Source organism: Bufo bufo, chromosome 4 (genome assembly GCF_905171765.1).
Source record: "Bufo bufo chromosome 4, aBufBuf1.1, whole genome shotgun sequence".
Lineage (NCBI taxonomy): Eukaryota > Metazoa > Chordata > Amphibia > Anura > Bufonidae > Bufo > Bufo bufo.
The window spans coordinates 181416071-181992786 of record NC_053392.1 but is presented as its reverse complement, the minus strand read 5'-3'; the positions used below and the strand labels follow the sequence as shown (position 1 = coordinate 181992786).

Genomic DNA, 576716 nt, shown 5'->3' with positions numbered 1-576716 from the left:
ATGTCCGTGTCGAAAACAATATATAGGAAGGACAAAACAAAACTTAAAGAAGAGAATATCAGAACATGTCACAAATATAAAAAAAGGGATACGAATTACATTCTTTATCTAAGCATTATAGAGATCATCACAACAATGATCCATCTATCCTTATATATATGGCAATTGAAAAAGTCAAACATCCATGGAGAGGGGGGGAATCATATCCTCCATATGTCCAGAACTGAGTCAAAGAGGATATTTGAATTCGATACCCTACTCCTGAGAGGCCTGAATGCAGACATGGAGCTCTTTGGGTTCCTCTAATGGGGCGTTGGTCTATCATGAACGGGACATCTGCATCAGGCTGTTTTACAGCACCCAGATCTCTCCTTCCTGGTAGGCCCGTGCCCCATACACCACCTTTTTATATCTATATCTTCATGTTTATATCTTCATATCTATACATGTATATATGTATACATACACCAACTATGGTATAACTAGCATCCAGTGTCTTCAACATGTAGCCTCTAGTCCTCTACTTCACCCCATTGCATTATCTTAGTATTTTTGAAAAAAACGCACTGAAGACGCAAAGGAATCGCATGTGCGTTTTTTGTTTTTATGCCTTATTTGTGCTTATTATATGTCGGGCCTGAGTTTTATATAGATATATATTGGTATAGAGATATATATTGGTATTTTATAAGAATGTTTAATACACTGTTTTAAATACTACGAGTTTTATAGAAAGGATAGCGGAAATACACTGTTTAAAAAAAATAAAGGGAACACTTAAACAACACAATGTAAGGGTCCATTCACACGTCCGTTTTTTCTTTCCTGATCTGTTCCGTTTTTTGCTGAACAGATCTGGACCAGATCTGGACCCATTCATTTTCAATGGGTCCTGAAAAAAATCAGACATTGAGCTGTCCGTTTTTTTCCAGGACCCATTGAAAATGAATGGGTCCAGATCTGGTCCAGATCTGTTCAGCAAAAAATGGAACAGATCAGGAAAGAAACAACGGACGTGTGAATGGACCCTAACTCCAAGTCAATCACACTTCTGTGAAATCAAACTGTCCACTTAGGAAGCAACACTGAGTGACAATCAATTTCACATGCTGTTGTGCAAATGTGATAGACAACAGGTGGAAATTATAGGCAATTAGCAAGACACCCCCAATAAAGGAGTGGTTCTGCAGGTGGTAACCACAGACCACTTGTCAGTTCCTATGCTTCCTGGCTGATGTTTTGGTCACTTTTGAATGCTGGCGGTGCTTTCACTCTAGTGGTAGCATGAGACGGAGTCTACAACCCACACAAGTGGCTCAGGTAGTGCAGCTTATCCAGGATGGCACATCAATGCGAGCTGTGGCAAGAAGGTTTGCTGTGTCAGCGTAGTGTCCAGAGCATGGAGGCGCTACCAGGAGACAGGCCAGTACATCAGGAGACGTGGAGGAGGCCGTAGGAGGGCAACAACCCAGCAGCAGGACCGCTACCTCCGCCTTTGTGCAAGGAGGAACAGGAGGAGCACTGCCAGAGCCCTGCAAAATGACCTCCAGCAGGCCACAAATGTGCATGTGTCTGCTCAAACGGTCAGAAACAGACTCCATGAGAGTGATATGAGGGCCCGACGTCCACAGGTGGGGGTTGTGCTTACAGCCCAACACCGTGCAGGACGTTTGGCATTTGCCAGAGAACACCAAGATTGGCAAATTCGCCACTGGCACCCTGTGCTCTTCACAGATGAAAGCAGGTTCACACTGAGCACATGTGACAGACGTGACAGAGTCTGGAGACGCCGTGGAGAACGTTCTGCTGCCTGCAACATCCTCCAGCATGACCGGTTTGGCATTGGGTCAGTAATGGTGTGGGGTGGCATTTTTTTGGAGGGCCGCACAGCCCTCCATGTGCTCACCAGAGGTAGCCTGACTGCCATTAGGTACCGAGATGAGATCCTCAGACCCCTTGTGAGACCATATGCTGGTGCGGTTGGCCCTGGGTTCCTCCTAATGCAAGACAATGCTAGACCTCATGTGGCTGGAGTGTGTCAGCAGTTCCTGCAAGACGAAGGCATTGATGCTATGGACTGGCCCGCCCGTCCCCCAGACCGGAATCCAATTGAGCACATCTGGGACATCATGTCTCGCTCTATCCACCAACGTCACGTTGCACCACAGACTGTCCAGGAGTTGGCAGATGCTTTAGTCCAGGTCTGGGAGGAGATCCCTCAGGAGACCGTCCGCCACCTCATCAGGAGCATGCACAGGCGTTGTAGGGAGGTCATACAGGCACGTGGAGGCCACACACACTACTGAGCCTCATTTTGACTTGTTTTAAGGACATTACAAGTTGGATCAGCCTGTAGTGTGTTTTAATTTTGAGTGTGACTCCAAATCCAGACCTCGATGGGTTGAAAAATTTGATTTCCATTTTTTTATTTTTGTGTGATTTTGTTGTCAGCACATTCAACTATGTAAAGAACAAAGTATTTCAGAAGAATATTTAATTAATTCAGATCTAGGATGTGTTATTTTTGTGTTCCCTTTATTTTTTTGAGCAGTGTATATGTAATTTAGATTTTGTAGTGGTTGCTTTTTTGGTTGACGCGGAATATGAAGATTATAGAGAACAACATCAATGTGGCCATTTAACAGGAAGATAATATTCATTCAGTGACTGATATGTGTTCCAGAACGAGAAAATTGGGACCCATATCCACGCTTTCCAGATATCCCTCACTGTCCCAACATGTATCGCTCTAATTAAGGATAATATATAAAAGAGGACATCTGACCACCACTGTTTAAACCACTGAAGAAGGGGTCGCTTTACCCCGAAACGCGTTTGGTAATAACAGTGAGGGACCACTAAGACAGAGCACCTAAAATTGCAAAATTTTTACACTCGGGAAAACAGGAGCCCTGAGCAAACCACTGACGTCTAAGGATGTTTTGAATCTCCGCCTGAATTTCCAAGTCACATGACCTAGCAGTGAACCACGTGGGATGCCACGTAGGTCCTTTACAGGTCACAGCGGTGAATAGTGCTACATCGCTGTAACAGACATCCAGGAGCGGGGAAGCTTTGCCCACAGGTCCTCGCAGACGATAGCAGAGACACACGCCACGCCGTGCAAGAAGAACGGTGGCAACAGACGCAGGAGTGGTAAAGTACAATATCAATAGAGCACCATTGACTTGCTTTGGCTTATAATATATGCGAATATATGATCCTGATGCCCAGTCCAACTGAGTGGATATTATTGTGATATACACCCCATTTCCGATTTGACTTACCTTTACATATTGGGCCACATATTCCAGGACATTCATCCAAGACTGCGGTGAACAGTCATTCTGGCATTTATTTTTAGTGTAACATGTTTTATATGTGATGTGTTTATTATTAACTATAAAGTTTTATCTTGATACAATCCAGCTTGAACATATGTTTGCCTGATATTGAGTGACGCCCAACCCAATTTCCTCTTTTTCTCTACCACATCAGCACCTGGGAGTTCTGTGGGGCTGTGCACCTTTCCAGAAGTGGAACAGCGAGTGAGCCACCATTTTTTTCGCATTTTTCTTCTTCTTACTTAGTATCGTTTTGTCCTTTTGATAAAAAAAATCCCTTTTTATGATATGCTAATGAAGCTCCAAGGTGCCCAGAGGGGCATTTTTTTCCTCTCTGGTGCCCAGTGACGCCCCCCTGCAGTGCCCAGCCCGCCTTAATTTGAATCCCAAGAACGCCTCCTGATCCTCAAATAATCTCCCACAGCCCCGGAAAACGGTCCCTCCCCCTCCCCACGTCATCGTCTACCTTCTAGAAATGCCCCGTCCTTCTTCCTGTCGGCGGCCAGAAATCTCGCGCAGGCGCAGTACCGCCTGCGCGATCATCAAGCTCCTGAGGGCAACAGCCTCAAAAGTCTCACTGGGCATGCGCCGAGCCCAGTGACGTAATCTGAGCGCTGTTGCTCTGAGGAGGTTGATGATCGCGCAGGCGGTAATGCGCCTGAGCGAAATTTCTGGCCCCCGACAGGAAGAAGGGCGGGGCATTTCTAGAAGGTAGACGATGACGTGGGGAGGGGGCGGAACCGTTTGCCGGGGCTGTGGGAGATTATTTGAGGATCAGGAGGCGTTCTTGGGATTCAAATTAAGGCGGGCTGGGCACTGCAGGGGGGCGTCACTGGGCACCAGAGAGGAAAAAAATGCCCCTCTGGGCACCTTGGAGCTTCATTAGCATATCATAAAAAGGGATTTTTTTTATCAAAAGGACAAAACGAAATAAAGTAAGAAGAAGACTGCAGGAAATAAGGTACTTTAGTGAACATGGCGATGGTGACAGCTTCAAATGGTAAAAGCAGGTGACAGATTTCCTTTAACCACCTCAGCTTCCCTAGCTTAAACACCCTTAATGACCAGGCCACTTTTTACAATTCTGCACTACACTACTTTCACCGTTTATTGTTCATGCAACTTACCACCCAAATGAATTTTACCTCCTTTTCTTCTCACTAATAGAGCTTTCATTTGGTGGTATTTCATTGCTGCTGACATTTTTACTTTTTTTGTTATTAATCGAAATTTAACAAAATTTTTGCCAAAAAATGAAATTTTTCAATTTCAGTTGTAAATTTTTTTAAAAAAACGACATCTATATATACATTTTTCTCTAAATTTATTGTTCTACATGCCTTTGATAAAAAAAAAATGTTTGGGTAAAAAAAAAAAATGGTTTGGGCAAAAGTTATAGCGTTTACAAACTATGGTACAAAAATGTGAATTTCCGCTTTTTGAAGCAGCTCTGACTTTCTGAGCACCTGTCATGTTTCCTGAGGTTCTACAATGCTCAGACAGTAGAAAAACCCCACAAATAACCCTATTTCGGAAAGTAGACACCCTAAGGTATTCACTGATGGGCATAGTGAGTTCATAGAACTTTTTATTTTTTGTCACAAGTTAGCGGAAAATTATGATTTTTTTTCATTTTTTTTTTTTTCCTTACAAAGTCTCATATTCCACTAACTTGTGACAAAAAATAAAAACTTCCATGAACTCACTATGCCCATCACGAAATACCTTGGGGTTTCTTCTTTCCAAAATGGGGTCACTTGTGGGGTAGTTATACTGCCCTGGCATTCTAGGGGCCCTAATGTGTGGGAAGTAGTTTGAAATCAAAATGTGTAAAAAATGCCCTATGAAATCCTAAAGGTGCTCTTTGGAATGTGGGCCCCTTTGCCCACCTAGGCTGCAAAAAAGTGTCACACATGTGGTATTGCCGTACTCAGGAGAAGTTGGGCAATGTGTTTTGGGGTGTCATTTTACATATACCCATGCTGGGTGAGATAAATATCTCGGTCAAATGCCAACTTTGTATAAAAAAATGGGAAAAGTTGTCTTTTGCCGAGATATTTCTCTCACCCAGCATGGGTATATGTAAAAAGACACCCCAAAACATATTGCCCTACTTCCTATGAGTACGGCGATACCAGATGTGTGACACTTTTTTGCAGCCTAGGTGGGCAAATGAGCCTACATTCCAAAGAGCACCTTTTGGATTTCACAGGGCATTTTTTACACATTTTGATTTCAAACTACTTCTCACACATTAGGGCCCCTAAAATGCCAGGGCAGTATAACTACCCCACAAGTGACCCCATTTTGGAAAGAAGACACCCCAAGGTATTTCGTGATCGGCATAGTGAGTTCATGGAAGTTTTTATTTTTTGTCACAAGTTAGTGGAATATGAGATTTTGTAAGAAAAAAAATAAAATCATCATTTTCCGCTAACTTGTGACAAAAAATTAAAATTCTAGGAACTCTCCATGCCCCTCACGGAATACCTTGGGGTGTCTTCTTTCCAAAATGGGGTCACTTGTGGGGTAGTTATACAGCCCTGGCATTTTAGGGGCCCTAATGCGTGAGAAGTAGTTTGAAATCAAAATGTGTAAAAAATGCCCTGTGAAATCCGAAAGGTGCTCTTTGGAATGTGGGCCCCTTTGCCCACCTAGGCTGCAAAAAAGTGTCACACATGTAGTATCGCAGTACTCACATGTGTTTTGGGGTGTCTTTTTACATATACCCATGCTGGGTGAGAGAAATATCTCGGCAAAAGACAACTTTTCACATTTTTTATACAAATTTGGCATTTGACCGAGATATTTATCTCACCCAGCATGGGTATATGTAAAATGACACCCCAAAACACATTGCCCAACTTCTCCTGAGTACGGCGATACCACATGTGTGACACTTTTTTGCAGCCTAGATGCGCAAAGGGGCCCAAATTCCTTTTAGGAGGGCATTTTTAGACATTTGGATCCCAGACTTCTTCTCACGCTTTAGGGCCCCTAAAATGCCAGGGCAGTATAAATACCCCACATGTGACCCCATTTTGGAAAGAAGACACCCCAAGGTGTTCAATGAGGGGCATGGCAAGTTCATAGAAGATTTTTTTTTTTTTGGCACAAGTTAGCGGAAATAGATTTTTTATTTTTTTTTCTCACAAAGTCTCCCTTTCCGCTAACTTGGGACAAAAAGTTCAATCTTTCATGGACTCAATATGCCCCTCAGCGAATACCTTGGGGTGTCTTCTTTCCGAAATGGGGTCACATGTGGGGTATTTATACTGCCCTGGCATTTTAGGGGCCCTAAAGCGTGAGAAGAAGTCTGGAATATAAATGTCTAAAAATTTTTACGCATTTGGATTCCGTGAGGGGTATGGTGAGTTCATGTGAGATTTTATTTTTTGTCACAAGTTAGTGAAATATGAGACTTTGTAAGAAAAAACAAAAAAAATAAAAATAAATTTCCACTAACTTGTGCCAAAAAAATGTCTGAATGGAGCCTTACAGGGGGGTGATCAATGACAGGGGGGTGATCAGGGAGTCTATATGGGGTGATCACCCCCCTGTCATTGATCACCCCCCTGTAAGGCTCCATTCAGACGTCCGGATGTGTTTTGCGGATCCGATCCATGGATCCGTGGATCCGTAAAACACATACGGACGTCTGAATGGAGCCTTACAGGGGGGTGATCAATGACAGGGGGGTGATCAGGGAGTCTATATGGGGTGATCACCCCCCTGTCATTGATCACCCCCCTGTAAGGCTCCATTCAGACGTCCGTATGTGTTTTGCGGATCCGATCCATGGATCCGTAAAACACATACTGACGTCTGAATGGAGCCTTACAGGGGGGGGATCAATGACAGGGGGGGTGATCAATGACAGGGGGGTGATCAGGGAGTCTATATGGGGTGATCACACCCCTGTCATTGATCACCCCCCTGTAAGGCTCCATTTAGATGTCAGTATGTGTTTTGCGGATCCGATCCATGGATCCGTAAAAAAACACATACGGACGACTGAATGGAGCCAGCCTTACAAGGGGGTGATCAATGACAGGGGGGTGATCAGGGAGTCTATATGGGGTGATCACCCCCCTGTCATTGATCACCCCCCTGTAAGGCTCCATTCAGACGTCCGTATGTGTTTTGCGGATCCGATCCATGGATCCGTAAAACACATACTGATGTCTGAATGGAGCCTTACAGGGGGGGGATCAATGACAGGGGGGGTGATCAATGACAGGGGGGTGATCAGGGAGTCTATATGGGGTGATCACACCCCTGTCATTGATCACCCCCCTGTAAGGCTCCATTTAGATGTCCGTATGTGTTTTGCGTATCCGATCCATGGATCCGGGGATCCGTAAAACACATACGGACGTCTGAATGGAGCCTTACAGGGGGGTGATCAATGACAGGGGGGTGATCAGGGAGTCTATATGGGGTGATCAGGGGTTAATAAGGGGTTAATAAGTGACAGGGGGGGGTGTAGTGTAGTGTGGTGCTTGGTGCTACTTATTACAGAGCTGCCTGTGTCCTCTGGTGGTCGATCCAAGCAAAAGGGACCACGAGAGGACCAGGTAGCAGGTATATTAGACGCTGTTATCAAAACAGCATCTAATATACCTGTTAGGGGTTAAAAAACGCGCGTGCCTGTGCCTGTGTGCGTGTGAACGCGCGTGCCTGTGTGCGTGCGTTCACAGGAAATCTCGGGTCTCGCGAGATGACGCATAGATGCGTGACTCTGCCTGAGACTGCCGCCTCCGGAACGCGATCCTGCGTTAGGCGGTCCGGAGGCGGTTATGTAACTTGAGGGGTGTAGTTTCTACAATGGGGTCATTTATGGGGGTATCCACTATGTAGGCCCCACAAAGTGACTTCAGACCTGAACTGGTTCTTAAAAAGTGGGTTTTGGCAATTTTCTTAAAAATTTTAAGAATTGCTTCTAAACTTCTAAGCCTTCTAACGTCCTAAAAAAATAAAATGACATTTCCAAAATGATGCCAACATAAAGTAGACCTATATTAAGTAATAAATGTTTTATGAGGTATCACTTTCTGTTTTAAAAGCAGAGAAATTGAAATCTAGAAAATTGCGAATTTTTCAAAATTTTTGGTAAATTTGGGATTTTTCATAAATAAAGGTGAAATATATTGACTCAAATTTATGACTAGCATGAAGTACAATGTGTCATGAGAAAACAATCTCTGAATGACTTGGATAAGTAAAAGCGTTCCAAAGTTATTACCACATAAAGTGAGATATGTCAGATTTGCTAAATTAGGCCTGGTCAGGAAGGGGGCAAATGGCCCAGATGTGAAGTGGTTAAATTGATATATAAAATCAACAAATCAGCAAAAGTGTACAAGGAGGTTTATTTTTCAATACATTTATAAAGGCTAGAAATATGATTCATATATTCTCAGTTCAAGGTACTATAAATGTATTACATACAACATTTACTTGTTGGATGTTCTTGTGTATTATAATACAGCATGAGCAGTAAAATAAATTTAGAAAAAAAGGCAGAGAAACAAAGAAAAATTGATGCACGAATGAATGACCAATTATTAAAGTACCTGTTTCATGTCAGGCAAATAATCACAATCACAACTGGCTTGATGAATGACTTTACTTTGACTGTGAATATGTCCACATATTATGATCCATTTTAAGGGTAGAAATACAGGGACAGCTTTACAACAGTTTCTATTTTTCAACTACAATTCAAGTTCAAGCTCAGTTTTTTCTCAAACTTCCAGTATTTTAGATACAAAGATACAACTTTATATTTTCACATAGAGGAGTGGGTTTCTCAGACTGAAGAGGCAAAGACCAAAAGCAGCCTCAGGGCACCTGGTTTCCTGTTGATCAGTAAAAAATTCACAGTATTTGGGCTCATGCACACGGCCGTTGTTGTGGTCCACATCCGAGCCGCAGTTTTGGCGGCTCAGATGCGGACCCATTTACTTCAATGGGGCCGCAAAAGATGCAGACAGCACACCGTGTGCTTTGTAATAGATGTCAGGCGGCACTGCGTGGGTTGTGGGTGCACGGTCCGCGGGCGTCGCCCCAAGTACTTGATTGAAAGAAAGAACTGGCACTCCTTGCGATGTAGTTATCAATATTTTATTCGCCACTCATGGATAGATACTTCTATCCATGAGTGGCGAATAAAATATTGATAACTACATCGCAAGGAGTGCCGGTTCTTTCTTTCAATTAAGCACTCCGTGTGCTGTCCGCATCCGTTGCTCCGTTCCGTGGTCCGCAAAAAATATATAACCCGTCCTATTCTTGTCCGCGTTTTGCGGACAAGAATAGGCAGTTAAATTAATGGCTGTCCGTGCCGTTCGACAAATTGCGGAACACACACGGACGCCATCCGTGTTTTGCGTATCCGCAATTTGCGGACCGCAAAACACACAACGGTCGTGTGCATGAGGCCTAAGGCTACATTCACACGACCATATGTGTCTTGCAATCCGCAAATTGCGGATCCGCAAAAAAAAAAAATGGATGACGTCCATATGGCATCCTTTTTTTTTTGCAGATCCATTGTAACAATGCCTATTCTTGTCCGCAAAACGGAGTAGAATAGGACATGTTCTATTTTTTTTTTTGGGGCTACGGAACGGACATACGGATGAGGATAGCACACTGTGTGCTGTCCATATTTCTTGCGGACCCATTGAAATTAATCGGTTCTCATCCCCAAAAAACGGAACGGACACGGAAACAAAATACGTTTGTGTGAATGTAGCCTAATAAAAGATTTTTCTGGAGCTCCACACTTTAAAAAGCTATTAAAAATGCCGCCTGTGAATGGTGAGATTGTGAATTTCTTTTATTATTGCAGTTGACTCATTTTGGGCTAAAATTTTTTTTCCATTTCCTTTTATAAAAATTTTCAACAGTTTCTTTGTCTACAGCTTTCTGTTTCAGTACATTTGAAAACTGATGTGTTCTCTGCTTAAGGGCTCATGCACACAAACGTATTTTCAGTCCGCATCTGATCTGCATTTACTTCAATGGGGCTGCAAAAGATGCATCCGTATGTCCATTCCGCAGCCCCACAAAAAAGTAGAACATGTCCTATTCTTGTCTGTTTTACGGACAAAGATAGGACAGTTCTATAGAGGGCAGGATGTTCTGTTCCGCAAAATGCAGAACACACACGGCCGGTATCCGTGTTTTGCGGATCTGGAATTAGCGGACAGCAAACATGGCAACGGCCGTGCGCATGAGTCCTAAGATGGAATCCATCAGGGAGCTGTTCTGACAGCTTAATCTGTAACCCTTATTTCTGAACTCTTGCCAGCTCATAAATGGTTACAATGGCAGTTCATGGCGCTGCTGTCCTGTGCACATGGGTGTCGGCTACCTGTGTGTGAATTGGGACTTGTATCTCACTGCAAAGGTTAATCCTCCTTTGCTCTGCGGGTAGGTGCTGGCTATGTGTGTGGTGCTGATTGCTGTGTGTCCATCCCTTGCCTGATCTACATGTGTCATGTTCGGGAGTGGGAGGGAAACACCACACCGAACATAGGAGGGAAAAGGGTGAGGGAATAAGGCCTGGACACTAGGGAAAGGAGATGGACACCTCCTAGTAAAACCCTAATCAAAGTCCTGACTAACTACCAGTATGAACAGACCCCAGAGGTAGGTGAGTTCATACACCGGAATACCTATTGTCCTGACTCACCCTATAGGACCCTGGTACTAATGTCAGGACTGAGACAACCTATTCCTCCAAAAGGAAGGATGAACAGGAGTCTGCCTCAGGCCTTAATACAAATGACAGGGAAATGCAACACACAAAATAAACCAAACAAAATACAAAAGGGAAAGAAAACACTTAGCTTCAACTGGCTATGGCAGCACCAGGAACTAAGCCGAGATCCACACACCAGCTATCCACAACTCAAACTGAAGCTATAAACCGCATAGGGAGAAACAACAATATATAGACAATATATAGCACCAGAAACAACACAGACGTCATTTGATCCAAACAGAAAACATGTCAGATCAAACCATGTGTTGCCAGTCTCACCAATCTCCTGCCACTTGTGGCGGGAATGTCCGTGACAACAGGGTCTGTTAGCAACTGATAGACTTTGCAAAAGAGCTATAATCCATTTGTCTACATGTGTACTGACCTCTTCCTGTTTCCCGTCCTGACCCTGTGCTGCATGCCCTGACCTCTGGACTGAATTAGGGATTTGCAAGAACACTCCCTGCCCTGACCATTGCCTGTTTCCTGATTACGAGTACTGCCTGTCTCTTTGGTGCCTCTCCTTGGTGTCTTTGATCCCCGTGGGTCAGCAGCCATCCACACCAGTGGCTTGGCACAGCGGGTCCACACCTGCAGTCATAGCAAATACTCATTATTCATTCTTATCAGTTTGATAAGAATTTAGCTTAAATGAGTCTTTATGAGCTGTGTTTATTTTTAGCCCCAAATCAGTAAACTGCAATAAATACTAATTACAGCTACATCCTTATCAGTTTGATAAGAATTTACCTTCAGTGAAAGTTTATGAGCTGTCGGATATAAGGGATTACATATCCAGCCAACACAGCTGTTCTCTGACAGATTCAGCGTAAGGGCACATTCACACTACCGCCCCGTGTTTTGCGGTCTGCAAATTGTGGATCCGCAAAACACGGATGCCGCCTGTGTGCGTTCCGCAATTGTGGACAAGAATAGGACATGCTCTATATTTTTTGCAGGGCCACGGAAAGGAACAACGGATGCTGTCCGTATCTTTTGCGACCCCATTGAAATGAATGGGTCCGCATCCGTTCTGGAAAATTGCAGAACAGATGCGGACTCAATCATACGGTCGTGTGAATGAGCTAAACAGAGAGCCTGCTGGTCTGCAAATGCACCGAAACTAAAAGCTCTAAAAAAAATTTTGGGGAAAATTTGGAATAAAACCAATGAAAAAAAAAGATTTTAGCCCAAAATCAGTAAATTGCAAATATAAAAAACTGCCACAAGGGTATCCATAGTCTTTAAAAGAGTAATAATTTACTTATTTGCCATTGTCTTTATAGCACCAACCTATACATCCTGTACATCATCAACATTTACAAACATTTAATTAGTGCTTGTTCTGGTGGTTAGCAGCCAATGACCACAATCTGTGTGGAGTTTGTATGATCTTCCCGTGTGAGAGTGTATTTCCTCCAGCATTCCAAAAACATACCGTACTGGCAAGTTAATTGGCTTCCTAGAAATTGGCATTAGTGTGTGAGATAGGGAATTTGATTGACAGCCCCCATTGGTGACAGGGACTGTAATACAATCTGTGTACAGTGCTACAGAACATGTTTTCGAAAATCTGACAAACTTAAAAAAAAGTAGACAATAATGTAGCAGATAAGCATGTGCCAAATTTACAATATGAAAGTAGGTATATCAAGGCATAAACAGATCAAAGGATAATTGATATGGTCTATTATTTTTCTGCTGATGAAAACCTGTGATCTATTCTGTAGGATGCTTCATACAACACTTTAAAAACTATTTTATCACTTGCAATAGCACAGTTCAATATCTAAATACCAATAGACCCCAAAGCAACCAGATCGTCTTCCATTAGCACCAGTCTTTCTAATGTCTTCATCTTTGGTCTCTAAACATTTTAAAGCTAATTATCCCACAGGTAGGTCACGTCTCATCCTGGGTTGTTGGGCCGGTATGTGTCAGTAACCTTTTTAAGGGCTCATTCAGACGGCCGTACGCTGTCCGCAAAAATGCGGATCCGTTTTTTTGCGGACAGTTCAGCATGTCTACAAAAAAACTGATTGCATCCGTTTTTTTGCTGATCCATAGACTTCAATAGGGCCATGTCCTGATTTTCACGGACAAGTATAGGACATGTTTAATTTTCTTGAAAAGGGCCCCATAGAAGTGAATGGGACAGCATCTAATCCGTAAAAAAAACGGATCCGCATTTTTGCGGACAGCATACGGCCGTCTGAATGAGCCCTTACACTGTACAAGAAAGCATAGTCTACTTTGATTTCCAATACAGTTGTGTAACCCAAAAAAATATACCCCATAAGAATACAGTGGTATACACTGGAGGTTTCCATTGGATGTATACGGGAATATTTACAATGTATACCTCTGAAATAGCCCAAATTTTTTTATGTGAATAGAGCCTTATCTGAGTTTCTGAAGGTCTTTGTTTTACATTATGCTGTATGACAGTAGTAGTAAAGATAAGCAGATCTAAAAACAACATAGGTTAGATAATGCATGAACCCATTTTTAATGAATAGAGATTTTCACAAAGATTTGCCATTTTATGGCCAACGTGAAAGTCACTAGAGGTAAAGCCGGCCCTGTAACAAGCCTTCATTGCAGTAGGTTAATATATTAAAGGGCATCTGTCAGCAGACTTGTACCTATGAAACTGGCTGACCTGTTACATGTGCGCTTGATAGCTGAAGGCATCTGTGCTGGTCCCATGTTCCCATGTTGAGCCTTTAGGGCAATAGGGGCATTGCTGTTACTCCTAGAGGCTCTGCCCTCTCTGTAACTGCCTCACCATCTCCACTTTGATTGACAGGACCAAGCAGTGTAAATGTTATCAGACCTGCCTGGATCTGTCAATCCGAGTGGACAAGGCGCGGCAGTTGCAGAGAGGGCAGAGCCTCTAGGTGTAACCACAGCGCTCTAGTTGCTCCTAGAGGCTCATTTACATCAAATAAAACGTAATTTTTCTCAGCAATGCGGGCACATATGAACATGAAACTAACAACGGTGTCTTCCGCTTTCATAGGTACAAATCTGCTGACAGATGCGCTTTAAAGGGGTTTTTCAACGATCTGATATTGATGAACTATCCTGAGAAAAGGTCATCAATATTAAAATCCCGGAAAACGCCTTTAACTTTATATTATAATAATATACATCATATGGTATATGAAGAGTTAGTGAACAATAAAGACATTGACCTCTGTACTGGACAAGCTTAGACACTTCTGATGCACAGTAATAATTACAGCATATGACAATTGTACCATCTTAATAAAATAGAAAATATGATTTAGGACAATAACAAAATATAGCTTCAACGTTCTATGCCCTTTACTGAACCTGATAAAGTGCAATCTTTGTAAAAAAGTTGCCAAACATAATAGAGAAGTGATGAAGAGATGTTTTCATTTGCACACCACTAAGCTGGCACATAAGAGCAGGCTCCATCAGTACCGATTGACCTTTCAAATAAGATGCAGAACCAATCAACTGTGCATGTCTTATTTATTTAAGAGACCCTGTTACATCTTGCATGTCCCTTCAAGAGTTTCCTAGTTGACCTTGAAATGTTTTTGTAATTACTGAAGTCACATGCTTTGACGAATCTTCTAGATGACCATTTTGGAGATGCATCGCTCCCTATATATAAAAAAATAAGTATAAAAGTAATATTATAACAGTAGACAGTGCTTTTTCTATTCCAAACAATGTTAAATCGGTTGTCTGGCCACTGAATAATAATGTTTACAGAACGGCCAGAATTGCTTAAAAAAAAAAAAGAGAGAAAAATTAATGCTCACCTTAGTGATCCCCCACACCCGTTCCGATGCATCCTGTGTCCCCTACTGGTCTGTACTTCCTCGACCCTCTTGACATGGAAATGTGACTGCTCAGCCAATCACTGGCTGAGAAAGGTCACTGCTGCAGCCAGTAATGGGCTACGCCATTACATTTCCTGGGCCACGACTGTCTAGGAAGTAGAGATTGGATGGAGAACCGCAAAATGCCTTTTTTTTATTTTTGTACTGGCTGAAAAAAAAAACTTTCAGTGTAGAGAAATTCACAAATCCACAACAATCCAGAAAAGAATATTAGAAATTGTAAATTGTGCCTTAAAGGGGTTCTGTAATTGTGAAAATATGCAGGATAGAATATCAATTGAAACATAAGATGGAGCAGTGGCGTACATAGAGAAGTAAGGGCCCCATAGCAAGGACCAAACCAGGCCCCCCACAGAGGACAGAAGAGTTTCCGCCTAAACCTTTTTCAACGACCCTTGGGCCATTTTTCCACTGCCTCATTTGCTAAAAGTTGTTCCTTTAGAGGGTAGAGTTCTGACCAAGTTTTCCAGTTTCCACTTCAGGTAGAAGAGGAGATGATCCCAACTATGACTGGGCCCCCTCTTGCCCTGGGCCCCCTCTTGCCCTGGGCCCCATAGCAGTCGCCTGGTCTGCCGCTATGGTAGTTACGCCCCTGAGATGGATGTATTGTCTGTCATGTGACCTCCTCCCATAAGAGCACATAAGGCTAGAAGTCACTGGACATGAAGTACATTATATATGTTATACATGAAAAGAAAAACTAAATATGTATTAATGCAATTAACATATTTTATTTTAAAACTTCCCAAAAGCCACTAAACATCATAAGATAAATCACGCTCCTGTCCTCATGTTTTACTACCCCCACCATTTTTAGTGTTCACCTGTGTTCCTGCTCACTATGAATGTGTACAAGGCGGCAGCAGCAACAGAGAAGTATACGGCAGGTGACTGCTGCAGTCAACCACTAGCCTCCGTGGTCTAGTGCAGTATACCACTGAGGCCGGTGATTGGCTGCAGTGGTCACACGCTATATACTTCTATGTCACCACGACAGCCTTGCATAATACACCATGAGAAGAACCAGAACTGCAGTTCTGGATATGGTGGGGTAATAACGGGCGACTATAGGCTCATTATTTATGTTAGGACATTAATTGGCTTTTGGGAAGATTTTAATTAACTTGGACAACCCCTTTATTTAACACAATGATGAAAATACTCCTGTAAGTATTGTTTAGGTATATGAGGTACATGCTTCCTAAATTGAGATTAACTCATGTATAGAACCCCAGATTCCTAGGACGGTATTCTATTGGAAGGATTAGCACACTTTTGCACATTTCCAGCAATTTTTTTTTTTTTTACCTTCTAGGCACATCTGGGGCTCCTATTTTGGTAGAATACTGGACCCTTTGGTGTTTAGGAGCTTCTAGGGAGAGCTTTTTTTCAAATGGTCTGAACTTTGAAATCTCCCGTTCCCATTCGCTGTCAAATGATGGGGCGTCAGCTGCAATTCAAGAAAATACAGTTACCGGGTTACAGTGTGCTTCACCAGGGCTCACTGTGCAATAGCGGTTTGCAGTATTTGTCACAAAGCTGAATGAAGGCTCGAAAAATTGTGAAATGGTGAAAATTGTACAATTACCACAGGAGCAATCTATCTAGAAGAAGGAATTAAGACTCACTTTCATCCATATTTTGAAAATCCTGGTTGACTTCTTGATCTCCTGTTTTATTGTTCTTCATTTGCTGGACAATGTGGGCGCGATCTTTGATGTGATGTCCAACAGCAATCTTTTCCACTCCGCTTTCAGAGTCCTTGACAGCTTTCTTTGTTTCCTTTATCTGCATGCAAACAATAGTTGTCGTTATGTTTCCTATTAATATACCTGGATATATTAGCACCGAAAAGTAAAATCTTTTTGCGCTGTACTTCCACTTCTACATGTCATCATTCGCTTTGCCACAGAATACAGAAAACGAATCATCAGGATAGCTGTCATAGCATCTACTATGGAGCCCATCTCAATAGTAGAAACAGCTTGTTGTACCTGTTGAAAAAAAAACATACGCACCTGCTTCCTGACGCTCCATTTTGGCTCCCTCCAGCAGTCTTCTGCTCCTCGTCCTGTAAACTGGTAGGCACACGGGGGTCACATGCACCACTGCAGCCAATGACTGGCCTAAGAGATAGCCTGTCCCCATGCAGGATATTACTGATGGGTCACATGCCACTTAGGGACACGTCACCGCTGAGGCTGCAGCAGTGCATATATGACCCCATCCTTCCAGAAGTTTATAGGACAGGGACCAGAAGACCACTGAAGGGAGCTGTAATGGAGTGGCAAGGAGAAGGTAAGTTTTTTTAAGGCCCCTTTCACACGGCCGAGTATTCCGCGCAGATGTGATGCGTGAGTTGAACGCATTGCACCCGCACTGAATCCCGACCCATTCATTTCTATGGGGCTGTGCACATGAGCGGTGATTTTCACGCATCACTTGTGCGTTGCGTGACAATCGCAGCATGCTCTATTTTGTGCGTTTTTCACGTAACGCAGGCCCCATAGAAATGAAAGGGGCTGCGTGAAAATCGCAAGCATCCGCAAGCTCATGTGATGAGCGTAGTGACGTCATCAAAGGTCCTATTGCTCACAGCACAGATGAAGACAGAAGAGATGCCGGGCTGCGCGAGCAAGTGGATTAAGGTGAGTTTAATTATTTTTAATTTTTTTTTAACCCCTCCAGCGCTATTTTACTATGCATTCTGTATTCAGAATGCTATTATTTTCCCTTATAACCATGTTATAAGGGAAAATAATACAATCTACAGAACACCTGTCACAGTCTTTACCTTTGGCTGTGACCTTCTGTCTATGCTCTCGCTGCAGCTCCGTTCCTGTGTGTTGCTTGTGGTTTGTTATGGGTTAACTCCCCTGTGTTCCTATCTGGAGTTAATCCTCTCTGTCTGCTCCATGGGTGTGGTCTCTCTGCTGCACCCATGGAACCTGTATATAGGCTGAGGTTTCCTCAGTTCTGGGTCAGCTCTCCTGGTGTGTGTTGTCTTGTCCTTCTCCTTGTTTGTACTCACTCTCCCATGCTGCTGACCCATGGGATCCATGTCTGTCTGTGCTCTGTGGGTTTCCTACTTGTTCATTCCCGTCCTCTTTCCTGTGTTTTGTTATCTGTTCTGCTAGTTATGTTTTGAGTCACCTTGTGTGTATTTATATGTCTCTGTTCAGCAAGCCCTTGCTGCAGCGTGCCTTGCTGCAGAGTGCTATGGGCAATGCCATGCAGTATACCACTGGTGGAGCAAGTCCTTCTCTGCTCATTGCCACTCCTGCTCCCTTGCGTGAACTCCTGCTTGTATTTTCAGTTGCCTGCTTGTATTTGCTTGTTTGTTTGCCTATGTACCGTCGGTACCTTCTGGTACCTGTTGTCCGTTTGCTCCTGTTGTCACTGTCTAGTTCACGCTCCAGAGTGGACCCTGGCAACTTCCTGCGGCAAAGCCTAACCCTACCATCTGGGGCCCTAGTGAATACCAGGAGTTGCTTAGTCACGCCCCTTTGGAGTATTATTAGACAGTGGCGCAATGGGGGTTTTCCGGTGCAGACGGTACATAGAGCTCTCTATTTCCCTGTGTTTCCCTCCTTGGATTCTGTTTGTACAATAAACTCTGTTGTGACTGTACCGTATTGCTGTATGTTTTTGCTTGACGACGCGGAGGTCTCTCCTGGGACCTCCAACTCGTGACAACACTGATCCCAAGCCCGAACTTCTGTGAAGAAGTTGGGGTTTGGGTACCGAACATGCGCGATTTTTCTCACGCGAGTGCAAAACGCATTACAATGTTTTGCACTCGCGCTGAAAAATCGCGCATGTTCCCGCAACGCCCGTGTGAAACCAGCCTAAAGCTGATACAACAGGGAGTTAAAAAAGTATAAAAAAAGCTGGACAACCCAATTAATAAACTAGTGAATGTAGGTCCACCCTGGTATCAGTCTTACCATAGGTTTAGGTACCAAGCGAGGGATTGGACGTGCAAGCTTCTGGAGACTAGAGCATCAGGTCCAGTGGCGCCAACTTTCAGAAGTGTTAGGTGAGTGCGAAGCGCACACACACACACACCTTAAGCCAACCTTGTCTAGGCTACAAGATAATTATAGGCCTCCAGAAACCATCTCCTGCTGGCAGATTTCCAGAGCACCCCGAGTAGGGTGAACTTTATAGAATTTCTCCTATTGGGCAGTGTCTTTTATTCTATGCCTGTCATTTCTGAGTGCTGCCAGATGTTTAGACTGACAGCCAAGTATTGTGAAGCATGATGCTACCCACAACTGTATTTGACTCTTCATATTGGACGAGTTTTACAATGTATTTCATGCCATCTGACAGGTTTATGATCTTTTTCAGGACAGTGATACTTTGCGGACGTTATTTTTAGCCAGTGATCTGCCACTCTTGACCTCACCTAAATATAAACTCTATGGCCTTCAGCTCTCTCCTTGACACACTGACTAATACTCATGCCTTAATATTTTCTTCACAAAACAGCCACTAATTACTGCACCCTGTCGCTGACTGGCAGGAAAAGTCCCTGGTAATATTATTAGAGACCTTTGTTGAAGCACATACCTCTTTGACAGATTGCTATTTTCTACTTCCGTCTAGAAGGGGACATGTGCTCGGCTTCAGGGTTCAAATTCATATTTCTCAGTGGCTTTAGGTACAGCAGCTGCAAAGGAGCTACTGAAAGGCCAGTGTAAAATAAGTCACGGAAGCAGCAAATGAGTAGAATTACTCAATGCCATCCATTAAACAAAGCAGAGAGCAGGTTATACGCCGTGCTCCATTTTCTGAGGTTCAGAGATTACAGTCATACTTCATGTGGAACAACTTAAAGTCATAAACCAGAGTGTTTCTTGGAAGGCTGCCATAACATAAAGTGATGTGAAAACTATAAAAAAAACAAGCATAACTAATGTAATACTCACACCACCAGGAGCTTTACGGGTTTGACTTGTTGCATGGAAAATCTTAGGAGGCTCGTCTCCAGTCTTGGAATACGTCATTACGGAGGATGACTTAAATGAGTGAACGTCAGGTCTGTCTGCTAATCCTTCCTACAGAAAGCAGGATAAAACACGCATGTAATAAATAATAGTGAAAACAGAAGACTGGTACACACCAAGGTATGCCAGATACAGGGTCTAAATGGCCTGACAACAGAGATCATGAGGGACAAGTCCATTGGTTTATAAAGCAATGTAAAGTAGAGATGCACTTGTCCAAGGGCAGTAGGACTACATTCCAATTGAAATATTGTTATGTTTTGTCTGATCTAAAAGAAATTCAGATTCAATTGTTCCACAACCCCTTTGAAAAAAAAAAAGCTGGAAAACTCTTGGTGGACCTAGAGTCACAAATAGCACCAGTAGATCGTAAAGCAGTAATAAACCATTAGGTTCAAAATAGTTATTGTCATATATTCTATGACGAACAAGTGCACATTTTCATAGAGTGTTCGCTACAAAGTATCCCTAGTTACAGTGCACAGTATGGGAGTCAGTATTGCAGGCTGGTCTATATTTTGAATCTGCTTGTCCGTGACTGGACACCAAAACTGATTACCTCCAACTGGTATAGCCGCACAGTATGTTACAGGGGAGAACAATCCGTTTTCTATTTCAATAAGTTTATTTGGTTTCAAAATTTTAAGAGGAAGAAACACATTTAAAGAACAATATACATAAGACTAGGTAGACATTCTTGGTGGTTTACACAAGATTACTTGAAGGTACTAAAATGTACCTGCATAACAAAGGTTTTGATCGGTGGGGGTATGAGTGCTGACACCCTCACCAGTCACTAGGACAGGAGATAGAATCAAAACAGACTCATGGGGCCTGATTTATCTTTATTTTTCCCCAATTTTCTGGCGTGAACACAAACTGTGTCTGCAACTTTTTAAACACCATGGGGGTCATTTATCAAACTGGTGTAAAGTAGAACTGGTTTAGTTGCCCATAGCAACTAATCAGATTTCACCTTTCATTTTGGACAGCTCCTTTGGAAAATTAAATAAGGAATCTGATTGGTTGCTATGGGCAACTAAGCCAGTTCTACTTTACACCAGTTTGATAAATGACCCCCCTCCCCACTTGCGCAAAAATGTTTGCACAAGTGACAATTCTCCGCCGCCGCTTTCCTGAAAAGGGAGCATGGTGCTGGCAACCCCGCCACATTTATCTTCTTTTATGCCAGTTGTTTGGTGTACAAGAAGACTGAAACCTACACCAGACAGGAACTGGCATGGATTTCGATTCAGGCACACGGACTGCCAAAGTCTGCGCCTAATTTATGACGAGGCATATGGCGTACAGTAAATTAGGGGCAGCCTCCGGCAACGCACCGGGTTAGGATAGACTGGTGTAAAACAGTGGTCTATGATAAATCAGGCCCATTGACTTTCTATTGAGCCCGTCTCCTGAGAGAAAAAATTATGGGCCTAATTTATCATAGATCAGCATTTTACGCCGGTCTGTGATAACCCTGTGCTCTGTTGAAGGCTGTGCCTAATTTATGACTAGGCATACACCTCATCATAAATTAGGCGCATCCGTCGGCAGTCCATGCGTCTGAACTGAAATCCTTCAGTCTTCTATGCCAGAAAACTGGCGTAAAAGAAGATAAATGTGGTGGGGATGCTGGCCTTTCCCTGCCACGCCACCTTTTCGGAAAGAAGCAAAGACGGTGGAGAAGCGCTAATGCATACACTTTTGTGCAAGTGGTGTTTAAAAAGTCACAAACACACTGTTCGGGACTTTTTCACGCCAGAATAATAAAGATAAATCAGGCCCTATATGTGTGCGCTTTTCTCTCCTTGTTCTAGTGATCGTGGGGGTCTCAGCACAGAGACTCCAAACCAAGAACAGCGACCCTTTTAAGGTCCAATAAGCTGCTGACCACGGTTCTGTAGTGAATGATAAATACACTTGTTAATGCTGTAGTGAAAATGTAGTATGGTATTTTATAGTGCATAACTAATAGAGGGGGGACTTGATGGTACTTCCCAATCCTTGCCTATAACATCAATATGCCTTATTAGGGCATACTGATAGGGATGCCCCTGATGGGGACAACCCCTTTAAAGAGCCATGCTGCTGTGTCCGTTGTACATTATTGGGACAGGTTTTTAGACTCTGTATGCAAAAAAAGCATGTTTCTATTTGCAGAGATCTTGAAAATGGAAATTAGAAATTAGAAAGTTGCAATATGTTTTTATCATACACTAATCAAGGTTCATTTACAAACACCTTTCAAATAAATAATTAATAATAATAAGTAATAATATCAGTGTAAATAAAATGTATGACATCTCCATAACTGGATGATAGCACAGGATACATTTGAAACGCCACAGTTGCCAGCAAGAAGATGACTTTTACTGTCACAGGATAAGATACAGGCTGATATATAGCGGCTCTGCTGATACTGGTGCTCTACGTTTTTGGAAGAGCAAATGTGAGATTGCGAGCCGATCATGATTATAGCACTGTGATCCCAGGGCTAGAGTGTCTCGTGTGCGAGTGAAGATTAGAATTTTTTTTAACACTAGAGATGGAGCATTAGAGAGGAGATAATATTACTACATTAAAGTATGGATCACTCATATATAGACTTGGCTGATACACTGTGCACATAAGCAAGTCTGTGCAGCCTTCCACCATGACCAAACATGGTAGATGGTCACAATAGAGTGTATGTGAAGGGGAAGGTTATATATAGCAAGAACGATGATATATAAAATGATGCATTAAGCGTAGGTATAAAGAAGGCGTTTTCTTGGAAAGACTAAACAGATCTTCATCTGGCATACGAAGAGGATTCCAAAAGGCTTGAAAAGCTTCTATTAATCTCCAGCAGGAACCGTGAATGAAGACAGGGCACAGAAAACATCTTCTTGGCAGCCATTGTGCAGGGGTGGAAAGCGTATCATAACAGGATCACATACACCTCATATGACCTGGACCTACCATACTTTTGTAACAGAAACCCCAGACACCAATATGATATGAAAGTTGCTTCCTCTATAACTGCCTCTGCTTGCTTTATTTTAGGTTTACCTCACAGGACTCCAACTAAGAATAAGCAGTAAAGGCTAATTTTACAGCATGCTCATTTACAAGTGGAAGCCTAACCAATATTGGTGAAAAATTTGAATTCTTCTAATTGATTAGTTAAAAGGGAAGAATTTAAGGGGTCTCATAAAGTCAACCGCTTTTAAAAAAGAAGTCACCACCACTGCAGATGAAATAAAGTGTTACATACTGGCCATTCAAATGATGGCTGCCCATGTGATACATGGATGCACCATGCTTGTCCTTGCAAATAGAGGACAACCGATATGTTCTAACAGGGGTTACTCTGATATAACAATCCCTTGAAAGAGGGAAATACAAGGAGTAAACACATATTGCTAATCTGCAGACTGCCAGCAAGCTTCTGAAATTTGCAGAAAACGGATTCCATCTCCTCCTGTTTCCCACTATCCTCTGCTGGGGCTGGCCAAAGGTACTGGACAGATAGATGGTGGGGCTTGGTCTGGCACGTCTACATTGCAAGAACAGCTACCCAAGTGCCTGCTTCACATGTTCAAGCATCAATAGAAGGATGGTGAACGTGACAAGGGGACATCCTCTACGTCAAAAGGAAAGAAGGTTTCTCCATCTACATGGAAGAGGATTCTTTACGGTAAGAGCAGTGAGACTATGGAACTCTTTGCCTGAGGAAGTGGTGATGGTGAGATCGCTAAAAGAGTTTGAGAGGAGACTGGATGTATTTCTGTAGTGTAATAACTTCAGATGAGCGAATTGAATCCACCGAAGTGGAATTCGATCCAAATTTCAGAATAAATAAAATTTGCAGTGAAGCTGAATTTCCTAGTGCTTCGTGGTAGCGAATCAATTTAACCTGAAATAGTGTAAAAAAACAAAAAAATCATACTTACCTCCTCCATTTGCTTGCGACGGGCCGCAGCCACCATACTGATTGATGATTTTGGCTGAAATCCTGGCGCCATCTTGGGCTGCGCGAAATCAAGCAAGATAGCGGCGGCTGGCCCGTCGCGAGCAAATGGAGGCGGCAAGTTTTATTTTATTGTATTTTTTATGTTAATTTTACACTGTTTTTACACTCAGATGCCATGATCATGTATGAACGTAGCATCTGAGGGGTACAATGATGGGGAGTGGTGCTATCACAGATCCCTGTCATTGCACCCGCTACTTACAAAAAAATGCACTTCATAACTAAGCAAATTTTTTGTCAAATTCGGCGAAGCAGCCGAATCGAATTTTCAAAAACTTCACTCATCTCTAGTAATAATATCACAGGTTATAGTTACTAGAATTATGGAGAAGGTTAATTGATCCAGGGAGTTATTCTGATCGCCTGAATGAGATTTGAAAGGATGTTATTTTCCGCCTAAAATGAATAAAATAGGCTTCTACCTCATGAGAGTTTTTTTTTTCCTTCCTCTGGAAGGACTTTGCTGGATAACAGGCTGAACAGGATGCATGTCTTTTTTTCAGCCTTGCAAACTATTTTACTATGAAACCAAAAATATATGTAAAGATTGTGATGTCTTTACCCAAATTGTGATATGTGACAAAAAAGATGGTAAGGATGTGACAGTAAGTAACTGGTAGTAAGTTCTGTCTTATTTTTACCTTTAGTTTTCCTTTACTTCTGCATACTGGATGTGTGGGTTAATGAGATGGTGATTGACATTGCCTAATATTTTGTAATCTGTGGGAGGCTCCTCAATTTAAATTAACCTAGATACTCTAATTATAGAGACATTCTCCTAGCAACAACCCAAATATTGGCTGCTGTTGAGACAACACATATAGTTAGAACCATGTGCATTACAATTGTTACGTTTTTCCACTTCCCACAGTTTTTTTTATTAAGACCAATTTTGAAAGCATAGTCGTCACCAAGCTTTTAAAAGTGCAGGAGCGTAAAGTACAGGAGTACCATAGTGCGAAAAAGGCCTTTCACTCCACCAGACTATCCAAACCTAGGACAGTACAGGGAGTGCAGAATTATTAGGCAAATGAGTATTTTGACCACATCATCCTCTTTATGCATGTTGTCTTACTCCAAGCTGTATAGGCTCGAAAGCCTACTACCAATTAAGCATATTAGGTGATGTGCATCTCTGTAATGAGAAGGGGTGTGGTCTAATGACATCAACACCCTATATTAGGTGTGCATAATTATTAGGCAACTTCCTTTCCTTTGGCAAAATGGGTCAAAAGAAGGACTTGACGGGCTCAGAAAAGTCAAAAATAGTGAGATATCTTGCAGAGGGATGCAGCACTCTTAAAATTGCAAAGCTTCTGAAGCGTGATCATTGAACAATCAAGCGTTTGATTCAAAATAGTCAACAGGGTCGCAAGAAGCGTGTGGAAAAACCAAGGCGCAAAATAACTGCCCATGAACTGAGAAAAGTCAAGCGTGCAGCTGCCAAGATGCCACTTGCCACCAGTTTGGCCATATTTCAGAGCTGCAACATCACTGGAGTGCCCAAAAGCACAAGGTGTGCAATACTCAGAGACATGGCCAAGGTAAGAAAGGCTGAAAGACGAGCACCACTGAACAAGACACACAAGCTGAAACGTCAAGACTGGGCCAAGAAATATCTCAAGACTGATTTTTCTAAGGTTTTATGGACTGATGAAATGAGAGTGAGTCTTGATGGGCCAGATGGATGGGCCCGTGGCTGGATTGGTAAAGGGCAGAGAGCTCCAGTCCGACTCAGATGCCAGCAAGGTGGAGGTGGAGTACTGGTTTGGGCTGGTATCATCAAAGATGAGCTTGTGGGGCCTTTTCGGGTTGAGGATGGAGTCAAGCTCAACTCCCAGTCCTACTGCCAGTTTCTGGAAGACACCTTCTTCAAGCAGTGGTACAGGAAGAAGTCTGCATCCTTCAAGAAAAACATGATTTTCATGCAGGACAATGCTCCATCACACGCGTCCAAGTACTCCACAGCGTGGCTGGCAAGAAAGGGTATGAAAGAAGAAAATCTAATGACATGGCCTCCTTGTTCACCTGATCTGAACCCCATTGAGAACCTGTGGTCCATCATAAATTTGTGAGATTTACAAGGAGGGAAAACAGTACACCTCTCTGAACAGTGTCTGGGAGGCTGTGGTTGCTGCTGCACGCAATGTTGATGGTGAACAGATCAAAACACTGACAGAATCCATGGATGGCAGGCTTTTGAGTGTCCTTGCAAAGAAAGGTGGCTATATTGGTCACTGATTTGCTTTTGTTTTGTTTTTGAATGTCAGAAATGTATATTTGTGAATGTTGAGATGTTATATTGGTTTCACTGGTAAAAATAAATAATTGAAATGGGTATATATTTGTTTTTTGTTAAGTTGCCTAATAATTATGCTCAGTAATAGTCACCTGCACACACAGATATCCCCCTAAAATAGCTAAAACTAAAAACAAACTAAAAACTACTTCCAAAAATATTCAGCTTTGATATTAATGAGTTTTTTGGGTTCATTGAGAACATGGTTGTTGTTCAATAATAAAATGAATCCTCAAAAATACAACTTGCCTAATAATTCTGCACTCCCTGTAGTGTCTTATGTCCATCCTTTGCAGTAGAGGAAAGACATTAGGGGGTCATTTCCTATCCAGAAATATGCCTAGATTTGGCGTATTTCTCGTGCAGATTATTTGCACCGCACTCTGCAACTTTTCCCCGCCCACGCCAGGTCTAAAAAAGTGGGTGGGGAAGGGGACAGGCTGATTCTTCCATTGTCATGTCATCGGCAACCAAAAACGTCAATTTATCACTTTGGTGACAGAGCAAGTAAGGAAGCAAAAATTATCACATCATCAATGGAATTCTATTTAATTAGAATTAAAGGGGTTCTCAGGAATTAATAAAATAAAATTACTGAAAATACTTAAATATTACTTTATTATAAATATATTCCCAAATACCTTTTATTAATATAATGGCTTGTTTTGTCTAGGGAGCAATCATCAGGGGAAATAAAATGTCCGAAGGACAAGTTACTTCAGAATTCTGAGCGAAAGAGCTGCCTCAGCCTCCGCTCTGCTCATCAGGGATTATGATCCTAAAAACATCTGATGGGATCTTTAGTAGTGTTGGGCAAGCATGCTAAGCCAAACACCAGTTCGGCTCGAGCATCGATATGCTCGGCATATCGCGGTGTTCAGCCGAATATCGCGTGTGCTCAAGCGCGATGCTCGAATCAGTGTATTTAAATCAAATTTTGCCTCTACTTCTGAAAAGTTTCTGTTGGGATACGAACTCACAACCTTCTACATTACAGCCAAGAATGTTAACCACTACACTATACAGCTGCACGGCCAGTTACTTTAAAAAAAATAAAAATAAAAATTAGACTTCTGCTGTTACTAGTAGTAAGTATTCCTATACAGCAGAAGTCTCATATTTTTTTTTTTTTTAAGTAACTGGCCTTGCAGCTGTATAGGTGTAGTGGTTAACATTCTGGCTGTAATGTAGAAGGTTGTGAGTTCGAATCCCGTCAGAAACTTTTCAGAAATAGATGCTAAATTAAATTTAGATGTTTTATATTTTTTTTAGCAATTGTAAAAAATGTGTAATTAATTTTCCCTAAAATGGCAGTAAAAAACGTATTCATTCTCACCTCATCCACTTGTGTGTCAACCAGTGTGATGATGTCATCACGCACCGCGCAAGATTTCGCGCTGGATCTTCAAGCAAGATGGCTGCCATTATCCAATGGCTGCCATGATCAAATGGATAAGGTGAGTATTTTTATTTATTTTATTTTAACAGATTAACCCCTGGCAGCCCTCAAAGGTCATCTCAGATGCCGCGATCAGCAATGAACGCTGCATCTGAGGGTTTCAATGACAGGGGAAGATGCAACCACTGTTCCCCATCATTGCGTCCGTTACTCACAAAGAAATGTGCTTTGTGATGAAGTAATTCTTCACAAAGCAAATTTTTGGGTGAAATTCAGCGAAGCAGCCAAATCGAAGTTTTGAGAACTTCGCTCATCTCTAATTATAATTAATTAAAGTTATTTGGGGATATATTTATAATAAAGTGATATTTAAAGAGGACCTTTCACTAGAATAAAACATCTAAACTAACTATACAGACATGTAGAGCGGCACCCAGGGATCCCCCTGCACTTACTGTTATCCCCGGGCGCCGCTCCGTTCTCCGGTTATAGCCTCCGGTATCTTCATAGTCAGGCTCCACCCAGTTGAGCCTGACGCCGTCTCCTTCTCCTATGCTGTAGCGCTGGCCAATCGCAGCGCTCAGCTCATAGCCTGAGAGAAAAAAAAAACTCTCAGGCTATGAGCTGAGCGCTGCGATTGGCCAGCGCTACAGCATGGAAGAATGAGATGCCGGCAGGTTCCCCTGGGTGGAGCCTAACTATGAAGATACCGGAGGCTATACCGGGAGAACGGAGCGGCGCCCAGGTATAACAGTAAGTGCAGGGGGATCCCTGGGCGCCGCTCTACATGTCTGTATAGTTAGTTTCGATGTTTTATTCTAGTGAAAGGTCCTCTTTAAGTATTTTCAGTCACTTTGTTAATTCCTGGAGAAAGCCTTTAAATATTAACAAGCATCATGATTAATATTCTACTGAAACATAAATGATATCACTTACAAACTGTTTGTGTATGTCTACCATTCTGTTCCTCATGTTTGCCATCATGTTATCAATGGAGTGAAACCCATCAGGGACCTACAATAGCACATAAAAAAACATTAGGTTTACCATGTTAATAATCAAATACCGTCAGTGTGTTTTTTGTCAATAATCTCAAAAGTGAATAAAATGAAATATAGTAAGTGAACGTGTTTGCAACCAGTGCAATAATAATTTATAGAACTGCATGCACAAAGCTTAATAGCAAGTCAATGCACTTACCTATAACATAAAGCTAAACAATGCCTATCTGATTTGAGCATCGTAAAGAGTTACTATACTTTCACACAACTTTACATAAATCAATAGAACAAGCGTAGTACAAAAGTACAAAATGGGCTCTGGGGCGCAGGAAATCAGTTTAAAAGTTTATTAAAAGATGACCATATGACGCATTTCGGAGGTGGGCCACCTCTTTCCTCAGACAAGACATGGCATGGAGGCAATTTATACACAATTCTAGAAAGTAAGTGCTAAAAGCAGAAATGGAACATCAGAAAAAATCCTCAATGTTGCACCCATTCAGTAGCTTTGTTTAACCCCCCAGGAAGCAGGGTACGGCATACGGAAGATCCAGTATGCCTCTCTGTATACAATACGGGCAAAACCATTTTTTACCTGCATAGGTATCTGTTCAAGAATCAACAGTTTTAAAAGAGAGGAGTCTCTATTATGAGCTAAAAAAAATGCAGGGACACACTATGGTTACACCTTTCTAAACTGATGTTGACAGGAGAACATAGATTACAAAAGTAGAAGAACAACTCAAAAAACATAGAAAACATTCATCAGTCCCTGCTGTGGATCCAAGGCCTATACTATTACACCAAAGGCAATTAGTGATACCATACCTAAAACAGCCAGGTTCAGAAACTGCATGGTGTGAACTAGGCTCTGACGGCATAGGTTCTAAACAGCTAGGGGCCAGAATGTTTTTTAAAGGTTGACCGAGTCAGAGAAAAAGCATTTTCCAGAACTGATACAAACAAATGTATTGATTATCAGACACGGTGACCAAAAATGTGTGTGTGTGTGGGGGGGGGGGTTAAATGATTGCGTGTATGTAACTTTATTATGACACTTTGGGACAGATTTGCTAATACTTTCTTACAGTAAGACATTGTAAACCTAGAAAGACAGTCTTATCACAGTGGCTGATGCTGGATGATAAATCCATCTATAGATGGTCTACTCTAGTCTAAGCTTTTGCAACCCATTCATTAGCTTAGTTTTACTCCAAAGTGTTGGTGCATGTTTTGGCACACCAAAATGCATTTAAGGCATGGCCACTTTCCTTCCCACTAAGCCACACCACTTTGTCAGACAGGCGTAGAAAGGTTAGAAAAGTGAACACTTGATAAATTTGTAACCTCTTCCCGACCACCCTAATTTCCGTGGGGTGGTCGGGAAGGGGTTACAAAAAGACTATGACTTAATTGTGTTCAAACATGTTACATTACATGTTGATAATCCCATAATTATGCTCGTGAACTTTAAGAGTAGCTACAGTGTTTTGTAGCCTAAACGATTTTGTTGCATAAAGTATTTCCCAGTGAATGACTTTTACATGACTATCGTTGAACAATCTTGCATGTTAGGACACAGTTTCGCCCAGTCATCTCATTTTAACCATGCATCTAGAAATCGTTTATGTAGATCATACATACTATAAGTGCTGACTTAAAAGGAATCTGTCCCCATGCCATTCACTGAAAAACCAGGCACAATGTCTTGGAGCTGAATATAATGATACCTTTCACTTAGTCATCTGTTGCTTCATTCTGGAGAAAAAGTACTTTTCCTTAATATGTAAATGAACAGTTAAGTGTCCAGAGGGTGGGCCCAAGCTACTCTGTGCACCCCTGCTCCAGCTACTCCGTCTGTCAGACCATCCCCACTCCTTGTTGATGGACAGGGCCAGTTGAGTTGACTATGCAGGAACCTGGCCCTGTCCATCAAGAATTAGTCAGAGGACCTGGCAGGAGGAGAAAGGAGAAAGCAGGAAGAGTCCGAAGAGTGACTTGGGCCCGTCTCTGGTGCACTTAACTGATCATTTACATTGAAACAGTGGGCCACCACGTGAAAGGTCTCATTATATTCGACTGCGCTAGTCCTACAAGGCATTCTGTCTGGTTTGACAGTGAATTTCCTGGTGACAGACTCCCTTTAAGATTGTCTGACACACATTTAGAGCCCAGATGAATAATATACTGTATAATAATCATAATCTGAAGACCAGTCATATTTCTCTTAAGTCATAACTACAAGCCATGTTTCTAGGAGTATGGCTTAAGACATTTATGATATGAGCAGAGCAGACTAGAGAATGAAGGGCAGGAGCTGTTACTGTATTAACTTCATGCCTTATCAGAACAATTTTACGACAGGTCTTAATGTTATTACAATAACTTGCAAATACTGTCCTGTCAGCTTGGTTTGGCCAAACTAGTCCTAATGCAGGTCACAGATATTAGAGAGCCTTTGGTCAAACAAGAGTGAATGCATTCTTTTAATAGGGTTATACGCTTTTTAAATGGATGACCTATCCTCAGGATAGGTCATCAATATCAGATCAGCGGGGGGAAATCAGCCGTTTGCAGAGAAGCAGCGCATCAATATAAAAAATGCGGATAACCCCTTTAATAGAGAAAACATGTGCCTGCTAGATACCTGTGGCACCGCTTGTCTGAAAGGATATAAAGGACATGAATGTAAAAATCCAGCCCGTTGCATCCATGTTTCACACAAAAGCACTGTTTGTGGGACTGTATAGTACCTCATAGACATTACATTGTTTGAGGATGTCAACTACAACTTATATACTGTATAAAGCAGCTCAAGGGTAACCAGCCCTGAAAACCATGAGATACCAGTGATGTGAGGAAGGAGCTGGATGTATTCATGACGTGCAGGCTCCCCCTGCCCTCAAGCCACTGCCTGACAGCTTCCTCCCTATGCATAGTAAGGCCTCATCCACACGACTGTTGTGTGTTTTGCGGTCCGCAAATTGCGGATCCACAAAACACGGATGGTGTCCGTGTGCGTTCCGCAATATGTGGAACAGCACAGACAGCCATTGATATAACTGCCTATTCTTGTCCACAAAACGGACAAGAATAGGACAGGTAATATTTTTTTTTGCGGACCACGGAACGGAGCAACGGATGCGGACAGCACACGGAATGCTGTCCGCATCTTTTGCAGCCCCATTGAAGTGAAAACTGTGGCTCGGATGCGGACCAAAATAACGGTCGTGTGCATGAGGCCTATTAGGGAGACACACTCAACATGGCTGCGGTCTAACTTAGTAGGTAGTCATAAATGCGGCAACTGTGTAGCATGTAAGCACATTATGACCACGAAATCCTTCACCAGTTCAGTCACGGGCAGGGTGTACCCCATCTCACATTTTATTAACTGTAAATCCAGGGGAGTTATATATCGCATCCTCTGTGAATGTGGGTTGGAGTACATTGGCAAAACCATACGTGAATTCCGGAGGAAGATTGGTGAGCATCTGGGGGACATTGTACACAAAAGAGATACCCCGGTAGCCAAACATGTGCACACTGAGCACAACGGCAGAGCCCAGTTAAGGTTCATGGGCATTACCCTTGTCAAACCTCCTCCCAGAGGGGGAAATTGGGATAGGAATCTCCTCCAGTGTGAATCACGATGGATCTTTCATCTAAAAACAGCAGCCCTATATGGCATGAATGAAAGACTCAACTATACCTGTTTTATCTAAAACTGCTTATTGTTTGGCTAAATGCCATTGTCCTGTTTTGGCCATATATTATGTAGGTTACTATGGACGCACACACTGTGTGTCCCACGTGATTGCCTGATTACCCGTGTAGCTAGGCAACCACCTGTACCGCCTCTCCATATCCAGCGCAGTACCGCCCCTCCCACGTGATCCCGTCGTCGGCCTCTGACGTCTTGCGCAACGCCGTGCCTGGTTGACGCTCCCGCCTGACGTCACACGCCGAGGTCTATGGTGGGTGGCGTGTCTCTGGTGAGGCGCTACTATTTAAAGTCGACTGGTTATATGCATCACTGCGGCTGGTAGATTTTGTTGTTACTTCCCCCAATCATAGGGGATCTATTACACATAGGATTATTACATCCTCCTGACTGTATAGCATAGGACTTCCCCTCCTTTGCAACTTTGCACCCCATCATCTACGGGCATCAGATGCAAGCTTAAGTGCTTGATCCAGTGTTTTAGTCGCAGGCTACACACCTGCGGTTTTTCTCCGTCTTTTTCCACTTTTGTACCTACTCTCCTGAAGAGTCGACACGGACAGAAACGTGCCACGTCGGGAGGTCATCGGAATTTCTTTCACTGGCCATTTCATGAGACTTAGGGATCAGGTCCAAGGTAGGGACAGGTATCCGGACGGGGTCGCCCCTTTCGGGGCGGGTGCTCTGTATAGATAGGCAGTAGAAAAATAGCCCCCTCCCCAATTGGTAGGGTTAGGCTACATTCACACGTCCGTGGTGTGTTGCGGACCCGCAAATTGCGGGTTCGCAACACACCAGCCCGGCACCCCCATAGAAATGCCTATTCTTGTCCGCAAGCTAAGGACAAGAATAGGACATGCTCTATCTTTTTGCGGAGCTGCGGACCCAAAATCGGGGCCGCGCTCCGCAATTGCGGCTGCAGGCAGCACACTGTGTGCTGTCCGCATCCAATCGGTCCCCATAGAGAATGAATGGGTCCGCAGCCGTTCCGCAAAATTGCGGAACGGATGCGGACCCATTTTGCGGACGTGTGAATGGAGCCTTATACAGGGCCCAGATCTGCATCTACTATACAGATACCAAGTAAGATGGCGACTTCCCGTGCGGTGTACATTCAGTGTGTCTTGGATATCCTTCCTGGCTGATCCCACTGTCTACAAGGATCTGGTAAGACTGCTCACATCTTTCATTAGGTGGAGCAGGTTTGTTCATTCTACCAGCATTTAGGGTCCCATTCCTTGTCCTCTACTATATGTTTGTTTGTGTATCACAGTGGGTCACATAATTTTTTATTTGCAAGATAACATTAAAAGTTATGTTTTAATACAATGACACTCCCCCCTCTGGGGCCACTTTTTGCCTAATTGATATTGGAGTGCTTCTAAAGCCTAAACAGATTTAGAGCTTTTGTTCATTTTCTATTAGGGAGAAGGCTGCCGATCAGGTGGAGCCTGCACATCATGAATACCCCCAGCTTCTTCCTCACACCACTGGTTTAATGGGACAACAATTGAATTGTGAGCTGCTCCAAAAAAAAAAGGCCTGGGTAAAATCTGCGTGTTTGACAGTCCTGTCAACAGTGCTCAAAGATGGCGGCCTAATGCTGTGTCAAAGTCATATGTGGAAGCTGATGTATAATATTAACTAGTCACACTTGCGGGTCATGGGGTAAATGAAAAGGATACCTTGCATTTATTTGTATTTCTTTCCCTCACTTATATAGCGCTGACATATTCTGCAGCGCTTTACAGACATTAGCATCCCTTGCTGTCTGACTGTCACCCTTGCCACATCGGACACATATAACTGAAGTATGGCAGGCAGAACTGGAGGGACACCTGACACCAATGAGAAAATAGGTTGGGAGAATTTTCCTTAATTAACATAGGTGGTGACACTTCTAGGGTTGCATTCCAGATTTGTACGTTTTTAAATATCTAATGGGTTTATGGATGGTCATTTATGGGAAACTCGGTGATCAGTTGAGGAACAAATATATTCCTCCCATGTGTGATACAGCTGCATTTAATATTAAGACATACGGGTAGGTAAAAAATAGGCTGTCAACCATCTGCAAGCTTGTAGACCACCACAGACACAAAAGAGAAAGTCAGTACAATTTCTCTATACTGACAATGTCATGCTTTGCGCACACTATCAAAACACACTCACCATACGAGAAGGTCTAGAAACTTCCAGATGTCGGAAAATAAATGTCGATTGGTCAGCCTTTCTGCAGATAGTGTGCTCCAATACAAGAACTCCTCTAGACTATATCTAGTGCAGCAACAGTCTAATGGTAAGGGTTCATTCACATGACGGTAAGTGTTTTACGGATCCGCAAAACACAGGTACCAGCAGCCCTATTGTGGACAAAAATAGGACATGCTCTATCTTTTTTTTTGCGGGGCCGCAGAACGGAACACCGTATGCTGTACGCATCTTTTGTGGCCCCCTCGAAATGAATGGGTCCGCATCCATTCTGCAAAATTGCGGAATGGATGCAGACGCAGAAATACAATCGTGTGAATTGACCTTAATTGGCAGTGCCTGTGGAAAACCTTCATAAGTTATTTCTTATTCTCATTGTTCTGACTGTATTCTTTTATATCCGCACACTATATATTTGTATATTTGTAAAGTAGGTGTTGCAAAACTAAGATGATTTCAGGGAAGAACTTATAATAAGTGAGCACCCTAATTGCAAGGTGAGACATAGCGGATTTGCTGAGAAGTTCACACAGCAAGTCTGCAGCAAATGCCATCATAATACACGTTGACGGGTTTTTGAAAACACCATCCATACGTAACTGAACAATTCTGCATTGAAAAACGAGCAAACCGGCAGCATGCTCCTTATGGATCTCATCGTTTCAATGTATAGGGGTGGAATCTGCATATACAGATTTTGCAGTGATGTTACTCTAAATTTGCAGCAAGATCTGGAAAAAATCTGCTGAGTGTAGCCTTACCCTAATATATCAGAAAGTATACCTGTAAATGAAAGTGATGTAAAAAACAAACAAACAAACAAAAAAAAAAAACACTACAAAGTGTTTACATTCAGAGTACAGCAAGGCAGACCAGCCCACCATCATGGTGATATGGAGGAAAAGACAACATCTAGGTAAAGCCAGGCTTGATACATATACCCAATTTTAGGTACATGAAATGCCGTAATATAATATTCTATAGCAAGCAATCATACATGCAGTGTTACGGGGCAGGGGGTGTGCACCAACTGTACCAACTAACCGGTCTGACTTTGTGCTAACTCTCACAGCCGGTTCAGACCTGAGCGTTTTACAGCGCGTTCCTACGCGCTGTAAAACGCTCAACAAGGAGAAACCAATGCTTCACTATCAGCATGGTTCTCACCTGGGCGTTTTACAGCGCGTACGATCGCGAAGTTCAGGAGCTTCTTTGGGGCGTAGTGTCGCGCGTTCCCGTACATAGACTTCCGGGAACGCGCGACAATGGGCGTTCGCTTGTCTCCGCGGCGCGATTGTAAACGCCCGTACAATCGCGCATACAGAGCGTACGTTCAGTACGCTCTGGTGTGAACCCAGCGTAAGGCCCCTTTCACGCGAGCGAGTTTTCCGCGCGGGTGCAATGCGTGATGTGAACGCATAGCACCCGCACTGAATCCTGATCCATTTATTTCAATGGGTCTGTGTAAATGAGCGTTGTAATTCACGCAGCATGTTCTATATTCTGCGTTTTTCACGCAGTCCTGGCCCCATAGAAGTGAATGGGGCTTCACTGAAAAACGCATTGCATCTGGATGTACAGTACAGACCAAAAGTTTGGACACACCTTCTCATTCAAAGAGTTTTCTTTATTTTCATGACTATGAAAATTGTAGATTCACACTGAAGGCATCAAAACTATGAATTAACACATGTGGAATTATATACATAACAAACAAGTGTGAAACAACTGAAAATATGTCATATTCTAGGTTCTTCAAAGTAGCCACCTTTTGCTTTGATTACTGCTTTGCACACTCTTGGCATTCTCTTGATGAGCTTCAAGAGGTAGTCCCCTGAAATGGTTTTCACTTCACAGGTGTGCCCTGTCAGGTTTAATAAGTGGGATTTCTTGCCTTATAAATGGGGTTGGGACCATCAGTGGCGTTGAGGAGAAGTCAGGTGGATACACAGCTGATAGTCCTACTGAATAGACTGTTAGAATTTGTATTATGGCAAGAAAAAAGCAGCTAAGTAAATAAAAACGAGTGGCCATCATTACTTTAAGAAATGAAGGTCAGTCAGTCAGCCGAAAAATTGGGAAAACTTTGAAAGTAAGGGCTATTTGACCATGAAGGAGAGTGATGGGGTCCTACGCCAGATGACCTGGCCTCCACAGTCACCGGACCTGAACCCAATCGAGATGGTTTGGGGTGAGCTGGACCGCAGAGTGAAGGCAAAAGGGCCAACAAGTGCTAAGCATCTCTGGGAACTCCTTCAAGACTGTTGGAAGACCATTTCAGGGGACTACCTCTTGAAGCTCATCAAGAGAATGCCAAGAGTGTGCAAAGCAGTAATCAAGGCAACAGGTGGCTACTTTGAAGAACCTAGAATATGACATATTTTCAGTTGTTTCACACTTGTTTGTTATGTATATAATTCCACATGTGTTAATTCATAGTTTTGATGCCTTCATAGTCATGAAAATAAAGAAAACTCTTTGAATGAGAAGGTGTGTCCAAACTTTTGGTCTGTACTGTAAGTGTGGATGCAATGCGTTTTTCACTGATGATTGCTAAGAGATGTTGTTTGTAAACCTTCAGTTTTTTAACACGCACGTGAAAAACACATCAAAACGCATTGCACCTGCACGGAAAAAACTGAACAACTGAACGCAATCGCAGACAAAACTGACTGAACTTGCTTGCAAAATGGTGCAAGTTTCACTGTACACACCCTGAACGCATCCGGACCTAATCCGTCACGCTCGTGTGAAAGGGGCCTAAGGGCATTATCCTGGCAGACCCCTGATTTTCACTCTTTAACCCCCTATACAGGGTTCTGGTCTTTGCTACAGGGGAGCCATCAGGTCAAAATCTCTTTAGATAGTCCCGGTGTAGTTAGCGGCTGACCGACAGGGTCAGAAACATGAATGCACAGCACCAAGGGGTCAGGCAATATACATAGTCCAATAACAGGTTGAAGTCAGGGCAACAATTCAGAGAAAAAAGTCCAAGGTCAGGGCAGATGGCAATGGGGCAATACAGGAAACAGGCTAAGGTCAGGGCAGGCAGCTAGGAGTCAGTTATCAGGCTGGAGTTCGGTACACTGATAGTCAGACAGAGAATAACACCATTGCTGGTAACTAGAGACTAGTGAGACCAGCTATTGGCTGGGGAAGGTTTGGATGGTTTGGAGGTGCATGCACTGGCCTTTTAAGAGGCAGAGGGTGCGCCCTATCATGACAAGACACGCAGGCCGTGGCTTGCAGAGGAAGTTGTCAGCCTGAGCCAGCACTGCAGGAACAGGAATAGTGCGGCACCCATGCCAGCAGGAGGAACCTGGCAGCGATGGACACGGTTCACAATGATGTTCATTTACTGAAAATACGAAGGTCATTGTCAGCTTATGATGACGACTACTAATGAAAAAGCAAATTAGCATCTAATACTGCAAATTCAAGCCCATTGTTAGAGAAAAAGTCCATGCCTTCAAACGGGATCGCAAATCAGAGCCAGAGATAGATTACTGACCATACTGGAAAAGGGAGCACTGGGCATATGACACAGACTTGAGGCCTGAAAGAAAAGTAGTCGTTGTGATGAGACATTTACCCCATAACGTACTTTAAATTAGATGTAAATTTATATACACAGGTCTGTATAATGATACGAGCACTCTTATGTGAAGATGACATTGGGTGGTGGAATGATTTCAGCATGTAAAGTCATCGTATTACTGGGTGCATGACACACTGCCTTATAGAAAATCTAAGAATTCTAGAATTTTATAAGTTTACTTATTTTTGGCTCTATTGGGTAACTGCATAAAATAATTGCTGAATATAAAAGAAAAGTTTTCCACGTGTATATAAACTGTGATTTAGGGTCCCGCATGACGGGAATATATTTGGCAGCTTTTCCTTCTGACCTGCAGATGACTGCTTTCTCTAAGGCTCATATATTGAGCTGCTGATATCGGAGTTCAGGTTTCAGTGCGTGAGCTTGGCTGGACTCCATCGACCCCTGCGGTGTCTTTATTCTTGGTGTAACGTTCCAGGGGCTTCATACAGTACTGTCTTTGTGATTAACCTCTTGCTTGCCGCACGGTCTTGTCTACCGGCCTTTTTATGATAGAAATCCATGCAAGTCAAGCAGGGGGCTGGTTTTAGAGAACGGAGTTGACATTCTATATATAGCTGATGGAAGAATGCCAAGCTTGCTTTTATCAGATACACAGCGAGCGGTATAGGAACTGACATCTGTCGCAGGGGCTCAACAGTACTAAACTGGTACATCAGTGCCTGTAAGTGTAATTATGGGACTCACTAGGTAGCTGTGACCGTTAATAGGGCAGTATTACTGAGCGTTACACTATAATAGGAACAGTGCTGCAGGGGAACAGCTGTGGATCATATCATAGGTGAAGAGAAGTTAAAACCCGGGCAGTAACGGCTGGTACTACAGCACCAGCACCTAAGCTAACAATCACTTCTTTGAAATGAATCCGACTATAAAATCTCAGCTGATGACAGCAGTGTGAACTGAGGCATTACTTGGAAAGCACTTACCCTGTGATCTTCTCTCAGAGCCACCTGGGAACCTTGCTGCCCTCTCCGGCCGTGAGATCTGCCATCTGTGATACTGAAGAAGGGATCCCGGCCAAAAGGATCAGAGAAACTTCTCATCATCTGTCTCACATGTTCTTGGTGGGCAGTGAATGGATCCCTATGAAAACAGCAGTATTAGCAGCAGCTGCCATATGCAACCTGCATAATACATATATAATTTATAATGAATATTTCATGTTTTATTAAGAAATCATTTCTACCCACATAGAGATATAGATCCTAGATGGGACAAACCCAGGCACTCAGCATATACACAGATATAATCCAAAAACGTATATCCAAAAATGTATCTTTATTGAAATCAATAAAACAAATAAATAGATGCATAACTTGGCAAAGACAAACACAACCACATGGAGAGTGCACAAAACACGTTGGGACATCAAGTTATAGCATTGCAAGTGATGGAAAAGGTGGGATGGAAAAACAAGTATAAATAAGTACAAAATCAAACCATGTCGCTCCCCCACCTAGATAAAAAAACTTGATTCACAACATATACCTAATACAGACCCGGCTGGTGGCACCTCCAAGAAACCCCGACACGTTTTTTGCGTCAGCTTCCTCAGGGGGAGCTCCGGGGTCTCTAGGAGGTGCCACCAGCCGGGTCTGTATTAGGTATATGTTGTGAATCAAGTTTTTTTATCTAGGTGGGGGAGCCACATGGTTTGATTTTGTACTTATTTATACTTGTTTATCCATCCCACCTTTTCCATTACTTGCAATGCTATAACTTGATGTCCCGACGTGTTTTGTGCACTCTCCATGTGGTTGTCTTTGCCAAGTTATGCATCTATTTATTTGTTTTATTGATTTCTTAAATTTTTGTATTATACCTGTGTATATGCTGAGTGCCAGGGTTTTTCCAATCTAGGAGCTATTCATTTTTGACATTTCCGTTATACTTGTGTTGTACAGCGTATTCCGGTTTTGTGTTTTATTGTTCATTGGTATCTCCCACATAGAGATTTGGAAGAAGCAACTAAAGTTATGACAATTATAAGGAAAATAACAGTAATGATACTAAATGCTAAAATAGAGGAAATGCTGCTGATCTGATCCTAAGAGAAAGTCATCAATATCGAAGTCCCAGGAAACCCTTTAGAAACCTAGGACCACAAGCCAACAGGGCTAACCAATGATTCGTCCAGCTTTTTTTTGGCGATTGCTCCATTCCCCTTAAAACACACAAATGGTGGAGGTCTGTTCTTGAGCCTAAAGACCAAATGGTACATGAGCAAGCAATCTGGTGCTTCAAAAATAACGAGCATCAACAGTCAGGAAACCCTCAGCCAAGTAGCTCATTCATAACCTCAGACATCATCCTACATATGTATTAATTCATATATTAAGATACAATATGTAGTCAGCCAGCTAGGTATGTGTTCTGATTCTGTGTCCTTCACTAAGGAGATAAATAGGAATTGCCTATTGGTTGCTGTCATGTAGAGCACAATTTGCACAGCAAGCTGAAAAATGGGACCATCCGTAAAGAGAATGGACATGTTATAACGATACGGTGCACAATAATACAATCCAGGAAGCCACTTTTTATAGGTCACATCAGGGGTGGGATTCAAATCTCTAATAACAGGTTCCCTACTCAACGGCGAACACGCGGCGTCACAACACATGTTTACATATACAAACCGGATTCCAAAAAAGTTGGGACACTAAACAAATTGTGAATAAAAACTGAATGCAATGATGTGGAGATGGCAAATGTCAATATTTTATTTGTAATAGAACGTAGATGACAGATCAAACGTTTAATCCGAGTAAATGTATCATTTTAAAGGAAAAATACGTTGATTCCAATTTTCACGGTGTCAACAAATCCCCAAAAAGTTGGGACAAGTAGCAATAAGAGGCTGGAAAAAGTAAATTTGAGCATAACGAAGAGCTGGAAGACCAATTAACACTAATTAGGTCAATTGGCAACATGATTGGGTATAAAAAGAGCTTCTCAGAGTGGCAGTGTCTCTCAGAAGCCAAGATGGGTAGAGGATCACCGATTCCCACAATGTTGCGCAGAAAGATAGTGGAGCAATATCAGAAAGGTGTTACCCAGCGAAAAATTGCAAAGACTTTGCATCTATCATCATCAACTGTGCATAACATCATCCGAAGATTCAGAGAATCTGCAACAATCTCTGTGCGTAAGGGTCAAGGCCGTAAAACCATACTGGATGCCCGTGATCTCCGGGCCCTTAAATGACACTGCACCACAAACAGGAATGCTACTGTAAAGGAAATCACAGAATGGGCTCAGGAATACTTCCAGAAACCATTGTCAGTGAACACAATCCACCGTGCCATCCGCCGTTGCCAACTGAAATACAGTGCAAAGAAGAAGCCATTTCTAAGCAAGATCCACAAGCTCAGGCGTTTTCACTGGGCCAGGGATCATTTAAAATGGAGTGTGGCAAAATGGAAGACTGTTCTGTGGTCAGTCGAGTCACGATTCGAAGTTCTTTTTGGAAATCTGGGACGCCATGTCATCCGGACCAAAGAGGACAAGGACAACCCAAGTTGTTATCAACACTCAGTTCAGAAGCCTGCATCTCTGATGGTATGGGGTTGCATGAGTGCGTGTGGCATGGGCAGCTTGCATGTCTGGAAAGGCACCATCAATGCAGAAAAATATATTCAGGTTCTAGAACAACATATGCTCCCATCCAGATGTCATCTCTTTCAGGGAAGACCCTGCATTTTTCAACAAGATAATGCCAGACCACATTCTGCATCAATCACAACATCATGGCTGCGTAGGAGAAGGATCCGGGTACTGAAATGGCCAGTCTGCAGTCCAGATCTTTCACCTATAGAGAACATTTGGCGCATCATAAAGAGGAAGGTGCAACAAAGAAGGCACAAGACGATTGAACAGTTAGAGGCCTGTATTAGACAAGAATGGGAGAGCATTCCTATTTCTAAACTTGAGAAACTGGTCTTCTCGGTCCCCAGACGTCTGTTGAGTGTTGTAAGAAGAAGGGGAGATGCCACACAGTGGTGAAAATGGCCTTGTCCCAACTTTTTTGGGATTTGTTGACACCATGAAATTCTGATTCAACATATTTTTCCCTTAAAATGGTACATTTTCTCAGTTTAAACTTTTGTTCCGTGATTTATGTTCTATTCTGAATAAAATATTAGAAGTTGGCACCTCCACATCATTGCATTCAGTTTTTATTCACGATTTGTATAGTGTCCCAACTTTTTTGGAATCCGGTTTGTACATACAAAATATATATGCAACACACATACACATAAATACACTATATACATGGTGCAAATACATAAATACACCATATATACAACTAAGGAGCTAAACTATCAGTGGCACCAGAGCACCGGATCGGGACTCAGCCGGTAAAACGGTTCTCCGATCCAGTTATAATTTTAACAACCAGATCTGGAGAACTGGAGGGAACTGGCTGAATCCCATGCCTGGGTCACATATTCCCTGCTTTGTTCTAACTGGATCTGATGCCTGCACAAGATGTATGGTTCTCACATGGCCTAGACTCCTCATGGACACGACCATATAACAGATCTCTGAAGTGTGGATCTGTACTTCTGTGCCCCTAGAATGGCTTCATATTGTACATCTCAGTGCCTTATTTGCAAAAAATAAAAATAAAAGCGTTATCTGGTTCCTAAAATAATATAAAATCAGCTGTCAATGCCCTGAAATAACAAAGAAAAAATAATACACACCTCTTCAGTCCCCCACCGATCCAGCGCAGATACTCAAACGGTCTGCCTGGTGTTTGTATACAAGCAGCCAGCACATGACTGTTGCAGCCAATCACTGGCCTCAGTGGTGATATGCTGTACTACTGGCATCCCCACTCAGGATGTGCCACTGGATGCTAATATTATGGTGGCACATCCTGAGGGGTGTACTGTGGACCTGTACGGACTCTGTATGTGCCCCTGTATCGTGTCCATCTCTTAGATGGATAGCAAAAATATTTGTACTAATAAAGTTTCAAAAAGAAAAAAGTGAGAATTGGCCCTTGACTTTGTTTGGACAACAGATTTGTGGTCGAAATCTCTGCACCTGATATAGCTGTTCCATAATCCTGAATGGGGGTGTTTCTACAGCATACGTGTGTAGTTTTTAAAAATCTCAATCAGATATGGCGGTCAGATTTTTTTAGAAATGTCTGCAACAAATCTGCAGTGTGTGAACATGGCCTATGACCAATGAGATAAATATCCCTGGAAATCACAGACGCATGAAAATACTAAATAAACATGTGGCGGCTATAAATGATATTACCAAGTTGCTTTTCTCAGACGTGATAATTAAAGAATTGTGACAAATATATTTTTAGCAGGTGCAGACTCCTAGCTCCAAGAACCTGTGACAAATGTGTCCAGACATGAAATCTGGTTTATTTTAACCACCTCAGCTCCCCTAGCTTAAACCCCCTTAATAACCAGACCACTTTTTACAATTCTGCACTACACTACTTTCATGGCTTATTGCTCGGTCATACAACTTACCACCCAAATGAATTTTACCTCCTTTTCTTCTCACTAATAGAGCTTTAATTTGGTGGTATTTCATTGCTGCTGACATTTTAACTTTTTTTGATATTAATCAAAATTGACCGAAATTTTTGCAAAAAAATGACATTTTTCACTTTCTGTTGTAAAATTTTTCAAATAAAACTACATTTCTATATAAATTTTTCTCAAAATTTATTTTTCTACATGTCTTTGATAAAAAAAAGTGCAATAAGTGTATATTTATTGGTTTGGGTAAAAGTTATAGCGTTTACAAACTATGGTGCAAAAATGTGAATTTACGCACTTTGACTTTCTGAGGACCTGTCATGTTTCCTGAGGTTCTACAATGCCCAGACAGTAGAAACACCCCACAAATGACCCCATTTTGGAAAGTAGACACCCTAAGGTATTCGCTGATGGGCATAGTGAGTTCATGGAAGTTTTTATTTTTTGTCACAAGTTAGCGGAAAATTATTTTTTATTATTATTTTTTTCTTACAAAGTCTCATATTCCACTAACTTGTGACAAAAAATAAAATTTTACATGAACTCACCATACCCCTCACGGAATACCTTGGGGTGTCTTCTTTCCAAAATAGGGTCACGTGTGGGGTATTTATACTGCCCTTGCATTTTAGGGGCCCTAAAGTGTGAGAAGTAGTTTGGAATCCAAATGCGTAAAAATGCCCTGTGAAATCCTAAAAGTACTCATTGGAATTTGGACCCCTTTACGCACCTAGGCTGCAAAAAAGTGTCACACATGTGGTATCGCCGTACTCAGGAGAAGTAAGGCAATGTGTTTTGAGGTGTATTTTTACATATACCCATGCTGGGTGAGATAAATATCTCTGTAAAAGACAACTTTTCCCATTTTTTTTATACAAGGTTGTCATTTTACAGAGATATTTCTCACACACAGTATGGGTATATGTAAAAATACACCCCAAAACACATTGCCCTACTTCTCCTGAGTACGGCGATACCACATCTGTGACACTTTTTTTCAGCCTAGGTGCGCAAAGGGGCCCAAATTCCAATTCCAACCCCATTTTGGAAAGAAGACACCCCAAGGTATTCCGGGAGGGGAATGGCGAGTTCATAGAAGTTTTTTTTTATTTTTTGCACAAGTTAGCGAAAAAATTATTATTATTTTTTTTCTCACAAAGTCTCCCTTTCCGCTAACTTGTGACAAAAAGTTCAATCTGTCATGGACTCAATATGCCCCTCAGCGAATACCTTGGGATGTCTACTTTCCGAAATGGGGTCATTTGTGGGGTGTGTTTACTGTTCTGGCATTTTGGGCGGGGCTACATTGTGAGCAACCCTGTAAAGCCTAAAGGTACTCGTTGGACTTTCGGCCCCTTTACGCACCTAGGCTGCAAAAAAGTGTCACACAAGTGGTATCACCGTACTCAGGAGAAGTAGGGCAATGTGTTTTGGGGTGTATTTTTACATATACCCATGCTGGGTGAGAGAAATATCTCTGTAAATTGACAACTTTGTATAAAAAAAATTAAAAAGTTGTCATTTACAGAGATATTTCTCACACACAGTATGGGTATATGTAAAAATACACCCCAAAACACATTGCCCTACTTCTCCTGAGTACGGTGATACCACATATGTGACACTTTTTTTCAGCCTAGGTGCGCAAAGGGGCCCAAATTCCAATGAGTACTTTTAGGATTTCACAGGGCATTTTTTACGCATTTGGATTCCAAACTACTTCTCACGCTTTAGGGCCCCTAAAATACCAGGGCAGTATAAATACCCCACAAGTGACCCCATTTTGGAAAGAAGACACCCCAAGGTATTCTGTGAGGGGCATGGCGAGTTCCTCGAATATTTTTTTTTTGCCACAAGTTAGCGGAAAATGATATATTATTTTTTTTTTCTCTTACAAAGTCTCATATTCCACTAACTTGTGACAAAAAATAAAATTTTACATGAACTCGCCATGCCCCTCACAAAATACCTTGGGGTGTCTTCTTTCCAAAATGGGGTCACATGTGGGGTATTTATACTGCCCTGGCATTTTAGGGGCCCTAAAGCGTGAGAAGAAGTCTGGAATATAAATGTCTAAAAAATTTTTACGCATTTAGATTCCGTGAGGGGTATGGTGAGTTCATGTGAGAATTTATTTTTTGTCACAAAATAGTGGAATATGAGACTTTGTAAGAAAAAAAAAATAATCTATTTCCGCTAAATTGTGCCAAAAAAAAAAAATCTTCTATGAACTCGCCATGCCCCTCAAAAGTGATCTTTATAGCGCCACAGCGATTTTACGGTGTTTTTGCAGTGATCAGAAAAAAATAATTTCTGTCACTGCGGTGGGGCGGACTGAACGCAAGTGTGCGCACAAGATCAGGCTTGATCGGGCGAACACTGCGTTTTTTGTAGAGCCTATAGAACATGTCCTATTCTTGTCTGCAATTGCGGACAAGAAAAGGCATTTTCTATATAGTTCTGGCAATGTGCGGATCCGCAAAATGCGGAAAGCACATTGCTGTGTCCGTGTTTTGCGGAGGATTCAGAATCCAGTAGCAAAACAGTACTCATGCTATAGTAAGAGCTACGATTCCCTGTCAAGAATAGACTTGATATTTGGTAATCAATTAACACTACAAAAAAATATAGAGGTCTTGTATGAACCGAGATGTATCTCAGATCACTCCCCAGTACTGGTAAGAGTGGGCTTGAAAGTCGAGAATTTGAAAGGGAAGCGTAAAAATTACATGATAAATCCCATATGGCTCAATCTAATAGGTAAAGAAGATCAAATAATAAAAGATTTGACTTTCTTTTTTCAAATTAACAAGTTGTAGTTTTTAATGGCACCATTTTGGGGTACACATAACTTTCTAATTAACTTTTATTAACTGTTTCTGGGAGGGAGATGGGAAAAACAGCAATACTGCCACTGCGTTTTTACGGCGTTCATTTTTCGGTATAAATAACATAATATAATATATAATGTTTTCTCTGGGTCAGTACGATTACAGTAATATCAAATACATAGTTTTTTTTAGGTTTTACTACTTTTTTGCAATAAAACCCCTTTTTTTTAAAGAAAAAAATGTTTTTCCACTGCGGCTTCCCAAGACCCATAACTTTTTTATTTTTCTTTCTATGGAGTTGCATGAGGGCTTGATTTTTGCGGAACGACTTGTATTTTTCATTAATATCATTTTGGAGTAAATGGCGCTTTTTGATCACTTGTTATTACGTTTTTTCGGTGGCAATGAAGAATAAATTAGCAATTCTGTCTTTTAAAAAAATTTTTTTACGGCGTTCACCATAGGGAATAATTTATGTGATATTTATGTAGTCCGGGTCGTTACGGATGCGGAAATACCAGAATACCAGGGAGATTTTTTTCGTTTTGCTATTTTTTTCATTGAAAAGTGTATTTTCAATGGAAAAAAAAAGGGTCATTTTTTATTTTATGGGATTTTTTTTATTTAATAAATGTTTTTTTTTTCTTTTTTACTACTTATAGTCCCACAAGGGGACTATAAAATTCAATAATGCAAGTAAAAATGAAAAAAGTGGATTTCTTTATTCACCCAAACACTCAATGGCATTGAGTGTTGGGTAAATAAAGGAATCCACTTGTTTCACTGAAGTCAGAATGCCGCCTTTCTTCAATAATTTTAGATAGACAGATAGATAGGGGATAGATAGATACTGTAGATAGATAGATATGAGATAGAAAAATAAAACACAAGCGGCACAGCAGGAGAAATGTGAATGACGCTGTGCCAGCTGCTGTGGAAGTGATCCAGCATCCAAGTAACTAGAAAAGAAAATTCCACGCTGCTCCCAAATGTTGTTCAGTGCGACATTTCAGTCCTCTTACCAGGACTTTTCTCAAGCATTATAAAAATACTGTGAAAAAAGTCCTAAGGGTACTTTCACACTAGCGATTTTGTTTTCCGGTATTGACCTTGCGCAGACCTTAAAAAATGCAAAAGATGGATCCAGTATTTCAATGCATTTGTCAGACGGATCCGCATTCGGATCCGTCTGACAAATGCCATCTGTTTGCGTCCGGATTGCCGGATCCAGCAGGCAGTTCCGGCGCCGGAACTGCCTTCCGGAATCCTCTGCCGCAAGTGGGAAAGTACCCTAAGGGTCCATTCACACGTCCGTTTTTTCTTTCCTGATCTGTTCCGTATTATGCGGAACAGATCTGGACCAGTTCTGTACCCATTCATTTTCAATGGGTCCTGGAAAAAATCGGACAGCACAATGTGTGCTGTCCGTTTCCGTTGTTCCGTTCCGCATGTCCGAAAAAATATAAAACTTGTCCTATTCTTTTCCGCAAAAATCGGATCCTGGTACAATACAAAGTCAATCGATCCGCAAAAAACGGAAGACATTCGTATGTCATCCGTTTTATGCAGATTCCGTTCCTGGAAATTAAATTTTTATTTTATAAACTTTTATTCACTTTTTTTTTTTCAATTTTTTTTCAAAGAAATCCAAACAACTTTATTTGCTTATTGAAATTTATACATGTTTCCGTTTTTTGCGGATCCGCAAAAAACGGATGACATACGGATGACATACGGAAACATTTTCAGGAACAACTGATCCGCAAAAAACGGACCGAAAATCGGGATATAGAAAAATACTGACGTGTGAATGTAGCCTTAGAGGACTGAAATGTCGCACTAAACAACATTTGGGAGCAGCGTGGAATTTTCTTTTCGAGATAGATATGAGATAACATAGTACATAAGGCCGAAAAAAGACATCTGTCCATCCAGTTCGGCCTGTTATCCTGCAAGTTGATCGAGAGGAAGGCAAAAAAAAAAAACTGTGAGGTAGAAGCCAATTTTTCCCACTTTAGGGGAATAAAAAATTCCTTCCCGACTCCAATCATGCAATCAGAATAACTCCCTGGATCAACGACCCCTCTCTAGTAGCTATAGCCTGTAACATTATTACGCTCCAGAAATACATCCAGGCCCCTCTTAAATTCCTTTATTGCACTCACCATCACCACCTCCTCAGGCAGAGAGTTCCATAGTCTCACTGCTCTTACCGTAAAGAATCCTTTTCTAGATAAATAGATAATAGATAGATAGATATGAGGTAAATAGATAGATAGATAGATAGATAGATAGATAGATAGATAGATAGATAGTAGATAGATAGGAGAAATACAGATGATTTGCATGTCCTGTATATTCTCTGCAGGCTGCCTCCCCTCCTGCTAGTCCACGGTCTGGACTGTCCAACTTCATCAGGTTATGTCTGCCAACAAGCAGGCCTTGTCATTTATTGCAGCACAGAGAGGAGAGAGGGGCCGGCAGCACATATGTCCGGTCGTTAGAGGGTGACATTCTGAACTCACCAGTAAACCTCAGGAGCAGAGGAGGCCATTACATTCCCAGTGCAGGGCCTCCGGTGAGAGAGAGAGGAAGGGGGCGGGGCCAAGGTCTGCCTGACTGCCGTGGAGTCGGGAGACCAGGGACAAGCGCTCCTTGCTGTGCTGTCTGTGCTCTTCTCAGGTGCCACCACCAGCGCTCTTCAACATCTGTCTGGGCAGCTCAGCAGGGGGCCCCATTTAGGGATGGGGGCCCTGGGCAATTTCCCTGTTTGCCCTGCTAACATCGGCCCTTACCACAGGTATAAAGCAGAATGTTTTATGACTGACCTAAACTGACTAAAAAAAACTGATGAAAGATGGAAATTTTTCAATAAAGCTACCACTAAAACAATGGTAGAAACTAATGTAAAAAAACATTCTAGAAGAAATGAAGTAAAGCCGTAACTGACATGATGCGATCCTGTCCTAGCTACTAAATATCTGGCCATGTACACACAACCAGAGGCTGCAGTCTGTAGGCCACAGTCTGAGCACATATTATCAATCATATTATGGCTGCAACGTCCTGACCACCCCTGGTTTGAACTGGTCCATCACCAGTAGACACTTGGAGATCCAGTCTACACAAATGTATGGATGCTGCTTAGCTGACCTCATGATGGGCCTGTGTTCTGCTAGGGTTTAACCTACTGACAACTAACTCGTCTATTGAAGGTTTACAATTGACAACAGGCACGTCAGTCCTACAGGACCAGGGGTGCACCACCAATGAGGCCAGGTGAGGCGATCGCCTCAAACAGCACCAGGTAGGGGCAAGAGGGGCAGGGGGGGCAGCCAAAGGGTCATGGGCTGAAGGGAAGGCTTAAGGTTAAGAAATTGGCATTGGGGAGGGGGGGGCGTTGTTTCAGGTTTCAGTTCAGGCAGCAGAAAGGCTAGGTGCGCCCCTATACAGGACTATTATATTTAAATGGGTTGTCTCACTTCAGCAAATGTCATTTATCATGTAGATAAAGTTAATACAGGGCACTAATGTATTGTGATTGTCCATATTGCTTCCTTTGCTGGCTGGATCAATTTTTCCATCACATTATACACAGCTCATTTCCATGCTTAGGACCAAGTGTGCAATCCTGCAGTGGTGGCTGTGCTTGCACACTATAGGAAAAGGCACCACAGAAAGGGGCGGTACTTGTGTGCAACGGTAATGCCCTCATTGCACCAAAGGCCTAATTTGCATATTAAGAAAAAGTATCATAACTCAGGAACAAAGCAGCAATAGAATCACAGCTCTTTAATCAGGTGAACCACAGCTATGTGTCTAGGGAGGTTGTTGTGAAAGATCCCCTTTAAGAACTCAATAACGGCACTGTATACAGTAAGCTGCCTGGTTCAAGTGTCAGCTGGAAGCAGCTAAAAAAATTCTACTGGTTGCCTTTGGCTCCTGAGTCTTAGGCCTCAAACACACATACTAAGGTCCAAAAACCATGGATTCGCAAAATACGGACACGTTACGCATGCAATCTGCATTTTCTCGCTCCCATTATTAGAAATGATTATTCTTGTCCGCAAAACAGACAAGAAGCGGACATGTTCTATAATTTTCAGAACAGGCACTTTTGTTTTGCGGACCCATAGAAACAAATGGTTCGATGTGCATTCTGCAAAAAATGCAGGTAGCACACCGATGGAAAATACGGTTGTGTGAATGAGGCCTGAACAGAAGCAAATTGTATTTGTTGGTTGCACTTTGGGGCTCACTTGGGTACAATACGAGGGTGCACTTGAGGGTGCAATGTGTGACCAAGGAGCAAGGCAACAATATGTAACTGAAATTCTAATGAAAGATTTATATTCACACATTTCCACAACCCACATGCAAGGGAAAATGTCCGAGCTGCTTTCTGGCGCAGCAGTGGAAAGAAAAATAGCAATGTGGACAGAGAAGCAGAGGATTAGTCCCAGTGAATTCGATGGGATCAAAGCCTCATCCACACGACCGTTGTTTGGGTTCGCATTTTTTGTGGGTTGGATGCGGACCCATTCACTTCAATTCATCCGCATTTCCGCAAAAAAAGTAGAACATATCCTATTCTTGTCCATTTTTCAGACAAGAATAGGCATTTCTAACAAAGGGGAAGACATGCGGATCCGCAAAATGTGGAACGCACACAACCGGTATCCATGTTTTGCGGATCTGCGATTTGCCTAATCCTCAGGTGAGCCTGCTGTGGCTGCAGAATTCAAACCACATCAGCAACAGAAATTTGAAGGTACAGGCTCCGATTTCGGTCATGGAAAAATGTGAGATTTTAATCCTATGTGTGAACATGGCCCTAGGTTCCTCTGGACACAGACCCTTCTGAAACTGAGACAAATGAACAGACTGGAAAAGAAGATTAAAAAGGGGGATATCCGATTAACCTTATTCTTATGAATTATGCAAACAGCAGAATCAAAACTACTCAGGGAATTCCAAAGAAAATGGGAACAGGGCCGGGGGCCTTTCTTAAGAAATGTTCTAATTCCTCTGCTGGGCCAAGGTTGTGACAGCCCCCCGTACAATGCGGTTTAACTTAGTGTTCAGTTACATTAAAACAAACAGATAAAAACATAAATGTTACATCAAAGCCTGAAAGAAAAGGTTACATAAGAGGAAGAGAGCGTGGAAAAATGATTAACTACAGGCACAATATATCAAAGAGACATTTCATATGCCCGGTCACATACTGCATCATTCTTTCATAAAAAGAAGCCTGGCAGAAGCTGCTACACATTGTGCATTAAAGCTGTACAAGAGATTTCACACAGCGCTGGCCAATTTTCCAACATACAACTGAAGGAATAATGAGATTCCGACACAGACATGAAAGAAAATCAATTTTAAGGAACACTCATCCAGCTGATGATGTCATCAAACCATCAGTGCAGAACGAGAATATGTTCCAGCGCTCAATCCACCATTATTCTCTAGGGAAGTGCAACTGCCATAAAGCTGGACTGTCCACTGCCCCACTGAATGAAGAAAAAGGGGCCTCTTTAAAGTTAAAGGGGTCACCACATCGCAACTGTTTATCCAGTCAGGACTAAATTGCTAAATAATAATTATTAAATTATACCTTTAACTACTTCTGCACCCCTGGATTTTCCATTTTTATGTTTTGTTTTTTTCATTCCCTACCTTCCCAAAGCAATAACTTTTTTATTTTTCCATTCACATAGCTGTATGAGGGCTTGTTTTTGTCAAACAAGTTAAAATTTCTAATGGCACCCTTTAATATTGCATACAATGTACATATCCTGAACCCCACCCCCCCATAACTTTTTTTTAATAGTTATTTCTATGGAGCTGTAGGACAATCCATAGTTTTTCATGATATTGTTTTGGAGTGAGTATGATTTTGATTATTAATATTTTTTTTTGTGGAGGTGACGTGATAATAAAAATGGCCAATCAACCATTTTTTTTTTTTCATGCCGTTCACCATATGGGATAAATATTTTTAAAGTATAGGCATAGATGCGCCGATGCCTATGATAATTTTTTTGATTATTTTATTCTTTGTTTTGATTTTAATTTTTACATATATTTATTAAAATTTTCTTTTTTTTTTTAACTTCTTGAAGACCATTTCTATTTAGCAATGGATTCAAATACACTGCTAAATAGAAAATTCAGCATATTCAAATGTAGTGCTGCCACATGCAGGCCTGCACTGGAATATAACTGAGAGGCATCGCAGCCTCCATCATTCTTTGGCCTTTCACAACTTTCTAAAACATCCTCATTACAAATTTCCTAAAATTTGCTGATGTATAGCCTGAGCACCTTTGTCACATCACTGGCTGTCCTATTGACATAGATCTGACAAAAAACTGCTCTTGGCTGTGTGCACTCTGACCTCCTCTGAATGTTAAAGCTCTGAACCCGGACATATCCCCTTCTTCACTCATTCAGCATGAAGGCAGGGCAAGGGCTATTTCTTTACCTACGGTGATGTACTGGGCTTTTCATGGGTATGCTTGGCGGAAGCTTTCGCCTAGCAGTGAGCCTTGTGACGTCACCGGCATTAATGGATAGTCTTTGGCGCTGTCCTAGCCTGTAAAAATGATATAGACCGCCCATTAATGCCGGTGACGTCACCAGGATCCCTGCTACATTTACAAAGTTACTCTACTCTAATATAATATAAAGATTTACTGTATTTTAGACTATAAGACACACTTATAGTGTGGAGCTACCTTTTCTCTAGGAGCAACGTGGGTGTTGCAGTTACTCCTAGAGGCTCAGCTCTCTCTTCAACGGCTGCACCCTCTGGCCCTGTCAAAGTTACGCCCATTGCTCCTAGAGTCTTGTCTTCTCACATTAAATCTTCATTTTTCTCAGCAGTGTGGACACACATAAACATGGGACCAACACAGATGTCTTCAGCTGCCAAGCGCACACGCAACACGTCAGCCAGTTTCATAGGTACAAATCTGCTGACAGATGGGCTTTAACGAACAGCACCAGGCTAAACTGTCCCAGATGCTCCGGGAGGAGGGCAACAAAGCGCTGACTGTGAGGCTAAGAGTGAGTCTGTAATATATACACCTGGTGATGTATGCAGGGCAGCAGATCACCCGCTAGCACCCACTTCTGCAGCCCAGTTATGTTATGAGAATTGGCTGTAAATTCTGGGATTTATACATATGTCCTGGTAAAAGAATGTGACATGCCTGTCATAAAAACGTGCATTGCTATATCCTATCAAGATACAAATATCCTTTAAAGAGGACCTTTCACTAGAGTAGAACATCTAAACTAACTATACAGACATGGAGAGCGGCGCCCAGGGATCTCTCTGCACTTACTGTTATACCTGGGCGCCGCTCCGTTCTCCCGGTATAGCCTCCGGTATCTTCATAGTTAGGCTCCACCCAGGGGAACCTGCCGACGTCTCATTCTCCCAGGCTGTAGCGCTGGCCAATCGCAGCGCTCAGCTCATAGCCTGAGAGAAAAAAAAGCCTCTCAGTCTATGAGCGCTGCAATTGGCCAGCGCATGGGAGAATGAGACGCCGGCAGGTTCCCCTGGGTGGAGCCTAACTATGAAGATACCGGAGGCTATACCGGGAGAACGGAGCGGCGCCCAGGTATAACAGTAAGTGCAGGGAGATCCCTGGGCGCCTCTCTCCATGTCTGTATAGTTAGTTTAGATGTTTTATTCTAGTGAAAGATCCTCTTTAAATATTTAGCACACTATTTTTTTTTTCATCCAGCTAAAACCTAGGTGAGTCTTACAGTCCAGTGTGTCTTATAGTCTGAAAAATATGGTAGATTCCTCTAATTTATGTAAAATGCATATCTCTTCTAAAAAATATTACAAATACAACATAGTTAAACATAATAAAATAGCATCTGCACAGTCTGACCAAATATACAATTAGAAACATAGAAACATAGAATGTGTCGGCAGATAAGAACCATTTGGCCCATCTAGTCTGCCCAATATACTGAGTACTATGAATAGCCCTTGGCCCTATCTTATATGAAGGATGGCCTTATGCCTATCCCATGCATGCTTAAACTCCTTCACTGTATTTGCAGCTACCACTTCTGCAGGAAGGCTATTCCATGCATCCACTACTCTCTCAGTAAAGTAATACTTCCTGATATTACTTTTACAGTTGGATGTGTAGATTAAGTTGTAAATCATTAAATTAATACTGATTTAATATGATTGATAATAAGGTCAAGAAGGCTTTTTATCTTTTCTGAAAATAATCTATGTTCTTCCCATCCCTTGTTCCTGATTGAACCTGAACTAGTAAATATTAAAACACATAAAATAAAGGTAAGCACACAAATCAATAATATTACATATAACAGTGCCATGGCATTTCTTCTAGCATCTCAAGTTCTAATTGTATAAATTCAAGTTATCCAGCAATAAATCTACAATAAAAGTTTACCATCTCCATTAATATAATACATTTGAATTAAAAATACAGGTATGTCCTGATAGCATGGACACAACCAGATTTCGAGGTTCTGTACTGTGTCTTCCTTGCACATGTTACGAGATTAGAAGGGGGCTTTACATAGATTCATGGAACAGAGGATCATGAGTCCAAAAAGCATACAGTACACTGTTTAAACTCTTCTATCAACACGTTCATTCCAATTTATACTTAGAACACATCTCCTTTCACTTACTTCTAAGGTTTCTCTGAGGCCACAGTGACCTCTCAACAAGCTTTGGTATATTTGCTCCTTTCTACACCAGTGTCATCCTCAATTGTAATTAAAATGTCTGTATTTCAGCACAATGCTGGTAAAAGTTACATTATTAGATTTCCATCATATATCAGATAAAATTAAGTTTATGGATAGTGAGGACCTTGTCCTGATCCATCACCCCAAAGAAGACGCAACAGTTAATCTGTAAACTTCACATTTATAAAAGATACTTTGCTTTACCTTTTACCTTTAACTAGATATTGTATGATCTGTATTCTGCATTTATCACTACTTATCTCCTCTGCACACTCCATATCTATTTGTCAGTTCACCCTGATCTAGTGGGAAATAACTAGCTGCTATGATGTCTCCCATACACAACACACATATAGAGGAGCAGATCCTGCTCCCTTATCACTCTATAGCACCCTCTCAGAAGTTCAGGACATTACACAGAAGTACTGAGCAGTGTAGCTGTGAATCCAGCCTTCAGCAGCATCTTTGTGTATCAGTGCCTCTGTCTTCTGTCTGTAAGCTGATAATCTGTCTCCTCTCAAGAAGGATTTTAGCAGTGAATTAACAGTAAGCAATTAATTCATGAGGCAGGGGGTGAAGAAGAAGTAGACAAATATTTTCTTTTTCTTTGGGGGTCATAGGCCGCAGACACTCTACCAAGACTGAACCAGTATTTTATGAAGGGAAAAATTGGGAATCTAGAGTAAAATGCAATTTTCCGCCTTTTAATTAAAGTGGTTGCCTGAGACCTAAAAAATGGTCTGGCTATCCCTAATTTTTATAGGTCTTGGACCACCTCTTTAACTTTTGTATTTTAACACAACTAAATTAACCAAATTTATGTAACAAAACAATCTCTGCACTGTTCCATTTCTAACTATGCCAAACATGTGCACTTTGACCCATCAAAATAATCTTTATAAAGCTTGAGAACAAATACCACCATTTAGAGGGTACACATGGGCTCTAATCCCACCACCACTGCCAGAACCTGTATATACATTTGTTCTACACCTGAGCAGCTATCATGGAGAAGAGGTTGACATTGACTGTAACCTCTTGCAGAACACAAATAACCAAAGGACATTATAACTCCATAATTTGAGCATTTAAAGCCTATGTACACCTCTGGGGGCATATTTTTATTAGTGCATTATGTGCTAAAAATACTTTTTTCAATTGGTCTTTATTAAAAATATGGAGTCCTTTTCTCTGTACAGGGCTGAGATGCTCTACCAGCAGGATCTGAATTTTCTCTCTCTTCTGGCAGACAGGGAGCTGACGGGTCCTTATCTCTGCTCTCTGACCTTATAAACACTTAACAAAGCTTAATCCTTATCTTAGTGACACTGTTATTTTGACACTGTCCCACATAGAAGACTTATCAATAAACTGCAGTCATTGAGCATGGACTCCCATATTGTTGAGTGGATTAGGCAGTGGCTGAGTGACAGACAACAGAGGGTTGTAGTCAATGGAGAACATTCAAAACAAGGTCATGTTACCAGTGGGGTTCCACAGGGATCTGTACTGGGACCAATTTTGTTTAATATCTTCATAAGTGATATTGCAAAAGGCCTTGATGATAAGGTTTGTCTTTTTGCTGATGACACAAAGATATGTAACAGGGTTGATGTTCCTGGAGGGAAACGCCAAATGGAAAAGGATTTAGGAAAACTAGAAGAATGGTCAGAACTCTGGCAACTGAAATTTAATGTGGATAAGTGCAAGATAATGCACCTGGGGCGTAAAAACCCAAGGGCAGAATATAGAATATTTGACACAGTCCTGACCTCAGTATCTGAGGAAAGGGATTTAGGAGTAATTATTTCAGAAGCCTTAAAGGTGGGAAGACAATGTAATAGAGCAGCACGAAATGCCAGCAGAATGCTTGGATGTATAGGGAGAGGTATAAGCAGTAGAAAGAGTGAAGTGCTTATGCCGCAGTACAGAACACTGGTGAGACCTCACTTGGAGTATTGTGCGCAGTACTGGAGGCCATATGTCCAGAAGGATATAGATACTCTAGAGAGAGTTCAGAGAAGAGCTACTAAACTAGTACATGGATTGCAGGATAAAACTTACCAGGAAAGGTTAAAGGACCTTAATATGTATAGCTTGGAAGAAAGAAGAGACAGAGGGGATATGATAGAAACTTTTAAATACATAAAGGGAATCAACTCGGTAAAGGAGGAGAGCATATTTAAAAGAAGAAAAACTACCACAAGAGGACACAGTTTTAAATTAGAGGGGCAAAGGTTTAAAAGTAATATAAGGAAGTATTACTTTACTGAGAGATTAGTGGATGCATGGAATAGCCTTCCTGCAGAAGTGGTAGCTGCAAATACAGTGAAGGGGTTTAAGCATGCATGGGATAGGCATAAGGCTATCCTTCATATAAGATAGGGCCAGGGACTATTCATAGGATTCAGATATATTAGGCAGACTAGATGGGCCAAATGGTTCTTATCTGCCGACACATTCTATGTTTCTATGTTTCTAGTGATAAGAATGTGACTTAAATAAGTGTTTATGACCTCTTGGTAATTTAGAGATAAGGGTTATTAGATGACGGCACAAAATGAAAGTGAAAGAAAGCTAGAAAAACAGTTAAGCCTTTGTGACAGACCGGCTCAATCTTTTTAATAAAGACCCATTGAAAAAATTATTTAATGAATAAAATGCAATAATTAAAAAATTGTTCCCAAAGGTGCACATAGCCTTAAAATCTTGGGTGCTTTAGAAGTTCCATCTTAAGGGGGTTTTGGTTAATAAAGTTATAAATGAATAGTTTTAAAAGAAGTCAGTCATCTCCAAAATCAGTATCAAAGTAAGCATACCACCATGTAGGACAGGTGCCCTGAACCAGAAGCATATTTTTCTTGTGAAAATCCAGTCCTCTAATCCTGGGAAATGTATCTTCTTATTTTTATGCTAATTAGGTTTTCGGTACATGGTGTACTGCCTCATTCATTGCATCTGGCTTCCCCCGATAATCTCTACTGGCTCTGAAATCTCAGGATCTGTCAATCAAATGGGGAGTTGAAGAGCGCCAAACAGGTCATCGTGCACCAGATCTTCACAAGAAGAGTTTGATTATATTTTGGGGCACCTACCCTGTATGGCAGTATGCTTACTTTGAAACTGATTGGGGAGGCAACGGATTCCTCTTAAAGGGAATCTGTCAACACAATCGTGGACTATTATCTGCAGTACAACATGACTACGGTAGCACTGCAGATAAGGAGTCCAGATCACAATTTCTTTATTTTCTTACTGCTCCACAACCCCCGCTGCCAGCACTCAAAGCTGCGCTGCAATACACAGTCTGGACTTCTGTGCTGTGCCAACATAATGGAGAGGACTTATACACAACAGTCCTGACAGTGTATTTCAGTGCAGCTTCGAGCGCAGACAGTGGTGGAACAGGGGGATGTAGGGAAATACAAAATAGTGATCTAGACTCTATATCTGCAGTACTACTTGTCTATTACTGCTGATAATGGTCAACGCTTAGACTACTTTAAGCGACTGGCTGCAAACCTGTACAACCTAGTCCTCCTCACCTGAGAAATGGTACCAGTGTTATACAGCATAGGTAATGCTCTGTGAGCAAACATTTACTACATGCAGGAGTGGACTGGCCATAGAATAGACCCTACAGGGAAAAATTCCAGTGGGCCGATGCCCAGGGGGCTGCCCAAGCCCTACTCATGGCAGCCAGCCAGGTACATAAAGATCTGATGCTCTCAGCATTAATTAATGTAGGGGCATCGGGCACTTATGCACCAGGCCAGCGGCCGCAGGTGCCCTCCTGAATTCAACTGTATTGCTGTTCCCAGTTTCATACTGTGCCGCGGGCAGCAGTATTTGGTGCTGCATTGTGGTATTTGGTTTTGGAGAGGTGGTATAATGTTCTGCACTATGGTACTGCTAGCCCCGTCTACTTCTCTTGTTCCTGCTTACTTGTCTGACTCGCCTACAACATGGGGGCCACTTTTAGTTTTTTTCCCAGGGGGGCCCCTTTAAGTTTCCAATCCGCCCCTGATTACATGGGCTGCATGGTGGCTCAGTGGTCAGCACTGGTGCCTTGCAGCGTTTAAGTCCTAGGTTCACATCCGACCAAGGACATCATCTGCGTGAAGTTTGTATGTTCTCCCCGTATGGGTTTCCTCCGGGTACTTCGGTTTCCTCCCACACTCCAAAGACATACAGATAGGGAATTTAGATTGTAAGATCCACTGCGGATAGCTAGTGATGACAATGTCTGTAAAGAGCTGCAGGGATATGTCACTGCTATATAAAGTGAGTAAAATACAAGTATTACAACGTATGAGCGTGGAGTCCTTCAGAGCATTGCCTAAAGCAAACATCACTGTACTGACCCCTCAGAGGAGCAAAAGAATGATCAGCTGTGAACCTTTTCCTGACATGTCACATCAGACACACCAGAAGACAGCATTAGCGAGTCCATTACTGTCCTGATGATTTCATAGTTACCATAAAGTCTAAGCAGCATATGAAGAGCTATAATCTACAACAAACAGATAAGTGAATACATAATGTCACCTATCTTGTATTAAAGGAGTTGACCTGACTAAAGACACTGATGACCTATTGTCAGGACAGGTCATCAATATCATATCAGTGGGGGTCCGACACCAGGGACCCCCACAGATCAGCTGTTTCAGGCAGACTATGAATGAATTGGAGCACCAGAAACTACACAGTGACAGAGCCTTCTGCATCCGCTCCATACACTGTATAGTTTCTGGTACCATGGCTGCCCGAACAGCTAATCGGTGGGGGTGCCAGGTGTCGGACCCATAGGTGTGCGCACGGGGTGTGCCGGGTGTGCCTGGGCACACCCTAATCAAGCCTCAAAATTGAGGTTCTGTCAGGAGGTTATATTACCCCCTGTATAATTTACCCTGATACCTCTAAGTTATATTACCCCCTGTATAATGTCCCCTGATAGCCCTGCTCAGTTATATTACCCCTGTATAATATACAGGGGTAATATAACAGTATGTGTGTGTGTGTATATAATATATATATATATACACGTGTGCGCGCGTGTGTGTTTGTGCTTTAGGGCGCACACCCTAATGCAATAGGCTGCGCACGCCTATGGTCAGACCCCAACAGATCTGATATTGAGGACCTGTCCTGAGGGAAGGTTATCAAAACCCCTTTGATCCTGAGCTACAGCCTGCATGGTAGTATATTATATAGCTGCATTCACAATTTTTAGTGGTTGCTATTGGAAACAGACAGCATCCCTAATAGCTTAGCAGAACGCAGTGTGGGGCAGTCCCTCATGAAAACAGAATAAAAATCGAATGCTGGTGGATTTCAGCTCTGAAGTCTGTAGAATTGCAAATGCTGCTTGAAACCCACAATGCACTAGGTGATACAGCACCAGAGCCTCTGCAGCCATGTCATGCAGCTCTGTGACATGTCTAGGTGACAAAGAGCAGGGTCTGACATTTGGGTTACAAGCTGCCATCTATGTGCCCCCTAATTTACTTCTGGCTCCTTCCGTTAGATGTACAGCTCCTGGCAGAGCATGCTGGGGGTGGTAGTTATTCTTCTATAGCCTAGCACATTTGTCTTCCCTATGCACTACACTTGCTGACATCATAGCAGTATAGTGCTGACGATTACACCGAGCAATCTAAAGGAAAATGTCCTAAGGAACTCACGAGAAGAACGGATCTTCCTCGAAGTCTCTGAGAAGGCTCCCAAACATCGTGTCAGCGGCCGCCCACAGCGAGTCCAGATCCGAACTGAGAGAACCAGCCGGGGACACAAGAATAGAAAGCTGGGTGTCAGGTGACCTGCAGCCACGCCTCTGATTGGTCCCCTGTCTGCAGAATGCTCTTGTCTCCTTGGTAACCACTGTCAACAATGTCACTGCCAAATGGCCTGGGATGGAAATAACTAGAACATGATTATTCCTGCCGAAGTGTAAGTTGTCTTATGAAATCCACATATATACTCCCTGCCCATAGACTCTACTCAGCAGACATACGTGACCTCCTGCACAATCTCACTAGGGACAATATGTTTAAAAAGTGTCATCTAAATGACTCTTTTACCGAAATCACTGTCCCAGTTCTGGTTTCTGTAGCTTTGGTCAAAATCAGATGTATATGAGCGAATTAACATAAAGTCTGTAAATATCTGTAAGATAGATAGATAGAAGGCTGATAGTAGGCAGACAGATAGCAGGTAGATAGCTATGAGATTGATGGATAAATAGATAGATATAGATAATAAATAGATAGATAAGAGATAGATAGGAGATAGGCCTCATGTACACGACCGTTGTGTGTTTTGCGGTCTGAAAACCGCGGATCCGCAAAACAAGTATGGCGTCCGTGTGCGTTCCGCAATTTGTGGAACGGCGCGGACAGCCTTTAATATAACAGCCTATTCTTGTCCGCAAAGCACAGACAAGAATAGGACATGTTATATTTTTTTTGCGGACAACGGAACGGAGCAACGGATGTGGACAGCACACAGAGTGCTGTCCACATCTTTTGCGGCCCCATTGAAGTGAATGGGTCCGCATCCGAACCGCCAAAAACTGCGGCTCGGATGCAGACTAAAACGATGGCCATGTGCATGAGGCCATAGATAGATAGATAGGAGAGACATAGAAATATAGGAGATAGATAGATAGGAGAGATATATAGATACTGAGATAAATGGAAAGCGATATGAGATATACAGATAGATATGATATTGATATTAAATATCTGGTGTTAGGGTACTTTCACTCTAGCGTTTTTCTTTTCCGGCACTGAGTTCCGTCAAAAGGGCTGAGGGCTCTTTCACACCTGCGTTATTGTCTTCCGGCATAGAGTTCCGTCGTCGGGGCTCTATGCCGGAAGAATCCTGATCAGGATTATCCCCATGCATTCTGAATGGAGTGAAATCCGTTCAGGATGCATCAGGATGTCTTCAGTTCCGGAACGGAACGTTTTTTGGCCGGAGAAAATACCGCAGCATGCTGCGCTTTTTGCTCCGGCCAAAAATCCGGAACACTTGCCGCAATGCCGGATCCGGAATTAATGCCCATTGAGAGGCATTGATCCGGATCCGGCCTTAAGCTAAACGTCGTTTCGGCGCATTGCGGGAGCCGACATTTAGCTTTTTCTGAATGGTTACCATGGCTGCCGGGACGCTAAAGTCCTGGCAGCCATGGTAAAGTGTAGTGGGGAGCGGGGGAGCAGTGTACTTACCGTCCGTGCGGCTCCCCAGGCGCTCCAGAGTGACGTCAGGGCGCCCCAAGCGCATGGATCATGTGATCGCATTGGACACGTCATCCATGCGCATGGGGCGCTCTGACGTCATTCTGGAGCGCCCCGGGAGCCGCACGGACTGTAAGTATATCGCTCCCCCGCTCCCCGCTCCTACTATGGCAACCAGGACTTTAATAGCGTCCTGGGTGCCATAGTAACACTGAACGCATTTTGAAGACGGTTCCGTCTTCAAATGCTTTCAGTACACTTGCGTTTTTTCCGGATCCGGAGTGTAATTCCGGCAAGTGGAGTACACGCCGGATCCGGACAACGCAAGTGTGAAAGAGGCCTTAATGCCGGAAAAGAACTGATCAGTTTTATCCCCATGCATTCTGAATGGAGATGTCTTCAGTTCAGTCATTTTGACTGATCAGGCAAAAGATAAAACCGCAGCATGCTACGGTTTTATCTCCGGCTAAAAAAACTGAAGACTTGCCTGAATGCCGGATCCAGCATTTTTTTTCCATAGGAATGTATTAGTGCCGGATTGGACATTCAAAATACCGGAATGCCGGATCCGTCCTTCCGGCCTGCACATGCGCAGACCAAAATAAAGGTGAAAAAAATAAATGCCGGATCCATTTTCCCAAATGACACCGGAAAGACGGACCCGGCATTTCAATGCATTTTTCTGACTGATCAGGCATTTTTTAACCGCCTCCGGACCGCCTAACGCAGGATGGCATTCTGGAGGCGGTCGATTCATTCCTCTTGGACGCGCCGGCGCGCCATCTCACGAGACGCGAGATTTCCTGTGAACGCGCGCACACAGGAGCGCGCGTTCACAGGAACTGCAGGTAAACGAGCTGATCTACAGCTTGCCAGCGGCGATCATTCGCTGGCAGGCTGTAGATCAGCTCGTTTACCTGCAGTTCCTGTGAATGTATTAGTGCCGGATCGGACATTCAAAATACCGGAATGCCGGATCCGTCCTTCCGGCCAGCACATGCGCAGACCAAAATAAAGGTGAAAAAAATAAATGCCGGATCCGTTTTGCCGAATGACACCGGAAAGACGGACCCGGCATTCCAATGCATTTTTCTGACTGATCAGGCATTTTTTAACCGCCTCCGGACCGCCTAACGCAGGATTGTGTTCCGGAGGCGGTCGATTCATTCCTCTTGGACGCGCCGGCGCGTCATCTCACGAGACGCGAGATTTCCTGTGAACGCGCGCACACAGGAGCGCGCGTTCACAGGAACTGCAGGTAAACGAGCTGATCTACAGCCTGCCAGTGGCGATCATTCGCTAGCAGGCTGTAGATGCTATTTTTTTAACCCCTGAAAGGTATATTAGACGCTGTTTTGTTAACAGCGTCTAATATACCTGCTGCCTGGTCCTCTGGTGGTCCCTTTTGCTTGGATCGACCACCAGAGGACACAGGCAGCTCTGTAAAGTAGCACCAAACACCACTACACTACCCCCCCGTCACTTATTAACCCCTTATTAACCCCTGATCACTACATATTAGACTCTCTGATCCCCCCCGTCATTGATCACCCCCCTGTAAGGCTCCATTCAGACGTCCGTATGTGTTTAGCAGATCCGCAGATTCGCGGATCCGCAAAACACATACGGACGTCTGAATGGAGCCTTACAGGGGGGTGATCAATGACAGGGGGGTGATCACCCCATATAGACTCCCTGATCACCCCCCTGTCATTGATCACCCCCCTGTAAGGCTCCATTCAGACGTCCGTATGTGTTTTGCGGATCCACGGATCCGCAAAACACATACGGACGTCTGAATGGAGCCTTACAGGGGGGTGATCAATGACAGGGGGGTGATATCCCCATATAGACTCCCTGATCACACCCCTGTCATTGATCACCCCCCTGTAAGGCTTCATTCAGACGTCCGTATGTGATTTGCGGATCCACGGATCCGCAAAACACGGACACCGCGGATCCGCAAAACACGGACAACGGCAATGTGCTTTCCACATTTTGCGGATCCGCACATTGCCAGAAATATATAGAAAATGCCTTTTCTTGTCCGCAATTGCAGACAAGAATAGGACATGTTCTATAGGCTCTACAAAAAACGCAGTGTTAGAATTTTTTTTTTTTTCTGATCACTGCAAAAACTCAGTAAAATCGCTGTGGCGCTATAAAAAGATCACTTTTGAGGGGCATGGCGAGTTCATAGAAGATTTTTTTTTTTTTGGCACAAGTGAGCGGAAATTGATATTTTTTTTTTGTTTTTTTGTTTTTTCTTACAAAGTCTCATATTCCTCTAACTTGTGACAAAAAAATAAAATCTTACATGAACTCACCATACCCCTCACGGAATCCAAATGCGTAAATTTTTTTAGACATTTATATTCCAGTCTTCTTCTCACGCTTTAGGGCCCCTAAAATGCCAGGGCAGTATAAATACCCCACATGTGACCCCATTTTGGAAAGAAGACACCCCAAGGTATTTCGTGAGGGGCATGGCGAGTTCATGTAAAATTTAATTTTTTGTCACAAGTTAGTGGAATATGAGACTTTGTAAGAGAAAAATAAAATAAAAAAATAAATAAATAAAAAAATCATTTTCCGCTAACTTGTGCCAAAAAAAATAATATTCTAGGAACTCGCCATGCCGCTCCTGGAATACCTTGGGGTGTCTTCTTTCCAAAATGGGGTCACTTGTGGGGTATTTATACTGCCCTGGTATTTTAGGGGCCCTAGAGCGTGAGAAGTACAGGGTGGGACAATTTATGTGGATACACCTTAATAAAATGGGAATGGTTGGTGATATTAACTTCCTGTTTGTGGCACATTAATATATGTGAGGGGGGAAACTTTTCAAGATGGGTGGTGACCATGGTGGCCATTTTGAAGTCGGCCATTTTGAATCCAACTTTTGTTTTTTCAATAGGAAGAGGGTCATGTGACACATCAAACTTATTGGGAATTTTCACAAGAAAAACAATGGTGGCTTGGTTTTAACGTAACTTTATTTTTTCATGAGTTATTTACAAGTTTCTGACCACTTATAAAATGTGTTCAATGTGCTGCCCATTGTGTTGGATTGTCAATGCAACCCTCTTCTCCCACTCTTCACACACTGATAGCAACACCGCAGGAGAAATGCTAGCACAGGCTTCCAGTATCCGTCGTTTCAGGTGCTGCACATCTCGTATCTTCACAGCATAGACGATTCCCTTTAGATGATACTAGATGTGCAGCACCTGAAACTACGGATACTGGAAGCCTGTGCTAGCATTTCTCCTGCGGTGCTGCTATCAGTGTGTGAAGAGTGGGAGAAGAGGGTTGCATTGACAATCCAACACAATGGGCAGCACATTGAACACATTTTATAAGTGGTCAGAAACTTGTAAATAACTCATGAAAGAATAAAGTTACGTTAAAACCAAGCCACCATTGTTTTTCTTGTGAAATTCCCAATAAGTTTGATGTGTCACATGACCCTCTTCCTATTGAAAAAACAAAAGTTGGATTCAAAATGTCCGACTTCAAAATGGCCGCCATGGTCACCACCCATCTTGAAAAGTTTCCCCCCTCACATATACTAATGTGCCACAAACAGGAAGTTAATATCACCAACCATTCCCATTTTATTAAGGTGTATCCATATAAATGGCCCACCCTGTAGTTTGGAATCCAAATGCGTAAAAAATGCCCTGTGAAATCGTAAAGATTCTTATTGGAATTTGGGCCCCTTTGCGCACCTAGGCTGCAAAAAAGTGTCACACATGTGGTATCGCCGTACTCAGGAGAAGTAGGGCAATGTGTTTTGGGGTGTATTTTTACATATACCCATGCTGGGTGAGAGAAATATCTCTGTAAATGACAACTTTTTAATTTTTTTTATACAAAGTTGACAATTTACAGAAATATTCCTCTCACCCAGCATGGGTATATGTAAAAATACACCCCAAAACACATTGCCCTACTTCTCCTGAGTACGGCGATACCACATGTGTGACACTTTTTTGCAGCCTAGGTGCATAAAGGGGCCGAAAGTCCAACAAGTACCTTTAGGCTTTACAGGGTTGCTCATAATTTAGCCCCGCCCAAAATGCCAGAACAGTAAACACACCGCACAAATGACCCCATTTCGGAAAGTAGCCACCCCAAGGTATTCGCTGAGGGGCATATTGAGTCCATGAAAGATTGAACTTTTTGTCACAAGTTAGCGGAAAGGGAGACTGTGAGAAAAAACAAAAAAAAATCTATTTCCGCTAACTTGTGCAAAAAAAAAAAAATTCTATGAACTCGCCATGCCCCTCACGGAATACCTTGGGGTGTCTTCTTTCCAAAATGGGGTCACTTGTGGGGTATTTATACTGCCCTGGCATTTTAGGGGACCTAAAGCGTGAGAAGAAGTCTGGAATCCAAATGCCTAAAAAATGCCCTGTGAAATAAAGGTGCTCTTTAGAATTTGGACCCCTTTGCGCACCTAGGCTGCAAAAAAGTGTCACACATGTGGTATCGCCGTACTCAGGAGACGTTGGGCAATGTGTTTTGGGGTGTCTTTTTACATATACCCATGCTGGGTGAGAGAAATATCTCTCTAAAATGACAACTTTGTATAAAAATTTTTGGAAAAGTTGACTTTTAGAGAGATATTTCTCTCACCCAGCATGGGTATATGTAAAAATACACCCCAAAACACATTGCCCTACTTCCTCTGAGTACGGCGATACCACATGTGTGACACTTTTTTGCAGCCTAGGTGCCCAAAGGGGCCCAAATTCTAAAGAGCACCTTTAGGATTTCACAGGGCATTTTTTAGGCATTTGGATTCCAGACTTCTTCTCACGCTTTAGGTCCCCTAAAATGCCAGGGCAGTATAAATACCCCACATGTGACCCCATTTTGGAAAGAAGACACCCCAAGGTATTTCGTGATGGGCATAGTGAGTTCATGGAAGTTTTTATTTTTTGTCACAAGTTAGTGGAATATGAGACTTTGTAAGAAAAAAAATAAAATCATCATTTTCCGCTAACTTGTGACAAAAAATAAAAACTTCTATGAACTCACTATGCCCATCAGCGAATACCTTAGGGTGTCTACTTTCCGAAATGGGGTCATTTGTGGGGTGTTTCTACTGTCTGGGCATTGTAGAACCTCAGGAAACATGACAGGTGCTCAGAAAGTCAGAGCTGCTTTAAAATGCGGAAATTCACATTTTTGTACCATAGTTTGTAAACGCTATAACTTTTGCACAAACCAATAAATATACATTTATTGCATATTTTTTAATCAAAGACATGTAGAACAATAGATTTAGAGAAAAATGTATATAGAAATGTAGTTTGATTTGAAAAATTTTACAACTGAAAGTTAAAAATGTCATTTTTTTGCAAAAATTTCGGTCAATTTCGATTAATAACAAAAAAAGTAAAAATGTCAGCAGCAATTAAATACCACCAAATGAAAGCTCTATTAGTGAGAAGAAAAGGAGGCAAAATTCATTTGGGTGGTAAGTTGTATGACCGAGAAATAAACCGTGAAAGTAGTGTAGTGCAGAATTGTAAAAAGTGGTCTGGTCATTAAAGGGGTTCTACCACTTTGTTTTCACATAATTAGCTCTCAGACACTAGCGATCCGCTAGTGTCTGCTCTAACAAACAATCCTAATATAATAGCTTTTGGGGCAGCCGTTTCGCTAAAAAAAGAACTTATATTGATATGCTAATGAGCCTCTAGGTGCTATGGGGGCGTCATTAGCACCTAGAGGCTCGGTCTACCTTCACAAAATGCCGCCGCCCAGCGCGTCCCTCCAGCCCGCCCATCTCCTCCGGAAAGCAAACCTCCCTGTGAGCGTATGTATTCGGCGCATGCGCAGTGAATGTCTGACCGCTTTCTGCACAGACATCTCCACTGCGCCTGTTCCTCGGAGCACTATGACGTCACCGTGCAGGCGCAGTGGAAATGTCTGAGCAGGGAAGCGGTCAGACATTCACTGCGCATGCGCCGAATACATACGCTCACAGGGAGGATCGCATTCCGGAGGAGATGGGCGGGCTGGAGGGACGCGCTGGGCGGCGGAATTTTGTGAAGGTAGACCGAGCCTCTAGGTGCTAATGACGCCCCCATAGCACCTAGAGGCTCATTAGCATATCAATATAAGTTCTTTTTTTAGCGAAACGGCTGCCCCAAAAGCTATTATATTAGGATTGTTTGTTAGAGCAGACACTAGATCGCTAGTGTCTGAAAGCTAATTATGTGAAAACGAAGTGGTAAAAACCCTTTAAGGGGGTTTAAGCTAGGGGAGCTGAGGTGGTTAAGACTGATCCTGATCAATCTTACTAATGCCATCAATTGGCGTACGTTTTGCCAGATCCGGCAGGCAGTTCCAGCTACGGAACTGCTTGCCGGATCACTCTGCCGCAAGTGTGAAAGTACCCTAAGAAGGGAAAGTCTTTCAGGTTTTTATGCTATCATTAAGAATGAGCAGTTCCAAACTCATAAGTGGTTCATTCATTTAGTGAAGACATATTTCTAACCCCTTTGAAGAAATAAAGCTTCCGTATTCACCGATCCCATCGGAGTCCTGGATAATCTCTGTTGTCATTTCCCACATGGCGGTGCACCCAAGTAGGGAGAAAAGTTTGCAAATTGGGTGAGCTGACTATAAATGCAATAAGCAGGACCGTGGTATGGTTACACGGACGCCAAACTATGCAGTGGGTCAGGAAATGTATATAATAGTCTATTGTTTGTTCGTGACGCCAATTGCAGCGTGCGCCGAGTACTGTCGCAGGGCCCTTTAAGGTGTTGTAACTCACGTACCAGGTTAGGGATGCCAGAGTGGTGTAATGTCTCTGTGTGGTAATGGCAATAGTGTCAACGGTGTCTCCTACCTGGGCACGGCTGGACTCTTGGATCCTGGCTCACTTACAATGAAATGAGTGTTGTGCTAGTAGGAGTAATAGAGGAACTGGTAGCAGAAATTAAGATCCAGACTTTGGGTGAAGTTCAAACTTGTCTTTACTGGAAGTAACTTTCATCCAAACAAGATACAGCTTTGTCTTAGGTCCCAGCAGGTATTGGCAATGTGTGGCAGGAATTTATCTTCTGCTCTATCATGTGCCTGGAGCTTGCAGGAAAAGGACGTCTGCTTGTTAGCTCTGTAATGTGGCAGGAATTTGGCTTCTGCGCTTACTATCTTCTGCTATCTGGGATTGACTAGCTGAGGAGGAATAAGGCTTCTCCTGGGGTCTCTGGTCTCTATTCACAGTTATCTTTACAGGGTACGGTTCTTCCTGGAACTGGAGTGATCTGCAGCTTTCTACTTGGTTTCGTCCAGCTGAGCTGCAAAGCTCAGACTGGGAATCTGATCAAATCTCAGGACGAGACTTGGTCCTTGCTGTCTTCCCCATGGAGGGAGAGCTAGAACTGGATCTAACTGGCTTTCTTCTCCCTTGCTGCAGGATGTGGGAAGCTCCACTTCCCTTAAAGGGCTTCTGTCACCCCACTAAACTAATTTTTTTTGTTTGGTGTACTTATTATCCCTATCCTGCCATATTGCCATACATTATGTTATTAATAATTTTCGTTCAGTAGATTTAGCAAAAAAACTTACTTTTATGATATGCTAATTACCTTTCTACCAGCAAGTAGGGCGTCTACTTGCTGGTAGCAGCCGCAGAAAACCGCCCCCTCCTTCTTTTGATTGACAGGGCCAACCGCGATCTCCTCCTCCGGCCAGCCCTGTCAGCATTTCAAAAATTGCGCGCCTGTGTTTATTCGGTGTAGGCACTCTGAGATAAGGAGGCTCGCCTCCTCAGCACTCCCTCAGTGCGCCTGCGCCGATGATGTCACCGAAAGAGAAGACGTCATCGGCGCAGGCGCACTGAGGGAGTGCTGAGGAGGCGAGCCTCCTTATCTCAGAGCGCCTGCGCCGAATCAACACAGGCGCGCGATTTTTGAAATGCTGACAGGGCTGGCCGGAGGAGGAGATCGCAGCTGGCCCTGTCAATCAACAGAAGGAGGGGGCAGTTTTCTGCGGCTGCTACCGGCAAGTAGACGCCCTGCTTGCTGGTAGAAAGGTAATTAGCATATCATAAAAGTATGTTTTTTGCTAAAGCTACTGTACGAAAATTATTAATAACATAATGTATGGCAATATGGCAGGATAGGGATTATAAGTACACAAAAAAAAAAAAAAAAGAGTTTAGTGGGGTGACAGAAGCCCTTTAAGCAGGGGGGCAGAACAGGAACGTAATATTCTGAACAGCCATAACATTAAAACTATTCCTACCAATGATGCTGCCACCTGCTGGTAGACCTGAAACATTACAAGGAAAAAATTACATTTAAAATGGTTTTATCTGCACAGTTGTGAATGACATGAGGAAAATCACATCAAATGACAATGTTAATGCTCTTAGCAGATTGTAGCAGGGTAAAAGCGTTTAGTAACCCAACTCTGGGGTGTTACATTCCCCCTTACTTTGAATCAAGCAGTCCTCGGCTTGTGCTGGGAATAAGAGGAATAAGCTCTGGTGGTACCCAAATTAATACAAAAGGGCTGCCTGAAATACACATAAGACAAACAAAGACAAAACATATAACGGCTACCCTAGGTTCCTGCCAGCATGAGTAGGGTGTCCTTAATTAACAGTTTCCCTCTCGTTATAACCAGTGAACCAAGATCTGCACTAAGCAATCACTACTGACTAACTTTGAAGTGTTCTGGATCCTTTAAACGCCAAAGAAAGCATGGGGGTGCCCTTACTCCGTAATCCCACCATGGTGTCATGAAATACTGGCAAATGGAAGGGTGGCGTTATCCTGTATTCCCTTTCCTGCACCAAAGTCTGAAAAATATGGCTTATAGCACGATCACTATGGTGACGATGGGTAGCTAAAAGGCTCTAAGGCTTGAGGTACCATACCTTAGGTAAAGGCTCAGAAGGGGAGGTATTAGCGTCTCCATGGACTTCTGGCAATGTCACAGGAGGAGGGTATTATAATCCCATGGAACTCCTGGAAGAAACACCTCAGGATGGGAGCAATCCTGAACATATAACAAACGGGAAGGAGGGGTCTATGACTTCTAACCATTCACGAACCAGCGGGGTTACCCGTGTAGTTACTAGACCTGCCAGGACTTACCACTTGGTCCTACATGGATACCCGGGATATATGACTCCAGATGTAGGCCATTAGTATTACGCGTCCACAGAGGCAGTCCTTATAAAGAGAACAGAGCTGTAAATCAAGGCACACAAAAGCAAGGCGCTACTGCTCTGGCTAAAGGCAAAAGTTAGTGGGGTTTCACAATAAATGCATAAATTCACATTGCGGCTTCTGTAAAAGAGTCCATACAATGGGCACGAGTACTTGAACGTTGCTCAAGCTAGAAATATTTAAGCAAAATTAGTGCAAAATATAGCAATGGAAATCACAAAGAGCTCAGGTATGCGTTTGAGTCTTTTCTTTGGGTGCAAGCTTTTTAACGTTGCATAACTTGTAACAGGTAGGGAAAAAAACCAAAAATCTAAAATAATTTGTAATCCAACATGAGGTATGGCTTAGTTGATAGATGGAGTCCATGAAGTCCAGGCACAAAAGGGTAGATGAAGGAGCCGATAATGTAAACAATAAACAGTAGGCAATGTTTCTCACCCGTCAAAATGTGTCCATGGCTTGGCTCCTATTGTCTCTGTAACTAAAGGTCCATCCCAAAAAATTCCCGATAACGGGCAGGTGGTTTACCTTTACAGGGAGTGCAGAATTATTAGGCAAATGAGTATTTTGACCACATCATCCTCTTTATGCATGTTTTCTTACTCCAAGCTGTATAGGCTCGAAAACCTACTACCAATTAAGCATATTAGGTGATGTGCATCTCTGTAATGAGAAGGGGTGTGGTCTAATGACATCAACACCCTATATTAGGTGTGCATAATTATTAGGCAACTTCCTTTCCTTTGGCAAAATGGGTCAAAAGAAGGACTTGACAGGCTCAGAAAAGTCAAAAATAGTGAGATATCTTGCAGAGGGAGGCAGCACTCTTAAAATTGCAAAGCTTCTGAAGCGTGATCATCGAACAATCAAGCGTTTCATTCAAAATAGTCAACAGGGTCGCAAGAAGCGTGTGGAAAAACCAAGGCGCAAAATAACTGCCCATGAACTGAGAAAAGTCAAGCGTGCAGCTGCCAAGATGCCACTTGCCACCAGTTTGGCCATATTTCAGAGCTGCAACATCACTGGAGTGCCCAAAAGCACAAGGTGTGCAATACTCAGAGACATGGCCAAGGTAAGAAAGGCTGAAAGACGACCACCACTGAACAAGACACACAAGCTGAAACGTCAAGACTGGGCCAAGAAATATCTCAAGACTGATTTTTCTAAGGTTTTATGGACTGATGAAATGAGAGTGAGTCTTGATGGGCCAGATGGATGGGCCCGTGGCTGGATTGGTAAAGGGCAGAGAGCTCCAGTCCGACTCAGACGCCAGCAAGGTGGAGGTGGAGTACTGGTTCGGGCTGGTATCATCAAAGATGAGCTTGTGGGGCCTTTTCGGGTTGAGGATGGAGTCAAGCTCAACTCCCAGTCCTACTGCCAGTTTCTGGAAGACACCTTCTTCAAGCAGTGGTACAGGAAGAAGTCTGCATCCTTCAAGAAAAACATGATTTTCATGCAGGACAATGCTCCATCACACGCGTCCAAGTACTCCACAGCGTGGCTGGCAAGAAAGGGTATAAAAGAAGAAAATCTAATGACATGGCCTCCTTGTTCACCTGATCTGAACCCCATTTAGAACCTGTGGTCCATCATCAAATGTGAGATTTACAAGGAGGGAAAACAGTACACCTCTCTGAACAGTGTCTGGGAGGCTGTGGTTGCTGCTGCACGCAATGTTGATGGTGAACAGATCAAAACACTGACAGAATCCATGGATGGCAGGCTTTTGAGTGTCCTTGCAAAGAAAGGTGGCTATATTGGTCACTGATTTGTTTTTGTTTTGTTTTTGAATGTCAGAAATGTATATTTGTGAATGTTGAGATGTTATATTGGTTTCACTGGTAAAAATAAATAATTGAAATGGGTATATATTTGTTTTTTGTTAAGTTGCCTAATAATTATGCACAGTAATAGTCACCTGCACACACAGATATCCCCCTAAAATAGCTAAAACTAAAAACAGACTAAAAACTACTTCCAAAAATATTCAGCTTTGATATTAATGAGTTTTTTGGGTTCATTGAGAACATGGTTGTTGTTCAATAATAAAATGAATCCTCAAAAATACAACTTTTCCGATGACTCTACAATCAAGTTACAAATTGGCTATAAATAGGGATCATGAAATACAGCTTTCAACACCGTTTTAAGATAGTCCGTATTAATCTTTTTAAATACTTTTTAAATATTGTCATATCTTATATAAAAAATTTTCTTATAATATAATAAAGTGTTTGTGATATTATATTTAAAATGTATGTCTGTGCCTTTACATATGTATAGTTCATGGATAATGATATACACATTTTAACACATATTTTATATTTTTAATTTTATATCTTATATCTTTTATAAAAATGTATATTATAATTGTATATTCTTTTTATTTTTTATTTTTTATTTTTAGCCAAATAGTATGTTATGATGTAAAACAAACGAAAAATAATATAATTTATACTCCTATATATAAAGGACAACAAAACGCATATGCACTGGAAAAACCGCATCTGCGTTTTGTAAAGCAAGAAACCGCATTGCTAACGCACATGAAAATATTGTATAATATATTTGAGAAATGCTAGATAACATGATTTGCTGAAACTAGAGTGGAAAATCGAAATATGCCAGACAATGTGATGACTATAGTTGAGTTATGCCAGACAACATGATTACTTAGAATGATGGCAAAAACAACACTTCTCTGTATAAAAAGAACAATTATCTGGACTGATCCATGCCAGGATTTATGTATGACCAGATCCACTACCATATTTTCGCTCCACCTTACTTTAAGGGATGTTGGGTATAAAAGGAGGATTAAACCCCTCTTACAGACCACCACTGAGGAAGGGGCCAGGAAAGGACCCCGAAACGCGTTTGGTTTCTGTACACTTTGGACATCAGCTGATGAACATTTATGAGACCCTAACATCCCGACAATTGGATCCTAACTTTGCCGGAACAGTGACACCGTGCAAATACGAACAAAGTAAGACGCCTTGATAATTACCAACTAGGTCCAGGCTTGCAAGATCGGTGAAAAGTTACCAAGAGATCTCTCATGCTGAGAGCTACATGACCACCTTGAGCAAGCGACTAGACCCAGGTATTGCCTAATCTGATTCAGTGAGCCTCGTGGGACGCCACGGTTATACTCACAACAGACGGCATATAACAGGTGCATTCCTATTACTAGACTGTACGTTGATTTGTTCCTATACAAGCGATTCCATCTCTTTAAATACAGGGACATTTATCCGCTTTTATCATCGGATATTATACCTGGCATATTTCTTCACTGGACTGTGTAGTGGTTCATCGAATATATACTGAATACATATCGAATATATAAACCACTTCTACATTTTATATTGTCTTTTATACCATTTATATTACCATAGTTGCCCCCTTTTTTTATCTCTTTTTAGCATTGTCTATGTTATATTATTGTATTTATGCAGGTGTTATTATTACATTCTAATTCGCTATTTGGGTACTACATCATTTTGTATTAGCATTGTATTTGATATTTTATTGCTATAAGTTCAGGGCTATTTATCAATTTTCCACTAATAAATTATTCTTATATTATATATATTTGTTCTTGGTCTTCACTTGGTCCAGCTGGAGAGTGCTCAGTCTTTCTACTTACATATACCTTAAATCCCCTTTATGACTGGGTGAGTCATAGCAGACTTAGCAGCACCCACTTCCACAGCTGTGTACAGAGTGAGCCACCATACCTTAATTGCATTTTTATTCATTTTGTCACCCATTTGGTGAGCTCCTCTGCATCCAGCTATGGACATCTGGAACCATATGGAGACCAAACGTCAAAAAGTTGAACAATTTAACTTTGATTCTAGGGAAGAAAGAATAAATACAGATCAAACTACAACAGAAGTTTTTAGAGAGCTTGAGACCCTTCTCCATAAACAACTTAGACAGAGATGGGAAATTAGATCCCTCACTCAATTTATGGAGAAAGGTTATATCCCTAAAGGCCTTACATTTTCAAAAATCCCAGCACAGGATCTTGTTAATATTGATTTCTCCAAAGAATGGGATAAATTCTTCTTTGATCAGTCAGTGGCACTGATCCAACTCATTATTAAGAGGAGAACCCAAATACTGGAGGAAACTATGATTAACATTACTAGAGTAAAAGACATTATAGATAAATTCCCAATCAATGAGGAATATAATGTCTGGCAAGAAAGACTGTGCAAAAGTATGGACAAATTAGAACACGACATTATAGATAAAAAATTTAATAAATTTATTAATTATGACAGAAAAAAAACTTACCATCCACAAACCCAATTTGTAAGAAACGTATCATCCCCAGATACGCACTCCAACACAAAAGATCTAAAATTAACTAACACCAATGTAAACCACCACACACAGGACACTATAAAAGTGAAGCCTAATATCCCCACCTCTAATAGATATGAGGCTCTAATGAATGATCATTTTTTAGACCGTACACCACCACACCACAGAGCACGGACGAGACACTATCACAAAGACACCAGACACTCACCGAACAGGTCACATTACTCCCCTCCACCCAGTTCACATCCATACAATTTGAGGAACCGACAGGAGAACACAATTTGGGACCACAGAATTCACCGAGACATATCACCCCAGAGGCACAACGAATATCAAGAACACAATTGGTCACCAGAGAAACAACAACAGAAAACCCACAAAAAACACACATATCAAACAGGAAGAGGAAAACACGGAGAAGTCAACGAAAGGGAGCACAATCACAACAGGAAACACAATTAGAGCAAGATGCCATAATTAATTTAAGTAATGTCAAACTAACCGACTCTCAGATTAAACTTCTAAATAAAGGTCTTAAATTTGCCCCTACCCCAAAAATAAATAAATTTGATATTTATATAGGGATTGAAAAATATATTCGAAAATTATGTCTTAAAAAATATTTTCTTAAAAATCCGATTGCCCCAAACCTAGAGGACAACCTGAGATATAGGCATACAGATTTAAGACCAAAGTCTCTAAAATACCCTAGACAAGAAATTAGTATTGAAATGAACACATTCAGAAAAAATGTAGAACAGGAATTAAGGTCACTAAAAATAAAAAACATGAGACCTAACCTTTCCAATTTGGAAGTCCAAGCAATAAAAAATCTACAATCGATGGAAAATATCACAATACGCCCCGCCGATAAAGGCGGGGCTATTGTAATTATGAACACTGAAGCATATACTAATGAATGTAGGAGACAGTTAACGGATACGAAGACCTACATCAAATTAAATGCAGACCCCATAGATGATTTTAAAAATATTTTAAAGAATTACTGTAATAAAGGCACAGACAATAAAATCCTATCAGATAACGAAACCAAATTCATTTTAGACACACAATGTAGACTCCCAGTTTTTTATTGCTTACCTAAAGTACACAAAAACCCAATTAACCCACCGGGCCGCCCCATTATTTCGGGCATTGGCTCCTTAACGGCAAACCTCTCTCAGTATATAGACAACCTACTTCAACCGGTTGTGAAAAATACTAGGTCTTACATCAAGGACACAACACAAATTGTAAATATTATTGAAAAATTAAAATATGACCCTCAATGGATCCTAGGTACCCTAGATGTACAGACACTATATACATCAATTGACCATGCACAAGGGGTATTAGCAATGAGAAATCAACTTAAAAATAGTAAAATGTTCCATAATGAACAAATTGAGTTTATAGCGGAGGGAGTAGAATTAATTTTAAAACACAATTATTTTTTCTTTGATACGGACTACTACCTACAAATCACCGGAACAGCGATGGGCACCAGGTTCGCCCCCAGCTATGCCAACTTATTTATGGCTGAGTGGGAAACATTAAATATAGACCAGAAGCTGGGGTCGGACCTGGTGCTATGGTATCGCTATATCGATGACGTGATTTTTATCTGGAGGGGAAGTGAAACCACATTGAATTCCTTTTTGGACCAAATTAATACAAATGAACTGAATCTTCGCTTCTCCTCCAATATTAGTAAGACGCATCTAGAATTTTTGGATCTTAACATTAAAGTCGAACAGAACAGATTACTATGTTCCACATACCAAAAACCGACAGCCAGAAACAGTTTTATTCTGTATTCTAGCTGTCATTTACCTAGGTGGCTACTCAACATCCCTAGTAGTCAATTTAGACGTCTAAAAAGGAACTGTACTCATAATGAAACCTTTGAACAAGAAGCAGAGATTTTAAAATCACAGTTTGTAGATAAAAAATACCCAATAAAATGTATTGAAGAATCATTAAACAAAATCAAAAGATTGGACAGACAGACGTTCTTCGACAAAACCCCTAAAGATAATCTGACAGAAAAAGAAAAAATGCCAGGATTAGAACGCACAAACATAGTTCTCCCTTTCAACACACAATATAAAAAAATTGAAAAAATTCTAAATAAACACTGGCACTTTATTCAGAAAGACAAGACAATTGGAGCATTATTACCAAATAAACCAACTATAATCTACACAAAAGCTCCAAACTTGGGTTTAAAAATTGCCCCTACGGTAAAATCTAGCATCCCTATTTCGGACCCTTCACTACAGGGATGGCTCCATTTAAAAGGTTTTTTCAGATGCAACACTTGTCCAAACTGTAAAAAGACACGTTTTAATAAAAAAACAACAAATGTCATATCCACCTCCAATGGTTTTAAACATGAAATACAAGACTTTTTAACATGTAATAGTAAAAATGTAATTTATATTCTTCAGTGCCCATGTAACAAACAGTACATAGGACGCACAAAAAGAACTTTAAAAGAAAGAATTTCTGAACACTTTTACAAAATTAGGGGTGGATCAGACAAGCATACAGTGTCGAGACATTTTAAATTGCACCATGACCAAGACCCAAGCTGTCTCTCTTTTGCTGGTATTGAAAAAGTTAGACCTCATTGGAGAGGAGGGGACAACATTAAACACATGTCCCGCGTCGAGACACGGTTTATATATAATTTCGACTCAATTATACCCATGGGCTTGAATGCCGAATCTGAACTGTTCGGCTTTCTATAACACATTCCCGTGGGGGTGGTGGCCCCCCTCCCGATGTGGCCCAGAGGTGGAATCAATACCCACTCTGGTCCGCCTCTGGTGGGCGGCCACCATTCTTTTACTCTCCTCTCCGATGACTCTACAATCAAGTTACAAATTGGCTATAAATAGGGATCATGAAATACAGCTTTCAACACCGTTTTAAGATAGTCCGTATTAATCTTTTTAAATACTTTTTAAATATTGTCATATCTTATATAAAAAATTTTCTTATAATATAATAAAGTGTTTGTGATATTATATTTAAAATGTATGTCTGTGCCTTTACATATGTATAGTTCATGGATAATGATATACACATTTTAACACATATTTTATATTTTTAATTTTATATCTTATATCTTTTATAAAAATGTATATTATAATTGTATATTCTTTTTATTTTTTATTTTTTATTTTTAGCCAAATAGTATGTTATGATGTAAAACAAACGAAAAATAATATAATTTATACTCCTATATATAAAGGACAACAAAACGCATATGCACTGGAAAAACCGCATCTGCGTTTTGTAAAGCAAGAAACCGCATTGCTAACGCACATGAAAATATTGTATAATATATTTGAGAAATGCTAGATAACATGATTTGCTGAAACTAGAGTGGAAAATCGAAATATGCCAGACAATGTGATGACTATAGTTGAGTTATGCCAGACAACATGATTACTTAGAATGATGGCAAAAACAACACTTCTCTGTATAAAAAGAACAATTATCTGGACTGATCCATGCCAGGATTTATGTATGACCAGATCCACTACCATATTTTCGCTCCACCTTACTTTAAGGGATGTTGGGTATAAAAGGAGGATTAAACCCCTCTTACAGACCACCACTGAGGAAGGGGCCAGGAAAGGACCCCGAAACGCGTTTGGTTTCTGTACACTTTGGACATCAGCTGATGAACATTTATGAGACCCTAACATCCCGACAATTGGATCCTAACTTTGCCGGAACAGTGACACCGTGCAAATACGAACAAAGTAAGACGCCTTGATAATTACCAACTAGGTCCAGGCTTGCAAGATCGGTGAAAAGTTACCAAGAGATCTCTCATGCTGAGAGCTACATGACCACCTTGAGCAAGCGACTAGACCCAGGTATTGCCTAATCTGATTCAGTGAGCCTCGTGGGACGCCACGGTTATACTCACAACAGACGGCATATAACAGGTGCATTCCTATTACTAGACTGTACGTTGATTTGTTCCTATACAAGCGATTCCATCTCTTTAAATACAGGGACATTTATCCGCTTTTATCATCGGATATTATACCTGGCATATTTCTTCACTGGACTGTGTAGTGGTTCATCGAATATATACTGAATACATATCGAATATATAAACCACTTCTACATTTTATATTGTCTTTTATACCATTTATATTACCATAGTTGCCCCCTTTTTTTATCTCTTTTTAGCATTGTCTATGTTATATTATTGTATTTATGCAGGTGTTATTATTACATTCTAATTCGCTATTTGGGTACTACATCATTTTGTATTAGCATTGTATTTGATATTTTATTGCTATAAGTTCAGGGCTATTTATCAATTTTCCACTAATAAATTATTCTTATATTATATATATTTGTTCTTGGTCTTCACTTGGTCCAGCTGGAGAGTGCTCAGTCTTTCTACTTACATATACCTTAAATCCCCTTTATGACTGGGTGAGTCATAGCAGACTTAGCAGCACCCACTTCCACAGCTGTGTACAGAGTGAGCCACCATACCTTAATTGCAAAAATACAACTTGCCTAATAATTCTGCACTCCCTGTATTGGTCCGTTGGGATCTCCGCAAGGACAGTTCCGAGTCTCCAGGGGTAGAAGTAGAGTCTTGGACTTGTGCAGGAGAATCAGCTGTCTGACTTGGTTCTGTAGACAGAGAAATCTCGGACGCTGGCATTAGGACTCAAATTTGAGGTTGGAGAAACCACTAAAGGGGGTCAAGCATGGAAGGCAACTCTGTTTGAGTCTTACTTTCTGAAGACAATGGCAGCTCAGGTGATGTATCCTCTTCTCCTGGCTGCTTCTGAACAGGTTCCTGTAGGCATTTCTTGAGCCTGTTACGATGGACTCGCTGAGTACCTTTATCCTCCCTCTGATGAGGGAATAGCCACTATTGTATATGGCTCACGCTCCCAGCGACTATCCGTTTGGCTTACAGGGTGATTGTTTTTTAGCCAGACCTGATTTCCAGGCTGTAAGGGCTCAGCATGTGCATGCATATCAAAGTCCTGTTTTTGTTGAGCCTTCTCTATTTTAGAGTCCACTATTTCTCTAGTGTCCTCCAGGCGCTTCTGATGCTCTTTAACCCACTCAGATTGGGGAAGGAGTGGTTCAGAGTCCGGTACAGGGATGTCAAGGGCAAGATCTGTAGGTAGATGGCCATGTCTTCCAAACATGAGGTAGTATGGCGTGTACCCAGTGGAGCAATGAGTTGTAATGCTGTACAGGTACACTAGTTCAGGGAGGAGTAACGGCCATTCGGCCCTCTTGTGAGGCAGCACAGCCTTGAGCATGTTGATCAGTGTCTGGTTCATTTTTTCGCACAATCCGTTTCCCTGAGGGTGGTATGCAGTAATTCTCAGTTTTTTGCAGTTGTACAAGGCACAAAGTTCATACAATAATTGAGACTCGAATGCAGATCCCTGATCAGTGAGTATTTTGTCAGGACACCCATACGGCAGAATGAAGCTCTTCCACATGGCAGCATCTGTCGTTTTTGCAGTTAAGTCCTTTACAGGTACAGCCACAACAAACTTAGTATAGTGGTCTATGATTGTCATAGCATAGACATACCCGGATCTGCTGGGTTCCAGTTTCACGTGGTCGATTGCCACGATTTCAAGAGGAATTTTACTCACTATTGGATGAAGGGGGGCTCGCTGATCATGTCTTTCCCCTTTCGCCACTGCACAGGTGGGACACTGTCGACACCAGGTTTCAATGTCACTTCTCATGCCAATCCAGTAGAAACGTCGTCTGATGGTGGCTTCCGTTTTTTTGGATTCCAAAGTGACCAGACTGGTTATGGTACATGTCCATTACCATCTTGGCATCTCTTTGAGGCACCACTATCTGGTGGAGGCGCTCACAGGTGACTGGATCAAGAGTTCTCCTGAGGAGTAGGTCTCTTTGTAGGAAGAGTAGTTTCCGTAGCTCTGAGTCAGCTCTCCGCCGTCGGATTCTCTCCGGTATGCGCCTGCTGTAAAAATAATCCAACAGTTCTCAAATGGCTCTGCTCTCTGATTTTAGTTTAATCCAGAGCTCTTTCTCAACTGGAGGTGAGGGGTCACAGGTCTGTGGAAAACAAGTGACTTTAGAGGTCGGGCGCCTAGTGTGTAGGGCCTCCTTTCGGGAAAATCGGGAGTAGAATATTGGCATCTCCACATCTTCCCACTGATCATCGGTAGAAATTGGTTCTTTCTGAGCAGGTAGCCTAGACAAAGCGTCAGCATTGTCATTGGATTTTCCAGTCCGGTACTTAATGGTGAAGTTGAAATTCGCCAGTCTAGAGCTTGGCGAACAACCCATCTTTGTTCTAGAGCTCCCAGACGTGCAGTGTTCAAGTGAGCTAGCGGATTATTGTCGGTGTAGACCGTGAAAGGTGTAGCAGCTAGGTAGTCCTTGAATTTCTCAGTTACAGCCCAGACCAAGGCTAAAAACTCCAGTTTGAACGAGCTGTAGTTATGGTCATTCCGCTCTGGCTCTCGTAAATATCTGCTGGCATAGGCGATGACTCTTTCAGTTCCAGCTTGTGTCTGAGATAGTACAGCTCCCAAACCTTTCTTACTTGCATCAGTATAGAGGCAAAATGGTAGGCTGTAATCCGGATAACCCAGGACTGGAGGTTCTGTAAGTTTTTCTTTCAACAGTTGGAAAGCAGCTTCTCTCTCTTCATTCCACTCCACCGGTATCTTGGAATTCTGACATCCTTTAGGGTAACCCTTCACAAGCTCCTGGATAGGTTCCGCAATCTGAGCAAAGTGCGGGATAAATCTCCGATAGTAACTTGCAAATCTGAGGAAGCTCTTGGCCTCTTTGACTGTTTTGGGAGCCGGCCAGCTTTGTACTGCTGCTATCTTGTTAGGGTCCGGTCTCATACCTTCCGCACTCACAACATGTCCCAGATATTTCACTTGGGGCTTCAGTAAATGACACTTTGACGGTTTCACTTTCAGTCCATGTTGGGTCAGAGTCTGGAACACTTCCACCAGGTGCTGTATATGCTCTTCGTAGGTCTTAGAGTAGATGATCACATCATCCAGGTACAACAACACGGTCTCAAAGTTTTTGTGTCCAAGGCATCTTTCCATGAGCCTCTGAAATGTCCCAGGGGCGTTGCATAGCCCGAATGGCATGTTGTTGAACTCAAACAGACCCATTGGGGTGGCAAAAGCAGTTTTTTCTTTATCCTCTGGTGCCATGGGAACTTGCCAATAGCCACTGTTTAGATCCAGAGTTGAAAAGTAAGAAGCAGATCCCAGAGCTGCCAGGGATTCTTCAATTCGTGGCAGGGGGTACGCATCCTTGTGCGTAATGTTGTTGATCTTACGGTAGTCCACACAAAAACGGATGGTTCCATCCTTCTTCTTTACCAGGACTAAGGGGCAGCCCAGGGGCTGTGACTATCCTGAATGACATTAGCTGTCTTCATATCCTTCACCTGCTGGTACATGGCAGGAGGGATTGGTTGGTATCTCTCTTTGATTGGAGGATGAGTGCCGGTTGGAATGGTGTGCTGTATTAAGCGAGTCTGACCATAGTCCAGAGAATGTTTGCTGAAGACTTGATGGTGTTGTTTGACTAAGTCCAGCACACTGTTGATCTGCTCGGCAGAGGTTGTGGTATCCCTGATGTGTAGTTTGGCCCACAAGGGCTGTTCTGGCGAGTCTTTGACTTCCTCCACTGTGTGGAGTGATTGTTGAGCCGCAGCAGTGGGATAATCCAGGATATCCTGCGGACAGATGTGGTATAGGCAGGCCAGTAGATAATGCGTTTTTAATTTCACAGCTTCGTCACCCAGATTGACTAAGAGTAGGGGTACCTTTCCTTGGGACACTGTGACCACGCTCCTGGCGGCTAGGACAAGGGGGTGATCCTGAAGATGTATTGGCTACACAAGGGCCTGATAATCTTGACTTTGGATACCGATACAAGCCTTGCACTATATCAGAGTCTCTGCTTCCGGCTGGAGTTTGATAGGGTGAGCATCCTTGATGCGGACACGGCAGATTTCGCCCCATTGATTGCAGAATTTTTGTTGGGCGGCTAGCACTCGAATGGTCTGGTGTATAAACCATTGAGTTTCATGGGATGTAGTCAGTAGGGTTTTCTTTAAGGCTTTCAGCACTTCAGGGTAACAGTTGCCGAGTACATTCATCCCCAGGACCACAGGATAATTATCATCATCTAGGACCTGAATCACGACTACTCCTTGGCATGAGAGTTCAGTATCTTCAATTTGTAAGGTAGGTTCCTAATAACCTAGTATAGGCACTGGTTTGCCATTGGTAACTATGATGCGGAGCCAAGATTCAGGAGGTTGCATCAGTTGGGCTCCGTTTCGGCATATGTCAAATGCTGCTTGGCGGATGGTAGTCACTTGAGACCCGGTATCAATTAAAGCAGGGAACTTCACTCTGTTGATGTCAACTTCAACCACAGGGCGGGCGCCCACATATCTAGGCAAAAAAGGCTGGATATTTGGGACCTAGTATTCTTCCTCTCGAGGGGCGGTCCTCGACCTCAGGGGACACCTGTTTAACTGACGGCAGTCCTTTTCAGTGTGTCCATACCTCTGACAATGTAGGCATCACGGTTTCCTAATGTTTTGATGACCGGGGTCTGCTCCACAGTGTTTTCTGTAGCTGGTCTCCCTAAGATCAGCTATTGTTTTGTTTGAGTAGTCTCCAAGGCATTGCTCCTGGTTAGCCAGAATCCTACTCCACACTGATGAGGGGCAACACCCCGAAACAGCTGTCTGTGGATGGATAACTGGCTTAGGTCTTCCCCGTCACATCCTTAAAGCTTGGAAAAGAGCGGGATCTTGACATAGGGGCCACTTAATATGGTAGATTTGGTGATCTCTGTAATGGTGACACCCCTTTGCTCGGTTTTCCTTCCTTTGAGGGATATCTGGCTTTCACTGTGTTGAAGACCCATAACTGGGGCTCCACGGTTATTTTGCATATTACTGTTTCCCAGGGAGCTTTGCACTTTGGATTGCTGTGTCGAGACTCTTAAATGAGGCTCCACAGTGTTTTCTGTAGCTGGTCTCCCTAAGATCAGCTATTGTTTTGTTTGAGTAGTCTCCAAGGCATTGCTCCCAGTTAGCCAGAATCCTACTCCACACTGATGAGGAGCAACACCCCGAAACAGCTGTCTGTGGATGGATAACTGGCTTAGATCTTCCCTGTCACATCCTTAAAGCTTGTAAAAGAGCAGGATCTTGACATAGGGGTCACTTAATATGGTGGATTTGGTGATCTCTGTAATGGTGATACCCCTTTGCTCGGTTTTCCTTCCTTTGAGGGATATCTGGCTTTCACTGTGTTGAAGACCCATAACTGGGGCTCCACGGTTATTTTGCATATTACTGTTTCCCAGGGAGCTTTGCACTTTGGATTGCTGTGTCGAGACTCTTAAATGAGGCTCCACAGTGTTTTCTGTAGCTGGTCTCCCTAAGATCAGCTATTGTTTTGTTTAACCTACTGACTGGCTGACGCCAATATTCTCTTGGACCGGGTGTAGGGCGGTCTCGGTTTGCAGAAGTCCTTTTCCCCTACCTTGGGTTGCTGTTCTAGTTGCACTGATGTTTCCTCATCCTCTCCATATTCTCAGCTAAGAGGGAGACTTGAGCGGTCAGAGCTGCTACAGTATCTGGAACGGGCGCCTGAGCCCCATGTTCAGCTATTTGACTATGAGTAGCAGGCCGTAGTGTGGGCCCTGCCTTCTTGTTTTCAGGAGGTTCCGCTTGGTGACTTTCCCCTAGAATGCCAATAGCAAGTTCCTTAAAGTCCAAGAAAGGGGTATCTGGGTGCTGAGCTGAAAGCATCTTCAGCTGACGTTTGAGGGATTCATCAAGGACACCTTCAATAAACTGTTCCCTGAGGGTTTGGTCTTGTCCCTCAGCTTCATGGGGATCAATCTGAATAACAGCCCGCAGGGCTTCCTGCAGAGACAGGGCAAAGTCTCTCAAGGTCTCCTTTGACTGCTGCCGCTTTCCAAAGAAGCGCATTTTATGTTCAGAGGCGGTCCTAGTCTCAAAGGTGGTACTGAGTCCGTCTAGGATATGCTCAGCGGTTTTCCGCTGTGACTTGGGCCAGGATTTGACCTCTCGGAGCGAAGCTCCCTTTAACTGGCCAATCAGGATTTCCACTTTCTGATCCTGTGATACTGGGTATAGCTTAAACGTGGATAGCATTTTATCATGGAATTCCCTGAGTGAATGGGGTTCTCCTGAGTAACTTGGGAGCCAGGGTGCCCCAAAATAGTATGGCATAGTGAGGGGCATAATGCAGGTGGCTGCCGCTGCTGCTGGTGGATCGCTGCGGTCCTAGTGGGTGCTATCTTCGTTTTTAGACATGGCCCTTGATGCCCAGTACCAGATTAGAGGAATTAGTACTGGCTACAATGCAATTTTAGATGCAGGTTGCTATGGGTGACTGCAGCAGAATTGGTACGTGGCTCCTTTAAGAGTCGCTGCAACTGCTCAGTTTTGGGAAGTGTGGTGCTCTGGCAGACAGAGTATAACTATTAACAGTCTTTAGCAAGGTTATTTGCACAATAGTACTCACTCAGGTCCAAAGACAGACGGTTTTCCAACATTCCAAATGCTGTTTTTTCCCTTTTTTATAATGGCCGTCGCTTTACTTCCTGCTTCCTGTATGGGCAGCGATCTCTTTGTCCTCCTGGGAACTTATATTCAGCACTTTTGTTCCTGCTGCTGTAGGAATGCTTTTTCTGTGGAGGCAGGCTGTTTGGTTCCCTCCCCTCTACGGGGTGGAGATATCTGGATAGTTGCTTAACCCCTGCGCTGCCACTGTACTGCAGCTGATGCAAGCCCACACTCTTTAGCAATAAGTACATGCAGTAATGCAGAAGGTAAATTCTGTTGAGGTACACAATTGGATCGGGTTCTGTTGGCACACAGTTGGATCTGGTTATGCAGGGATAGGCACACAATTCAATCCAATCCTGTTTGTGACGCCACTTATGCAATGAGCAGGACCGTGGTACGGTTACACGGATGCCAAACTATGCAGTGGGTCAGGAAATGTATATAATAGTCTATTGTTTGTTCATGACGCCAATTGCAGCGTGCGTCGGGTACTGTCGCAGGGCCCTTTAAGGTGTTGTAACTCACGTACCATGTTAGGGATGCCAGAGTGGTGTAATGTCTCTGTGTGGTAATGTCACGGATGTAGTAGGGGAGAACACCAAAAGACAACAAGAAGGAAGGGGAAAGACACTAGGCCTCACCGCTAGGGAAGGAAAAGGGTCACCACCTATAAAACCCTGCTCCTGGCCCTAACTCCTATCCGTATGGGCACCTCTCGATGGTAGAGATACCCATACACAGGAACCTAGAAAACCCTGGTGACCCTCAGATGCCCTAAAGATAATGACAGGGCAGAGACCACCTGTTCCTTCCCTGGTGAAGGAACTAGCGTCTCACTGAGGCCTAGTAAACAACCAGGAGGGGGGAATACAAAACACAACAAGGCAAACACTTAACTTCAGAGGATGATGGATGAACAGGACTTCAACACGAACCACACTCCAGCTCTTCCAAGACCAAATGAAGCTATCCCAAGCAAGGAGTGATGGGAAAAGTCAGACTAAATAGGGCGAGGTAAAGGTCACATGATCCACACCTGAACAGGAGGTGTGGACATACCAGCAACACACAGACAAAGTGAAACCGAAAGAGGCTGTCAGATCACTAATGCGTAGATAATCTTTCAGACCTTCTGAGACCTGTCACAGATGTGACAGTACCCCCCCCTTCTACGGGTGACCTCCGGGCACCCAGGACCGACCTTATCAGGATGAGCTCTGTGGACGACTAGCATTAACATCGGTCGCTGGAACCCACATCCTCTCCTCTGGTCTGTACCCTCTCCAATGAACGAGATACTGGAGGTATGTCCGGAGAACTCGGGAGTCCACAATCCTGCTGATCTGAAATTCTAAATTGCCGTCCACCATGACAGGAGCGGGAGGCAAGGAGGACGGCTCAACAGGTTCGACACATTTCTTTAGCAACGATTTATGAAATACGTTATGGATTTTCAATGCCTGAGGAAGTTCAAGACAGAAGGCTACAGGGTTAACAATGGCAGTGATCTTATATGGACCAATAAATCTTGGGCCCAACTTCCAAGAAGGTACCTCTTTACAAAGAAAAACCCAGCAGCCACTGGGGACTTGGATGGTCTAATATGTCCCTTTGCCAAACTCTCGGTAATATACTCTCGCATGGCCTTTCTTTCGGGTTCCGAAAGATTATACAACCGAGATTTGGGCAATTTAGCTCCGGGAATAAGATTGACGGGACAGTCATACTCCCGGTGCAAAGGCAACTCCTGATTACCACTCTCAGAGAAAACATCAGAAAATTCTGAAATAAACGAGAGTACAGTTTTAGTGGTCACCATAGAGAATGATGCATTAAGATAGTTGTCCATGCAAAAATCACTCCAATCGAGAATCTGTCTCGCTTGCCAGTCGATGTTAGGGTTATGTTTGCCTAACCATGGTAAGCCCAACACCAATGGAGCAGGCAGACCCTCCAATACATAACAGGATATAGATTCCTGATGCAAATCACCCACTCTTAAATGAATGTCATTCACTACCTGCGACAGGCATTAATGGGTGAGAGGTGCTGAGTCAATTGCGAAGACAGAAATACTTTTCTCTAATGCATTAGTAGTCAACCCATGAATGCGTACAAACTGTCCATCAATCAAGTTAACTCCAGCCCCACTGTCGATAAATGCTTCGATTTTCACAGTTTTGGATTCTATCGCCACCTCAGCAGACAGGAGAAAACGGGTACTACCAGTAAAAGACAAAAGTAGGTTTTCTTGCTCCCCATCCACACCACCAATAGTAATTTGAGGATTAAAAGTTTTTTCCTTTTTGTTACACCTTGATGCTGCAAGTACGGACAAATATTCACAAAATGCCCCTTTTTGCCACAATAAAAGCAGTCTCCTTTCACATGACCCAAGCTTTTGCCAGGAGTTGCTCCTCCTAACTGCATAGGCTCATCACAAGGTGCAACTACCAGTGTCTCTCCACCATAAGTGTCAAAGGAAGCAGTACCCTTATTGGACAGTACGTCCTGAAGGTGAGGACCCCTAGATCTCTCCCTCAGGCGTCTATCTAGACGTACAGCAAGGGACATAGCTGCCTCCAATGACACAGGATTTTCATGAAAAGCCAACGCGTCCTGCAGTCTCTCAGAGAGACCCTGACAGAATTGGCTACGGAGAGCAGGATCGTTCCACTCAGTATCGGTAGCCCATCTCCTAAATTCAGAGCAATAGGTCTCCACGGAACGTTTTCCCTGCCGTAAACTCCATAACTTGGTCTCGGCCTGAGAGATCCAATCCGGGTCATTGTAGATGAGACCCAAGGCTCTAAAGAATTAATCTACCGACCGGAGGGACGGAGATCTGGTCGGCAGAGAAAAAGCCCAAGATTGGGCGTCCTCTTTAAGCAATGAAATAATCATACCAACACGTTGAAACTCATCCCCAGAAGAGTATGGATGCAGCTTAAAGTATAATTTACATGACTCCTTGAACCGGATGAAATTGTCACTACCCCTGGAAAACCTGTCCGGGAGAGCCACCTTCGGTTCAGGACAGACCTGGGACCCACCACCGGAACCAGCAGCCTGTGGAAAGTCAGATTCTGCATCTGTTCGACCAGTGCAGACATAGTATCCATAGATCAGAACAAAAATGGCGGTATTGGCTTGGGATAATGTCACGGATGTAGTAGGGGAGAACACCAAAAGACAACAAGAAGGAAGGGGAAAGACACTAGGCCTCACCGCTAGGGAAGGAAAAGGGTCACCACCTATAAAACCCTGCTCCTGACCCTAACTCCTATCCGTATGGGCACCTCTTGATGGTAGAGATACCCATACACAGGAACCTAGAAAACCCTGGTGACCCTCAGATTCCCTAAAGATAATGACAGGGCAGAGACCACCTGTTCCTTCCCTGGTGAAGGAACTAGCGTCTCACTGAGGCCTAGTAAACAACCGGGGGAGGGGGGGGGGGAATACAAAACACAACAAGCGGAACACTTAACTTCAGAGGATGATGGATGAACAGGACTTCAACACGAACCACACTCCAGCTCTTCCAAGACCAAATGAAGCTATCCCAAGCAAGGAGTGATGGGAAAAGTCAGACTAAATAGGGCGAGGTAAAGGTCACATGATCCAAACCTGAACAGGAGGTGTGGACATACCAGCAACACACAGACAAAGTGAAACCGAAAGAGGCTGTCAGATCACTAATGCGTAGATAATCTTTCAGACCTTCTGAGACCTGTCACAGATGTGACAGGTAATGGCAATAGTGTCAATGGTGTCTCCTACCTGGGCACGGCTGGACTCCTGGATCCTGGCTCACTTGCAATAAAAGGAGTGTTGTGCTAGTAGGAGAAATAGAGGAACTGGTAGCAGAAATTGAGATCCAGACTTTGGGTGAAGTTCAAACTTGTCTTTACTGGAAGTAACTTTCATCCAAACAAGATACAGCTTTGTCTTAGGTCCCAGCAGGTATTGGCAATGTGAGGCAGGAATCTATCTTCTGCTCTATCATGTGCCTGGAGCTTGCAGGAAAAGGACGTCTGCATGTTAGCTTTGTAATGTGGCAGGAATTTGGCTGCTGTCTATCTTCTGCTGTCTGGGGACTGACTAGCTGAGGAGGAATAAGGCTTCTCCTGGGGTCTCTGGTCTCTACTCACAGTTATCTTCACAGGGTATGGTTCTTCCTGGAACTGGAGTGATCTGCAGCTTTCTACTTGGTTTCTTCCAGCTGAGCTGCAAAGCTCAGACTGGGAATCTGATCAAATCTCAGGACGAGACTTGTTCCTTGCTATCTTCCCCATGGAGGGAGAGCTAGAACTGGATCTAACTGGTTTTCTCCTCCCTTGCTGCAGGATGTGGGAAGCTCCACTTTCCTTAAGCAGGGGGGGCAGAACAGAACAGGAACGTTCCATTCTGAACGGCCATAACATTAAAACTATTCCTACCAATGATGCTGCCACCTGCTCGTAGACCTGAAACATTACAAGGAAAAAATTACATTTAAAATGGTTTTATCTACACAGTTGTGAATGACATGAGGAAAATCACATCAAATGACAAGGTTAATGCTCTTAGCAGATTGTAGCGGAGTAAAAGCGTTTAGTAACCCAACTCTGGGGTGTTACATAAATATCGTTTATTTCTTCTAAATTTTGGATGCATTGCTGTCCTATGGTGAGGAGCACAGTAGGAGGACCTGAGTGGTGACTCCTTTACAGAGAGAACCACACATTCTTATATAAATGTATTGTTTATAGAGCACAGATTGCATTACTGAGCATAGCCGCATGTACAGAGGAGTCCCTGGACCTGGATCAACAATGTAGGGCTTACGGTTCACACATGCAGTGTTTTAAGCTGCACAGAGAATAAGACAGTATTAAAAGACTTCTCTTTATATCTTTCCTTCCTTTGTGACTCTTCCTGGCATTAGCTGAAGAAAACAAACATTGTGTATGTGAATCTGGCCTAAAGCTGGCCCCAGACTTGATAACGATGGCCAGGACACTCATTTCTCCATGTATTTGGGCACCCCGCCTGAATGTCATGATGATTTTTGCTCTCCAGATTGACTTCCTCACTTTTCTCACCCAGGCGTAAGGCACATCAGAGGTTCCTGTCAAACAGCTTATGGTTCTGGCTCACACTTGGTGTGTTAGGTTTGGTCTCCTCTAATTCTGGTCCACACCCTTTCTAGGTAGTTCATCATAGGCTTTGCTCTGGGCCTTCAGGCAGCCGATCCTAATGACACACTGTCTCTGACTCCCACACAATCAGACTGACAAGCCCTTTGGCATCTTGGCGCCTGTCGGTGAAGCTTTACTGTGCACTTTCTCAGTCTCTCAGGCTCCACTGGTCCCAATGCACTGGAACTTCCACAGCTCTGCTACTGCATCAATTAAAGTGGAAAATGTATGATTGGTGGGGAAATCCTCCTGAAAATCAGCAAATAAATCTACACTTAACACATGCAGATTTTCTGCAGATTTGAAGTTGTTTTCTGCCTTGTCTGAACACGGCCTTATGGCGTTTAGCTCTAACTTTATGTCACTTTTGAAACATTGTAGTACTTTTATCTTTCCTTATGCTGGCCATCCACATGAGATAACATTGGCCATGATTGGTATATATGGCTCCCCACTTAAAGGGGTTTTCCAGGAATAAGTACTTTATACAGAATGCTGGTGATATCGATGGTCACAAGCAGAGCACCTGCTCCAAATTAGGTAATATGTAATACGTGCACGGAAGTACTACACTGACGCTGTATCAGGTCAAAGCAGAACTTAACTTTATTATGAAGTTACAAGCATTCTATACCCTTAGTTGAGGGGAGGGTCATACATGGACTCAGTGTCGGACTGGGATGCCTAAAGCCCACCAGTAAAATTCATTCTGGGGGTCCACTGTACAGCAACATGCAAATATTACCTGCCCACACAGAGACAGCAACAAGACGCTACAAGATGATTCATTATGGTGGTCTCTGCAACAACTTCAAAAGGTGGGTCCCAGGTAAGAGAGGATACTGGCTGGCATGCCTCTATTCCTAGAGGCCAATCTGTCTATAGTTATAAACTGGATAGTCTACCCAATTTTTTATATTGATATAGGTTATTTTCTCTGGGGCCCACCGGGGTAATTCCCTTGTGGGCCAGTCCGAGCCGGCATGGACTCCTCCAATTGGACAATAATACAAGGGCGTATATCTGCATACTCTCATACAATGGAGGCAACCTTAAAACATATCCATGTATGGGCATAAGCCTTAGCTTCTTTGTTCTAAAATTCCATGCAGCAGGGCGCTGTCCCAGAGGTAAAGCAGGATATGGCAGCCATCTTGATTGAATGATATCCATTTTCTATTACTGTCCCCCCTTGGTTCTCATTCTATCCCTAGAATCCTAACACATCTGTCCACAATACTCATACGTTCCGCTTCACCAGTTTTCATGACAACCTATTCCTAGAGAATAGGCTTCCATGCTGCTGGACTTGAGTATAGGGAAGTCAGATGTATCTTTCCCTATAGTGCACTCTGGATGGTATTACACATAGGGGGAGGGCTGAGAGCACTCAATGGCGTATAAGGCTGCTTTTCCATGGTTTCTATATCATCATAAGAAGGAAACATGACCTATTCTGGGACAGACTCTTCCATGGCTTTCTGCAAGAGTTTCCTAATGCAGGGAATAACACAACAGACAATTAATGCAAGCATTATCAATACAAGTACAATAACAATTCAAATTTCAGCAAGGGATCCCTTCCAATTTTTGAACCAGTTAAACCAATGTGGAATGGCATTAGTATGAGTGCCAGGGCGCACTGACCGTACCAAATAACAATTTTTGGTCTCAACTTCCTGTCTGCACACAGCCACACTACATCTCCTAGTGCTTGGGTCTGGTTCATTAGATATGTGGATACTCTTGGCTGGTAGTATTTACTGTCTCTTGACAATACCCTTCTGGGAATTTGCCCATATTCCTTCCTTCCTCCCCCTCCACTTCGAAAAATATGTAATTTTCCTTGTAGATAGTAATTCCTGCTTTGGGATTTTCCTCATCAGAGGGTGCTGCCTCTTCCATATCTCACAGGCTGATGCATAACTGGTTTTGTTAGCATATATACTTAAGAAACAAGAATAATGATCTGGATCGAGGTGAAGGGGTACAGTGCCAAGATGGGACCTAGCTGAAGCGCAAGTAATACACCCAGATCTGTTTACTTGAGAGGCTGTAAACTTAATCCATTCTAACCACAAGTTATGGTCTGAGAAACCATTTTCAGCAGCTAGGGTCTCCTCCATGGTATGTCGGGCATATTTATATCTGCATATTAAGGTCTGACAATATTAGAACCAAAATAGAGATTCACATTACCTTTAAGAGGCCGAACTCTCTGTTGGAATAAGCCAGAAAAGGTCAGGATAAGTTTAACTGGTACGTAAAGTCACTGGCATGCAATGTATATTGTTTTAAAAGTTATTGCCAACAGATGTGGTATCTTAAAGAATATAATGGGTCTCACATAAACTATCTTAAATACCGGGGTCAAGATAGGTTATTGCTTAAGACACTGGTATGCAGCGTTATTCCATATAATCACCAGTATAAAGTATATATTCACGTGTGATTGCATATATTTTAATATATTTTATCCAATGATATATATAATGTTTGTATATTCATATCCAGTTATTGATAATATATCATTATATCCATTTATATATATATATTATGCCACATATGTATCAATGAGAGTATATTCTGTAGAAGCATATAAGCTGGTTTTCTAGTAAGAGGATCTTATTTTAGAGAAGAGCTCAGTTATCTTAGATGGCAATTAATTAGTCATTTGGATGGCTAAGATACACAAACTGGATAAAACTTTCTAAGGACTACAGGGAGTGCAGAATTATTAGGTAAGTTGTATTTTTGAGGATTAATTTTATTATTGAACAACAACCATGTTCTCAATGAACCCAAAAAACTCATTAATATCAAAGCTGAATATTTTTGGAAGTAGTTTTTAGTTTGTTTTTAGTTTTAGCTATTTTAGGGGGATATCTGTGTGTGCAGGTGACTATTACTGTACATAATTATTAGGCAACTTAACAAAAAACAAATATATACCCATTTCAATTATTTATTTTTACCAGTGAAACCAATATAACATCTCAACATTCACAAATATACATTTCTGACATTCAAAAACAAAACAAAAACAAATCAGTGACCAATATAGCCACCTTTCTTTGCAAGGACACTCAAAAGCCTGCCATCCATGGATTCTGTCAGTGTTTTGATCTGTTCACCATCAACATTGGTGCAGCAGCAACCACAGCCTCCCAGACACTGTTCAGAGAGGTGTACTGTTTTCCCTCCTTGTAAATCTCACATTTGATGATGGACCACAGGTTCTCAATGGGGTTCAGATCAGGTGAACAAGGAGGTCATGTCATTAGATTTTCTTCTTTTATACCCTTTCTTGCCAGCCACGCTGTAGAGTACTTGGACGCGTGTGATGGAGCATTGTCCTGCATGAAAATCATGTTTTTCTTGAAGGATGCAGACTTCTTCCTGTACCACTGCTTGAAGAAGGTGTCTTCCAGAAACTGGCAGTAGGACTGGGAGTTGAGCTTGACTCCATCCTCAACCCGAAAAGGCCCCACAAGCTCATCTTTGATGATACCAGCCCAAACCAGTACTCCACCTCCACCTTGCTGGCGTCTGAGTCGGACTGGAGCTCTCTGCCCTTTACCAATCCAGCCATCTGGCCCATCAAGACTCACTCTCATTTCATCAGTCCATAAAACCTTAGAAAAATCAGTCTTGAGATATTTCTTGGCCCAGTCTTGACGTTTCAGCTTGTGTGTCTTGTTCAGTGGTGGTCGTCTTTCAGCCTTTCTTACCTTGGCCATGTCTCTGAGTATTGCACACCTTGTGCTTTTGGGCACTCCAGTGATGTTGCAGCTCTGAAATATGGCCAAACTGGTGGCAAGTGGCATCTTGGCAGCTGCACGCTTGACTTTTCTCACTTCATGGGCAGTTATTTTGCGCCTTGGTTTTTCCACACGCTTCTTGCGACCCTGTTGACTATTTTGAATGAAACGCTTGATCGTTCGATGATCACGCTTCAGAAGCTTTGCAATTTTAAGAGTGCTGCATCCCTCTGCAAGATATCTCACTATTTTTGACTTTTCTGAGCCTGTCAAGTCCTTCTTTTGACCCATTTTGCCAAAGGAAAGGAAGTTGCCTAATAATTATGCGCACCTGATATAGGGTGTTGATGTCATTAGACCACACCCCTTCTCATTACAGAGATGCACATCACCTAATATGCTTAATTGGTAGTAGGCTTTCGAGCCTATACAGCTTGGAGTAAGACAACATGCATAAAGAGGATGATGTGGTCAAAATACTCATTTGCCTAATAATTCTGTACAGGGTGTATTGTATTCTTATCTGCCCCATAAATTCAAGGATTAGGGAAACTTCTAATACCGCCAGTCGGTCTGAGCAAAGTGTCAGGAAGAGTACCTCCTTGGTTGAGATAATGGGGAAAGGTTAAGAAAGTCATGGGAACAGGTTAGATATGTGTACATTTGGCATTCCTGAACATTTAAATTTCATATATGAAACAATAGTGCCATCAAGTGGTAGATGGGCAGAAGATTCTAAGGAATGCCAATTAAATGACATCATCCCCATGATTAACATACGTCACACCCACCTTATCTAATTGGAAATCCCTAATCCAAAAGGGGATGGAACATAGATAAGGATTATGATATCTGATCCAGTTTTGGGGGATCAGGAATCATCACTTCACACGTCAGGAACGTACCACAGGACGTCACAGATCACAGAACATCTTCACCACTTCCACTTCTAAGGAAAAGCTCCCTACACCCTAAGGAATTCTTCCAGGGACACACCTGAGACTCGCAAAAAGAAACTGACAGATCTAAATCTTGGAAAGCTGGGTCCCTTCTAAAAGCTCTTTATCCCAAAGCCAGGGGTAATGTATAATTTATTTCATTTGCAGTAATTATAAATCGCTCCAATGAGCATATAGTTGAGACCCCATTATTAGTGGGTTAATAGTGTTAAAACAGTAATTTTATGGGAAATTTTAATGAACGTGCACATCATTAGAATTCCTGTAATATTTATATCAGAGTGGGATCTCTGATCGGATTTTATTATCCATAGTTAGGCCAACGGGCGTATTTATAAGGTGTCTCTTACTGCCATATTCTTTGATTGAGCATAAGGGACTTTCCATAGATTAATTTCTATTGTTTCTATTTATTTTGTTGCATTATAATGTTTTGATAACCAGTACACTAACCGGTAATAATTTGATTTAAAAAAGAGTAGCATTGTATTGTACTTGGTGTAGTAAATTAGGTGAACCTGGCGTAAACGGTGGAGCACCATCTTGTGGTCAATTTTGATATTGTCCTTGTATTAATTTGTATGCCATTTTTACTGTATGTATTTGTAATAAATTATATTTTATATAATTAATTGCACCCTGTTTCATTAGATGCACGAATTGACTTTAGATCTCATCAATAAAAGAACTGGCGTTTATATGTTCGCCAATCAAATTTTTAAATTTTAAATTTTCATATTTCATAAAAATATTAAATCATAATTTCTTATATGAAATAAATACTTGACAGGTATAAGGGTATCTGGCTTTACTTTCTCTAGCTGCAGGGAGAAGGGGGTTTGGAAGGGGTCGCTCTTATGAGGGCGGGTGGTCTGTGGTTAGGCTATCAGGGCCAGAATAGCACCCCCTTGTAGGGCAATATCAGTGACAGTTCTTTGCCCACCCTGTCCTTCAATACCACATCATCATCTAGCCCAGGGATAGATGGTTTTTGTTTTCCCTCCGGGATTCATGGATGTGCACTGGAACCCCCGGATTGTGGTAGGACATATGGTTTCTGATTTGGTGCCGCCGAGCACTTGTTATTGCCTACCACATCTATGCTTTTTGCTTAAAGGGGTTCTGCACTTTGTTTTAACTGATGATCTATCCTCTGGATAGATCATCAGCATCTGATCGGCAGGGGTCCAACACCCGGGACCCCTGCCGATCAGCTGTTTGAGAAGGCAGTGGCGCTTCAGCAGCGCCGTGGCCTTCTCGCTGTTTACCGCTGGCCCAGTGACGTCACGACTAGTATCAACTAGCGTAGGCGGGGTTAAGCTCTGTTCACTTGAATGGAGCTTAGCCCCGCCCACGCTAGTTGATGCTAGTCGTGACGTCACTGGGCCAGCGGTAAACAGTGAGAAGGCCGCGCCGCTGCCTTCTCAAACAGCTGATCGGCGGGGGTCCTGGGTGTCGGACCCCCGCTGATCAGATGCTGATGATCTATCCAGAGGATAGATCATCAGTTAAAACAAAGTGCAGAACCCCTTTAACTTTAATAATTTAATTTATTTTCATTTTGAGGGATATCTTTTCCATTCACACGTCTGCAAAATGGGTCCGCATCCGTTCCGCTATTTTTGCGGAACAGGTGCAGACCCATTCATGTTCAATGGGGCCAGAATGTGCTGTCCGCATCCGCATTTGCGGATCCGCACTTCTGCATCTGTGCTTCCGTTTCCGCAACAAAATAGAACATGTCCTATTCTTGTCCGCAATTGCAGACAAGATTAGGCATTTTCTATTATAGTGCCGGCGATGTGCGGTCCACAAATTGCGGAATGCACATTGCCGGTGTCCGTGTTTTGCGGATCCGCAAAACACTTACGGACGTGTGACTGGACCCTCATAGTAACATTATTAAAGGTTACGTTTTATCTTTATGTATATTCTATTGGATTGCCTTTCTTGTACAATGTTATAATAGACTTTCTATGTTAGAAAGTATATTATAGTGCATTTGTATTGTGCGGCAGTTGTGTGCGGTTCTGCTGCGATACTGCAGGTATATAGAGGGACAAGCGTTATTGGAACAAATAATTTCTACTGGTGTGATATACCAGTCGCCCCCCCCCAAAAAACTGATTGAAGCGGGGTGTTATATACCAATATACTTTCTTTATAGTGCATTTGGGGACTGTATAGTGCATTTGCGCATGCACGAAAATGATATTGCTGATATTTCGCATTGAAAAAAATAATAAATGGAGATCGCAAATTCGAATAAAATCTGGTATGTCACTGTCCATGTTGTGGGACTATTTGTGCACTTCTAGTAATTATTTCTTGGCTGCAAAAATGAGCTGAAGGTTTTTCAGGTTCACCTGCCATTAAAATGAATGGGACTCGCCGCGAACCGTCCCAGCAGATGTTCGTCCATCACTAGATGGAACTTGTGACAGTAAGGTATGTGGGTTTGGCACTATTGGAGTTTGTAATACTGTCACCATGTTATCTTCTCTAAGATCATGAACCATCCTGTAACTGACAGGCTGTCCCTTAACTGGTTTCTTCTTTATTGGGAACAGCGGGGTATTAGCGGGAGATACTGTTTTTATCAATACACCGGCTTGGAGGAAAGCATCAATTTGACTGGCCCCTGCTATTTCCTGGGCATGACTGAGGGGGTACTGCTTCACTTGAGGGGACTGACATCCTGGCTTAAGATGCACAGTGACCGGAGACACGGGGAGTTTCCCTATGTCTGTTTTTTATTTTGCCCATAACTCCTTCGGTACCACCTCAAGAACAGCCTGGTCTACAAGGGTTAATTCTGATGGTTCAGTCTCAGGCAGAGCCAGTGTCGCTATTAAGGGACATAATACTTCCTCTACACGGGCAGTGCCATTGGGGTCAAAGTGTATGTGGGCTCCTAGTGCTTGCAAAACATCAGTCCCTAAAAGAGGTTCTGGCAGGTTGTCTTTAACTAACAATTGGGTAACAACCGTACTGTCTTTTATCTTTAGTTTAACTGGCTCAGATTCACGGACAAAAACGGTTTCTCCTGTAAATCCCACAGCCGGTACATAACAAGGGGTTAACTCTGGTCTACTACTGTTTTGGCTGCCCCCGTGTCAACCAGGAATGGTACTGCCTTTCTGTTTCTGAGTATACAACAATCTACCTTGCACAACTTCTCTCCATCCCTCAGTTTCAACCTCACAAGCTACTTTTATCCATATATCAACCACTTCTTCACATCCATGATCCTTTATCCAACCACAATGTGTTCTTCTGAATCTTTACCAGACTAGCTTCCTCTGAGCTTCCTTCCTAAATCAGGGTGCCACCATACTAGTACTCCTAGGGTTAAGATTCCCATACTTCATCCCTGCCTTCTCTAATCCGTGCATCTTCTCCCTGGGCTCCTCCTTCTACCCCACTGATGGGCAGGGAGCCCCACATGCAAAACAAGTCTCTCTTACGTCAGGGTTTTGTTGCCCACATTGTCTACAAATCCATCTGGCCAGGCCAGCGCTATTTTAGGGCTGAGGTTGCCCTTCTCCTTTCTTATACATGTATATTGTCAACTTCGTATCATCTTTTTCTGTTCCACGATCTTCCGACCATTGGCACGCCGTACGGTACCAAGCTTGTGTAGCTCCTAACAATCCTTCATCACTCAAAATCCCTTGTTTCTCTCTCACAACTTTCTTCCATAATTCTGAATCCAACTTGCCCCCTTTATTACAACTTGCTATCTCCATCAGTTTCTTACAATTTTTCACATGCTTTTTCACTTCCCCTTCGGCCACTAACTGCGGAGCAGTATATTCACCAGGCAACAAAAAGACGGTACTTCCCATAATGTGGAAACACTAAACACACACACAACCTTCTCTGATGGAAAGGGCCAATCACAACCGGACTCAACCTTTGACAGTGAAGGTTTGACCACTATATCCCACATCTGGTCTGCTAGCACAGGATTATCCCATCTGTCCCTGACAATCACACCTTGGGAGAGCAAGTACAGGAACTTATAATCCTCTCACTCGTCCCACTGTCAGGTCGCTCCTTCTCTCCCTCCCGCCCTTTCTCAGAGAGGACAAACACTTATCTCACAGAGTGAACAAAACTTTCTTTGTGGCTAGGGTTCTGAGGACTCGAGATTTCAACATCAGCAGAGGGCTGCTACCTACAACGTAACGATCAACCAGCAGAAAAGACTACCATAGCACGGTGGAGTACAACAAGAGGTAGGCAAGATAACTAGTTTTCTTACCTTCTCCTTGGGGCTGCAGTCCCCGTCCTCAAGTGTCATCCACCGTGCTCCGGGAATCCAAACCTTCGGCTACCGACGTTACTTTCTCTCGAGACCCACGTTGGGTGCCAACTGATATCGATGCTCACAAGCAGAGCTTAGTTTTGTTCACCTGCTCCAAATTAGGTAATATGTAATACGTGCACAGAAGTACTACACTGACGCTGTATCAGGTCAAAGCAGAACTTAACTTTATTATGAAGTTACAAGCATTCTATACCCTTAGTTGAGGGGAGGGTCATAGATGGACTCCTCCAATTTGACAATAATACAGGGGCGTATATCTGCATACTCTCATACAATGGAGGCAACCTTAAAACATATCCATGTATGGGCATAAGCCTTAGTTTCTTTGTTCTAAAATGCCATGCAGCAGGGCGCTGTCCCAGAGGTAAAGCAGGATATGGCAGCCATCTTGATTGAATGATATCAATTTTCTATAACACTCGCAACATGCTTCAATAAGCGAAGATTCATACTTACCTGCCACTCAACCCTTTATATCTCCATGATGACTCTGGTGTGACCATCTCCAGCTCCCCAGCTTGTTTTATTCCAGCACAGCATGGGCATGGTCATGTGTTCACACGTCCACAAGTTGCACGTCTACACTGAAGCCAGTCATTGGCTGCAGCAGAGTATGTGACCATTCTTATGGTGCTTCAGAAGCAAACAAGCCATAAGATGGACACACACCAGAGCCATTGTAGAGGACAGGAGCAGCGGGGAGCAGTTAAGCATGATTCAGTGGAGTACCTTCAATAAATGCACACAACTGCTACGGGAGTGGGGGCCAGGCACTGATCTCCTCATTCTCTCCTGTTCTGAGGTGAAAACACTGCATTTTCAAGCAGCCACCGCTAGGGGAGCTAAGTGTAAAGACATTATTATAGCTTCTACTGTACTGTATAGATCCCTATGCAATGAGCTCCCTCTGGTGGTAGCTGCAGGTGGACAGCTTTGTAATATGTGAAGTGAAGCTGGAGAAGTTATCAATGTGTTTATATCAGTTTTGTGGTGTAGACACATTGAGAAATTTGCTGTGCAGGATGAGCGCCATATTTTTGATGCACCAGTTTCACTTTTTCCGACACAGAAGTCAGATAAAGTGGATGACGCAGAGGGCAACTTTTTAAACTTTTTTTTATCAAAATTTCTTCCGCATAAAAAAATTCTTCAGAAATCTGGGGCATTGTGCTTTGCGTTTCACTTTGCCTGGGAGTATATGACACATGCATACTGGGAAATTGGTGGTGCAGCAGGGCCCATACTAAGTTTTGCTATGGGGCCCTATAAGATCTGTGTATGCTTCTGGTATAATTCTTTTGATTCGCAAGGCAGGCTGCCAACATTAGGCAAAAACGACTTACTTCCAGACAGCCCCTTTAAGGACGCAGAAGGAAACAGGCTGAAACTGCTGTAACTTGGAAAAACTGCTTTACAGTTCACGTTTGGGGCCTCAAGCTTGGTGTTTCCAATGTTCCTCCAGTGTTCTTGGTGTCTATAATTTTAGAGCCTTGCAATGAAGTTACAGTCAGGGTTGCCAAAAGTCTGTAAATTCATAGACAGTGCTTAAATATAGGGGAGTTTTTTTCAGTGTCCATGAAAAATTGAGGCTAGAACAAGTTAGGGCCCATTCACTTGACCGTAAGGGCTCACGTGGTTGGTTCCTATGCATTGCGGACCGCTATTTGCGGTCCTCGGCATGGAGCCCTTACGGTGATGTGAATAAGTTCTTCTCAGTTTATTGAGCTAGAGACATGCATCACTTAAAATCTTCATGATTCACTATGGTCCAATGTGTCTGTGAAAAATGTTGTCCGTCTGTGATTTTTAAGTAAATTGTCCAGAAAAAATTAAAATTCCGGATGGCAGCGATGTGCAAAGTTATTGACATCCATCTTCTAAAGTGAATAACTAAGCAATGGTGACTTTTCTGTTGGAGGCCAGGCAGGGCCGGTTCTAGGTGAAATGGGGCCCTGGGGCAAAAAACAATAAGGGCCCCCCATCACTACAGAAATACAGCGCCCCATACCTCTTACATCCAGTGATGTGTCAGTTGATGTAGATGTTCTCTGTCCTCGTCTTCTCCTTTCAGACTTTCAGACCAGACCACCATTTTGTCACCATTTTCCGTCTCTGCAGTTCGACAACCCAAAAGAAAATCTTAGTTTACTACTTTTCCATCATCCTCCCATCTTCTGAACAAATCATCCTACTACCCCCAATACTGTACCGCTGTGCTCCCCAATATTATACTGCAGAAACAGATAATACCCCTGATAATACTAGTACCACACAGAGCCCCCCCATATAAAATGCCCCTTCTTTGTGGCCTTAGTAGAAGCCCCCATAGTGCCCCATAATAATGTGCCAGTATCAAGTGCCTCTCTTCCACCCCCCATGTGCCAGTAACAAGTGCCTCTCCATGCCCCCCATGTGCCAGTAACAAGTGCCAAACCCCCCCATGTGCCAGTTACAAGTGCCTCTCTTCCCCCCATGTGCCAGTATCAAGTGTCTCCCCCCCATGTGCCAGTATCAAGTGCCAAACCCCCTCCCATGTGCCAGTATCAAGCGCCAAACCCCCATGTGCCAGTATCGTGCCAACCCCCCATGTGCCAGGATCAAGTGCCAACCCCCCACCCCCGCCCCCATGTGCCAGTATCAAGTGCCAAACCCCCATGTGCCAGTATCGTGCCAACCCCCATGTGCCAGGATCAAGTGCCAACCCCCCACCCCCGCCCCCATGTGCCAGTATTAAGTGCCAAACCCCCCCCCACCCCCATGTGCCAGTATCAAGTGCCAACCCCCCCACCCCCATGTGCCAGTATCAAGTGCCAACCCCCCCACCCCCATGTCCCAGTATCAAGTGCCAAACTCCCCCCCATGTGCCAGTATCAAGTGCCTCCCGCTTCCCCCATGTGGCAGTAAAAGTCCGGTATTAAAAAAACAAAAAACATACTTACCTTCATCACACAGCGATGCGATGCAGGCCTCTTCCTGCCTGTGTACCACGCTGTACGGCTTAGGCGGTGCGATGATGTCATCCCGCCGCCTGCACCGGCCTCTGATAGGCTGCGGGCCTTGTGCCGGCAGCCTATCAGAGGAACAGGGAAGGGAGACGCCTCTACCTCCCCTGCCCCACAGCACAGGCATCTGTATCGCTGTCCTGAGGACAGCGATACAGATGACTATGGAGATGAACGCTTCCACAATGGAAACGTTCATCTCCCTGTGACCTGCCAGTGTCGGGTGGTGGGCTTGGGGGCCCCTAAGGACTCGGGAGCAATTGCCCCCCTTGCCTCTATGGAAGCGCCGGCCCTGAGGCCAGGAACTATACCCTTCTCATTGTAGAAGCTGTATAGCTGGAGCTTGTAGGCGTGGTTTACATGTTCAAGTTTTTTTTTTATGAAGTTTTTAAAGCCAAAGCCATGAAAGGATCATATATGGAGGGACACATATGAAGGGAAGGCTGAGTCTTATCTTTGTGTGAATCCATTCCTGGTTCTGGCTTCAAAAGTTGTGTCAAAATACCTGAGCGTGGAAACCCTGCCTCAGCACCCTTTATTTCAACCGTCTCATACATACCATTATAAAGAGGCCCTTAAAGGTAACTTATTTAGAATCAAAAGTGTCCTGCAACCTATTACAAATATCTGCATTGAGTATGCATATCAAAATCTGTCACTGTTACACAGCCCGAGGGCTCAAGGTATTATGATAAATCATGCTAAAATGCTATTTCAGTTGCACATAACATCCTGCTGACAATTTATCCTGGGACACATAGTGATTTTTACCTGGGACTCGCCTTTAAGAGCCTTTCCATCCGGTGACACATGCAGTAAACAGTGATTCAATAATTACACAGTATATTTTTACATGGACTGATGTTTCCGGCAATTATGGGGAATGATCGTCAGCAATCACCTCTGCTGTATGAGGAATAGTGATTGCCACGGGCGGACTGGTAACTAAAAGTGACCCCCTGTTGTAGGCGAGTCCAAATTGACAAAAGGCGGGGCACGACAAGTAGGCAGGGACAACACAAATAGGCAGGGCCAGCAATACCATGGTGCAGCGCACAATACTACCCAGCAGAACCAAATACCACAGTGCGACATAAAATACTGCTCAGCAGAAGCAAATACCACAGTGCAGAAGAAAATACTGCCCTAGCAGCAGCATATTGAGGATGGTGATACAGATGAATTCAGGAGGACACCTGTGGCTGCTGGCCAGATGCATAAATACCTGATGCCCCTACATTAATTAATGCTGAGAGCACTAGATCACCATGTACCTCGACAGCGGCCATAAGGAGGGTTCGGGCAGACCCCTGGCCATCAGCCACCGGGAAATTTCCCTGTAAGGCCCCTTTCAGACGAGCAAGTTTCAGGCTCCGGACTCGCAGCACAGCACCCGTCCTGAACTTCCATCACTGCCGGGGTCACATAGCATTATATTGATTTATGATGCTATGTAACCCTTAGAGGTCTGGAATCTATTGCATAACACTGACAGCATTATATCAGTGTTATACACTCACCTAAAGAATTATTAGGGACACCTGTTCTATTTCTCATTAATGCAATTATCTATTCAACCAATCACATGGCAGTTGCTTCAATGCATTTAGGGGTGTGGTCCTGGTCAAGACAATCTCCTGAACTCCAAACTGAATGTCAGAATGGGAAAGAAATGTGATTTAACCACTACAGGACCGCCTTACGCAAGATTGCGTCTTTGCGGCTGCCCTGTTATTCCGAGTGGACGTGCCGGCGCGTCATCTCGCGAGACGAGAGATTTCCTGTGAACGCGCGCACACAGACGCGCGTGTTCACAGGAACTGCAGGTAATCGAGTAGATCTGCAGCCTGCCAGCGGCGATCATTCGCTGGCAGGCTGTAGATCAGATTTTTTTAACCCGTTAAAGGTATATTAGTTAATATACCTGCTACCTGGTCCTCTGGTGGTCCCTTTTGCTTGGATCGACCACCAGAGGACACAGGCAGCTCTGTAAAGTAGCACCAAACACCACTACACTACACCCCCCCTGTCACTTATTAACCCCTGATCACCACCCTGTCACTGATCACCCCCCTGTCATTGATCACCCCCTGTAAGGCTCCATTCAGACGTCCGTATGTGTTTTGCGGATCCGCGGATTTATTTTTTGTCACAAGTTAGCAGAAAATGATGATTAGTCTCATATTCCACTAACTTGTGACAAAACATAAAAACTTCCATAAACTCACTATGCCCATCACAAAATACCTTGGGGTGTCTTCTTTCCAAAATGGGGTCACTTGTGGGGTAGTTATACTGCCATGGCATTTTAGGGGCCCTAATGCGTGAGAAGTAGTTTGAAATCAAAATGTGTAAAAAATGCCCTGTGAAATCCTAAAGGTGCTCTTTGGAATGTGGCCCCCTTTGCCCACCTAGGCTGCAAAAAAGTGTCACAGATGTGGTATTGCCGTACTCAGGAGAAGTTGGGCAATGTGTTTTGGGGTGTCTTTTTACATATACCCATGCTGGGTGAGAGAAATATCTCTCTAAAAGACAACTTTTCCATTTTTTTTTATACAAAGTTGTCATTTGACAGAGATATTTATCTCACCCAGCATGGACATGTGTAAAAAGACACCCCAAAACACATTGCCCGACTTCTCCTGAGTACGGCGATACCACATGTGTGACACTTTTTTGCAGCCTAGGTGGGCAAAGGGGCCCACATTCCAAAGAGCACCTTTAGGATTTCACAGGGCATTTTTTACACATTTTGATTTCAAACTACTTCTCACGCATTAGGGCCCCTAAAATGCCAGGGCAGTATAACTACCCCACAAGTGACCCCATTTTGGAAAGAAGACACCCCAAGGTATTTCGTGATGGGCATAGTGAGTTCATGGAAGTTTTTATTTTTTGTCACAAGTTAGTGGAATATGAGACTAATCATCATTTTCTGCTAACTTGTGACAAAATGTACATTTCCAAATAAATGTATCTCCTGTCATTGCTCTGTTGTGTCCTGTCATGCTTCTTGTTCTGCTAGATTATTTGTAAGTATTTGTCAGTGACACACACACACACAGACAGCACTGCCATACACACATACTGCTCTGCTACACACATACAGTTCTGTTACATACATACAGCTCTGCTTCACACATACAGTTCTGTTACACACATACAGCTCTCCTACTCCCATACAGTTCTGTTACACACATAAGGCACTGCTACACACACACACACACACACACACTTATCTTAAAAAAAAACTCACATTTCCCTACACTAATGCCAGCTGTATAGTTTTCCTGCTCTGGCTCCTCCCATTGATTACATCATCAAAAGTCCTTAAAATAGTTTTTGCGAGACTCTAGAGAGATGGCTGTCACCTCCTCCCTGTACCAATAGCTGTTGGAAAAAGCAAAAATATAAATGTATACATTACAGGTTTTACTGAATCCTTTCCCACACACATATATATCAATCTGCTCAGTTTCTCCAATAAGATGCATTCAGATTACATTGCATTTTGTGGTGACAAAGGACTACACTTAGAGGGGAAAATTTATCATAAGAGGAGCATTTGAAGAAGTTTTGCTTGAGTCTGCGTTGTTGTACTTTATGCCACATTTATCAAATGCCTCAAGTTGTTTGATAAATTTGTCTTATCCTTAAAACTAATTCTTTTGCCTAGAAAATCTACTTCAGTTTTCCTCCTAAATAAACTTAATGGTCCTTACTCATGAAAACTATACACTGGAATGCCAGTCCATATAAAGCAATGTCCCCACAAGCAAAAAACAGGAGGAGGTTACATGGTCTACATAAGCTGGAGGCAATTAAAAAGCAGGCACACATAGCCCTCCAATGGTTCCTTTGGACCTATAGTAATTACACATCGACACTCCCAAATTTTATTTGTGTTTCTGTAAATTTTTTGCTAAAACATAATTTTTTTATGTTTAATAATTCATATTATTTGCAAATTTCTGGAGTGTCGATGGGGGCAAAATTCTCCCCCTCCATTGGAATATATATATGGCGTGGTGGGAGAGACATTTTCTATTCTCTGATGTGAACCCTTATGTGGGATCCATAAAATGGTATGGAAGGTTTATAGATAACTTGTTGCTCGTGTGGTGGGGTGATATGCAGTTGCAAGAAAAAGTATGTGAACCCTTTGGAATGATATGGATTTCTGCACAAATTGGTCATAAAATGTGATCTGATCTTCATCTAAGTCACAACAATAGACAATCACAGTCTGCTTAAACTAATAACACACAAAGAATTAAATGTTACCATGTTTTTATTGAACACACCATGTAAACATTCACAGTGCAGGTGGAAAAAGTATGTGAACCCTTGGATTTAATAACTGGTTGAACCTCCTTTGGCAGCAGTAACTTCAACCAAACGTTTCCTGTAGTTGCAGATCAGACGTGCACAACGGTCAGGAGTAATTCTTGACCATTCCTCTTTACAGAACTGTTTCAGTTCAGCAATATTCTTGGGATGTCTGGTGTGAATCGCTTTCTTGAGGTCATGCCACAGCATCTCAATTGGGTTGAGGTCAGGACTCTGACTGGGCCACTCCAGAAGGCGTATTTTCTTCTGTTTAAGCCATTCTGTTGTTGATTTACTTCTATGTTGTCCTGTAGCAACACCCATCTTCTGTTGAGCTTCAGCTGGTGGACAGATGGCCTTAAGTTCTCCTGCAAAATGTCTTAATAAACTTGGGAATTCATTTTTCCTTCAATGATAGTAATCCGTCCAGGCCCTGACGCAGCAAAGCAGCCCCAAACCATGATGCCCCCACCACCATACTTCACAGTTGGGATGAGGTTTTGATGTTGGTGTGCTGTGCCTCTTTTTCTCCACACATAGTGTTGTGTGTTTCTTCCAAACAACTCAACTTTGGTTTCATCTGTCCACAGAATATTTTGCCAATACTGCTATGGAACATCCAGGTGCTCTTGTGCAAACTGTAAACGTGGCTTCCTCTGTGGTATCCTCCCATGAAATCCATTCTTGTTTAGTGTTTTACGTATCGTAGATTCACTAACAGGGATGTTAGCATATGCCAGAGACTTTTGTAAGTCTTTAGCTGACACTCTAGAATTCTTCTTCACCTCATTGATCAGTCTGCGCTGTGCTCTTGCAGTCATCTTTACAGGTCGTCCACTCCTAGGGAGAGTAGCAGCAGTGCTGAACTTTCTCCATTCATAGACAATTTGTCTTACCGTGGACTGATGAACAGCAAGGCTTTTGGAGATACTTTTATAACCCTTTCCAGCTTTATGCAAGTCAACAATTCTTAATCGTAGGTCTTGTGAGAGCTCTTTTGTGCGAGGCATCATTTACATCATGCAATGCTTCTTGTGAAAAGCAAACCCAAAACTGGTGTGTGTTTTTTATAGGGCAGGGCAGCTGTAACCAACACCTCCAATCTCATCTCATTGATTGGACTCCAGTTGGCTGACACCTCACTCCAATTAGCTCTTGGAGATGTCATTAGTCTAGTGGTTCACATACATTTTCTACCTGCACTGTGAATGTTTACATGGTGTGTTCAATAAAAACATGGTAGCATTTAATTCTTTGTGTGTTATTAGTTTAAGCAGACTGTGATTGTCTATTGTTATGACTTAGATGAAGATCAGATCACATTTTATGACCAATTTGTGCAGAAATCCATATCATTCCAAAGGGTTCACATATTTTTCTTGCAATTGTATTCTGCACAGGTGTTGACAGCAAATGCTGGTATCCACAGGGCATGCGCAGAAACAGGCAGCAGAATTCCCCTATCTTCAAAATTGCTGCAGACGAGCAGCAATTTTGCTGAATATTGCTGGACTACTGCTAGAGCAGTTTAATTGCTGGGGATAAGCAACACGGTAGCTGAGTTGTCAGCACTGGTGCTTTACAGCAATGGGGCCCTAGGTTTGAATCTGACCAAGGACAACATCTGCATGGAATTTGTATGTTCTGACTATGTTTGCGTGGGTTTTCTGCGTGTACTCTGGTTTCCTCCCACACACCAAAGACATACTGATAGGGAACTTAGATTGTGAGCCCCATTAGGGGCAGATGCTAATTTCTGTAAAGCGCTGCGGAATATAGTAGTGCTATATAAGTGCATAATATAAATAAATAAGATTGCTGTGAAATCACCATAGACAAGTTAATAGCTATTGATTTTTTATTAATACTAGCTCGCAATTCAGAGCTATTGTTTCCTCCATCAGTAGCATAAAAATCTCTTGCAAATGAAGTATTGATTTCACAGAGACTTTTTTTTTAGACATTAAGGGGGTCATTTACTAACAAATATACACAACAGGCATAAAGGTTATTTGTGCCGCAATCTGTGACTTTTTCCCCCTTTCCACTGCTCACGCCAGGTCTAAAAAAGGGGGTGTTGAGTGGGTGAGGAAAAGGACGGACCGGCAGGCCCATCTCATTTATCATTTTCTATGCCTGTTTTAGGCGTATAAAAGCAAGGGAGCTGGCGTAGATTTAAACAAGTGTAAAGTCTACCTGCTTGGCGCCTCTACATAACTTTACGCAGATGAACCGCCAGTGCAGGAGGGATGAAGAATGGAGTCTAAATCGCCAGTCCTCATAAATGCCCCCCTAAATCTCTAAATAAAGTCTAGCTACTCACTTAATGGTAGCGATTTTGAAGAGATTATCAAGCTACCCAATGAATTTCCTAGGGACAGCCACTATGATATTTTTTTTTTGGGTTGTGATAAAAATTCTGGCGCAGATTTATCATGCCTTCACTCCAGAATTCTGGCTTCAAAAAGTTGCAAAATATGGCTTTTGTGACTTTTTGCACTCGCTTGCGCAAAAATGTTGCGACTTTTGCCTGTTTTACACCACTCACTCCAGTTTTGCAATGTGGGTGGAAAAGTGGGTGTGGTTAGCTGTGTTAATGAGTTTTACTCCAGATTTATCATTGAGACTTTTTTTTTAAAAAAGTTGCAAAAAAACTCGCAATCTCACTACAGGAGGAGGGTGGAGGAGGAAAACTGGCAGTGGAAAAGGATAATTGAAGCAGGGCTCACCTGCGTTCGGCCACTCAGAAGCACGGATACAGCCCGGACCCGGCTGACATGAATTGTAGACAGAAAAAAATGAAATCCAGCTTCTTAAAAATGTGTCACTTTATTCCAACGTTAAAATCTCAACGTACAGGAAAAAACATACAGGTTCTATGCTTTTCGGACCTAAAAAAACTTAATGGTCCTTACTCATGACAACTATACACTGGAATGCCAGTCCATATAAAGCAATGTCCCCCCAACCAAAAAACAGGAGGAGGTTACATGGTCTACATGGGCTGGAGGCAATTAAAAAGAAATTAACTGCAGCAATGTGCAAATACCCCAAAAAAATAAAAATAAAAAGTATGGTAAACATACAATAATAAACTAAACATAGTGGAAGGATTAGTACTGCAAGATCAGGTAATATTTTTTATTTAACCTCTTAAGGACACATGACGTACCGGTACGTCATGATGTCCTGGTACTTAAGGACACATGACGTACCGGTACGTCATGCATGGTTCCGATCACCGCCGCGCGGCGGGCGGTGATCGGAACCCGGTGCCTGCTCAAATCATTGAGCAGGCACCTAGGCTAAATCCGCCGGGGGGTCCTGTGACCCCCCACCATGTCGGCGATCGCAGAAAACCGCAGGTCAATTCAGACCTGCGGTTTTCTGCGTTTCCGGGTTATTCGGGTCTCTGAAGACCCGATAACCCGGAACAGGATGGTGATGGTGGTGTGATTTCACCCACCAATCACCATCCAGCGATCCTGAGAGGTGATGGTGACATCACCTCTCAGGATAGCCTCTGATTGGTCTGTGGACGGGCCGGCGGCAGATTCAAATGATGCAAGCGCTCCTCTCCTCCTCCTTTTGTGTTCCGGAGCCGGAGGAGAGAGGAGCTGCCTGCACGTCGTCCATCGCTGCCAGCATCACCCCATCTGTGCCCCCCAGGACCCGATCTGTGCCCCAGCACCCCCCATCTGAACTTCAGAAGCATAGGGAAAGTTTGGGTTAGGCAGGGAAAATAAAGGGAAAGTTAGTTTGGAAACTTTGATTGCATCACCCTAAGTTAGGGTGTCTGGGGTCCACAGCACAGCTGTGTGACCCTAGACCCCCCAGGGGTGCTGGCGCTTGCCCCCCCCCACTTTTTTGGGGTGCAGGATTTATTTTTTTGTGTACGCTGACTGTGGCCGGCACTCTTAGCGTCCGGCCACTGTTAGCGAATCGCAAACCCCACTGCTGATCAACTTCGGTTGATCAGCGGTTTCTAATTTTTTGCTCTTTTTTTTGTTAGTTTCTTTTTCTGTTCGTTTTAGGGTGAGTTCGTGAACACCCGTGCCCCCACACACACGCACACCAAATAAAGTTTTACACACACGCACATACACACGCAGACACACACTCCCCTATGGCCCGCCGGACGTTCTCGGCCAGGGGGGCATACGCCCAGCTTGCCTCCGACTCCGAGAGTCCCAGTGAGGACGAGGATGACCCCACATTCCAGTTGTCATCCGCGTCCTCCTCATCATCTAGCGATGATGATGATGATGAGCCCCCAAGGCGGCGGAGACGCCGCCAGGCGGAGCAAGGGGACCTCCATGTTAAGGACCCTGTGGCCCACACTAGTACGAGCAGCTCTGGGGCTCGTACTGGTTTCCCGGCCCACCAGTTAAATCCACCGGAGCACCCTGCTGGTGAACTAGTCTGGTGTAGCCCAGAGCGATACGAGCCCGTGATTCCTGATTTTGTAGGCCAAACAGGAATCCAGATTTCCACAGTGGGCTGCACTGAATATGACTTTTTTTGTCATTTATTCAGTGACCCACTGGTAAATCTGATGGTGGAGCAGACGAACCTGAATGCCCAACAGTTCGTTGCTCAACACCCGGGCTCCTTTTTGGCCAGGCCCGGTGGCTGGACGCCGGTCAGTGCAGCCGAAATGAGGACATTTTGGTGCCTCGTGCTGCATATGGGCCTGGTCAAGAAACCCAGTGTCAGGCTGTACTGGAGTGGGGACGTCCTATACCAGACCCCACTTTACAGTTCGGCTATGACACGCTCCCGGTTTGAGGCCATCCGGAAATGTTTGCATTATTCCGATAATGCAGCATGTCCCCCCCGAGGTGATCCTGCCCATGACCGTCTGTATAAGATACGGCCGGTCATCGATCACTTTGGGGCCAAATTCATGGAGGCCTATGTACCTGGAAGGGAGGTCGCGGTTGATGAGTCTCTCATTGCGTTCAAGGGGAGACTCATTTTCCGCCAGTATGTGCCCTCCAAGCGGGCGAGGTATGGCGTGAAGCTATACAAAATTTGTGAGAGTACCTCAGGGTACACTTACAAATTTCGTGTGTACGAGGGGTGAGATTCCCGGATTCAACCCCCAGAATGTCCCCCCACTCTGGGTGTTACCGGGAAACTTGTGTGGGACCTTATGCACCCACTGCTGGATAAGGGTTACCACCTGTACGTGGTTAACTTTTATACCAGTATCCCCTTGTTCCAGTCCCTTGCCGCCAGATCCACGTCCGCTTGTGGGACCGTGCGGAAAGATCAACACGGCCTCCCTGCCCTCCCCCTCCAGGTACCTATCCCCAGGGGTGAGACCCGTGCCCTTACCACTGGAAACCTGTTGCTGGTCAGGTATAAGGACAAGAGGGATGTCCTTATGCTGTCCACATTCATGGTAACGACATCACCCCTGTCCCTGTGCGAGGTACCGCGGCAACGGTCCTCAAACCCGATTGTATCGTCGACTACAATCGGTATATGGGAGGAGTTGATCTCTCTGATCAAGTCCTCAAGCCATATAACGCCATGCGCAAAACCCGGGCATGGTACAAAAAAGTTGCGGTCTACTTGGTACAGGTTGCCATGTACAACTCTTTTGTACTATCCTGAAGCGCTGGCAGCACAGGGACATTCCTCCAGTTCTATGAGGCAGTCCTCAAGGCCCTGATCTTTTCAGACCGGGAAAGAGCAGGCCGGAGTACCTCGGGAACTGTAGGCGCCCGGATCGTCCCTGGCCAACACTTTCCAGGTGTGGTCCCCCATACTGGAAAGAAGGGACGAACCCAAAAAAGATGCAGATTGTGTCACAGGAGGGGGATACGGAAGGATACCACAACTCAATGTGACACGTGCCCCGATCATCCGGGCCTCTGCGTTATTGGTTGCTTCAGGGAGTATCACACTTCCATGGAGTACTAAATTTATTTCCCAATTTAGCACTGACATCGGATAAAAAAACTGGTTCTAAGACTTGAGACACCCAAAAAACCTAAAATAATTTATTAAAAGTAGACATATTATGTATCGCCACGTCGGTAATAATCTCCTCTATAAAAATACCCCATGACCTAACCCCCCAGTTTAACACGGTCCAGAAAAAAATTAAAAAGTTGCAAAAAAAGATATTTTTTTTGTCACCTTACATAATAAAAAGTTTAATAGCAAGCGATCAAAAAGTCATATAGCCCCCAAAATAGTGCCAATAAAACCGTCCGCTCATCCTGCAAAAAATGAGCCCCCACATAAGATAATCGGATAAAAACAAAAGAATGACACATAGACTTTAGAGATACAAAAAATTTTTTTTCGTATCAATAAGGATAATATAGTCAAAAACCTAAATAATTGTAAAAAAAAGTAGACTTATTAGGTATCGCCTGCATCCGTAAGAATCTCCTCTATAAAAATATCCCATGACCTAACCCCCCAGATTAACACGGTCAAAAAAAAAAAAAAACGGTGCCAAAACCGCTATTTTTGGCACTTTTCCATTTCAATCCGTTTTTTCCGGTAACAAAACAAGGGTTAACAACCAAACAAAAGTTTATATTTATTACCCTGATACTGCAGTTTACATAAATGCCACATTTGTGGTCGTAAACTGTTGTATCAGTAAAAGGGAGGCCGCAAAAGGAAAGGACCGACATGGTTTTATTGACACCATGTCCCTTTTGAAGCCCCCTGATGCCCCCCTAGAGTAAAAACTCCCTAAAAGTGACCCCATCTAAGAAACTACACCCCTCAAGGTATTCAAAACTGATTATACAAACTTTATTAACCCTTTAGGTGTTCCTCAACAGTTAATGGCAAATGGAGATGAAATTTCAGAATAAATTTTTTTGGTAACCTTGCCTCACAAAAATGTAATATAGAGCAACCAAAAATCACATTTACCCTGAAAATAGTCCCCAAAAAATGCTACCTTATCCCGTAGTTTCCAAAATGGGGTCACTTTTAGGGAGTTTCTACTCCAGGGGTGCATCAGTGGGGTTGAAACAGGACACGGTGTAAATAAACCGGTCCATAAAAATCAGCCCTCCAAAAACCAAACGGCGCACCTTTCCCTCTACGCCCCGCTGTGTGGCCGTACAGTAGTTTACGGCCACATATTGGGTGTTTCTGTAAACGGCAGAGTCAGGGCAATAAAGATACAGTCTTGTTTGGCTGTTACCCCTTGCTTTGTTAGTGGAAAAAATGGGTTAAAATGGAAAATTAGGCAAAAAAATTAAATTCTCAAATTTCATCCCCATTTGCCAATAACTCTTGTGCAACACCTAAAGGGTTAACGACGTATGTAAAATCAGTTTTGAATACCTTGAGGGGTGTAGTTTCTTAGATGGGGTCACTTTTAGGGAGTTTCTACTCTAGGGGTGCATCAGGGGGGCTTCAAATGGGACATGGTGTAAATAAACCAGTCCAGCAAAATCTGCCTTCCAAAAACCAAACGGCGCACCTTTCACTCTACGCCCCGCTGTGTGGCCGTACAGTAGTTTACGGCCACATATTGGGTGTTTCTGTAAACGGCAGAGTCAGGGCAATAAAGATACAGTCTTGTTTGGCTGTTAACCCTTGCTTTGTTAGTGGAAAAAATGGGTTAAAATGGAAAATTAGACAAAAAAATTAAATTCTCAAATTTCATCCCCATTTGCCAATAACTCTTGTGCAACACCTAAAGGGTTAGCAACGTATGTAAAATCAGTTTTGAATACCTAGAGGGGGGTAGTTTCTTAGATGGGGTAATTTTTGGGTGGTTTCTATTATGTAAGCCTCGCAAAGTGACTTCAGACCTGTAGTGGTCCCTAAAAATTGGGTTTTTGTAAATTTCAGAAAAATTTCAAGATTTGCTTCTAAACTTCTAAGCCTTGTAACATCCCCAAAAGATAAAATATCATTCCCAAAATAATTCAACAAAACAATAACAAAGACAGGTGCACTCTGCAGTCTCACTAAATCCTCAAACTGATTTTAAAATTGAGAGATTAGTCAACATGTCCTACGGTGTAGAACATGTCTAAGCCCGGACACCACGACAAGGTTTCTCAAGTAGCCCGGGACCCTACACTCTCCTACCTGAGCCGTATGGGCGATACCAGGAGCCAGTGGGCAAATTACAGGAGCATAAGGCCGACTCACAAACAACTCACCAGTTACCTCCAGCATGTGGCCATGCTTGCAATGGGAGGAGGGAGGAGTCTGTGAGTCCCACTCAAGACTTGCTGATATGTCCCAGGCCTCACAGGTGCACCTAAATGTGACCTGTAGATGGAAAACAGGCACATTTAAATAGGAGTTTATACACCTCCGGGAATCTATATATACACAAACTAAGAAGACAGGTTGGCATTAGCAGGAGGTGCTCAAACCCACATGCAGTTGTGCATATATATAGGGGAGCAAATCCTGCACTTGTGGTCCGTTGCTAATGGCAATCCCCAGCAAAATGCATACAATGGAGGATGCCCGCGGCGAACCACAAGTACCACAATAGACATCCTACACAAGGTAACAAGTGCGGATGTCATAATTATATAACAAAACAATAACAAACACAGGTGCACTCTGCAGTCTCACTAAATCCTCAAACTGATTTTAAAATTGAGAGATTAGTCAACATGTCCTACGGTGTACAACATGTCTAAGCCCGGACACCACGACAAGGTTTCTCAAGTAGCCCGGGACCCTACACTCTCCTACCTGAGCCGTATGGGCGATACCAGGAGCCAGTGGGCAAATTACAGGAGCATAAGGCCGACTCACAAACAACTCACCAGTTACCTCCAGCATGTGGCCATGCTTGCAATGGGAGGAGGGAGGAGTCTGTGAGTCCCACTCAAGACTTGCTGATATGTCCCAGGCCTCACAGGTGCACCTAAATGTGACCTGTAGATGGAAAACAGGCACATTTAAATAGGAGTTTATACACCTCCAGGAATCTATATATACACAAACTAAGAAGACAGGTTGGCATTAGCAGGAGGTGCTCAAACCCACATGCAGTTGTGCATATATATAGGGGAGCAAATCCTGCACTTGTGGCCCGTTGCTAATGGCAATCCCCAGCAAAATGCATACAATGGAGGATGCCCGCGGCGAACCACAAGTACCACAATAGACATCCTACACAAGGTAACAAGTGCGGATGTCATAATTATATAACAAAACAATAACAAACACAGGTGCACTCTGCAGTCTCACTAAATCCTCAAACTGATTTTAAAATTGAGAGATTAGTCAACATGTCCTACGGTGTACAACATGTCTAAGCCCGGACACCATGACAAGGTTTCTCAAGTAGCCCGGGACCCTACACTCTCCTACCTGAGCCGTATGGGCGATACCAGGAGCCAGTGGGCAAATTACAGGAGCATAAGGCCGACTCACAAACAACTCACCAGTTACCTCCAGCATGTGGCCATGCTTGCAATGGGAGGAGGGAGGAGTCTGTGAGTCCCACTCAAGACTTGCTGATATGTCCCAGGCCTCACAGGTGCACCTAAATGTGACCTGTAGATGGAAAACAGGCACATTTAAATAGGAGTTTATACACCTCCAGGAATCTATATATACACAAACTAAGAAGACAGGTTGGCATTAGCAGGAGGTGCTCAAACCCACATGCAGTTGTGCATATATATAGGGGAGCAAATCCTGCACTTGTGGCCCGTTGCTAAAGGCAATCCCCAGCAAAATGCATACAATGGAGGATAATCACCCCCCCTACTGGGCATGATGACCCTCTCTATTCCTTGGGCTATTAAGCTCGATACATTTCCTTGATGAACAACCGCAAAATGCAATGTGGCCGCAGACACATTCCGCGTTTTATAATGCGGTATGTCAGATATGTGTCTGCGGATTCTTGTCTTAATGGAATTAATAGTGCAACCCACATATTGTAATCTGCAGGCAGTACAAGTGATCAAGTACACAGCATGATCCGTATTACAATTGAGATTGATGTTGTATATTTTGTCACTTACCGTGGAAGAAAAAGATTTACTGATCTGCATATGCTCACAGCAGATACACCTAGTCTGGCCGCACTTATAACTGCCTTTATGCCTCAACCATGATGGTTTAGTGGTTGATGGCTCAATATACAGGCTTGGACTCAGCAACTGACCCAAACTAGGGGCCCTTCTGGCTACACATTTAATACCATCTTTAACTGTCGCTGCCCATTCTTTATCATAATTTAACTATTCTACAAATCTCCCGGTACTCTTCGCTATCCTGCGTAGTGAAAATAGCCTGTGTGTTGCGCATATTTTCCCTTTTTATTTTCTTCCCATTCTCCTTAGGAAAAACTACAGACTGGAAAGGGTCCATGTATTATATGTCCTTTGCCCTAATTTATTGCTGATGTCTGGGGCTTCTTGTAGGAAAGCTCCCTCATTGGAGCAATTGCGCCTCGCTCTGATGAACTCTCCCCTGGGTATATTTCATATGATATGTGAGGGGTGGCAGGATGTTGCTAACAGAATAGTGTTCCCGGCTGTGTCTTTCATATATGATGTTATGCAAACTCTGCTGTTAGCACTATCCCCCTCTAATTTCAGGTCTAAAAATGAGATGTACCGTAATTCACATTATAATGCAAAGTAGAGGAGAGAGAACTACAGCAATTATTTAGGTAATTATTGAAATCTGGGATACTAGTTACAGTTGCAAGAAAAAGTATGTGAACCCTTTGGAATTATATGGATTTCTGCACAAATTGGTCATAAAATGTGATCTGATCTTCATCTAAGTCACAACAATGCACAATCAGTCTTCTTAAACTAATAACACACAAATAATTAAATGTTGCCATGTTTTTATTGAACACACCATGTAAACATTCACAGTGCAGGTGGAAAAAGTATGTGAACCCCTAGACTAATGACATCTCCAATAGCTAATTGGAGTGAGGTTTCAGCTAACTGGAGTCCAATCAATGAGATGAGATTGGAGATGTTGGTTACAGCTGCCCTGCCCTATAAAAAACACACACCAGTTCTGGGTTTGCTTTTCACAAGAAGCATTGCCTGATGTGAATGATGCCTCGCACAAAAGAGCTCTCAGAAGACCTACGATTAAGAATTGTTGACTTGCATAAAGCTGGAAAGGGTTATAAAAGTATCTCCAAAAGCCTTGCTGTTCATCAGTCCACGGTAAGACAAATTGTCTATAAATGGAGAAAGTTCAGCCCTGCTGCTACTCTCCCTAGGAGTGGCCGTCCTGTAAAGATGACTGCAAGAGCACAGCGCAGACTGATCAATGAGGTGAAGAAGAATACTAGAGTGTCAGCTAAAGACTTACAAAAGTCTCTGGCATATGCTAACATCCCTGTTAGCGAATCTATGATACATAAAACACTAAACAAGAATGGATTTCATGGGAGGATACCACAGAGGAAGCCACTGCTGTCCAAAAAAAACATTGCTGCACGTTTACAGTTTGCACAAGAGCACCTGGATGTTCCACAGCAGTACTGGCAAAATATTCTGTGGACAGATGAAATCAAAGTTGAGTTGTTTGGAAGAAACACACAACACTATGTGTGGAGAAAAAGAGGCACAGCACACCAACATCAAAACCTCATCCCAACTGTGAAGTATGGTGGTGGGGGCATCATGGTTTGGGGCTGCTTTGCTGCGTCAGGGCCTGGACAGATTGCTATCATTGAAGGAAAAATGAATTCCCAAGTTTATCAAGACATTTTGCAGGAGAACTCAAGGCCATCTGTCCACCAGCTGAAGCTCAACAGAAGATGGGTGTTGCAACAGGACAATGACCCAAAGCATAGAAGTAAATCAACAACAGAATGGCCTAAACAGAAGAAAATGCGCCTTCTGGAGTGGCCCAGTCAGAGTCCTGACCTTAACCCGATTGAGATACTGTGGCATGACCTCAAGAAAGCGATTCACACCAGACATCCCAAGAATATGGCTGAACTGAAACAGTTCTGTAAAGAGGAATGGTCAAGAATTACTCCTGACCGTTGTGCACGTCTGATCTGCAACTACAGGAAACGTTTGGTTGAAGTTATTAATGCCAAAGGAGGTTTAACCAGATTATTAGATCCAAGGGTTCACATACTTTTTCCACCTGCACTGTGAATGTTTACATGGTGTGTTCAATAAAAACATGGTAACATTTAATTATTTGTGTGTTATTAGTTTAAGCAGACTGTGATTGTCTATTGTTGTAACTTAGATGAAGATCAGATCACATTTTATAACCAATTTGTGCAGAAGTCCATATCATTCCAAAGGGTTCACATACTTTTTCTTGCAACTGTATATGTGTATTATACACACTATGTACTATAGTATCACCACACTGAGATATGCTCAGAAAGGTAATATACACATTCCTGCTTTATTAACAGGCACAATATATGATCAAAAGACACCAGTAAAGTGTGTTAGTAGATATGAATAAGCCAGCTCTGCCCTCTGCCTGCTGTCTAGCCCTGTCAATCAAGGGGAGAGGGGATTGTGCAGAGCACAGGGGATGTTACAGAGCAGTGCTCAGACGATTCAGCCCCTCCTCTTGGTGCTCCAATTGCTCATTTGCATAGAAATAAAAACACATTTATCTGTAGCTGTTTATCACACAGACAAAAGAAAGGTATAGTTTTAATCAGCATGATAAGCCCTACGGGCAATTATGTCTGGTTTAATATGGTTGATCCTGGTGACAAAGCCTCTTGAAACAAAGCCTCTTGAAGCCTCTGTCACGTCTCCTGACTTCTATGTTTTAGTAACTAATTGCAATCCCCATATAATAACAATTCTGGAGCATCTTTTCAATTGTATGTTGTGTCCTCTTATTTCTGCTAGAAGGTTATGAATAACAGTCCAGTTGGTTGTTACCATTGGGGGTGCGTCTCTGCACAGTCTGACATGGTCTAATCAGTGCTTCCAGTGTGACTATGTAGGACACATCCCCTATGGGAAACACCCAGTTGTACCTGGCACGACATTTAGTAAGAATAATGAATGCTCTGGAATTGTTATTCGGGAGAGTCGATGGTCCCTCTTTAAAGGGAACCTGTCATCAACTTTATGCTGACCTCACTGAGGGCAGCATAACCTAGTGACAGAAATGCGTATTTCAGCGGTGTGTCAATCATGAGCTAAAAGTAAATGGTTGCCGAGAACCAGCATCATAATCATTGCAGCCCAGGCCTTGAAAAGAGTAAAATCTACCTGAGAAGAGTCATGGTTATTATTATAATCTCCTGCTCTCTCACCGATCTGCTGATGATTGGCAGTTCTCTCCTAGAGACAAAGGGAGAAAACTAGGTAGAAGCCTGTAAGGCATCTGCAGGTGGGCAGGAAGTCATGAATAACCAGGACTCTTCTCAGGTCGCCGTGACTCTTTTCCAGGCCCAGTCTGCAATGATTGTGATGTTGGTTCTCGGCAGCAACTTACTTTTAAATTATAAATGACAGAATGCTGAAATCAACTCACCTGTCTCTACTTTATTCTGCCGTTAGTATGGGCAGCATAAAGGTGAGGACAGGTTCCCTTTAAATCTGCATTAATTGAACTTTAATTGAAACTGCATTATCAAATATTCCAGTTTATCGGTGGGTCACACTTTTCTTTGCTCCGATTAATAAGATTCCTAATTAACTTTCTGCGCTATACATAACCTTCAAGCAATGATTGGTGGATTAGAAGGGATCTTAACCAGCATGCACTATGCCATATTTATGTAAAGACTATCATTACAGTTACCATATATAGATGGCACATATGAGCAAAAAAAACTCATAGAATATAATAAACATTCAAACAAAATACAGGACATTAATTACAGGGTGGAGACTTGTGTAAAAAATATTTTAAGAAAATAATACTACAACATTTGCCTGGAGTACTCACTGTGCCCACCAATTTTTCAACATTATAACAGTATTAATTAACCCTTTGCACCTGCAGACAGTTTTGGCCTTAAAGAGGTTGTGTCACTTCAGCACGTGGCATTTATCATGTAGAGAAAGTTAATACAAGGTGCAACGTGCCGGTCCCCAGGGGAGAACACGTGAGGTTCACGGTGGGCCGAAGGGTACAACAGTTCATCGGGTACTCACGGTTAGCAGATGCCTCCCTGGGCCAGCAGTGCAGTGAAGGGGAGAACAGCACTGGATTCTCCGGGGCACACTCTATTACAGGGGACACCGGCCAGGTGGTAATCAAGGTGCCCTTGATGGTGATTGGGTTTCTGAGTGCTTGTGCGGTTGGGCCCCTGAATTAAGTAATGTCGTGATGCCAACACCTTGGTGGTGCAAGATGATGAGAGTGGTTGTAGTATGGAGATAGAAGAATGAGGCAGAGTTTGAATCCAACTAAGAACTTTACTGTAACCAGGATCTTGATAACAGTTTACATCCAGTTATCAAACAGTCTCTTATGAACATGCAAGTTGGATGTGATGAATCCCAGTAACAGGCTGTACATGTGGTTATGTCTCAGGCTAGGGTAGTTATGTACTCACTGATATTCAGCTCCTTGCCTTGCTTCAGTCTCAGTAAAGGTAGTTCAAGTCTTTATCTTCTACACACAAGTGATGTAACAGATACCTAAAATAACGGTGAGGCTGCCGGAAGCTAATAAATCCTTCACCTAGATACAAAGGCGCCTAAAGCCTAGAATAATGGCTATTGTCCTTCCTTTGTCTTTTCCACAATCAACTTAGCAAAATCCACTTGACACTCCGGAAGAGTAGACGGTAGAATACAGACTTCACCTCTGCCTATTTTCCTGGCTTGACACTGAGATATAAATTGTCTCCTCTGGGCCGTGGAGCCTGAGAGAGACCTGAGAGGAGAGGGGACCTCTCCTTCCCCCTTGCTCCTCACTCCATCTCTTTCTTCCTCCAAACTCTAACTCCAACCCCCTGACTAGGCCTGAACTGTGGTATATATACTGTGGGGCTATCCACATCTAGTGGTGGAATGTGTGTAGTGCACCTGACAGCCTGATAACAGGTATTTCACATAATAATAAAATACAGCATGATACAACATATAACATAACAAGCTTTTGCAGTGCCCACGTACACTAGTGGGACGCTGCAAAGGCACTTACTAATGTATAGTGATTATCTATATTGCCTCCTTTGCTGGCTTGATTCATTTTTCCATCACATAATACATTGCTTGTTTCCATGAAATTTGTATTTCTCTGCTGTCAATACAGAGAGTGGTACCTCATAAAATAGTTATTACTTTACAGCCCCAATATGTCTACTTTATGTTAGCATCATTTTGTAAATTAAAATTTTTTAGGACGTCCTAAAGCTTAGAATTTTAAAAGCATTTTAAAAAACGATTTTTTTTAAGAATCAATTCAGTTATGAAGTCACTTTGTAGGGCTTACATAATAGAAACCACCCATAAATTACCCCATTTTAGAAACTACACCCTTACATTATTCAAAACTGATTTTTGAAACTTTGTTAACCCTTTAGATCTTCCACAGGAAAATGGAGGTGAAATTAATTTTTGTGAAATTAATTTTTTGTACAGATTTTCTATTATAATCCATTTTTTTCCGGTAGCACAGCATGGGTTAACAGCAAAACAAACCTCAATATTTATTACCCTGATTCTGCAGTTTACAGAAACACCCCATATGCGGTCGTGAACTGCTGTATGAACACGGCAGGGAGCAGAAGGGATGATGCACAATATTGTTTTTGGAGGGCAGGTTTTGCTCGAGTCGTTTTCGGGCACCATATTGTATTTGAAAAGACCCCGAAATACCAGAGAAGTGGAAACTCCCAAAAAGTGACCCCATTGTTGAAACTACACCCCTCAAAGAATTTATTGAAGGATGCAGTGAGCGATATGACTCGGCAAGTGTTTTAAAGAATTTAGAAACACTTGGCTGTGAAAATGAAAAATTAAATTTTTTAAAATAAAATGTTGCTTTAGCACCAAATGTTTCCTTTTACAAGGGGTTAAAGTAGAAAATACACGCCACAATATGTTATGCATTTTTTCCTGAATACGGCAACACCCCATATGTCGTTGTAAACTGCTGTTTGGGGACATGGCAGCATTCATAAGGGAAGGAGCCGTACCTGGATTTTCTAACATAGAATTTGCTGTAATCATTTTAAGACTTTTTTAGTTTTTTGTTGACTGAGCTATGTGAGGGTTTGTTTTTTCTGCGACAAGATGTAGTTTTTATTGATACCATTTTGGTGTACATGACTTTTTGATCGCTTTTTATACCATTTTTTAAGAGGTGAAGTATGCAAAAACCTCTAAGTGGTATATACGATATGATAACTTTGTTCTATGGGCCGATACTGTTATGGTGATACCAAATTTATATAGTTTTTTTATGTTTTACTCCTTTTGCAGCATAAAATCAGTTTTTTATTAAAAATAAGTGATATTTTGCATCACTATATACTAACATCCATAACATTATTTTTTTCTTCACCAATGTTAACTGTGTGAGGGCTTGTTTTTTTCAGGATAAGGCTACATTTACACAACTGTGGTGTTTTGCGGATCTGCAAAACATGGATACTGGCTGTGTGCGTTCTGCAATTTGTGCTGTCCGTATCTTTTGCGGCTCCATTAAAATGAATGGGTCCGCACACGTTCTGCAAAATGCGGACTTGTGAATGTAGCCTAAGGGTACTTTCACACTGCCGTTTGGTGCGGATCCGTCATGGATCTGCACAGATGGATCCGCACGATAATACAACAGCATGCATCCGTTCAGAACGGATCCGTTTGTTTTATCTTTAACATTGCCAAAATGGATCTGTCTTGAACACCATTAAAAGTCAATGGGGGACGGATCCATTTTCTATTGTGCCATAAAGTGTCAGCGCCAGGATGGATCCGTTTGGCTCCGTTTCGTCAGACGGACACCAAAATGCTGCAAGTAGCGTTTTGGTGTCCGCCTCCAAAGCAGAATGGAGGCAGAACGGAGCCAAACTGATGCATTCTCAGCGGATCCTTATCCATTCAGAATGCATTAGGGCAAAACTGATCCGTTTTGGACCGCTTGTGAGAGCCCTGAAATGGATCTCACAAACGGAAACCAAAACGGCAGTGTGAAAGTAGCCTAAGATGTAGTTTCTATTGGTACCTGTTATGTGCCGGAGGCCCAAGGCAGACCTCCGGGACGTCTTGCAAACAGGACACAGGCAGAAACAGACCAGGGACAAACAGAATATTTTATTACACATGTAATAAAAGAACATGGCAGTACAATATATGCAGGTTAGGCAAAAGTGGTAGACCTACCACAAAACTAAATACACCGGCAGACCAGAGGCAAAACCCAGAGGGCGGAGAGCCAGTGAGTCCCGCTCTTCACAGAGCCCCTGGAGGTGGAGATGAACTGGGCCGAGGGCTCACTGGTCGCACCTCCAGGAAGATCCAGGTACACTTGGCCCCTACCTGCAGAGAAAACCACCAGCGGAAACAGACAACAGAACTGGGACCCAAGCAAACACAGGACATGGATCAGACAACAAGACAAACGGGAACCAGCACAGAAGCAGATGCCTGGAACGGAAGCATGCTGGTCACAGGCAGAGCTGCACACAGACTAGAGATCCTCCCTCTGGAGAACCCAGGGACCTTTTCACGAAGGCAGGACAAACACAGGAACAGAAGCAGTAAGGCACTGCAGGACAGACAAGGGACAGACTAGATCAGAAGCAGTAAGCACTGCCAGGCTGGACACAGGACAGGATGAGAAGCAGTTTACCACTGACAGGCTATCAGACGCAGTTAGAGCACTTCTAGACTAGACATGGAACAAAGTGAATCCAGACACAGAACAAGAACAGAAGAACAGGCAAGGCATGGACAAGGATAACAACATCAACACAGAATAGGTAAAGAAGAACAGACAAAGCAAAAACAACATCAATGCTTTACCAGGTGACACCACAAACAAGTGCAGATGGCAAAACCCCCTGGGTCAGCAGCAAGGGGGTTACACCCAGTAAGGCACAGGACGGACTGACCCCCAGGGTGAGCAACAAGGTACTACACCCAGCAAGGCAGAAGACAGACTGAACATCAGACCAGGGGAAGTTAACCCCATCAAAACAGGAGTATCAGAACCAAAGAACACACAGGCTGCAGTACAGGACGTTGCACCTGGCAACCAGCATATACGGAGTCCACCGCAGCCAGTACACCAGAGCACAAACAACCCGTGTCACAAACAGAAATGCATCCATACTGAGACCCTGTTCACACACAAGGCCGTAGCCAGCATGCATAACAGAACCAGCATACATGGGAAGACCCACAGCCAGTACACAAAGCGCATGCAGCCAGCCTGCACAGCAACGGTGACAGGCACCACAGAGATGCAGACACGGGAATCACAAACACAGGCCACAGTTCACACACTACACCGCAGCCAGCATGCAGTCCCAAGCAACCAGCATACACAGGTGTCGGCCTGCAGCCAGTACGCAAGGGAGCCTGCAGCCAGCCTGCATGGCAACAGTGACAAGAACTGCACCGAGATGCAGACACAGGAAGTACACACACTCACAGGCAAGTTCAGACACCGCAGCCAGCACGCAGCCCCAAGCAACCAGCATATACAGGTTTCGGCCTGCAGCCAGTACGCAAGAGGGCATGCAGCCAGCCTACACGGCCAAAACTGTCACAGTGAACTGCACCGTGACAGTACCATTTTGGTGTACATATGTCTTTTTGGTCTCTTTTTGTACCATTTTTTGGTAGGTGAGGTGTGCAAAAACTGCAATTCTGTCAGAGTTTTTTTTATTATACATACAGTTATGGCATTAGCAAATTTATATAGTTTTTTTTAATGCTTTACCACTTTTGCAGCATAAAATCACCTTTTTATGAAAAATATTAAAAAGGTGTTATATTTTGCATCTGCATATACAGTTGCAAGAAAAAGTATGTGAACCCTTTGGAATGATATGGATTTCTGCACAAATTGGTCATAAAATGTGATCTGATCTTCATATAAGTCACAACAATAGACAATCACAGTCTGCTTAAACTAATAACATACAAAGAATTAAATGTTACCATGTTTTTATTGAACACACCATGTAAACATTGACAGTGCAGGTGGAAAAGTATGTGAACCCTTGGATTTAATAACTGGTTGAACCTCCTTTGACAGCAATAACTTCAACCAAACGTTTCCTGTAGTTGCAGATCAGACGTGCCATTCCTCTTTACAGAACTGTTTCAGTTCAGCAATATTCTTGGGATGTCTGGTGTGAATCGCTTTCTTGAGGTCATGCCACAGCATCTCAATCGGGTTGAGGTCAGGACTCTGACTTGGCCACTCCAGAAGTCGTATTTTCTTCTGTTTAAGCCATTCTGTTGTTGATTTACTTCTATTCTTTGCGTCGTTGTCCTGTTGCAACACCCATCTTCTGTTGAGCTTCAGCTGGTGGACAGATGGCCTTAAGTTCTCCTGCAAAATGTCTTGTTAAACTTGGGAATTCATTTTTCCTTCGATGATAGTAATCCATCCAGGCCCTGACGCAGCAAAGAAGCCCCAAACCATGATGCCCCCACCACCATACTTCACAGTTGGGATGAGATTTTGATGTTGGTGTGCTGTGCCTTATTTTCTCCACACATAGTGTTGTGTGTTTCTTCCAAACAACTCAACTTTGGTTTCATCTGTCCACAGAATATTTTGGCAGTACTGCTGTGGAACATCCAGGTGCTCTTGTGCAAACTGTAAACGTGCAGCAATGTTTTTTTTGGACAGCAGTGGCTTCCTCTGTGGTATCCTCCCATGAAATCCATTCTTGTTTAGTGTTTTATGTATCGTAGATTCGCTAACAGGGATGTTAGCATATGCGAGAGACTTTTGTAAGTCTGTAGCTGACACTCTAGGATTCTTCTTCACCTCATTGAGCAGTCTGCGCAGTGCTCTTGCAGTCATCTTTACAGGATGGCCACTCCTAGGGAGAGTAGCAGCAGTGCTGAACTTTCTCCATTTATAGACAATTTGTCTTACCGTGGACTGATGAACAGCAAGGCTTTTGGAGATACTTTTATAACCCTTTCCAGCTTTATGCAAGTCAACAATTCTTAATCGTAGGTCTTCTGAGAGCTCTTTTGTGTGAGGCATCATTCACATCAGGCAATGCTTCTTGTGAAAAGCAAACCCAGAACTGGTGTGTGTTTTTTTTTTATAGAGCAGGGCAGCTGTAACCAACTCCTCCAATCTCATCTCATTGATTGGACTCCAGTTGGCTGACACCTCACTCCAATTAGCTCTTGGAGATGTCATTAGTCTAGGGGTTCACATACTTTTTCCACCTGCACTGTGAATGTTTGCATGGTGTGTTCAATAAAAACATGGTAACATTTAATTCTTTGTGTGTTATTAGTTTAAGCAGACTGTGATTGTCTATTGTTGTGACTTAGATGAAGATCAGATCACATTTTATGACCAATTTGTGCAGAAATCCATATTATTCCAAAGGGTTCACATACTTTTTCTTGCAACTGTACTAACATCCATTTTTATTTTTTCACCAATGTAACTGTGTGAGGGATTGTTTGATGCGGGACAGGCTATAGTTTTTATTGGTACCATTTAGGGATACATATGACTTTTTGATCACCTTCTAATTCAATTTTTTGGGAGGTGAGGTGACAAAAACAGCAATTCTGGCATTGTTTTTGAGGTTTTTTTTACGGCGTTCACCACGTGGAATTAGTAACATGATCTTTTTATAGATCAGGTCGTTACGGCCTGCTACAATGCCCAATATGTGTAGTTTATTTTTTTTAATCAATTTTAAATGAGCAGATATGGGAAAAGACTTGGGTTGAGAAAAGCCAGTTGAACCTCTTCTGTGGGCGATGCCAAGGATACCATTAAAGTCTAACGTATAGTTCCAATAGCTTTATTGTCTACGCGTTTTAGGGGTGAATAACCCCCTTCATCAGGACAGTAACACCTGACTTCAGCTCCAGCACCCGTATTTTTGGGTGCAGGCAAGAACCCAGCCTGCAGCCAAGCCCCCGTGTGCTGGTCGAGATATATACCAGCAGGAGCCTGTATAGCTGTTGTGACTACCTCACAACAGTATCTGGTAAGCAAATTTTATATTTATACAGAATAATATTTTCAGCAACACCACACATGAGGCGCTGTCGGCGCTGTCCTCTCTCTTTTTTTTCTTCTCTTGCGGATATGGGAAAAGGTATTTAATTTTTACTTTCTTTTATTTTTACTTTCTTTTATTTTTACACTTTTTGTTTTCCAAGTCCCACTTAGATCTTGAAGATCCAGTGGGGCTGATAGCTGTACTATACTCTGCTATACTCTTCTATAGTTTTACACTGACACTTAGCCTGATCAGACTCTGCAGGGTCTGTCAGGCTTAGATACATGGCAAGCCTGTATGCCTTTGTAAGATGTCCGGTTGCCATGGCAACCATCGAAGTGCTGCCATCGCAGCGTGGCGGCCCAGTGGGGTGAGAGGGACCTCCTTCCCTCTGTTAACCCCATCTAAAGGATTACACTCCCAGGATCAGTGCCAGCACCAATCTCAGTCATTTCAGCAGAGCGTTCCCATTCCAGAGCCGCCAACCCATACCAGGGGACTGCACGGGGGGCATCAGGGGCACATAGGGAGTCATGCCTGATTTTAGGCTCTGACCTCCAGAGTGGAGATCAGAGCCTGAAATCAGCATTTTTACACTACCTACACTCCGATTGGTTAGTCTGCACAGATTAGTTCCTTGCCAACTTCTCCCATGTCACTGCTCTCGGTAAGAGTAGAGACTCTGGGGCTGTGATACTTTATAGTGTCACAGCCCAGTTAACAATTTGGACGTAGCTGTACATCTAATTGCAGCAAGTTACATGCAATCTGGACATACAGCTGCCTCTATTTGCAGAAAGTCTAATGAATGTGTATTACATTTCTTACACTTTACATTTACTGTGTACACTGCGTGCAGAATTATTAGGCAAATGAGTATTTTGACCACATCATCCTCTTTATGCATGTTGTCTTACTCCAAGCTGTATAGGCTCGAAAGCCTACTACCAATTAAGCATATTAGGTGATGTGCATCTCTGTAATGAGAAGGGGTGTGGTCTAATGACATCAACACCCTATATTAGGTGTGCATAATTATTAGGCAACTTCCTTTCCTTTGGCAAAATGGGTCAAAAGAAGGACTTGACAGGCTCAGAAAAGTCAAAAATAGTGAGATATCTTGCAGAGAGATGCAGCACTCTTAAAATTGCAAAGCTTCTGAAGCGTGATCATCGAACAATCAAGCGTTTCATTCAAAATAGTCAACAGGGTCGCAAGAAGCGTGTGGAAAAACCAAGGCGCAAAATAACTGCCCATGAACTGAGAAAAGTCAAGCGTGCAGCTGCCAAGATGCCACTTGCCACCAGTTTGGCCATATTTCAGAGCTGCAACATCTCTGGAGTGCCCAAAAGCACAAGGTGTGCAATACTCAGAGACATGGCCAAGGTAAGAAAGGCTGAAAGACGACCACCACTGAACAAGACACACAAGCTGAAACGTCAAGACTGGGCCAAGAAATATCTCAAGACTGATTTTTCTAAGGTTTTATGGACTGATGAAATGAGAGTGAGTCTTGATGGGCCAGATGGATGGGCCCGTGGCTGGATTGGTAAAGGGCAGAGAGCTCCAGTCCGACTCAGACGCCAGCAAGGTGGAGGTGGAGTACTGGTTTGGGCTGGTATCATCAAAGATGAGCTTGTGGGGCCTTTTCGGGTTGAGGATGGAGTCAAGCTCAACTCCCAGTCTTACTGCCAGTTTCTGGAAGACACCTTCTTCAAGCAGTGGTACAGGAAGAAGTCTGCATCCTTCAAGAAAAACATGATTTTCATGCAGGACGATGCTCCATCACACGCGTCCAAGTACTCGACAGCGTGGCTGGCAAGAACGGGTATAAAAGAAGAAAATCTAATGACATGGCCTCCTTGTTCACCTGATCTGAACCCCATTGAGAACCTGTGGTCCATCATCAAATGTGAGATTTACAAGGAGGGAAAACAGTACACCTCTCTGAACAGTGTCTGGGAGGCTGTGGTTGCTGCTGCACGCAATGTTGATGGTGAACAGATCAAAACACTGACAGAATCCATGGATGGCAGGCTTTTGAGTGTCCTTGCAAAGAAAGGTGGCTATATTGGTCACTGATTTTGTTTTGGTTTTGTTTTTGAATGTCAGAAATGTATATTTGTAAATGTTGAGATGTTATATTGGTTTCACTGGTAAAAATAAATAATTGAAATGGGTATATATTTGTTTTTTGTTAAGTTGCCTAATAATTATGCACAGTAATAGTCACCTGCACACACAGATATCCCCCTAAAATAGCTAAAACTAAAAACAAACTAAAAACTACTTCCAAAAATATTCAGCTTTGATATTAATGAGTTTTTTGGGTTCATTGAGAACATGGTTGTTGTTCAATAATAAAATTAATCCTCAAAAATACAACTTGCCTAATAATTCTGCACTCCCTGTATATAGTGTAGTGAGATTATCCAGAGGTAGCGCCTCACTTTCAGGCCATATCATACTGCCCTGCGGCCTAGTAGCAAATATCCTAGAGCAAAGTGATCTGTAACATGTCATCTAAGCTCCAATGAAAGTGCATGGAGTCCAAGCATCTGGCAAAGGAGGCACTGGTAAAAATAGAAGTGGTCCTGCCAGTTCGTGGATAGGGCAGGCACTTTAAAATAGAAATAGCTGATGCTACAACTGGAGAGTGACAAAAATAGCAGCAGGAAGTTAATATGTCCCGGGAGAAATGTAATTCCTTATACACAAATGCAGCAAACAAAGTGCAGAGGTTTAAAACGAATGCCCTCCTGTATGTTGAAATGACAGCGAGTAAATCAAGGGGAGTACAGAGAGCCATCCATGCACTTCTTATGACTTATCACCCCTCTAGGCCATGGATTTGGCATTACAAAGTTGCAAAATCTGTCAATGCCATTGTGACTAGATTTAGTTGCAACAGGCTTTTTTACAGCGCCATCTATAGTTTCCGGCAAGGGAGAGGATCAGCACTGACACATTTACCATAATTTATGCCAGAAATGAGTGTAAATGATCACTGAAATCTATGCCAGCTGCGAGTAGATTTCAGCCTGGAGCACGAACTGCCGGTGGACATATCTACGGTAATTTATGACAAGGCCTGTGGCTCTGGCAGTGCAAGACCAGCGTGCCATAGGCTGGTCTTGATAAATCTGGGCTTAAGTGTCTTATCCTGTGTAGCTATCCTATGCATTCTAGTACTAGAAATAGACTTGTATATGGTAAATGTAAGAAAAGGATAAACAAATGTTTCCAACATGTATGGAATACTTTAGGTAACTGGAAATTTGCCAATGAAAAATACATTATTTGAAATTATGTTGATAACATATTCAGCACATAAATCCTTGCAGAATTGTGATTTACGCCAGAAGTCTTCTTGTTTGGAATTTCAACTGTCTTTTCCTTTGTAAAGGGAGCCCTTCCTGATAGTTATTAATGGCATATTGCTAGGATGTGACATCCATAAGTGGTCAAGACCAGCTCCAACAGCTTGGACCTCCACCAATCAGGAAAACAATGGTTTCACCTCACTTAAAGGTGGGACCGCACCAATCAGGAAACAATGCATTCACCTCCTTAAAGGGGGGGGGGGGGCAAACTATGATTTAAAGATCTTCACTTCCGGCTTGTGTTCAACACAGGAGAGAGGTTACTGCTTTTGCATGAAACCAGATGGAGAGGCCTTGTGGACTGTCTCATTTCAATAGCAAGCCAGCCACTTCTTCTCACAATTGATGCAAAGACAGAGAAGGAGGCTGGCTTAGCCATTAATATGAACCAGCCATATAATACTAGGGATGTCCCGATACCATTTTTTTTAAGACCGAGTACGAGTACCGATACTTTTATTTAAGTACTCATCGATACCAATTACCGATACCAATTATGGTATGGTAATGTTTTTACAGCAAATTTCAATTTAATTTAGTCGTAGGGGAGATTTATCAAACCTTGTACAAAGAAACAGCGGCGCAGTTGCTGATAGCAATGAAAACAATTAAAGCTGGAATTTGGTTGCTATGGACAACTGCTTTACTTTTCCATTGTACAAGGGTTAATAAATTAATAAATGGGCATATAACAGTGTTTCCCAACCAATGTGCCTCAAGCTGTTGCAAAACTACAACTCCCAGCATGCCCGGACAGCCTTTGGCTGTGCGGGCATGCTGGGAGTTGTAGTTTTGCAACATCTGGAGGCACACTGGCTGGGAAACACTGGGCCATATAAGGAGGGGAATGGGCATATGAAGGGAAAGAATGGGCATATAACAGTGTTTCCCAACCAGCGTGCCTCCAGCTGTTGCAAAACTACAACTCCAAGCATGCCCGGACAGCCTTTGGCTGTCCGGGCATGCTGGGAGGTGTAGTTTTGCAACAGCTGGAGGCACATTGGTTAGGAATCACTATTATATGCCCATTCCCCCCCCATCTTATTTTATATTCACTGTTTGAACATGAAATGGAGAGAAATTAACTGATTTTCTCCTCCATTTCATGCACCATACCCACCTGGCCTGCTGTAATCCTTCCCATGCGGAAGCACCAGAGTACTGGGAGGAAGTGGCTTTAACTTCCTCCCAGTGCTAGGCAACCGCATGAGACTTGGGAGCCGCCGCACAGAAGTCCCACCCCCACGCCGATCAGCTGGGACACGCTGCCGTCCCCACGCTGATCGGCTGGGAGCGTCGCCGCCGCACGGAAGCAGACATGGGACCCGCCGCCGCAGCTGTTCATCTGGAGCCAGCTGAGAGGTAAGGCGCAAGCGCATTAGGTGGCCCCTTCTCCCCAACTCTGGTGTGAAATTTCCCTACCCAGTCGTTGTGCGCCTGCGCGGCGCACCTCCTTCCAAAGCTGGGAACATCATGTCCGATGCGGCCGCGTCACAACAGGAAGTGTCACGGGTAGGGAAATTTCACGGAACACCGTCCTCACCGCTGATCATCTGGGACACGGGAACCGCCACTGCACGGCCACCAGGTATCGGCAGTGGTATCGGCGACATTTGCAGGAGTACAAGTACTCGTGCAAATGTCCGGTATCGGTCCAGATATCGATACTGGTATCGGGACATCCTTATATAATACCATAAAATATTGATGCCCACAGGCAATAGGTATTTTGGGAATGCATATGAACTAATTTATCATGATACAACACCAGAAGAAAACCAAATAATCATATATACACTTGCCCATAAGATGCACCTAGGTTTTAGAGGAGGGAAAAATATTTTTCATTAGACCTCAGATCAGACCACCAATCAGACCTCTAATGTTAATAAGACCCGCAATCAGACCTCAGTTTAGATCCCAATGTGAATGACCTCCAAGCAGACCTAAGATCAGAGCACGTGAGCATGTGAATAAGAGAGCATGTGAATAAGAGGCCCCACTCAGATCTCAGATCAGATCCAATGCTCAGAGTAGAAAATAAATAAATAAAATCAACGTACCTTTCCTGCTCTGGTCCCTGCCGCTGCTCCTGGCATCCAGTGTTCTTCCTGCCACTTGCTGTGCTGTGACCCGACACTGGCAACATGAGGTCACAGAGTGCTGATGTCCTCACGCTGTGCACAGTCACAGCACAGTGAGCTGCCCAGGAAATGTTGAGTACAGAGACGGGGGAGCGCTTCATTCATTGCTTTTTGGTCTTCTTGTACTAATGAGCACTTCTATAAAGGAAGTGCTCATTATTGTTCGCCCCACAAGTCGCACTGACATTTTCCCCCTACTTTGGAGGGAAAAAAGGTGTGTCTTTTAGGGTGAAAAATTGTATATATCTTTATTTTTGCTGTTTTATTTATTATAATACTTTCTGTAGTTCATTTTCCAGCTTTGCTGTGCAGATTCAGCCAAGGTCAGCAGAGTAATCTGATGATTAGGTTAGGAGAGTTAAGGGTAGATTGTCTCGTTAGAGATGATCTGGCAGTGTAATACTACCGCGATTACCCGATGATTAAGCAACCCCTCATTCACTGGGCAGTTGGAACCTTTAACATGTTTAAAAATCATTGTTTGCTGGTAGCAGATCTTGCTCTCTAAACACAATCTGCTGCCAGCAAACAACTAGTCAGCATGGGGGTGAGCAATGGCATTAGCGATCACTCCACCCCATACTCTGGAGGAAATCGCTGCATGTAATAGCATCAGTCTCCTCCACAAACGAGCATGCGATTGCTGGGAAGAAACTCTTACCTCCCGACAATCACCTGCATGATTGCTGTAAGTAATACAGCCTTTAGCGACAACTCTGTTGTAGTGATGGAAGCCTACATAAAATAACATGATACAATACACATAAAGATAAGGCTAGGGAGCTCTTTTGCCACCTCTTAGTCTCTGGAAGAATGGGCTGTTGCCAAACTCTGGATTTTAAAATGATGTGGAATATGTTGGTGTTATATATAAATGAAGATTGTTATAACAGGAAGGAAGAGTATGTGTCCAATATGGCTGCCAACAGGAAATTACAAAAAAAAAAATACCTAAAAATCACGCAATCATAATATTTCTGTTTAGCATATTAAAATCAAATTAATGAAACCAATATGAAATGCATGGGACATTCCCCTTTAAATGTTGTGCTTCACCTCTAATTGGATACTTTTGTATCTTCAATTTGGTATTCCCTGGAAATGACTTTGTAAGAGTACTTTAGGTTAACCATTCACTTTGCATTTTCAGGTGTATCCAAAGATAACTTGAGATTATCTATCTTGAAGAAGCTCTAAGAAGTAGCCCTGCTCTCTGGTACACTGGAAAGAGAACTGTGCACACTTTGCATAGAAAGGAGAACTGTTGAATTTAGAATCTAATGCATTTTATACAGACCTTTACAAAATTGCCACATTGGAACAAAATGTGAAGGGACTGTGACTAGGTGGGATAGGTGAATCTTGCCACATGTAAATTTACAATGTTACATATCAGAATGTTTAACCCTTGTGATAAATGTATAAGGTATTTTGTGGCTTTTTGTGCACTTTTGTTGTTTTAGTGTTTTGATTTGCATATGCAGTTTTTGCTGTGGTTTTTGCTATAAAATGCTCCATATGTTAGTTGAAGTCTATGAGAAATATGAAAATGCAGGGCTAACAAGTGTTTTTTGCACAGTGGCGCTTTTGGAGTTTTGTCACCCCCTTCTCTACAGGGGAAAAACACCTAAACAAATAAATACCACCAAAAAACTGCATCAAAACTGCATATAGTAATGCAATAGCAGATTTGTGTGCATTGGGGCTCTAGGTAGCACGCAGACAAAATAAAGGGAAATAAATCTGATTACAATGCTTTATGTAAATGTATTTTTGAGTTTCAAGAGGACATCTACTCAAAATTCAAGAATGAATGGCTCTATCTTTGTGAATTACGTTATTGTAATAGTCAAAGCTTAAAGTAACACTCACTCAAAATTTTTATTCTGTGACCTGTAGTGAAGATAATCTTCTTAACTGTAACTGTATTTGTGAGATATAACCATCCTTCTTATCCCTAACGGTGTCATGTGACCAGCACTGATTTCCAAATGACACGAGAAGACGTCCGTTACTTCTCTATTTATTCCTATGAGACCGACATTGAGGCTCCAATAGGAATACATACAGAAAATGACTACCTGTCCACACATAAGATGCTGTGTTATTTGGAGATTCAGAGTGTTGGTCACATGACACAGCTGAGGATCAGAAGGGAGGCGGTAACTCACAAATACAGTCACTTGTAGGAAAATTACCTTCACTACAGTTTACATCATGTACCTTTTTAACAAGTGAGAGAATAACATTTTTGTGGGAGTGCTTCTTTAATAATTCTGTTTATCATGTATTTTCTTCTTTTCACTTGCACTGATCATTTTTTTTCAAAGGTGATTATTGGATGTGTAGCCATATTGGTTGTTGGGGAAATTTACTAATCAATATCTGCCTGAAAAGCTGGTGTATATGCTTTGCAACACATTAAAGGGGTTCTCCGGGCTTTTAATATTGATGGCCTATCCTCAGGTTAGGTCATCAATATCAGATCAGCGGTGGTCCGACACCCGGCACAGCCGCCGATCAGCTGTATGAGGAGACAGCGCGTGCAGTGTGCACGTGTCGTCTCCCTTCCTGTGTCCTCTCCTCATACAGCTGATGCATAGGTCAATATTAAAAGCCTGGAGAACCCCTTTAAGTGTATCATCACGCACCAGTCTAACTTTTAGACAGTGATTGTAAATATGGGCCAATGAGTTTTGATTCAGTTTCTGAGAAGCTAATTAAAAAAAAAAACTAAACTAATTGTTCATATTGTGGTTTTTTTCCAAAATGGCGACCACAACTGATAAATCCTTGTATCTCTGTAAGTAAAAGAGATATAAGACATTTTGGTAAGATTTTGACAGCATTGTCGTTATGTACTGATTGCTGAGCATGTTTCATTTTCTTAAAATTACTCCAGGTATAGCATTTATAAAGAAATAGGATTTTTTTTCCCTTTCAAGGGCAGTCCATCAGAGCTAGAGATATGCCTTTTGATAGTAGCTTTATACTAATATAGTTGCATGAAAAAGTAAGTGAACTCTTTGAAATTACTGGCATTTCTACACTGGGTTCTAATAAAGTGTCTTATCTAAATTACAATTATAGACAAATACAAACTAATAATACATAAATATTTTACTGTTCACAATGTTATTGAGCACATTGCATACACTGAATACACATCCAAAGTTCAGGGGAAAAAAGTTAGCCCTTGAATTTAGCAGCAAACACCTTTACCAAATGTTTTGTTGTGCCTTTTCATAGGTATATAACATTTATATCAAAATATCCGATTTATAGTGGATTTGATTAGACCTATAAGAGGCCACATTGTTATATTTTATGTATTTTGTAGTTTGCCGAGAGAGGTTCATGGAAAGAACACTGTTCATAAGGTTTATTTTCTCATGGATGTACCAGTCTGAGAAAAGGTATTCTTGTCTCCTTTTGGATTTATGACTTAGATAAGGGTCATAAGGGTACTAATTACCTCTACAGTTTGATATCTGTAATATCTATATACACCATATAATCAACCTTAGTTTTGTTTGTATAAGAAAATCATTAGGACCTACACTACAGACCAAAAGTTTGGACACACCTTCTCATTGGAGTTTTCTTTATTTTCATGACTTGACTATTAAAATTGTAGATTTACACTGAAGGTATCAAAACTATGAATTAACACATGTGGAATTATATACATAACAAACAAGTGTGAAACAACTGAAAATATGACATATTCTAGGTTCTTCAAAGTAGCCACCTTTTGCTTTGATTACTGCTTTGCACACTCTTGGCATTCTCTTGATGAGCTTCAAGAGGTAGTCCCCTGAAATGGTTTTCACTTCACAGGTGTGCCCTGTCAGGTTTAATAAGTGGGATTTCTTGCCTTATAAATGGGGTTGGGACCATAAGTGGCGTTGAGGAGAAGTCAGGTGGATACACAGCTGATAGTCCTACTGAATAGACTGTTAGAATTTGTATTATGGCAAGAAAAAAGCAGCCAAGTAAAGAAAAACGAGTGGCCATCATTACTTTAAGAAATGAAGGTCAGTCAGTCAGCCGAAAAATTGGGAAAACTTTGAAAGTAAGGGCTATTTGACCATGAAGGAGAGTGATGGGGTGCTGCGCCAGATGACCTGGCCTCCACAGTCACCGGACCTGAACCCAATCGAGATGGTTTGGGGTGCGCTGGACCGCAGAGTGAAGGCAAAAGGGCCAACAAGTGCTAAGCATCTCTGAGAACTCCTTCAAGACTGTTGGAAGACCATTTCAGGGGACTACCTCTTGAAGCTCATCAAGAGAATGCCAAGAGTATGCAAAGCAGTAATCAAAGCAAAAGGTGGCTACTTTGAAGAACCTAGAATATGACATATTTTCAGTTGTTTCACACTTGTTTGTTATGTATATAATTCCACATGTGTTAATTCATAGTTTTGATGCCTTCATAGTCATGAAAATAAAGAAAACTCTTTGAATGAGAAGGTGTGTCCAAACTTTTGGTCTGTACTGTATATGTTTTATATTGAATATTATGAAGGACATTTATGTATCTGCTATCATGTATATATTTCTCAATAGGAACACATACATTCCTAGAGTATGATGAAAACAGTTTAGGTATGAACCTTGTTAATGAGTCTGTCTAGGGAAAGATGTGTTATTTTAACTAACCATCAATCACCCATTGGAGTAGCAGAGGAGGCACAGATGTCTGAGAGAACAAGGTTCATTATATTATCTGGTAGCACTCTGCATCCAGCATTCTGCCCTGCCTCCATGCTGGATGAGGCATTGGTGTACATTTTGGCCAAAGCGTAATAAGCCACTCACCACATCAAGGTCGCCTCTATTTAGTGGCCTACTTCAGTTCCTATGGAACGGTCCATAGGAACTGAAGTAGGCCACTCAATAGAGGCGACCTTGACGTGGTGAGTGGCTTATTACGCTTTGGCCAAAATGTACACCAATGCCTCGTCCAGCATGGAGGCAGGGCAGAATGCTGGATGCAGAGTGCTATGACCGTTCCATGGGAACTGAAGTAGGCCACTCAATAGAGGCGACCTTGACGTGGTGAGTGGCTTATTACACTTTGGCCAAAATGTACACCAATGCCTCATCCAGCATGGAGGCAGGGCAGAATGCTGGATGCAGAGTGCTATCACATTTGTATTTTCTGTTTGTATATGTATTTCACCATAGTTATGTGCACCTACATACAGGTTGTGCTGACTCAATCCCCCACATTTTTTCATGATATTATCTGTAACATAAATTAAGTGTGAGAAACATCCAACTGGTACCTAAAAGTCTGTGCTTAATTGATATACGTGTCAGAACTAATCCCTGGAGCTCTGATTTAAGGTTCCATATGTCATGTGTATAGAATGTGAGATAAAGTCAAACTTGGATATTTAACCCTTACTAGAATTATACTAATAGCTTAGGTAATAGTGTCACCTAGGGGTAAATGAGTAACATTACACCAACAGCAGAAATGCATTTTGGGTAATACAATGACATCACTGTCATTATCATATGTACACGCCTAGCTGACAATGATTGGAAAACTCCAAGCTAGGAAGGTGTGTCTAACTGATAAGTTTGTGATCATAAACCACACACACATGATGTAACAAAAAAGAGCAACAGGAAAAAAGACAGGGGGAACAAGGAAAACACAGAGAAACAAAGAAAGCCCAGGAGAAAAATCCTTATGACCAGAAAAGACTTTGGAGCTGACTTCCCTTAGTCTCTGTACATCATCTGCATTCTCGGGTATCGTATAACTTTATTCCATGTAGTGTTGATATAAATTAAATAGCCTGATATTTAGAAAACTCCCTGTTGTATGGCAGATGTATAGTGTTAAAAGTGCTACATCAATATTGTCACTATTCAGTAAAGATGCATATTACTAAATAAAAGATCTAATATTGATTTCAGAGGAAACTCTCTGATTGGAAAAATTTCATTCTATAGTCGATACCAGGCTTCATAATTTATAAGTTGTGTGGCAATACTACCCGATTATCCGAGATTTGTCATAGTATGTGCAGAGCAAGGGTTTGTATCTTTCATTAACATTATTGAGTTTTATATCTGATAATTGTGGTTGAAACGGATCGTATTACATTTTATGCTTGAGAGGTATTGTGTATACGTTGGTCTCGGTGTTAGTGCCATCTAGTGGCGAATTTTGGGTACTGCATATCCCTGTGTGTTAATGCATGCTATTGATTCATTAAGCTTTGATTGTATTTTAAGTTATTGTATAATAAATCATTTATATTTTTGCATAGACGCTTGTACCATGATTTACTGATTGCACAACATAATAAAATTAACAACGATCTCTTTTTGAGGTGTTTTATATGTCCACCTCGAGGATCAATTCCCTTAGAAATGTTTCTTTTGATCCTTTTCTTTTATATAAAGCATTTGCTTTATATCACAGACAGTTTCCTGTAGCTGTAAGTTAGATTTGCACAATATCAATTTTAGACTATTCCTCCCGGGAAATGTGCTTAAATTCACCATTATTTGTTGCGCGCACACAGCCCTCTTCAGGTCATGCAACTGCATCTCAATAAGGTTACATTTTAAGGTCAGGATTTTGACTTGGCCATTCCAAAACAGAAATAATCTTTTTCAACCATTCTTTAGCAGATTTACCTGTGTACTTTGGGTCACTGTCTTGTTGCATCCCACAACTCTTCAGCTTGAGGTCATGAACTGCTGTCCATTCTGTAAAATGTTTTGATACACCTAAAAATTCATTATTCCTTCAATTATAGCAAGGCACAAGCTTCAAAGTTGGTATGACGTTTTAGTGTTGGTATTCGTTTTTTTTTCTTCTCCAAAGTGCATTTGTGCTAAAGAAGTTCCACTTTGTCTGATGTGTCCATAAAACTTTTGAAAACCATAGGAGGATGTTCAGCCAGGTCTTTAGTAATGTTTTGTAGCCTTTTTCAGCTACATTTGTCTCTATAATAGGTCTTCTGATTGTAATTTGCATTGAGGCATGGTTCACACCATCTTTCTTGAGAAGTACAGAGTTGCCAGCAAGCAGGCTTTGTGTGCCTTTATATGATAGGCAAAGCACATGCGAAACTCACAGTCTCATCTTTTGCAATTACCAATTTATTAGAGAAGTCATTAACACAAAGGTTCACTTACTTTTCCTCCATGTACTGTGGAGGTTTACTCAATGTGGTCAATAAAAGACTTGATCGGTGCAAATGCTTGCGTACTGTTAGTGTTTTTCTGTAATTGTGACAATCAGGTCACAGTTTATTAGTAATCAATGCAGAGATCTAGGTAATTCCAAAGGGTTCACTAAATTTTACTTGCAACTGTATACACTACTTTCATTGTGCCAGAGTTACAACAGCCATTTACAGATGGCTCTCTAATTCTTTTGGGAGAGACTTGTCTAATATCCCTAGTCATGCTTTAAAACTCCAAGGGTTGTTCTTTGACCTACATGGTAGCTACCTATTGGTGGCATTAGAGAGAAATTCTTTCTTCTGTGGGAGAGGTGCATACTTTTTTCCAGGAAGCATTGCCTATAAGACTCCCTAAGGCTATTTTCACACTTGTGTTGTTGTTTTCCGGTATTGAGATCAGGCAGAGGATCTCAATACCGGAAAAAAACATTTCCGTTTAGTCCTCATGCATTCTGAATCGAAAGAGATCTGTTCAGGATGCATCAGGATGTCTTCCTTTTTGGCGGCATTCCATTTTCTGACCGGACCGGACCTGCAAGCTTCGGTTTTGTGTCCAGTCATAAAAAAAGAAAAAAAATTGATCCTGCACTGAAAACAATGTAAGTCAATGGTGACGGATCCGTTTTTATTGACAGATCCGGTTATTTTCCCCTTCTGATTTCACACAACCGCATCCTAACGGAATGGATGCATCCTGATGTGCAAAATCAAAGCAGATCAGTTTAAGTCCGATATGGAGATCCTCTGTCAGATATCAATACTGGAATCAACAACGCAAGTGTGAAAGTAGCCTAAGCGGACATCCCAGAACTAAGTTACTGTGAGTGATATGTTCCCCATCATATCACATGCATATCATGTAAGATTCATAATAATTTGGTTATCTGATTTTTGTCTTATTCATAATTTAAATGTCTGTATAAATATTGTCAACTTGGAGAGAGAAGTGAAAAACAAAGTTGCGGCACTCACCGAAGTGTATCAAAAAGTATCCTTTATTGTAGCTTCCTCAACAGGTAGCAGGTAGATTTCGAGATAGACCTGTTCTTGTCTATACGCAAGTTATATCTTAAGAGATTGTTCTCTGAAACTACCCCCCAGGTCCTCAACCCCTTACAGGGGGAGGTTCCTGCCACAATGTCTATTACTGATTTTCATTTGTCCGGTAAATTCAGTGATGAAGAAATTTCCTGCATCCATTTCCTCTCTAGCACTGAACCAGATGAACCCACAGAGGGAGTAGAATATTCTAATAAATACACAGGAGGCATCGGGTCCACCTTCCTTCCTCCCATGCCGGCCGGCTCACCTATCGACCTTTTCCATAAACAAGTTTTGAAAGAAATACGTGCGCTGGTGTACCCAGCAGCACCTTCCAACCTTTCGGTGGAAGAGTGTGACGCTTTATTGTGGTTAGGGAAGCAGAAAAATATGGTGATTAAGCCGGCCGACAAGGGAGGGAATGTGGTCCTGATGTCGAGGGAGTATTATATGGAGGAGGCCAATAGACAGCTGGGAGATAGTACGGTTTACAAGAAGCTTAGGGGAAACCCGATACCAGAAATATCTTCCAAACTTTATCGGTTTATTGACCAGCACATATATAATGGGTTTTTACCTAAAAATTTCAGGGATAAACTCGTGCCAGCCTTTCCAAAAATCCCCACCTGGTACTTTGTACCAAAAATTCACAAGTCCCCCACCCGGCCACCGGGACGCCCCATTGTGGCGGGTATCGGTTCAGTGCTGGAACCTTTATCCGGCTATATTGATTGGCTCCTTAGACCTTTACTAAGGAGCACTCCGACATATCTTAAGGACACGGGAGACTTCCTCCGGGCACTCCGTGCCTTGGAGTGGCGGGAGGAATTCAGTCTCGTGTCCTTAGATGTCGAGAGCCTTTACACCAGAATACCCCATGATCTTGGTTTGAGGGCTGTTGACACAGTCCTGAGCAGAAGCAATAAGAGTGCGGTTTTCATTGAATTCGTCCACAGGGCATTGGACCTTGTTTTGTCAAACAACGTCTTTCAATTTGATGGACAGTGGTACCGCCAGGTACTAGGTACGGCAATGGGCACGCCTGTTTCGTGCACATTCGCCAACCTGTACCTGGCGGTATTTGAGGAGACCTATATTTTCGCGGTGGATAACCCCTACGTGAGACACATTAGCCTATTTCTGAGATATGTGGACGACATTTTTCTGGTCTGGTCGGGGAGCGAGGAGTCTTGTCGTGCATTTGTCGACCATCTTAACGTATGTAACCACATGAACATGAAGTTCACCATCAATTTTGGTGGTGAAGTTCTGGATTTTCTAGATGTACATGTTATGGTTAAAGATGGAGCGATACACACCTGTGGTTATCGCAAGCCGACAGCGACTAACTCGCTCCTCCACCAGACCAGTTTCCATCCAGCATCCGTCACACGCGCAGTCCCATACGGGCAGTTTGTCCGTCTGCGTAGAATCAATGACACGGACGAAGGTTTCCTTCGCCAAGCTGAGGAACTCAGGGCTAGGCTCATTGATAGGGGTTATCCGCCGCGAGAAGTCTCCTCAGCTTTATTAAAAGCATCCACACTTGAACGTAATTCGTTGCTCACTGAACGGAGCAACAGTACCAAACCTTCACGCTTCGCTTTTACATTCCAATATAGTCCGGTTGCCGAAATGGTCCGGCAGAGTATCAATCGAAACTGGGACCTCCTTAAGGGAGACCCCACTCTTAATAGCTTCACTGAAAATAGACCATTGGTCACATTTAAAAGATGCCCCACAATCAAAGACAAATTAGTCAGAAGTGTTTTCTCTTCACCAAGAGATGAAATTTGGTTAAAGAAACCGATGGGCAATTTTAGATGTGGCCATTGTTCCTTTTGCACACTTAATGTCTGTTCCAGGAATCTACAAATAGGCAGTGTATCACATACAGTACGGGACTTTATTAACTGCCGTACGTCATACGTGGTATATGTAGTTTTCTGTCCCTGCAGACGCTTCTACATTGGAAAGACAATTCGCCCCCTTTTTGAGCGCATTCGCGAACATGTTGGTTCCATTCGATCAGGCAAAGGCAGCCCTCGCCTCATTGAACATATCCGCACGGCCCACGACGCGTATCCGCGTTGTCTCTCCTTTGCGGGCGTAGAGCATGTCCGCCCTATCCCTCGGGGTGGTGACCGGCATCGCCTACTCCTGCAGAGGGAGGCAAGGTGGATTATGCGTACGGAAGCCATGCATGCGGTAGGAATGAATGACAGAAATGACATGTCTGTATTTTTGTGACATTCCAGGCGCCCATATATGGAGGGATTTTGTGGCGATTTGTCTTTCCCATGTAGAAGCAGATCCTCCCTTTTCATCCCTTGCAGCAAAAAGCTTTGTAGCTGTTCTATCAGGCCTTATACACGTACCGCAGACTTTGGTCCATGTTAAAGCATTCTGATCCATTACCGTAGCTTAGACCAGTTATCTCATTTCCGAATCTCTTACATGCTCTAATATGTATTTTGCAACATTCGTCCTCTCTATGTATATGCTCCCTTTATTTGTCCTAATTCTGGCCCAATTAACCATATGATTGTAATCTCACCTGTCGTTTTGCATGTAATTTTAACACGTCATATCCGTGGGAGTGAGATACTTGCTGACGGCGTCGGCCGTCCCCTCATCCACTTTGTATAAAGCGCACGTATGCGCAATGACGTAATCAGTGGCCTGAGGAAGCGCGTCTGAGCGCGCGAAACGGCCGTCGCTGCTCGCAACTATGTGTCCGCCCTGGATCCCCACTGCTACCTGTTGAGGAAGCTACAATAAAGGATACTTTTTGATACACTTCGGTGAGTGCCGCAACTTTGTTTTTCACTTCTCTCTCCAAGTTGCCATTTGTATACTATACACTATTTTGCTGAGCACCACGTTTAGAAGTGTTCCTGACTGCATCTGGCTCGGTTTTTGCAAGGCGTATTCAGTGCATGCAGTGCCGCCTGTTCACGGTTCACGTCTCCCTCCTCTCTGTATAAATATTGTAATGACAAATTCCCTTTCAAACGGAATCATACAGTTTTATCAGATGTAGTCCATTTAGCCAAACATCATTAAAGGGGTTGTCCGAGTTATATAAATATAGACCAATCAGCATTATAACATATCTACTATAACCTTTGTAAATCACTCTTTATCTACAATGTCTTGTTTCTTCTGTGCTGATGCATGTCACGTGACCCGCGACGTCATCCAGCAAGCTCCCTGTGACAACGTTTCGTGTACAGACTTATCCATGCCTTAGGGAGTGGCCTGGCTCTGTACACAAAACGTCAGAGTCTTATGTGGCTGCCCCCTCCCTTTGCGTCTGGCTGCCGCGGCTCCTGTGAGGGACTGTACATGCGCGATCCTTACCAGTGTCGGCAGCCTTGTGAAAAGATTCACTGGACTGGTGTGCCCGCTCCCTCCCTGTGATCCACCGGTGTGATCGTTCCCCCGCCACTGCGTATGGCTGTCGGCCGGCTCCAGCGCGATCCTTACCAGTGGAATAGGGCAATGCTAATTTGATAAGGCTGCCGGCACGGCAGCCTTATCAAATTAGCATTGCCCTATTCCACTGGTCATCAGAGCCAAAAGCCACCCCCAGGAACAAAACAAAGTATAGCTTAGATATACTTATACAGTATATTAGATATAGAGCTATACCTAAGCTATACAAAGGCCTCATTGAGTGGGCCAAAACGTTGCCTGGGAAATAAATTGGGTCATCACCTTTTCACTCGAAGTTGGAGAGCTGCCTCGTTCTTTGGATTTATTAAGCTATACCTAAGCTATAGCTTATGTATAGCTTAGATTAGAGATAGATAGATCTATATACGTATATCATCTATATATATATATACACTCACCTAAAGAATTATTAGGAACACCATACTAATACGGTGTTGGACCCACTTTTGCCTTCATAACTGCCTTAATTCTACGTGGCATTGATTCAACAAGGTGCTGATAGCATTCTTTAGAAATGTTGGCCCATATTGATAGGATAGCATCTTGCAGTTGATGGAGATTTGAGGGATGCACATCCAGGGCACGAAGCTCCCGTTCCACCACATCCTAAAGATGCTCTATTGGGTTGAGATCTGGTGACTGTGGGGGCCATTTTAGTACAGTGAACTCATTGTCATGTTCAAGAAACCAATTTGAAATGATTCAAGCTTTGTGACATGGTGCATTATCCTGCTGGAAGTAGCCATCAGATGATGGATACATGTTCTCATTCTGTTTACGCCAAATTCGGACTCTACCATTTGAATGTCTCAACAGAAATCGAGACTCATCAGACCAGGCAACATTTTTCCAGTCTTCAACAGTCCAATTTTGGTGAGCTTGTGCAAATTGTAGCCTCTTTTTCCTATTTGTGGTGGAGATGAGTGGTACCCGGTGGGGTCTTCTGCTGTTGTAGCCCATCCGCCTCAAGGTTGTGCGTGTTGTGGCTTCACAAATGCTTTGCTGCATACCTCGGTTGTAACGAGTGGTTATTTCAGTCAACGTTGCTCTTCTATCAGCTTGAATCAGTCAGCCCATTCTCCTCTGACCTCTAGCATCCACAAGGCATTTTTGCCCACAGGACTGCCGCATACTGGATGTTTTTCCCTTTTCACACCATTCTTTGTAAACCCTAGAAATGGTTGTGAGGGAAAATCCCAGTAACTGAGCAGATTGTAAAATACTCAGACCGGCCCGTCTGGCACCAACAACCATGCCACGCTCAAAATTGCTTAAATCACCTTTCTCTCCCATTCTGACATTCAGTTTGGAGTTCAGGAGATTGTCTTGACCAGGACCACACCCCTAAATGCATTGAAGCAACTGCCATGTGATTGGTTGACTAGATAATTGCATTAATGAGAAATAGAACAGGTGTTCCTAATAATTCTTTAGGTGAGTGTATATCTCTATATACATATATATCTCTATATATGTATATAGAGAAATATATTTACTGATCTATATCTCTATATACATATACAGTACAGACCAAAAGTTTGAAAACACCTTCTCATTCAAAGAGATTTCTTTATTTTCCTGATTATGAAGGCATCAAAACTAACACATGTGGAATTATATACATAACAAACAAGTGTGAAACAACTGAAAATATGTCATATTCTAGGTTCTTCAAAGTAGCCACCTTTTGCTTTGATTACTGCTTTGCACACTCTTGGCATTCTCTTGATGAGCTTCAAGAGGTAGTCCCCTGAAATGGTCTTCCAACAGTCTTAAAGGAGTTCCCAGAGATGCTTAGCACTTGTTGGCCTTTTTGCCTTCACTCTGCGGTCCAGCTCACCCCAAACCATCTCGATTGGGTTCAGCTCCGGTGACTGTGGAGGCCAGGTCATCTGGCGCAGCACCCCATCACTCTCCTTCATGGTCAAATAGCCCTTACTTTCAAAGTTTTTCCAATTTTTCGGCTGACTGACTGACCTTCATTTCTTAAAGTAATGATGGCCACTCATTTTTCTTTACTTAGCTGCTTTTTTCTTGCTATAATACAAATTCTAACAGTCTATTCAGTAGGACTATCAGCTGTGTATCCACCTGACTTCTCCTCAACGCCACTGATGGTCCCAACCCCATTTATAAGGCAAGAAATCCCACTTATTAAACCTGACAGGGCACACCTGTGAAGTGAAAACCATTTTAGGGGACTACCTTTTGAAGCTCATCAAGAGAATGCCAATAGTGTGCAAAGCAGTAATCAAAGCAAAAGGTGGCTACTTTGAAGAACCTAGAATATGACATATTTTCAGTTGTTTCACACTTGTTTGTTATGTATATAATTCCACATGTGTTAATTCATAGTTTTGATACTTTCAGTGGGAATCTACAATTTTCATAGTCATGAAAATAAAGAAAACTCTTTGAATGAGAAGGTGTGTCCAAACTTTTGGTCTGTACTGTATATCTATATCTACCATCTATATATAAGTATATGGAGATATATATTTACCGATATCTATATATATCTTAATTGATCTATTAAGCAAATGCAAATGGTGCCTCTAGATGCCAGTCCGTCTGAAGACTAGATGAGAAACTCTACATTCTCAGAGGAAGCCCACATTTAGCACAGGCCTGCTTATTGCAAACCATTTGGGCATCCTAATGAAGACCTGGGAGGGGGATACTTAAAATGCACAGCCACCCTAGACATGTTGGCTGCTAGACCAGTGGGTGGTCTAACCCATTCAGTAGATGAATGAAATAATATTAGAAGCCATAACTCCGACCTCATGGCACCCACAGCCTCAAAACCCTAATAATTGTGTTCAGCCTGACATGGTCTTTGGGCAGAGTCTATGCGCGCCATACTGGACAGGAGGCATTTCTCTGTATTCAGGATATGGCCTTCTGGAATTCATAACTCAATCACATTTGGTGTCTGTATGACTGGGACGAAGCGACTCAGATTATGGGATCATACCTGTACCCGCAGTCCCTGTCATACAGCGAGGAATCGCCGTCATTCATATTACCACCTCAGTCCGTCTTCTGGGAAGGTGGGGCAGAAACCTGAATAATATCAGATGTCCCAGAAGGCGGACCGAAAGGAGGGAGGCTCCCTCACAGCCCACCCCTCAGCTGAGGGGGGATAAAAATGGGTGTTTGGGAACAGGTAATTGTCAGCCATTTTTGGGATCCACATCGTTTGGAGTGACTGCCCATATCTTCAGCTGTCCCCACAGCCGGAATATAACTGCTGCATCTCAGTAAGCCAATATTCTGTATTTTATCCCATTTATTTTATCTGTTCACTGCATTGTTATTGTATGTATATTTTGTTTTTATCTTTTATCTGACACTTTCTTTTTGTATTGCACTGCACTATTGTGTATTAAATTTAAACATTAATAAGTCCCTTCCTTGTGGTCTTATAGAACTTGCTCTTTCAGAGGGAATAACGCTACCAGTAGTGTTTCAGAGGATTTTAGGTCCCATATAGATAACCTGTGTTACTGTGTTAAATTTGGGTTGAGAGAATATCTGAGTATAGTCCCCTATCGCCTTATAGTATAGGTGGTGGCAGCTATTGTGGTAGAAAATATTGGGGTGTTAGAATCTAGGGGAGTAAGTTAGCATAATTCCGTCATCTAGAATAGGTGGGTGGGAATTTCTGTGGTAACTTGATGAGCTCACTAGTATAATTCACCCCAGTGACGTGACCTATTGAGTAGAGATCGTCACAAATTGGTGGCAAGCGGTGGGATAGTGTTCTTGTTTTTACACTGTTAAAGATGTTAAATGTTTGGTTTAATAAATTAACCCCTACACTTAAGGGCTGGAGTATCCTTGGGAAAGATACAACAGTTCACAAGGAAGGACTCAGTGCATACTAATTGTCAGTTAACATACAGTTGCAAGAAAAAGTATGTGAACCCTATGGAATAATATGAATTTCTGCACAAATTGGTCATATAATGTGATCTGATCTTCATCTAAGTCACAACAATAGACAATCACAGTCTGCTTAAACAAATAGCACACAAATAATTAAATGTTACCATGTTTTTATTGAACAAACCATGTAAACATTCACAGTGCAGGTGGAAAAAGTATGTGAACCCTTGGATTTAATAACTGTTTGAACCTCCTTTGGCAGCAATAACTTCAACCAAACGTTTCCTGTAGTTGCAGATAAGACGTGCACAACGGTCAGGAGTAATTCTTGACCATTCCTCTTTACAGAACTGTTTCAGTTCAGCAATATTCTTGGGATGTCTGGTGTGAATCGCTTTCTTGAGGTCATGCCACAGCATCTCAATTGGGTTGAGGTCAGGACTCTGACTGGGCCACTCCAGAAGGCGTATTTTCTTCTGTTTAAGCCATTCTGTTGTTGATTTACTTCTATGCTTTGGGTCATTGTCCTGTTGCAACACCCATCTTCTGTTATGCTTCAGCTGGTGGACAGATGGCCTTGAGTTCTCCTGCAAAATGTCTTGATAAACTTGGGAATTCATTTTTTCCTTCGATGATAGGAATCTGTCCAGGCCCTGACGCAGCAAAGCAACCCCAAACCATGATGCCCCCACCACCATACTTCACAGTTGGGATAAGGTTTTGATATTTTTCTCCACACATAGTGTTGTGTGTTTCTTCCAAACAACTCAACTTTGGTTTTATCTGTCCACAGAATATTTTGCCAGAACTGTTGTGGAACATCCAGGTGCTCTTGTGCAAACTGTAAACGTGCAGCAATGTTTTTTTTGGACAGAAGTGGCTTCCTCTGTGGTATCCTCCCATGAAATCCATTCTTGTTTAGTGCTTTACGTATCGTAGATTTGCTAACAGGGATGTTAGCATATGCCAGAGACTTTTGTAAGTCTTTAGCTGACACTCTAGGATTCTTTTTCACCTCATTGAGCAGTCTGCGCTGTGCTCTTGCAGTCATCTTTACAGGATGGCCACTCCTAGGGAGAGTGGTAGCAGTGCTGAAATTTCTCCATTTATAGACAATTTGTCTTACCGTGGACTGATGAACAGCAAGGCTTTTGGAGATACTTTTATAACCATTTCCAGCTTTATGCAAGTCAACCATTCTTAATCGTAGGTCTTCTGAGAGCTCTTTTGTGCGAGGCATCATTCACATCAGGCAATGCTTCTTGTGAAAAGCAAACCCAGAACTGGTGTGTGTTTTTTATAGGGCAGGGCAGCTGTAACCAACACCTCCAATCTCATCTCATTGATTGGACTCCAGTTGCCTGACACCTCACTCCAATTAGCTCTTGGAGATGTCATTAGTCTAGGGGTTCACATATTTTTTCCACCTGCACTGTGAATGTTTACATGGTGTGTTCAATAAAAACATGGTAACATTTAATTATTTGTGTGTTATTAGTTTAAGCAGACTGTGATTGTCTATTGTTGTGACTTAGATGAAGATCAGATCACATTTTAGAAATCCATATCATTCCAAAGGGTTCACATACATTTTCTTGCAACTGTACATACGTGCAGAACAGACCCCCCCTCTCTTGTTTTCTTTCCTGTCTTTAATTTGAGAAAACCGCTGCTAGGATGGCAGATGTGTATAGGAACAGGACCAAAGCTGAACTGCTGGTCCTCTGTGTGGAGAGACGGCTGGACACAACAAACCAGACCAAAGCGATGCTGATACAAGCATTGATGGCGTTTGAAACACAGTCCCATCGTTCTGTGGAACCAGAGCAGGGACCTTCAGCCTCTGAGGAACAGACAGAAGATCCTATTCAGTAACTGGCTGGGCAGGACAGTACCAGTGATCAAAGCGGTATGGAATCTTCTCTTCCTCTAATTCTCCAGCAGATTGGTGCCTGAGATCCTAATCTGAGGGTGCAGCTTTGGTTGCAAGAGCGCCAAGCAGAGTGAGAAGCTGCAGAACGCCGAGTGGATCGAGAGTTCTCAGAACGCCAGGTAGAGCGGGAGTACCAGCTAAGGTTGACACAAATGCAGCTACAAAGTGCTTCATCGTCACCCCAGGGTGAGTCCACGGACACTGTATCCATTAAACCTCGTCTAGATCGCTTCCCTGTCATGGAGAAAGACAGTGATCTGGATGTTTTCCTCAAAAGTTTTGAAAAGGTCTGCAGGCAATTCCAGCTACCCCCTGCAGAATGGGCTAAGTATTTGACTCCAGGAGTAAGAGGCAAAGCAATAAAGGTGTTTGCAGCATTGCCCACAACTACCAGAGGTATACCGAAAACAGTTTAGGACTTTGCAGCGCACAGGTACCGACAGCTACTCAGACCTGGCTGTTGGACTAAGGAACCATTTCAGGCAGTGGACCACTTTGGAAGACTTGGAGAATCTGATGCTTCTGGACCAGTTCCTCCAGACCTGTTCTATGGAAGTGAGACAGTTTATCCTGGAACGGGAGCCCAGGACCCTGGATAAAGCTGCCAGTCGAGTGCCAGAGTCACGGAAGCCTGCTGTGCCAGGTTGGAAGGGGGGGGGGGGGAACCCCCTGTTAACACCTTTACCCCTACTCGCAGATCTCCAGGAGTTACACCTGCCCAAGTCCCCAGGCCTGCTGTGGATAACCGCAGGTGTTTTGTGTGCAACCAAGTCGGGCATATCAGCACTGCTTTCACAGAAAAGAGGAAAACCACCCCTTTGCCCAAATCATCTATTTCATCCCCAGCAGTTTTGTTTGTGGGTGGGAAACAGAGGGCATCTTGTGACAATTTACAAGCGGTCACTGCAGGCAATACAATCACCATGGGACTGAGGGACACTGGTGCCGAGATGACCCTCGTGCACCCAGAGCTTGTCAACTCAGAAGACCTCATCCCTGGAAGAACTCTAACCGTTGCTGGAGTTGGAGGGCTAACCCCTGCTTTACCCATGGCCCGAGTTTACCTGGATTGGGGGGCGGGAAGAGGAATGATGGAAGTGGGAGGGACAGATAATATTCCCACTAATGTGGTACTAGGAACTAATCTGGGATGTTTACTCTCCAGGTATATTCCCTCAGACATTGAGGAGGACGCCGGCGAGCGTGCAGCCCCATCTAAGTTGGCACCAGTCGCATATGTTGATATTGAGACCGTGCCTACTATGAAATGTGATAACTCTGTGTTTACCAATGTGTTAGAATTGCATAATGATACTGTGCCTAGTGATAACCTGAACGTAGTACCCAATGCATTAGGTGAAGTTTGCATAACTAACAATAATGTAGAAGGTGATATGTGTTCATCAAAAGATAATGGCTTGTGTAGCAGTTTAGTGGCAGGAAATGTCATAGAGATGCATAAAGTTCCTGTCACATCCACATCCACCCTCCTGCACCGAGGGGGGGGGGGGGGGGGGGGAGAAGGATGTGTCCATTTTGTCTGTAACCCGCAGTCAGAGTGCCCAGGTGGCCAACTCAGGTCTGGGTTCTAGGCCCCCTACTGTCTGGGCTATAGAAGAAACGGAGCGAGCTGGCAGTTCACAGCTAGGGGCTGGGATTAGTCAGAATGTGGTGTTGTCCACCAGCACAGACGCAGACCGTCGCTTGTTTCAGACTGCCCTACACACTGATGACAGTCTGCAGAAGCTGCGGGAGATGGCTCCTCGGACCCCTGAGGGGGAAGACAAAGAAATCATAACCTGGGACCAAGGGAGGCAGTATAGGCAAAGTATTCCCACTGGCCCCCAGCAGCATATATTTAAAGATCGGCAACTAGTGGTACCTCGGCAGTTCCCTGAGCAACTCCTACGGATTGCCCACGAGATACCACTAACTGGTCACCTAGGGATAAGTAAAACGAAAAGCCGTTTAAAACATAACTTTTACTGGCCTGGTTTAGGGAATGATGTGGCAGATTACTGCCGTTCCTGTATTGTGTGCCAAAGGATGGGAAAGGCAGGACCTGTGCATCATGCCCCCCTCATCCCTTTGCCTATCATTGAAGAGCCTTTCCAGAGGATTGCTGTGGATATTGTGGGGCCCTTGGCCGTACCCAGCAGCTCGGGAAACAGCTTAATCTTGACGGTCGTGAATTATGCCACACGTTACCCAGAGGCCATGGCATTATCGTCCGTCAGGGCTGACAAGGTTGCAGATGCACTTCTCACCATCTTTTCCAGTGTAGGATTCCCCAGAGAGATGCTCACGGATCAGGGGACCCAGTTTATGTCTAATTTTATGCAGAGCCTCTGTAAGAAAATACAGGTGCAACACCTGGTAGCCCGTCCGTATCACCCGCAGACAAACTGTCTCTGCGAGCGATTTAACAGGACCCTCAATCAGATACTCAAAATGCTTGTGGATACCCATGGGCGAGACTGTGAGCGTTATCTACCACACCTGCTATTTGCCTACAGAGAGGTACCTCAGGCCTCAACGGGTTTCTCACCCTTTGAGCACCTGTATGGGAGGAGGGTACGGGGCCCCCTAGATCTCCTGAAGGAATCATGGGAGGGAGAATTGGTTTCACCCGAAGTTTCTGTAATCGACTATGTCCTAAAATTCTGGGAAAGAATGCAGGAACTGACCGGTATTGTACATGAGAACATGGTTCAGCACAGGCGCATCAAAAGAGGTGGTACGATAGAAATGCCAAAGAGAGGGTGTATGAGGTGGGTCAGAAGGTATGGGTTCTGATCCCTATGACCCAGAACAAACTCCAGGCGGCATGGGAGGGCCCGTATCCCATTCATGAACGCTTAAATGACGTGGACTATGTAGTCACGATCGATCATGTTCGCAAGAAGCACAAAGTCTTTCATGTGAATATGATCAAGGCGCATCATGATAGGGATAAGCCCGTCCTGCCTGTCTACAGTTTACCAGAGGAGGGGGAAAGTGACACCCTGCCGGATTTAGTGGCTGCAGCACAGGAGGTAGGTTCCCTTGAGGATGCCGTGGTTAGCTCACAGCTGTTCGAGTTTCAGAGATCCCAGCTGTGGGGGGTACTTAACCCCTTTCTTGACACTTTTACAGGGAGACCTGGAAGGACTCCCCTGGCCACTCACCACGTGGACACTGGGGATCATCAGCCGATTAGACAAACGGCCTATCGAGTCTCCATAGAGGTGAGAGCGGACATGATCCCATGCCATGTCTTGAAGGGGGAAGTGTAACGAAATCTGAGGTGAATAGACAGATAGATAGATCTCATATTCTCCTAAACTTACATTATCAATAGCTAAATTGTATAGCAGTGGCTAATTGATCTATTAAGCAAATGCAAATGATGCCTATGCCAGCCCATCTAAAGACTAGGTGAGAAACTCCACATTCTCAGAGGAAGCCCCCATTTAGCACAGGCCTGCTTATTGCAAACCATTTGGGCATCCTAATAAAGACCTGGGAGGGGGATATTTAAAATGCACAGCCACCCTAGACATGTTGGCTGCTAGACCAGTGGGTGGTCTAACTCATTCAGTAGATGAATGAAATAATATCAGACCTCATGGCACCCACATCCTCAGAACCCTAATAATTGTGTTCAGCCTGACATGGGCTTCTGGCAGAGTCTATGCGCGCCATACTGGACAGGAGGCATTTCTCTGTATTCAGGATATGGCCTTCTGGAATTCATAATTAAATCACATTTAGTGTCTGTATGACTGGGACGAAGCGACTCAGATTATGGGATCATACCTGTACCCGCAGTCCCTGTCATACAGCGAGGAATCGCTATCATTCATATTGCCACCTCAGTCCGTCTTCTGGGAAGATGGGGCAGAAACCCGAATAATATCAGACGTCCCAGAAGGCCGGACCGAAAGGAGGGAGGTTCCCTCACAGCCCACCCCTCGGCTGAGGTGGGATAAAAATGGGTGTTTGGGAACAGGTAATTGTCAGCCATTTTGGGGATCCACATCGTTTTGGAGTGACTGCCCATATCTTCAGCTGTCCCCACAGCCGGAATATAACTGCTGCATCTCAGTAAGCCAATATTCTGTATTTTATCCCATTTATTTTATCTGTTCACTGCATTGTTATTGTATTGCAAAACATGGACACCGCGGATCTGCAAAACACGGACACCGGCAATGTGCTTTCCGCATCCGCACATTGCCAGAACTATATAGAAAATGCCTTTTCTTGTCCGCAATTGCGGACAAGAATAGGACATGTTCTATAGGCTCTACAAAAAACGCAGTGTTCGCCTGATCTTGTGCGCACACTTGCGTTCAGTCCGCCCCACCGCAGTGACAGAATTTTTATTTTTTCTGATCACTGCAAAAACACAGTAAAATTGCTGCGGCGCTATAAAGATCACTTTGAGGGGCATGGCGAGTTCATAGAAGATTTTTTTTTTTTTGCCACAAGTTAGCAGAATTTTTTTTAAATTTTTTTTCTTACAAAGTCTCATATTCCACTAACTTGTGACAAAAAATAAAATCTCACATGAACTCACCATACCCCTCACGGAATCCAAATGCGTATTTTTTTTTAGACATTTATATACCTTGGGGAATCTTTTTTCCAAAATGGGGTTACATGTGGGGTATTTATACTGCCCTGGCATTTTAGGGGCCCTAAAGCGTGAGAAGAAGTCTGGAATCCAAATGCCTAAAAATGCCCTCCTAAAAGGTACTCATTGAAATTTGGGCCCCTTTGCGCATCTTGGCTGCAAAAAAGTGTCACACATGTGCTATCGCCGTATTTAGGAGAAGTAGGGCAATGTGTTTTGGGGTGTATTTTTACATATACCCATACTGTGTGAGAAATATCTCCGTAAAATGACAACTTTGTATAAAAAAAATGGGAAAAGTTGTCTTTTACAGAGATATTTCTCTCACCCAGCATGGGTATATGTAAAAATACACCCCAAAACACATTGCCCTACTTCTCCTGAGTACGGCGATAACACATGTGTGACACTTTTTTGCAGCCTAGGTGCGCAAAGGGGCCCAAATTCCAATGAGTATTTTTACGATTTCACAGGGCATTTTTTACGCATTTGGATTCCAAACTACTTCTCACGCTTTAGGGCCCCTAAAATGCCAGGGCAGTATAAATACCCCACAAGTGACCCCATTTTGGAAAGAAGACACCCCAAGGTATTTCGTGAGGGGCATGGCGAGTTCATGTAAAATTTAATTTTTGGTCACAAGTTAGTGGAATATGAGACTTTGTAAGAAAAAAATAATAATAAAATCATTTTCCGCTAACTCTTGACAAAAAATAAAAACTTCCATGAACTCACTATGCCCATCAGCGAATACCTTAGAGTGTCTACTTTCCGAAATGGGGTCATTTGTGGGGTGTTTGTACTGTCTGGGCATTGTAGAACCTCAGGAAACATGACAGGTGCTCAGAAAGTCAGAGCTGCTTTGAAATGCGGAAATTCACATTTTTGTACCATAGTTTGTAAACGCTATAACTTTTGCGTAAACCAATAAATATACACTTATTGCATTTTTTTTAATCAAAGACATGTAGAACAATACATTTAGAGAAAAATGTATATAGAAATGTAGTTTTATTTGAAAAAATTTACAACAAAGTGAAAAATGACTTTTTTTGCAAAAATTTGGGTCAATTTTGATTAATATCAAAAAAAGTAAAAATGGCAGCAGCAATGAAATACCACCAAATGAAAGCTCTATTAGTGAAAAGAAAAGGAGGTAAAATTCATTTGGGTGGTAAGTTGTAGCAATAAACCGTGAAAGTAGTGTAGTGCAGAATTGTAAAAAGTGGTCTGATCATTAAGGGGGTTTAAGCTAGGGGAGCTGAGATGGTTAAACAGTTTTATGGAACTTGTAAGATTAGTCAGGATTATGTAAAATTTATGGATAAGGCAGAATTCCCACACCTATCCACACTGAAGGTGGTCAAGATGCCTTTGCAGTCGGTGATAGAAGTGTCAAATGAGTGCACATTAAAGTCCCCTGAAGGGAATAAAAATAAATGGTAATTAAAAAAAAAAAAAAAAAAATATATATATATATATATATATATATATATAAAAATAAATAAAATATCACCCCTTTCCTCTATTTTACAAATAAACAATAAAAAACATCATTAGTATCTTTGTGTGTGAAAATGCCCAAACAATTAAAATATAAAAGTATTTATATCCCATATAGCAAATGTTGTAATGGAAAAAAATAATCAAAATGGTTGTTTTGCAGTTTTTTGGTTGCATCACCTCCCCAAATTTTTCATAAAAACTCATCAAAAAGTCATGTACACCAAAAAATATCAGCAAAAAACAGATCACCATACAAAAAAAAGGAGCTCTTACAAAGCTCTCTTTTAGCCATTTCTGTCTTAGATCCGTTATTTTAGACGGGAGAAAAAGTTTTCAACTAAGAACGTTTTCTCCTGTCAAAAATACTGGATCTCAGACAGAAATAGCTAAAACGCAATGAGCATAATGTATGCTCAAAATAAAGGATCCGTTTTTCCTTTGTTTTCTATTCTTCTGACGATCAGCAGAACGCAAAACAAAAGAGTGATGTGAATTAACTTCATTGTCTAATATTTATGTAGTTTGATGATCTGAAACATTCATGTATGATAAATATAGAAGAAATTGGGGCAAATGCTTTTTTTCACATGACTGTCCTACTATCTAATGCACATGGACCCCTGAAAACCAGATTCCAAATATATCTTCATCTTATCAGCCAGAGCTCTGCTCCCACCAGATGTTATTCAGCAACTAAGGACAGAGAGATAGGAGAAGGATGCTTGCTGCATCTGGCCTCTAATTACAGAATGGTTGTACGGTTCTCTTATCGTCTATTGAATTTGATAAAGGGTCTCTTTTCTGATATTGGCTTTTAGCGTCCATTGAAGGGTGTTTAAGAGACTAATAATTACTGGAAAATAGGCTCCGCTGTGCATCTAAAAGTGCAATCCCACTAAAGGGCCTGAAAACTCTAATTAGTTTAAAATAAATATTTGTAATTAAAAGTTTGAGGGTTTGTTACTCCAGAGCTAATTAGATACTGGGTAATTTCCCTCTGGTATTAATTTGCAGAGCTAGGTACAATTCATGTTATTTCTGATGTTGCAGCTTGTTAGGATATACTTTTTAATCTGCCAGTCACTGTGTGGCATGTACTAATTGATGATTATTTAAAGGATTTGCAACATTTAACACATTCAGTTCTGGTTTATACTTTCTGCTAAGAATACATGAATTTGCCTTCAGAGACTGAAATGAACATGCGTCAATAGAAAGCTAACTTGAGCCATCAGCCCATCTATTTATTGATGGTTTAGTGAAATCTCTTGACTATAGCTAAGGCTCTGTTCACACACACATGTTCCGGGTCTCACTCTGGGTTTCATTAAGCTTTCTGATATATTTGACCACACAAATAATACAGTCTGCAGTCCTATTCTTGCTGTTAACAATACTGGATCTCCATCAGTTCTTATGAAAGTCAATAGGGTTTGAAAAACAGATCAGTCATCCTTTGGGTTCCCGGATAGATTTATACAGGCGATTTTCACATTATACTCCTCCCCCTCAGCCCGTATACTAGTGAATGGTACAATGTCAGATCCCTTTATCATTGGAAATGTTACCAGACAGGGATGCCCACTATCCCCTACGCTTTTTATACTAACCATGGAAACGCTGCTTTTAAAACTTAGGCAAACCTCCAATGTTAGAGGCTTGAAAATAAATTCATTTGACCACAAAATGGCAGCGTTTGCTGATTATTTGTTATTGTTAATCTCAAACCCGGAAATAGCCATGCCATGTATAATAGATATTTTCGAGGCATTTGGTAAGGCATCCAACTTCAAGATTAATTTTGACAAATCGGAGGCTCTGGGATCTCTTTTTCCCCTTCTTAGTTGAGAAGAATAAAACATATGACCCCTTTCAAATGGCCTGCTAAAGCAATTAAATATCTGGGGATCATGATCCCCGCTAATTTGAACCTACTTTTCCAACTCAAATATACTCCCTTATTGCATAAGATTCAGACCACCTTGTCAGGCTGGCTGTTATCCTGTCTGGGAAGAAAAAACGTGCTGGTCACATTCATCCTCCCACAACTGTTATATTTTTTCCGGTCCTTCCCAATCTCCATACCTAACGTATTCCTAACTAAATTGAAGTTAATGTTCAGTAGCTTTCTTTGGGCCAACAGAAAAGCTAGGTTACCCTTCTCTCTCCTTACTAAGAAAAAGAAACATGGAGGTATTTCCCTACCAGATGTTAACTCATATCTGCAAGCCATCCACCTGGAAAGGTGGTTAACATTAACACGACCTGACCCGGTTTCTATACACATTGATATGGAAAAGGCCTTACTGGGGAGACAAAGAGAATACCTGCTGTGGTATAATACACCTTTGCCGAATAAACGGGAACTAATGAGTGAACTAACCAGAAATACCATATCTAGATGCCAAAGATCTAGTGCATTAAACACGGGGAACAAAAAACTGTCCCCCTTAGCCCCCCTTCATATACTACCACAGATCCTTGCAAATCGTCCTATAGAGGTCACAAAAATCTGGGCGGCCGTCACTCACTATAGATTAGGAGATCTATATCGATCTAAAGCAAATAAGGATTTTTACAAGGATATTACTGGGAAATCTAGCGGTGTGGGAGACATTTAACAAATTTGGGATTTTGAAAAGTCCTGCAATAGGTTCAAAAGGTCTAGCCATCTGCCCCTGCCTGACCCTTCCTGGCTAGAAAACTATGTATTATTGCCTACTCTACCAGCTAAATGCCTTTCCCTGGTGTATAGGCAGATGTTGACACCTTGTGACTTTCAAGAACCTAGTTATCTAAAAAATTGGGAACGAGAGTTGAACATTAAGCTAGATGAGAGCAGTAGATCTCTTACTCACTCACATGGGTTCTCTAAATGTGTTAGAATTCAGGAAAATTCCTATAAAACACTCTCTAGGTGGTATCGGACTCCCGAGTTCCTCCACCGAATAAATCTGTCTCCCTCAGATCAATGTTGGAGGTGCTCATCGGGTATTGGTAACATATCACATATCTGGTGGTCTTGCCCCAAATTGAAAACGTTTTGGTCAGAGGTAGAATTTATGATTAACAGAGTATGCCCCAATAAGTTAAAGCTATCTGCTCCATTGGTATTACTATGGTTACCAGAAGCAGACTTTAGACCAGATAAGTTAAATCTGGCCACTCACATGATCACGGTGGCAAAACTACTCATTCCACTGAGGTGGAGAGATGTTGATTCCCCGACTATCTCAATGTGGTATGATAAGATGTCAAACTTATGTCGTATGGAAGAGCTAGTTAGCTGGGAGAACAAGACTAGAAAAGCTTTCCTGAAAATATGGCAGCCGTAGTTAACACATATGAAGGAGAAAATGGAATTAGACACAAAGAAATGAGTCTCGACAAGACCAAGGGATGTTCAAACTACTATGCGTCTCTATAACGATTTCATGTGTTTTTCAATACATACAAGGTTCTTGGTCGAACCCCCCCCCTACGACTCTTTTCCTTTATCGACTCCCCTAAATCCCTCCCCTTTTACCTTTTCTTCCTTTGATGTTTTCTCGACTTACATGCGTACTTAATTTAACATGCAACTGGAGATAACCAGTGGATCGCTTATTGTATGGTATTCCATGTTCCATGTTTCCTGTGTTGTCAGACGGACAGGCCTCAGAAGATTTTCTACTATGTAAATGATTCTAAGTGGAACTTGATTAAGGCTACTTTCACACTAGCGTTCGGAGCGGGTCCGTCTGATGTTTCATCAGACGGATCCGCTCCTATAATGCAGACGTTTGCATCCGTTCAGAACGGATCCGTCTGCATTATAACTTAGAAAAATTTCTAAGTGTGAAAGTAGCCTGAACGGATACGTCCAGACTTTACATTGAAAGTCAATGGGGGCGGATCCGTTTGAAGATTGAGCCATATGGTGTCATCTTCAAGCGGATCCGTCCCCATTGACTTCCATTATAAGTCTGGACGGATCCGCTCGCCTCCGCACGGCCAGGCGGACACCCGAACGCTGCAAGCAGCGTTCAGGTGTCCGCTCACTGAGCGGAGGCTGAACGCTGCCAGACTGATGCATTCTGAGCGGATCCGCGTCCACTCAGAATGCATTAGGGCAGTACGGATGTGTTCGGGGCCGCTTGTGAGCCCCTTCAAACGGAGCTCACGAGCGGACACCCGAACGCAGGTGTGAAAGTAGCCTTATACGTGCTTGTACACTGATCTGTGACTCATTGACATCTCTTGCGATCTTTGTATAATATATAAATATATATATATATATATATATATATACTTACTTGTCATAACTACAAAATTAATAAAATGAGAATCGTTTAAAAAAAAAAAAAAAAAAAGATCAGTCATGCAATCAAAGATAGCCATGGAAGCTTCAACTCTAGTGTCAATGGAGCCTAAGGCCTCTTTCACACTTGCGTTGTCCGGATCCGGCGTGTACTCCACTTGCCGGAATTACACTCCGGATCCGGAAAAACGCAAGTGTACTGAAAGCATTTGAAGACGGAACCGTCTTCCAAATGCTTTCAGTGTTACTATGGCACCCAGGACGCTATTAAAGTCCTGGTTGCCATAGTAGGAGCGGGGAGCGGGGGAGCGGTATACTTACAGTCCGTGCGGCTCCCGGGGCGCTCCAGAATGACGTCAGAGCGCCCCATGCGCATGGATGACGTGATCCATGTGACACGTCATCCATGAGCGTGGGGCGCCCTGACGTCACTCTGGAGCGCCCGGGGAGCCGCATGGACGGTAAGTATACTGCTCCCCCGCTCCCTGCTACACTTTACCATGGCTGCCAGGACTTTAGCGTCCCGGCAGCCATGGTAACCACTCTGAAAAAGCGAAATGTCGGCTCCGGCAATGCGCCGAAACGACGTTTAGCTTAAGGCCGGATCCAGATCAATGCCTTTCAATGGGCATTAATTCCGGATCCGGCCTTGCGGCAAGTGTTCCGGATTTTTGGCCGGAGCAAAAAGCGCAGCATGCTGCGGTATTTTCTCCGGCCAAAAAACGTTCCGTTCCGGAACTCAAGACATCCTGATGCATCCTGAACGGATTTCTCTCCATTCAGAATGCATTAGGATAATCCTGATCAGGATTCTTCCGGCATAGAGCCCCGACGACGGAACTCTATGCCGGAAGACAAGAACGCAAGTGTGAAAGAGCCCTAAGGCGGGTGAACGCACATAAGATCCACCCGAATTTCTGTGTGGCTTTATGTGCGTTTCTGCAGCATATCCGCACCAAAACCTGTAATTTCTAAGGCCCCTTTCACACGAGCGAGTTTTCTGCGCAGGTGCAATGCGCGACGTGAACGCATAGCACCCGCACTGAATCCTGACTATCCATTTCAATGTGTCTGTGTACATGAGCTTTTTTTCACGCATCAGTTCTGCGTTGCGTGAAAAACGTAGCTTGTTCTATATTCTGCGTTTTTCACGCAGCCCTGGCAAGCAAGTGCGGATGCAATGCGTTTTTCACTGATGGTTGCTAAGCAATATTGTTTGTAAACATTCAGTTTTTTATCACGCGCGTGAAAAACGCATCAAAACCCATTGCACCCGTGCGGAAAGTGTTTTTTGTTGCAGATTCGATGAGTGTTTGCCGCATTGAAACGGGTGAAACCGCAAACATAATTGACATGCTGCAGATTTTAAAATCCGCAATGCAAGTCAATTTCCTCTGTATACATGAGGTTTGTGCAATCTCATACACTTTGCTGATACTGTAATACGCTGCGTTTATTTTTGCACGGGAATTTGCGCAGAAAAAACGCACATATTCTGCAACGTGTGCAGGTGGCCACAGAGTGATACAGTACAAGCAAAGTGAATGAGATTAGACAAATCTCATGTGCACTTTGCTTTTTCGTTCCATGCGGAAATTGACCTGCAGTGTGGACTGAAAATCCACAGAATGTCAATTCTTTGTGTGGATTTTACCCCTTTTTAATGCAAGAGAGAGATCTGCATCAAAGCTACTGTACATTAAATCCACACCAAAAACCACTAGCAAGACGTGGTTTTTGGTGCAGATTTGATGCGGAATTTCTGCAAGACAGTCCGCACCTGCTGATTTTGTCAGGGCCTGTTTTCTATCACTGAGCAGTTACTTACCCTCATACAGACATTTTCTCCCAGTCCAAGCATTCTCATCTTATGTACTAACCTTTTATGTGGCACAGTATTGAATTCTTTGGAAAAAATCCAAATCCATTCAAGAACTTACCACCTTCTCTAAACTGATCAGGTTGGTTAGACAGGAACGATCCCTCATAAACCCATGCTGATATGGAATTATACAGTTTATCTTATTGATGAAAGATGAAGCAGCACATGGGGCATAAGTGGCAGGTCAGCAAATATCAGTATGGTTATGTCTAACCATGCAGCTCCCACAGACATAAAACGTTTACAAGAATACAATTCAAGAATAAGTGCAAACCATATACATAACAATAAGCAAATGTTTTATTGAAAAAAAAAAAACATGAGAATTTTTGCAGAGCACGAATATAACACTGCTTACATGTGTCGACAACATGTTGCATTTCCATTGGTTAGTATTATGTTTTATAGAACACATTTCAACATCTCCCACACGTTTTTCCATCCAAATGTCCTGGTGTCAAATTTTTTCTACATTACGTTTTGGTAAGTGAAAGATTGTTCACGTCTTCTATGTAATGTAGCCTTGTACAACAAATCAAGACAAATCCCCAGAACCATATTCAAAATTCCCAATTTCTCATACTGGAGCAGTAAACCAGGTTTTAGAAAGTGTTACCAAGCAAAGACCATGGCAGTCACATGGCTACAGACTTTCCATAGGGGCTGCGGGGGAATCACATCTGTTCAGACATTTGCCGTAACCTATTCCAGCACAGTCCCACACATTATTCTGATTACAAGACTTCTTGTGGACATATGGTGAAGTGCTACTCATGTCCAGCTTCAGTGATCTCATTCACTTTTAATTTCACATTTCTACAAACAAAGGCCCACAAGTACAAATGTGGGTGCTCCTAGACCTTGCCAAAAAATCGGGCAAACTGACAATTTTTTGTGTGCAATTTGTTGCATCTAGTTTTAGAAAGGCCTACTGCACCTAGCTAGTCAGAGGGGCATGGCTTAAAAACAAAGGGGTATGGTCTAAGGCTACTTTCACACTCGCGTTTTGTGGGGATCCATCATGGATCTGCACAGGCGCATCCGTTCAGATAATATAACCGTCTGCATCCGTTCAGAACGGATCCGTTTGTAATATCTTTAACATAGCCAAGACAGATCAGTCTTGAACACCAATGAAAGTCAATGGAGGACGGATCCGTTTTGTATTGTGCCATATTGTGTCAGTGAAAACGGATCCGTCCCCATTGACTTACATTTGTGTCAGAACGGATCCGTCTTGAACACCATTTAAAGTCAGTGGAGGACGGATCCGTTTTCTATTGTGGCAGATTGTGTCATAGAAAATGGATCCGTCCCCATTGACTTACATTGTGTGTCAGGACGGATCCGTTTGGCTCAGTTTCGTCAGACGGACACCAAAACGCTGCAAGCAGCGTTTTGGTGTCCGCCTTCAGAGCGGAATGGAGACGGAACTGATGCATTCTAAGCGGATCCTTTTCCATTCAGAATGCATTAGGGCAAAACTGATCCGTTCTGGACCGCTTGTGAGAGCCCTGAACGGATCTCACAGACTGAAACCAAAACGCCAGTGTGAAAGTAGCCTAAGGTGCAACATTTTGAGTCGATATCGCACAGCTAGACCACAAATATGTCTAGCTACCGTATGCACCAAACATCCAGCCAGCGCCCCTGTGATAAATCTTTAGGATTAGTAAGCCTCCTCAAATGTGAATGTATTGAAAGACAATTGTTATCAGCATTTATTTCAGTAAAATGTGAAGGATTAAAGAAAAACTGTCACCACAAAATGCAGTGCAATCTGCGGGCAGCATAATACAGAGCAGTGCTCAGTTTCATTCTTCAACTGTCACCAGTGGCAGCAGAATGGACACTCCCCCTGAGAATGGACACTCCCCCTGAGAATGGACACTCCCCCTGAGACTGGACACTCCCCCTGAGACTGGACACTCCCCCTGAGAATGGACACTCCCCCTGAGAATGGACACTCCCCCTGAGAATGGACACTCCCCCTGAGAATGGACACTCCCCCTGAGCTCCCAGTCTGAACTAAAACTAGCAGAGCAATTGGAGCAATGAATAGGGAGATCTCTCGATCCATGTAAAGTACAGGGCTGGTTCTATCTGATTTTCATTTTTTACATTATTCATGGGATAACCCCTTTAAGTAACTCTTGTAATTTATACATTTTATATCTCTGCTCTCTGACTTCACTTGTACACGGGGGCCATCTTTATCAGTGATTAATAGCATTCCCTGGTTAACTGTGTATAGAGAGATAGCTGTCAGTCACTGATAACACCTCCCCCACATACGGAGAGCTGTTCACGGGGTGGTCTTAAATGGGTTGTCTCACTTCAGTAAATGACATTTATTATGTAGAGAAAGTTAATACAAGGCACTTACTAATGTATTGTGATTGTCCATATTGCCTCCTTTGCTGGCTAGACTAATTTTTCCACCACATTCCCGGCGACTAGGGAGGCCAGTGCTTTTTCTTATAGTGTGCAAGCACGGCCACCGCTGCTGGATTGCAGGGTGATCTTAACCATGGAAATGAGAAGTGTATAATGTGATGGAAAAATTAATCCAGCTAGCAGAGGAGACAATATGGACAATCACAATACATTAGTAAGTGCCTTGTATTAACTTTCTCTACATAATAAATGTTATTTGCTTAAGTGAGACAACCCCTTTAAGTTCGAAAAAGCAGAGATATAAGTGTATAAATTGAAGTTTTACTGAATCTTTTCCCATAAAATTATATATCAATCTGCTCAGCTCCTCCTGCACTATAACATGATGTCTGCAGATTACACTGCATTTTTTGTGGTAACAGGTCCTCTTTAATAAGATAAAAGCTAAAATATGTAATGACCACTCATGTTTCAAAATCCTCTACAAATCCGTATGTAACTTGTATTGTGAACTCAAATGAGATTTGTCCTGGATTCTTCCATATTTGGTGCTGAAGAAGAGCAAAGAGTAGAATAAAATACATATTACAAAATGATCTATTGTACATTTGATGACTTTATAAACAATATTAGTTGAATGTGGATCTTCATTTTAAAGGGGTTCTCCAAGTCTGGGAACCAATGGTCAGGAGGCCATGTATTGTGTAAAAGTACTTTTTATTTTTATTTATTGTTTTAAATCTACTTTTCAGAGCTCCCATCTTTGCTGCTTCTGGTCCGGACGTGTGATGTGCCAGTCATGTGGAGTTCCTGTACAATCACCACTGATTGTCCAGCAGCAGTGATGTGCATATAGATGGCACATCACACTTCCAGTCTAGCGATAGAAGCTCAATGATGGACCCAAAATGCTCTGAACAGGCGATTCTTTTTTATTTTTATCCCATGCCTGGGCCACTGACTATTAATTTGCAGTTTCTGAGAATTCCTGTAAGACTGCAAAAGAGACATCCTCTCTCTCTAATTTATTAACTCATACAGCCACTTACAGAAAAAGTAAAGCTTTATTTTAATGAACATGCTCTAAATTTGTGTACGATATAAATTGTTAGAATTAAAAAGGACCAGACTGCAGTTTTCACATTTTATAAAAAGAATGGAATGATAACGCATAAATAAAACACGACCATAAAATCCTCGACCTCTATGCCACGGGGCTGCCCATTAGCCGCTCTTGTCGTAGAGAGGTTAACCTCTTGTACCATTTCTCCTCCGATTCCGCCTTCTCAATGTACAGCTGTAAAGGAAAACACAAACACTGTTCACAACTACATGAAGACATTTCACGTGTAATGCGGAGTATATATATACTGTATATATATAAAAAAAACAAAAAAACGAAAAACAACAAAAACCACAGTTACAGATAATTGCTAGACGAACCTATGCAACTGGAACCTGTGGTGTGGTTACTGCAGCTCACATGTAATTGTGCCATATATTTTGTCCCATTAATTTTAGGTCCACTAAAAAACATCTCTGAGGTTCAAGATGCTCTACTACACAGATATTACTCCTTAAATCCACTGGTTAATAAAGGTGCCCATTAAAATAGCTGTCTGCCAAACGCTCTTTTGCCCAACAGCTGTTCTTCTAAACTCCTGCGTACACGTGCATCCTGGGCTTTGTCTAGCATGAATGTGTTTTCAGTGGAGCCGGGGATAGAGCTGCTCTGGCAGTAGCTTATATCTTGGGGGAACAAAAAAAAAAAAATCATATATGTTGAAATTCAAAGACCATAAGGATGCCAGCAACTGCAGGTTTGCTCTCCAGGTTCTAGAGATGGGAAAGGATCTGCCAACAATTTATTCTGTTCAGTGGCCTCCACCAATCTTAATCTATTGCTGTGCATATATGGACTGAAAAGTCCTATTTCTTTAACAATTGTAGCAACTAAAAAAAAAAAAGATTCTTTCTGAGAACTTACATTTGGATGTGCAATGGAGTTATCGTCCAGATATTTGATAGCAGTTGGCATTGTACCAACATCTGCTTCTTTCTCATCCTCAAACAAGTCCAACGTTCCCACTCCTAATATGGCGGATTCATGCTTGCTTTCGCTGGTATCTATCAACTAAAATAAAACAATTTGCACCATGTTGGGGATGAAGAACTGCAGGAAAATTACATATAAATACAACCAGCACTGGTTCTAAACCTGGAGAAGGTTCTAAACCCTGATGATCCAAGTCAGAGGTGGACAAAATACTCCAATTATAATATTCCCAGAGACAGTTTGACTTTTTTATTTTTTCAGTGGCCAGGTAATAAGAACCCTAAGGTTGTGTTCACACAGATTTGAGCATGGTTTTTCTATCAGTAATCCACATCCCATGCAGGTGAATGGTCTTTCCGCAACTTCATTCACATATCATGGAAAATTCCACATGGGAAATAAATCAGTGAGAATAAGTAGCATGCTACGTATTCCATACAGAAAATCGAGTAGATAAGTCTTACTGAATGGGGCTGATCCTCGTCAGAGATAAGGCACTTGACACTGTACATCCAGGGCAGAATTCTCATTTATTTCTGCCAAGGATCCTGTAGTACAATACGTGTTGGATTTGATTCTGACACATGAACACAGCCTTACCCTTTATCAATTGGAAACCTGAAATGTCTAGCTGCACTGGCTACATGGGAGCTTTGTAGTCCTGACTGAAGTTCTCACATCTGAGGGCCTAGAAATTGTGTGTTGGTAAGCACAAGAACAACCACATAAGGTGAGTGGATATTACTAGACACACTCTTGTTTTATTAGGATAACACCTATGTTGCTCCATTGTGTGTCTTTTCCTAGAAACTTCATGTTGTGTGTCACAGATCTTTGGCTTTACAAGATATATGGCATCATACGTAATACAAGTATGTTCTTTTTGTGACTCAATAACAGCAGCCAGCTCTAAACAAACGCCAAAGTTATGACAGACATGAAAAAAAAAACGTGACGGCGCATCTTTACCTGCATGTATTAATGGCAAGTTTACTATTAAACGAAAAAGAGCCTATTTCCTATAATTGTATGGATTCTGTCTTTAATTAAACGTGAACACCTCTCCTACAAGAGCTGTAATTATGTTTGGAAGTACGCCTCAAAATGGATACAAGGGTGTCATGATGGGAACACTAATCTATAGCCGGGTCTGCCCATTATGGATTATGTGTCCATCGAGACGTCAGTCTGGAGGATGAAGCTGTCCGAGTCCATTTATGTGAGGGACAGTGGGTTGAGGATCCGCTTCCACCACAATGAATCGTTTCTCATGAAGCATCCATTACCACTTCATACACAGTATCTGGAGTGCCGCCATATTTCCACAATCCGTGATTACTGGCTGGGATACACACGGACTACAGTAGTTTGAGGATAGTAAGTCTGAAGTACATTCATTTCCAGCCAATCATTTCTGAGAACCAATATGGAAACCTTTGATTCTTCTGCTTCCTGATCGAGGCTTGGATGTTTAACATAACTTTTTTATTCTCATTAGCACCACCACCTTCTTTACGCCATTGAAGTCCGGTCCGTCTGTCATTACAGTCACAGGATCCCCTCTTCCGTCGACAATCTACCATTTCACTAATTAAGAAGGAATTGCACAGCAGAAGGTATATGATCCTATGGAGCGCACAAGTGATGACATTTTCATCATTAGAATCACATTACTCCCACATTTCAGAAGATGAAGTATCTTCTACTTTGACACCTTTAACCCACGCTGGCTACACAGTGAGCAAAAGGCAACTCATTTTTTTATATGGCCTTTGTGCTTTTTTATATTGGTTTAAAAGGGAATCTGTCACCTGAAGCATGGCTATCTAGCTACACACAACTTCTAGTGCTACTTCCCAGCATAATAAAGATTCCTCTGATTAGTTAACCTGTGCCTGTATTGTGGAGAAAAGGGGTTATCCAAAGTCTAAAACATGCCCCCCAATGCTTGGGCCCCTCATATAGATTATACCTGACCCGCATCGCTCCTGATCCTGTCATGGCCGCCGCTGCATCTCTCACTAGGCAGGTTTGTCTCCTTCATGGCCTGCCCCCTGTCCCCCCTGTTGCCAGATGTGTTGATCTGCACGATGGAGAGGTGCACTGGTGCCCATGTGGGGTACAGAAGCAATGTGGGTGCCGGGGTAAGTATAATCTATATGAGTGGCCCGGGCATTGGGGGGGGCATGTTTTAGACTTTAGATAACCCCTTTAAATCCAAATGCAAACTAATGTAATTGCCAACTAGGCGAGGGCAGGGCCACGCTGTCCAATGCGCCAGTGCTTTCCCCTCCCAGCACCTCCCACTGTTGCTTGATTGGCAGAGTGACACAGGGGAAACCTGAAGAGAAAAATGGCAGAGCTGTAGTGCACTGAACGACATGGCTCTGCCCACAGTGCACCTAGTTGCAGTTTACATAAAGATTAAAAACAGCATTTTCTCCACAATGCAGGAATAGATTAACAAGGCAGGTGTATTTGTATTATGACAGGAATGAGCGCTAGAGTTTACTTGAGCCCTTCAATAGTAATATACAGCTGACCAAAAAATTTTTGTTTTTGCCAACTGTATACTCAATGACAGTTAAGGGTTTTCTGAGATTTTTTTTTTTTTTTTACTGATGACCTATCCTCTGGATCTGTGGGGGTCAGTGGGACACAGCTATTTTGAGAAGGCACTGGCGCTCACCAAGCACAGTGCGGTACATTGTATAGCAGCTGTCTGTGCTTGATATCGCGCTCAGCCCCATTCACTTGAGCTGCTCCTAAGCGATGTGATCGATGAAGGTGTCATCATTGGCCTAGGAAAAGCTGCTGCGCCCACAGGAGTGCTGCTGCCTTCTCAAACAGCTGATCAACAGGGGGTTCCACCAATCAGATACAGATGACCGATTCAGAGGACAAGTCATTAGTAAAAAAAAAAAAATATAATCTCTGAAAACCATACAGTTCACTTGAATAGCAATTCAAAGCAGAAAATATTATACTATGTTACTATGTAAATGTGAGAGCACAGTTCTAGCAGCCCACTCCTCAGATTTGTTTCAATGTGCCTAGAAAACCACCGGTGTGGGTGACCACCATCTGAGTACATGCAGATACATGTATTTTAATAGTCACAGGAAGGGGGTTGTAGTTTTCAATTTCAAAGTATTTTTTTCTCATAACCCTATTGTTTCTTCAGTCTTTCCTAGCTCTTTTTGAAATTAACTGTGTGACATTATCTCCACTGCTGTAACTAGGGTCAGACTGGAAATTTAAAGCGACCCCCGCAAAAAATAAATAAAAATTTAAATTAAATTTAAAGTTGCCCCATTGTCCCGGCAGAACCAAATACCACAGTGCAGCACAATACACTGCACACAGTGCAGCACATTATACTGCCCCAGCACAATCATACACCACAGTGCAGAACAAAACACTGCCCACAGTGCAGCACATTATACTGCCCCAGCACAATCATACACCACAGTGCAGCACATTATACTGCCCCAGCACAATCATACACCACAGTGCAGCACAATACACTGCCCACAGTGCAGCACATTATACTGCCCCAGCACAATCATACAATACACTGCCCCAGCACAACCATATACCACAGTGCAGCACATTATACTGCCCCAGCACAATCATACACCACAGTGCAGCACAATACACTGCCCACAGTGCAGCACATTATACTGCCCCAGCACAATCATACACCACAGTGCAGCACAATACACTGCCCCAGCACAACCATATACCACAGTGCAGCACATTATACTGCCCCAGCACAATCATACACCACAGTGCAGCACAATACTCTGCCCACAGTGCAGCACAATATACTGCCCCAGCACAATCATATACCACAGTGCAGCACATTATACTGCCGCAGCACAATCATACACCACAGTGCAGCACAATATATACCACAGTGCAGCACAATACACTGCCCCAGCAGAATCATACACCACAGTGCAGCACATTATACTGCCCCAGCACAATCATATACCACAGGGCAGCACAATATACTGCCCTAGCACAACCAAATACCACAGTGCAGCACAATATACTGCCCCAGCAGAACCAAATACCACAGTGCAGCACAATATACTGCCCCAGCACAATCATATACCACAGTGCAGCACAATACACTGCCCCAGCACAATCATATACCACAGTGCAGCACAATACACTGCCCACAGTGCAGCACAATATACTGCCCCAGCAGAATCATATACCACAGTGCAGCACATTATACTGCCCCAGCACAACCAAATACCACAGTGCAGCACAATATACTGCCCTAGCAGAACCAAATACCACAGTGCAGCACAATACACTGCCCCAGCACAATCATATACCACAGTGCAGCACAATACACTGCCCCAGCAGAATCATATACCACAGTGCAGCACAATATACTGCCCCAGAAGAATCATATACCACAGTGCAGCACAATATACTGCCCCAGCAGAACCAAATACCACAGTGCAGCACAATACACTGCCCCAGCACAATCATACACCACAGTGCAGCACAATACACTGCCCACAGTGCAGCACAATATACTGCCCCAGCACAATCATATACCACAGTGCAGCACAATACACTGCCCCAGCACAATCATATACCACAGTGCAGCACAATACACTGCCCACAGTGCAGCACAATATACTGCCCCAGCAGAATCATATACCACAGTGCAGCACATTATACTGCCCCAGCACAACCAAATACCACAGTGCAGCACAATATACTGCCCTAGCAGAACCAAATACCACAGTGCAGCACAATACACTGCCCCAGCACAATCATATACCACAGTGCAGCACAATACACTGCCCCAGCAGAATCATATACCACAGTGCAGCACAATATACTGCCCCAGAAGAATCATATACCACAGTGCAGCACAATATACTGCCCCAGCAGAACCAAATACCACAGTGCAGCACAATACACTGCCCCAGCACAATCATACACCACAGTGCAGCACAATACACTGCCCACAGTGCAGCACAATATACTGCCCCAGCACAATCATATACCACAGGGCAGCACAATATACTGCCCCAGCACAACCAAATACCACAGTGCAGCACAATATACTGCCCCAGCAGAATCAAATACCACAGTGCAGCACAATATACTGCCCCAGCAGAACCAAATACCACAGTGCAGCACAATATACTGCCCCAGCACAACCAAATACCACAGTGCAGCACAATATACTGCCCCAGCAGAACCAAATACCACAGTGCAGCACAATATACTGCCCCAGCACAATCATATACCACACTGCAGCACAATATACTGCCCCAGCACAACCATATACCACAGTGCAGCACAATACACTGCCCCAGCACAACCATATACCACAGTGCAGCACAATACACTGCCCCAGCACAATCATACACCACAATGCAGCACAATACACTGCCCCAGCACAACCATATACCACAGTGCAGCACATTATACTGCCCCAGCAGAATCATATACCACAGTGCAGCACATTATACTGCCCCAGCACAATCATATACCACAGTGCAGCACAATACACTGCCCCAGCACAATGATATACCACAGTGCAGCACAATATACTGCCCAAGCACAATCATATACCACAGTGCAGCACAATACAAAGGATGAGGCAAAAGTCTAGACACTCCATTTTAACTGGTGCAATTTGTAGAAAACTAACTTCCAATGTGTGAAAGTATTATTTGGGAGGAAGGCTCCATTATTTGGTAAAGGAAACATTTTCAGCTCAGTTTTTTCCCCCAATGGGAACGGAGTCATGTGATATATCAATCTTGGCTAGAATTTATTCAGAAACACACCGGAAGTATCAGTTTTGATCTAGTTTAGGAGTTAATCAAGGTTGAAGTTTCCTAAAGTGCTTCACATGATATGTTCGATGTGTCCATCATTCTGCTGGATGCACATGGTTAGGCGTTTAGTTCCTCAGCCTGTTCACGAAGACTGGATTACAGGCAAGCCATATTGTGTATGTGGAAAACAATACGCAATATGGCGGCTCTGAAAAGGCTCACCGGGAATGTTCCACTTGGGGTTAATGGCCAGCTCTCCCCTGAAGGTAACCAATCAACTGCAGGAATTCTGCCAATTCCACCATAATACCTCTGGTCCTTTCTATGGAGGTACTTCACTAAACCAGTGTAAAATGCATGAAAGCTTCGGAGAAGACACGAACGGCTTGTAGCAGCTCGAAATAAATATATAAACACACATTATTAAGCTGTGGTGCTTAAATATACACCATGTAAAGCATATTAAAAGTCTTGAAATACAACCACGCTGAGCATGAATTATCCCCATAAATCAGTTTAAAATGGTTGCTGCTCATTTTCACAGGGCAGAAATGTGAATAAAGATCTTGTTGAGCAGTGTGCGCTAAATAAATTCTGCTGTGACCTTCAGGGCTGTCATAAAGCATGATTCTCAATGAAGTATGTTGGGCAAGAAAGGCTGCGCTCATAAACTGCCCGATCTCCAGACATGTACGGCAGGCTGAGAGCATTGACAAACTCATTTCAGGCTGCGTTTAGCCCTCCACCCCTTTGTCAATTACTTTGGGGATGATAAGTTGCTGGGAATATAGTTTCGCTCCCTTCTTTGCAGTTCGATATAATAAATATGTTTAACCGCTTCAGCACAGAATTTAATGGCCATTGGTTGCACACTTTTGGGCTCTTTATGGCTTAAAATATGGGTTGCCTATCCCAATGCTGCTTTTAATTCTCTGCTCTGTATTGTCTGCTGGGTCTTCATTCCACAAATCAACTTCTATGTCTATACCACCTCTGCTGCCTTAGTATTAAAGGGAATGTGTCAACAGAAAATGATCTATTGCTTAAATTAATTTTTGGTGATGTTATTTTTAATTTTCCATTTCACTTTATCTATCTATCTATATATATATCTATATATATCTATATATATAAAAAAATTTAAAAAGACAAATCTTGAGGATTTCGCACTGGCCACTAAGTCCACGTCTTAGTCTGTACAGATCACTTTACAGCAGTCATCTCCTTAACATCACTGGCAGGATCACAATGACACATATATAGATAACACAAGATCAAACATTCACAAGAGGTGAGTGTCACATCTTATATTCCCCCTCCTGACCTCTGCACAGGTCACAGACCATGCCTAGAAAACTCTCCCATAGAAGCCAATGGGGTCCCCTCCTGACCATTGTTTCTATGGCCCATGGTGGCTGCTGTAAAACATATCCCTAAATACTGTTAAGAACAGCTAAAGCATGATGTCAGCCCCTATAATCATGTTCAGGAAATAGAATTAAAAAAATCTACAATAAAAATAAATGTTATGTGCCATCTGGTTTTAACTGGCAGAAAAAAATATAGGTGACACATTCCCTTTAAGTTTTTATCTGAAAAAGCTTAAAAGAGACGGGAAAGAAACTGAGCACTTAATGGGCTTACTGGATATAATCTCTGTATGCCAATACGGATAACAAGTGATACAAAGCACTGCACACCACGTTGCCACAGTACTAGTTGTTGATCCTGGCAGTCATCTCGGACAGTTCTTAAGTCGTGACTCTGCTTGAGTCCTTATGTGCCTTATGTGTAGTCTATAATGGAGAACTTTATGATATGACTCAGGTGGCCTTGTCTCGACGCTTGTTTGGCCATCAGCTATGCCCCCCTCCCCATTTATTCCCCTCTCTCAATGAGGAGAGGAGAATAAGCAGCTACCAGACATCTCGGGCAGCAGCTTATCTCCCTTGAGAATAAAGATGCCCAATCCTTTTTCCCATGACACAGGCCAAATGAATGTCGGACAGAGATTAAATACATATCAGATGGTCGGCCAGTCCAACCGAAGCCTGCCAACCAAGGCCCCATTCATACGACCGCGTCCAATTTGCATTTTTTTGTGACTCCCATTTAGACACATTAATTTCAATGGGGCTCTGTGCTAACCTCATCCGCATTCCTGTTCTGTGGCCCCGCAAAAACAAAACAAAAAAAACCATAAAACATTTCCTATTCCTGTCCATTTTATGGACAAGAATAGGCATTTTTGGGCTACAGTATGAATAAGTCCACATCCCTTCCGCGATTTTCAGGACACAGTGTGCTGTCCGCATCAGTAGTTCTGTTCCGTGGCCCTGCAAAAAATATAGAGCTTGTCCGATTCTTGGACAAGAAAAGGAATTCTCTATTTAGCGCCGCCCTGTGCGTTCCGCAAAATGCGTTACAAACACGGCCAGTATCCGTGCTTTGCGGATTCACAATTTCCGGACCGCATAACATGGCATGGTCTTGTGAATGTACCCTTACAATGGGGCCTCTGAAAAGCGCAGACCGCAAAACAGATAGTCGTGTGAGTGCCCCCTAATGTTGATGGCCACCTTCACAGTGGAAGCTTACATAGTGGACACCACTTTTCTCTCTCCTTTCTATGAGTGCATTTCTCTTCAGGGGGTCCTCTGGGATTTTAACACTGCTTACCCATCCTACGAATAGAGCCTAACTGGTGGGGGGCCAAACTCTGGAAGGCTTGACGAGAAGTACAATGAAAAGGCAGCTCAGTCCTGAGGGTCAGACTCCCACTGGTCGAACATGAATGGCCTACCCTAAGGATTGCCCATCAATGTTAAAATCCCAGAAAAAATATAATATATATATATATATATACATTTTAAACAATCAGAATTTTCAGCAGAAAGAGTCTGAAACAGCTGTAAATATTTAGCACTTACGGCTTTGGCATCCCGGCTTGATCTGAATATTTGTGGTATAAAAGAATCGCTTTCAATGGCCTCAATCTCCTTCACACGTTTGACTTGATCAAGTAGCAATGCCTGGTCTGTAACATAAAACAAGGTGGGAAATCAATAAGACGCCCTAGATAAAGGGTTTTTAGTACAGGTAATGATAAAATAATGTCCTATTGATGCAAATGATGAAGATCCACATAGATTTTTAACCACTGGTAAAAAAAAACCAAAAAAAAACAACAACTTCAGGAGACAGGAGCAGTGAACCCCAAGTTTAATCCACTGCACCAAGCTCACGAATCGCAGGCTGACATTTTGGCCCCAAAAGATTATAGGCCCCCATAAAGAATAACACACAATAGTAGTAACAGGAAGCTACAGCAGTTCTTTTCTAACCAAAAATATTAAACTGCCCATTCAAAATCTGGGACACATGCAAATACTAAGTAATATTCCTCCTCTCCCTCCTTGCACAGTGACACAGAGCATGCCCCAAAATCAATGCTGATTCTGTAAGTGTCCGAGATGAAAATGAAAAGGCATTCCAATCAAAATCGCTGAAGTCTTGTACGGAAATCAGACGCTGAATACTCAGTGCTTTTAATTTCTCTTTACAAACTGCCTGTTCTATGTTTAGATTATGTTCTCTAATTTACACAGAGCATGCCCAGAACACACAGAAGTGAAGGAGTCAGCTCCAGACTACAGGTTCCTATGGGCCCAGGCAAAATCGTGTGCAGAAAACACAATAAATCAAACCTACAATCAGAAAATAAAAAGAGATTAGCTAAAAATATATGCATCAATATCTGGTTTTAAAGGGGTTCAAAGATGTATAACATTCATGGCCTTTTATTAGGGCAGACCATCAATGTATGCCGACCCGGTGCAATTTTTTTTCACCCAGAAACAGTAACAATTTTGCCCATGGGCTGGGTCTAGTATTGCAGTGCTACAGTATCTCATAAGCAAGAATGACAGCATTTCTGACAAAAATAAAAATAAAAAATTTAATTGTAAAATTAATTAAAAAATGATTTACTACAATCTTGCTTTATATTTTAAAATATTAAATTTTCTATGAAGCAACAGCTCTAACTGCATAACATGACATCTAAAACTAATTCTACAGCTAGTTCAGCGACCATTGCATTTCACAGACGGCTCAGATTAGATCATCTGGCAATGTTTTAGCAGCCTTGTATCAGAGAAGAGAGAAAGGAAAGTAGCCGATCTTCACATGACTATCACAATCATAGAAATCAATGTGTCTCATCATTAACCATTAGCCGTATTTGTAGGAAGTGACAGGCAGTATGGAATTACACAGGGGCAGAGGCAAAAGCAAAAAGAAATAAATATCAGCCGAAATGTTTCTTAGAGTTATGCTGATGACATTAACATCCCTGGAATGGACCGTGAGGAAGTGAAATCCATTAGAGTCAGATACTTTTTGACAAACACATTATTGGAAGATGAAATGACTTCCATATGATGTTTGTCAGATGTCAGTAGAAAGGATATATATATTTCATGGTAAAATCTAAAATAATGGATGGAGAAAGCTAAGGAGCTACAAAAATCAATGCCGATTCTGTAAAAGTCCTAGCTGAAAACGAAAAGGCCTTCCAATAATTGCTGAAGTCTTGTACGGAAATCAGACGCTGAATTCTCAGAGCTTTTCATTTCTCTTTATAAACTGCCTTTTCTAGGTTTAGTTTATTTTCCTTAATTTATACAATCCAAACACAATTTCTAATGGGATTCTGCAGAAGGGTCAGACTTTGCCACAATGCAAAAGAGAATTTCTGAGATGGGAGCTGCTGCGCATGCGTGCCCAAGTGCGCTTCCACTGTCCTGGCCCTCAGAGAGGCTGATGCCTTTTCCTATAGTGGAATGGCCACTGCTTCTAGGTTGCAGGGTGGTCATAACCATGGAAACGAGCAGTGTATAATGTGATGGAAGAATGAATCTAGCCAGCAAAGGAAGCAATATGGACAATCACTATACATTAGTAAGTGCCTTGTAGTAAATTTCTCTACATGATAAATGTAATTTGCTGAAGTGAGACAACCCCTTTAATTTGTATTTGTACAGGTTCCTTTAATTGTAAAGTGCTATGGAATAAGTTATCCCTATATAATGTGTAATAAAAGTAGCACCCATGGTTTTATGGTAGGTCATATGGAAGCACTGCTATCCAGGATACTGTATAACAAGTTATCTGCTATAAAACAAGTACAAACCACAAAAACTAGTCTAGTAAATTAGGAATGAAAATCGGAGACTAAGTGACTAATAAAATTGGACCTCTCAAGGGGTCCTATAACAGGTCCATTGCCTATTTTTTTTTTCGCAGTGGAAAATCTGCAGCCTATCTGCTGAAATTCCAAATGGTGCGGATTTTGTTGCGGAATTTATAGCGCGTAGTGAGGTGGTTTTGCTCCAGATTTCACACTCTGCATTAAAAAGGTTGAAATCTGCAACAAAAAATAAATAAAAAATTGCGGTAAATTGACTTTTTTAATTCTCACTGCAGGTCATGGTATATGCAGATTCTAATTCTTCAGAAGGGGTAGACTTTGCCACAATGCAAAAAGAGAATCAATTCCAAACCCAACTACCCCTGTGTGAGAGGAACAGACACCACTTTCGGCTTAAATTTCTTTGATGGAGCCCTATGATTAAATGGCTTAAAATAATAATCTCACATTAAGGCTTTATGACTTTTTAGGCTTGAGACATTTTGCATTTTTAACCCACTCACTCAGTGTCGGACTGGGGCTCCTTGGACCCAGTAGAGGAAAATATTATTGAGGCTCAACTCCTCCATCATTAATAATGTCCGACAGGTTTACAAAAAAAAGAAACAGACCCTTTTGGCAAATGATTGTCCCCAAATGCAGCTCTGGGGCCCAATATTGCATCAGAGCCGGGGCCCATTAGAGGATCCTCTGGTACTCGGGTGGGCCATTCCGACCCTCCTCTTACTCCAGTTTTAAAAAGTGGATGGAATGTGATTAGCCTGGCTGATGTAAGCCAGATTTATCAAGTGTGACTTTTTTTTAAAACGGATCCGCAAAAAATACGGATGATGTCCGTGTGCATTCCTTTTTTTGCGGAACAGAACAGCTGGCCCCTGATAGAACAGTACTATCCTTGTCCGTTATGCAGACAATAATAGGACATGTTCTATCTTTGAACGGAACGGAAATATGGAAATGGGCGGAAAACAAACTCCGTGTAATGGGAGGGATTTACCATCACAGACACTGCTCCTTTCAGAGCACTGCATGGAATTATAATCAATTATAATGTTGTGAGTCTCTGCTTGACCTTGCATTTGCTCAACTGTACTAACACAGTGGATGCAAGGTCGGCCAGAGACACACAGCATTATAAATCATTATAGTGCCGTGTGGGCCTATGAAAGGAGCAGTGTCCATAAAGGGAAATAACATACCCACACAGAGTGTTTTTCGCAGTTGACATGCTCATCTGAAATTAGTCTTAAAGATGCTACCACATGGTCTTACAAAACTGACCTAGGCTGAGGCTGCTGATCTGTACACCACCAGATATGATTTGATAAAGGTCCAAGCTGGACCAAAACATCTACAGGTTTGGAGTTAATATGGACTATGTGTAAGATCACATCTACCTGTCATACACTTCTCAATAAATATTACTCTTCTTTTGCGTTGTATATCTCAGTATGACGCGCATTTGCCTTACATACATATTACAGAATCCTTCCACAGAGCGCCTGAAAATTGGTGTTCACTACCACTGTCTATAGGCTTTCATTGCACAAATTTGTCAGTAAGCCAAGAACTAAATAGGAACCAAACTGCTCTGCCAGGACCTGATTAACACAGTGTCCCTAAACAGATTACAAAACTGCATGTATGATATACATTCTATGTTAAATATCAATTAGTGAAAATCAGGGATCCATTATTACATTATTTCCAGAAGCGTTTGGAAAAAAAAGAACTTTTGAAAAGGGAAGCATTGTAGGAGCAGTTACACACACAAACACTAGGTGGCAGTGCTCTGCAAGATAACAACTGAAGGAATGGAAGTAGCTGTTGGAGGCGAGGATGGTGTCTTAATACAGAATGTCAGAAACGGATTAATCAGGAAACAGGTCATGAATGAGACAGCGATTGGAGCAATGTTTTAATAGCACACGTTTAAAGCAATGCCAATATATTTTAATATACTCACACCTCTTCATTACACTACACTATCTTTTACTGTAGATTGCAAGCTCTTATGTCCGCTTTCCTTTTGTTTTCGTGTAAAATGTTTTGCTTTCAATATTATAGGGGGTGTCTCACTTCAGCAAATGACATTTATCATGTAGAGAAAGTTAATACAAGCTACTTACTAATTTATTGTGATTGTCCATATTGCTTCCTTTGCTGGCTGGATTCATTTTTCCATCACATTCTACACTGCTCGTATTTAGAGGTTACGACCACCGCTGCAGAGCAGATACGAGGTATTCGGGACAGGAGCTGCTGCACATACGTGCCTATGACCCCTTACATTGTCCTGGCCACCAGAGATGCCATCACTGTTTCCTATAGTGTACTAGCACTGCCACCGCTGCTGGATTGCAGGGTGACCATAACCCCTGGAAAGGAGAAAGTATAATGTGATGGAAAATGAATCCAGCCAGCAAAGGAGGCAACATGGACAATCACAGTACATTAGTAAGTGCCTTGTGTTAACTTCCTAAAGTGAGACAACCTCTGCATCTTCATTTATACAACTTGTAAAGTGCTATGGAATAAGTTATCCCTTTATAATATGTATTAAAAGTAGTGTCCATGGTTTTGAAGTTGGTCATATGGAAGCAATGCTATCCAAGATATAACAAGTAATCTGCTATAAAACAAGTACAAACCCCATAAATTAGTTAAGTCAATTAGTAATAAAATTGGAAACTAAATTATTAATAAACTGGACTTCCCAAGGAGTCCTATAACAGTACGTCCACATGGAACAGGTCAGTTATTTTTTTTTTTATGCAGCGGAAAATCTGCAGTCTATCTGCCGAAATTCCAATTGAGGAATTCATAGTGCGATGGATTTGCTGCACTGCAAATGGTGAAATCTGCAATATAAAACAGTAAATTCTCACCGCAGGTACTGCTAACTGTATTGCACTGCAGAGAATCCACAGAGTATCTGCCCCATGTGGATGTACACTAAGGCTACGGATCACATGTGCAGGATTTGCTCCCACGGTTAGTAATGCGATACATTTTTTGCTTTTAAGACCTGTGTAGGATGTTTTTGTGGTACATGTGGTCCGCTGCCAGCATCCTCCATTGTATGCATTTGTGCTTGGGATTGCGGTTAGCAACGGATCACATGGGCAGGATTTGCTCCCCCGTATAGAAATGCGCTACAGCATTAGGGGTTTTGAGCATCTTTTGCCTTTTAGACCATTTTATTCAGTGATTTTGTCTGTATATTTATGCCTGGAGGTGGGGTAACCTCAGGTTTGAATGTGCCTTAATTTTGATCTATGGGTAACATTCAGGTGCACCTGGGCAGCCTGCATCACATGAGCCAGTTATAAGTGGGACTCACAGCCTCCTCCCATTGTATGTGTGACTTCACGCTGGAGGTAACTGGGAGCTGCTGGCTGTGTTTTGGACTTTATGCACCTATTATAAATTGTCCATAAGGCATAGGTAGTTTAGCGGTAGGTCCCATGCCATTTTGAGAGACCTTGACGGGGTGCGCGGGCTCCGGTAGGTTCTTGATATAAGAATATATTGGCAAAAGTCTCATTGTAATATCAGTGTGAGGGTTTAGCCATATATTGTCAATTGCATTTACCATTGTAGCGCACCATTTTCAGTGATTTTCTGTACACTATGGCTAAATTAGATGTAGACTGCTTTTAAGTTACCGTAGATGTAGTCAGGACTCCTGTGCCAATCACTACCCGATTTATGTGTCTTTACCTATGCATTACTAAAATGACCATACTATATAACAAATTAAATAAAACAAAAAACTCAAAATGTACAGTATGTTCTAAAATAATATTATATTATAATTATACATAATATATACTATATAATACTATTTAATATACATTTGCACTCAACACTTTTTATTGGGTAAAATATGCACTTTGAAGCAGAATTTTCAACTGTCAATCATTAACCCAAATAAGAATAGTAATTAAAAGGAAGAACTCCCCAGATTATTGACAACACTAAGCTGCTTATAGGCATCCAAGATGCACCAAACAGTTCACTGGCCACTGCACAGACACACTAATTAACATTGGAGAGATGGGCGAGTTGTCTGCATGTCATCTCCAAACACCCCATAACAGCACACGAGCTGTCACTCTGCAGGCCACACCACATTTGTCACCGAGATACACTGTTGCCTTCTTTCTCAGCACACACAAAAGATATGTAATTCAATGCTCAATTTACCCTTGTCTCGTAGGAGATTTTTTTTCCTGCTAATTGATAGAAATTAAGCCATTAATCAAGCCACTAGCCATCATTCAAACCCGAGAAGATGAATACAAACTTTCATAATAACCACCTTCCCCATTTTAGTGTTCATTAGCATTAATTTTTAATGCAATTATGCTATTCTTTTACGCTGAGCTCATAAATTACTGCTCTTTTGTTGCTGGCTGGCCTTGTAAAAATCCAAAGTAATGCTCGGGGCTGTGATCTTAAAGGCAATTACTGATCCCCCTTACGCCTGTGTTTGTATCCCCTTATAACCTCTATGCACAGAACGCAGAGTGACAGGCAAGCCCACATAAACGGATGTGACTGTAGCACGTGAGGCATGTCATTGAGAGACAATGGGGGTCATTTATCAATTACAGTGTAAAAAAGCGTCAAACAAAAAACTGACTTTTTGTCATTCTGCGCAAAGTGAGAGGGATTTAGAGGAAGGGGAGGCGGCTTCCAAAAGACCAACAGATTTACCAAAGAAATTGGTGTAATTTATGGTGCAAATTTACACCTACTCATATGATTAGCCTTTCTGGTGCACAGACACCCAAAAGATTTGCCAAATTTGTAAAAACGTGTGCATCTACTAATAAATTTGGCCCATTTTCATCCATTTAACATTGGATTAAGACTGGCGTATTAAAGGCCAGTCTTAATAAAGCTCCCGCAATACTTTCATCTGTAGACTAAATCTATTGCATGTACCCATAGCTTGTTATTTATTTTAATTAATTTTTCATTGGTTTTCAATTATTTATTGGATGATCCAAAACTTCTCTTGTGAGTGCTATATCTTTCAAATCCCTCTAATTGTTAGCTTTATTATTTTTAGCCATATAATAATTATTTTTTCCAGTTTTGACACCAAGCCCTTACCCCTTAAGGACCCTGAGATTTTCCATTTTGGTTTTTCGCTCCCCGCCTTCCCATAGTCCTAACTTTTTTATTTTTCCATTCACATAGCTTTATCAGGGCTTATTTTTTGCAGGACAAGTTGTACTTTCTAATGGCAGCATTTAGGGTTGCATACCATGTAACAGGAAGCGGAAAAAAAAATTCCAAATGGGGTAGAATTGGGAAAAAAAACGCAGTTCTCAAAGTGTTTATTTATTATTATTTTTTGTTACACTGTACACTATGCGGTAAAATTGACATGTTATCTTTATTCTCCAGGTGAGTACGGTTACAACTATACCACACTTGTATAATTTTCTATACTTTAATACTGAATTTTTATTTTTTTACACTTTTGCAGAAAAAATATATTTTTATAACCATATATTTTGACCCCTATAACTTTTTTGCAGTTATGTGTACCGGGCTGTGCTCATTTTTTGCGGGAAGATCGGTTCTTTTTAGTGATATCACTTTGAAGTGTGTGCGACTTTTTGATCACTTTTTATAAAAAAATTACTGGGTAGTTGAAGTGACAAAAAATGGCAATTTGCCGTATGCCATTAATATTGCTATATTTTAATTGTATAGGCATTTTCGCACGTGGCGATGCCCATGATGTTTATTTTTTTATTAAGTATTTTTATTTTAAGAAAAGGGGGGTGATTTGAACTTTTATATTTTTTTATATTTGTAAAAAAAAATGTAAGTCACCTTGGGTGACAATAACTGGCAATCGTTAGATTGCCCATTGTGTTCATTGATGGCTAAAGAGCCATCATTGAAAACATCATTTGCACTATACCTATACAATGCTGCCACCTAGTGGCCTGTATTGTTATATTCCTGAAATAGACACCGAAGCCTCAAGCAGGCTTCGGTCTATTTCAGGCATGTAACAGGTTCCCCGATCTCAGTCGGGGAATGCTGTTACCGGAGTGGAAGCGCGCGACTTCTGCTTCCAGGCTGATCAGATGCCGTGGTCACATTTAACCACGTCAACTGAAGGGGAAAATGTATGCGATCAGCCTTATGGCTGATCGCTTAGATGTGCCGCGGGTCTCTGCTATTTAAAATAGCAGAAACCCTGTGGCTATGGCGCCCGCACCACACTTGAGCGGGCACCATGTTTGGGGACCGGACTTCCGCCGTACATATACGGCGGAGGTCCTTAAGGGATTAAAGGGGTTGTCCAAGTTCAACAGACATTTAAGAATTTCCATGTAAATAAAAGAATCAACCTCCTTTCTCCCCTGCTCCTTCTAGTGCCTCCCCGGCACTGACCTCCTCTTGCACACAGGTCACCGTGCAGCTAATCACTGCCCTCAGCAATACCTGAGGCCTGGGATTGGCTGCTGGGGTGACCTGTGCATAAGACATCACCACTAAAGCCAGGAAAACAAACAGCATTGGGGACAACAGAAGCAGAGCGCTCAAAGTGTTGAGCGAACTTGTGTTTTAAATTTGGTGTCCAAAGTTCGGGCTATCAAGAATTCCCCTATGGTCCGTGGTAGTGGAATACATAACTGGATTCATTGATAACCCGAACTTTGGACGCCAAACTTAAAACACAAGTTCGCTCAACACTACTACTCAGAAATTATGACAATTTTTTTTATGTCAATTCCCTATGATTACAGAGCTGCTGAACACTTACTGTCTTCATGTGCCAGAGTATTAGGTTATTTTTATGATAGGACTATTTTGTCACGTGCCAGATTATTGGGATTTCCTAGCCATCGGGTAGTAATAGTAGTACTTAAATAGCAGTCATACTCCTTTTTTGGGAGTGTATTTGCTAAGCCCTGTGCTACATTAATCATTAGACTGAACGGCAAGGCTTAAATAGTTTTGCTGGTTGTCCCAACAGCCAAATGTGCAGTGGTTTACATGGCTCTATGGGACTATAACATATATACATGTAAGGATCATATGATTTTTATCAGCCTGTTCACAAATATTCCCTGGCAGTCAATGCAATAACCTAAAACCATATGCAGAGAAGAACAGAAACTTTTTAAAAGTCAGACTGTGCTGTATTTACGCAGCATATGGTAAACTCTCCCAAATTAATCGATGAAAACGTTCCATATACTTATTGTATTCTCACTCTGACCAAATCACAGGAAGGATCAAGTACTCTGAAAAGTGAAATCTCCTGTACTTTAAGTTGTCCAATGAGTAATATTCTACAGTTTTCAAACCAGCACCTGGATCTGAATAGATTTGTAATTGCATGTGGTCTGTGACTAAAAAGCTGGTTGATTATTTTCATCTAATTTCCATGTATTTTGGTGTGCTGAAAACAAATAAAATATTGAAAAAACGCCTAGATGTCATGATTTGCCACAAAATGCAAAACGGTCTTCAAATTTATCAAATTTTTTTGGTATTTTTTTATGTTATGGGTTTTTAACCAAATTTAAAGTCCAAATTACTATTAATGAATTCACATAAGTGCATTTAAGATATAAAATGCCCAAAAAAACTTAAAAGGACTTGTCAGAGTTATGTAAAAAAAATATAAAAAAAATAGCACTGTAGATCTGATGGTCAGCATTATATACATAAGCTAAGCAAGTTTTAGGGGAAAAAAAAATTATAAATTTCCTCATTTCTCTTCTGGCCCTTTGTTGTTATTTGCAGGTAAACCATCTCTGCCCCTCCGCCCCTGCAAAGGGGGTGAATACATGTGCTGCTCTGAGTGACATGTCTGACTACTGGGATACTCAGCAGCATGCTGTATGTGTAAGCCTCAGCCCTTAATCTGTGCTTCTAATGGTAGAAGGGGTTAATCTTTCCTGAAGAATCCAGTGGGAGGGAGACAGGGCAGATAGCAGCAGCTCCGGTCAGTGCAGGGGGGCGTGGCCAGCACTGTGAAGTCTCGTGTACAGACACAGAGCTGTTCTCTCCTGCATTCCACACTTTTGCACAAATCATCATCAGGTTCTTGGTTCTAGGCTGTTCACACTTTTTCATCGCAGTTCGTGTTAGCTCGTCATTCTTCAACCGTTAGGTTATGGCTCCGCAAAAGTGTATTAATTCGCCAGACAGTTTGTTTCATCTGTGGCGAATATACAGTGTTGAAGCAACAGCAGAATATTACAGACTTTGTGAAAAAAGTACAGGGAGTGCAGAATTATTAGGCAAGTTGTATTTTTGAGGATTAATTTTATTATTGAACAACAACCATGTTCTCAATGAACCCAAAAAAACTCATTAATATCAAAGCTGAATATTTTTGGAAGTAGTTTTTAGTTTGTTTTTAGTTTTAGCTATTTTAGGGGGATATCTGTGTGTGCAGGTGACTATTACTGTGCATAATTATTAGGAAACTTAACAAAAAACAAATATATACCCATTTCAATTATTTATTTTTACCAGTGAAACCAATATAACATCTCAACATTCACAAATATACATTTCTGACATTCAAAAACCAAACAAAAACAAATCAGTGACCAATATAGCCACCTTTCTTTGCAAGGACACTCAAAAGCCTGCCATCCATGGATTCTGTCAGTGTTTTGATCTGTTCACCATCAACATTGCGTGCAGCAGCAACCACAGCCTCCCAGACACTGTTCAGAGAGGTGTACTGTTTTCCCTCCTTGTAAATCTCACATTTGATGATGGACCACAGGTTCTCAATGGGGTTCAGATCAGGTGAACAAGGAGGCCATGTCATTAGATTTTCTTCTTTTATACCCTTTCTTGCCAACCACGCTGTGGAGTACTTGGACGCGTGTGATGGAGCATTGTCCTGCATGAAAATCATGTTTTTCTTGAAGGATGCAGACTTCTTCCTGTACCACTGCTTGAAGAAGGTGTCTTCCAGAAACTGGCAGTAGGACTGGGAGTTGAGCTTGACTCCATCCTCAACCCGAAAAGGCCCCACAAGCTCATCTTTGATGATACCAGCCCAAACCAGTACTCCACCTCCACCTTGCTGGCGTCTGAGTCGGACTGGAGCTCTCTGCCCTTTACCAATCCAGCCACGGGCCCATCCATCTGGCCCATCAAGACTCACTCTCATTTCATCAGTCCATAAAACCTTAGAAAAATCAGTCTTGAGATATTTCTTGGCCCAGTCTTGACGTTTCAGCTTGTGTGTCTTGTTCAGTGGTGGTCGTCTTTCAGCCTTTCTTACCTTGGCCATGTCTCTGAATATTGCACACCTTGTGCTTTTGGGCACTCCAGTGATGTTGCAGCTCTGAAATATGGCCAAACTGGTGGCAAGTGGCATCTTGGCAGCTGCACGCTTGACTTTTCTCAGTTCATGGGCAGTTATTTTGTGCCTTGGTTTTTCCACACGCTTCTTGCGACCCTGTTGAATATTTTTAATGAAATGCTTGATTGTTCGATGATCACGCTTCAGAAGCTTTGCAATTTTAAGAGTGCTGCATCCCTCTGCAAGATATCTCACTATTTTTGACTTTTCTGAGCCTGTCAAGTCCTTCTTTTGACCCATTTTGCCAAAGGAAAGGAAGTTGCCTAATAATTATGCACACCTAATATAGGGTGTTGATGTCATTAGACCACACCCCTTCTCATTACAGAGATGCACATCACCTAATATGCTTAATTGGTAGTAGGCTTTTGAGCCTATACAGCTTGGAGTAAGACAACATGCATAAAGAGGATGATGTGGTCAAAATACTCATTTGCCTAATAATTCTGCACGCAGTGTATACTTTGCATACTATGGATGAAAAATTAGAGATCAAGATAAAGTTTGGGAGCCTCAAAGTGGCAAACGGTGTGTTAAGGACCACTGAAACTGGTTCAAGGGTAATAAAAAATCTCCAAATGGAAGCATTCCATTAAATACCCCAATCTTCACAATTCGTCCCATCCCCCATGGCACAGATATACCAGTACCCAAGCCTCCTGCTACCTTGGAAGAGATACCTAGCTCCGATGAAGGTGAAGTCATACTTGAACCAGATGACGAATCAAGCTCTGACTTTGATGATGATACCAGACCAAAATAGTTTTCTCAGGAGGAGATGAATGATTTGGTAAGAGACTTGAATCTTCCCAAAGATGTCGGTGAGTTACTCGGATCAAGGCTGAAAAGAAGGAATTTATTGTTGCCAGGAGTGTCATCTTCATGGTTCAAACATTGTGAAAAGGATTTCGTTCCTTACTTCGCCCAGGAAGACAAGTTGGTTTATTGCATCGATGTCGAAGGTCTGAGGGGTCAATTTAAAATCCAATATGATTCAGAGCAATAGCGTATTTTTATAGATTCTTCTAAAAGAAATCTCAAAGCAGTTTTACTCCACAACGCTGGTTTTTACGCTTCCATACCTGTAGTTCATTCCGTACACTTGAAGGAAACCTATGAGAACTTGGAATTGGTTCTTCGTAAACTTAAATACGAAGACCATGGTTGGCAAGTGTGTGGGGACTTGAAGGTCTTGTGCATGCTGCTCATGCAGCAATGAGCTGGGTATACCAAATACCCTTGTTTTCTGTGTCTATGGGACAGTCGAGAACGACAAAAATCACTGGACCAAGAAGAGTTGGCAGCCGAGGGTGCTAACAGTCGGTGAAAAAAATGTCCTCCGAGAAACTTTGGTACCTTTCCATAAAGTTCTTCTACCACCTCTCCGCATAAAATTGGGATTGATGAAGCAATTCGTAAAATCACTTTCAAGAGATGGCGAATGCTTCAAATACTTGGTCACCAAGTTTCCAGGCCTGTCGGAGGCAAAATTGAAGGAAGGTGTGTTCGTCGGACGAGACATTAGAAGGCTTATAGTTTATCAAGAGTTTGTCAATACCATGATGGATCTTCAAAAAGAAGGGTGGATTGCATTTAAAGAAGTCGTACAGAAATGTTTAGACAATAACAAAGATCCTCACTGCAAAAAGATAGTCAGACGATTGCTGAAAGCATTTCAAGCTTTAGGTTGCCTGATGAGTTTGAAAGTGCATTTCCTTCAGTCCCACCTTGACTACTTTCCTGAAAATTTGGGAGCTGTGAGTGAGGAACAAGGTGAACGATTCCACCAAGACATTAAAGAGATGGAAAGGAGATACCAGGGAAAATGGAGCATTGTGTGGCGGATGGATGCTTCAGAGAGACATTCCAGATGCTACTCACAAGCGTAAATGCACCAAGAGGAGCCTCACAGGGAAGAAGAATCGAGTTTAGTGTGTGTAGGTGAGCTCATTTCAGTTCAAAAAAGGATTTTCATAAGAAAATTGTAATAAAACTTTAACTTTATAAGTCTATTTCCATTTATTTTGAGGTATTGCCTTATTTAACATAGCTACCTAAATTGTCAGGAAACGTGATGTCCTATGACAAAATGGAAGTCATTTTCGGATTCAGCGCACCAAAAAACAAAGTTTACGTGGAATAACCAAAACAGCTCTTGAAAATATTTTTTTTGCAGGCCTGTAATTATAATTAAACATTATAGCTACTGAGTTATTCAATTAAATCCATCTGTATAGCGCCACCTGCTGTTTGCTCCTTTTTCTAAGGCTACTTTCACACTAGCGTTCGGGTGTCCGCTCGTGCGCTCCGTTTGAAGGGGCTCACGAGCGGCCCCGAACGCATCCGTCTGGCCCCAATGCATTCTCAGTGGAGGCGGATCCACTGAGAATGCATCCGCCTGCCAGCGCTCAGCCTCCGCTCCGCCTCCGCTCAGTGAGCGGACACCTGAACGCTGCTTGCAGCGTTCGGGTGTCCGCCTGGCCGTGCGGAGGCGAGCGGATCCGTCCAGACTTACAATGTAAGTCAATGGGGACGGATCCGCTTGAAGATGACACCATATGGCTCAATCTTCAAGCGGATCCGTTCCCCATTGACTTACAATGTAAAGTCTGAACGGATCCGCTCAGGCTACTTTCATACTTAGAAAATTTTCTAAGTTTTAATGCAGACGGATCCGTTCTGAACGGATGCGAACGTCTGCATTATCGGAGCGGATCCGTCTGATGAAACATCAGACGGATCCGCTCCGAACGCTAGTGTGAAAGTAGCCTAATTCCTCTGTCCTGCTCACTGAGTTGGAAGCACATGTTCAGTTCTACACTTCAACTGCCACCAGCTGCAGCTTGAAATAAAACTAGCAGAGCAATTAAAGCAATGAATGGGAAGATCTCTGGATCCATGTGAGGTACAGGACTGGTTCTAGCTTTGTTAGAAAGAGGTTGTCATGGATGTCTTTTTATTTTTACATCAATCATGGTATAACCCCTTTAAAATTGCCACCTGCAGATTAACAATCCACCAATCTACCACTGCCGCCATGAAAAGTTGAATATCTTCACCATATAAAAAGGTCCATAAATGTGATCATGTGACGTTTAGTAAAATAAATAAGATGCCACCTACACGCCTGATCTTGGTGGTGTACTCTATGTAGTGGTCATGCTCGGTAGTGAGTAGTATCATCACATACAACGACCCTGATGAGAGTAGAGATAGAAGTGCATATTGGTTATGGGTGGTATTCTGCACACACTTCCTCCAATGCATGCCGATAAGTCCATTTTTCATACAGTAGATAGAGGTAAAGATGGGGTGAGCTGTCACCTACAATGTGTAGATAAGATCCGATCATGATACTAAAGCGCACAAAAGGTCCTTCAATACATTACTAACCACCCCTGACATGTTAAATGGGTTTTCATTGATTATAAGCTTTCACGAGCACAAAGAAATATAGCAGTATATCAAGAAAAGTGTAGTTCATTCATAAATTTACAGCTAGAAGTTAGAAAACAAAGCCGTAAAACAACTTGAAAATCACCATGTCACACTCTCAAGAATTGCCTGGATTGTTTGAAAAGCAGCGAGCAAAAGCAGAACCGGTTTTTGTACTAAATGTAGAAAAATGCTTCCTTCTGACAATGGGGGAAAATACCGTAATTGAGTCTCAAATTTCAATGCACATTTGTATGATGAATGCTCATTCTATTAGCAGAATGCACATAAATTTATTACTTATCCAAATGTCCTCAATGCTGGGACCCCCCACCGATTACTATAGCAGCAGTCCCAAGGTCCTACTCACTGTTGTTGTGCAGGGAGGACATTTTAGAGGTATTCTATCCTAGAAGCATCACACAGATTAAAACTAAACAAAATTTGCAAAGAGTATGCTCAGCAGAAGCGTGCACACATCAGGTTTCAGTAGAAGAGTGATCATATGGGTAATTATATGCTGCACATGAAGGACTATAGTGAAATACACTGCTCAAAAAATAAAGGGAACACAAAAATAACACATCCTAGATCTGAGTTAATTAAATATTCTTCTGAAATACTTTGCTCTTTACATAGTTGAATGTGCTGACAACAAGATCACACAAAAATTTAAAAATGGAAATCAAATTTTTCAACCCATGGAGGTCTGGATTTGGAGTCACACTCAAAATTAAAGTGGAAAAACACACTACAGGCTGATCCAACTTTGATGTAATGTCCTTAAAACAAGTCAAAATGAGGCTCAGTAGTGTATGTGTGGCCTCCACGTGCCTGTATGACCTCCCTACAACACCTGTGCATGCTCCTGATGAGGTGGCGGACGGTCTCCTGAGGGATCTCCTCCCAGACCTGGACTAAAGCATCTGCCAACTCCTGGACAGTCTGTGGTGCAACGTGACGTTGGTGGATAGAGCGAGACATGATGTCCCAGATGTGCTCAATTGGATTCAGGTCTGGGGAACGGGCGGGCCAGTCCATAGCATCAATGCCTTCGTCTTGCAGGAACTGCTGACACACTCCAGCCACAGGGCGCCAGTGGCGAATTTGCCAATCTTGGTGTTCTCTGGCAAATGCCAAACGTCCTGCCCGGTGTTGGGCTGTAAGCACAACCCCCACCTGTGGACGTCGGGCCCTCATATCACCCTCATGGAGTCCATTTCTGACCGTTTGAGCAGACACATGCACATTTTTGGCCTGCTGGAGGTCATTTTGCAGGGCTCTGGCAGTGCTCCTCCTGTTCCTCCTTGCACAAAGGCGGAGGTAGCGGTCCTGCTGCTGGGTTGTTGCCCTCCTACGGCCTCCTCCACGTCTCCTGATGTACTGGCCTGACTCCTGGTAGCGCCTTCATGCTCTGGACACTACGCTGACAGACACAGCAAACCTTCTTGCCACAGCTCGCTTGATGTGCCATCCTGGATAAGCTGCACTACCTGAGCCACTTGTGTGGGTTGTAGACTCCGTCTCATGCTACCACTATAGTGAAAGAACCGCCAGCATTCAAAAGTGACCAAAACATCAGCCAGGAAGCATAGGAACTGAGAAGTGGTCTGTGGTCACCACCTGCAGAACCACTCCTTTATTGGGGGTGTCTTGCTAATTGCCTATAATTTCCACCTGTTGTCTATCCCATTTGCACAACAGCATGTGAAATTGATTGTCACTCAGTGTTGCTTCCTAAGTGGACAGTTTGATTTCACAGAAGTGTGATTGACTTGGAGTTACATTGTGTTGTTTAAGTGTTCCCTTTATTTTTTTGAGCAGTGTATGTACAGATGCCCGGCTCGGACATAACCAATTTCTATAGAAAACACCACAGCTTAGATCATGTCATCTGCTATAGAATGCAAAATGAGAAAAAATGATTAAGAAACATAAATAAAAAACATATAACTTAATTATACATGGATTTAAAAGGGGGTTTTCCATATCAACTTTTATGGCATACAGTTAGGACATGCCACAAATTTCTGTAGGTGAGGGTCCCTCTTGAACCTGCTCCTAACTCCAAAACTGAGCTCCTGAAGTGAAGGGAGGGCATTTGCGCATGCGTAGCCACTTTCTATTCACTGCTATGGGAGTGCTGGTTGGCTATTTCTGGCGGTCCGATAGCACCGAATGCAAACATTGGCCGCTCTTGTGTGGGTTTCTCTCCATTCACTGACATGGGACTTTCGAAAATAGGGAAGTGCACTTGTTCGGCTGTTATCGGAAGTCCTATAGCAATGAATAGAGAGGATGCTGCGCCTGCGCGGTATGCTGTCCTTTACTTCGGGAGCCCTGTTCTGGAAGTAGGAGTGGGTACCAGAGGGACCCACACCTATCTGACATTTGTGGCATATCCTAGTGATATGCCTTAAATACACCTTTAACTACTAAATCGATGGTTATTTCTAAATTTATAAAAGAGCTAATGTTAATATAAGGGACTTCACTTAAAGAGGTATCCTGGTTATAGAACATTATCCCCCATCCACAAGATAGGGTAAAACTATTAGATCGGTGGGGGGTCCTACCACTGAGACCCTCCACTGATCACAAGAATGGGGGTCCTCTACTCTGTGGCAGACCCCAAAATGAATGGAGTGCGTAGCCGCTCCATTAATTTCTACAGGTATTCCAGAGATAGCAGAATAATGCACTCTGCAATCTCGGGAACTCTAATAGAAATGAATGGAATGGCGATGCACATGCCAAACCGGCAACTCCATTCATTTTGGGGGCTCCACACGGTATGGAGCCCCTGTTCTCGTGATCGGTGTGGATTCCAGTCGTAGGACCCCCAACTGATCTAATAATTATCCCAAAGCCCATATTGATGGGGGATACATTTACAGAACTGGAATACCCCTTTAATGAAGTATTCCTCACTATGACTAAGGAGCTTCCGCTTCTACTACATGTAAAGGCCGATGTTTGGAGAGGTATCCTTTTTTAATTATACTTACGCATATTTACTACTCATGTGCACAAGATACTTGCCATTGCAAACATAACATAGGTAAAGACCAGGTCACAAACTAACGAGGAATATTTGTGAACTAGGAATCCCATAAGGGAGTCCCTTTTAATCCTCAGGATTATAACTGCCTACATAATAGCCTGCATATTACTTGTGATGCTCAAGCAGAACTGACTCTATATAGATGTGGGCCTAAGGGGGCAGACAGAAAATCTGACAATTGTAATCAGCAGTGAATAGGATGTATACCATGGTAACAAAATAATCAGAAGATTTTTTTGGACACTCCGACATTTTTTCTAAATTAGGAAATTGCTATGTGGTCAAAAACTGGACAAAATTTGTTCCAATCAGATCCATAAATCTACAGATGTTCTAATAATTACACATAATCATTCTAAACAGGGTAATTGATAAAAATAAAAATAACTGACAGAATCTATTATGAATAAAATCCCTTATTCACATGGCTACCGCATTGTACTAAAATTAAAAATCTTTATTTAGAGCAAAAACAAAAACATTATGGCTGCGTACATAATTAGGCCTTGTAAAAATTAAGTACTAATCAATCAATATATTTCACAGATCAAATTATGGATTAATATGACGGTGAAAGCCAAACTGGAAGCAGATAACATTTCTGGTTTGCTGTAAAACATATAGAATAACAGTCAGGAACGACTGATTATGGGAAAACAATACTGCGGGAGAGTTCAGGTGACATCATAAGAGAGGAAGCTGAAGGTCAGGCAATTTGTCAATGTCGCCTAAAGCTCTGAAGGATTTTAAATTCCCAATATCTATTTTTACACATAAAAATCTGCCTTAAAGTTATGTTATTGTGATGTGGCAATATACATTTTGCTTGTTCAATATCAGTTTTAGTCAATTGAATCGTCTCTCGCAGACCAAGTCTCCAATTTCTCCAGAGCATTCCTGATCTCTTGGAGGGATAAAGGGGCAATTATTGCTCAGCGAATCTCTTAATCCTGGGCACAGGGGGGTAGATTTTATAAAAGAAATACATTTTTAGATAGGAAATTCAATTGAATTACACTTAAACACAAAAGCTCCTGTAACAGATATGAGATTTTTTCATCTACATCAAATTAAATCAAAAATTTACATTATCCTCTTTATATCCCCTGGTTTATTAAACATATTCTTTACTAAGTGTTTTTTTCAGTGATATTTTACTCATGGTATCTTCAATATCTCTCATCTAGCTTCTACAAAATGGTTTATGAAAAAAAAATACTAAAATACCAATGGCATCATCTATTGTATATTTTCATACCATATTTAAAGGGAGTGTGTCATCAGAAAATAACCTATTGTTTAAACAAAGTTTTTTTTGTTAAATACATTTTCAAGAATTTAAAATGATTTTTTTAAATTTTCCATGTCACTATATTTTTGAAAAATCCTGCAGTTTTCACACTGGCCACTTAGTCTAATAATAGACTGATACTTCCTGTTCTGTGGAGATGACTTCTCAGCAGCCATCTCATTACGATCACAGGCAGGATGACAATGAAAAGTAACACCTATATATAGATAACACAGGATGCACCATTCACAATAGGTGATGGACACAGCACATCTGTCCAATGGTCACAGACAGCAGCTCAGGCAAGATGTCTGGCCCCATAATCTTGTCCAGAAAATATAATTTAAAAAAAATACAATCAGAAAAGAAAAACAGCAATACATATCAGTACCAGTCCATTACCTTTACGTAAATGGAAAGTTAAAGGGGCTCTCTGGCAAATAAATAAATAAAAGTGAGACACTGACAGTGAGTATGGATCGCAGTCATTTCATTTACAGCAGTCAGTCCCTAGGAGAAATAAGCATGCGTAGACAATTAAAGGTATTTATCAATTTATTTATATTACTTTATTTTTTTTTAATTCCCAAAGAAACCCTTTTAATTGTATAACAGAGCTTACACTCTTATCGACAAGGACCTCTCTCCCGAGCAGTGTACCATGTTTTTCTCTCCATAAGACGCACTTCCCCATCCCCCTTCAAAAGAGGGGAGAAAAATGGCAGTGAGTCTTATGAAGCACTCATTACTACAGAAGGACTAGGCAATGGTGAATACAAGTCCTGGTGCTGGCTTTAGGGCTCTTTCACACTTGCGTTGTCCGGATCCGGCATGTACTCCACTTGCCGGAATTACACTCCGGATCCGGAAAAACGCAAGTGTACTGAAAGCATTTGAAGACGGAACCGTCTTCCAAATGCTTTCAGTGTTACTATGGCACCCAGGACGCTATTAAAGTCCTGGTTGCCATAGTAGGAGCGGGGAGCGGGGGAGCGGTATACTTACAGTCTGTGTGGCTCCCGGGGCGCTCCAGAATGACGTCAGGGCGCCCCATGCGCATGGATGACGTGATCCATGCGATCACATGATCCATGCGCTTGGGGCGCCCTGACGTCACTCTGGATCGCCCGGGGAGCCGCACGGACGGTAAGTACACTGCTCCCCCGCTCCCCACTACACTTACCATGGCTGTCAGGACTTTAGCGTCCCGGCAGCCATGGTAACCACTCTGAAAAAGCTAAATGTCGGCTCCGGCAATGCGCCGAAACGACGTTTAGCTTAAGGCCGGATCGGGATCAATGCCTTCCAATGGGCATTAATTCCGCCCATTGGAAGGCATTGATCCGGATCCGGCCTTAAGCTAAACGTCGTTTCGGCGCATTGCCGGAGCCGACATTTAGCTTTTTCAAGTGTTCCGGATTTTTGGCCGGAGCAAAAAGCGCAGCATGCTGCGGTATTTTCTCCGGCCAACAAACGTTCCGTACCGGAACTGAAGACATCCTGATGCATCCTGAACGGATTACTCTCCATTCAGAATGCATTAGGATAATCCTGATCAGGATTCTTCCGGCATAGAGCCCCGACGACGGAACTCTATGCCGGAAGACAATAACGCAGGTGTGAAAGAGCCCTTACTCACCGTTCCCTGGTCTTTCATACCAGCATGAGGATCTTAATACTTTTGTAACTGCATATATTTAAAAATGTAAATCTATCTGTATAGCGCCACCTGCAGTTTGTTTTTTTATTCTAAGTTCCATCCTCAGTTCCATCCTTCAACTGCCTCCTAAGCTGTAATAGGAAGAGGACTGCAGCAGAAAGGACACGCCACCCGAGCTGCAGCAGAAAGGACACACCCATGAGTTGCCAGCTTGATATAAATCTAGCAAAGCAATTGGAAAGCTCTGGATTCATGTGAGATACAGGGGTGCTTCTAGCTTTGTTAGAAAGAGATTGTCATGTACCATATGATTTTCATTTTTTACATTATTATGGAATTACCATTTTAAAAGGTCTGCTATTCTCCACTTCTCGGTCCCAGCTTGGCACAAAGGAAATGTCTGGAAATGCAACATTATCCTCAGTCCCCAGGTGTCCCAAGCACATGGTTAAATATGGGGCTATTCCCAATTTTGGCTGTTATAGAGGCAATCTGTGGTTGTCATGAGATGTATGTGGTGTAAAATCAATAAGCATAGGCATCAATCTCTACCCTACAGAAATATTTCATAGCTGGAAGAAGCCTTGATTCCGGTCTGTGCCGGAATAGCTGTATCCGCCATATGCCGGGCATTACCGGGGCTCAGGCATGAATATTGGCATTCCGGAGGACAAAATACTACTAAATGCCAGAAACCCAGCAGAGCGCATTACAGTGAATGGGATCCATTGGGTGCTGGCGGTGTCTGGAATATGCTGGCAATTCCGGTATTCAGTTCACGTGGCCTAGGGTTCTTTTATTAAACAATATGCGAGGCTACAAAATATTCTAATATCTTTTTTTTTTTAAAGAGCTCCAAATGTGAAGCTTCAAATAAGTAAAATCTCTGGATGTACAGTAGACTACTATAATAGGGTCAAAATACTGGAAAAAAAACAAAGGGACACCATATAAAAAAAAAAAATATTTCAATTTGTACAGCTTAATAGAAAACCTAATATACCAGAGCTGGCTACTTAATTCACAACACTATGTGCAGTAGGTATAAAGAAGCCACTAACCTTTCTGAAACCTAAACCCGGCACTAGAACTGCTCAGCGTACTAGGCATTTAATTGAATGGCAGTGGCTTTGCCCTTTACATTTCCATTAATGTGCACTGGTGACTCTGCGGAGATTTTCATTAGTGAAAATTGTGAACCCTGGGGAATCAGTTATGCAAACGTTGGTTTGTAGCTCTGGCCTATTAGCTATCAATACAAATCAGAAAATCAATAGGCCTAATAGGTCCTTATTACACAGTTGATACATTTGCAGGTCTGAATTGAGTACTGTCAGTGAGTAATCAATGTAGTCCTAACCTATTACCTGATCACTGGCCAGAAACAGTTCCAGAATGCACTGGTGTACTTACAACTACGGCCGCATTGTACTCACTTTAATTGGAGGGATGTCTTCATCATTAACCAACGTCAAGAGTCAATCGTACAGTGAGACCTGCTAATGCTTCTCCACCTTTCCTCCTTTTTCTGTATAGTGTGTGTGTGTGTGTGTGTATATATATATATATATATATATAATTTTTATTATATACACACACACACACACACACACACACACAGTATAAGCCAATTCTACTACATTCTTGAAAAGTCAAAAACATAAAGAGTGGAACCTTCTTAAAGGGGGTCATCCCACAAAAAATATTCTACAGTTTTCACACCAGCAGCTGGCTCTAAGTACTTTTGTAATTGCATGTAATTAAACATTTTGCATAACCACTGAGTTATTCAATAAAATGTATCTGTATAGCGCCACCTGCTGTTTGTTTTTTTTCTTATTTATTTGACCTGCTCACTGGGATGGCCGCACATGCTCAGTTTCATCCTTCAACTGCCTCCTGAGCTGTGATAGGGAGATATGAGACACGCCCCCTTAGCTGCAGCAGAAAAGACACTCTTGAGCTTTCAGCTTGAAATAAATCTAGCAGAGCAATGAATGGGGAGATCTCTGGATCCATGTGAGGTACAGGGCTGGTTTGGCTTTGTTAGAAAAAAGTCATCATGTACTATATGCCATCTGATTTTCATTTTTTACATTAGTCATGGGACAACCCCTTTAAGATAACCAACCAAAATGGCATGGCCCTGCCTTGTATTCAGACGGATGGGATGGAGCTGCAGTACCAGGCACGGGCACTATAAAGGATATAGTGCTGTGCTGATTGGTGGGGGCCCAGGAGCTGGATCCCCATAGATGGCCTATGTTGAGGATAGCGCAGTTTCTAAACAAGCTTATGGTGGCCATAGTCATTAGATTTTTGGTTATTAGACAAGTTGATGGTAATTTTGCTTGGACATGCCAAGGTGACAGCAGTCAGTGGGGAATGGAGATCAGACTGGATGAAGTGTACTTTTTTGGTCCCTGGAGACAAGTAGTGTCAAGGAAGTCTGCCACCAGACGGACCTCTATTTTCCAATGCAAAGAGTGAAATCTGCATTAAATCAGCAGCAATGACATCTGCAACAAAAAGTGCACTATTTATGTTTTTTTTTTGTGGCGGATCGATAAGTTGAGGAATACTTTTTTTTACATCATACTGTCCCTTTAAAAAAAAAAAAATCCATCTGCACTACCCTTTCAATGGCTGCCATCCGGTATCTTATATCATGTAGGAAACCAGGTCCACCTGTCACCTATTCAGTTTCGGTTTACTGCAGATACTACTGGATGACGGGGGGGGGGGGGTTAACCCAGCAGTTCCACAAGGCAGAATGTTGAAAGGATCTTGAAAACGGCCTCGTTCAGCCTTAAGTGGCTATACACCGTGTCCTTTTAGCCAGGATTACGGAGCTAGAGGGCTGCTACCCTGCCGAAAGTACCTGCTAACAAGTAGGAAGCTGCACTGACACCTTAATTTATTGTTTTTGGCTTCGTGACAATGAGCCTCACAAAAAAGAAACATCAATTATACGGAAGCCTTCATCAAATTTACCTGTTTAGCATCACTGACTGCAATGATGAGTGGGCCACTCAAAGCATTAGAGCAGAGGGAAGCAAATTGCTCAAAATGATGCTTTATGAATGAGTTAAATTGAATTAGCGGATGATGCTACTGTTAATCTTTGTCCCATTAAGTTATGATAACAATGTTCCTAATGGCTGCACAATCTTGGCAGCATGCGTATAATGTGAACACTAATCAGGATCACTCAGCAGGTCAGCAGATTAAGATCGGAGTTACTGGCAGATGCTCAGATATTCTCTGGGGACGCTCCGACCCACACCAGGTGACTGTAATGGCTGATAGGCTGCATCTGAGGAATACATATCATGGCCTGACCTGCTGATTAATGGCCGGGCACATATATATTATGTAGCATGCTACACAACCGATAACCCGGCACAGACCCCGGCAGTGCAGACACGTGCATGGGAAGCATCTGTTGATTCTGCACTCTGATAATAGGAGCAGGCCCTAGTGATGTCAAAATTTACTGCTTGATAGATCGGATTTTAGCTCATTAAAAGGACGAGTAGCTTCTAAATAACCAGCAATTCCATTTACATTGCCACTGATCAGTGCAACAGCCTACAGGGCTTCATAAGATAGTCAGGGAATACTGTGGGGGGCATTTACTAAGCATGTTGCGCCAGAATTATGGTGTAAAATGCGTCAAAAACAATGAGGTTTTGATTTGTGCCAAATAGAACAACTGTTTTCTCCCCATAAAGAATGCAACACAGCAGAAATGAGCTATAAATGTCAAAGTGGGCAGGGCTACCAATTTGGCGCATATTACACCTCATTTATCATCCTCTTATGGGCAGAAATGGTTCAAATTGTTGCAGACAATTCAAACAGCTTATGTGGTGATGTTTTGTAAATAGTCGCATTAAGGCCTCATGCACCCAAACGTATTTTCTTTCCGTTTCTGTTCCGTTTTTTTTACAGGTCTGTATGCGGAATCATTCACTTCAAAAGAAAACGGAAATGACTCTGTGTGCATTCCGTTTCCACATGTCCGTTCCGCCAAAAAATAGAGCATGTCCTATACTTGTCCGTTTTGCAGACAAGCACAGGCATTGTTACAATGGATCCGCGAAAAAAAAAATAATAATAAAAAAATTACTGCAATACAGAGATCACCCTTTTTTATTTTCTGCAGGCCGCAAAATACATACTGTCATGTGCATGAGCCCTTATGGTAGAAAGATGCAACTTTTTCTCAAAAAGTCGGATTTATGAAAATTAAAACCAACTCGTCGTGGGAACAAGTATTAGGTAAGTAATAAAACAGGAGGCATTTATTGTTATCTAATAGAAATGAGCCGCACAACAGGGTTTTTTCAGTAAATGGACATTCAACAAAAACAAAACATAAGAAAAACATTCCGAGTGAGACAAAAGTCGAAATTTACCACAGGAAATGTTGCAAATAGGTTTCAAAAGTCGCAAGTCCGGCCCGGCAGAGTTGGCTGAAATGGGGCATTTTAGTGCCATTGGCGTTAAAATGTTGCAAATAGAGAAAAAAAAAAAAAAGGTGGAGAATCAAGTTTAGATTTTAAAAAGTCACATTTTAAAAGTGGCGTGCGCCTTTTGGTATATGAGGTGAAACAAATCACCACTTTTGATTTGTAATGTTAGCATTTGTTTGGTGCAAATTACACTATTATTGATAAATGTCCCCCTGTATGTCTAATGCGGAGGTTACACGCAGGCTTTTTTGCAGCCTTTCCTCACAAAATGTCAAATTTGCTTCCAATGACACTATTCTTTTTAATCAGAGGCATTTCCAAGTCTGGACTTCTTCTGACCACGTGACAGTCACTGCGATTTCTTATAAAGAAGTTTAGAACGGTCTCCTAACCTTCCTATAGTCTTACCGCTTTTTACCGAATATAAAAATAAAAGTAAATGATGATTTGACCTATAAGCAAGTAATGTAGATACAATCAAAGCTCCCACTGAATTCCACTCTCTACCATTAAGTCCATGAGTTATTTTTTTAAGGACATGAGGTCAAATCATTGACCTGCTATAAAATATCTAGAACATAAAAGTATGACCTTACATAAATTCTAATGAACATCTTAATAAACGTTCTTACCACTGAGCACAGCACTTAAGTTATTACAATTGCAGTTCCTGACCTCCTACAGATGCGGCTGATGTAATAGGACTAATACCTTTGATATTAATTAAGCTGAGCCCTGAACATTGATGGCCAATGTTAAGTAGATGAGACTGGAGAAAACGCAGGAATGTCTCCGCTATGACCACAGAAACAAAATGCAGGATATTAAATCCTCCATATACCATTGTTAGGAATAATTAAATCCTCCATATACCATTGTTAGATGTTTCATATGCCATCATTAGAGACAATAAATGCTCCATATACCATTGTCAGGGAACTCGAAAACTACATAAACCAATGGTTAGGAAAATGTAATGCTCCATATACCATTATTAGAGAAATCAAATGTACCATATACCAATGGTTAGGAAAATGTAATATTCTATATACCATTATTAGAGAAAGTAAACCCTCCATACACCATTATTAGGGGAAATAATCCCTCCATATACCATTGTTAGGGGAAATAAACCCTCCATATACCATTGTTAGGGGAAATAAACCCTCCATATACCATTGTTAGGGAAATTATATGCTCCATATACCATTAGAATATACTAGATATTTAAATGCAAAATATGTAGTAAGGAGTTTACAGAGAAGTACTTTGCCAGTTTAGGCTGGTTTCACATCATGTTTTTTGCCTACATCAATGGTATACGTAAAAAAGATTCATAACATATACCTCCAATGGATACGGTAAGATACAGTGAGATAGGATGTCCCATACACCCCTTCCTCTCCCTGATTCAAGGACGTAACTATCATGTATGGGCAGCTATCACTGGAGCTAAGCAGTTTTGAGACCAGGGAGAAAGAGGATCAGTCTCTATATAGACAGTAGAAACTTTACCAGGTGATGCCAGGCTCTAAGATTAAGTCAGGGTCCCTTGCTTATGCTCGGTATTGCTGTGGAAATGTTATTAGGATGCGTTTTTAATATATTATATATTGTCATCATGTCTCTCAGTGTCAGGGTAAACCATTGGAGTGGATATCTTCCTGTGGATGTGGAGACGCAGCCGCCGGGCGCATAGGTCTCAGTTGGCGAACGGTCCATGTGCTATGCGCTGGGCTGTGGGCCGGGGGAGACGAGATATATTTTCTTGGCGGAGGTATGGACGCTGGCTAGGGCCCCCACGCAAGACGCGGATTTATTGGCTTGGCGTGGATGCATTTGTTAAGAGAACAATATATGAACGGAACGTGCGTTTGTTGTCTCTAGTGCGCCTGATCAGCCGCTGGAGATAATGACGTTGTCCTGTAAATAAACATGCATGAAAATCATGAACTTTATTGGGCACTGATCACTGACTGAGCAAGGCTGGATAAAGTTCCCTCCAGTGGTAATGGGAGATTATTGTATACATGTGTTTTGTTAGCTGGCTATGTTATTTTATTGTATTGAAGAAGTGATGGTGGTTTCTCATCTTCCTGTATATCATCACTTCCTGTATGTTTGTTACTGTACATGAAGTAAGTGGTCGGGTGACGGGCCTGCCCCCTCCCTATTGTTACCCCTTTTGTGGCTATAAAATAAAGAAAAAAAGACTGGGCAGGGGGAGTGCTCAACAGAAGCTCTACAATGAAACACCTTGTCTGACTCTGGATGAGTGTTACCTTTCCTTACACAAAAAAGAGCTTGATACACGTGCTTTTAAGCATGGGAGAAATTCTGTGTGGTTGGTGTACTTTGGCGCACTTTTAGCGCAGCTTGGATATGTGCGCCTGACGCAAGCAAATTTCTACAACAGTATTAGCCCTCTGCAAAGGCGGTCCATTATTGGCAGCACTGACTGGCTCCGAGGCTGGGATGCAGTCTTGTAAATGCGGTCAAGTACTAGCTTCCCCCCTCAGGTTTAGAGCTCCTCACTCCAGAGAGAGAGTTCAGAAGAAGCCTAGCTTCCTGTGCTCTCATTTTGCGGTGGCTGGCTTGGTGCACCTGGTCTATCCAACACTCCCAGCCGTAGGGACACTTGTGGAAGCTCCAGTAATAGTTGTTAAATATAGATCTAAACAAAAACTGTATAGCGTCTGTGTGACAGTGTATCATAACGTTACATTTGGTAGACCTTCCAGGAGAACTGAAAAGTGATGGGAGGACTTGGAGATCGGGTAGAATAGGTAGAATCCCTTAATATAATTGATCGTTATTCCTGCACCAGAATCTGTAAACTGGAAAAGTCTGGAGAGAGGTTGCTGAGAAGGCCTACATACAGTCAAAATCTATGCAGGTTGTAGAATATAGTAAAGTTTTTGTAATATCCATCCACTTCATATCCGTCTAGATGGAAGAAAAGCAGCACATTGTTCTACAATGGATGGTGGTACGCCTGAGATGTAGTTCCTAATCCTGGACCTAAATACATAATCCAAGTTGCATCACTCATCATAAAAATAGGATTCTTTTATTAACCCATGCATGCAACAATGCGATGTTTCAACTCACTCAAGCGAGCTTTTTTTCCAAGCAAAAAAGTGCAATTGAGGGAGCTGAAATATAGTTACATGCATTGGTTACTAAAAGAATCCTATTTTTTATGAATGATGGGAGTGTTGACTTCTTTGGATTGACTTTCTAATATCTACAGTACATCATAGTAAAGGGGTTTTCGGAGACTTAAATACATATGATTTATCCTCTGGTGGGAGGTGAGGGTCCGACACCCACTCACATGGCCTAGGCATAGCTCAGGCCCATAGAAGTGAATGGGGCAGAGCACGATACCAAGCACAGCTACTATACAATGTAAGGGGCTGTGGTTGGTGAGCACGGAGAAGGCCACAGCACTCACAGGGGTGCCAATGCCTTCTCAAACAGCTGATCAGCGGGGTCCCAGGTGTACCTCCACGATCAGATACTCATCACCTGATGATACTGATCAAGAGGATAGGTCATCGGTATTTAAATCTCAGTAAACTCTTTTAAAGTGTTGGGTGATATGGCCTAAAAATAAACTGAATAATTGTTATAAAGGCTACGGAAACGTCTACATTATAAGTTGTAGTTTCTTGTTTTTCGCTAAAACAAGTAAAACATGTTCAGTAAGCTGGTGCAGGGAGCAATAGTCCAATATATTCGATGTAGGCTTACACATCCTGTCACCAGATATGATTGACTATAGTGAAGAAACTGTCAATCATAGCCAGCAAGCAAGCAATTGGCGGGAGGAATACTGAATATATCAGACTTCTGCTCCCAGCACCTGCTCACTCAACTGTGTGTGCTAGGAGCAAAATAGTCTGATGAAGTCACATTAAGCTTTATATAACACCCATCCAACTTCGTTTGTACGTAGATGCATAAACTCTTGTTTTTTGCAAGATGAGCTGTAGTTTTTCAGGTGACATATTTCAGTACACATACAAAAGCTTTTAACTTATCTATCTTAATACTATCTTTTACATCAGAATTGCAGAAAAGGAACCCATTACACTTATTTTTACACCATTTAGTGATCACTTTAAATAACATTTTAACTGTTAAATGTTATTTAGTGTATTACAAAATGGAAGAATAATTAACATTTCTCTTTAGTCTCATTAAGGCTACTTTCACACTAGCGCTGTTTGAATCCAGCGTGCAGTTCCGTCGCCGAAACTGCCCGCCGGATCCGGAAAAACGTGTGAAAACGGATTACATTTGAAACCTGATCAGGATTCTGATCACAATGAAAAAATGCATTTGAAAAAACGGATCCGCCATTTATGGACTTTTTCGGGTTTAACATGCAAAAGCCGGATCCGGTTTGACGGAACACACGGCGCCGGAAAAATGCCAAATCCGGCGTTCAGTCAAAGTGTTCCGGATTTTTGGCTGGAGGTAAAAATAGAACATGCTACGGTTTTCTGAAAAGCCTGATCAGTAAAAAAGACTGAACTGGATGCATCCTGAACGGATTGCTCTCCATTCAGAATGCATCAATTCTTTTCCGGATTTGAGCCCCTAGGACGGAACTCAGCGCCGGAAAAGAAAAACGCTAGTGTGGAAGGTTCTTGTACTTGCGATCCTCTTTTTCTACCTGTAACATACAGGAATATTTATATTATATTTCACTACATTAAGGGCTCATGCAAAAACTGAATTGACCTCCTGTGCATTCTGTGTCCATGTCCTGATGGCCGTTCCGCAAAAAAAATAGAACATCCTATTATTGTCTGCATTCAGGACAAGGATAGGACTGTTCTATTAGGGGCCGGCCGGCCGGCCGTTCCGTTCCACAAAATGTGGAATGCACACGGCCAGTATCGATTTGCGGACCGCAAAAACAACAACGGTCGTGTGCATGAGCCCTAAGCCTGTGCAGAATAATAGTTATTTAGGCTGAAGAAAGTCTCAATCTGATATCAGGTTGTGGCTCACCGTTAGCCCTCTTTTACACGGGCAAGCTTTCAGCACGGGTGCAATGCGTGAGGTGAACGCATTGCACCGGGCACGGAATCTGGACCCATTCATTTCTATGGGGCTGTACACGAGTGGTGATTTTCACTCATTACATGTGCGTTGCGTGAAAATCGCAGCATGCTCTATATTGTGCGTTTTTCACGCAATGCAGGCCCCATAGAAGTGAATGGGGCTGCGTGAAAATAGCAAGCATCCGCAAGCAAGTGTGGATGGGTGCGATTTTCACGCAGATAAGGTGAGTTTAATTTAATTTAAAAAAAATTTAACCCCTCCATCCCTAATTTACTTTGCATTCTGTATTAAGAATGCTATTATTTTCCCTTATAACCATGTTATAATGGAAAATAATAAAATTTACACAACACCTATCCCAAACCCGAACTTCTGTGAAGAAGTCCGGGTTCGGGTCTGGGTACCAAACATGCCGATTTTTCTCACGCGCGTGCAAAACGCATTAAAACGCTTTGCACTCACGCTGAAAAATCTTGCATTTTTCTGCGACGCACCCGCATCCTATCCGGCCCTCACACGTGACGCCCGTGTGAAAGAAGCCTTAGTGTTTCTGCTTCTCATACAGCAGAGAACAGCTAAAATAAGAAGGTGGAAAATAATTAAACATATGAAGAGGCTTCCCCTGGATAAGCTCAAGGTGCCAGGAGAATCTGTCTCCCCAATGTCCTGTGTGGAAGAATCCAGAAATAGATGTAATTCTCCTAATGACAACATTATGATAATGCTGTGGAGGTGGGGCTGAAAGGTTGTTGTATGGGTTGGTGGCACTAGGCGTTTGTGCCATGGTGTGTGTGTCTCTCGCTTTCTATCCACCCATCAACTTACGTATCTATCTATCTGTCCATCCCATATCCATCTCTCTCATATATCGCTCTCTCTCATAACTAACTCTCTTCCCATATCTCTCTCTCATCAATCTATTTCTCTCATATCTATTTCTCTCATATCTATCTCTCTATAATATCTTTCAAATCAGCTTTATTGGCAGGACTAAATGCATATTAGCATTGCCAAAGCAAGTGGGAAATAATTGGGTAGGGGTGGGGATAGGGACATATCCAGGGTGGGGGTATAGGAGTCCATGGCATATCACACTCCATTAAGTCTATGGCAGGCAATGACCTATTGTACCGTTATGGCCACTGTGTCTTCCCTTTGCCCCAGCAGCAGGGTTGCCAACCGTCCAGAAATTTCTGGACAGTCCGTAAAAATATGCAACTTTTTTCCTGTATCCGTGAAACAAAATAGACGTGTCGGTGACTTTTTTGAGGCTGGTGGTACTTGACTAGATTATTTTGATGGTAATGCATATTGCCTTCTGGATTTCAGGCTGTACTGGTTGGTGGCTTGGTCAGGCTGGGTTTGGATAACTTGTTCCAGGGTGCTTAGTTTTTCTGGGGCTTCTTGGTGCAGCAAGGCTTTGTGATTGTAGGAGCGGGGACTGCTGCTATGCAGATGGACTTTGAATGATAGTGCCCTCTTCTGGACAGCAAGGTAAAGTGGGAATCTGCCCAGCTCTGCTCTGCATGCTCTGTTAGAGGTGTGGACCTGGAGGAGGTGTTTACAGAATTGTATGTGGAATATTTCTGCTGGCCCAGAGTCCCACTTTGACCAGTCTGGAAATGTGTCTGGGCCCCAGACTTTGCTGCCATACAGGAGGATTGGGGCGTTCATGGTATCAAGGATTTTAAGCCAGACGGTCACTGGTGCCTTGAGATGACACAGTAGCCTTCTGATGGCATAGAAGGTTTTGCATTCCTTGTCTTTCAGTGTTTCTATGAGTTTCTTAAAACTCCCTGAGTGGCTGATTTTTAGGCCCAGATAGGTCTAGCTGTCAGTTTGTGAAAGTGGACAGTTGATTAACAAGAAGGAAGGACGCCCGGCTTCTTTCTGGTTTCTTTTCTGGAACACCATGATGTGTTTTTTTTTTTGATTGATGGGCAATGCCCACGTTGTGCTGAATTTCTCTAGAATATTCAGGTCATCTTGGAGACCTTTCTCAGTTGGTGACAGTAGCACGTCATCTGCATAAAGGAGAAATTTCACTTTGGTGTCATGAAGGTGAGACCGGGTGCTGAGGAAGACTCCAGAGCAGTCACCACCTCACTGATGTAGATGATGAAAAGGGTTGGGCTGAAGCTGCAGCCCTGTCTGACTCCTTGGCTCTGCCAGAAATAAGCCGTTCTCCTCCTATTCATTCTCATGCTGCATCTGTTCTCAGTGTAGGAACTTGATGAATCATATGTTTTTCCTCCTATTCCGCTTTTGAGAAGTTTCAGGAATAGGCCCAGGTTCCACACTGAGTCAAAGGCCTTCTTAAAGTCTACAAAGCAGGCATAGATCTTTCCATGCTTTTTATTGTGGACATGGCTCTTGATGAGGCTCTGCAGGATGTAGATGTGGTCCATGGTGCAGTGGTTTGGCATGAAGCCTGCTTGCCGTCTGCTGAGGATGTTGTGCTGGATGAGGAAGCTGAAGATCCTCTTATGCTGAAGAGTTTCCCCAGGTTGCTGCTGACACATATCCATGGATAGTTGGCCGGGTCGAACCTGTTCCCGCTCTCTTGTGTATGGGGGTGATGAGGCCCTGGTTCCAGCTCTGGGGGAAGTAGCCGTCATTCACCACAACAGTAAAGAGCTTTACTATTGCGACCTGGATATCTGGCGGGCTGTATTTGATCATTTGTGGGAGGATCCCATCTGAGCCGCTGACTTTTTTGCTCTTTATCACTGAGATCCTCTCTGTTTATCTCCTGCAGTGTGATCAGTGTGTCCAGAGGGTTTTGGAAATCTTAGGTTTTTTTCCTCTGTATCCTTCAGCTTTTTCATTATTTATTTTTGTTCTGGGCTTTGTTCCTCCCTCAAGATGTCTTTGTAAAGATCCTTTAACTACTGGAGCCCAATTTTGCTTTGCAAGTTTTGGATGTGGAGGTTTGTGTTCTTACTGGTTTTGTCCATGCGCTTCCATAGTTCCCAGGAGGAGTTGTCCTGGAGAGCGTCTTGGAGTTGGAGGAGGTTGGCTGAGATGTTGCCTTGCTTTTTCTTTCTGAGGATGGTTTTGTATTGCCTTTGTATGTTGTTGTAGGCTTCCCTCAGACTGGGGTTGTTTGGGTCTTGGTGTTTCCTATTAGAGGCCATTCTTAGCGCCTTCCTTATAGCTTTACACTCCCAGTCGAACCAACTGTTGGATTGTTGCATCTTTTGAGGTCGGAAATTTCCGCCATGGTGTAAAGTATACTATTAAAGTCCTTTACCGTGAGATTTACTCCTTCTGAGTTAAGCTCATACACTTTATTATGGAAGTTAGGGAGCATCTCCTGGATCTCTGCTCTGTTTATGGTCTCTTGGACCATTTAAAAGATGGAGGTAGGCTGAACAGGCCGGTCTGCTGTGGCGTTTGTGCAAGGGGTTTGCTTGTGGATTTAATGTACAGGAGCAGTTGGTTGTGGTCTTACAGGTGTGTCCGTGGGGTAACTATGAAGACACCAAATTTGTGGAGTGGGATCTGTGATGGCATAGTCTACCACACTGCTGCCTACATGGGAGTTCAGGGTATGTCTACCAAGAGAGTCTCCCTTGGAGCGGCCATTGAGAATACAAAGTCTGAGGCTTCGATATAAGTTCAGCAATTTTCTGCCACTTTTATTTACTGTGCTATCATAGCTGTTCCTCTCGGTGCGCACTGAGCTGTCACAGTCGGTGTCTGCTCCGAATTTATAGACGTTTTCGTCAGTAATCAGGTAGTCTCTCTCCCTCCCTGTTCTTGCATTGAGGTCTTCATAGATGAGAACATTGCCCAGGGTCTGGAAATGGGTGGCTTTCCTCTCTGTATTCGATGAACAGGCTGTGGGCGCTCAGTCTGTAACGGCTCAGGATCGGTCAGTCTCTGCGGTTGGGGAGTTTCTCCAGATATGGAGCCAGTTTGTACTCCCTCTGTAGGCTCTGGTAGATTGTCAAGTTCTGTGATGTTCTTAGGTTGTTCTTCCAGATGTTTTTCTCATATCTATCTATCCATCTATCTCATCTCCTATCTATCTATCTATCTATCTATCTATCTATCTATCTATCTATCTCTCTCTCTCTCTCTCTCTCTATCTAATATCCTAGCTATCTATCTACATTTGAAGAGGTTGCTGGGATTAGAATAAAAAGAGACAATACCAGGCACATACCATGGAGCTGCTTCAAGAAAAAAAAAAGACTTTTCTGTAATCTCCCAAAACCTTCTACTATTCTCCAAATAGTGAAATAAAAGTAATACAACTTTTGTATTAGAATTACAGAAATACTGTATACACAGTATATCTATCTCATACCTATCGATCAATGGATCTGTTTCTCTCATCTCCCATCTATCCATCTCCTGTCTATCTATCTATCTAATATCTCTCTTTCATATCTATCTATCTAGATGGGGGAGGGGGGGGGGGGGGTCACACTCACAGATATCTTCGCAGACACTGTTATTATGTCCAAACTCTTGCTTTATTTCAAACACTTCAGCAAAGCACAGGTTACGAAGTCGCAGCTTCAACTTATCATGTGTGACATCCACACAAAATAACAAACCCTTGCCCAGCTAGGCTCTAACTAAACACATAAACGTGTCCCTGACTCACCTAGAGAGCCCTGTTCACACATGGAACACAAATGTGGCTTTTCTCAGCCATACAGTCCAGCAACCTTCAGGTTTTGACACTTCAATACCTTTTGGGGGATTGTGGCACAGTAGTCCTCCCGACTCTGGCCTCGTGATCCTTGTTTCACAGGCGTCACCGCGTCCTCCAAAGTTCAGGCTATCGCCTAGCCTCGTAGCCCCTCAGCCAACCCGGCTCACACCACTCACACAGAGCCTCTGCTCCAGGATCACACACACTTCCCCCAGACTGACATAATGGGACGCGCTTTATGGTGGCCTGATTACAGCAGGCCTCACCTGCGATCACTTCAGGTAGAAGGGAATACCTGTGCCGGAAGGGTGTGGATTGGCAGATCCCATTGCCAAGCCTACCTGCCAATCCAATTAAAATCCAGCCCAGAATTAATAAACAAAACTGTCTCAGCAAACTATGCTTTGCTGAGACTATTGCAACTCTCTGGATTTTAGTTGTTTCACCCATCTGAGGTACCTGAGTGGGACATACACTCCTTCCAGCACTGTTCACATTACCACACTATCTATCGACAAAATCTCACTAAAGTGAGTACACCCCTCACATTTTTGTAAATATTTTATTATATCTTTTCATGGGACAATACTGAAGATCTGACACTTTGACACAAGGTAAAGTAGTCAGTGTACAGCTTGTATAACAGTGTAAATTTGGTACGCCCCCAAAATAACTCAACACACAGCCATTAATGTCTAAACCGCTGGCAACAAAAGTGAGTACAGCTCTAAGTGAAAATGGCCAATTGTGCCCAATTAGCTATTTTCCCTCCCAGGTGTCATGTGACTCGCAGTGTTACAATTTCTCAGGTGTGAATGGGGAGCAGGTGTGTTAAATTTGGTGTTATCGATCTCACACACTCATACTGGTCACTGGAAGTTCAACATGGCACCGCATGGCAAATAACTCTCTGAGGATCTGAAAAAGATGGTCTAGGCCAGGCATGGCCAACCTGCGGCTCTCCAGTTGTTGTAAAACTACAACTCCCACCATGCCCTGTTGTAGACTGATAGCTGTAGGTAGCCTGGGCATGCTGGGAGTTGTAGTTTTGCAACAGCTGGAGAGCCTCAGGTTGGCCATCCCTGGTCTAGGCTATAAGAAGACTGCAAACACCCTGAAACTGATCTGCAGCATGGTGGCCAAGACCATACAACGGTTTAATAAGACAGGTTGCACTCTGAACAGGCCTCGCCATGGTCGACCAAAGAAGTTGAGTGCATGTGCTCAGCCTCATATCCAGAGGTTGTCTTTTAAAAATAAATGTATGAGTGCTGCCAGCATTGCGGTCAGTCCTCAGACTATATGCCGCACACTGCATCAAATTGGTCACGCATGGTCGTCCCAGAAGAAAGCCTCTTCTAAAGATGATGCAAAAGAAAGGCTGCAAACAGTTTGATGAAGACAAGCAGACTAAAGACATGGATTACTAGAACTATGCCCTGGAGTTTGATAAGGCCAAGATAAACGTATTTGGTTCAGATGGTGTCAAGCATGTGTGACGGCAACCAGGTGAGGAGTACAAAGACAAGTGTGTCTACAGTCAAACATGGTGTGGGAATGTCATGTTTTGGGGCTGCATGAGTGCTGCCAGCTGTGGGGAGCTACAGTTCATTGAGGAAACCATAAATGCCAACATGTACTGTGACATACTGAAGTAGAGCATGATCCCCTCCCTTCGGAAACTGGGTTGCATGATAACGACCCCAAACATACCTCCAAGACGACCACTGCCTTGATAAAGAAACTGAGGGTAAAGGCGACAGTGGTTCCAAGCATGTCTCCAGACCTAAACCCTATTGAGCATCTGTGAGGTATCTTCAAACGAAAGGTGGAGGAGCACAAAGTCTCTAACATCCTCCAGCTCCGTGATGTTGTCATGGATGGATGGAAGAGGATTCTAGTGGCAACCTGTGAAGCTCCATACCCAAGAGAGTTAAGGCAGTGCTGGAAAATAATGGTGGCAACACAAAATATTGACACTTTGGGCACAATTTGGCCATTTTCATTTAGGGGTGTACTCACTTTTGTTGCCAGCGGTTTAGACATTAATGGCTGTGTGTTCAGTTATTTTGAGGGCACACCAAATTTACACTGTTATACAAGCTGTACACTGACTACTTTACATTGTATCAAAGTGGCATATCTTCAGTGTTGTTCCATAAAAAGATATAATAAAAAGTTTACAAAAATGTGAGGGGTGTACTCACTTTTGTGAGATACTGTATCTATCTACATTTGAAGAGGTTGCTGGATTAGAGGTTGCTGGGATTAGAATAAAAAGAGAAGTAATACCAGACACATACCATGGAGCTGCTTCACGAAAAAAAAAAAAAAGACTCTTTTCCATCATCTCCGAAAACCTCCTACCATCCTCCAAAGAGTGAAATAAAAGTAATACAAATTATTAGAATTACAGAAATACTGTATACTGCATATACAGTATAAAGAAATACTGCATAAATCCGGATGTTCATAGAATTGTAATCCATTATTCTACTTTTTAAGCAATTGTTAACTTTTATAAAATAATTACAGGTCTCTGCAGTGTTGAAGTCCTGTTTTCTGCTGAGTAGCTGAATTCATGGGACAATTATGGCATTCCTTCCCAGTTCACAGTCTCAATTCAGGTTTCTAAACATGTGCCACCTGATTTTTATATAACTAGGACAAATTAAACTGTCTCCCCATATATTCCATCACATTTGTAGTCTGCCTCTACTGTAACATGCAGCCAGCACGTTGTATTATCTGCCAACAGAGGTCAAACTGAGGATATTAAATTCTGCAACACATCACATGAGCACTAAATGCATAAACCACTTACACATCCCTCTCAACCGTTTTAATACAAAAAGAAAAAAAAAGAAAAAAAACAACAATGTAAAATTTGCCATGATGAAAAATCAATAAACCAGTAATTGCTTGGCTTATCATAGTAAGGGAGGACAAATTAGTACGCGCAGTTTAGTATCCATCCGGATTTCAGCGAAACAAGGAGTGTTTCAGGATCACTAAACCAGAAAGGGAGAAGGTCTCAGAGTGATAATTAAATCAACTCATGCTGATTTTCTGCCAAATTTATTTCCCAAGTGTATATCAAAATGTTTCACTGCTTACTAGCCAGGCATATCTAATCAATTTACCGCTGGGTTAACACACATGAGCAATATACAATGCAGATTTAACAATAAAGAACAATGATGTATTTCAAGCATATGCCACAAGTAAGAATATATTTTGACTTAACATACATGTAAAATTCCATGAACAAAAGTAACAGGTTGCTAAAGACTAGATTTATTGAGTCCCTCAGAAACAAGAACCTCCTTAGATCAGCATTTAATTTAAAAAGTCGGACCTGCAAAATTTTCAGACTGAATCTAATCTTAGATTTAAAAAAGTTTGTAAAAATTTTTTTTTTTCCTCTGCATTTTAGATATATTTGAGTAAAAGATTCCATACTGTACCACAACACAGAACATATCTGAAAAGACTAAGCCATTTAGTGTTCACATCTATATTGAAATACTCAGGTTTTTTTTTAGCTTCCCTTTTCATAAAGTCTTACAAATCAAAAGAGTCACACAAACACAAAAAACCTCAGCACTGTATAATGTAATAATTATTTCTTGCCCCCAGAGATGATATCCCATTCAGCAAATTAGCATGGCTCTTATCTAAGGGCAAATGAAATCAAAATTTCAAATTGGGAAGAGGCAGCTATTTATTTTCCCTTTTCCTTCTTTTTTTTTGTCTCTTCTGAAATGATTTCTTTTTGTGTATATGTCCTTTAAATAGCTACCGGGGCCTTAGTAATTAAAACAGCACCAGCCTCCAGTCTCTAATCTGCAGCCCGGGTCAGCTGTCTGTAGATTCTAATTTGTCCCCCATTTGTATTCATGACAGCAGAATGCTGAATATTTAACAGCAAGCTGGCAGGAGGGGGTATTGGTGAGCTTGGAGGTCAAATAATTTGATTTCACAGCAGATTACATATAACATCCAACATCTAATCTCACATCGTTTGGTAACAAAATTACAATGAAAGCAGTGTTATGACACATCTACTGGAGGCAAGGACCCGGACAATCTCTTATTTCTTTCGTACAAATTAATAAACAGTCTAAAAAGCTCCATGTTTAATGCGTTTGCTTATTTAATAGCATTTTAGACAGTTTGATAGCAGAGGTTACTTTTTTTCTTTGTTAAACGACCATGATTAAAGATAGGAAGAGATCTGCCTATCGGAGTCGTAATTATGCCCAGCAAACTATTTTTAATATATCTGTGCCCAGAAAAGACAGTGTATATATATATAAATTTTGGCCAGAGTAATTGTAAGGTAGATCGAATGAGCCAGTGCTTGGCAAATCTTGAATATGAAAAACAGAGTTCAAACAGAGGCTGAAGTTGTAAATCAGGTAGGAAGAGTGGAGAGAAAGGTGGTATGCCGTGGACATATTAGTTAGTTCCGTGTATAAAAGAAACCAAAAAAAGAGACGGCAAATCGGTACTCTTGATAAATCATTTTAGCTAGGAAAGTAGCCAGATATCTTTATGGTACTACAGGAGGGAAGCCCTTTTTAATCTCGGACCTAAAGGTTACAGGTCTACCAAGGAAGAAGACGAGGGACAATCCAATAATGCAGAATAGGTGGTTTAGACTATTTAGGTCAAGATGTATGCACAATTTATAAATATTCATTCATCTATACTATTCATCTATCTACCCATCCAGGAGCCCTAGCTCATGCTGGCAGTGATAATAACTCAGGGTGTCATGGTGTCGACTAACAAAAGAGCAACTTCTTATGTCAGTTTCAACGCAAGAGGCTAGTCTTTGCTACCAAACCACCTTGAGCAGCACAGGATTTACATTTTAGAAGCCAGTAGGTACATACTGTATGTCCCACACCTTAAACTCATGTACAGTAATTAAAGTGTCTGCTTGCTCCTAGAAGAAGAAATCCATTAGCCTGCAATATGCTTGGCGTCCATTGCTACATTCTATAATACAAAATATGAACTGCATTGTTTCCACTCTCCATTGTACTCTAAACATGCAGTTGGAGCATTCACAAGGACAGGCTACCACTACAGTCCCCAATATGGACCTCTTTTAGTAAGATCACACTAGGAAAACTTTTGAAAGTAGTATGAAGACGCTTCTGTTTCTGACACCAAAAAATTATTGTTTGCTTCCATGGCTGCATGTCTTATTCTTATAATTCTTCAGCCCTAAAACTCATATATTATAACACAATACGCTTTGTTTGGTGGTAAAAGCAGAATTTCGTTATGGATTCCATTACCACGGACCATAACGCAATTCTACGACGGAATACATATAGAGGCATTCCGTTATTCATTCCGTCATAATAGAAATCTATGGGCTGCAAAACGGATCCGTCCCGCTTCGGTTATGCAGGGGAGTCCTCTCCTGCATAACGGAAACGGGACGAATCCGTTATGAAGGCCATATAGGGCTGCAGTAAACAAATATTTTAGTAATCGAGTATTCTATCGATTATATTTCTCGATTCATCGAGTAATCTAATAAGAAAAACCTTCTTAAAATAACCTACGTAATTACGGTTTTCTTTATAAAACAATATTTTTATTTCTTACAGTGGTGGTATGGTATAAGCAAATAATTGCACACACATGACATAAGGTTTCTTTCACAGCTGCAATATAAATTCTGGTTCTGTAAGAAGAACAGCCAGCCAGAACGTACCATATCGGGTATAACTGGATACTGCCGGCTGCTGCAGCAATTGACTGTAATGGTGTAAAGGAATTGGTTTGGAGGGGTTAATGGAAGTACCTTGGCAATGGGCATGTATAAAGTTATTGGTTTGGAGGGGTTAACCACCTCAGCCCCCCTAGCTTAAACACCCTTAATGACCAGACCACTTTTTACACTTCTGCACTACACTACTTTCACGGTTTATTGCTCGGTCATGCAACTTACCACCCAAATTAATTTTACCTCCTTTTCTTCTCACTAATAGAGCTTTCATTTGGTGGTATTTCATTGCTGCTGACATTTTTACTTTTTTTTGTTATTAATCGAAATTTACCGAAATTTTTGCAAAAAAATGACATTTTTCACTTTCAGTTGTAATTTTTTTTAAAAAAAACTACATTTCTATATAAATTTTTCTCAAAATGTATTGTTCTACATGTCTGATAAAAAAAAAAAATGTTTGGGTAAAAAAAAAAAAAATGGGTAAAAGTTATAGCGTTTACAAACTATGGTACAAAAATGTGAATTTCCGCTTTTTGAAGCAGCTCTGACTTTCTGAGCACCTGTCATGTTTCCTGAGGTTCTACAATGCCCAGACAGTAGAAACACCCCACAAATGACCCCATTTCGGAAAGTAGACACCTTAAGGTATTCGCTGATGGGCATAGTGAGTTCATAGAAGATTTTATTTTTTGTCACAAGTTAGCGGAAAATGATTATTATTTTTTTTCTCACAAAGTCTCCCTTTCCGCTAACTTGGGACAAAAATCTTTCATGGACTCAATATGCCCCTCAGCGAATACCTTGGGGTGTCTTCCTTCCGAAATGGGGTCACATGTGGGGTATTTATACTGCCCTGGCATTTTAGGGGCCCTAAAGCGTGAGAAGTCTGGAATATAAATGTCTAAAAAATTTTACGCATTTGGATTCCATGAGGGGTATGGTGAGTTCATGTGAGATTTTATTTTTTGTCACAAGTTAGTGGAATATGAGACTTTAAGAAAAAACAAAAACAAAAAAAAATAAATCAATTTCCGCTAACTTGTGCCAAAAATATGTCTGAATGGAGCCTTACAGGGGGGTGATCAATGACAGGGGGGTGATCAGGGAGTCTATATGGGGTGATCACCACCCTGTCATTGATCACCCCCCTGTAAGGCTCCATTCAGACGTCCGTATGTGTTTTGCGGATCCGCGGTGTCCGTGTTTTGCGGATCCACAAAACACATACGGACGTCTGAATGGAGCCTTACAGGGGGGTGATCACCCCATATAGACTCCCTGATCACCCCCCTGTAAGGCTCCATTCAGAGGTCCGTATGTGTTTTGCGGATCCACAAAACACATACGGACGTCTGAATGGAGACTTACAGGGGGGTGATCAATCACAGGGGGGTGATCATGGAGTCTATGTGGGGTGATCACCCCCGTCATTGATCACCCCCCTGTAAGGCTCCATTCAGACGTCCGTATGTGTTTTGCGGATCCGATCCATGGATCCGTAAAACAATACGGACGTCTGAATGGAGCCTTACAGGGGGGTGATCAATGACAGGGGGGGTGATCAGGGAGTCTATATGGGGTGATCACCCCCCTGTAAGGATCCATTCAGACGTCCGTATCTGTTTTGCGGATCCGATCCATGGATCCGTAAAACACATACGGACGTCTGAATGGAGCCTTACAGGGGGGTGATCAATGACAGGGGGGTGATCAATGACAGGGGATGATCAGGGAGTCTATATGGGGTGATCAGGGGTTAAAAAATGACGGGGGGGGGGGTAGTGTAGTGTGGTGTTTGGTGCTACTTATTACAGAGCTGCCTGTGTCCTCTGGTGGTCGATCCAAGCAAAAGGGACCACCAGAGGACCAGGTAGCAGGTATATTAGACGCTGTTATCAAAACAGCATCTAATATACCTGTTAGGTATCGCATCTACAGCCTGCCAGCGAACGATCGCCGCTGGCAGGCTGTAGATCCACTCGCTTACCTGCAGTTCCTGTGAACGCGCGCGCCTGTGTGCGATCCTGCGTTAGGCGGTCCGGAGGCGGTTAATGGAAGCACCTTGGCATTAGGCATGTATAAACTTATTGGTTTGAAGGGGTTAATGGAAACACCTTGGCATTAGGCATGTATAAAGTTATTGGTTTGGAGGGGTTAATGGAAGCACCTTGGCAATGCGCATGTATAAAGTTATTGGTTTGTAGGGGTTAATGAAAGCACCTTGGCGGTGCCTTCATTAACCCCTCTTTAAACCAATAACTTTATACATGCCAAGGTGGTGCCTCCATTAACCACTCTCCATCTGCCTTTCAATATCAATTTACAGTGAGTGCCCCCCGATTCCCCCCTGGCGTGCCTCTGGTGCTGTTAACTTAAATTACCTAATGGGACTGGCACTAGTGGGGAGGGCGCAGCCGCAGACACATGGAGTCCGAGACAGTCTTCATCCCAGCATGCACTGGGACCTTACGTCACACACACATCGTTAGCCAGCGTGCTGACGATGTATATGCGCAACTGCGCATTACGCAAAGTCCTGCCTGCAGGGCGGTGCCATCTCTCTGGACTCCGGAGGACACGGAGCGGTGAGTGAGACGCTTAATTTCACTCCCGCTCCGTGATCATGTGATGTGAACGATTACTCGATGCAGGGAAATTGCATCGAGGATTTTTTTTACTCGATTTAATCAAATTATTCGAAGAATTGTTTCAGCCCTAAGGCCATAGACTTCTATTATGACGGAATGAATAACGGAATTTTTTTAAAAGGTATTCCGTTATGCATTCCGTCATAGAATTGCGTTATGGTCCGTGGTAACGGAATCCATAATGCAATTCTGCTTTTACCACCACAAAGTGTAAACGAATTTCATAACATGAAATTCGCTCATCACTGTAAGTCACTGATAGTTGTACATGGGGGAGCTGTTATCAGTGATTGATAGCATTCTCTGTGTAAGTGTGTATACAGAGATAGCTGTCAGTCAATAATAGTTGTACACAGAAGACGTTATCAGTGATAGCATTCTCTGTGTAAGTGTGTATACATGGATAGCTGTCAGTCACTGATAGTTGTACATGGTGAGGTGTTATCAGTGATTGATGGCATTCTCTGTGTAAGTGTATATACAGAATCAGCTGTTAGTCACTAATAGTTGTACACAGAGATAGCTGTCAGTCACTGATAACAAAGGGAGTGCTGTTCACGGGTGGTCTTAAAGGTGTCGTCTCACTTCAGCAAATGGCATTTATCATGTATAGAAAGTTAATACAAGGCACTTACTAATGTATTACTAATGTATTATTATCCATATTGCCTCCTTTGCTGGCTTCATTCATTTTTCCATCACATTATACACAGCTGATTTCTAGAGGTTAGGGCCACCCTGCAATCCAACAGCAGTGGCTATGCTTGAACACTATAGGAAAAAGATCTGGTCTCTCTGGTGGCTGGGACCATGGGAGTGAATATAGGCACACATACACAGCAGCTCCTATTCTGGTCACCTCGTATCTGTGCCACAGTGCACCAGCAAAGTAGGCACTATGGAGAATCACAATACATTAGTAAGTGGCTTGTATTAACTTTCTCTACATAATAAATGCCACTTGTTGAAGTGAGACAACCCCTTTAAATCAGACCCTAATCTGGAGCTGTGATCACCAGATATGTATTGGGAGCTAGCATTTTTATGTCATTTGTTTTGATCACCATAATTCTTTTTTTTATGAATCATCTCTAATGGTGTATTAATCTATTTTTTGGTGGAGACTTTTTTTTAACAAAGTATGGTGCCAGCTCACTTCTCAGGCCTACTTGTCCAATATATTGGCCTGATGAGTTAGGGTGCGGCTACATGACATTTGTTGTGCGACAAAAGGGTACAACTACGCTGTGACTTTTGTGCGGCTGTCGTGTCGCAGCATGTCGTGGACTTTCATTATAATAAACGCTGTGCAACATTACTGCGACAAAAGTCGTCGTGCAGCCCTAGGTCTTATCATCTGTTGAAAACACTTGACTTTTATGACAAATTAAATACGGGATGTGTGAAAACAAAGGAGACATGAATTTTCTAATAATCCCTTAACCAGATACTGGAGATGCAAATAAAGACAGTTTCCAAAATGTTGACATTGAATATGCGGACATTGTTTTTTACACTGACATTTTTATAACTAATATTAGTATATTAATAATAGTATTTGTTTAGGAATCAGTCTTGAGATCATATACTCAATCACAAAACAATTTAACCATTTCCAAACAAGATTAAGAGAAAATGAAATGGCCAGTAATTCACACATTATAATATTATAAAAAGCACAAAATGATAGAATTGGCCAGCTACACTCCTGTCCCTGACAAAAAGTCATACAAAATACATATATAAGGCTACCTGCACACACTGCGGAAAACACCCAATCTCAATATCATCTGTACACTTTCAACCTTTTTTTTTTTGTCTGTGTGGAAATTGACATGCTGTGCAAATTTTGAAATCCGCAACATGTCCATTCTTTGTGCAGATTTCAGCCTTTTCAATGCAAGGGTGAGACTTGCGGAAAATCTGCATCAAATCCACACCAAAATCCACAAGTAACGCATGTGATGTTTGGTGCGAAAAAACTTGCAGATTTTCTGTTTTGAAACTGGCACTTGTGTGCCGTTAGCCCTAGGGTACATTTTGATATGGAACTAAAATAAAACGGCTCAATCTTACCCAGTCCTGTGGTCCACTGGCTAACTGTTGAATTAGTAGTAAATGGCACTTAGTCCAGTAAAGGTAGAGGAGATTTCACCAGTTACATCCTGCACTATGAGGTCTAGGCTAGACCCTATAGACAGAAGGCAAATAAGGGTAACCCCTCTCTGGATACCTACAGTTGTGTTCAAAATAATAGCAGTGTGTTTAAAAAAGTTAATAAAGCTTGCTTTGCAGACTTTAAGAAGGCCTTTGACTCAGTGTGGCACCTGGGCCTATTCCTGAAACTTCTCAAAAGCGGAATAGGAGGAAAAACATATGCTTCATCAAAAGTTCCTACACTGAGAACAGATGCAGCATGAGGATGAATAGGAGGAGAACGGCTTATTTCTGGCAGAGCCGAGGAGTCAGACAGGGCTGCAGCCTCAGCCCAACCCTCTTCAACATCTACATCAGTGAGTTGGTGGCTGCTCTGGAGTCTTCCTCAGCACCCGGTCTCACCTTCATGACACCGAAGTGAAATTTCTCCTTTATGCAGATGACGTACTACTGTCACCAACTGAGAACAGGTCTCCAAGATGACCTGAATATTCTAGAGAAATTCAGCATGACGTGGGCATTGCCCATCAATCAAAAAAAAAAAAACACATCATGGTGTTCCAGAAAAGAAACCAGAAAGAAGCCGGGCGTCCACCTTTCTTGTTAATCAACTGTCCACTTTCACAAACTGACAGCTAGACCTATCTGGGCCTAAAAATCAGCCACTCAGGGAGTTTTAAGAAACTCATAGAAACACTGAAAGACAAGGCATGCAAAACCTTCTATGCCATCAGAAGGCTACTGTGTCATCTCAAGGCACCAGTGACCGTCTGGCTTAAAATCCTTGATACCATGAACGCCCCAATCCTCCTGTATGGCAGCAAAGTCTGGGGCCCAGACACATTTCCAGACTGGTCAAAGTGAGACTCTGGGCCAGCAGAAATATTCCACATACAATTCTGTAAACACCTCCTCCAGGTCCACACCTCGAACAGAGCCTGCAGAGCAGAGCTGGGCAGATTCCCACTTTACCTTGCTGTCCAGAAGAGGGCACTATCATTCAAAGTCCATCTGCATAGCAGCAGTCTCCGCTACTACAATCACAAAGCCTTGCTGCACCAAGAAGCCCCAGAAAAACGAAGCACCCCGGAACAAGTTATCCAAACCCAGCCTGACTAAGCCACCAACCAGTACAGCCTGAAATCCAGAAGGCAATACGCATTACCATCAAAATAATCTAGTCAAGTACCACCAGCCTCAAAAAAAAGTCACTGGACAAGTCTATTTTGTTTCACGGATACAGGAAAAAAAGTTGCCTATTTTTACGGACTGTCCAGAAATTTCTGGACGGTTGGCAACCCTGCTACTGGGGGAAGGGGAAGAAACAGCGGCCATAGCGGTACAATATGTCATTGCCTGCCATAGACTTAGGGGAGTGTGATATGCCATGGACTCCTATACCCCCACCCTGGATATGTCCCTCCCTACCCCCACCCCTACCCAATTATTTCCCACTTGCTTTGGCAATGCTAATATGCATTTAGTCCTGCCAATAAAGCTAATTTGAAGATATTATAGAGAGATAGATATGAGAGAAATAGATAAATATGAGAGAAATAGATTGATGAGAGAGAGATATGGGAGAGAGTTAGTTATGAGAGCGAGAGATATATGAGAGAGATGGATATGGGATGGACAGATAGATAGATACGTAAGTTGATGGGTGGATAGAAAGCGAGAGACACACACACCATGGCACAAACGCCTAGTGCCACCAACCCATACAACAACCTTTCAGCCCCACCTCCACAGCATTATCATAATGTTGTCATTAGGAGAATTACATCTATTTCTGGATTCTTCCACACAGGACATTGGGGAGACAGATTCTCCTGGCACCTTGAGCTTATCCAGGGGAAGCCTCTTCATATGTTTAATTATTTTCCACCTTCCTATTTTAGCTGTTCTCTGCTGTATGAGAAGCAGAAACACTAAGGCTTCTTTCACATGGGCGTCGCATGTGAGGGTGCGTTGCGGGAAAATGCACTCGGATTTTTAAGCGCGAGTACAAAGTGTTTTAATGCGTTTTGCACGCGCGTGAGAAAAATCGGCATGTTTGGTACCCAGACCCGAACCCGGACTTCTTCACAGAAGTTCGGGTTTGGGATAGGTGTTGTGTAAAATTTATTATTTTCCGTTATAACATGGTTAAAAGGAAAAATAATAGCATTCTTAATACAGAATGCAAAGTAAATTAGGGATGGAGGGGTTAAAAATAATTAAAAAAATATGGTACATTTTGATATGGAACTAAAATAAAACATCTCAATCTTACCCAGTCCTGTGGTCCACTGGCTAACTGTTGAATTAGTAGTAAATGGCACTTGGTCCAGTAAAGGTAGAGGAGATTTCACCAGTCACATCCTGCACTATGAGGTCTAGGCTAGACCCTATAGACAGAAGGCAAATAAGGGTAACCCCTCTCTGAATACCTACAGTTGTGTTCAAAATAATAGCAGTGTGTTTAAAAATAAAGCTCAAAATCCTTCTAATAGCTTTTATTTCCAAACACACAAATGCATTGGGAACACTACACATTCTATTCCAAATCAAAACATTAAGAAAAATATATAAAATTTGTGTTATTCCTCTAAAAAAATTGAAGAAAATTGAATATTACACGGTCCAAAAAAATAGCAGTGTTTTCTTCTTTACAAACTCAAACATTCACTATATAAACTGAAAAATGTTTGAAGATTTTGCTTTCCTTTGAATCACTTAACTAATGTTTAGTTGTATAACCGCTGTTTCTGAGAACTGCTGTACATCTGTGTTGCATGGAGTCAACCAACTTCTGGATCAGGTATTCCAGCCCAGGATGATTGACTACATTCCATAGTTCTTCTCTATTTTTTGGTTTTGCCTCAGAAACTGCATTCGATCTCACCCCACAAGTTTTCTATTGGATTAAGATCGGGGGGTTGGGCTGACCACTCCATAACGTCAATCCTGTCGGTCTGGAACCAAGATATTACACGTTTAGTGGTGTGTTTGGGGTCGTTGTCTTGTTGGAACACCCATTTCAAGGGAATTTCCCTTTCAGCATAAGGCAGCATGACCTCTTCAAGTATTCTGATGTATTCAAACTGATCCATGACCATTGGTATGCGATAAAAAGGCCCAACACCGTAGTATGAGAAATATCCCCATATCATGATGCTTGCGCCACCATGCTTCACTGTCTTCACAGTGTACTGTGGCTTGAATTCTGTGTTTGGGGGTCATCTGACAAACTGTCTCTGGCCACTAGACCCCAAAAGAACAATCTTTCATCAGTCCATACAATGTCTCTTTAGCAAATTGTATCCTCTTCAGCACATGTCTTTTTTTCAACAGTGGGACTTTGCGGGGGCTTCTTGCAGATAGCTTGGCTTCACATAGGCGTCTTCTAATTGTAACAGTACTCACAGGTAACTTTAGACCTTCTTTGATCTTCCTGGAGCTGATTGTTGGCTGAGTCCTTGCCATTTTGGCTATTCTTCTATCCATTCGAATTGTAGTTTTCCACTTTCTTCCATGTCTTTCAGGTTTTGGTTGCCATTTTAAAGCATTTGCGATCATTTTAGTTGAGCACCCTATCATTTTCTGCACTTCTTTATGTTTCCCCTCTCCAATCAACTTTTTAATCAAGGTACGCTGTTCTTCTGAACAATGTCTGGAACGACCCATTTTCCTCAGAATTTCAGAGAGAAATGCACTGTAACCAGCATGTACAACATTTGCTGATTTACTTCCTTAAATAAGGGCAATGATTGCCACCTGTCTTTCAAAGAATGAATGACCTTACTCATTTAAGGCTACTTTCACTAGCGTTCGGGCTCCGCTTGTGAGTTACGTTTGAAGGCTCTCACAAGCGGCCCCGAACGGATCCGTCCAGTCCTAATGCATTCTGAGTGGACGCGGATCCGCTCAGAATGCATCAGTTTGGCACCGTTTGTCCTCCGCTCCGCTCAGCAGGCAGACCCCTGAACGCTGCTTGCTGGACGATCCGCTTTCCTCCGCACAACACCGAACGCTGCAAGCAGACTGATGCATTCTGAGCGATCCGCGTCCACTCAGAATGCATTAGGGCTGGACGGATGCGTTCGGGGCCGCTTGTGAGCCCCTTCAAACGGAGCTCACAAGCGGAGCCCCGAACGCTAGTGTGAAAGTAGCCTTAAGCGTTTTGCTGCAGCCATTGTGTGAGCAGGTAGTATTTGCATGTAGCTTTACACTGGGCCCCCAGAAGGAATTTTACTAGTGGGCCCTAGGCACCCCAGTCCAACATTGAATGTGTATGGCCATCTTAAGACATATGTCCACCATGTTCAACCAAGGAAAGTGATAGGGATGTGAATTAAGGGAAGGGGTGCGAGAAAACAGAATTATGTGCCAAATTATATGAGCCACATTACATAGTTTTATATATATATAAAATATATGTATGTAATCTAAGTCCCATATCATCCAGTGGGCCATGAGATTGGGTAAGATTAAACCATTTTTTTAACCTAGTCCCAGATCTACAGATACCATATTATAAATTTTTCATGCGCTTTTTGGTTCCGGACATGAGTTTAGGTGACCATTTGAGTCTTTTGCTTCTTATGATCAACACAGATGTGTGAAAATATTTTATCTTATCTATAAATTAAATTTACATCTAAAAAAGCTACTTTGCATACTCTCTGGCTTTCTACTGTTGCTTTCTGCTCCTGCCAATATCGCTTAAAAAAAGTATGACAGAATATTGTACAAAAACATCTGTAAAGTATAATGACAATCATCTCACGATGGTGTAGAATCATAATGCAATGCAAACTAAGGTGATTTAAAGAATGTTAACAGGATGATTAAAACATACTATTGTTTTGTAGTAAAAGATCAGGCGCTGGTATAAATGCAATTAACTGCTCTGGACGGTTAGATTTAATATTTTTAATAATAAAAATAACCAGTAATAAATGGCTCCTAGGCATCTCTGTGACAGGTGTAAATCCAAGCAGGGACAATAACATTTCAAAGAAATACAGACTCACAATCAAATAACCTGTGAAGGGGACAAGTGGTGGAAATATTCTAGATAAACCAGCAATGACAGTGTGCAGTGGAGATTTAACCAGGCTGTGCTGTTCTGTTATGTAATACAAGGAAAAAAGAAAATATTAAAGAAAAATCTTGGTGTAGGTAAAAAATGAGAACATTTCCTGTGCAGTATATCTGTTTTTTAATTATGGTCGGCACGCTGGTTACATACCAATGCTCTGTGGAACGTGTCTACAACCTGTGAAGAAGGTCTGGGATGGACGGAAACACTATGTAGGCCCTGGGTGTGGTTGCTGGAGATACTAAGATGCTGCATGTATAACATTTCAAAACGATCCTGCCTGCCGGATTCTAACAACGCTAGTGTGAAAGTACCCTTAGTACATAGAGCTGTACCAGTGCTTTTCTGTTTTTTTCCTCTGGTTGACCAAAGCCATTTAACTCTTTTCAAATGCTTTCTCTTTTTGTTGGCTAAAGGGCCCTTTACACGGGGCGAGAATTGAATAGATCAGCACTAAGGAGAGTTCATAGTAACACTCGTTAGCAATGATCTGGAGGTGTAAATGCACTGCCAATTACCTGCGCTCTTTCATCGGGTAATTGGATCGTTAGTAAAGCACAAAAATCCTTGTTTGCAGACAGCAGATTGCGAGACAGTATGGGGAAGAGCTATTAAGACAACTTATCCCCTATCCACAAGACAGGGGATCAATGCCTGATTGAAAAGGTCCATCTGACCGCCGGGGTTCCCGTAGATCATGAGAGTGGCAACCTGTGCTCCCTCTTTCAATGGAGTGGCAAACATGCATTAATGGGACTGCTGGAGATAGCCAAGTACAATTGCCCGGCTATCTCATATAGTTAAACTGAGCAACCAGCCAACCCACAGCCCCCACCCTTCGCCCGTTCTTGTGATCTGCAGGGGCCCCAGCAGTCGGACTATGGACTACTGCCTAGCAGACAGTTATCTCATGTCCTGTGTATACAGTAAGTTGCCTTATGGGATAACCCCTATGAGCCAGCAAGCTAATGTACTCTGGTCCTGATGACAGCAACATATACTAGTTGTTCTGCCCAAAGGAGAGCCTAAATAGTAAAGGCAGATTGCAGAAGTCACCACTGTGGTGTCAAAAATGGAACAATGGCCCTGAAACCTGAGTTTACATGTGCTTCTTCCTTAAGGCAACTTCCACACTTGCGGCAGTATGATCCAGCAAGCAGTTCCGTCGTCGGAACTGCCTGCCGGATCCGCCGATCTGGATGTGACAAAGCATTTGTGAGACGCATCCGGATGTGGATCCGTCTCACAAATGCATTGCAAGAACGGATCAGTCTCTCTGCTTGTCATGCGGACAGACGGATCCGTCTTGTATCTTTTTTAAATGCCGGATCAGGCACCAATACATTCCTATGGGGAAAAATGCCGGATCCGGCGTTCAGGCAAGTCTTCAGTTTTTTTAGCCGGAGATAAAACCGTAGCATGCTACGGTTTTCTCTTTTGCCTGATCAGTCAAAACGACTGAACTGAAGACATCCTGATGCATCCTGAACGGATTACTCTCCATTCAGAATGCATGGGGATATGCCTGATCAGTTCTTTTCCGGTATAGAGCCCCTGTGACGGAACTCTATGCCGGAAAAGAAAAACGCTAGTGTGAAAGTACCCTAAGAATTAAAGTTATTGACCTACAAGGCCAACGAGAGATAACACGTAAAAATCCTCCGACAAAAAGAAAACTTCATTGCAGTTTTACCTCTATTAATCATGATTACATCAGAAATTCATTTCATGCATTAAGCTGATATCTGGCTAACATAATTAGCAAATAACATAAGAGAAAGAAGACATTCTTCAGATGAAATGGAGTGCCCAGTGTAGTTTGAAGTGAGACCGGTTTTGCATACATTATTTAAATTTTCTTCATTACGCTGAAAATGTTATATATTTTCTTTTACATGATCAATGAGAAACTGTTTAAACGCCAATATCCTAAAATCTCCAAAGATGATTCCGAGCATTAGCTTTATTCTACAATGAATAATCACTCAAAAGTAAAGATAAATAAAAGTGTGGAAGTAGAGGGGCCTACAAAGCCACTGAGAACGTCTACATCCTATCCTAAACACCTAAGAAATTCTCAATTATTAATGCAACTAATAGATTACTACATTGGTGATATGACGTTCGGGACTTTGATGCTGTAGCAACTGTGGGCAACAAATGACACAAAATAGAATGAAATGTGTATTCCAGGTAAAATTAAGAAAAACTGAAGAACTACCTAACCTCTTCTTATTCCTGTGGGTTGCTCCAGATTCCATTTTTAAGCACTGAGCTTCAATACCAAGCACAGCCACTATCTAATGGACAGCACTGTGCTTGGTAAGTAGTGAGGAGGCCACAGCGCTCACCAGGGCTCCAGTAGGTGCTGTGGCTTCCTCAAACAGCTGATCATGAGGATAGGCCATCAATATGAAAATCCCAGAAAACCCCTTTAATATGCACCGACACAATTACTCCCCAGCTCTTCTACTGGTATAGGATATGCTCATGCTCCATCCACTTGTACATAACATTACTTGCTCTCCCCCACTCTCGCTACAGCCTCTTTCCTGCCACCAGGACACACGCTTTAGTGCAGATCCTGTATTCTGCTTCCCCTAGGTAGAGTTTCATTTACCAATCAGTGCTAAAATGGCAAATTTGGTGAAAAACCTGAGTATACTGAGGAACCTAAGTGGGGTGGGCCTTACACATGACGTTGAATTCGGATGCATTTTATGGTTTTGGTAGATTTAATCTAAATAAAAACGCCATATGCTTTCTTCTCGGCTGTCAGAAATATCCTGCAGTGGCTATTCTCCTCATGCTTACTTTTTAGGGCCAGCACTATACTGCTTAAACCAGTAGGATAAACTGTACGGCGCTGCGGGACATGACTTGAGTCCCAGTGTCGTACAGGTTAGGGCGCGCCGATGTGTGCGCCCGCACATCTACGGCAGGGGGCCCGGCTGTTCCTGATGCTGGCATATTAACCCCTTGTATGCCGTGTTCAGCGCTGAGACCACGGCATACACAGGGGCTTGCATCAGGATGACTGATCAGGCAAAAGATAATAACGCAGCATGCTACGGTTTTATCTCCGGCCAAATAAACTTAACACTTGCCTGAATGTCGGCATTTTTTTTTCCATAGGAATGTATTAGTGTCGATCGACCTTCCGGTCTGTGCATGCGCAGGCCAAAAGAAAAAAATGTAAAAAAAATAAATGCTGGATCCATTTTTCTGGATGACACTGGAAAGACGGATCTGGCATTTCAATGCATTTGTAAGACGGATCAGGATCCTGATCAGTCTTACAAATGCCATCAGTTGACATACGTTTTGCCAGATCCGGCAGTTCCGGCGACGCAAGTATGAAACTAGCCTCACAATGTAGACTGCTAGTTCCAAAGAACTACTAGCAATTGATTGGGTTATAGGTTATGGCTTGGCCTTGAGAAAGACCTACACCGACACCTACCTTCTTCTTTCCGCTTTCTGGCATCCTCTTCACTCTTTTCTTTTGCTCGTAATACTTCATCCGCTTTAGCTAGTCAGATAGAAACAACAATTAGACCATTGTAATCTCATTAATATATCAGCAGCAGATTATCAAGCTTGAGGCAAACATTAATGAATACAGAAAAATGTTGTCGTGCCATGCCACATTAGCAGAAAAATAGCTGCTAAAAACAGGCCACAAAATATAAAATGACAAGAGCACCTAGATTAGAAGTATACTTGACAGTAGATATCTCCGCCAATATCATTAATATTTCATTCTATTCAGCTTGCAACAAAAGTAATACCGCTGATAGGCCAGCTACATGAAAACGTTCAAAATACATTGTTAGACACCATGCTTGATCACGTGGGTATTGAAGGCTCGCTTATTCTAACCAGGGAGCCAATACCAGGTATCACTTTAGTAATAGATCACAAAATACAAAAACAATATAGCCTTTCAAGTCTATGAACTCCTAAATTAAGAAAACAAAGTAGTCAAAATTGGTCACAAGCTCCGATACCAACTGGATCAGCTGTGTATTGGGAGGCTGTCCAATATTATTTTATGCACTTATATTAGCGCTACTATAAAGGTAAAAGGGGTTGTCCAGGATTAGAAAAACATGGCTGCTTACTTCCAGCACCACTCCTGTCCACAGGTTGTATGCGTACTGCAGCACTGCCCCATTGACTCTAATAGCAGACCCAACCCATGGACAGGGGTGGTACTGTTTGGAAGAAAGCAGCAAATGTTTGTTCTAATGCCGGACAACCCCTTTAAAGGTTTGTTCCGAGGTTTTGATATGGATGACCTATCCTCAGTATGGGTCATCATTATCTGATCGGTGGGGGTCCCGGGTGTCGGACCCCCATTGATCAGATACTGATGACCTATCCTGACACCCGGGAACCCCGTCATTTAGCTGTCTGAGAAGGCACCGGCGATCCTGTGTGCACCGCAGCCTGCTCCATGCTTAAAGGGTTTCTATCACTTCGTTTCACCTATTTAGCTTTCAGACACTAGCGATCCGCTAGTGTCTGCTTTATCTAACCATCCTAATATAAGAGCTTATTGTCCTGCCGTTTTAGCTAAAAAAATACTTAATTAGATATGCAAATGAGCCTCTAGGTGCTATGGGGGCGTGATTAGCACCTAGAGGCTCCGTCTACCTTAACAAACTGCCGCCGCCCAGCGCGTCCCTCCAGCCCCGCCCATCTCCTCCGGAATGCGATGCTCCCTCGTATTCGGCGCATGCGCAGTGAATGTCTGATCGCTTCCCTGCTCAGACATCTCCACTGCGCCTGCGCCGATGACGTCATAGTGCTCCGAGGAACAGGCGCAGGTGGAGATGTCTGAGCAGGGAAGCGATCAGACATTTCACTGCGCATGCGCAGAACAGAGACGCGCACGGAGAGGATCGCTTCAGCTGGAGATGGGCGGGCTGAGGGACGCGCTGGGCGGCGGCAGTTTGTTAAGGTAGACGGAGCCTCTAGGTGCTAATCACGCCCCCATAGCACCCTAGAGGCTCATTTGCATATCTATATAAGTTATTTTTTTAGCTAAACGGCAAGGACAATAAGCTCTTTATATTAGGATGGTTAGATAAAGCAGACACTAGCGATCCGCTAGTGTCTGAAAGCTAAATAGGTGAAACAAAGTGATAGAAACCCTTTAACGATCACATCGCCGTACATTGTATAGCGGCTGTGCTTGGCATCGCGCTCAGCCCCATAGAAGTGAAACAGGTTACATTTTTTTAAAGGGGTTTTCTGAGATTTTTGATACCGATGACCCATTCTCAGTCCAACACCCAGGCCCGCCGCCGATCACACTATTTGATAAGGCACCAGGGCGCCTGTGTGCACTGCGCCATACACTGTATAGCAGCTGTGCTTGGTATTGCACCCAGCCCCATAGAAGTGAACGGGGCTCAGCGCGATACCAAGCACAGCCTCTATACAATGTGCAGAGATGTGCTTGGTGAGCACTGGGAAGGCCGCAGTGCACACAGGGGTGCCGAAGACTTTTCAAACAGCTGCCTTCTCCTGGGTGGTCGGACTCGCACCGATCAGATACTGATGGCCTATCCTTGGAAAAAAACCCTTACATTTAAACTGTGTTATGATTGGTTGCTATGGTCAAAAAAGCCAGTCTTTTAGACAGTTGTGTCCGCACTAGTCTTACACATGTGCCCTTCTAGGATGAGTCTGGAGGCTGTAATAATATGAAGACCAGATCTGTTACCTTCTGCTACCACGTTACACAAAGTAACAAAACACTATAATCAGCATTAGAGTAAAGGAAGTACAGTAATTAAAATGAAGGGTTTCCTTACCAGCTTGTGATACATTAATGTATAAGTACGGCATATACAATATATCATGTAACTTATGGTCCTGCAAGTTTCAATTTCAGCAGAAAAGACATAGGAATAAAATCTTCACTGTGGGTAGATATTTCCCTGCTCATAAAACCCTATAAGAATACAATTCTCCTAATATTGCAAAGATACAGCTCTAGTTTAAAACATAATAGAATTAGATATTTTCTTCTCGATATATCAAGTGAACAGTACTTTATTCCTATTATGACAGCACTCGTTAAAAAGATTCTCTTTCCCTCTGGAAAACCTCTTCCCTTATTACTTAATTATCTATTAGTTGCTCAACTGCAGGGGTTTTGAAACACTTTACTACAGATGTTAAAGAAGATTAAAAATATACAGCACAGTAACAGGGGACTATCAATATACTCTGTAAATTAATTAAATTTCTGTTCTAGCACATCATTTATTCCAAAGCATTAATGTCTCAGAGGAGCCATTCCCTTTTATTGCCATCTCACTGCCTGATGAGTGAACTAAGTGAAAATAAGTCTCTAATAGCATTATACTTGATGAAATATTAAGTTTAAAAAAGTACTGCCTTGTCAGAAGAGGGGAAAAAAAATAAAAGTGAAGAATCTCAACTTTGACTAAAAGGGAGGTCGCAATACAGATACATGACATTGGTGCATGCATGAATACATTGAGGTGGTTACAGGTTCGACTAAAGCCAAAATAAGTCACGAGGGTAATGAATAAAGCCTACTGTGCATTGCCTGTTTCCATTAAGAACAGGTAGGGATTGGTCGCCGAGTCATTTCATAATGTTAAAGTGGTTATCCAGGAATGGATAATGATGCCCTATTCTCAGGACAGGTCATCATTATCCGTTGGGGTCCGAGGTCCAGCACCCCCGCCGATCAGCTGTTTCAGGGAGCCGCTGCGCTCACCGAGGCTCTGGTGAGCAATGCAGGCTCCCGGCAGTTTTCCAAGTACACTGCCATACATAGTATAGCGGCGGTTCTTGTTATCGCAGCTCAGCCCCATTCACTTCTAGGGGGCTGAGCTGCAATCAGCCATGTGACCATATACAGATGACGTCAGCACCAGCCTCCTCCTACCCTACCCCCCACCCCCCCCACCGATCTGATATTGATGACCTAGCCTGAGAATAGGGTCATCAATATAATTAGTGGATAACCCCTTTAATTTTTAAAGAAAATCTCTGATGAGAAATTTATTATATTGTATTAAATATTTAATTGGCACATACACAGGATAAGGCCTCATGCACATGACTGTATCCGTTTGGGGTCCACAAACCACAGACCTGCAAAATACAGATGCAGTCCTTGTGCCATCCGCATTTTTTTTACAGACCTATTGACTTTAGTACGGGCATACGGATGCAGAAAGCAAATGGATGATCCATGTGCTTTAGGCATCCATACGTCTGTACAGCAACAAGACAGACCATGTCCTATTCTTGGACCACAGACTCAATGAAGTCAAATGGGTCTACAAAAACTGTAGATGCAACACAGACAGTATACGTATTTTGCAGATCCGAAGTTTGTGGACTGCAAAATATATATGGTTATGTGCATGAAGCCTAAGCCACAAATAGTCTGATAGATGTGGGTCCCAACAGCTCCTGCAGCTATCTCCAGAATGGTTGTCCCCAACCTCTGTCCTTCCTGTTGAGGCTGTCACCAGCCAACACACCCTGGCATAGAGTAGATGGAGAGGTGGTGAGGGAATAGGGGTTCCACTATCTGAAGACAGATGCAGATACCATAGACACTCACATCTATCAGACATTCATAGCATATCCTGTGAATATCCCATATATATCTATGGCGGACATGCATGATTTCAATCCCACCTCTAACAAATGTTCAATCTCCTACATATTTTTTTTTTGCCAACACTCAAATCAGGGAATAACTGGGAAACTCAATAGGCACATAGATGTGGGTGGCATCACTGGCACTAGCAGCTATTGTCAGCTCACAAATCACTTTGGCCTTTGTGGGAGCCATTCACCACCATTTATAAATCAGTGCAGAGAAATTGTTCTTACTTTGCTGCAAATTAGAAAGCCAGCGCACTGTGGACACGGCCACTGTCCAGGGAACCATTGCTCCGCTATATCACTGCAGAGCGACTCCTCCTCATGGCTGATTGACACAGCGCCAGGATTCCCCTGCATCATCAGCTCTGGATCTGTATCACAAGCCTGCTACTGGCCTTACCTTTATTCACTTAAATGCTGAGTGATGATATTGGGAGAAGTAGGGTGCACTGGACACCGTGGCCCCACCCACAGTGCACAGAGTTCCTAATTTGCATTTAAATAAAAAAACAACTTTGCTGGATTTCAGGCACAGATTTTCAAAATAATGGCATGTTTCTGAATACATTTGTGTCCCCGCAAAGGCCACATGCTTATTTTACAAGAGATCTAGGAACAGACGGAGTCTTTGAAGGGGTTGTCACATGTTGCCATTTCCACAGCGAGATGGAACTAAGCGCCAACCCCAGGCAGACAGGCACTTCGCTGGTTCTCTATCCCCTAAAGCAGCATACCTCCCTCCATAATAACCCCTTCAATGCTGGGCAGGCTGATGATTAGGCTGCTGAACGACAAGTCAGGTGAGCAAAGTACCAAACCGAATCTTTGCCCTGGATCGTAGAAGGAGCAGCTTTGTCCCCGATTCAAATGACGACGATCTTGAATCATCTTTGCAAGGCTATGTTCACACTTGCGCCATTATGGGAGACAAGACCGATTGGCTATGGTCTGTTATGAGTCGGTTTCACGATTTTTTCTCTCCATTGAGTTATAATGGATTATTATGGTTTCCATCAGGTGAAATTTTTTGGTAAAGCCTAATGGAAATGAGCTGATGCTGGTACAGAGCCCAAGGTTTGGTAATTAACCCCCGATGCCAGCTTAATAAAACAAATGAAAGCTGGGCCTCAGAGGGTCTCTTGTCCATAAGTCCTCAATAAAGGAAGTCATGCCGCATGACTGATGCTCTTTTAAGGCCAAGTCCTTTACTTACAGGTCACCGAGTAGACTTTTCAGTGTCCTCTAAATTCTGTCTATCACTGCTAGGAACTTTTTTGTAATGAGAACGCAAAAATAACATTACAGCTGTATCTTTTTTATATACTTTGTGTGCCAAGTGAAAGGGAACGTGAACACCTGGGCAGGACGGTGGCTAGCACTGGTGCCTTGCAACACTGGAGTCCTAGGTTCAAATCTGACCAAGGACAACATCTGCATGTATGTTCTCCCTATGGGTTTCCTCCCATACTCCAAAGACATACTGATAGGGAATTTAGATTGTGAGATCCACTCGGGACAGCGAGTGATGGTTATGTCTGTACAGTGCTGCGGAATATGTCACTGCTATAGTATATAAGTGAGTAAAATAAAATATTCACATCGTCACACAAGACCCCACTGATGAACGATACAAGCACAAGACACTAAGCTGTGAAGACATTCCTACTTTCCTGAGCTTCGTTCAATCTTGAAAGAAAACAAGCATAACAGAAATTCTATTTAAATGCAATTTGCTTATATGTATAATTGTAGACGGACCCCCAGAGTCATGTTAAAGGCTAAGCTGATGTATCTTTCAAATTATCCTGCTTGGACTCACAATCTGCTCTTTACAGCCATCTTCAATATGTATTAGTACAGCTCATTAGACTGAAATTTAATATTGCAAACATCAGGTGGATTTCCAGAGCCTCTATTATCAGCACAAGATGGATTGCTCACATATAGATCTTAGGCCAACTGGGCACAATTTGGATTCAATAAACTCCACATTCTTGAATTTGATTTATCTTTTTTACTATGCAAGCTTGCCCTTTCCAACAAATGTGCGCCTCTACAAGGGAATTTCACCAAAATGCCATAAAGACTTGGCTATTTTGAATAATAGTGTACAAACGGTCATTTTAATAACCTGAACAAAAAAATGACCCGCTAGGCTCTGTCATTCCAGAGATTTTATTCCAATAAGTCAAAGTGTAATCTGCAGCGGGGTGTAAGTCTGAAATGCTGCCAGACGAAAAGCAGAGCTTTCATCACGGACTGTGCACAAGATCTATGGGTGTGCGCTAAGTGACAGCACAAATGCTGAAGCACTCTTCTAACACTTTCATTGCGCCAGTCTTCACCGCCTAGGTCATTCGTTCCCAGCCATGTATTCTCAACGGCTCCGTACCTGTGGACATATTTAATACTTAGTCACTAGTGACTAGATTTGCTATACTTACCATTATCATTCCTTATCTATATGGAAAAGCAATCAGTCTCTTCTCAGGTACGAACTAGAAGGCCTCATTCACACAACCGTGCCCGTTTTGTAGTCCACAAATTGCAGATCCGCAAAATACGGATGCGGTCCTTGTTGCATACACTTTCCTTGCAGACCCATTGACTCCAGTGGGCCCGTGGTCCACATTTTGCAGACTTTTCGTGGAACGGACATACGGATATGGAAAACACATGAATGAGCCATGTACTTTCCACATTTCGCAAAAAGACAGAACATGTCCTACACTTGGCAGACCCATTGAAGTCCGCAAAAAATGAGGATGCAACACAGAGGGTATATCCTTATTTTGCGGATCAGTGTGCATGAAGCCTTATTCTATATTAATCAGAAAACGTAGTCCTGAAGAGGTGTCCATCACAAGTAAGGACCTATAAGAGTAGCTGCACACATTGCAGATTATGCATGTTTTTTTCCGCACGCAAAAAACACAGTATAACCGTACAAAGCGAATTATTTGCCAAATCTCATGTACATTTTACATGTATTTTCTGTGCAGAAATTGACCTGCCGTGCAGATTCCAAAATCTGCAGCATGTCAATGTGTGCGGCGGTTGTGAACCTTTTGTAGAGTGTTTTTTCCCCTATAGACTTCAATGAAGTTGTTAACATAAACCAAAAGCCACATAAAAAGCAAACCAAAAACGTGATAAATAAATAGTGCTGTTTTATGTTCAGTTTTGGTGCACACAAATCTGCAAAGTGTGTAGGTAGCCTAAGGCCTCATGCACATGACCGTTGTGTGTGTTTTGCGGTCTGCAAATTGCGGATCCGCAAAACACGGATGGCGTCCGTGTGCGTTCCGCAATTTGCAGGACGGCACGGACAGCCATTGATATAACTGCCTATTGTTGTCCGCAAAACGCGGACAAGAATAGGACAGGTTATATATTTTTTGCGGACCATGGAACGGAGCAACGGATGCATCTTTTGCAGCCCCATTGAAGTGAATGGGTCTGCATTCAAGCCGCCAAAACAGCGGCTCGGATGCGGACGAAAACAACGGCCTTGTGCATGAGGCCTAAGATGGGGGGAAATCCTCTCCACCACTGGACAACCTTGTTTAGCACCTGCGGGGGTACGGCCACAAGTGACGGAAATGCTGTGGATTTTCAGCAACTAATTTGCATACAGAAGATCCACAGCAGCAGAAAAGTAGATAATTTGAAAAAATCTCATCCACACGCTGCAAAAAATGTCTGCAACAAATCTGCCTATAACTTGAAATGCTGCGCGGGTTTTAAATCTGCCATGGATTTCATCCTTTGCCGTGCTGAGTCAAATCTGTGGTAAAATGCATTGTATGTGGATTTTCGGCTACAAAATAAGGCCTATGAGGACATATCCTTAGGTCTTTCACAGGAGTGATTTTTCTGTCCGCATGCGATGCGTGTAGTGAACACATAGCGTCTGGACTGAATCCTGACCCGTTCATTTCAATGGGTCTGTGTACATGAGCATCGCTCTTCACGCAGCCCAGGCTCCATAGAAGTGAATGGGGCTTGCCTGAAAAATGGAAGGCATCCACTGATGGTGGTTAGGAGATGTAGATTGTTATTATTCAGTGAAAAACGCATCAAAACTGATATCAGTAAAAAAAAAACACTGAACGAACGTGTGTGCAAAACCATACGTTTTTCCATGAATAGGTCCTGACACAATCTGTATCGCTTGTATGAAAGTGGCCTTAAAGGCGTTTTCCCATATACAACATTCTCCATCTTTCCACAGAACCGATCTTGAGAAAGGAGGTCCCATAGCCCCTTGTATATACAGAGTGATGGTGCACACGTGTAACCACTGATCCATTCATCTATAACCTGTGCTATGACTTTTTTTTTAGGTGTAAAAAAGCTGCAAACCCCCTTTTTCTGACTTCCAAGTAGGAGTGGGAATGGAGTGTCGAGGACCGAGCCCAACACGTTTATTATTCGAACTTTTACACCTGGAAACTGCTGTAAAAGCAGAGTAAAAACTACTCCAGTCAGGGGAGGATCCCCCCTGCACTGCCGACTCTACGGCAGTGCAGGTGGGATCCAACACTGGCATAAAAAGCTGTCTATGGGCCCGACAGACTGCCAAGTACAGCACACGGCTACGTCCGTCAGCCCCTCAGACGGCAACACAGGTCACAAGCCACAGACAGAAGTGGTGCTGTTTTTTGTAAGATGGCAGCCATGTTAATCCTGGACAACCTCTGAACTTCTCTGAAATTGAAGGCGTAGACCGCTAATTATAAATGGGATGATATTAGCTAGCATATTATTTAAAGTGCATCTGTCATCACTATGTGTTGCCCATTTAAGGGCAGTACACCAGAATGACAAGTCTGCTGGACGGACACTTTGGGGTTATTTACTAAGCACGCCACGCCACGCCACGCCACGCCACTTTTTGGCGGAAAAAGTTGCAAGACCCTGTTTTGTGGCTTTGTAACACCGATGTGACGATGTTTTGCGCCGTGCTAGCCACCACGCAGCAGTATTTGTCCGATTGACTGATTCTAGGCATATTTGCCACGTTGCAGCCAGATCTCCACCGCTCTCTATTATAGTTAATTCATGTAGCGTCCGACAATCGGATCCAGAGAGCTCAGGCAGGCTGTTCCGGCCAAAAGAGGCTGATGGATCTCTGAACGCTAGTGTGAAACTAACCTAAGTGCGGTCCTTATACCAGGCACTATACTGTAATTTGATACAGGAGAAACAAATTGTCCTACTGAAATAGAATAGCTCAGCTAAGCTGATAAAATGCTTTTTGACTGTTTCTAATGACAACCAACAGAACTATGAATGCAGCTCTGGAGTTTAATATACATGTAGACTGAGATTCAGGAAGAGTACAAGATAAGCAATGGCAAGATACGGATTCCAATGTATATGTAAACCTGTACTCAGCCACTTCTCAGCTATACCTAAGGAAGGTAGGTGTCTGTTAAAGCCCCCAGTGACCGCCCCTGCTAGTTATTTAGTGACACATTCTAAAAAGGGGTTCTCCAGGATTTAACAACTGATGCCCTGTCCTTGGGATAGATCATCAATATCAGGTCGGTGGTGGCCCAACACCTGGCACCCCCACTAATCAGCTGTGCCAGAGAAGCTCTGGGTCAGAACTACACACCTGCATCCACTGCAGGACTGTCCCCACTGACATGGACAGAGCTATATAGTTCCAGCACCTATTTATGGTCCTGGGGCCATAACGCTTGTGTGAAAGAGGCCTTTAGGTAATCTACTTTATTGTAACTGCAGCAATGGACGGCCTTTCAATCCATTTTAACTTTTAAGCGCTTTTGTGGCATTTCAGTTCATGCCTCCGTACCTCAAAAAATTGATCATGCTCTATTGTTTTGCGGTGCGGAGGGATTGCAGACCCATTTAAGTTGAATGGGTCTGTATCAGTGAGTGCAGGCCACACAGACGGTGCTCGGGCATTGGGGACTGCAATACGAGCCCCAATACAGAAACATGGTGGTATATATATTTATGGCCCTCCATTATGCGTTCCGCCTGATCTGTGCTCCTTTTGCATACACCAGCTGTCATGACAATGGGATAGATCAATAGATGCTAGATTAAAAGGGACTTTCCTTGTGTTGAAAATCTACTTTAAAAATGGCCATAATGGGTTAAAAAAATATGCATTTCGAGTCGAGCAAGGAAGAGTAAGTGGAAGGCAGGGTCAGAATGGGAACAGCGGGGATCTGTGCAGTGAGTAATGCTTATTTATTTTTAACTCTTTATTGAAAACACATTTTCTAGTAAGCATCACATAAGAGATAATGTATTAGGTGCTAAAAGGTTTAGCGTCGTCCAGTAATAACTAGAAGATGCTGTCATTAATGTGATTTATTAAGGACAATTTACTTTTAAGCCACTAGATGGCGCAGTAAGAATAATGCTTTATTAAACTAATCTCCACACTAATAATCTGCAAGTGTTAATTTAGGGCAATATATAAACGCTTGAAATGATTTAAGATATTGTTTATCATCCATATAATATAAAACATACAATAAGGTAATAAAGTTACGAATAACAAAGCACTAAAACACAAATATAGCAAGGTCACGCACTCACTTGTATTTTATACTCAAATTTTTGTCATATGTTGAATGCTGTGCTCAAGATTTTACTGAATTTTCACCATAGTCAATCGTTCACGGACAAAGAATTTAGGCCTCATTCACACATACGTGAATTTTCACGGACCATGGTCTGTGAAAATCCACGTATGTGTGAATGAGGCCTTACACTATATCCACTACCTGATCTTAAACGTTCTCATTGGAAACTGTGTAAGTAGATATATACTGGGTAGGTAGATTTATAAAAGGTCTCATATTCATATATATTATGTAGGTATAGGACATACTGGCCCAGATTTACTAATCCTATAGGCAGTGTGAGTTTAGACTAGCTGTCTATACCTGCATCAGATTTATCAGAAGGGCTCAGGCTGGATGATACATGTGGTGTGAGACATACACTTTCCTCGGACTCTATACCAACGATTGGTTGGCTTACTTTGAGACAGATTTTTAAACAAGAATTGCACCGAAATGTTGGTGTAAAACAGTGCAACAGATCTGCTCCTTTCCCCATATAGCTCCACCCACCCACTAAGTCCCACCCCCTCAATGAGCATGTCAGAAAAAAAGCTTAGAAACCCTAAATGTGCCAAATTGCACGATTTTTGGTGCAGACGCATTAGTAAATCTGGGCCTCTGTATACCACTACTATGAGCTTTGTGCGTGCCTCATTTTTTTAATTAGTAAAAGGTTAGAACCCAAAACCCAACTCATGTTATCTTGTAAATATAATTCGCTACTGCCTAAAAAATGATACAAAGACAAATAATTATTGCAGTGGCACAACTAATAGAAACTTCTGCCAGCACTGATTCTATACATCTCAGAGAACAGGTACACATGGTACGCCATGAAAACTCACAAAGTCCAGACTCACCAAAAAAGCGAGGGTTGCAATGGAGACAATTACGCTTATTACAGCCATTTTTATAGGCAATGACTATTTTGGGTGTATAGGCACATTATGTATCTGTGCCATAGTCTTAAAGGTTTCTTTTTAGGATTTTGATACCACAATGTAAGTCAATGGGGATGGATCCGTTTTCTCAATCTGGCACAATAGAAAACGGATCCGTCCCCCATTGACCTTTAATGGAGTTCATGACGGATCCGTCTTGGCTATTTTAAAGATAATACAACTGGATCCGATCATAACAGATGCAGATGGTTGTATTATCAGTAACGGAAGTGTTTTTGCTGAACCCTGAGGGATCCAGCAAAAATGCTAGTGTAAAAGTAGCCTTAGGCCTCATGCACCCGACCGTGGTGTTCCGCAAAACACGGATGGCGTCCGTGTCCATTCCGCAATTTGCGGAACTGCACGGACAGCCATTGATATAACTGCCTATTCTTGTCCGCAAAACGGACAAGAATAGGACAGGTTAAAAAATAAAATTGCGGACCACGGAACAGAGCAACGGATGCGGACAGCACACAGAGTGCTGTCCGCATCTTTTGCGGCCCCATTCAAGTGAATGGGTCTGCATCCGAGCCGCAAAAACTGTGGCTCGGATGCGGACCAAAACAACGGTCGTGTGCATGAGGCCTAACTCAAATGGTCATCCCATTATTAGTAGAGAGTGGGCTTAAAATGAAGGATTGTCAAACATAGTGTACTGATGGGAACTACATAGTCAAGATCACACCGCTGGCAATGGCAGAAGGGAAACGTATATGAAAAACACGCTTCCCCAATGACCGTCATCTGGACAGACCGCCAATACCTTTTCACCAGAATCCCTCTGTCATTGCTCCCTTTCTGACTTCGTGTACAATATATTCACACAAATAAATGTACTATTTTACTAAAGTGTCTATCGGGGGTCCAACTTCATAACAGGCCACAATTGTTTTCTACATAATTTTAATGCATTTATGCAATTTGTACCATTTGCCTTTCTGTTAATTTGGAAATGAAGAACTTCTCAAGCATACAGATATGCATACATAAAAGGAGTCTTTCACATAATGAATCCTAATTTTCCCTTATTCACCATCCATACATTTTATGGAAAACGACTATAATTTAATCGAGTTGTACTGCAACGTCTCTCTGCTCTCATGGTGCACCTTTTACTGGAAACTAGGGGGTTATACAGGAGTCTATAGAACATCCTTATCGGCTCCATTCTCTGCTGTCAGACAGACATCCTCCACACTACCTAAATGCAGTATGGGTGATCACAATACACTAATAAAGTAAGGCCACCTGCACACAGGTGAACGCACATGAGATCCACACGAATTTCCATGCGGATTTATGTGCGTTTCGCCATGTCTAACAGCGGTTTTTGGTGTGTATTTGAGAGCAGTTTTGCTGCAGATCTCACCCTTCCATTGAAAAGGAAGCTAAAACCGCAAACGTAATTGACATGCTGCAGATTTTGAAATCCGCAAGGCAAGTCAATTTCCACAAAGAAAAAATGTGTACATGAGGTGTGTAATCTCATACACTTTGCTGGTACTGTAATACGCTGCGTTTTTTCTGCAAGTGAATACACGCAGAAAAAACGAATGTATTCCACAACCTGTGCAGGTGGCCTAATACTTCCAAAAATCCCAATTCAGACTTAAAGGGGCATTCCAGTTTTGCAATTTTCAGCATCAATTGACAGGAGAACACATCATCACTTTCTAATCATGATTGTTTATCGGTAATGTGACATTTTTGCTGTGTTGCTTCTCTATCCCAATGACATCACGTGTACATCTAAGTTGTGCAAGGCTTAGAAGTATCTGCCTTGTCGACACAACTAGACCTGTGACTTGCCTCCGAGGGCGTCGTTCTGCTCATTCTCATGGACCCACCAACAATGATGCTCAGTTTTTTTCCACCATGTCTTCAAGCAGGCTTGGATCTGTCATGTTCGAGCTGGGAGTAGAAGGAGAGGCAGAGACCTGATGCTACAGACACTCCCTGTAAGTCTTTTGCCAGGATGTGAACAGAGGGTGCGGCTCACAGATGGCAATTACTCTGGGCATCTAAATGCACTCAGAACTTCATCATGTGACATGTCACCAGAAAACCCCTTCAAAGGGGTTCTGCTAAGGTTTAAACTTCTCCTTTATCCACGGGATAGGGAATAAGTGCCTGATCAGTAGGGGTCCAACTGCTGGGACCCCCCTGGATCATGAAAATGGGGTTCCTGTGCGGTCGTCACGCATGTGCGCTTCTGCTCCATTCATTTCTATGGGAGACAGATGATGCTTGTTGGAAGTGACAGCAAATTTGTGAGCAGATTTCAGCTGCATGAAAGCAGTCAACCCTACTTTTCTACTTTTTTTGAACACCTCTTATGGTATATCACAGAATAAAAATGTAGCCCATATTTACAATAAAGTAAGGGCAAGTTCAGACAAACGGATTACTCTCACAGAAAAATTCACAGCGGAAAGCGTAGCAGATATCCAAGGCTGACCCTTTGATTTTCAGTTGTACATGCCATGGAGCTGCCCATAGATTTAGGCACATTTAATAGGATTAATCCATGAGCGTCCGGGCAAAAATAAGCATGTTAATTGTTGATTTTCCGCAAAGAGTTGAGTTCCGCCCAAAAATTCACACTGCATGAACTACTGTGCGGATTCCCTTTAACATTAATGTGGGCCAGATTGGGAATATTTTCCGCATCGATTTCAGGAGCAGAATCCATGCCTTTAGGGAATATTAATGACAAATCTTCTTGCCATCGGGAGCCAGATTAATAAAATAAAAAATACTGCTTCCACTCTTCTGAGTTCCCCCTAGAGCAGATGTAACTATGTTGAGAATATTTAGTGAAGAGCGTTCTTCCCGCTCAGCAGTAGTAACGAGACTTTCACACACCATCAGCATCATAAAAAACATCCAAATCTGAGGCTGTAAAATTAGGACAGATTAATGTTGCTTTTAATTGATACCCGCTGAGTTTCTAGTGGTAATCTATGCTGCAATTGCTCTCTTAGCTACCCAGGCTGGGAAATAAGCAAACTAAACAGACTTTTATTATAAGACGTCGTAATTACAAACATCCATCTCCACATTATCATGCAATCATGAAACTGGAGGAAGGCTTAAAAGGCTGCCTTGTCTCCCTATAATAAAGCCAATGCTTTGGAATTTGATGCTAAATTAAAGATATTAAAAGTGAGTCTCTTCCTGCTGCGCCAAATGCAGAAAAACAGAACCAGAAATTTCCTCACTCGAAATAGGCTCAATATAAAATAAATAAATAAAAATTCCACATAGACAAGAATATTAATATTCCGTCATAGAAGCCTAAAAGGAAACAAGCCAGCTGAAAGGGGACAATGCTGCAGCGCAAAGGTAAAAAAATAAAATAAAACTATAAAAAAAAAAGGGGGAAGGGGGAGAAACTGACAGATAAACCTCGTAACAGCAATCAGGGCCAGCCTCTGCAGACTAGCTGCGTCCTGGTTACTGCCTACTGTATTAAGACTGCCTTTCTCATCACTTAATGCTGATTTTCATCACTTTGCTTAAAATATTGATAATCAATTAGGGCTACGTCTGTTTTGCCATAGAATCTGTGTCACAGTCTATCAGACTGTCAGGACCAATTCAATCCTCATTCAAAGTTAATTTTTTCTTCATAAATCTGCCTTTGGAGAAGTCATTAGGCGAAGAACATAGCCGGAGGTGCAATCACCTATTCTCTTTCATTAGTGGCAGGCAGAGAAGGTGAGGGAGATTATTAGAACTTTGGAATGATCACAAAGCAGCGTGCTGCCTGTCAGATCCCCCAAACATTTAATTCATCTCGCCAACACACCAGCACTCTATGCCAGGCGCTTTAAATGGACATTATTCATGAACAGCTGCGACACGCTGAATATTCCGAAAACTCGGGATACAAAAAAAAAAAAGGATGCTGAAATAGAAAAAGTCCTCTCTGAATAAAGAATTAATGTCATGGTGATGTGATTAAGAAAGTTTTGCCAATTTCCTTACGAGCCTCTAAACAGGTAAATATAAAAAACTCTCAGAAAGCTGTCATTGAGTCAAAATATAAAATGTGACTTTTCATGCTTGGGTTAAATCTGGTTAACAGCAAGGAAATGAGTCCCTTTTCCCCTTCTTTTAAATGATTCAATAATTAGTTCCTTTTATTATGTACTTGACATGTCTCTCAAAAGGCTGCTAAATGAGCTGACATATTTCACTTCAATGTGCTGCCATATTAGATTACGCTGGGTTTCACTTATAGCAGATAATGAGCTGCAGAGGACACAATAGAGTTTCCTAGCAAAACACTGCCAGCTAAACAGGTATAATGGACACGACGAGTAGTCCGTGGTCGTTACTGGTAATCTGGAGGGAGTGAGGAAGCAGATAATGGAAAGTGGCAAGCCGCGGAAGTGGAAACAAAATACTACGTAACAAATCATTACCATTTCAATAGGTATACAGCAATGGAACGGCAGGGCACACAGTGGCAAGCTGCAAGAGCTTCAAAAAGAGGGACATTGGACAAGCCCAATGAGAATGCACTGTACCTACAGACTACTTAGAAGTGGAACTTGAAGAACCTGGGGCCCAGACCCTCATCTACCATGTAGATAGGAAGGCTGAAAGAGACATCCCTCCATCCAGTTCGGCCTGTTATCCTGCAAGTTGATCCACAGGAAGGAAAAAAACCTGTGAGGTAGAAGCCAAAATTCCTTCCCGGCTCCAATCAGGCAATCAGATAACTCCCTGGATCAACGACCCCTCTCTAGTATCTATAGCCTGTAATATTATTACACTCCAGAAATACGTCCAGGCCCCTCTTGAATTCCTTTATTGTACTCACCATCACCACCTCCTCAGGCAGAGAGTTCCATAGTCTCACTGCTCTTACCGTAAAGAATCCTCTTCTATGTTTGTGTACAAACCTTCTTTACTCCAGACGCAGAGGATGTCCCCTCGTCACAGTCACAGTCCTGGGGATAAATAGCTGATGGGATAGATCTCTGTACTGACTCCTGATATATTTATACATAGTAATTAGATCTCCCCTCAGTCATCTTTTTTCTAAAGTGAATAACCCTAATGTTGATAATATTTCAGGGTACTGTAGTCCCCACATTGCAGTTATTACTTTAGTTGCCCTCCTCTGAACCCTCTCCAGCTCTGCTATGTCTGCCTTGTTCACAGGAGACCAGAACTGTACACAGTTCTCATCTCGGGCAACTATGCCTCTTTTGGTGCAACCCATTATCTTATTACAGCTTAGTTGCTGTCCATTAAAATTCCTAGGTCCTTTTCCATGTCAGTGTTACCCAGTGTTTTACCATTTAGTATGTACGGGTGACTTGCATTATTTCTTCCCATGTGCATAATCTTACATCTGTCAGTGTTAAAACTATTTATAATACTGGCATCATCTTATATGGCAGAGGGGCCCTTTGGCTTCAAGGGCAATGTGCAGGTTGCACACTCTATACCTATGCCCTCAGTGTCACTATAGAACAGGAAATTAGATTTTACTTAGGTCACATTACAAATTTGACTTTCAAACTTTTTCAATCACACGGGGCTAGTCAGGGCCACATTACAGGGAGGGTACATGAGGCCTCGGAGATTCCAACACTGGCTCTCCCTTTCTGTCACCCACAATTTTTTCGGGTGCACTAGGGCAGTAATAAATGGCCGGAGAAGTGATTGGGTCAGTAAGCAGAGACCAACAGGGTCCTGTAAGTGACAGAACAGCGGGTTACATGTGGGTTTCTTGAAGGGTGAAACCCATGCTGGAAATCCACAGAACAAGAGCAATTGCACACGAAGGGGACAATGTACAGTTTTTCTGAGTTGATTTTAATTCTGAAAACTTCATAGAGTAATACAGTACGAGCAAAGTGTATGAGATTTGTCAAATCATATGTACACTTTGAATATTTTTTATGTGCGGAAATTGATCTGTGTTTAGAATCTGCAGTACGTGAATTGTTTGGGCGATACCACACCTTCTGTAGAGTGGTTTTCCCCATAGACTTCAATTGGTTGTTAACATAAACAGAAAATCCACAATAAAAAGCATATAAAAGCCATGCAAAAAAAATGCACCAAAACCAGGATAAATAGTGTTTTTCTATGCAGTTTTGGAGCGGATTTCACGAGGAATTTCTGCATATAAATATATACTGTGTGTAAAGAAGCCTTAATGGACATGCAGCAGATTTAAAATCCACAAGTCAATTTATGCTGCAGATTATTTTCCACCACTTTACTGATACTGTAAAAAGGCACAAATCAGCAACATACAGTATTTGTCCTGTGTGGACATACACTAAAGGCGCCTTCCCTATAAAAGAAAAACTATTTTAAGATAACCTGTTAGGGAATTCTGAATCAGTAGAGGGGAACACGTTAAGGACCCTCATCTTTAAGAGTCAGGGGAAAATAAGACTTGTTACGAGGACATCCTGTAGATTTTAGAGGGCACTGCATTTCTTCATAGTGGTGCTGAGGGATCCGCCACAGATTATAGCCGATTGCTTATTTTTAGAGGAATAGTCTTAAAACCCCCCCAAAAAAACTGCAATATCCCACTCACATAAATAAGATGCTGATGTCTAGGTTTCTATAAATTTGCTTACATACAACACAAAACTCTGATTTCCTAAAGGGCGATTCCATCTGTGGGATTCACGGAAAGCACAGGAAATGAAATTCTTTTTATGGTTAGTTCAAATTCACATTAAAAGGAAAGTATTTTGGAAATCTCCTCTCCTGGCAAAGATGACCTTGTGTGATTAAGGTGTTAACAATTTGACAGTGTATATAAGTGCTGAAGAACCCCTGGGGGTCCCTGGCAGAAAGCTGGACTGTAAGTGCTAGGAATGGCAGCTCATTCAGAGAGGCTTGGCATGGGGTGGACATAACATTCTACAAGTCGCAGCCATTTAATGCATTCTCTGATCATGCTACGCACTGCTCATTGTGGTAAATTTGGCTCAATGTTATGTTACATAGGAGGAGATGTGCCTGCTGAATGTGCAATAAGGTCCTGCGCGCATGTTACGGATTACAGTTTGTAGGGGTTCTTCTGGATGACAATCTTTTCCTCTGTGTATCACTGGTGTGTACAAACATTTTAGGAGTCATGATTAAGGCTACATGCATACGACCGTATGCGTTTTGAAGTCCGCAAAAAAAAAAAAAAAAAAACGGAAGACATCCGTATGCCCTCCGTTTTTTTTGCGGATCCATTGTAACAATGCCTAAAACGGACAAGAATAGGACATGTTCTATTTTTTTTGCGGGGCTATGGAACGGACATACTGATGCGGACAGCACACGGACATTTTTTGTGGACCCATTGAAATGAATGGGTCTGCATTCTATCCGCAAAAAAACCCAAAAAAACTGAATGGACACGGAAACAAACAACATTCGTGTGCATGTAGCCTAAAAGTGTTTTTGGCATATAAGAAGTGAAATGAGATTAATTGGTTAATACCCATTCGATGGATTACTTAAACTTTTGTGGACAATTTCCTGTTTGTTGTCCTTAAAAACATGTAAGAAAGTAAAGATGCTTGTATGCCGTCTTTCATGGAGCAGGTACAGGCTTTCTTAAATCAATCATTGACTGTCGACAGATTTAGAGAGGTCCTGTCACCTTTCCTGACATGTCTGTTTTAGTAACTACTTACATTCCCCATGTAAGAACAATTCTGGAACATCTATTATTATAACTATGTTCTTCCATTCCTCATTTATTCCTATTATAAGTTTAGGAATCAATTGGCAGCAGTCTGCAATAAAAGTCCATCTGGGTGTTACTAGTTGGGGGGGTGTCCCTGCACAGTCTGACAATGGCAGCACTGATTGGATAGTGTGACACTTTGCAGAGACACCCCCAACTGATAACACCATTTGCAACTGCTAGTGATACATTCAGCAACTTTTAGAATGAATAATAGAGGAATGGCACAACACAGAGGAATAAGAATAGATGTAACTACACAGGAATTGGAAATAGCTACTAAAGCAGACATGTCAGGAGAGGAGACAGGTGCTTTTAAGGGGCTGTTCACATCACGTTTTTGTACCATGCTATGAAAAAAACATATGTAATATATATATATATATATAAAGTCCAAAAGTTTTGAGCAGCACAGCAGAAAGGCTTGTGGCGGGGTGCCAGCGCCTATAGAGGCGATTCCAGCATCCAATAAGGTAAAAAGAAAAAATTCCTTGGCACACCCAAAAAGTAAATTAAATAAAGTGTACTTTAATCACCAGACCGCAACGTTTCAGTCCTCTTACTGGGAAAAGTCCCAGTAAGGCCTCTTTCACACTACCGTATGGCTATTTCAGTGTTTTGCGGTTCGTTTTTCACGGATCCGTTGTTCCGTTTTTTTGTTTCCGTTGTGTTTCCGTTCTGTTTTTCCGTTCCGTTTTTCCATATGGCATATACAGTATACAGTAATTACATAGAAAAAATTGGGCTGGGCATAACATTTTCAATAGATGGTTCCGCAAAAACGGAACGGAAACGGAAGACATACGGATGCATTTCGTATGCGTTTAGTTTTTTTTTGCGGACCCATTGACTTGAATGGAGCCACGGAACGTGATTTGCGGGCAATAGTAGGACATGTTCTATCTTTCAAATGAACGGAAAAACGGAAATACGGAAAAGGAATGCATATGGAGTACATTCCGTTTTTTTTGCGGAACCATTGAAATGAATGGTTCCGCATATGGACCGTATACAGAACGCAAAAAACGGCCCGCAAAACAAAACAAAAAAAAAAAACGGTAGTGAAATCGTTGTGGTCTGGTGATTAAAGTACACTATATGTAATATATATACACATTTTTATTTATTTTTTACTATGGAAACATACCGTGGTGGATGCTATTGTATAGCATCCGTCTGTCAGCAGATTTGTAGGTATGAAACTGGCTGACCTGTTGCATGTGCACATGGCAGCTGATGGCATATCTGTTGGTCCCATGTTCATATTGCTGAGAAAAATTATGTTTCAATACATGCAAATGAGCCTCTAAGAGCAATTATGAATTATGACTTTTCACTATCTGGCCCTGTCAACTAAAGTGGAAAAAACTGGCATTTGCAGAGAGAGCAGAGCCTCTAGGTGTAACAGCAACACCCCCGTTGCTCCTAGAGGCTCACTTGCATATATTAAAACATCAATTTCTCAGTAATGTAGGCACATATGAACATGGGGCCAACACAGGTGTCTTCAGCTGCCAAGTGCACATGTAACAGGACAGCCAGTTTCATAGATACAAATCTGCTGACAGATGGGCTAATATATACATTAAATGTGGAAAAAACATGATGTGAACCACTAAATTATTGACTAAGTTTATTCCAAAAATGTTTAGTACATTTGTTGGTGCATTGGTCACATTTAGGCCATGCCCCTTTCCCACAAAGTAGTGTCCCTTTACACTAAGCCACGTTCTCTTGTTAGATTAGGTATAAAAAGTGTCTAAAGCAGTCAATAAAAGTGGTGGAAAGCTTGTATGACAGTTTTTTTTTTGTTGTTGTGCAAATTGTACCAAACTTTGGTGCATTTTAATAGTAAAATTACCTCTACCTGTTTTTTTTTTGTGCATTGTTACCAAGGCCAAGTGACTCAACTATGCAAAAAACATCGGAACTGGATGGCAGAAAAATGGCAACAGGTGCTCTGGACTGAAAATCTGAAATATTTAACTCCACCAGAAGGCATAGACAGTGGAAAGAGAAGCATGGAGGAGGCTCCTTGCAAGTTTGGGGCTGCATTTTATCAAATGGAGATGGGAATTTGGTCAGGATTAGTGTCGAGCGAATCGAACTTCGGATCATAGAAGTCGGGTTTGGTACCGAGGTACCAGCCAGTACCAAACCCAACTTCGGATTCCGAATTTGAAATGTTTTTAAAGATGTAGAAATGAATACGGAATTGATTCACGGAAGTCTTGTGCGACTTCGGGTAAAAGGAATTTTGCCTCCATGAAGGCAATACATTTTAATGCTGGTATGGAGACAGGTTCCCGTACAGCATTAAAACAACCTACTGGGACTCTGCCTCGTTGTACAAAATACCATGTTGTACAAGTATATCTTGATGTACAATATTATTACTATGTCATGCTGGAGATATAAGACACTTGTATATGTACCACTTTATAATTTGTTATGTTTTATTACTTTAAATAAAAAATTTATAAAAAAAAAAAAAAAAAAAAAAAACATGTTAGAGCATTAAAAAAAAAGTGTTAAAACGAATTGACTTCGGATCTATGATCCAAAGCTTGATTCACTCAACACTAGTTTGGATTAAAGGGGTATTACAGTTATATAAAGTTATCCCCTATCCACAGTATAGGATCACAAGAACAAGAGCCCCATACTCCTTGGAGCCCCCTGAAATTAACAGAGCAGAATGGAGAGGCTGGGAGCATGCCCTACCAACCCGTCTGTTCATTTCAGGTGGCTTCACAGGGTATAGGGTCCCCATTCTTATAATTGGTGTGGCTCCCTCCCTTTTAATGGCGTTTTCAGTGCTGATAAATACAGACATATAAGTATCCATCATTCAATACCACCAGGGAGGTTTGGCTCCAAATATATTATGGAGGAGGACGACGACTCTAAACATACAGCCAAAGTCATTAAGAACCATCTTCAGCATATAGATCACAAAGTACCCCCTTTTGTTTGTATGATTGAGCTTGGTGGTCTGACATGAGGTCTGAGGAGGAATGGGGGGGGTCTGATTGAGCTTGCGGTTTTGATCCGAGGAGGAATGGGGGTCTGATCTGAGGTCTGATGGGGATCTCATTTGATGTCTGAGGAGGAATGGGAGTCTGATACAGAGGTCTGATGGACCTTGGGGGTCTGATCTGATGTATAAGAAGGAATGGGGGGGTCTGATCTAAGGTCTAATGAAAAATATTTGTTTCTTATTTTCCTTCTTCCCCTGGTGCATCTTATACTCTGAAAAATACGGAGTGTATATTTATATTTCTTAGTTAAATGTGATCCACAGTGGTGCTAAATAGTATGCAATACTGACAAAGACATAGCCATAAACAGCACAATTCTACAACTACCACCAGTTTCCAGAATCTACTACTGACTTATCCTACAAAAACCTGCAACGATCGGGATTAAACCAGCACATAAATAAAAAATAACGCCTTTCACAGACACATCCGTGACATGGCGCACTAATGAAGCAGAATTCATGTTGACAAGTGCATATTTAACCCCTAATGTTTGATCAGGACACATTTGCCACGATATGTTGGTTTTAATATTTCATGACTTACTGACTAGAGCTACACATGTTTAAAATGCCGTCCTTTAATTCCCACCTTTCCTTCAGTCATGGCTTTCCTTGTGAACCCAACCTAATACTGTACTTCCATTAGAGAAGTATCTCTATCTAGTGGATGTTATCTACACGTTTGCTTTGACAAGGTGTTGCAACTCCATTGCACACTTTTTAACCCAAAAAAATAGACAGATCTGATGTGTGACTAGCAAAAGCAGAGAAAAATGTGGAGAATTCACTGTCATTTTAGGACCAAGGTCAGCCTAATAGAGCCCTGTCAGCCTGGATGTGTCAGAGAGATTAAATTTACAATGGGGTGTCTTCAAACATATTCAAATGATATTAAAATGACTCTAGTCACTCTTCTACCAACATTATTCTTGTGAGAGCGATGAAGGAACACCCCTTCTCTATCAGCACTGAGGAGGAATCATTGAACAAACATGGCTGGTACACTGGAATGGGGTACAGGTCAGATGAACGCAATGGAACAAGCTCCTAATTAAGGTAAATGTTTCCTGCACTATACGGACAAAAGTATTGGGACATCTACACGTTACACCAGCAGATTTTATGACATTCCATTCTAAATCCATACACAATAATATCTAGTTGGTACCTTCTTTACAGCTTAAACAGTTTCCCCTCTTCTGAGAAGTCTTTTTACAAGATTTTCAAGTGTGTCGGTGGGAATTGTTGACCCTTCATTTGTGAGGTCAGGCATTGATGTTGGATCAAAGGGCCTGTCTCGCAATCTCTCTTCCACTTCATCCCAAAGGTGTTGGATGGGGTTGAGGTCAGGGCTCTGTGCGGGTCAGTCAAGTTCTTCCACACCAAACTCACCCAACCATGTATTTTTGTACCTTGTTTTGTGCACTGGGGCACGGTCATGTTGGAACAGAAAAGGGCCTTTCCCAAAGTGTTTCCCCAAAGTAGGAAGCAAACCATTGCCCAAAATGTTTTAGTATGCTGAAGCATTAACATTTCCCTTCACTGGAACTAAGGGGCCTAGGACAAACCCTGTTATCCCGTCTTCTCCAAACTTTATAATTGGAACAGTGCAGTCAGGCAGGTAACTTTCTACTGGTATTTGCCAAATGCAGAAGGCCAGATAGAACATGTTCCCACTGCTCCAGAGTCCAGTGGTATAGTGCTTTACTCCACTCCATCTGATGCTTGGCATTGTGCTTGCTCATGTAAGGCTTGCCTGCAGCTGCTTGACCTGTTTCGGTGTGGATGTTTGGTGTTGATGTTAATACGAAAGAAGGTTTGGGACTCTGCTCTCGAACTTTATATGGTCTGCAACTTCGTGGCTGAGTTGCTGTGGTTCTTAAATACATCCACTTTGCATTAAGACCTCTCACTGTTGATGGTGGAATATCTAGGAGGGAAGATATGTCACAAACTGACTTGTTGCAATGGTGGCACCCTATTACAGTGCCAGTTCAAAGTGTGTCCAGTGATGACAAACACCTCTAACAAAGCTAACAGTAAAACATAGTTGTCAATTTAATAGAGTTAAAGGGTTTCTATCACTTCATATGACATAATTAGCTGTCAGACACTAGCGATCTGCTAGTGTCTGCTCTGGCCAACCATCCTACTATAATCACTTGTGGGGCAGCGGTTTTACTAAAAAACTAACTTTTATAAATATGCTAATGAGCCTCTAGGTGCTATGTGGGCGTCATTAGCACCTAGAGGCTCCGTCTACCTTCATACACAGCGGCCGCCCAGCACGTCCCTCCAGCCCGCCCATGTCCTCCTCCGTGTGACGCAGCGGCCGAATTCTCGCGCATGCGCCGTCCGCGGCTGTATTCGGCGCATTAGAGATGTCTGAGCTCGGAGCGGTCAGACATTCAATGCGCATGCGCCGAATACAGCCGCGCATGCGCATTGAATGTCTGACCGCTCCGAGCTCAGACATCTCTAATGCGCCGAATACAGCCGCGCACGGCGCATGCGCGAGAATTCGGCCGCTGCGTCACACGGAGGAGGACATGGGCGGGCTGGAGGGACGTGCTGGGCGGCGGCTGTGTATGAAGGTAGACGGAGCCTCTAGGTGCTAATGACGCCCACATAGCACCTAGAGGCTCATTAGCATATTTATAAAAGTTAGTTTTTTAGCTAAACCGCTGCCCCACAAGTGATTATAGTAGGATGGTTGGCCAGAGCAGACACTAGCGGATCGCTAGTGTCTGACAGCTAATTATGTCATACGAAGTGATAGAAACCCTTTAAAGGAGGAATAACAGAGGAATGGCACATTGAAGACTCAAGAAATCATGCTCCACTATTGCTATTTCATGGAAATCTACTAAAACTGATGTCAAGAGAAGTGACAGTTTATTTTCTTTAGTTAAGTCTTTTTTCATGTATAACATTTAAGAATTAACAAAAAATGAAATAATTATGAGCAATGATTACAAAGTTCAGTACATATGCCTCTAATTCTCCTGAGTACAATGATAACAAATATGTAGCCACTGCATCTCAGGAAAAACTCTAAGTTCTAACACTGCCCATCACTTGGCATGCATGTGCATCTCAGCTCCCATTCAAGTGAATGAGAGCCGTGCTTGGTGGCTGCCAAAAGCGACTGACCAGTTGGAATGTTGGGTGTCAGACCCCCATCGATCTGATATTGATGACCTATTCTAAGCATGGGTCATCAATAACAAAGGAGTGGAAAACCCCTTTAAAAATATATAACTTGCAGTCTTGAAAGGATTAAGCAGAAGTGAGAACATACACAGTAGGATACCTACGTGGTTTAAAAACGTTACAAAAAAGTGGAAATGCACTGGTGACTACTTATGCATTAAAAGGGTTTTCCAAAATTTTATAACTGAGAACCTATGCTCTGTATAGGTTATCAGTATTTGATCAGTGGGGGTCCTACACCCGGGTCCCCTGCTGATCAGCTGTTTGAGAAGGCACCGTCGCTCTTGTGAGTGCCGCGGCCTTCTCTGGGCTTACCAAGCACAGCACCGTACATTGTATACTAGTTGTGCTTGGTATCACAGTCAGCCCCATTCCCTTCTATGAGACTGAGCTGCTCCTAGGCCATGTGACCGATGAACGTTTCGTCACAGGCCTAGGAAAAGCCTGAAGGCTGTGGTACTACTGTGAGTACTGCTGCCTTCTCAAATAGCGGATCGGCGGGGGTCCCAGGTGTTGGACCCTCACCGATTAGATACCGATGCCCTATCCAAAGTCTCGGAAAACCCCTTTAATGGTCACCTATGTTCAACTAAGAACCAAACATCTTCCAAATGGCAATGAGGTAATTTAATTCATAGATGTAAGCCAGAAGGCCATCTCTGGGGATACAGGCCTCAGCTGTTTTGTTGGATGTGCTTCACACACCTTTTACCCCTGTTTTCACTAAAGGAAAATTTCTCAGGAAAGAATTATCCAATGAAATCTTGTGTGTTCAGGTAACAGTATGGAGTTATATATACGCACATTATACTGCTATAAATGCAATTCCAATGTGAAGGACATCTACAACACAACGTCTATGTCAAAACGTTTAGGGTCCTTCCACACATTCTTGTTTTCCTTTAGCGTACATATAGATCACATATTGGCTACTAGGAAATTATACACTCTACAAACAGGCATTTACACACACACACGTACAGAAAAAAAAAAAAAAGGAAGAAAAAATGAATTCCATAACATTTTAAGAAACAACAAAAAAAAAAAAACTCCAAAAAAAAAGTTCCTATCACCTGGAAGTAGTACTTTAGAATAGAACATCTATTAAATGCATGAAATGCAGTTTTTCCTTATTACCCACAGTGTGCACTGAGATGGCTGAACGCAGACAGGTTCATCATATACACTGCTCAAAAAAATAAAGGGAACACTTAAACAACACAATGTAACTCCAAGTCAATCACACCTCTGTGAAATCAAACTGTCCACTTAAGAAGCAACACTGAGTGACAATCAATTTCACATGCTGTTGTGCAAATGGGATAGACAACAGGTGGAAATTATAGGCAATTAGCAAGACACCCCCAATAAAGGAGTGGTTCTGCAGGTGGTGACCACAGATCACTTCTCAGTTCCTATGCTTCCTGGCTGATGTTTTGGTCACTTTTGAATGCTGGCGGTGCTTTCACTCTAGTGGTAGCATGAGACGGAGTCTACAACCCACACAAGTGGCTTAGGTAGTGCAGCTTATCCAGGATAGCACATCAATGCGAGCTGTGGCAAGAAGGTTTGCTGTGTCTGTCAGCGTAGTGTACAGAGCATGGAGGCGCTACCAGGAGACAGGCCAGTACATCAGGAGAAGTGGAGGAGGCCGTGGAGGGCAACAACCCAGCAGCAGGACCGCTACCTCCGCCTTTGTGCAAGGAGGAACAGGAGGAGCACTGCCAGAGCCCTGCAAAATGACCTCCAGCAGGCCACAAATGTGCATGTGTCTGCTCAAACGGTCAGAAACAGACTCCATTCATGAGGGTGATATGAGGGCCCGACGTCCACAGGTGGGGGTTGTGCTTACAGGCCAACACCGTGCAGGACGTTTGGCATTTGCCAGAGAACACCAAGATTGGCAAATTCGCCACTGGCGCCCTGTGCTCTTCACAGATGAAAGCAGGTTCACACTGAGCACATGTGACAGATGTGACAGAGTCTGGAGACGCCGTGGAGAACGTTCTGCTGCCTGCAACATCCTCCAGTATGACCGGTTTGGCATTGGGTCAGTAATGGTGTGGGGTGGCATTTCTTTGGAGAGCCGCACAGCCCTCCATGTGCTCGCCAGAGGTAGCCTGACTGCCATTAGGTACCGAGATGAGATCCTCAGACCCCTTGTGAGACCATATGCTGGTGCGGTTGGCCCTGGGTTCCTCCTAATGCAAGACAATGCTAGACCTCATGTGGCTGGAGTGTGTCAGCAGTTCCTGCAAGATGAAGGCATTGATGCTATGGACTGGCCCGCCCGTTCCCCAGACCTGAATCCAATTGAGCAAATCTGGGACATCATGTCTCGCTCTATCCACCAACATCACGTTGCACCACAGACTGTCCAGGAGTTGGCAGATGCTTTAGTCAAGGTCTGGGAGGAGATCCCTCAGGAGACCATCCGCCACCTCATCAGGAGCATGCACAGTTGTTGTAGGGAGGTCATACAGGCACGTGGAGGCCACACACACTACTGAGCCTCATTTTGACTTGTTTTAAGGACATTACATCAAAGTTGGATCAGCCTGTAGTGTGTTTTTCCACTTTAATTTTGAGTGTAACTTTAAATCCAGACCTCCATGGGTTGAAAAATTTGATTTCCATTTTTTTATTTTTGTGTGATTTTGTTGTCAGCACATTCAACTATGTAAAGAACAAAGTATTTCAGAAGAATATTTAATTAACTCAGATCTAGGATGTCTTATTTTTGTGTTCCCTTTATTTTTTTGAGCAGTGTATATATTAGACACCTTCCAGAAGCCCTCTTGACCAAACAGTAGTACAAAAACATTTTTACTTGTAAACTAAGCAAAGGGTCCATACAAATATACCCAAGACAGATAATATCCATATGCTCCATTAGGGAATCAATAAAGGAGGAATCCTCCATAACAGAGATCCCCAGAGATTAGAGAAGCAGCTCCCATGGAGATCATCTTCAGGATGTATCAACCAATTACAAGGGGTAAATAAACCACTGCACCTGTTAAATCTCATGTATCCTTGTTTACTGGGAATTGAATGGAGCGAGGAGGTATCAACAGGAGAAGAGCACAGGTGTGCAATGAAATTATTATACGTGACAGCAGACGCTTTTAGACTAGGTTGATGGAACAAAAAAAGAAAAACGCATGACAGCTCGTCAGCAAAGCTGAAAGATTCTACCATGAAGCTGGTAAACAGAATGAAAGGAACTTTAATATGCCATTTTAAAAATGTCAAACATGCCCAGATCAAGTGTGATTCCTGTAAGCAATAGAGGATCATGGATAAAGTAGGAAAACAAAAAACATTTAAAATGGGGCAAAAAGGAGAAGTGATATTCTGTCTGACTTCTATACCTTTGGGCATTTTCACTTTGAATTTGCAGCAAGGACAGGTGGTTATCTCCTCTCACAATAACTACAGTGCTGCTTAAAAATTTGTGAAGCCTTCAGAATTTTAGCATAAAATTTACCTAAAACGACATCAGATTTTCAGACAAGTCCTAAAAGTAGATAACGATAACCAAATCAAAAAGGGGCCTAAATATTAGACTTGGGTCATTTATTTATTGCGGATAATGGTCTAATATCACATGCCTGTGAGTGGCAAAAGTATGTGAACCTTTCCTCCCAGTATCTGGTTTGATCCCCTTGTGCAGCAATAACTGCAATTAAACGTTTCCAGTAATTGTTGATTAGTCCTGCTCATCAGCTCCATACAAAACAGCTTCAACTCTGTTATGTTGGTGGGTTTCCTCCCATGAACTGCTCACTTCAGGTCCTTTCATAACATTTCTATTGAGTTAAGGACAGGACATTGACTTAGCCATTCCAAAACTTTAAAGGGGTTATCCGGTAATTAATGTTGATGACCTATCTCTAGAGAGGTCATCAATATCAGATTGGTGGGGGTCCGACACTTGGGACCCCCACCAATCAGTCATTAGAAGAGACTGGTGCTCCGTGAGCATCACGTCCTTTTCCTAGGCCATGTGATGTCAACGTACATTGGTCACATGGTCTAGTTGCTGCGCAGTCTTATTGAAGTGAGTGGGGCTTAGCTGCAGTACCACATATGGTGCTGTGCTTGGAGAGCTGCTGGGAGCTGGCTGATCTCACCAGAGCTCCAGTGCAACAGCTAATCGGCGGAGGTGCCGGGACTCGGACCCCTACTGATTTGATAATGCTGATCTATCCCAAGGACAGGCTATCATTATCCATTATTGAATAACCAGTTTAACTTTATTCTTTAGAAAATGACCTGTATTCTTAAGGTTGTTGTCTTTCTGCATGACACACTGTGTCTTGAGATTTAGCTAATGGCCAGATGCCCTGACATTTTAAAATTTGCTGGTATAATTCAGAATTCATTATTCCATCAATGATGACAAGCCCTCCTGGCTCAGTTGCAGCAAACCAAGCCCAAACCATGATATTACCATCACCGTGTTTCACAGATGAGAAGAGGCGAAACAAAACAACAACTACATCAGCGTATGGCTCAGCATAGAAGAGCCAAAACCTCTGGTCAAGATTCAGCCGTGTACTTACATCTAAAAGAAACAGGTCACACCTTTGAAGACAGTCAAGTACGTATTTTGGATAAGGAGGCCGATTGGTACAAACGAGGTGTGAAGGAGGCCATCTACGTAAAAATGGAGAAGCCAAGCTTGAATAGAGGCAGGGGGGTTAGACATCTATTGTCTGCCACATACAATGCTGTCTTGACACCTTTTTCTGGGAAGTCTTTATCACCTACTGACTCCAATTAGGATAATGGATTCAACACCTTTGACCCCATGCTGGGTATAATGACCTCTAACCCCATGCTGGGTATAATTACCAGATGTTGATTCAGTTACATATTTATTCCCAGAGAATTCTTGTACAGTCACTCAGAATTGAGAAAGCTCGCTGGAAGAACGAGTGAAAGGTTTTCTAGAAATCAACAGTACGTCCAGTTGCCTTGATTTATTCTTTACAGATACAGATGAGAAGAGGTTTTTTATGCTGTAAAGCAGTGTTTTCCTTTCTCCAAAAATAACACTGCTCACTAAACCCGTAGAGGACCCGCGCCGTACATGTACAGCGCAGATGTCCGTGACTTAAGGAACAGCTCCGTACATGTACGGCGCTGTGATCGGGCGGGGGGCACTGGTCACTGATAGCCAGACCCCTGCTGCTGCCGGCATAGGTGAACTCACAGATGCCGGCGCATTAACCCTTGATGTGCCGCGGTCAGCACTGATCGCGGCACATGCGACATCCTTGCGGGTATCCGAGCTGTCATCGGGTCCCCGTGCTGCTGTGACGGGGACCCGATGTCATGGAAGGCAACACAATTCCTTCCTTAGGCATCTTGGCTGCCTTCCGGATCTCACAGGCAAGCAGGCTGTAATCTCACAGGCAAGCAGGCTGTAAGCGTATTACAGTCTGTAATACACTTACAGTCAATGCATCACAATACAGAAGTATTGTGATGCATTGTAAAGGGGATCAAACTCCCAAAAGTTGAAGTCCCAGAGTGGGACAAAAAAGAAAAAAAATTTTTTTACAAAAAAAAATTCTAAAGTTTCAAGTAAAAAAAATTAAAATAAAATAAAAGTCCTTTATCCAAAATAAAGTAAAAAAAAAAAGAAGACAAATTAGTTATTGCCGCGTCCGTATCGACCGTCTCTATAAAAATATCACATGATCTAACCCCTCAAATGAACACCGTCAAAAAAATTAAGTAAAAACTGTGCTAAAAAAAAACCTTTTTTGTCACCTTACATCACTAAAAGTGCAACGCCAAGCGATCAAAAAGGTGTATGCCCCCCAAACTAGTACCAATCTAACCGCAACCTCATCCTGCAAAAAATGATACCCTAACTAAGACAATCGCCCAAAGATTTTTAAAAACTATGGCTCTCAGACAGTGGAAACACTAAAACATGATTTTTTTTTGTTTAAAAAATGCTGTTATTGTGTAAAACTTAAGTATATAAAAAAAAGTATACATATTAGGTATTGCCGCATCCGTAACAACCTGCTCTATAAAAATATCACATGACCTAACCCCTCAGATGAACACCGTAAAAAAAAAACTGTGTCAAAAAAGCTATTTTTTGTCACCTTACATCACAAAAAGTGCAATAGCAAGCGATCAAAAAATCATATGCACCCCAAAATAGTGCCAATCAAACCGTCGTCATCTCATCCCACAAAAAATTATACCCTAAGACAATCGCCCAAAAACTGAAAAAACTATGGCTCTCAGACTATGGAGACACTAAAAACAATATTTTTTTGTTTCAAAAATTATATCATTGTGTAAGACTTACATAAATAAATAAAAAAGTAGACATATTAGGTATCGCCTATAAAAAATATCACATGACCCTCAGATGAACACCGTAAAAATAAAAAATAAAAATGTCAAAAAAAATATTTTGGTCACCTTGCATCACAAAAAGTGTAATAGCAAGTGATCAAAAAGTCACATACACCCTAAAATAGTACCAATCAAACTGTCATCTAAACCCGAAAAAAATTTGCCCCTACACAAGACAGTCGCCCAAAAGTAGTCATATTTGTACCACATGATCTAAGCTGTCAGATGAATGTTGTAAATAACAAAAAATAAAAACAGTGCCAAAACAGCTATTTTATGTTACCTTGTCTCACAAAAAGTGTAATATAGAGCAACCAAAAATCATATGTACCCTTAAAGAGTACCAACAAAACTGCCAACTTATCCCGTAGTTTCCAAAATGGGGTCACTTTTTTGGAGTTTCTACTCTAGGGGTGCATCAGGGGGGCTTCAAATGGGACATGGGGTCAAAAAACCAGTGCAGCAAAATCTGCCTCCCAAAACCCATATGGCATTCCTTTCCTTCTGCACAATGCCATGTGCCTGTACAGAAGTTTACGACCACATATGGGGTGTTTCTGTAAAATACAGAATCAGGGCCATAAATATTGAGTTTTGTTTGGCTGTTGTAACTGGAAAAAATGGATTAAAATGGAAAATCTGCCAAAAAAGTGAAATTTTCTCTCTATTTTCCATTAATTCTTGTGGAACACCTAAAGGGTTAACAAAGTTTGTAAAATCAGTTTTGTATACCTTGAGGGGTGTAGTTTCTAAAATGGGGTCACTTTTTTGGAGTTTCTACTCTAGGGGTGCATCAGGGGAGCTTCAAATGTGACATGGCAGCTTAAAATTATGCCAGTGAAATCTACTTTTCAAAAACCATATAGTGTTCCTTTCCTTCTGCGCCCTGCCGTGTTCCCGTACAGCAGTTTACAATCAAGGCAATAAATATTGAGCTTTATTTGGCTGTTAACCCTTGCTTAGTTAGTGTAAAAAAAAAAAATTAAAATTGAAAATCTGCCAAAAAAGTGAAATCTTCTCTCTATTTTCCATTAATTCTTGTGGAACACCTAAAGGGTTAACAAAGTTTGTAAAATCAGTTTTAAACACCTTGAGGGATGTAGTTTCTAAAATCAGGTCATTTTTGGGTGGTTTCTATTATGTAAGCCTCACAAAGTGACTTAAGACCTGAACTGGTCCTTAAAAAGTGGGTTTTGGAAATTTTCTGAAAAATTTCAAGATTTGCTTCTAAAATTCTAAGCCTTCTAACGACCCCAAAAAATAAAATAGCATTCACAAAATGATCCGAACATGAAGTAGACATATGGGGAATGTAAAGTAATAACTATTTTTGGAGGTATTACTATCTATTATAAAAGTAGAGAAATAGAGATTTGGAAATTTGCTAATTCGCCCAAATTTTTTGTTAATTTGGCATTTTTTTTTATAAATAAAAATAAATCCTTTTGACTCAATTTTTACCACTGTCATAAAGTACAATATGTGACGAGAAAATAATCTCAGAATGGCCTGGATAAGTAAAAGCGTTTTAAGGTTATCACTACATAAAGTGACACGTCAGATTTGCAAAAAATGGCCTGGTCCTTGGGGTTAAATCAAAAAGTTCTATTTTTGTTGTTCAATTATTTTATTCAGGCATAAAAAATGTAACAACATGTACCATTATAAAGTGCGAAACACAACATAATTAAAAGCGATATCAATAGGGTTACATTAATTTAAGCAAGAAGCTCTCACTTACATAGAACCCATGGCAAAGAGTGTTTCTTAAAGCCTATGGACGAACATGAAACAGAACAAACGGGGGGAGACGAACTTAGACAACACAAACAAACACAAAGGGGTAAAGACATACTGTAAGTATCTTCAATGCAAGCAAGCATCTACAATCTATCTGTACCGATCTAGCCAATCCATAAACCTCTGGGACCCTTTAAACAGAATCCATGACCTCCACACTTTCAGATATTTCTGATCCAGTCCCGCATCCTCTGCAATCAATTCCTCCATTCTACGTAAGTTCTCAAACGTCTCCAACCATTCTGTCATTTTTGGAGTGTCCTGTGATTTCCAATGCCTAGGCAACACCAGACGAGCCGCCTGCATAAAAAATCTCAGGAGGCCCTTCTTGGCTACCAGAACGGATCCATCGAACATTGATAACAGAGCTTCCTCCAGCGACCAATCAGATGTCACACCCAACATACTATTGTACAGCTCATTCAAGGCCGACCAAAAGGGAGCAATTTTCCTACACCGCCACCAGATATGGGACATTGTACCCACCTCCTCCAAACACCTCCAACACAGATCAGAGCACTCCGGGAAAAAGGAATGTAGAACAGCAGGGGTCCTGTACCACCTAGAAAGTATTTTAAAATTCTTCTCCTGTATCCCACAGCATATGGAGGACCTGTGAGACAGCACAAATGATTTTTCCCATTGATCCTTAGAGAACACTTTACCCAGTTCACTCTCCCAAGCCCTCACATAAGGCAAGGCAGAGGTAGGTCCAGCACTCTCCTGTAGCAGCCCATACACCAGAGACACCAGATGCGCAGGGGGAGATGACTGTGAACAAACTGCTTCAAAGGGGGTCAAATCCCTAGCCAGGGCCTCTAACGGGCCTAGGGATAACACATAATTCCTCAAACCTCTATATAGGATCCACGCCCCACTATTGTTACATCCCGGCAGGTCATCTAAAGTACGGACAGAGGTTCCCGAGATCAGTTGACTTACCCTTAGTCCCTCCTTCTTCTAAAAACCCAATATTTCTCTCTTACCCTTACCCAGCGGGAAAGCTGGATTATCAAAAATTGGTGTCATAGGGCTTGGGAAGGATGAACAGCCAAGCGCAGCTGCACACCTGTCCCACACCTGCAGTACTCCAGCTGTAATACTCGGGAGTGTATTACCACGCAAATTTTTTGGGATCCATAGAAGATTTTGGGGGGGAACCTCTATCTCACTTCTCTCAAACCGAACCCATCTTTTACTAGAGCTATTGTGAAACCAGTCTAATATGTATGCAAGAATTGCCGCTCTATGATACAGTTTAATATCAGGGACTCCTACTCCTCCCCTATCCTTAGTTCTGAAGAGGAACTTGATCCCCAGCCTAGGGGTAGACCCGGCCCATATGAATTTTATAAACAAGGATCTTATGGTTTTAAAGAACACGCCTGGCAATGGAATGTGAATGGTCCTTAGAACATAAAGAATCCTAGGAAGCACATTCATTTTTAACGCGTGTATTCTACCAAACCACGACAGGGGTAAGTGCTTCCAAACCGCCAAATCCCTCTTAATTTCTTCTATTATCATAGAGAAGTTCAGCCGATAAAGATCCTCTAACTGGGCAGGGATGGCCACCCCCAGGTATGAGATGTAATCCGTCTTCCACTGGAACGGAAAAGCTAGCTTCAAGGCTTGCACTGTGGTGTGTGGTACCGTGACATTCAGTATCTCAGATTTGTGAAAGTTCACCTTAAAATTGCTCAGGTCCCCAAATACAGAGAACTCTTTCGTAATATTTGGTAAGCTAACAACTGGATCCGCACAGTACACCAGTAAATCGTCTGCATATATTGCAATTTTGGATTCCAATGTACCAAAATAAAGACCTTTAATTGATGCATTGGCTCTCAGTGCCCTTGCCAGAAACTCCATGACCAGAATATATAGCAATGGCGACAGCGGACACCCCTGGCGAGTCCCATTGAGGATCTCAAAAGAGGAAGACAAAGCGCCATTTACTCTCACCTGAGCTCGCGGCTTATTGTAGAGCGCCATTATTCTGAGTAGCATGCTAGGTCCCAACCCAAACGCCAGCAAGGTCTCCCTAAGAAAATCCCAGTCGACGCGGTCAAACGCTTTTTCCGCGTCGACTGAGAGGAGACACAGAGGCGACCCACTAGTTCTAGCCTTTGCAATATGAGCCAAAGATCTGATGGTGTTATCCCTAGCTTCCCTACCGGGGACAAACCCCACTTGGTCTGCTGACACCAGGGAAGGAATATGTCCCCTTAGCCTATTTGCCAATATTTTCGCGTAAATTTTCACGTCCACGTTAATTAAAGAAATTGGTCGGTAATTACAACAGGCCATAGGATCCTTTCCCGGCTTAGGAATGACACAAATATGTGCCGTAACTGCCTGCGCCGGGAACACATCTCCATGATCTAGGGAATTACACATAGCCTTCAGAGGACCCAGTATCTCTGCCAAAAACTTTTTATAAAAACGGGGTGTAAATCCGTCGGGGCCAGGGCATTTACCAACCTCCAACGACTTCACCACCCCTCTGATCTCTTGATCGGTCACCTCTCTTTCCAAATCCAAGCTGTCTGTAGACGAATGTTTAGGTCCCTTTAACTCAGCTAGATACTGTTTTATTTTATGGGCTTTAATATCAGGAGCCAAATCTGCATATTTACCTTTCAAGCTGTATAGCTCCTCATAGTAGGCCCGAAACTCCTCAAAATGTCTTCTGTAGCTGGACCTTCCCCCCCCACTCTACAATTTAGTGAGGAGATATAACCGGATGCCGCGCGTGGGTCTTAATGCCCTCGCCAGGAGTCTGCCGCTCTTATCGCCTAGTCCATAGAAACAAACTTTTCAATTTGTCTCTGGCTCCCAAATATTTCTGGTCAATGAGCTTCCGCAACTCACTTCTAGTGTCGCAGAGCTCCTGAAACACCGCAGGATCCAAATTGTTCTTATGAGACTTCTCCAGATCCGCTACCTTCCTCAAAAGTTCGACAATCTTAGCGGCCCTCATTTTCTTGAGTCGGGACGCGTGAGAAATCAGACTACCTCTGATCACACACTTAAGCGCCTCCCATTTAATAGTGGATCTGGAGGAGTCCCCTGTATGAACCTCCACAAATTCCTCAATAACCTTCTTAATGTCAGCCACACACACACTGTCCTTCAGTACATTATCATTCAATTTCCAAAAGCTCCTTGAATGAGTGGGATCTCCCAGGTCTAAAGCTACCCAAGTCATTGAGTGATCAGAAAATAGGATAGGTTCTATTGCTGCAGTCGGGTGTAGGTCTAATAAGTCATGTGAGACAAACACATAGTCCAGGCGGTGGTATGATTTATGTGTCATAGAAAAGAATGTAAAATCCTTTCCTGTTGGGTGCAGTATTCTCCACACATCACCAACCGCAACGCCTGTAGGTGTCTCTGAAACCACGGGCTACCCCAGGAGAAGTGGAGGACTCACCTGAGACGTGTCTAGTTTAGCTTTCTTAAGGGGGAGGTTGGATATCACACCTAGGATAATCCTTGCGCCTTCCGCAAAGTCCCTCCAATGCGGCGAAGGCTAAATTCGCAAAGCCACTCTGACCTGTGTTGGGACAATATATATTAGCAAGAATCAATAATCTGGAGGCAATATTAACTTTCAGAAATAAGTAACGACCTTGGTCATCTCGGCGGGTATCCAGCACACTACAGGGTATATTTTTATGAATAGCTATGGCAACCCCCCTTGTTTAGATTCAGCATAATTACTATGAGCCCATGTGGTGAAGTACCTATTTTAGCATGAAGGGGCGTGACCTTCCTTAAAATGGGTCTCTTGCAGGAGGGCTATATCGACTTTCTGTTTGTGAAGGCTATATAGTACTTGATTCCTCTTGGCCGGCTCATTCAAACCATTAACATTATATGAGCATACTTTAATGGGCCCCATATCGGATAGGAGATGTGTTTCTGTAAGTTATTAGATGCCAAACATAAGGACAGAACCACTGCCCTAGGGAAGACAAGACACAAAAGGGAGGACATACAAACAACATATATAACAGATAAATCCCCATGGTATGGGGCAACGAAAATAACAATACTTCCAATTATCAATAGGCAGTGGAATAAGTCAACCCTCCACCACCCACCCATTTAAGGGAGAAGAGGAAGCCCTAGATGACAAAGCAGGCCCCCCCCCCCCCATCTCCATATGATATTATCATCTGATATTTAGAAGAAAAAAAAAGCTACACAGAAATAGTGTTAACATAAATCCTGCATTAAGCAAACTGTAAACTGTATAGGCCCTTATGGCCCACCCATTTACTGACTGAAACTTATTGAAAACAACATGACCCATGATATAATAACCTTCAACTCTCATGCTGTCCTGAGCATAGCACACATTAAATGTGTGAACATAACAGGAAGGCCTGTCGGCCATTACCACATTAGCATGAGGCAGGCTATGATTTATATTAGTGGCCTATTATACGACCACTGCAAAAAGGCAATTAGTCCCACGTTTAGAAAGACCAGCTTCATGGCGACTTCCTTTGCCTAGAAGCCCTTGGGGAGACCTCAGACCACCTTTCTCTTTGTGGTCCAGGTGCAGGCTCCATAACCAACGGCCACTCCGGTAGTGATACGCGTGGAAGCGACAAAGTCTCCAGAAACTTGGGGAGGTCCTCCGGATCTCTGAAGACCGCCGATCTGCCATCTTTCCTTACATGCAGCTGAAAGGGGAAGCCCCATCTATATGGTATCTCTCTCTCTTTAAGCAAGGTGAGTAGAGGCTTTACCGCCCTTCTAAGTTGGAGGGTACGTCTAGAGAGGTCCGGCAGAATCTGTACCACAGAACCTCCTAATCCAGAGTGTCCGCTTGCCTCGCCGCCCTTAGTATTTCTTCTTTCACTCTAAAAAAGTGCACTCGGCACACAATGTCCCTTGGTCTGGAGACGTCCGTAGGTTTAGGCCCTAAGGCCCTATGCAGACGGTCTAACTCCACCGGCAATTGTGCTGTTTCGCCCAGCAGTGTGCTGAAAAAGGTCTGGATCGTTGCCTCAAGTTCAGACGTGGTTATTGATTCCGCCACCCCTTGGATCCGCAGGTTATTCCTGCGATGGCGGTTCTCCAAGTCATCCACATGTGATAACAGGTGGCTGATCTGTTGCGAGTGCGCTGACAGTACCTTGTGCTGATCATCTAGTTGGTCTTGAAAGGTCTCCTGTGTCTTTTCAGCAGCCTCGACCCTGGTGACCAGGTGCTTGATTTCCCCTTTCAGGGTTTCCATCTTTGATCGGTATGTCTGCTCCAACCTCTGCACCGATTGGGCTAGGTCGTCCTTGGTAGGGAGAGCCTGCAGAAACGTGCGGATATCCCATTCACCCTCTGCAGTGCCGTCCGCCGGGCTTTCTGGTTCTTTTTCTTCATGTGGCGGGCTCAGATTAACAGCGGTCGCAGGCGCCTTCTTCCCGGTCGCCATCTTGGGCGTCTCTGCCGGCCCTGTGCCACTCGGCTGGGATCCAAAAAACTTCTCGATCCCAGACCCCTCCGGCTGCTGAGCAGGCTCCTGTACCCCCTTGGCAGTCTTACGGCCCATCAGGGATCGTGAACGAGCAGGAATGTAGGTAGAAATAGCTTAATAAGCGGAGATGGCGGGAGAGCTTCACTAACGTGCGTCCTACTCCGCCATGAGCAAGCCCCGCCCCCCCAAAAGTTCTATTTTTGTGCCTTCTGCTCCAGATGACCTCATAAAAAATGCAGATGAACAGCAATGTTCTTTTTGGAGCAGTGGCTTTCTCCTTGCAATCCTGCAATGCACACAATCATCCTCCTGTTGGCAGACTCATGAAATTTAAGGGGTTATGCAGTGCAAAGATATTAAAGGGATTCTGTCACCTCGTTTTCGGTTATAGAGCTGCGGACATGCACAGCTAGATCGCCGCTAGCATGTCCGCAATATACCGGTCCTATAGGGCTGTGTGCTTTTATTTTGTTTAAAAAATGAGTGTTGTGCCCTACATGAAACATTTAATACTTGACACAAAAGATTTTAAAGTCCTAGTTACATGATTTCATTTTAGATGACCTACACAACAGGCAGAATTGTTTTCTAGCATTGTAAGCTATTCCAGAAATGTACTGGAGTGTCTGGTTAGTTTTCCTGATAACCTAGAAAAGAATCAGCAAAGCTGAAGCCCTGGGTGAGGACGTTTGACAGCCAAGACAACACTTTGGGGTCATCAGGCTGAATAATTTACAATGAGCCTGGTATGTTTATGTTATTTGGACTTCCAATTTATACGGTATGTAGTTAAAGTGGACATATCCGTTCCAGACATCATCAACTGAATGCTTTCTAACTCTCCAATACAAAGGGACTATACTAAGGTTAGATAGCTATAATTCTTACTTTAAAGGGACTCTGTCACCACTTTCTAACCCCCCCTTTTAAAAGTATTGTTATCTCCATGGCGCCCCCTGTGATTACAAAGGTGTTGTTAGAAGATAAATTCGCCGTCTCCTTTTGATAAAAAGAGCTTTTATCTAACCTGTCAATCTTCTTGATAAGGTGCCCAGGGCGTTTCTGTTGGTCTCAAGCTGCCGCCCGCCGCCGCCGCCGTTGGTGCCCAGCTCCTCCCCTGATGCTTTCAGCGCCGCCCTGAATGTAATGAAATACGCCTCCGGCTCTCGCTCAGTGCCCCTCCTCCTTTTCAAAGATCCACGCCGTGCGAACAGGCCTGTGCCTGATGCGCCCGTGCGGACATTTACAATCAGCCTCATTGAGCGAAGTGCGCATGAGCGCACTTCGCTCAACCTCCTCATCAGACGAGCACTGCAGCCAGCCACAGCTGGCTGGCTGCAGTGCTCGTCTGATGAGGAGGTTGACTTTTTCGTCTGATGAGGAGGTTGACTTTTTCTTACAAAGTCTCATATTCCAGTAACTTGTGACAAAAAATAAAAACTTCCATGAACTCACTATGCCCATCACGAAATACCTGGGGGTGTCTTCTTTCCCAAAATGGGTCACTTGTGGGGTAGTTATACTGCCCTGGCATTTTAGGGCCCTAATGCGTGAGAAGTAGTTTGAAATCAAAATGTGTAAAAAATGCCCTGTGAAATCCTAAAGGTGCTCTTTGGAATGTGGGCCCCTTTGCCCACCTAGGCTGCAAAAAAGTGTCACACGTGGTATCGCGTACTCAGGAGAAGTTGGGCAATGTGTTTTGGGGTGTCTTTTACATATACCCATGCTGGGTGAGAGAAATATCTCGGCAAAAGACAACTTTTCCCATTTTTTTTTATACAAAGTTGGCATTTGACCGAGATATTTATCTCACCCAGCTGGGTATATGTAAAATGACATCCCAAAACACATTGCTCAACTTCTCCTGAGTACAGCGATACCACATGTGTGACACTTTTTTGCAGCCAAGATGCGCAAAGGGGCCCAAATTCCTTTTAGGAGGGCATTTTTAGACATTTGGATCCCAGACTTCTTCTCACGCTTTAGGGCCCCTAAAATGCCAGGGCAGTATAAATACCCCACATGTGACCCATTTTGGAAAGAAGACACCCTAAGGTATTCAATGAGGGGCATGGCGAGTTCATAGAAGATTATTTTTTTTGCACAAGTTAGCGGAAATTGATTTTTTTTCTCTCACAAAGTCTCCCTTTCCGCTAACTTGGGACAAAAATTTCAATCTTTCATGGACTCAATATGCCCCTCAGCGAATACCTTGGGGTGCCTTCTTTCCAAAATGGGGTCATTTGTGGGGTGTTTGTACTGCCCTGGCATTTGAGGGTCTCCGCAATCATTACATGTATGGCCAGCATTAGGAGTTTCTGCTATTCTCCTTATATTGAGCATACGGGTAATGATATATATTTTTTCCGTTCAGCCTCTGGGCTGAAAGAAAAAATGAACGGCACAGATTTCTTCATTCGCATTGATCAATGTGGATGAAAAAATCTCTGCCAAAAAAAAAAAAAAAAGGAGGGGAAAGGCGTCTGCCAGGACATAGGAGCTCCGCCCAACATCCAAACCCACTTAGGCCGTATGCCCAGGCAAACCAGATTTCTCCATTAACATCAATCGATGTGGATGAATAAATCATTGCCAAGATTTATTTTATTTATTTTTTATATTACAAAGTGTTTGCCAAAGCATACGAACACCGCGCCCCTCAGCTCATATGCCTCGGCAAACATATCTTTTACTGCAGAGGAGAAATCTCGTCTTGCAGCGCAGCATACACCGACTTTTGTGTAATCTGACAACAGCGCAATGCTTCTGTCAGAATGCACATCAGAGCTGCAGCTGGTTCATCGGTTGGTCCACCTAGAAGGTAAAAAAAAAAAAAGAAAATACCAGGCCGCAACGCAATCAATTTATTAACTTTATAATAACATTTGAACGGAACATATAAACTTTATTTAACTTTTTGAACAGAACGTAAACTTTTTTGCTTACCAGTGATTTATTTTTATTTTTTTTACCTTTATAGGACAAACCTCTCCTTCCCCATGGGACAATGTGCAAAGCGCAAATCGCCCAAAGATGTGGCGAAGTACATTATGCACTTTGTCCCAGGTGAAAGGAGAGGTTTGCAGCAGCTTTGAGTGAAAGGGCCCTAATAGCCCTGTGTGCCTGTCTGTGAAACGCATCCCTATGCTAAGTGCACCTGTGTGTGGTACTTCCGGAAACACTCACCTAAGCATAGGGCAGGGTGGTCAGGGCAGTCAGGACAGATATAGCGGGTGTCACGCCTTATTCCACTCCTGCTACAGACACAACATTTTTTTCGGGGTGGCGGTCGGTTTGAGGTACCAGCAACGACACTGGGGAAATGTCGCTCGTGTAGACGGCTCACTACACTGGTTGATGGGGCCACGGAACCTCCTGGATCTCTTCCGGAAATTTGAGGAAGGATCTTGTTCTCCCAGCCTTACTGTAGAGAACAAAACTATTATATACAGCCAATTGAATTAAATATACAGACACCTTCTTATACCAGCGTCTGGTCCTGCGGGAAAGTAGATAAGGAGCCAACATCTGGTCATTGAAGTCCACCCCTCCCATGAGCGAATTATAGTCGTGGACACAAAGGGGCTTTTCAATGACACTGGTTGCTCGTTCAATTTGGATTGTCGTGTCTGCGTGAATGGAGGAGAGCATGTAAACGTCACGCTTGTCTCTCCATTTCACCGCGAGCAGTTCTTGGTTACACAAGGCAGCCCTCTCCCCCCTTGCAAGACGGGTGGTAACGAGCCGTTGGGGGAAGCCCCGGCGACTAGGTCGCGCGGTGCTACAGCAGCCAATCTGTTCTAGGAACAAATGTTTGGGATGTATTGTTTGAAGCCAAGGCGCCCGGTAAAATGTATAAGGGACTTGTCTACGCAGATGTTTTGCTCAGGGGTATACAAATCTGCAAATTTGGTGTTGAAGTGGTCTATGAGGCGCTGAATTTTGTGGAGCCGGTCAAAAGCTGGGTGGCCTCTGGGACGAGAGGTGCTGTTGTCGCTAAAGTGCAGGAAATGCAGGATGGCCTCAGATCGTGTCCTGGACATGGCAGCAGAGAACATGGGCATATGATGAATTGGGTTCGTGGACCAATATGACCGCAATTCATGCTTTTTGGTTAAGCCCATGTTGAGGAGAAGGCCCAGAAAAATTTTAAATTCGGAAACTTGGACTCGTTTCCACCGGAAAGACTGGGCATAATAGCTTCCCGGGTTGGCGGCTATAAATTGAGTGGCATATCGGTTTGTTTCTGCCACAACCAAGTCCAAGAGCTCTGCAGTCAAGAACAGCTCAAAAAACCCCAGTGCCGAACCGATCTGAGCTGTCTCAACCCGAACTCCAGACTGGGTGGTGAAAGGGGGAACTACAGGTGCGGCTGAAGTTGGGGGCTGCCAATCAGGGTTTGCCAGCACCTCAGGGACTCTAGGGGCTCTACAGGCCTGTCTGTGCGGTGGCTGCGACGGGGGAACTAATGCACGTGCCACCGTACCAGCTTCAACTGCCCTTCTGGTGCTCGCCACTTCACCATGTTGTACGGCAGTGCTGGTACTAGGTCCAGGATGGGCTGCGCTGCTGGTGTATGCCTCACCACGTAATCCGACAGCGCCATCCCCACTCTGCTGCCCTTGAAGCGGATCCTGCACAACCTGTGGTGTAGCAACACGGGGCCGGGTATGCCTGGTGGTATCAGGGACCTCAACCTCCTCGTCGGAACTTTGGGTCAGACTGCCACTGCTTTCTACAGGTTCATATTCTGACCCGCTGGATTCGTCAGATGAGGGTTCCCATTCCTCATCCGACTGGGTCAGAATCCTGTAGGCCTCTTCAGAAGAATACCCCTTGTTTGCCATTTGGTCAACTAAATTTAGGGGGTATTCCCTGAGACTACCCAACAAAAAAAGCAAGCCTGTCTTACAAATGGGAGGCTAGCGAAGTACCGGAGGCCGCTGCGATTGATAAAAAATATCAAAACAGATTTTTTTATCGCCGCAGCGCTTGTAGAGTGATTGTGCAGTGATAAAAAAATTAAAAATAAACATTTTTTGTCACTGCGGCGGGGCGGGCATGGTGAACGCAAGTGTGGGCGGACCGATCAGGCCTGATCGGGCAAACACTGCGTTTTGGGTGGAGGGCGAGCTAAGTTGACACTAATACTATTATAGATCTGACTGTGATCAGTTCTGATCACTTACAGATACTATAAAAGTACCAATACTGATAAGCAATACGCTAATCAGCGAATCAGTGACTGCGGTGCGGTGGGGTGGGCTGGGCACTAAACGATCACTAACTACCTAACCAAGGGGCCTAAACTATCCTAAAACCTAACAGTCAATACCAGTGAAAAAAAAGGGACAGTTTACACTGATCACTTTTTTCCCTTTCACTAGGTGATTGACAGGGGCGATCAAGGGGTGATCAAGGGGTTAATTGGGGTGATGGAGGGTGATCTGGGGGCTAAGTGTAGTGTTGGGTGTACTCACTGATGTGTGCTCCTCTGCTGGGACCAACCGACGAAAAGGACCAGCAGAGGAGCACAGAAGTCATTTAACACATTATATTTATAAATATAATGTGTTAACTAGCTTCTGATTCTTTTTTTTTTAAATCATCAGCCTGCCAGCGACGATCATTGGCTGGCAGGCTGATGACGAACTTGTCTTTTAACTTTTGCCGGCCCGCGATGCGCATGCGCGGGCCGGCTTTGCCCGAAATCTTGCGTCTCGCGAGATGACGCGCCGGCAAGTCCACTCGGAATAACAGGGCCGCCGCAAAGACGCAATCCTGCGTACGGCGGTTCTGTAGTGGTTAAAGTACCACATATCTGTCTGTATAACATATGCACAAGAAATGGTCACATTATGGCCCCTTTCACACGGGCGAGATTTCCGCGTGGGTGTGATGCGTGAGTTGAACGCATTGCACACGCACTGAATCCGGACCCATTCATTTCTATGGGGCTGTGCACATGAGCAGTGATTTTCACGCATCACTTGTGCATTGCGTGAAAATCGCAGCAAGCTCTATTTTGTGCGTTTTTCACGCAACGCAGGGCCCATAGAAGTGAATGGGGCTGCGTGAAAATCGCAAGCATCCGCAAGCAAGTGCGGATGCGGTGCGATTTTCACGCACGGTTGCTAGGAGACAATCGGGATGGGGACCCGATCATTATTATTTTCCCTTATAACATGGTTATACGCGAAAATAATAGCATTATGAACACAGAATGCATAGTACAATAGGGCTTGAGGGGTTAAAAAAAATTAAAAAATTATTTAACTTACCTTATTCCACTTGTTTGCGCAGCCGGCATAGGACCTTTGATGAGGTCACTACGTTCATCACATGGTCCGTCACATGATCCATCACCATGGTAAATGATCATGTGACGGACCATGTGATGAGCGTAGTGACGTCATCAAAGGTCCTATTCCTCACAGAACAAGACAGAAGAGATGCCAGCTGCGCGAACAAGTGGATTAAGTTGAGTTAAAAAATTTTTTTGTTTTTTAACCCCTCAAGCACTATTGTACTATGCATTCTGTATTCAGAATGCAATTATTTTCCCTTATAACCATGTTATAAGGGAAAATAATACAATCTACACAACCTTGAACCCAAATCTGAACTTCTGTGAAGAAGTTCGGGTCTGGGTACCACATTCATTTTTTTATCACGCGTGTGCAAAATGCATTGCATTCGCGCGATAAAAACAGAACGCAATCTGGTGGCGGTCAGACACCGGGGACCCCACTGATCAGCTGTTTGAGAAGGCATTGGTGTTCGCGGTAGCACAGTGGCCTTATCTCTGCTCACCAAACACAGAGCCATCCATTTGATAGCGGCTAGGCTTGGTATCGCAGCTCAGCCAATTCACTTCAATGGGGCTGAGCTGTGCCTAGGCCATGTGACTGATGAATGTGACGTCACATGGCTAAGGGAAAGCTGCGAGGAGGCCGTGGCGCTGATGGTGCCTTGTCAAACCGCTGATCGGTGGGGGTCCCGGAAAATCTATGACAGATCAACATTAGTGTTGAGCGAACTTGTGTTTTAAGTTTGGCGTCTAAAGTTCGAGTTCAGGTTATCGAAGTATCCCGTTATGGCTTCTAAATTCCGTTATGGTCCGTGGTAGCGGAATCCATAACGGGATACTTCGATAACCCGAACCTGAACTTTAGACGTCGAACTTGAAACACAAGTTCGCTCAACACTAAACATCATTATACTGGTTATCTGCATACATAGGAAGGAAGACGTTCGGGACAAGTGTCAAAATAAGAAACATTTAGATCCAAAATGGAACCAATTATGCATTACTTAGAAATAGATCAGTTAGGAAACTCCACTACCATAGCAAGTAACCAATGAATTATAGAACACAGAATATCAGATAAATCAACTTTACTCCGTTACGACAAGTTACTACTGTACAAACTGTACAAACATATTTAACATTCCTTTCATACAAACTTCCAATACTAGTGTTATTTCAATAGGGATGCATGATTGATTGCGTGCTCCTAGACAATGCAACGTGCCCATGTTTTTTTCAGTGCCTCCAAAGTGGGAATAAAAACTTCTAGCACAAGGCTGTTAGACTATATGTACAGTAAATTGATAAAAAGCGGTGAAATGCTCGTGGTTACAGAGAATCTGGCCTGCGTAGGTCAGCAGAAATTCCCAGGTAGATTTCCACTATACGTTTGTCCTAAAGCGGTGTTTCACTCTCCGCTCCGTCTTTCAACACTCTCCTGCTGTTCTATTCTGAACACTGGCCTCCCTCGCTTCTATCGATTTTCTCTAAATCTCCGGAATAATATATTTCTAGACAACACAGCACACGCAGGCTTAATCCCTTTAATTACATCAGTGCTGAAAGGAAATCATTGATCAATGGCATTATGGGAAATTAAACCACCCCCAAAACTGTATCAAAGACTATGAGATGGCTTGCCTCAGTGGCCCCATTTGGGACCCTCAGAAGATTTGCACTCTTGGACATGGAAATGCAGCCATATCATTGCACGCTGCCCTGAGCAGCGCTCTCTAGCAGGTGTCATGCTTCAAGCAGGAATTTAGCTTGGTGTAATTAAATATATGATCATCAACTGAATTTTATATTGATCCCTAAAGCCGGTGCTAAATAGAATATGAAAGCCCAAGAGAATAGTACTGAAGGGCCACAGATCAGCTTGAACACATTCAATAATACATCCAATTTTCTCTCAATCTCGGGTCTTGTTGACAGATATCAATAACAAAATATCATTGAGGTTTCTGTGTTGTTAATGATATGGGGCACATTTCACACTTTATGACCATATTGTCAAATGAATGTAAACTTCAAAAAGCTTGTACAAAATGACACTAGTGATAGAATACCAACGAAGGTTCATGGCATATAATAGCCTATAATATAACTTACTTATTAAAAAAAACAAAAAAAACAAAAAACAACAGCCTATTTACTATAACATTGCAAACCAAATGCATGTTTATTAGCCGCTTAGTGACCATCCTGTTTTGCACTTTCGTGACCAAGCTATTTTTTCAGCATCACAATCCAAGAGCCATAACTTTATTTTCCGTAGATTTTTATATTTATAATTTTTTTTGTGCACCATTTTGGTCTGCACAACTTATTAAAGGGGTTGTCCAGGTTCAGAGCTGAACCCAGACATAACCCCTTCTTACCTCATGCAGCATGAATGAGTGGCACTCCAATGCTCCCCCTTGCCCTGTGCTGTATTGGCGAAGGCTTTTTCTTTATATCCGGTGATGTTAATGGGAATGCTAGATGGAGACTTCCACCTAGCAGTGAGTCCAGTGACGTCACCGGCACTAATGAGCAGCAATTAGTGCCGGTGATGTCACCAGGATCACTTCTAGGAGAACGCCTCCCCCGAGCAGTGTAAAAATGTAAACCAAAAAGCCCTTGTCCTGCACGATGCAACACAGGGCAAGGGGAGCATCGCAGCATGAAATGCTCCGATGCTCCACTCTTAAGGGATAAATGGGTGAAGAAGGGGATATTGTCTGGGTTCAGCTCTGAACCCAGACAACCCGTTTAATTTTTATTACCACTTTCTGGGAATGAAAAAAAACAGCAATACAGTCATTTTTTTATATTGAAAATCTTGCAAAGTTCCTTTTGTGGCATAAATAACGTGATAGCTTTATTATTTGGGTCTGTACAATTACAGCGATACCAAATACATATAGGGGGAAATTTATCAAACTGGTGTAATGTAGAACTGGCTTAGTTGCCAATAGCAACCAATCAGATTTCACTATTCATTTTTCACAGCTCCTTTGGAAAATTGATTGGTTGCTTTGGGCAACTAAGCCAGTTCTACTTTATACCAGTTTGATAAGTCTCCCCCATAGTTTGTTTTTATGTTTTACTACTTTTACACAATAAAAACCCATGTTAAAAGAAAAAAGTTTGTCATTAGTATCATTTTTGCGTACATACAACAGTTTGATCGTTTTTTTTTGTGACGTGATAAACTGTCACGTTTATTTTTATTGCGTCAACCATGTGGGATAAATTACGGTACATGATAATTGTGCATTTTGGGTCATTACTGAAATGGTGATACCAAATATGTGCAGGGGTTATTTTTATAAATGTTTTCCATTAAAATACATTCTTTCAATGGAAAAAAGATGTGGGCTTGTTTAATTTGGAGAGTTTGTTTTTATTATTTTACACTTATTAGTGACAAAAGGGAACTTTGACATGTGATCCTCTGATCGCTTCCATAGTACACTCTACTACTTATGTAGTGCAATGTATTGTGCTGTCAGTAGGATCCTGACAGGCAACCTATTAGGCTGTGCCTCTGACCTGGGGGTGACAGAAGAGTCCCCTCCCTCTGAAGCCACTAAGATGTCACAGTCACTATTGACTGTGGCATCTAAGGGGTTAAAAGGCCAGGATCGGCAATTCTGACATCTTGGCTGTTAAAGCAGAAGCTCGGCGGTTAAGACAGTTGAGCTCCTGCTCTTCCCTGCATGGAAGATCCGTGCAGTGCTTATATTATGCCATTGTAAAAAGGCAGCAGTCTAGTCTAAGATCCCTTAGTGACTGCCCTAAAAAGGCACATTTGAGGGTCACTAAGGGATTAAAATATTCTAAAAAAAAAGTCAATTGACTATTTATTCTACAAAATTTCATGCATCATGAAACAAGAAAATTTCTTTTTATAGCAATTTTTATTTATGGCCCACAGACTCTAACAAAGTTAAAGTACCTTAATCTTACTGAAAACTTTAAATATTTTATTAATAGACCCATTACATGAATACAACCCCTTTACATATAAACACACAGAATGAAGAAACATACTGCACATTCGAGTAAAAAAAAAAATCCCACAACATTCCCAGTGCTTGAAGCCACCACTGATAACATGTGATTGGAATGCCTTATGCCAAGGATTAGCAACCTCCGGCACCAGCTGTGGTAAAACTACGACTCCCAGCATGCTCACTTTCTTGACTTTTGTCTATAGATGTGAATGGAGCATGTTGAGAGTTACAGTTTCACAACAGTTGGTCCTGTCTTAGGCCATGCAAAAGGATTTATCCATTTTGCAGTCTGCAAACCACGGATACGCAACATACAGATACCAGCCATGTGCATGCCACATTTTTCTACTAAAACTGGTTATTATGATCTGCAAAATGGACAAGAATAGGACATGTTCTATAGTTTGTGGAACAGCCTCATGGATGCAGCACACGGTGCATTTCTGGCCATTCCTCTGATTTTGAATCATACTGGATTTTATATGCTTCAATAAAGATGGATTTATTTTAGAAAATTGCTGGAATTTTTCTTCTCCTCCAATACCCGTGTGCTGTCCGTATTTTTTGCTGACCAAAACTACGGTGTGAAAGAGACCTAAGGATGAAGTGTAGTCGGTTTTTTTTGTATTTCAGGTGAACTCATATTCGATCTTAAAAAAAAAAAAAAACTGCAAGCAAACGTTTGGAATGGTAGGCTAGTGGCCATTTTGAAAATGAATCCGACCAGCCACATTGACATAAACATAGGCTCACCTAACTAGTCCAGGCTCTTTTGCTACTTTACTTCATTTCTTAGTCAGGTATTATTTTTCATTCTTTGATGCTACATTATTACTGATTGATTATTTCTGTTTTTGCCTCATGTTGTATTTTACTCTATCCCGGACTACACATGATGTTTCCTTACAAATAAACATTGGTGGGCCACGTATTTGTGTCTGGCTTTATTATTTACCAGCACATGGTTTATTGTATACAATCTTTTAATGTCTATATATCTGTGTTGTCCATATAAATTGCTTGATCGCTTTTTTAATTCTTGGATGTGCATATTATTGCGGTTCTCTGGGCCATTTGGCTTTTCTGGTTTCAAACCACATAAGCCAGTCTGAAAAATTAGTAAAGAAAATCGGAAAATAAATAAATAAAACTGGAGGAGGAGAACTTCCATGTTGAACAGGTCTATTTAGTTTTAGTTTTTTTTACAGTGGAAAATCTGCAGCCTATCTGCCGAAATTCCAAATCGTGAGGATTCTGTTGAGGAATTTACAGTGCGATGGATTTGCCGTCAATTTCAACAACCTCTTTAAGGCCAAGCTATAAAACACTACATTTGGGATGACTTTTTTTTTTAGCAAATTGGTGGAAAATCCTATACAAATTGGTGGGAAACAGCCTATATACATTCACTAGTCATCAGTATGCAAAAAGAGTATCCTTGTTTGGCCAGTATATGCTGGCATAACATTGACTTGTCTGTACTGACAAGTGCTGGGGACTAAGCTTTTCAATAAGCATAAAAAGGAGACTACGTAGCGGTTTCTTTCTATGGAACTCAAGGGCAGACATATGAACTGTTTGGCATGCTTCCAGTATGCCCAAGACATACTGTATACAAAACACAATCCACAAATGTAATGTGAAAATTGACTCCATCTTTCAGTATACCCACCAACACATCACCATCCCTACTATAGAAAAGAGCCACACGGATTGACTTGATGGGGGGTATACCTAGGATTCCCTTGGTGATGTAGCAATCTCCGCAAAACACCAAATATTTTTTTTTAAGTGCAGCATAGTAAAAATTAGCTGATATTACTGTAATGTATAGTAATAAATAGATGATATTAATGTTCACAAATACAGTGGAGACAATATGATTTCATCTACGAAAAAGTTTTCTATTCTAAAGGTGAAATGAGGCTACTTTCACACTAGCGTTTTTGCTAGATCCGGCAGGGTCCAGCAAAAACGCTTCCATTACTGATAATATAACCGTCTGCATCCGTTATGAACGGATCCGGTTGTATTATCTGTAACATAGCCAAGACGGATCCGTCATGAACTCCATTGAAAGTCAATAGGGGACGGATCCGGTTTCTATTGTGTCAGATTGTGTCAGAGAAGGATCTGTTTTGCTCTGCATCGCAGGATAGAAAGCAAACCGCAGCATGCTGCGGTTTGCTCTCCGGTATGAGAACGGAACGGAATGCATTTTGGAGCATTGCCTTCTGTTCAATTACGTTTTTTCACCATTGACAATGAATAGGGACAAAACGGAAGCGTTTTTTTCCGGTATTGAGACCCTATGACGGATCTCAATACCGGAAAATATTAATGCTCATGTGAAAGTAGCCTAACAAGTCCTCTTTACATACAAATCACATTCTACATAAATTCCAAAGAAAACTTGTTTTCCATAACTTCTAGGTATAAACATAAAAGTACTTCCATCTGGCTAATGGAACACTTCCCTCCATACCACCAGAAATAATACCAACTGCTTGTGAAGGCAGTATTTCATTATACTCGGATCCATGAGACAGGAACTGCTGAAGTAAGACACTACTTCCAACCTGGTCTCTTTCACAAACTACTCCCTGTGGTGGATCTCTCTGCTTATGCCCAAACGATTTCAACCTGTTGTGGAGAAGACCATGAAAAGGCGAGCCTTCTGGCTAATTTACCAAGGGATTAAAGCCCTGAAACCACTTCAATCTGTTACTTTGTTTTGTTTTAAATGCAGTTACCATTATATCGAAGCTCATGTCAAATGTAAATTCGACATCAAAGAACCGATAATTCAAAGTAAAAAGCAATTCACAATCAGATTTCATGCCTAATGGTGTTCATGTGACGACTGTCTGGGGTTGGAACATTGTACGAGAAATTGGAAATGGGCAAACGAAACACAAATAAATAGATTTAGCATTTTGGTTAATATTAGGTCTTGATATATTTGTGAATTGGATATGTGGCTGGGCAAATAAAGACTGAAGAAAATTAAAATGTGGCTGAATACGGAAAAGAGACATCATGGAAAGAAGAAAGCTTAGGGGCACTACAATGTTTAGAATCTTACTCTAGCCACAAAAAATGTAATTCAGGATTTTTGTGCCCCATTGATGCTAATATAAAATATTCAGATAAAATTAAGCCAAACACAGCTGCATTGTAGGGAGTTGTATGTTGCCATAATTCATAATACATATGTGTATGATCCCCTGTATGCCTCCAATTTATTATGGAACCACAAAGATATTTTTCTCATTTCAAGAAATCATTTAAATTATTGAAGGCTGAGGCTTCACAAAAAAGCCTTACAAAAAGCTCAATAGAAAATGTAAAAATTAAATCCACTTAGCAAAAGGTAGGTGCATGTGGATGAAAGGAAATTTAGACATCAATATAGAAGAATAGAGTTATAGTACGGGATGTCCTACCACAAGATGTGGTAATGGCAGAAACTGTGAAATTATTTAAAAAGGGCTAGATTATTATCCAATAGCACATGCCATTGAGGGTCATAATTAAAAGGGTTGTGACCTCACACATTGGGGGCATATCTCTAGGATATGCCACCAATTCCAGATAGAACGGAGCCCCCAAACTAAATGAGAGCACACCACACATGCTCTACATTCACTCCTATGGAAGTTCAAAAAATAGCTCCCATAGAATGCAGTGCTTCTGGTGTCAGACTGTGCTGGGCGTGTGTGGTAATGGTAACACCCATCTGTACCTTTACTGCAAGCTGCTTATTCATTTTTTCTTTTATTTATATTTTATTTATATTATTTATTTTATGATTATTATTTATTTTTGATTATTATTCATTTTTTATTTTATACTTTATTATTCCTCCTAGAAGTTTATGAATGAATAAAGAAATGGCAAATCACAGAGTCATAAGAATAGATGCTCCAGAATTGTTTTTACATGGGGAATGCAAGTAGTTACTACAACAGACATGTCAGGAGATTTAACAATACGTTGTACTTTATAATGGCACCATTTTATATTCTAAACAATGTAGTGGGAAGCTGGAAAATATTTCCCAATGCGGTTGAATTGGAAAAAAAAAAAATGCAATTCTGTCACTGATTATCTTTTTTTTTTTTTATACTGGGTTCACTATGCAGTAAAACTGACCTGTTACTTTCATTCTCCAGGTCCATACAATTAACGCAATATCACATTTGTATAGTTTTTCTGGTGTTTTAATACTGAAAAATAAAAACCTTTTTTTCTCGTCATCGCCATATTCTGACCCCTATAACCTTTTTGTAGTTATGTGTACGGAGCTGTGTAATGGCTATTTTTTCCTGGGCGATCTGTACTTTTCATAACATTTCGTCGTGTGTATGACTTTTTGATCACTTTGTATTCAATTCTTTGGGGAACAACAAAAAAAAAATGGGATAAATATTTTTATATTTCAATGGTATGGGCATTTTTACACACAGTGATGCCCATGGTGTTTATTTTTTATTATCTATTTTTATTTTGCTTTTGGGGAAGAGGGGGCGGAGCGATTTTAATTATTTTTGTTTTTAAATTTCTTTAAATGTTTTTAATAATTTTTCTTTTTCTTTACACTTTCCAAACGTTCCCATAGGAAACTTGAACAAGCAATCATTAGCATTGGTGTCTGTAACACATTACACTATGCTGCTGCACACACTATCTGGCTCCCCCAATCCCTACTAGGGGGAGCCGTTGCAGGCCCGAGAGCACGTGCTTCCAGGTTTTTTTTAGCTTCCAGATGCCGTGGTCACATTTAACCATGGCATATGAGGGGTTGAATGTGTGCAGTTATCGTCGATCCCATACATTAGCCCTGGGTGGCTTCTGTTTAAAATGGCAGGCATTCAGCGGCTACGGCGCCCACTGCACTCGTGAGCGGACGCCATCTTGAAAGACCCACCCAGCACTATATATGTACAACTATGGGCGGAAAGGGGTTAATATAAAAACTAATACATTATAATAATCATAAGACCTTAAATACAGTGTGTGACCCTAGCAGTATGAATGACTAGCCCATAGTCATGTACAGGAGAATGAATAAACTAAACATTATAGGCAAATCACCCATAAAAGTGTTACCACAAGCTTTTACAGTCCATTAAAAAAGTAATCGAATCACTTAACGTTTTCCCAAGAAAATCTCATTCACGTAAATTGTGTTGCCAGCTGTCCAAAGAGTAAATACTTAATACAGCGGCAAAATGAGGTTTTGCTTGCCAAAGGCAAATCCAACGGTTGTCATGTAGTTCTGTGAGAACTAGATCAAGAAGCTACTTAAATTATTATTAAAGCTACAAAGTGCTTAGTAATTGAAGATGTATTAGCACCATATAAACAACATGCTTAATAATTGGCTGACGGACCAACTTTGCCAGTCCAAAATGGTTAACCCCAGGCAGCCCACTTTAGGCTGGATTCACACGAGTGTCTGCTGGACATATTATCTATCCGTATTTCTCACGTGTGTCATGGCCCGTGGTCGTGCCCGACAGATATTTAAAGGGGTTTTCGGGGTTCAGAGCTGAACCTGGACACATCCCCTTCTGACCCCACTCAGCCCCTCTAACATGAGCATTGGAGTATCCAGTGACATACCTGGCTCTACATGGGTAAGCTAGGCAGAGGCTTCCATTTACCATTGTCAAATGAAAAAAAATCTGCAGTTCTCAAACCAGCACCTAGACCTGAATACTTTTGTAATTGCATTTAATTACAAATTTAGTATAGCCTCCGAGTTATTTACTAAAATGTATCTGTATAGCACCACCAGCTGTGTGTTCTTTTTCTTATTTCTCTGTTCACCTCGCTCAGGTGGACACACATGCTCAGTTCCATCCTTCAAATGCCTCCTGAGCTGTGAAAGGCAGCGAGCTGCAGCAGAAAGGACACGCCTCCTGAGCTGCAGCAGAAAGAACACACCTCCTGAACTGCAGCAGAAAGAACACACCCCCTTAAGCGGTCAGCTGATATAAATCTAGCAGAGCAATGAATGTGGAGATCTCTGGATCCATGTGAGGTACAGGTCTGGTTCTAGCTTTGTTAGAAAAAGATTGTCATGTACAATATGATTTAGATTTTTTACATCACTCATGGGACAACCCCTTTAAATTGGTGACAAAGCAATAAGGATAACAGAAATCTGTTTTAGACTACAAAGACCAATGAATAATGTCTATATGTTTCATTTTTTTGAGTCATAAATTAGAAGTACAGAAATTAAGAACTTCTAGTTTTCTATGTCTTAGGGTATCTATATCATGACCAGCTAAAATAGAGTCAGTGGGTGCGCTGAAACAGTACTCATGTGAACTCCTGTGGCCACTAAGCAGATACACTATGATCACATCCATTCGGGACATCTGTCACACAGTTCGCTAAAAATAGATGAGAAAAAAAAAATCCTAGATACAGGACATTTTTCTCCGTTTAAAAAATAAAATAAAATAAAGGATTCTCCCAAACGGATCACATTATTGTCACTGTGGCATTTTCGTCTTCTTTTGCTTCAGTTATGTGCCGAAACTACTGTTATTTTCGTTGTTCTGTTGCTATACCAGAGCAGAATACGGGAAATAAATGCTGATGTGAAAGAGGCCACAACTGGAAGTATGTATAGGACACGAGAGGAATGGGGGTACAGTTTTGTCATAGTGAAGGGTCAAAAAAATGGTTTCTTCTTTTTCTTCGCTACCTTTCCTCCGGATTAACTTTCTCAAGCTTACTATAAGGGGAAACACTACAGATAAAATACTTGTTTATGCTCCAAGTTTAGGATTTTTTATATATACACCATTACAATTGCTTTTGTTTTTTACAAGATGAGTGAATAGGTTTGCTGTTAGGCGAGACAAAGTTGGTAACTAGTTGTTCTCTCCAGTTATATCCATTAGACTCATCTGAAGAAGCTCTACCGTATGTCTAATATGATTAAAGCAGATCCAACAGCAGCATGAGAAAATAGAAAATGGCTAATAAAGCCAATCACACAGCAAATTTCACCTTAAAATATCCTAATTTGAGAGACGGCTAATGCTTAATTAAACAATATTTCTAATTTAAGCAAAATGAATCAACATCATCATTTACAACCTGATGCTATAAGCGGCAAATCTTGTTGGATTCGAAGGATTCGTGGACTCTAATCCCGACCTCATTTTCAAAATTCGAATCCGACGAATCCCGAGCATAGTCATCTGTATTGCGGTCCTCAGGACAGCGATACAGATGCCTTGCCTGTCATAATAATAAACAATTCATGATTATTGAGATATTTAAGATAACAAAAAAAGGATTTGAAGAATCAGCAGAAAAACCCCGGATGCCGCAGTCCCCCGGTCTGTGTCTCTGTAACCCGCCAAGAGATGGAACACGTCAGGTGTGTAAATGTTATGCAGTATGGTGATTCACAGGAAAGGTGGTGTATAATACAAACCACTAAAAAGTAATACTTGTGATAATCACCCTAGTGTATAGCCACTAGAAGAGTCTCAAACACTGGATCCTAATGTTGCACAATGGGAACATAGACAGGAAATAGTATCCATATGGGATTCTCAAAATAGATGAGGCCCCATACACCAGACCTTCAAATGAAGGCTGTGAACAAAACTCATCCGTGGATATCAGATCGAAAATCACAACATACCATAAGACATGAGGGAGGGCAGAAACAGCAGGCACAGGACAGGCAAAAAACCTTGACGCGCGTTTCGCCTCAGCTTCGTTAGGAGGTTAGACTCTGTTAGCTGTTCTAGCCAGTGTACATCTATACACATGACAGCTGCCCCAACACACCCAGCACGGCTATATCTCTATATGACAGCTGCCCCAGCACGTTCAGCTTTTCTATATCTCTATATGACAGCTGCCCCAGCACACTCAGCTCTGCTATATCTCATATATATATATATATATATATATATATGAAAGCTGCCCCAGCACACTCAGCTCTGCTACATCTATACACGACAGCTGCCCCAGCACACTCAGCTCTGCTACATCTATAGACCTATACACGACAGCTGCCCCAGCACTGGTATATCATATATATATATATATATATATATATATATATATATATATATATATATACACACACACACACACACATACACACACACACATACACTCACCTAAAGAATAATTAGGAACACCATACTAATACGGTATTGGACCCCCTTTTGCCTTCAGAACTGCCTTAATTCTACGTGGCATTGATTCAACAAGGTGCTGATAGCATTCTTTAGAAATGTTGGCCCATATTGATAGGATAGCATCTTGCAGTTGATGGAGATTTGAGGGATGCACATCCAGGGCACGAAGCTCCCGTTCCACCACATCCCAAAGATGCTCTATTGGGTTGAGATCTGGTGACTGTGGGGGCCATTTTAGTACAGTGTACTCCTTGTCATGTTCAAGAAACCAATTTGAAATGATTCAAGCTTTGTGACATGGTGCATTATCCTGCTGGAAGTAGCCATCAGAGGATGGATACATGTTCTCATTCTGTTTACGCCAAATTCGGACTCTACCATTTGAATGTCTCAACAGAAATCGATACTCCTCAGACCAGGCAACATTTTTCCAGTCTTCAACAGTCCAATTTTGGTGAGCTCGTGCAAATTGTAGCCTCTTTTTCCTATTTGTAGTGGAGATGAGTGGTACTCGGTGGGGTCTTCTGCTGTTGTAGCCTATCCGCCTCAAGGTTGTGCGTGTTGTGGCTTCACAAATGCTTTGCTGCATACCTCGGTTGTAACGAGTGGTTATTTCAGTCAACGTTGCTCTTCTATCAGCTTGAATCAGTCAGCCCATTCTCCTCTGACCTCTAGCATCCACAAGGCATTTTTGGCCACAGGACTGCCGCATACTGGATGTTTTTCCCTTTTCACAGCATTCTTTGTAAACCCTAGAAATGTTTGTGCGTGAAAATCCCAGTAACTGAGCAGATTGTGAAATACTCAGACCGGCCTGTCTGGCACCAACAACCATGCCACGCTCAAAATTGCTTAAATCACCTTTCTTTCCCATTCTGACATTCAGTTTGGAGTTCAGGAGATTGTCTTGACCAGGACCACACCCCTAAATACATTGAAGCAACTGCCATGTGATTGGTTGACTAGATAATTGCATTAATGAGAAATAGAACAGGTGTTCCTAATTCTTTAGGTGTATATATATATATATATATATATCAGCTGCCCCAGCACACTCAGCTCTGCTACATCTATACACATGACAGCTGCCCCTGCACACTCAGCTCTGCTATATCTATATGTCTGTAAGTATTACTATACAGTAGATAGAGATATAGCAGAGCTGAGTGTGCTGGGGCAGCTGTCATGTGTACAGATGTAGCAGAGCTGGGTGTGCTGGGGCAGCTGTCATGTGTACAGATGTAGCAGAGCTGGGTGTGCTGGGGCAGCTGTTGTGTATTGATGTAGCAGAGCTGGGTGTGCTGGGGCAGCTATCTCATAGCAGAGCTGAGTGTGCTGGGGCAGCTGTCATTTGTATAGATGTAGCAGAGCTGGGTGTGCTGGGGCAGCTGTTATGTGTATAGATGTAGCAGTGCTGAGTGTGCTCGGGCAGGTGTCATATGTATGGATGTACACTGGCTATTAAAGCTATAAGAGTCTACAGTAGAAGTCTCATATTTTTTCAGGCAGAGGCTATGCAGCTGTTGTAGATGTGTGGGTAAGTGCCTTGCCTCTAATGCAGAAGGTCGTGGGTTCCAGTCCCAGCAGAAACTTTTCTGAAATACACAAGCACTGACTCCATATATGGACATACAGTGCGGGACACAGGCCGGAAGAGGCTGCATCGCATCGCTGACGTGGAGGTAAGTATGTGTTTTTGTTTTTTTTAAATACCGGACTGTTACTGCCACATGGGGGGAGCGGGAGGCACTTGATACTGGCACATGGGGGGGGGGGGGGGGGATTGGCACCTGATACTGGCACATGGGGGGGTGAAGGAGAGAGGCACATGATACTGGCACATTGGGGAGGGGGGGGTGGCACTATGATACTGGCACATGGGGGGTTGGCACTATGATACTGACACATGGGGGTGGGAAGGAGAGAGGCACTTGATACTGGCACATTGGGGGGGAGATGGCATTATGAAACTGGCACATGGGGAGGTGGGTGGGAAGGAGAGAGGCACTTGATACTGGCACATTGGGGGGGAGATGGCACTATGATACTGGCACATAGGGGGGGGGAGATGGCACTTTGATACTGGGACATGGGGGGGGGGAGAGAGGCAGTTGATACTGGCACATTGGGGGGGGAGATGGCACTATGATACTGGCACATAGGGGGGAGAGATGGCACTTTGATACTGGGACATGGGGGGGAGAGAGGCAGTTGGTACTGGGACATGGGGGGGTTTGCCACTTGATACTGGCACATGATGGGGGGCATCTATGGGGACACTTACTGGCACATTATTGGGGGAATAGAAAGAACAGTAAGGCTAAGTTCGACGACCAGGCCTATTTACTCCCAAGTTAATGTGGCAATGGTACTAATCCCCTAGGGGACAGAGGGGTAAAATTTAGCATTTAATATAGGTAATTCTAAAATAGATGGACGCTAGAGGGTGAACCTCTGTGACAAACAAAATGAAACAGCCCTAAGGGCCTAGACTAAACATACACGTACAATATGGTGAAAAAATATATATACAGGAACGTTCTCACCCAGGTGTGGAGGTAGACCGAGGGTACTCTCAAACGATGTTGAAGGTAGAGATGGACCTGTAATGGTGGATCGCCATACTGAAAGGTGCCAAGCGTGTTCGCCCCTGTACGTTGTTGGATAACAGGGCAGGTAAGCCCTAGAAAGCCCTATGTGAGGGACAGGGGCTGTTACGCCCTACCTATCTATATGAGGAACTTGCCCCGCAATGGGCGTCCCCGTCCGGATACCTAACCCTGTGGGGGCGGAATCCCTAATAAACCCTATGTGGGTACACCCTAGAGGTGGAGACACTCGAGAAAGAAGTCAATGTGGCCACCCTATTTGGGTTGATTGTCACCCCTGAGGAGAGGGCTAGCCTATCACAAGCTCATCCAAAATCTTGTGCATGTGTTGTTATCCTGTAATCTAGATCTAAAGGGCCAGATTGGATATGATTAGAGTACAACCAGTTTGTCCTCTCTCAGAAGTATCTCCACCTGCTTGACTCTAAATAGGTAATTAGCACATGGCACAGGATTTAATTTTATTTTTTTTTTTTAAACAAAGTACAGTGACATAAGAATGACATACTGATTAGGGATAGGTCCTTAACCCTTGATACACACATTGCAAGTTATAAACAACACGAGCCCAAAAGGTAAGTACAGTGCTCCCAAGTGGCGCCTCTGTCTTCACAAAGGCAATAGGCCAAATATCGTTCTGATGTAACATCCAGTTGTGATGAAACAATTACTGTGAGTGAGGATCAGGATAGTGCGGCCAAGGTAGATTTTCCACTCTCAGACATTTTGATCTGGAAGTGCAATGGCTGGCATTGTAAGGCTGAGTTCACATGGGCGAGATTTCCACGCGGGTGCAATGAGGTGAACGCATTGCACCCGCACTGAATCCTGACCCATTCACTTATGTGTTGCGTGAAAATCACAGCATGCTCTATATTGTGCGTTTATCACGCAACGCAGGCCTCATAGAAGTGAATGGGGCTGAGTGAAAATCGTAAGCATCCGCAAGCAAGTGCGGATGCGGTGCGATTTTCACACATGGTTGCTAAGATGACAGTCTATTCACTGTATTATTTTCCCTTATAACATGGTTATAAGGGAAAATAATAGCATTCTTTAATACAAAATGCTTAGTAGAAGGTCAACTGAGGGTTAAAAAAGAAAGAAAAAATGTACTCACCTCCTCCTCTTGATCGCGTAGTTGCCGATCTCTTCTTACTTCTTTAATCATGAGCTGCCGGCTAAAGGACCTGTGGTGACGTCACATCACATGGTCCAATCACATGGTACATCACTGTGGTGATGGACAATGTGATTGGACCATGTGATGATCTCAGTGACGTCACCACAGGTCCTTTGACAGGTCCTGAAGAAAGAACTGGAGACCGGCAGCTACGCGATCAATTGGAGGAGGTGAGTTAATTTATTTTTTAACCCTTACATATACACATCACCGAACCCAAACCTGAACTTTAGTGAAGAAGTTCGGGTCTGGGTACCACATTCAGGTTTTTATCACGCGCGTGCAAAACGCATTGCACCCGCGCGATAAAAACTGAACAACGGAACGCAATCGCAGACAAAACTGACTGCAATTGGGTACCTACTCGCGCGGGTTTTCCGCAGTACACCCGGGACGCATCCTGAACAAATCCGTCACGCCCGTGTGAACCCAGCCTAATGTGATCACTCTAGCGGATAAACTGATGGCCGCATTATGGCTAAGTGATGTGAACGCTACAACTGTGTTTTGGCTGGAAATGTTAAGGAGGCACCTGAAAAATGTGCTTATTAATGAGCCTAATACGCACCACTCCTACTTACAAAGAGGAATGAAGCCAAGAACATTAGGCACTGATTGAAGCAGCACAGCATTACAACCTTTTAGCAAAGCAATGTTAATTATGGGGTGTAATGCTTAAAAACACTGACATACTGATTTGTCCACAAAAATCAGTTACCACTAGCCTAGAAGAATTCCACAGGGGAGATGTATGTTGTAAATCATCTTTTCCCTTTGCTAGGTGTAAACAGGATTTTGATAAGTCCCACATGAATGGGAGATGCTTTTGCACCTACTCAGTAACATGTGCATAACATTAACATGATGAACATGATGTGAATTTTAAGAAAAAATAAAAGTTCATAAATGTCCATTCTTCCACTTAATTGCTTCCATTAATTATGGAGGGCAAATAATAACAAGCCCATAGGAAGGAAGACGAACCTAAAACTGGCTGATGTTAAATAAAATATGCTCTTCGTAAAATCCTTTGGAACATCACAAGATTTATCCAGTCAGCATTTCATAATCATCCTTAAATCTACAGAGACATAAATGTATTTCATCAGCGATGAAATTCTTCCTTGACTGCTAAAACGAGAGTCAAGAAATGATTAGAATCTAGTTTGCCTAACAGTATGCATTAATCAGAAATCATAATAAATCCGTGTGCTTCTTTAGACAGCGCATTTGTCAAGCGGTTAAGTGCGGCAACGACATTGACTAATGGCCACTGAGCTGGAAGGGTCAATCATAAACTCATCAAATGCTTCATTTAATTTCATAATTTGGCCAAACATAATTTGTTTATGGAAAAGATATCAGGTGCTAGTGAATGAATAATGGCTGCGAAACTAAACTCCATTAATCAGCCAATGATTACAAATGACTTAGAGATTGTTTATTCTAATTTCATTCATTTGGCCCAACAAAGAAAACATGGGCAAATGAAACTAGCTGGAAAAGATGGCACAGTTATTGCACCGTATTTAATAAGACAATGACAAATACGCTCATTAATAACAAAATGCTAGAGTTAGAGGGCCGCGGATTAAATAAAAACACTCCACGCATCAGGTCATATTCCTGGCTTAGAAATTCAAATAAGCCAATATGGAAACGGATAACATCAGGATTCCAGCAATTAAAGTGCAGGAAATAAATATGGGGTGGCTATTGAGCCGAAAAACATCTTAGGTACAAGTATAAGACACAAGACAAGTATGGTCACTCGAAAGAGGTATGAAATTGATGAAATGAACAGCTTATTTTTCCTGAAACAGTGCAACTCTTAGGGCTCTTTCACACGAGCGGATGCCGTGCGTATCATCCGCTGCGTGAAAGACAGCCAAGCCCCGTTCCGGACAGCAGAGACACGGAGCAGTAACATGACTGATAATGCTCTTTGCCTCTTTGTGATCTTTTAACTACAAAATCACGGTGACAACTTTATCTCACTGTGATTTCGTATTAAAAAAGGTCCAAGAGAGGCACAGAGCAATAACAATCATATTAATGCTCCGTGTCTCTGCTGTCCAGAGCGGGGCTTGGCTGTCATTCACGCTGCGGATGAAACGCACGGCCTCCGCTCGTGTGAAAGAGCCCTTAGGGCCAATTCAGACGTCCGTAGTTCTGGGTCCGCATCTGTTCTGCAATTTTGCAGAAGGGGTGCGGACACATTAATTTCAATAATTTCAATTAATTTCACTGTGTGGTAGTTCTGTTCCGAGGCCCTGCAAGATAGATAGATGTCCTATTTTTGTCCGCAATCGAGTCCAGAGATGTCTGGCTATGCATGACATGGTGTACTCCAGTAGTATTTTCCCCTGCCGAAAAACATTACCGGAATACACATAAGAACCTGTGGTTCATCTCCAGACCACAGGTTCTTATGGTCCATATGGCTGCTGGAAATGTAGCAGAGAAACTTAGACAAGATGGCTGCTCCAATATCAAGGCAGAGAAAATTTGTATCAGAAAATAAAAACTGATCTGAAAAAAATATTTATTTGCTTTGGTAACTGGCTTTAATTATGAATAAATAAATAAATAAATAAATGAATAAGTGACACATTCCCTTTGAAACTAATCACTATGTTTGTGCTTACCTTTGCTTAGTCAATCACAATCCGATAAAAGCTGACCATAGTCAGTGAACATGAAGTCAAAGCGAAAGTATAGACTGTACTAAAACATTCTTACAAAAATATGAGCTAATGGAGGCCTCAGACTCAAGACATCCCTCTGTAAGTCAGAGTGGAAAAGCCCAAGTTAGGGCTCATGCATGCGAATGTAAGGGCTCTGTGCCCGGCTGTGTGCACTCCGTATGACTCGAATGGGTCCACAATCCACAACATACGGCGAAATAAGACATGTCTTACCTTCAGTCTTATTTTTGCGTGCGAAGGCACAGACCCAAAAGCCCACGGTAGCGCTGCAGAGAGTTTCCGTGGGCTTCTGATCTGTGCCTGTGCTCCACAAAAGATATGACATGTCTCATGTTTTGATGTATCTTGTGGATCGCGGACCCATTCAAGTCAATGGGTCATTTGTAGTCCGCAATAGGGACACGGAGCCCTTAGGTTTGTGTGCATGACCCTAAGACTGCTCCCACTCTGGCAGACTCAAGCCATTCATGGGGCCTCCTGATACCAGACCTGTAAAAATCTGTGAAGTTCCACGGTGGTTATGTGATCTCTAATTTTTATTGATCATGATGGCATTATTAATGTACTGTACTATATGATGATATGCACTATAATATACAGTATGGCAGTCATGCCACTTTACACACCCACCGTATATAAGAATGGCAGCATGATTAATTTATGCCACAAATAAAACTTTTTTTTTACCTTTTTTATGACATTGGTGTTAGGACAGGATATTGAGGTGACACAGCTGCCAGGTATATTCAATAGAAAAAAAAACAGTAGAAGAAAAATAGAAATAGCTGAAAATGCCTACAGGTTGTGTGTTTTGCTGCTTGTCAAGCTAGGGACTGATTCCAGACACACGAGGAGAGAAGTTGCTTGAGGCGTTTGTAAAAATGAGATGAATCAAAGTATGCATCAATATCAGAACACATCGCAGCTCCATGTAAGAGCTCAGACGAATTCCATACATAGAGCAAACAACAGACAGCCCTGCTTCATCATACACATGTATACAGAGAGCGCAGAGTAATTATCAATGCACGTGATTGGGATGACAAGGTGATTAAGCCATGCTCCTTCATAATCACAGATGACAACGTGCGCCACATTTACCATCGGTCCAGAGTCAAAACTGAAGAAGTTTAAGTCCTAAAACTTCTGTGTGATAAAGATCAAGGGGAAAAAACGGATATTTATCCATCCATAATTAGTGTGCGTATTTGCATCAAAATCAGTTAAGCCATATGCTTCTCCTTCACTTAAATCCCTTCAGAAATTTCAAACACAAGGAATGGAAAGTTGCAAATATCTACCAAGAATGCACCTTGCATTAAAACAAAGTGTTGGTACTGAAAATAGCAGTAATAAAATGATTAAGACACATGCAAGGAACACATCGTATTGCTTCTGATGCTGTTAATTATGAGATATGTGCACTGACCATACCACACTAATCCCTTTCTTCCACTATACCAGGGATGCCCAACCTGCGGCCCTTCAGCTGTTGCAAAACTACAACTCCCAGCATGCTCAGACAGCCTACAGCAGGGCATGGTGGGAGTTGTAGTTTTACAACAGCTGGAGTGCCGCAGGTTGAGCATCCCTGATCTACACCATCAGAATTTCGCTGATCATCCAAAAATGTACTCCTGTTACTGGATACTTTCATTTAACATAAAACAATTCTAGACCATCTTTTCTTATTTTCTGCCATTCCTGTGCTACTCTTCCTGGAAAAATAAATTGACAACTGGTCATTACTAGTCTCCTTGTCTATATAGAGTAAAACCTGTCCATCCAGGAGATCAACCTACTGAGCGTTTATGGGCTGTGTCTAGCACCAAGTATGGTGTCCATCAGAACTAAAATCATAATGCCATAACTCTGGTGATGATGAACCACGGTAAGTTCGGGTGTTGCATCAAAATATGGGCACAAAAAGCACCTGTATTACATCTATCTGGAAAACCTCCATAATGTTTTGTTTTAAATAATTGAAAACTATAGTTTCTGGTGATAGTTACTGAAAATGTATTTTCTCACTGACTGATATCTTTTCAATTTGTCTGAAATTATACAGTTATTGTACAGTTCTACAAGGACAGGAGGATTTAAACCTCTCCTCATCTGCCTGTGCCCACTGCCCCTCCTTGCTGGCTGATATCATAACCAGCTGAAGATAGAGGGGACTGCTTAAACCTACTCTATCTCAGGTAGAAGTTACAGGTATGACAGGTCCTGTTTTAAAGGGGTTTTCCAGGATTACTGTAGTTTCCTAACAGATATGCTCATGTAATTGCTTACCTTATGTAATTCTTATCCATGCTTTCTTTTTATAGTTTGGATTCTCCTAACCTATTTTCACCAAGTGAACAAATCACTTTGGTTCACATCTTGTATGTAGTACTTCCTGTTGTTTTATCCAACCAAAAACCATAAAGCTCTCCTCTTTTCTCTGCCTCAGCTCTAGCTAGTTTGAAGCTCCCTCCCATAATATCACAGGAAGTAAGAAGGAGCTAAATAGACATGGTTATGTGACCACAGCCCAAAACAGAAGACCGAAACAATAAACGTAAAAAATTATACATTACAAAATTACAGCTACCTCAATAAAGGATTTTGATGCAGACCAGAAACCCCCTTTAAAACTAAACTTTATAGAAAGACTGAGATCACAGTGTTAACCACGATACAGTTGGGGGTGGAGCCTTTAAAAACCAAGTTGGGAACGGCAGCTCCCACTTCAGCTGAATCTCAGTCTGCATTGTTGCTTGCACTGCTTTTTAGACCTTACAGCCTGAAGTACAGCCAGTAAAGTAGCAAGATGTCTCTCATACATCCTCCTTGGCATGGAAAGGATTAAAGTCATCTTGAAGAAGGAAATGACCATGCACAGTAGCACATGGACTCCTACTGCTCAATATATGTGCTGATGTATAGTGTATAATTTAAACACTATATTCTCCCCAAGAAGCAATTCGGTAGCGCGCCACAACAAAAAAAAATTCTCTCACACAGATTACTATGGATTAAAGATCCAAACCACAAGGGTCAATAATACATAAAGTCTAAAGGTCCACATACACATTAGTGTATTGGCAACCGAACCCAGCAAGAATGGTGGCTTCGGACAACAATCTGCATAGGGAAAATTCTCTACTCTCCCGCAACAGATGTTGGGAGACAGAAGATTCGGGTGAACCGATTTTTTTCCCGTTTTGTTCTCCCAGGATGGATATCTGGCTTGGCTATATTCCCTTATCAACTTCCAAGGCTTATTTAAAAATCCTATTTTGACTCATAGGGACCAACTTCCAAGAGGTGACACTAGCTATATGGTTCTCTTCCTTGGGAGATACCTCTTTACATATTTGATCTGCCAGAAGATAAGTCACAGCCTGAAGTGTCTGCCAATGACTCTCTACTCAATGTAACATATACACGCTCAGCCAAACCAAATGTCTATATTATGTGAGTCAGCAGGGAGAGATACTAGTCAGCCAAGCGATCATCCAGGTGACACCTATTGTGACTATGTATGGCTACCTTTAAGATGGCCATACACACAAGTCCAAAATTGATCAAAATGGACAATTTCAACCAAAAAGAATGTTTGTCGGGTGAAATTTAATAATGATCTATCGTTTTAGTCGACCGATGACAGACCATTATCCTTTGAAACAAAGTCGACCGTGTTTAATATTTTCATCCTATAGTCCGAAGAAAGATCTGTCTTTGAAAGAATGTAAACAAAAAGATTTTCCATCCATCGCCTGGTTGAATACTCTTTAAATGTGTATTGGCAGTTTAAACAACTGTAGACTAAAATGTATATGGCCGTGTCTGTGAAAGGACCATTCACCAGATGATTGTTTATTCAACTGTTGTTCAACCATCAACCCACTTCTATGCAATGTGTACGGCTACTGAAGAAGGGGCAACCTTAAGCCCCGAAACGCGTCTAGCTCTAACAGGACCCCGAACTTTGAAAGAGTGAGGACCAACAGATAGTGCCGGAACCGCGTACCACACCGCTCAACACCACGATAAGGTTAAAGTATAAGAAATTTGTGATGGCCTACAGCAGAGACCAGGCTGCACATGCCAAACTTTTACCTACGTGGGATTTCAACAACCTGACCGCTCAAAAAAAGTCTGGAGGTAATTTATAAAACGCGACCCAGCAGAGCGACGGTGTGCAGCGAAGTGGTGAGGAAAAAGTTTCCGGTAAGACTATCTTTTTGATCAAATATTTGCTGGCAGGAGATTTAACAAGACTTGAATGCTATTCGCCCAGTGGGACGCTACTGGTTGAATCCAGAGCGGGACGCAGCTATACCTGTTTGTTGTGGGACTATCACGCCACAGTGCCTTTAATAATTGTTACTTTGGAGCTTCAGAACTTTACCAGTGAGTTTGGGAATAACTCGCAACAGTGACATTTGGAGTTTTCCCAGTGAACATTCAGCGTCCACGCTATTTATGCGTTTTTTATTGTGTGAAGCGTTTTTTATTGTGTGAATAATTTGTGATTTAGCGATCGATTGTACCATTTTATTGCCGTTTTATTTCAGGAATATGCCATACAAGCTATTAGTACTCATCTAGATTCATAGTTCTAGTTATAGTGAGGAAGTAGAGTTGTTGCGATACCAAATTTTTGATTCGGTTTCGATACCATGAAAAAGTATTGCGATACTCGATACCATTCGATACCACGCGAAAAAAATAAACAAAAAAAGCCACGTGCATTCCTCATTTTTAAAAATGGCGAATCGCGCAGTTTTTATTTTATTTTTTCTGTTCCGGCATTCACCACCTAGATTTTTTTTAAATATTTTAATAGTTTGGACTTTTCTGACGTGGCGATGTAATATGTTTATTTATATATTTTATATGTGAAATTGGGAAAAGGGGGGTGATTTATACTTCATATTTTAGTGTTTTGTTTTTTTTCACTTTTTATTTAATAACTATTTCCCCCCTTAGGGGCTAGAACCTGGGATCTTTCATCCCTTTTCCTATTCACCCTGATAGATCTCTATCAGGGTGAATAGGACTCCACACTGTCCCTGCTGCTCTGTGCTTTGTGCACACAGCATCAGGGATGTTACCATGGCAACCAGGGCTTCTGTAGCGTCCTGGCTGCCATGGTAACCGATCGGAGCCCCAGGCTTACACAGCTGGGGCTCCGATCAGAAGCTGCCACTGCACCACCAATGAGGGGGAGTGGAGAGGTCCCTGTGGCCACTGCCACCAATGATTTTAATACTGGAGGGTTGAGAGGGGCCGGCGCACTGTGCCACCAATGATTTTAATGGGATGGGGGGATTGAGGGGGGGGGGCACACTGCACCACCAATGATTTTACCCCTTTATACAGGAGGCGGGTACTAGCAGATCAGCGGCAGTTAACTGCCGCTGATCGCAGCTCCCTGTCAGGGGCAGGGTGCCGGCAATGCGATTCTGCTGCCGGCACCCGCCTCCTGTATGTGTTAAAGACTGACTACTGTATATGAGTCCAGACTTTCACTATTAGGCCACACAGAGCGGCGCCCAGCGATGTCTCAGCACTCACCATTTAGTCCTGGGCGCCGCTCCGTTCGCCCGCAGTGCCCCATTACTGTCTCCTCTCCTGCTCCACATGCTGCTGATTACTATCGGAGCGATGGGAGGAGACATCAGCTTCACTAGTGGGCGTTCCTTCTCCCTGGCTGTAGCGCTGTCCAATCGCAGCGCAGGGAAAAGGAACGCCCACTAGTGAAGCTGATGTCTCCTCCCATCGCTCCGATAGTAATCCTATCATTGGTGGCACAGTGCGCCCGCCCCTCCTCCGCCCCTCTCTTCTCATTGCCGCCCCTCCTCCGCCCCTCTCTTCTCATTGCCGCCCCTCCTCCGCCCCTCTCTTCTCATTGCCGCCCCTCCTCCGCCCCTCTCTTCTCATTGGTGGCAGCGGCAGCAGCACAGGGGGAGGGAGGACAGCTTCCTTCTCCCCGTGCTGCTGAGAGAGAACATGAGCGCGCCGATAGCAGCGCGCTCATGTTCAGAGATACTAGACTGCGCAGAAGCGCAGCCCAGTATCGAAAAAACGGAAATCCCGGTATCGTATCGATACCGGGACAAAAGTATCGATTGGGTATCGAAATTTCGATACCCGCAACAACCCTATGAGGAAGTGCCGTTTAGTACAATAGGAGGGCCATATTCTCTCTTTTTATTGTCCTTTCTTATTGTCTTATACATAATAAATATCTGTATGATCCCTATATCCTGAGAGTGCCCAGTTCTTTTATCACAGGTTGACTCCCATGTTCCTCTCTCCTACACTATCTTATCTTGTTTATGTCCTCTGAATAGCAAGCATTGAACACTGTCCAGAGATGATACACAAGTCTAGTTTCTGGCCCCATTTAGTAATCACCACATGAAAAGATTTCTGTCTAACAGCATATTCTATCCAGTCCAAATAATTAAAAACTAGGAGACCCAATTGATTATCTTCAGCCATCAGCTTCTTGGCTGGTAATGAATAATATTGGAAATCTAGTGCATAAAATGTAATATGCTAAATATGAATGAAATAATGGCTCTCTATATTCACCTGTACTGCACTTACATAAAATAAAATATTTTCTGATCCAAAACATGTAAAACTATACCCATAATCGAATGAGTTTACACTTGAACTATATCTGAATCATGCTCTTTACATGCCCTGCTGTAAAGCACTGCAGAAAGTTTAGTACTTTAAGATATTACTATTAATTTGCATTACTACTGATATTAAAGGATTTTTCCAGGATTTTCATATTGATGGCCAGGATAGGCCATCAATATCTGATTGGTGGGTGTTCGACACCCCACACACCTGCTGATCAGGTGTTCCAGAGTAGCTGCAGCCCTGGAACTACCTAGCAGCGCTGTGGTTAAGGGTTCTGTCCACTACACAATGTAGATGAAGGCCTCACCGAAACACGCGTCAAGGCAGGTGTCATCCTGTCTGGTGCACAGACCTGATGGGTACATCTCAGATTTACATTTCTTGACCTATGGTCTTCTAGGGCTTTGTTCTAGCACTTTAAATTGTACAGCAGTGAATTGCTTTATCTACTTTCTTGTTATCTTTTTGTTGCTGCAGAATGCACTTTATCATCTTTTGACCAATATCCCCCAGTTGGTATTGCGTGGTCATGGCACTGTTGTAGCGCCATTACCATTCTGTTGTGGTAGCCCCAGTGTTACTGCTCTATCCATGGCAGAGTCATTTTTAATTCCTATATTACTGTGTTTAATAAAGATTAAAATATTTTTGTTAATAGGGGGCTACAAAGACTAATTTTCTTCTATAGGAGATGTGTAGTTCATAGGGTCTGGCTAGTGACTAGATTCAAGACTCTTGTGCGCTGCAGTATATTACTATATATGTTACTATATGACTTCATGTGGGCACTTTTCAGTTGGTCTTTTTGGAGATTATTAACAGTTACGAATGTTAAAAATACACTTTGAAATATATAAAATCCTGACATTTCCCAGATGAATTGCTTGCACATAAATCAGCTACACGGGATGCACGCCTAAACCTTTTGTACTGTACCAATGAAAAGTGTCACAAAAAATATACAAAGCTGGTCAGTGTTCTGCTGTCAGTCTCCATTTCATATTCAGTACCAGCTGCTGACTTGATCATTTTGCATATCTGGAGACAAAATAACCTGCTTAACTGAGCCGTCCTTAGACAAAAAAAATGGCATGCAAGAAAGTAAACCAATGATCCTATTAGTTCCAGCAGACTTAAATCAGAGGCTCGACGTATGTGGTCCCTCCACACACATCTGTCATCATCCATTTTGATTCTGTATTAAGCAGTCTCCTTTCCTTTATATATTAGTTAGCTGAATACATTTGAATACTCTCTAGTGATCAGGTCCAAGTACATTATTCACATTAAACCAGAACATAGCAGAGTCTTCTGCTTCTACAAACTCTACCAAGAATAAACAGAACACATTTCGATCATTCCCCTCGGCAAATAATACATTGGGGGGAAAAAACAAGCAACATGGCTGAAAGTCTACATATTGCCCCAAACAGTTTAGTTAATCTTTATTTTTTCCTGTCTTTTAAAGTTGTAGCAAATGTAAAAATGTTTCATAACAAGAAAGTTTCTTATGTTACTAGTCAGTAAGATGGTTATATAATTAATAATACAGTATTCCAATGCTACTGTACAAAATGGCAGTATTCCACCGTCAGCGGTCGTGAGTGATTGATTCTCAGAATGTGCTGTTCTATAATGAAGTCTCATGAACAGCTTTACTAACACCCAAGTGGATTGGCAAGTGACAGAAGCTCAGCTAAATCCTCTGTTTACACTAGAGATTAGCAGGGTAGGGCTTGAGAAGCAAACTGAGCTGTCCATGGTCAAGGGAACCTGCTCCCTGTCAGCCCGTAGGGCACAGAGACAAAGCTTAGTCCAGGTAGGAAGTGACCCATAAACCTATCCTAACCAAGGATTTATTCAAAGCCAGTCTGCCTCATAGAATCTCCATATGACCATTAACTGGCCTGCAAGGCCTGCCAGGAGGCCTAATTACAGGTCTACAGAGCCTAATAACAAAGGCTGAAGAGATTTAGTCGAGGGATGATCTGCTTTATACTGACTTGAGAGAGTCCATATAGCGGGAGAGAAATAAAGAGGTTTAGCAGAAAATTCCCCCCAGGGATGCAGCATTGTACGCGGGCAGGGAAACCAGCCCACTTCAGATGGGCTTAAAACATGCAACCCTCTCAAAATTAACATTCAGCCACGGCTTGCTTAACATCTGCTCAAACATGGGAAGTAGCTGTGATATTGTTAGCCTAAGCAGAAGAAGCTATTCTTCTATATAAATATTCGCAGATCTGAGTAAACGTGCAGTAATTTGCGGCTGAGCCTTTGACTACTCTTAAATCAACTGAAGTCTAGTGTGAATCCCCAATTAAGCCATGTTAGCTCACATGCACAGAAGTGTCAGTCTGTAGACAAAGTCATGGGAAAACATGTCAGCCACACTTCTGATATCCCAGTTCATGTGAGATTTTTTTTTTCCCTCCAAGCCCCTCTCATCAGGTAGTGATCCTTTAACTGTACTTTTTGGAAAAAAAATTAACAATGCAAAAGTTTTAGAAATTTGTGAGAAAAATATGTCTTGTTCTTTTGTAGTCTATTCTATGTTAGATAGTTAATGGCCAGAGATGGGGGAACTGACCATGTGAAGCTGGAAAGTAAAGATAGAAGCAAGAGTATCCCAAATTAATCTGTGGATCAGTAGCCATTCTTACCCACCGTAGTATTGACACTCTCCGTATAACTACTGACAGAACATACACCTAGGACTTTCTATCATGTTCATCGAACCATTTTCTGCAGAGTGACAGGAGCAGATATGTTGCTTAAAGAGAACACTTCTATTAGGGAAAGCATTTGCCATGGTAGGTAGATGGTATGATCAACTGGACTCAAGGTTTCCCAGCAGAACATTGCCCAGAATATCACATTGCTTCTGCTGGCTTGGCTTCTTATAATACATCCCAGGTAAGCAATGTACATGCACCGGGCCATCCACATGACGTAAAATAAAATATGATATGTACATCAGACCAGACCACCTTCTTCCATAGCTTCATCACCCATTTCTCATGCTTGTGTGTCTATTGCAATCCCGGATGCGGTGACTCTAGTTTGTGGTTATGTAACCACATATGCAGCATGCTGTGAGGTACCGTGTCATAGCCAGAGGTAACTTTTTCAGCAGTCTGTGCCACAGTAGCCCTTCTATAGGCTTGGACCAACTGATCAAGCTTTGGCTTCCAACGTGTATGAGTCAACCTTGAGCACCCTTGAACGTGTCACCATTCTACTTCTTGACCTTCCTTGAACCAATTTCAGTTGGTCCTAACAGCGGCATAGTAGGAACACCCCACAAGATTTGCTGCTTTGGAGATGCTCTGACCCAGTCATCTAGCCATCACAATTTGGCCCTAATTAAATTCACTTAGATTCTGTCTGTCAATTTTTCCTGGTTTCAAGAACATGTTTTTCACTTGCTGTATGTAGTGTAGAATAATTTTATATATATATATATATATATATATATATATATATATATATATATATATACACATACATACACACACACACACTGAAAGAGAATATATAATACAGTATGTACATATATGAACACGCACATCTTAAAACCTTGATAAATAAATTTGCAGCCTTAACTTCAGATTGTTTCGAAGCATTAAGGTGTTGAAATATTTTTAAACATTGCTTAAAATCAAAGCAGTGAGGCCAAAATGATATATATCTCATTGTATTTTTAATACATTTCAAGGTGTTAAATTAGAGAAATCAGGGGTGACAGCTATGTGAAGAATAAACAAATTGTTCTTTTTGAGGGCTGGGCTGTCACATCCATTTTATAATTATACGCTTCAAAAGCATATTAAAGATATGGAGAATAATGCATATATTTGAAACTGAGAAATCTAACGCTATTTGGAAACTTTATTGGAAAAGATAGGAATATTTTCTAGAGCTACCAAATATACAATCTCACTTTAACAAGGATTAAAAATAAAAAATAAAATTGGTATATTCAACTATAATAAACTAATGTTCCAAGGTATGAAGGAAGTAAACGGAGGAAGAGACTACAATGTAAGTGAAGAGATAATAGCAGAAATTATCTATTTGTGGTTTTCTCTTTGAAAGTATACTAGAAGAACTGGGAACATGGTTAAACTGGAATGTACCACACTTTTAAAACAAGCATTTTTTTTTTTTTACGGTCACATACAAATGTGTCCTTCCATGAAAGGGTTTTCTATGGAGAATAAAAAATAAATAAATGGCAGACTATGCAAAAGCTAAAAAAGAAGCACTGCTCACCTCCGAAGTCACCCACTACTGCAGTTCAGATGCTACTCCGATCCTCGCTGCTCTCAGCTTCCTGTCCTAGTCTGACGAGCCGAAATTTTTTTGTGTTCAGCCAATCACTGGCAACTCCGTTGTGTTGATTTGGGACAGGAAGTGGAGAGAGACAGGGACCACAGCAGTCTCAGAACGGGGTGGAGGAATCTGTGGAGGGTTGCTTTCTCTTTTTTTCCATCTTGAAAAATGGCCAGCTCATTTTTCCTTTTGAAAAATTATCTGTGGAAATCTTTAACTTGTCAACTTTAAACCTGACACAATCTCAAGATTATATTGAATTGGTATTATGACAAACTGTATAACCTAATTCAAAAAGTACACCTGAGGACCTCCACCAATTTGATATTGATGGCCCATCCTGAGGATTGGCCATCAATATGATGAAACCAGAAAACCCTTAAATGGGTTGACTCACTTTAGACATTGGAGACATATCACTAGGTTAGACATCCCTTTAAGTGTGAATACATCTGTATGTACAAAGAGTCAATCTGCAGCCACAAAAAAATGTAGGTAACATCGAGACATTTGACTATACAATGTAAAGAGTACATTTTGACCTGAGGAAACAGAATCATAACAGAGTACAAAAAAACCCAGCAAAAATTAGAATTTTGGGCCATAATATGATGTGCAACTGGGAACCATATTCTGCTGAACTGTGGGCAGTGTAATACAGTGAGGGAGGTGCACTCTCTCGGACAAGTCTCTACATTCAAAAGTTTGTTGTATATTAAATTTTTTTTACAGTGGCATGCATGGTCCCATAAAATACATTACAGCTGTATTTTGGATCGGTGTATACCGAGTGCGCATAAGACCTTAGCATAACTGAATGCAAAGGATGTTGATGAATAAACTAACAGTTCAATTAGTGGGGAAAAATAGAGGCAGCAAAGTGTCAAGAATAAAGCTCCCACCAATAGACAGGTTATGGATATGCAATAAGGTACATGGAAATTCAATAAAAGAAATACAATGTAATGTAATGAAATAAAACAATTGAATTAAAGGGATTACCCTGGAGTAGAAAAATATAGAAGCTTTTTTTCAAAAACAGTGCGGCTTCTGTTCATGGGTTGTGTCCAGTATTGCAGTTCAGTTCTAATGAAGGGAATAAGATTTAGCTGCAATACCCACCACAACCCATGGACAGGTGTGACGCTGTTTTTGGAAGAAAGCAGCCATGTTTTTCTACTCCTCGACAACCCCTTTAACCATGGAAGAGTAAAATCATTAGAACAAACTTAGTATCAGCTAAAAGCTGAATTTGTAATGTGGAGGAGAATATGATGTAGATTTTTCAAAACTGGTGTAAAGAAAAAGTTGCTTAGTTGCCAATAGCAACCAATCAGATTCCACCTTTCATTTTTCAGAACTCCTTTAGAAAATTAAATCATATATACACTGCTCAAAAAAATAAAGGGAACACTTAAACAACACAATGTAACTCCAAGTCAATCACACTTCTGTGAAATCAAACTGTCCACTTAGGAAGCAACACTGAGTAACAATCAATTTCACATGCTGTTGTACAAATGGGATAGACAACAGGTGGAAATTATAGGCAATTAGCAAGACACCCCCAATAAAGGTGTGGTTCTGCAGGTGGTGACCACAGACCACTTCTCAGTTCCTATCCTTCCTGGCTGATGTTTTGGTCACTTTTGAATGCTGGTGGTGCTTTAACTCCAGTGGTAGCATGAGACGGAGTCTACAACCCACACAAGTGGCTCAGGTAGTGCAGCTTATCCAGGATGGCACATCAATGCGAGCTGTGGCAAGAAGGTTTGCTGTGTCTGTCAGCATAGTGTCCAGAGCATGGAGGCGCTACCAGGAGACAGGCCAGTACACCAGGAGACGTGGAGGAGGCCGTAGGAGGGCAACAACCCAGCAGCAGGACCGCTACCTCCGCCTTTGTGCAAGGAGGAACAGGAGGAGCACTGCCAGAGCCCTGCAAAATGACCTCCAGCAGGCCACAAATGTGCATGTGTCTGCTCAAACAGTCAGAAACAGACTCCATGAGGGTGATATGAGGACCCGACGTCCACAGGTGGGGGTTGTGCTTACAGCCCAACACCGTGCAGGAGGTTTGGCATTTGCCAGAGAACACCAAGATTGGCAAATTCGCCACTGGCGCCCTGTGCTCTTCACAGATGAAAGCAGGTTCACACTGAGCACATGTGACAGACATGACAGAGTCTGGAGACTCCGTGGAGAACGTTCTGCTGCCTGCAACATCCTCCAGCATTACCGGTTTGGCATTGGGTCAGTAAGTGTGGTGTGGGGTGGCATTTCTTTGGAGGGCCGCACAGCCCTCCATGTGCTCGCCAGAGGTAGCCTGACTGCCATTAGGTACCGAGATGAGATCCTCAGACCCCTTGTGAGACCATATACTGGTGCGGTTGGCCCTGGGTTCCTCCTAATGCAAGACAATGCTAGACCTCATGTGGCTGGAGTGTGTCAGCAGTTCCTGCACGATGAAGGCATTGATGCTATGGACTGGCCCGCCCGTTCCCCAGACCTGAATCCAATTGAGCACATCTGGGACATCATGTCTCGCTCTATCCACCAACGTCACGTTGCACCACAGACCGTCCAGGAGTTGGCAGATGCTTTAGTCCAGGTCTGGGAGGAGATCCCTCAGGAGACCGTCCGCACCTCATCAGGAGCATGCACAGGCGTTGTAGGGAGGTCATACAGGCACGTGAAGGCCACACACACTACTGAGCCTCATTTTGACTTGTTTTAAGGACATTACATCACATTGGATCAGCCTGTAGTGTGTTTTTCCACTTTAATTTTGAGTGTGACTCCAAATCCAGACCTCCATGGGTTGAAATATTTGATTTCCATTTTTTTTATTTTTGTGTGATTTTGTTGTCAGCACATTCAACTATGTAAAGAACAAAGTATTTCAGAAGAATATTTAATTAACTCAGATCTAGGATGTGTTATTTTTGTGTTCCCTTTATTTTTTTGAGCAGTGTATTTTATAGAGATGTGACTTTAGATTTGAAATAGGAACCCAAATACAAAATACAGTGCATGTATAAGCGCATATACAGATCTGCTATTTACAGGTCTGGGAAAGCTATGTGCAAAAGTTGTAAAAGAAACCATAATGAGTTTCACTTAACTTTCTAATGAAAGGATATTTTAGCAATGGGAATTTAGATCAAACCAAGGACATATATTAACTGATGATATTATTATTATTAGTACACTGAACTATGTAAAAGAACCTTTGAAAGTCAGTGCCAAAACACAAAGGGGTTATCCAATTCAGAAAAAGATTAAAAAGAGCTGCAATTGTTAATAAACAATAAAAAAAAAAAAACACAATACTCACCTCTACTTTCCTTTGGAAATTCAGGCACTGAAGCTTGCTTACTATACTAATGATGCAGGGTTGAGGGCAGGGGGGGATAGACTATAGACCTTACAGGAAAATTTCCCGGTGGGCTGATGCCCAGGGGCTGCCCAAGCCCTCCTCTCTACTGCTGTCCAGGTACATAATAAGCTATCAGCGGTAATTAACTCTGTGAGAATCAAGTACTCATGTACCTAGCCATCGACATGCCCTCCTGAATTCAACTATGTAAAGCATCTCACCTCCTAAGCACTCTGCTCCATATCTTAATTGGAGACAACGGGAAGAGGAGGAGAGAAAATGGCCTCTATTGATGGCCAACTCAGAGGGACAGCTTTTGGGGCAATATATTGTGCGGCACTGTGGATTTTTGTTGCTCCACCTCCTGCCAATTTAGACACTCCTACAATATGGGGCCACTTTTAGATATTTTTTTCCATGGCCCCTTTAGGATCACAATCCGCCCCTGGTCGACGGGTGATGCTGGTAAAATACAGTGCGTAACCACTGCGGCCACTGACTGACTGCAGCAGTCACATGCAGACAGCTTGTAAGTGGCATGCCTGATAACATTTGCAGCCATTTTCTAATTTTATTTTAAGTTGGAATACCTATTTAACAAGCAAATTGAGTAACAGGCCCCACCTGCCAAGTGCCATTTATAATACTGATGACTTATGTGACAGAGGGGCCCGGGTGCAACTGCTATCTCTGCAGCCCTATACCCCCTATGTTCAGGGCAGCCATCTGCTTCCTAGAGGTTAGAACGATGCTGAAAAAATCTCCTCTGCCGATCCATTGTAAGTATTTTCATAAATATCTATTCCCCTCTTTATAAAAAGACATTTCTACATTACCCTTTCGGTGACACTTTGTGCAGACCGTAGATTCTAATAATGAAAAGTGCCTAATGTCTCCCAACAGTCACCCCATGCAAGTTACTTACTCTTTCAAGTTGTGAAAATTATCATCTACTCATTTGGAATTTGTTTTCTATATTTCAGCCTATTTAATTGCTATACCAAAAAAAGAATGCAAATAATAGTCACTTTCTGCTGTCATTGTTCTTGCAAATGAGTTTCTTTTCTCTTTAAAATAATGATACAAATAGACTTTGCAGCAGTGCCAGTGCATAAGACAGCCTTATAATGAGGTGCGTTACAGAATGTAGTTTCTAGTTGGTAATTATTTCAGTCTCACAAATGTAAACCTTCATCTACCATCACTCACCAGCAGCTTGGAGAACCATCTGCAACGTTGCTTTGGCCTGTTCAGCAGGAGACTAAAAACAAAGACAAAAAGCATATTTACCATACATTATGGTACTAATCAAAGGCATAGTGTTTTTTACAGAAGACACCGCACTGAGAAAGACCAAAACAGCCATAAAAGAACATATCCCTCCTAATTTCTATGCAATATCCATTATTTGAAAAGACATTCCCTATTAGGCAACCTCCCTATTTTTTAGCCCCGACCTATGCTGTCACTATTACATTTAATTGTTAGGTTGCTCTTACTTCTATGCAATGTAAATGACTGCACGCCTCTCTTACTAGTATTTATCTGCTAAAAAGAAAGTCAATACATCAAGCAGAATAAAAAGAAAATAAGGCAGCATTTTAATTTAAGTGATTTTGTACTTTTGAAACTACAATTTGTAATTCTTGAAATTAGGAAACATTTTATGTAATTCTAAACTCTTTGGAAGAGTCGATAGAGTCGACAGCGACAGTATATTAAACAACAAAATGGGCAATAAAAAAAACCTGTAAGAAAAATAGGACATTATTTGTTGGAAAATATTTCGTTTACACTCTGAGATAATGTTACTTGTGTTTTTTACGTCTTGCACAGTGTGTACATATTATTAAAATGGAGCAGAATGATCTCATTAGATAATAAAATAAGTAAATAATACATTTTTAATTCGGATAAATTGGAATTCAGGAAGAAAACTGACATTTCTGCAAACTGAAAACTGACTTTCTGCAAAAGTGGTGGTCTAAGCTTTCCTTTAGTGTCAATAATATACAATGCATTTGGAAAGTTTTCAGACCCTTTCACTGTTTTTACATTGTTATGTTGGGGCATTGTGCTACAATAAAAAAAAATAAAAAAAATCACGAGTTCCCCCATCAGTCTGCACTCAGTACCCCAACAGTGTGAAAACGTAATTTTCGAAATTTTTACTAATTTATTAAATGTCATGAAAGGGTAGTAAACAGTGCAGCCCTGTATTCCACTCGCACCACTGTCTATACCTATTTGCGCAATCCGCCCTAAGTGATGGCCCACAACTGGACGTCAATCCCTTCTTAGCTAAGTGCAGGGGCCTAAACAAAAAGAGTAGTCAGAAAGAAAGGGGTAAAAAGCAGACAGGCAAAACCAGGACCAGATCAGAATCCAAAATCTGATACAATTACACAGCAAAGTGAAACTTGTCAGCAGACAAAGGAGAGGTCACAAGTTAGCAGAGTCAACAGTGTCCAAAATCAAGCACAATCAAATATCAGGCAGAGGCATTCAGTAAGGGTGGGTTCACACTAGTGTTAGGGATTCCGTTATGGCTTTCCGTTATAACATAGTTATAACAGAAAATAAAAGAATCCATAAGACAGAAGGACGGATCCGTTCTTCTGCCCATAGACTTGTATTATGACGGAAAGCAAAATGGAAGCCTTTAAAAAGGCATTCCGTTTGCTTTCCATCCTAATAAAAGTCTATGGGAATCAAAACGGATCCGTCTGGTTCCCGTTATTCAAGACGGAAAACAAAGTCCTGTCGACAGGACTTTGTTTTCCGTCTTGCATAACGGGACCCAGACGGATCCGTTATGGTTTCCCATAGACTTCTATTAGGACGGAAAGCAAACGGAATGCCTTTTAAAGGCTTCCGTTTTGCATTCTGTCTGGGCATTCCGTTATAACCATGTTACAACGGAAAGCCATAACGGAATCCGTAACGCTAGTGTGAACCCACCCTAATCAGAAGCAATGTCCGACAAAAAGGCAAAAGGTCAATGATCCAGCGTAATAAACAAACAACTAGCTAGTGAGGCAGCAATACCAATCACAGGCAACTGTGGCCAGCACCTGCCTGTTTAAATTGCCCGCCTTCAGCATGTGATGCCGGCACCGACCCCAATTGGTCCGGTATCCCTGCTCCCTGATAAGTCGACCAGACCCACAGTTAGCAGTGATGGTTGCCATAGCAACAGAGAGAAGCCACCATATTGCAGCCGGACTTGCCGGAGAACAGGTATGTGACATTAAAAAGTAAAATTTCTCAAGGACATAAGTATTCAAGCCTTTTGCTATGACAATTGACATTTAGTTCTGCACAACACCATTCCCTACAGTGAGGCATGGTAGTGGCAGCATCATGCTGTGGAGTGTTTTTCAGCGATGGGACAGGGAGACTGGTTAGGATTGAGAGAAAGCTGAATGGAGCAAAATAAAGAGATATCCTTAATGAAAACCTGATCCAGAGTGTTCTAGACCTCAGACTGGGCTGAAGGTTCACCTCCCAACAAGACAATAACCCTAAGTACACAGCCAAGACAACACAGGAGTGGCTTAGGGAAAACTCTATGAATGTCTTTGAGTGGTCCAACCAGAGCCCTGACTTGAACCCAATCAAGGATCTCTGGAGAGACCTGAAAATGGCTCTCCACTAATGGTCCCCATTCAACCTGACAGAGCTTAAGAGGATCTGCCGAGAATAATAGCAGAGAATCCCTGCAAATCTTGTGGCATCAGATTCTGGCGCAAGGTACAGTAAATCTGCCGGCCCTGCTAAACCCTTTCCCCTTTTCTCACCACTTTAGAAAAGTGGAGAGAATCTCAAAAAGTCACAAATTATGGCGCAAATATGGCATGCATCATAATTTGCAACTTTCTTTTACACCACAATAGGGGCATAAACATTTTAGGCTTGAGGGTAGTCATTGGTTGCAGCAGGGCAAGCCCATACATTTGGAAGTTTGCAGAATATGGACCTGAGGGACACAGAAGGGGGCCAGGGAACCAGGTGAGCTTGATTTTTTCAACTGTTAGACCACACTTCTGCCTACAGTTACAAATGTCCCAAAGCTCGACAACCACTTTCATGGATAAAATTCTAAGTGAAACCATTAGAGCGAGGTCTGTCGGTGCCACTGAACCTAATGCTGACTGTATAAATCATATACTCCCCCTAGTGGAACCTTCTGGTAGACAGAATTATATCATGACATACCACTAAAATAAGTCATCAATGTCCAACTGGTGGTGGTCTCCTAGTAGCTCTAATTTTTTCTAAGGCCACAAAGCTGGCCAATTATGGTCAATGGGCAACTATGCAGCCTCTGAAAAAAAAAGAGCAGTGTTCTGAGGCAGAAAGTTCTTAGAGCTGCTGCCATTTAATATTTATGATTAGTCACAGCTTCAGTGATGGTACATCCCTGCAAATACCGCTATGGCTGTAGAAATAAAAGACTGGACGATTTGCAGATCTGAAAGAGGCCATTAAAGGCATACAAATAGCCTTCATATAAACAGAAATAGTTTATGGTTCTGTATTTTCACCAATGTGATGCCTTTAAAAAAAAAAAAAAAAAAAAGTACTGGATATAAAGAAAAGCTGGTGAACACAATGACGGTGAAATAATGTCTAAAAAACAAATTTCCTTTAGCCTTGAGATGGTTTTGAAATATTACAGAGTCCGTGAGACGTTCAAGAAGTCTTATGTTATAAAAGCTCCAGAAAATATTATATCTTTTTACATAAATATATATATTGCCATCCGCATATAAACCATTTTAAAGTTAAACTTCAAAAGCCCACAAAACGATATGATAGTACATGTTCTTCATTTGTGTAAAATACGGCCAGCAGAACGTACCTTGTTCCTGGCTTTAATCTAAAGCTTATCTTCGTCTTCAGTATGAAAATGTTAAAGCAGTTAACCAAAAATGAAATACTATATTAAACTGAAGACCGCAATATAAACAAATAAAACGAAGAAATATTTAAAACTCTTACACCTCTTCCAAGCAAAGAGATACAAAAAAATAAATAAATTACAGCATACTTCACAATAAAAGGTTTGCAATAAAGTGACGTGATACATAACATATCTGCGCCCTTTCCAGAAGTCTGCTATTACTGTATATTTGTCACAACTAGACAAAAAGAGACAATAAATGCATGATGATAAAAATTATTAGTGCATTAATTAGCCGTCATACACACCCCGAGTCAGAAACTGCCCCAATATGCCACTCAAGGAAGTTTATGGAGCCATAATCTACCTCTGCAGTTACTACACCAGTAACACCCCCTGGGAAGCAGCAAAAATAAAAAGGGGATGGGACAATCCTACTAACTACATCCACTTGCCTTCAAAGTGGGTATCGCGAAACTGCATCTTGCTGTAAAAGTTTGCCACTTGCCAATTACTTGCTTGATTCTTCAAAACATTATATTCGTATTTAGGTTTTTTAACTGGGGGACACTTTTACATGTATTTTTTTTTCCAACCACAGTTCAATAACTCGTACATACGCTTACTAAGACTCACATACCAATACTCATATTTGCACTCAGGCCTCTTTCACACGGGCGTCCTGGATTTGCTACGGATGCATCGCGTGTGCATTGCGGGAAACCCGCGCGAGTAGGCACGCAATTTCAGTCAGTTTTGACTGCGATTGCGTTCCGATGTTCAGTTTTTTGCAATGAGTCTTGCACACGCGTGAGAAAAAACTGAATGTGGTACCCAGACCCGAACTTCTTCACTAAAGTTCAGGTTTGGGTTCGGTGATGTGTAGATGTAATTATTTTGGGTAAGGTGTTCTATTCATTTTATTATTTTCCCTTCTAACATGGGAAAATAATAGCATTCTTAATACAGAATGCTTAGTAAAATGTAGCTTGAGGGGTTAAAAAAAATATATAATAATTAACTCCCCTCATCCTCTTGTTCGCGCAGCTGGCATAGTCTTCTTTCTTTTTCTTTCAGGACCTAAAAAAGGACCTTTGATGACGTAATCGCGCTCACCACGTGGTGAGCGCAGTGACGTCAGCGCAGGTCCTTCTGAATGAAGATAGAAGACAATGCCGGTTGCGCGAACAAGAGGATGAGGTGAGTTAATTTAATTTAATTTTTTTAACCCCTCAAGCCACATTTTAGTAAGCATTCTGTATTAAGAATAAGGACCATGCTGTGAAATCACCGCTCATCTGAACAGCCCCATTGAAGGGAATGGGTCCAGATTCAGTGCGGGTGCAATGCGTTCACCTCACGCATTGCACCCGCGCGGAATTCTCGCCCGTGTGAAAGGGGCCTTATACTCTCATTTTGTGCTCCAGTTTTTTCTTTCCTTTTAGGCCTCATGCACACGACGGTTTTTTTTTGGGGTCCGTAGGTCCGTGATCCGTGTCCATTTTTTCTTACTTGGGTCTTCCTTGATTTTTGGAGGATCCACGGGCATGAAGGAAAAAGTCGTTTTGGTGTCCGCCTGGCCGTGCGTAGCCAAACGGATCCGTCCCGATTTACAATGCAAGTCAATGGGACGGATCCGTTTGACGTTGACACAATATGGTGCAATTGCAAACGGATCCGTCCCTCATTGACTTTCAATGTAAAGTCAGGAGTCCCTATTATACCATCGGATCAGAGTTTTCTCCAATCCGATTGTATATTTTAACTTGAAGCGTCCCCATCACCATGGGAACGCCTCTATGTTAGAATATACCATCGGATTTGAGTTATATCGTGAAAACTCATATCAGACAGTATATTCTAACACAGAGGCGTTCTCATAGTGATGGGGACGCTTCAAGTTAAAATATACTACGAACTGTGTACATGACTGCCCCCTACTGCCTGGCAGCACCCAATCTCTTACAGGGGGCTGTGATCCGCACAATTAACCCCTCAGGTGCCGCACCAAAGGGGTTAATTGTGCGGCCGGGCGCTCCTCGTACTGGTAAGTGAAAGGTCTGTGCGGCGCATTGCTTATAGCACAGACCTGTCACTTACCAGTAGGAGGAGCGCCCGGCCGGTCACAGACATCGCAGGTAAGTATAATGCTTCGAAAAATTGCTAAGTAACCATGGCAGCCAGGACTGCAGTAGTGTCCTGGTTGCCATGGTTACCGATCGGAGCCCCAGCGATTAAACTGGGACTCCAATCGGAACTCTCCGCTGCCACCAATGATTAGGGGGGATATTTTAATTAAAAGGGGGAGGGAGGGGGGCCGCACTGGCCACCAATGAATGTAATACAAGGGAGGGAGGGTTGCTGAGGAGATGGAAAACCCCAGATGTACCACCTATTAGCGATTTGATCACCGCTCTCAACAACACTTATACATACGAAAAGATTATATCGATGGGGAAAGGCGGTTTCACCAAATTTCAGTTGCATTGGGCATCCTGGGAGCAGTCCCCCTTATGTTCCTCCTCCCCGTAACTTACTTTGTCCCGCTAAATAAAACCTGGATATGCTATACCTTAGATATGGGAAGCTAAGTAGTTATACACTGTGGAATCAGTTTATTTTCAGAGCTGGCATAGGCAGGCACCTTTTTCATGTGTAGCACAGATATTCAGCAGGCAATAGTTTAATGTAAACTGTGTTCCTTGTGGTTTCTTTTGTGCTTCTATGTTTCCTTGAAGCACTGTTTGTAATATGTCTTCTATTCAAAAATGGAAATAAAAACGATTGAAACGAATACAGGGGAGGGAGAGATTTGGGGCACACTGGCCACCAATGAATTTAAAACTGGGGAGGGAGGGGGGGTGCCCCCTCCTGCCTGGCAACACCTGATCTCTTACAGGGGGCTATGATACGCACAATTAACCCCTCAGGTGCGGCATCTGAGGGGTTAATTGTGCGGATCACAGCCCCCTGTAAGAGATCGGGTGCTGCCAGGCAGCAGGGGGCAGTCATGTACACAGTTCTTAGTATATTCTAACTTGAAGCGTCCCCATCACTATGGGAACGCCTCTGTGTTAGAATATACTGTCGGATCTGAGTTTTCACGAAGTGAAAACTCAGCTCTGAAAAAGCTTTTATGCAGACGGATCTGCGATCCATCTGTGTGAAAGTAGCCTACGGCCACGGATCACGGATGCCAATCTTGTGTGCATCTGTGTTTTTTCACGGACCCATTGACTTGAATGGGTCCGTGAACCGTTGTCCGTCAAAAAAATAAGACAGGTCATATTTTTTTGCCAGACAGGAAACACGGATCACGGCCACGGATGAACAACGGTGCATTTTCCGAGTTTTCAACGGACCCATTGAAAGTCAATGGGTCCGCAGAAAATCACGGAAAACGGAACAACGGACACGGATGCACACAACAGTCGTGTGCATGAGGCCTTAAGTGCATTGTTAGTGCCATTCTCTTGTCTCCATTTAAATTCACTTTTAAACTTTATTACCATACATAGACCTTTCTTGATTTTTCTATAGATTTGTGCTATTGAGACTTTATCACTTGTGGAATTATAACAAAAATCTGTAAAACTGTGCAAATTAACAATAAAATAATTTTTGTTCTTTGTGCATAAAAAGGTGTGTTTTAATTGAGCCTTTCTAAAATTAAATAGTGAACCAACCACTTTTTCCCCACAAAATTCCTCCACCCTTTTTATGTTCCTAAAGGAAACTATATGTGAAACCCGAGTGATACCCAGCTTTTCCCAAAACCTAAAATCTTCAATCAACATAAATTCCCTAAGATTGATATTTTGCCATAAGGGAGTGAAATTAAGAATGTATGTGATCCCTAATATTAGTTTGACTTTCTTCCAAACCATATGGATTGCTCTGCTGATAAGGCAGTGTTTTCTTCGGATTCCCATATATTCTGTTTTTAAGATACTAAAAATATCTCGTTGAAGGCCTGAAAAATCCCTGGTGAGAAGGTAAAAAACACCATCAGCACCACCCATATACCACTGGATCTGTGCTGCCAGATAGTAACCTTGAAAAAAGAGGGAATGATAGGCCCCCATCCTCCTCTGAAAGCCACAGATATTTTTGTTTGATCTAGACTCTCTTCCTGCCCCAAATTAAACCATTGAGAAGGCTTTCCAATTGTTTAAAAAAAAAAAACAATCCTCAATCCAGACAGTGCAAGCTGTTGTTTTGTATAATATTTGCGGGAGTAGAACCATTTTGGTCAAAGCAATTCGGTCTGATTGGCTGAGAACAAGCTTTTGCCAGACTCTGATTTTATCTTTAATTTGATCAAGTAGTGGTGTTTAGATTTATTAGAGGTTTAATTTATTAAAATCCTGAATGGTTGGGCTGATCCTGATACCCAGGTAGTCCAATGGGGTAAGAGTCCTGACCTCAGCTACAATAAATTGGGGAGATCGAATTAGAGGGAGCAGTAGGGATTTCAACCAATTCACCTCATATCCTGAGATAGAACCAAATTCCTTTATTACTTTCATCACATAAGGTAATGCTAAATAGTCATCTTTTAAGAAAACGAGGATGTTGTCTGCGTATAGACCCCTGAATCCCCCGCACGTTCCCGTCCAATCTTATCCTACATGCCAAAGGTTCTAAGAAAATGGCAACAAAAGGGGAGATAAGGGGCAACCCTATCTAGTACCCCGATGTAGTACAAAAGAATTTGAGCATACTCCATTAATATTTATTCTAGCCGTAGGCTGATTGTATAGAAGCTTGACTCATCTAATGAAGCTACTACCCATGTTCATTTCCTCCATTGTCCGCCATAGGAAGTTCCACTCCACCCAGTCAAACGCCTTAGCGGCATCAAGTGACATGATGGGGCGGTCCTCCCCATTTCCCAAAGAGATATTCGCAATAGCTCTACGAATGTTAGATTGAGCAAGTCGCTTAGGGATGAAGCCAGTTTGGTCAGGGTGTATGATTATCCCAACTACCCTCTTAAGCCAAAACTCTAGCACAGATTTTATAATCCGGATTAAGTAGTGATATAGGTCTGTAGGACCCTATCTCCTGTTCATCCTTACTCTTCTTTAATACCAAAGTGAAAATTGCCTCAGGAAGAGATGGGGGAAATATACCCTCATCCCAGGATACATTAAGGACCTGTACTAGACAGGGAAGCTGGACTTCACCGAACCTTCTATATAACTCAAAGGGGAGACCATCAGAACGCGGGGCTGTGTTCCCACGGATAGTACTTAAAGCTTCTTGCAGTTCACTTAATTGGACAGGAAGATTCAGCGAGGCCCTGTCCTCCTCTGACAACACAGGGAGGGCAGTACTTTCAAAAATACCTGAAGGTCTCGGCCTTCCCCATTCATCTCGGTTTTATATAAAGAGGAGAAGTGGTCAGTGAATTCTTGCATAATATCCTCCATAGCGAAGGAAAGATTACCGTTTCTTAATCGAATACATTTAATTTTATTGAATCCCTTTTGATTTTGTATTATTGTGGCCAGAAATCTGCCAGGCTTACCTGCCTCGCTTACTGTTTCTGGCCTATAAAAAAAAAAAAACACTTTGTTGGGATTTATCTTGAAGGTATAGTTTGTGTTCCTCTATTGCTTTCATTAGTTGTTGTTGGGTTTCTATTCTCTTAGTATTGCTGATCTCAATCTGCAGATCAGCAACTCTCTGTTCGAGCTGCTTCTCCTTTTCCGCAAAGGTGGATTTTCTTTATTTTACTGGAAAATATTCCCCGGATAAATGCTTTTAAGGTGTCCCAAATGAAGTGTACATGCGCAGAGCAGAGATTTATGGCTCAGAATTCTTTAATCTCATTACAAATTTTTCCATGTTCAATCTAAAACTTCTAGGCCGATAAAACCAGTCAAATTCCTTTATCAACAATAAAATAGGGGAATGGTCAGATATACTATGTGCTTCATACTTCATTCAAGCGATTTTATCAATGAAGTCAGGGCTTGTTAGCGCAAGGTCAATTCTTGACATAATGGTGTATGAGCGGCTATAACAGGAGAATACTTTATCACCATACAAATGGAGGCAGATCTCAATGAATGCCAATTCTTGACATGCCTTGTACAGTAAAGTGTACCCACTTGTTTTAGCCCTAGACTCAGACACCGTTGAGATTCTATCATTCTCCTGCTTCATTACATTGTTGAAGTCACCCATAATTAAAATCGGACATTTACCCCTTTGGTTAACAAATTCAACAAGGCAGGACATAAAGAGAAAAGGGAGGAGAGATGTACACAAAAGCTAACACGCAAACGACTCAATTCCAACGACAATGGAGGAGACAAACCTACCCTCCCTATCGATTCTTTGTCCTGTGGGCTCATACTCCACCCTTGTGTGTATATACACACACAGAAAGAGGGCAGACAGGAATGGTACTCAAACTGTGCCCATTTTTTTTTTTCATACAGGCCAATTTCTCCGATGTTAAATGTGTTTCTATAAGTCCTACTATCACGGGGAGATGTTTATTAATTAAGTCAGATACAATTATCCTTTTTGATCTATCAGCCAATCCCCGGACATTCCAGACGAGAACTCTATGCATCATCCCTTCAAATCAGACTAAAACAAAACGTTAATCCCTGATAATTATCCATTTCCGTGGCCCCCCGAGACAATATATAACTGAATCCACCCCACCCCACCCTGGCCCACAAGGGAAAGCAACCTTACAAACCTCTTACTATCTGCGCATCCCCACCCCCCTCCGCTGTAACAATTTATAGTTTTAATAGATCACATACATATTCCCTTACGATCAAGCCATTCCAATATATCATCGAGTTTCCTAAAAAATAAACTTTCTCCTGATAAACAACTCTCAATTTGGCAGGATAGATCATAGAGTATTCAATCTTAGCATGGGCAAGTCTTTTCTTTGCCTCTCGGAACTCACTTCTTTTGAACTGAGTATCTCTTGAGAAGTCAGGGAATAGCTCTATTCTATTGCCATTATAATCTAAGTCCTGAACCTCTCTCATTCTTCTCAATCAAATCTCTATCCTTCTGGGACAGTATCCTAACCAATATGGCTCTAGGGACACTGCCTGGTGGAGGTTTTTTTCCTGGAATTCTGTGTGCCCGCTCTACAACAGGCAAGGGAGAAAAATTCTCAGAACCAAATACCTCTAGTAGCCAATTTTGAATAAAGCCTGCAGGGTCCTCCTTTTCCGACCCCTAAGGGAAGCCTAACAGACGAAGGTTAGATCTTCTAGACCTGTCTTCCAACTCTGTGAGTTTCTCCCATAATAATTTCCTCTCTAAGTCTGAGGCGTCAATTTGCTTAGTTGCCTTATCCAGCTCTTTTTTCTTATATACTGAGAGCTCCTGGAGACCTTTAACTTTTTCGCAAATTTTGTTTATCTCATCTTTTATTAATGTGATGTCTGATTGTACAGATGCCATCTTTGTCGACAGATCTCCTAAAGATTGATTGGAAAGGCGGACTGCATCTAATATATCCAATTTCCTATCAATCAGTTCTATTCTGTTGTCTAGTATCACATTTCCCCGAATCATCAGTTCCGTCCGTGAGACATTCTTTATCAGGTATCCTAGTATCCTACTCCCTTGCCCCTTCTGGGCCAACCTCGTCCTTGACTGGGGGGGATTTTGAAAACGTATCTATCTTTGTTATGGGACTACTCAAACCACCCCCCTTGGGCGAAGCTGGAACAGTAGATTTTCTATTATGGGACTGGTGGCATACTTTTCTTTTTTTTATGACACAATATATAGGTAGATATATATGTAGATAGTTCGTTTTAATAAAACATCCAGACAGAGCAGGTCAATGATATATAAGCCGCTGTCCTGAATATATAGACCTCTGCCCCGGATCTAATCTTTGGATATTCCAAAGGTATCTCAGATCCACATGCCAAGGAGTGATGGATATCAAACAAGAATACTGATGAACAAATTAGTCAAAAACAATTAATGAAGCACACCGTTTCCTTTGACATATAGTTGTCAGACCGAGGTATCATAATCTGGTAAAATAAATTCCAAGCTAATCCCCCCCAGGGATTACGGTATATATATTATTATATATATTATTACTATAGAAGAATGTAGAGTTATGATACGTAGGAGAAGTTTATGAACTCTTTTTTAAATCGAGGATAAATAGAAGTAAGTCTGTAATTACAGCTTACATAAAGAAAGACAAAAAGTTCCAGACACTACAGGCTTTGCCACCCGGAAACTGCAATGTGACTGTATACACGTAGTTCTTATACAATGGAGAGGGAGTGATACGGGTGCAAAGCGATAGTGAAATTATTAAAGAATGGACTCAGGCTCCAGATGATTTTGTGCAGTAGCCGCAACTGCTAAGACGCCACTCTGGGTCTAGATCTGGCTTCTCCTCCCGTGGTTAACAGTTAATCCCCGCACCTGGCAGAGACTCCTAATGTGTAACTTGGATGGATGGAAAAGCCGGAGTGTCTCAATGTCATGCCGCTACGCTCTAATCTATTTCATTTAATATTTGTGTGTGTCGTTAAAAGATATCAACACTATCCACTATAACAGTGACATCTACAGCACCCCGCCCCCTAACAGTGACCTTCACAGCCCCCCACCCCTTAACACTGCCCCCCCCCACAGTGCCCCGTCCCTTAAAATTGGACCTCCACAGCAGTCCACCCCCTTAACAATGAGTTTCACAGCACACCACCCCCTTGACAGTGACCTCCACAGGGGCCCACCCCCTTAACAGTGGCCTTTACAGCAATCTGCCCCTTAACACTGACCTCCATAGCGTACCCTCCCCTTAACTGTGACCTCTGGAGGTCCAGTTTTAGGCCAGACAGTGTGGCTTTCAGACTCCCTATCCTCCGTCTGGTGCAGGGCCTGGATGGACACAAGGATCTGAGTGTGAGCTGCAGGAAGAAAGTCACTGTCCATCTCCCACCCCTGCAGCTGACAGAAGTTGATTTTTAACTTCATTTTTTCAATCCCTGTCGGCTGAGGAGTGAGAGGGGCATGGCCTAACCAGATTGGGGCGTGGCTTAGTGGGACCTAAAAGTTGATTTAGAACTTCATTTTTTCAATAATCCCTGTTGGCTGAGGAGTGGGAGGGGGCGTGTCCTAACTGGATCCGCAGTGTGTCCTTTTGAGCAGCTCACTCTAAGACAGCAGCACTGTGCTGTCTGAGTGTGAGCTGCAGGGAGAAAGTCACCCTGCCTCCCAACTCATGCAGCTGACAGAAGTTGATTTTTATCTTCATTTTTTCTTTCCCTGTCGGCTGAGGAGTGGGTTTTAAAGGGTTTCTGTCACCCCAATTTTCACTTTTAAACAGGCTGACATTATAGATGTGAAAATGTCACCTGAATTTAACTCTGCATTTCTTTTATTTAAGTATGCCCCTGTTTTCGTGTAATTTTAACTTTTATTATATGCAAATGAGCCTCTAGGAGCAGAGGGGGGGGGGGGGGGGGGGCTGCACTTGCACTTGCCGAATACTGAACGGGACAGCCCTGTCAATCAAGACAGAAGGGCGTGGAAATGAGGTGGGCGAACGGAGCCTCTAGGAGCAGGTGCAACGTTCCCCCCTGCTCCTAGAGGCTCATTTGCATATAATAAAAGTTAAAATTACATGAAAACAGGGGCATACTTAAATAAAAGAAATGCAGAGTTAAATTCAGGTGACATTTTCACATCTATAATGTCAGCCTGTTTAATAGCGAAAATTGGGGCAACAGAAACCCTTTTGAGGGTTGAAACCCGTCTTTTGAGGGTGGACACATTGTGGCAGGGGTCGTGTCTGGGCTCCTTCCTTCAAGAGTGACACCCCTCTGGGCACCTTACTGGCTCATTTGCATACCAAATAAACTGGATTTTCACAGGATAAAAAACATCTATTGCTGGAACAAAGGCACATCTTGAAATAAGGTACTAAGTGCTATTAGGCCATGGCTTTACTTCAATAGCGATTATCCCGATGACAGATTTCCTTTAAAGCTCACCTACAGCAGTGAAGAAAAATGGCTGGGTTGTTATGGAAACCTGGAGTAAAACTGTGTATGTGGAGGCTAACAGCCTGCAAGCTTTTGCCTGATAAGGGTCATGTGACTAAACTTCTATTGGCTAATGCATTTTTGGGGGAATATCTCAGAAACGGTACGTCCTAGAGAGACGAGACCAGGTCTAAAACCTTCCCGGACACCTGATGTACCTGTGTGTCAAATTTCGTGATTGTAAATGAGACGGTGCGGATTCCTTTAGCGGACATACATACATACATACATACACAGCTTTATATATTAGATTCATATGATTCATTATGTTTTCTCAATGTGTCAGATATAATTTCAGCTGTCATGGATTTTTGGATAGGTTCATAAAAAAAAAAAAAAAAAAAAAAGAAAAAAAATATCAGACTCAAAAACCTGCTGCATGATAACTGTATAATCCAGGGCTGTGGAGTGGGAGGCAATTTTGGGTACCTGGAGTCGGCAAAAAATGAACCGACTCAGACTAGATTTAAATGTCCCAATTCACAAAAAGTTATAACTAATTACCGTATTTTTCGCCCTATAAGACGCACCTGCCCATAAGACGCACCTAGGTTTTTGAGGAGGAAAATAAGAAAAAAAATTGAACTAATGGTGGTCTGTGGATGGCACTGTTATGGGGGCATCCGTGGATGGCACTGTTATGGGGGATCATTGTGGGGGCATCTGTGGATTGCACTGTTATGGGGGAATCTGTGGATGACACATATATAGCATCTTATCTTATGTGTCATCCACAGATCCCCCCCATAACAGTGTCCCTGTGTAGTGAATTGGGGCCGGAATCTGTTTCTGTAATGGAAGCGGGGCCCGATGCCTGCTTCATTCATAAAGTGGGCAGAGCAGGCACATACCGTAGTGAGCTACGCTACGAGCGCCCACCCGGCCTCCTGACTGCCAAGAAGTTAGTAGTAAGTAGTACAGCGCTAGATTTAAGATGATTGGAATACTTTAACAATACCCACAAGTTAGATATGATTATATTACAGTGAGCGGGGCCCGGTGTAGTAGAATACAGTGACTGCACTGGGCCCCGCTGCCATTACAGAACCAGATGCCGGCCCCCAGCCCCTCCTCCCTCTCAGCCTATTCACCGGACGGTCGCAGCATTCGCCCCATAAGACACACTGCTATTTTTCCCCCACTTTTGCGAAAAATACGTTACTTCTCTACTGTAAGAATAAAGGCCAATGCATGCAGTGCGTCACGTTACCGCAAAACGAACACGTTAATTGACCATGAAGACACATGCTTTTCATATGCTTCACTATATGGCACGCAACGCACAGTTGAGGAGCGGCAATACTTATATACTTTCCATTGTGTTTTCTTCCGCTGTTACAGGGAACGCAACGCCCATGGTTAACCTAGCCTCTCACTGATAACTGATTAAGTAAATATGTTTTTTGCAGGACTAGAGACACTTGTATAAGTGACGGGAACGGATAGTCAATAGTTCAAGACTGAAGCTGTAAACCATTTGAAAAACTGCTGTTATTCAGCTAAGGCTATAAAAACTTGTAAACTCAGATTGTTAGCGTAAACTTTAAACATGACTATGGGATTCTACTAGGGAAATCATGTTTTACAATAAATGCCCCTTCCCCTGCCCCTTCCTGGATCCTCCCATTGCCCTATCTTCAGCAGAAGATCAGCACACAAAGGAGAAGGCAGCAGCTTCCTAGCAAGTAGTTCTGTGGTAATGACATGTATGTTGCCAGGGGCGGACTGACAACTCATAGGGCCCCCGGGCAATAGGAGATTATGGGGCCCCTGTGTCCCCGCCCACCCTCAATCCACACCCACACACAGCCCCACCCACATCGCACCGTGTCGGCTTCAGGCTCATGTGGGCCCTTGGGCGATAAAGTCTCAGTGGGTCCCCCTATACAGTGATAATTCTCTGAGTACAGAAAATATAGTAGATGTCCCCTGCAGTCCTATGTAACACCACAGATAACACAGTGATGGCTATCTGAGTACAGAAATTGTAGTAGTGTTACCTGCAGTCCTATGTAAAACTACAGATAACACTAGTGCTGATAATGTGGTAGTGTTACCTACGTCCTTAGGGTGCCTCCCTATTAGTGTTGAGCGAACTTGTGTTTTAAGTTCGGCGTCTAAAGTTCGGGTTCAGGTTATCAAAGTATCCCGTTATGGATTCTAAATTCTGTTATGGTCCGTGGTAGCAGAATCCATAACGGGATACTTTGATAATCCGAACCCGAACCCGAACTTTAGATGCCGAACTTAAAACACAAGTTCGCTCAACACACTTCCCTATGTCTCTCCCACGGACTCCATGCTGGCAGCGCTGCCTCCTCCTTTTCTTCTTGCCCCGCACAGAATGTCTTGATGCATCTGCGTCAAGACATAGGAACACTGTGGGCATGGTGATGGTGACACACAGGGACAGAGAGCCACAGACACACACAGAGAGCCACCGACACACACACACACACACACACATAGAGAGACACAGACAGACACACACACGGAGAGACACAGACAGACACACACACGGAGAGACACAGACACACATAGAGCCACAGACATACACACACACACACACACGGAGAGACACAGACAGACACACACACGGAGAGACACAGACAGACACACACACGGAGAGACCCAGACATACACACACACGGAGAGACACAGACACACACGGAGAGCCACAGACACACACACGGAGAGCCACAGACACACACACGGAGAGCCACAGACACACACACGGAGAGCCACAGACACACACACACACAGAGAGAGACACAGACACACACACACAGAGAGAGACACAGACACACACACACACACACACACACAGAGAGACACAGACACACACACACACACACAGAGAGAGACACAGACACACACACACACACACACAGAGAGAGACACAGACACACACACACACACACACACACACAGAGAGAGACACAGACACACACACACACACAGAGAGAGACACAGACAGACACACACACAGAGAGAGACACAGACACAGACACACACACACACAGAGAGACACAGACACACACACACACACAGAGACACAGACACACACACACACACACACAGAGAGACACAGACACACACACAGACACACACGGAGAGACACACACACACACACACACACAGGGAGAGACACACACACACACACAGGGACAGACTCTCACAGAGTACTGTAGACAGATCCCAGAAATCACAGAGAACATCTGGCTGAAAGAAAGAACCGAGCAGCTTCAGGTGGATCTCACCCTGGAAAAGCTTATGTTAGATGGAGACAGTCAGCAGGTTGTATGCAGGGCTCTCTGTGGGCTGACACACTGTAACACAGGTGCTGTAATGGAGGCACCAAGGTACAGAAGGGCTGGGACCACCACTAGGATGAGGTAAGGGGCAGGAGGACACACACACAGTTGTGCGAATTAATGAACATACAAAACATAGGCCCCTTCTAGGACCAATCTAGGACACCCTAATAGGAAAATTGACAACCCTTTAAAATATAAAAGTTGTTGGATCCCTGATGCCATTGGAGGTTAGGAGGTGCCAATTTCACTAAGAGGACATAAGGGAATTTGATATATTTCAAGTAGTGTACATTCACAAAGAAACTCAGAAACTATAGACCAAGAAGGAAAGAAAATATTTATTTTAGACAAGCAAGTTTGAGCCTAGAGGATGACACAAATGAAGCCAAATGAACTATTACTTGTTCAAGTTAGGGCTCTTTCACACTTGCGTTCTTTTCTTCCGGCATAGAGTTCCGTCGTCGGGGCTCTATGCCGGAAGAATCCTGATCAGTTTTATCCTAATGCATTCTAAATGGAGAGAAATCCGTTCAGGATGCATCAGGATGTCTTCAGTTCCGGAACGTTTTTTGGCCGGAGAAAATACCGCAGCATGCTGCGCTTTTTGCTCCGGCCAAAAATCCTGAACACTTGCCACAAGGCCGGATCCGGAATTAATGCCCATTGAAAGGCATTGATCCGGCCTTAAGCTAAACGTCGTTTCGGCGCATTACCGGATCCGACGTTTAGCTTTTTCGGAATGGTTACCATGGCTGCCGGGACGCTAAAGTCCTGGCAGCCATGGTAAAGTGTAGTGAGGCGCGGGGGAGCAGCATACTTACCGTTCGTGCGGCTCCTGGGGCTCTCCAGAGTGACGTCAGGGCGCCCCACGCGCATGGATGACGTGATCGCATGGCACGTCATCCATGCGCATGGGGCGCTCTGACGTCATTCTGGAGCGCCCGGGGAGCCGCACAGACTAAGTATACTGCTCTCCCGCTCCCCACTACTACTATGGCAGCCAGGACTTTAATAGCGTCCTGGCTGCCATAGTAACACTGAACGCATTTTGAAGACGGATCTTCAAATGCGTCTTCAAATGCTTTCAGTTCACTTGCGTTTTTCCGGATCCGGCGTGTAATTCCGGCAAATGGAGTACACGCCTGATCCGGACAACGCAAGTGTGAAAGAGGCCTTAAGATATATGAATAATTCTGTAGACCAATATTTTCCAACCTGTGGCTCTGAGGCTGCTGCTAAAACTCTGAGCATGTCCTGGCAGTCTTTGGTGGGCAAGAAATTCTGAAAGTTGTAGATCTGCAACATAGGTGGGGCCCTGGTCACAGACTTTACCTAGGGAATCTCACTTGACTTCGCCCATACAGCATCACAGGTCCTTTACCTCCTCCAGTTGCACAGCCTGTGAGCCTGGCTCCTCCCACACAGGATCACATGGTCTTGACATCATCACAGGTCCTTTACCTCCTCACGCTGAACAGCCAGCCCAGGAGACTGACTTCGCCCATGCAGGATCACGTGGTCGTGACATCATGAAAGGTCTTTTAGCCTCCTCCAACTAGCAAAAGCCTGTAATGTATGGGCTACTGGGAGGAATAGGTCACGTGACGAGGGGACGCGAAATAGGCGGTGAAAAAAAACTCTTTAGCACAGCTGCGGCGGGCCCCTATTCTGGCCGGGCCCTCGGACCACGTCCGAAATGCCCGACCAGTCAGTCCGCCCCTGTATGTTGCCTTTCTTTCCTTCAAGGAATGTATAAAATACATTCACATATTAAATACAGAGGAGTCGGAAGTACCAAAAACTGAGGAGTCGGAGTTGGAGAATTTATCTACCGACTCCACAGCCCTGGTATAATCTGCATAAAGTAACCACTACTCCTCCTGAGGAAGCAAACTATACGCGAAACGCGCGTTGAGGAGCGCCATTGCCCTGGTACCTGTCCTAGCTCTGTTGGTATGTAGCCCTATTCACTTTGCACTACCGAGTACTCTTTTGACTTTGTGTCTGTAACTTTGGTATTTATGCATTCCGGTCATTTGAGGCAAGCATACTATTGCAATAGATCCCCTATAAATCTGGCACTATATCTATTGGGATAATTGGCCATTCAGATACTTTATATACATGGAGATCTTATAATACCCATCCATCTGATGGGGCAGGTAGCAGCGTGATGTAGGATTGTGGTTGTCCCTGCTTATTTATTGTCATATATTATATATCATGTATGTCTTTTATGGATATTGTAATAAAATTGATTTGCATTTTCTCATACCGGTGTGTTATGCACTCTTTTTCTTCATTGTGTTATTTTGTAAATTGCGGGAGTGTACCGTTTATATTTAAGACCGCAGGTGATTTAATAAAGTAACCTGTAGCCTAAAGCTGGCCATACACATTAGATTACTTTCACACTCGCGTTTGGTGCGGATCCGTCATGGATCTGCACCGATAATACAACCGCATGCATCCATTCAGAACGGATCAGTTTGTCTCATCTTTAACATTGCCAAACCGGATCAGTCTTGAACACCACTGAAAGTCAATGGGGAAGGATCAGTTTTCTATTGTGCCACATTGTGTCAGTGAAAACGGATCCGTCCCCATTGCAGGCAGCATTTTGGTGTCCGCCTCCAGAGCGGAATGGAGGCAAACTATTGCATTCTGAACAGATCCTTTTCCATTCAGAATGCATTAGGGCAAAACTGATCCGTTTTGGACCGCTTGTGAGAGCCCTAAAACGGATCTCACAAACATAAACCAAAACACCAGTGTGAAAGTAGCCTTAGGTAGAAGTTAGTTGATGATTTGACAGCAGTTGAGTAAACGATCATCTGGTTAACATTCATTTCACAGACACGGCCATATACATTTTAGTCCATATGGACCGTTACAGTTGTTCAAACTGCCCATACACGTTCAATGAAATCGGGCGATGGATGAAAGATCTTTCTGGGAACATTATTTCAAAGACAGATCTTTCATTCACAGACTATCTTTCTTTGAACAAATAAGCTTTCGTCCGACTATCAGATGAAAATATTGAACATGGCCGACTTCAGATTCCTGTTTTAAAATGTTTTTAAAGTCGTAAAATCAAAGGCCCAAGTTATTCACTGAAGTCTCGCATGACCTCCGCGAAGCATAAATTTCTCCGTACAGCATTAAAACTAAGTTGGGGAACGAATCAACTTCGGATCTTGGATCTGAAACTTAATTCGATCACCGCTAAGCGCCACCTTAAAGGGGTTCTCCAGGAATTAAGAAAATGAAAATACTTCAATATTACTCTATTATAGATATTTTCCCAAATGCTTTACATTAGTTATAATGGATCGTTTAGTTTCAGGATCAATCATCAGGGTAAAGAAAATGGTTGCCATCCTATTAGTACACATAAAACCTGTCTTAAATCACACAGCAGCACAAGTTGCTTCACAACACTGAGCTAAAGAGCTACCTCATCCTCCACTCCTACTTGTCAGGGGTTATGGTGCTGAATACAGCTGATAAGATCTTCAGCTGAATCTCTATAGAAGTGGAGCTCATGAGGAGACAAAGTACAGAGACAGACTGTGTAATGTGGGGCTGTGGTAATGGAGACTGCATACAAGTGCTGCTGCTCATTAGCCTCATCTTATCAGCTGTATTCAGGATCATAATCCCTGACAAGCAGAGAAGAGGATGACACAGATCTTTACCTCAGTGTTCTGAAGTAACCTGTCCTGCTGTGTGATTAGGAAAGCACTTTGCCCGCCTGCTATGCTAATGAATAGCATCGGTACAGGGAGGAAGAGACTGCCCTGTTTCTCAATGGGCATCTCCTTCTCCCTGGCTGTAGCGCGGTCCAATCACAGTGGAGAGCGTCAGAGCTAGGGAAAAAAAAAAACTGACCTTCTTCCTGGTTGTATAGCTCTCCGCTGCGATTAGACCGCGCTACGGCCAGGGAGAAGGAGACGCCCATTGAGAAACAGGGCAGTCTCTTCCTCCCTGTACCGATGCTATTCATTAGCATATCATGCGGGCAAAGTGAACGGGGGGCACAGCGGGGGAACGGAGCGCCGGACAGACACACTAGTAAGCTACATCCATGAATTATGCCCTACACAACCCCCTACTTATTTCATAATGTCTGGACCCATGAAAGGTCCTCTTTAAATGAATATATTACAAGTTCTACTAAATTTTTTCCCCATAAAACTATGTATCAATCTGCTCAGCTCCTCCTACTCTATAACAGGTGACTTTGCACTGCATTTTCATGCTGACAGTTTCTCTTAATAACCAGAAAGTATTATAAGTGGTTAAGGTGTAACATGACCAGGTTGAAGAGAGAAACAAAGGGGTCCTTACAAACATCAATTTTGCAAAGGTATTTTTTAACAGTAGAAAAAACTTCAGAAAGTGCCCGTGCATCATTTTAAGGCACCTGTATTTTTGTGGCCTTTTTTCATATTTTTTTTTTTTTTTTCTAAACAGCTGTGTGACTGCTTCTTTTTCTGGCTTTTTTCACCCAATAGTGCAATAAATTTAAATATGCCTAAAAAAAAAAATGATAGCTACAGTATGCTGTGTATTTTTCAGGAAGGCAGAAAGACAAAAATGTCACCTAATAAACAAAAACATCAGTAGCAAAAAGAAAACTTGAGTGTCCTGCATTTCATATTTACCATAGACTTTCAGCTACAGCTGGTGTCTTACCTACAAAAAAAGCAGGTCCACAAACGTAAAGTGCCAAAAAATGCCACCAAAAACTTGTACCCTAAAAGATGTTTCAACAGGCTCATTTGGTGTTTCTTAAGGTCGTGCAGATAGTTTATCTAGTAAATTGTGTGCTGCCACACCAAAATTTGGATATTCATTTAGACAAGTGAAATGATCCAGTAGCTGGGAACCAACCAATACCTTGAAGATTCCAGTACAGAATTCATTTTAATGTACTAGTAATCTGTTCTGTACATTCATTTCTCCAATTAAATGAATGAGAATTGCTAAATTCTTCGGGTCACCATTTAGGATGTTGAAATGAATAAAAACTTCTACCATAAAACACAAATTTAACAATGCTAAGCAGCATATACCTTCATTACTAGCTGCTTCAACCGGGTACCAGATTTGTGAAGAAAAAAAATAAAAATACAGTAAAGCTGGAAAACACAATTTAGAAAGCCACAAACCTTAGCGATTTAATAAAATCAGTTATATCTGCACATCACATGCAGTTTCACAAAATCTTTAACATGGTGCAAGGGTCACAGAGTGTGTAAAATAAAATCCAATACAAGGGATATAAATTCTATTTTATATATAAAAATGCACCAGAGGCAAATCCTGTTCACTGGAAATGATTACCCTGTTAAAATGCCACATATATTTTACATATGCGCACACAAATCCGATGGAGCACAGATCATCTTATTGTGAAAACCAAAAGCCATGTCACAAATTTGCATATACACCTAAATGATTAAAACAGTGCTCTCAACCTGCCAACAGACGTGTAAAAATGCTGTGTAATGCTCAGTATTATTACTATTTTATCTACAGATGATTAATCTGTTCAAACACTAACTTCAGCTTAGGCTACTTTCACACTGGCGTTTCTGGGTCCGCTTGTGAGATCTGTTTCAGGGCTCTCACAAGCGGCCCAAAATGGATCAGTTCAGCCCCAATGCATTCTGAATGGATAAAGATCCGTTCAGAATGCATTAGTTTGGCTCCGTTGCGCTTGTATTCCGCTCTGGAGGCGGACACCATAACGCTGCTTGCAGCGTTTTGCTATCCGCTTGACGATGCGGAGCCAAACTGATCAATCCTGACTTACAATGTAAGTCAATGGGGATGGCTCCGTTTTGACTTTTTTTGAATGAATAATGAAAACGGATCAGTTATGAACGGATACAAGCGTTTGCATTATCGGTGCGGATCCGTCTGTGCAGATACAAGACGGATCCGCACCGAACGCAGGTGTGAAAGTAGCCTAAGAAAACATACACATATACACTACAGGGGGGGTCATTTATCAAACAGAAATATGCTTAAATTAGGTCTATTTCTGGGGCAGACTGCGGTGCAAAGGTATTAGCTGCGCACAGGTATGCTCAATTAAAGATGGAACTTAATCTATAATATGGCTAATGTTCAGAAAAAAAGTAATAGGAGTGAGGATGGCCATAGATGAGGGCCCCACTACTCCATCGACAGGGACTTGGTATAAATCGCAGGCGATATTTAGCCTGGAAGGGCCTCAGAGTCTGCCGGTATTTGAACACTGAGCGGTCTCAAAACGAGGCCTGGCTCTGTGCGTTAACGACGCGGGTAGTGTAGTAATGACGGCAGCGCGTCAAGCGGCGTAAAGACATGTGCGGTCGGATCCAACTCGGTTGCCGGTACGAGTCCTCGGCTCAAGTTGGATGCACGGTGCTAGATAAGGGGCCGCGCTACTCATATTTTGGCATGTGTAGCATTAGCGTTCTTAACTGTTACCAAGGCATCGCTGTGATGCAATTACAGACAATAAAAAGATAATCTACCATGGCACCTAATTATGATACGGCAAAGGAGGGAATTCAGGCAAAGTAGAACGACATGTAAATAAAAGGATAAATTAAAAATAGAGAGAGGGAAGGGGAGGGAGATTCAAACAGGGTGTACAATTATATAGGTTAAATGAAACAGCTAAAATTCAGCTGTTCATTAAGACCTAGGGGAAGACTGTGCGCAGAATGAAGGTCCAACGGGCCTCTTGCTGTAGTAAGGTGCGGTCCCAATCCCCACCTCGAACTGGGGGTTGGACCACCTTTATGTCAGTCACCTTAATACACTTGGGGTAACCCTGATGGCAATCATGTACATGTCTTGACACAGCCGTGTTCCTAGCATTTTCAATGTCCCCCAGGTGTTCACCTATACGTTGGCGAAATTCCCGTCTGGTCTTGCCTATATATTCCTTTTGGCACTGACAGGTAAATTTATAAATTAATCCCCTGGCACGGCAGTTGATAAAGTCCCGAATGGGGAAAGTACGTTGTAAAAAGGATTTACCACATTGTAAGGCGCCACAGGCCACTTCATCTAAAAACAGCCCTCGGGTTTATGGTCTAACCAAGTTCCGCTATGGAGAACGGAAGAGTAGTGGCTATGAAATAGGAGATCCTTAAGACTACTGCCCTTGCGAAATGTAATCCGTGGATATTCATGGATTATGTCCCTAATGTCAGGGTCCATAAGAAGGATGGGCCAGTGTCTGTTTTGGATTCCCCTGGGCTGGCTTGAAGTGCTGTCAAAAGTGTATTCTTCTCTTTTGCTACCAGCAATTCTGTACAATACTTTTGTATAGCTGTCTGATAGACTGTCCTCAGTACGTGGTTAGGATAGCCTCTGGATTGAAACCTCACCCTAAGGTCCTTAGCCTGTTTGACAAACTCTGACTTTTCAGAACAATTCCGACGGAGACGCACATATTGTTCACGTGGAATGCCCCTCTTAAGGGGAAACGGATGACTACTATTCCAGTGGAGGACTGAATTGGTTGAGGTCGGTTTTCTATAGATAGTAGTAGAAAGTTCTTCTCTACAAGGAAGGGTTTCGACTCATGTGTAAACCTCAATCCTTTGTTGTTTGTGTTGAGGGTGGCAGCAATGGCCCCGGTATCCAATGACCAACCATCTCCTTTAACAATGGTAGACTCCCACCACCCAGGAGCAGATTTGTGTAAGATGGTGCACAATAACAGCCCATGGCTGTGCCCCTGAGCTGGTGATACAGTCTACCATTAAAAAGAAAAAAAGTTGTGCGTCAGTAAGTAATGGAGGAGCTTCAGAACGAAGTTATTATGCTCCGAAAATTGTCGTCCCCTCATGCTTAAATAGTGTTGCACAGCATGTAGCCCAACCTCGTGGGGAATAGAAGAGTAGAGCGCTTCTACATCTATACTTCCCAAGATAGATTGACTGTCAATTGTGATACCATCTAGTCTCTTAAGGAGATCCATGGTGTCCCTTGTATATGAAGGGACTGACACCACGAATGGCATGAGAATACGATCTATATACATCCCAAGATTTTGACCAATACTGCCAACGCCAGAAACAATCGGCCTTCCCTTCAAAGGACTGATACCTTTATGAATTTTGGGCAAACTGTTAGGATACAGAAAATCGTACCCCTCCTGAGAGAGGAGTTTTTTAGACTTGGCATTCAAAAGAATGTCTCTAAGTTCAATCAAGATTCAGTGGGATCAGAGGGGAGTATGTCATAACTTGCCCTATCCCGTAATATTTGTTCACACATAATTTTGCAATAATTAGAGTTCATGATTACTGTATTTCCCCCTTTGTCAGAAGGTCTAATTATAATTGAAAAATCATCTCTCAGGGAGGTAATTGCTGCCCATTCCTCCTTTGTACAGTTTGATGAAAAAGTGGCTGAAAATAATTTAGACAGATCTGCTGACACAACCTGAAGAAAAATATCAAATCTGAATTTCCGTGCAATTTTTGCTTACAGTCAGTGAGTGCTGCAAAACTGCATGGAGGCGGCTGCATGTTTTAATTATTAAAGGTGTTGTGTCACAAAGCATATTCTACATGTACTGTTATTAAAATTACTAATACTAAATAAATAAATTAATAATAAAACTAATAAATAAAAACTAAAACTCACCTTGCCTTGTTGCCCCAGCAAATGGAGCACATCACACCCTCCCCAGCGGCAGGCGCGATGCACTGACATCATTACACCTGCTGGGCTGAACAAAAGAGTGCACAGGCTGTGGAATGATTATCAATCCCTGCCTGTGTGCTTTCTTATCCAGCCCGGTAGTGATGATGATGTCACCACATCAAGCCTGCCTGCTGTGGAGAGCTCAGGCCGGTGAATGGTCAAGTGAAGACAGTTGAAAGAGGGTTGTACCTCAGCCATCCCAGGGCAGCAGGATAGCTGCCCAAATCCAGGATGGTTGGGAGAAATCTATTAAATTTAGCTTTGTTGATCCTAATAGTAAGGATCCACACTATCGAGCCAATAGAAATCTGTAAACTCATATTGTAACGTTATGTGTCTCAGTTGTATACAAAGTCACTTGAGGGTTTTCTCACCTATTCATTTAAACAGAATCTGTCAGCATGATCAACCTTATTAAGCCAGTCAAACTGCCTGGTAGGGTTGATCAAGCTGACAAAAACAATACCCCGATTACGTATTTCTGTGGTCCAATTCCCCATTAAAGCATGTTTTTATTGGTATGTATATGAGCTTATTGGAGCACCGAGTGGCTGGCCAGAGCCCTCGGAGCATCAGTTGGTAACACCCCTACAGCTTTAGACCTTTCCCCTGGATTGACAGGGCTTAGACATAGTGTCTATCCCTGTATTCCTGCGCTGTGCCTCCCGATGTTGGCGCTTGGACAGCGGATCTGCTGCTGCTCAGGAAGCAGCGAAAACTCCAACTGAGCAAGCTCTGAGCCCTGTCTTTTTGTGCATGCGCGGTGTTTCCCAGTCTTGTCGGAATCTGCGCTGCTTGGAGAGCAACCACATGGGGAGCGTCACAGGATCTCTGAAGGGAGAAAGGGCAGAGCAGAAAAATAACTGGAGCAGTGGCAAATTGGGGGTACTTGGGATTCATGTAAAACAGGGCCTCTGTTAAGAGGAGGGGGCAGGGAGTAGGGAAGCAATTAGTCTTGCTTGGGAATGGGAGTGGGCAAAGAACATTCGGCAAAAAAAATAAAAAAATAAAAAATAAATAAATATATAATCCACAGAAGCTGCAGCTTCCAAGGATAAACCATTTTTTTCTCCAGGAGGTCTCACAGACTCGGTCTCTCCTGACAGATTCTCACTTGCCAGTTGAACATACAGCACTTATTTTGCTTGCTGGCACCAGCAGCCTGCCAGTCTGTCTGTCACTGGCAGGTTAACTGACACAGAATTACACTTACTGTGTCAGAAGACTCTGAACTCCTCTACCAGTGGCCCACCTTTAGGTCATTCCCTGTAAAACTGATGGCCTCAACTCCTGTAAGGGCCACCACTGCTCTGCAACTTAGACTCTGCTCCAGCCGCTAGTCAGTACTTGAAGGCGAGATGGGCTCCCATAATTGTACCAGGGTCCTATTGCAGGGGAATGAGGCATGAATATAATGACATATTGAAATTAGTGCTAGCAGTGGGAAGCCTCAGGAAGTGGCAAGCAGAGGGCGCTCTTTTTTTTAGCATTTTATCTGGGCCCCTCATTGCAGTACGGCATTGAAAACAAGCATTATTTTGTGTCATGTCTGTGATTTTGTGTATTTTCAATGTAAAAAAAAAAAAAAGCTGGGTGGATATATTCTAATTGGGATTCCACAACTTTTGTTAGGGGCTTTTGGAATTGAAATGCCCCTTTTGCTGTAATGTAATATGCTTATTCAAAGTTTCAGGAATTCAGTGAAGTGGTGAATGGTTTACAACAGCCTCAGGTCACAATATATGCAACCTACAATAGTCTTTCCTGGGTCACTGTACCAGGCCAATCTGCGTGAATGTGATTGAAAGGAAAATCCAGCCACTTAGCATGGGCATTTTCCTGGTAAACTACCTGTATGAGTAAAGGGCATGCGATGCAGTACAGCGCAGTATTACATGTCCTAAACTGCCTTTTACCTGTGCTGGGTTGAGCTGCTCCTTTAGACACCAGGACAGCTCTGTTATTTTCAATATAGAAGACCCTGAAGAAGCTCCTGTGCTCTACAGCTTCCAGCAGATCTTTCTCACCTATTATGTAAAGATTTGGGTTATCGTTATGTATCCATTTACATTTTCTTATTTTGTGATGAAATTTTGGAGCTTTGTAACCAGTTTCTAATTTTACATAGAGTTATGGTTACAACGGTTTCAACTTGCAATGGCCATCCAAAAAGCAATCAATACTGGACCCTGAGGAATCACTGTTCTATATGTTGAGATTTACACATTTAAAACACAGCTGCTGTATGTGAACAGTAATGCATTATAAAAGTATACTGTGAGACAGTGACAGGTCTCACGCAGGTTAGAGGCAAGGAAGGGGTGGATAGTGCGGTCCACGCCCCTATTCCACCACAGGTGAGACCAGCTGGAGGTACTCCGCCTGGCAGAAAGCACCTCCCAGAGTGTCAGCGAGGGGGGAGTGTGTTACCTGGGGACAGAGGCCTGGAGACTGTCTGTGTGGTCCCAGCTGGGCAAGGCTGAGGGACCACAAGGCTGGGTGATAGCCTGGATTTGGGTGACGAAGCGACGCCTGGGAGGGTCGCAGGGCTATAGTCAGGTGGACTACTAAGCCGCAATCCCCCACAATAAACACTGAACTGGAGACAGTGGGTGTACTGTGCTCTGTACAGCCAGAAGGCTGTGGGACATTGGCTGACAAAGCCGCATGGGTTCACAGGGTGTGAACTGTGACTTAGGCGAGTCAGAAACTTCATGTTTAGTTACAGCCCAGCCGGGCAGGTGTTTATTTTGTATTATTTATGTTTGGTTTGCTGAGGCACAATAAATGCACTTATTGGACATGAAACCTGGTGTCCTGAAGACTATTCTTGTGAGAATGACCCCCGAATAAGAGACGATCCCTTACAATACGTAAAAAAATGCAAAGGATTAGATAGAAGCATTTTCCTGCACTCGCGTGCACCCGTGTGCATGGGCCCTAAATGTGTTGAATGGCGCAACTCTTCTTGACATGTTTTCTTAACAATTAACATGGTAAAGTGAGAGCTCTCACTCACACAGTTTCCCTAAGTAAACAGGCACTTGTTGCTGATCTATCAACAGCCCTTAATTTCTTGAGAGCTCGAGTCAACAACTACTTATCTCAGCCCGAGCAAATCCTGTTTCCTCTTCCAGACATGGGGAAAGAATGCATATTTTTTTAGCAGAATTTTCATTTCAGAGCATTTTAACTATTCTAAATTTGGACAAGTGAACACCGCATGCTTTGCAGTCTATTGTTTTATCCTCAGGTTTCCTTAAAAGAACACTATAAAGATTAAGCTTGTGTGTTATTCTTACAAGGTAGAGACTTGTGGTCTAGGATTCCTTTCCTAATTGTTCTACTAGGGTACGCAGAATCACAATGCAATCGGAATATTAACATGAAATACAATCGTAGTACATTTTCCTGTAACATACATATTCCATTAATATAAACAGCACAATAGATGTAATACAGCAATCTCTTGGCAGCCAAGGAAAATATCAATCTTAGGGAATATTTATTCCACACTTGCCTACCTTTAAAGGGGTTTTCCGAGATAATACAAAATCTCTGAAAAACCCTGCAATAGCCTAAAATAAAAATAATTTTATATACTCACCCCTTTCTCCAGCTCCATTCTCTTTAAAGATTGTCTGGTCCTCCTGCCGCTGCTTGTTTATAAACTGCCGCTATATGTTATATGACCGATGCAGCCAACCACTTCCTTCCAATGAGGACAGTAATTGGCTGCAGCAATGAGATTCCGTATCCCTATGTGGCACTGTACCATGCCGGTGTACCACATATGGTCGCTGCGGCCACTAACTTTACAAACAAGCAGTGCCAGGACGACTTTGTCAACGCCGTAGAGAATGGAGCTGGAGAAAGGGGCGAATATAAGATGTTTTTTCAGGCACGTGTGGACATACAGATGTAGCCGAGCTAAAATTGACTCTAATAACACATCACAGTGTTATCTCATGTCATATTATGACAAAAACCATTGAAATACATTGAAAAAGTTAGTTAACCTTTTTGTGCCATTTTTTTACTTAAAGTGTTAACCATCAAGTTTAGCTCGGCAGCATCTGTACCTTAAAGCAAGATTGCACTTTTTGTGACCACCTTTTGTTCACCGTGTAAAGCTGTCCACAAGTATAGGACTCATAAAAACAGACTTTATGCCTTTATTAAAAAGAAAATGCCTGGCAAAACAAACACTAAAACTGAGAAAAAGCTCCAAATTGAGGGTGAATGGGGGTGTGTGTGGCCTAGCTCGCATGGTGTGAGGTCGAGTTAGTACAGAGCTCCGTAAAAATCCTGGAAAACTCCTGCTAAACCAAGCAACCATCCCTACCTATCTAACTGGATCCTTACATCTGAAGTGTCCTGACTCCAAGACACCAGGAAAGCGCGGTTTGATCAGTGCAGCATTGTGAAGCGCGGACCTCTGTCTTGGAGAGGGTGCAGTGGAGGGGAGAAGTGACACAGCTGGAACCGCTGCAGGACAGAGATCAAGGAGCACGTAAAAGGTATTCACTGAGAGCACCCAGAAAGAGGTACCTCAAAGAACCCGGTCCGGGTCCGGTGTGGTCGGCAGAGGCTGAAACACTTGGCAGACGCCATCTTGATTAACAGAAGCCGCGCGTCTGTGCTTGCTGGTGGGGGAGAGGAGCGGATACGAGACACATAAGAGAGGAGAGCTCCTGCTGTGACCCTTTGGTTAGCCATCGTTAAGCTTCAGCATCCTTAGCTCAGAGAAGAGTCACACTGTTCTTTTAGGAAAGCGGAGTCCCCATTCTGATTTACAACTGTGAGAAGTTTTTCACTATCTGTGTGGAATATTAACCCCTGAAGAGCCAAGACAGTAACAGTCAGAGTGATCTCCCTACTACCTCTGCTACATTTTCCCTATTTCTCTACTACTTACGGCAGTTTGATAATCCATCCTCTCTTGTTCACAATCTGAAAGTTACCTTATAAGTCACTTCTTGTACTGCAAAAGTCACATTTGCTCATATTTCACTAAACAAGCAGCTCTGTGAGTCATATGGGCCGCAAAAAACGCTGCTACTGTTGCTCCTCCTGCTATAAAAATATATATGGACGCAATGTGTCAGACGGAGCAGGGAGATGGAGAGTCTGGTCCTGTGGTCACATCAACAGAGACCTCCCAAATTATGAAGGCAATTGCAACGTGCCAAGCAGCTCTCATAGCTAAAATCGACCATGTTCAATCTGATCTTAGCTGTCTGCGACATGTGTGACAAAATACGTGAAAGAACCACCGAGGTGGAACGCAGATTAAGTGATGTAGAAGATACGGCCCGGATAGGAGAGAACGATACTAGACAACTGCACCAACAAGTTAAGATGTTACAAGCTAGGGCTGAAGACGCCGAAAACTGAAATAAAAGAAATATTCACATTTTGGGACTGCTAGAAAGAGCTGAAGGGTCCAAACCAGAGATCTTTGCGGAACAACTGATCAGAGACGTTCTGCAACCTATTGTCCTATCTAGCTGCTTTGTAAGTAAGAGAGCTCATAGAGTCCCCACCAAGCCGCTACCCGTGGGAGCTCCTGCCAGACCATTTATTATGAAGGTCCTGAATTATAGAGATAGAGACGCTATCCTGCTGACAGCCCGACAGAAAGGCAATATTACCTATGAAAATGTGCGGTTATCGTTCTATCCGGACTTCACTTCGGAGGTTCAAAAGCGGAGGAGGGAGTTTAATGACGTCCGGGCTCCTCTGCGGGAGCAAAATATAAAGTATGCCATGTTATACCCCTCCCGGCTCAGAGTGCAAGATGGTGAGACCATCCGCTTCTTTGAAACCCCAGAGGCAGCCAAAGATTGGATCGACAAGCGTCCAGATGCGAGACCTCGCCGCTGACCGGACACAGATTTGAGTAGATATGTGAGGATTTTTAAAACCTTCCAATCTTCTTAATGTTTTTGAGCTCCTGATTGGAGCAACATACATACACAGGTTGCTGGGTGATGACACTTTTTAAGAGGGGCACTGGTTGATGAGAAGTTTAAGTTTTCTTTTCTGTTCCTCTCTTTTCTTCTAATGATTTATGTGAGGTGTGTGTGAAGTGAGCACGCGCCCAGTTAGCAAGGGATAGGAAACACTCTAGTGTTTCAAGTTAAGGGTCACAGGCTCAACCATGTTGGGACGGATTGGGCGGGGTGGATGGGTGGGGGCTTTGGGTTTTTGCTTGTCTGTGTTGGTATGCATGGGTATGAATGTTTGCTCCTCCACGGGACTTAAGGATGCAGCTACATTTATATGGTGGCTGTATGGCGTCAGTTAAATTGATATCTTGGAATGTCAGGGGTCTTAATGACAAGGTCAAACGTTCACTAGTTTTCAATTACTTGAAAGGATACAGCCCTGATATAGTAATACTACAGGAAACGCACTTACGAGGTCAGAAAGTTTTGGCTCTTAAACACCCATGGGTGGGGTCTATCTATCATGCGGTGTACTCCAATTTTAATTGCTAAAAACCTTCCCTTCCAGTTAATGTCAGTTCAAATAGATATCTCTGGAAGACACGTGCTATTACATGCCAATATCAGAGGGCTGCATTATCTGATTATAGGTTTATATGTGCCACCCCCTTTCAGTAGGGAAATCTTAGAACTCATTATGAGTAAAGTTGCGATGTTTGTAGCAACCCCCCTTATTATTATTATGGGTGATTATAATGCCACCTTGGATCCAATTAGAGGTAGGCTACATCCTCAGGCTTCACACAATAAAGCTCTCTCATATTGGGCAGAGGCACATGGGCTTATGGAGGCTTGGAGACAATTTAATCCCACTCCTACACAATTCTCATGCTACTCTGTCTCCACTGGATCTATCTCTCGCATAGATTTAGCTTTTGTCAGCAGAGATTTATTACCCTATATTAGAACCAGTGATTATTTACCTAGAGGTATCTCTGATCATGCTACCCTTCTCTTGATTCTAGCGCAAGCCATTGCCCCCGCTTTAGTGAAGGTACTGGCACTGAAACTAAGGGAGGTGATCCTCTCAGTAGTGTGAGTGGACCAGTCAGGGTTTATCCCGGGGAGAACCACGGATATAAACTTGAGATGCCTATATACTAATCTTCAGGTCAAACATGACAACAGGGGCATGAGAGTCCTGGCATCATTAGACAATAAAAAAGCGTTTGACTCAGTAGAGTGGGTCTTTATGTGGGCTACACATAAACGAATGTGTTACCCTCAGAGCTTCCTACGATGGTTGAAAATACTTTATAAAACTCCAACAGCCAGGGTCAAGGTAAATGGGTATGTCTCTGATCCCTTTCCCCTTGGAAGGGGCACCAGGCAGGGTTGCCCTCTTTCCCCCCTACTTTTTGCACTGAATAACTGAGAAACTTCCCCTTTATGCGGATGACATGCTGGTATATTTGGCAAACCCAGGTAGCTCTCTGAATGCCCTCTTCTTACATACTGTGGATACATTTGGAAATTTCTCTGGTTTACAGGTAAATTGGGCTAAGTCGAGCCTCTGCTTGATAGATGACATTGATTCCATTCATATTTCATTGCAGTCCAAGCTCCAAGTAGTAGAACAGTTCAAGTATTTGGGAATTGCTATACATAGAGAAGCTGCAAAGTTCTACCAGCTAAACGTAGTCCCTACAATGACATATATCACTAGGAAAATTGAGGCATGGGAAAACCTACCACTGGTCATGGTAATATCATAAAAATGATCCTTCTGCTAAAAATGTTAGATCTATATAGGGCGGCACCATTGGCACTGCCAAAGAGACATTTTGTTCTTATGGGTAGGATGTTTACCCCATTTCTGTGGCACAGAAGGTGTCCTAGGATAGGGAGGCAAACCCTTCAGGCGCCATATGGGCAAGGGGGATTGGCGCTGCCGAATCTCTCTCTTTAATATGAGGCGGTACAGCCGAGTTATGTGGCATGGTGGATCAGAGCAGATACAAGCAACCCAGCGGTAGTGTTGGAAGCTGCTCTAGTGGGGTCGTATAAAGCTCTTACAAATTTATTATATAGGAAAGGGACCTATGCAGCATGTCACTTTACCGCCACTATGGCTGCGACGATGGCAGTCTTATTTAAGTGGGTGAGTGTGCCCACAGTTCAGGATGGTGGAGAGAGATGGTCACCCTGTGTGCAGTTATGGAGGAACATGGTTCTGCCTGAACTATTTTCTCTGACAGATTTAAAGTTTTGGCCTGAGCGGGGTTTGCAGTATCTCACACAACTATGATAAAGGTTTATTCAGATCCTTCAATAGCCTGAAACTAGAGTTCAAATTACCCCAGCACTCTCTGTACAGGTACTTCCAGCTTCGGCATACCTGTAGTGCTCAGTTCGGTACTGGTCCACTGAGGTTGGAATGTAATTAATGTCCTTATGTGTATGGAATGTGCCACTTTATATTGTTGGTAACCTTCTTTTGCACCTGGTAGCTTCTGTGTCACATGGTCTGTTGTGGGTGCTGCTCATTTTACCTCACAATGCATTGGTGATACCACTATGGAGGCATGCGAGAGCCTGGCTGTGAGTTAATTGCACTGTTCAGACCCTGTTCACACACCACGGGCAGTTTAGTGGTAGGACCCTATGCGTGCTGAGACACCGTGACATGGTGGTGCGTGAGGGGCTCCGATATGTCCCTGACTGGAAGATATTGGCAAAGTTCTCAGCTTTTAACATCGGCCTGAGGAATTAGCTAGTATTGTCAGTTGCGTATCATTTTGGTGCATTTCCTGCAGTGATTTGTGAGGTTGGAATGTAACCCGGTGGAGGCGGTAATAAGAAGGGCTCAATTAGATAAACCAGTATCCACCTTGCAGGTAGAACTAATGACTGAGCAAGATACTTATACAGTTGAAATGGTTACATAGAGTGAACTATACACCTGGTAAATTATTTAAAGGGAATCTGTCACCTGGTTTGAGCATAATATTAAGCCTCATTACACCCAGCTGTAGTCTTCATTTTTTGTTTCATGGTTTCATTAGTGATAAAATCCACTTTTTATGTTATGCAAATGAGTGTCCAAGGTGTCCAGAGGGGCATTATTATCCTTCTCTGGAGCCCAGGAACTACCCTGTAAGGTGCCCAGCCCGCCTTCCTTTAGAGCCCAAGCACGCCTCTTCCAGCATAAGTAACTGCCCACACCCGAACTCTTTGCCGCTGCCCTCCTCCGCTATGTGAAATCTCGCGCAGGCGCAGTACCGCGGACTGCCTGCGCGATGTAGAAACTCCTGAGGGCAATAGCTTCAAATGTGTCACTGGAAATGCGCCGAGCCCAGTGACAAATTTTATCGCTAATGAAACCATGAAAAAAAATAAAATAAAGACTACAGCAAGAAATAAGGTATTTTATTGCACAACATGGCAGTAGTAAAACTTTAAATATGCTCAAACCAGATGACAGATGCCATTTAAGATGCGCATATTGGCTAGCCGTCAATGCACCCGCTGTGGATGTGATGATGGCTACTTCTTTCACATGGTATGGCAATGCCAGATTATTGAAAATTTTGGGTAGAGGTACATGCCTACATAAACATTAAACTAGGATTTCCAGATATTTACATGGCAAAGACGAGTCTGTTGGGAATAGTCAATGATGTTATCCCCACAAAATATGGTAGGAAACTATACAAGCTTCTTATATACTACGCAAGGAAAACCATCCTTCTGAACTGGAAGACCCCCTAAAATACTCACTAAACAACATTGGATGCAGTTAGTCAACTCTGATCTAGGGCTAATCAAGCTTGTTTACGAACATAGGGGAACCCCTGACTGTTTCCCTCAAATATGTGATTCTTGGATTAATGCACAAACAGTAACACGTTGGTTGAGTAATATTTCCTTGTTTGGTCCCGTGGGGGAGTGACTGATTGGTTTGAATGTGCGTCCGTGTGACTGTGATGGAACTTTTTGCATTTACTATTGAGGTTTCACCACCAATTTCTTTTCGGACAGAAATTACCTGTACATTTAGTTCTGAATAAGGACATGGACCTTGCTCAGTGGAAACCACTAGTTTACTTATACAAATGTCATTGTCTGTGTACAGTTATACCTTGAAAGTAGGGATCGACCGATATAGATTTTTTAGGGCCGATACCAATAATTTGTGAACTTTCAGGCCGATAGCCGATAATTTATACCGATATTTTGTGAAATTTTTTTTTGGTTAATGTGTAGCTTTTTTTTTTGTAAATCTTTTTTTTTCATTTATACTTAATATTTTGGTGTCTTTTTTTACTTTATTTTTTATTTTTTTTACTAACTTTTAGCCCCCTTAGGGACTAGAACCCTTGTCCTATTCACCCTGATAGATCTCTATCAGGGTGAATAGGATCTCACACTGTCCCTGCTGCTCTGTGCTTTGTGCACACAGCAGCATGGAGCTTACCATGGCAGCCAGGGCTTCAATAGCATCCTGGCTGCCATGGTAACCGATCGGCGCCCCAGCATTACACTGCTGGGGCTCCGATCGGAGGAGCAGGGGAGAGAGGACCCTATGGCCACTGCCACCAATGATTAATACTGGGGAGCTTGGGTGGGGGGGGCGCACTGTGCCACCAATCTTTTTAATACTGGGGTGGAGGTGGGGGGCGCACTGCGCCACCAATGATTAATGCTGGGGGGCTTGGGGGGGGGGAACTGCGCCACCAATGAAGATAAATCTCTCATGAATTCATATACAGGAGGCGGGAGCTGGCTGCAGAATCACATCGCCGGCTCCCGACCTCTATGAGCGGTAGCTGCGATCCGCCGCACCTAAGGGGTTAACTACCGCAGATCGCAGCTACCGCTCATAGAGGTCGGGAGCCGGCTATGTGATTCTGCAGCCAGCTCCCGCCTCCTGTATATGAATGAATGAGAGATTTCTCTTCATTAGTGGAGCGGTGGCCACAGCCCCTCCCCTGCTCTTGTCCCCTGTCCTCTCATTGGCGGCAGCAGCAGCACAGGGGGGAGGGAGACACTGCTTCTTTCTCCCCTGTGCTGCTGAGGGAACACGGAGAGCGCTAACAGCAGCGCGATCTGTGTTCCCCATACGTTATCGGAATATCGGCAAAATAGATGCCGATACCGATAACAGTCAAAATACTCAATATCAGCCGATAATATCGGTAAAACCGATAATCGATCGATCCGGACTTGAAAGGTTTGTTTTTCTCTTTGAAAATGTAATAAACAGATACTATAAAAAATTGAATTGAGGGTGAATAAAGCATTGTGATCGAGTGCTGACTTCTTCGCTGTTGTGCCTTGTTCAGTGCCAGGGAGAAAGATGCATTGTGGATAAATGTTTCTTTACTGAAAAACCTGTCCTGTCATTCACTGTCAGGCTCAGGAAGTCTAGCCATCAGAGCGCCACCATAAACTCTTCCAGACTGTCACCATTAACAATAGTACCAGAAAGTTCCTTACATAGGAGGTGATGCTCATGCTTGAATGGGACCAGCACTTGTAATTACACTGTGCCGCCAATGGAAATAATATGACACAGTGTAATCATGACAAGAACGTAGCACTCGCAGGGTGCTGCCTCCTCTTCAAACAGCTGATCGGTGGGGGTGCTGGGAGTCAGCCTATTGCCGATCTGAGACTGATGACCTATTTCATATTTTAAAGAGTACCTGTACTTTTCAGAACAAGTTTTGTGTACATGACCAATGACTCTATATTATATCACCTGTATCCTGCATTTATCATCAGTTTGTGCCTCTACAGGCTCCATCTTTAATTGTCAGTTTTCCCTGAGCTCAGATCCTGAATGAATTAAGACTAGCTGCTGTGATGTCTCCCATGCACAGCACAGAGAGTAGTGATTCTGCTCTCTTACCTCTTTTTAGCTCAGAAGCAGCAGTATAAGGGACACTGTACAGCAGTGTTGCTGTGAATCCAACACTAGGATGAGGTAGAACACACACTAGAACCAGCCACATCTCTTTGTGTTTATGTTTTTTTTTTTTTTCAAACTGTAGGTCAACCCTTCTCCATAGACTCCTATTGGCAGAAGCCACAACCTGATCTCTCAAGGCAGATTTTAGCAGTCAATTGGGAGTGAATGATCAATGCAGTCTCAGTCTTAATAACCTCAGATGCCGCAGTCAATATCAAATGAGGCATCCGAGTTGTTAGACAGAGGGAGGGGACTCTGATCAGTTGCGGGGACTCTGATCAGTTGCTATTACAGAATTTGGCCAAGCAAAGGCTCCCAGGCCAGTATTATTGTGCCGCCAGTGATCAGTGGTTCCCTAAGGCCCCTTTCACACGGGCGAGTATTCCGCGCGGATGCGATGCGTGAGTTGAACGCATTGCACCCGCACTAAATACCGACCCAATTATTTCTATGAGGCTGTTCACATGAGCGGTGATTTTCACGCATCACTTGTGCGTTGCGTGAAAATCGCAGCATGCTCTATATTGTGCGTTTTTCACGCAACGCAGGCCCCATAGAAGTGAATGGGGTTGCGTGAAAATCGCAAGCATCCGCAAGCAAGTGCGGATGCGGTGCGATTTTCACACACGGTTGCTAGGTGACGATCGGGATGGAGACCCGATCATTATTATTTTCCCTTATAACATGGTTATAAGGGAAAATAATAGCATTCTGAATACAGAATGCATAGTAAAATAGCACTAGAGGGGTTAAAAAAAAATATATATATAATTTAACTCACCTTAGTCCACTTGATTGCGCAGCCCGGCATCTCCTTCTGTCTCCTTTGCTGAACAGGACCTGTGGTGATGTCACTCCGGTCATCATATGATCCATCACATGATCTTTTACCATGGTGATGGATCATGTGATGGATCATGTGAGGACCGGAGTGATCAAGTGGACTAAGGCGAGTTAAATTATTTTTTTTAACCCCTCCAGCGCTATTTTACTATGCATTCTGTATTCAGAATGCTATTATTTTCCCTTATAACCATGTTATAAGAGAAAATAATACAATCTACACAACCCCGATCCCAAGCCCGAACTTCTGTGAAGAAGTTCGGGTTTGGGTACCAAACATACGCGATTTTTCTCACGCGAGTGCAAAAGGCATTACAATGTTTTGCCCTCGCGCTGAAAAATCGCGCGTGTTCCCGCAACGCACCCGCACATTTTCCCGCAACACCCGTCTGAAAGAGGCCTAAGGGAACTAAAAATCCCAGTGAAAATTTTTTTTTTAAAACATTTCTTAAAACATTACAAAAATATTGGAAATTTTAATCATCCCCCCCTTACCAATTTTACATATAAAAGTATGTCTGAACTAGGGCTGCAGTAAATGATTATTTTAGTAATAGAGTATTCTATCGATTATTTTTTACTATTCATTGAGTAATCTAATAAGAAAAAATAATTAATAGACTGTTTTCCTTTATAAAAACTCATCAGACCCCCTGCCATTAGTCCCCAACACCCTTTGTTCCCCACTGTGCGATCAGCCCAAGAGCATCAGTTCCCCCCCAGTGCCATCAGGTCCGTTCCCCAAGTGTCATCAGCTCTCCCCACCCCAGTGCCTTTAGCTGTCCCGACCCCAGTGCCATCAGCTCTCCTTCACCCCAGTGCCAGCAGCTCTCCTTCACCCCAGTGCCAGCAGCTCTCCTTCACCCCAGTGCCAGCAGCTCTCCTTCACCCCAGTGCCATCAGCTCTCCCCCACCCCAGTGCCATCAGCTCTCCCCCACCCCAGTGCCATCAGCTCTCCCCCACCCCAGTGCCATCAGCTCTCCCCCACCCCAGTGCCATCAGCTCTCCCCCACCCCAGTGCCATCAGCTCTCCCCCACCCCAGTGCCATCAGCTCTCCCCCACCCCAGTGCCATCAGCTCTGCCCCCTGCAAAAAATTTGCATCGAGGATTTTTTTGTGTCTCGAATTACTAGATTTAATCGAGTAATCGTTTCAGCCCTAGTCTGAACTATTAAAATATTATTCTTGCACAGTTTATGCATGGTGATTTGCCATTTTCGCTTCCCAAAAATTTGAATGAAAAGTCATATTAAACCAAAAATTTTACCAATAAAAATGAGAGCATACTCTGAAAAAAGCAAGTCCCAGAACAGCTCTGTAGACCAAAACATAATAAAGTTATCGGTGTCAGAGTATGGCACTGCAAAGAAATTTTGTATTTTTTCAAAGGATTTATTTTAATAGTAGTAAAATAAAATAAAATAAAATAAAAACTATAGAAATTTGGTAGTGCCGTATTTGTACAGACCCCCAGAATAATCTTGTCACATAGTAAAAACCATAGAAAAAAAACTCGAAAAATCATGGTGGAAATGCACATTTTTTTTATTTCACCCAACAAAGATTTATTTTCTCATTTTCAATACAAGATAAAGTGAATTAAATTGTGTCATTAAAAAATACATCTTGTCCCACAAAAAAAGCCCTCATAAGGGAAAAGTAAAAAAAAAAACTAAAAACTTATGGGTCTTGGAAGACAGGGCAGAATAAACTAAAATGAAAAAATGAAAAGTGAACCGGTCATTACACTGGTTTTTTGAGATTTTTATACTGATGACCTATCCTCTGTATAGATCATCAGTATCTGATTGGTGGGTGCCCGACACCCAGGAACCGTGCCGATCAGATGTCTGAGAAGGCACTAGTGCTTGCAGTAGCTCACCAAGCACAGCGCTGTAAATTGTATAATGGCTGTGCTTGGTATCACATCTCAGCCCCATTCACTTCTATAGGGCCGAGCTGCGTCTAGGCCACGTGACCGTTGAATATGTTGTCATTCAGCCTAGGGAAATCAGAAAGAAGGCCCTGGAGTTAAAAGCAAGCACTTCTTCCTTCTTGAAAAGCTGATTGGTGGGGGTCCAACACCCAGGACCCTTGCCAATCAGATACTGATGACCTACCCTGAAGATAGGTCACTAGTATTAAAATCCTCAGAAAACCCCTTCAAAGTGTAACTGCCATTCCATTTTGATTTTTGTAATGTGTAGGGGCAGTGATATTGACAATTTTTGTAATATACTTGTCTCTTCAAAAACTAGCCTTAGCAACGCTCCTCTGTCTTCTGTTTACATAACTGTGGAGACTTACTAACAATGACTGTTATGTAAACAGAGGGGGGTTGATAATGCTCAAAATGGGACACTTTAGAGCTAATTTTCGAATAGAATTGTATGATTTCAGTAATTAAAGTATATTACAAAAATGGTTAGTATCACTGCCCCTATACATTACAAAAAAAAAAGGAATGACAGTTACACTTTGAGGGTTGAAGCCATTATTGAAGTTAATAAAAGCAATATAAAAATATATACAGCGCTATATTTGAAGAAAAAGACTGTCTTGCTCTGCTGGGAAATCTTTACTGTGAATAACCCTAGACAAAGCAGTAGAGAAGAAATGCGTTGTGGCCCTTTGATGTAATATGGCAGTCATACAAGTCTATGTGGCTTTAATGTACCATCCTAGGTCTCAGATTTGAAATGGAAGTGCACAGGTATTTTTTTCCTTATGCTCCATTGCAAGCCATATTACATAATTCAGTGATGCCCAACCATTTTTTGTCTGAGAGCCGCACTAGACATGGTATAAATTTTGCGGGCCAGAACCAGGTAGCTTTGCCAGAAAGAAATGCAAACACTGTGAGGGGGCATGTGTGAGCATTACTAAAATACATAATACGTAGGCCTACACTTGTTGAAATCTGCGTTAGAGGCTGCGTTTGGAGCCTCTGTTGCAGATTCTGTCGAAAGACCAGACAAAAAAGCCTCACATGCAGCACTTTTGTGTCCGGTAAATAGATAGGATCCCGAACGGAAACTAAATGGATCCCATCATAGTTGGTGGAGTCTGTTCAGCTTCTTCCCTGTGGGGTGACAGGAAGAAGGTGGAGCAGGGTCACGTCTCCCCCTCGTGTACAGGGTCCCGAGGTTGGGAATCACTAACATAGGTAATCTAGATACATTGCTTTTTTTGGGGGGGGGGGGGGGGGGGGGAGACTGTAATATAGTGTAAAGGCTCTATAAGGGTATTTAGTACTTTGGGATTTTGTGTGTCTCCATACAGGTACATACCCATGCTATGTGCTAAAGGGCCCTTTTTGACATTTTATGTTAGAATGATAGGAAAGGTTGTTTTGTTGTAATTTTTAATTTGAATAGTCTTATTGTACCAGAGGATTTTATAATATATATATATATATATATATATATATATACATACATATACACACACACACATATACACATGCACAGTACAGACCAAAAGTTTGGACACACCTTCTCATTCAAAGAGTTTTCTTTATTTTCATGACTATGAAGGCATCAAAACTATGAATTAACACATGTGGAATTATATACATAACAAACAAGTGTGAAACAACTGAAAATATGTCATATTCTAGGTTCTTCAAAGTAGCCACCTTTTGCTTTGATTACCGCTTTGCACACTCTTGGCATTCTCTTGATGAGCTTCAAGAGGTAGTCCCCTGAAATGGTCTTCCAACAGTCTTGAAGGAGTTCCCAGAGATGCTTAGCACTTGTTGGCCCTTTTGCCTTCACTCTGCGGACCAGCTCACCCCAAACCATCTCGATTGGGTTCAGGTCCGGTGACTGTGGAGGCCAGGTCATCTGGCGCAGCACCCCATCACTCTCCTTCATAGTCAAATAGCCCTTACTTTCAAAGTTTTCCCAATTTTTCGGCTGACTGACTGACCTTGATTTCTTAAAGTAATGATGGCCACTCGTTTTTCTTTACTTAGCTGCTTTTTTCTTGCCATAATACAATTTCTAACAGTCTATTCAGTAGGACTATCAGCTGTGTATCCACCTGACTTCTCCTCAACGCCACTGATGGTCCCAACCCCATTTATAAGGCAAGAAATCCCACTTATTAAACCTGACAAGGCACACCTGTGAAGTGAAAACCATTTCAGGGGACTACCTCTTGAAGCTCATCAAGAGAATGCCAAGAGTGTGCAAAGCAGTAATCAAAGCAAAAGGTGGCTACTTTGAAGAACCTAGAATATGACATATTTTCAGTTGTTTCACACTTGTTTGTTATGTATATAATTACACATGTGTTAATTCATAGTTTTGATGCCTTCAGTGTGAATCTACAATTTTTATAGTCATGAAAATAAAGAAAACTCTTTGAATGAGAAGGTGTGTCCAAACTTTTGGTCTGTACTGTATATATATTAAAAATAAGTAACAAGGCAGCACTCCGGATTTGAAGAAGAAAAAAGTGGATCCTTTATTACACCAAATGCAACGTTTCAGCTGATCTCAATGGAGTCTCTCAATCTCAATATAAGGGTCCATTCACACGTTCACAATTCTGTTCCGCATTTTGCGGAACGGAATTGCGGAACCTTTCATTTCTATGGGGCCGCACTATGTGCTGCTCTGATCCGGAAATGCGGACCCGCACTTCCAGGTCCGCAGTTCCGTTCCCGAAAAAAATAGAACATGTCCTATTCTTGTCCGCAATTGCGGACAAGATTAGGCATATTCTATTATAGTGCCGGCGAAGTGCGGATCCGCAAAACACACACGGATGTGTAAATGGACTCTTAGAGCACTATACAATTGCCTGTTTAACATATAGCAGATGGCGGGTCCTCAGGTTTTAGCACACGTACACACAGTTCAAACGGCTGCCTCACAAAATATTCTAAGTTTTTCAAACCAGCACCTGAATCTCAATAGTTTTGTAATTGCTTGTAATTAAAATGTATAGTAGTAGTAGTATAGTCACTAAGTTATTCAGTAAAATGTATTTGTATAGCGTTGTGACCATTACAAAGAGAGAGCTGCAGCAGAAAGGATGAGCCGCCTGAGAAAGAAAACACTCTTAAAAGGACACGCCCCTGAGAAAGGACATGCCTCCTGAATTACTAGCTTGAACTAGATCTAGACGAAGAATTGGAGCAATGAATGCAGAGAGCTTTGGACCCAAATGAAGTTCTAGCTTTGTTAAAAAGAGATTGTCATGTACTACATAATTTCTGTTTTAACTTAAAGGGAGTCTGTCATCAGCATTTCACGTTTGTAACCCTTCCCATAGCTTTCAAGCATGCTTACAGTTAATAAAAACGTTACCTTTAGCATCAATCCTGGACTTCTAAAACCGTCAAAAAACATCTTTGTAGCATATGCAAATGAGGGCTCGCAAGTGCCCAGGGGCGGCGTTACGCTCGTAGGTGCCCTGCTAGCTCAGCCTTTTCTTCGCTTCCCCCCGCCCCTTCCTTCCCTCCGCCCTCCCATCCTTTCCCTCTGACCGCCTATCTACTAACTTGTTGTTTCACCAAAATCCCGCGCCTGCGCAGTCAGTCCGTCGGCCGGCGCCTGCGCACTGCGATGCCCATTCCTTGTACGGCATCACAGTAACTATTGCGCATGTGCCGGCTAACGGCGCGAAGCCGGCACATGAGCATTAATTACTTTAAAGGGGTTGTCTCCCTTCAGCAAAAGGCATTTATCATGTAGAGAAAGTTAATACAAGGCACTTACTAATGTATTGTGATTGTCCATATTGTCTCCTCTGCTGGCTGGATTAATTTTTTCATCACATTATACACAGCTCGTTTCCATGGTTATGACTAGAGATGAGCGAATAAAAAAAAATTAATTGGATTTGGCCGATTCGATGATTTTTTGGAAAAAATTTGCTTCGATCCAAATTTATTTGCGGCCAATCGCGTTAAAAAAAACCCTGCTATTTCCTAGCTGCAGAGAGCCTTTATAGTGGTGTAGAACACTGTGCCTTGCAGTAACACGTATAGGGAGTCTGCTTTGGTAGTGAAAGTAGGTGTTACTCTAGTCACAGGGCCAAAACGAACTCAAGTATGAACTCAGCCTTCCAGGTCGATGTTAGCGCCAAGAAGAAGCGCACTCCTTTTACATAGTCGTCAGCTGATTCCACATAGATGTCTACAGAACCTGTAGAGCCCCCGGACAGAGTGGAGTGGGTGTCAGCAGTAAGTTTGTGTTGATGTCACTAATTATTTTGCCCTTCCTCTGATAAATCAGAACAATAACCCCTCAAAAAACTGATCCTGTCTGTTGAGCATCCGCCTTCACTCTGTCAGCATTTGGTCAGTAATCCATCAGTATTGCTAATGCCCAAAAAATTCTCACTTCACCACACAACGGCAAATACTTTTTTTGTGCCACCAATACACGCAAAAAAGGGCTTTAGAACATATAACTGCACCACTGAACGGCAAATATTTTACTTTTGCCACTAATACACGCCACAAAAGGCTTTAGAACATATATTTGCCGTTCAGCAGTGCAGTTATATTTTTCTTTTTCCACTAATACACGACAAAAAAGGGCTGTAATTTTAGCACTTCACCACACAACAGCTAAAAAGACCTTTTTTCCCACTAATACAAGACAAAAAATGCTTTAGAACATATAACTGCACCGCACAAGGCAAAATAAGGCTACTTTAACACTGCCGTTTCAGGGACCGCCTGTGAGATCCGTTTCAAGGCTCTCACAAGCGGCCCCAAACGGATCAGTTTGGCCCCAATGCATTCTGAATGGATGCGGATCCATTCAGAATGCATCAGTTTGGCTCCGCTCCGACTCCATTCCGCTCTGGAGGCGGACACCAAAACGCAGCTTTCAGCGTTTCGGTGTCCGCCTGGCGGTGCGGAGACAAACTGATCCGTCCTGACCTACAATGAAAGTCAATGGGGACGGATCCGTTTACATTGACACAAATATGGTGCAATTGTAAACGGATCTCACAGGCGGACCCTGAAACGGCAGTGTTGACTTCACTTAGACTTAGACTTTTTTTTGACTAAGTGTATGCAGACGGATCCGTACTGAACGGATACCATTGTTTGCATTTATAGGTGCGGATCCGTCTGTGCAGATACCAGACGGATCCGCACCTAGCGCAGGTGTGAAAGTAGCCTAAGACGTAGAAATATTTCCTTGTAAAAAACCCTGTTAATGGCTGCAACACCCCAATAACAAGAACGGTTTTCTGGAATTACAGAGCTGTATAATGGCAATTTGGGTCCCCAGTCAGTGCAGCAAGGTGTAATAGGATTGTTCCCATTACCCAGGATGTAACCTCCCCTACTGAACCCTGTTCAACATAAATGCTGTGGAATGATTTCTCCCTATCCTTACCCTACACCTTGAATAATATTTCCCTGCACTTGTAAATCGTTTTTTTTAGCACAATGAAGTTTTTCCTAGCACTGTCCCTAGCTCCTGCTGACGTCTCTCCCTGCACTAAGTACACTGGAAAATGGCAGAATCCATGATGGCTGAGGCTATTTATAGGGCTGTGACATCACAGGGATGGCTGGCTGATGATTGGCTGCATGCATGGCATTGTGGGTGATCCCGCGTTCCCAGAGTTCCTTGGTCCATGTCCCCACACATGCAGCAGCCATTTTAGGAAAAAATGTGATTCGTTACCACGAAGCGTGAGAAAATTCGGAGCGAACAGAATTTTTCATGAAATTCGGATCGAATTCCACTTCATCAACTTTGATTCGCTCATCTCTAGTTATGATCACCCTGTATATCCAGCAGTGGTGGTCGTGCTTGCTAGGGATCGACCGATTATCGGTTTTACCGATATTATCGGCCGATATTGAGGATTTTGACAGTTATCGGCATCTATTTTGCCGATATTCCGATAACGTATTGGGAACACAGAACGCGCTGCTCTCAGCGCTCTCCGTGTTCCCTCAGCAGCACAGGGGAGAAGGAAGCAGTGTCTCCCTCCCCCTGTGCTGCTGCTGCCGCCAATTAGAGGAGAGAGGACAAAAGAAGGGGAGGGGCTGTGGCCACCGCTCCACCAATGAAGATAAGTCTTTCATTAATTCATATACAGGAGGCGGGAGCTGGCTGCAGAATCACATAGCCGGCTCCCGACCTCTATGAGCAATAGCTGCGATCTGCGTTAGTTAACCCCTTAGGTGCCGCGGATCGCAGCTACCGCTCAGAGAGGTCGGGAGCCGGCTATGTGATTCTGCAGCCAGCTCCCGCCTCCTGTATATGTATTAATGAGAGTTTTCTCTTCATTGGTGGCGCAGTGCGCCCCCCCCCCAGTATTAATCATTGGTGGCAGTGGCCACAGGATCCCCTCTCCCCTGCTCCTCCGATCGGAGCCCCAGCAGTGTAATGCTGGGGCTCCAATCGGTTACCATGGCATCCAGGACGCTATTGAAGCCCTGGCTGCCATGTTCAGCTCCATGCTGCTGTGTGCACAAAGCACAGAGCAGCAGGGACAGTGTGAGATCCTATTCACCCCGATAGAGATCTATCAGGGTGAATGGGACAAGGGTTCTAGTCCCTAAGGGGGCTAAAAGTTAGTAAAAAAAAACAAAAAATAAAAAAAAAAAAAAAAAAAAAAAAAAAAAAAAATATTAAGTATAAATGAAAAAGAAAGATTTACAAAAAAAATAATAATACACGTTAACAATAAACATATTAATTTTCAGCAGATGTGTAGGAATTTTTTTTTCTCCCAAAAATGAAAATTCCCAGAATATTGGTATAAATTATCGGCTATCGGCCTGAAAGTTCACAAATTATCGGTATCGGCCCTAAAAAATCTATATCGGTCGATCCCTAGTGCTTGCACACTATAGGAGAAAGCACCAGCCTATGTGCACTCCCATGGTCCCAGCCACCAGAGAGGCAGGTGCTTTTTCCTATAGTGTGCAAGCACGAACACTGCTGCTGGATTACAGGGTGGTCATAACCCCTGGAAACGAGCAGTGTATAATGTGATGGAAAAATGAATCCAGCCACCAAAGGAGGCAGTATGGACAATCACAATACATTAGGGCTCTTTCACACCTGCGTTATTGTCTTCCGGCATAGAGTTCCGTCGTCGGGGCTCTATGCCGGAAGAATCCTGATCAGGATTATCCTAATGCATTCTGAATGGAGAGTAATCCGTTCAGGATGCATCAGGATGTCTTCAGTTCCGGTACGGAACGTTTGTTGGCCGGAGAAAATACCGCAGCATGCTGCGCTTTTTGCTCCGGCCAAAAATCCGGAACACTTGCCGCAAGGCCGGATCCAGGATTAATGCCCATTGAAAGGCATTGATCCGGATCCGCCCTTAAGCTAAACGTCGTTTCGGCGCATTGCCGGAGCCGACATTTAGCTTTTTCAGAGTGGTTACCATGGCTGCCGGGACGCTAAAGTCCTGACAGCCATGGTAAGTGTAGCGGGGAGCGGGGGAGCAGCATACTTACCATCCGTGCGGCTCCCTGGGCGCTCCAGAGTGACGTCAGGGCGCCCCAAGCGCATGGATCACGTGATCACATGGATCACGTCATCCATGCGCATGGGGCGCTCTGACGTTATTCTGGCGCGCGTCGGGAGCCGCACGGACTGTAAGTATACCGCTCCCCCGCTCCCCGCTCCTACTATGGCAACCAGGACTTTAATAGCGTCCTGGGTGCCATAGTAACACTGAAAGCATTTGGAAGACGGTTCCGTCTTCAAATGCTTTCAGTACACTTGCGTTGTTACGGATCCGGCAGGCACCTCCGGCAACGGAAGTGCATGCCGGATCCCAACAACGCAAGTGTGAAAGAGGCCTTCGTTAAGTGCCTTCTATTAACTTTATATACATGATAAATGCCATTTGCTGAAGTGAGATGACCCCTTTAATCATGGGATAACCCTTTTACTTCTACTAGGTAGCTTCTATAATCCAATCCATCAGTCATGCACACAGTGAACATTTCTTCACAGTGGGGCACATGGAGGTACATAGAGACACCACAAAGTGCCCAGCGGGCTATAATATGGCCATTGAAGGTATCAGAACATGGTTCTCATATATGCTCATGTGCAAAAGGCTTCACCCAGCATAATGGGCCAAGACAAAGGAAAACCAATTCTGAATAGGTAGCTGAAGTCAAGAAAGCCGTCAGCGTTCATATTAAATTGTTGCTATATACAGTAGTACTGTTTGTTAGGATACAGTAAGACATATTTATATGGAACGAGGTCCTGAAGATAAATGGCAGCTTTAATCTAGATTTCTGAGGGCTAAAAGTAATGCTGTTTGTAATATGAAGACGAATGCAAGTGAGGAAAAGTCTGGGAAATTTATGTATCCTGGATATATGGATAAGCTTGTAATCTTATGTTCAGTAAATCACTGCACAAACAGTAATGGCTTGGAGAACCAGAATTTTGGCTTTTTGATTCTCCACAGCAATAAGTTACAGAGGTTATTTTATGCTCTCGCAAGAAAAAGAGCCAATGGGTAAAATATACTTATCGCATGTAGGGTTGCAGTAAACGATTATTTAAGTAATCGAGTATTCTATCGAATATTTTTTACGATTAATCGAGTAATCTAATAAGAAAAACCTTCTTAAAATAATGTATAGCTTTATAAAAAATGCCCCCCTTTCCCAGTGCCTCCTATGCCATCCACGATGTCCCCCACTCCCCCAGTGCCATCAGATCAGCAGCCCCTCCATGCCATGTCCCCCAGTGCCCCCATAATGGCACTGCAATCAGCCCCTCCATCCAGATTGCCGTGATGTCCCCCTTCCCCAGTGCCTCCCTGCCATCCACCATGTCCCCCAGTGCCATCAGATTAGCAGCAGCTCCTCCATGCCATGCCCCCCAGTGCTCCCATGATGGCACTGCCATCAGCCCCTCCATCCAGATTGCCATGATGTCCCCCTTCCCCAGTGCCTCCATGCCATGCACCATGTCCCCCACTCCCCCAGATCAGCCCCTACATGTGCCAAATCACAGGTGCCCCCATTAACCCCTCCCCCCCAATAACTTTATACATGCCAAATCACAGGTGCCCCCATTAACCCCTCTCCCCCGCCAATAACGTTATACATCCCAAATCACAGGTGCCCCCCGCCAATAACTTTATACATGCCAAATCACAGGTGCTTCCATTTCCCCATGCCAAATCACAGGTGCCCCCATTTCCCCTAGCCCATGCCAAATCACAGGTGCCCCCATTTCCCCATGCCAAAAAATCACAGGTGCCACCCCCCCCCCCTGCTAACTTTATACTTACCTTTCAGTGCAGAGTGCGCTGACACATGGAGTCTGCATCGATTAAATCGATGAATCGTTTCAGCCCTAATGGCAGGTTATATGGCTGCATGCTTTCTTACTTTTCATTAAGGATGTTGCACATGCTTTCAGTAAGGCCGTCCTGCTATGCATCATCCTCGATTAATCAACCTGGATTACAGAGCTTTACAAAATGACACATGTCAGAGATAATCAACGAAAACTATTAGTGTGGAAAGACTTAAGTGTCTACCCCTGTAGGAGAGACGAACCGGCCTTTTCTGCAGGGAATCTTCCAAGCCTAGTTCCTCGCAATTAAGATAAATTGTCCCATTCCACATTCAATACAGATTGCACATAATTCAGCCAAAAAGCAGAAAACAAAACAAAAAACAAAACATAACATGTAACATAAGGACATGGCTCTGCTCCTAGCATCTACTCCTTTGTATGAGGGTCAGCATGTCCTCAGCCTAATAGCTGATGTTCCATCAGTCCACAAACCAAAAGATTATCTGTCCTAATTCATAAGGAATCCTTACCGAGGACGAGAATTATTATGCCACTCATCTCCAAACAAATGGGAAGAAAAAAAACCTGCGCTATGAAGCCAAATAAACGTAGCGGCCAGTAGGGAAAGCCTCGTCAGGGCACGTCAATTAGTGGAGGAAATTAGATTACACCGACATCTTGACCAAATCATTCTGGGCGAGATTGAAAACTGAAGACACTGTAGCTGCCGGGAGATCAACTTCTCTGCTTTTATGCACACCAAAAAATAAAAATCCAGAGAATATGAAAATCAGAAATATTTTACACATTCTCATACTTCAGAGAGCGCTAACAGCATTTTACTAGTCCAAAGCACTTCATCTTCATGTCTCCATAATGCAGACTTGGTGCATAATAATGTAATTTATATTGCCTAAATGTTATTTTGGAAGCATTGCATCATTTCTCAAACTTCATGACCTTTACAATTTTCTAAACTTTTATTTCCCTCATTATTCTGAACAGATTTCATTACATATTTTGAATGTAAACAACTCTGAATAATGATGGCAGCCATTACGGACGTACAGCTCTGACATTTGTGTATGGAGCCGAGATGGAAACCCAGTGCATTAATTTACCTCTCATCTTCAGTAACTGCTTCCCCATAAAAAGTTTTATACTCAACTCACATAAATCATGTGGAAGAAAAATGAGAAAATCTGCTGGCTAACTCATCTTCTACCATTCTGTGAAAATGAAATTCACTGAAATACCTATCAAAACTGCAATCATCAAGAGATAATGTCTTCTTAGGTCTATCTGCACTTTCCGATTTAATTTCCTGCATGCCCTTGACATCCAGAGATACCATTAAGATTAAGCGCATATAGTAACTGAGCAGTTTCCAGATTTTGATATATGGGGCCCAGGCACTAAATGTAATATCATCATTTGAAAATTAATGCAATATTTCTTTTGTTAGTTTTTTGACTTGGGAAGCAGGATGAATACTTTGGTTTCTCTAAAGTAATTTCCCCATCAGAATGACATGCAATTATGAATAGATATGCACCTGGTCAGAGGTCAGTCAAATTACTACATCATTTAATGAGTAGAAAGATCAAAATGGAGCACACACTGTTGCTGCCGAGCAGCGGCTTGCTGCCTGCGACATCAAATATGATGGAATCATTAGAGTAATAAGCATGGAAATCTGTTTGCAGATTAACCTGTGGTTTCATGCTGCTTTTATCTAATGGGGCGCTGTGGAAATCTTGTCAGCTTTTCATCAGCCACGATCAAATTACTGAAATTACGTACAAACCACTGGTGCAATGGGGAACAACATTTCCAAGTGCAATTCTTTTTTGCTGGTGCCAAAGAAAATAATACACTTTCTTTCTGACATGTTTTTGTATTATAGCTGTTTGCTCGCATAACCGCCTGGTTTATGAGGCGCCTCATGTACATATCTCCTTGTTAAGGATGGAAGTCTGAAGTCAAAGTAAATTAAGGCAGAAAGAGCCATAAGCAGAACCGGGATGGCACCAAATAATTCAGAAAGGTCACAAAATAAATAAGAGACGATATTCAAAATATCTGACAACAGAGAAATGTTGCTTCAATCACGTTTTTCCTCCCCCACGTGTCTGCCCCGTATCGGTTTCTCAACAGCATATGAAACATCAGAGAAGGTTACTATAGACAAGGTGGGAAATAATGTAATATGTGTTCAAAGCTGAAAACTAGAGCCAAAATAGGTGATTTTATATAATAATAAATGAAGTTCCAGCACGGCAAAGTAATTGTTGTGTCGCTCGTCTCTTTATTCGTGGTAGCAAAATTACAGCATGTGGATCAAACCTCACACTTCAACACCAGTTGACGCGTTTCAGACACTTAGTCATAACTTATGACTAAGGACTAAGTTTCTGAAACGCGTCACCTGGTGGTTGAGTGTGAGGTTTGATCCACATGCTGTAATTTTGCTACCACGAATAAAGAGACAAGCGACAACAATTACTTTGCAGTGCTGGAACTTCATTTATTATTGTTTTGCTACCAAAGGACTCTTTTACCTGTTCCGTGCGTCAGGGGCTGATGAACGACCAAAAGGTGAGCTGGAATTTTATTATGGACGTGATTTTATATACTTTGAAGAAAAAAGGCCATGTGGTAAATTACAGGTAGAAGAACATTTGACAGGAAAGTCTGTTTTTGCTTTGTGTGCCTCCTCTAAATTTATGAAATGGTGCAACTTATATTTGGCGCAAGTGCAGTGTGGTTTACACCTGTGTGTGTTAATGTACACCTGGGGGTTACATAGGTTGCAACTTTTGTAAGAGTTACTTTTAGCTCTAAAATATTGTCCACATTGAAAAGTGTCGAGGAGCACCAAATGTTGCAAAATTTGACCAAATATCACAGAAAACTTTGCAATCGGCATGACGGGCAACATTTTTAAAGCCACAAAACTGACATATCTGATATAGATATATACACACACTGTATACACATAGTGCATTCGGAAAAACTTCAGACCCTTTCACCATTTTTACATTGTGGCCTTGGGCTAAAATAAAAAAATATCAAGTTTTCCCATCATTCTCCACTCAATCCATAATGACAAAGTGAAAACAAAATGTTTTCAAATAAAAAAAAAAAAAAAAATCGACATAAGTATTCAGACTCTTAGCTAGTTTCTACACCTTGATTGCATTCCACCCATGGTAAACCCAACAGACTGGACATGAATTGAAAAGACAATCCCATGTCTATATAAGGTCTAACAGTTGACAATATATATCAGAGCAAAAACCAAGCCAATAGGAGAAAAGAACTGCTTGTAGCGCTCACAGACAGGATTATGTAGAGGCACAGATCTGGAGAAGGGCACAAAAACAAAGAGAACAGTGGCCTCCATAATTGTTTGGAACAACCAGGAGTCTTCCTAGAGCTGGGTGCCCCACCAAACTAAGTAATTGGGGGAGACGGATGTTGGTAAGAGAGGTGAACTTGTCACTGGTCGAGTTCCAATGATCCTGTGTGCAGATAGGAGAATGGGATGGCAGAAACTTCCAGAAGGTCAACTATCACAGCAGCACTCCATCAATCTGGGCTTTATGGCAGTGGACAGAAAGAAGTCTCTCCTCAGTAAAAGACACAAGATTATCTGGTCTGACCCTAAGCACAAAGCCGCGACAATACAAAAAGTGGCTTAGGGACAACTCAAGGAATGTTCTCAAGTGGCCCAGCCAGAGGCCTGACTTGAACATCTCTGGAGAGACCTCAAAATAGCTGTGAACTGATGGTCCTCATCCAATCTAACAGAGCTTAAGAGAAGAATGGAAGAAAAACCCCAAATACAGATGTACAAACCTTGTGGCATCATACCCAAGAAGACCGGAGGCTGTAATCACTGCCAGAGGTGCTTCAACTAAGTACTGAGTAAAGGGTCTAAATACTTAGGTCCATGCAAGATTCCAGTTTTTCCTTCTCAATAACTTAGCAAAGATTTCAAACATTCAGTTTCACTTTCTCTTTATGAGGTATTGAGGGCAGAATGAAGTGGAAAAATTTGAACTTCTTATAATTTTAGCACAAGGCCGCAAATAATGTGAAAAAAGTGAAGGGTTCTGAAGGCTTTCCGAATGCACTGTCTACATATAACTAGATATGTAAAGATATATATATATATATATATATATATATATATATACACTGTAAATCTATATTATATATATACAGTACAGACCAAAAGTTTGGACACACTTTCTCATTCAAAGAGTTTTCTTTATTTTCATGACTATGAAAATTGTAGATTCACACTGAAGGCATCAAAACTATGAATTAACACATGTGGAATTATATACATAACAAAGAAGTGTAAAACAACTGAAAATATGTCAAAGTAGCCACCTTTTGCTTTGCACACTCTTGGCATTCTCTTGATGAGCTTCAAGAGGTAGTCCCCTGAAATGGTTTTCACTTCACAGGTGTGCCCTGTCAGGTTTAATAAGTGGGATTTCTTGCCTTATAAATGGGGTTGGAACCATCAGTTGCGTTGAGGAGAAGTCAGGTGGATACACAGCTGATAGTCCTACTGAATAGACTGTTAGAATTTGTATTATGGCAAGAAAAAAGCAGCTAAGTAAAGAAAAACGAGTGGCCATCATTACTAATTGGGAAAACTTTGAAAGTAAGGGCTATTTGACCATGAAGGAAAGTGATGGGGTGCTGCGCCAGATGACCTGGCCTCCACAGTCACCGGACCTGAACCCAATCGAGATGGTTTGGGGTGAGCTGGACCGCAGAGTGAAGGCAAAAGGGCCAACAAGTGCTAAGCATCTCTGGGAACTCCTTCAAGACTGTTGGAAGACCATTTCAGGGGACTACCTCTTGAAGCTCATCAAGAGAATGCCAAGAGTGTGCAAAGCAGTAATCAAAGCAAAAGGTGGCTACTTTTAAGAACCTAGAATATGACTTCACACTTGTTTGTTATGTCTAATTCCACATGAGTTAATTCATAGTTTTGATGCCTTCATAGTCATGAAAATAAAGAAAACTCTTTGAATGAGAAGGTGTGTCCAAACTTTTGGTCTGTACTGTATATATACACACACATATACATATACATACACACACACACACATTTTATTTTCTTAATCCCTTAACAATTACAACTTTATTAAAGAAAAAGGAAGGTTCTGATTCCTGTTCTAAAAAAAACTGAAATAATGTTATTATATACAGTGATCCCTCAAGATACAATGGCCTTAGGATACAATATTTTCAATATACAATGGTCTTTTCTGACCCATCGTAAGTTGAAACTAGACTCAACATACAATGCCTCAAACGATCAAGGGCACTTCTTTGGTAAAATAGATGTATTAGTTGGTACAGTAGTTAGCGGCTGTTCCTGATTGCTATATGTAAGGACTTGTTTTTTCTGTTTTAGTTATCTGCTTATTTTTCTTAAATCTTCATTTTCTCTCATCTTGGATGACATTTCGAGGCACTGGAACAAAGTTACAATGGTCGCCCTTAAGCCTATTAATATTGTAACTTGAGGTACTGTACTTTATTATATATTTATAGATTATCTGATAAGCTTACCCCAGTATAAATCAGCGCAGCATAAAAGAATGCTGCCAGGCTCACCATTATTGTCAACCAAACTGGTGCCATGGTGTCAATGTGAATGCATAAGACTAAGCTACTATGCCTATATCCTCTCAGATGTTGTCATGGACCAACCCCAGCATCTAGGATTACTGATGGTCTATATATGGACTTTGCTGGTTGAATTCTCTGCTGGTTAAATTGTGATCCAGTAGCGATTTTAAATTTTAACATTTTCTTTTAGGAAGCAATGTTGTCCTGGAGAGACTTCGGGTGGGGGTGGGGTGACCTGCTTTTCACTCAAGGATCACCAAATGTGACACAATGTTGCAAACATATGAAGCAAATGTCGCACACAGGCATCACTTGCAACATTTTTACAACACAAAACTGGCGAAGCAGATTTGATAAAAGTCCCCATTTGTCCTTAAAATACATTCATACTGACGTGAAATCATGGCCCCAGTCTAAGCCTAGGCTAGCAGAATTAAAGATGTGTGGGTTAAAGGGAAAAGGGATGACTTCTCGAGACTGAAGACCATCCCACTATCAAGACTACCACCGCATTATTACCTATGGTTATATTTACAGGTTTGGTGAATATCAAATCCCATTAACCTCTATGTCCAATTCGGAAATGAGAATCTTTTTCAGTGGCCCACATAACACATGTATTAAATGCAATTTCATCCTATTACACTATATCTGTCAGAATGCTGAAATGACTATAGCTATAAATATCTATAGCTCTATACATCTATTCCCTCTAACCATCACAGATGGACAAGCGACAGACAGATATGAGATAAATATCTAGATAGACATGAGATAGATAGATAATAGATAGGATAGATAATAGATAGATAGATAATAGATAGACAAGATAGATAATAGATAGACAAGATAGATAATAGATAGATAGACAGACAGACAGACAGGAGATAGTTTGTCTAAGATCTCTCTAACAGACTTATCCAATCTACAGACCTTGCCTGGATGTTCCAGATCAAAGAAACTGAATTCTTAATAGCAGCATAGCACAGGAACTTTATTTGGTAACTAACGGTGGAAACACACTTTTGCCATAATTTTGTTCCTCGTTACTTAAAGGGGTATTCCCATCTTCAGTTTTCATACTTACATTCGTCCAGCGCGATGTCAACTTCCTGGATTCGGCTGGGCTTGAGTGACGTCTTCTCCCGGGCAGGCTGCGCTTGCGCAGAAGACTGAAGTTTTTCTCCCGGCCGGGCATTGTCCTGAACGCGCACGCGCCATGGTGACTTATTCCTGGCTTGTATAGTACAGAGCCGGCGTGCGCGTTCGCGGCTCTGTACTATACTGGCCAGGAAGAAGTCATCATGGCGCATGCGCGGCGGGGTGCACGTTCAGGACATTGCGCGGCCCGGCCGGGAGAGAATCTTCAGTCTTCTGCACAAGCGCGGCCCGGCGGGATTCGACAGGAGAGGTGGCCGTAACCAGGGGAGACGAAAGACAACAATCAGGTAAGGAGGGGACTTATTTTCTCAAAAAGGGTGGGAATTGGGTAATAAAATGTATTTAGAAAAATGATCAATGTCAAATCATTAAGAGATTTAACAGTGATTATTGTGATGGGAATACCCCTTTAATAAATATTAGAAATAATCACGGACAAAGCAAAGTGGTTAAAAGAGCAAGTAACGTGATTTGTGAGAAAACGCACAAAGACATAAATATGTGAAGAAATGCTTAAAGAGGACCTTTCACTAGAATAAAAAATGTAAACTAAGCATACAGACATGGAGAGCGGCGCCCAGGGATCTCCCTGCACTTACCATTATCCCTGGGCCCCGCTCCATTCTCCCGGTATAGGCTCCGGTAGCTTCATATGTTCAGCTCAACTGGGTGGAGCCTGCCGGCGTCTCCTTCTCCCAGGCTGGAGTGCTGGCCAATCGCAGCGCTCAGCTCATAGCCTGAGAGAAAAAAAAAAAAACTCAGGCTATGAGCTGAGCGCTGCGATTGGCCAGCACTCCAGCCTGGGAGAAGGAGACGCCGGCAGGCTCCACCCAGTTGAGCCGAATATATGAAGATACCGGAGCCTATACCGGGAGAACGGAGCGGCGCCCAGGGATAATAGTAAGTTCAGGGGGATTCCTGGGCGCCGCTCTCCATGTCTGTATACTTACTACTTAGTTTACATTTTTTATTCTAGTGAAAGGTCCTCTTTAAGTCACAGCACAGGAACACAGCTTGAATTTCTAGCATTTTTAACAATGAAACAGAACTATGAAATTTATTTCATTGTATGCTCATTGCATTTGACATACACATCCAAAACTGTAAGAGAAATAAATAGGAGTCAAACGTCTGTAAACACAGAAACAATGCTTCCTTGAACTCCCGTTACGTCTACCCCAAGTTAAAGACACTGGCGTCTGGATCCAGATGGGTAGTTTATTTAATGTTTAAAGTTTAATATGTCTGAGCAAGAGACATTGGCATAGGTTCCATAAGACGGGAAAAAAAGGTTTCTTTTTATCCTTTTTTTTTTTGTCTCCTTTCAAATATACGGGTTTAGCAATCATAACAGTTAAACTGCGCTGTAACAGAATGTTTAATATTGTGCATTGTAACAGATTTTTTTTTTAAATACCTCTGTTCTGCTGCCCAGCTTTTGTTTAGGCGAGTTGGCATTTTTGTCATATTAATATCCATATTTTAAGTACATAAGAGAACTGCACTTTAAATGAATCTGCACTAAGCAGATGTCTTTTGTATTCTTTTTCTCACATGGGTAGAAGTACTTCTGCTTACAGTCTAACTCTAAGTACACATTATATATAATATATATATATATATATATATATATATATACACACACACACACAAATTATACAGAGCTGATCCTCGATCACTGCCTATATCCTATATTATATTCCATTTTCGTTCAGAGCTGCATGCTAACTGCTGCTGCCATTTATTGCAGCTTTAATAATCTGGTATAGAACAGGAAAAAAATGCGCTCTACGACATAACATTGTACCATAGAAAGCCACATTCAGATTTTGTGGATTTCGTCCCAGATTTTCCCTTGGATTGTGCACTGAACATATGCAACAAAACTCAGTACAGTGCTAGTAAAAGGGGTTTTACAACACCTTAGGCTACATGCACACGAACATTGTTTGTTTCCGTGTCCGTTCCGTTTTTTTTTTCGCGGATAGGATGCAGACCCATTCCTTTCAATGGGTCCGCAAAAAACGAGGACAGCACACCGTGTGCTGTCCGCATCAGTATGTCCGTTCCGTAGCCCCGCAAAAAAAAATATAACATGTCCTATTCTTGTCCGTTTTAGGCATTGTTACAATGGATCCGCAAAAAAACGATGGCATACGGATGTCATCTGTTTTCTTTTCCAGATCCGCAATTTGCGGAAGGTAAAACACATACGGTCGTATGCATGTAGCCTTATACACATGATGTGCTGGAAACAATCTGCACAAATACGGTATATTGTGTATTTGATAAGGCAGTTCACGTCATCATTGCAGAATTTTGCCACCGATATTCCTTTGAAATTTCAGCACATTTCCATAGGGTATGTCTCTCAATTGCTGAAAGAAGTAGCTAAGAGCGTACGACCCTTCAGTCAAGCCACACCCACCCACGGCAGCCAATGGTCGCACGATTGTACCGCAAAATCATACGGCCATTGGATGCTACAGGTGACCATGTCTTGGCGGCATTCTGTAGAAGTGTATTCAGCTGCGGACTATAATACAGGACCAGTACAAGATAATAAATGCAGTGTGACGTATATGTAAGCTTGCGCTACTGCTTATGTAAATTATATCTGTAATATGCAAACTCAAAAAATATAAAAATAAATAAAATTCTCATTAAGATAAATCAGTGTAACACTAAGCATAGTGCCACACACTGCTGTTAATATCAGTCTACTGTCATAAAACTATATATTAGCAAATATCATAAACCACCCACAGCAGTTCCTCCATCCACGTGTTAGATCAAATATAGGAATCACTGCATTAATTGTGCATTTCAATGTAGGCTAGAATTATGCACAAAACTACTGAATGGTATCTGCCGGATTCATCTGAAATGATTACATTTCCATACCGGTCTTCATAGCCGCCATATATTAAATGACAACCAATTACATTCAGCACTTACACATTTTTAACCGTTCCAGCAAATCTCTTACAAGATCATGTAAAAACTCATTTCTCATTTGCTTTGTACGAAGCAGAAATGATTCAGCGTGGGTCTGGACTTCATCCCTTCATTTAGATTAGGTTTTATATGGAAAGAAGTGCAGCAATCCCATCGTAATCATCTACATTTATGAGCCCTTTTAAACAAACAGAAAATACAAATGTGATAGCACTCTGAATCCAGCATTCTGCCCTGCCTCCATGCTGGATGAGGCATTGGTGTACATTTTGGCCAAAGCGTAATAAGCCACTCACCACGTCAAGGTCGCCTCTATTGAGTGGTCCCTAACACTAGTTCCTACCTGTTTATGACTGCCACACAAAGTCCAGGGAATGCAGGTCAGCATGCACGCCAAGCACACTCTGCTTTTAAACAAACAGACAAACTGAAAGGCTGAACGGTGATGTGAACGAAGCCTTAGGCCTATTTCAGACAGGCATCCCGGATTTGGTCCGGATGCGTCCAGTGTGCATTGCGGGAAACCAGCGCGAGTGCGCACGCAATTTCAGTCAGTTTTGACTGCGATTGCGTTGTTCAGGTTTTTATCGCACGGGTGCAATGCGTTTTGCACGCGCATGATAAAAAACTGAATGTGGTACCCCAGACCCGAACCCGGAATTCTTCACTGAAGTTCGGGTTTGGTACTCTGTAGATTTTATTATTTTCCCTTATAACATGGTTTCTGGCGCAGGCACAGGTCGCAGCAGAGAAAGGGGGTGTGGTTCATCAAACACAACCCTTAGTTGGCATGGTCCGGGAGCAGGCCCTGTGCCCTTATCTGTTCTCAACCTGCCTCTGTCCTTTTCTGTTCCCTCAGCCAGAGAAGTACTATATGCTGTGGGCTCAGCTCCACTATACAGCGAGGATGAGATACTAGAGGACAGTCAGCAGCTACTGCCCAGCCAAGATCCGGAGGAGACATCCGCCGCTTCCTCCAGTAGGCGGACAAGTAGTGATGAGGAGAGTTGTGTGGGAGCTGGTGTTGCGAGCGGTCAGGCTCCTGGCTCAGAGACCGTTGAGGAGGACATCAGTGACGTGCAGACAGTACTCGATGATGTAGCCGATCGCAGTTGGGAGCCGGGAGATGAAGGGGCTTCATTATCATCGGGAGAAGAGGGTGGCAGCTTGCGCATGAGGCAGCAGTGGAGCCACTAAGTCGGTAGTGTGGCCGGGAGTCAGCAGGGTGGCAGCAGTGGGAGGTCAGGAGTCTAACGTGCCCGGGGTAGACCACCCGCCTCACAGGAGCCTACCAGCCCGGAAAGTGGTGGTGCGGGGGCTAACGGAGGCAGTGGCGGTAGCAGTCAGTCAGTGCGGAGTGTTGGGGGTAAAATCACCTACTCAGTGGTGTGGCAGTTTTTTGTTAAGCCACCGGAGGAGGCTGGCCATTTGTGGAATCTGTGGACAGAAGGTAAAGAGGGGCCAGGACAGAAGGTAAAGAGGGGCCAGGGCACCACGGCCCTGCATCAACATATGCAGCGTCACCATAAAGTGGCCTGGTAGAACCACGGCTCCAATGTGGTGGTCCAGCCTGCCGCAGCAACAGCTGCATCACCCAGTGGCACACACCCGATTTCAGGTAGTCAAGGCTCCACCACCTCAGCCGAATGAAGCTGTCTGTCCTTCCCATCATTTGCTGGTCCTGATGCTCCTGCTCCTAGTTAGTCATTCCGTCCGCAATCGATCACCGAAGCGATTGCCAAGAGACAACAGTATGCGTGAACTCATCCAACGGCGCAGAAGCTAAACGTGCTCCTGGCCAAATTGCTGGTACTGCAGTCCCTCCCTTTCCAAGTGGTTGACTCTGCACCTTTCAGAGAACTGATGGCTTGTGCCGAGCCGAGGTGGAGAATCCCAAGCCATCATTTCTTTGACAAAAAGGCAGTTCCAGCCCTGCACACACATGTAGAACAGAAGGTGAGCCAGTCCTTGAGCCTGTCGGTGGAACTGTAACTACGGTCAAGGACAATATATGTCCTTTACGGCCCACTGGGTAAATGTGATTCCTGCCCAGCCAAACCAGCAACTTGGCCAGGTAACGCCGCTTCCGCCTCCACGTTCTCATGCTGTTGGTCCAGCGACAATGTCCCCCTCTGCCACCTCAGCCTCCACTGCAGGGATAATTCACAGTGCCCCACCAGCATACCACATGTGCAGGGTATGGCGGTGTCACGCTGTTCGGCACCTAGTTTGCCTGGGCGAACCGAGTCACACAGGGGAGGAACTGCTCCACGTCCTTCATCAAGAAATTGAATCCTGGCTTTCTCCGCAACAACTCAAAATCGGAACCATGGTAACAGACAACTGGAAGAACGTGGTGTCGGTGCTGTGTCAAGGAGGGCTGAGTCATGCGCCCTGCATGGCGCACGTGTTCAATCTGGTTGTCAAGCGTTTCCTGAAGACTTCCACCCATCTGCAAGACATCCTAAAAATGGCCAGGAAACTTTGCATGCACTTCTGCCACTCGTACACCGCCAAGAACTTTCCCCCTCCTTGAGCTACAGCGGAAGAACGGCGTCCCCCAACATAGGCTGATATGCGACGTTTCCACCCATTGGAATTCCACCCTCCATATGTTGGACCGACTGTACGAACAGAGAAAGGCCATAAACGATTTCTTGATCATACAGGCAGACAGAGGTACTCCCCTGTGTAACTTCGATGTTAGAAAGTAGCAGCTCATGCGTGACACCTGCCGTTTGCTCGAACCTTTTAAGGAGGCCACGTTATTTGTCAGTCGCCAGGACTACGGTATGAACAACGTCATTCCACTGATTGATATCCTGGAAAAGATGCTGGTAAATCTGGATGGTCAGTGGACTGGAGACGTGGCGCCTACATCTTACGGCCACATGAGCACTGTGGGGGCTGAACTGGTGGAGGAGGACATTGGAGCACAAGCAATGTGTAGCGAAATGGGTGGTTTTGCTACACAGGTGACAGGAGAGGAGGAGCAGGAGCAGCCGGAGGAGCAAGAAGGAGATTTGGAAAATGAGCCAGATGACCCAGACACACCATGGCAGTATGCAGTGAAGATGGAGGTAGGGAGTACCTCCGAGTCACTTTTGCAGATGGCCCGATGCATGCTCGCTTGCGTAATGACAGCCAAATTGTCACCATTTGGCAGTAGGGATGACTACTGGCTCTCCACCATGTTAGACCCTCGCTACCGGTCGGAAATGGGGTCCTTTTTTTTTTACACCTGCTGAGAGGGAGGACAAACTGAACTACTATAGAGACATCCTATGTAGTCAGTTGGCCGCTGCCTATCTGCGCCATCGTCCATCCTCTCGCAGGTCTGACTGGGGTGGGGATGCTCTGCACTCACGTTCCACTGCCATGGCTGCTGGCGTGGTGGCAGGAGCAGAACCAGCTCCATCAGCAGCATCCTGAGTCTAAATTCGCTGATGAGCAGCTTTCTTCACCCACACAGTGAAGAAACTACTCACCAGCAGCTGGACATAGAGCAGAACCTGAACCAGCAGGTGGTGGCATACTTGGAGAGCACCCTGCCAGCAGTCATTGAAGATCCGCTGTACTACTGGGCAGCTAAACTGGATTTGTGGCCGTAAATGGCCGAGTTTGCCCTGGAAAAGCTGTCCTGCCCGGCCAGTAGTGTGGCATCAGAGCAGGTGTTTAGTGCGGCGGGAACCATAGTTACCCCAAGGAGAACTCGCCTGTCCACCCAAAATGTGGAGAAACTGACTTTTGTCAAGATGAATCAGGCGTGGATCAGCCAGGATTTCCACCGACCAATGCCTGATGCATCAGATTAGATCATTCATGCTGCCTCACCCAAACCTTGACAAAAGAAACCGGTTTCCTCTGGCTAGCCGCCTCAGCTACTATTCTGATGCTGCCACCCGCCTGATGACACACATCTGATGCCAAGTGCTACTTCTTACACCCATCATCATCAGCGGTTACTGTTAGTGCCACCCATTTCCCTACTCTGTCACCTTGCCACTCTGTGGTCTCCTGATTCTGCTGCTACCTCAACACTATGTCACCTTGCCACTCTGTGGCTTCCTCATGCTGCCACCTTCACACTATGTCAACTTGCCACTCTGTGGTCTCCTGATTCTGCTGCCACCTAAACACTGTCATTTGGCCACTCTGTGGACTTCTCATGCTGTTCCCACCCTCCCCACTTCAGGACTGGGCCACAATTTTGCCTTTTTTGCCTGGTTGACATCATAATTTATTTGACCCTTCTTCTGATCTGTCAGAAGGAAGGAAAAATGAGACATACAGCTGCTACATAGACAGGATCCGTTGTAAGGCCTGTATGGTCCCATCAGAATTGGCTTGTGACTTGGTAGCCAAAAGCAGGAGTGGGTACAAAACACAGAAGACATGCAAATATTTCATTCACGTGTCATCTCTGTTTTGGATCCACTCCTGTTTTTTTTTTGGGGCATTAGCAATACTGATGGATTACTGACCAAATGCTGAAGGATGCTCAACAGACAGGATCTGTTTTTTGGGGGTTATTGTTCTGACGGATCAGAGGAAGGGCAAAGTAATCAGTGAGGTCAACACAAACTTACTGCTGACACCCACTCCACTCTGTCAGGGGGGGGCTCTACTTGTATAAGTGTTTAATAGAACAGGTTCTGTAGACATCTATGTGGAATCAGCTGACGACGGTGTAAAAGAAGTGCGCTTTTTCACACTATAGTAGGATCTTGGGCTTCTGCACGGTTCTTTATAGCTGATGCTAACATGGACCTGTAAGGCTGAGTTCACACTTTAGTTATTTGGTTTGTTTTGGCTCCGTAACTGCCTAAAGAAAAAGTGAAGTGTGCAGTGATTCTAAAAGAGACGCCTGTCTTCTGCGTGTCATACTGACTCACAGTATTGTTTCACTAGCGCAGCAGACTTCCTGTTCGTGTTACTGCAAGGCACAGTGTTCTACACCACTATACAGGCTCTCTGCAGCCAGGAAATAGCTGTTTTTTAACGCGATTCGCCACATATTATTTGAGATCAAATCTTTTCAGAAAGTTCAGCGAACCGACAGAATCAAATTTTTTAGAAATTCGCTCATCTCTAGTTGCGACTAATAGGAGATTCTTTGGAAATTAATTTTCAGCTTAGCAACGTCAGTGAACTACGGATGACATACGGAGGGTAAAAACGGACACACGGACCAACCACGGACATCTTCACAGATCAAACATGTACTCTTTTTTGACACGGAAAAGCTTCACTAATTACCGTATATATTTAAATAAAATAAAAAAAGCTTCACTAGATTTAAACAAAAAGAAAAATCCAAATAAAATAGCCATGGACGGGTCATCAAGCCAACTACTGAAAGTAATGGGTGTTATTGAATGAGGAATTTTTGATCTTAAAAAAAGGTATTTTCTGAATTATAATTTTTTTTTAAAGTGCCCGGAGAGTGGTAAAAATAATAAAAACACTTCAACGTACCTTCTTGCTCTCTCCGATCCAGGTCACTGCTCTATCCTCTTCACCTAGGCTGAAGTCAGTGACGTGTTAGCGTAAAAGTCATGACTCATATCACTGCAGTCGAACAATATGTCGTCAGCTGCAGGTCAGGGAATGGGATCGGAGTGTGCAGGAATGTAATTTACATTTTTTATTTTTTTTTTGTTTTACCAGTTTCCTGCACTGCTGAGGCCATTGACTTGTACACTGCTGAGGCCGTGCTTGTACGCTATAGGAAAAACCGCTAGTCTAGTGGCCGGGACTGTGGGAGCACACACAGGTTGGTGCTTTTTTCTATAGTGTGCAAGCATGACCACCACTGATGGATTGCAGGGTGGTCATAACCACGGAAACAAGCAGTGTATAGTGTATAAAATAAATCAAGCCAGCAAAGGAAGCAATATGGATAATAACAATACATTAGTAAGTGCCTTGAATTAACTTCCTTTACATAATGAATGCTATTTGCTGAAGTGAGACAACCCCTTTAAATTATACCAGTTGCTAGTGTGTGTCACTCCATGACAAACCAACATAACCTACTCCACAATCAGGCAAATTGTAAATGTGTATTCGTTTGCACAATTAGAAACCTGTCAGATGGAGGAAATATTTGCATTTCTTATCAGATCATTCTCATAAGGAATGCATTGACAAGGACAATCATAACGTGCACTGTGAAGAAATGCTTACATTTCTTGCCGGAATAACAGAGGAATGGTACAGTGGAGAGTCCTAAGAAAATATGCTGCAGAATTTTTTTTCATGGGGAATGCAGGTATTCACTAAAACAGAGCTCTATAAATGAAGTAATATAAAGTACATAAATAAAACAGAAAACACATGAAGAACCCATATCTTAATGTGCCGTATTTATTTATGCATGCAATATGTGTGTGTAGAGCACATTTGTTCTTTTCAGATCCTGCCGTGCCAAAAATCTACAAGTTTTTTTTCTTATTGCTGATAATTAAAACAATCATCCAACCAATGACTGTGTCCCCTCTTTCATTTGATTTCCACATCAAAATAAAAAAGGTAATTTAAAAAAAATTAATATTCCCTTGAGATGATAAGCTAAATGAAAGAGTAAGTCCCATCACATAATAATGGCAAGCGAACCCTTTGGGAAATCGTTGACTCTCTCAATTCAAGGTATTCAAAGCTCATTGAAAAGTGTTCATTTGGAATGCAGATATCAAAGATGATGCAAATGTTCAAGAGAAATGTAGAACTTACCAGATGTTCTAATCCAGCTTTGATGTTTACCGAAACCCTGAAAGAGAAGAACAAAAGTTCTAAATACTTGCTAAATCCTTGTCCAACACAATTTATTCAAGATCGCCCACAGCTCCCAGACGTTTAAATATTGACCAGCATTGTATCGCGTTATCTGTAGTAGCACCGGGATATAAAAGATTTATAAGAGCTAAAACAAGAGAGAAGTTAAAAAACAGCTACAGAAAATGTATTTCGTATCCCCAATGAAGACTGAAATATCTTCAGAATGACGTTAAAGAGACATTCCCACAAAAAAAATTGTGTGCATAAACAAATATCTTATTATCATCATTGGTATCTTTATTTCCATATTTACAATAAACACATAAAAACAGGGGGGAATTAAGACTAAGGGGGAGATTTATCAAGATGGATGCTTTCTGCGCTGGTCTCAATATCCGATGCGCTGCCCGAGGACGTGGTGTAAATGAAGATAAATTTGTCTCTGCTGTTAGATATGCCCCTTCCCCATCCTTACCACGCCCTCTTTTTAAAAAGTGCCAAGGTTAGCATAAAAAGAGGCACTTGTATTTTTTTACCCATAAAAGTCACAATAAAAAAGTAAAAAAAAAAAAAAAAAACACACAGCTGGTGACTTTTTAAAAGCACTCTTGTGCCGCAAGTGAGATAAATCTTCCTCTAGGTTCACATCAGTGTTCGTTAAGTCTAGTAGTCTGTTCAGACTACTGGAATTACCAAATTCGGCACAGCCAGGGATCGGCAGGGCCCTCCGGTATTCTATCACTATAACGGGATCTGTCAAGTTTTTGGCTTTCTGTCAGCAAAATATCGCTGCACGCAGAATTTGTTCTCTGGCAGAAAGCCTATATTTTTGTATGACACCTGACGGATCCCATTATAGTGAATAGGGAGACGGCGGGGCACGGTGGGGTCCGGCTACACCTGATATGATAATTCGGTAGTCTGCACCTCAGCCCGAACATATTACTGGATTTACCAAACGCGGACGTGCATACAGCCTAAAGGGTCAGTTTTCTGGTGTATAAAAAAGCAGCAATTTCTGGCACAAGTCCTATTTTGCACAAAAATTTACAGATTTTCCCTCTTTCAGGCACTCGTCGCTTTTGTAAAATGCGGGCAGAGTATGGGCAGCACCTTTAACAATGTGTGTGCCAGAATACTGCTGTACAGACCTCTCAAGGTTCTCAATCATTTTGGAGCCTGCACGTTTTCTTATTAAGACTGGAATCAGAAGTGCCAAACGGTTCTAGTTTAGGCCACGAGTCCGAGTGAACCCGTTAAAAAGCCGAGCCTTTTTGATAATCTCATACAACTGAGTGACGTTCCTTTGATATAGCAATAGTAGGCTAATCTCCATTGATGTAAACCAATTTAGTTAAAATGACAAACTATATGGTAAATGGTACAGAACTAACCAGTTGAATGTAACAACTACGGACTGTAAGTATCCAATGGCACGCAATAACAAACACCCTTCCTAGTGAAAGAAGGTTTTTTTGTCTCAGCGATACCCCAGAACACAAATAATTTCACTGGATGCTTTCTTTGTAGCGAAGTAATTTGTATGACAAATTATGAAAGTAAAGCACATCAATCAAAAATTAAAGATTCTGTTGGTACAAAAATGTTTCATGAAACCATCTTTTGGTGTAAATCCTGTATTTGTGCTGAATACTGTCAGCACTGCGATAAAAGCTGCGGAGGCAATGTAAATGGTTTATGTCTAACATGTTCAAGCTGTTTATTTTCCTACACTCACATCATATCACAAGGAGTTCCTCTGCTTTGCTTGAGTGGAATATATTTGGTGTTGGATCAACAATTACCTAATACATGATATGCATGGCACCATAATGATTAAAATCAACTTTCGCTGCCAAGATGCTCTCAAATCCATTCTAATTCTACAGCACATTCGTACCAGTGCTTTGGAGAATACTGAGTAATACTGTCTCCTTCATACAAGTTACAATTTCTATCAACTTCTTCTAGGTGGTCAGACTTAAAGGGGTTATTCAAATTCTAAACGATCCCCCCAATGTCCAGGCCCCTTGTATACATTATGCTTACCTGCTCCCCGTCACCTGCGTCCCTGCGCAGCCTCCTCCCTGTCACGCAGATCAAAACATCCATCGCGACCTGCTATTGGCTGCTCCCCCTGCCGCCGAATGTTTTGATCCACGCGACGGGGAAATGCAGCAGTGGCTGTGCGGGGATCCAGAGCAACGCGGGTGCCAGGGAGCAGGCAAGTATAATTCATACGAGGGGCCTGGGCATTGAAGGGGGGGGGGGGGGGGGGGATCTTTTAGAATTTGGATAACCCCTTTACATTCTGTTCAATATGGCTTTACCATTGACATGACATTCGAAGAGGAAGTGGCAAATGGGAATCTGTGTTGGTCCCGTGTTCATATGTGCCCGCATTGCTGAGAAAAATGATGTTTTAATGTATGCAAATGAGCCTCTAGGAGTTACAGCAATGCCCCCATTGCTCATAAAGGATCATCTGCATATATTGAAATATTTTTCTCAGCAATGCAGGCATATATGAACATATGAAGGCATCTGTGAGACCAACACAGATGCCTTCAGCTGCCAAGCACACATACAACAGGTCAGCCAGTTTCATAGCTACAAATCTGCTGACAGGTGTGCTGTAAAGGGGTTGACAAATGGCATTTATCATGTTGACAAAGTTAATACAAGGCACTTGCTAATGTATTGTTATTACCTATATTGCTTCCTTTGCTGGTTGGATTCATTTTTCATCATATTACACACTGCTCGTATCCAAGGGTTATAACCACCCTGCAATCCATCAGCAGTGGCCGTGCCTGCACACTATAGGAAAAAGCGGTGGCCGGGACCGTGGGAGTGCACAAAGGCACGCATATACAGCCGCTTCCATCCCGGGCAACCTCGTATCTGCGCTGGAGCGGTGGCCCTAACCCCTGGATATGAGCAGTGTATAATGCGATGCAAAAATTTATCAAGCTGGAAAAGGAGGCAATATGGAGAATCACAATACATTAGTAAGTGCCTTGTATTAACTTTATCTACATGATAAATGCCATTTGCTGAAATGAGACAACCCTTTTTAAAGGGAATCTGTCACCAGCGACCTCCCTATCCACCTGTCTGCATAGACACATAGCTGTGGTTCACCTGCTTGCTGTTTTCCTTTTGTTGATCTGAGGCTCTGCACCCAAATTATGACACTTTTTCTTAAAATTAGGCCTTTGGTGTAATGAGGGCATCATAGATAGAATGTCTCAACCAGATACCATTAAGCTACATTTCATGTAGACATAAAAAAAACAACTAAAAGTTAGTTTATTATGTAAATTTCAAAATGAGATCAGAATATTCAGCCTGAATGCTAACCTGATGAGATGGCATAAAAGTCCTATTAGATAGGCAGAAGTTTCTCATTGATGAGCTGCAAGTAACGATTTACAGAGTCGTTTGTGCTCAAAAGTCGCTCAATTACACAAAACAATAATTGTTATTGTGATTGTTGCTCGCTTGTCCCTAGAGACAATAGCATTTACACTGATTAAAAGATGGAATGTATCAGTGAATAATGATAATCTTTTGGTCAGGAGGATTTGTCCAATCCACAGAAAATGAACAATTTATCGTTCATCATTCGATTTTTACACACCAATACATGCAATGATAATTTCTCCATTTCAATTATATGAAAAATTCTAATGATAATTGCTCTAACAGGCCCTTAAAGATCCAGCACATGGATCTAAATACTTTTGTAATTGCATCTAATTAAAAATTTAGCATAGACACTAAGTTATTCAATAAAATGTATCTGTATAGCGCCACCTGCTGTTTATTCTTTTTCTTATTTCTTTGTCCTGCTCACTGAGATGGCCGCACATGCTCAGTTACATCCTTCAAGTACCTCCTGAGCTGTGATTGGGAGAGAGCTGAATCAGAAAAGAGTTGTGTTAGGCTAGGTTCACACCTGAGCGTTTTACAGCGAGTTCCTACGCGCTGTAAAACGCTCAACAGGCAAAAACCAATGTTTCCCTATGGGCATGGTTCTCACCTTAGCGTTTTACAGCACATACGAACGCGCTGTAAAACGCCCCAAGAAGTACAGGAGCTTCTTTGGGGCGTATTGTCGCGCGTTCCCGCCCATAGACTTCAGCGGGATCGCTCCTAAATGGGCGTTTGCTTGTTTCCGCCTTTAAAAACGCCAGTAAAAAGAGCTCATCGAATACGCTCAGGTGTGAACCCAGCCTTAGGGAGAGCATGGACATGCCCCATTAGCTGCAGCAGAAAAGACACTCCCCTTGAGATGTCAGTTTGATATAGATCTAGCAGAGCAATGAATGTGGAGATTAGTCATAGGATAACCCCTTTAAAGGGTTTCTATCACTTCGTATGCCATAATTAGCTCTCAGACACTAGCGATCCGCTAGTGTCTGCTCTGGCCAACCATCCTAATATAAGAGCTTTTTGGGCAGCCGTTTTGCTAAAAAAATAACTTTTATAAATATGCTAATGAGCCTCTAGGTGCTATGTGGGCGTCATTAGCACCTAGAGGCTCCGTCTACCTTCATACACAGCCACCGCCCAGCGCGTCCCTCCAGCCCGCCCATCTCCGGATGAATGCGATCCTCCGTGTGACGCAACGGACGAATTCTCGCGCATGCGCCGTGCGCGGCTGTATTCGGCGCATGCGCAGAGAATGTCTGACCGCTTCCCTGCTCAGACATCTCCACTGCGCCTGTTCCTTGGAGCACTATGACGTCATCGGCGCAGGCGCAGTGGAGATATCTGAGTAGGGAAGCGGTCAGACATTCTCTGCGCATGCGCCGAATACAGCCGCGCACGGCGCATGCGCGAGAATTCGTCCGTTGCGTCACACGGAGGATCGCATTCATCAGGAGATGGGCGGGCTGGAGGGACGCGCTGGGCGGTGGCTGTGTATGAAGGTAGACGGAGCCGCTAGGTGCTAATGACGCCCACATAGCACCTAGAGGCTCATTAGCATATTTATAAAAGTTATTTTTTTAGCAAAACGGCTGCCCAAAAAGCTCTTATATTAGGATGGTTGGCCAGAGCAGACACTAGCGGATCGCTAGTGTCTGAGAGCTAATTATGGCATACGAAGTGATAGAAACCCTTTAAGTTTCTGTCTGACACATTGAGTTGAAGGGCGGGATAAATTACATCTCCAGATAACCATTTTTAACCCCTTCCCACATTATCGCGTACATGCACGTGATGGGATCAGGCGGGTGCAGGAGCTGCACCCGCCCGATCCGCAGCATGGGCCCGGCTGTTACTGATCTCCACACACACTGATGCCGGCACATTAACCTTTTCAGATGTGGCGGTCAGCGCTGACCGCGGCACGTGCAGGGTATACAGAGAGAGGGGGCTCCCTCTGACTCCATTGCCCCCCCCTGCTGCGCTGGCAGGGGGTCGATGGTTGCCATGGCAGCCTCGATGCCTTACACAGGCATCGGAGCTGCCAGCCTACGGAAGCCCATGAGATCAAGCCTGAGTGGTGGGTCTCCTAGGCAACTGTCAGCGTCTCACTGTGTGAGACTCTGAAAGTTCAATTCAGTACAATACAGAATGTATTGTACTGAATTGAAACAGGGATCAAACCCTGAAAAGATGTCCCACAGTGGGACAAATATAAAAAGTAAAATAATGTGAAAAATAAAATGTGTTTTTTTTGCATAATAAAAAATATTCAAGTTTCAAGTAAAAAAAGCATCCTTTTTCCAAAATAAAGTAAAAAAAAAAAAACTATGTAAAAAATAGAATGAAAAAAAATGAAAAGTAGACATATTACAAATCGCCGCGTCCGTATCGACCGGCTCTATAAAAATATCCCATGACCTAACCCCTCAGGTGAACACTGTAAAAAAATATAATAAATAGAATGGTGTTAAAAAAAAATGTAAAAAAAAAAATGAAGTTTTTTGTCACCTTACATCACAAAAAGTGTAATACCAAGCGATCAAAAAGTCATATGCACCCCAAAATCATACCAATCTATCAGTCATCTCACCCCGCAAAAAATTAGACCCTACCTAAGACAATCGCCCAAAAAATAAAAAAAACTATGGCTCTCAGAATATGGAGACACTAAAACATGATTTTATTTGTTTTAAAAATGCTGTTTTTGTGTAAAACATTAATAAACAAACAAAAAGCATACATATTAGGTATCGCCATGTCCATAATCACCTGCTGTATAAAAATATCACATGGACTAACCCCTCAGGTCACCTTACATCACAAAAAGTGTAATACCAAGCGATCAAAAAGTCAAACACACTCCAAAATTGTACCAATAAAACAGTCATCTCATCCCACAAAAAATGAGACCCTACATAAAACAGTCGCCCAAAAAGAAAAACTATGACTTTCAGAATATGGAGACACTAAAAAAATCATTATTTTTTCAAAAATGCTTTATTATGTAAAACTGAAACAAATAATATTTGGTATTGTCACGTCCGCAAAAACCTGCTCTAGAAAAATACCACATGATCTAACCTGTCAGATGAACATTGTAAATAACAAAAAAGAAAAATGGTGCCAAAACAGCCATTTTTTGTTACCTTGCCTCACAAAAAGTGTAATATAGAGCAACCAAAAATCATATGTACCCTAAAATAGTAATCGGGGGTTTACACACCCTTGATCCCAATTGTTCATCTTGTTTTGCACTTTATCTGTGGACACAACTTATTTTATTTGCATTACCAATAAATGTTATGTTTTAGGATTGCCTTTTTGAATAATATGATTTGACCCTAAAATAGTACCAAAAAAACCTGCCACCTTATCCCGTAATTTACAAAATGGGGTCATTTTTGGGAGTTTCAACTCTAGGGGTGCATCAGGGGGTCTTCAAATATGACATTGCCCTCCAAAAACCATATTGCATTCCTTTCCTTCTGCGCCCTGCCGTGTGCCCATACAGTAGTTTACAGAAACACCCCATTTGTGATCGTAATCTACAGAATCAGGGTAATATATATTGAGTTTTGTTTAGCTGTTAACCCTTGCTTTGTTACTGGAAAAAATTGATTAAAATGGAAAATCTGCCAAAAAAGTGAAATTCTGAAATGTCATCTCCATTTTTCATTAATTCTTGTGGAACACCTAAAGGGTTAACAAAGTTAGTAAAATCAGTTTTCAATACCTTGAGTATGTCGTTTCTAAAATGGGGTCATTTTTGGGTGGTTTCTATTATGTAAGCCTCACAAAGTGACTTCAGACCTGAACTGGTCCTTAAAAAGTGGGTTTTGGAAAATTTCTGAAAAATTTCAAGATTTGCTTCTAAACTTCTAAGCCTTCTAACGTCCCCAAAAAATAAAATGGGATTCACAAAATGATCCAAGCATGAAGTAGACATATAGGGAATGTAAAGTAAATACCAATTTTTGGAGGTATTACTGTCTATTACAAAATGTAGAGAAATTGAAATTTGCTAATTTTTCAAATTTTTGGGTAAATTTGGTATTTTTTTTATAAATAAATAAGATTTTTTTTTTTTACTCCATTTCACCACTGTCATGAAGTACAATATGTGACGAGAAAAACTCAGAATGGCCTGGATAAGTAAAAGCGTTTTAAAGTTATTACCACATAAAGTGACAGATTTGCTAAAAATGACCTGGTCCTGAAGGTTAAAACTAGCTTGGTCTTGAAGGGGTCACTTTAAAATAATAATTTATGAAGATAGACGTAATTTTGCAATGTATTTCTTTTACCTTTTTGCTCCTATCTTCCGTTCTGGGTTGTGGTCACATGATCATGTCAATGCAGCCCTTTCTCATTTTCTCTGATGTTATGTCCATGGGCGTGTCAAAGCAGAAACAGGGGCAGTGATTGGGGAATGTCTATGTAACTCGGTGGGAGGAGCTATAAACTAACTGGGCGTTGTTAGGGGCGGTGCTGGAGCTGTGGCAGAGAATGGAGAAGTGCATCATGGGATTGGCTGGATACAGCAACAGAAAGTGCTACATAAAGGATGTAATAAACCAGAGGGATTCGTTTTCATGGTGAAAAATGGTCCAAATTGGAAAATAAGGGTACATTCAAACGTCCGTATGTGTTTTGCGGATCCGTGCAACATGCGTTCCGCATTTTGCGGACAGCACATCGCCGACACTCTCATAGAAAATGCCTTTTCTTGTCCGCAATTGCGGACAAGAATAGGACATGTTCTATTTTTTTGCAGAATGAAAGTGCGGATCCGCAAATGCGGATAGCACATTCCGGTCCCATTGAAAATGAATGGGTCCGCACCTGTTTTGCAAAATTGCGGAACGGATGCGGACCCATTTTGCGGACGTGTGAATGGACCCTAAAGGCGTGGGGAAAATGTACACGAAAACTGCATGAAAATATCAGTTAAAAATTATTGTAATAGTGGAATAACCCTTTGAGGAACTCCCAAATCCTGACCACTATTACAGGTGCCCTCAATACTACAGGTGCCCTCAAATGCATGGAAACTTCTCGCTCATAATCTGCAACATCAAGACTTCCCCCATGTTATCCTGTGCGGCTGAAAATTATCTATCCCTGCATTTACATTTTGCAGCGTACATAATGTGCTATTGAATTCCTGTATGGATTCAATTCAATGGGAAATTGATTTTGTAGTGGAAAACACTGCAGAAAAATCCTTGTAGAATTGATTGGATTTCCACTGCAAAAAATATTTCCAATTGAATTGAATAGAGAGATTTTCATACAGCAAATCTGCACCAAAATTCACATAAAAAATCTGCAACTTTGTAAACATGGTCCTTTTTCAACCATCTCTGCATCCATTTTCTGTCCATTTTTAATGCCCATTTTGCAACAGTTTTTCATGGCCATTAAAAATGGCTGAATTTCATTGGCTTTTTTTTATTTATTATTAAAATCCCAACCCTTGCAGTGCCCTCAGTATACATAATGTCCCCCATAGTGGCCCTCAGTATACATAATGTCCCCCATAGTGGCCCTCAGTATACATAATGTCCCCCATAGTGGCCCTCAGCTGCAATAATGTCCCCCATAGTGGCCCTCAGCTGCAATAATGTCCCCCATAGTGGCCCTCAGCTGCAATAATGTCCCCCATAGTGGCCCTCAGCTGCAATAATGTTTCCACTAGTGGCCCCAGCTGTAATAAATGTCCCCCATAGTGGCCCTCAGCTGCAATAATGTTTCCACTAGTGGCCCCAGCTGTAATAAATGTCCCCCACGGTGGCCCCCTAGATGGAATAATGTCCCCCATAGCGGCCCCTAGCTGTAACAGCAGTAAATATTCTCCCCGATACTGGCCCATAATGTCCCCCATAGTGGTCCTCAGCTGTTTAGCAGAAGAAAAATAAATCACTCCCCTCATCCACTTACATGCACAGGGACAGTTGCTCCTCTCTTGATTGTGAAGGACCTGTCAAAGGATCTGCGCTAAGAGCGATGACGTCATTACGGGCTCCCAGCATGATTGTGTTGTGTGTCATCATGTTGAGAGCAGGTCCTTCACAATCAAGAGCGGAGTGACTGCCTCTGCGCATACAAGAGAATAAGGGAGTGATTTTTTTACAACCCCTAGAAGGCCATATTGAACTAGTCTATGTGTTTTTTCTTTTTTTTAAACCAAAATTTATTTCTTTTGATTCATTCAAAACAGATACATTGCATACAATCCAATGCTTACAGAGTTCTATTACACAAGTCCATTAACGAGTTTACTTTCAGGATTGACATCATGAGCCAATCAAGACATAACTCAAAACCCTCCCTCCTCCCTCCTCCCTCCCCCCCCCCCCCCCCCCTATATAGTCTATGTGTTTTTAACGGCTGTTAGACAGGTGCACTCCCAAGCAGCCTTTAAAGCCAGTCCTGTTGATTTCAATGGGGACTGTCTAGCCGTGGAAACGTCCTATTTTTTGATGGCCTCGTTAAAAAAAAATATAAAAAAATGGTCACGTGAATAGCCCCATAGACTTTACTTGGTGCTTAAGGCTACTTTCACACTAGCGTTGTTTAAATCCGGCGTTCAATTCCGACACCGGAACTGCCCGCCGGATCCAGAAAAACGTGTGAAAACGTATTACATTTGAATCCTGATCAGGATTTTGATCACAATGAAAAAATGCTTTGAAAAAAACGGATCCGCCATTTATGGACTTTAACTTTTTTTTTAAAATTTTTCAGGTTTAACATGCAAAAGCCGGATCCGGTTTGACTGAACACACGGCGCCGGATCCGGCGTTAATGCAAGTCAATGGGGAAAAAACGGATCCGGCGTTCAGTCAAAGTGTTCAGGATTTTTGGCCGGAGGTAAAAATACAACATGCTACGGTTTTCTGAAAAGCCTGATCAGTCAAAAAGACTGAACTGAAGACATCCTGATGCATCCTGAATGGATTACTCTCCATTCAGAATGCATGGGGATAAAACTGATCAGTTCTTTTCCGGATTTGAGCCCCTAGGACGGAACTCAGCGCCGGAAAAGAGAAACGCTAGTGTGAAAGTACCCTTACATAGCCGTGTGACGCCCATTATGCAGACATTTTTAACGTTTGTGTGCATGTAGCCGACCATTCCTAATAAAAGTACACCATCAATTAAGACAAGCTCTTGCAGAAGAAGAAGTTGTCTCTTGACAGCATTGTCTGTGCTGGAATTAAAACTGAAAGGATTTAGCGGGAGGGAAAAAAAAATTCCAGGTCAAGAATGTTTGCCAACAGGTCATTATTTTCAAGGGTTTAAGCACAACTGCTGCTGAAAAGCTGATGAGAATCCATTAACAAGGAAAAGGAATTGAGCTGTCCATTATCTAGACAGGGATGAAGTCCTGAGGATTTCATGAGACATTTAAGTGCAACCTTCTTAATGAAGCTAATTTACCAGAGAGCGGGGAGGCTTTCTATCACTGGCTGATAACTCCCCGATGCGGTGTCTGGCGGTTATTTAGTGGTCTGTGCGCTGTGCTATCCCTGTCATGACTTTATCAATATTTGTACAACTTTGCCTCTCCTCTGAAAGCAGCCCTAATTCAATTACAGGCCTCAGAACTGATAACATGCTCCTGAAGTGCAGAATGGGAAGAGAATATTGGCAAATGAATAAAGATTTGTATCGAGACAACACACACGAGCACTGCAGGTCTCGCTCTAGCTTTTTTTTTAATCATCTTCTGTTTTAAATCTTCGGGGAACCAAGAGTTTCCCTTCCGCTCATACTGCACATTGATTTTTCAATTACACTGCAATATTAAATAATTAATATAGTGCCTATGATTGATGCTTTGCATTAGTTCAATATTAGGTTATCAATCAAAATCCACTTGGTTTAATGTAATAATATTGAGAAAGTGACATGGTGTGTTCATCCGATTTGGAGTTGAGGCGGCACAGCTCAGCAGTATGGAGGTGTAACATGAGGCTGATCTACTGTAAATGTTGTGGCCAAACAAGCGCCAGGAGCCACGTGAAGAAAGAAAGCATGGCTAATCAGTGGCAAAAAAATAAATAAATTAACAAATGTAAAAAAATAAAATAATTTCTGCTAAAGTTTTCCCCCCGATAGTATATAAAATATACTGTTGTTGTTGTGAAGGTGACAATGCTGATCACAGACATTTAACCCCTCAGATGCCATGGTCAAATGTCCCCACGCCATCTGAGGGCTGAAAACCCTGAAGCGCTGCGCTTCCGGACCTGGAGCAGTTCTCCCACCGGCAATCGGGGAAGCCGTTCATTTGTTGTGAAAGACCGGAGCCTGCTGGAGGCTCTGATGCCTTTCAGAGATATACTCCATTGCAGGTCTGCAGGGGAGAGCACTACATTGGAATAGAATGCATTTTCTATTTATCAATGAATCAAATTGTATTGCTAAAAACTGAAACGGCAATCTGATGATTGCTTGGGGTTAGGCCATTGGGGGTCAGCGATAACACTGATCATAGACATTTAACCTCTCAGATGCCATGGGCAAATGTCCCCACTGCATCTGAGGGCTGAAAACCCAGAAGCGGTTCTCCCACCGGCAATCACAGTAGCCGTTCATTAGCTGTCAAGGCTCGATGCTCAGATGCCTATTGTTTATTAAGCAAGAGACAGCAGGCAATATTAACCTAAATGGCCATTGTTCACGTCACAAGCTGCACAAGACACTGATGATCATAAATGTCTGTACATTAACCCCTTAAGGACTCAGCCCTATGGATCAGGCCATTTTTTGCAAATCTGACCAGTGTCACTTTATGTGGTAATAACTTTAAAACGCTTTGACTTATCCAGGCCATTCTGAGATTATTTTACCAGTGTCATGAAGTACAATATGTGACGAAAAAAACAAAGTAAAAAAAAAATCTTTTTTATTTATAAAAAAAATACCAAATTTACCCAAAATTTTTAAAAAATTCCAAATTTCCAAGTTTCAATTTCTCTACTTCTATAATACATAGTAATACCTCCAAAAATAGTTATTACTTATCATTCCCAAAATTATCCAAACATGAAGTAGACATATGGGGAATGTAATTTTATTTTTTGGGGATGTTACAAGGCTTAGAAGTGTAGAAGCAAATCTTGAAATTTTTCTGAAATTTTCAAAAACCCAATTTTTAGGGACCAGTTCAGGTCTGAAGTCACTTTGCGAGGCTTACATAATAGAAACCACCCAAAAATGACCCCATTCTATAAACTACACACCTCAAGGTATTCAAAACTAATTTTACAAACTTTGTTAACCCTTTAGGTGTTCCATAAGAATTTATGGAAAATAGAGATACAATTTAAAAATTTCACTTTTTTGGCAGATTTTCCATTTTAATAATTTTTTTCCGGTTACAAAGCAAGGGTTAACAGCCAAACCAAATATTTATGGCCCTGATTCTGTAGTTTACAGAAACACCCCATATGTAGTCGTAAACTGCTGTACAGGCACACGGCAGGGCGCAGAAGGAAAGGAATGCCATACGGTTTTTGGAAGGCAGGTTTTGCTGGACTGTTTTTTTTTACACCATGTCCCATTTGAAGCCCCCCTGATGCACCCCTAGAGTAGAAACTCCAAAAAAGTGGCCCCATTTTAGAAACTACAGGATAGGGTGGCAGTATTGTTGGTACTAGTTTAGGGTACATATGATTTTTGGTTGCTCTATATTACACGTTTTGGCACAGTTTTTATTTTTTGTTATTTACAACATTCATCTGACAGGTTAGATCATGTGATATTTTTATAGACCAGGTTGTCACGATGCGGCGATACCTAATATGTATACTTTTTTTTATTTAAGTTTTACACAATGATTTCATTTTTGAAGCAAAAAAAAATCATGTTTTAGTGTTTCCATAGTCTGAGAGCCATAATTTTTTCAGTTTTTGGGCGATTACCTTGTGTAGGGTATGATTTTTGCGGGATGAGATGACTGTTTTATTGGCACTATTTTGGGGTGCGTGTGACTTTTTTCAATCGCTTGCTATTACACTTTTTGTTTTGTAAGGTTACAAAAAATTGTTTATTTAGCACAGTTTTTATTTTTTACGGTGTTCATCTGAAAGGTTAGGTCATGTGATATTTTTATAAAGCCGGTAGATACGAACGCGGCGATACCAAATATGTATACTTTTTTTTTTTATTTATGTAAGTTTTACACAATAACAGCTTTTTTAAAACAAAAAAAATTATGTTTTAGTGTCTCCATATTCTGAGCCATAGTTTTTTAATTTTTTGGGCGTTTGTCTCAGGTAGGGGCTCATTTTTTGCGGGATGAGGTGACTGTTAGATTGGGCAAACGACTTTTTGATCGCTTGCTGTTGTACTTTTTGTGATGTAAGGTGACAAAAAAATTGTTTATTTAGCACAGTTTTTATTTTTTACGGTGTTCATCTGAGGGGTTAGGTCATGTGATATGTTTATAGAGCTGGTCGATACGGATGCGGCGATACCTAATATGTATACTTTTTATTTTTTACCAATTTTTTTTTTACTTTATTTGGGGAAAATTACGTTTTTGTTTATTTTTACTTGAAACTAAATTTTTTGGGGGGAAAACTTTATTTTTTCAACTTTTTTTCTCACTTTATTTTTTGTCCCACTTTGGGACTTGAACTGTTGGGGGTATATTCCTTTACAATGCATTCCAATACTTCTGTATTGGAATGCATTGGCTGTATGAGTAATACTGTGTGTATTACTCATACAGCTTCCGGGGCCTGTGAGATCCAGGGGGCTGGATCTCACAGGCTCTTCACCAGAAGGCAGCGCAAATGCCTCAGGAAGGCATCACGCTGTCTTCCATGCCATCGGGTCCCCCCCCCCAGCCCCATGGCACCGCCGCCGCACCAGGTAAAAGCCGCAAACCGCAGGTCTGAATTGACCTGCGGTTTGCGGCGATCGCCGACACGGGGGGGCCACGATGATTTGAGCAGGGACCTTGCTCCGATCACCGCCCGCTGGGCGGCGGTGATCGGAACAACACATGATGTAACGGTACGTCATGTGTCCTTTAGGACTCGGGAAACATGCCGTATCGGTACTTCATGTGTCCCTAAGGGGTTAAAGAGGTTACGCCACGACTGATGTAAAAAATGAAAATCAGAAATCATAAAGCACATGACAATCTCTTTCTAACAAAGCTAGAACCAGCCCTGTACTCACATTAATCCATTCATTGCTCTGCTAGATTTATATCAAGCTGACAGCTCAAGGGGAGTGTCTTCTCTGCTGCAGCTCAGGGGGCGTGTCCATGCTCCCCCTATCACAGCTCAGGAGGCAGTTGAAGGATGAAACTAAGCATAATACAGATACATTTTATTGACTACCCCAGTGACTATACTAAATTTTTTATTACATGCAGTTACAAAAGTATTCAGATACAGGTGCTGGTTTGAAAACTGATTTGAAATATTTTTCGTGGGACAAACCCTTTAATTTCTTGCCTTCAAAAGAAAGTGCTCATTGAAAGGTGGTCGAATTAACAAAGAAGAAGGGAGTTGTAGTCACTCTACTCCTTTTGGGGAGACAGCCTGACATGACGCTCTGAGATGACAAATAAAACAGGAAGGAGGAAGCACGATTACCATGAAAAAACATGAGGCCCTTCTCAGCAAGTGGCATCAATACGTACAGGAAATGCACACGCTGACCACATACCCAGAAAGCACTTCCACAGGCTCTTAAAGAGGACCTGTCACCTCTCCTGACATGTCTGTTTTGGTAACCACTTGCGTTCCCCATGTAATAACAATTGCAGAGCATCTATTCTTATGACTATGTTGTTCCGTTCTTTTCTTATTCCTGCTAGAAGTTTATGGATAAAGTTACAGATGTGTGTCCCCTCTCAATGGACAATGTGACACTGTGCAGGGACACACCCCAAACTGGTAACCTCCATCAGTACCTTTATCTGTAAAATTCTAGCAATAATAAGAGATTCAAAAGAGTAGGTGCTCCAGAATTGTCAATCCACGTGGAATATATTTATATACCTAAACAGACAGGTCAAGGGTGGAAAAAGGTCCTCTTTAAGAGGGAATGATATGCTTGAGATGCTATAACACTGGGAACGCTGTCTTTTTTTTTTCTTTATGGGTGTTCCAATTTGCAAATATTTTAATCTTGTAATCCCAATATTCAGCACAACACAAGAGGGCCAGATGTATTACTGCAGTAGATTCATTTTTGGACCTCTCATTTTGCTTGATATCAACTTAAAGGGGCTTTCTCATTAACAAGGTTTATCATCTATCCAGAGTTGACCACTTCTCAATGCACATCTAAGGGACTGACTGAGAAGGCCAAGTGCTGTAAAGGTAAATAGAGCTTGCACACCACCACTCCAGTCACACACAGGACCTGGGAATCCATGCTTTTGTGATTGTGAAGGTCCTTGCAGTTGGATTCCCAGCAATCAAACATTTATCACCTATACTGAGGATAAGTAATAAATGCTGTAATTGGGAAAACCCCCATTTAAGGCCTCATGCACACGATCGTTGTTGTGTACTGTTCCGCAAAATGGGGTTCCGTTGTTCCGTTTTTGTTTCCGTGTGTCTTCCTTTATTTTTGGAGGACCACCAGACATAAAGGAAGGTAAAAAAAAGTCTAAGACAGGTTTGCCATGCAAATGATAGGAATAAAACGGAGGCGGATGACAATCTTGTGTGCCTCCGCGTTTTTTAGCGGTCCCATTGACTTCAATGGGTCCGCAAACCGTTTTCCGCAGACAACAATAGGACAGGTTATATTTTTTTGACGGACTGGAACCATGGATCACTGACGCGGATGGCAATTGGTGCACTATCCGCATTTTCAACGGCTCCATAGAAATGAATGGGTCCGCATCTGAAACTCTAAAATCGGCGGAACGGACGCGGAGACAAACAACGGTCGTGTGCATGAGGCCTAAGAGTGATGGACTAAAGTTTACAAATCTGTCAGACACTTGCCTCTAATAGTTATGCTTTACCTGATACAGAAGTAATTGATGGAAAGGACAATACAATGTATACAAAAAATTAGCTAATATGGTGATTAGAACACAGGGAATGGGAAACGTGTAATTAAAAAACAGGAGGAAAGGATTTGCCAAAAGTGAGCAATGGAGAATAAAAGCTTAAAAGGAAATGTGTCATCAGAAAATGACCTATTGTTTAAATCATGTTTTTACGTTTAACATATTTTTAAAGAATTTTGGTGATGTTATTTTTAATTTTCCAATATCTTTATTTAAACAAAAAAACAAAATCCTGCAGTTTTCACACTGGCCACTAAGCCAAATAATAGGCGCCACTTCTTAGTCTGTACAGGTCACTTTACTGCAGTTACCTGCTTACCTATACACAGGGGTCACATCATTACAGGCAGGATTAAAATAACAGATAAGACAGCATTCACCATTCACAACAGGTGATATAACAGCTTTCTACTCTTTCCTTGTACAGGGGCACAGGGCATGCCTAGAAAACTCTCCCATAGAAGTCAATGTGGTCCCCTCCTGACCACTGTGTCTATGGACCATGGGGCTGCCATAAAGCACATTTCATAATGCTTTCTAAATGCTGTTAAGAACTCAGGCAAGATGGTTGCCCCCATAACCATTTTCAGAAAATAGAATTTAAAAAATCTGTAACCAGAAAATAAAAACATTAGAAAAAAAAAAAAGTGGCGACACCTTTCATTTAGGCTACATGTACACGACCGTTGTGTGTTCTGCGGTCCGCATGGACAGCCTTTAATATAACTGCCTATACTTGTCCACAAAGCGCAGACAAGAATAGGACAGGTTATATTTTTTTTGCGGAGCAACGGATGCGGACAGCACAGGGAGTGCTGTCCGCATCTTTTGCGGCTCCACTGAAGTGAATGGGTCCGCATCCAAGCGACTAAAACAACGGCCGTGTGCATGAGGCCTTAAACGCATAAAGGGGGGGGATAATCAGATGCTCCAGCCTAATGTAGTTTGTGAACACTTATTTTCTGATAGATAGGAATATTTAGCCTTAACATTATTTTCACCCAATGCAACTATGAAAACGATCAGTTTCAAACATTATAAAATATACAGGATCTTCTCAAAAAATTTGCATATTGTGATAAAGTTCATTATTTTCTGTAATGTACTGATAAACATTAGACTTTCATATATTTTAGATTCATTACACACAACTGAAGTAGTTCAAGCCTTTTCTTGTTTTAATATTGATGATTTTGGCATACAGCTCATGAAAACCCCAAATTCCTATCTAAAAAAATTAGCATATTTCATCCGACCAATAAAAGAAAAGTGTTTTTAATACAAAAAAAGTCAACCTTCAAATAATTAAGTTCAGTTATGCACTCAATACTTGGTCGGGAATCCTTTGGCAGAAATGACTGCTTCAATGCGGCGTGGCATGGAGGCAATCAGCCTGTGGCACTGCTGAGGTGTTATGGAGGCCCAGGATGCTTCGATAGCGGCCTTAAGCTCATCCAGAGTGTTGGGTCTTGCGTCTCTCAACTTTCTCTTCCCAATATCCCACAGATTCTCTATGGGGTTCAGGTCAGGAGATTTGGCAGGCCAATTGAGCACAGTAATACCATGGTCAGTAAACCATTTACCAGTGGTTTTGGCACTGTGAGCAGGTGCCAGGTCGTGCTGAAAAATGAAATCTTCATCTCCATAAAGCTTTTCAGCAGATGGAAGCATGAAGTGCTCCAAAATCTCCTGATAGCTAGCTGCATTGACCCTGCCCTTGATAAAACACAGTGGACCAACACCAGCAGCTGACATGGCACCCCAGACCATCACTGACTGTGGGTACTTGACACTGGACTTCAGGCATTTTGGCATTTCCCTCTCCCCAGTCTTCCTCCAGACTCTGGCACCTTGATTTCCGAATGACATGCAAAATTTGCTTTCATCCGAAAAAAGTACTTTGGACCACTGATCAACAGTCCAGTGCTGCTTCTCTGTAGCCCAGGTCAAGCGCTTCTGCCGCTGTTTCTGGTTCAAAAGTGGCTTGACCTGGGGAATGCGGCACCTGTAGCCCATTTCCTGCACACGCCTGTACACGGTGGCTCTGGATGTTTCTACTCCAGACTCAGTCCACTGCTTCCGCAGGTACCCCAAGGTCTGGAATCGGTCCTTCTCCACAATCTTCCTCAGGGTCCGGTCACCTCTTCTCGTTGTGCAGCGTTTTCTGCCACACTTTTTCCTTCCCACAGACTTCCCACTGAGGTGCCTTGATACAGCACTCTGGGAACAGCCTATTTGTTCAGAAATTTCTTTGTGTCTTACCCTCTTGCTTGAGGGTGTCAATGATGGCCTTCTGGACAGCAGTCAGGTCAGCAGTCTTACCCATGATTGCGGTTTTGAGTAATGAACCAGGCTGGGAGTTTTTAAAAGCCTCAGGAATCTTTTGCAGGTGTTTAGAGTTAATTAGTTGATTCAGATGATTAGGTTAATAGCTCGTTTAGAGAACCTTTTCATGATATGCTATTTTTTTTTAGATAGGAATTTTGGGTTTTCATGAGCTGTATGCCAAAATCATCAATATTAAAACAAGAAAAGGCTTGAACTACTTCAGTTGTGTGTAATGAATCTAAAATATATGAAAGTCTGTTTATCAGTACATTACAGAAACTAATGAACTTTATCACAATATGCTAATTTTTTTAGAAGATCCTGTATATATTGGGCTTTTGAACTGGGTTGGAGAAAAGATGTACTTTGGACTGGTGGTAATGCTCACAAGTGGACGTGCTCAAATGCCATCATGCTGAAATAGATACCAAACACCATGGTTATCCTCTAATATGTCACTGGTGAGAGACATGAGACATAATGACACTAAGCCATGGAATTTAATTTTTATCACACACATCTATGACCAAGCAGGCATTTTATCATCTTATGAGGAGCAGACTTTCTATATACATGGGATGAATAATTGCTCCATGTATTGCTGCTTTACCCAGGAAAGAGTAGCAGGGCATGTTTTTACATGGAGCTACACAAAACTAGAGATTTTACCAATGTTTGACTATGTCCTATACAATCTGTGTACTATTATTTGTTTAGATCTTCAGAATTTATACAAAGCATACGCAGATTTCACTCAGGTCTGAGTGACAAATATGGTAGACTTTATTCAGAAGCACTTCAGCGCTCTATTATGTATTTATTCAGTATTTGTTATGACTGGCGTTTTACATGTCAGTGTTAATCTATGGTCCGCTGGCGTCACATGCTCCAAAATTATTAAAGGGGTTGTCCGGGTTCAGAGCTGAGCTGTAAAACGGCTAGGGCAGCGCTAAAGCCCACCCATCAGAGCCAGTGACGTCACCGAACACACTGCTGGGCGGAAGCCTCCGCCCAGCAGTGTGCTATTGTAAATAAAAGAGCCCTTGCCCTGCGCGATCCAGCGCAGGGCAAAGGAGAGCATTGGAGCATGAAATGCTTCGATGCCAACACCAGGATGGCTGCCTGGGTGAAATTATGGCTATGTCCGGGTTCAGAGATGCACTCCTCTTATAGATGATGTCCAAATTAGCTTAAGAAAAAAATAAAATAAAAATTCCTCTATGCTGCTAAGTGTTATAAAATAAATGTTCATCCTCCAAATATTTTTCATCAGACGTCAGCTCAGAGACCCAATCCGATCCCCAATGTTACTCAGACCTCAGCTCAGACCCCCAATGTTCATAAGACCCCCAAGCAAACCTCGGATCAGGGCCCCTAAGTGAATGACCCCCTAAGCAGACCTCAGATCAGAGCCCGATGTCAATGTCCCCCCCCCAAGCAGACCTCAGATCAGACCCCCATGCTCAGAGCAGACAAAAAACTAAAAATTAACTTACCTCCTGCTCCAGATGCCACTGCTACTCCTGACATCCACGCGATTCTTGTTCTTCCTGCTGCGCTCTGTTCTGTGAGCAAATGCCGCACAGCGTGAGGTCACAGCGCATCGACGTACTTCCGTTTTGAGAAGTCACAGCATGCACCCGAGGAAGACCAGGAAGCTGTGACTACAGAGCCAGGGGAGCACTGCATTCACAGCTCCCCGGTTTGCTTCTGATAATGAGCGCTACCATAACGGATGTGCTCATTCATATTTGCAGCATAAGACGCACTGACATTTCCCCCCAACATTGGAGGAGGCAAAAGTGCGTCTTAAAGGGTGAAAAATACAGTAAATTTTACAACAGTTTTCTGTTTCTTCCTGTTCACTTTTTACAAAGTGGCAAAAAGTCGCAACTTTTTGCACAAAACGGGCTTGTGCAAAAAAGATCAATCTACCCCTGCATCTGATCCTATAAACTAGGGTATAGAAAGCAGATGGTAAAACATCTCTGCAGAGAACAAAAAGAGAAAACGCGTACTTACATCTCCTACTTACATGCTCCTCTGTACAATTCCACCAGTTCATTTCCCATTACTCAGACAGCAGTTAAAATGAGAATGGTTGCTCTCACTGGACACTCGAATGAATAAGAACCAAAAAACCCCAATCTCCTCCCAATTTCTAGTTTATCTAAACAAAAAAATAAATTCTCATTCTAGCAGAGACAAAAGAATTCAGAACAATTTACTTTATTTTTAAGAATATCGAATGCTAAAAACTTCCACACAAAGCGTAAACTCCTGGAGAAAAGATGCAAATAAAACGAGCACCATTATCCTTTGTTTTTTATTTGCTAGTGTTAGACTAAGGAGGGACAAAAGCGTGGAACACAGCATCTGTCATATCAGAATATAAAAAGATGATCCTGGCACCAAATGAAAAAGCCCTAATTCATTTGCAAATCAAGCCTGCCACTTCTTTTTCAATCTGGAGGTAACTGTCAAGAGTTAACTAGATAATCACTTTCAATTCTGCCTTCAATGCTATATTACGCTGATATTCCATTCAGCAGAGCTGTTCTTTAGGGCACTGGATGAATGCTTTTCATTTCTAACTCGCACAAAAAGTTGCCAAAAAAAAAAAAAGAGAGAGGAAAGAGGAAAATCCACGGGGCTTAAGGAAGAAATCCCTTTATGGGCATTTATCTGCTGGCACTTGCTTTTAGGCAAAATTAGATATTTGGATACATCTGTGTCCATTCTTCCTCTACTCCTTGAGGCCTGCAGTCTGTTGTGGTAAAATAAGAAGCACTTGATACAAGAAAACAATGCAGGGGCATTAACCCACGAGATGCCGAAAAACCATTGGACTATTAAAATCTACACAAATTTGCACTGCAGCATGGGATCATTAGACTTCTAGTCGAGATATAACAGATTCTATTGAATTCTCGACAAAACGAAGTTTAAAGGTTTTATCCCACAAAAAGTATCACTATGCCATGAATAGGATATTTAAAAACTATGACTGCAATAGGCACGCAATATGGAGCATTTTCCTTTCTGCTGTTTCCCCTGGGTTCAAAACTCCAGTCCACCTTATGTCTTCAGTGGTGGACACAAGTTCAGTAGCTTGCCGGTTTCCTTGGTCCTGATCTCATAGTGAAGCGGCCCAGACACCTTCTAAATGCATAGCTAGGTCTATTGCTAGTGGAGAAGGAAACTGAGGGGGCATTTTACACCATTGTGCTGTTAATTAGAGGAATCACTGGGCCTTAGCTATACAGGGGAGGAAGAAAGAAGGGGGTTAGCAAGGACTGACTGCGGTGCAGTCCTGGGAGATGCAGGTGCTTGACCATCACATGGGAAAAGATGCTGCCCACCTACAGATGGCAACGAGACTAGTGCTGGAGAGGAGTGAGTAAACCAGCTAAAAAGGGTAAAAATGACACTGAGAGCAGCATGTTTTTTTGCACCGATATAGCAAAAATAATGGTGTGCCTTAGGCTACATTCACACAACAGTGAAAAACGGATGAGTGACAGCCATTATTTAACAGCCTTTACATGGCCATTTTCAGCACCACGAAAGTCTGTGGATCTACTCGCATGGCGTTTTTTTTTGTTTTTTTTTAAATAAACGGTGAGTAACAGCTGTCAAAAATAGGACATGTCCACTTTCACATACAATGCAAGGGGTCGTTTTTATTGGCCCTTTTTTCAGAAGGTAGTTAAAAATTGACTATTCTGCTGTTTTTAACAGCCTTTCTTTTTTGGGTGTTTTTTTTTCAGTTCTGGCAATGTAGCCTAACTACATTTTTTTTAAATAAATGGGATAATGTTTGAAATGGTTGAAAAGTCTATAGTTTATGAAATCAAGCTTGTGCATAAGAATGCAAAATGTCATTGATTTTGATGTACAACCCATACCAAAAGTGTAAATGTAAAAGAGCATTGCCATCTAAATAACATAACTGCCAATACATACAGGTTCTTGAGTAGCCATAAAAATGTAATCCAGTTGATCCTTAGAAATTTGTACTACAGAAAAGCTGGTAAAAAAAAACCTATTCTGTGGCAATTACTAGTCCCAGTGGTATCCAGCTATATGGGCATAATTGCCCAGTTATGCCATACTATAATATATTTCTAGCAAATATGTAATGTAGTGTGCAGTATGAGTTCATTTAACGTCATTCATTCACTGCATATGAATGTTTTATACTGCTTATTGTTATGTCTCTGTTGACAGATTTTTTAAATCTATTTTACTAAGTATTCCCTGCTTACATTACTACAAAGGTCTACGTTTGATAGGCAATAAGATTACTAGTCCGGAAAAACCTAGAGTAAAACGAAAAATTGATTGCTTGTTTCTCAAAATAAAGTCAAGACCAGTTACAGAGAGGTTAGGAGCGTCATTCTCCATATTTAGAATTAAAGGGCACCTCCATCATCAATTCTTGAGATTTGTGGTAGGGTTCATTACAAAAGACGTTCTACGTAGTTTGCAAGTCCAGCAGTTGATTAAATAACCATTCACGAGAGAAAAAAGATGGAATCTGTGATTCTTCTTTACATACAAGGCACAATTATTAAAAGCAGGTGCCAGAGGGTTACACCAATTATAAGTAATTACTTCTTAAAAAGACTGCTTGTTGTCAGGTTAAAGTCCTATAGGTATTAGTCAGATTTGCCAATATTCTGAGCATATGCTTTGTATGCTTTTATTTATTCAATTATACGTCTTCTCAAAATCTCTCTCACCCCCTCCACTTTCTCTTGCTCTCCATTAACAGGTTGGAGGCTCAGATTTGTTTGTTTTTTGTAGGTTATATTTTCATTATTTTTGTGGCTATGTATTGTTATTGTAATAATTAAATTAAATAATTAGTAATTGATGATCTATCCTTAGGATAGGCCATCACTGCAAAATCAAACACGCCCCTGCCAATCAGCTGTACCTCTGGCGCTCGAAAAAGGCGCCGGAACTACACAGCTCCGTCCAATGTGTAGTGGATGGAGCTGGTTACTGCAGTCCTGCTCCCACTGAAGCGAAAGGGAGTTAGGGCTGCAGTAACTACACAGTGCATGGAGCTGTGCAGTTCTGGCATTGGAGGTACTCCTACACAGCTGATTAGTGAGGACCCCCACCAATCTGATCGTGATTTTTATATTGGGTTTAATGGTCCACCACCTTAAAAGGTGTGCTTGCAGTAGATAGACCCCAAGCGAGATATGAATCATAAAAAGACTTTTGTACTTCGTGTACTTATTTCTTTTATTGTGTGGACTCCCAGTATAAGTACATTAAACATTTTTGGCCTAAAAAGCCTTCATCAGAATACCGGAGTGCCACACTGAAGCCAGGAACTAAGGAAGTGGACATCTTTAAAGAGAGCCAGAAGGCTCAAAAGTGATGGGGGAAGTGGGCCACCAGCCCCTGTAAGCAGCGCTTAGTCGACTTGGGCAATGACAATCTATTTTAGGGATAGGTCCTCAATTAGTATATCTTGAACAAATACTTTAAAGAAAAAAAAATCTGGACAAACCCTTGAAAAATAATATAATTTTCACATTTCAAACATGTATGACCTCTTCCAAATGCAAGATATATACTGGTAATGTCAATGATGTTAACTACTCATGTGTCATCTTTGCACATCTGAAACTGACTGTCCAACTACTTCTGGAGACTGCTACAACAAATGGAGGTTGGAGTCAGTCTTCCCCTTGCCAAGCCCATGTTTTCAGAATGTAAACTGTATTAAGACAAAATTAGCCCATAGCATGTTTTCTCCTAAAAAAAAAAGTAAGACTTCAGCTGATTCAGCTGTTACGGGCCGCTGAGCCAAAGCTAATAGGAGCTCATTTGAATAATCAATATGACAACCTTATTTTTCAAACGCAAACAGGATTGATACAGTAAGGTGTCTCGCTGCCACATCACAGTCATGGCCTCTTTTAACCCCTAATTAGATTTAGGCGATTATCCGTACACTTCTTTACAAGTGCACAGCTCGGATAAGGGGTGACAAAAGCTATATGCTGCTTAATTCAGCCTCCATAGATTGCAGGTTATACAGCGGGATAGAAGAGTGTATCAGCGAACAATTGGTATTCATATTGTCTACAGTCCTGCGAACCGCCAGTGTGTGGACATTGTGCAAGCAAGACTTACCCTGGAGCACTAGTGTGGATTCTTAACCACAATGAAAGACATGGCACATTAATTAACAGACTCCTATTTTTCTCTGCATTCATTTTTCCTCAAACTGTGTAGAATGCGAAAACTACAAGCGTTTCATCTTTAAGTATCAGGGTAAAAGTTTGGGAGGTTTAAGGTGTAATTACCAGGGTTTATAATTGCTAATATATTTAATTCATCACTCAAATAACCAGAATCGACTTCTGTAGAAGCAACAGCATAAATCTCAAACGCACACGATTGTGTAAGAGGCACAAAAACGATATTCTACAAATAACCACATGTCATCTCTACAAACCTCATGGATTATTTAGATGTCAGTTAAACAGTTATCCAATGCCCACTGAAGTCATTTAACACCATAATCGGGAGTTCCTAGCCATGTAAAGCAGGACACATCCCTCTTAATGATTCATGTCTATATTAAAGTTTCATAAACCTTAAGTTTGCATATTGTTCCTAGCCATAAAATCTTGATGTATCTGACTCACAACACAATGAGCATTAGAAACATTTCATATCCACATTACAAAATCGATAAAAATCTAAAAAAAAACAAACATTATCATTCAGATTAGTACTAGGATGTTACCGTCACCAGAGTATCAAAAGAGAAAAACTGAAAAAAAGGCGACTTTTAAAAATACCTTTATTATTATTATATCAAAAAGGGGGTATTGGTATATATACCACTGTAGTGCAAAGAGACATGTGAGTACTTTAATTTCCTAAAGGGGAGTATTTGCCCCCAGCAAGAAATCCACAGTAACAGGATAGAACAAAAGGGAAACGGGGAAGAGGAGCGGAGTCTTATGGACCGGGCAAGGGCAGAATTGTCTCACCCTAATTTGCCCCCTAGACTGCTCAGCCCAGGGCGACCCCCTGATGGTGGAGGTTCCCTGTCCCCGAACCTATTACTATCCAGTCCCTGTTAATCCCTAATCAGGGGAACCCTAACAAGGGGAAGATAACTAGGTGGAGGGTAACAGCGGTTATCCCAGAGGAGGTGGGTACCGCCAAGGCCCTTCTGATAGCATAAAAGGAGTGTCAGTGGTTATCCCAAGGATTGGGTGCCACTGAGACTCTACAAATATAGGACAAACGAGACCCCAACGCGTTTCGCCTAGAACTCGCTAGGCTCTTCAGGGGCGATCTCAATATAGTCAAAAATAGACAAAGCTGATTATATATATATATATATATATATATATATATATATATATATATATATATATATGATACTTAGCTCCTAAGCCTGATACACGTGGTTCTGCAGATTACCCAGAATAGTGCTGTCCTATTGAAGGTACGAGGACAAAATATAGAGTCCTAGCACAGAACCACAAACAGTCTAAGGCCTCATGCACACAACCGTTCCGTTTTTTGCAGTCCGCAAATTGCAGATCCGCAAAACACAGAAGCTGCCCGTGTGCCTTCGGCAATTTGCGAAACGGAACAGGCGGCCCATTGTAAAAATGCCTATTCTTGTCCGCAAAACGGACAAGAATAGGACAAGTTATATTTTTTTTGCGGGGCCACGTAACGGAGCAACAGATACTGACAGCACATGGAGTGCTGTCCGCATCTTTTGCAGCCCCATTGAAGTGAACGGGTCTGCACCTGAGCCGCAAAAACTGCGGTTTGGATGCGGACCAGAACAACGGTCGTGTGCATGAGGCCTAATTGTAATCGTTTGGTAAAACTGATTTTATAGTTTGCCGCAAAGACACAAACTTTTTAACAGGGATGAAGTCCAACAGCATATTTATATTGGAAAAAAATGGTCTTCTCATGTAGTGTTGGTTTTCATCTTAAAGGGTTCCTCAATTTCATTACTCAGCCCAGAGTACCCCAAAACGCTGCATATTTTTTGCTCCATATATCTGTTTTTCATGTTAGCACTTTCTTTCCCCTGTTCTCAACATCACTGCATCCTGGCAGGATGTTTACATACAGAACTTCCTATTTTCCTCAGCCTTCTGCTGGTTATTCTAATTAAACGCTGCATGTTTTGCCCTGTAAAAGTTTCACAGGGCTTACTCCGCTTACCACACTGTTCCTTCTGCAGTATACACGTCCCTCTCGATTTTAGTTAGGTGGGGCAAGAAAAATTACAAGGCAAAGCATGCTTGGTGTTTGGTTGGAAAACCCAGCAGGAAGCTGAGGAAAACCGGAAGTGTAAACATCCTGCCCGGATGCAGTGATGATGAGAAAAAAGGGAAAAAGTGCTGACACGGGGAACAGGTACCTGGAGCATATACATGCAGTGTTTGGGATACTAAATGCAGAATAAAAAAATGTCATTATGAAACCAGAGAATCGCTTTAAGGGCGACCATGCCGTTTTTTGCGGTCCGCAAATTGTGAATCCGCAAAAAACGGATGCCGCCCGTGTGCCTTCCGCAATTTGCGGAACAGAACAGGAGGCTCATTATAGAAATGCCTATTCTTGTCCGCAAAACAGACAAGAATAGGACATGCCTCATAATTTTTGAGGGGCTACGGAAAGGAGCAACGGATGCGGACAGCTGTCCGCATCTTTTGCAGACCCATTGAAATAAATTGTTCCATATACGGCCCGTATACGGAACGCAAAAAAAAAAACGTTTGTGTGCATGAGCCCTAACAGATGTATTTATGGATTCGTATGTTTGTTTCATTGTGATTTGTGGCGCCCACTTTTTATATTTATGTGTGGATTGTAATGTTTGAAGTCACCTGATGAAGACTATACTGGGGGTGAAATGCATAGTACTGCTATCACTAAACAGAACTGGCATCAAAAGGTCTTGAGAAGCAGTGCAGATACCAGTTTCCAAATTTTGTCTATCTATATACACTGCTCAAAAAAATAAAGGGAACACAAAAATAACACATCCTAGATCTGAATTAATTAAATATTCTTCTGAAATACTTTGTTCTTTACATAGTTGAATGTGCTGACAACAAAATCACACAAAAATAAAAAAATGGAAACCAATTTTTCAACCCATGGAGGTCTGGATTTGGAGTCACACTCAAAATTAAAGTGGAAAAACACACTACAGGCTGATCCAACTTTGATGTAATGTCCTTAAAACAAGTCAAAATGAGGCTCAGTAATGTGTGTGGTCTCCATGTGCCTGTATGACCTCCCTACAACGCCTGTGCATGCTCCTGATGAGGTGGCGGACGGTCTCCTGAGGGATCTCCTCCCAGACCTGGACTAAAGCATCTGCCAACTCCTGGACAGTCTGTGGTGCAACGTGACGTTGGTGGATAGAGCGAGACATGATGTCCCAGATGTGCTCAATTGGATTCAGGTCTGGGGAACGGGCGGGCCAGTCCATAGCATCAATGCCTTCGTCTTGCAGGAACTGCTGACACACTCCAGCCACATGAGGTCTAGCATTGTCTTGCATTAGGAGGAACCCAGGGCCAACCGCACCAGCATATAGTCTCACAAGGGGTCTGAGGATCTCATCTCGGTACCTAATGGCAGTCAGGCTACCTCTGGCGAGCACATGGAGGGCTGTGCGGGCCTCCAAAGAAATGCCACCCCACACCATTACTGACCCAATGCCAAACTGGTCATGCTGGAGGATGTTGCAGGCAGCAGAACGTTCTCCACGGCATCTCCAGACTCTGTCACGTCTGTCACATGTGCTCAGTGTGAACCTGCTTTCATCTGTGAAGAGCACAGGGCGCCAGTGGCAAATTTGCCAATCTTGCTGTTCTCTGGCAAATGCCAAACGTCCTGCACAGTGTTGGGCTGTAAGCACAACCCCCACCTGTGGACGTCGGGCCCTCATATAACCCTCATGGAGTCTGTTTCTGACCGTTTGAGCAGACACATGCCCATTTGTGGCCAGCTGGAGGTCATTTTACAGGGCTCTGGCAGTGCTCCTCCTGTTCCTCCTTGCACAAAGGCAGAGGTAGCAGTCCTGCTGCTGGGTTGTTGCTCTCCTACGGCCTCCTCCACGTCTCCTGATGTACTGGCCTGTCTCCTGGTAGCGCTCCCATGCTCTGGACACTACGCTGACCGACACAGCAAACCTTCTTGCCACAGCTCGCATTGATGTGCCATCCTGGGTAAGCTGCACTACCTGAGCCACTTGTGAGGGTTGTAGACTCCGGTCTCATGCTACCACTAGAGTGAAAGCACCGCCAGCATTCAAAAGTGACCAAAACATCAGCCAGGAAGCATAGGAACTGAGAAGTGGTCTGTGGTCACCACCTGCAGAACCACTCCTTTATTGGGGGGTGTCTTGCTAATTGCTTATAATTTCCACCTGTGTCTATCCCATTTGCACAACAGCATGTGAAATTGATTGTCACTCAGTGTTGCTTCCTAAGTGGACAGTTTGATTTCACAGAAGTGGGATTGACTTGGAGTTACATTGTGTTGTTTAAGTGTTCCCTTTATTTTTTTGAGCAGTGTATTTATCCATCTATCTATCCATTTATCTATAGAATGAGAGCAAGAGAAGACTGGAATAAGTATAAATATAGCAGCTGACAATGATAGAATTTGGAGTATACAGTATATTATATGTATGTTGGTTTTTATTACAATGTGTCCAATTGCTGGCTTCAAAGGGACATGTAAATCTATTCCACAGATAAACATTCAAACCCCACTTGCTGCATTCTTGGACAGCTATTGATCAGCAAACTGGTGGAATTATTGGCGTGGCTTGAGGCATCTGTAGCAGCATGAACATCAGCCAATCAATGGGTTCCTATGGGGTTTAATACCAGAAAAAGCTACAGACTTGTAAAACTATCAAACATAAGTTACATTAGAAATAAAATGTACTGCCTATAACAGAATAGTTAACCGTGTACATCCTGGCTACTAACAGTCGCTCCACTATTCATGAGAATGTGTTGTCTGAACCTCAACACAATCAATATCTCCTGGTAATAGGCTGAGCAGCTACAAATTAGGTTTGGCAGGCATAACGGCTGTATACACAGTGCCTGCACTTGAGTTACCCTCAGCTTCAACGATGGCACCAGTTCCTAATAAATGGACTGACAATGACTGCATCCCCTGTGTAATACCAACTTAGGAGGATCATCCAAAAATGTAAATGAGGCATGCATATGAGAGGGACAGAAGCAAAAATCAGGGTCTCTCCTGGGGATGGTTCAAGTCACCAGGAGGTTCCAGAGCATCATAATTTCCATCTCTTCCAGTGGAAGTAATGGAAAGGTCCTGGGCCACGCTCCCTTCTTCCTTATTTGTCAACACTGCATGGGAAATATAGGAGCACTGCACAGATTCGTGACCGTACCGATGTAAAGAGCTGTGGACCCCCTATCCACAGGACCGATAGTGGCCCCAGAGTTTGTCCTGCTGCATGTACAGTCTTGAGGTCCAACAATAATTGCATATTTGAAAATTTATAAAAAGTCATTAAAATGAGTAAAAAAAATAAAATAAAAAAAAATACAGCCTCGTAATCGGCATCACAAACAATAAATGTAAGAAGCGGAGACTAGCACTTTGGATAAACCAACAGGAAATTACAGGTCGGAGGAGGCAATTTTGTTTATATTGCTTTACATCAAGCTATGAAATGTAATTAACACATGAGATGTTGCAAGTTACGCTGAAGCCAATATGATTATCTGTTTAGCCACTCAATTATTGCAAGCGCTCTCGCAGCAGCCTGGTGATAGCAGAACGTCGTGTGCATGGCTGGATGATTACTGTATCTCTGTAGTTCAGTATCTGCAGGGTGTTTGAATGCCCCTCTAACTACTTAAAACCAGTAAAGAGATTACAGCTCACTCTAACTGGATTTTCACAGCTCCGTATCGTTCACCTTGGATTCCACATGCCCAGATTAGGAGGACTCTGCCAGACAATACTAGCCTAATAGATACAAAATGCCCTGGCTGGGAAATAAACTGCCCTCGCTCTATTCTTTAGCAAAAGGAAACTATGCGCACACACTAGTGGAGGAAACATCACAAGTAGAGGTCTTCGCACATGACATGTACACAACGTAAAGTGTAGTAATGACCCCTGACAAGTACACCATCGTGAGGATAGCGGTCATGCATAATTAAAGCCAGCAGACTAAGGCATGGCTGGATCCGAAATAAGATGAAAAATATTGGAAGCACTGTTTTAGTCCATGGTCAGGGGATGCAGCATCCCTAATGGAACTAATAGGCTCACAATTCAGTTCTGTAATGCACAGTGGGTGGAAACGGACATGGTAATGTGTCGGAACACCGAAATAGACAGTATACTCTCCTTTTCCTATACATTGTACATGATACGGCTGTGAGCACAAATTCCTTAGAAAATAGAAGAAGATGAAAAAAGATTGAGATTCCTCAGTGGTTGATACCTTTTAATGGCTAACTGAAAAGATGGGGACAAAGTTGCATTCTTTTGAGGCTACTTGGGCCTCTTCGTCAGGCGTCTCTTAAGACAGTGTCTGAAGATTCACACGGCACAAATACATATATTTTTCTTACTTTTAGAAACGATAGAATTCTCACCACAGGTCCATTTACACTGCAGATGGTTTTTGCACCGTTTGGATGCTGGTAATGTACTGCCGCATGCCAATTTTTACAATTACAGGTGAAACTCGAAAAATTAGAATATCGTGCAAAGTTCATTTATTTCAGTAATGCAACTTAAAAGGTGAAACTAACATATGAGATAGACTCATTACATGCAAAGCGAGATATTTCAAGCCTTTATTTGGTATAATTTGATGATTATGGTTTACAGCTTATGAAAACCCAAAGTCACGATTTTGAGGTGCCCTTTGTTCAGGGGGTATGGACTAATTAGCTGACTAGTGTGTGACACTTTGAGCCTAGAATATTGAACCTTTTCACAAAATTCTAATTTTAAGCTGCATTAATGCAATGAATTTTAATTTGCAAATACTGAAATAAATGGACTTTTGCACGAGATTCAAATTTTTCGAGTTTCACCTGTATTTATTTTAAAGCGCCACTAATTTCAATGCGCTGGACATCTAAAAGGGGGTATACTTCCATAATATAAAACATAAGCACAAACCTACCAAAAGGCTGGTACAGAGGGGGTGAGGACCGTGCCTGCAGGAGCTTACAATCTACAAGTCTGCAGTGTGCACATCACATGTGAACATAATGTAAAGGAGAATATTCTTATTTTTCTTATCAGTCTACCTAAAAATGCTTTGTATCTTTTTTTACAAGACACATGGGGTTTTATTATTATTTTAAATTGGAGTTGCTATCAAATAATTACCATTAAGGTAATAGTCAAAAAACAGAAAAAACACTGCTCCCTGCCACTCTGCTCCGGCTTCCTGACTCCATTCAGTAATCTTCCTGTAAGTTTCTGGACAGAGTCACGTTTGCCGCTGCAGCCGCTCAATAGCTAGCGATCATATATCATTGCTGGGTCTACATTCAAATCTGGCCAAGAACAACATCTGCATGAACTTTGTATGCTCTTCCCATGTTTGCGTGGGTTACCTACCACACTCCAAAGACATACAGATAGGGAACTTGAGCTTCATTAAGCAGTGCCGAATAGGTCAGCGCTATATAAGAGCTATAAATAATAGCTCTCTGTTACCAGTGTAAGACTGCTTTCACATCTGCGCTTACCCTTTCCGCTATAGGATCTCAATAACGGGGGGAAAACACTACAGTTTTGCCCCCATTCATTAACAGGGACAAAACTGAAGGTAACCGTACCGTTTCATTGCGTTTTTGAGTGCGTCCTGGGATGTTGAGCAAGACTGATCCGTCATGAGTCACAATATAATTCAATGGTGCCAGATCTGTTTTCTCTGACACAAAAGAAAACAGAGCCGTCACCCATTGACTTACAATGGTTTTAGAGACAGATCCATCTTGGCCATTTTAGAGATAAAAAAAGAAGATGCATCTGCTCTGCAATTCTCTAAGCCCCCTTACACATTACTGATGTCACGAGGTTCCCTAGAAACTGACAGAATGTGGCATCCGCACTTCCGGTATCGCTCAGTATAGGAATAATAATAATAATTATTATTATTACTTCCGTTCCCTGGCACAGTACAGGATCGGACGTGCATAGACCAGCCCATTAACCTGTAGATTTACGTGAAGTGGTTGGGAAAATGGACACACTGGAACAGCTACCATCAAGAGAAAAAGACCAACTGGATCAAAACGCTAGTAAAAGGATTTTAATAAATGCATTCAATTATTTTCATATTGTAAAAAAGGTTAATAATTGAAATTTCATATTGCTTTGCTCTTAATATTTCTAACAGAATGTTAGTATAACCGTTGTGTAGAATAAACACCTCCTGCATCATTGGGACGTGAATATATAAAAACATAAATGAAATGAACAAAATTTGACAGTGAAATGTAATTCTTTTTGTTAACTTGGTTTAACTTTAATTCAAGCAGATCATGGAGGACATTTCACAGCATAAAAGAAAAAACTGTAACACATACACCTTTGCAGTGTGCAGTGACCATACTCCGCTTTCAGATGTGTAGCCATGCCACCCTAACGTACCCAAGGGTATGCAGTGTTAATGAATGAATGTATAGTTATCATATCTTTAATTATGAAACAGAAGTTATTCAGGGCAACAGATGCGCAGTAATTCAGATGGATACGCGACACATCGTAAAGTCTTTCATTATTTTACACCCTTCAAGTTTTATATTAAATTCAATGTATTGGCTCAAAATGAATTTACCATTAGATGCAAGACACGGAACTGAACATGTAAAGCGCATTAAACATACTGGGGGGAAAAGAATTCAAGCAGAGGACGGGCTTTAGGGTTCATTCACACGACCGCAAGAGCTCCGTGCCTGTACTGCGGAAGCAAACGGCGGGTCCACAATACACGGGCAACAGCCGTGTGAACTCCGTGCTGCGGAAGCAGACCCACGGACTTGGATGCGTCCTCGATCTGCAAAACATGGCAAAAGACAGAACATGTCCTATCTTTGGCGGAGCGGTGGAACGAATCAGAAGGCCATAAAACACTCAGGAGCGCTTCCGTGGGCTTTCGGGTCCACAAAATATAGGACATGCTCTATCTTTTGCCATATTTTGCAGACTGCGGACCCATTCCAGTCAATTGGTCCGCACCACAATACAGGATTCACACGGCCAATGCCGTGCATTGCAGACCGCTATTTGCAGGCCGCAGCAAGGGCACGGTGACTATACGGTTGTGTGAATAAGCCCTTACCCTGTGCTGATATTAGGTATATTTTCCAAATAGAATACATTCAGCGATTCCTAATTCATGGAAACAACAGTTTAGCTACAATGAGCGCCATTAGGGTGTTTTCACACATAGGTTTTTTTTCTGGTGTTTTTCTGCACTTCTGCATTAGATTTTTTTGAAGTTCTTTGCTGCATAAACCCCAGCTCCAGATATCAGCTATAGGTCAAAGCGAAATGAAACACCAGGACAAAAAGCTATATATTATTTTTTTTAAGGACATCATTTTCCCTATAGGGAAAAAGGTCATGAATAAAACAGAGCAAAGAATTATCTAGCTTCCACAGTGAAGAAAATATAAAAATGAATTAAAACTACTCCACAGAAAAAAAATTAAAATAAATGCACATATTTCAATCGTTATGTTGACAATAACGCAGCCGAACAGAAAAAAAGTGGGACCCAACCAGAAGAGCCCACAGCGTGTGACAATGCACAGGAGACAGTGGTATTGGGGGAGCGAGGAAGGGTATTTTCACACTAGCGGCAGGATGGATCCGACAGGCTGTTCACCCTGTCGGATCCGTCCTGACGCTATTTCGCCTTGCCACCGGACTGCCGCTCTGTCCCCATTGACAATAATGGGGACTGGGAAGAGGGCGGAGCTCCGGCGCAGCACGGCGAGAGGCCGCCGGACTAAAAAGTCGGACCTGCAGCACTTTAAGTCCAGCTGCCTCTAGCCGTACTGCGCCGGAGCTCCGCCCCTATTATAGTCAATGGGGACGGAGCGGCAGTCCAGCGGCACAGTGAAATAGCGGCAGGACGGATCCGACAGGGTGAACAGCCTGTCGGATCCATCGTGCCGCTAGTGTGAAAGTACCCATACCCCTGCCGCTAGTGTGAAAGTACTCTTACCCCTGCCGCTAGTGTGAAAGTAGCCTTACCCCTGCCGCTAGTGTGAAAGTAGCCTTACCCCTGCCGCTAGTGTGAAAGTAGCCTTACCCCTGCCGCTAGTGTGAAAGTAGCCTTACCCCTGCCGCTAGTGTGAAAGTAGCCTTACCCCTGCCGCTAGTGTGAAAGTACTCTTACCCCTGCCGCTAGTGTGAAAGTACTCTTACCCCTGCCGCTAGTGTGAAAGTACTCTTACCCCTGCCGCTAGTGTGAAAGTACTCTTACCCCTGCCGCTAGTGTGAAAGTACTCTTACCCCTGCCGCTAGTGTGAAAGTAGCCTTACCCCTGCCGCTAGTGTGAAAGTACTCTTACCCCTGCCGCTAGTGTGAAAGTACTCTTACCCCTGCCGCTAGTGTGAAAGTACTCTTACCCCTGCCGCTAGTGTGAAAGTACTCTTACCCCTGCCGCTAGTGTGAAAGTAGCCTTAGTCATATTATAAAAGAGCTTCCATGGTTAGCACCATGCCCTATTTAGACCAAATGCCCGGAGAACACCTTAAAGGCCCCTTGCAGACAAGCGATACGGATTAGGTCCGGATGCGTTCAGTTAAAAATGAGTGATTTCGCAAGCAAGTTCAGTCAGTTTTGTCTGTGATTGCATTCAGTTTTTATCGCGCATGTGCAATGATGCGTTTTTCACGCGCGTGATAAAAAACTGAAGGTTTACAAATAAAACATCTCTTAGCAACCGTCCGTGAAAAACACATCGCATCCGCACTTTTGCTTGCGGATGCGATGCGTTTTTCACGCAGCCCCATTCACTTCTATGGGGCCAGTGTTGCGTGAAAAACCCAGAATATAGAACATGCTGCCTGAAAAACAACGCTCATGTACACAGACCCATTGAAATGAATGGGTCCAGATTCAGTGCGCGCGCAATGTGTTCGCATCACGCATTGCACCCGCGTGGAAAACTTGCTCGATTGCAAGGGGCCTAAGATGAGTTAACGATGGAAACATGTAAGAATTGGTGTGCTTTCTTGCTATGGATTATTTTTAAGTTTTATCTACAATAAAGTACTGGATATTTTTATTCACTCTGGAAGCTGGATGATTTTTTTCCTCTGGATTCTCGTTGCGCCAAGTTGGAGGCGTGGACCATGCTTCAGGAGGAGGAAGCTGGTTTTGCCACATTTCAGAATCCAATCATAAAAAAAATAAAAAAAGGCTAGCGGCTGTATTTTAATGACCTTTTATGTCAGATTTGCTGCTGTTTTTTCCAGCATACAGAGGAGTAATCCAGAAGGAATAAAATGAAAAGAGCTCAGCGAAGCGAGCTTCAGATCACAGATTCGAAGTTGCTTTGGTCAAAACTGCATATGAATGCTGTATGGAGATCCGTTGCCATACAGCATTCAAGTGTATGGGCTCCGCCGTGGTGAAATTTGTCATCTCTGAAGTTTTGCGAGACTTCAGCGAATAACAACATTTTTCAACTTGAATCAGAAGTCGGCTTCAGTACTGAGGTACCAGCTGGTACCAAAGCCGACTGCAGATTCAAGTTTTAAAATGGTTTTTAAGTAATAGGATCAATGGCCGAAGTTATTCACCGAAGTCTCACGCGACTTTGGGGATAACGAATTTCACCTCTGCGAAGCCCATACATTTGTACGGATCTCCATACAGCATTCAAGCGAAGTTGTGACCGAAGCGACTTGGGATCTATGATCCGAAGCTTGCTTCGCTCAACACTAAAAATGAAGACTTGCAGAGGCTGCTTTTCCAAAATGTTTGCCAGGGCTGGAACCGTGGGAGTGAAGTGATGAGTGCAACAAATGTCTGTGATTAGACATTGCTTTTCAGGAATTACACAAAAGGGTCTGCCACAAGACTAATGTCCCACCATACTGACGCCACTGCAGCGGCCAATGACTGGATAACGATGATAAGACCAGGGAGGAAGGGACTCAGAAACAGATGGCTATAGAAAATTAAACTTCAAGTGTCCAAGGGGTGCACAGTCCTTGACAACAAAGTAAATAAAAAGATTGTTAAGCACTACCCCTCTGCCATTCCGCAACCAAAAATGGCGCACAACAGCAGGTCACCTGCAGGATTCTACAAGAATGGTAACACCCAGCTGGACCTTTACAAACTGCTGGTAATTTGCATTTTAATACTGAAAAAAAAAAAAAAACACATAAGTGGGGGAAAAAAAAAAAACCTTTGCATCACAAAATTAAGGCACCCTTAAGGCCTCATGAACACAAACGTATTTTCTTTCAGTTTAGTTTTTTTTGCGGACCATATACGGAACCATTCATTTCAATGGGTCCGCAAAAAAAAAACAGAAGGTACTTTGTGTGCTTTCCGTATGTCCGTTCCGCAAAAAAATAGAACATTTCCTATTATTGTCTGCATTATTGACAAGGATAGTACTGTTCTATTAGGGGCCAGCTGTTCCGTTCTGCAAAATCCACACGGATGTCATCCGTATTTTTTGCGGACCGCAAAATACATACGGGTGTGTGCATGAGGCCTAACTCCCCCCCCCCCCATTACGCCATTCGCTGTATGGGATATATATATGATGATAGGTCATCAATGTGTACCGGATGCACAACCCCTTTATCGCAAATCTGCAGCAGAAATCTGAGCATCAGCCTTGGATTTCTGCTGCCGTTTCCGCAGCGGAAAAATCCTGTGTGTGAAATTACACTTAGGCCTCATGCACACGACCGTTGTGTGCATCCGCCGTTGTGCCGTTTTTTTTCGGGGACCCATTGACTTTCAATGGGTCCGTGGAAAAATCGGAAAATGCACCGTTTTGCAGCCACATCCGTGATCCGTGTTTCCTGTCCGTCAAAAAAATATGACCTGTCCTATTTTTTTGACGGACAACGGTTCACGGACCCATTCAAGTCAATGGGTCCGTGAAAAAACACGGATGCACACAAGATTGGCATCCGCGTCCGTGGCCGTAGGCTACTTTCACACAGACGGATTCGCACATCCGTCTGCATAAAAGCTTTTTCAGAGCTGAGTTTTCACTTCGTGAAAACTCAGATCCGACAGTATATTCTAACACAGAGGCGTTTCCATAGTGATGGGGACGCTTCTAGTTAGAATATACTTTGAACTGTGTACATGACTGCCCCCTGCTGCCTGGCAGAACCCGATCTCTTACAGGGGGCTGTGATCCGCACAATTAACCCCTCAGGTGCTGCCAGGCAGGAGGGGGCACACCCCCCTACCTCCCCAGTTTTAAATTCATTGGTGGCCAGTGGGCCCCCCTCCCTCCCCTGTAGTTAACACATTGGTGGCCAGTGCGGCTGGTCCCCCCTCCCTCCCCTGTAGTACTGTAGATTCATTGGTGGCCAGTGGGCCTCCCCCTCCTAATTAAAATCCCCCCCCCCCCCTATCATTGGTGGCAGTGGAGAGTACCGATCGGAGTCCCAGTTTAATCGCTGGGGCTCCGATCGGTAACCATGACAACCAGGACGCTACTGCAGCTGCGATGTCTGTGACCGGCCGGGCGCTCCTCCTACTGGTAAGTGACAGGTCTGCGCTATAAGCAATGCGCTGCACAGACCTTTCACTTACCAGTAGGAGGAGCACCCGGCCGGTCACAGACATCGCAGCTCGCAGGTAAGTATAATGCTTCTAAAAATTGCTAAGTAACCATGGCAACCAGGACTGCAGTAGCGTCCTGGTTGCCATGGTTACCGATTGGAGCCCCAGCGATTAAACTGGGACTCCGATCGGTACTCTCCGCTGCCACCAATGATGGGGGGGGGGGGGGAGAGATTTTAATTAGGAGGGGGCCCACTGGCCACCAATGAATCTACAGTACTACAGGGGAGGGAGGGGGGGCCGGCCGCACTGGCCACCAATGAGTTAAATACAGGGGGGGGGCGGTCTGACCCCTGCTGCCTGGCAGCACCTGCTAGGCAGCAGGGGGCAGTCATGTACACAGTTCTTTTAGTATATTCTAACCTGAAGCGTCCCCATCACCATGGGAACGCCTCTGTGTTAGAATATACTGTCGGATCTTAGTTTCACGATCTAACTCAAATCCGATGGTATATTCTAACAGAGGCGTTCCCATGGTGATGGGGACGCTTCAAGTTAAAATAAACCATCGGATTGGAGAAAACTCCGATCCGATGGTATAAAAGGGACTCCTGACTTTACATTGAAAGTCAATGGGGGACGGATCCGTTTGCAATTGCACCATATTGTGTCAACGTCAAACAGATCCATCCCCATTGACTTGCATTGTAATTCAGGACGGAACCGTTTGGCTCCGCACGGCCAGGCGGACACCAAAACGACTTTTTTTTTTCATGTCCATGGATCCTCCAAAAATCAAGGAAGACCCACGGATCACGGACCTTAGGAAAAAAAAAAAAAAACGGTCGTGTGCATGAGGCCTTATACAAATATGGAGCACTCCCATCCAACAGATAACATGCAGAATAGCCAGTTTTACCACACCATACGAAACACTAGCTAAATATGTGCTTGCAAGTAGCTGTGGACCACTGAAGATAAAGCTAGCAATCTCCCCTCCCCTTTTAAATTCTCCTAACCGTGGCGCATCCGCCACTTTCATTCAAACATGGCAGCAAATGATGGATTGTGGTAACATTAAAAAAATAAAAAAGGGAGGGGGATGTAAAGCCTAATATCACACTCTTGTAATCTTTAGCAATACCGTTTCATCCCCTTGTCTGATGCAGGGTGTGCAAACAGCGACGGTACCGTAAAGATATATACTTCATTCCCACCAATCAAACATTTACTCTTCGCCACTGGTGAAAGGCAACAAGATCTTTTTACAAGGTCTCGTCTTTTTCAATAAATTTTGCATGAAAACATGTTACCCAAGCACAAAGTTGCCTGCTGTCGCATTGGAAGTCTGATAAATGTTTAATGAAAACAACACCGCTCAGCTTGGTGTCAGACAACAGCTATCACACAGACCTGCTTTGATCTAAGCAGACACTTAAAAGGAGTTCTGAGAACGCTCTGCTCCACAGAACTCTATAACCTATATGCAAATAGCAGGGAATTAGCATAAATGACTTCCTGCTGCATAAAGAGGATGTAAGAGGGGGGAAAAAAATATGACAAGCTCCAAATAAAAAGCTAGCGTCTGCTGTCAGACTAGAAAAGTCCAGAAACCTTAGTTTGTTTGTGAAAATATGTTGTCACAGAGGAGACCGAAGTGTTTCCTGTGCCAGGATCCCCAACTGATATCACATCAAATGCCACAAAGCAAGTGGGGAGCAAAGAACACCTACTTATACATCTAGAGCTGCAAGGTAGGATTCCCCAGCTCATACCATTGCAGCCATATTTATCAGTCTCGCAATTAATTACATGCTTCTTCATCTGCTCAATAACCTACTGAATGAGATGAGGAGCTTTCATTGGAACTATGGGTTTTGGAAAGCCAGGTAATAGTTAAAGAAGGACTCCCACAAATTTTTACTCTCTAGCCTGTTAGAAAGATGCATGATGTAAACTGTAGTAAAAGTAATGTTTTCTATTTTTTTTTTTTTTTTATCAGTGACTGTATTTGTGAGTTATAACCTCCCTTCTGATCCTCAACTGTGTCACGTGACCAACACTCTGACTCTCCAACTGGTCCAGCATTTATGGATAGGAAGACAGATTAACTATGTATTCCTATAGGAGCCTGAATGTCAGTGTCATAGGAATGAATAGAGAAAGTGACTTCCTGTCCTGTGTCAGTTGGAAAGGCAGTGTTGGTCACATGACACTGAGCTAAGGATCAGAAGGGAGGTTATAACTGACACTGGTAAGAAAATTACTTTGAGTACAATTTATATCATGTACCTTTCTAACAGAAAATCTGAAAAATTTAAATTTTGGTGGGAGTGATTCTTTAGGGTGCACAAAAGGTATAACAGAACTATGGCCGTCAAACTAGTGTCAATAATATTTCTAAATATGAAAAAAAAATAAAAAATCCAAAATGAGGGACTTACTTTAGCCCAAGAACTACCAGAAATGGGTTAGTTGTATGCAGTACAGGTTCCCAGGTGGTCCATGACAACCACTGTCTGGAAAATTAACGGTCTGCAAGGACCAAAAAAACGGCATGTTTGATTCCAGCCTAAGGGTACGTCCACATGGGTTACATCCGGATTTGCCATGGAATTAACTCTCTGCATTGCAATCGGCAAAACTCGATCTATAACAAAGCCCCATTAGTGTGTAAAAATCACTATTTAATCCTCCCAGTGACCACACTTTCAGCTCCTCCAGCAGAAAATTGCTATAACTGGAGCCTTGATAACAATCAAGTAAGGTTTTAATTTTTGCAAGAAAAATTAAAGCTGGGTTTTGAGAGGATGCTAGGATGTCTGGCAGTGCTATGAGAACACTGAAAGAGTACAGGAGTAGAAAGTGTTGTCATGGACACAGACATAGGATGTCCACTTTGATAAATGACCACAATAGTGTACTTTATAAAAACTGGTGTAAAGTACAACTGGCTTAGTTCCCCATAGCTACCAATCCACCACGTAGCGACCAATCCAATCCAGATTCCACCTTTCATTTTCTAAAGTTGCTGTCCAAAATGAAAGGTGGAATCTGATTGGTTGCTTTGGGCAATGAAGCCAGATCTACTTTACACAAGTTTGACAAATGACCCCCTATATCTTTAGAAATTTTTATGCAGATCTTCTGGTAGGGGCTTAAACACAAAGGTACATTTTTGTGTCTGTGTGAGAATCATTCAACTGAAACAGGCCAAACAGATTTTACTGTTTATAGTATATTAAACTAAATGGGATCCATTAGGCCCCAGCGGTGTCCGAGATAGGCTGCATCCTACGATTCCAATATTCTCTTCCTGTGCCGTAACAGAATTTCGAAATTTGGTCGCAGATGTGAACCTAGACCTAAACAGAAGAATCAGCTTTCCATCAAGACTGCGGAGATGCTTCCCTTTTAATCGACTGCGATGAACAATGAACCAAATAGGAAAGGTCTGCTCACAAACTAAGAGGACGTTCGCACGGACTAATTTTCACAAAGAAAAATCTGTCATGTGGACATAGCCTTACCACGGACAGCTTGATGCATCCATTTTATTTTTAATAGAAAGCAGATGGAAAATAGTTATTTCTAAATCCAACAAGTAAAGTGCAGTTATTTCAATGCAACCATTTCCAGGGAGCCATTTTCAAAATAGATGCCACCTCTACGCAAGTACCTGTTAAAGAAAATGGTATTCAGATTAATGCACTCTCCTAGATGACACCCATGGAGTCTTGATGGTTGATGGGGTTTACTCTACCAAAATGGACAAAGTTGAGTGTAATATAATAACTCAGCAGACTGCAGTGATGCAGCCGGGCCGTAATAATGTGATAAGAGGAAACAGATGAACACTAAAGACCTATGATTTAAATAATTCTATAGGGCCTAGGTAGAACTTCCCATCAATTTATACAAGAAGAGTTTATTCAAGTAGCAGTCATAATAACTAATGCTATCAAGAGGAAGAGATTTGTAGCCCGAGCCTCTCCTAAAACGGAGGTGGTCTCGGCTGTATTTGATAAAATTATGCTATTTTATATCCACGCTCAGAGATGGCCGTCACCAATCACATAGAATTGCTAATGTCTCTATGTTTAAAATGAATAACATCCACATTATCATGATACAACTTCCTCACTCTGGTGTAAATCAAACTTCATACACTCCAGAAGATAAGAACCTCACATGGATTTCTGAGGAAGCTGTGGAGATAAAATATGTATACTCCATCAGAGGCTTCGGATGGGGAGCTGTTAGCCAGATTTGTATGCTGAAGACCGAGATGCCGGTGATCATCAGCAATCACTGACAAAAGAGGAGTCCTGTCACAGTGCGTAACGGGGAAAAGCTCAGAACGGCATTATCATTTATCTGATGGATGATCAGCATAGACAAAGCAAATTACTGTATACTAGAAGATTTAACTGAGCATTGGGCAATGTTCGACCACCTGCAGATTTATTTGTTAGGAAGTTTGCACTCCTCACTTACATATAGACCATTAACCCCTACCAGACATAGCCATTTCTCATCTTCCTGACAGAGCCTAATTTTGCTAATCGGACGTGTCACTTTATGTGGTAATAACTTTGGAATGCTATTATTTATTTAGTTTTCTAGTGATACATTGTACTTTACTTTAACACTAAATTTAGGTCAATATGTTTTACCTTAATTTTTTTTAAAATTACAGAACATTTGAAAAAATTAGCAATTTTCTAAACTTTCTCTGCTTTTAAGACATATAGTGATACCTCTCAATATAGTTATTAACATTCACCTTATGTCTACTTTAGGTTGGCATCATTTTGTAAATGTAGAAGGCTTAAAGGGGTTCTGCAGTTTTTTTAAACTGATGATCTATCCTATGGATAGATAGTCAGCAGCTGATCGGCGGGGGTCCGACACCTGGGACCCCTGCCGATCAGCTGTTTCAGAAGTAGCGCCGCGGCATTCTCACTGTTTACCGCAGGCCCAGTGACGTTGCGACTAGTATCAACTGGTTTGGGCGGGGCTAAGCTCTGTTCACTGTGCCGTATACTGAGTTAGGCTACTTTCACACTCGTGTTCGGTGCGGATCCGTCTTGTATCTGCACAGACGGATCCGCACCGATCATGCAAACGCTTGTATCCGTTCAGAACGGATACGTTTGCATTATTCTTTAGACAAAAAGTCTAAGTCAAAACGAATCCGTCTTGACTTACATTGAAAGTCAATGGGGGACGGATCCGTTTTCAATTGCACCATATTATGTCAGTGAAAAGGGATCCGCCCCCATTGACTTACATTGTAAGTCAGGACGGATCCGTTTGGCTCCGCATCGTCAGGCGGACACCAAAACGCTGCAAGCAGCGTTTTAGTGTCCGCCTCCAGTGCGGAATACAGGCGCAATGGAGCCAAACTGATGCATTCTGAATGGATCCTTATCCATTCAGAATGCATTGGGGCTGAACTGATCCGTTTTGGGACGCTTGTCCTGAAATGGATCTCACAAGCTGACCCAAAAACGCCTGAAATCTGAAAATCTGAAATCCTTCCTCTTCTTATATTCATTCTCCATCCCTTTTTTTTTTTTAGAATGAATATAAGAAGTAGGATTTCAGATTTGCGCTTATTACTCAGAATACGGCACAGGCAGGCTTAATTAAAAATGCCATCAGAAAAAATTGGACAGTACTTAAAAATGATCCAGTTATAGGCAAAGAGATCCCCAGCCACCCTGATTTTATTTTCAGAAAGGGACCGAACCTTAAAAATCATCTAGTACACAGTGCTATTCCAAGTAAGGAAGAGGGAAAAGAAAAAAACATTTCTCCTCGCCTGTGTGGCCTCCAGTACGTAGGACGAACGATGAGAAAACTGAAGGTCCGTATACAAGAACATATTAAGAATATATTAAACATATTAAGTTTTAACCTTTTATGTGTCTGTTTTGGGTTATGGGGGACTGGGGGAGGGGTATGAGGGTATTTAGTACTTGTGGGTAAAATGTGGGATACGCCCCTGATGAAGCTTGGAGCGAAACCTGGGTTGGGCAGGACTGTGGAGATTGCTCTTTTATTGCTTTTTACCGTCTTGTGTTTGTGAGTATATTAAATCCTTTTTATACTGATTTCTCAAGCTGTGCTTTACCATTGGAGCAATTAAATGTTTTATTTAGCGGTGGTGAAAATAAAAAACAAAGAGATAAGAAGCAAAGCCCTGGAGGTTGTGTGATGTGCCTATATAACAAGTTACGCTTGTGAGTACAACTATGTGTATACGATTGCTGTTGACACACAGTACTTCACTATTGGCGTATTTTCTGACATCCCACAGGAACCTTGGATTGGCGATAGTGGGACCTGATAAATTGCCTATGTTTCTAAAATTGGATGGGTCGAGCTTGAAAAGGTTTTCATTCTTCTAGATAGGGAGCGCGCAGTCCCAGATAACGCATTGACTGAACTGTGATTTGTGCCCACTTCACTTTTTGGGAATCGCTGCGGTAAATCTTATACAATGGGCTGGAACTAAATAGTTTTTATCTATTGAAAATTTTATGCCCAGCCAAAAAATTTTCTATTCAACACGAAAAAGTTCCAGCACTCACGTTTTGTTTAGTAGCTTAAAATCCTCGTCTTTATTCAGGCAGTAGAAACAATGTACAAGACATGCACCCACAAGTGTAGCAACATTGACGCGTTTCGAACAAAGTTCTTATTCTTAACTGTGAGCAGCGTCTTTCCCAGGGATTAAATACTGGACTAAAACAAATGGTTCCGCCCTCACCTGAAGAGGTGGGGATGGGAAAAGAAGAAAAGGGGGAACCTTCCATTCCCCATATAAGGCACTGTTCACATTGTCAAGCAATGTAATTGCAAATCGCTCTATCTAAATAGATGAATATATATATATAAGAAGTGACAATTCCCATTATAGACATATAAAAATAAACTCAAATGCACGCATAATAAAAAAAAAAAAAAACTGTCATATATAAAAATGTATAACAATATAGAAATATACCACATACAATATATAAATCTTATTCCCAACTTAACTTTCGAGAAATGGTCAATAAAAATGCATAAGCTCATTTCTCAAGTTAAGACCATTAGGTTGTCTGGTATCCAATTTAAAAATCCAAAAAGCTTCCCTTAGTCTTAGAAGACGTATTAAATCACCTCCTCTCTTAGGTAACCTCACTTGTTCGATAGCATAAGCTCTAAAGTGTTTCACATGTCGTTCATGTTTTTGTATAAAGTGTCTAGCGACATTGGATATGTTCACACTTGCAGGATTATCAATGTAGTTGAGGTGCTCCAAAATTCTGACCTTGAATTTCCTGATGGTGCAGCCCAAATACATCAGTTCACAAGCCATGCAGCGGATAACATATACATAGTTTAAATATGGATTGCCTACAGTTTACATCTGAATACTGGTGTGTGCGGGGCCTGGTGTATTAGAGTACAGTGACTACACCGGGCCCCGCAGCGGTTTTAACACCAGTTGCCGGCCCCCACTTGTATAAGGGTCAATATTTACTGTACACAGGGACACTGTTATGGGGGATATCTGTGGATGACAAATATATAGCATAAGATGCTATATATGTGTCATTCACAGATGCCCCCATAACAGTGTGTCATCCACAGAGCCCCCATAACAGTGTGTCATCCACAGATCCCCCATAACAGTGTGTCATCCACAGATCCCCCATAACAGTGTGTCATCCACAGATCCCCCATAATAGTGTCATCCACAGACCACCATTAGTTCAAAACCCACCAAAAGCACACCTTTTGGTTCAAAATATTTTTTTCTTATTTTCCTCCTCAAAAACATAGGTGTGTCTTATGGGCAGGTGCATCTTATAGGGTGAAAAATATGGTAATTACTGTATACTGTATATGTCATATGGAAAAACGGAATGGAACCGGAAACGCTACTGAAACAAAAAACGGAAAAAACGAATCCATTAAAAACTACCCGCAAAAAACTGAAAAAGCCATATGGTCATGTGAACAAGCCCTTAAGGTGGATTTACATGTTGCAATGATTGTTCGGATAATTGGGACAATCTGCTCACGTAAATGTAAAGTAAAATACTCGTTCACTTGGGTAAAATGATCATTAGTGCAGGCACCTAAATTATAGTTTCTGGGCAGCAGATTGTGCCGTCTGAATAACAATCTGCTGCCCAGAAACAATGCCAGCTGTATGAGGACAAGCGTTCGCATTCTCATACTGTGGAAGTGATCGATTCATGTAAATTGACGATTATAGGGAAAGAACACTTCTTTCTCAACAATCTGCTGCTCATCAGCACTTGTAAATGCTCCTTTTGATTTTTAGAAGCAATTTTTCAAATTTTCAAGAACATTTAAAGGACCAATTTAGTTCTGAAGTGATTTTGAGAGGTTTACGTAATAGAAACCACCCATAGATGACATTTTAGAAACTACACCCCTCAAGTTATTCAAAACTCATTTTAGAAACTTTGTTAACCCTTTAGGTGTTCCATAGGAATTAAAACAAATGGAGGTGAAATTTAAAAATTTAATTTTCGTGCAGATTTTCCATTTTTATCCATTTTTCCCTGTAACAGAGAAAGAGTTAACAGTAAAACAACCTCAATATTTATTACAGAAACACCACGTATGTGGCTGTAAACTTATGTATGGGCACACAGCAGGGTTAAGAAGAGAAGGAGCACCATATGATTTTTGGAGGGCAGATTTTTCAGGAAAGGTTTTTGGGCACCATATCACATTTGAGGAGACCCTGAGGTACCCCTACAGTACAAACACCCACAAAGTAACCCCTTATAGATTTTGTTTAGGGGTGTTGTGAGGGCATTGATACAACAGGCATTTCTCAATATTTAGAGACACTTTGTTGGAAAAATAAAACATAACCAGGCACAATTAATAAGACTAGCGTTTTAGATCCCTATCTTAAAGGGAACCTGTCACCAAAAAAATCGCTTATTAAGCTGTTCAGAGTACCTTATAGTGCTACATAGTAGTGTCCTATTGCACTTTTTCTTAGTTTTCCAGCATTTAGCCTCATTGAGAAAAATCAGGCTTGAAGTCAAGGGGGCAGCGACCTAGTCGTCTCCAATCCTGCTCTCCCCGCCTCCCGCCGCCTTGATTGACACGCCGCATCTCAGTGCCGGGACCGCGCTCTCAGCCCGCATGCGCAGTAAAGGGCTGCTGTAGCACGATCCCGGCTCCGGCTCGTACACTCAGCCGGCTTCAGTCTCGCTACAGCGCATGCTTTGTATGCGCAGGTAGAGAAGATGCCGGGCGCGAGTATGTAAGGCTGGCGGGCGCATGCGCTGTAGCGAGACTGAAGCCGGCTGAGTGTACAAGCCGGCTTCAGAAAAAGTGCAATAGGACACTACTAAGTAGCACTATAAGGTACTCTGAACAGCTTAATAAGCGATTTTTTGGTGACAGGTTCCCTTTAATAAGCCCTATACCTGGCGATGGATCCACCGCCACTTCTAAATGTAAGACAGCTTCCTAGACCATTTTCTACGCCTAAAACATGTCTCCTTCCCCACCACGCCTACAATTTTATTAGACCTGGTGTGAGCAGGGAGAAGTCACAGATCGCAGTGAAAAGGCCTAATTAAAGCATATTTCTTGTTAAATAAATGACTCCCTACATTTCTTCCAATAAAATGTTGCAAAGCCCCACATTTTAACAGGAGAAAAAGCACCCTATAATTGGTTACCCATTTCCTCCTGAATACGACAACACCCTGTATGTGGTCGAAAACTTCTGTATGGTAAAACCGCAGAGCTCAGAAAGTAAGGGGCGCCATTCAGCTTTTGGAAGGTGCCAAGTGTCTCAGTTACCATATCACATTTGAAGGGCCATGAGGTACCAGTACAGTGCAAAGTCCTAAAAAGTGCTAATACGGGAAAACCACCCCAAAATTGTGTTAAATGATTTTTTCCCCCAAGAATGACAATACCCCCTATGTGGTCATAAACTGCTGTTTTGGTTCCCTGCAGGGTTCAGAAAGGAAAGAGCTCCATATGCATTTGAGTGCTAGTTTTGTGATTTATACAGCACTGGATGCAAATGCAGAAGCTCTGATGTGAATAAAAAAATAAAAATAAACTCCCCCCTCACAGAATTTACCAAGGGATGTAGTGAGCATTTTGACTAGAGAGAAGCAAAGTCTTCAAAACTTTGAATAGTCTGCTTAGCTGAATTTCACAAAGAAATTTGCTTTGTGACAAACTATTTTGCTACAAACCCATTTTTTGTGAGTAGCGGGCGCAATGACGGGGAACATCAATGGTGCCTCCCCCATCATTGAATCCCACAGATGCCGCTTTCATCGCTGATCGCAGCATCTGAGATGACCATTGAGGGCTTTCGAGGGTTAATCTGTAAAAAAATTAATTAAATAAATAAATAAAAATACCTTATCCATTTGATCGTGAAGAGCCCGCTGCAGCTATCTTGCAGACTCCAGGCGAAATCTTGTGCGGTGCGTGATCTTTTGTTTTACCACCATTTGAGGGAAAATGTAATCGTTACCATGAAGCACGAGGGAATTTGACTTTGTGGCGAATCAAATTTTCCTTGAAATTCGGATCGAAGTCCACTTCACGAACTTCGATTCGCTCAGCACTAATTGTGACCCCACAGGTGTTTTGAAGTTAATGCACAGCAGATGGTGCAAAGTGAAAACTGCAATTTTTACACAGATGTGCCAATATGTTGTGACCAGTGTATGCCAGTGTGAAAAGTCAGCCCTCTAATAAAATGTTGTGCCTCCTGGTTTTATAAACACTCTACAGTCGTGGCCAAAAGTTTTGAGAATTACATAAATATTGGAAATTGGAAAAGTTGCTGCTTAAGTTTTTATAATAGCAATTTGCATATACTCCAGAATGTTATGAAGAGTGATCAGATGAATTGCATAGTCCTTCTTTGCCATGAAAATTAACTTAATCCCCAAAAAACCTTTCTACTGCATTTCATTGCTGTCATTAAAGGACCTGCTGAGATCATTTCAGTAATCGTCTTGTTAACTCAGGTGAGAATGTTGACGAGCACAAGGCTGAAGATCATTAGGTCAGGCTGATTGGGTTAAAATGGCAGACTTGACATGTTAAAAGGAGGGTGATGCTTGAAATCATTGTTCTTCCATTGTTAACCATGGTGACCTGCAAAGAAACGCGTGCAGCCATCATTGCATTGCATAAAAATAGCTTCACAGGCAAGGATATTGTGGCTACTAAGATTGCACCTCAATCAACAATTTATAGGAACATCAAGAACTTCAAGGAAAGAGGTTCAATTCTTGTTAAGAAGGCTTCAGGGCGTCCAAGAAAGTCCAGCAAGCGCCAGGATCGTCTCCTAAAGAGGATTGAGCTGCGGGATCGGAGTGCCACCAGTGCAGAGCTTGCTCAGGAATGGCAGCAGGCAGGTGTGAGCGCATCTGCACGCACAGTGAGGCGAAGACTTTTGGAAGATGTCCTGGTGTCAAGAAGGGCAGCAAAGAAGCCACTTCTCTCCAAAAAAACCATCAGGGACAGATTGATCTTCTGCAGAAAGTATGGTGAATGGACTGCTGAGGACTGGGGCAAAGTCATATTCTCCGATGAAGCCTCTTTCCGATTGTTTGGGGCATCTGGAAAAAGGCTTGTCCGGAGAAGAAAAGGTGAGCGCTACCATCAGTCCTGTGTCATGCCAACAGTAAAGCATCCTGAGACCATTCATGTGTGGGGTTGCTTCTCATCCAAGGGAGTGGGCTCACTCACAATTTTGCCCAAAAACACAGCCATGAATAAAGAATGGTACCAAAATACCCTCCAACAGCAACTTCTTCCAACAATCCAACAACAGTTTGGTGAAGAACAATGCATTTTCCAGCAAGATGGAGCACCGTGCCATAAAGGCAAAAGTGATAATTAAGTGGCTCAGGGACCAAAACGTTGACATTTTGGGTCCATGGCCTGGAAACTCCCCAGATCTTAATCCCATTGAGAACTTGTGGTCAATCCTCAAGAGGCGGGTGGACAAACAAAACCCCACTAATTCTGACAAACTCCAAGAAGTGATTATGAAAAAATGGGTTGCTATCAGTCAGGAATTGGCCCAGAAGTTGATTGAGAGCATGCCCAGTCGAATTGCAGAGGTCCTGAAAAAGAAGGGCCAACACTGCAAATACTGACTCTTTGCATAAATGTCATGTAATTGTCGATAAAAGCCTTTGAAACGTATGAAGTGCGTGTAATTATATTTCGCTACATCACAGAAACAACTGAAACAAAAATCTAAAAGCAGTTTAGCAGCAAACTTTGTGAAAACTAATATTTGTGTCATTCTCAAAACTTTTGGCCACGACTGTACATGTGACCTTAGTCTTTTGCCTGGACATACATCAGGACTTAGGAGTAAAAGAGCACTATGAGCATTTGAGCCCAAATGTGGTGATTTACTGGAACCCCTGAGAAGTAACCCCATTTTGGAAACTGCTCACTGAAGGTATTAAGGAGAGAAGTGAGCATTTTGATGCCACAAGTATATGGCAGAAATCAAAGCACAGCGGACAGTATATATAAATAAAAAAAAGATTTGTTTTCGGTGCCCAATATGCATTTGGAGCATGGATTTTGCGGGAATAGTTATTGTGTGCTACATCACATTTGCAGAGACTCTGAGGTAACAGTGCAGTGGAAACCCCCAATAAGTGACCCCATTTTGGAAACTACACCCCTCAAGTTATTTATGAAGGGGTGGAGTGGGCATTACAGGATGAGTTGAGGTTTTCATTGCTACCATTTTGTACATTTTTTGGTGGGGACATGATTAAAAATGGTTGTAACCAAATGTGTCTATTTTTAGCTCTATTGTTACAATAGTAAATAGCTTTTTTTACACTTTTAAACTTTTTATATAAAAACAATTATTTTATTTTTACTTTTTATTTTAGTCCCACTATGGGACTTCAATATTTCAGTCTACTCCCTGTTTCAATGCAGTTCAACACATGCTGTCATGTGCTCCATTGAAACTATAAGTATTAGACTAACAGTTGCCTATGAGAGCCAGTCTGGGGGCTGGGCATCATAGTCATCTGTTGCTGGGAGACTAGTAAGCCTTTGCAAGGCTTCCAGATGCCATGGCAACCATCGGCAACCAGCAATCGCACTGGTTGACGACAATGTCTTGAGAGAGGGAGCCCCCACCCTCTGTAAACCCCTTAGATGCTACAGTCAGCATTGACTGTGGTATCTAAAGGGTTAACCGCTAAAATTGGAGTTTTTAGCAACGCTGGTGGATACAGCCAGGCCCCTGTACTGATCGAGCAAGCACAGTTCCTGTTCCCACTCGATTAGTGCGCCATACATCTACAGTAGACAGTGCAAGTCACTTCCTACAGGGCTGTACTTGTATGGAGCTCATTGCAAAGGGGTTGATAGTATCATTCTAGAGCAATTTGATGACATGGTATCACATTTATGCCCATTTCTCTTTACCATTTTACCAACATTTGTTAGAGAGCAGGTATATTGATGGGTTCCCCTCCCAGCTTTTAAGGTGGGGTGATCTGAAGATAATTAGCAAGTGGTATTGTTGTCCTCTGCTCATTACCCTATTTCCAACCAAAGGGGTGTAATGCACTGCCTAATATTTGGCCAGAATGGGCAGAGATATTCCAGCAGGAAAATATTGAGGAGCCACATTTAAATACCAGACTTTCCTGTGCATCAGAGATGGGCCTAGCCTAGCTTCTATAAAACTCCCTATGGATGAGCAACTATATAGCAAGAATGTTGCTACTGCCTGCCTCAAATGGTCACCTCCAGAGCTCTTATTTTCTGCTAGTGATTGGCCACAGCATTCACGTGTTGTCAACTTGACATACCACTACAGCCGGGTAAACAGAGCCCCGCCAAATGTTGCCATCTAATGCTAATATGATGCACTTAAAGAGAACCTGTCACCATGACGTGCAATGCAATCTGCAGGCATCAGGTTATACAACAGAAGCCAAGCAGATGTAAATATAGTTTTGTTGGGAAAAGATATAAATCTCAGCTTTTTATGAACTTAAAACCAACCCTGTGCACAGCCATCAGTGACTGACCGCTATCTCTCTATACACACTTACACAAGTAATGCTCACAATCACTGATAACACCTCCCCATGTACAACTGAAGTCAGTACATTACAGAACAAATTCTGAATATTTCCCGTAAAACTATGCATCAATGTGCTTAGCCTCTCCTTCTCTATAACATGTTCACTGTCTACTGACAGGAGTCGGCACCAGCACAGTGAGACAGTTAACGCTTGCGCAGTGAGCCTCAGAAGTCAAGTACACTGAAGACGAAACAGAACGGTGCACACGCAGAATCTCAAGCGCATCAATTCTAAAGAAAAAAAAAAGCACTCAGGTGTCAACCAGGGGTAAAAAGCCAGGACAGCTGCCCCGTTGACTTCAAGTAGTCCATTTGCATACGTCACCAGGGTGAATAAAGTTTGTTTTTTTCACACACTTTTCCACTGAAGACGGTTGGAAGGAGGTTGGAAGGACATTAAGAGGTTCCCTTTAAACCAAAAAGTTCTATTTTGGTCTCCAATAGGGTTCTGGCTGGTCCAGTTAATCCGTAGCAGATGGGCAGCAATATTAATTTTGCAGTAGTGACTCCTTGCATTCCTGCCATGCACATCACACCATTGTTTTTGTGTCCTCCTGATGGAGGAGTTATGAACACTAACATTAAGCATCTAGAGGCCTTTCTCACATTGGTTAGAGATTACTGTGGGTTCCATTGTGACCTCACAGATTATTACACTCCTTGCCCTTGGCCTGACTTTGTTGGGCGACCACTCCTGGAGAGAGTAATAATGGTCTTGAATTTCCTCCTTTTGTACTCAGACTGAATATGGATTGTTGGAGTTCCACGTTTAGAGATGGTTTTTCAGCCTGATGAGCATCAACAACTGTTCTTCTGAGGTCCACAGAAATATCCTTTGTTCCTGCCATGATACACTTATATGTGACTAATTTTGCCTTCAAAAAATCTGCTCATCCTGAGGGTTCACATATTTTTGCCACGATTAGACATGTGATATTGCATCATTTTCCTCAAATAAGTCTAATACTTTTGACTCATTTATCTACTTTTAGGACTTGTGTAAAAATATAATGTAGCTTTAGGTCATATTCATGCAGAAATGTAGAAAATTCTGACGGGTACTTAAACGTTTAAGCACCACTGTATATAGTCATGGGGGGTGGGTAGCTAGCAGTTAAAGGGTTTTTCTGGGATGACTATGGTTTTTAACAGATATGCTCATGTAGTTGCTCACCTCAAGCCCATCTTCCCCATGCTTTTTTCAGTGTGGACTTTCCTGACCCATTTTCACCATGTATACCAATCCTTCTAGTTACTTTATATCCTGTATGTAGCACTTTTTGTTGCTATATTCCGCCAAACCCATGATGCGGTTCTCCATTCTCTGCCCCAGCTCCAGCATAGCCCCTAACAATCCCCAGCTAGATTATAGCTCCTCCCACCCAGCTGGTTACATAGACTTTCTCCAATCACTGCCCCTGTTTCTGCTTTGACCTGCTCATGGACATAACATCACAGGAAATAAGAAAGAGCTGCATGGACATGGTAACCCATCCCAGAATAGAAGATAGGAGCTATATGCTGTAGGCAAAAGACATGTACTACAAAATTGCGTTCATAAATTATTTTATAGGATGTTGATGCAAACCAGAAAACCTCATTAAAATGACCGCCTTGGCAATGTTTTCCATAGCATTTTGTAGATGTGAAAAGGTTACCAACTACCCTGGAATAACCATATTCACCGCTGGGACTGTATTATCAGCAAACCAAGCAAAAAGTAGCATCCAGTGCCCTTTGCTGACTCTCTATTCACTTTTTCTTTGTGTTTGCATTATCTTGGCTTAGAAACCGGAGGACAGGGTTAGTTTACAAAGTAGGCCATTTATCAGGTTTTTAGTTCTAGCTTTTTGAAAAGCTAGAACAAGAAAAAATAGGCAGCAAAATAAGGGGTGAGGGAGAAGGATTAAAATCGGGCAAGAAGGGGTGTTGATAGGGGAGAGGTGCCACATCACACCCATATTGGAGCAAGAAAATTAATTTGGGCATTGTAGAAAATGATCATTTATCCAGGTTTTACGAACTCTTTGTTAACATCTCCTAAGAACTACAGAGAGAATGCTGGACAGTTTATTATTAAAGGGGTATTCCGGTTGGTTAAAGTTATCCCCTATCCACAGGATTAGGCCTCATGCACACGGCCGTTCCGTGCATTGGAGACAGAAATTGCGGGCTGGAGCCATTCAACTTGAATGAGTCCGTGGTCTGTCCACACCGGAAAAAAAATATGACATGTCATATTTATTTGCGGTGCGTAACAACGGAAAGAAACACCACGGAAGCACGGTGTTCTGTGACTCCGTTCCGCATCTCCGGAATTGCGGACCCATTCAAGTGAACAGGTTCGCATCCGTGATGCTGGGTGCACACGACCGGCGGCCGTGGATTGCCGACCCGCCGTTTGCAGGCCGCAATATGGCCACGGCCGCCCAATGGCTGTGTGCATGAGGCCTAAGGGATAGGTATTAGATCGGTGGGGGTCCTAACTATTAGATCAGCATCTGCCTTTTAATAAATTAGGCGAATCTCACGTCAGTGCAGAGAGATCAAGACTGACTCAAGGGGACACCAGTCTAGATAAATGTCCCTCATTACCTTCATTCTGCAGGTCAGAATGATTATAGTGATACAATATTTATATAGTTTTTGTACAGTTTGGTTTGAATGTTTGTTTTTATAATAATTATATAATATATATATATTATATAAAAGAAGGACAGCACACCATCCACATGGGTGATTAAACACCACTACTTTTTTACCTGGTGTGCTGTCCTTCTTTCGTCTTTGTTCATCTGGGGTAAGCAGCTGTATCCCTGGACGTAGCTCCCATATTGTCTGTTTCCAGTGCCGCCATTATATATATATATATATATATATATATATATATATATATATATATATATATATATATATAATCATTTTTTATTTAACTAGCTCCTAGGGGACCTGAACATGCAATCATCAGATCGTTTCTATCATAGACTGTAAAGGTTGTACACTGCAGTCTATGGGAAAATTGCTATGCCTCTACTGAGGTACAGAAAGTTTGCTATGGCCGACATCGAAGCCTCCTGGCTGCCATAGAAACTGAACAGCTGCCACAGTGTGGGAGAGGGGGCTATTTGTTTACTGGGAGCAGCCCACTCAAAATATATGTCCACTGTATCTGAGTGGTTACATGTCCAGGTTCAAAGTAACCACTGCCAGTGGCTGCCTGCTGTGTAACACAGTAGTCGCCCATGCGCTACTGCGCCTGCTCATCTCCTGAGTGGATGCTATCTTTAAAGATCCGACATGTACAGTGGATGTAAAAAATAAGTTAAAGGGCCATGTCCTGCCATATTTTTTTGTTCTAATGTGAAAACTATTCCAAATTTGAAAACGTTGCTCTGAAGGGTGACTGGATGTCACTTAGTATTCCTAATGCGTAGTGTACATTTTTTACGTATGTTGACCATGTTTTTCGGTTTCTCTCAAGTTGTTTATACAGCAAAGGGCACGCAAGATGGATTCCTAGGTAGTGTAACATAGGGGGCCACTGAAAATGTAAATATTATACAAGCAGACAAAAGGCCAATCTGGAACAATATTCTTTTAAACAATTGTTCAGTATAACTCATTCAGCATAAACACTCATTTGTTGGTTGATATGATCATCGAAGTGACTTAAAAAAAATAAAAAAATAAAAAATCACATGTTGGCAGGGATGTGCTGCCATCAAGCAATGAATATTTATGGGAATGAGACATCCTAGCAATGATAATTTATACCCAGAAATATCAATGACTGCAGCATGTCAATGCAATGATTGTGAATAACTGTTCTTACGTGCCATCTGGTATCTTAGCCCAGCAGACTGGTCATTATAATATACTGTATCTAACCCAGAGCCACTGACCATTGTTCGGCCCTAATGCTAGTTAAAAAAAAAAAGTCAATAATATGAATATGAAAATACATACCGGTACCACGTAACGTAAAAGCATAATATCACTAGTAGACATAGTTTTAAATTAAAGAGACCTACCCAACTTTGGAACTTGACTCTTTTTCTTTTCTTCTCTCTTTTTCTCTGGTCTTCTCCTTCGCTCTACCTTTTCCTCTGTCTCTATCATAAGACTTGCTGCGAGATCTTCTTCGAGTGGAACGATCACTGCTACGGCTGCGAGATCTCTGCCGATGCCTAGATCTGGATCTGAAGGAAGATTAGCTTATTATTATTATATAGAGTTTTGTTGTATAATAAGTATCATTGCTCTTGAACTCCATTTCACAATTTACATAAATAAATATAAAAAAACTATGAGTGACTTTGTGGATATACGGAGTAATTTTGTACTGATATTTGCTGCCCGATTTATAGTCCAGGGTTGCTGCATTGACAATTGTCTAGGCCCTACAACTTATAACTGGCTCAGTTCTCACACAAAGCCTACATAGGTTTTCAAATAAAATAAAAAATAAGATAATTAAGGAATCTAGTCCCTGTCAATTTTTCATGCTTAAGTCTTAAAGAGGAATTCCAATGATAAACACTGATGGCATTGATATGATGTAGCATATGATACTGAGCCTCTGTTGCAGTTGCAACACCTCCATTTATGCTAATCATCAGAAAGCTTCTTTAAAAAAAGGTATGCAGACTACAACAACAGATTTGTTTTCCAATGCATCTTGGAATTTGTCCCATCTTGTCTTGTGCTTTAGGTTTAAGACTTTTTCATATAAATTTTATTGCAGCAAAACAAGAATACTGGGTCACTATTACAGGGCCTGAGAAGGCGGGGCATGACACAGGAAATAAAAAACAGAGAATCCCTGCATTATGCTCCGCCGCTGGACTAGGTATAGAACGGTCTAGCAGCTTAGTCTGAAGTTTCCTAAAAGTGTACCTGCCATTTCAACAAACATCTGATACGTTATAAGTCCTGATTGCCGGGGCTCTGCTTTCCTCAGCAGCATCCAGCTCGATAAGCTGAATACAGATCAGAAGAAGTTTACTTTTCCCCTCAATTGTAAATGAACAGTTTAGGCTCCAATAAAGGTAGTAAGATATAATATGAATGTTATGATGTGATCATTGGAACTGCAATTGGACTAGGGGTAGGTCATTTATTTTTTCTAGTTCATTTGTTTGTGATAACCCGCTGGACAAAATAAGTCAACTTTACAGTAATGAAAAAAAGACAATTTTAATATACACCTCACCTAAAGAATTATTAGGAACACCATACTAATACGGTGTTGGACCCCCTTTTGCCTTCAGAACTGCCTTAATTCTACGTGGCATTGATTCAACAAGGTGCTGATAGCATTCTTTAGAAATGTTGGCCCATATTGATAGGATAGCATCTTGCAGTTGATGGAGATTTGAGGGATGCACATCCAGGGCACGAAGCTCCCGTTTCACCAGATCCCAAAGATGCTCTATTGGGTTGAGATCTGGTGACTGTGGGGGCCATTTTAGTACAGTGAACTCATTGTCATGTTCAAGAAACCAATTTGAAATTATTCGAGCTTTGTGACATGGTGCATTATCCTGCTGGAAGTAGCCATCAGAGGATGGATACATGTTCTCATTCTGTTTACGCCAAATTCGGACTCTACCATTTGAATGTCTCAACAGAAATCGAGACTCATCAGACCAGGCAACATTTTTCCAGTCTTCAACAGTCCAATTTTGGTGAGCTCGTGCAAATTGTAGCCTCTTTTTCCTATTTGTAGTGGAGATGAGTGGTACACGGTGGGGTCTTCTGCTGTTGTAGCCAATCCGCCTCAAGGTTGTGCGTGTTGTGGCTTCACAAATGCTTTGCTGCACACCTCGGTTGTAACGAGTGGTTATTTCAGTCAACGTTGCTCTTCTATCAGCTTGAATCAGTCGGCCCATTCTCCTCTGACCTCTAGCATCCACAAGGCATTTTTGCCCACAGGACTGCCGCATACTGGATGTTTTTCCCTTTTCACACCATTCTTTGTAAACCCTAGAAATGGTTGTGAGTGAAAATCCCAGTAACTGAGCAGATTGTGAAATACTCAGACCGGCCCGTCTGGCACCAACAACCATGCCACGCTCAAAATTGCTTAAATCACCTTTCTTTTCCATTCTGACATTCAGTTTGGAGTTCAGGAGATTGTCTTGACCAGGACCACACCCCTAAATGCATTAAAGCAACTGCCATGTGATTGGTTGACTAGATAATTGCATTAATGAGAAATAGAACAGGTGTTCCTAATAATTCTTTAGGTGAGTGTATTTTCCCAGGAACACCATGTAGTGTGCAGACAACAGCCCTGCAAAGATTATGTTGCATGGTTAGTAAGCTTAATCAGCGCTGCGCTCCCTCATTCTAAGCATTTGTGGGGTTACCAACAGCCTGATGACAAAACAAACTAAGGGCATATCCCAATAATATGCAGCATCACTCTCTACGGAGTTAATAAAAAAATTAAAAAACACATACATGTGTGTATTTATATTAGCAGCTGTTAGCCTGCACTTCTACAAGCTCTGCACTTCAATTTCAGTCCTCCAGCCACTAGGTGCAGTAAACCACTTATACATAACATTTGCGTTAAAAAATATATATATATATAAATTATTAATAATAATAAAATTTTATTTCATTTGAGACAACCAAAAAAACATGTAAAAAGGCAAATTACTCCACAATATATTTTATAAATACATCTCAACAATACTCTAGCAATCATAAAAAACCAAGTGTAGTGTTTTAGGATTGCTAGAGTATTGTTCAGATGTATTTATAAAATATATTTTTTAAACAGTTATTAAATGGTTTTAGGATACTGTGAGCCAGCCATATTTGTCTATTGTCAGTTATATATAAAAGGTGCTTGAAGGTAGAGGGCCGGCTGAGCTCCAGTTGTAAGGTTGTCTGGTGAGCGTCATTAAATTATATAATATATATATATATATATATATATACACATACACACACACACGGTAATATTTCTGCAAATTACTACACAAGCCTTCTGTGCCTCTGGGCATCTTGTTCTCAGGCCAGTAATATTAACCACTTTCTTATTGCTTTCAATCAACAGAATGCAAACAGATAGAAAGTAATTTAGACATGATTCAAATACAATAACATTGTGCACCAATAATGCTCTAAAACTAACTGCATGGAAAAAAAACAGTAGAGAATAATTGAAAAGTGGGCTGCCATAAAAGACCCAGTACTGTGGCAAAGGTTAAGTCACTTAGTCGCGTTGAAAGATCTTCAAAGCCTTCTCAGATCCAGATAGGCCCATATGTTACAAAAATTCTGTGAAAGAGTCATTAAGTTCCAATCTGCTTCTCATGTCAGGACTTACAGAACACACAGATGCTTGGCTCGCATCCTCTTCCAAGCCTCCCATTAGATAATGAAGGTTCTCCAATTCCTTCCTATGTTACAGTCCTAAAGTGAATGTCTTATTTCAACCCCTACCTAGCCAAGTTGTAAAAATAATAAAATTATAGATTGGCATGCCATGTTCAAAAGAAATAAAAATAATAATAATAAATAAGAAGTCCATAAAGTGTCTTTACTTGCCGCACAATGTGTGTTAATTTGCTAATTTCTTCACAGGTAATCAATTAAAATGTAAAATATTGGATAAAATTAGTTGCACTAAATTTAACAGCTGCTCCATAAGCATAATTAATTTCACAAGAGCCATATGTATTCTCTGCGCAGGCAGAGTTGAAACAGAAAAGGCAGATTTGAAAATAAGTTTGGGAAAATCTGCATTTAATTAGCAGGTGGGCACTACAACTGCATAATGTTTTATACATTTTTATTTATGAAGTGACGGAAGATCTAAAGGCTTTTTAAAATGGCGTTTATTGTTTGAATGGGTACTGTTTTGCTGCATGCTAAAGTGATTTAAATCCTCATAGCCGCTCTTTGAAAAAAAAAATCATAAATGATGAAGGAAAACATGTGGAAAATTGTAAAACTAGAAAGAAATTGCGACAAAAAGCAGATACACATACCATAACCGAGAGGAAACTACACTTAATTAAATGTACACTACATCTGGACCATCAGCCTCATAAAACGCAAAACTATTAATTTTCATTGTTATAAAGGAAATGAGGTCAGTGTCATTGGGCACTTCCCAATATTTATTAAACCTTAGTGTGAAGATAGTTCATTCCTCCCAAAAATCATACATTACAAGAGGATGGCGGAGAAATAGTAGCACGGCTTGTGTTTCAGTAGAAGACCGCTCACAAGCGGCATTAATGATCTAAGGAATCTGTTCAGAACAAGCTGCACGTTAAAGCCGATAAGCGGCATTCAAGATGTGTGACTGAACTTAAAGTCTTCAAATCAGAGAAGTGCAACCTCTGGCAATGCAGCTGTTTCTAGACTACATCTCCCATGATGCTCAGTCAAGATAACAAATCACAAGCAAAAACCTGGCTCTGAGCATGGGAGGTTTGTTAGGCTGGTTAAACATCATGGGGGATGCAGTTCGTGAACAGCTGGAGTGCCAGAGGTGACCCTTTTTAGTTTTAGATGTGAGACCTCAACTGCCATTATTATCACTATGTGGAATACCAGCAGTTCCCTACAGGAGTCAGACAACAGCGGAGTAGAGATAAGAGAGGCTTGAAAAAAAATATTTTTGAATGGCCTGAATTCCAATATTGCCAGGATCCAATCAGACTGTGGGAGAATGGATCGGAGCCTGGCCAAATTCCATAAAATGGCAATTCTGCATCAAACATGGAAAATTCGAAATCAAATGGTTAGCCGATTTTAAGCAAGTGAATTATTCATTGTTATTACATGGTGGCATAAACTCAAAAAGTGTCCCACAAAATATAATACCATGGTCGGGGCAATATAAGTGATGTCAAATTTAGTTTCCAGGTTGGAGAAATTGACTCACACGGTGGATGCCCTTTCCAAAAGCTGATTACAGAGTCTCTATGCCAAGGGATAATAGAGTGGGCAGGGGGGAGAATATTGCAGAACTCATGTCTCAGTAACTAGGATTTCCCAACCTATGTCTCTTGCAGCTGCCATGGAAGTCCCTTTGAAGTGAATGGTGAGAGCTGCACATATATGGCCACCTCTCTAGCTATTACCAGAAGCCGCAGGACAGAAACCCCCATTCCCAAGCTGGGTGAACAGAAAAATAAAAAATAAAAAGTTATGGCTTTGGGTAAAAAAACGAAAATGCAAAAATTACAAATCCTCTGAGACTGAAGGGGTTAAAAAGGAGCATGCTTTTTTTTTTTTAAAAAAAGTTTACATATAGTCTAACTTGCCACCAGCAATCTAGCAGTGTAATTCGTACAACCTAACTCAGCTGCATCCATACATCTTGAACCTTCTCATTATGGAAACCTGGTCATGTGATCTCAAGTCGGAATGCTTGTTTCCTGTGTAAACAGGAACTCAGTCTCTCCCCTGCGAACTACCGGATGATACCATCACCAATTAAATCCCTACTGGCAGCCCTCAGGCCCCACCCTTTTCTGTACATCTCTGCATTCTGTTGAAGATATAGGGGGTCATTTACTAATCTGAAATATGCCTAATGAAAGCGCATTTCAGGCACAGAAGGCGGTGCAACGGTATTTGCGCCGATCTGCGACTTTTCCCAGCTCACACCGGTTCTAAAATTGTGGGCGTGGGGTCGGCAGGGAACGGCAAGCAGGCTCGTCTCATTCATCATTTCTACGCCTGTTTTAGGCGTAGCAAATGGTCTAAATGTAACAAAGCAGGAAGCGGTCTTACATTTAGAACTGGCGGAGGATGCAGCGGATCAAACACCATCTATGGGTCTCTATTAAGACTGGCGTCTAAAACGCTGGTCTCAATAAAATGTGTCCCATAATGTCTCCTCTATGTAAAGGACCAGGAATGTAGATATATAGCAGTGTATACAGTGATTAGCTGCAGTTATTTAAAAACCTGGTCCTGTCAATCACAGTGCAGAGGGAGCAGCAGTTGCAGAGAAAGCGGAGCCTCTAGGTGTAACGGCAACGCCCCTGTTGCTCCTAGAGGCTCATTTCCAAATATTAAAATATAATTTTTCTCAGCAATGTGGACACATATGAACATGGGACCAACACTGCCAAGCGCACATGTAACAGGTCAGCCAGTGTCATAGGTACAAGTCTGCTGACAGATGTGCTTTGAATGAGAGACTCAGTAAACTGCATGTAATAACTCTTGTGAGCTCAGTTGTTGCTGTCAATAAAACAATCTTCCCTTTGTTTCTGGGACAAGTAGTAGGATGGCCACTTTAGCTCTCTTGGTTTCAATTTCTATCACCCGTTCTCAAAGTGGGCCTTTCCCTCCTTACTCTCCAGATCAACCGGGACACAATGAAAACCCTGGGGATGGTGTATCATGGAGTAAGTGTTTAATTGCTCATCAAGGCAGCATCACACAGGACAGAACCTTCATCCTAATTTATAACCTACAGTAATGAAAGTCCAGGTCAAGGCCACACTTGTGAGCAACAACCTAAGAACCATCACCTCAGCTTTGCTGACAGTCTGGACATGACTGGAGCAGTTTTATTGTAGACACGGAGATACATATACTCCAAACAACTTTCATTCAGAGCCTGGGATATACACTTTAGAAATAGACAAGAGATAAAGCAAAAAAATCTTTGTGAACAGATCACATGAATGGTACAAATGCATCAAAATCACTTCCATTTAAACCATTTCAGAGGTGAAGGAAATTGGTTTCATGGTGAATACTGTTCATAAAACCCAGAGGAATTGCGGATTGCCACGTTCTTAAGCAAAATTCTTTTTAAAAGATGCTAAATGTACTTTCTCATTTCTCACATTAAAACGGATTAACACTAACAATGTCCAACCATCTCATTGTCATGAACTGATGAGTGAAGTGAGCTTCGGGTCATAGATCCAAAGTCGCTTCATTTAAAACTTCGGATTAATGCTGTACGAAGATCTGTCTCCGTACAGCGTTAAAATGTACTCAGCTTCAGTTCCGAGGTACCACTAGGAACCAAAGTCAAATTCGGATCCAAGTTTTAAAGTTGGTTTCCAATTTAAAAATCAAATAGGACTTTGCGAATAACTAACTTGGCCTCATTGGAGGCCGTACATTTTAATGTTGGATGGAGACAGATCTCCATACCGCATTAATCCAAAGTGTTGAACGAGGCAACTTCGGATCTATGATCCGAAGCTTTCTTCGCTCATCACTAATTTGCTGTAAACCATTTCCATTATTATCACTGTGGTTATTATAACCATAAGCTTCATATCAATAAAGTGAATAACAAATAATAATAATAATCTTTATTTATAAAGGGCCAACACAGAGCTTTACAATCAGAAGGTTCATGTGCAGAGTCATAAATAACACAATTAACCCCTTCAGTACTGAGCCTCTTTCCACCTTAAGTCCCAGGCCAATTTTTGCACATCTGACGTGTCACTTTATGTGGTAATAACTGTGGAACGCTTTTATTTATCCAAACCATTCAGAGCTTGTACTTTATGTTAATGGTCAATTTGAGCCAATATGTTTTACCTTTATTTATAAAAAAAAAAAAGTCAAAACTTTACAGAAAAATTTTCAATTTTCACATTTTTTATTTCTCTGCTTTTAAGGCTGACAGCGATACCTCATAAAATAGTTATTACTTTACATTTCCCATATGTCTACTTTATGTTTGCATCATTTTTGGGGGGATGTTAGAAGGCTTACAATGTTAGAAGCAAGTCCTACAATTCAGTTCAGTAATGAAGTAACTTTGTGAGGCTTCCATATTAGAAACCACATTTGACCCCATTTTAGAGACTACACTCTTCAATTTATTTAAAACAGATTTTACAAACCTTGTTAACCCTTTAGCAGTTCCACAAGAATTAAAGGAAAATGGAGGTGAAATTTCTAAATTTCGCTTTTGCAGATTTTCCATTTGAATTCAAATTTCTATGTAACACAGCAAGGATTAAAGAGGTTTTCCCATCTTGCTACTTCATCCTCGCCTGCAGCCAGCTCTGCTGTTCACTTCCCGTTTCCTGCTTCTAAGGCTGTGCGGGCTTAGGCAGTTTGAGTGAAGGCCAGCCATGTCTCCTTATGACATTACACTGAGAACTCAGTCCTTGTGTGCTTGTTTATGTAGATAGTATGAGTCATCAGTCTGGCAGCCTGCAGTGTGTGAGGCCCCTCCCCCTGCTGGAGAATCCTGCTCAGAGAGCCATGGGAAGTGAGCTAAGACAGTAACATGTGGCTGTCCTGCATTCTAACACAGTTTTACACACAAAACCTATTCTGAGCAGCAAAACAATAATTCACTACTATACATCAGCCCAAAAGCATGTTAGCTAGTAGCCAAATGATCTGTGCTTTTGCTTCCCCTAAAATATTACCATCCCCCACCCACCAGCACGGATGCAGATTTGTTTTCATTACAGCTCTACTACAGTTGTTTATACACCTTAGACCATGTATCTGTATAGATGAAATACAGCTCTGCCACATCTGTCTTCCCCAGTCCCCTCTAGCACTGTAGCTGACCAACTTTCTATACAGCTCTGCTACATCTGTCTTCCTGTCCACTACCAGCACTGTAGCTGACCAGCTTTCTATACAGCTCTGCTACATCTGTCTTCCTGTCCACTACCAGCACTGTGGCTGACCAGCTTCATATACAGCTCTGGTACATCTGTCTTCCTGTCCACTACCAGCACTGTAGCTGACCAGCTTTCTATACAGCTCTGCTACATCTGTCTTCCTGTCCACTACCAGCACTGTGGCTGACCAGCTTCATATACAGCTCTGGTACATCTGTCTTCCTTTCCCCCACAAGCACTGTGGCTGAACAGCTTTCAATACAGCTCTGCTACACCTGCTACTAAATAAAATTGTCCCCCAGCGTCCCTCCACTAAATAAACTTGTCCCCCAGCGTTCCTCCAGTAAATAAACTTGTCCCCCATTGTCCCTACACTAAATAAAATTGTCCCCCATTGTCCCTCCACTAAATAAAATTGTCCCCCATTGTCCCTCCACTAAATAAAATTGTCCCCCATTGTCCCTCCACTAAATAAAATTGTCCCCCATTGTCCCTCCACTCTCCTCTGATCGCGATCGCTCCAATGCACACCCCCTCTATGCGCCGCTCGATCCAAAGTCCACGCTGCACACAGAGCATGCGCAGCTCTGTATCAGACGCAGCAGTGAGAAAAGACAATATAGGCATGCGCGGCAGCGTGCCTGTACTTGTCTGAATAGCCGGCTGCCTGGGTGAAAAGGGAGAGCGGTCTGCGCAAGCGCGACCCATAGATGTGGCCGTGGAGAGGTGGCCGTATCTATGGGTTGTCAACAATGGGGTAAGAGGGAAGTGTATTTCTCTAAATGGGTGCATTATAAAAAAATAGAAGCTTTTTACAAAAATGATGTATGGCACCAGTGTAAACTTTTAAAAGATGATCTTTCAGATGGGAATACGCTTTTAAGAGCCAAACAAAACTCAAATATTTATAACCCTGATTCTGTAGTTTACAGAAACAACCCATATGTGGTCGTAAACTGCTGTATGGGCACAACGCAGGGCTTTGAAAGAAAGAGCAGCATATGGTTTTCGAAGGGCATATTTCTGTTATATAATTTTAAGTTGCAGTGGTGCAATTGAAGAACTCTACAGTAGAAACTTCCAAAAAGTGACCTAATTTTTGAAACTACAAGTCAGGCCTCATGCACACGACCGTTGTGTGCATCCGTGGCCGTTGTTCAGTTTCCCGTGATTTTCTGCGGACCCATTGACTTTCAATGGGTCCGTTGAAAACTCAGAAAATGCACCGTTGTTCATCCGCGGCCGTGATCCGTGTTTCCTGTCCGTCAAAAAAATATGACCTGTCCTATTTTTTGGACGGACAACGGTTCACGGACCCATTCAAGTCAATGGGTCCGTGAAAAAACACAGATGCACACAAGATTGGCATCCGCGTCCGTGATCCGTGGCCGTAGGCTACTTTCACACAGATGGATCGCAGATCCGTCTGCATAAAAGCTTTTTCAGAGCTGAGTTTTCGCTTTGTGAAAACTCAGATCCGACAGTATATTCTAACACAGAGGCGATGGGGACGCTTCAACTTAGAATATACTAAGAACTGTGTACATGACTGCCCCCTGCTGCCTGGCAGCACCCGATCTCTTACAGGCTGTGATCCGCACAATTAACCCCTCAGGTCCCGCACCTAAGGGGTTAATTGTGCGTATCATAGTCCCCTGTAAGAGATCAGGTGCTGCCAGGCAGGAGGGGGCACACCCCCCTCCCTCCCCAGTTTTAAATTCATTGGTGGCCAGTGCGGCCCCCTCTCCCTCCCCTGTATTACTGTACATTCATTGGTGGCCAGTGCGGCCCCCCCTCCCTCCCCTTCCTAATTAAAATCCCCCCCCTATCATTGGTGGCAGCGGAGAGTTGCGATCGGAGTCCCAGTTTAATCGCTGGGGCTCCGATCTGTAACCATGGCAACCAGGACGCTACTGCAGTCCTGGTTGCCATGGTTACTTAGCAATTTTTAGAAGCATTATACTTACCTGCGATGTCTGTGACCGGCCGGGCGCTCCCCCTACTGGTAAGTGACAGGTCTGTGCTATAAGCAATGCGCCGCACAGACCTTTCACTTACCAATAGGAGGAGCGCCAGGCCGGTCACAGACAGCGAAGGCAAGTATAATGCTTCTAAAATTGCTAAGTAACCATGGCAACCAGGACTGCAGTAGCGTCCTGGTTGCCATGGTTACCGATCAGAGTCCCAGCGAACTCTCCTCGGCCACCAATGATGGGGGGGGGGATTTTAATTAGGAGGGGGAGGGAGGGGGGCCCACTGGCCACCAATGAATGTACATAATACAGGGGAGGGAGGGGGGGGCCCACTGGCCACCAATGAATGTAATACAGGGGAGGCACACTGGCCACCAATGAATGTACAGTAATACAGGGGAGAGAGGTGGGGGGGCCCACTGGCCACCAATGAATGTACAGTAATACAGGGGAGGGAGGGGGGGGGCACACTGGCCACCAATGAATATAAAACTGGGGAGGGAGGGGGTCTGCCCCCTCCTGCCTGGTAGCACCTGATCTCTTACAGGGGGCTATGATACGCACGATTAACCCCTTAGGTGCGGCACCTGAGGGGTTAATTGTGCGGATCACAGCCCCCTGTAAGAGATCGGGTGCTAACAGGCAGCAGGGGGCAGTCATGTACACAGTTCGTAGTATATTCTAAGTTGAAGCGTCCCCATCACTATGGGAACGCCTCTGTGTTAGAATATACTGTCGGATATGAGTTTTCACGATCTAACTCAAATGCGATGGTATATTCCAGGGATGGCCAACCTGAGGCTCTCCAGATGTTACAAAACTACAACTCCCAGCATGCCCAGACTGCAAACAGCTATCAGCCTACAGCAGGGCATGGTGGGAATTGTAGTTTTACAACAGCTGGAGAGCCACAGGTTGGCCATGCCTGGTATATTCTAACAGAGGCGTTCCCATGGTGATGGGGGGGCTTCAAGTTAAAATATACCATCAGATTGGAGAAAACTCCGATCCGATGGTATAATAGGGACTCCTAACTTTACATTGAAAGTCAATAGGGGACGGATCCGTTTGCAATTGCACCATATTGTGTCAACGTCAAACGGATCCGTCCCCATTGACTTGCATTGTAAGTCAGGACGGATCCGTTTGGCTCCGCACGGCCAGGCGGACACCAAAACGACTTTTTCTTCATGTCTTCCGTGGGTCTTCCAAAAATCAAGGAAGACCCACGGAAGAAAAAACGGACACGGATCACAGACCTACGGACCCCGTTTTTGCGGACCTTAAAAAAAAAAACGGTCGTGTGCATAAGGCCTCAGAGACAGTTTTATTGGTACCCTTTTTGTGAGGCTGGTAACCAAAAATGTCTGTTCTGGCACTTTTTTTTTCTTTATGGTATTCACCTGAAGGGGTAGATCATGTGATATTTTTTTATATATCAAGTCGTTACAAATGCAGGGATACCTAATATAGTATAGTAATCTCGTTTTTTTTATTTTTATTTAACTCTTTTCATTTTTCGGGCAATTGTCTTATGTAGTGCCTTGTTTTTTGTGGGATGAGGTGAGGGTTTGATTGGTACCATTTAGGGGTACCGTATTTTTTGCCCCATAAGACGCATCCCCCCCCCCCCCCCAAAAGTGTGTGGGGGGGGGGGGGAATGGCAGTGCGTTTTATGGGGCGAATGCTGCCATTTTTACTATGCTAACAACACTGATACATCACAGCGCTATGCAGCATTGTTGCATCAGCAGGGAGGGAGGCCGGCAACTGCTGTTGGAATCGCACGGGGCCAGGTGCAGTCACTGTACTCTTACACCAGGCCCCGCCGCTCACTGCAGTCTTCATATCTAAACTGTAATCATCCTTAACCTCTTGGTAACGTTAGTTAAAGTAGCGCTATCCTGTGTACTAGTACTTACTATCAAACTCCCGTGGCATGCAGGGCGGCCGGCAGCGTAACGCCACTCACTCATGTCAGGTGCCTGCTTCTCCCACTTTATTAATGAAGCAGGCACGTGACGCGAGTGAGTGGCGTTACGCTGCCGTGCTATGAGAGTTTGATAGTAAGTACTAGTACACAGGATAGCGCTACTTTAACGTTACCAAGAGGTTAAGGATGATTACAGTTTAGATATGAAGACTGCTGTGAGCTGGCCCTGTGTATTGGGGGACACTGTTTTGGAGGGAATCTGTGGACGACACATATTTAGCAGTGCTATCCACAGATCCCCCTCCCCATAACAGTGCCATCCACAGATCCCCCTCCCCATAACAGTGCCATCCACAGATCCCCCTCCCCATAACAGTGCCATCCACAGATCCCCCTCCCCATAACAGTGCCATCCACAGATCCCCCTCCCCATAACAGTGCCATCCACAGATCCCCCTCCCCATAACAGTGCCATCCACAGATCCCCCTCCCCATAACAGTGCCATCCACAGATCCCCCTCCCCATAACAGTGCCATCCACAGATCCCCCTCCCCATAACAGTGCCATCCACAGATCCCCCTCCCCATAACAGTGCCATCCACAGATCCCCCTCCCCATAACAGTGCCATCCACAGATCCCCCTCCCCATAACAGTGCCATCCACAGATCCCCCTCCCCATAACAGTGCCATCCACAGATCCCCCTCCCCATAACAGTGCCATCCACAGATCCCCCTCCCCATAACAGTGCCATCCACAGATCCCCCATAACAGTGTCATCCACAGACCACCATTAGTTCAAAATCCACCAAAAGCGCACCTTTTGGATCAAAATATATATTTTTCTAATTTTCCTCCTCAAAAACCTAGGTGCGTCTTATGGGCAGGTGCGTCTTATAGGGCGAAAAATATGGTACATTTTGATCACTTGGTATTACACTTTTTGTAAGGCAAAGTGACTTTTGGATTTATTTATTTACCTCGTTCACCTGACTGGGTTGATCATGTTATATGTCATACATCGCTACGGACACAACGATATCGAATATGTCTGTTTTTCCTTTTTTTTCCCTATTTTTCTTACACTTTTATATGTCTTTATTATGGGAAAGGGGCATTTTTTTATCATTTTTTTACAGCAATTGATAATTTACGAAAACGCTTTTTTTTTTTTTTAAACTTTTTTTACTTAATTTTTTGTCCCACTGTGGGAATTTAACATTTGGGGGCCTGATTCGCTCTGCAATGCATTACAATACATGCATTGTAATGCATTGACTGTCAGTGAATTACCAGTGTAATAAACTGACATCCTGCCTATGAGACCCAGCAAGCCCAAATGCCTGTGTAAGGCATCAGGCTGTCGTTCCAGCCATCGGGTCCCTATCACAGGGGAGTGCGGGGACCCGATGAGGACGGCGAGGGAGATAGTACTCTCCACAAACCCTGTGCATGCCATGGTCTGCGCTGACCTCGGCATACAAGGGGTTAATATGCTGGCATACAGCAGGCGCTCGGCTGTCAGGAATAGCCGAAACCCTGCTGCTTATCAAGCAGGCGCAGCTCCGGCACCAGCCCAATCAGAGCGCCGTAAATGTACGGAGCTGGGAATTAAGTAATCTCCTGTAGCGCTGTACATGTAAGGTGCTGGGATCCTACAGTTTAAGAAATATAGCAAAGAGAGGGGTAATCAAATACCAATGGTATGGATCACTGAAACACAAGTCTAACAAACATGAAATGGTAATCAATTGTACATAAAATGTAACTTTTAATAGAAATAATCTAAAATAGGCCCTTAAATACACAAATTAATGAACAGCACCTGTGACCCACAAAAAGTGTTAAGGACACAAGTAATATTGATGCACTCCGGCACCACAAAAGGAAAACCTCTGTCCTACCGTAAAGTCGCCAGGTTCTCGGATGCAGTCAAAATCATACCGTATGTGGATCAACTTCATAGATGGATCAATGGTTGAAAAGGCTGTGAGGGGTCTGGATGTGCATGTATCCCTATTGAGACCCTGTGGTAAGCAGACACTAGCCCTAGCCACTTATTAATTGAGCAGCCTAACCACAGGGCACTCGTCCTTAAAAGGGCGACCCCATCCGGAACCTGTCCCTTAAGCACCGACACTAATGTAGCCCTGTTCTAATCCCTACATGCACGTTTCATATTCCAGATGGAACAATCATCAGGAGAAACAGTCAGGATCTACAGATGAAAAAAACTGATGGATGCCAGGTGATACCAGTTATAACACACCTAGACATCCATTCAAAGTAAAAAAGAGGGAGAGGGGCTGTCTGATCATGGGTCCCTACCTATTCATTATTTAGGGCATGATGGCAGCCACGGGCAGGTGAGCGCTACAGGTTAAAACAAGAGGATTGAGGGCCCAGCTAGCAAAGGCTTACAATCTAGGAGGAGGAAGGCTATGTGGGTGTCCATATTGGAGGCTACGTTGCAGATTCCATTAAAAAACAAAGACATAAGAGGGCAGCATGTTGCGCTATATTGTCCAGTAAAATGTCAGGCTCATTGATGGAAACTAATTGAACTACATTATATTTATATATTTTTCAGTTCAGCCCCAATGCATTCTGAATGGATAAGGATCCGTTCAGAATGCATCAATTTTGCTGCGTTTGGTCTCTGATGCGTTTTTTAGGCGGTCACTAAAATGCAGCTTGCAGCGTTTTAGTGACCGTCTGACGATGTGGAGCCAAACGGATCCGTCCTGGCTTACAATGTAAGTTAATGGGGACGGATCAGTTTTTCACTGACACAATATGGTGCAATTGAAAACGGATCCGTCCCCCATTGACTTTCAATGTAAGTCAAGACGGATCTGTTTTGACTTAGACTTTTTTTTTTTTTTATGAATAATGCAAACTGATCCGTTATTAGTGGATACAAGCATTTGCATTATTGGTGCGGATCCGTCTGTGCAGATACAAGACGGATCCACACCAAACGCGAGTGTGAAATGTGACTCGACATTTTCACTCCAATATTTTGAAGGAGACAGAACCAAAAAGCAGTAAATTTTCAATGTATTATATATATTTTTTTTTACCGTTCCGCTTGCTGGTTAAATAACATGATTTTTTATCATGATATTTTATATTTCGAGTTGTTAGAGATGCTGTGATACCAATATGTGTATATGTATATAAGATTATTTTTTTCGTCCCGCTAGGGGACTTGAATAATGAGGAATTTGATCACTTCTATAATACACTGCAATCATTCTGTATTGCAGTGTGTTCAGTTTTATGCTGACAGGCATCCTACTAGTCCATACCTCTAATCGGTATATGTACATTTGAATCCTACTCAACCCAACCCAAATTTCCATCACCCCTATTGATCAGCTGTTTGAAGGGGTAGCAGCGCTTTTTTACTTCAAAATTGCCCATTGCAGCAGCTGAATGGGACTCGCAGTTGTAATTACACTGCGCCGCTTGTGCAAGTAAGCAGACGAACCGGTAATTTTGAAGTGGATGCAGCGCTCGCATGAGCGCCATTACCTCTTCACACAGATGATCGTCGGGGGTGCTGGGAGTAAGACCATCACTAATCTGATATTGATGACCAATCCTAAGGATAGGTCAAACATATTTAGCACTGCACAAACCTTTAACATGCATGCATGGATTGGCTGACAGGGCAGTTTACTTCAGTACAGACCGGAGGACGATCGACTGGCAGTCAAAGCAACCTGTCCACTCCTTTCTTCCCCTCACTATAAGGGTCCATTCACACGTCCGTTTTTTCTTTCCTGATCTGTTCCGTTTTTTCAGGAACAGATCTGGACCAGATCTGGACCCATTCATTTTCAATGGGTCCTGGAAAAAATCAGACATTGAGCTGTCCGTTTTTTTCCAGGACCCATTGAAAATGAATGGGTCCAGATCTGGTCCAGATCTGTTCCTGAAAAAACGGAACAGATCAGGAAAGAAAAAACGGACGTGTGAATAGACCCTTAGGCAGGAATAGGAGGTATCCCATGGACCCTACAACCTCCTTTTCAGTATGCAATTGTTTTCAAATAGTTACTAAACTAATAATACATTTTTAATTCTTTAAACCCCAAAAACTGAATCTGTAGACAAATTCAAGGACTGGTTACTATAATCTACTTAAACTACACGGCATATATATCTGCATAACTCCACAAAATATGCTTAGAAAACAACATTTCAAACAAGTAGATACTCTCGTCTGAACAATTTTGGAGTTTTTAGGAGCCCTAGAAATAGGTCCTGTTCACAAATGGTTGTTCTGCGAGTAAGAATTGAGTTGGAAAAGGACTGCGAGTTCTATACACGTGCAGTGTCCTCCACCAGCTCCTGGTTTAGGCAACTAGTCAGCTATTTAGACCCGCTTGCCCACAGCTCCTGATGAGGTGCTCAAGACAGGGGACCAGAAACGCGTCGAGCAGGGCTGGGCATGATTAGGTAGCCTTTATTGTAGCGGTGGAAGGGGTCCCCCAGGTGTGCACTTTGGCTGTCAAACACATGGACACCATTGCAGCATCCCCTGGGTTACAGACATGGACCCCTGCTTCATATGATACCGGATATTAGCCGAGGTATTGACTATTCCTGGCTAAATATCGGTATCTTAAAGGTGACATAGCTGTGTTTATAAGTACACAATAATTATTTTTTTTTTTTTTATAGTCACCACCTATTCACTGGGATTCACCAGCGGCAGATCACTCTGGATCACTGTGAATATCCACATACAGTGCGATTCCAACCTGCAGCCAAGTGTGGGGGATAGAGCAATACACATTGACCCCCACTGTGTTTGGATCCCATCTGCCTACCTCTTAGTACCAAGAGAGAGATTAGCCATATTTTAATTGATTATTACTCTGAAAAAAGTTTAGTTTATTATTTTCATTTTAACCATCTTAATAAGCAGTGAGCAACCTTTGATGTATAATAGACGTAAAAAACACAAGCATTGACCCTCTGTGACTAGCTTTACCTAAAAAAAACATGGCCAAAAAGGGCCTATATCACTTTAGCGTTATTTCAAACTTTTCTTCCTTTCTCTTCCTAACCAAAGCTAAATCCAGATGACATCTTCATGCCTGACTAAAATAATAGACGGTGGAGGTGCAGTAGACATCGCATATCTAGATTTTAGTAAGGATTTTGACACTGTCCCACATAGAAGACTTATCAATAAACTGCAGTCATTGAGCATGGACTCCCATATTGTTGAGTGGATTAGGCAGTGGCTGAGTGACAGACAACAGAGGGTTGTAGTCAATGGAGAACATTCAAAACAAGGTCATGTTACCAGTGGGGTTCCACAGGGATCTGTACTGGGACCAATTTTGTTTAATATCTTCATAAGTGATATTGCAAAAGGCCTCGATGGGAAGGTGTGTCTTTTTGCTGATGACACAAAGATATGTATCAGGGTTGATGTTCCTGGAGGGAAACGCCAAATGGAAAAGGATTTAGGAAAACTAGAAGAATGGTCAGAACTCTGGCAACTGAAATTTAATGTGGATAAGTGCAAGATAATGCACCTGGGGCGTAAAAACCCAAGGGCAGAATATAGAATATTTGACACAGTCCTGACCTCAGTATCTGAGGAAAGGGATTTAGGAGTAATTATTTCAGAAGACTTAAAGGTGGGAAGACAATGTAATAGAGCAGCACGAAATGCAAGCAGAATGCTTGGGTGTATAGGGAGAGGTATAAGCAGTAGAAAGAGTGAAGTGCTTATGCCGCTGTACAGAACACTGGTGAGACCTCACTTGGAGTATTGTGCGCAGTACTGGAGGCCATATCTCCAGAAGGATATAGATACTCTAGAGAGAGTTCAGAGAAGAGCTACTAAACTAGTACATGGATTGCAGGATAAAACTTACCAGGAAAGGTTAAAGGACCTTAATATGTATAGCTTGGAAGAAAGAAGAGACAGAGGGGATATGATAGAAACTTTTAAATATATAAAGGGAATCAACTCGGTAAAGGAGGAGAGCATATTTAAAAGAAGAAAAACTACCACAAGAGGACACAGTTTTAAATTAGAGGGGCAAAGGTTTAAAAGTAATATAAGGAAGTATTACTTTACTGAGAGAGTAGTGGATGCATGGAATAGCCTTCCTGCAGAAGTGGTAGCTGCAAATACAGTGAAGGGGTTTAAGCATGCATGGGATAGGCATAAGGCCATCCTTCATATAAGATAGGGCCAGGGACTATTCATAGGATTCAGATATATTGGGCAGACTAGATGGGCCAAATGGTTCTTATCTGCCGACACATTCTATGTTTCTATGTTTCTATGTCAATAACCACTGAGGAGCAAAGGGAGTACATTCAAACAATGTTATACTACAATCCTATATACACAATAAGTTATACCATACACACACATAGCTACCACCCTGTAGTAGGAGAGGAGATACATTTAACTGTTGGAAAAGCAATATAACATTTAGATGCAACATTTAATTGGTTTGGCCGCCTAAACCATGATAAGCTAGGCCAATGTTCTCACCAGCTTGTTAGGAATAACGTATTTGCTCTACTACCACTTAGTATAAAATGTCAAAAATTTAAAGTCAGAAAATGAAATATCAAGGTGCGGTTGTTAATATTGAAACAAAACTGCCCATTTCAACAAATTTTATCCTGATATTTAGACATGAAAAGAATGATCAGAACCACATTTTCATAAAGGTGGAAAAGGCAATGCTGACCTTCCTTTTATTAGACTACAATTTGCTTCACCGCTGTTTTCTTAAGCTATACGAACGGTTTCTATACCTTAACAGCACGCCACAGATGGCTCCGATTAGGTTTAACAGGACAAGGTACCCATTGAATAAGTTTCACAGACTCCTTCTTCCTAATGGGATATAATAATAAATCTGATATGGGGAGATAAAAATAACTATACACCAATCATATATCATCGGCAATAAATTACTTGTAACTGACATACCAATAAGGCAAAGAAACCCTCAAATGGGACATAAATAAACCAAGTGCATAAAAAAGAGCAAACTAAAGAGTCAAAACATGCAACGTCTTTTCCTAACTTGTATCCTTTAATATGAACGGCTGTCAGCGTTTTACATATAGATGCCACTAACTACTAAAATCTGGCAAATGTCAAAATCCCATTTGGCTTCCCTTCTTAATGCTTAATGGCCAATTCCTCGGAGACGCCCTTAAAAGCCTACACATTGTCCTTGGGAAGAAACTTTCTCTCACCAATCAATCAGAGGCAAGTCGGAGGACTGCGATGAAATGTACAGCGCTGTTTAAGTTAGCAAAGGAACACAGAAATGGAAGCATTATTAAAAGAAACTTGGTTCTTGTGGGTGGGTGGGGGGCAGGGATCGGGGGAAAATATTTGCTACACAGAGAAGGTAATATCCAATAAGGAGTAAGAGTGATGAAAGAAAGCAGTCACACTGAAAACCCAAATAACACTGACAGACACAATTATTTTAATAATTGCTAATGAACACAGTCAAGTGCCTTCAAAAAGAAATAAAAAATTTGCTTAGACTACAGCGGGCTTTGACCTCAACCCTTGTAAGTGCATTTAAACCTGAGCCCACCACAACTGATTAACGGTGCTAGTCAAGGCCACTGTATAGTAGAAGGGTTTTTTTACTTTTTTCTTCCTCCCCATCACATGGCCCTAAGCATGGTTAAATGAACCTTAAAATGGCTACAAACAGCTCAATGACTACACAGAGTCCTGCCAATTAGAAATAATTAGGGATTCATTTTGGTGGTAAGTCTTTTTAAGTGCATACATAATGATGCAATGATGCTTATTAGCGATCTTATACGAGCTATGCTCAAACAGCCTGAAATCATTATGCAACTATCACAAAGCCTCGCACATCTCTGTACTTCACCTTAATGTATTTAAAAATCCACTTCATTACCTCCAGTAATTAATCCTCCATTAATTGCAGGAAAAGCCCAGTTTACCGTGCTTCGTCTCTAATTATCATCTTATAAATAGTTATATTTCTAATTAATGTGTTCATTAAGCTGGATCTCTTTCTCAAAGCCACGCTAAGAGCAAAGGTTCCGCTTGTTCTCTCAACAGTCTAACTAGCCATAAGGTTGGGCCATTTTGGTGGTATTTGCTTTTATTTTATTATATTCAACCTCCTAATTGGCATTTAAAACCTAATTTGGAAGAACTTCAAGAAGAGTATATAAGGAAAAATAGGAAAATCTTTTATTTCCTTGTATCACAAAAGCTTAGAGCTTTTAGAGGAAAACTTTCTTATGAATAAATTTGCAGTATTCGGGAAGCACTTTGCCGTTACAGTACAGAGCAAGATGGTGAAAAGAGAATTATGCCCCATTGTGACTAATATTCTTCCCTCTAGCATTTTTGCCTAATCAAATACTAAATAAACAACTGAAATAACACTCTAATATAATGTTCCTTTCAATATAAAAAGTATACTAGACATTAATAATATCTAAGGGGATAAGCTAATAAATTAAATTTGCCTGTTGTGTTCCCAAAAACGATTGGATTAACAGGAATCTAGAACACGCTCTGTGTACACATAAATGGACAACCATTACGTGCTATAGTCTATTAGATTGTGAAAATATAAAAAAAAAAAAAAGACAGCAAAGTTCCATAAAACAAAAGTAATATAATTATTAGGCCATCATATAGAGCCACCACTGCCACAAGGAGGTCACTATAGCTGGTTTCCATACACCTTTTTTTTTTTACATTTATTTTTTGTCCCCCTAGGGAACTTTAGCAAGCGATCGACTAATCGCTTCTCCCACAGACTGCAATGATTTACCACTACAGTCTATAGGAGAATCATTATGTTCCTACCAGGCCCTGTCACAGATCGGGATTGATGGGAACTTTGCTATGACAGGCCTCACAGTTTTCAGAAGGCCCGAGGTTGCCATAACAACCAAACAGCTCCCATGATCTTATCGCAGAGCAACCATTCGGTCACAGGGAGAACAGCGCTCCTGGTAACTGACTACACAGATGCGGTGGTCACAACGGACCATGGAATCTCAGGGATTAAAAGTGCGTGATTAAAAGTTTAATGTTGTTACCAATCATGGACTCTGCCCGACTAAAAGACCCGACATCAGCAGTACATGTAGGGTACGGTGGATGTTGGGAAGGTGTTAAAAATTCTAATCATCCCCTTTTCCCAATTTTACAAATATAAAAATAAAACAATAAAAAGGAAACCTAATAATTGGTAATGTCGTATCAAAAAATATTTCCTGTGTGGTGAATGTCCTAAAGGAAAAAAATAAAAATGCGCAATTCCCAATTTTTTGGTCACCTTGTACTCCCCCAAAAATTGACAAAAACCTTTGCATCGCCAATTATAATTTAAAAAAAATTTAAATAAATAAATAGTAAAACAGAATAAAAACGACATAAATTTGGTATTGCCATAATTGTACTAACAAATAGAATAAGGTTGTCACGTCATTTTTAGTGCATAGTAAACACCGTAATAAAAAAAACCAAAACCGTGGCAGAATTTTGGGTTGTTTTTTTCCAATTTTGCTTGAAAAAAAAGAATAGTCCTTAAAGGATTAAAGAAGGCATCCTATTAATCAAAATACAATTTACCCATCTCATACACAGACTACGGTCATATTGGCTGTCAAGGCAAATGTGCACAAAAGTAAATGATCTATAAATTGTGACTGACAAATGAATTCTTGGATCTACCAGTAGACCTCATAGCAAGCACCAGTAGATCTTGATATTAGAGCACCAGGAAGATCTCTTGCTGGTTTCAGCACAGGAATGTATGGACTGTGTTTCAGTCAGTCAATCCGTCACCAGCCTTACACAGTAAAATGCACTTTGGCAAATCTGATAGGAACTCGAGAGTCTAACACAAGGCACGGCAAATCGAAGAGCTGCACACACGAAAAAGATGGGAAGTAATGCAAATAAGCAAGGAACAGTGGCAGCTATCACTTTTTGGGGTATGTGACACATTCACACATTGCAATGTTTTTAATGAGTTTTTATGTAAAAATGTCAGAATTACAAAAACCTTTTCCAAAACATTAAAAAACGTTAACTGTGACCATACTCTTATTTGACCCTGAAATACCCAGGAAAAGGTATATGCAAAAAAGCTACAACAGCATCCCTTTTCTCGAATCTCCTAGTATCACCACAGTCAAAGTCCACAAAAATCAGATTCCAGATGAAGTCAGATAAGTCTGTACTAAGGCACATAGAATCTGTGCAGCCTTGTACTACCCAGTTGTAGGCACCCGATGCACCACGGTATGGTGTCATATACAGAGATGTTCTCCACTGAATCAATATTTCTGGGGGAAATGCAGTACTTTTAGTCCGGCTGCCTCTCGCTGTCCCCTGCCGTGCCGCCCCCGGAACCCCGCCCCCATTATAGTCAATGGGGACGGAGCGGCAGTCCGGCAGCACACGTGAACTAGTGGCAGGACGGATCCAACAGGCTGTTCACCCGCTGAAACAGCCTGCCGGAGTCCCCTGCCGCTAGTGTGAAACTAGCCTAACAGTTACGTTCCAAAAACTTGTATTACAGAGGCTGTATGGAGCTGTATTACAGTACCCAATGTAAAATTATTTAAAATGGCTTTCCAAGATTTTTTACTGATGACATATCCTCTCGATTGGTCATCAGTATCTGATTGGTAGGGGGTCTGACACCCGGGACCCCTGCCGATCAGCTGTTTTGAGCTGGCAGTGGCGCTCTTGTGAGCACAGATCTCTTCTCGCAGCTTACCAAGCACAGTGCCGACAAATTTATATCAGCTGTGCTTGGTACTGCAGCTCAAACCCATTTACTTGAATGGGGCTGGGCTGCTCCTAGGCTACGTGAAAGATGAACATGAGGGCACTGGCCTAGGAAAAGCAGAGAAGGCAGCAGCACTCACAGAAGTGCCAATGCCTTCTCAAACAGCAAATTGGCAGGGATCCTGGGTTTCGGACCCCCACCGATCAACAAAGAAATTTCTGAAAACCCTTTTACGTAGTCACAGAGCACCTTCACCAATGTTAAATGTAACCTTTACTGATAAAATTTCAAATTAACCTAAAAAGTGCCAATAAAATTTCTTTATCTGGTAGGCTGGGTATACTGAGAATAAGAGAAATTACTAATCCTCACACTTACCCTATAGACTGTTGTCCCTACCTAAAAAAACAGAATGGCCGTCCCGATAGGGGTGATCCCGTGTCAGGAACATCCTAATAGCCCTATATGTCCCTGACAAGGGATAGATACCACCACTCAAAGAGAGACCTACTGTAATTACAGTCCAGTATTAATTGTCAGTAGTCAAGATATATATCAAAAACAAAAGAAATCACTGGTAAACTCACACATTCTGTATGCACCTGAACCTCCAATACCATCAAGATATTATGATTACCAATAGGGAATTGGAGCACACATAATATGTCCCAGATAATAAATATCCCGTAAAATTTTAAAAAAATTAAGAAAAAAATTTAAAAGTAATCTCTGCTGGAACACAAAGGGGGCGGAAATATTATTGGTCTTTAAGGCTAAAATTAATTACCGCATTACCCCCTCAAATGTCAGTGCGTCTTATAAAGCGCATACTAGGGAGCGCTTTAATTATGGAAGTGCTCACTAGTATGCATTAGGTGCCAGGAGAGGGGAGTGAAGCCCTGTGAGCACTTCCTGTACTCACCCTCCCTGGTCTTCCTTCCTAGTGCCGTGGGCGCACTGTCCTGACCGCTTACAGTGTCAGGACGTAGTGCGCGAACTATGACCCGATGCTGGACGCAGTCAGGTGACCGTGCAGAGCTGACCAGAGAAGACGGGAGCACGACTTCTAAAGAGACCGCCAGATAGAGAACGAAGGCAAGGCGCAGGGGAGGTAAGAGAAGTTTTTTTTTATTTTAAGGTCTGATCTGAGGTTTGATGGGGGTCTAGTATGGGGGTCTGAAATGGAGGGCTGATATGATGTCTAAAGAAGATCTGATTAGGGTCTAATATGAAGGTCTCATATAATGTCCTGATATGGGGCTCTCATGCAATATCCTGTCTTAGGGGTCTGATCTGAGGATCTGATATGGGGGTCTGATCTGAGGATCTGATATGGGGGTCTGATCTGAGGATCTGATATAGGGGTCTGATGAAAAATATTTTTTTCTTATTTTCCTCCTTTAAAACCTGGGGTACGTCTTATCAACAGGAGCATCGTATAAAACAAAAATACGGTATGTCACTAAGGGGATAAAAATGCAATAGTGTCCCCTGCAGTTTACTGCAGACACACATTAAAAATCTACAATAAAAGAAGTGACATTTTTGGGAGGGTTTTTCCAATTTTAACCTGACTGTTAGGCCTCATGCACACAGCCGTTGTTTTGGTCCGGATCCGAGCCGCAGTTTTGGCGGCTCGGATGCGGACCTATTCACTTCAATGGGGCCACAAAAGATGCAGACAGCACTCCGTGTGCTTGATTGAAAGAAAGAACCGGCACTCCTTGCGATGTAGTTATCAATATTTTATTCGCTACTCATGAATAGAAGTGCCGCGCGTTTCGGCACATGCAAGTGCCTTTGTCAAACTCAAGCAAACAGCGAGTGGCAATGAAATGAACATATATTTAAATAGCCCGCCACTCGTCGTCACATGATAGAAGCCTTCAAGTCATGTGATTCTGATGTCATGTTGGCAAGACAACCAAGGTATGTTTACTAACATCCAGAGAGAAAAAAAGATAAATAAATGCGATCCTTCTGTATCATCGAAGATTGCTATGAATCAGTTACACTGCGGAAACACATAGAAAACATGAAAACAAAAATAATTACATAAAATCGAGTACGGATAAATGGTTATATAAAATGAACATCTCCTACATATTTTCATAGGAAGCTGCTCACCGCGTACTCCCGATTCAACCCTTTGGGTGTCATTGTTTGTAGGCGGTGAATCCAATAGGCTTCACGCTTCAGTAATAGCTCCACCCTGTTGCCTCCCCTTCGAGGGGGCAGTACCTCCTCAATGATTTGGAATCGAAGTTGGGACACATTATGTTTCTGTTGGTAAAAATGCAGAGGAATTGGCAATAGTAAATTTTCATTGCGGATTGTCGATTTGTGTTTAGCAAATTGATCTTTCATACGCATCGTAGTCTCACCTACATAGCAGAGTCCACATGGATATTTCAGCAAGTATATGATGTAAGAACTATTGCACGTAAAATGACCCTTTACTGGAATTTGTTCCCCACTGTGCGGGTGTGAAATATAGGAACCTTTTATTATGCTGGAGCAATGGATACAGCTTAGACAAGAGAAGGTGCCCTTCCTGACAGCAGATAATATCATTTGTCGGGGACCCTTTTTAATAGTGCCTATATCCGCTCTAATAATTTTAATCTTTTAGATTACCTGCCCGCTTGTAACATAACATAGGGGGGTTTTGAAACTCTGTAATCTGAGGATAAAACCCGGTCATAATATTCCAGTGCTTATTGATAACTGTCCTTGTACAATTAATCCAAGGGTGGTACTGTACAACTAGGGGGAGTCTTTTCTGTGGTAACTTAATCTGCCCTATTGGAGATGTTTTGCATTTATTACGCTGATGTGTAAGTAACCATTCCGGGTATCCCCTCTGCCTAAACCTGTTGGTCATTTCTTGAAGACGAACAGTACGGGTGGAAGGATCACTAACAATTCTTTTGACCCTCTGGAATTGTGAATAAGGTATAGACCTTTTAGTAGCAGGTGGGTGATTACTCTTGTAGCTAAGCAGGCTATTGCGATCTGTGTTTTTGGTATATAAATCTGTTTTACATTCACCATCTTGACCCTTTATGACCCAGGTGTCCAAAAAAGGTATTTTGAAAAAAAATCTGTATGTGCTGTAAACTTTAGCTCGGGCCATATACTGTTGATAAAAACAAATAATTCTTGAAGGGTCACAATGTCACACCGTCATATGCAAAACACAGTCTATAAAAACGCTTCCAAAAAATGCAATGCTCTTGAAAAAGTGGGTGAGTATATATAAAATCCTGTTCGAACTGAGCCATATAGCAATTTGCATACGGCGGTGCGACATTGGACCCCATCGCGGTCCCGCGGCACTGTTGATAGTAAGTACCTTGAAAAAGAAAATAATTTCGTGTCAGGACTGTGGTCAAAAGGGCAAGAAAAAAAATCTTTCTGATGTGGTGTGTAATCACTGTGATCCAACATGTTCCGCACTGCGGTTAAACCTTTATTATGAGTTATGGAGGCTACACACATCTAAAGTCACTAGTATGCAGTCTGTATCAATTTTTATTTTTTGAAGCTCCTCTAGAAAGTGGTGGGTATCCCTTAAATACGAAGGGGCAGCCTGTGTTAGGGATGTAAGAATTTTTTCAAGGAAGATAGCGGGGGGGGGGGGGGGGCAGTATTGAATCGGTTGCTGCGACTTTTGGTCGTCCCGGAGGGCGTTCCATACACTTATGCACCTTGGGGAGGGTATAAAATACAGGGGTGATGGGATATTGTTTAATGAGAAATTCCGCTAATTTCCGGTCTATGGTAGCATTTCCTTCATATTGCTTAATTAAGTTTTCAATCTCACGCTTGATATCGAATACCGGATACCTTGGCAAAATTGTATATGTTTCATTATCGGATAATTGGCCTAAAATTTCTTGCACATAGTAATCCTTACCAAGTATCGCCAAGGCTCCCCCTTTAACTGCAGGTTTAAATATAAGTGTATCATCATCCAATAGATGACGAATAGTCTGTCTCTCTAAAATCGAGAGATTCTGATGTAAATAACACTGTCCCCCTTGTTTCAGCTGAGTTAATAACTTATCAATATCCCTCTTGACTAGCCCTATGTATGCTTCTACAGGGTGTTCACTCCTAGGAGGCATATAATGGCTTTTCAGCCGTAAACCAAATTGCTTCAAAGTTAACGGACCAGTAATTTCATCAGAATGTCCAATGTCCCCTGATGTGGACTCTCTCTCTCTCTCTCCTTAGAGAAATTAGCTTTTAGCCGCAAAGATCGGAAAAAACTTTGGAGATCCATGTCCAAATTAAAGGTGTCAAGAGGTGCAGTGGGGCTAAATGATAAACCCCTCTGTAATAGCTGTATTTCAGCTAAATTCAAAGTCTTAGAAGACAAGTTTAGAACTAAAGAATCGGGTGTACCTGTGAACGAGTCACTCGTGGGGCGTCTACTTCTCCGATGATTGTGGCCTGCTCTCCTTGTGTTGGCTTTCTTGGCTGACGTCGTCTCCCTAAAAAAAAGTTGTTGGCCAGTAGTAGATTCGCTCCCAGATCCTGAGGATGTGTAGCCTGCCCTATCGCACACAACACCTACACTGTTTGGCGATAATCTTGATTATTGTACCCGATTTGCCAGTATCCTAAATAAGTGCTCTCTGGACTTGATTACATTAACCATTGAATATCTTACTCAAGCTATTGATTCCATTGAGACCCAATTAAAGGACTGTCTAAAGATAGAGGACCTACAAGTATTGAAAACAAAAGTTGATAAACAATGCACAGATTTGAGAATGCAAATGCAAGCTACCAAAAGAACCAAATATATTCGAGACTCCGAGGACTATTCAGCCAATCGTGTATACCGGTGGCAAGACAAGTCTGGCACGGCTATCCAGAACACCAGACGCCCAGGCCGCAGGGCAGGCTACACATCCTCAGGATCTGGGAGCGAATCTACTACTGGCCAACAACTTTTTTTTTTAGGGAGGAGACGTCGGCCAAGAAAGCCAACACAAGGAGAGCAGGCCGCCATCATCGGAGAAGTAGACGCCCCACGAGTGACTCGTTCACAGGTACACCCGATTCTTTAGTTCTAAACTTGTTTTCTAAGTCTGAATTTATCTCAAATACCGCTATTACAGATGGGTTTATCATTTAGCCCCACTGCCCCTCTTGAGACTTTTAATTTGGACATGGATCTCCAACGTTTTTTTCCGATCTATGCGGCTAAAAGCTCATTTCTCTAAGGAGAGAGAGTCCGCATCAGGGGACATTGGACATTCTGATGAAATTACTGGTCCATTAACTTTGAAGCAATTTGGTTTACGGCTGAAAAGCTATCTTCCTTGAAAAAAATTCTTACACCCCTAACACAGGCTGCCCCTTTGTATTTAAGGGATACCCACCACTTCCTAGAGGAGCTTAAAAAAATAAAATAAAAAATTGATACAGACTGCATACTAGTGACTTTAGATGTGTGTAGCCTCCATACACCTCCATAGCTCATAATAAATGTTTAACCGCAGTGCGGAACATGTTGGATCACAGTGATTACACACCACATCAGAAAGATTTTTTTCTTGCCCTTTTGACCACAGTCCTGACACGAAATTATTTTCTTTTTCAAGGTACTTACTATCAACAGTGCCGCGGGACCGCGATGGGGTCCAATGTCGCACCGCCATATGCAAATTGCTATATGGCTCAGTTCGAACAGGATTTTATATATCCTCACCCACTTTTTCAAGAGCATTGCATTTTTTGGAAGCGTTTTATAGACTATTTTTTTTTGCATATGGTGGTGCGACATTGTGACCCTTCAAGAATTTTTTGTTTTTATCAACAGTATATGGCCCGAGCTAAAGTTTACAGCACATACTGATTTTTTCAAAATACCTTTTTTGGACACCTGGGTCATAAAGGGTCAAGATGGTGAATGTAAAACAGATTTATATAACAAAAACACAGATCGCAATAGCCTGCTTAGCTACGAGAGTAATCACCCACCTGCTACTAAAAGCTCTATACCTTATTCACAATTCCAGAGGGTCAATAGAATTGTTAGTGATCCTTCCACCCGTACTGTTCGTCTTCAAGAAATGACCAACAGGTTTAGGCAGAGGGGATACCCGGAATGGTTACTTACACATCAGCGTAATAAATGCAAAACATCTCCAATAGGGCAGATTAAGTTACCACAGAAAAGACTCCCCCTAGTTGTACAGTACCACCCTTGGATTAATCGTACAAGGACAGTTATCAATAAGCACTGGAATATTATGACCAGGTCTTATCCTCAGATTACAGAGTTTCAAAACCCCCCTATGTTATGTTACAAGTGGGCAGGTAATCTAAAAGATAAAATTATTAGAGCGGATATAGGCACTATTAAAAAGGGTCCCCGACAAATGATATTATCTACTGTCAGGAAGGGCACCTTCTCTTGTCTAAGCTGTATCCATTGCTCCAGCATAATAAAAGGTTCCTATATTTCACACCCGCACAGTGGGGAACAAATTCCAGTAAAGGGTCATTTTACGTGCAATAGTTCTTACATCATATACTTGCTGAAATGTCCATGTGTTCTCTGCTATGTAGGTGAGACTACGATGCGTATGAAAGATCAATTTGCTAAACACAAAATCGACAATCCGCAATGAAAATTTACTATTGCCAATTCCTCTGCATTTTTACCAACAGAAACATAATGTGTCCCAACTTCGATTCCAAATCATTGAGGAGGTACTGCCCCCTCGAAGGGGAGGCAACAGGGTGGAGCTATTACTGAAGCGTGAAGCCTATTGGATTCACCGCCTACAAACAATGACACCCAAAGGGTTGAATCGGGAGTACGCGGTGAGCAGCTTCCTATGAAAATATGTAGGAGATGTTCATTTTATATAACCATTTATCCGTACTCGATTTATGTAATGATTTTTGTTTTCATGTTTTCTATGTGTTTCCGCAGTGTAACTGATTCATAGCAATCTTCGATGATACAGAAGGATCGCATTTATTTATCTTTTTTTCTCTCTGGATGTTAGTAAACATACCTTGGTTGTCTTGCCAACATGACGTCAGAATCACATGACTTGAAGGCTTCTATCATGTGACGAGGGGCGGGCTATTTAAACATATGTTCATTTCATTGCCACTCGCTGTTTGCTTGAGTTTGACAAAAGGCACTTGCATGTGCCGAAACACGCATCACTTCTATTCATGAGTGGCGAATAAAATATTGATAACTACATCGCAAGGAGTGCCGGTTCTTTCTTTCAATCAAGTACTTGGGGCGACGCCCGCGGACCGTGCACCCACAACCCACGCAGTGCCGCCCGACATCTATTACAAAGCACTCCGTGTGCTGTCCGCATCCGTTGCTCCGTTCCGTGGCCCCGCAAAAAAAAAAAAAAAAAAAAAACAATGTCCTATTCTTGTCCGCACTTTGCAGTTATATTAAAGGCTGTGCGTGCAGTTCCGCAAATTAGGAAACGCACACAGACGCCATCCGTGTTTTGCGGATCGCAAAAAACGGAACAGTCGTCTGCATGTAGCCTTAGGAGTTCCATATGCATACATACAACCTCATCCCACTTCTCAGTTCAATGAAACCCATCGAGCTTTATTCATTTATAAAATATAGAATTCCAATTTTATTTTTAAAGTGCCAATAAAAAGGAGCTCTTGGCAAAACCCAACACATAAATCTATAGTGTGACTGTCAGTTCACATCTAATATGTAAGGTATGCCAAAAGGTGTTCTGTGGTGGTCCTGGCAATATGTGGGGCAAGTGGCTTCCTAAATAAGAGGATCACATGTGCTGTGCATGAAGCCATTTTCAACAACCTGAAGTGTGTCAGGCTATTTAGTGCTCCCTGGGGTGGAATATGGTGCTGCACTAATAGCTTGTTTAAACCCACAGTGAACTGGAAGAATACTCTCTCCCACCACTGTCCATTATTCTCAAACATGATGTACTGTGCAGCCCATTTCTCCCTAGGAAGACCAGTGTGTGAACTTGTTTCTGTATGTGAAATGTTTTCGGGAACACAGTGTAGTACAGAGGTTACATAAATACATGACAGCATGGCCAGACTGTGCACCACATGCTAAAACCTAACACTTGCAGGGGAAAAAAGCATAAAAAAATAAGAATAAATACAAAAAACACACATCACCATCACCACATTTTTCACTCCAAAATCAAGTTTGGTCTTCTGTACTATGGCAGAAATTATGTGCTAATTTTATACTACCTCTAATCATTAACCAGTAAGGATATGGCATAAAGTTGCACGCAGAGCCACGTAGAAATAAGTAAATTGTGTTTTACGCTTTTCTGGATTGAACTGAGGGGAACGACAGCCAATTGGGGGGGGGGGGGTTATAGGGATGTCTATGATTTCTATGTTATATACATAGTCGCGATCGATATGTGATATACTTTTATATATTATACACTAATGTGATTAATAATAGGCTAAAATTAAAATAAAGATTAAAAAAAATTTAAAAAAGTTTATGGCCTAAATGAATACTCAAGGAAGCATTTTTTTTTTTGTCTTTTTCTATACTCTATCTTAAAGCAATCCCACAGACTTTGAATAGAGCAGCAGTGCGCACACTTGGCCTCTGCTCAATTCAAATGAAAGACACAGGACCCCTTCTCTCATTATCATGGGGGTCACAGCAGTCAAACCCCACCAATCAGACAACTACTACCAATCCTGTAGATAAATGATAAATTACAATAAAAAAAAAAATTCTCTGACCTGTTACAAAAGGTACATGATGTAAACTATAGCAAAGGTAATCTTCTTACCAGTGACTGTATTTGTGAGTTATAACCTCCTTTCTGATCCTCAGCTGTGTCATGAGACCAACACTCTGACTCTCCAAATAACACAGGATCTTATGTGTCGACAGGAAGCCAGTTTATGTATGTATTCCAATGGGAGCCTCAATGTCAGTCTCATAGGAATGAATAGAGAAGTAAAGGACTTCCTGTCCTGTTGGAGATCAGAGTGCTGGTCACATGACACAGCTAAGGATCAGAAGGGAGGGGATAGCTAACAAATACAGTCACTGGTAAGAAGATCGCCTACAAATTTACTACAATTTACATCATGTACCTTTCTAATGGGCCAGAGAATAAATATTTTAGTGGGACTGCTTCTTTAAAGGGAGTGTATAAATCAAAAAAACAATTACATTTGGTTTTTATAATTGATATTATTTTGTGAAATTTCTTGTGACTATTCTGGAAACTTTGAAGTACTAGGAGTAGTCACAATCGGCTGACGTACCCTGTTTTCTGTAGCTCACTTATCAGCTTTGCTATATTGACTGAGGCAAAATGAGGAGAGTCATCTCATTGTCAGTTTGGCGAGGTAATGACATTTTTGTTGTACTAATGGAGAATAGTAACACATAATGCAGGATAGTAACAGAGTATATGCAGGCATGGTCCTGGCCACTCCCTGGTTTCAAGGAAAGGGAGGAGAGAATGTACTTTGTCATTTATTGGATAATCTGTGATATTTCTCTGTCAACTGTCACATTTACTTCAGCTGCCATATTACAGAAACAAATAGTAAATGGAGATTGAATCGGCACTCAAAACATTGAGAGATGTGGGACCAAACTTATTTATTTAAACACAATAAAATAAATCGAGTGTATATACTGACATCAATAGCACAGTACCATCGATAAAATATCGATTATAAAAAAAATCGATTACAATAAAATCAATTAAAATCGGATCAGATAAAATACATACATAAAAATGAAATAAAATAAATGCAATATTCTTAATCGATTGTTACTCAATTTCTTCTAGAGACCTGAATATATCTCAATTAAAGTCCCAGTACAAGAAACCCATTTATATGGGTGAGTCCCAGTGGAAAATATCAAAGCTGTATCTTCAGTGCTTATATAACAGGCACAGTTTCACCTTTTCAGGCCTGCATAGTTAGTCAATACAACCAGCTTTCACAAATAGATATATGTTTTTAGTTTACTCACAACCTTTTGCGCTGATCGGGGGATTCTTTTTATGGGAGTTATTTCAGGTGGCGTGATATAATTTATAATTTCTGATATTGAATAGATATAATCAATCCCATCAGGTTTCATAGTGCCCTCTTTTTCTTGTTAAAGTTTATTTTAGTGATTTTGATATTGATGGCCAATCCTCTGGATAGGTCAATATCAGATTGCCGATCAAATGTATGAAAAGGTCAAAGTGATCCATGAGCGCTTAGGCCTCTTACTAGGCCATGTGACGTCACGTCCATTAGTCACATGGTCTAGGCCCAGCTCAGTCCCATTCATGTGATTGGTGCTGAGCTGGAATACCGAACACTGCCATTATCCAATAAACAGTGCTGTTCTTGGTAAGCTATGAAAAGGCTGCGGTGCTCACCAGGGCTCCAGGTAGCCCCACGGCTTTCTCAAACAGCTGATCAGCTCCTGGCACTCCTGCCGATTTAATATTGATGACCTATCCTGAGGATAGGCCATCAATATGAAAATTCTTGAAAACCCCTTTAACTGCTCACGGTTTATAGCTTGTGAAAGGGGTTGTCCAGTTTACGGAAGAAACCAGACAGGGCAGAGGAGGAAAGCTCCTGCTCCAGTTAGTTGTCTTACAGCCAGTCACAGGACAGTGTAAGACCTCCTGGGACACACACAGAATTTTTTTTTCAAAATTAATTGTATAAAACAAAATAATATCACTTATCAGCATATGCAAGTTTAAAAAACAAACAAACTGTGCTTCACTCTCCATTTACAAGGACATGCAATGGAGCACCATTAGAGGGGTTGTCCGGCCTAGGAGCCAACAACCCCAATGCTTGTAACATGTGCCCCATTAAAATAAAATAAAAAAAAAACACATTCACCTGTCTGTGTTCCTGCCGTGCTCACTGTGAAGTACTATTCAATCAAGTGTGACTGCTGAAGCCTGTGTTTGGCCGCAGCAGTCACAGGACCAAAGCACTTCCTGGTCTTATGGATACTAGAAGGCTTTTTTTTATGCTGCATCTGCAGGAACTAATAGGTGTCGGATCAGATCTTCTGAATCATCGTGCAACCATAAAACTTACTTGTAAGAGTGCAAACTCTTCAAGAAGAAGGATTAAAAGGGTTTTCCGACATTTTAATACTGATGAACTATCCTCTGGATAGGTCATCAGTATCTGATCGGTGGGGGTCCGACTCCCGGGACCCCTGCTGATCAGCTGTTTTGAGAAGGCTGCGGCATTCCTGTGAGCAACGCTGCCTTCTCACAGCTTGCCAGCGTCGCACATTGTATAGTGGCTGTGCTTGGTATTGCACTTAGCCCCATTCACTTGAATGGGGCTGAGCTGCTCCTAGGCCACATGAACGATGAACGCGAACCCACTTTAAAGATGAACTGTCGCCACAAAATGCAGTGCAATCTGCAGGTAGCAGGTTATAGAACAGGAGGAGCAGAGCAGATTATGGCTGTGCGTCATATAAAGAGAATACTAGTGAGCGCTTCCATTATGGAATCTCTCACTAGTATGCTTTAGGTGCCGGGAGTGGGGAGTGATGTGCTGCAAGTGCTTCCGGTACTCACCCTCCCTGGGGCCGGCGCTGCACTGTCCTGACCCCGTACAGCGTCAGGACATAGTTCACGCACTATGACCTGATGCTGCACACAGTCAGGTGACGACATGGGAGTGTGACTGATGCAGGAGATAGAGAAGAGCCATGGCGCAGGAGAGGTAAGAGAAGTTTTTTATTTTATTCTGATGTGAGGTCTGATGGGGGTTCTGGCAAGCAACTCTGACTGGGGGTCTCACATTGAGGGCTGACATGGAGAGCTCATGAGGTTCTGACATGGAGAGCTCATGAGGTTCTGACATGGAGAGCTCATGAGGTTCTGACATGGAGAGCTCATGAGGTTCTGACATGGAGGGCTCATGAGGTTCTGACGTGGAGGGCTCATGAGGTTCTGACATGGAGGGCTCATGAGGTTCTGACATGGAGGGCTCATGAGGTTCTGACATGGAGAGCTCATGAGGTTCTGACATGGAGAGCTCATGAGGTTCTGACATGGAGGGCTCATGAGGTTCTGACATGGAGAGCTCATGAGGTTCTGACATGGAGGGCTCATGAGGACTCCCCTGCATAACGGAAACAGAGTGGATCCGTTTTGCAGCCCATAGACTTCTATTATGACGGAATGAATAACGGAATGCCTCTAAAGGCATTCCGTTATGCATTCAGTCATAGAATTGCATTATGGTCCGTGGTAACAGAATCCATAACGCAATTCACCTTTTACCAACAAACGAATTGTGAATTTCAAAATATGAAATTCGTTCATCTCTATCAATCACGGATAACACCTCCCTATGAACAATAAAGTCAGATAATAGCAGAGATTTAAATGTATAAATTACAATTTTTATTGAATCTTTTACTACAAAACTATAGATCAATCTGCTAAGCTCTTTCTGGTCTATAAAATGCTGCCTGCAGACTGCACTGCATTTCATGTTGACAGGTTCTCTTTAAACTAACACATTGGCCTAAAAGTTGCTATAAGACCTCATGCACATTATCCGTATTTTTTGCGGATCGCAAAATACATACGGTCGTGTGCATGAGCCCTTATGAGCCACATCAGCTGTCCACCACACTGGCTTTAGGTGCTGTCATGAGTTGTCCTCAGTGGATGTTATAGAGCACAGCCATCCTCAGGGTGACTCCTGTGTATCCAGCTGTAACATTGTGGCTTTTGTTAAAGAGGACCTTTCACTAGAATAGAAAATCTAAACTAACTATACAGACATGGAGAGCGGCGCCCAGGAATCTCCCTGCACTTACTGTTATACCTGAGTTTTTTTTTCTCTCAGGCTATGAGCTGAGGGCTGCGATTGGCCAGCGCTACAGCCTGGGAGAAGGAGACGCCGGCAGGCTCAACTGGGTGAAGCCGAACATATGAACATACCGGAGGCTATACCGGGCGAACGGAGCGGCGCCCAGGTATAACAGTAAGTGCAGGGGGATCCCTGGGCGCCGCTCTCCATGTCTGTATAGTTAGTTTAGATTTTCTATTCTAGTGAAAGGTCCTCTTTAAGCCTGACACTAGACACTGTGTTCTGGATCAGGGGTTTGACTCCACTGGGTGTTTTGTTATAGTGGTGCAACACACAGTAGGCGCCACATACTTGCCCTATGTGGGTCAATACAAGTTAGAGGACTGTGTTCAGCTGACTGATATCCAAATCATAGGTGTATAGTGCCAGATCGGTGCTACACCCACAGTCTTAGTGAATCACACACCTCCTCCTTCTGACCGCAGAGAAAGCCTTAGGCTACTTTCACACCAGCGCTTCAGTGTCCGCCTGCGAGATCCGTTTCAAGGCTCTCACAAGCGGCCCCAAACGGATCAGTTTAGCCCCAATGCATTCGGAATGGATGCGGATCCGTTCAGAATGCATCACTTTGGCTCCATTCCGCTCTGGAGGCGGACACCAAAACGCTGCTACAATGTAAGTCAGGACGGATCCGTTTGACGTTGACACAATATGGTGCAATTGCAAACGGATCCGTCCCCCATTGACTTTCAATGTAAAGTCAGGACGGATCCGTCTGACTAACAATTAGACTTTTTTTTTACATAGAATGCAGACGGATCCGTTCTGAACGGATACCATTGTTTGCATTTATAGGTGCGGATCCGTCTGTGCAGATACCAGACGGATCCGCACCCAACGTAGGTGTGAACGTAGCCTTATACATATTACGTTTTTTAGGTCATACGCCCTTTTCAGATGATTAATAAAACTTAAAGGGTAGTTACCCAGAAAAGGCTAGATTCCTGGTTTAACACAGTTTTTCTTTTGGAAAGGAGACTAGCTTGCATGTCTATTCTCCAGAGAAGCATTATGTGAGGATGCAAGCACAGCAATAGATAAAACATTTTATTATGAAAAACACTGATTGAACAGTTTGAGGCTACCATCAAAAACTTAGTGGGAAAAAATTGATCTATGAAGCATAAGGAATTGTATATAAAATAGAGATACTAGATATGAACAAATAAATTCTATCAATTTGGTATTCATCCTGAATTTTCCAAAAAATGTTGGATTCTAACAAACCCATATTTTGCAATTCATATTAGGAGAAGAGATCGGCATGTGATAAACATGTGTAATTCACTCTCTTTCTGAAAGGTTTAAAAAACACAAGTGTTTCACAACTACAGCACAGCCTTTTAATTATTGGTCAGCCTCTTAAACAGGCTTGATAGCATAACTAGAATAATAGCTAAGCTAGCCTCAAATCTGCAAACGACTCTTCCAGGACAAATGCCCTTTATCAGATCAAAGCAGATGAGCTTTTGGAGTTGTGAGGCATTGGGGGTACCACTAGCTAGGTACTATTTCTATTATGGAGCCCGCTTAGCAAATGTGATGACTATTGTAGGCAATGCTTCTCTTGGTTTCCGGGGAAAATATCTGCAAATTAGTATGTCTAACATCAGCTTGCACCAGAAAGAATTACTTTATCTTTTTGTGAGAAAAGCTAATTTGCATAGCTTTGTTTTTGTTTTGTTTTTAAATATTCAAATGAGCTTTTCTGACAAAAAGTAGAATAAAGATAATTCTTTCTGATGCCAGCTGATGTTAGACATGCTAATTTGCATATATTTTTCCCAGAAACCAAGATGAGCATTGCCTAACCTACAACAGTCATCATATACATTAAATGGTCTCCATAATAGGAATAGTATCCACCCAGAGGTTCCCCAAGACTTCTGATCTGTTTTGCTCTGGTAAAGGGATTTAGAGCTAGCTGCAGATGTGAGACTGGCTTAGCTACTTTCCTAGTTTTGCTATGTAAGTCTGTTTAAAGGACACCTGTCACCATGAAAATGCAAAATGATCTGAAGGCAGCATGTTATAGTCCAGGAGGCGTTGAGTAGATGGATAAATATTTTTTGAGGGAAAAGATTCAGTATAACTTGAAATTTACTCATTTATATCTGAACTCATTGTAGGCTTTGAAGTCAAGGAGGTGGTCCTATCAGTGATTGACAGCCATCTCTGTATACACAGTCATAGAAGGAAGGCTGTCAATCACTGATCGGACCACCTCCTTGATGTCAAAGCCCAGAATAAGCAGAGACATAAATGAGTAAATTACAAGTTATACTGCATATTTTATCTTTTCTCAACTATATAACAATCTGCTAAGCTCCTTCTGTTCTATAACATGCTGTCTTCAGCTCAGACACTGTGTTCAAAATGACAGGTTCCCTTTAAAAACTGAGCAAAGACTAGAAGGATATGCTGTAGTTTTGAAATACTCAGCTTTTTTTATTCTTTCGGAAAGAAAGCTTAATTGCATATGTTTTCATGTGTGGATGTCTCTATATTTGACCGAAATGAATAGAAAAATATATGGATTTGTTAGAATTAGGCCTCCTGCACACGAACGTTCTTTTTTTTTCCTGTTTACGGTCCGTTTTTTGCGTTCCATATACGGAACCACTCATTTCAATGGGTCCACAAAAAAAAAAAAAAACGGAATGTACTTCGTATGCATTCCGTTTTTATATTTCCGTTCAAAGATAGTACATGTCCTATTATTGCCCGCAAATCACGTTCCGTGGCTCCATTCAAGTCAATGGGGCTGTAAAAAAAACGGAACGGATACAGAATGCATCCGTATCCATTCAGTTTTTGCGGAACCATCTATTGAAATTTTTATACCCAGCCCAATTTTTCTATGTAATTACTGTATACTGTATATGCCATGCTTTCAGTTTGCGATCCGCAAAAAAAAAAAAGGAAACCAAATGGAAAAATGGAACAGCAAAACACTGAAAAAGCCATACGGTCGTGTGCAGGGGGCCTTAAGGATGAGCAAATCCATTCTATCACTTCAGAATTCATTGAACATTTCCCCCATAATTTAGTTTCTAACAAATCCAAACTTTTTGGAATTCATTTCAGACAAAACAGAGAGAGACCACCAGACCGGGGGGGTGTACTCTTCAGGTGCTCTTTATCATTAGGGAGATCCATAAATATGCAAGATGAGCATTACATGCAAGGAAGAATATATATGCAAATTCACACATTCGGCTTGCATCAGATAAGATTAGTGTTCTTTTCTTTTTTGGAGGAAAGGGTAATTTGAATATCTTTCCCAGGAACCCAAATGTCTAAGGCCCCTTTCACACAAGTGAGTATTCCGTGCATGTGCAATGCCTAGCGAATTCACTTGTGCGTTATGTGAAAAATCGCAGCATGTTCTATATTCTGCGATTTTCAGGCAACGCCGGCCCCATAGAAGTGAACTGGGCTGCGTGAAAATCACGGATGGTTGCTAAGAGATGTTGTTTGTAAACATTCAGTGTTTTATCACGCGCATGCAAAACGCATAAAATCGCATTGCGATCGCAAACAAAACTGAATGGACTTGTTTGCGAAATCGCGCAGTTTTCACTGAACGCATCCGCAACGCATCTGGACCTAATCCGGACACGCTCTTCTGCAATGGGCCTAATACCAGCAGAATTAAGATATCCAAATTTGAATCTACTTTTCCAAGAAAGTGAGAGCAGTGTTTCTAGGATTTAGCACTGAATTGAACTTTTCAGAAAATTTTACAAATTGGACCCAAAACAAATTTGAAGACGTTTGCTCATCTCTAGTTAAAATCCAAATTATTTTACTTCTGTAGTGCACTGTATTGTGATTTTATCAACATCCTATTAATTCTGTAGCAGAGGCTAATAGGAGCAGTAAGATGGCAGGCCATGGGGCAGTCACTAGGTAACATGCTCATGGTCCCGTGTTTGCCATGATCGCAAACTGATAATTCTGGTTGCTGCAGGCAGGTGTCAGCTATGTAACACTGCTGCCACCCACTGTGTACGGAGCAGGCTCAGCTCCCGAGGCTGCTCCACACAATCCCTTGCAACCAATAACTTCCATGTACGTCATTGGTTGTTAAGGTGTTCATTTGAAACTTCCCAATTACTTCTTCCTGCTATAAGAGAGTTCCGATGTAGCAGATGTATTATTTTTTTTAACCGCAAATCAGCACAGTTTGCTAACCGATTGTGAATAGTTACACATTTTTGCAAGTGAACAGCAATTTCACCCACGCTACCAATCAAGCTAAAAACTGGCAACTGCTTGCATTAAAACTGCATGTCAGAGCAGTTTTTCGCTGGAAGTAAAACCGTTTGTCGGTGCAGTTTTTTTTTTTCCCGCCAGCATCACATCCACTATTTGGGCACTCACCCTATAAGGCTTCTGTTCCACGTCTTGTGAAAACAATTATATTGCAAAGGTTATTCCTGAAACGTGTGAAGACCGCTGTATACATACACACACCAGTTACTCAACACAAAGAAAAAGCTGTGATTTTTAAATTCTCATTAGTCCTTGCCGGGCCGATATAATTCTCCAACAGGAAAGTATTCTCCATAAGTAGCTAGCACTATTTCAAGTTAATATTAAAATTCCTATTTCTTTGAATGATATTCATACTCTGAGGCCATTTTTGCACATATTCAATATCATACAAGCTTGTATCTCCATTCCTTTCTTCATATCCTGTCACGGTATCAATCACTGCCTCCTGTCCAGTCAATCCAGTTTTGATTTATCAGCCAGCGTCTTTCTGGACTCCATAACTCGACCCAAACCATTTTAACGAGACAGTGACAAATAGCCCCCTGTATTACATCAACCTGTTCCACTTAGTAAACTAAGACATAGGAACGGTGACATCTCCACATAAAGCATTCCATTCCCCCGACTGATGTATATTAATGAGGAGATGCGATCTGAAATGCCTCTTCCACATCACCATCTAATATGATCGAATTAGGAAATGGGATGATTTATTAAATTTTGCAGAGCTGAAATACTCCTTTGTGTCGTTCCATGTGAGGTTTGGAGAAGAAGCTGTTCTTTTCAATTTCTCTGCAGAGGACATATAGGAGTTTCACAGACAAATTATTGTCTCAAGGAGGCAAAATGTTATTAGGCAAATGCTCAATAACTCCCCGCTAAATCATTTTTTTTAAAATCCTAATTTAATGTAAATCACGGTTCCTTTGCTGAAATTCAGTTTGCGTTATTATTAAGTCCCATTTGCATCATCTAGTCTCACTTCAGGATAGCTTTAAATGTATAAAACAAATAGGTAAAATATAGATAAACAAACTACTCGGGCCCGGGTGTTACACCCCAAATCAAGAAAGGGTTAATTGATCACAGGACTGTTCGTCTATTAAGTGGCCACATTACTATAATAAGCAGGATTATTATATTCTTCATACTACTGTTTAAACCAAATGTATCCGCTCGGGGTGAAACATTGTGTGCAGTCTATCTTGGCTTAGAGGGGCCACGTCACTGTACAGTACCACTGTAATCCAAAATTCCCAATACCTAGTTCTATTGGATGCATGTATAACAGTATGCTGCCATACATATTGTTTGCTATCTGCATGTTAGCTTTATGGATGTGCACCTGCGACTTTGGACGTGCAAGTCTAAATTTTCTTGCAGTATGTTTGGAAGGTAGCTCCCTCCTTTAGATTGAGCACTGCCCGCCTATCTGTCCAGGACTTCTGAGCAGAGTATAAATATAGCTGGTTCCTACACCGCCCTAAACAGTTTAGGCTTAGTTAGGCCCCAGGAGATCTGTTAGTGTTAGGTACCCATCTGCAGAAGCCACCTTGACGTTGGTAGATGGGTCAGAGATATAATGGGTAAATTCAGACTCCAGCACTCACTTTTTTTGTTGAAGTATCAAGTTCTCCATCTTTATTCAATAGTTGCACACAGACAATACAGGACTCAAAGTCTCTCTGGTGTAGGCTGTTGACGCGTTTCGAAAGAATCTTATTCGTAACAGTGGAGTGCATTTGGTGCTCTCAGGTTTAAATAGGAACTCAAGTGTGTTTAATTAGCGCTGTAGTTACTCCCACCCGTGACCGTGCACAGGGTGGAGAAAGAAAGTAGCATGGGGCAGTCAAGGTTACTCCCCTTTGCACAACACTTGCCTCAAATAGTTGTCACCTGGAGCATCAAAATCATTCCAATCGAATATCTGACATACAGAGAGCTACATAACATTTCTTTAAAAACAAACTTGTTTCAATACGTACAGATATCTCTTCTATCATATTGAAATTACATAGCATAAAAATAACAGATGCGGAAAGAAAAGAAAACTCTGCTGAAAAATCCGCTGCGTTTAGATAGGGATCCATTCACATTGTATATGCGTTACTTCTTAGTTTGTTCTTCAAAAATAATTGTTGAAGAACTTGTCAGATAATACTTGCGGGAAATTATATACATTGATATACTGCATACACAATGTAAACAAACAGAAAAGAGAACAGAAAGAAGGCATAAATATACCGATCCATACATCACCATAAGTAATTAATAAAAATGCATGATCTCCCTTCTTAAATTTAGGCCTTTTGGATATCTTGTCTCCAATTTAAATATCCAAAAGGCCTCTCTCAGATTGACTTGATGTTTTATGTCTCCTCCTCTGATAGAAGTTTTGACTTGTTCTATAGCATATGTTTTAAAAATGTAACAAATGTACATAGGGTACACCATAAGGAAATTTAAAAACCGGATTCTAGAACACCTCAATTATATAGACAATCCTTCCTATACCAACATATCAAATGCACCCAGACACTTCATTGAAAGACATAACCGTAGCCCCAAATATTTTAAAACATATGGTATAGAACAAGTCAAAACTTCTATCAGAGGAGGAGACATAAAACATCAAGTCAATCTGAGAGAGGCCTTTTGGATATTTAAATTGGAGACAAGATATCCAAAAGGCCTAAATTTAAGAAGGGAGATCATGCATTTTTATTAATTACTTATGGTGATGTATGGATCGGTATATTTATGCCTTCTTTCTGTTCTCTTTTCTGTTTGTTTACATTGTGTATGCAGTATATCAATGTATATAATTTCCCGCAAGTATTATCTGACAAGTTCTTCAACAATTATTTTTGAAGAACAAACTAAGAAGTAACGCATATACAATGTGAATGGATCCCTATCTAAACGCAGCGGATTTTTCAGCAGAGTTTTCTTTTCTTTCCGCATCTGTTATTTTTATGCTATGTAATTTCAATATGATAGAAGAGATATCTGTACGTATTGAAACAAGTTTGTTTTTAAAGAAATGTTATGTAGCTCTCTGTATGTCAGATATTCGATTGGAATGATTTTGATGCTCCAGGTGACAACTATTTGAGGCAAGTGTTGTGCAAAGGGGAGTAACCTTGACTGCCCCATGCTACTTTCTTTCTCCACCCTGTGCACGGTCACGGGTGGGAGTAACTACAGCGCTAATTAAACACACTTGAGTTCCTATTTAAACCTGAGAGCACCAAATGCACTCCACTGTTACGAATAAGATTCTTTCGAAACGCGTCAACAGCCTACACCAGAGAGACTTTGAGTCCTGTATTGTCTGTGTGCAACTATTGAATAAAGATGGAGAACTTGATACTTCAACAAAAAAAGTGAGTGCTGGAGTCTGAATTTACCCATTATATCTCTGTACCTGAACAAGGAGGTTGAAAAACCGCAGACATAGTGAGCTGGTATTCCACTTTACATATTCTAACCTTAGATGGGTCAGACACAGATTTGATCAAAAATGTGTGGAAAGATATTCCATTTTTCATGTATAGTAGGCACAGTACCACTGTAATCCAGAATAATCCCTAATCCCTAGCTCTATTGCTTGCATGTGTAATGGTGTGCTGCCATACATTTTTTTGTTTGCCGTCTGCATGCTAGCTTTATGGATGTGCACCTGTGACTTAATGGGGTAGTCTAAACTTTCTTGCGTTATAAAGGTAATGTCATTTTTTACATCAATCATGGCATAGCTCCTTTAACAATAGGACAAACAGTTCTTCTACACAGTAAAGCATTAGGCCTTGTTCACATGTCAGTGAACTATGGACGTATGCAGTCCGTGTTGTACACAGACAGCGCACAGATCCATTTAAATTTCATGTTTTTATTGAGACATCACAGGTTTTCTGCAGGCAAACCACAAAGACAGCAACTTCTTTGGTCCGATCTATCACACCTAGTCCGGTCTATACATTCCTTGAAAACCATTGACCATACACGGATGGCCACTGCGGAAATTCCCTTTTCAGCCTAGCAGTGCGCATGGAAACTCTGATCGCCTTCTCACAGACGTCGTCATAGACACGTACATGTGAATAAGGCCTTAGTCACGTTATTAAACTTAAAGAGGTTAATAGCAAATGGCCAGATGGAACACCAGCTGTAAAGCAGATTGCATGAACAGATTCCTATGTATAGAGCAGAGATCTGCAACCTTTGGCACTCCAGCTGTTGTGAAACTACAATTCCCAGCATGCTCCATTCATTTATATGGGAGTTCTGAGAAGAGAAGAGCAAGTATGCATGCTGGGAGTTGTAGTTTTACAACAGCTGGAGTGCCAGAGGTTGCCTACCCCTGGTATAGAGTATCACTGTCTCATGACAGCGGCACATTAAAGGGGTTGTCTAACCTCAGACATTGGGGGCATATTGCTAGGAATGAATGGAGGGCTGCTGCGCATGCGCGACCTCCTTTACTTTGTGGGCTCCGTTGTAAAGAAAAGGTGCGGGTCCCAGAGGTAGGACCCCTACCTATCAGACATTGAGGGCATATCCTAATGATATGCCCCCAATGTCTGAGGGGTGAGACAACCCCTTTAAGTATCTTTGGATGGGCCAACTGACCCGAGATGTGCGTTTGGTAATTCCAGGATATTACAACTCCAATTCCAAAAACTTGGGACACTGTAAACTGTAAATCAATGTAAGATTTTAAAATCTCAGACCCATATTTTATTCACAGTAGATCATACAACACATATCAGATGTTGAAAATTAGACATTTTACCATTTCATGAAAGAAATTAACTCTTAAATCTTGATGGCAACAACGCATCTCAAAGAAGTTGTGAACGGGCCATGTCTACCATTGTGTAGCATCCCCTATTTTATCAACAGTATGTAAATATCTGCAACCCTCACTGTTGCAGCTAGTCAACATAGCTCTCTCAGATCAGGCCAGGCAGCCGCTCCATCCATTTACTACACGTGTATAGTGTGACATGTCGCCGTATATAAGGTCATTGTATAATATTGCTGAGGAGGCTCTGACAAAAAAAAAAAATCTTTCAGTCCTTCTCCTGGGTGGGACCCTTCTGAGTTTGGGTCTCGTAGCACCAACTTCCCCTGTGTACACTAGAGCTATACCCCGATTAGAACCACTTATTTTTCCAGCCTTTTGTTACCCCGTCCCAACTTTTTTGAGATGCGTTGCTGCCATCAACTCCTAAATGAGTTAATTTTTTTCATGAAATGGTAAAATGTCTCACTTTCAACATCTGATATGTGCTCTATATTGAGTTTGTGTTTAAATATTACAAAGCACCCCACAGGGGCGTCGCTAGGTTAAAACATTCGGGGCCTGGGCCCCGGATGTTTTGTCCCATGCCCCGAATGTCCTGCCTGCCTGCTAGATACAACTGTATTGCCGTACATAGAACAGCAATACAATTGAATCTAATACACTGGGAAGAGCTGAAGGACCTGTGGTGACATCACAGGTCATGTGATCAGCAAACCAGGCTGTGATATGATGACCTGGATGATGTCACCATCATGTGACCAGTGCAGGATTGGACCAGAGTGAAGAGGAGAAGGAGCCTAATGGTGATGTCTGTACATGAGAAAAGGTAAGTGAAGGGAGAGGCAGAGCAATGCTGGGAGTTGTAGTTATTTAACTGGGATGTATGTTAGGGCTGAAGGGAGGGATGTTATTGACTTGGAACGGTGTACTTGAGGTGGTTGGGGGAGGGAGTGATGTTATTTACATAGGACTGTATGTTGAAAGTGGATGGTGGGGGGGGGAAATGATGTTTATGTACATGGGACTTAATGTTTAGGCTACGTTCACACTTGGGTTTGGGGATCCGCTTGTGAGATCCGTTTCAAGGCTCTCACAAGCAGCCCCAAATGCATCAGTTTAACCCCAATGCATTCTGAATGGATGCGGATCCATTTAGAATGCATTCGTTCGGCTCCGTACGCCCCCCCCACCCGTTCCGTTTTGGAGGCGGACCCCAAAATGCTGCAAGCATGTGTCCGCATCGCCTTGCGGAGCCAAACGGATCCGTCCTGACTTACAATGTAAGTCAATGGGGACGGATCCCTTTGCATTGACACAAAATGGTGCAATTGTAAACGGATCCGTCCCCCATTGACTTTCAATGCGAGTCAGGACGGATCAGTATTTGGACTTAGAAATTCAAACGAATCGGTCCTGAACAGATGCATTCGTTTATATTATCGGTGCGGATCCGTCCTGTACAAGTACAGGACAGATCCGCACAAACGCAAGTGTGAAAGTAGCCTTAGGAGGTGATGTTTACATGGGATTGTGCGTTGGAGGCGGCTGGGGAGGAGGTGATGTTATTTACATGGGACTGTATGGTGGAGGGAGGATTATAACTGCAGGGGGCACTGCAGATCCAGGGGACATTATAGGTGGTCTTATTACTACTGGGGGCTCTATAGGAGGGTCTTATAGATCCGCCTTATTTCTACTAAGCACACTATGGGGGCCCTATTACTACTGAGGGGTCTGTAGGGAGCTTTATTACCGCCGGGGGAACAATAGGGGGCCTTATTTCTACTGGGGACTCTGAGGGTATTATTAATATGGGAGGGCTCTTCTAATAATGGGTGCATTGTTGAGGAGCATTATCACGGTTGGGGCAGTGTTACTAATGAGGGCATTCTAGAAGGGAATTACTATTGGTGGGACGATGAGGAGCACTATTACTATGGGGGGCAGTAATGTTTCTTCAGGATAGTATTTGGGGGTATTGGGGGGGGCAGGGGCGTAACTAAAGGCTCATGGGCCCCGGTGCAAGAGTTCAGCTTGGGCCCCCCTTCCCTCAGTGCTTTGTGTGTCTTATGCGGCACAAGTGTCTTTGGGCCCCTTAGCGACTGCTACCTCTGCACCCGCTATAGCTACACCCCTGGGGGAAGGGGGGGGGGGGGGGCACAGCAAGCAGCAGGATAACACTGTGGGGACTCCGGTTGGGGGATAATGATAGAATGTGAGGAAGCTAAGATGTCTGTGTGTCACACTCTGCAGAGACGAGGCGGCTGAGAGAAGTTGTCCAGACCGAGTGGAGAAGATGATGATGAGAGAGAAGATCTACAGAGAAGAGGATGACAGAGAGGAGACGTCACCTGGAGGCCCTGGATGTGACAGGTAAGTGCTGCTGAATAGCAAGTACAGCAAAGTGCGGAGGGAGGGCAACATATTTATTGGGGCTTGTGCCCCGGATCTTTTGAGACCCTAGCAACGCCCCTGGCACCCCAACTATTTTGGAATTGCGGTTCTAAAAAGGACGGTCAGTTCTTTAAAATAAATAAATAAATTAAAAAAAATCACCAACACATAACAATTCACTTACAAATATAATGTCCATTCTACCACTGGCTGCCAAAGAGCCTCTATATTAGAGCCTGTAAACAGAAATGCCTATGTTACACCTTGTCCTTCAGCTAAGGCCGAATGCACACGGCCGTGAGCGGTCCGTGGTATCCCGGCCTGGCATCCTGCTGACAGCAGGAGCGCACTGCATCATTGGTTGCTATGACGCCATGCGCTTCATGCTGCCACTGCAGTACAGTAATACACTCGTATGATCTATACGAGTGTATTACTGTAGTGCGGCGGCATGAAACGCACGGCGTCATAGTAACCAATGACACCGCATGCGCTCCTGCTGTAAGCAGGATGCCAGGCCGGGATACCACGGACCGCTCACGGCCGTGTGCATTCGGCCTAATCCTGTAAACCAGTGTTTGTCTCTTCCCATCTGCTGAGCCAATAATAATACATTCACATAATTGCATCATCTTGTGAGGTTTATGGAGGTTTACCCACTGACCGCATTGCCTCAACCTCATTAGTGTTCATTTGTGCTTTTGGTGGTATATTTAGAGTTGATACTCTACAAAAAAAATACACACTTATTTTTTCCATGTGTTACAAATTAAAATTTTATAAAACTTGACCATACACGTAGGGATCTTACTTTTATGGCATATCCAGTGGACATGGTAGAAGAGTTTATTTTTGGCATCACAAAGACAACTTGTCTTTTAATGCAAGCAAACCTGAAGCTCTCTATAATTAATATAGGATTCTCCAGTGTGAGACACATCGTCGTTTTAATATTTCATTTTCTACTACCCAGTGTGAGACACATCATTGTTTAGGTAAAATACCATGAAATAAGCATAAGAAGAATATACCTTGACGCTCTGGACCTGTGGGCTTTACGTGACTTTACTCGGTCTCGGGTTCTGCTGGAGCTACGTTTTCTTCTTGAACTGTAAGACGACTCACTGCTAGAACGGTGCCTGCGTCTAGAAATATGAACAAAATGGAACTAAGCAAATATTATCAAGCATAACCCTTTGTAAAAACATACACTACACAAGGATGAAACACTGTTAGGCTATGTTTTTAAACAATGGGAGTCCATGCACAAAGTAGTGGTAGCTAGAACATGTTATACCCTATCCACAGAAAAGATGATAACTGGGGAACCACCAATCACAAAAACAGGGGTCCTGTGCCCCCATATGATTGGCGTGGCAGGTCGAGCATTCATACTACGGATCTATTTATCTCTGTGGGACTAATAGCAGTCCCACAGACGTCAAATGGAGAAATGATGCTATTGCTCGACCATTACCCATTGAAATAGCGGATGGGACATGGGAACCCTGTTGTCCTGACTGGCATATTCGTCTAGACAACTTCCCAGTGTGTGCACCAAATTTATGTGAACAGGGGATGGAGCTGGGATGATTGAAGATTGGATATCATTGTCTACTTTTTTTTTTTTTTAACAGTTATCCAGTTCATATAATCTACTTTACGGACATTGGTTCATAAAGTATATTAACAAATTCTTATGCAAAGATAATATTATAATGCAATAACTAACCTTTTATCGTAAGAGTGTGAACTGGAGTAAGCTTCTCGTGAGCGAGATCTGGATCTCCTTCCTGATTTCTTATGACTACGCATTCTTCCATCTGAAGAGCTACTGGAAGAGGAGCGTTTACGATGCTTCTTCTTTTTGCGGGTCCTAGTATCCTCCTCTGAATCAGAGGAATGTCGTCCCATTATGGAGCTTCAGGGAAGGAAAAAAAGAAAGAATTATTTCTGGTTAACCACAAAAGTTCACAGTTTTGCACATACAATTGTATGAATGTAACACAACATCTGTATACAGATACATCTGTAATGTACTTTTCTCACACAAGAGACTCAAAGCGCAGTGATGGTTGTGGCGCATGGGAGTCAATGGCTGCCATAACTGCCCTGATCCCAGTACCCACTAAGAAGACAATCTACCTCTTAAGGTGGTTTTGGGAGTGTGGGAGGAAACTTAAGTACGCAGACGAAACCCCCCAAACACATGAAAAAACATATAAACCCCATGCAGATGTTGTCCTAACTACTGAGCCACTGTGCTGCCATACAAATACAGTGAGCTGTTTAATGTATAGTGTTGTAAATGGCCGCTGCGCTTATTAAGGGATGCACCTATATAATCAATATCTGATATGAAACGACAAACAGTCACCCAGTTTCTAACCCTATTACTAACAGCCGCCACCAGTAAAAAAACTTTATGTAAAAGGACAGAAGGAAGGGGGATCAACTGCAAGCTTGAAGATATAATCCAGGCTTATATAAGAAAATAATCACTGAATGAAGTTACAGAACTTCCTAATACATGATTCATTTCAGTTCTTCTCCCCTTTAAAATGTTTCTGTTTGCTGACGGTGAAGGGCTTCCACATCCATGCAGCAAAAGATAGGTCTGCGTACCCCGTACACACAGCCGGTAAGCTTGATTTGCTGACTGCAAAACATTTACGGCCATGTCAAAGCCCCCTTACATTCAGAGGCTGCAAACTCATTCACAGATCTTCCTTCTCTCATCTGAGAAAACGTATTTTCATCTTCCACATCTATGACAGATCGGGAAGTGGAGTGCAGTTCAGATACATTTTTGGGACTTTCAGTAGGATAAATAAGACCAAAAACCAACATACTCCATAGGAAAACCCAGAAACAGCTGGATTTCTGAAACGGATTTAGTAGGTGCTGACATCGGTCTGTCACAGAATACTGCTAAATTGTCTAAAATGACAGACAAGTGTCAATTTACTCCAAAATGACGACAACACCAGTTTGATATCAAGGCCAATGTACTCTGCTTACAAAGGCAGGGATATTTGGCTTGTGGGTGAAATTTTAGGATGAACCTAAAAAGCATTCTAACCTTTACAGGTGAACTTAATGTGACCTTCTCTAACCTTTTGAATGCACACGTCCAACTGCTCAATGTTTCAGTACTTTTTTCACAACTTGCTGTTCTCTAACAAGAAGCTCAACGGCAAAAATTCACAACAGATGTTTGATCCATGAGTTGCCCAATAAATTTCCTGGTTCAATTAGAATTGTTATGTAAACAGTCCTCCTCATCATGCTATTCACATTTGACATCATGAGACTAAGATGACACCTAACAATTGATCAACAGCACCTTGCCATTGCGAGGCTTCAAGAAGGATGTTCTCAGATGGAATTGGCCACTGAGCTTAGAGTGTCACAGAGTGTCATCAGCAGGTTGCAACAGAGAGACTGGAAGAGTCACAGAAAGGCATAGAAGTAGACGTCCTTCGGCCACATCCCACACTGATGACCACTTTATTGTGAACAATGCCCTGCAGAACCAGATGATGAATGTCACACAACTGCAGGCACATTTAAGGGAGGTGAGAGGCACCCAAGTGTCACGTCAGACCATTCAAAACTGTTTACATCAACATGGTCTGCATGCTAGACGACCTGCATGGGTACCTGACCACAGGCGTCATCACCTTGCATGGGGCGTGTGGAATCTAAGCTGGAACGAGGGACCAGTGGGCCTCAGTGCTGTCAATTCACGCTAAGTAGAAATGATGGCCGCCAACGATGTTGGAGAGATCAAGGAGAGCGCTATGCATCAGCCACTGTTGTCACCAGACGAGCCTTTGGTGGTGGTGTTAGGCTGGGTTCACACCTGAGCGTTTTACAGCGCGTTCCTACGCGCTGTAAAACGCTCAACAGGCAAAAACCAATGTTTCCCTATGGACATGGTTCTCACCTGAGCGTTTTACAGCGCGTACGAATGCGCTGTAAAATGCCCTACGCCCCAAGAAGTACAGGAGCTTCTTTGGGGCGTATTGTCGCGCGTATTGTGGCAGTTTTTCATTGGATGCCTCTGTGGTTAATCACACAAACGCGCGTTTCCAAAATACAAAAACGCCCCAAAATACGCCTCAAAAACGCCCGATAAAAACGACTGTAAAAAGCGCTTATCAAATACGCTCAGGTGTGAACCCAGCCTTACAGTGTTGGCAGGTGTGTCTAGTCAATACAGACCTGCCCTACACTTTGTGAACAGTGGTACAGTGACAAGCCCATACTGCTTGAAATACATCATTAATCCAGTCATTGTGCCTCTGCATGAACAACACAGGACTAATTACATCTTCATGGACGACAATGCGCCAGCTCATCGAGGCTGCATCATTAGGGAATGCGGGTGACGCTAGGGAGGCTCGGCTCTGCCTGCCATTGGCTGTTCCTCCCGACATCGAATGTTTTCATCCATGTACGGGGAGAAGCAGCAGCGGCGGTGCGGGGACCAGGAGCGGCGCAGGGAGCGGGGTAAGTATATTACCTGTGAAGGGCCCGGCACATGGGGGGGCTGTTTGAGAAATTCTCTATGGGGACGAAATGGATGCGGACAGCGCACAGTGTGCTGTCTGCAGCCGCAATTGCGGATCGCGGCCCCGATCTTGGGTCCGCAGCTCCGCAAAAAGATAGAGCATGTCCTATTCTTGTCCGCAGCTTGCGGACAAGAATAGGCATTTCAATGGGGGCGACGGGCTGGTGTGTTGCGGACCCGCAATTTGCGGGTCCGCAACACACCACGGACGTGTGAATGCAGCCTTAAGCTAGACTCACCTCTGCAGCACTTCTCAGTTTCGGTGTAAAAACAGGAAAATAAAAAATAAAAAATTAAGAAAAGCACAGGATGTAGTATATGACGGAACCAACGGTGGTGGACGGACTCCATTGGGATGGAGTATATGTTAGAACAAACCGTGTCAGATGGACACCACCGATTATAATGGGGTCCTTCCAGTTTCTGTGGTTCTGCTGATCTGTAACAGTCAGTTTTTTTTTTCTTTTTTTGGACCGAAACTTTTGAGGTACCATATCAGCAATGTCGACACAGAAAACTCCAGTTTTACAGCGTATACAGGAAACTAGAAAGCCTGACGGGAATATATAAAGTGGGATTCGGCATGAAGGTCCAGTAGTGCTGGAATAGGGGCATGGGCTGATCTCCCCATTATGTGCCGTGGTGGGGTACACCGCCATCCCTCAGACTGGTGGAGCGCTCAGCCAGTACACCAGGCTCATAATGAAGCTGCCATGATGTTAGTGTGCAGTATGGCACTGCCCTCACCCATACCATAAAGGCCTGAGAAGATCACACTGCAGCCTTCACAATGCCAACCAATATAACTACACAGGTTAGGCCCAGCCACAACGCCAACGCCAGGAGCCAAACTGCAGCTTCTGCCCCCCACTCACTGCTGCAGTCTCCTCCGTGATTACCTGCAATGAACACACGGCAGCACACCGGACTCACCTACCGGAAACAGCGGCTATCGGTGCTCCTGTTATTGCCTGTACCACGCTGTACACAAATATCCAGACCTGAGCAATCGAGCTGAATCACGCAGGCGCGGGTAAACGAAAGCGGAACAATCGATGAGCGGCATTCTCGTGGTGAACCAGAGCCAGGTCGCTTAGCAGATCACAGCAGCTCAGTACCAGTGATATAATACCGTGTGATACGGTATCGCTGCGTTATTTCCGGGGGATTCTACACTGCAGCGTTATTATGTGCTGCCCACTATTGTCCTCTGCTTTATATAGTGTTCTCATCCCAGGTTTACATTATACGTGTGCTGTGCTGGTCACCTGTGTACACTCTGCCTGCAGAATATACAATATATCTGCAATGCTTACTGATTATATTGTCTATGCTGTATTCTAAAAATATACTGTTACTCTACCTATTATCTATCATCTATCTGTCTCATATCAATCTACATGTCTATCATCTATCTATGTCATATCTATCATCTATCCATGTGGCATCTGTCTACATTGTATCTAATATCTACCTCTATGTATATAACTATATATATATATATATATATATATATATATATATACACACACACACACACCTATTTATCATCTATCCATGTTGCATCTGTCTACATTATATCTAATATCTACCTCTATGTATATAACTATATATATATATATATATACAGACACACACCTATCTATCATCTCTCTCATATCTATATATCTAACTATCCATCTAGCATGTATGTATCTATCCATTTACCTAGCCATTTATCTATCTATCTAGCTCAGTGATGGCGAACCTATGGCACGGGTGCCAGAGGCGGCACTCAGAGCCCTCTCTGTGGGCACTTGCACCCTGGAAAAGTCTATGCCTTATGCCTCCTGCACACAAACGTGTGCACCCCGTGGCCGTGCTGCGGGCCGCAATGCATGAACACCGACCATGGGGCAGCCGCAGTGGATCGCGGACCCATTCACCTTAATGGGTCCACGATCTGCAAAAAGATAGGACATGTTCTATCTTTTTTCGGAACGGAAGTACGGGATGAAACCCCATGGAAGCACTCCGTAGGGTTCCGTTCCGTGCTTCCGTTCCGCACCATTCCGCATCTCCGGATTTGCGGACCCATTAAAGTGAATGGGTCCGCATCCGTGATGCAGTATGCACACGGAACGGTGCCCATGTATTGCGGGTCCGCAATATGGCAACGGGACACCTACAGTCATGTGCAGGAGGCCTTATACTTTTCCTGCCATTCATCAGCGCAGGCGCACTATAAACAGCACAGGCAAGCGCACTGAGTGTAAACAGGCTTTTATAGCGAAAAGTACATGGAAGATATACTATACTGGACTGTAGTATTCAGGGGAAATTCCCATGTTGGCACTTTGTGATAAATATGTGGGTTTTGGGGTGCAGTTTGGGCACTCAGTCTCTAAAAGGTTCGCCATCACTGATCTAGCTATTTATCATATCTATCTTTCATATCATATCTACCTTTTTATTTCTATGTATTTATCTACCTATCTATCTATATCATATCTATAGTATCTATATCATATCTATAGTATCTATATCATATCTATAGTATCTATCTATATCATCTATAGTATGTATGTATCTATCTATCATATCTAGCTTTCTACATCATATCTATCTAATATCTACCTTTTTATTTCTATGTATTTATCTACCTATCTATCTATATCATATCTATAGTATCTATATCATATCTATAGTATCTATATCATATCTATAGTATATATCTATATCATCTATAGTATGTATGTATCTATCTATCATATCTAGCTTTCTACATCATATCTATCTAATATCTACCTTTTTATTTCTATGTATTTATCTATCTATATCATATCTATTGTATCTATATCATATCTATAGTATCTATATCATATCTATAGTATCTATCTATATCATATATATAGTATCTATCTATCTATAGTATCTACCTGTCTATCGATCTATCTATCCACACATATTATCCTGTCTTCTGATGCTCTGTCCCTTCATGCACTTACGATATCTATACTACTTTTATTTGCATAGTTGTTTTTAGGTAGTAATTTGGTACTTTTGGAAATCAGTCCTTAAATCCATTCATTCCAGAAATCTGTTAGAATGTCCTATGTGCAGGGAGCAGGCTGTCCTCATACTCTGTATAGTTCTACACGTATATGATAATATTGTCATTATTATCTGTGATCAATTGTGATAGATCTTAATAGGTAGAAAACTATGAATAAATGATGTTTATTCTCTTTGTGTAATAACTGCCTCCTGCCACATCTATTATTCTACATGATCTCAGAGTCCACCTGTAATAGTTAATCCACCCCAATCATACTTTATAAAGGTGAGTAGTGTATAGAAAAGTACATCCTCATCCTCTCCAGGAACACATTCTATTTCAGAAGTAAAAGACATTTCGGTTACAATTTAGATGTGAAACCAAAGATCATCTACAAAATGTAATCAATAGCTAAATCAATAATAAACTGAGGTCTTGTAGGCTAATCCCTAGAACACAAGACCACGAGCCTAATAAAGATCATTAGAAGCGACACCCTGGTCATTATTCTGAGTCACCATGATGCATGTATATTTCTATTGTTCATTATTATATGGTATGGTCATTAGGAATTATAAGGCTTTATACTATTCATTGCTAGATGACCTTGTGATGATTCATTATAATGTTAATTCTGCTTACCATGATCTATAAATGTGTGTGATTCATTGTTGTTTAATATTTGGATTTTTAATTATTATATTCATAGGATTCATATAGGAATTTATTTTCTAAAGTTGAATAAAATGTGAACTGTAATTTTAGTAAAAAATAAATTAATTACAAAGTTACATGTGTGAAGTTACTTCATGTGTTTTTTTTGTATGATTGATGATAATAAGTTGGTGACTTCCCTTAATGTTCTCTGTGGACGGACTTCACAGTAGTTGAGGAGGAAGGAGGTGAATGATGTCTCTGTCATTACCCCCACCACCATGACATACACCCCTCGGCTAGACTCGGCTGTGCTCGGACAAATTCGGTCCTCACAACTTAGTCCTAATCCAGATATATTATATATATATATATATATATATATATATATATATATATATATATATATATATAGCTATTAGCGTTATACAGAAACATATCTGTACATTTTTCCACCTAAAACTACACTTTTAATATTTAGCATGGAGATACCTTAAAAATAATCTATATAAGAATGAAATTATTATAGTTCATTTTTTAAATATATATAAATCAGATTTAATCATTTTATTAAAGCGGTTCCTATGAATAATATAGGCAGTCATTAGTTTCCCAATATGTTAATGACTAGGAGACAAGTAGCAGGCTGAAGTTCTGGTGGTGTTCCTACACATAAATACTCTTCTGTGGTTTGTTACATTTGGAGGGGTCAGAAGGGGAGGAATCAATCCATGCTGCTGGAGTTATAGACAATTAATAATAGATGTGTAATGAGCTGATGGCTCCTTCCATCCACATGACTGGATGGAGCTCATGTATTCGTTGTGCCTCATATTGGAGATGAAGCCTCACATATCCTGCATTAATAGTGTCATGTGTCACTACACTAATAGCAGCCGTGATTACACCAGCAAGGTCCCTCTGCTGTCACCCTGCAAACAGGAATTCGTTTCATCAGGACACATGGTATAGACATGTACGTTTTCTTATCAAAGTCAACCCGGAAATAAATCAGAATGCTAAAAACAAAAATAAATAAACAAATAAAAATAAATAATACCAATCATTTAAAGGAAGGTGACTGGTTTCTCATTCAGCTCTGCTACACATGATATTGCTTTATGTAAATATTATGATGGGATTATGAACTTCAGCCTTCTGTCTTATGATAGCAGATCTTTAATATTTAATTGGTGACAAATGAAATCTTGTGGTAAGCACGAGCTCTGCTGGTGGCAATGAAAAGTCCTGTCCCTGGCCACCAGGGTCATTGGCCTTTGCCCCCATATGTGACATTTAAGCTATGCAGTGCTGGAGGAGACCCTGGGAAATTGTGTAAAATCATGAATTCTGCCATGGAGACTGGAGGTGCCCCTATAGGGGTTGAATGAAGCAGGGGGCTCCAGGTTGTGATGGGTTGCCCTGGTAGATGCCAGTCTGCCTGCGTCCCCTCCCATAGCTGGCCCAGCCCACCCATCTCCCCTGAGTGTTCTTCAGTCAGGACCCAGGGCAGGGGCTGTCAGTGAATTAAAGGGGCTCTTGGTGTGGCTGAGTGGCCAATAGCAGCCCGGGCAGCAGTGCTGCTAGTGTGCAGGATGCTGGGGGACGCAGGGGTCCCGCACTAGGAAGCTGCAGGGGAGTCAGGGGGATCTCCTACTTATTACAAGGGGAGGACAAGGGGCAGGCGCTCCAAAGTATAAATAGTCCGACTTCAATAGCCCGTCCCTGTGTGATGTGTGTGGAGTGCTGAGCACTGACTGGGGGGCTCCCAATATCTCATCATCCTCATCAGCGCTGTCACTGAGGAGCCTGGAAGGAAGATCAGCCCGCTCCTCATCCTCACCACTATGGAAGAACTCACTGCCTTTGTGTCCAAGTCCTTTGATCACAAGATAAAGGAGAAGAAGGAGATGATCACTTACCGGGAGGTTCTGGAGAGCGGCCCGGCTCGGGGCAAGGATCAGGCCTGTGCTGAGGGCCACCGGGAGGACGGGGTGCCGGTGACCCGTGGGATAGCAGGGGGTGGAGGTGGCGGAGGAGGAGGAGGTGGTGGAGGTGGTGCCAGATCACCGGTGCTGGAGCTGGAACTGACCGCCGACAGGATCCGGGACAGTGGGAGCCCCAAGCTGACAGAAGGTAAGTGCTCACCTGTGACTAACCTAGCCTATCTGGGTCCTCTACTTCTGGAGAGATGATGAGGGATGGATAGGACATAGGTATGGAGATCGATAGATAGATATTAAATAGATAGATAGACATGAGAGAGAGAGAGATAGATAGATAGATAGATAGATAGATAGATAGATAGATAGATAGATAGATAGATAGATAGATAGGAGATAAATAGATAGATAATAGTTAAATAAATGGACAGACATATATAGATAGATAGATAGATAGATAGATAGATAGATAGATAGATAGATAGATAGATATGAGATGAATAGAGGTTAGATACAAATAGAGATAGATAGATAGATAGATAGATAGATAGATAGATAGATAGATAGATAGATATTTACTGGACAATATAATATTATATACAAGTTGTAAAAGTTCAGCGATGGCCCCAGGAAAAGTCCCAGTACAATGGTATATAGGAGATGAATTATTTATATGTCACAGTCCTCCTACCTCTCATTCAGCTCCAGATCAGAAACATATGATGATAATAATGATGATAGAACCTGGGCGAAAATATTCCCAAATCCTTCTCACTGCCCCATGTACACAGAGGGGTACACGCCATGTCACCCGGTGTGCTCTCCCCAATGTCTCAGCATCTCTTTGATCAGCAGTGTAAGAACATTATTATTATTATTATTATTATTATTCTTTTTTTTATTATAATTATTATTACTATTAGTAGTATTCATTTATAGGCACCAAGTGTGTGAGTAGCTGTACATAATCCCTACCGGTACAGAATCCGAAGAACATTAAATATGACTGTACCATTTTGGATTTCTGGTAATATAGTAATGGAGAGGTGTGAGATAAACCAGATGATGTGATAAACATTGCAGAAATAACTGATTTTATGATTCTGTACAGGTTTTCATATCTTGAGTATTACAAAAATGAGATAAATAGTAGGGAAGGAGGCGCACACATATGTCTGCAGATATAAAGTGGATATTCTGTACATTCATTTTTTTATAATTTTTTTTTTATTAAAATATTATTAATACTAATAATCTGATTAATATCAGCAGTAGTAATACCGTGTAAACAGGGAGGCATGAAGAAAATAGAACAGCTGAGCAGACACCAGTGATCTCCACTGTACACAACATGTATGATGAGGAGATACATTTGGATAATCAAATCTCAGGACAATGCAGGATTTGCCTATCATGGCTGGCACAGGATGCCGGAGCTGCTGGGTAGGATAAGAAGAAGAATAGTTGGCACATAGAGCAACTCCCGGAAATCATTTCCTAAACAAATGTGCTGAGCGGCCGGCGGTGTAGGCAGCTGTTCACACGTGTCCGCACACTGCCGCACACCATGACCTGTTGAGGGTGCAGGCCCGGGGATTGTCCAAGGTTTAGTTAGGATTTCTATTTGAAGGGAATTTGAAATATTTTTATAAATAATAATAATAATAATAATAATATAACATTCTATAGATAATTTCTCTCTGATTTGATTACAACAATGCAGCTCTCCAAGAATTTGAGGATAATTCCAGCGTGTGAAGGTTACATGGGGAGGATAACCCCCACCAGGGACCCTGGGTTATCTCATCGGGGGCAGTTGTTGGGAGTCAAGGTTGTAGATAAATAGCATAGGGGCTCCAGGTGTGTGATATAATATGTATTATTATAATTATTATTATTACTATTAGTAGTATTCATTTATAGGCACCAAGTGTGTGAGTAGCTGTACATAATCCCTCCCGGTACAGAATCCGTGCTGCTGTTTATGAGTACAAGGTCTGATCCTCTGTCTCCCCCACCTTGTGCAGTGTCCCCAGACATGAAGGAGCGGAAGGAGGACCTGAAGGTCCTGGAGGAAGAAGGGCAGACCAAGATCAAGCAGAGAAGGAGCCGAACCAACTTCACCCTGGAGCAGCTGAACGAGCTGGAGCGGCTGTTTGATGAGACCCATTACCCTGATGCCTTCATGAGGGAAGAGCTGAGCCAGAGGCTGGGGCTGTCCGAGGCCAGAGTGCAGGTAGGTACCCGGTCACCTACAGCATCCCCATCACTGCCACGTCTCCTACATCATCGGCACATCACCCATTCATCTGATCAGTTCATATATATATATATATATATATATATATATATATATATATATATATATATATATATATATATATATATAAAACTTTATTTTTATTTTTTTCAATTTCTTTCTTTCTTTATTTTTTCTTTCTTTAGTAGACACTTTACACCCAGTCTCCCCAGTACATCAGCTGGAGAAGGCTCCACTACTACTAGGATAGCTGCCTCATTCCCCAGGCTCCTAGCATACATGCACCATATGTACAGAGAGCTGTCCCATATCCGATCACACCCGCCGACAGAGCCGGACAGCACAGGACCGGCTCTCGGGCTCATTCTATTCGTTTGTGGCAAATAAAAAGCCTGCACAGAATGAGAGGGTAATCCCGGTATTACAGGCGACGCCTTTTCTGGGGATGATTCCAGTGGTATCAGTTCTGGCTGTAGTGTGTGACCAGCCTGCACCTGGAGGAAGACCACTAGGGTGGAAATAATACTGCCACCTGTGCCACATTGTATGCAGATGGCTATGTGGTTCCAAGATGTCGCCATATATCTAACTGTGCTCAAAAAATATCTATCTACCCACCTATTATCTATCTATCTATCTATCTATCTATCTATCTATCTATCTATCTATCTATCTATCTATCTATCTATCTATTATGTATCTACCTATTATCTATCTATCTATCTATCTATCTATCTATCTATCTATCTATCTATCTATCTATCTATCTATCTTCCATATAACTATTATGTATCTACCTATTATCTATCTATCCATGTATCTCTCTATTATCTATCTATGTATCTGTCTATTATCTATCTATCTATCTATCTATCTATCTATCTATCTATCTATCTATCTATCTATCTATCTATCTATCTTTCATATAACTATTATGTATCTACCTATTATCTATCTATCCATGTAAATGTCTATTATCTATCTATATCTATCTCAAATATCTCTCACTCTAGCTGTATATATCTATCATCTATCTCTCTATCTCTGAGCACACACATCCAGTGTCCATGTGTGCTGATATGGCCGTTCTCTGATGATGCAGGGAGATGATTATCATGATAATGAGATAATTATGCAGCGCCTGTAATTGTGTAATGCGCAGATGAGCAGAGACCCTTCCTGTTCTGCGCCCTGTGCAGCCGCCAATCCACCCTGTGCACAATATTATCACACATGAATACATGTACATTCTTGCATTGCATATTACATATTATAGCAGAGTCGCAGCCTTCTTTAGTTTAGTCATGTTATTCTGCAAAGGTATTTTTTTAATTACATTTTTATTTTTGCTGCAGATAAGTTTTAATGTTTTTGTTGTTGACATCATTGTATACACACACATATATACACACACACACACATATATATATATACACACACACACACACACACACACATATATATACATACACACATATATATATATACATATATACACACACACACACACATATATATATACATACACACATATATATATATATATATATATATATATACATATATACACACACACATATATATATATATATATATTTAAGTTTATTTTATTTCATTTAGGTCTGGTTTCAAAATCGGAGAGCAAAATGCAGAAAACAGGAAAACCAGCTGCATAAAGGTACAGCTAACCCTTACATCATTTATCCCATAGATGTAATGTAATGAAATGCTCATCTAAATGGCAGTATCTAGTAGCAGTCTTCAGCCATGCCAGTTTGTACATGCAATGCATGACAGATACATGGTATACAACCTATATATGGTAAATATAGACTATATAACATAGTAAAATCTTGCATTTGTGTCCCCTTTGACACCATTAACCCTTCTTGCCTGGCGTCCTCTGAGAGGGGCACACTGCTCTGCACATCCAGGTGGGCTCCTGCACATCTCACCCTTCTCTCTGATATTTGCAGGGGTTCTCATAGGAGCAGGGAGCCAATTTGAAGCTTGTCGTGTAGCACCTTATGTCAACGTGGGAGCACTGAGGATGCCCTTCCAGCAGGCAAGTCCATTTTCTGCTGCTCTGTGTGATACTTGTCCTAGGTCAGATCTTTCTTCCTCCTCCTCCTCCTCCTCCTCATCATCAAGCTGATGTGTCCATATAAAGACAGGGTAGAGCCCTGTGCTGTCCAGAAATAGCCAGGGCAGGAGATTGACAGCTTCATTCACTGTTTGTGTAATGGCTCCTCTGAAAGCATGTTTGTTAATATTTAATAAAGTGAGTACATGCAGCTCAATTATACAGACAATGACATCACTGCAAAACAGAGAGCTGCCTACAATGTCAGGACCCAGGAGTGAACACCAGGGTGTCCTGTGCTGCTGCACCTAGGCTTCCTGGTCTTGTCTGCCCCTTACCACTGGCATCCCTGAGCTACCACCCTGGTCACTGCTCCAGCACAAGCATGAAGTATTTAACAGTCTGTAGCCTAAGAGAGAAGAAATCAATCTCTTTTATCCATGTGTTTCCCCCTCAAGCTCATCTTAGACACAATCTATAGGAGTCTCCATGCAGCAGCACACTACTGGTGTGATATAGGGCAGTGGGTTGTATTGTGATAGTTACTATTTTATGCATTTATTTATTTTTGCTAATTTAGTAGAGAAGAAACAGATCAACCAAATATTTCAATCTGACATTTTATTGCTTTTGCCCATATTGCTAATTTATTCCTAAGCAAGTGTTAAAGTTTGGAGTATTTTCCACACCATTTTTCAATTTGTTCTTTTTTCATGTGCCTATCAATAGCTTTTATTGTGGTGCTGGTTGATAAAGGTTTCCACATGTAGTTGACAAATGACAAGCTTAGAAAAAAAAACAATTGACATTATAAAACTTGAATATATAAATATCTGGAATATATGTAGGAGTCTTTATGTATTTATATTCTTATATACAGGTGAAACTCGAAAAATTAGAATATTGTGCAAAGTCCATTTATTTCAGTAATGCAACTTAAAAGGTGAAACTAACATATGAGATAGACTCATTACATGCAAAGCGAGATATTTCAAGCCTGTATTTGTTATAATTTGGATGATTATTGGTTACAGCTTATGAAACCCCAATTTCACAATTTTGAGGTGCCCTTTGCTCAGGGGATATGGACTAATTAGCTGACTAGAGTGTGACACTTTGAGCCTACAATACTGAACCTTTTCACAAAATTCAAATTTAAGCTGCAATAATGCGATTCCTTTTAATTTGCATTACTGAAATAAATGGACTTTTGCACGATATTATAATTTTTCGAGTTTCACCTGTATATTCTTAATGTATTTAATTAGTTTTAGAATGCTTTCCAGTAAGATATATAAACATTATATAACAGTAGAATCACTTATTCAACACCTTTAGGGTTCTTACATGCTTGAATTTTTATACTTTTTTTTTTTTTTGTAAAACACACCAGAATAACTGGGTGCATTTTTTTGTCCACCACGTTTTTTTGCTGTGTTTTTGGAACACAATGTGTTTTACCAGTAGCATTTTTTATGCCATTTTTCCCTAATATAAAGATGTTAAAATGCCTAAAAAAGATAAGAGATCCTATGTTTTTAAAAGAAGCCAGAAAGAAAAAAAAGCTACTGAATAAGCAAAAAAGACAGTAGCAAAAATTTGCTTGTGGGTCCTAAATTCATATTTCCCATAGACCTTCAGATAAAATCTGGAGTTGGCGTTTATACCGCAAGAAACCACACCAAAAAAAAAATGCAAAAATTGTAACAATAAACACAAAAGTGCAGAAAAATGCCAGCCAAAAAGCAGCCTTGCTTTAGTTGTGATGCTGGCAATACTGAACTGGAAGGAGATCCATATGAGAGGTCTAACTTGACAAATGTGTAACACTGATTTTGTTGCAAATAATTTATATAAGGCCTCATGCACACAAACGTATTTTCTTTCCGTTTCTGTTCCGTTTTTTTTTTTGTGTCCGTTTGCAGAACCATTCACTTCAATGGGTCTGCAAAAAAAACTGAAGTTACTCCGTGTGCATTCCGTTTTTGTATATGTCCGTATTTCCGTTCTGCATAAAAATAGAACATGTCCTATTATTGTCTGCATTTCAGACAAGGATAGTACTGTTCTATTAGGGGCCAGCGGTTCAGTTCCGCAAAAAACAGAATGCACACGGATTTCCCACGTATTTTTTGCAGATCCGTTTTTTGCGGACCCTAAAATACATACGGTCGTGTGCAAGAGGCCTAAAGACGATATAAATACGTCGCAATATTGAGTCTTTCAGCCGTGCCCTTTAATAAAAGCACCACGCACTCTTAGACACATCATTCCAGAAGCCTATTACACAAGGTTCTTGTGACATTTTCTCTTATTAAAGATTAGTACATGAGTTCATAAGTTGGGTCCTGTATTATCAATTGTTTTTCTAGTTTTATTATTTTAATTGAATTCATTTATTTTTTATTTAGACCATTTTACCATCCCCATAGCTATGGGTTTAATAGAATAGGCTGCATTCAGCTCTACTAGATTGTAGTTTTGTTAATGCTTTTTTTTTTTTCCTTCTTCTTGTTGCTCTTGCTTGCCTGCAATACTATTTTTAGGATAGTCATTGCAACATGCCATCCTTGTCCTTCCAGGTTCAGGCACAGTTGCAGCTGGACAGTGCTGTGGCCCATGCTCATCATCACCTACACCCTCATCTGACCGCGCACGCCCCATACATGATGTTTCCTGCTCCACCCTTTGGTCTCCCGTTGGCAACGTTGGCAGCAGAGACGGCGACGGCTGCATCAGTAGTGGCTGCTGCTGCAGCTGCCAAGACAACAAGCAAGAACTCAAGTATTGCAGACCTCAGACTGAAAGCCAAAAAACATGCAGCTGCCTTGGGGCTGTGACTAGCAATGCTTGGGGCCTCAGACTATGGGGTCCTACGGACATTTCCCTAAGTCCTTTATTTATGACATGGTCTCAATCACAGCCAAAACCCCCTTCGAAACCTTCAAGGGATCAAGAGGTCATAACTCATCTGATGAAGAGGCTGCTGCAGTCTTGAATGTTTATACATCAGAAAATTCCTTTTTTCATTTGAGACATTGGTCCTCCATATGGTATCACTACCTACGAAATACCTTCCACTTTCTTGGACCAAAATGGCTACTAAGACCTTCTACGCATGGACACTGAGACCACAGAGACAAAGCACTAATTATATTTCTTAAATAATCTATATATTAGAATTTTTTATGCTGACGTGTGTGAAAAAAAAAATAGAGGATGTGGTGCACACACATTTTGTGCTGTGGAACTTCAAAGGAAGGAAAAGTGGAGGAAAAAATAGATGTAATCTATTCTAAAAGGCAACATAAGAAGGAAGAGGATTGCAAGTTCCAAGTTTTGACACTGACCCTTTTGTGCAAAGTTCACTTTAATACAAGGAATACTACAAGTGAGGCGGGCCTCATTGTGTATCATCTTCTGGATAATCCAACACTTCTGGAAGAATGACTAGAATTAAAAATGAAAAAAAAAACTATTTATTTGCTTATTTCTAGCGGCAAAATGTACAACTGACTTCAACAATTTCCCGGTTTGCATGTATTTTTCTCATTTCACTGATGCAATTTCTAGTCACTTATCCTTCATCTTTCTTAGCTGAAGAAAAAGATATGACACTGCTTACCATCCGCAGTTCTTAAGAAGTAAGAGACCCTTAGTCACCCCTTTTAACCCTTGCTTTACTAGAGGCACACACACCAAGGTATGCTTTGGTGACATGGTTGTTGGGAAATATCTGGTATTCAAAAATGGACGGAATCTTTTTCTTTCATGATCCAAAGGGGAGATATTATTTGACTCTTACCATTGGTCAGGAGTGTACTGTATTAAAGATGATATTTAAGGCACATCCCATGCTAGCCTTTGGCTACATGTAAAATATGTTAATACACATGAACAAAATTTATTTTGGTTACATTGTGACTCGATAGTTACTTGTTAGCGTTTTCTTTTCAGCAGAGGTGTATTCTATTCAAGTAATTTGTGATCCTAATTTTGAATACATATAGATATTTAATGTGGAAGTGGCGATTGTACAATTTGGAGATTGGAGCAGGGGGTTTGGGGGAGGGGGGGGGGGGAAAGAGAAAAGCTCTCCTAGAAATGAACTCTGATGGGTGGGCTTTGTAATTATTTGTTCTCCATGAAAACAAGTTATTTATATATTCCATTTTCAGTGTGCTTTTAAGTTATTTTACACTTTGTATGTTATTGCTGCATAACATTTGATGTTGGTACAATATATTTTATCAGAAATCACTCAGCTTTATTTCATCTCTATTAACCACTTTTGGCTACGTCATTTCAAATACAAAACCTGTCAAGACGGAATTAAAATGCTAAAGTTTTTTTTTTTTTTTTAATCCTGGTTGAAGGGTTGGCTAGTTCGATTCATAAAAGATTTTAATTGATATTAAACAGGGTATTATTATATTGAAACATAAAATAATGAGAGATGATAACATTTGTCACCTGAACGATTCAATAAGAAATCTTCATCAGTTTGTAGTATCCTGTTATCATCATCATCATCATCATCAGTAAAAAGGAAGAATTCTCTGTATGTTTGTATAATATGGAATAACAAGAAATGGCAAATCTATATAATCTATACACTTGTGAATAGAGGCAATGATAAAATATTAATACTACACTTCTCTATAAATTGACCAGGATCAAAGGTGGAACTGACAATTACTTTTGGTAAAGTACATAAAAATTCACCCGCTATGGACATGTTCACAATGGCGTTTGTTTGCGCTACTTTTTTTTATCAAACAGCTCATCTTGAATCAGTAAAGGGATCACATTCATTTCCATAGGACAAGTGCATCAGTAATCAAAACACATAATGCAAAAATTGCTAAGTGCAGAAGCGGCCTAACAGCTAAATCTTAATACCTATAATACATTTAAACAGAATTTCGACTAAGTATAGATAATAAAGTAATTATGATCATAATCATCTATATTTATAGAGCTCCAATTTATTTCGTAAGCCAGGGAAACTGGAAACACGCAAATGCAGAAAGAAAAAACGAATAACAAAAATATAAACTACCTGCTAATAGTGAAACATAGGGAGAGAGGATCCCGCACAATAGAGCTAGCAATCTGAAGAAAATAAATCATTTATTTGAATCATATTTTAATGGTGCCATCACCATTACAATATTTTTTGGATGCTCTCAATCCTACAACATATTTATGAAATTGTTCTACTACATGTCATAGATAAACACCATTATTTTTATGCACTTCTATAGCGCTGCTATATTCCGCAGAGCTTTACAGACATTACCTTCCAACTGTCCCCAATGGGGCTCATAATGTAAGTTTGTTAACATAATTCACTGATGATGCATCTACTACATAATTGCAATTAATTATCAGTACCTTGTTTTTGATAACTTTTGGCATTCAGGGTCAAAAATAGAGAAACACATTTATAAATACAGCACGTGTCCTGACCACCATATTTATATATTGTAGGCAAACACAGATTGATAGCTGAAGCCCAGGTAAGGCTAGGTCAATGATGGTGAATCTTTTACAGACCGAGTGCCCAAAATGCAACCGTAAACCCACTGATTTATCGCAAAGTGCCAACACGGCAAGTTAACCTGAATACTACAGTCCAATATACTGTAGTATATTATACAAGTACTTTATGATTTAGCTATAATATCCTGCCTACATTCAGTGCGCTGCCTGTGCCGTTCATAGTGCGCCCTGCGCTGATGAATGGCAGGAAAAGTCTAAGGCATATCGATACACCATAGACTTTTTCCAGGGCGTGGGTGTCCACAGAGAGGGCTCTGTGTGCCGCCTCTGGCACCCGTGCCATAGGTTCGCCATCACTGGGCTAGGTCTACACGACGACATGTGTCGCGTGACAGATAGGGCACAACTACACTGCGACATTTTGTCGCACCAATGTCGCGCGGTAATTTTTAGAATGATAGTCTATGGTGTCGCAATGCGACATGCTGCGACTGCAATGCGACAGTCGCAGAAAAATCCATCTCCAATGGATTTTTTGCGAATGTCGCAGTCGCAGCATGTCGCATGTCGCATTGCGACACCATAGACTTCCATTCTAAAAATTAACGCGCGACATTGGTGCGACAAAATGTCGTCGTGTGGACCTAGCCTAATGGTTAGGTCACAAGGATTCTTTATTTGCTCCTAATATTTTTCTTTCAATAGTATGTATTACAAAGTCCCTCAATAACTAATCAATTAAGGGTTAATACCGTTTATTTTTTTGGAAGTAACATTACCCTGGAAGACTTTGCCCCCACCTTTTAAAAAATCAGTAGATGGCAGCTGTTTAGGAGGCTTAAAGTGATTAATTTATGCCTGGTGCTGCGATGAATCAGGCTGGGCAGAGTTTCATGCATGTTACTAGAGGCATTTTACATAAATACTTACATAAAGAATGATCCACAGCGAGCAGCGAGAGACAGCCTGAAACCATCGACAATCATTTTATTAGCACATAAGCTTCCTATGTGTGCATCGCTGCTCTCCCCAGCTCGAGAAAACAGGATTGTGCACATGCTGAATTATAATTCTCCAGTGCAAATCAGGAGATAGCTTTCAAAGCAAACACTGTCCTGAGATGCGCATAGTACTGAACATGAAATCTAAAAGTACCAATCTGAATTTACTGCCCGAATAGCCTCTTTATACCTCACCTATCAAAGCTGTGGTAGGATAGACCTCTTAAGTAGACAACTATGAGCTGGAGGAGCATGGTTTCACATGCTCAGTTCCATGCTTCAGTTGCCACCAGCCATATCTACTGTTAGAAGCTGTGGGAGATAGCTGCAGCAAAAAGGACCACCCCCTTGGGAAAAGGCCCCCCACCCCCATCCCCAAGAAAGGACGCAGCCTGAAGAAGCCTGAAGAAGATATAGTACAAGAATTGAAGCAACTGATGTGGGGATCTCTGGATCCAGGTAAGGTACAGGCCTGGTTCTGGATTTGCTAGAAAGAGATTGTCATGTCCTATATGATGTCTGATTTTCATTTTTTTACATCAATCATGGCATAATGCCAGGGACCCCCATCCATCCCGAGAATGGGAGTCCCTGTGTCTTCAGAGTGAGCGATGCAAATGTCACAAATGGGCGCTCCAACTTACTGGCAAGTTTTTATAGTGGGCCAATTCTTTTAAGTGGTCGAGCAGAAAGTTTTGAAGTTAAACAGACAGCAATATTTTTTCCCCTCCTCCAAAGTTTTTTAAGCTAGGCTACGCGGCGACATAATGATCGGAATGTCGCACTGCCAAATTGCTCCTAATGGTTGTCAATGGGGTTGCCATGCATCACGTGACATGATGAGACTGCCACATGACGCTGTTGGATTTTTGTTTTTGCATGTAGCTTTGCTATCATAGACTACAATGCAATGTGAAGGTGACTGTGATTTGCCTGCAACTTTTCTGCATTTGGCTATGTTTTTACAGCTGAATCGCAACTCTAAAATAGTCGGCGACAGCAAGTTGCAGACAAGTCGCATTTCTGAGACTTGATGTCACGCGACACACATCACTAAGGTAGTATGTACTGAGTCATAAAATATTAAAGAATGGTGAATTTTTTATACAGAGCTCTATATACCAAACTCTATAAAAGGATAGTAGAAGCAGGGGACATATAAGAAGTCCTATTATAAATGTACATATTATTGCCTATATTTTATCACCACTTGCATCATTCAATAATATTGATCCTTTAATTAATTGTTTATTTCTGATATTACATTTTAAAATTCCAAAATAATAGTAGTAGTAGTTTTATATGTAGTAGTACTAATCAAATTCATCTGACAGTGTCTGACACATCTATGGTGTCAACAAATGATGAGACATGAAGAAGATGGAAAACCCTGTGCACCAACCTATCATGATAGTGATATACTATGGCTATTATGGGAACAAATAAGGCATTGTAGGCATTTCTTATATAACCTTGAATTCACTTCCAGTCAAATATTCTCATTCAGGTCAGGACCACAGAATTTCCTATATGAACATCGTCAAGGGCATACCCATGAATTCAGACAACTGCCCAAGGTAGGTGTTTTTGATCCTACTGCTGCAAAGGTGCTGTATAATTTCTCAAAAACTAGTCTCAAAATCAATCCCGCTTGTTCTACCTGAACTCTGTTATCGCTAATCACTACCTGATTACTGGCCTGCAAGAGTTGGGTCAGCCTAATGCCTTATTCACACAGTCAGTGTTTGGACAGTGATTTCCATCAGTGACTGTAAGCCAAAACCATGTGCAGGTCAAAAACACAGAAGAGGTGGAAATCTCTCCATAAGACTTTCTATCTGTGTAGCCTCCATTCCTGGTTGTGGCTCACAATCACTGATGGAAATCACTGACTAAACACTGACACGTGAAAGTAGTAGTTGCCTGAAATAATTAAAAGTCTCAGACAAAAAAATCTAAGACAACCCCAAAAATGAAAAAATAAAAGAAACAAAGTTCTATACACATCCCTTTCTCTAGCTCCATTCTCTGCGGTGCTGGTCTGGTTCTCCTGCTGCTGGTTGTTTACAAACAGCAGCAGTGACATACCTGGTAGACCTTTGAGGACATTGACTGGCTGCAGTAGTCTCCTTCTGTATCCACTGCTGTCCGTAAACAGCAGTAGGAGAACTGGACCAGCACCACAGAGAATGGCACTGGTGAAACGGCTGAGTGTAAGACGATTTTCTATTTCTGGTCATTGTAGGACTTGTCCGAGATTTTTAATTATCTCAGACAACCCCCTCAGAACTATGATTACGTGCCTGGGGGGAAGGGGGGGGGGGGTTAAAGGGATTTTCTCACTTCAGCAAATGGCATATTCCTGTAGACAAAGTTAATACAAGGCACTTACTAATGTATTGTGATTGTCGATATTGCCTCATTTGCTAGCTTGATTCATTTCTCATCACATCATACACTGCCTGTCTCCAGGGGTTACGACCACCTGTTAATCCAGCAGCGTTGGCCATGCTTGCACATTATAGGAAAAAGCACCGGCCTCTCTGGTGTCTGGAACTGAGTGAGTGCAGATAGGCACGCATGTCCGCCTAGTAGGGAGCCTGATGATGTCACCGGCAGAAATGGGTGGCATATATCGATGTCTGGGTGATTTGTAGAGGTGGCTATTACTCCTACATGGTAAAAGAGTGAAGGGGAACTTATATCTGGGTTCAGCCCTGAACCCGGACAACCCGTTTATGTCTACATGAGAAATGTTATTTGCTGAAGTGAGACAAACCCTTTAAAGTTGAAGACCAAGTGAACATTTTCAACTCCATTGACTGGTTCAGCTAGCTTCTACCCTATTTACATATGAAGGGCTTAAACCTTGGGCCAAAGTATTGAATACCACAGAAATGATTTGGTTGAATTTATACTAAAAGATTTTTCAAAAATATCCTGAATACACTGTCCAAAAAGTAGGCGTCATCTTTCAGTTTTTAAGCTGAGGTCTTGTGAATGTGATTGACAGAAAGGCTGGGTACACATACATGATTTTAATTTTTTAATTTTTTTGCGGAGCTGGACACAACAGATGCATGTATACTGCATGCAGCATTTTATGTCCGCCACTATTTGACATCCAACATCACAACTTCTGCATTGGATAAATATGAATGATTCCATAGAAAACTAAAGCATCGGTTCTTCAGTTTCCCTCTGGCATTTCTGCACCAAACACCGGAGGGAAACTGAACTGGCTCACTGGATATATGCGAAAGGTCCCAAAGCAGAATCACTTCACTACAGCATTTCCCGTAATCTGGTGCCTTTTGTATTCCTGAAATACTGTAGATAATACTGTATAGGTTGACATTGGTTGGATTGTCTTGTTTCCAGTCAACTGAGCATAACTGTTTGAGTAAATAACTTTGTCAATGACTTTAGTGAAAGCAAGAATGAGCATGTGTAATAGTGGAGAATAGCTGATGGTTTACTGCATTGAGGTTGGGGTATGACGTTTCAGACTCCCTACTATACTTAACAGACAGATTGACCATCTATTAAAGAACTACACCCCACAGCTGAGTTTTGTAGAATTACTGACAAGAGAGAGAGAGAGAGAGAAAGAGAAATTGCAACCCTTGGCCGAATTGGGAAGATTGCACATTTTAACAGGAGAATGACTTGGAGATAACCACCTCATCATCTATTCTTTCCTATATGCAGCCTTGAAAAAAGTGTCTAAGTAACTTGTAAAGGCTGTACCTACTCTTGCAAGTGCCTATGTGTACTGCTGAGTTGCTTCAGGAAAGTAAAGTTGATTTTTTCAACTAAAAGTGACCTAAAAGCCCTGGCTTGCACCCCAAAATCCATAAACACCAAGGACACCCCAACTGCCACCAGACAGGAGGCCCTGCACTTCATATCTGTATACACAGAGATACTGACTGGTGACTGGCTCATAAAGCACTATGTATCCTACCTTGTATTTATAAAAGGTGGCTGAACCATTGTACAAAACAAGTGCTTTTATCTTTCGTCTAACCCCTATTTTTTCAGATTGTAAACTCTTGCAAGCAGGGCCCTTCCTCTTATTGTTTGAATTGTTGACCAGCTTGTTAAGACCCCTTTGATGATTGACAATCACCCGCTCGTCAGCGAAGGAGACCTACTCCTCAGTATGGGGAGCAGTGATCACTAATGCCATCACTTGTCCCCATACAGAATCATTGTGATGATTTAGGTGACTGTATGAAAGATACAAAATGCTCGTTCATCTGGTAATCTGCAGCACCTTTACACCACCAGATCATCTCTAACGAATGTTCCTATGAACACTTGTTAGTGACTATCTGGCCGATGTTCGGCCTCTCTACAGGGGCCTTTACTGTGTAATGTCTGCTTTTACCTGTACATTTATCATTTGATTGTAAAATGCTGCGGAATATGTTGGTTTTATATAAATATAGTTGAATAATATTAATAATCAAATCATTTGTATGTAGTTTGGTCAGGCTTCTTGCCCTCAGGTGGAGGGTGCTGGCACTTTACTCATACAGAAGATATGAGAAAAGCATTTTAAAGGCAACCTGTCATCAGAACTAACCTATAGGGCTAATGACATGTTCCTACTGTTCATCCTCCTATCATTCATAAAATGTTTTTTTTTACACTCAAAAGTATTGTCTTCATGTCAAAAGGCATTTCATGGAATTATTGGGGCCTTGCGCTAGGCAAGTAATCCCCCTGCTCTCCCACCCATCTCGGTCACACAGACCGCCCCTTGTCTTCCTGGTGTCAGCACTCAGCTGAGCGAATTCTAGCACTATGCAGAAGACCATATTGCGCTGCTGCAATCTAGACATGTGCAGTAAGAAGAGGTGTTTACACCTCCGGGATCGATGTCAGCTGATCATAGTGAGTGCTTAATGCCAAGATGTATACACCTCCACTCACTATGCATGTCTGGATTGCGGCACCACAAGAAGGTCTTCTGTGATGGTGAGAGATTTTGCTCGGCCTGGTGGTAAAGGGTGGTTTTTGAGTGGGAAAAGGGAGGTCTGAGAGAGCTTGATGGGTAGGATACCAGGGGATGACTCATCCAGCGCACTGCCCCAATGACTCCATGAGCTACCTGGTGATGTCGTCAGATACATTTTCAAAGTTGATTTTTTCATGAAGACAATACTGTTGAATGATGGGATGATGAACAGTAAGAATATGTGATTAGCTCTATAGGTCAATTCTGATGACAGGTTCCCTTTAAGTGTATGTGACTCGGTTGAGAACTGGTTCTCATTTTATTGGGTTTTTGATTGCTTTTTGACAGGGAGAATAGCATAGTGTGCAGCTCTGTTCTTGTATAAAAATCATTACTCAATGGGATCAATCAAAATTCATGCCCAAATGATCCGTCAAATCTGTCATGGCTCTGTTAAGATTGGAAGCCGTGGACCTAAAGTGAAGAGAACTGTTAATATTTGTCAAGCAAAAATAGCTTTTCTATACAATAAATCCATTGAAACAGGACTAAAAGTATTGCAATAGCCTCCAGATCTACAGTTCTTTTTATTTGTTATGGTACAGGCTGCCCTCTTTCCCCCCAATCTTTACATTAATCATGGAAGCCTTTGCTGAAGCAACTCATACAAACACTAACATTCATGGATTAACAGTTGGACACACTAAACATAAAATTTGTCCGTATGCTACTGATGTTGTTTCAGCATTTTCTGATACTATGTCTAGCTAAAGACCAAACTGTTCTTAAAGGGGTTCTCCTGGAATTAAGATAATGAAAATACTTAAATATTACTTTATTATAAATATATTCTCAAATACCTTTCATTATTTATAATGGCTCGTTTTGTCTGGGGATCAATCATCGGGGAAACAAAATGGCCGCTGTCCTATTAGTACACACAAAACCTGTCCTAATCACACAGGAGGACAAGTTACTTTACAACACTGAGGTAAAGATCGGCCTCCTCCTCCTCTCTACTTGTCAGGGATTATGATCCTGAATACAGATGATAAGAACTTTAGCTGAATCTCTGGGGAATTTAGTTCTTGAGGAGACATGAAGTACAGAGAGGATGGACAGGATAGGCTGTGGTAATGTGTTTCTGTGGTAATGGAGACTGCATACAAGTGCTGCTGCTCATTAGCCACACCTCACCCTCCTCTCATGTCTCCTCATCTTCTCCATTCCCACAGAGATTCACCTGTATTCATTCAGGATCTTGATTCCTGACAAGCATAGAGGAAGATGAGGCAGCACTATGGCTGATTGTGGTGAAGTAACATGTCCTCCTGTGTGATTAGGACAGGTTTTGTGTGTACTGATAGGACGGCGGCCATTTTATTTCTCCTAATGATTGTTCCCTAGACAAAACAAGCCATTCTAAGTAATGAAAGATATTTGTCAATATATTTATTATAAAATAATATGTATTTTCATTTTTTAAATTCCTAGAGATCCCCCTTTTTTTCAATATCTTTATTAGTATAAAACAGATGCAATAAAATTTTTCGTACAAAATCATAATTCAATGTTATTATACTTTTCTTTCCCCATAAACCACCAATAACCCAACCCCCCCACCATTGCGATGCGTCTCAAATCTCACTATCACTCAAAAAAGAAAGCAGGAGAGGAAATAACCAAAAAGGGAAGATACAACAAAGGAAAGTCAGGAGAAATATACCATCGAGGTTTAAAACTTCCAGGCCTCCCATATCTTGGTCCACTTCTCTTGAGCATTTCTTTGCTTGTATAAAATTTTCTCATAGTTTTTAACCTTGTTAACCAAGTTTATCTATGTACTGACGTCTGGAATATATCGTGAAAATACAGGTGAAACTCGAAAAATTAGAATATCGTGCAAAGTTAATTTATTTCAGTAATGTAACTTAAAAGGTGAAACTAATATATGAGATAGCCTCATTACATGCAAAGCGAGATATTTCAAGCCATTATTTGTTATAATTTGGATGATTATGGCTTATAGCTTATGAAAACCCCAAAGTCTAAATTTTGAGGTGCCCTTTGCTCAGGGGGTATGGATTAATTAGCTGACTAGAGTGTGACACTTTGAGCCTAGAATATGGAACTTTTTCACAATATTCAAATTTTAAGTTGCATTAATGCAACTCATTTTAAGTTGCATTACTGAAATAAATGGACTTTTGCACGATATTAAAATTTTTCGAGTTTCACCTGTAAATTCTACCTAGAAAAAACTTTTTATATTTATGACTGCTTAACTTAGAAAGATCACTTAATATGAAACATTAAAAGGAATCTGTAGGTTCAATTTATGGGTAAGAAAATTATTAATACCATTCCAATATTGTTTTAGTTCTAAACATGACCAAAACATGTGGAGGTGATCTGCACATAATAGGTCTCACCGTGGGCACCTAGAACTATCTCTTAACCCACGTTTACTAAGACATAGGGGCGTTACATATAATCTATGAAAAATAATTAATTGTACCAAAATGTGATTATTATTATGAGATAATAAACTTAAATTCAAAAATATATTTTCCCATCCCTCTAGTTGAATAGTTGGGCAGTCAACCTCCCAATCCTGGTGATTGTATTTTAGTAAATCGTGCCTTAAGAAACACTTTATAAATATGTGCAATCTTCAATCTCTGCTCTAAATTCCCTATCAACTCATTTAAAAAAGTAGAGGTATCTATCTCTAACAATGATTTATCCTTTAAACTAGAAAGTGCCGATTGCAACTGAAAATATCTAAACCAAGACAAATTATCCACCCTTTGGGCTAAACCTGAGAACCACAATATCTCTCTATTCTTCACCACCTGTGTAATATATAAAACACCATTCTTACCTCCCCAAAAGCTTTACAGATCCTGGTGCCTATCCTCGAGCGTAATTCCTATGACACATAGACACATGTATTCCAACTGGTCCACTGTTACAAACTTCAGATGGTTCTGGTATTGGCATAAATTGTTATAGTTCACAATGTTCTGTCGGTTGTGTGTACTACCCTTGCCACTAAGACATTGATTATCTATCTTTTTACATGTAGCTATTGGTCACTTATGCTTTGTGTCAAACAAGGCAACCCTCTATATTTCAGAATCTGATGGTCCCATCTGGCTGTTCCCTTTCCCCCCTTCCCCCTTTCTTCTCCCTCCCTTCCCACTTTACCTTCCCACATTTCCCTCCTCCCTTTACCCCTTCCCCCCCTAATTCCCCCTTGTTGTGTTTCCACCTGTTTATTAAACGGATACCAATGTGTTATGTTGGCCAACATAGTACATTACATGTAATAAGCTATGTGTACATCTGATATGTGCTTCACCTTGTAATTTGCTATCACTTGTTGTACTGCATCGTATGACCTGTTATATAATAATAAAAAGAGATTTGGTAAAAAATAAAACACCATTCTTTTTCAAAACTGACCCTCGGCTATTCCAAGAGATCCCCTTTAAAGTGTAACTGCTATTCTATTTTTATTTGTGTAATGTATAGGGGCCGTGATGTTAACCATTTTTGTAATATACTTTAATTACTAAAATCATACATTTCTATTAGAAAAATAGCTCAAAAGTGGGCCATTTTTAGCCTTAGCAACACTCCTCTGTCTTCTGTTTACATAATTGTGGAGACTTGCTAACACTCACTATGTTATGTAAACAGAAGAAAGAAGAGCGTTGCTAAGGCTCAAAATAAGCCACTTTAGAGGTATTTTTCTAATAGAAATGTACAATTTCAGTAATTAAAGTATATTACAAAAATGGTCAGTATCACTGCCCCTATACATTACACAAATATAAATAGAATGGCAGTTACACTTTAATTAATTCATAAAAGTATCATAATACAAAGTAAATTATGTTTAATACCAAATACTTAATATAGGTATCACTAACAAAATGAAAGAATTCATAATCTTTAATTTTCTATACCAGTGGAATGACTTCTACCCCCTCCAAGCCCCTATTTAATTGAACACATATGTTCCTATTTCAACAATTAGCACAACAATATAAACTTCATAACTAAGAATTTTACAAATCTCTCCAAATAAGACTCTTAATCAAAACACACAGAAAACCCCCCACTTTTCCCTAAAGTTGCATATATTTTTTTTTCTCCAAACCTGTTCTCAAAGGCATCTCTACTATTTCAGAATTAATCAATTGGGGTAACGCAGTTAAAAATAAATACATTCCAAAATGCAGATTAGACCCTTTTCACATATGTCCGGAGATTTGATTCAGTTCCCCTTCGGCATGAAGCAGAAAACGGCGATTCCATAGTTTTCTATGGGATCGTTCTCATACAGATGTAGCCGAGCTAAATTTGACTGTGATAACATATGGCACAGTGTTATCTTGTGATAAAAGCCATTCAAATCCATTGAAAAGTTAGCTATTTTTTTCTTGCCATTCTTTATTTAATGCGTTAGTACATCCTGCACATCAGTTGTGATGCCTGCTGTCAAATAGCGCCGGACAGAATGACACTGAATGCTCCGTTTTTCTGTCCAGCGCTATAAGTGGATGGATGCCAGTTCTGTGTTCTGAAGTGCATTACACATATATCAGTTGTGTCCGGCTCCTGGCCTAAAATACCTGGCCAGACACAACTGATATATGTGAAGCGGGCCTTAAAGGGAATTTGTCACCTAGTTTGAGCATATTAAGCTGTTACCATTGCAATGTTCAATAAACTACATTCATTCCAGCAAGGGTCTTCTTTCTTTTATTCATGTTGTCATTTAGATAAAAAAAGCGATTTTTCAGATATGCTAATGAACTTTCAAGGTGCCCAGAGGGGCATTATTCCTCTCCTCTAGAGCCCAGTAACGCCCCCCCTGCAGTGCCCAGCCTGCCTTTATTTCAAGTCCAGCACGCCTCCTCATAAATAAATTTCCTCCCACAGCCGAGACGAACGGCGCCGCCCCCTCCGCTTTGTCATATAATTTATTCAACAGACGAACCTTGCTTCATCCTTTCTTGCCCATTAAATCTTGCACATGGCCACTTTTTCTAGCTGGGAAAACCAAATTACTTACCGGTAATTCCCTTTTCATGAATCCTCTATGACGGCATACCATGAGAGATGACCCGCCTCCAACCAGGTAGGGACAGGAAGTATAAATTTAACCCTCCTTTGGCTCTTCCTCAGTGTCTTTCTGGACCGACAGCCTAGAGAGTCTTATCCTCCCATATAAAGGATTATTATATATCTATATTTTATTTATTTATTTTGCATTCACACCAGCACACTCCTTCGCCTATTTATTGACCTATATGTGTGCCTCTATATACATATCGAATTTCATCAACTAAAGAAAGTGACTTTTAAAAATACCTTTATTATAATAGAAAGGGTATAGGTATATATATACCATTAAATTGTGCACTGCAAATACTTGAATTTCTTTACAGGGGAGTCGTAACCCCTATGAAGACATTTGTAGTGACAGGATAGAAAGACAGATTCAGAGGGAGGGACCAAGGTCTTATCAAGAGGGCAGGGCAAACCAAACTTACCCTAGTTGCCCTACAGACTGCTTAGCCCAGGGCGACCCCCTGATGGTGGAGGTTCCCTGTCCCCGAACCTAGTACTATCCGGTCCCTATTACACCCTAGCAGGGAAAGATAATTACATATAGAGTGTCAATGATTATCCCAGTAAATGGATGCCACTGCCACTCTCTCAAAGGAGAAACAAAACCCCGACGCGTTTCACCTAGAACTTTCTAGGCTCATCAGGGGCTGACCCACTCATAGAGGCAACCTTGGTGTGGTGAGTGGGCTTATTGCCTTTTGATCAAAATGTACACAAGTGCCTCATTTAGCATGTAGCATGGAGGTAGTACACATGCGCTATTCAGTGCTGTCTCCTGCAGAAATGCAGGGATGAGATCATAGCATTAGCAGTGGATGTGCGATTCATTTCTTCTTCTCTCTCATTATTTTATACATAGAATTCTGTCCCTGGATCTGCACTCCTTCCACTAGCCAGGTGATTTTAATTAGCCTAGTATTCAGTAGTAGGGGTTAAATTAGCCTATCATGCTCTTAGTTGGAGTTCCTGTGAGCTTCAGAGCAGGTGAGCCTTGACAACTGTTCACATGGTGCGGTGCTGCGTGGGGGCCTCTGTGCTGTTTTCCTGGCTGGTTGGTGGGACCCAGAGCTAGGTATGGCATGGTCAAGCAGCAGGGGTGCTGTTTGGCCACTGGGTCCCGCCGCCGGCCGGGATGGCGCCACAGCGCTGGCGGTCGCCGTGCAGCGCCGCTCCAATTTTAGGTTAGGACCCACTTATAGAGGCAACCTTGGCGTGGTGAGTGGGCTTATTGCCTTTTGATCAAAATGTACACAAATGCCTCATTTAGCATGTAGCATGGAGGTAGTACACATGCGCTATTCAGTGCTGTCTCCTGCAGAAATGCAGGGATGAGATCATAGCATTAGCAGTGGATGTGCGATTCATTTCTTCTTCTCTCTCATTATTTTATTTATTCATCAAGGGGTGATCTCAATACAGAAACAGATAAACCAATTATGATACTAAGTGTGATGCTTAGCTCCAAGCAGGATGTAAAGAAGGGTTTTGTGGACCACCGGGAATAGGGCTGTCCCGCTAAAGATACCTAAAGGGAATATATACAAACAATCAGTATAAAGCCCATGTCCTTCAGAGAAGGTATCTATTTATATCATAACAAGGTACATCCTAACAAGAAGACCGGGTCCTACTTACATGTGGACAAGTGATGAAGTCCCCACGCAAACCAAAATGCTTGAGCCATGAAGTATCTGGCTGTTGTAGCGCTATTTATTCAAATCCGTGCGTTTCCCCAGGGCTGACATCCGAACGCCGAAGGCCTACTTCCGGTGTCCGGACCGCACTCCTTGCTGTCTACGTCACTTCCGGTGACGTGACACGCATCGTGAACCGCATATGGTTCAATGCCGAAACCGGAAGTTCTTATACGTCACCTCCGGATGCGTAATGGAACGCATCCTGAAACGCAAATTGTCTATAGCAGTGACGGAGATAGCGTAACTAAAAATGTATAATCGGTTGAACATGGGGCTATTGATCAGATAGAAATTTCCAATAGACTCACAGTTTTCGATAGCTGTCTCTGAGTTGCCTATGATCAATAGGTCATCTAGGTAGGGTATAATTAGGATGTTTCATCTTCTTAAGTGAGCCACTACCTCCAGCATTACCTTGGTAAATACCCTTGGGGCGGAGGTGATTCCAAATGGAAATACTTAAAACTGAAAATGACACAGTTTTTTCGTCCGAAAGCCCCATAGTAGCCCTGATAGCTTTTACTTACTCTTTTGTGTCCTCAGAGGAAAAAAGAACATTTTTATATTCTGAATCAGACCCAGAAGAGTCCTCAGAGCTAGATGTCCCAGGGGTAACTACGGGATTTTCTGCTATGGCAGATCTCATTTCTTCCCTTATTACATCTCTTAGCTCCTCTCTAATATACGGGACTAAGTCCTTCACCATATTAGAGGTACATTTCTTACAGAGCTTTTTGTTATATGTGTCGGGCAATCTAACTGAGCACATAACACATTTTTTTGTTTTTGGACTAGCTTTTTTCTGAGCTACCACCTTCTCACTCTCCAATCAGACAGGGAGAGAAATAGAGAGAGAGAGAGAGAGAGAGAGAGAGAGACAGGTATACACTGGGGTTAGCAAAAGGTAATGTAACCAGCATTATTCCCCCCAGGAGACCTTGACTTATGATAGAGGGTCCCTGAGAGGCTTCCATCTGACCAGCACCTTGTTCAGACATGTTTACACTATCCTCTCTAAACCCCTCTTAAATACTCTCACCTGCAGACCTCAGATCAGTGGGCGACTTCCGCCATGATCCAGCGCGCCGGTTGTAGCTCCGCCCCCTCAGCGTGCGTTCCACAGACCGGAAGTACCTTTTGGAACGCACGTGAGCCGCATACGACTTCCGGTGGCGTCATCGTGAGAGCTGAAACTATCGGATCACGATGAGGAGCTTGCGAAGAGACCGGAGGGACTCCCTGAGTGTCCGGTCGCACATGGACCTCCACGCCCGACGTGCACTGCAGGAGGTAAGGAGCAGCGATACCTGGACATCTTCACAGCACCTCAATACCCAACTAGGGTACTGGCGCTGTTGCTCCTCTCATGTGCAGATAAGGCATTCTTTTCTTCTTACCTTTCTGCCTGCCTGAAACAGAACGGGCTCATAGCATGTGCCATGAGGATGATCCTTCTCCTACCTGGAGGGACAGGAAGACACTGAGGAAGAGCCGAAGAAGGGTCAAATTTATACTTTCTTTCCCTACCTGGTTGGTCATCTCTCATGGTATGCTGTCATGGAGTAGGAAAGGGAAAATAACTGCTGAATGTAGAGGATCCTCTTCTGTGCGCTTCCTCTACAAGCTCCCAGAGGCATCAGCGCTCTGATTACGTCACTGGGCTTGGCTGTTGCCCTCAGGAGCCGTAGGATCGGACAGGCGCAGGCAGTCTGCGATACTGCGGCTGCCCGAGATTTCATGGGCAAGAAAGGATGAAGCAAGGTTCGTCTGTTGAATAAATTATATGATGTAGCGAAGGGGGCGGCGGCGTTCAGCTCAACTGTGGGAGGAAATTTATTTATGAGGAGGCGTGCTGGGCTTGAAATTAAGGAGGGCTGGGCACTGCAGGGAGGGCGTTACTGGGCTCTAGAGGAGAGGAATAACGCCCCTCTGGGCACCTTGAAGGTTAATTAGCATATCGGAAAAATCGCTTTTTTTATCTAAATGACAACATGAATAAAAGAAAGAAGACCCTTGCTGGAAAGAAGGTAGTTTATTGAACATTGCAATGGTAACAGCTTAATATGCTCAAACTAGGTGACAGATTCCCTTTAAACTTTGGAAAACTTCCAGTCTAGAAGAATGGTCTGCAGCTTTTAAGTGGACTAAACAAATATCTCGGGGAGGTCATCATTGGGAGTTATCTCGCAAAATGTTACTTAGATGGCATCTAATACCTGTGTGTACTTTTACAGTGAATCCAGCTTATTCTGAAATGTGTTGGAGGGGTTGTGGACAACAAAGCCCTTTAGATTCATATATGGTGGAAGACTTGAAGACTTTTTAGTCTTCTCTATTTAAGGCACTTAATCAGCTACTAGTTACAAATATAACCCCAAGTCCAGGCCTTGTCCTATGTTTTCTACATATACAGAATTTTCCCACTGACACTAGAACAATTTATTCACATGCTATTTTAGCTGCAAAGAGGTTTATTGCAAATTCTTGGAAAAGCCCTACTGCTTCTTCCTTATCAAAAGTTTGGCAGAGAGTTGACTATGTTTATAATATAAAGAAAACATTATGCTTTAACTTTACTATCCTGGCAATGGCTTTTATGGAAGCCTACCCTTTTAGACTAATTCCACGTCATAACTTTTTCAATTATTTTTGTATTAGGTTGCCAAATACCACTTTTACATTCAGTGTACGCTTAAAGGGAACCTGTCACCTGATTTTGTGTATAGAGCTGAGGGCATGGGTTGCTAGATGGCCGCTTGCACATCCGCAATACTCAGTCCCCATAGCTCTGTGTGCTTTTATTGTGTAAAAAAACTATTTGATACATATGCAAATTAACATAAAAGAGTCATATCTTGCTTGTGTGACCAGAGAAGAGTCATATTTTCAAGCTCTGACTCATCTCAGGTTAATTTGCATATGTATCAAATCGGTTTTTATACACAATGCAAGCACACAGAGCTATGGGCACTGGGTATTGCGGATGTGCTAGCGGCCATCTAGCAACCCATGTCCTCAGCTCTATACCCAAAATCCCGGTGACAGGTTCCCTTTAAAGAAGCGCTCCCACAAACATTTTTGTTCTCTGACCTGTTTGAAAGGTAAATGCATATTGTAGTGAAGGTAATCTTCTTACCAGTGTCAGTTATAACCTCCCTTCTGATCCTTAGCTGTGTCCTGTGACTGACACTCTGACTCTCTAAATAACACAGCATCTTATTTGTGGACAGGAAACCAGATTCTCTACGTATTCCTATAGAAGCTTCACGCTCAGTCTCATAGGAATGAATAGAGAAGTAACTGACTTCCTGTCCTGTCAGTTGGAGATCAGAGAGTTGGTCACATAAAACAACTGAAGATCAGAAGGGAGGTTATAACTCACAATACAGTCACTGGTAAGAAAATTGCATTCACTACAATTTACATCATGTAAACTTCTACCCTTCTAGGTCACAGAATAATTTTTTTGTGTGTGAGTGCTACTTAAAATAAATCATTTATTTCCACATATAAATATGCTATTATTTCCTCAGCTTACAAAACTTCTAATGATTACAACTCAGTAGTAATTTCAAAAGATCATTATAGGAATGAATATGTTTACCATTGCCCATGATAACCACAATACTTACAACTGTAATTACAGTTTTATATCTATGTACACACTGTATATACTGCTTGATTACTAATTTCCTTGTAACCTTTTACCTTATTTAAAATTAATAGAAATTAATTAAAAAATATATATAAATATAACATTTTATACATATGTAATCACTTGATATGACCTAAGAATGAATGGTCTACAATCCCCAATTAGTGCTGCATCTCTTTTACAGTTTTTCACAGCATACCTGTGCCCCACCACCCGCTGTACAGGCACTAAGCCACTGGGCACCAGGGACCAGGACCCTAAATAAGAGGATGTTAGTGACGGAAGTATTACTATTGATCACCACCGGTGGCACCATTCTTTCCAAACACATGGGGTAGTGCTGCTGCCCACCCAATTCCAGGTCACCTGCAGTGCAGGGAAATACTTTGAAGGGGACATAACCCTAAACAAGAGCTGTGGCCACTATAATTTTAGGAAATTTTAGCAATATGTCATCATTTCATGAGATGGGATAAAACTCATTTATCACTCATTCACACGAGGAAGCTCCAACTCGTCAATGCACCAGCTAGACAAAAATAGGGATTTTTAAAAAATGGACTGCACATTGAATGGGAAAGTCATGCAGGAAAATGAGACCTAAACGGTGGTGCCGTGCGGAAAATTGCGAATGTGAATTGGCTCATTAACTATAATGGGTCAATGTTCAGTCTGGGTGATGTCTGTTCTACACTTGGCCTTTGTTTCTAACAAAAACATGGGCCAAAGAAAAAGAACATGAAGCACAATGCAGATCAGTGAAGATCATCTTCTGGGTCATTGTGGTGGCCATGTGATGGCTAGGCTTGTGACATAGAGCTGTCAAAATTACAGATAACCCCCTCATGTTATCAATCAACATGTGAACTGACACAGTAGTATATAGGTGTACACTGTAATGTATTGTAGACTTAAGCTTGTATTACACTGGCAGATTTTCTGCTAGATGATCGCTATGAATGCTTGTTAGCGATCATCTGGTGGTCTAATATTGCCGCATGCTGAAAGATAACGATTTGCTGGCGGCAAACAACTAGACAGCATGGGGACAAGTAATGGCATAACGATCACTCCTCCCCCCATGCTATGGAGGAGATCGCTGCATGTAATAGCAGTGGTCTCCTCCGTTAGCGAGCAGGCGATTGTCTGGAAGGAACGCTTCCCTACCAACAATCGCTTGCAGAATCGGGCTGTGTAATACAGGCTTTAAATAGACAACCTATACTAGTCTCCCATTTAGAATCTTTAAATATTCCTCCGCACTGAGGGGTTAAATTGTGTGGCTCTGTTATAAATATCTGTGCTGCATCTCAGACATTATGTAAAGTGATCAATTCTAAGATCTCGCTATGAGAAACCTAATGAAAGCAATTCTTCTGACTGTCAGCCAGCGGTATGAATGGAACACTTTGGATATTAATATGGATTTCTGAGCTGATAACATTCTACCCTACACTGCAGATGGTGTTGTGTATAGCAATTACTCGTCCTAGTTTGTAATTGTATTGTGCTGCACTGTGGTTGACATGGTCTTTCCATTGATGATAAATCTATAGCTATCCAAAGGTAAGGGACGGTCTGAGAACTATTCAAGAAAGAGCAGTGATTATTGCAATAGCACGCAGTCATTTATTTACACATCTGTAGATAATATCGCTGTCAGCATATTTTAGCGTGGAGTATTCAGGCTTTTCCCACAAAATTAACATGTTTAAAAATGTACTGGCTGATAGAGAGGAAATAGCTTCTAAATGCTGGAATTAACCCTTTACAGTGCATACTCTATGTAAAGTGATATTACCACAAGTCAAACATGTAATTAAAGGCGTTATCCCACTAAATGTATTACTATACAATGACTAGGGCATTGCAAATGATGTATTATTGCAATATACATGTCATAAAAATATTGTTTACTTTGTTCCATTTTCCTCTCTGGTAGCGCCCCCTGCTGTTTATCCTCCTGGTCCACCTTCTTCTGCATTCGGATGTGGACTAACATGCTCAGTAGCTTTCCTGCTCCCTTCCTTCTCTCTGTGCCTGTATAGTGATCTCATGGTAAAGCAGGTGACGCGATCCAGACATCGTTCGTTCATTTATTCATCCCTACTTTTAAATTCATAGAAGTATATAGCTATATCTCTTTTTAAACAATGGACAAAGGAATAATGAGGGCTTTACGTACCATATGTATCTCTGGGGCTATATACCAGGGACTATTTTCTAAACAGGGGAGGAAGGAGTTAACAAGAGCTAATTGCAGTGCATCCTGGGAGATGCAGATGCTTGATGAGCTGCTGCCCTCCCACAGAAAGGAAAGAAAATCCTCCAATTAATGTATAAACAGTTTTAAATTCATTGTATAACCCCTTTAATACTGATGTCTCTCCTGTTCAAAATAGTAGAATTGGTAAATCGTAGTATACAGTATGTGTTACATATATTTCTATATGTGATTTTGCATTTGTATTAACTAGAGAATAGAAAGAATTACATATTCTGTTTGTCATTGACATTTATAATGATGTGGCCTCAAGGGGTTTTCCAAGTTAAAATTTGTAAATGGCAGGGAAAACATTAAAATAATAAAACAAGTTCATTTTTGGTTCAAACCCCCTCCCCTCAGGTGCCACTACTCTGATACGTGCCTGCTGCTGCAGCCTGACATCATGTTTTAGGCTGCAATGATGAGGTCAATGTGACCACTGCAGCCAATCATTGGCCTTGGTGGTTTATATGGCATGTCACAGCTTCAACCATGTAAAAAAAAGCCATATGTTGTACATGTACGGCACCATATTATGGCACAGTCATCTTCAGCATAGAAAAAAAAACTTTGTAGGCCATCATATGAAATCAGATGCATACAAAAGGTACAGTATGGTCCAATACGATTATATGAATCCCATATTACACCTCCATACAATTCAGAAGTTGTACGGAGCTGTAATATGGTTGTGAACATGTGCACTCTTGCAAAGCCATTTTGAAATACTATTTTAGGGATTAAATGTGGTTCACTCTGTTTTAATATCTTGACTTATTAAAGGGAATTTCAAATTTAGACCATGCAAAACAGTAAAGCAGTAAACAGTGCAAAGGTCAGGACAGGCAGCAAAAGATTAGAATGAGAAATAGGCAGAGGTCAGGTAGCAATGGGTCAAATCTGGAAACAGGCGAGTTTGGTACAAGGGAAGGCAAACAAGACAATAATGCACCTTTGCAGAAAACTAGCTAACTAGAAAGTATTCCTCAGGCATCTTTCCACTGGCCAAGGTGTCTTCAAAACCCTAAGGCAGCCAGCAATCGCTGGGAAAGACTAAGGTGAAGGGACACTGGCCCTTTAAGAGCCAGAACAGAGGAGTGCACCCTATGGGTGGAGTGAGGCTGAGCAGGTGAGCAGCAAACCTCAGCCTGCATGAAGTAGACAAAGTTGCTCTGCCCCGGCAGCCATACCCGCTCAGAAGGAACAGGACGGAATGCTGGGGAAACAAGGACAGCATTCTGGTGGTCGTGCCCACCAGGAGGAGAAGATGGAGGTGGACACAGACCGCAGGCATAACAGAAACAATGAAGTTGGAGCTTATTAATCCCCAAATATTACCACAATTTTCAAGTGACGTAGTGTCGCTGGGAGCTCTAGTTTCAAGGTCCTGGGCCGCTTAACGATAACTGTATTCATGACTCTTCATCTGTGATAACAAATTTCATATGAGCGCAATTTCTTCCTTTTTAATGTAACTTTAAGCAGTGTCGGACTGGGGTGCCTAGGGCCCACCAGTGGGAGTCATTCTAGGGGCCCACCCTACAGCTGCCATAAACGGAAATATTACTTGTTCATTTTTTGGGCTTACATACATGAATCTTTGCAGTTTAGTACACAATACAGTTTGCAAAACAGAATGGTATTGTGCACTGCACGATATCAAAGTGTTTATCATTAAGCAACTCATTGTAGTTGATAATGTATCTGTTATTTACAGTCAGTAGTAGTTTGGATAGCACTCACACATGGAAATTCCTTATCCTTGATGAACCACCCTTTCCCTCATCCTAAACAATATCCAAAGTAAAGTAAATGTTTGTCGGCATGTTCAAATAGAAAAGTGTACTGGAGTGAATAGGCCACCATGTAACCATCCCTATAGGGTCTTTTTTAAGTGTCTTGACCACTTGACTAAGACCCTATAGGAGTCGATACGTGGTGGCGAACGCCGTATTCACTCCAGTAAACTTTTTCATTTGAAGATGCCGACAAACATTTACTTTACTTTAGGATGACAGTTATTTTTTTTCTGTCTTTGCTATCATGGTGGTATCTATGTATGATGCAGATCCAAAATAGGGTCATGTGCATGAACATCCGTACACAAACCATTCATTTTTGAAACAAAAAAAATCATGTTTTAGTGTCTCCATAGTCTGAGAGCCATCGTTTTTTCAGTTTTTGGGCGATCGTCTTAGGTAAGGTATCATTTTTGTGGAATGAGATGACGGTTTGATTGGCACTTTTTTGAGGGGCATACGACTTTTTGATCGCTTGCTATTACACTTTTTGTAATGTAAGGTGACAAAAAATGGCTTTTTTGACACCGTTTTCTTTTTCTTTTTTACGGTCTTCACCTCAGGGTTTAGGTCATGTGGTATTTTTATAGAGCAGATTCTTATGGACGCGGCGATACATAATATGTCTTTTTTTTACATTTAACATAAAAAATTATTTTTGAAACAAAAAAATCATGTTTTAGTCTGAGAGTCATAGTTTTTTTATTTTTTGGGCCATTGTCTCATGTAGGGGCTCATTTTTTGCGGGATGAGGTGACGGTTTGATTGGCACTATTTTGGCGTACATACCACTTTTATTACCTTTTTTTGGAAGTAAGGTGGGCAAAATTTCAATTTCATCATAGTTTTTATTTTTTTATTTTTATGGCGTTCACCGTGCGGGGGAAGTAACATGACCGTTTTATAGATCAGGTCATTACGGATGCGGTGATATCAAATATGTGTAGGGAATTTTATTTTTTTCATTTTTAATCAGTGATAAATGTGTTTTTTTATTTTTACTTTTTTTTCCGCTTTTTTTTTTTACCCAGACCCACTTGGTTCTTGAAGATCCAGTGGGTCTGATGTCTGTATAATACAGTACAGTACACTATATAGTGTACTGTACTGTATTTTTACTTTACAAAGTCTGATTAGACTTCTGCCTTTAGCAGAAGTCTAATCAGCACCATGGACAGCCTCTGATCAACACCATGGTGCTGACACTCTGCAAACCACTCGGCCATCCTGAGAGAGGGGGCGGGCGGATGATCGCGCAGCCCTCCCGCCCGCACCCCCAACCCCGCTGCGCCCGCCGGCACATAACACAGAGGGCTGCAGGGGGGAAGGTTTAACATAAAATAAAGGCATTTTGAAGTTTCTGATCACTGTGGTCACAGGGATCAGAAACATCCCGAAAGCGCTGCAAACCGCAGGTCTGAATTGACCTGCGGTTTGCAGCGATCACTGATATGGGGGGGTCACAGGACCCCCTGGTCATTGACCCTGGGTGCCTGCTGATTGATTTCAGCAGGCACCGGGTTCCAATCACCGCCCGCCGAGCGGCGGTGATCGGAAATACATAGGACGTACCGGTACGTCCTGTGTCGTTAAGGGCCGGGACATCAGGGATTACCGGTACGCCCTATGTCCTAAACAGGTTAAGGGTGGGTTCACACTTGCGTTCTGGCATTCTGCTATAGGTTCTGATTATAATGGAACGCACAGACGGAATGCAAAACAGAAACCTTTAAGAGGCATTCTGTTTTGATCCGTCATAGTAGAAGTCTATGGGCAATCATAACGGATCCTGGCGACAGTACTTTGTTTTCCGTCTTGCATAACGGAAACCAGACCAGACGGATCCGTTATACTTGCCCATAGACTTCTATTGTGACGTATCAAAATGGAATGCCTCTTAAAGGTTTCCGTTTTTCATTCTGTCTGGGTATTCAGTTATAAATGGAGCCTATAACGGAAAGCCAGAACGCAAGTATAAACCCACCCTTATTTGCTTGTATACAGTAATTTTAGTACTGGCAATTGATGGTGCGAGCAGCAGGTGAGAATGCAAGACCTGTGCCCGCATCAAAATTGCAGCATAAAATGACAGCAAGTTGCAGAAAGGAAAACTACAACTCCCAGCAGGACCTAAAGGTTTGCATCTGACAATGCATGCTGGGAGTTGTACTTTCCAAGGGGAAAAGGCAATAAAATGTGAATAATATTTTTTTAATAGTATTTTAAGTTATTACTGGAATTTATGGTATTACCTATCCGGACTGCCTGGACTAGCCTGAGACAGAGAGCGTGACGTCCAATGCCTCGGCTCTATCTGTCTTGCTCACAGGCAGGAGGCAGCTAACTGCTGGGCACCCGCGGCACACTATAAACCCGCCGCTGCGCTCTGCAGACTCCAGGGCGCGGCTGGGAACCTTACTGGCTGCGTGCCTGCGCTGCGTAGGGATGCTCTGTACGGAGAGCGCAGCGCAGGCACGTCACGTATGAGGAGGCGGGGCCCACGAGCAGTGCTGCGGGGAGTGGTCTGGAGAGGAGGCGCTGGGCACTGGCGGCTATGGCAAGCGAAGTGGCGAGGTGAATGATCATGGCCTGGATCAGTCATCTCGCCACTTATATGACAAGTCTGACTTTGGCGACGTCACTGTCAGTGCTCATTGAAGTGGCAGGCAGCACTGCCTGCCGCACTAATCATTATGAATGAAAATGCCAGGGGCCCACCGAGGGTTTCCCCGATTCCCCGGTGGGTCAGTCCGAGCCTGACTTTAAGGAGCATTGTGTTGAACTGAGGGATTATGGGTGTCCTATGGATATGGGGGGCTGGAGCTCTAAGCACTGTTCTAATGCTTGGATAATCACCCACTCTTCCTACAGGCCACCTTTATTTTTAAAAATAAAAATACAAAAAAGACTACAACATTGAGAAAAAAATTTCCCTAGTGTTTTACCATACCAGCAATGTGAATAAGATATTAAGAAATGGAAAAAAAAATTCACAGAGTAAGGCCTCATGCACACATGCGGCATCCGTTTTTTTTGGAGGATCCATTTTTTTCCACAGATCCCTTGTAATAAATGCTTATCCTTGTCCGCAAATGTGAAAAAAGTAGGACATGCACTATTTTTTTTTGCTGAAGGGAAACACGGACAACGGACGCGGAACACAAACGGATGAACTATCAGCATTTTTTTGCTGACCCATTGAAATGAATGGGTCCCCATCCTATTCGCAAAAAAAAACGGAACGGAGGCCGAGAAAAACAACTGTCGTGTGAATGAGGCCTAAAGAGACTTTCTCTGTGAAGTTTAAATCCTCAGCATGTCAATTAAGGGCTCGTTCACACGAACGTGTGAAGCCCAGGCCCGTGTGCTGTGGAACGCAAATTGCGGTCCGCAATGCACGGGCACCGTCCGTGGGGCAGGCGCGGCAGGCGCATGGGGATCGCAGACCCATTCACTTGAATGGGTCCGCGATCCTTCCGTTCCGCAAAAGATAGAGCAAGTTCGATCTTTTTGCAGTGCGGAAGCACGGAACGGAACCCCAGAAAGCACTCTGTAGTGCTTCCGTAGTGTTCCGTTCCGTTCTTCCATTCCGCACCGTTCTGCATCTCCGGATTTGCGGACCCATTGAAATGAATGGGTCCGCATCCGTGATGCGGAATGGCCACGGAACGGTGCCCGTGTATTGCGAATCCGCAAATGCGGTCCGCAATACGGCAACGGGCATCACACGTTCGTGTGAATGAGCCCTAATGCTGCAGATTTCCCCTGCAGATTTAACCCTTTGCATTGCAAATTGTAAACTATATGGACTTTGTTGCGGAAGTGTCGCAGATTTTCCTGAAGCAAACTGCATTCTACCCTTAAAAGGCATTTGAACATAATTTATTTCATGGCATAGCTATCCTTACATAAGAAAAGGAAGTAAAAACACAATTAAAAGAATAAAAATAATATACGTTCATGCTTCTTTGCTGCACATATGATCATTAAAAGGTAAAATATAACAATAGTAACAATGAAAGAAGTCAAAATCAGAAATATCCAGGTTACTAATTTTTGCCATATCTCAAGCTGAGGTCAGTGAGAGCCTGGGGAAATAAGAAGCCTTGAAGAGCTAATAACACATCCCAATAGAGTTTTTTACTAACTGACAAATCTTTACCAATGCTCTCTCCTGGCAGAACCGGCCACTTCCTGACGTGGAAATGATTCAGTGTACATGAATCTGATATTACTTTTCCAAACTGTCAGGCTCAGTTTAGATGACTATTCCCTGAAAAAAAAAGAAAGCAAGAAAACATAGTTATATTTATTAAGTTTGGCACCTTTATTGCCTTCATATTGCAACTGTTTTCCCATTTGTATGAACACTGATCTGAGCTGGTGTATAACTCATATCTTACCAGGCCAGCTTAGGCTCAGTGGTGGCACTGCAATAGGCTCAATTCTGCAGATATTTCACTGCCTCTTTAAGATGAGGATATATATATATATATATATATATACTGTATTTGGAAAGTCTTCTGAACCTTTCACTTTTTTCACATCTTGTTGTGTTGCGGACCTTGTGCTAAGATGAAAAAAAATTCAAGTGTCCCCTTATCATTCTGCACTCATTACCCCATAATTAGGGATGAGCGAACCCGAACTGTATAGTTCGGGTTCGTACTGAATTTTGGGGTGTCCGTGACACGGACCCGAACCCGAACATTTTCGTAAAAGTCTGGGTTCGGGTTCGGTGTTCAGGGCTTTCTTGGCGCTTTTTGAAAGGCTGCAAAGCAGCCAATCAACAAGCGTCATACTACTTGCCCCAAGAGGCCATCACAGCCTTGCCTACTATTGGCATGGCTGTGATTGGCCAGTGCAGCATGTGACCCAGCCTCTATATAAGCTTGGGTCACGTAGCGCTGCACGTCACTCTGCTGATACAAGCGTAGGGAGAGGTTGCTGCTGCGACGTTAGGGCGAGATTAGGCAGATTACCTCCTTCAAAAGACTACAGCTGTGGATCATTGAAGTGCTAATATTGAATTGCTCACTTTTTTTTAGGCTGCCCAGAAAAAAGCACAGTTTTTGTTCTGGGTTGAAAAACTATTCCCAAATTTGCCATTCTCAAAATTAGTAGTTTCTGCTATATCAAGCCTACTTTAAATCTATCCCAAAAAGGATATCTTAGATTCAAGGTGCTGATAGTGTCATTCTGAAAAACTTAACACACACGCTACCGTGCAGATACAAGTCTAATTCTGTGATTAAAGGTATATCTGTCACACAGCGCGTAAAAAATAGGCCTGACATTTCTATTCCTCCAAATCAGTACAGTTTTAGCTGGTCAAGTTATATTTAGTGACCGTAAAAGCACAGTTTTTGTTCTGGGTTGAAAAACTATTCCCAAATTTGCCATTCTCAAAATAAGTAGTTTCTGCTATATCAGGCCTACTTTAAATCTATCCCAAAAAGGATATCTTAGATTCAAGGTGCTGATAGTGTCATTCAGAAAAACTTAACACACACGTTACCGTTCAGAAACAAGTCTAATTCTGTGATTAAAGGTATATCTGTCACACAGCGCAAAAAAAATAGGCCTCACATTTCTATTCAACCAAATCAGTACTGTTTTAGCTGGTCAAATTATTTGTAGTGACCGTAAAAGCACAGTTTTTGTTCTGGTTTGAAAAACTATTCCCAAATTTGCCATTCTCAAAATAAATAGTTTCTGCTATATCAGGCCTACTTTAAATCTATCCCAAAAAGGATATCTTAGATTCAAGGTGCTGATAGTGTCATTCAGAAAAACTTAACACACACGCTACCGTTCAGAAACAAGTCTAATTCTGTGATTAAAGGTATATCTGTCACACAGCGCAAAAAAAATAGGCCTCACATTTCTATTCAACCAAATCTGTACTGTTTTAGCTGGTCAAATTATTTGTAGTGACTGTAAAAGCACAGTTTTTGCTCTGGGTTGAAAAACTATTCGCAAATTTGCCATTTTCAAAATTGTGGTGAACGGGAACAATGAGGAAAACATCTAATAAGGGACGCGGACGTGGACATGGTCGTGGTGGTGTTAGTGGACCCTCTGGTGCTGGGAGAGGACGTGGCCGTTCTGCCACAGCCACACGTCCTAGTGAACCAACTACCTCAGGTCCCAGTAGCCAGCAGAATTTACAGCGATATTTGGTGGGGCCCAATGCCGTTCTAAGGATGGTAAGGCCTGAGCAGGTACAGGCATTAGTCAATTGGGTGGCCGACAGTGGATCCAGCACGTTCACATTATCTCCCACCCAGTCTTCTGCAGAAAGCGCACAGATGGCGCATGAAAACCAAGCCCATCAGTCTGTCACATCACCCCCATGCATATCAGGGAAACTGTCTGAGCCTCAAGTTATGCAGCAGTCTCTTATGCTGTTTGAAGACTCTGCTGCCAGGGTTTCCCAAGGGCATCCACCTAGCCCTTCCCCAGGGGTGGAAGAGATAGAATGCACTAACGCACAACCACTTATTTTTCCTGATGATGAGGACATGGGAATACCACCTCAGCACGTCTCTGATGATGACGAAACACAGGTGCCAACTGCTGCGTCTTTCTGCAGTGTGCAGACTGAACAGGAGGTCAGGGATCAAGACTGGGTGGAAGACAATGCAGGGGACGATGAGGTCCTAGACCCCACATGGAATGAATGACTTTCACAGTTCGGAGGAGGAGGCAGTGGTGAGACCGAGCCAACAGCGTAGCAAAAGACAAAGAGGGAGCAGTGGGCAAAATCAGAACACCCGCCGCCAAGAGACTCCGCCTGCTACTGACCGCCGCCATCTGGGACCGAGCACCCCAAAGGCAGCTTCAAGGAGTTCCCTGGCATGGCACTTCTTTAAACAATGTGCTGACGACAAGACCCGAGTGGTTTGCACGCTGTGCCATCAGAGCCTGAAGCCAGGCATTAACGTTCTGAACCTTAGCACAACCTGCATGACCAGGCACCTGCATGCAAAGCATGAACTGCAGTGGAGTAAACACCTTAACAACAAAGAAGTCACTCAGGCTCCCCCTGCTACCTCTTCTGCTGCTGCCGCCTCGGCCTCTTCTGCTGCTGCCGCCGCCTCGGCCTCTTCCTCCGCCTCTGGAGGAACGTTGGCACCTGCCGCCCAGCAAACATGGGATGTACCACCAACACCACCACCTGCGTCACCAAGCATCTCAACCATGTCACACGGCAGCGTTCAGCTCTCCATCTCACAAACATTTGAGAGAAAGCGTAAATTCCCACCTAGCCACCCTCGATCCCTGGCCCTGAATGCCAGCATTTCTAAACTACTGGCCTATGAAATGCTGTCATTTAGGCTGGTGGACACAGACAGCTTCAAACAGCTCATGTCGCTTGCTGTCCCACAGTATTTTGTTCCCAGCCGGCACTACTTCTCCAAGAGAGCCGTGCCTTCCCTGCACAACCAAGTGTCCGATAAAATCAAGTGTGCACTGCGCAACGCCATCTGTGGCAAGGTCCACCTAACCACAGATACGTGGACCAGTAAGCACGGGCAGGGACGCTATATCTCCCTAACTGCACACTGGGTAAATGTAGTGGCGGCTGGGCCCCAGGTGGAGAGCTGTTTGGCGCACGTCCTTCCGCCGCCAAGGATCGCAGGGCAACATTCTTTGCCTCCTGTCTCCTCACACTCAGCTTCCTCCTCCTCTTCTTCCACCTGCTCATCCAGTCAGCCACACACCTTCACCACCAACTTCAGCACAGCCCGGGGTAAACGTCAGCAGGCCGTTCTGAAACTCATATGTTTGGGGGACAGGCCCCACACCGCACAGGAGTTGTGGCGGGGTATAGAACAACAGACCGACGAGTGGTTGCTGCCGGTGAGCCTCAAGCCCGGCCTGGTGGTGTGCGATAATGGGCGAAATCTCGTTGCAGCTCTGGGACTAGCCGGTTTGACGCACATCCCTTGCCTGGCGCATGTGCTGAATTTGGTGGTGCAGAAGTTCATTCGCAACTACCCCGACACGTCAGAGCTGCTGCATAAAGTGCGGGCCGTCTGTTCGCGCTTCCGGCGTTCACACCCTGCTGCTGCACGCCTGTCTGCGCTACAGCGTAACTTCGGCCTTCCCGCTCACCGCCTCATATGCGATGTGCCCACCAGGTGGAACTCCACCTTGCACATGCTGGACAGACTGTGCGAGCAGCAGCAGGCCATAGTGGAGTTTCAGCTGCAGCACGCACGGGTCAGTCGCACTGCGGAACAGCACCACTTCACCACCAATGACTGGGCCTCCATGCGAGACCTGTGTGCCCTGTTGCGCTGTTTCGAGTACTCCACCAACATGGCCAGTGGCGATGACGCCGTTATCAGCGTTACAATACCACTTCTATGTCTCCTTGAGAAAACACTTAGGGTGATGATGGAAGAGGAGGTGGCCCAGGAGGAAGAGGAGGAAGAGCGGTCATTTTTAGCACTTTCAGGCCAGTCTCTTCGAAGTGATTCAGAGGGAGGTTTTTTGCAACAGCAGAGGCCAGGTACAAATGTGGCCAGACAGGGCCCACTACTGGAGGACGAGGATGAGGAGGAGGTGGAGGAGGATGAGGATGAAGCATGTTCACAGCGGGGTGGCACCCAAAGCAGCTCGGGCCCATCACTGGTGCGTGGCTGGGGGGAAACACAGGACGATGACGATACGCCTCCCACAGAGGACAGCTTGTCCTTACCTCTGGGCAGCCTGGCACACATGAGCGACTACATGCTGCAGTGCCTGCGCAACGACAGCAGAGTTGCCCACATTTTAACGTGTGCGGACTACTGGGTTGCCACCCTGCTGGATCCCCGGTACAAAGACAATGTGCCCACCTTACTTCCTACACTGGAGCGTGATAGGAAGATGCGCGAGTACAAGCGCACTTTGGTAGACGCGCTACTGAGAGCATTCCCAAATTTCACAGGGGAACCAGTGGAAGCCCAAGGCGAAGGCAGAGGAGGAGCAAGAGGTCGCCAACGCAGCTGTGTCACGGCCAGCTCCTCTGAGGGCAGGGTTAGCATGGCAGAGATGTGGAAAAGTTTTGTCACCACGCCACAGCTAACTGCACCACCACCTGATACGGAACGTGTTAGCAGGAGGCAACATTTCACTAACATGGTGGAACAGTACCTGTGCACACCCCTCCACGTACTGACTGATGGTTCGGCCCCATTCAACTTCTGGGTCTCCAAATTGTCCACGTGGCCAGAGCTAGCCTTTTATGCCTTGGAGGTGCTGGCATGCCCGGCGGCCAGCGTTTTGTCTGAACGTGTATTCAGCACGGCAGGGGGCGTCATTACAGACAAACGCAGCCGCCTGTCTACAGCCAATGTGGACAAGCTGACGTTCATAAAAATGAACCAGGCATGGATCCCACAGGACCTGTCCATCCCTTGTGCAGATTAGACATTAATTACCTCCCCTTAACAATATATTATTGGACTCCAGGGCACTTCCTCATTCAATCCTATTTTTATTTTCATTTTACCATTATATTGCGGGGCAACCCAAAGTTGAATGAACCTCTCCTCTGTCTGGGTGCCGGGGCCTAAATGTGTGACAGTGGCCTGTTCCAGTGGTGGGTGACGTGAAGCCTGATTCTCTGCTATGACATGAAGACTGATTCTGTGCTGACATGAAGCCTGAATCTCTGTTACGGGACCTCTCTCCTCTGCCTGGGTGCCTGGGCCTAAATGTGTGACAGTGACCTCTTCCAGTGGTGGGTGACGTGAAGCCTGATTCTCTGCTATGACATGAAGACTGATTCTCTGCTGACATGAAGCCTGAATCTCTGTTACGGGACCTCTCTCCTCTGCCTGGGTGCCGGGGCCTAAATTTGATGACAGTGGCCTGTTCCAGTGGTGGGTGACGTGAAGCCTGATTCTCTGCTATGACATGAAGACTGATTCTCTGCTGACATGAAGCCTGAATCTCTGTTATGGGACCTCTCTCCTCTGCCTGTGTGCCTGGGCCTAAATATGTGACAGTGGCCTGTTCCAGTGGTGGGTGACGTGAAGCCTGATTCTCTGCTATGACATAAAGACTGATTCTCTGCTGACATGAAGCCTGAATCTCTGTTATGGGACCTCTCTCCTCTGCCTGGGTGCCTGGGCCTAAATATGTGACAGTGGCCTGTTCCAGTGGTGGGTGACATGAAGCCTGATTCTCTGCTATGACATGAAGACTGATTCTGTGCTGACATGAAGCCAGATTCTCTGTTACGGGACCTCTCTCCTCTGTCTGGGTGCCGGGGCCTAAATATGTGACAGTGGCCTGTTCCAGTGGTGGGTAACGTGAAGCCTGATTCTCTGCTTTCACATGAAGACTGATTCTCTGCTGACATGAAGCCTGAATCTCTGTTACGGGACCTCTCTCCTCTGCCTGGGTGCCTGGGCCTAAATGTGTGACAGTGGCCTCTTCCAGTGGTGGGTGACGTGAAGCCTGATTCTCTGCTATGACATGAAGACTGATTCTGTGCTGACATGAAGCCTGAATCTCTGTTACGGGACCTCTCTCCTCTGCCTGGGTGCCTGGGCCTAAATATGTGACAGTGGCCTCTTCCAGTGGTGGGTGACGTGAAGCCTGATTCTCTGCTATGACATGAAGACTGATTCTGTGCTGACATGAAGCCTGAATCTCTGTTACGGGACCTCTCTCCTCTGCCTGGGTGCCTGGGCTAAATATGTGACAGTGGCCTCTTCCAGTGGTGGGTGACGTGAAGCCTGATTCTTTGCTATGACATGAAGACTGATTCTGTGCTGACATGAAGCCTGAATCTCTGTTACATTACCTCTCTCCTCTGCCTGGGTGCCTGGGCCTAAATGTGTGACAGTGGCCTCTTCCAGTGGTGGGTGACGTGAACCCTGATTCTCTGCTATGACATGAAGACTGATTGTGTGCTGACATGAAGCCTGAATCTCTGTTACGGGACCTCTCTCCTCTGCCTGGGTGCCTGGGCCTAAATATGTGACAGTGGCCTCTTCCAGTGGTGGGTGACGTGAAGCCTGATTCTCTGCTATGACATGAAGACTGATTCTGTGCTGACATGAAGCCTGAATCTCTGTTACGGGACCTCTCTCCTCTGCCTGGGTGCCTGGGCCTAAATGTGTGACAGTGGCCTCTTCCAGTGGTGGGTGACGTGAACCCTGATTCTCTGCTATGACATGAAGACTGATTGTGTGCTGACATGAAGCCTGAATCTCTGTTACGGGACCTCTCTCCTCTGCCTGGGTGCCTGGGCCTAAATGTGTGACAGTGGCCTCTTCCAGTGGTGGGTGACATGAAGCCTGATTCTCTGCTATGACATGAAGACTGATTCTGTGCTGACATGAAGCCAGATTCTCTGTTACGGGACCTCTCTCCTTTGTCTGGGTGCCGGGGCCTAAATATGTGACAGTGGCCTGTTCCAGTGGTGGGTGACGTGAAGCCTGATTCTCTGCTATGACATGAAGACTGATTCTCTGCTGACATGAAGCCTGAATCTCTGTTACGGGACCTCTCTCCTCTGCCTGGGTGCCTGGGCCTAAATGTGTGACAGTGGCCTCTTCCAGTGGTGGGTGACGTGAAGCCTGATTCTCTGCTATGACATGAAGACTGATTCTGTGCTGACATGAAGCCTGAATCTCTGTTACGGGACCTCTCTCCTCTGCCTGGGTGCCTGGGCCTAAATATGTGACAGTGGCCTCTTCCAGTGGTGGGTGACGTGAAGCCTGATTCTCTGCTATGACATGAAGACTGATTCTGTGCTGACATGAAGCCTGAATCTCTGCTACGGGACCTCTCTCCTCTGCCTGGGTGCCTGGGCCTAAATATGTGACAGTGGCCTCTTCCAGTGGTGGGTGACGTGAAGCCTGATTCTTTGCTATGACATGAAGACTGATTCTGTGCTGACATGAAGCCTGAATCTCTGTTACATTACCTCTCTCCTCTGCCTGGGTGCCTGGGCCTAAATGTGTGACAGTGGCCTCTTCCAGTGGTGGGTGACGTGAACCCTGATTCTCTGCTATGACATGAAGACTGATTGTGTGCTGACATGAAGCCTGAATCTCTGTTACGGGACCTCTCTCCTCTGCCTGGGTGCCTGGGCCTAAATATGTGACAGTGGCCTCTTCCAGTGGTGGGTGACGTGAAGCCTGATTCTCTGCTATGACATGAAGACTGATTCTGTGCTGACATGAAGCCTGAATCTCTGTTACGGGACCTCTCTCCTCTGCCTGGGTGCCTGGGCCTAAATGTGTGACAGTGGCCTCTTCCAGTGGTGGGTGACGTGAACCCTAATTCTCTGCTATGACATGAAGACTGATTGTGTGCTGACATGAAGCCTGAATCTCTGTTACGGGACCTCTCTCCTCTGCCTGGGTGCCTGGGCCTAAATGTGTGACAGTGGCCTCTTCCAGTGGTGGGTGACATGAAGCCTGATTCTCTGCTATGACATGAAGACTGATTCTGTGCTGACATGAAGCCAGATTCTCTGTTACGGGACCTCTCTCCTTTGTCTGGGTGCCGGGGCCTAAATATGTGACAGTGGCCTGTTCCAGTGGTGGGTGACGTGAAGCCTGATTCTCTGCTATGACATGAAGACTGATTCTCTGCTGACATGAAGCCTGAATCTCTGTTACGGGACCTCTCTCCTCTGCCTGGGTGCCTGGGCCTAAATGTGTGACAGTGGCCTCTTCCAGTGGTGGGTGACGTGAAGCCTGATTCTCTGCTATCACATGAAGACTGATTCTGTGCTGACATGAAGCCTGAATCTCTGTTACGGGACCTCTCTCCTCTGCCTGGGTGCCTGGGCCTAAATGTGTGACAGTGGCCTCTTCCAGTGGTGGGTGACGTGAAGCCTGATTCTCTGCTATGACATGAAGACTGATTCTGTGCTGACATGAAGCCTGAATCTCTGTTACGGGACCTCTCTCCTCTGCCTGGGTGCCTGGGCCTAAATGTGTGACAGTGGCCTCTTCCAGTGGTGGGTGACGTGAAGCCTGATTCTCTGCTATCACATGAAGACTGATTCTGTGCTGACATGAAGCCTGAATCTCTGTTACGGGACCTCTCTCCTCTGCCTGGGTGCCTGGGCCTAAATATGTGACAGTGGCCTCTTCCAGTGGTGGGTGACGTGAAGCCTGATTCTCTGCTATGACATGAAGACTGATTCTGTGCTGACATGAAGCCTGAATCTCTGTTACGGGACCTCTCTCCTCTGCCTGGGTGCCTGGGCCTAAATGTGTGACAGTGGCCTCTTCCAGTGGTGGGTGACGTGAACCCTGATTCTCTGCTATGACATGAAGACTGATTGTGTGCTGACATGAAGCCTGAATCTCTGTTACGGGACCTCTCTCCTCTGCCTGGGTGCCTGGGCCTAAATGTGTGACAGTGGCCTCTTCCAGTGGTGGGTGACGTGAACCCTGATTCTCTGCTATGACATGAAGACTGATTCTGTGCTGACATGAAGCCAGATTCTCTGTTACGGGACCTCTCTCCTCTGTCTGGGTGCCGGGGCCTAAATATGTGACAGTGGCCTGTTCCAGTGGTGGGTGACGTGAAGCCTGATTCTCTGCTATGACATGAAGACTGATTCTCTGCTGACATGAAGCCAGATTCTCTACTATGGCATGAAGAGACTGATTCTCTGCTATGGCATGAAGAGACTGATTCTCTGCTGACGTGAAGCCAGATTCTCTGCTATGGGACCTCTGTCCAATTGATATTGGTTAATTTTTTTTATTTTTTTTATTCATTTCCCTATCCACATTTGTTTGCAGGGGATTTACCTACATGTTGCTGCCTTTTGCAGCCCTCTAGCTCTTTCCTGGGCTGTTTTACAGCCTTTTTAGTGCCGAAAAGTTCGGGTCCCCATTGACTTCAATGGGGTTCGGGACGAAGTTCGGGTCGGGTTCGGATCCCGAACCCGAACATTTCCGGGAAGTTCGGCCGAACTTCTCGAACCCGAACATCCAGGTGTTCACTGAACTCTACCCATAATGAGAAAGTGAAAACAGAGGTTTATAAAAATTATCAAATTTATAAAAAATAAAAACAAAAATTTTGCATGGACAATAAGTATTTGCTCTGACACTTGAAATTTAGCTCTGGGAGCCTTCCATTTTTCTTGATCATCTTGTTATTGATGTTTTTGCACCTTGATAGGAGTTTCACCTCTGCTAAATTCAATTGACTGGACTTGGAACGACGAACCCCTGTATATATAAGGTCCTACAGCCGACAATACATTTCACAGCAAAATATCACAGCAAAAGCCAAGCCATGATGAGGAAATACAAAGTGTAAAGAAATAGTGGGGCACACCTACATCCGGAATTGACACAGAGCACTAGCCAGTGATACTGCTATTATTATTTATTGCATAAGAACATAAAATATCAAGGATTTAACAGTACCTCTATAAAATATCAATAAAATACAGCTGTGTACATAAGGTATTATATTATACTTAAAATTGATGTAACCAATCTAAGGAATTAAATAGGTGCACTTGATAATGCTGTAGTTGGATAATGTTACCAACAGTCTTGTAAATAAATACTTTATTGTAGCCAATATATTATTTTGTTAAATATTCGACTTTGGTGCACTTGTAGTGTGCGTGATTCCCCTTTATGTCGACGATTTTTGCAGCGACTTGTAGATGTAAAAAGTTCTGGTCTAAATGATGCCTTACAAATGAGGATAATTTTCTCTAAGTTCGTTGAATGTGTACTCGTAGCTATAACGTGACCATCTGCTACTACACCATTATTAATTCAAGCTATATTACTCACTGTTTGAAGCAATGATGTCTGAGGTTTTCGTGCCTAGCGTGGCGTCCCACGTGTTGCGGCACGGAAGGTCTTACCTCCGGTTTATTCTGCAGTGAGTAATGAACTTTTAAGGCTTTGAACAGTCCGCCAGACACCGGGATCTATAGGTTTTAGACCCTCTTTGATAATCGGCGTTTCCTCGTGTCTATTTATTCTAGGCGCGGCAAGACTGAAACAGAGTTCCCTTATTATTCCTATACAGCATTCGGGAGCGCTCCGAAGATTCGTGGATGATCCGCAGAATATGTGCTGCGTTTTTTTCTTCCTTTGAGACTTGTATATACCAGACGCATTTCGCAGTTAACACAGACTTCTTCCTCAGTGGATGAACCTCATCCAGAGTGCTCTGGACCTGGACCTCAGACATGGCTAAAGGTTCACCTTCCAACAAGCCAATGACTCTAAGCGTACAGCCAAGACAACTCAGAAGTTGCTTATGGACAACTCTTTGAGTGCCCCAGTCAGACCCCTGACTTGAACCAAAGTTGAAGATCTGAAAATGGTTGTCCACCAATAGTCCCTCTCCAACCTGACATAGCTTGAGAGGATCTGCAGAGAAGACTGCTAAATCTAGATGTGCAAACATACCCAAGAAGACTGGAGGCTGTAACCATTGCCAAAGGAGCTTTAACTAAGTACTGAATAAAGGGTCTGAATACTTATGTCAATGCAAGATTTCAGTTTTTCCTTTTCAATAAATTAACATAAGATTTTATAACATTCTGCTTTCACTTTCTCGTTATGGGGCATTGAATGCAAACAGATGAAACAAATCATTTTTCCATCAAACTATACACTGCTCATGTACAGGGGTTATGACCACCCTGCAAGCCAGCCTTGGTGGCCATGCTTGCACACTATAGAAAAAAGTTCTATCCTCTCTGATGGCAAGGACCGAGGGAGTGTGCATTTTCCTACAGTGTGCAAGCACGACCACCACTGATGGCTTGCAGGGTGGTCGTAACCATGGAAACGAGCAGTGTATAATGTGCTGTCCAAAAAGTGATGTGGATCCGGCGGATCTGCTTCATATGTTATGGAGTTGTAGCATTATAGAGAGGTACTGGGTAGAGGTATTAGAGGTAATTTACCGGTGTATGAAGGTTAGAGTTGAGAAAGGCCCCAAAGTTTGTATCTTGGGTTATGTCTCCACTTTAGGGGCTGACGAATATAGTAAGATGGCAGTGGGTAGGCTATTATATGTGGCCAGGAAGCTTTACATTTGATATAGTCGTGTCCTCCAACCAAGGAAAAATTTGTAGCTAAAGTACATAATATGCTGGTCTGTAGAAAGGCAGTTTTTCTTAAGAGAGGTTGTCCCCAAAATTGTGAGAAACTGTTGGGTAATTGGCTACTTGCTCAACGCATTAATATGTGATGGTAAAGGTAATATGTGTCATGTCAGGGGTGGGGTGGGTTGGGAGGTGATTCGGGGTTATTTTCGCAGTTTTTGTGTATTTTAAGTTTGTTATCGATGAAACTATGACAGTACACAATGAGTTGTCTTCAACAATTTATTTGCAATGTATGATGGTCAAGCTGTATGACTGATGAAATATCATCTTGATTCTCTGTCAATAAAAAACTATATGATTTAAAAAGTAGTTTGGTGGCTTCTCTGAGAATGCATATTTTTCCTTAAGAAGGAGAAAAGCTCTTGCTAGACCCCCTTGTCCCCTCCAGACCCCTCTGAGAGTGACACACTAGAGAGTGGGCATACTGAAATTCAACATGCCCAATCTTTCTTTTCCCTATACATGCAGATAGTTGGCCAAACCCAATACTATATAATACTGTATAATAATTCACTTTGAAATAATCCAAATTTCCAATTTGCACTAATGTTGGATTATTAGAAAAAGGACATTTGAAGAAAATCTGTGACCATAGAAACTTCTCTGAACAACTCTCGCTCATGGATAAAATTTCAATTGAATATGTGCCAGCCTCAGTTAGAGGAATGTCAGTATAAAATCATATCATACATGTCAATTTATTTTTGTCGTTGATAAACGGCCATATTTTCCAGTATGTAGTATTACCCCATTGCTATATCTTTCCATGCTTGACACAAGAGCCTGATTATCCCTATAAGTAATTATGTAATACACCTATATGATGTCATAAAAAACAGAAGCTATCTTTATAGAACATATGAAATATGTCACCATTGCTGCGTGTTACGTACAAGCAGGTTCCAGCAGACAATAGACAAGGCGTACACCAGGAACAGAAGGGCTTGATGCTTGCTTGTTCCCATGTAGATACTTTTTATGATCCTTGGTTTCATTGCTGAGGTTGTAGGACCCATGGGAAGGTAATCCCTGCACAGGTGCTCACCACTCATTAAAATAAGGAAGGTAGCAATACTGGCTTAGACCGCCTCTCTCCATGGACCTTGATCAGTGGTAGATTGGCCATAGACCTTACAGGGAAATTTCATGGTGGGCCGATGCCCAGCGGAACAGCCATTGAAAGTTTTTGGGGATGTATTTTGTGCTGTTGGCAGTATTTTGTGATGGACTGTGGTATTTGGCTCTGTTGGGGTGGTATAATGTGCCACAATATGGTATTGCTGGCCCTGCCTTCCATCAATTTGGACTCACTGCAAAACAGGGGCACTTTTAGTATTTTTTCCAGGGCCACTTTAAGTTCCCAGTCCACCCCTGACCCTGATAGTAATAATTAGACTTTTTGGAATGATGTGCAACAGGGTATTTTGAGAAAAAATATTTTATTATTATTTTTACTTAAAGAGGTATTCCCGTTAGTAAAACTAAGGCTTAGAATGCTTTCAAATAGAAATAAAACAATACTAGCCTCACCGATCCCCTGCTGCCCCCATTTGGACACTTCCTGGGTCCCCTGCCGGTCTCTGCTTTCTGGTCTCTGTTCACATAGATATGTGGTACTGCAATGGCGGATCAGATTTCTCTGTCCACAGACACCAGGAAGTAGAGACCAGAGGGGGACACAAGAATGCAGAATGGAAGGAGAGGGGGATTGGAAAGGTGGGTTTTAACCCCCTTTTTTTTTTTTTTACATTTATTTTATCAATAAAAAAGATTTTTTCTGCTGAATTAAGTTAGCCTCTGCTATAACTATACTTAAAGGGGTTATCCCATGATTAATGTAAAAAATTAAAATCATACATATAATCTATTACATGACAACCTTTTTCTAACAAAGCTAGAACCAGCCCTGTACCTCACATGGATCCAGAGATCTCCCCATTCATTACGCCAATTGTTCTGCTAGATTTATTTCAATCTGGCAGCTCAGTGAGTGTGTCCTTTCTCGTTTTGCTGCAGCTGGTGGCTGTTTCCCGTTGCCGTATTGCGGACCGCATTTGCAGATCCGCAATACACGGGCACCGTTCCGTGTGCATTCCGCATCACGGATGCGGACCCATTCACATCAATGGGTCCACAAATCCAGAGATGCGGAATGGTGCAGAACTGAAGCACGGAACGGAACCCTACAGAAGCACTACGGAGTGCTTCCGTGGGGTTTTGTCTCGTACTTCCGTTCCGCAAAAAGATAGAACATGTCCTATCTTTTTGCGGAACGGCCGGATAGCGGACCCATTAAAGTGAATGGGTCCGCAATCCGCTGCGGCTGCCCCACGGTCGGTGTTTGTGCATTGCGGACTGCATTTTGAGTGCAGCACGGCCTTAGAATGTGCTTCCATCTCAGTGAGCAGGACAGAGAAATTGACATCTAAGTGGCGCTATGCAGATCGATTTCATTGAATAACTCAGAAGCTATAATACATTTTTAATTACATGCAATTACAAAAGTATTCAGATCCAGGTGCTGGTTTGAAAACTGTAGAATATTATTTGTGGGACAACCCCTTTAATGATATATGTATCTTATATATAAAATATGTTTAATATTTATAACAGACAACTATTTTATGATAATCTAGATTTGTTCTTCTTTACACATTTTATTGTGTTTAGTACCATAAGGATATTCCTTAAACCTTTAGAATACTATAGTACTACAATCACATGGGTATTGCTCTGATTTTACTGAGGGGCAAGGGTCAATGAGGTCGCTACTATAGGTCAGAGGATGTAAAAAAGGGCGACTTCTTATTGCATCTCATACATTTAATTCCAGTTTCTTAATCAGGTGAAATTTAGGTCAGCTTTGATGTTATTTATTGTCATGTATAAGGATGGAGCATCCACAATGTCTCTATTATATTACACTAATTGAGATTTCAATTACGGTTGCATAGGGTCAGATGAATCTCTGCTTCCTTGCGTAAGCACAACAAGACACATAATGAAAAACATTGACTGGTCAGATTATCTGATAAATAACCATTTGTTCCTTATATTACTATTAGTACAACCTATTTCTACCAAAGTCTAAACACATTCTCATAGATTTGTATTGGTTTGCGATGACTGCCATAGTAACACTAGATGGACCACGTGGTCTTTTTCTGCCATCATTCTTGTATGTTTCTAAATATGTCTTATGTTATTTTACTGCTGTTTGTGCTGCAAAGTATCCATTATGCCCTGGTTGTCAATTATCCTGATAGCAATCAGCCATTGTTCATGTATGGCACTTGGTGCCGGGCTTTAATCTGTTTACTGTACATATATGGCACAAGGTTATTCTGAGGATAGGTCATCAGTATCTGATCTGTGGGGGTCCGACACCCAGGACCCCCACTGATCAGCTGTTTGAAAAGGCACCGGTGCTCCTGTGAGCGCAGCGGCCTTCTAAGTGCTTACCAACCACAGCCTCTTACACTGTACCAAGCTGTGCTTGGTATTCACATTAATGAGGCTGAGCTGCACCCAAGCTATGTGACAGATGAACATGGTGTCACGTGGCCTAGGGAAAGCTAAGAGAAGACCGCAGCGCCACTGCAAGCATTGGTCTCAAACAGCTGATTGGCGGGGGTCTCGAGTGTCAAACCACCATTGATTAGATACCGGTGATCTATCCAGGGGATAGGTCATCAATAAATATACCTTGGAAAACCCCTTTAAAGCTCCTGCAGTCTAGCAGGAGTAGGTCAGGTCCCTGGCTGTATTCAGAGGAGAAGACAGATGCAGTTTTTTACCACTTATGCATTCTTCTTTCCGTTGGTGCATTGCGCTTAATGAGCGCTATGTAGTGAATATAGGAAGCGGCAATACAGCTTCCTTTATTGGACCCAGGTATCACTAGGTGTTCTTAGGCAGAGAAGAACTGCAGGTTCTTATGTGTAAATGTCCTCAGAGGTCTTTTAATGACCTCTTGGAGGACACATTATGTGCCAAAAATATATTAAAAAGATAAAGATGAAAAAATAAGTTAATAAAATATAATAAAATACAATTAAGAGTAGATAAAATTGTCTACACCAACGGAGATCGTTGCTATACATATGTCAAAGCAACTAACAAAAAATAGGCTACAAATTTCAATAATTTATTTTTTGATGTCAATTTGCATATTTATAGAATAAAAAGGCATTGTTTGAACACAGTGGCTTTTTAACATTTTTCTTGCACAGTTTTCCAAAATTAAAACATTGAGTCTGGCCTCAAAGCGGTGCAAAATCTCATTTCCCTTTCTCGAACACACACTAGGGCAGATTTCATATAAGGACAATAAATCTATCAGTAGTTTTTGGAGTGTGGGAGAAAACCAGATGCAAACATAGGGAGAACATAAGAAACCCAAGCAGATGTTATCCTTGGTAGGATTGAGAATCAGGATTCAGAGTGCTAACCACAGACCCACCAAGATCATAGGTGCCCTATCCCTAAAGTGAGAACAAACTACAGGGAAGGGAGGAAGCCTTCTAAATGATATAAAGTCCATTTCTACATTTAGATACCAGGCCTAGGAACACCAAACGACTGTACAATGAGATTTAAGGCACCAAACCTCCATAAGCCCTGAGGCATTAACCCGTTGTAAGCAATGAACTCCATCTGAACAATAATACCACTGTAGCATTAGACTGCTTGACGCTCGCACTAGCAATATTACAGATACAGCAATTAACGCAGTACACAGGATATTAGACATTAATGGAGTCATTTATCAAACTGGTGTAAAGTAGAACTGGCTTAGTTGTCCATAGCAGCCAATAAGATTCCACCTTTCATTTTTGACAGCTCCTTTGGAAAATGAAAGGTGGAATCTGATTGGTTGCTATAGGCAACTAAGCCAGTTCTACTTTACACCAGTTTGATAAATTACCCTATAAGGCAACTACCTTCCAGAGAGAAATATACACTCTATGGGGGGTACATTTTACCTGCTACTAAAAAAGCTTATCTTACCCTTGTTCTAATAAAAAAAAGTTAGTTAAAGATGAAAAGAATTGAAAACAAAGAGAAAATTGGAGAAAGAAAAAATCTGTGCACATCAACAACTACATTAAAACATGACAATCTTTATTACACAAAGGCAAAAAAGACATCAACTGAAAACAATTAACAGCACAAAGGGAAATAACTAATTGACCATAATTATAATGAGGCCCTGCAGGAGTACCCACCCATAATGATGAACTGACAAATCTAATATAATAGGAGAGGTTCAGTGGAAAAGGCTGGAGAAAGTGGTGCTTACCATTAGGTTCAGGTGAAGGTGTAGCACAGCTGGTGCAAAGTGTTTTATCACTGTAATGACAAAGTCACTATTACTGAAACCATATATACAATACCCAGCAGCACTCTCCAAACTGCAGTACACCTACTGCCAGATGCAAAGTCCACAATCCAATAAGTCCCACATCTGGAATGGTAACAAATAATAATATAATAGCACGCTATATTCTCACCGTGATTCTCCCTTATGGCAAATACAAACATGACAGCAACAACCCCTAGGGGTTGTCACTATTACCGCGATGAAACACATTGCTTAATAAATCTATTTGTACTACTACCAGCTGTGCTACATCTTAACTTGAACCTAATGGCAAGTGCCCGTTTCTCCAGCTTTTTCCTCTGAACCTCTCCTACTCTACATGGAGGTGCTTGCTGCCTGCCAGTCCCTGGAGCTGGCCACTGCCATTTTCTCCGCTTACAGGACTATGTGTCTGGCAAATACAACTGCTCCAGGTAAGCATTCCTATTCATTGCCCCAGTGATCCTGCGCCATCTCTGCAGCCAGGTTTCTTTTTCTACTTACAATTATAATAAGACAAAAACTTTTCTACAAGCAAAAAAGTCAAATGTCTAAAACACTATGCAAATTGCAATAAAGTGCACTTATATGCCATAAAATACTTAACAAAAAATTGATAAAGTGATAACACAAACATATAAACTGATGACAAATAGGGGATGTATCAATAAATATAATAATAATTAGAGATGGCCTTGCGGTTTGCCCGGCAGTTGTTTCTCGGTGAACTTTGCGCGTTCGCCAAACATGTAAACATATGGCGATGTCCGCCGGCGCCATATTCTTTTGCATTGCGCTGAACTTTGACCCATGACACATCCATCAGGTGGGACAGGACAGCAAATTGAGACGTTTCAGCACATGGACACACCCCCACCCTATCACAGAACCCGATCTGGCAGCCATTTTACATTCTCTCTTTTGCCAGTGTAGGGAGAGGTTGCTTTGTGGAGCAGGGACAGACTGTTAGGGACGCCAAACACTAGCTAATAGGGCCACAAAAGTCCTTTTAAGAACTGGTATAGGTGTGCTATCAATAGGTGTGATATACTGAGGGGTGTGATATACTTATAATATACTTTCTAACATAGAAAGTATATTATAGTGCATTTGTATTGTGCAGCAGCTATGTGCGGTTCTGCTGCGATACCGCAGCTATATAGAGGGACAAGTGCTAATGAAACAACTATTTGTAACGGATGTGATATACCTGTTGCCCCCCAAAAAACTGATTGAGGGGTGTGATATTTTTAATCACAGCTAAGACGATATCCCGTCAGAGGGAATAATAACCACAGGTGGTATATAATCCAATAAATGTAATCACAGGGAACGACCTGTTTAAAACGTAGCCTTTAATCTAATTTAGACATAAAATAACAAAAACTCCCACAAACATAAATAGAATAGAACAGTAAGAAGATATATCCTTAATGACATGAAAGATGATACTTGTAATCGTCCAAAGAACACGGGGCAGGGATGGACGGGATGGACTGAGATGGAGTCTAATCTGTCCCTATTCCTGGCCCTGGGCTAAATAGCCCTGCCTAAGAACGGAATAGCCGCCCTGATAAGGACGATCCCGTGTTCTGGAACCTCCTTGTAGAACCTAAATAGACCCTGTAATTCTGATGGATCCCTACTGTCCGGTCTAATCTAGGCACACAAAACAAAAAAACAAGTGGGTGTGATATACCTTCTTCCACAAAATACTGATTGAGGGATGCGATATACCTGTTCCCCCAAATAAACAGGGTGGTGTGATATAACTGTTGTGGCAAAAAAAAATAATTAAGGGGTGCGATATACCTGCCTCCACAAAATACTGATTAAGGGGTTCGATATACCTGCTTCCACAAAATACTGTTTGAGGGCTGCAATATACCTGCTTCCACAAAATACTGATTAAGGGGATTGATATATCTGCTTCCACAAAATTTTGATTGAGGCCTGCGATATACCTACTTCCACAAAATACTGATTAAGGGGTTTGATATACCGGTTTCCACAAAATATTGATTGACGCCTGCTTTTACAAATACTGCTCTTCTCTAGGGACTTAGGCACAGGGTCATTTTGAAAATGACAGGCAGAGGAAAAGGCAGGCAGTTTAGCAGGGGTAGTAGGGTTCGGGCAGGTGCCCCAGGCTGGAGCCTAAGTGGGAAGTTGGAGAAGGTGCGTGCGATGACTTCAAAGTACGCACCATAGTTAGTTCAGTGGCTCATTCAGCCTTCCGCTTCTGCACCCTCCTCATCCTCTGTATCTGCACCCGCCTCACTCTCTGCTATGTGCACGGCCAAAGACACCACCACCACCATAGCCCATTTACTCGAGCTAGAGGAATTATTTTCCCATCCACAAGAGAGGAAGAGGAGGGGACTTCAGAGGGAGAGACGGAGCAGCAGAGAGGGAGGAGAAGGAGGAGAAGCAGGCAGAGCTCGCAGGGCATAGGAGGCAAAAAGCAGACTGCAAATGTATCTGGAGTGAGCCATCCACCATGCACGGTCACTTCTGGTGCTCCTAGGACGCCGGCACATGGCTCTGCAGTGTGGGCTTTTTTAAACGTGTCAGCTGCTGACAAGAAGGGCATCCCAGAGCTATATGGCCACGTTCAGCGGCAAGTGAATATATATCTGGCACACAGTGTCGGTGCCAAGATACATCTGACCACAGACACGTGGTCTAGTAAACACGGGCAGGGAAGGTACATAACTTTTACTGCCCACTGGGTGAACCTTCTGACAGACGTCAAGCATGTAACCCGTGGCTCCCGTGTGGATTTGGTGTTATCGCCACGGATTGCATGCAGGCCTGCCTCTTCTTCTAATTCACTGAATACCAAGATACCGCAAGGAAAAATTGCTAATTTAGCATAGGCGTCACTGAGGGCAATATCCTAAAACGTAACTTTTAATCTACATACAATAAAAAATCCAAAACTTGTTACATTGGGAGAGTTATCACCCTACGAACCACAAAAGAGGGATAGCTCGTGTTCAGTAACTGAGGATGATAAGAAACTGTTCAGATCCAGAGAGTTTTATTGCGAATCAAGGAAGCTTCAAGATCGTTTTATGGCGAGAGCTTTCCAGAACGCTGTAGGACAGGAGCGGAGTACCCTTTTGGTTCCTAAGGAATCTGATCCAGGAGGGGGGGAAATTCTTATAATTATCTCCACTTATGATACTGAAAATCGAAGAATAAGGGAGATACTTAATAAATACTGGGCCATCCTCCTAAAGGACCCGGACGTAGCTGATGTGGTGTCACCCCGCACAAGTATCACTTTTAGACGTGGTAGATATATGCGAGATCGACTAGTTCATAGCCATTTTTTTTACGTCTGGCCCCAGCAGGCACCTGGTTTGGCAGGAAACCATTGGGTACTTTTCGTTGTAGCGGCGTGTTGTTTTGTCAGGAATTCAAATGTCAACATATGTTCAGCCACAAATAAAAGTTACTTTGTAAGGGATTTCATCAACTGCAGGAGTAGAGGGGTAGTGTACCTCTGCCAGTGCCCCTGTCCTTTAGATGATGTGGGGAAGACATTTAGGGAATTCCATTGCCGAATTCTTGAGCATATTAATGACATCAAGAAAAAGAAGAATACCCTTGTGGCCAATTATATATGGGAATGCCATAACAGGGATCTTGCTTCTGTATCGTTTTCAGCACTGTAACTGATTAGACCCTCTCCCAGAAAATGTGACTGGGACCGTAGAATCCTTCAAAAAGAAACTGAATGGATATATAGGTTCCGGTCCCAGCCACCTGGGACTAAATGAGAGACTCACCTTCTCCTGTTACATTTAAGGGTTAAAGGTTGGCCCCCTTTTTTTGTACAATCCCCCTTTTTTGTACAATTGGCTTCTCCTCCTTTACCAGATGAAAATATATATCGGCGCATGAAGCGCTAATTTCATTCATCTTTAAAAATGGTCCACTATTTGACCATTGTGGCAATATCAATTTAAATCATGATTATAGTCATACATTTTGTCAGGGAAGTGGTCTTTTGTTTCTATCATTAACCTCTGTGGCTGTTGCCTATAGTAATGGGCTGCATGTGTCCAATACCTTGTGGTCGTTTTAAATTTTAAGATCCAGTCTATGATTTTGTCCCTGGTTGTTTCTCTCCTCCCCCTGTTGTGTTAAACCTGGTAATTTGGGACTACTGTATATGGTTCCCCCCCTCCTCCTCTTCCCCCTCTCCTCTCATTTTTATAATTTTTGTGAATTCCTTGTCTGTCTCCCCCTCCCCCTTTCTACTACCTCATATATGGCCTTCACATTGCACTATCCGCTTGGATGTGTTCTTTTGCGAAAGACCGATCTGTTTCACGGCCATCCTGGATTCTTTTGCGTGCTCTCCACGGGTTTGGAACGCACGGCCATGTTTGCTTGGTTATCTCCGCGTGCTCTACGGACGTGCAGCGTTGAGTGCGCAGCCATGCTTAATTAATGTGGTCGTGCTCTGTCAGGTGACAGGATGGGGAGCGTATTGGAGATCCACAAGGGAGAACGAGGTTTGGGAGGTGAGGGGCGGGGATTTCGGACTTCGGAGCAAGGCTTGGGACACCTAGCGTCCGAATTTTACTGGAGCAGACACATGGGTAGGAATTTTCTATTAATCCTTACAATGAGAATGGGCATATCGGATCATTGACATGAGGGGGCGGACATGTACATTGGGTCTACCAATTAAGGTTTTGCCAGCCCTAGTACTACTATTTAAATGTAGCTCTTTTGCCTGGCAAAATAGAGCTGTCTGTTTGCCCCCGGAGCCCCCCAGCCACATATCTGTTTTCTGCGAGAGGGTGTGATTTCATCTGGATCAAGTTTTTTTTAATCATAGAAACAAAAAGTATTATACATTATTTGCCTATATATTAGCTGTTTTATTCTCTGCACCTCGTCGCAGACTTATGCTGGTCTGGGGCGCTCCAGTATATTGTTTATCATTTTATTTTATATCTATATGGTATCTTGTTATCAGTTTGATCTTTGTTCTGGATATGGCGTATCTATTACCATTCATGACTATTATTTCTGTACATGGTATTTTATTACCACACTGATGTGTGCATATGGCATTCTATTACCATACTGATACTAATAGTCCCCTGATGAACCGTGGATTACCTTTAAGGGGAAACGCGTTGGGACAGTGTATGGTGTGTCAGAAAGTGATAGAGCTATATAAGGATTAGTAATAGGGCTGTATAAAGGACAGGTTAGCCTAGGTACGTGGACTGAGTACACCTACCTTCAAGGTGTATCTCTGGGCTGAGCAGTGTGAATAAGGGCAAAATTAGGGACAGCTATAGTATATCTGGATGAATTGTCGCACCCGCATTGTACCCCTGACTTTTGCTAACCGTCCATTGTTTTGACAGTTTTTTGTACTATAGGTATCATATTCAGCTTTTTAGCTGCCTCTTCTGCTTCTCCTCCTCCTCCTATACCATCCTCCGTCTCCTCCTTGGCTGACTCCTCCTTTTCCACTGCTACCCCCTGTAACGGATCACCTGGCACCCCTAGACTGAGTACCTACGTTGATGGATGCTCCTAGCGTTTTCCTGAGGTTTCCAAGCACTCTGGCAGACACCACAATCACCGAACCGAAGAAGCATATAAATCCTCTTGAAGCATATGAATGCTGTAGACAGTTGAATAGGAAACCATACGAATAGGTTTACACTCCTAACAGTCAAACTGGGACAGCATGCAATAAATCCTCCCCCAAGAATGAGACGACACTTCACCTTGAGGGTTAAAACAGGAACTGCCTTTATTTTAACACAAGCATTGATTTATACACATCTTCCAACAATGTTACCACCCACAGGGTTTTGTAAAAACAGCCAATCACATGTAGTTACAGTATTAAACCTTCCCAGCAATTGTACACAAAATCTCCTTCCCTCTGTCTGTAACGCAATAAACAAAATACAATGAGCATTGTCTGAGACGCAATTAACTAACACAATGAGTATTGTCTGAGACGCAATCCACAAAATACAATTACCAAACGTAATGGACTAACTTGAACCCTGGTCTAATTCGTGTGGGTGAGAGTTCAAGTTAGTCCAAGTCCTTTGTGAACAAATGAGGCCTGACTGATGAGAGGGCCCATAATCCTGGGGCAAGAGGCTAGTAGCCAGGCCCCTCCAAAACCCAGTGGCGAGGTTGGTTTCGCCACACATCTCCCCCTCCCAGGGAAGACTAACCAGATACCTGACCTCACGGTCAGTACCTGAGTTAGTCTGGCAGTCCACCCACAACCCAATACTGGACCTATTGAATTTTGGGGCCTGGCTCTGTTCTGTATGTCCTCAGCTGTTGAGTGGGCATCTGCGACTCCTTGCTTCCTTGTGGTTCTCTACCTTGGAGCTGTAGGTACTTGGTGGGCAGAGGCCGACTGCGCTCTGGACAGATGCCAGCTCTTCCGCTGGGGTAGCCTGTGGGAAGTCCGGCTCTAAAGAAAAGGTTAGAGGAGGGCAGAGGCCAACTGCGCTCTGCCCAGATGCCAGCTCTTCCGCTGGGGTAGCGGTAGCCTGTGGGAAGTCCGGCTCTGGAGAAGAGGATAGGGGAGGGCAGAGGCCAGCGGCGCTCTGCCCTGATGCCAGCGCTTCAGCTGGGGTGCATGGTGCCAACTCCTGCTGGGTAGTAACTGAATGGTTAAGGCAGAGGCCAGCGGCGCTCTGCTCTGATGCCAGCTCTTCTGCTGGGGTAAGGGGGGTGCAAGCCAGCCCTGTAACAAGGGGGTCGGTGAAGCAGAGGCTAGCGGTGCTCTGCACAGTTGCCAGCTCTTCTGCTGGAGGGACTGGAGTACAGTCCTGCTGGGTAGTAAGGGGACAAGTAGGGCAGAGGCCAGCGGCGCTCTGCCCAGATGCCAGCTCTTCTGCTGGGAGGGGGCCAGAGGGGGCTAACGACTCCTCTACTGACCCCAGTACCTGGTTTGGAGTTGGCTCTGGAGGGGAGGAGTTGCTTACCTCCTCCTCCTGGTACTGCTGCTGATGGGGAGAGAGACCGGCTGTCTCCACTCCCTGTAGTTCACACTGCCGCTGGGGAGTGAAACCGGCTGTCTCCCCTCCCTGTAAAGCACTCTGCCGCTGGGAAGGAAGGACGACACACTTCTCTCCCTGTATTACCCCCATCTGGAGTTGGAGATCTGGGCCGGCTGCCCAGTATCCCTGTAGGGCCGGTAGAGAGATCTCGGTCCCATCTCCACCTGCCATCTGTGGGTCTTCCCAGGACCAGTCTGTGAGGTCCCTCATTTCTGGGGCTGGTTGGGGAGTAGGAGGTACCGAATGCAGGTCTCCTGATGATGGGCTTAGTTGTTGGGGAGGGGGAACGAAACTCAACGCTCCCAATGGTGTACAGTCCATAAGCCCCATCAGGTTAGAGACAGGCGGTGTCACTTGATCATATAAGTCTGCATAATTCTGTTTGATCTCCCACTGCTCTGGTGGTACCTGCAGGGTATAGGGTGACTGAATGGAGCTGACCAGGTGCTGGTAATCCTGCTCCAGTTCCCATTCCTGGACAGCCAGTTCAATCAGGTCTGGCCTTAGGTCTTCGGCCATAGGGAGATCCAGCACAGCCTCTCTGTAGTCAAATATGTCCCAAAGCCGTGACTCTGCCGCACTCCCAAATTCCAGTTCTGCAAAGGCCCCCCATAATAAGCCAGGGCCATTATAATCCTTGCCCTCGGGTTTGTCCAATTTGGCCATTCCGGGAACCCGCTGAACCGAGTACCAACGTAGCGCTTGGTATGCATCATCGAGACCCAGTTCCCTCCATGCCAGTGAATTAAGTTGCATCACCAATTCCTCCTGGGCCTGTTCTCCCAGCATAGGTATCCGTAGGGCCACTCTGGCTTGTAACCGCTGCTCCTTGCTGGGAAGACGCTCACCTCGCCAACGATGGACACCTTCTAGGGTTTCTTCCCACATCTCTTGTCGGGCGCTCTCTCTGCAGTCCAACCTGGTTGCCTCTCCTATTGGCTTGACCAGTGGTGCCAAGAGGTTCTGTAACCTCCGGTTACATTCCTTTTCTACCTCGAGCGTTGTCCAGGGACTCGCTGGTTCTATGCCGCTCCATAATAATTCCTGTGTCTCCAGGGTGTTGTTCCTCTCACACCAGGACGCCATCCCACTGCTTGCCACCAATGTAACGGATCACCTGGCACCCCGACTGAGTACCTCCGTTGACGGTTGCTCCTAGTGTTTTCCTGAGGTTTCCAAGCACTCTGGCAGACACCACAATCACCGAACCGAAGAAGCATATAAATCCTCTTCAAGCATATGAATGCTGAAGACAGTTGAATAGGAAACCATACGAATAGGTTTACACTCCTAGCAGTCAAACTGGGACAGCATGCAATAAATCCTCCCCCAAGAATGAGACGACACTTCACCTTGAGGGTTAAAACAGGAACTACCTTTATTTTAACACAAGCATTGATTTATACACATCTTCCAACAATGTTACCACCCACAGGGTTTTGTAAAAACAGCCAATCACATGTAGTTACAGTATTCAACCTTCCCAGCAATTGTACACAAAATCCCCTTCCCTCTGTCTGTAACGCAATAAACAAAATACAATGAGCATTGTCTGAGACGCAATTAACTAACACAATGAGTATTGTCTGAGACGCAATCCACAAAATACAATTACCAAACGTAATGGACTAACTTGAACCCTTATCTAATTCGTGTGTGTGAGAGTTCAAGTTAGTCCAAGTCCTTTGTGAACAAATGAGGCCTGGCTGATGAGAGGGCCCATAATCCTGGGGCAAGAGGCCCCTCCAAAACCCAGTGGCGAGGTTGGTTTCGCCACACCCCCTCTTCCGCTGCACCCCCCAAGCTCCCCAGAACCTATTCGACGTGCCAGGTGAGACGTTGCCATGCTGTGATGCGGCTGTTGTGCCTGGAAGCCAAGAGCCACACCAGTCCTGCACTGCTTTCAGCCCTGCGGTCACATGCCGATGCTCAATTTGACAGTTGGTAAAGTGGTGTGCGACAACGGTGCCAATCTGCTGAGCGCGCTGAAACAGGGCAAAATGACACACATGCCGTGCATGGCACACGTCCCGAACTTAGTCGTGCAGCGATTCATTGCCAAATACCCCGGGGTCCAGGACGTCTTGCGACAGGCGAGGAGAATCTCTGGCCCTTTTTGAAGATCTTACACGGCCATGGCTCGCGTTGCTGACGTTCAGCGGCGACACCACCTGCCCGTCAAACGTCTGATTTGTGACAGCCTGACGTGCTGGAACTCCACCTTGTATATGCTTGATAGGCTGCTCCAGCAGCAACATGCCGTTAACGACTATCTGCACAAACTTTGCAGCAAGACAGGTTCTGGAGAGCCAGTGGCGACGCATGCAGACTTCTGCGGCCATTTGATGAGATCACCAAACTAGTCAGTCGCAGCCAGGGCGCCATCAGTGACATCATACCTTACGCTTTCTTTCTGGAGCGTGCATTGCATCGTGTCATTAATCAAGCTGTCGAGGAGCAGAAGCAGGAAGATGAGGAAATCGCAATGCTGAATTAATTCCCTGGGGGGGCTACTCCATCTGAGACAAGTCAGCAGGAGTCTGAAGAGGAGTCAGTAGAGGATGGTGGCTGGGGGGAGGAGGAGGAGGAGCAAGAAGAGCAGGCTTTGAGGGGGACTTTAAACTTTTCGGGGATCCCTGATGTTGTCCGTGGCTGGGGGGAGGAGACCGAGGACGACATTCTCCTGGGGGATGAGCAGGAGCCAGGGCGCTCCACTGCTTCCAATTTAGTGCAAATGGGGGCCTTCATGCTCCAATGTTTGAAGAGGGACACCCGTATAAAAAGCATAAAGGGCAAAGACCAGTACTGGGTGGCAACGTACTTAGACCCCCGGTACAAACACAAAATGGCGGACATGTTACCAGCATCACAGAGGGCTGTCAGAATGCAGCATTTCCAGGCCTTGCTGCGAGAGATGATGCATTCTTCTATTGCGGGCGCTGGCAGAGGAATTTCCACAAACAGGTGCAGGTACCAATCTTACCGTGCTTGCAAGAAGAGGGCAGTTTGAAGATGTGTTGGTCACTTCGGATATGAGATCATTCTTTCAACCAGCCCATCGACAGCCGCCCTACGGATCCAGCCTCAGGGAACCCCTAGACCGACAGGTGTACGACTACATCAGGTTAACGGCCGATGTGGACGCTCTGAGAAGCGAGGAACCCCTGGACTACTGGGTGTGCAGGCTTGACCTGTGACTAGAGCTGGCACAATTTGCCATGGAACTCTTGGCTTGCCCCTCGTCGAGTGTCCTGTCTGAAAGCATGTTCAGTGCAGCAGAGGGGATCATTACCCATAAGCGCACTCGCCTAGCTCACAACAGTGTGGACTACCTCACATTTCTAAAAATGACTGAGTTATGGATCTCTGAGGAATTCAACACCTGTGATGACCACATGTAATTGAATTTCCTCATGCCAGCCCACACATATATGCCACCACCCAGAACAAAGAATGGTCGTTGTCTTGTCTTTATATGTATATACAGTGGCATAAAAGACCTTTTCTGTCAGGTGAATGCCTAATTTTTGGGGCCTATACTGGCTGACAGTAAAATTTTTATCCAGTGACCGCCTATTGTACCTCCAGCCACATCATCACAAGTTCTTTTCTGTCAGGTGAATGCCTAAATTTTTAGGCTTGTACTGGCAAACAGTAAAATTTGTATCCAGTAATGGGCTGCATGTGTCCAATACGTGCCAGGTGAGACGTTGCCATGCTGTGATGCGGCTGTTGTGCCTGGAAGCCAAGAGGCACACCAGTCCTGCACTGCTTTCAGCCCTGCGGTCACATGCCGATCAGTGGCTAACCCCGCTTAATTTGACAGTTGGTAAAGTGGTGTGCGACAATGGTGCCAATCTGCTGAGCGCGCTGAAACAGGGCAAAATGACACATCGCTGCACGACTAAGTTCGGGACGTGTGCCATGCACGGCATGTGCATGGCACACGTCCCGAACTTAGTCGTGCAGCGATTCATTGCCAAATACCCCGGGGTCCCGGACGTCTTGCGACAGGCGAGGAGAATCTCTGGCCCTTTTAGAAGATCTTACACGGCCATGGCTCGCGTTGCTGACGTTCAGCGGCGACACCACCTGCCCGTCAGACGTCTGATTTGTGACAGCCTGACGTGCTGGAACTCCACCTTGTATATGCTTGATAGGCTGCTCCAGCAGCAACATGCCGTTAACGACTATCTGTATGAACTTTGCAGCAAGACAGGTTCTGGAGAGCCAGTGGCGACGCATGCAGACTTCTGCGGCCATTTGATGAGATCACCAAACTAGTCAGTCGCAGCCAGGGCGCCATCAGTGACATCGTACCTTACGCTTTCTTTCTGGAGCGTGCATTGCGTTGTGTCATTAATCAAGCTGTCGAGGAGCTGAAGCAGGAAGATGAGGAAATCGCAATGCTGAATTAATTCCCATTTTTTGCGCATGAGAGGACGGACGCAACGATACCGAATATGTCTACTTTTTATTTATTTATTTATTTATTTATGTTTTACACTATATTATCTTTTTATAAAGAACAAAAAAACATTTTAGTATCTTTATAGTCTAAGAGTCATATTTTTTTTGTTTTTAGCCGATTATCTTATGTAGGGGCTCATTTTTTGCGGGATGAGAGGACGGTTTTATTGGCACTATTTTGGGGCGCATATGACTTTTTGATCGCTTGCAATTACAATTTTTATGATGTAAGGTGACAAAAAATACTTTTTTTTTGCACTGTTTTTATTTTTGACCGTGTTCATCTGAGGAGTTAGGGGGGGTATTTTTATAGAGCAGATTCTTACGGACGCGGCGATACCTAATATGTCAACTTTTTTATTTGTTTTAGTTTTACTAAATAATATTTTTGAATTTTTGTTTTTTTTGTTTCAGTGTCTCAAGTCTGAGAACCAGTTTTTTATCCGATTGTCAGTGGCTAAATTGGGATATAAATTTAGTACTCCATGGAAGTGTGGTACTCCCTGAAGCAACCAATAATGCAGAGGCCCGGATGATCGGGGCACGTGTCACACTGAGTAGTGGTGTCCTTCCGTATCCACCTCCTGTGACACACTCTCCACATTTTTTGGGTCCGTCCCTTCTTTCCAGTATGGGGGACCACACCTGAAAAGTGTTGGCCAGGGACGATCTGGGCGCCTTCAGTTCCCAAGGTACTCCGGCCTGCTCTTTCCCGGTCAGAAAAGATCAGGTCCTTGAGGACTGCCTCATAGAACTAAAGGAATGTCCCTGTGTTGCCAGCGCTCCGGGACAGCACAAAAGAGTTGTACAAGGCAACCTGCACCAAGTAGACCGCAACTTTTTTGTACCATGCCCGGGTTTTGCGCATGGCGTTATATGGCTTGAGGACTTGATCAGAGAGATCAACTCCTCCCATATACCGATTGTAGTCGACGATACAATCGGGCTTGAGGACCGTTGCCACGGTACCTCGCACAGGGACAGGGGTGATGCCGTTACCATGAATTGTGAACAGTACAAGGACATCCCTCTTGTCCTTATATCTGACCAGCAACAGGTTTCCAGTGGTAACGGCACAGTCTCACCTCTGGGATAGGTACCTGGAGGGGGTGGGCAGGGAGGATTTTTCCGCACGGTCCCACAAGCGGACGTGGATCTGGCGGCTGGAACAAGGGGATACTAGTATAAAAGTTATCCACGTACAGGTGGTAACCCTTATCTAGCAGTGGGTGCATAAGGTCCCACACAAGTTTCCCGCTAACACCCAGAGTGGGGGGACATTCTGGGGGTTCAATATGGGAATCTCGCCCCTCGTACACACAAAACTTGTAAGTGTACCCTGAGGTACTCTCACAAAGTTTGTACAGCTTCACGTCATACCTCGCCCGCTTAGAGGGAACATACTGGCGGAAAATGAGTCTCCCCTTGAACGCAATGAGAGACTCATCAACCGCGACCTCTCTTTCAGGTACATAGGCCTGTACAAATTTGGCCCCAAAGTGATCGATGACCAGCCTGATTTTGTACATCTGAATAATGCAGGCATTTCCGGATGGCCTCAAACCGGGAGCGTGTCATGGCCGTACTGTAAAGTGGGGTCTGGTAGAGGACGTCCCCACTCCAGTAATGCCTGACACTAGGTTTCTTGACTAGGCCCATGTGCAGCACGAGGCCCCAAAATGTCCTCATCTCGGCTGCACTGACCAGGGTCCAGCCACCGGGCCTAGCCAAAAAGGAGCCCGGGTGTTGAGCAACGAACTGTTGGGTGTACAGGTTCGTCAGCTCCACCATCAGATTTACAAAGTGGTCACTGAAAAAAAGATTAAAATAGTCATATTCAGTGAAGCCCACTGTGGGAGGGGGGCAAGCTGCAGCACCCCTGGGGGGTCACTAACTTTCCCTGAATATCCCTGCCTATCCCAACCTTTCCCTAAATACCTGGGGGGTGCTGGGGCACAGATGGGGTGGTGGGGTGCTGGCTGGAGATCGGTGCAGCTCTGGATCCTCTCTCCTCGGCTCCCGGACACAAAAGGAGGAGGAGAGGAGCGCTGCAATAATTTGAATGGCCCGCCCGCCCAGCCGACCAATGAGAGAGATCCTGGGAGGTGATGTCACCATCACCTTTAAGGATCGCAGGATGGTGATTGGGGGTGTATTATCACACCACCGATCACCATCCTGTTCCGGGTTATCGGGTCCCCAGAGACCCGAATAACCCGGAAACGCAGAAAACCGCAGGTCTGAATTGACCTGCGGTTTGCTGCAATCGCCGACATGGGGGGTCACAGGACCCCCCGGCGCATTTAGCCAAGGTGCCTGCTCAATGATTTGAGCAGGCACCGGGTTCCGATCACCGCCCGCCGGGCGGCGGTGATCGGAACTATACATGGCGCACCGGTACGTCATGTGTCCTTACGTACCAGGACAACATGCCGTACCGGTACGTCATGTGTCCTGAAGAGGTTAAGTAAAGCCACACAGGCAGCTGTGACAAAAGTATATTTGCATAAAACACATTTGACATGAAAACTGGAATGCTTTTCAGGGAACATACGCAAAAAGATATTTCCTAAAATAATATTGTGTGAAATGCTGTGCAGTTATTTTGTTCCACAGGTTTTCTTAGACCATAGTTAACTAAACTATAAATTTGCCAGTAACGAACAAGAACTTACATTATTCAGGACCATTCATTTTATTACTGTTAAGGATCATAAAATTGGTGGGACCATGTTGCATGTAAATGCAGCCCTCACCTCTGATGATCAGGCAATTATTGAGCATGAACCTGATAATTTCCTGCTCATTTGGCCCATGTAAATAGGTCTTTATGTCTATGTATATGAGAGTTCAGAGGACATGTTTGCAATTACACTAAGCCTCCTATCACTTTGTACTGACAGTAAAAAGAGTTAGAAGCAACAAAAGATAAGTGACAGAGACATCATAAAACAAATGGAAGCCCTAGACTCCTAAAAACTGTAGCTAGTAGATCACTGCTTATCTGTACTGCACTACTAATGCCTAAAACAGGGGTCAGCAACCTATGGCACTCCAGCTGTTGTGAAACTACAACTCCCAGCATGCTCTATTCATTTCTATGGGAGCACCAAGAACAGCCAAGCAAGCATGTATGTTGGAAGTTGTAGTTTCGCCACAGCTGAAATACCGAATGTTGCTGATCCCTGGTCTAAAAGAAGCTATACAGTACACCTTAGATAGCTGTTTGGCTATTTCTCCTGACATCACCATATACAGTACATGCGTGATAGGCTCAGCTGAGTGTGCATGTGTTCTCAATAGGAAGTGGAAAGTAAGCCGCTTAATATGTGTAGACTCGTATATGCAAAATGACCTCATGTTCTTCTATGCTTTTCAGTGAGTAATCAATCATATACTCACAACTCATGTGTGAATTACCTTCATAGTCTTTATTGATTTGTAGAAAATTCTATATTCACATAGAGATATAAGAAATGAGGGAAGCGGAGTCCACCATGCCTCTGACCTCCTCCCCAACTGTTCAACGTTTTGGGAGACCATGTACCTTTACTCATGTGTGGGGGAGAAAGAGAAGGTTGGGTATTTAAAGACAAATACATATATGATAACAGATATAAATATCACCTTATCAGAAGATAAAGTAGAGTACTATTTGATTAACATGATAATCCATACTATAAAAACCCTTATTTACAGAGTAATCAAAATGCATTACAACTACATATCCTTTTGTGATGAGCGAGTCTAGTTTCACTATCTATCCAGTACTTTTCTCTCTGCAATTACAATCTCTTATTGTCTTCCTAATTCCCCTTACAATTTAAAGTTTCCAATACCTGACATCTGAGAACATAAATTTGGTGAGCTCTCTCTGCAGTGTTCGACTACAGTAAGCACGTTGTCAGAGATCTCTAGCTGTGGCTTATCTCCCATGAAAGCAAAGGATCAATGATGTTTAAATCTAATTGCCTGATCCTTCCCCCCAATATATGCCTAAGAAGGATACCCCCATACTTATTACATGGTCAGCTAGTCTTGTTGAAATTAGTGAATTTGGCTGATTTTCCTCTAATGTGTATGACCACCTTTAGAGTTATTTGAGGAGGTTGTGCCATTTTGCACAACCATTAACACCATGCTTGCAAGTTTTAGGAAAAGTGGTTAGTGTGTGGGTGGGAGAGGGTAGGGTCTATGCAGGGGTGCACCACAAATGAGGGCACGTGAGGTGATCGCCTCAGGCAGCACCAAGTAGGGGCAAGAGGGGGGCAGCAGAAGGGCCATGAGCAATGAGCGCTTTCATTGTGGTAAAGGGGTTAGGTTAAGAAATTGGCATTGGGGGGGCGCCGTTTCAGTTTTAACCTCAGGCAGCAGAAAGGCTATGTCCACCCCTGGGTCTATGTGGCCCAACAAATTAACATTGTGTGCACCAGAAAACTACACCAGTTCCTAGTGGCATTCAATTTCTAACCATGTAGCTACAAAGATGAAAAAAAGTTATTAAGCTGTGTAGAGCCTTTAATACATTTGTTACATCTCTTGCCAGTGGACTATGTACTGCTAAACACAGGTCTAAGGGTACTTTCACACTAGCATTATTATTTTCCGGTATTGAAATCCGGTAAAGGGTCCCAATACCGGAAACAAACGCATCAGTTTTATCCTAATGCATTCCGAATGAAAAGCAATCCATTCACTATGCATCAGGATGTCTTCCGTTCCTTGTATGGTATTCGACCAGACAAAATACCGCAGCACGCTGTGGTATTTTTTCCGGCCAAAATCCCGGAACAATACCACATTTGCTCCATAGAGATGTATTAATGCCGGATCCGGTACCAAGTGTTCCGGAAATTGCTGCATCGCCAGATCCGTTCTTTTGGTCTGCGCATGCGGCGAGATATAGGAGGAGCAGGTTTCTCTTTTGATCTTTGAAAAAAATTTAAATGCCGAATCTGGTATTCCGGATGATTCCAGATGAGACAGATCCGGTATTTCACCGGATCCGTCTAATGGATCCCGAAAAAAGAGCTTTCCATTTGAATACGGCTTGCTGGATCCGACAGGCAGTTCCGTTGCTGGAACTGCCTGCCGGTTTCTAACAATGCTAGTGTGAAAGTACCCTAAGAAAGTCTACTCCCTTGCTTCGTGTGTAATTCTTCATGGATAGCTCCTAAGGCTGATCATAAAGTCCATGACAGTAGTTAAAATTCCTATAAGTAGAGTTGAGCTCAAGCCTCATTATGTCATTGTGATACATTATATGTTACAATGGAGAAACACTACCGGAATATATTGATAATGAAAGAAATGAAAGAAAAATAATTCCAACTTCACACCACTCTGCCCAAAGCTTTTCAGTGATGTTACAGGGAAATGTACAATTCTGTTCTTGGCATGGTCGTGTTTACATTCAATCTACATTTACTCTAATTATATTCCTTTTTCTTCAAATTCATACAATACACAAGGAAAGTCTAACATTGGAAAGCGTTTACGTTTTAAATTGTTTTGACATTTGGTAAACCTTTAAAGGAAAGCAAACATTTCCAATGTAAAAAAAATGTAAATATAACTTCCCGAATGACATTCCTAAGAGTTGAATTAAGATGAATGGAAACCACATGTCTGTAAAGCTTAATACATAAATATATTAGTTTCAACACGTATCGCCTCAAAGCCTTACCCGGAGAAAATTACACTCCAACTACTGTATGGACAGAACGTAAAGTCATTTCATTAATGTAAATACACCATAGTGCCTGCCGGGTGGGCTCCATGACAAGACTTCATTAATGATAAAGTTGTATTTTCTTCCCAATTAAACCTAATAGATGAGATTGATTAATGTCACAGGGCCTGGAAAATATCTTCTGTTGCACCCGAATTTGTGGTTCAGGCTTGCTGTGCCAACTATATTAAGTGCGTGCGGCACAGTTTTGTTTATTTGTAACATTCTAGACACAAATTTTTTTAGACAACTTTTGTGCCACGATTTTGTCTAGTTTTGCGCACAGTGTCTGATGAAGGCCTGTGAGCCGGAAACGTTCATACATATTGCTACATTACCTACCTTCTTGAATTAAAATAAATATATTTTGAGGAAAGCAAATTTCTACTGTGATTGAATCTTACTAAGGTCTTATTACAGCTACAGAAAATCGCTAAGATCATCACTAACAAGCGCTCATATGACAGCTCGTTAGCGATGATCTGGCAGTGTAATACTGCAGCCAATTACCCGATGAATGAGTAAATCCTTGTTCATCGGGTAATCGAAGTCTTTCAACATGTTTAAAAATAATCGTTTGCTGGTGGCAGATCATGTTGTGTAATCAGCACTCTGCTGCCGGTAAACAGTAATTCAGTATAGGGCTGAGCGATGGCATTAGCAATCACTCCTCCCCATACTGAGGAGGAGATCACTGCATATAATGGCAGCGGTCTCCTCCGCTATCAAGCAGACGATTGTCGGGAAGGAATACTTTCCTCCCGACAATCACCTGCAGAATCTTTAGGTACAATAGAGCCCTAAGTGTCTATATAGAAGTAATTGTCAGACACTGACAACTGTACACAGGGGAGGTGTTATCAGTGATTGCATTTTATGTGTAAGTGTGTATACATAGATAGCTGTCACTGATAGCTGTTCACAGTGGTGGTCTTAAGCATAGAAAGAGCAGAAATTTAAATGTATAAATTAGAAGTTTTACTGAATCTTTTCCAACAAAAATATATATCAACCTGCTCAGCAACATGCCACCTGCAGATTGCATTGCATTTTGTGGTGATAGCAAGGCTGGCGTCAGCACCCGGCATACCCGGGCAAGTGTCGGGGCCCACAGCTCCTGCGGGGGCCCACAGCACAGCTGCCAGAGGCCAGAAGCAATGAGCTCTTCCATCAATACATATGGAAGCGCTCATTACTGGAGCGCAGGGAGCTGGGTCCTGACTGCTCAGCTCCCAGCGCTCCTCCCCTCCTTCAGGCCAGCCACACTCTTAATGGTGAAGCAGGAATGCAGCGTCCCACTATGTGTGTGTGGGCACTGCTTAAAAGCACTTTTTACCTTGTCAACAGTACTATGTTGTAATGTATGATTTTGTGTGTATGTATCTGCAAAATCCCTGTTAACAGGCAGATTAGGTGCAATTTATACATCCCACCATTAGATGGGGATATAGTTCAGGTCTTATATATATACCTAGGTCAGGCCTAGTGAGACAGATTAGTTGAGATCATAGTTGAAAATGTAGTTCAGAAGAGAGCAGATCTGAGGGAGTCAGATCAGATTAGTGGAAGAAAATGTAGAGTGAAGACTTCATGACACAGATTAGTGAGTGGAGCCAACTTCGCTAGGAGGTGATACTCAGATGTGAGGCGCAGAAGAGCGTTTTCCTTCTGTGGCCGGACTATAGACTTGCATCCCTGATCAGTAGGAGAAGAGTTTGCCTCCCTGGAAAAGAAACAAGCTTTCCTAAGGAATCATCAGTGATAAGAGCCATTATTGAGGGCCACAGACACCTTTGCCTGGTGGAGGATTTATAGCTTCTGGCAGCCACACCAAACTTCTGAGAGACAGTTGAGTTTTCCTGTCTAAATATTCAGCTTGTAGGGAAAGACAAGGACTAGGATCCCACACATCTAAAGGAACCAGGTACACCTAACCCACTGCTCCCAAAACTAGAAGCCTGAAAAGCCTAGAAACAGTGGATTTGCAGAATCAACTCTGTACCATCAAGAAACTGCATTTTTGTACTGCTGCAACCAAAGACATCCAAAGTAAAAGTTGTGAGTTGCATTTCACCACTGTCTACCTCATTATTACCACTTATGGTTGTACCACCATTAACGGTACTGGCGTCACAACAAAAACCATCAAGGGACAAGCACCCTAAGCACCCCTAACATCAAGGGCACCTCAACCACCATCTTGGCTGATGCTTCCCTACACAGAGCGTGCCCCGGAGGATTTCGTGCTGTCCACCTCAACACTGTGCTGCCAGCCAGGGAGGCTTTCTGCTAACCGTGAGTAAACTGATGAACTGTGTGTTATATTATTTGGCCCCTCATCGGTCCACCGTGAACATCACGTGTCGCCCCTGCGACTGGCTGGCTGCAGGAAGACTTCTGCCCGCTCCACCATGCAGCCTGCAGGCACAGATCGCTCTGCCAGCCTGTGTGGGCAGAGCCTGTAGCCCAGAAATCTGCATAAGCTCCACCCACACAGTGCTGCAGAGCAATCTGTGCCTGCAGGGAAGAGAGGTATGTGAGCTTCAGGAGTGGGACAAGGTGAGTAGTTACAATTTTTTTTAATTTTTAATACAGAGGGGTCACAGAGGACTTTATTACTATGGATGGGGCACAGAGGACTTTATTACAATGGAGGGGGCACACAGGACTTTATTACAATGGAGGGGGCACAGAGGTCTTTATTACTATGGAGGGGGAACAGAGGTCTTTATTACTATGGAGGGGGTACAGAGGTCTTTATTACTATGGAGGGGGCACAAAGACCTTTATTACTATGGAGGGGGTCACAGAAGTCTTTATTACTATGGAGGGGGCACAGAGGGCATTTCTACTATGGAGGGGGCACAGAGGGCATTACTACTCTGGAGGGGGCACAGAGGGCATTACTAATGTGAAGGGAGCACAATGGGCATTTCTACTATGGAGGGGGCACAGAGCCAGAGGGCATTACTACAATGAAGGGGGCACAGTGGGCATTATTACTGTGAAAGGGGCTCAATAGGGATTTCTACTATGAAGGGGGTACAATGGGGATTATTACTATGAAGGGGCACAATGGGGATTATTACTGTGAATGGGGAACAATGGGTATTATTACTGTGAAGGGGGCACAGATAGGGCATTACAACTGTGAAAAGGGCACAGAGAGGGTATAACTACTGTGAGAGTGCACAATGTGGGCATAACTATTGTGAGGGGGGCCATTTTCTTTTAAGTATTGGGGGGAGGGGTGCCAGATAAAGGACTCGCCCTGGGTGCCAAACACCCTAGCCACACCACTGAAGCAGGGAACTATTTGCTCCCCGCTCCACCATTGAGCTGCCAGCGCTCCACAGCAGCAGCACGATGTCCTCACACATCGTCCTGCTGACCTGTGTAGGAGGAGGAGCGGGGCAGGCTGGGAATCAGCCTCTGCTCCTCCTACAAAGCAGCGCGATGTGTCACAGTATCCTGCTGCTGATGGGGAGCGCAGATCATGGTAGGAGCCAGGTGACTGAGGCGAGGAGTATTTATTGTTTGTTTTTTTCACTTCCTGTGAAGGGGGCACATCTGGGCATAACTACTGTGAAGGGGCACTGGGCACATATTTTGGTATATCCACCGAAAGAGGGCACACATCTACTGTGAAGGGGGCACACATATTGGCATATCAACTGTGAGGGGGCACATATTTTGGGATATCTACTGTGAAGGGGGCATATATCTTGGCATATGTACTGTGAGGGGGGCACATATCTTGGCATATCTACTGTAAGGGGGCACATATCTTGGCATACCTATTATGAAGGGGGCATATCTTGGCATATCTACTGTGAAGGGGCACATAGTTTGGGATATCTACTGTGAAGGGGGCACATATCTTGGCATATGTACTGTGAGGGGGGCACATATCTTGGCATTTCTACTGTGAGGGGGGTAAATATCTTGGCATACCTACTGTGAGGGGGCACATATCTGTGAGTACACCTGAGGGACTGGAAGAATGGGTAGAAAATAAAGGTAGGCACATAAGGACTAATTTACATATCTGTAGCATGCTCTGTGTAAGGTATTTAACCTATAATACATGCAGTTTCATTGCTGTAAGCGCCGAGCAAAATGCCATAAGGGGGCCCACTGAGACTTTTGTGCCTAAGGGCCCACATGAACCTGGAGCTGGCCCTGGGTGACAGGTTCTTTTTAACCCCTGTAGGGAAGTGCAGAGTTTAAAAATGGCACCTATTAGTGAGCGCAGCAAAAGCCATAGCAGCTGCTTTTCTGCTGTTTTAAACAGAAGACACACAGGGCTGATGTTTGTAATTGGTGATAATGCCTATCGGAGACATTTAAGCCCTCAGATGCAGTGATCAAATGTGACCACGTCATTTGAGAGTAGAAAACACAGGAGCACTGCGCTCCCGGGGATCTTATTGGGGGAGCCGTGCATTCCCTGTGGCAGGCTTGGTCCCTCTGAAGGATCTGAGGCCTGCCACAACTATGTTCCTGTGGCAGGGCTCATAGGAACATAGCAAATGTCTCATAGACTTCAATGCTAATGCATTGGAGTCTATGACGGAAGTGATCTGATGATAGCATGTTCAAGTTCCTTAGTGTAAAAAAAAAAGAAAAAAGTTTTTAAAAATACAAAAAACATAAAAATTAAAACCAATTCCTTTCTCCATAATAAAAATAAACAATAAAATAATGAACATTATAGGCATCACTACATCCCAAAACACCTGTACTATTAAAATATATAAAAAATATTTTTACCATATGGTAAACAGTGTAATGAAAAAAAAAAATATCAAAATTGCCAATTTGCCATATTTTTGTTGCTTTACCTCCCCGAATACAATTGAAGAAACAGTGATCAAAAAGTAATACACACCACAATATGTTATCACTGAAAACTACAGATCGAAGCACAAAATATGAGCCCTCACACAGGTCCATAGACATAAATTTAAAGTTATAGCAGCCAGAAGTTGGCAATGCAATTAAAAAATAATTTTTTTGCAATTTTTTTATTTTTTTTTAAGTAACAAAACAGAAGAAAAAGCTTTACAAATGTGGTATCACTGCATTCATACTGACCTTCATAAAATAAGCCCCATACGGCTATGGGAACAGAAAAAATAAAAAAGCTGTGCCTCTGGGAAGGCAGGGAGTGAAAAACTAAAATGCAAAAACTGAAAATGGCCTGGTCTTAAAAGGGTTAAATATCATGTAAATAGTTTCATTGTAGAAAAAAAAAAAAATACTTTGCTTGCGCACCCGTTAATTGACACCAGTGCAATTCATTCTTTTATACAATTTCCCAAGCAGGAATTTTCCAGCAGAAACCACAACATCTGTAAGATCCAATTTCTCAGTCTATTTTATACTAACCTAATTAGAAAATAAAAGGTTGTGATAATATTCGGTAAATATTAGAGATACAAAGCATTAGGTGTTTAGGAAGATGTCTGAAAAAAATCCAAAGGGGTATATTCATCCTGTGGTATATTTAGCAGATTTAAATAATAAAAGTAATGCCTCATTCACACGTCAGTGTTTTGGTCAGTGATTTCCATCACGAGTGTATTACTGTAGTGCAGCGGCGGCATGAAGCGCAAGGCGTCATAGCAACCAATGACGCCGTGCGCTGCTGCTCTCAGCAGGATGCCAGGCCGGGATACCACGGACCGCTCACGGCCGTGTGCATTCGGCCTAAACCAGGATTGGAGCCTCCACAGACATAAGGTATAAGAGAAAGATCTGCACCTGTTCTGTGTTTAGAGCCGCACCTGGTTTTGGGTCAAAATCACTGATGGAAATCACTGACCCAACACTGATGTGTGAATGAGGCATAGGGCTACACTTCTGACTAACACTGGCTTTATAATAAGAAAATGTGAAATATGTTGTGTTATTATAAAAAAAAAAATGTTCACAGAATGGGGTGGCTCTAACAATCCGTAGGATAGAAAAGGTGCTCACTATCTAAGTGTTAACTCCAAAAACACCAAGAGATTAGTAAATTGTAAAAATAAATAAAGATATGGCACTCAATATCTGGAGGACTGCTCAAAGCAAATTACTTTATTACTACTACTATAACAGTTCTCAATTATTAAAAGATTTAAAATGTCATACAAGATACGTAAATTGTACAGAAATTAAATAACAAAAGGATAAAACATCACAAATGACGATAAGATAAAAAATCACTTGAGGTATAAATGTGTATGTCAGACAGCTTGTAGGTGCTTTCTGAATTTTTGATTAGTCCTCCACAGAAAAATTGGTTATCAGCACTATATAGGCTGTTTGTTGGTAATTCTCTGAAATTTTTGATAGTCACCAATTCTTCAGTTAGTAAAATAATAAGCGATTCTTGATGTTATAACGCAATGTTAGACTTTACGAAAGAGTCATATTATTCTTATAACACAGTTCTGAAATTTGTCAAATTGTAGAAATACGGGAATTATTAGCTCTGGGTGGCGTCCCACCTATTATCGAGCTGCCTTATTCCCTTACCTCCAACCTCTGAGTGCGTCTTTTTCCTTTTGGTCGCCGTTCCTTCAGCGTCCCACGTGTTCAGATTTTCCTTAGCTTCAATTTAGATGAAGAGTGGAACTGTGTCATTCCAAGAAGCTATCAGGCATAAGTCTTTATGTAGGACGAATCAGTCACTTGAGAGGTTAAAACGGAGGTAGAGCTGTAAGTGTCCTTGCGTACGCCAAAATGGTGGTAATGTGGGGTCCAGATTCCTCCAGACGCGTTTCGAAGTCCCAAAAGGTACTGACTTCTTCCTCAGTGGTGACCTGGCTCCCACTAAACCACCTTTTTATATCCTCTTTCCTAATTGGTTCCAGATGTCCCAAAAACCAGTCCTGGACTGGGATTCAAATTTCACAGTGTCCAAGATCTGGTCTGGAGTATAACAATGTGGTATAATCAATAAAATCGATAAAAAGTTTTTGCAAATCGGACCAATGTCACTTTATGTGGTGATAATTTTAAAATGCTTTGACTTATCCAGGCCATTCTAAAATAGTTTTTTTCGTCACATATTGTACTTCATGACACTGGTAAAATGGAGTAAAAAAAAATTCATTTTTATTTATAAAAATGTGCAAATTTCCAAGTTTCAATTTCTCTACTTCTATAATACATATTAATACCTACAAAAATAGTTATTACTTTACATTTTCCATATGTCTACTTCATGTTAGGATCATTTTGGGAATGATATTTTATTTTTGGGGGACGTTACAAGGCTTAGAAGTTTAGAAGTAAATCTTGAAATTTCTCAGAAATTTTCAAAAACCAACTTTTTAAGGACCAGTTTAGGTCTGAAGTCACTTTGTGAGGCTTACATAATAGAAACCACCCAAAAATGACCCCATTCTAGAAACTACACCCCTCAAGGTATTCAAAACTGATTTTACAAACGTTGTTAACCCTTTAGGTGTTCCACAAGAATTAATAGAAAATAGAGATACAATTTCAAAATTTCACTTTTTGGTAGATTTTCCATTTTAATATATTTTTTCCAGTTACAAAGCAAGGGTTAACAGCCAAACAAAACTCAATATTTATGGCCCTGATTCTGTAGTTTACAGAAACACCCCACATGTGGTCGTAAACTGCTGTGCAGGCACACGGCAGGGGGGCAGAAGGAAAGGAATGCCATACATTTTTTGGAAGGCAGATTTTGCTGGACTGTTTTTTTTGACAACATGTCCCATTTGAAGCCCCCCTGATGCACCCCTAGAGTAGAAACTCCATAAAAGTGACCCATCTAAGAAACTACATCCCTCAAGGGATTCAAAACTGATTTTATAAACGTCGTTAACCCTTTAGGTGTTCCACAAGAATTAATGGAAAATAGAGATACAATTTCAAAATTTCACTTTTTGGGCAGATTTTCCATTTTTTTTTTCCAGTTACAAAGCAAGGGTTAACAGCCAAACAAAACTCAATATTTATGGCCCTGGTTCTGTAGTTTAAAGAAACACCCCATATGTGGTCGTAAACTGCTGTACGGGCACACGGCAGGGCGCAGAAGGAAAGAAATGCCATACGGTTTTTGGAAGGCAGATTTTGCTGGACTGTTTTTTTGACACCATGTCCAATTTGAAGCCCCCCTGATGCACCCCTAGAGTAGAAACTCCAAAAAAGTTACCACATTTTAGAAACTATGGGATAGGGTGGAAGTTTTGTTGGTACTAGTTTAGGGTACATATGATTTTTGGTTTCTCTATATTACACTTTTTGTGAGGCAAGGTAACAAGAAATAGCTGTTTTGGCACCGTATTTTTTGTCACGGACGCGGCGATACCTAATATGTATACAATTTTTTTTATTTATGTAAGTTTTACACAATGATTTTATTTTTGAAACAAAAAAAATCATGTTTTAGTGTCTCCATAGTCTGAGAGCCATAGTTTTTTCAGTATTTGGGCGATTATCTTAGGTAGGGTCTCATTTTTTGCGGGATAAGATGACGGTTTGATTGGCACTATTTTGGGGTGCATATGACTTTTTGATCGCTTGCTATTACACTTTTTGTGATGTAAGGTGACAAAAAATGGTTTATTTAGCACAGTTTTTATTTTTTATTTTTTACGTGTTCATCTGAGGAGTTAGGTAATGTGATATTTTTATAGAGCTGGTCAATACGGACGCGGCGATACCTAATATGTATACTTTTTTATTTATTTATGTAAGTTTTACGCAAATCACCCCAGACCATTATGAAGCCCCCTCCACTGTGGCGCGTAGAAAACATCTCAGGTGGGATCTGCTTGTCATGCCAGTAACGTTGGAAACCATCAGGACCATCAAGTTTAAAATTTTTCTCATCAGAGAATAAAACTTTCTTCCACCTTTGAATGTCCCATGTTTGGTGCTCTCTTGCAAAGTCCAAACGAGCAGTTCTGTGGCGTTCAAGGAGACGAGGTCTTTGAAGACGTTTTTTGTTTTTGAAGCCTTTTAGTCTCAGATGCCGTCTGATGGTTATGGGGCTGCAGTCAGCACCAGTAAGGGTCTTAATTTGGGTCGAGGATCATCCAGTGTCTTTACGGAAAGCCAATTGGATCCTCCGGCTCAGTGCTGATGAAATTTTTTTGGTGTCTTCCACTTGACTTTTTTGTTCCATAACCCTCAGGATCATTTAAGAAATTCCAAATGACTGTCTTACTGCTTCCCACCTCAGCAGTGATGGCACGCTGTGAGAGACCCTGCTTATGCAGTTCAACAACCCGACCACGTTCAAAAAGGGAGAGTTTTTTTGCCTTTGCCATCACAACGTGTGACTACCTGACAGAAAATGACAATGAATCCACATCTTTGCACAGATTTGGCCTTTTAAAGGCATGTGGTCCTAAAATTTGGATCAGCTGAAAAACAGCCTGTTTCAGTTTAATCGTTATTTTCAATTAACTGAATGCTCAAAAAATGTTTTGTTTCACTCTCATTTCTTCTTGTTGCATGTTGAAGCTCTACTTGGAACCTTGTTAAGATCCAGCCATGCTAAATATGATTTTTTGCCATTTTTCAAGTACTCTTAAACTTTTGATCAGGACTGTAGATAGCTCTACATGGGAGGTGTAATCAGTGATTGATAGCATTCTCTGTGTAAGTGTGTATACAGAGATAGCTGTTAGTCACTGATATTGTACACAGGGGTGGTCTTGTATAAGGTAATGTATAAATTGTGTAATATAAAATTGTGTAATAATGTAAAAAAGTATAAATACTGGTTTAACTGAATCTTTTTCCACAAAACTATATAACTAAATATAAATCAATCTGCAAAAGTGAAAAGTGGGTGGGAAAGAAGGTTGTGTAGAAAGCGAAGAAGCATCTCAAGGCAGAAATGTTAGACTTAAAGATGCAGCAAATGTATTAAACATTGTGCGACATTTGATAAATTTGCCACAAATGAACCCCTTCACTACCAGCGCCATACAAGTACAGCGCACGCTCGCACGTACAGCAGGCGTCATGGCTGCATGGCCTCTGCTGCTTCAATCAGCAATAATGCTGATCGCGGTCATTAAAGCCTTTAGATGCTGGGCTTATTGCCGGCATCCTCTGCGGCCAATGAGGATGCTGGTAATTGATTTTAATGCGCTGGGTCTCGCTGATGAGACCCAGGGCATTAAAGCTGCAATTCTTATTTTGGTCAGCAGGTGGCAGTCCAACATAAGAAATGAGCAATTCTGAACAATTAATGGCTGTAAAAAATCCATGATTGTTCAGAATTTAAAAACAATTGGATTTTGTTGCCTCAAATACGAGCTTCAAAATCCTAAAAAAGTTTAAAAAAAATATATAAAAAATTTAAAAAATATGGCCCTGGAAAAAAAAAAATTAAAATTAACCCCATGTGGGGGCCATCAATAACTGCCACGTTCTGTCCTCCAGTTGTATCTAATTAAGATATGGAACATGGGGCTTAGGAGGTGATATGCAGGCCACAGCACCAAACCAGTGCTACCTTCATCATGATGCCTGGACTTTCCCTAGGAATGACCCTGAAAGTGCCCTGGTCATAAACTGCCTAAGTGGCCAAGGAAAGAAGAGAAAAATAAAATACCCGAGTCCCGTTCCAAGTCACTGTCTCCAGTGCAGACCACAGACCTCTTCCACCTGTGGTCTGAGATGCCTGTGTCTCTGCAAAATTTGTACACCGCCTCATATGAGGCCAATGAGAGTAAAAAGCAGGGCAGGGAGCCATGGGCTTCCAAGGTCTGCTGCAGCATTTAAATGTGACACCGTACTGAGAATAACGATACAATTGAGTTCAGGAGGGCACATGCAGCCGCTGACCAGGTACATAAGTACCTGATGCTCTCAACATTAACCCTTAGAGGACCTTGCGATTTTCCATTTTTGCGTTCTCATTTTTCACTTCTTGCCTTCCCAGAGTCATAACATTTAGGCCTCATGCACACGACAGTGTTTTTTCACTGTCAGTGATTTGGCTTCAGTGGTCCGTGTCCGATTTAGCTTCAGTTGTGTTTCCTTGTGTCTTCCTTTTTTTTTGTCTGACAGGGAAAAAAAAAGGAAGGTTAATGAAAAGTGTAATTTTATTGCACCAAGGTCTTGTAGAAAAAAACGGACACGGACACGGATGACATACCAGTTGTGCATCTGTTTTTTTTGATGGACCCATTGACTTGAATGGGCTTGCCCTCCGTTTTTCACTGACAAGAATAGGACAGGTTTTATTTTTTTGACAGACTGGAATCACGGATCACGGATGCGGAGAAAAAGCGGAGGGCTATCAGTTTTTTTTCACAGCTCCATAGAAATGAATCGGACCTCCGCTAAACTGTGAAAAATGACGGAACGGACGCGGATGCACGCAACGGTCGTGTGCATGAGGCCTTACAGTTGCATACAAAGCAGTGGGAAATGGGAAAAAAATTGGAAATGGGGTGGAATTGGAAAAAAAGCAACTCCGGTTTATGGGTTTTTTTTAACGCCATTCCGGTTTATGTTGTATAATTACAACAATACCACACTTGTATAGTTTTCCTTGCATTTCAATACTGAAAAAAAAAACAAAAAACATATTCTGACCCCTATAACTATAAAAAAACATTTTTAAAAAGTGATCAAAAAGTCACACACAATTCAAAATGGTACACACAATCTGTACTGAATTGTGTGTGACTTTTTGATCACTTTTTAATGTTTTTTTGGGGAGTTGTAGTGACAAAAAATTGTGAATGGGCTGTTTTTATTATTTATTTTTTATACCATTCGATGTATGGGATTAATATTGTTATATTTTAATAGTATGGACGTTTGTGCATGCAACGATGCTCATGATGTGTATTTTTTTTATCGGTTTTGTATTTTTCTTTTGATTTGGGGGAAAGGGGGGTGATTTGAACGTATATATTTTTTTGGGGTGACTACAACTGGAAATAATTAGATTGCACTTTGTGTTCTGTGATGACTATATAGCCATCATTAACCCCTTCTACCCCGGGCCAGTTTTCACCTTCCTGCACAGGCCATTTTTTTTGCAAATCTGACATGTGTCACTTTATGTGGTAATAACTTTGGAACACTTTTATTTATCCAAGCCATTCTGAGATTGTTTTCTCGTTACACATTGCACTTCATGACAGTCATAAATTTAAGTCAATATATTTAACCTTTATTTATGAAAAAATCCCAAATTTACCAAAAGTTTTGAAAAATTCCCAATTTTAAAAATTTCTATTTCTCTGCTTTTAAAACAGAATAATACCTCATAAAATATTTATTATTTAACATTCCCCATATGTCTACTTTATGTTTGCATCATTTTGTAAATGTCATTTTATTTTTTGGGAAAGTTAGAAGGCTTAGAATTTTATGAGCAATTCTAAAACATTTTTAAAAAAATTCCAAAACCCACATTTTAAGGACCAGTTCAGGTCTGAAATCACTTTGTAGGGCCTACATAATAGAAACCCCCCATAAATGACCCCATTGTAGAAACTACACCCCTCAAGTTACTCAAAACAGATTTTACAAACTTTGTTAACCCTTTAGGTGTTCCACAAGAATTAAAGAAAGAAAAACTAGCTCAGTCTATGAAAAAAGGGGATAAGACATTCTTCAGATATATAAATGAAAAAAGGAAATTAAAACAAGGAATAACTAAATTAAAAACAAAGGACGGAAGGTATGTAGAAGAGAATAAAGGGCTAGCCGACTGCCTTAATGAATACTTCTGTTCAGTTTTTACAAAAGAAAAAGGAGAAGGACCTCCACTAGAAAGAATGACTATTAAATCGTTTGATGCATGTATCTTTACAGAGGAAGATGTTCTAAGTTTGCTGTCTAAGGTGAAGACAGATAAGTCACAGGGGCCTGATGAGATACACCCAAAATTATTAAAAGAGCTTAGTGGTGAGCTGGCAAAACCGTTAACAGATTTATTTAACCAATCATTAGTAACAGGAGTCGTCCCGGAAGATTGGAAATTGGCAAATGTCGTGCCCATTCACAAGAAAGGTAGTAGGGAGGAATCGAGCAACTATAGACCAGTGAGTCTGACATCAATAGTAGGCAAATTAATGGAAACCCTATTAAAGGATAGGATTGTGGAACATCTAAAATCCCATGGATTGCAAGATGAAAAACAACATGGGTTTACTTCAGGGAGATCATGTCAAACAAATCTTATAGATTTTTTTGACTGGGTGAATAAAATAATAGACGGTGGAGGTGCAGTAGACATCGCATATCTAGATTTTAGTAAGGCTTTTGACACTGTCCCACATAGAAGACTTATCAATAAACTGCAGTCATTGAGCATGGACTCCCATATTGTTGAGTGGATTAGGCAGTGGCTGAGTGACAGACAACAGAGGGTTGTAGTCAATGGAGAACATTCAAAACAAGGTAATGTTACCAGTGGGGTTCCACAGGGATCTGTACTGGGACCGATTTTGTTTAATATCTTCATAAGTGATATTGCAAAAGGCCTCGCTGGTAAGGTTTGTCTTTTTGCTGATGACACAAAGATATGTAACAGGGTTGATGTTCCTGGAGGGAAACGCCAAATGGAAAAGGATTTAGGAAAACTAGAAGAATGGTCAGAACTCTGGAAACTGAAATTTAATGTAGATAAGTGCAAGATAATGCACCTGGGGCGTAAAAACCCAAGGGCAGAATATAGAATATTTGACACAGTCCTGACCTCAGTATCTGAGGAAAGGGATTTAGGAGTAATTATTTCAGAAGACTTAAAGGTGGGAAGACAATGTAATAGAGCAGCACGAAATGCCAGCAGAATGCTTGGATGTATAGGGAGAGGTATAAGCAGTAGAAAGAGTGAAGTGCTTATGCCGCTGTACAGAACACTGGTGAGACCTCACTTGGAGTATTGTGCGCAGTACTGGAGGCCATATCTCCAG

At 42.5% G+C, this 576716-nt stretch overlaps 3 protein-coding genes and 1 long non-coding RNA gene across 8 annotated transcripts; 2 read left to right on the top strand and 2 right to left on the bottom strand.

The window, feature by feature from the left end:
* Positions 1 to 14605: 14605 nt before the first annotated feature.
* MLF1 (myeloid leukemia factor 1) lies at positions 14606 to 61191 on the bottom strand. 2 transcript variants are annotated; one of them, XM_040428150.1, is made up of 8 exons: positions 61068 to 61191; positions 39212 to 39368; positions 38175 to 38219; positions 28664 to 28741; positions 19934 to 20062; positions 16628 to 16787; positions 16308 to 16449; positions 14606 to 14757 (listed from the first exon to the last, which is right to left on the bottom strand). In XM_040428150.1, the coding sequence occupies exons 1-8, from the start codon at positions 61112 to 61114 to the stop codon at positions 14727 to 14729; spliced, it is 789 nt and encodes a 262-aa protein (XP_040284084.1). In that variant the 5' UTR covers positions 61115 to 61191; the 3' UTR covers positions 14606 to 14726. The 2 variants fall into 2 exon arrangements, with proteins under 2 accessions (XP_040284084.1, XP_040284085.1); XM_040428151.1 differs by lacking the exon at positions 38175 to 38219.
* A 106388-nt stretch (positions 61192 to 167579) lies between these two features.
* Positions 167580 to 489045, bottom strand: RSRC1 (arginine and serine rich coiled-coil 1). Of its 3 annotated transcripts, none has more exons than XM_040428147.1 (10): positions 488962 to 489045; positions 485181 to 485369; positions 484480 to 484593; positions 435767 to 435934; positions 378862 to 378898; positions 312494 to 312545; positions 232506 to 232574; positions 178069 to 178175; positions 169251 to 169397; positions 167580 to 168560 (listed from the first exon to the last, which is right to left on the bottom strand). In XM_040428147.1, the coding sequence occupies exons 2-10, from the start codon at positions 485360 to 485362 to the stop codon at positions 168468 to 168470; spliced, it is 969 nt and encodes a 322-aa protein (XP_040284081.1). In that variant the 5' UTR covers positions 485363 to 485369; positions 488962 to 489045; the 3' UTR covers positions 167580 to 168467. The 3 variants fall into 3 exon arrangements, with proteins under 3 accessions (XP_040284081.1, XP_040284083.1, XP_040284082.1); XM_040428149.1 differs by having other exon boundaries at positions 488958 to 489032; XM_040428148.1 differs by having other exon boundaries at positions 488924 to 489005.
* LOC120997838 lies at positions 287917 to 310924 on the top strand. Its single transcript, XR_005778234.1, has 4 exons — positions 287917 to 288068; positions 290870 to 290879; positions 302149 to 302156; positions 310915 to 310924. It is a non-coding gene; the product is annotated as an uncharacterized LOC120997838 (long non-coding RNA).
* Positions 489046 to 493499: 4454 nt separating the features above from the next.
* Positions 493500 to 501057, top strand: SHOX2 (short stature homeobox 2). 2 transcript variants are annotated; one of them, XM_040431058.1, is made up of 5 exons: positions 493500 to 493851; positions 495686 to 495894; positions 497539 to 497596; positions 497895 to 497983; positions 500584 to 501057. In XM_040431058.1, exons 1-5 carry the CDS (start codon positions 493563 to 493565, stop codon positions 500839 to 500841), a joined length of 903 nt encoding a protein of 300 aa, XP_040286992.1. In that variant the 5' UTR covers positions 493500 to 493562; the 3' UTR covers positions 500842 to 501057. The 2 variants fall into 2 exon arrangements, with proteins under 2 accessions (XP_040286992.1, XP_040286991.1); XM_040431057.1 differs by having other exon boundaries at positions 500548 to 501057.
* The last annotated feature ends 75659 nt before the right edge of the window (positions 501058 to 576716 follow it).

Bases quoted from the DNA above. Each gene is read 5' to 3' on its own strand.
- MLF1 (XM_040428150.1), bottom strand. From the start codon at position 61,114: ATGTTTGGGAGCCTTCTCAGAGACTTCGAGGAAGATCCGTTCTTCTC. The intron at 16,788-19,933 runs GTGAGTATTACA...GTTTGCATGCAG, and splicing joins CCCGTAAAGCTCCTGGTGGT to ATAAAGGAAACAAAGAAAGC. The intron at 14,758-16,307 runs GTAAAAAAAAAA...TTTTATATATAG, and splicing joins GCCCCAGATGTGCCTAGAAG to GGAGCGATGCATCTCCAAAA.
- RSRC1 (XM_040428147.1), bottom strand. From the start codon at position 485,362: ATGGGACGACATTCCTCTGATTCAGAGGAGGATACTAGGACCCGCAAA. The intron at 435,935-484,479 runs GTATATTCTTCT...ATCTTCCTTCAG, and splicing joins CACAGGTCCAGAGCGTCAAG to ATCCAGATCTAGGCATCGGC. The intron at 168,561-169,250 runs GTAAGTTCTCAG...TTTCCTTTACAG, and splicing joins ACTCCATTGCACATCCAAAT to CTGTACATTGAGAAGGCGGA.
- SHOX2 (XM_040431057.1), top strand. From the start codon at position 493,563: ATGGAAGAACTCACTGCCTTTGTGTCCAAGTCCTTTGATCACAAGATA. The intron at 493,852-495,685 runs GTAAGTGCTCAC...CACCTTGTGCAG, and splicing joins GAGCCCCAAGCTGACAGAAG to TGTCCCCAGACATGAAGGAG. The intron at 497,984-500,547 runs GCAAGTCCATTT...TACTATTTTTAG, and splicing joins TGAGGATGCCCTTCCAGCAG to GATAGTCATTGCAACATGCC.